General features: G+C 46.4%; 1 protein-coding gene across 1 annotated transcript; it reads left to right on the top strand.

Annotated features, from left to right (window-relative positions):
* The first annotated feature begins 163,984 nt into the window (after positions 1 to 163,984).
* Positions 163,985 to 539,947, top strand: SEC22C (SEC22 homolog C, vesicle trafficking protein). Its single transcript, XM_069647907.1, has 7 exons — positions 163,985 to 164,259; positions 311,836 to 312,047; positions 357,161 to 357,324; positions 369,984 to 370,163; positions 419,770 to 419,888; positions 438,500 to 438,565; positions 521,398 to 539,947. Exons 2-7 carry the CDS (start codon positions 311,857 to 311,859, stop codon positions 521,596 to 521,598), a joined length of 921 nt encoding a protein of 306 aa, XP_069504008.1. The 5' UTR covers positions 163,985 to 164,259; positions 311,836 to 311,856; the 3' UTR covers positions 521,599 to 539,947.
* Positions 539,948 to 576,716: the final 36,769 nt, after the last annotated feature.

Genomic DNA, 576,716 nt, shown 5'->3' with positions numbered 1-576,716 from the left:
AGAATGCTTTTTGGAATATTATAAGCGGTTGTATGCAGATTCCATTGAAGAAGAAGAGATAGACATACGGGAGGCATTAACAGAGATCACGCTCTCCAAACTTGGGGAAGCAGAGAAGGAAGGTTAGAAGTCCCGATAACGTCAGAAGAGCTAGAGCAAGTAATCATTGCCGTATTGCCGACCAGCAAGGTCCCCGGTGCAGATGGACTCCCCAGTGAATTTTATAGAGCCTATAAAACAGAAATAACCCCCCACTGCTAGCGATGCTCAACGAGGTGCTACATATTGGCACACTGCCAGAGTCTCTACGAAAGGTGATTATTATACCGCTCCTTAAGTCCAATAAACCAGACAGAGAATGCGGGTCCTATAGACCGCTCTCACTGCTTAATCAGGACAGTAAGATCCTGACGGCAGTACGGGTTATGTTCCACATAGGAACATAACCGATAATTTGCGGAGACTCCACCATGTCATAGATCATACCCAGGGGAGCACGCAAGAGATGGCAATAATTTCACTAGGTGCGGTGAAAGCGCTTGACTCAGTTAAATGGTCCTGGCTACTGGCGGTTCAGGAGGAATACTGGGTGGGGCCCATATACCTGAGATGGGTGCGTTTACTGTACAGTAGGCTGGTGGCAAGAGTCAAGACGGGCTCTAGTATTTCGGAACAGTGGCAACTAAGAAAGGGCACCAGACAGGGATGTCTGTAGTCCGCGATGCTTTTTATCCTAGGAAAACCAAAGGAAGGCAACACTTGATATCACTGTATGCGGCTGATATGCTATTTTACCTGCAATACCCAGAAGAGAACCCACAGTACATTCTGGAAGAAATGGCATGGTATGCAAGGTTATCAGGCATAACAGTTAACCCACAAACGTCAATTATATTCCCCCTGGGTAGGTATGTAGGAACGCCTGAGCACAAACTGCCGGTACTACCGGTAAGATGGGAAACTGTAACGTTTAGATGTTTAGGTATAGATGTATACAACAATACTGAAGAACACAGACAGAATACTGAAAAGGCGTTGGCTAAAATAGTAAAAAGTACGGCATTCTGGACCAAACTACCATTGACTATGATGGGGAGAGCAGCATTATTAAATATGGTGGTGCTGCCCAAGCTGTTACATTATTTTGCAAACATCCCGCATGCAATACCCAAATGGTTCTTCTCGAAACTACAGAGCATATGTACAGGCTTTATCTGGCATAACTCAAGGAACAGATTAGCATTTTGGAAGCTACAAAATTCATATGAGCAAGGAGGCATTAGATTGCCAATCTTTGAAGTGTACTATCTGGCTAGCCAGCTCCAATTTGTAGCGAGGTGGCTATCGGAAGAACACACATTTGAGTCTAAGCTGCTGAGGGCCGAAAGCACCTCTTATTTCTTGAACGAAATAATGTGGTTACCGATACAAAGGAGGGTGGGAGAGGGCAGATTGCTTGGCTTAGGAGGGAAGACGTGGCTCAGAGCTTGTCAACTGATAGGCAACCTGACCCTGTGTTCCCCACAGATACCGCTAGTGGTGCTTGAAGGCGTAGATGAACAAATTAGGTTGAACATCAGAAGGAAATGGCAGCCGGTGGACATAGCGACGGTAGGGGATGTGAGGGTAGAGGGGAAGCCCAAGGAGACCGACAGATTGGTGGAGGACACAGGATTACATCAGGGATAGTATATCACATATTCACGGCTTTTGACGATCATAAAAAACACATGACCCGATGCAGTGCTGGCCCTACAGCCAGATGCAACAATAGAAACTTTTTATGGTGTGTCTGAAGGAGGCCACGAGATTTCCCGTATAAATGAGTTACTGATGTCGAGGCTAGGGAAAGAGATTGTCCAAACGAGATTAAATTGGGAGGGGGATGTGGGGGAACCAATGAAGGATGGGCTGTGGATCAGAGCACAAGGATACCATAAAAAGGTGTCGAGAAATGCGCGATTGCAACAGATTCAACTGTACGTAACCCACAGAGCATACATGACCCCTAAGAAAATAGCCCAGTTCAACCATGTAGGCAAAGAGACATGTCCGAAATGTGGGGAAGTGGATGCAGGAATGGTACATATGTTTTAGCCATGCCCCAAAATAGGACGTTTTTGGAGGGAGGTAGCCCAAATCATGGCACAAGCGGAGATTAACTTAGATGTGAGCACCCCCTGGGTGTGCCTTTTGGTGGGGTTCCCTAGACCTCGCAGAACTAACCATGTAAGCAAACTTAAAGACCTAGCATATATATTGGGCAAACGCAGAATAGCAATGAGCTGGAAAGCACACATAAGAACGCCAGCATATGTGTGGTGGCAAGTTCTAAAGAAATGGTTGAATGCACAAACTAGTGTATGGCAAGAAACGACGGGAGAAGGTGGGGAAGCGGAGGCTGAAACATTGGTCGCCTGGAGACATTTAGTAGCTGCACTATCCATATCAGACCGGGATAGTCTGGAGGGAGACAGTCATGCAGGGGAGGAATAAGGGTGGAAAATACTTGGCAGAGTGAGAGGCAGGACAGTAGAGTGCGGTGGGATGATGGCCGGGGGGAGGAGGAGTTACGGCTTGGGATGGGAGAAAAAGGAAACATGAAACTGTATGTGTAAGCTATGGTGTACTACGAATTATTATACTGTATGGTTACATGTTCGAAAAACCAATAAAAATTGTTTAAAAAAAGAAAAAGCATATAGGAACCCTCATTGGTGCTATTTGTCCCCTTTCCCACTCTCATAGAGGTATTTTTTTGAAAGAGTACAATAAGAGTGTACCAGACTGACCATCTTGGAATGATAACCTTCCATCAGAAAATAATGAATATGGTTAGTCTAGTATTGCCCCTTGCGAAATACAAGTGAGGTTGTATGAACAGAGCACCTGCAACACAGGGCCAGTGGTCAGTGGGCCCCTAGACCCCGGGACAGAAAAATCATTTACTTGGACAGCAACAGCTGTGTTTTCACATTAGTATTCTTTTGTATAATGAAACCACCTTCATTTATATAGCAATTATTTATTGATATTCAGGAGGGGTTTTGCCGCACGACACATAGGTGTAGTTTGGGAGTGACGTGTGCCAGTGGGGGAAAGGAGGGGGCACATTCTGGTGTTTCGCCCTGAGCACCAAGTTGGCTAGAAACTGCCCTGCCCACGCCAACATTACAAGTCTTTCTGAAACAAGTTCACACATACACAAACACTTTCTTTGTTTTACCTTAGCCTGGCTCCCTTGATTCTGCTTCAGTAAACTCACGATCCGGACAGGCAACTTCAGCTGCATGGTCTCTGCTGCTTTCTGTTTCTCTGGAACTAGTTGGGTCAGTGAGCAGGGCGAGGTCTGAGTTGCTTAGCAGCGATATGAAATATGTAGCAAGCCTGCCACTGTGCTAACTCTGGAGTCAGACGTTTCAACGAAAGACAAGACAGTGCTTAGGCAGAGGGCCCCCGAAGCTCACTTTTTTAAACAGTTTTTTGTATCCAAGCAAATGTACACAGGCGACCCCTGCTGGGCACTGGCCCCCACCCACACTGACAACTTGCTCTGCATCTTTTCTCATGAATCAGACTTCTGAACAAAGTACTCACCGATGAGAAAGGGAGGAAATGTGACATTTCTGTTTATATAGAAGCTGAGAAGACACAGACAAGGGCATTGAGAGAAGTTCTAGAGAAGCTACAAAGACTTACGTTAAACTTGAGCACTACAAATTAAAAATCAAAAGTACTGGAGTATCTGTAGTACATGATATCAGTGAGTGGAATAAAGTCAAAAAGAAACCTGTTACAAGCAATAATAGATGCACCAGTGTCCAGGAACAAATATGAGTTTCTTTCCTTCCTTGGGTTGCAGAATATTATGCCAAGTTTGTCCCACAGTTCTCAGCTTTAGTGACTAACATGAGAAACCTCCTCAATCGACTTTACGTGGACACTGATGCAAAGAGAGGAGTTTCAGAGTATAAAAGGAATGAAATTAAAAACACAAGTTTAACACCTTTAAATCCCAGCTGGAAAAACTGCTATAACTGATGCCAGTGCCTATGGAATAGGAGCCATCTTGACCCAGTAGAAAGGGGATACAGAGCTTGTAGTAGGCTGTGCGTCCATGGCATTATCAAAGTCAGAGAAGAAATATTGAACAATAGAGAATGAGATGTTGGTGTGCATGTGCAGTGGAAAACATCCAAAAATATATGTAGGGTACAAGAGTTTGGTTGGTCACGGATTATAAGCCATTGATTCATCTTTTGAGCATGGGAGGCACCAATACATCCATGCCCAGGTTGGCCTCAATTGCAGCAACACTCCAATAGTGCATATGCAATGTAATATGCATTCTGGGGTGGTAAAACTCCCAGGAACAGTGTACGTCATGCGTGCCATTCAGCAATGAAGAAGATAACGCATTTTTTTTTAAAGAATATTTGTATTGGCATTTCTTCAAACTTAAACATCGGGACACAACATAGTCCCACAAACCCCTCCACCCCAATCCCCTCCCTCCCCTCCAGTTAAACGTCTATGCATTGTCTTTGCAACCCTTGGATGTGTTCATTTTAAGCTGTAAACATATCAAGAATGCGGATGTTGTGTGGGCATCATTGCAGTATATAATCGCTTTGCAGGAAGTCTATGGCGTCTCCCCAATCTGTGGTGAACTTCTGTCTGTCTCCTTGAAGGTTATAGGTGATCCTCTCCATGGCTACATAGTTCCAGATCCTCCTGAGCCCTTCTTGTGTAGTTGGGGGGGTCTTCTGTTTCCATTTTTGCGCAATGGCTAGCCATGCTGCTATTAGGAATCCCATAAAGTTCCGTTTTTGAGTTTTCGTAAAGGACTTATCTCGGGGGGCCCACATACCGCACAGCCATATCTCTTCCCCTAGGTTGGCCGCGCCCTGGAAAATTTTCTGCATCTGTGCTTTCACTTCCGTCCAGAATTGTTGCAGTACTATACAGTCCCACCAGATGAGTCTCCAGGTTCCCAAGGAATCACATCCCCTCCAGCATTTCCCTTGCGTTGTTGGGAACATTTTGTGAATTCTCTTCCGCGTATAGTGCCATTGGACCATCACTTTCGTCCAAGCTTCCCTCGTTTGAACTGCACGTGTCCATTTTGGGATTATTAGCCAGAGGTATGTCCATTGGTTCCGAGCAATTTGTTTCCCTAGGGTTACTTCCCACTTTTTCATGTACTGTCACGTTATGGTTTCTTCTTGGGCGTTTATAAACTTGTAGAGTGCGGAGACACATTTTTTCCCCCCCGTTTGGGTCAACATATATGTTTCAAATGGGGTGAGGTCCCTTGTCCATGCTATTGGTATTCTTGGTGTTGAGAGCCAGTGGTAGAGCTGCTCGAACTGATATCTATCCCTTTCCGTGAGGCCCAGCAGCTCCTGGCAATCTGAAAAGGTTCTGATCTTTTGGCCTTGTATCATACCACCCACCTTTGTGCAGTCAGCCCCGCGCCATTTCCTGAAGGATCCTTTTTTCCAGTCCGGGGGGGAAGTCTGGATTGTCGAACAGTGGCATGAAGGGGGCGGGATCCTTCGTTAAGGTTTCCTTCTTGGTTGCTCTGTTCCATATTTCCATGGTGGTGTTCATAACTTCGCTAAGTTTGATGTTGTGATGTCTGTGCTCGGGTCTCCTCCATAGGAGGTGGCGCGGATTTGATCTTGCGATGGCTCTGTCCTGTGCCTCCCACCATTTTTCTGAGTTGTCTGTGATCCATTCATGTAGGACCCACAGTTGTGTCGCCTCGTAGTATTTTTTGAAGTGGGGGAGCGCCATTCCTCCATCTGATTTAAGTGCAGTGAGCACCTGTTGGGACATTCTCTGTGTTTTGTTTTGCCAAATGTATTTTGTAATGATTTTGGAGAGGGTCTTGAAGAATGTTACCGGGATTCGGATGGGGAGAGCTTGGAAGTAATACAGGAGCCTGGGCAATATCATCATTTTGATGACCGTTATTCTGCCCCACCAGGATATTGTAGAGGGTTCCATCTGTTTAGGTCGGTTCTTACGTCTTCTATAAGCTTAGGGTAGTTTCCGTTATAGAGGTCTTTTATCTTTGGGGTCAGGATTACTCCCAAGTATTTCACTCCTTCTTCGGCCTTTAGTAGGTTTAGGTCTTTAGTTGTCTTGTATATTCCCTCTGTGTCTCCCGCCAGGGCCATTACCGACGATTTCTGCTTGTTTATTTTCAGCCCCGATATCACTCCATAGTCGTCTATCTGCTGGATAAGGAGGGGAAGTGTGTTGCCTGGGTCTGATATGGTCAGCAACATGTCATCTGCGTATGCTGCCGTTTTGTGCGTGTGTCCTCCCATTTCTATGCCCTTGATGTCCGGGGCCACTCTGATCTTCGCTAGTAGGGGTTCCAAGAAGATTGCATTGAGTAGGGGCGATAGGGGGCATCCCTGCTTTGTTCCCCTACCTATTATGACTGGGTCCGAGAGTTCGCCGTTGACTGCAATCCTGGCCCTCGGTGAGTTGTAATTTGCACGAATCATGCCGATAAAATCCTCCCCCATGCCCATTTTCCGTAGTATAGCGAATAGCATCGACCACTCTACCCGGTCAAATGCTTTTTCAGCATCCAGTGCTATTATTGCCGATGGGATTTCCATGATTCCGGTCTTTTCTATGAGGTGGATTATTCGTCTTATGTTGTCGTGGGTCTTTCTGTTGGGGATGAAGCCTGATTGTTCTTGGTGAATTAATTTGGGGAGCAGGGGTGCAAGCCTGTTGGCTAGGACTTTTGTATAGAGTTTGGCGTCGACATTGATTAAGGTGATTGGTCGATATGAGCCCGGACTTTCGGGATCTTTCCCTTTCTTATGGACGACTAGAATCTTGGCATCATTCATAGATGTGGCTATATTGCGCGTTGACTTGAAGGTGTTAAATAGCGTAGTTAGATAGGGCGATAATGTTTCCGCGTATGTTTTGTAGAATGCTGCGATAAAGCTGTCCGGCCCTGCAGCTTTATTCTTAGGAAGGTCTCTTATTGCCTTCAGCACCTCTTCTGTTGTGATTGGTTGATCGAGAGCTTCCTTTTCTGCCGGAGCCACTGTAGGTAATGTTATCCCCGACAAAAATGCCGCCTGTGCCTCTTCACTCGGACGCTGTGACGTGTACAGATTCTGGTAGAATTCTCGGAATACCTCTTTTATGTCCTTCGTTTGTGTTCTCTTAACTCCCTGTCCGTCTGTCAGAGTTTTCACTATTTGTTCCTGCCGTTTGCTTTTTAGTTGTCGTGCTAGTAGGTTGTCTGCTTTATTCGATTTCATCGCGTACCAGTGTTTGGTGGGAAGTAGTTGCGTTTCGGCTCTCTTTGTCCTTATCAGGTCTATCTGGCTCTGGATGTGACGTTAAGCTCTCTTCATTTTCATTGAGGTGTTCTTGGTCATTTCTTCCCTTAATTCTTCCAGTTGACTCCCAACTCGTCTTCCCATTTGTGTAAAAGTTTATCTTTTTGAGCTTTTAACGCTATTAGATGTCCCCTTATCACCGCTTTGAAGGCTTCCCACGTGGTGCTCGGGGAAACGTCCGGGGTAACTTTATTCTCAAAGTATTCCTCAATTTTCTGTCTGATTATTTCTTTTGTCGCTATATCTTGAATCATTTCTCTAGGGAATGTCCAGTGCCATAGGCCCGATTGTTTTCGCAGTTTAGGAAGGGTAATCCATAGTGGGGCATGATCTGATAGCGAGATTGTGCCTTTTTCTATGTCCTGTATTTCTCCGACTAGGCCTGCTGTGGCCCATAAGTAGTTGATCCTAGAGCTTGTATCGTGTACGTGTGATTATACTGTATGGTTACATGTTCGAAAACCAATAAAAATTGTTTAAAAAAAGAAAAAGCATATAGGAACCCTCACTGGTGCTATTTGTCCCCTTTCCCACTCTCATAGAGGTTTTTTTTGAAAGAGTACAATAAGAGTGTACCAGACTGACCATCTTGGAATGATAACCTTCCATCAGAAAATAATGAATATGGTTAGTCTAGTATTGCCCCTTGCGAAATACAAGTGAGGTTGTATGAACAGAGCACCTGCAACACAGGGCCAGTGGTCAGTGGGCCCCTAGACCCCGGGACAGAAAAATCATTTACTTGGACAGCAACAGCTGTGTTTTCACATTAGTATTCTTTTGTATAATGAAACCACCTTCATTTATATAGCAATTATTTATTGATATTCAGGAGGGGTTTTGCCGCACGACACATAGGTGTAGTTTGGGAGTGACGTGTGCCAGTGGGGGAAAGGAGGGGGCACATTCTGCTGTTTCGCCCTGGGCACCAAGTTGGCTAGAAACTGCCCTGCCCACGCCAACATTACAAGTCTTTCTGAAACAAGTTCACACATACACAAACACTTTCTTTGTTTTACCTTAGCCTGGCTCCCTTGATTCTGCTTCAGTAAACTCACGATCCGGACAGGCAACTTCAGCTGCATGGTCTCTGCTGCTTTCTGTTTCTCTGGAACTAGTTGGGTCAGTGAGCAGGGCGAAGTCTGAGTTGCTTAGCAGCGATATGAAATATGTAGCAAGCCTGCCACTGTGCTAACTCTGGAGTCAGACGTTTCAACGAAAGACAAGACAGTGCTTAGGCAGAGGGCCCCCGAAGCTCACTTTTTTAAACTGTTTTTTGTATCCAAGCAAATGTACACAGGCGACCCCTGCTGGGCACTGGCCCCCACCCACACTGACAACTTGCTCTGCATCTTTTCTCATGAATCAGACTTCTGTACAAAGTACTCACCGATGAGAAAGGGAGGAAATGTGACATTTCTGTTTATATAGAAGCTGAGAAGACATAGACAAGGGCATTGAGAGAAGTTCTAGAGAAGCTACAAAGACTGGCGTTAAACTTGAGCACTACAAATTAAAAATCAAAACTACTGGAGTATCTGTGTACATGATATCAGTGAGTGGAATAAAGTCAAAAAGAAACCTGTTACAAGCAATAGTAGATGCACCAGTGTCCAGGAACAAATATGAGTTTCTTTCCTTCCTTGGGTTGCAGAATATTATGCCAAGTTTGTCCCACAGTTCTCAGCTTTAGTGACTAACATGAGACACCTCCTCAATCGACTTTACGTGGACACTGATGCAAAGAGAGGAGTTTTAGAGTATAAAAGGAATGAAATTAAAAACACAAGTTTAACACCTTTAAATCCCAGCTGGAAAAACTGCTATAACTGATGCTAGTGCCTATGGAATAGGAGCCATCTTGACCCAGTAGAAAGGGGATACAGAGCTTGTAGTAGGCTGTGCGTCCATGGCATTATCAAAGTCAGAGAAGAAATATTGAACAATAGAGAATGAGATGTTGGTGTGCATGTGCAGTGGAAAACATCCAAAAATATATGTAGGGTACAAGAGTTTGGTTCGTCACGGATTATAAGCCATTGATTCATCTTTTGAGCATGGGAGGCACCAAGACATCCATGCCCAGGTTGGCCTCAATTGCAGCAACACTCCTGGGCACTAGTCTCAAAAACATTAACAAATTGCAAGTAGTCCAAAACAATGCCATTAGGGCTGCCCTCAACATCCCCAAAAAAGCACACATATCCGAGACCAGACGTAAACTACGCTGGCTCCCCGTCGAGCACAGGATAGCTCTTAAATCTTTGGCCCTCATACACAAAGTCAGGGCCAACCTTGCCCCAGCATACCTCACAAGCCAACTTACACCCCACACCTCCTCAAGACCACTCAGGGCAGCACAAACTAATACCATGACCATACCGCGATTCAAACTTCAAAACTCAGGTGGAGCTAGCTTCCCTGTTCAAGCTTCCAAATTATGGAACTCTATCCCCGCGCCTTTGCGTGCAGAATCCTCATTCAACCTGTTCAAACATAACACGAGGTGTTGGCTTCACAATTTGGACTCCTCGACAGCCTATCTCCCGGATCCTAGCACGCTACACTGATGCCGGTACACGTGTAATTTATGTATACCTGTATGCACTTGCAACACTATGATTGTACCTTCTGTAATTGTAACGTAACCACTGTTGACTGCTTTTATTGTAACTGTAACCAGATTTAACTTACGCGCCCTTATGCCCACGGGCCTGGCTGCGCTTTACAAATAAAATAAATACAAAATAAATACTCCAATAATGCATATGCAATGTAATATGCATTCTGGGGTGGTAAAACTCCCAGGAACAGTGTACGTCATGCGTGCCATTCAGCAATGAAGAAGATAACGCATTTTTTTTTTAAAGAATATTTTTATTGGCATTTCTTCAAACTTAAACATCGGGACACAACATAGTCCCACAAACCCCTCCACCCCAACCCCCTCCCTCCCCTCCGGTTAAACGTCTATGCATTGTCTTTGCAACCCTTGGATGTGTTCATTTTAAGCTGTAACATATCAAGAATGCGGATGTTGTGTGGGCATCATTGCAGTATATAATCGCTTTGCAGGAAGTCTATGGCGTCTCCCCAATCTGTGGTGAACTTCTGTATGTCTCCTTGAAGGTTATAGGTGATCCTCTCCATGGCTACATAGTTCCAGATCCTCCTGAGCCATTCTTGTGTAGTTGGGGGGGTCTTCTGTTTCCATTTTTGCGCAATGGCTAGCCATGCTGCTATTAGGAATCCCATAAAGTTCAGTTTTTGAGTTTTCGTAATGGACTTATCTCGGGGGGCCCACACACCGCACAGCCATATCTCTTCCCCTAGGTTGGCCGCGCCCTGGAAAATTTTCTGCATCTGTGCTTTCACTTCCGTCCAGAATTGTTGCAGTACTATACAGTCCCACCAGATGAGTCTCCAGGTTCCCAAGGAATCACATCCCCTCCAGCATTTCCCTTGCGTTGTTGGGAACATTTTGTGAATTCTCTTCGGCGTATAGTGCCATTGGACCATCACTTTCGTCCAAGCTTCCCTCGTTTGAACTGCACGTGTCCATTTTGGGATTATTAGCCAGAGGTATGTCCATTGGTTCCGAGCAATTTGTTTCCCTAGGGTTACTTCCCACTTTTTCATGTACTGCCACGTTATGGTTTCTTCTTGGGCGTTTATAAACTTGTAGAGTGCGGAGACACATTTCCCCCCCCCCCCGTTTGGGTCAACATATATGTTTCAAATGGGGTGAGGTCCCTTGTCCATGCTATTGTTATTCTTGGTGTTGAGAGCCAGTGGTAGAGCTGCTCGAACTGATATCTATCCCTTTCCGTGAGGCCCAGCAGCTCCTGGCAATCTGAAAAGGTTCTGATCTTTTGGCCTTGTATCATACCACCCACCTTTGTGCAGTCAGCCCCGCGCCATTTTCTGAAGGATCCTTTTTTCCAGTCCGGGGGGGAAGTCTGGATTGTCGAACAGTGGCATGAAGGGGGCGGGATCCTTCGTTAAGGTTTCCTTCTTGGTTGCTCTGTTCCATATTTCCATGGTGGTGTTCATAACTTCGCTAAGTTTGATGTTGTGATGTCTGTGCTCGGGTCTCCTCCATAGGAGGTGGCGCAGATTTGATCTTGCGATGGCTCTGTCCTGTGCCGCCCACCATTTTTCTGAGTTGTCTGTGATCCATTCATGTAGGACCCACAGTTGTGTCGCCTCGTAGTATTTTTTGAAGTGGGGGAGCGCCATTCCTCCATCTGATTTAAGTGCAGTGAGCACCTGTTTGGACATTCTCGGTGTTTTGTTTTGCCAAATGTATTTTGTAATGATTTTGGAGAGGGTCTTGAAGAATGTTACCGGGATTCGGATGGGGAGAGCTTGGAAGTAATACAGGAGCCTGGGCAATATCGTCATTTTGATGACCGTTATTCTGCCCCACCAGGATATTGATAGAGGGTTCCATCTGTTTAGGTCGGTTCTTACGTCTTCTATAAGCTTAGGGTAGTTTCCGTTACAGAGGTCTTTTATCTTTGGGGTCAGGATTACTCCCAAGTATTTCACTCCTTCTTCGGCCTTTAGTAGGTTTAGGTCTTTAATTGTCTTGTATATTCCCTCTGTGTCTCCCGCCAGGGCCATTACCGACGATTTCTGCTTGTTTATTTTCAGCCCCGATATCACTCCATAGTCGTCTATCTGCTGGATAAGGAGGGGAAGTGTGTTGCCTGGGTCTGATATGGTCAGCAACATGTCATCTGCGTATGCTGCCGTTTTGTGCGTGTGTCCTCCCATTTCTATGCCCTTGATGTCCGGGGCCACTCTGATCTTCGCTAGTAGGGGTTCCAAGAAGATTGCATTGAGTAGGGGCGATAGGGGGCATCCCTGCTTTGTTCCCCTACCTATTATGACTGGGTCCGAGAGTTCGCCGTTGACTGCAATCCTGGCCCTCGGTGAGTTGTAATTTGCACGAATCATGCCGATAAAATCCTCCCCCATGCCCATTTTCCGTAGTATAGCGAATAGCATCGACCACTCTACCCGGTCAAATGCTTTTTCAGCATCCAGTGCTATTATTGCCGATGGGATTTCCATGATTCCGGTCTTTTCTATGAGGTGGATTATTCGTCTTATGTTGTTGTGGGTCTTTCTGTTGGGGATGAAGCCTGATTGTTCTTGGTGAATTAATTTGGGGAGCAGGGGTGCAAGCCTGTTGGCTAGGACTTTTGTATAGAGTTTGGCGTCGACATTGATAAAGGTGATTGGTCGATATGAGCCCGGACTTTCGGGATCTTTCCCTTTCTTATGGAAGACTAGAATCTTGGCATCATTCATAGATGTGGCTATATTGCGCGTTGACTTGAAGGTGTTAAATAGCGTAGTTAGATAGGGCGATAATGTTTCCGCTTATGTTTTGTAGAATGCTGCGATAAAGCCGTCCGGCCCTGGAGCTTTATTCTTAGGAAGGTCTCCTATTGCCTTCAGCACCTCTTCTGTTGTGATTGGTTGATCGAGAGCTTCCTTTTCTGCCGGAGCCACTGTAGGTAATGTTATCACTGCCAAAAATGCCGCCTGTGCCTCTTCACTCGGACGCTGTGACGTGTACAGATTCTGGTAGAATTCTCGGAATACCTCTTTTATGTCCTTCGTTTGTGTTCTCTTAACTCCCTGTCCGTCCGTCAGAGTTTTCACTATTTGTTCCTGCCGTTTGCTTTTTAGTTGTTGTGCTAGTAGGTTGTCTGCTTTATTCGATTTCATCGCGTACCAGTGTTTGGTGTGGAGTAGTTGCGTTTCGGCTCTCTTTGTCCTTATCAGGTCTATCTGGCTCTGGATGTGACGGTAAGCTCTCTTCATTTTCCTTGAGGTGTTCTTGGTCATTTCTTCCCTTAATTCTTCCAGTTGACTCCCAACTCGTCTTCCCATTTGTGTAAAAGTTTATCTTTTTGAGCTTTTAACGCTATTAGATGTCCCCTTATCACCGCTTTGAAGGCTTCCCACGTGGTGCTCGGGGCAACGTCCGGGGTAACTTTATTCTCAAAGTATTCCTCAATTTTCTGTCTGATTATTTCTTTTGTCGCTATATCTTGAATCATTTCTCTAGGGAATGTCCAGTGCCATAGGCCCGATTGTTTTCGCAGTTTAGGAAGGGTAATCCATAGTGGGGCATGATCTGATAGCGAGATTGTGCCTTTTTCTATGTCCTGTATTTCTCCGACTAGGCCTGCTGTGGCCCATAAGTAGTCGATCCTAGAGCTTGTATCGTGTACGTGTGAGTGATACGTATATCCTTTAGTTGATCCTCTGAGTCTTCTCCACATGTCTTCTAATGCCAGGTTCTGCATTGTCTATCTGAGTGCGTTCGACGGAGCCCCTTGTTGGGAGGTTTTGGGATTTGAACGATCTTCTGTTAGATTCCACGCTAGGTTGAAGTCTCCTGTTAGGATCACCTCCTCCCTCCGCAAAATTTTCTAGTGTGTTTATTGCTGCTTTGATGAATCCTTCCTTGCCCGTGTTCGGGGCATAAAGGGTTGCAATGGTTAGTTTACGGTTGTCTATTTGGGCCTTCACAAATACATATCGGCCGTTTTTGTCCGCTAATGTCTCCTTGATTTGGACCTACAGATGGTTGGCGAAGGCTATGAGTACACCTTTTTTTTCTCGTCATCTTTGGATTGGATGGTTTGTTTGTAGCCTTTTATCCGAAGTTGACTTTTCCTCTTTTTCTGAATGTGGGTTTCTTGGAGCGATATTATGTCAAACTTTTCCCTTTGTAAGAAGTGTTCAGTTTTCTTCCTCTTCACAGGTGTGTTCAGCCCTCGAATGTTAACCGTTAGGATTTTCAGCCCCATTCTTCACCTGAACTTGGGTTTTCTTGCTGGGACCATCCTGTGGGTTGCCATGGGATGCATTTGAACCGGAGTATGAGTCTTCCCCCCCCCCCGAACTCCCTCCCCTCCCACCTCCCTTCCCCCCCCCCAACATTGTCCCTGAGGAGGGCTCTGGGCCCTATGGTTGCTCCGGCGTGGTGCCTTTGCTCCATGCCCTCTAAAGTCTCAGGGTAATTATTTGCAGGGGATCCTAAACCCTGCTTGTGGTGCGAATTCCACTGGTGTCCCGTGACTCAGCCACGCCTACTTTTCGGCACTGACCCTTGCTAGAATGTTCGTGCCAATGTTTATTCTCCCTCCTAGTCTGCATGGGAGCTACTGTTCCTGGTGCGTTAATTTTATTCTGGATTGCGTGATTGGAGTCTTGTCCTTCTTTTCTCTGTTTGCCATCCTCTTGGCTGTCTCTGTTGTTTTGGCAGTTCGCTTGTTTTTGTGGGATCGGATTCGTGTTCCTGACATCCCATAATCTTGAGGCCCTCTTCACATGTTGTGATCCGATGTTGCCTTTCTTCCCATGAGAATAGAAGGCCAAAGGGGAATGTCTATTTGTACCGTATTTATTTTTCAGATAGGATTTTGGTCAGTTGACTAATTTCTCTTCTCTTTCTGAGTGTGGATTGTGCTAGGTCCTGGAACAGTAGTATTTCTCTGCCATTCATTCTTATTTGATCCAGTGTCCTGGCCTTTCTCAATATCTGTTCCTTTTGTGTGTAGCTAGTCATGGCCACTAGGACGTCTCTGGGACGGGATCCTGGATCCCCTGTTCTCTGGGGGCCTACATTGTGTATTCTATCGATGTAAATGTCTTCCCCGGGATCGTTCCCCAGAATATCATGAAATACTTGTTGCACTGCTGACCAGAGATCTTTATCCTCTACTGTTTCCGGCATATTTTTGATGCAAATGTTTGATCTCCTCGATCTATTTTCCAAGTCCTCGCATTGTGATTCGAGTTCCATCGCCAGACGTGCGAGGCGGTCTTGTGCCTCAGCTTGTAGTGTCGCCTCCTTGTCCATGTTCTGGACCGTCTTTTCCAGGTTGTCCGTCCTCTCCTCTAAGGATTCAATGTCTTTTTTTAGCTCCTGTACTGCCTGCTTCAGTTCCCCTTTCATTTTATCGAATTGTGACTGAGTTGAGGCAATGAACTGGTCTTGGAATTCTTTAAACCATGTTTTCATGTCTTCCCGAGTGGCCATGTCTAGTTCTTCGCTACGCTCTATTGGGTCTGCTTCTTTAAAATTATGTTTATATTGTTGTCTTTGTCCTGCGTTTCCTGTTCCCCAAATGTGTGTCAGATCTTGTACCTGCTTGGCTCCTCTTTTGTTTGTCGCTGCAGCCTGTGACCCCTGCCTCACCTTGGCTTTGGACATGTGTGTGACTTCTTTGCCCGGTGCGCTATCCCTGTGTCTTTCTCTCCTAGGGCCTCCCAGGTTCGGATACTTTTGTGTAGGAACGTTTTCGCCCCCACTTGGGCTTGTGCCCCACCGTTTCTCAGGTGTGAGATATTTTTCTCGGGGGGCTGGAGGGGTTCCGCCTCTGTTATTGCTCTCGATGTTGCAAGTCTCTTATGAGTGCCTGGGGGTCTGTTCCTCTGGGCACCAAAATGCTCCCCACGGGTCCGTTGTGTGGTAGTGACCCCGGTCCTTTCCCAGTGTGGCCTGCTTTAGTGGGACCACCAAATCGATTCTGCCTGGGGGATGCGGTTTCCTGATCTGTTTCCTGATTTCGGCCCCTTATCTGTGTGCTTGGGCTGCGTAGCTGGGTGCGCCGGGGGGGCCCTCCCCGTTCGTCCCCGGAACTCTGCCCCGCCTCGTACCTGCTTATCACACGGCCAGATGGATCACTGAGTACCGTCTGCATCTGCCGCGATGTGCTGGGCCTTGCCGTCTGCTCCCCGCCGGTGTGCTCTGGGGTGCGATTCCTTCCACCTGGCGCCTCCCTCTCTCAGGCGGTCGCTCGCCCGTTCGGTCCCCTCCTTTTCCCTTGGCCTCCGAGTCCGCCTGCTCCTCTCTCACTGCTTCCCTGCGGGCGGATTCTCGGTTCGCTTCGGGGTGCACTCCGGCGGAGGTCCGGAATTCCCCTCCAGGACTCGCTCCTCTGTTTCCGGCGTATTAACTGGCCCCGCGCCGGCGGCACCTCCCTCGGCCTGGCAGCGCGGCGTCTCGGGCCTGCACCGGCGGGAAGACTGTCCTGGGTCAGGACCGGGGGGCACTTCTCCATCGCCCGCAATCTGTTCGTCCCGGCACCTCTTCGCCCCTTTTTCTCTACCCGATGAAGGAAGGTTCATCTTGAAGGGCACAGCGCCTGCTTATTTCATTTCTTTATAGTCGTGGCCCGAGCTAGGGGACGGAGCTACGCTCACGCACGTCTACCCGGCTCGGCCGCCATCTTGGAATCCTCAGATAATGCATTTTTATGAGACAGGTGTGTTTTGGCATTCATCGAGGACTTGGGAGAAAGAGAATTCTTGGAAATTAGTGAACGCCACTTGGCAGAGGAAATGGGGCAGGAGCCTATTTTGCCCAAGTTGAGAAATTGGATTAAATAATTGATGGCCAGATGAGGGGACCGTACCAGAGGGCCTGCAATCTTAATGAAAAGTGGAAAATAAACTATATATGAAGACAGGCTACAGTTTTGCAATCACAAAGTAATTCCACCCCAGGGTTTGAAAATAGCAATAATTGAGAGAGCTCATTCAGACCACTAAGGAACCACCATAACCAAAAGGAGAATCCTACTGGTTGCCTCGGATGGATACTGAGGTGATGCAACCCTGGTGAACTGCTATAAACGAGACAAACGGTTTCAGGTCATATAAGCCCCATTGATAATTATGGAGATACCAGATGCACCCTGTGAAAAGATAGGAATGGAATTTATTGAACCACGAGAATACATGCAGCAAGACCATACATGTGGAATTGTAATAGTTGACTACCTGTCAAAAGGGACAAAAGCAATATTTGTTCTCGTTATCATGATGAAAACAGTAATTGATGCCTTGAACACTTTATTTTAAAGAGAAGGCTTAAAAAAGAGATGGTCACAGACCACAGTGTCCCACTCACATGAATGGAGATGAAAAGGTTTTTGCAACTTTACCCAGGTGAAGGCAGCCTTGTACCACCCAGCCCTCATCCCTTGACTCGTCTTCCCCCATGCCATGAATGCTAACAACAGTACCACCCGCTGTCACCAGATGCCGTGCAGTACTGCTTCTGGCCAGTGTTCTCTCTTGTCAGAACCACAACCCCCAGAAGGCACTTGGGAGCAACCCAGGAAAACCCAGACCGGAGAAAGGAGAAAGCAATAAAGGACAGACATGGGATGGATGGGAATTTTTCTTGCCAAACTGAAATGCAACAACTAACACCCGACCTACCAATGTCTGATGGACCACAGGCAATTGGTGGGGAACACACAAACTGGGAGTGAGAAGAGACTGCAGGGTAGCAGAAGAGACTAGGAAATCCTTCCCAAGCCCTTATAGCCAGCAAACCTCACCAACCAGCACAGGCAGGAAATCATCAATAAAACTAGCAGCCTGAGCCCCGGGGTGCTATATTGCAATCAGATACCATCAGGCGGAGGAAGGATAGCTCAGGGGCAACCTGTTTGTCTTGGAACTGTCTAGGAAAGCAAGACAACCGCTGTGCAACACAGGTACGAATCTCAATCGCGCGCTTTGAAACCACTTGCTGGTATTAAGCAAGTTATAAATGAACAAAAAATAAATAAATACAAATAAAGTACTGGGGGAAAAACTGTGCTGTAAAGAGGGAGGCGTGTAGAGGGGTTTTGAAAGCTTTTCAACTGTATAACAAAGCACCTGAGGAAAAGAGATGTTCGGGTTGGTCTCTAGAGTCACGTGAACGCCAGTGGAGGGAGAGAGGGAGTTAGAACCAGGACACACTATATATAAGGGGAGTGAATGAAAGGCAGAGTGCGCCTTGTAAGGGTGCGGTCAAGAGCCGTGAAGGAGGACTGAGAGCTCAAAGGGAGGACAGATGGCAGAGCGGAGTGCTGAGAAGTTGGGGGCAGAGATTGGTGCAGAAGTGCAGGTAAGATAGGGAGAGAGAGGGGTACCACTTTCTGAGAGTAAAGTAGTGAGTTAGAGTGTTAGAAAGAGTGAGTATAGTAGTGAGGCAAGAGTGGGAGATACGAGAAGAAGAATGAGGCTAGTAGGAAGAGTGAGGGGGAGTGGGTGCTGGAAGAGAGTAAGCATAGTAGAGAAGGGTCAAAGAGAGGGTTGAAGGAGAGAAGTGAGATGGGTGATAACATAGAGTGGGAGTGTATACGAAGGGTGAGCAGGTCGCCATATTCCTGAGTAAGGAATGGGGCGAGAAGAGAGGATATGAGAGTAGTTGTATGAGGAGGGCTGAGAAGAGAGGAGAAAGTGATAGTGCAGAACATCAAAGTGACAGGAGAGGGAGGGATTATTCTAGTAGGGTAGGAAAGAGAAGAGAAAGGACTGGTAAGATCAGGGAGTGGAGAGCAAGGGAGTAAGTGAGTGAGAAAACGGACCAGGATGTCTGTTACTGGCACAATCATACTATCATCAATTGACATCTGGGGAAGGTTGGGGAACCCCTTAGTAAGTCCCGAAAGAAGTAAAAGAGATAAGGCTTCTGCCTTAGGAACTCACTGATAGCAAGACTAGCTTTTAGATAGTAGGGGTTACCGATCTCGATGTGGAAATCACAACAGGGATTAGGGAAGCCTGGGTTAGAGTGGGGGGACCCCACATGAGGATGACAAAGAGAGGGACAGCCCTCATACGCGACAGGATTTCTAGTTCAAACTTCAATAAAACCTTTGAACTTTCAGTGTACGTTGTTGAGGCCATGTTTGCCAACCACCATGGAAGCGATCACGTCACAGACTGACCCCCAATTGAGTGTTAGGCATCTGTCTTTTCCACATGATGAGAGGAAAAAAGGCTCTGTCCACCTTGATTCCACCATGGTTGCCGATGTGAACATAGATATGTAAAATGTAGCCTGGAGAGTAAACAGCGGTAAAGCTATAATGAGAACATGATATAACTAGTGCAGAGCAGTATGAAGAACATGGCTTGGTGCAGCTAAAAATGCCTTATAAATAAGGTCACAGGGTCAAGGTGTAGCCAACCGCTAAAGGTGACATGCAAAGGGACAAATAATGTGTGCACACAGGATGGCAAGTGTTATATCCGCCTTGCGTCACCGCTGAATAAAAGCCCCGCCCCCGTGCCAGAGAGGCAGTTCCGGGGCAGGCTGACCACACAATGGTGTCCGTGGGTTTGTTCTCCAGTGCGAGCTGCGCAGCAAGGCCCACCCACGGGGGCCTGCATCACCCTAATCCCCTCCGACGCTTCGGACGGGATTAGACACATAACACTGGCGACGAGGGACACGAACACGACGCCACGAGGGACGCCACCTAAACAGCTGATCAAGGCCTCGTTCATCGGCCACATTTTTGGAAACACGGTGGGGCGGGCACACAAACCCCCACCCGCCCAAAAAAAATATATATATATTTCTTCTTCTAAAAAAAATAATAATAATTTCCTTGAACATCATTCCTCCCATAACATCACCAGCCTGCTGACATCGCCGGACTGACCACGCCACGCAGCCACGCCTAGGCCACAGGTAGCTGGAAGGGGAAGACGCATTACATCATGCCCAGCACGGGGAATCACGCAGAGAAAGCTGAGGACTCCCACAGGGGCACGCCTGGTGAGACAGCAACCCCCACACGTGGCCAAGTGACTCTCCAACATGGCAACAGGCACGTCCACCCCCAGGCCCGGCACGTTATCCCGAATGGCCGCAAATCTATCGATGTCCATGCCACAGACTCGCCCACAAGGTGGCTCTTCGGTGTCTATCTATCCTTTTGACCCATACACCGACCCATCATTAGTTGGCCCAAGATGGCAATTGTGGCTACAAAAGTTTGAGATGGCCATGGAATGTAAAGACATTACCACCGCAAGAAAGATGAAGTCGCACCTACTGCTAAATGTGGGGGATGAAGTACTACGCATCTTCAACTTGCTGACCATCGACGGAAGCCTTGATGTCTACCAGCAGACGAAGGATGCCCTACCGGCCCATTTCCTCCCCCAACTCAACCCAGATTACGAGAAATTCATATTCTGCAAAACAATCCAGTCGGAAGAGGAAACGCTAGATGCCTACCACACCCGACTCCGGAAGTTGGCCATTTCGTGTGAATTCACAGACATTGAGAAAGAAATCCGTCGGCAACGGCATCCAGTCAGAAAAACTGAGAAGGATGGTACTGAGCGAGAAAGGCATTTCCTTGACTCGAATCCTTGAACTGGGCTGCCAGGATGGCGCATATGGGCACGACCCTTCAGAAGCTACAGCCAGCCCTCACATCGGCCACCGTGGCACAAATCTCCAATCGCTAACCTACGATGGATGAAGTCGGCGGAAACTACACACACCCCAGATGGCAGCCCCGAGTACCAGGGCCCACGGAATGTGGGTGGTCTGGAGGGCCTCGCCACGGAAGACGCAACTGCCCTGCTCAGGGAACAACATGCGGTGCATGTGGCAGGAAAGACCTTTATGCCAAGGTATGCAGGTCGTCAGGCGCACAACAACAGACACCACAAGCACCTCAGGACAGGAGTGGGGGTAAGAAGAAAAAACAGGACAACGCCAGACGGATCGAGACCACAAACTCTTCCACTGAGGAGGATGGAGATGATGCAGCACAGCTCCAACAAGACTCCGCGAAGGAGCAATGGAAGAAAGGGAGGAAGGTTTACTTGGTGTCTGCCCTCAACCACGGAGACACCACGCCAAAGAGAAAATTGAGAAGACGAAGATGCCGAAGATGCCAGGTAGCGATCCAGGGCCAGACATTCTGATGACCATAGACACCGGAGCGTCAGTAAATGTAATGCCGCCAACTACGTTCAAGACACTAATGCTCTCACCAGCCCTGAAAGCAACAGACACGCTACTATTTGCATACGGGTGCAAGACCCCCCTGCCCATAGTGGGTAGGTTCCGAACCACCATCAGCCACAGCGAAAGATCACTGAAATCGAAGGTCTATGTGGTGAATGCGGGCATCGAATGCCTCCTGAGTGGAGACACAGCAGAAGACTTAGGGCTGGCAAGCTTCATCTGTGAAGTGTATGATTCGCAAGAGGTCGTGAAGGTGCTGGAAAAATACCCTTACCTACTCAATGGCATAGGGTGCCTGAAAGGAAAATTGATCAAATTACACATCGATGAGTCAGTCCAACCAAGAGCTGTACGACACAGAAGGATGCCGTTCCACATCCGCAACCAAGTGGAAAAGGAACTAAGAGCACTGGAGAAAGCAGGCATCATCGAGGAAGTCACGGGGCCCACACCCTGGGTCTCTCCCATGGTTGTCACAAAAAAGCCAAAACAACCTGGGAAGGTCAGAATATGCATAGACATCCGCCTACCTAATGAAGCCATCAAGCGGGAGCGCCATATCACCCCGACCCTGGATGAGATAGTGGCAGACCTCACCGGGTCCAAGATATTCTCTAAGGTCGACCTGAACGCCGGGTATCACTAGCTGAAGCTGCACCGGGATTCCCGGTACATAATGACATTTTCAACCCACATCGACCTACACAGGAACAAGAGTTTGAGTTTTGGGATCTCTTCAGCCGCCGAGGTCTTCCAGCAGACAATACAAGAGGTGATCCGAGACATACCGGGAGTCTTGAATGTCAGTGACGACATTCTGATCCATACCAGCAACAAAGAAGAACACATGAGAAGGCTGCACATGTTACTCAACAGGTTGGAAAGCGCAGGCCTGACAATACACAAAGAAAAATGTGAATTCCAGAAGGATGAGATCTCATTTTTTGGATACACGTTTAATAGCACAGGCATCTCAGCGGACCCCCAGAAAGTGGCTGACATTCAAGCCGCCACACCTCCTACCACACCAACGGAGGTGCGCAGTTTTTTAGGCATGGTCACCTACTGTGGGAGGTTTATCCCGAACCTAGCCACGCTCTCGGAACCTCTGCGAGAACTAACGAAGCCCAACATGAAGTGGGAGTGGGGACCCGCCTGCCAAGAGGCGTTTGAACACATCAAAGTGTCACTGTCAGCGGACACCACTATGGCCTATTACGACCCAGCACTCCTCACTGAACTGTACTTGGACGTCAGCCCCGTGGGCTTAGGGGCCATTCTCATACAGGTGACAAACACGGGAGAGGAAAAGCCGGTCGCATATGCCTCCAGGGCACTAACGCCTACCGAACAGTGGTATTCCCACATCGAGAAGGAGGCGATAGCCATACTATTGGGCTGCCGCCACTTCCACCTATACCTATACGGTCGGAAGTTCAAAACATACACCGATCATGAACCGCTGCTCCCCATCTTCACGGGAACATCATCTCACCCCCCTGCCCGTATTGCTAAGTGGCTGTTGCACCTCCAGCAATATGACTTCGAGATGGCGTACCAGCCAGGCAGCGGCAAGGCCAAAGGAGATCCATGTAGCAGAAGAGACGGAGGAGCATATCTGCCAGGTGGTACACGCCATGATGCCTCGGGCGGTCAGCTTGGAGGGCATAAGAGAGGCCACGCAAAGAGACCCATGCTGAATCGGATAAAGGACTCGATCATCTCAGGGGAATGGAGGTCATTCCTGCGAAACATACACAACAAAACAACAGAAGCTAAAGAATTCCTCACAGGTATCTTCGCGGTCCGACAAGACCTCTCCATCACGGAAGAAGGACTGATCCTGAGAGGTACACGCATCATAATTCCCCTGAGCCTACAGGACAAGATCGTAGCTTTGGTACACGAGGGCCACCAGGGGGTTGTACGGACCAAAGCCCGCATTAGACAGTGGGTGTGGTCCCCCAGATCGATGGAAAAGTTGAAAGGCTGGTCAACACATGCCTCCTATGCCAAATAACCGGGCCTCCGACGAATCCAGAGCCCATTCAGGCAGCTGTGCGAGGATCCACTAGATGGGACGCCATAAGCATAGACTTTTGCAAAATAAGGGAAGGTACACACCTACTGGTGGCAAATGACGACCATTCCAGGTACCCAGAGGTCGAGATTGTCAACTCTACGGCAGCGGAAGCCGTCATACCGGCGATCGAGAAAATGTTTGCGACGCATGGGCTACCAAGAAGAATCAGGAGCGACAATGGTCCACCATTCACGGGGGAAGAGTTCAAGAAATACCTTAAGGAACTCAACATACAATATCACCACATCATGCCGAGATGGCCGCAGGCGAACAGCGACGTAGGACAATTAAGAAGGTACTGCGCCTGTCACGCGTCAATGCCAGCCCATGGCAAGTGGATTTGTACCGATTCCTGCAAAACTACAGGGTCACACCCCACAGCCCGACAGGGATACCGCCAGCGGACCTAATGTATGGCACACTCATCAATTCCTCCATACCACATCACCCGAGCAGGAACCCAGACACCTTCGACCATGAGCGCACTGAATCAAGGAGGACAGGGGCGAACGCCCACATGAGTAACAAAAGGCATGCAAAGCTGTCCAATCACTGAGTTGGTAACCAAGTGATCATGTTGAGGAACCATTCCAAATCCAAACTGAACACTTGCTATGATGCAGCCCAGTGGACAATCAGCAGACGGCAAGGCACCATAATAACGGCAAAAAGGGGGCAAAGACAAGTGACGAGAAATGCGTCGTGGTTCAAGGCAGTGCCCAGGAACTTGTGGACCGACGGTGAGTGCCCCCCAGAAGAAGAAGATAATCAGTCGAGTGCGGACCCGTCAATGGTCGAGGAACTGTCAGGCACACCAGAACGGGAAGGAATGAACGAAGAAGCTGAGGAACCATGGGATGAGCCAGAACCGGGTGAGCAGGACAATGAAGGAGAGCAACCCAAGGTGACCCAGGGGGCCATACCCAGGGGTGGAAGGTATGGGTTAAGAACCGCCACCCGGCCGCCAACCAGTGGTAAAGAATCCCAATGAGAGACTTGATGCGAAAGGGTTAGCCCGTTGGCTAAGAAATGCATAGTTATTTGTTGTTCAGTTATATTAAAGGAGGAATGTTATATCCGCCTTGTGTCCCGCTACGCGGTGACGCAAGGCGCTGAATAAAAGCCCTGCGCCAGAGAGGCATTTCCGGGCCAGGCTGACCACACAATGGTTTCCATGTGTTTGTTCTCCAGCGCGAGCTGCGCAGCGAGGCCCACCCATGCGGGCCTGCATCACTCTAATCCCCTCCGACGCTTTGGAAGGGATTAGACACATAGCAGCAAGAAGTGAAATTTGGAGAGAAGTGGCAGTGTTTGCAAAGAATGATAAAGGAACTTTTAGTGAAAAACAGTAAAGTGTCCACCAGCTGTGGGTCACGCCCGTCCCTCGCACACCTATGGATACTGGATACCAGTCAATATTTAAATATCATATGGCTAATATCAATATCGGACTCTCATGTAAAGAAGAGAGTCCAAAGTCTTTCATACCATTTACCACTCAACCTTGTATGTTTGTCTTTCTTACGTGTTTTCCCCTTTTTTTTCCTATAATGTTTATTGGCATTTTAGGAAGTACATCATACCAAGTAAAAACACAACAATCAACACAATCCCATAAACAAAAACCCCCAACCCTCCCCCCACCCACCACACTGGGTTGCACAGGGTGAACATTCCATCAGACAGGACATCGGATCAGCTACCTAGGGCAGAGGATCACAACGTATTGGCGGCACCGGTTCTTTGAGCACCACATAACATTACACCCCTTCCAGATGCTGGTTTAAATTAGGGTCAATGTATGCACTTCATTAAGACAGTAATATCCGGGAACCATGTTTCAGTCTATCACTCCCCCATTTTAGGTTGAAAATTCCTCAACCAATATGAAACAATTCCCCACAATCATTCACCACAGCTGACAGTTTTTCAAACTTTAATATGTCCCGGAGTTTGTTCATCCACTCATCTTTGGACGGCAGGGAGCTGCTTTTCCATTTTTGGGCACGGGCCACTCTCCCCACTCTCAGCATTGCTTCACTAATTAAAGTCTTGGATCATTGCTTTCTTCATCAGGGACGCCCGGGAGAACCTGTACAGGGTGCAGATCGGGGATATACCCACTGTATCTTTGATCCAACTGTGGACTTCCGACCAATAAACTTTTGCCTTTAGACTGGACCACCACATATGGTACCAGGCACCCCCCTGACCACATAGTCTGGAGAAGAGACGGGAGGATCTCAGGAACATCTTAGAAAGTCAAAGGGGGAGGGGGTAAGTGCCAACAATGCAGCACTTTGAAATGATGTTCCATTGCCGAGGTGTACAGTTTACCCGTGACCAGTTTGTATACCTTACCCCATGTGTCGTCTGGGATTTCCCACCCGCCTGTTTGGCCCAAAATTGCTCAAAGTCCTGTCTCACTCCTAGCTCCTACATGACCATCACCTTGTATAATTTAGAGAGTATTCCTTTTCCTGATGTGGCTTCATTAATGACCTTCTCAAATGGTGCGAGGGGTCGGGCACCATCTGGGGTTAGACATGATGCCTTTTAGATGCAAGTACTCAAACACATTCAATGATTCCTTACCCCAAATCTTGGCCAGGACCTCATATTCAATGAAATGGTCTTCTGGGAACAGTTGACCGTCTCTTTCTAACCCCAAGTCTGACCATTTTTGTGAGTGACGGAAGCCTGACTCCCAATTTCCAGAGGAGCCCCCGACACCGAGCTTAGCAGAGACGGCCACGATGAGATGCAGTCATTAAATTTACCCTTTTTCCATAAACTTCACAGAACTGCCAGGGTCGAGTGTTCTCTAATAATTACGGGGATAGTTTTTGATGGGGACCATATGAAGTCTCTCACTTTCTTTGGGTGGGTGCCCAGGTCTTCGATGAATGACCAATATGTACCCAATTCGTCCCTAAGATGTTTCAACAAGACTCTGAGTTGGGCCGCTTTGTAGTACAACCAAAAGTAGGAGAGGCCAAACCCCCCACTATCCCTAGGAAGGGTTAGGGTCGACATCTTGATTCTAGGCCTCTTCCCTTTCCATATGAACTTGTTATTCATCACCTTTAGTTTAATAAAGAGGGACTCAGAGAGCAGAGTTGGGAGAGCAGTGAACAGGTAAAGCAGCCGGGGAAGGACATTCGTCTTAACTGTCACCATCCTCCCGAACCAAGAGAACATTAGGGGGACCCAGCGTGTTAAGTATGCACCAATCCTTTCTAGCATGGGAGTAAAGTTACACTCTACCTTCGATGAGAGGTTCCTGGGAATACTGATGCCCAAGTATGGAGTGGCTGTGTTTCTGACTCTCTTGGGAGGATAGCTGGGGGACAACATGCTCGCCTTGGAAGCAAGATGACATAGAGCAACAAAGGTTCGATCCCCGGAACCATGCTTAGAAACCTCTGGGTATTAAGCGCGTTATAAATAACCTATCATATCATCCCACCAATAGTTTTCTTATCTTTGGTTGCAGAGTCTTCGGCTCCAATGGACATAACATTGTACTTAGGGATGTTTATTTTCAGGCCTGAGAAGCTACCAAATGTGTTTATTTGGGTGAGAAGTTCAGACAGGGATTTTTCTATGTTTGTTAAGTAGCATAGGATGTCGTCTGCAAACGGAGAGTTTAAAATCAAGGTCTCCACATTGTATTCCCAAAATCTTTTGGTTTTCTCTTATTGCAATTGCCAGAGGTTCCATTGTAAGGGCACATAACAAAGGCGAGATGGGGCAGCACTTTCTAGTTCTCCTGGACAGGTGGAAAGGGGTGGAAACTATGCCATTAACTGCCAACCTCGCCACTGGGTAATTATAGAGGGCTAGGATCCATTGCCTGAAGTTCTCACCAAAGCTCATCCTCTGCAGGACCTTTCCCATGTAGCACCACTCCACCCGGTCAAAGGCTTTCTCGGAGTCTATGGAGACCAAGTAGGCCCCTATTCCCTTATTTTGCACTATGTGCATTAAGTTAATAGTCTTTCTTATATTATCTGAGCCTTGGCGGCTCGGAATAACCCCCACCTGATCCCCATGGATAAGGGAGGTCATTAAGTGGTGAGGCTATTGGCCAACACTTTTTCCATGATTTTTACGTCCATATTCAATAGGGAGATGGGGTGGTAGGATTGGCATTGAGCCTGGTTTTTACCTTCTTTGGGGATGACAACAATTAGCCCTGAGAGCATGGACCTCGGGAGCTGTCCCGTTTCAAGCGCATTATTAATAAGTTTAGTCATGAATGGGGCTAGCGTAAAGCAGTATTTCTTAAAGAAGCGGACTGTGAAACTATCCTCCCCTGGTGCCATTTCCCCCTTCATACTAGCAATGGTGTCAAGGATTTCCTCCTCAGTAATAGGGACTTATATTGCAGCCACTTTGTCTGGGGCAGGCTCAGGACTGGGAGGGAGCTAAGGAACTGGTCGTCCCGCGATCCCTCCTCCCTGAATTTTGAGGTGCAGAGGTTTTCGTAGAATTCATGGAATTCTTCTGCTATCTGTGCATCATCAAGTATTCTTTCTCCCCTAGTTGGTTGTATTACTGCCACCCTTCTAGCATTTCTTTGATCCCTTAACCCCCAGGCTAGGACTCTATCGGCTCATTCCCCTTTCTCCATGTATTTCTGTTTGAGAAACGCCAGCTTGTGCTCAGTTTGGTGAACCAGGAGGGCTTTCAATGTGGCTCTGTATTTCTGCAGTTTTTCCTGGGCCTCTGGCAACATTTGAGACTTGAGCTTCCCCCCTGGTTACAGCCTTTCTATTTTTCCCCTCAGAGACAAGAGCTGCCCTTTCCCTCTTTGTTTTGGTGCCCATTCCTATCAAGGCTCCTCTGATTGTTGCCTTGAATGCCTCCCATACTCCCTGAAGTCCCCACCTCTCCATTGTCATTGAGTTGGAAGAATTCCCTGATTGAATTAATTAGTGTTTGGGCAAGCTCCTTATCTTTTAACAGTAGGTCATTACAGGACCAACTAGATTTGTGTTTCCCTTACCCTATTCTGAGTTTTACAAGGTCATGAGCGGACCACGATATGGACTCTGTAGTTGATTCCAGGATTCGATTTTCAATGGGCTTTCTACCAAGAGGTAGCCTATACTTGAGAAGGTGTCATGTACTTTCGAGTGGTAGGTGAATGGGGGATCCCGACCGTGCATCTGAATGAGGGAATCCACCCCCCCTAGCTCTTCATTGGTCTGCTGAAATCAGAGGGCCTTCTTGTACTGCGTGGGGGACACCACATGGGGGTCAGTCTTTTTTTCCTGCCTACAACTGGGTTAAGGACCATAGTGAAATCGCCTCCTATGATTAGTGTTCCTTTCACAAAAGACTGACTCTTGCCCTTCATCCCATCCCAAAATTGGTACTGGCTGTCGTTCGGAGCATACAGGGAGACTAGGGTAATCACATTGCCTTTCACTTCTCCCTTAACCATCACAAACCGCCCATCATGGTCCTTCGACACCGCCATCAGGCCAAAGTTTAGTTTGCTAGCCACCAGAACTGCTACCCCCTTCTTTTTAGACATATTAGAAGCCTGGAAGACGCGATCAATACATTTTGCTCTTAGGGTAGGCTCCTTCCCCCTTTGCCAGTGCCTTTCCTGCAGAAACTTCATGTACAACTTCAGACGGTTACATTCTCTTATCATTAGGGATCTTTTGCTTGCTCTAACATTTAATGAACCCAGTGCCATTGTATAATCCGTGTTAGCCATACCGGACTGAGATCAAGTAATTGAACCTCCCCTTACTAGAGCTGATTTATGTGTGAAATGACCTCTGTAGCCTGACCTGTAAGCACTTGAGAACCCCTTCCCACTTAAGAATGGCCTTGTAATGAATATTGAACTTGGAATTCCCCTTATAACTCCCCAAACCCCCAACCTTCCCCCCCTGTACCCTTTCCTGGCGTCTGGACTCCTGGCGACATTGGGGATGTCGTGGGCCAGACCACCAATCGCTAACCCACCCACGGGTTGCCCAATCTTACATAAGCGCCTTTGAGCCCCCTTTAGATAGCCCCCTTCCTTTGTAGTTAGTACGGCCCCCAGACCCCATGTGTTAAGGAGAGAACACCACACATGGAACAACATAACAAACATGTGGGACATGAAAGGCCTAACAATGTTGTGAACCACATTGAGGATTCAATCTTCTCCTGAGGTTCAACTTGAAAGCCAGCTCCCTTCCGAGTGCTGCTGAAAGTCTCCTTGTGACCTCAAGGTTGAGGGGGGGGTGCCGGGTTCAGCTTCTTGAATTTGCGAAGACCCTCAACACGACATCTATCCACTTCACCCTTGCTCTTTGGGGCCTTACTCTGTGTCCCGTCGCCGCCTCTCCAAGAATCTTATGCGTCACTCTAGTAATGTCATCTTCTGTGACCAGGTTGTATTTGTACTCCTCGAACTCAAAGGCCAGAGAGAAGGGGAAGCCCCACCTGTACTGCACGCCCTTAGCACTTAGCCATTTGGTGAGGGGGTGCACAGCCTCCTCCGGGATAGGGGGAAGGCCAATAGGTCTTGGAATATGGATATTTGGGAAGCTCCCCAGTCTACAGGACTCTTCTTTCTCATCATGTATAGCATCTTAACTTTCTCCGTGTAGTAGTGGAATTTGACAAGCACTGACCGTGGTCCGTGGACACCTCCTCCTTCTCTGTGAGCTCTACCGATGGCAGGCTTGGTGGTATTATTGTCATTGAAGACCTTTCTGACAACTTCTTTTATGGCTTTGATTATGTCCCCTTGAGTTTCTCTTTCTTCTTCTGGGAATGCAAAAAACCTCAAGTTGTTCCGGCACTTCCTCCTTTCCAGTTCGGAAATTCTCATGACCTATTTGGATCTCCAGTATGTCGATGGAGGATTGATTAGCCTCAAGACCTTGGATCCTGTCGTCCATGTTATCAACCTTCTTATCTAGGCCATCAAGCCTTCTGCCAATGTCTGATCCAAAGCCCTTTATTTCCTCCAACAGCACTGCCATGGCTTGCCTTATGGAGTGGGTGTCCTCCATGACTGGTTGCGTTGAGGTGGGGGTGGTCATCTGGTGGTGCCTGGGTCCTTCTTCGGAGTGGAATTTATTTAGGGTAGCTGCCCAACTCATGGGTGTAGGTGCCCCCCCTGGCAAAAAGGCAAATTAGAGGCACTGTCTTGAGCTTGACTCCCCTATGCTCCTGCTCCCACCTCGGTCCTTGGATGGTAGAACCTGCTCTAGGACAGTGAGTGCTGCCCTGCTGTGGGGAGACTGTGCACTGCCTGCAGGAGGTAAGGGGCTCCCGGGTTCTCTGGGCGCCAGCTTCAGGATTGAGGGCAGCACCTGCCGGGCGCAATGTTCACAGGGCCCTCTCCCCAGGCTGTATAGCCCCTGATGCGTGGAGATGGTGTTGAATGTAGCTCCGGGAGAGGGGGTGCAGGAAATGGGTAGGCCGCTAAGAAGGGCTGCGTGGTCATGCAGTCCCTGAGGCCGTTGGCAGTAACGGTATAGATCCCACCTCCACAATTCAGCTCTGACTCGAGCTCCTGGTGCTCCTCTCCTGCTATGGGCTCTCGGCCAAAAACGGATGCTGTCTCCTCCACTCAGGCGGTGACCGCCCAGGCCAACACCAGATTGGAGTGTGTTGGTGTGCCCCAGGGGTCCCCCCTGCAACGTGACGTTCATCCATGCTCTCTCCCCCAGGGCTGGCTCACCCAGCGTCATCGCTGCAAAGCTCTAGCTCGGTGGGGGGGATGGATGGCACGGCCTCTCCCCGGACAGTCCTCACTCCTCCTCCTCACCTCAGTCCCCCGCAACCCAGGGTCTCTTCTCTTCTCCAATGCGTGAGGGGGCACAACCCGCTTCAATGGCTTTACCCGGGTGGGGGGTTCGGGGCTGCCAAACGGCCGTCTCAGCGCTCTTCTTCTGAGGGCCTACCTCATGCCATGGGTGCTGGTCCCTTCGTTGTGTAACTCGTCACCAGCTCTGAGACTGAGCTTCGACGGGCCAAAGAGTGTGGGCCATAACTCTGCTCAACTGGTGCTCTCGAGCTCGGGAGAAGGCTCTGGCGAGGCACTGTGGTGGGGCACTTCTGCTCGTGTATCGGGGATACCTGTCCTGTCCCTAAAGACCCCGTGGATGAGGAGCAGCGCTGAGACGTTACTCCATCCCTGCACCCTCTGGTGGCCAATCAGTTCTTTTCCTTTTTAAGTATATTTTCTTAAATTCAAAATTAAAAACTCCAAATTGTAATATGTTTGCAATTTAATATTAAAACAAAAATTGCAAATAATGATGATTCAATTTTTGGTTGGCTCTACGTGGTTCAGAGAAACCCCCTTCCTCAAGAGCAATCAATCTTCACTTTGTCTTTAATATTCTTAATTTCATGCAGGATCTATGGTCTAAACACATATATCGCATTAGTATTACACTTCACCACAATGTTCTCAATCTTCTTACAACTGTCATGATTCAATTAGTATTTATTCATCTGATAAGGATTAAGTTTTGGATGTTCTCAATTAATGCACAAATGGTACATCGCAGGGGACATTTTTACAGATGAAGGGACTGGTATTCTGTCAAAAAAAGGGGGTTGGAGACAAGATTACTATATATATTACTATATGGATTACATAGTGACCTAGTCACTACTGTCAAGATTTATGTAAATAATATTATGTACAAAATGCAGGCACCCCTACCTTCTGCAGTAAATTTCTCCTATGTTCAACAATGTCATTCTTGGGTATTTAGGAGCCCTAAATGGGGACTATATCAAATCTTCGGTCCTGCTTCTGGGGTTGCTGTGTAGCTTAATTCTAAAGGAAAAGGAAAACCAGCAAGGAGTGCAACGTTCCCTATCAGCCAATCCTCTGTGATATCCTATTCTCAACAAGTCCATTTATACAAAAAATAGAGAACAAAAAATGTAAGTATGTACCTCTATTCAACTAGGCTGTGTAATGTTTGGTTTCAGTGTGCTGCAAATCCGTGACATGTAAAAAGGATAAAAAAATGGCTGCTATTTATGTTTTGTACATCCAGATAGTTTTACTCCCGGGCACTGTGATTGGATGAATAGGGAGCCAATCGTAATCCGAGTGTACATCCGTTTAACTTGCCTAGTAAACACCATACGCGCCCCACTTACGTGTTGCTGTAAACGCACACGGTAACATGTATATATTGTAATAACGGCAACCTCGAGTGGTTTTTTTAAAAAAAATGACATGCTCAGTAGTGAGCGTACTACTCCATGTAACAAGCACTTTAAATGACTCAAACCAAAATAAATTCTAGTTGTTTAGTGCTACCCTCATGGAAATCCTTCTTGTTCGGTCTGGAATAAGTGAAAGTGTGTGTTTTTGTCACGTAAGAAAGACAAACATAAAAGGTTGAATGGTAAATGGTAAGAAAGAGTTTGGACTCTCTTCTTTACATGAGAGTCCGATATTGATATTAACCATATGATATATATATATATATATATATATTCAGTGAAAAAACTTTGTTAAACGGACGTTATGGTTAAGTTGCGCTGCTAAAAACCTTTCAAATTCAGTGAAAAAACTTTGTTAAAGGGACGTTATGGTTAAGTTGCGCTGCTAAAAACCTTTCAAATTCAGTGAAAAAACTTTGTTAAAGGAACATTATGGTTCTAAGTAAAACCGAAAAACCCTTGAAATTCGCCAGTTATGGTAAGCTAAGCAACCATAACTCGTGCCACCACCGTGCACTGCTAAGCCTAACACCCAGGGCATCAAAGATGACATCACAAATGTCATTGATGACATCACTGATGACATCACATGTCTGACTCCCCCTTTTTTCCTTTGCTGACATATCTAGGCCACATGATTTTCTTCAGTAACAGTCAGGAACAAGAAATTCTAAATGTACTATATTCGTAGACTTATCCTTCAAGTATGTTCTTACAATAATTCCCTTATGGTCCAGTCATATCATATGAACATATACATAGGGGAAGACACAACCTTGAAAGACAGCAATCCTTTTTGTGCATTAAAATTATCAGTAGATTTATCAGCACTTTCTGTTAGTTTTGATGTATTTATTACTGTACTTTCCCTGTATATACTCATATTTTTAAATGTTGTACTCACACTATTTTCCTTAGGGTCCAGACACATCATGTATATATATAGTAGGGTAAGTAACAGCTTTGAAACAGAGCAATCATTTCTCTGCATAAAGGTGATCAGTTAGGTTATGAACACTTTCTGCTACTATTGCTGTTTTTTTTCTTACTTCAATTCCCTTGTATATATTCATATTTGTATGTGGGGTTGTCTCTTTGTGATTTGTCTATAATAATGCAATTATGTAGTAAGTGGGTTTTATTACTTACTTATCACAAGTTTCACTGTACACAAAACTGTAATATGAAAACAGTTATCATTTCACTATTCAACATGGCAAGCTTATGAATATTGCACCTCCATCGTGTATGCTGCACACAATGCCTATGTTTCTACATGAGTACCTTAGTATACTGGATGGAACTTCATAATAAAATGCTATTTATATCAATGCATTGCTTAATACACTGATTAGCACTTGATATTTATTCCAATAATCTTGGACACTTTTTATATTAACATTATACTAAGAATCCCTTGTACAGACTTTTCATGAAAGGTAAATGCACATGTGATGTCATCAGTGATGTCATCAATGACATTTGTGATGTCATCTTTGATGTCCTGGGTGTTAGGCTTAGTAGTGCACGGTGGTGGCACGAGTTATGGTTGCTTTGCTTACCATAACTGGCGAATTTCAAGGGTTTTTCGGTTTTACTTGGAACCATAACGTTCCTTTAACAAAGTTTTTTCACTAAATTTGAAAGGTTTTTAGCAGCGCAACTTAAACATAACGTCCCTTTAACAAAGTTTTTTCACTGAATTTGGAAGGTTTTTAGCAGCGCAACTTAACCATAACGTTCCTTTAACAAAGTGTTTTCACTGAATTTCATAGGTTTTTAGCAGCGCAACTTAACCATAACGTCCCTTTAACAAAGTTTTTTCACTGAATTTCTTAGGTTTTTAATAGTGCAACTTAACCATAACGTCCCTTTAACAAAGTTTTTTCACTGAATTTCATAGGTTTTTAGTAGTGCAATTTAACAATAATGACTTTGACTTTATATACATGTCATATGGAACTGACCAGATCTCTTCGACTGTACTTGATGTCCGCAAACTCATTTAATGTTCGCGGACATGTTCGAAGAACAGTACCACTACCTAAAAACTCTGAGGGGGTATGTTTGATTGTTATATCATAACATAGGAACATTTAACAAATTCAAAAAGGAGCACACAAACACATTATATGTACTAATACATAAGAAATGTAACCCATATATACAACACACTAACCATTCATTTAAATGCACTATGTTCTAAAATGGAATATACCACAAGAAGATAAATTGGCTTCCAACATAATTACCTCACAAACACGACAGAACTGAGAACAAGAGCAGACCCACTGAGTACATAGGACATATCTTACCTGAAATAGTAAGTGTACTTAATTTTATTCATATATTTATAAACTTTCTGTATTAGATAAAATAATATATTATCTTTTTTTTTTCTCACAGAAATGTCTAGTACTCTGAAATGGCTAGATGAACATTTCCCACATGAAGAAATGTCACAAGATAGTGAAACTAATGGTAAACACTTTATAATATAAACCATTTAATTATTATTATTTTGTATACATTTAACATATATATATATATATTGTTTTTTGTACAGAGCATACCAAAATAGAAAATACTTCAGAAAAACCTGTATGGATAACACTTTTCACAGTATAGAAGAAAACATTGATTTATTGTTGACTAATTTTAATAATTTGAAAACTTTTGTGGAAGATCATTTTAAACCAAAAACCTCGTACCATTGCCCCACATGTACTTGTCCCTCCTCACCATATCCAGTCAATTATCCCCAAACCCTCTCCATAACCCAAAACGTTTTGATGAGACTTCCATCCCTTCTTCACCTAATAACAATCATGTTGAAACCCCTAATTCTCCTGTTTTTGTTTCTGTTTCTGCCTCACCTTCTCTGTCATAAATTATTAATATATGTTAAATAAAGTTTAATTTTTATATTGTGTTGTAAATAGTTTCGTTTTTTTAAAAAAAAAAACAATGTAGGTGTCCGCGGACAGTGCAGGTGTTCTGAAATGTTCGTAAATAAACGAAAATGGAAGTGTCCTGAAGAACACTATACCTGTTCGTACTGTTCACTAGCAAGTTCAAACTGTTCTAAGAACACACGCGGTGTCCTGCAATGTTCGTAAAAAAAAAATTAAAGTGTCCTAAAGAACACTATATCTGTCCGTAGTGTTCGCTATCAAGTTTAAACTGTTCTAAGAACACAATTGGTGTCCTGAAATGTTCGTACGTAAACGAAAATGGAGGTGTCCTGAAGAACACTATACCTGTTCGTAGTGTTCGCTAGCAAGATGAAACTATTCTAAGAACACACGCGGTGTCCTGAAATGTTCGTTAAAAAAAAAATTAAAGTGTCCTAAAGAACACTATATCTGTCCGTAGTGTTCGCTATCAAGTTTAAACTGTTCTAACAACACAATTGGTGTCCTGAAATGTTCGTACGTAAACGAAAATGGAGTTGCCCTGAAGAACATTATACCTGTTCGTAGTGTTCGCTAGCAAGTTCAAACTGCTCTAAGAACACAATTGGTGTCCTGAAATGTTCGTACATAAACGAAATTGGACGTGTCCTGAAGAACACTATATCTGTCCTTACAGTTCGCTAGCAAGTTTAAACTGTTCTAAGAACACATGCAGTGTCCTGAAATGTTCGTTTCACGTGTGACACATTTTTAATTACTTCAGGACCCGAACAGTGTCCGTAGAACATCAACGCGCATGCGCTAACCAATCTCCGTGCATTTGGTGTCCTGCGGATATGCGCTTCCTTCACTGACTTGTTCGCGGACGGATCATATCACCACGCCCACGCTGATCGTGTGTTCTGAATGCGGACACTGTTCATGTCCCCGAACAATTTAAAAGTACATTTTCAATTAATCCATAATATTTTTCAATAAAATCTCACCATGGCACAAGTCCCACATAGTAATCCTGAGTTTCTACATACCTTTTGAAACTTTTCGAACTTTTTTTTGTGTTCAATCTGTCCGCGGACAGCGCGCATGTCCGTGGACCGCGCACAAGCACCCCTATAAAAGACCACGCCCTAGAGCTTATTCTCATTGTGTTTCTGGCTATTCTTCAGAACACAGCGATTTTTGCTGCCACCTGCAGATTACACCATCATTGAGATGGCATTCATGGCTGAACTACTGCCACCTGGTGCTGCACCTGCTTCAGCACCACCCCCACCCCCTCCACCACCACCACCTCCCCAAGGGCCTGAAGAGGGGAACAGGAGTGAGGATGCAGAGGAGGAAGAAGAGGATGATGAGAATGAGGTAGAGGAAATCCCTAGGCGTGAGTCTTGGGTTTGGCGGTTATTTACCATTCATGGGAATGGTCCTAAGGCTTGTGCGAACCGTGTTACCTGCAATGAGTGCAAAATGATACTCAGTCGCGGGAAGCACTGTAAGTACAGCTTTGGGACCACTACTATGAAGCGACACCTGAGGTCATTTCACTCTGGGGCTATTCGCAGGGTTGTACCTTGCGAAGAACGTAGCAGGTTGATTTCCTCTACTTCATCCTCTGTTTCTGATCCTCGCACCACAAGGACCACCTCTGTGGGACAGCGTCTTCCTCAAGCTTCCTCACAGGCCATACAGAATGCTGATGACCCTTACCTTTCGAGGGTCACAGTTGTATGTATGTACTGTGACACAGTACTCTGTAGGGGGCAGCGACTTCGTAGTGCTTTTGAGACTATCGTCTCAGAGCACGAGAAGATCTGCTCACTACCCAAATAAAACCAACCTCTACATCTTCCTCTCTCAGCTTGCCCTTTCTTATCCCTGTGGTTGGTGTCCCCCCCTTTACCTTCCTTTCCCCTCCTCTCCTAGTGTGTCGTGTATAAAAAACCAAAAAAAATACAAAATATCAAAAATCAAAAAAAAATAAGGCTCTTTTCAGAGCCGCCTTTCACAGTTAAAAAATAGAAGCGAAAATAAATGAAGCAGGGCCCTTTGTGTTTTTTAGAAGTCCGCGGACAGTTCGCGAACATTTAAAAAATTGGGTTGCTACCCCATCACAAACATTGCAATTTTCTCTTGGAAGAGGTGGTGGCTCTGAAAAGAGCCTTTGGGTGGTGTTTGTAAGTCAAAAATTATAAATGCTTAACACCTACTTCAAAATGTTTGTTGTAATTCCAAAAAAGGTCGCAATGCATTTTGTACATTTCTCAGAAAAATCTGATTGCCAGCATAAGTAAGATGCACTCCTTCTCTGCGAAAAATGTATGTACTACGAAACATAATATTTTCACTGTGAAAAGAGGACACGCCAAAATCTCTTAGAAAGGCACAAACAGCCTTATTAACATTGCGCCTTGCTTTTTCCATTTGTGGACCAAATGAAGAAGAACGAAGCCACATTTGTCTCTGCGCAATCCATGAAAATATCACTTGAGAATTAGGAAACATGTCCATAACCTTCCCAAGTCCTTCTTTCATAGCAAATTGCAAAATAAATCCAGTCATATGTCCTAAACTGTTCCCTCCACAATGAATTACAATTATGTCTGGATGTTGCTCTGTCTCCAAAGTAGCACAGAGAGGTAGCAAGTCCAACCACTTCATTCCACGTACTCCATGCCAGTGTACTTCCACATGTGGGAATCCAAGATCTACAGCTACTCCACAGCTTTCTGCATGCACCTTCAACCAATGTATCCACGAATCTCCCAAAATCCAAACAATCTGTTTTCTGAAACACACAGCCATAGCTATCTTTTGTTCTCTCAGCAAAAAGAGTATCTGAGAAACTCTCTCCTTGCACAACACACCCACTAAACTTTCCTGACCAATCCCTTTCAGTGCTTATTCTCATTTGCATGACTTCTGAACCCAAAAATCCCCGGATGTAACTCCCGATGTCCGCGAACTACCGCCATGTCCGCGGACATATCGTAACATGAACAGCCCTTCTACCATTTCCACTTCACTCTCTCTGCCATTCCCTCATTGGATGTAGCTAAAAAATCACATGACCATGCACCAATCACATTCAAGACCTCTAGATCTAACTGCATCATCATAGATCAGCACTGCAAATGTACTGTGAATCTCTCTGAGTACAAGTGTCATATCATTGGCAAGCACCATCTACCAGAAATACTGTACAAGTCTCCAAGATTTCTACTTGCAGCTCCATGCATATCCATATGCATGAACACAAACTTCAGGTATGCATATTTTCTGTACAGTATATGAACACATTTTCAAACAGACTTTTAGCTTGTGTAATCTTTAAAATGAATTTACTGTATTTTTTTCAATATCTTAAAATCAACTATCACTTATAAACCTTTATACTATTTACTTTCTTTATACACACACACTCAAATCATGTTAAACTAACATTTTTTAAATGAAATATATAGACTACATATATTCAAACAAAATTGCATGCAAGCACAATCTATGTTTAAATCTTTAAAAAAATAATTATACAATTTCATTTTTTTGTTTTTATTTATTTATTTACTTAATTACTTTAATTTAGACATGACATTGAGGCGCTATTACCTAGAACAGCTTACTTACAGAAATAGTAGTATTCACTGGTATATTATAAATTTCACAAGACATAGTAAAGATATTTCTTTTTGCTACAGTTAGTCATTCAATACAATTTGTTCATTAAGAACATATCATATGTACTGAACTGATGCAATGTATCTTATATAAATAAATCAGTTTAATGGTTTTAAAGAAGGCACTGAGGATTTCAATTAAAAAAATCAATATCTAAATTAAAAACAGCGCTATATACAAACAAAGTTACTAATTTGAAGCTTTTACAATTGCAGTGAAGACCAGTCTACTGAAAAGAAGCAGCCGAATTCAAAGAACAAAGAAGAACTAAGAAGTTACCTGTTAATTTAAGAAAACAAGTAAGTAGAATATCACCATAATATTTGTATTATTAATCAAACATACTATAACATTAATACAAGCTATTTTGGTGCCTAAAAATAGAGATTGTGTACCATTTTGTCCAAAATTCTCCATGTCTTAAACAGCGATTTACAGCCAGAATGGCCCACAAATTCCTATTTTTGGACACACAATTACCCAACTGAACCGCTACAATTTTCATATTATAGAACAAACAACTGTTTTAATTGTATACATTAGATATACTATTTGTACTTTTTCACACCAGTAGCTTACTTTTTTTGTCATCTGAACCCCAGTTTAGTAACACATAAATTCAAGAATACCTATCCCTGCTAGTTGTAGTTCCCAATGCACAATCACACACCATTACATACATCCTTATCATCTTACTCAAACACTCATGCACACAGCACACATACATTCCAGAACACCCCAACCCATATCTTCTTTATTTTTTTCAACAGACCCTAAAGAATGCCTACCAAAAGTCAAGTCCGTAGAAAGCAATGCAAAAGTAGAGCAAATTAAAATAAAAGTGTCCAACATAAGCATCCATCTCTAGCAGAATTTGTAAAAAAAAGTTGAAACAAAACAGCTAATACAGTCATTTAGTGAAACACAAGAAGTTTCAAGTACAAAAACTTTGCCTCCTCTATCAAAATGTAAAACAAACCAAAAAACAATTAACAGAAAATCAGCTATCACTACAGATAAAACTACTTCTTCAAATTTTAATATAGTGCAAAGTAAGCATACCAAGAAAAGTATTTTAGCCAAAATGTACCGTCACAAAGTCCTTCAAACTCTTATAAAAACAGTAGAGAAATCAGGTTCAATGCTTAAAACCTATCGCAGGAAATTAATCTTAGAAGCGTTGATGGACAGTGCAATCCTTCTCAAAAGAAAGTTATTTATTTTAGTGTTAAACAAAATGAAACCACTAGCAAAACTAATAACTAAATTACAAAAAAGACTTCTCAATAAACGAAATGTCAACAGAAAGAACTTCTTAAGTATCTGCAGAGGTGAATGGAATCACACTACGAGCACAGAACCATATTTTAATGAAGAAGCGTACAAACAAAAGCAAACAAATACAATTGCCATACATAGCAGTGGTCGAGGTTATGAAAAAGTGAATAATACCATAATGGAACAAGAAGTACTCCTTACAAAAATATGCCCTGAAAACTTAGAGTTACCCCTCTATTCAACTGAATCAGAACGTCTAGTGTACAAATGGCCATGCACGTCAATGTGTAACATTTCCAAACAATGTTTCAAATCTTTACGCCAATTCCTCAATAAATATGTAAAAAGCAAAGACAAAATCAAAATTAAATTACTGCAAAATTTGGATACCTGTCCAGTGCGAAAGTACACAGGACTACAAGGACATTCATTGGCCTGCATTACAGGACCTACTTGTAAAACCACTTTCCATGATATCAAAAGGATATCAACACATCATTCAACTATAAGAAATCTAGTCTACAAACTGTACTATGCTAAAAGTCCTGCTTTAGCACTAGCAAAGTTAAATAACATCCTTCTACATGGTACAGCAAAAGTCCTACTTGAAGAAATTCACTATATCCAGAAAAAATATTTTGGAAGTGAAAGCCATTTACAGAATGAAATAGCTTTAAACCAATTAAGCAACAATTCTACACATGGCAACTTTTTGCTAAACACATACAAAAAAGAAATACTAAAATTTAAAAGTACATCAGCTGAAGTACCAAACCATGTATGTGTATGTTGCCGTAGAACTTTTTATAAAAGTAACACAAAAACTGTAGACCTATCATACAAAATAGAAGACAATGAAGATTCTAAATGGTTTGAATTAGCTCTCTACCTTGTAGCAGAAAACAAATACGAAATAACTGAGCCCTTAATACTTTGCAGTTACTGCACTACAAAACTTGACAACAACCAAACTCCTTCACGTGCTATCACAAATATTTTGGAATTATACCCAGTACCAAAACCCCTACAACAACTTAATTTATATGAGAGCATCATAATTCAAACAGTACACCCATTTCAAGCAATAATACGCCTTCAACCAAAAACAGCAAAATTACCTCCTTCTGAATTGGTAAAAGGCATTCGTGGAAAAGTAGGTTATTTACCATTAGATCTAAAAAAAAAATGTGCATACTCTAGGAGTGCAACGTCCAATGCAGCAATCTTTAATTATCTTAGTAAATGGAGTACCTACAAAAGACAAAAAAATATGGCAACAGCTGGTAGATTTATATAAAGTTAGACAAGCCTTCCAATATCTTAAAGAGAATAATGAATATTACAAAGAAATTAATATTGAAGAAAACTTGAAAGATACAACTGAAATAATTCAAGAAACACAAGAAGCTGGTCAATTTGAGCTACTAGATCCTGCTACAATATCAAATACTTTAGACCATTATACAATTCATCCTTTGCACTGTAACAACACCGTAGAAGATGCACTCTAAACTTACCAAATGCGTCAAACAAAAGGATCGCCAATCAGCATATGGAAAAAAGTATAGAAGCACGTGCTTTTCCTCTACTCTTTCCTACTGGCAAAGGAGGAAGGTATGATGATAGACCTATTCAAATATCAGCTTCAGAATACCGCTCATTACGGATGTATTCTGAAGATCCCAGATTTAGATAAAATATAGAATACATATTCCACCTACTCTTTGAAAGTGAACTAGCAGCTTTATGTTACGGAGTTGCACACATATTAAAATCAGGATCACACTTTCAAAATATGACAGCTACCAATTATTAGAAAAAGTGCAACAAAAGGATGAGGTTTTACAATCAAATATTACAAATCTATTAGCAAATATGCGTGGTACTAAAGAGTACTGGTTTCGACGTCATGGAGATCAGAAACCTTGGCCCACCCACTTGGTTTGTTACATTAAGTTGTGCAGAATATGCATGGGAAGATTTACATGATTTCCTACGCATATCAAATAAAAACAAAACAAACATAGATATACTAACACCTGGAGAACTTTGTTCTCTGGATCCTGTTAATGTTTCAAGATATTTTCACCATCGCTTCATTGCTATGCTACATTTTATTTGTAATAAAACTGTTCCTCCCCTTGGAGAAGTGCAACACTTCTTTTGGAGAAAAGAATACCAAGCCAGAGGAGCACCACATATCCACATGCTTTTATGGATTAAAGATGCTCCTAAATTTGGTCAAGACAGTGATGCCACTGTTTTACAGTTTATTGAAAAATATGTCACTTGTGAAATTCCATCAGAAGCCACAAATAGTGATCTTCATGCACACATTTTACAATTTCAAAGACACAAATGTGGAAAATATTGTCGTCGCAAATACAAAAACAAAGGGAAATACTACACCAAATGCCGATTTGGTTTCCCTAGACCAGTTACAAATGCAGGTCAAGTGAACAACCTCATGTCTTCAGTTAGACATAGTGTTAAAGGTAAGTCACCTAAAAATACATATTACATAAAAAGAAAAGAAGAAGAAAAATATATCAATGATTATAATGCAATCATTGCCCACTTATGGAATGCAAACATAGATGTGCAGCACATTGCAGACAATTCTACTTCAGTTGCACGATATGTCATAGCATGCTTAACTAAAGCAGAAAAGACAGAGCTCCAAGACCTCTGGAATGACCTGTCATCAGATAAAACAGTAGCTCAGAAATTATACAGCTTGGGCATAAAAATGCTCACCCATAGAGAATGTGGATCATATGAAGCAGCTGATCGTTTAACTGGTACTGCATTGTATGGTAAATCTGAAAATATAGTATGGCTAAGTCTTGGTCCAGCTAAATCTAGAAAAAGAGTTCTAAAATCATATGAAGATATAGAAACAATAGCCAAACGTGATCCCAACAGCCAAGACATTTTAAAAAACAATTTATTGGACACATACTACCCAAACAGAAGTAATACTTTGGAAAACATGTGTCTATACCACATAGCCCAAAACTACACATACAAAAATAATATGAAACCTGATGAAAAAAAGGTAAATATAGAGTGACAAACTGTGAAGGCAGCTTAGTTAAACTCAGTAAACCAAATTTAATTAATCATATCAAATTGTCATTAAAGACTCCTCAACATAAAGAAGTATATTACATGTCCCTGCTACAACTCTTCAAACCATGGAGAAAAGAAGAACAATTACTAGATAACTATGACTCATATGAGGACGCTTTCAAAGCAAATGAAAGCACTATAACTGATGTAAACTTTACACAGTACAAAACAATGTTGCACAATGAACAGCAACACGAAGAAGAACTCCAAGCCAAACTAGATAAGGACATTCCTGACAGTAGTCAACCTTCTGTAACAGGAAGCCAAGAACCACTGGGAGAACCACTAATAATAGATGAGGCAGAATTAGCTATGATAGAAGTAGAAAACACCATGTGTCAGTATGAAGATAAGGAAGACTTAACTATACTACAATCAAAACTAAACAATGAGCAAAGTAGCATTTTTCAAGAAGTAACAAAACAAATTGCACATGGTGTAAAACATGAAAATAAAGAATGTTCCTGCCATAATTATAAACCTATACTACTGTACGTCAGTGGTGAAGCTGGTTCTGGCAAAACATTCCTAATCAAAATCATTAGTAAATTCCTTCAACAATTGACAAAAAACAAACTGTCAGCTGTTGTCACTGCCCCCACAGGTTTAGCTGCCTACAACATAGGTGGTGTTACATTACACTGATTACTACTATTACCAGTAGAACACCAGAACAAATTAGACTATTACAAACTTTCTGCAGAAGCTGCAATGGAATTACGCAGAGTATTGAAACAAATGAAAATGCTACTAATAGATGAAGTGAGCATGGTCTCCAACCTGATGTTAGCTTTGATTCACCTCAGATTACAAGAAGTACTCAAAACAGACTATGAAGAGCTCTTTGCAGGAAAATACATTATTGTTTTTGGAGATCTGCTTCAATTAACACCAGTAAAAGGTGAGCCTATTTTTAAAACATTAGGACACAAACTCTGCCGTAAAACTGTTGGCAACATTGGAAATGTCAACCTTTGGCAACATTTTCAATACAGAGAATTAACAGAAAACATGCAGCAATCTGCAGATCTCACTTATGCCAACATTTTAAAAAGTATCAGAGTTGGTATACTTCCTAAAGAAGCAGAAGGAATATTGAAAACCCGGCACATTAATGCACTTTATGGCGATAATGCATGTGCTACAGATGTTATGGAACAATAAGCCCACAAAAATGTCAATTGTATGGCCTTAATGCCAACTATTGCAAGCTGTTTCAAATTCAATGAAATCATGCTAAGTAAAGAAATGCAAACAATCATGGAAATTAGCGCCACAGACAAACTAGATGTACATGGTATGACACTACCCATGTGTGACCAAGCCACAACAAGACTAAATAGTTTAGAAAAATCAATCTCAAACACAGCAGGCTTAGAAAAGATATTTAAATTATCCTTAAATTGCAGAGTAATGCTTAAACGTAACCTTGACGTGGACCAAGGACTAGTTAATGGAGCACTGGGTACAGTTGTTGGCTTTCAAACATACCCACGCGACAACAAAATTCAGTTTGTCAATATACTCTTTGACAAACTTTCAGAAGTAAAAAGGATAGGACGCTCAACATCTAGATTCCTTCTCTTCAAAGATATGTATGTACGCAGAGAACAATTTTCTCTAACTCTTGCATACGCAGTCACGATTCATAAATCACAAGGTCTTACCCTAGACAAAGCAATGATAGATATTGGTAACACAGTCTTTAAAGAAGGCATGAGCTATGTAGCACTATCACGCTTACGTACACTTGACGGTCTATTTCTAATCAACTTTGATGCAAGTAAAATAAACGCTGATATTCCTTGCATTTTAGAATAGAATAGACTTCGCTCACTATACACCCCCCACCTAAACACATATTCTATTCCACAAAAAGTAAAACGTTATTAAAGAAAAATAAATCAAACAGAAATGCAACAGGATGTCACTGCAAATCCTTCAAAGAGAGTAAAAGAAACTAATACTTCATCAAGTACCACAAGCAAAAAAGAATCAATTAGGGAAAGTAAACCAAGTACTTCTTTAAAGAAGGAAGACAAACTCCAAAAAAAGCAGTTAGATACAGGACTACCTGGACCATTTAAATTCTCAAATATAGTTGGAGTAAGTTGCTACACAAATGTAGCAATGAATATTCTATTTCAATTACCACCAATTGTTGACAACATTTACTTACACAGTACAGACCCATTGTGTTTGCAAATGTTAGTACTTCACAGAAATGCAGCAAACAATCCTGACAACACAGATAGTGTTTTTGGAATAAGACAACAATTGGACTACTGTGCTGGAATGGTGAAATTCACTATAAATTCACAGGAAGATCCACAAGAATTTCTAATGTACTTACTACAAGTACTGGAAAACAAAAACATACCTATAAATGAAATCTTTCAGATTTCATACATGTGGAAACATACATGCACTCTCTGCAACAATGTGACACAAGAGGAAATCCCCAATGAACGCTTCATATATATATCAATACCAAATTGTGAATCCATTCCATTTCAGCGACTTGTACAAAATGCAAACCATGGTAGATTATGCTCTACCTGCAATTCAGATAATCGCTCTACGTTAGTAATACAAACACATAGTAAATACATAACACTAATGCTTCTACGTTACAGTGCAGATGGTACCAAAAACAACTGCAAGCTGACTGGATTCACACATGGTCAAATATCACTTGGTAAGAAAACCTTCACAACAATAGGTATAATCTACCACGCAGGAGCCACAACCAATTCAGGGTACTACACTGCATATATAAAAAAGAAATGTGGATGGTTTGAATGTAATGATAGTACCATTACTCTAAAGCAGAGATTACCAGGAAATCTTACAAACGCTTATTTGATGTTCTTAAAACCAAAATTTGATAACTAAACTGTATTTAAACCCTAAGTAAACTTGTGTTAAAAAAATATAAACTGTTAGAATACTCCAAAAGCTATCTAACTGCTCAAAGATTCTACAACAACTAATCAGGTAAATGAATACCACTAAATTAGACCAAAAAATATACAGTTGGAATACGCCAATTGGTATCTAACTGTCCCAAAATTTAACAATATCCAAATAGATAAATCAATATCACTAAAATATATTAAAAAAATAGACAGTTAGAATACGCCAATTAGTATCTAACTGCTCCAAAATTTTATAATATCAAAACAAATAAATAATATGTTACTGTTCCAAAAAAATACAACAAGCCAAAGTATTAAGCATTAGCCAGAAACAACAAGTGAACACTGAAAACAAACAAACAAATAAACTGTAGCATAACAGAAAAAGGGTTTTTTTTAATCCAACATGGATTTTTTTCTCCCACAGACCCAATGATTTTAGCAACAAATGCAGAAACTGAGCAAATTGCACAGTACTCTTTTTTGTAATCTACTAAATATGAGGGTCCAAAAAAAAAAAAAGTATATTTATTATACAATGTAATAAGTCATTACAAAATACTAATACTAACATGCTATTTTCTTTTATCACAGAAATTAACAAGAAAAACATGGACTCCCGTTACTAGACCAAACAGTAAGTATACAATAATAAGGAGAACCATAGCAGCATATCACATCCATAGTATCTAATACCTTTGTTCCTTATACATTTGTTTTTCACCCAAAGTTATAAGCAAATATGAATGTGATATGCTGCGGTGGTTGTTGCCAGGGCATAGAGTCTTGGGTGCATGGCCAAATGGCCATGCACCCAAGACTCTATGCCCTGGAAACAACCATCGCAGCATATCACATCCATAGAGTCAAACATGGTCTATGGAAACTTTTAATGTCCGCGGACATTATGAGTGTTCTTAGAACACTTTCAACTTGCCAGCAAACAATACAGACAGCGTTTTCAGGACACCCCCTACAAACATTTCAGAACAACGCGATAGTTCTTAGAACACTTTCCACTTCACAACGAACAATACGGACAGTGTCCTCAGGACACCCCCATTTTGTTTATTTTTTGCGAACATTTCTGGACACTGTGAGTGTTCTTAGAACACATTCAACTTGCCAGCGAACAATACGGACTACGCCTTCAGGACACCCCCTACGAACATTCCGGGACACCGCGAGTGTTCTTAGAAACGTCTTCAGAACACCCCCATTTTGTTTATTTGCAAACATTTCAGGACACCGCGAGTGTTCTTAGAACACATTCAACTTGACAATGAACAGTACGGACAGTGTCCTCAGAACACCCCCATTTCGTTTATTTGCGAACATTTCAGGACACCATGAGTGTTCTAAGAACACATTCAACTTGACAGAGAACAATACGGACAGCGTCCTCAGGACACCCCCTACGAACATTCCAGGACACCGGGAGTAGTGTTAGAAATGTCTTCAGAACACCTCCATTTTGTTTATTTGCGAACATTTCAGGACACCGCGAGTGTTCTTAGAACACATTCAACTTGACAACGAACAATACGGACAGTGTCCTCAGAACACCCCCATTTCGTTTATTTGCGAACATTTCAGGACACCATGAGTGTTCTAAGAACACATTCAACTTGCCAGCGAACAATACGGACTACGCCTTCAGGACACCCCCTATGAACATTCCAGGACACCGGGAGTGTTCTTAGAAACGTCTTCAGAACACCTCCATTTTGTTTATTTGGGAACATTTCAGGACACCGCGAGTGTTCTTAGAACACATTCAACTTGACAGAGAACAATACGGACAGCGTCCTCAGGACACCCCCTACGAACATTCCCCGGACACCGCAAGTGTTCTTAGAAGCGTCTTCAGAACACCACCATCTTGTTTATTTGCGAACATTTCAGGACACCGCGAGTGTTCTTAGAACACATTCAACTTGACAACGAACAATACGGACAGTGTCCTCAGAACACCCCCATTTCGTTTATTTGCGAACATTTCAGGACACCATGAGTGTTCTAAGAACACATTCAACTTGACAGAGAACAATACGGACAGCGTCCTCAGGACACCCCCGTTTTGTTTATTTGCGAACATTACAGGACACCGCGAGTGTTCTTAGAACACATTCAACTTGACAGAGAACAATACGGACAGCGTCCTCAGGACACCCCCATTTTGTTTATTTGCGAACATTTCAGGACACCGCGAGTGTTCTTAGAACACATTCAACATGTCAGCCACAACCCTATTCATATTTGTGAACATTTCAAGACACAGCGAGTGTTCGACAACGTCTTCAGAACACCCCCATTTTGTGTATTTGCGAACAATTCAGGACACCGCGAGTGTTCTTAGAACATGTTCAACTTGACAACGAACAACACGGATAGCGTCCTCAGGACACCCCCATTTTGTTTATTTGTGAACATTTCAGGACACTGCGAGTGTTCTTAGAACAGTTTCAGTTTGCTTGCGAACAAAACGGACACATATTGAGTCCTCAGAACACCCCCCATTCAGTTTATTTAGAACATTTCAGAACACCCGTGATGTCCGCAGACAAATCGAACACAAAAAGAACGTCTAACACATAAAAAACACAACTTTCATCCTATCTCATACACTCCCACCCTCCCCAAACACTCCTACATACCAACACACACTACTAAATACAAATTTTGAACAAAGTTTCACTGCGCTGTCCGCGGACGACCGCGAATCCAAGATGGCGGGCGCTACCGAAAATCTGACGCGCTTCACGCTCCACGCTGTCCAATCAGCGAACACGTTGCATGTCCGCGAACATCACGCAAGCCGATTGGCCAATCAGGACACTGTCCGCGGAGCGAACAGGGAAGTCCGTCCGCGGACCGAACACAGATATCACTAATTTTTTTTACCTACTTTTTGGTCATTTTAAAAAAAACTACTGGACGGATTTTCACCAAATTTGCAAAAGCACGCTTTCGGGACCAAGCCGCTGCTCCTGGTCCAAATTTTTTTCCCATTCAGTCTATGGGGAAAAAAAAAGTTTTGGGACCCCCCCTATAATTTTGCCCCCCCTGGACGAATCCTCACCAAACTTTGCAAACCAATTCAGAGTGACCCAAATACTTCTTTTGCAAAGTTTGGTGAGGATCCGTCCAGGGAGAGCGAAGTTATAAGCCGCCCAAAAAGTGCTCTTCCTATGGAAACACCAACTTAACCATAACTACATGGCCACTACCAAAATTCAGAATGGGCCATATACTTTTTTTGCAAAGTTTGGTGAGGATTCGTCCAGAGGGAGCGAAGTTATAAGCCGCCCAGAAAATGTTCTTCCTATGGAAACACCAACTTAACCATAACTACATGGACGCTACTGCGTCCATGTAATATATATATATATATATATATATATATATATATATATATATATATATATATATATATTTTTATATATATATATATATATATATATATATATATATATATATATATATATATATATATATCTATATATATTACACGGCCCGCTATGGTTAAGTTGCTAAACTCATAGGAAGAGCACTTTTTCAGCGGCTTACAACTTCGCTCCCCCTGAAGGAATCCTCACCAAACTTTGCAAAAAAAGTATATGGCCGGCTCTGAATTTTTTCGCCAAGTTGGACGAGGTTCCGTGCGGGATGGGGGCAAAGTTATAGGAGGAGTCCCAAAATGTTTTTTTCCATAGGCTGAATGGGGAAAAACTTAACGCACAGCTACAGCCCGAACGGCTGGACGGATGTTCACCAAACTTCCGGCAGGAGCAGTGGCTTGGGTCAGAAAGCGGGCTTTTGTGTGTTTGGTGGAAATCAGACCAGTAATTTATTTGCAAAACACTGAAATGTACAACCCAAAAAATGAGTAATATCTGGGTCCACTCTGCAGACCCATTTCCCTGTTCGCTCCGGGGACCGAAGTCTCATTGGGCTTCGGTACGCCGTGATGTCGCCAAACATTGGACGCGGCCGGTGGTTGGCAGGAGGGAAGCATGCTGTTCATCAAAGTTTTTGGGAAACGCTGCCATGGTGTATCGGAAGATAGTGGTGCGCCGAAAAGGCATTAGAAAACATGGTTTGCAGGATCAGCTGGGTGAAAGAGGGCGAAGCGAAAATATTGGCAATGTTTTGTGCTGAAGGTTACGGCTGCCGGTGGTTATGTTGACTGAGTGTGTTTGCGTTGTTTTGGCGCGGTGGGTTTGTGGCGAAATGTTCCCATGCTTGTCTGACTTGGCTTGTAGTGGTTGTGGGTAAGGCGTAGCCTTTTTACTGCATGGCCATGGCATGTAGAAAGAGCCTAGGGCTTGACCACCACCCCCGCAATGTAATGCCTCCCTGAATGGGAGAGCAGTGAGGCACTTAGCGGTTAGGTATGCAGCCAAGTCTGGTCACACCGTTGCTGCAAGGAAGCTCATAACGACATGGAGAAATGGAAGGATTGTGTGGTAGCACACTGGTGTGATATGGACCATTCCCGCAGCTACTGACATACACTGCATTGTTGGTTAGGTGCACAAGGGGCTATCATATGTTGGGCAGACTGTATAAGGGAATGGGAGTGCATTGGAGATAATATGAGAATATTTCCAGTCAGGGTACTATGTTGTGTTGTGCCTGCAAAGGCCCTACTGCCTTGCATGCATGGCTACAGTGTGGGCACTGGTTGGAAGTAGGTGTGAGACAGTTGACTTGTTTGGGTCAGTTAGTGTAGCTATACGTACTTGTAGGCAGGAACGCACTGTGGGAAGTGTTACCATGCATGCCTGTATTACCTTCCAGTGGGTGTGTAGTAGGACTAGGCAATTAGATGCATGGGCGGAGACCATAGGCCTCCACCTCTGTACTAAAGCGCCTAGGGCTTGGGCACAGCCTTGCTTTACGGAGGGAAGTCAGACATTGGCACACAGAAGGAATTTGTACGCAGGTACTCACATATATCAATCTTTGGTGAGTGCAGGGAGATTCTATTGGCGATGGGGAGTGCATTGGAGACACTATGAGGATATTTGCAGTCGGGGTGCTATGTTGGATTGTGCCTCCAAAATCCATACTGGCTTGTGTGCACGCAATGCTGCTATGTATGGGAGTACTGTGATATTGGTATGTTGATTGCCGACATATGTACAAAGAATACTTTCCCTTTGCCTTAGGTCATTTGCATACGTTATTATAAACATACCTTGTGCCATAGCATACACTTGTAAATATGTAAGTGTCGTAAGGTCCGCCCCTTTGCAGAATCACTGTGGAGGACATGGTCCAGTTTGTAAAGGAGTATTGGCGTTAGGAGTTGTGTGGACGTGAACAGAGCTTCGCTTCAGGGAGTGTAGTAAGAAAGTGGGACATGAAAGGATTGTTTTAATGCGTAACGTTTGCGACATGGCCCATGTACGCAGATACTAACATATAAAGCATTGTGGGGTAGGTGCACAGGCAACAACCTTCAGAGGCTATTGGGGATGGGGAGTGTATTGCAGATGATATAGGGATTTTTGTAATCGGTGTATCATGCTGTGTTGGGAGTGGCAAGCGCCTACTGCCGTGTATGGATGACTACAGGCGTTTGATGTAACAATGTGGATATTGTTCGGAAGTAGGCTTCAGAATGTTGCCTTCTTTGGGTCAGTTCTTATACTGATATGTAACTCCAGCCTACACAGTTGGAAATATGTATGTCTCCTGTGGGTGCTCACTGTCACAACAATGTTGTGGAGGAAATGTTGCAGTTGGTACACCATTTGAGGTGGCGTGAAGTGACTGTATTTGAATATCGTGAATGTCATTGGGCTTGTTGCCATTCACATACTGAGATGCCACAATTAATGTACAGTATGGTATACCTCTCATAATAACCTGTACTTTGAGAGTGAAGGAAGGTAGTGCGACATGACACGAGTTAATAAGCATTACACATGTAAAGTATGGATAATGTACAGTCCAACACACATACATTTGTAGCCAACAACATCATGAACGCTGTTAGGTCCAGCCATATACAGGATGGAAGGCCATCTGACTGTTACCTTTGTTTGGCGTACTTCTTGAGATGGGCAACAGAAGCGGGTGGAACTTTTAATGTGTGCATCGCTTCCGCTAGCTATGCCTGTGTGCCGCATACACCATCGCAGCAGTCACTGGCGTCAGTGACTTCAATTGTGGACAGTCGTTCCTCACGGCATGCCCTCCAGGTATTTATTTTATGTGCGTGCCAAGCGTAGCGCACTCTTTCATGTGAGCACCTAGCTCTGGAAAGGAACAACATAAACAAAAGCAAAAGCAGCCTTGCGCACACGGAGGATACGGTTCCAGAACATTCTATACTTTACTAACAATACAGTGAGTGGTTGGAAGTGCTTTATTTTTTTTGCCACAGAATCTAAACGACAACGTGCCAGTTGGTGCATTCACCGCTCTTTTATTTTGCAAACAAAATCAAGTGACTAATGCCGTCTGTGCAAATCTGTAGTTCTGTTCTCTGCTAGCAAAGTGGGAAAAAGATTACATAGTGGTGCTTGGTGGCCCGTGTGGAAGAATACATTTTCTTTGAAAGGTAGAGAAGGTAGCATCTGGTGCCTCTGGGATAGCTTACAGAGTAAAGGTTTGCAGGTTGGTTCATATAGCAGGAACCACAAGTGGACATACCGGCCCATATCGGTTGGCCCAGATAATAACGATGGAAAAGAAATTGCTTATGGTAATCCTCCAATGGTTGGTCCACCAGCTGTCTATTGGAATGTGGAAGGTGTGGCACGCACAGTAAAATGCCAGATATCTCAGTAGAAAGACGAATAAGAGTAGAGGTAAGTAGCGGGTGTTAGTTGCAGCATACAGGACAAAACTTTGTGGGAAAGATAATGTAGTAATAGCTGCATGTCTGATGGACTATGAACTGTGTGTTAGTGCATAGCGTCATATGTTAACCCACTGCCTAGGTCTCTGGTTTGTAGGTAATACTGTGATTGTACGGCTGCACACAAGAAAATGTCTTGCAACCATTGGGACTAGATGCTGTTTTCATGTGTTTCCTTTTTACAAAAGTTGCCAGTGGTAGCAAGTGTAGTTGGACCCACAGCACAATGTGTCTGCAAAGAAAGTAATGCAATAAGAAACGTAATGGGGGTCACCTCGGATTGCCGGAGAATGGAGGAGCTGCTTTGGTAAGAAGTGCGGCAATGAAATGTGAGCTGTAGATGTTTGTGTGCTAGTTGACCGCTGCGTGCACCTCTGGCCGTTATAACGTACAGTACACCGAGGGTGCGTAGACATAGTAATTGTGTGAAAGGGCAGAACAGGGAATGTAGCAATGTACGAGTGGGCAGAAGGTGTGGTGATTTAGTGTACAACTTGCGTTCCATGTTTGTCTTGCCTTGTATGTTTGCATTTGGAGGGGGTGGGGAAGAATGGCAGCAAAAGAAAGTACAATGACAGTTGCAATTTACTGGGAATGGTGGAGACATGGTATGGTAACAGCGTTTTTTTACTGCTGTTACAAAGGTCCATGTAATGTACAGAGAGAAAGTGAGCGGTAGAGTACATTTTTAAATATGCATACCGAGGAGCATGTTAATAAATGTTATTCGTAATACACATCTGATGTAAAGATGTACTCACATAATTTCGGCAAATTCCATGCTTCTATTGGGTGCGCGTGAAATTGCAGTGCACGGCGTATGGGATCGTTGCAGACTACCTTTGGGGCACATGGACAGAGGAACTGAGTGTAATCTATGTATCTTTTGTTTGCTAGATTTCTATGCAATATGTGACCTTGGAGCTAAACATGCTTCCCCCTCAAGGCTGTTTTACAATGAGCGTGTGTCCTGTTGAAGGAGAGGAATGCTAGGTTTCGATTTCCGGAGATGAAGCAGGAAAAAAGGAAGGAATCAGCCGGCAACTTGTTTCGATTGTAGCATGTATTTACGAATGTTGGTAGTATCATTACGGTGAAGGTAGTGCAATGCACAAGTTGATATGATGGTGCCATGCTAATTGTCCCGTGAATGCACAGACGGCAAAATACATGAAATGTGCTTTCATAGTGGGTAAGGACCAGTTGTATGTGCAGTGTGTTACGAGGCAACGGTGGGTGATGTCAGACTGTGTTTGCTGTTTCAGAAGACGTGGGTGGGTGGTCCATCGTACACAGTTTGGTGTCGTGCTGCATGACCTAGTTTGGGGCTACTGTCAGGAAAGGAAAGCAGTTAGTGTGAACGTTTGTCTAATATTGTAAGGTGGTTATGGGCTTTAAATGGTGTTTCATTTACACAATAAAAAAGGGAAACAGAATTTTAAAAAGTTGTGCAATAAGGCAGTGGCTGCAATATGGGTGGGGAGCTATGATCTATGCGCTGCACTGAAATATGGGTTGGATACTTTTCTTGGAAATGGTGTGCATAATAATGAAAATTACCTAATGGCCTACACGGTGCCAGTGGAAAGCAAGGAGCCAAATGTTGCAGCAGTTAGGACAGTTACGTAAGATCTATTGATGCATGCATGAAGTTGTAGTGTTCTGATTGTGCAGCTTGTAGGGTAGGTTACTGTAGTGTTGTTGATTCAGAGTGTGCACTTATTATGGGCTTAGGTGACAGTGTACGTAGGACACAGGTTATGTATTCTGCGGAAGAAATAGCAGCCAATGTCAACTGTAGTGGCTAAGGGGTAGGTGGCTGTGTTATGTGTGGGGTTAGTGTTACGTGGATAGATGTTTGTATGTATAGGTCTGCAGTGCAGCGGCAATAGTGGGCAGGGTGTACAATGTTTAGTGTATGGCTGAAGACCCTACAATGTACAGGGTGTGGTGAAGCGTGTAGGGCATAGGCACAAGCTGAATAGTGTAATATAGGTGTGCATTGCAAACAGTGTTATTGGTATGAGTATAACAGAAATAAGTGCACTTATTGCACTGTGGATATTGTAGAGAAGTGTAATAGCATTTGTTGCAGACTTACTGTTTGGATTGAGGAAGGCCGGAACTGTGATTTGGGCATGGAGTGTAAAATGTTGCGGTACTGGTTGCTGCATTATCTGTGGGAAAAGAGAACAGAATATGTTAGTGCACGTATTTTGTTAGTTTGCAGTCCACTACATAGCATACATTTCTTTATTTTGTGGACCCTCATAACTAGTACTTCCTAAGTTCTATGCATTGAACCAGTGTACTGTGCAATCAGTGCAGTTCCTGTGGTTCTTTGCATAATCATTGGGTCTGTGGGGAAAAGAAATCCATTCTGTATTAAAAAAAAAGAAAAGCAAAATGTTGTTCTTACTATGGTGCACAATGAATGATAGTGACGTTTGGAGTGGTTACAGCACTTTTTAAGGTGTACTCTTGAAGTAGGAGGAAATGTAATGATATACAATATCTGGACTATACATGTTGGTAGGATGGGTGGCATTGTACAGCAGGTGGTGATTTGTAAATGTTTTCCTGCTTCCTTTTTGTACCACTGTTTGTTTATGCGTTTGGTTGCCGCTGCTGGTTTGCAAGTATTATGACATTGTTCTGTGCTAATGCAGATTCCTGACCGTAGTTATGTACTTGTTGGCGTACTGTAACTGCTCATAGTTTGGAATTGTTTGACGCTATATTTGTAGCACAGCAGTTGTTGAAGGTTGAGTTGGGTAGTTGTGATGCCGCAAATAACATTGCTGTATTCAATTTGCAGTTAGATACCAGGTGGCATATTCTAACTGTTTACAGTGTCCCATTTGTAAAGGGTATATAGAGAAGCTTGTGCATTCCTGTGGTTACTTGGACATTTGTGTACATTTTGAAGTGGTACTGTCCAATTACAGATTTACGTGGTAGTACGTCCATATGTGTTGGAGTTGTAAGAGTATTCTTGGAGAGCTTGTGACTCATTTGCGTAAGTGGTGATTTTAGAGATTACTGAGGATAGTTTAGAACCCTCATACTTTGCACTTTCCCTTCCGCGTATCCAGTGGAGAATACTGGTACTGTGCTTTGTGTACACGTACTGTTTGTGTGACTGTACTCATTGGGGATGAAATTGTCCAGCACACACTGTTGTGCATTTTATCAATGCTTCCAGTATGGTACGTTGCTTTAGGTCGATAGTGTGGAAGGAAAAACATTTTCTGTCCACTTACGAAGGTACTGGTTGGTGCTGGGGAGTAAGGTATAGTAGGTTTGTACATCAATGAGTAAATTATGGCTGAATGAATATTAAGTAGGCATTTGCAAGATTTTCATGTAGTCTGTGCTTTGCACTGATGGAAATATCATTGCATTCCCACCATGACGATTGGTTTCTAATGTATGCAGTATAGTGGCCTCCATTGGTGGAGTCCCTGGTAGTGCAGAATTCTGAAGGTAGTTACGTACCTGTTGGTGTAATGTAACTGCTCATACTCTGGAAGTGTTTGACACTATGTTTGTAGTACAGTAGTTGTTGAAGGTTGAGTTGGGTAGTTGTAATGCTGCAAATAACATTGTCGTATTCAGGTTGCAGTTAGATACCAGGTGGCATATTCTAACTATTTACAGTGTCCCGTTCGTAAAGGGTACGTAGAGAAGCTTGTGCATTTGCATTCCTGTGGTTACTTGGACATCTGTGTACTTTTTGAAGTGGTTCTGTCCATTTGCAGATTTACTGGGTGATACGTCCATATGTGCCGGAGTTGGAGCTGGTGAATGATTTGCGTAAGTGGTGATTTTAGAGGTTACTGAGGATAGCTTTGAACCCTCATACTTAGCACTTTGCCTTCCACGTATCCAGTGGAAAATACCGGTACTGTGCTTTGTGTACACGTACTGTTTGTGTGACTGTAGTGCTTGGGTTAATTGGGGATACAATTTCCAACACACACTGTAATGCATTTTGTCAATGCTTCCAGTATGGTATGTTGCGTTAGGTCGATAATGTGGAAGGAAAAACATTTTCAGTCCACATACAAAGGTACTGGTTGGTGCTGGGGAGTAAAGTATAGTAGGTTTGTACATCAATGAGTACATTTTGGCTTCAAGAATATTAAGTAGGCATTTGCAAGATTTGCAGGTAGTCTGTGCTTTGGACTGATGGCAGTATCATTGCATTCCCACCATGATGACTGCTTTCTAATGTATGAAGTATAGTGGCCTCCATTGGTGGAGTCCTCTGTGTGGTAGATTATGGCTACAGTTGTGAAGGTTTTTTTGCCAAGTGATACCTGTCCGTGTGTGAAGGACGTTAGTTTGCAGTTGTTTTTGGTACCGTCGGCTTTGTATCTTAAAAGCATTAATATCACATATTGACTATGTGAGTGTATATGTAGAGTTGAACGAATATCAGAATTGCATGATGTACACCACATGCTATGGTTTGCATTTTGCACCAGTTGCTGAAATGGAATGGAGTCACAGTTAGGTATTGATACACACATGAAGAATTTATTAGGGACTTGCTCCTGAATGACATGGTTGAAAAGAGTGCATGTATGTTTCCACATGTAGGAAATGTGAACGATTTCATTAATAAGTATGTTTTTTCCTTCCAGTATTTGTAGTAAGTACATTAGAAATTCCTGTGGTTCTTGTCGGTTTAAAGTGAATTTCACCATTCCAGCACTGTAGTCCAATTCTTGCCTTATTCCTGAGACACTGTAAATGGTATCAGGATTACTTACTGCATTTCTGTGAAGGACGAGCATTTGTAAACACAACTGTCTGCGCCATTTAAACAAATGTTTTCAACAACTGCTGTTATTTGGAATAAAACATTGATTGTTACATTTGCATAGCAATTAACACCTGTTGTATTGGAATATTTGAATGGTCCAGGTACTTCTGTGTCTGAGCCCTTTGATGGAAGGGTACGTGGTTTCTTTGCAGAGGCATTATTTTTGTGGGCGGAGTGGGTCTGGTTTGCCTATCTTACTCCTTTTGTATTTGCTTTTCGTAGTTGCTGTAGTATCAGTTCTTTCAGTTTCTTTGATCGTAGTGTGCCGAAATCATTTAATGAACCTTCTTTTCAAACCTTTTGGTTTTTCAGGAATAGCGTACATTTTTAGATGGGGTGTGTACAGCGAATGTAGTCTATTGTACTCTATGATGCAAGGAATTTCTGCACTCACTGCAGTTGCATCAAAATTAACTAGATATAGTCCTTCCAGTGTACGTAGCCGTGACAGTGCCACGTAACTCATGCCTTCTTTGAAGACTGTGTTGCCAATATCAATCAATGCTTGATCTAAGGTTAGGCCTTGTGATTTATGAATAGTTACTGCCTAAACTAGCAACAGAGAAAACTGTTCTCTACGTACATACATGTCTTTGAAAAGAAGGAACCTGGCAGTTGTGCGTCCTATATTTTTGATTTCTGAAAGTTTATCACACTTGATGTTAACAAACTGAATGTTGTTTTCCTGTGGGTATGTCTGGAAGCCAACAACTTTACCAAGTTCTCCATTAACTAACCCTTGCTCTACGTCAATGTTGCCCTTTAGCATAACTCTACAGTTGCCACATAAATTTAATATTTTCTCCAAACCAGTTTTCCAAGGCTTGTAGTCCTGCTATGCCTTGTTGACACATAGGTATTGTCATACAGTGTACGTCCAGTTTGCCTTTGTCATGAATTTGCAATAGTGGTTGTTTTTCTTTTTGCAGCATTGTTGCATTAAATGGTGCACAGCTTGCTAGAGTTGGCATTAAGGCTATACAGATGACATTTTTCTGAGTTAATTGTTCCATGACATCAGTAGCACATGTGGTACGCCCGTACAGCTCATGGATGAGTCTACTATTGAGGGTAGACTACGCCTCCTTTGATAGTACACCAATCCGTATGTTTTTCAAAATGTTGGCATAGGTGAGGTCTGCAGACTGACGCATGTTTTGAGTTAGTTCACTGTATTGGAAATGTGGCCAAAGATTTACATTCCCGATGCTTCCAACACTTTTACAGCACTGTTTTTGTCCTAAGGTTTTGAAGCTAGGTTCAGCTTTGACTGGTGTCAATTGAAGGAGATCTCCGAAAACAATTACATGTTTTCCCCCAAAGAGTTCTTCGTTGTCTGTTGAGTATTTTCATTTGTTTCAAAACTTTGTGTAGCCTAATAGCAGATTGTGGGGTAGTTTGTAGTACTCTAATTTGTTTTGGTGTTCTACTGGAAGGAGTAGCAATCTGTGTAGAGTGACTCCCCCCTATGTTGAAGGCAGCCAAACCTGTATGGGCGGTTATAACCGCAGAAAGGTTGTTTGTTAATTGTTGGAGGTATTTACTGATAATTTGTATTAAGAATGTTTTACCTGACCCAGCTTCACCACTTACATACAGCAGTACAGGTGTGTAGTTGTCACAGGTGCAAGTTTTACTTTAGTGTTGTATACCATGTTCAATGGTTTCACTTACTTCTACAAAAATGGTACACTGTTCATCGTTTAGTTGGGATTTCAACTCTTCTGTCGAGTGCTCATACTGAAGCATAGTGGTGGTTACCTCTGTCATGGCTAATTCTGCCTCATTTGCTATGATTGGCTCTCCAAGTGGTTCTTGGCTGCCTGTTTGTGAATGTTCACTGCTCTCAGAAGTGTCTACAGTTAGTTGTACTTGAGGTTTTTCTTCTTGTTGGCGTTATGGTTTTGTACTGTGTAAAGTTTTCATCTGTAATTGTACTTTCAGTGGCTTTGAAAGCATCTTCATAGGAGGCGTAGGTGGCTAATACATCTTCTTTTCTCCATGGTTTCAAAAGTTGCAGTAGAGCCATGTAGTACAGTCCTTTGTGTTGAGGAGTTTTTAAGGACAACTTCATATGATTAATTGGGCTGCATTTGGTAAGTTTCACCAGGCTGCCTTCACAACTTTCCACTTTGTATCTACCTTTTTCCTCATTTGGTGTAATGTTGTTTTTGCATGGGACGTTTTGGGCTACCTGGTACAAGCACAAGGCTTCTAAAGTACTACTTCTGTTTGGGTAGTATGTGTCCAATTAGTTGTTCTTCAAAATGTCCTGGCTGTTGTGATCGCTTTTGTTTGTATGTCTTCGTATGATTTAAGTACTCTTCTTCTGGATGCAGCAGGCCCAAGGCTTAGCCACACTATGTTGTCTGATTTCCCACATAAGGATGTGCCGGTTAAGCGGTCAGCAGCTTCGTAGCTGCCACATTTTCTACGGGACAACATTTGAATTCCAACGCTGTACAATTTTTGTGCCAGTGTTTTGTCAGAGGATATGTCATCCCAGAGGTCTTTGAGCTCTGTTTTCTCTGCTTTGGTTAAGTAGGCGGTGACATAACGTGCAACAGCAGTGGAATTGTCTGCAATGTACTGTACATCAACATTGGTATTCTATAAGAGGGCAATAATTGCAATGTAATCATTGATGTACTTTGATGCTTCGCTCCTTTTTATGCAGTATGTGTTTTTAGGAGATTTTCCTTTCACACTGTGTCGAACCGAAGTCATGAAGCTGTTTACTTGGCCTGTTGCTGAAACTGGTCTAGGGAAACCAAAGCAGCATTTGGTGTAGTATGTGCCTCTGTTCTTATATTTGCGTCGACAATACTTACCACACTTGTGTCTTTGGAATTGAAAAATGTGTGCTTGTAGGTCAGTATGGGTACTTTCCGAAGGGATTTCGCAAGTGACATATTTGTGAATGAACTGCAAAACAGTTTCATCACCTTCCTCACCAAATCGTTTTTTTAAAGATTTATTTTATTATTTTCAATTACAAACTGGGAACACATAGCCGTCCCACAAAGCCCCCCAACCCTCTCCCCTCCCACCCTGGAAGATTTCCAAATAATTCTATTGCTTCTGGGAATGTCTATGATCTAAATATGTCCGATATTCTTATATTATGCGGGCACCATTGTTCCATGTAGTCTCATTGCAAGTAGTCCAGAATCTCTCCCCATTCCTTTGTAAAGGTCTCTTTTGATCCTTGCATTGTATGTGTGAGCTTTTCCATGGTCAGTTGTGTCCATACTTTCTGGAGCCATGTATAAATCTGTGGGGGTTCTTGTTTTTTCCAGTTTTGGGCTATTGTCGCCCAAGCTGCTATGAGTAGTCCCATGAAACTTCTCCATAGTGGTTTCCTGAATTTCTTAGTTGCCTGATCTTTTATTCCGCATAGCCATACTTTTTCCCCTAGTTGTTCCGCATTTGGAAATATCTTTAGGATTTCCGTCTTTAATTCCGTCCAGAAAGCTTTGATCCCCCTGCAGTCCCACCAGATGTGTTTCCACGTACCCTCCTCTGTGCAACCTCTCCAGCACGTGTTAGGAGTTTGGGGTACATGGCGTGCAGCCTCTCTGGAGTATAGTGCCATTGGGTTACAATTTTTAGCCACATTTCTCTTTTTTGGACTGATCGGGTCATTTTTGGTATGGTATTCCAAAGATCTTCCCACTGACGTTTGTGGACTTCCTCCCCCAATGTTTTTGACCATTTGACCATGTATGCCCATTTAACTTCCTCCTCTTGGGAGTTGATGAAGGTATAGAGCGAGGAGACTAGTTTTCTAGATCCGGAGTTGGTTATAAGGAACTTCTCAAATGGCTTGAGTTCCCTTGTGGCTGCTGTTTTGACGTCTGGAGTTGCCAGCTAGTGTCTAAACTGTTCATATTTGTATCTGTCTGCTTCCGTTAGTTTTAGTATTGATTTGCATTCTTTGAATGTTCTTATTTCTTCGTTTTGGTACATTTCGCCTATTTTTGTGTATCCTGCTGCCTCCCATTTCTCATATGCTCCCTGCTCCATTCCCGGTGGGAACCGGGGGTTCCGGCAAATGGGTGTGAAGGGACCCTCCACTGTGGTGATGATGCCCCTACGTTTTTATTCATCCCATGCTTCTAGGGTGGTTTTCATGATCTCGCTTATGGAGAGGTTGGGGTGCCTGTGTTGTTTTGCTTTCCATAGGGTTTCCTCTAAGGGGGATCTGGCTACTGCCCGGTCTTGTGTCACCCATACTGTTTGTTGGTTGTCTCCCAGCCATTCTCTCAGAAACCAGAGTTGTGCTGCCATGTAGTATTTGCGGAAGTGTGGCAGGGCCATTGCCCCCTCCCTTGTTGGTGCTGTAAGGGTCGCTCTGGCGATCCTTGGGGACTTTTTGTTCCATATATAGGACGAGGTTGCTTTGGATAGTGCTTTAAAGACCGAGTTGGGGAGTTTGATCGGGAGAACCTGAAAGTGGTATAGCATTTTGGGGAGGACGTTCATCTTTACTGCTTGAATTCTACCCCATCATGACACCATCAGGGGGTTCCAGCGCTCCAGGTCTCTCTTTACCCATTCCAGGAGGGGGGGTAGTTCCCATTATATAGTGTTTCAATCTTGTGTGTCAAGGTTATCCCCAGATATTTGATTCCTTTTTCAGCTATTGTCAAGTCGAGTGATGCTGCTATTCTTTCCATTTCCGGCCTCTCACCAGCTAAGAGTAACAGTTCTGATTTTTTCTTGTTAATTTTAAGACCCGAGATTGCCCCGAAAGTTTCCAGCTCTCTAATAGTTTTGGGAAGGGCCGTCCCCGGGTTTGTTAGGGCCAGCAGCATATCATCTGCGTAGGCTATTACCTTATGTTGTGAGCCTCCCATTTCTATCCCCGTTATGGCGATTGTCTCCCTTATTTTAGTTAGAAGTGGTTCCAGGAAGATGGCGTACAGGAGAGGGGACAGTGGGCAACCCTGTTTGGTGCCCCGCGTTATTTCTATTTTGTCCGTGACTACCCCATTTATGGCAATCCTAATTGTTGGGGAGGTGTAATTGGCTTTTACCATTTTTATATACTGTTCTCCAAATCCCATATGCTTAAGAGTTTTGAACAATAATGACCACTCCACCCTTTCGAAGGCCTTTTCGGCGTCTAGTGAGAGGATGGCTGCTGGTGTGTGGGTGATCTCGGTCTTCTCGACCAGGTGTATTATTCTTCTCAGATTGTCGTGCGTTTGTCTCCCTGGGATAAATCCTGATTGGTCTGGGTTTATTAATGACAGGAGAAGTGGGGATAGCCTGCTTGCCAGTATTTTGGTGTATAGTTTGGCATCTATATTAATCAGTGCAATGGGACGGTAAGAGCTTGGGAGGGATGGGTCTTTTCCTGTTTTATGGAATACCAGCACCTTTGCTTCATTCATTGAGTGGGTCACATTGCCATTTTCTCGGAAGGAGTTTAGGAGTCTCGTCAAGACAGGGATAAGTATATCTGCATATTTTTTATAAAAAGGGGCGGTAAAGCCGTCTGGGCCCGGTGCCTTGTCATTCGGGAGTGCCACTATTGCCTTTTTGACTTCCTCTTCCGAGATCGGGTTCTCTAATGCTTCTCTGTCTTCCTTTTTCATAATGGGGAGATTTTGCAAGTATGCGTCTTGATCGGCTTCATTCGGATGATCTGTGGTATATAGTGTTTGGTAGAATTCCCGGAAGACTTTCCCTATATTCTGGGTTTGTGTTTGTAATTCTCCTTGCGAGTCTCGAATGCTCATTATGTTTATTGTCTTTTGTTTTTCTCGCAGCTGTCTAGCTAAGAGTCTGTCTGCCTTATTGGCTTTTATATATAGCCGTTGTTTAAGGTATTGGAGGGATCTTTCGGCTCCTTTGGTGCGGAGCATTTCTAGTTGTCCCTGTGTGTGTTTTCGGGCCTTCTTTAGGGTTCTGGAGGGGTGGGATATAAGTTCTTCTTGTGTGTCCGTTATTTTTTTTTCGAGTTCTTTTTCCCAGCGGTATCTCTGGTTTTCTTTAGTGGCTTTTAGTGCTATGAAGTGGCCGCGGGTTACTGCTTTGAATGCCTCCCAGACCGTGCTTAGTGGGACCTCGCCTGTGTCGTTTTGTGTAAAATATTCTGTTATCTTGTTCCTAATCGTTTCTCCCAGTACTGGGTCCTGGAGAATATCCTGTGGGACCCTCCAGCGCCACAGCCCCCCCCCTTTTCTGAGGTCGTTATTAATAACCAAAGTGGAGCGTGATCTGAAAGAAACATCGATCCCGTTTCTATGGGCCTCATGACGACCCTGGCGGTCCGGAAATAACGGTGGCGGTAAACCCGCCGCCACCGTTGTTTCCGGACCGCCTGATCCCGACCCCTGCAGACGGGAGGTGATGTTCCCGCCAGGTCTGACCTGGCGGGTTTAACACCGCCCGCCTGCAGGCGGACGAGGAAACACCGGCAGCATTACAAGATGCTGCCGGTGTTTCCATGATCCCGATTCCCATTGAGTCCAGTAGGACTCAATGGGAATGGGGATTTACACCATTCCGCCTCCGTGATTCCCGGAAAACCGGGGTTGTGATGCCCCGGTAATTCCGGGAATCATGGAGGCGGAATGGTAATACGAGTCCGGCGTTAACCAGGCGGTTTTACCGCCTCGGTTAACGCCGGACTCGTAATGAGGCCCTATATCTTGGATTTTCCCCAAGGGCCCACCGATACCCAAAAGTAGTCTATCCTTGACATCGAGTTATATTCGTGTGAGAAGTATGTGTAGCCTCTCTGCTGGCCCTTCTGTTGCCTCCATACATCGCAGAGTGCCAATTGGTCCATCTTTTGTTTGAGACGTTTGGAAGGGGCGCCCTGGGTGATGGGACCCCCCGTACTCCTATCCGTTTGTGGGTGCCACGCGAGGTTTAGGTCTCCTCCCAAAATCACTTCTCCCTTCGCAAAGCCCTCGAGCTTCTCAAGAGCGTCTCGAATGAAGCCATCTTGACCCGTGTTGGGTGCATATATGGAGACCAGAGTCAGGCGGCATCCGTCGAGGTGAACATTTACGATCGCAAGCCTCCCTTCTTTATCCGTTAGCCTGTCTGTTAGGACTACATTCACTCCTTCTTTTATTGCTATCAGGACTCCTGCTTTTTTGTCTGTGGCATTAGATTGCGCCCATATTCGGTATCCCCTGAGATGTATTTTCTGTTTGTCCTGGGCTTTAATGTGTGTTTCTTGGAGTAGGAGAATGCTCGCCTTTTCTCTCTTCAGCATGGCCTCTACTTTCTTTCTCTTTATCGGGGAGTTCAGGCCTCTAATATTGTATGTTAGGATTCTAAGTTTCCCCATTTTGTATTATCGCGTTGTGTATTTCACGTTCCCTTGTGCGGTGAGAACTTTGCATCTTCCTGTACATTTCCCCTCGCCCCCTCCCTCTCTGTCTCCCCAACTTCAAACTTTGAAACAAATAACTTCCCGAGGATGGCCCGGGTACCTAAGGTTGCTAGGGCATTGATCCTATCGCTCCCGGCCCTCAAATCACTCGGTATCAACTTCGCGGGGGGTCCTATACCCCACATGTTCTCAGACCTTCCGGAGTTTCTATCCCAAGGTCTCCTTCCCAGGCAGCCTGTATGTGTTTTCCTTGGACAGTTACTATGTTTGCTTAATTACTCATTTTCCTTCTTGTTTTGCCGTATCTCTCCCCAGCCTCTCAGCCTTTTGTGGTACCCGCCTCTTGTTCTGTTGAGCGTTCCCCCCGGTTCCTCTGTTTGTATGTCCATTACTTGTAGACCTTCGAAGCATGTTGTCACTCTTCTTTGTTTGCCTTCCCAGGTGAATAGGAGGCCGAATGGGAGTGTCCATTTGTATCGTATTTCCGTCGCCACCAGTTCCTTAATTAGTGGTGTCATATCTCTCCTTTTTTGCAATGTCATGAGGCCAGATCTTGGTACAGGTGGATGTCCGTCCCATTCATCCTGATGTGATCCAATTGTCGCGCCCTCTTCAGGATTTGTTCCTTTTGTGGGTATGATGATAGGGCTGCTAGGACATCTCTTGGTCTTTCTCCGGGTGCCCCTGTTCTTTTTGGGCCCACTCTGTGGACCCTGTCGATCCCTATAGATTCCGCTTCCTGTTCATCCAGTATGTCTCTGAACACTTCCTGGACTGCGTTTTTGAGATCCTTGTCGAGTACCTACTCCGTAATGTTCTTGATTCGAATGTTGGATCTCCGGGAGCGATTTTCTAGGTCTTCGCACTGGATCTCTAGGTTGTGGGTTAAGTGCACTAGGTGTTCCTGGGTCTCGCTGCATTGGCATGTCTCATCTTCTAGGTTTTGGATGATTCTCTCCACCGTGTCGGTCCTCTCTTCCAGTTTAGCTACATCTCTCTTGGACCACCTGTTTCATTTCGTTTCTCATTGAGGTGAACTGGTCCTGGACCGTGGTCATGAACTTCTCCTGTAGCTCCGCGAACCAGGAGTGCATATCCTCCCTTGATGGAGGCATTGGGGTAGCGTTAGTGTGGTTGCAATCCTCTGGGGAGTCTTCCTGAGGCCTTCCTCTTGTATGGACCTGGGATTCCGCCGACCACATTTGTACTAGGTTCGCATCTTGTTTGGCTGGCTGTGAGTTCGGGAGTGCTGAGTTCCCTTTCCCCTTTGCTTTCGACATGCCTTCCCTGTAGTGTGTCGTTCTCCTGGGTTTGCTGTGAGGCGTGTTATGCTTATGGAGGGTCCCGGGGGCTGCCTCTAAGTTGTCGCCTTTATGGGTTTCCCCCTTGCTGTGTGGATTGTTGGGGGGGGTTGATGGTCTCCCTGTTAGAGGCGGCTGCCCACGTGGGGGATCCTGTCTGTGGCAAAGTCTTCCCTGGGTCCCCCTCTGCTCCTTCCCAACTCTTCTCTGGCCCAGCATTATGCCTCCGTACGGTGGGGGTTGTGTGGGTGTTCTCCGGAGATCACTGGTGTGGGTGGGGGGACGCTCACCCTAGGCGCCTCCGGGCGACCGATGGCATGCGGCGTGATCTCCTCATCGGTGCTGGGCCTCGCGCTCTGATGCCGTCCTCTCTGCACCTCCGCCGCTCGTCTCCTCAGCGGGTGGGGGCGGATGTGCCCCGAAGGTGGGGGCCGCCTCTCGCTCACTCACGAGCCCGCTCCAGAAGCATCGCAGCGTTCGGGGTGCCTTTGCGGCCGCCTGCGTCTCCTGCTGGTTCCCCGCCTCGGCGAGGGGTTAAGGCTTGCTCCGGAGGGGGAGGGGCGGTCGCGTCGCTCCGCTTCAGTGGCCCCCCGTCTCCAGGTCCTCGCTTAAGCGAGGTTGACTCTCCCCTGTCGGGTGGTGTCCTGTCTTCAACGGGTAGGTTTTCGTGGCAAATCAGTTATTTTGTCCGGATTTATTGTAATTTCTGCGGTGGCCCGGGCGGGGAGAGATCTATGTGCGTCTCTCTGTCCCGGCGGCCATCTTGGAATTCCTCACCAAATTTAGGAGCATTTTTAATCCACAAAAGCATGTGGATGTGTGGTGCTCCTCTAGCTTGATATTCATTTCTCCAAAAGAAGTGTTCCACTTCTCCGAGGGGAGGAAGTGTTTTATTTCAAATGAAGTGCAGCATGGCAAGGAAGCGATGATGAAAGTAGCGTGAAACATTTACTGGATCGAGAGAGCACAGCTCTCCTGGTGTTTTCATGTCTACACCTGTTTTGTTTTTGTTTGCTATGCGTAGGAAAGTGTATAAGTCTTCCCATGCATACACAGCACAATTTAAAGTGACAGACCATGTGGGAGGGCCAAGGTTGCGTAGCATACACTGTACATCTGCATGCCATCGGAACCAGTACTCTTTCGTACCACGCATGTTTGCCAAGAGATTTGTAACACTTGATTGTAAAACTTTGTCCTGCTCTTGCACCTTTTGAAGTAGCTCTGTAGCAGACATGTTTTGGAAATGGGAACCTGTTTTTAATGTGTGGGCAACTCCATAACTAGTTCACTTTCAAAGAGCAGGTGGAATATGTACTCCACGTTCTGTCTAAATCTATGGTCTTCAGAATACATTCGTAAACAGCGGTATTCTGATGCTGTTATATGTGTGCTTCTTTCATCATACCTTCCAGCTTTTCCAGTGGGGAAGAGTAGAGGAAAGGCTTGTGCTTCCACAATTTTTTCCCATATACTTATTGGCGCTTCTTTGGCATGCCACATTTGATATGTTTCTAGTGCATCATCTATGGTGTCTTTGGAGTGCAGTGGGTGAATTGTATAGTGATCTAAAATACTGGAGGCTGCACTAGGAACTAGACATTCAAATTGGCCACTTGTTGAGGAGTCCTGAATTATTTTGGTTGTTTCTCTCAGGTTTTCTTGAACGTTTATTTCCTTGTAGTATTCATTGTTTTCTTTAAAGTACTGCAACACCTCTCTAACTTTGGTTAAATCCACTAGGTGTTGCCACAATTTTTTGTCTTTTGTAGGTACACATTTACCAGGATAATCAAAGATTCTTGTATTGGCACTTGCACTCGTAGAGTGTCTACATTTTCTTTGAGATCTAACAGTAAACAGACTACTTTACTATGAATGCCTTTCAGTAATTCAGTGGGTGGTAATTTTGCAGTTTTTGGACGAATACATATAATTGCTTGAAATTGGTACACTGTTTGTATTATAATGCTCTCATACAAATTAAGCTGCTGCAGTGCGTTTGGCAGTGGAAATAGTTCCAAATTATTACTAATTGCCTGTGAAGGCCTTTGGTTATTATTTGCAGTGCAGAATGTGCACAGTATGGAGGTGTTGGTAATCTCGTACTTGTTTTCTACTAGAAGGTACAGAGCTAATTGAAACCATTGGGATTCCTCATTACCTTCTATTTTCTGAATTATATCTACAGTTTTGGTGTTCTTTTTATAGAAAGTTCTATGACAACACACACATACTTGGTTTGGCATTTCAGCAGAAGTGATTTTGAACTTTTGTATTTCTTTTCTGTATGTGTATTATAAAAAGTTGATAGCTGCACTTTTGTCAGTACTGTTGTCTGAAGATGTTGGAATAGGTAAGTGCTCTTCAGTTCCACAGTATTTCCTTTGGATGGGCTCAATTTCATGGAGCACTTGTTTGGCTGTACCGTGTAGGAGAATATCATTTAAATGTTGCAGTGCTAAAGCTGGAGTTTTTGCATAGTACAGTTTGTACACTTGATTTCTGACTGTTGAATGGTGGGTTGCTAACATTTTAACACGGTGGAGGGTGCTTTAAATACAGGCTAAGGAATGTCCTCATATTCCAGTGTAGTTGCGCACTGGACAGGAGTCCATAGTTTGTAGTATTTTCATTTTTCTTTTGTCATTGCATTTGACATACTGATTGAGGAATTGCTGCAAAATTTTGATTAGACATTGGTGAATGTTGCACATTGATGTGTAAGCCCATTTGTAGGTGAGGGTTGTTGGTTTGGTGGATTGGAGAGTGACATCTAAGTTTAATGGGGATATTTCTGAAAGCAGTGTTTCCTCTTTCATTATGGTATTGTGTATCTTTTCATACCCTCGTCCACTCTGATGTAAGGCAATTTGGTCAGTTTGTTCTTGTTTGTATGATTCTTCGTTGAAGTATGGCTCTGTGTTGGTGGTGTGACTCCACTTACCTGTTCAGATGTGGCCAAAGGTATCTATGGTCACATTGCGTTTGTTTTGAAGTAGTGTTTGCAATTTACCAATTAATCTTGTTAGTGGTTTCATTCTCTTCAAAATGACTATAAACAATTTCTGCTTCACGCTTATAGCACTGTCTACAAGAACTTCTAGGATGACTTTTCTGCGGTAGGTTTTGAGGGTTCAGCGTGATTTCTGCCCTCTACTTGTAAGGTTCTGAAGGACTCTGTGGTGGAACATTTTTTATAAAATTACTTTTTTAGAATGCTTGCTTGTTATTACATTACATTTGTACGTGCTCCCTTAGGAGTAGTGTGCTGTGTACTGTATTTAGTGGTTTTCTTTACATTCTCACATTTTGCCAGATCACCTACACTGTCTTTACTGGTAGAGGCATTAGTTTTCCTTAATGAATGAATTACCTCTTCTCCTTCACCTTTCTGTTCACGTTGAGATTGCAGTGGATGGCTACTTTCTGTGTTTGTAGGTTGCATGGTTCTCTTACTGCGTTGCTTTCTACGGAATTGCCGTTTGGTAGGTATTGTGTGGTGGCGAAGAAAGGGAAGTGTGGGTGTGCAAATGTTCACATGTCTATGTGTGCAACGTGCGTCAGTCGGTGAATGGGAGGGTAGGCGGCTATTTAAGTGCAAGTGTGTGGCTGTGCAGTGGTGCTTAAGGTTAGGTTGGGGACACTATGTTAGTATGTGGGCATTATTTGAATGGTGGTGACATAACAAACACTTAGCACCTGTAGAGGTGTAATCAGTAACAATGAAGTACATACTGCTGGATGGGCACACATCTATATGCTACAGTGCAACAATAGTGCACTTGTTTAGTAAGACATACAAGAGTATGCTAGTATTGTACTTACTTTGTTGATTACAGAGAGTAGGTTTATTGTAGGCTGTATTTTGAAGTGTACACTCCAGTAGCTTTCCAGAGACAGGTGGGTACTGCTCCTGTATAAGAAGATAGTAAGAAAATATGTTGGCTAATGGCATAGTGCTTACATTTGGAAATTCCATTCTTCAGAAATATAGGGGGATGTCTTGGCAGGAAGATGAAGTGTGTGTGTGTATAAAGGGTAGGTGTACAATATGAAGGGCGTTTGGGAGCATAAGCATGTTTGTTAAGGGAGTAGGTGGGTTGTTTGGTGTATCACTGGTTATGGAAAATGTGTGTGTATTAGTGTAGGCCTACTTACTTGACAAATGCAAGTCAAATGCACCCAAGCAAGTCCCCACAAGTCCCGCTTTGCCGTGAGAGACTGTTGCAGCTGGACGTGCTTTTCCTCGCATTTTCGCACTGCAGTGCATTGAAGGACTTCTTCTACCAGAAAGCTTCCGTGATCCTTGGAGGCGGAGCTATATAATCAAGTCGCCACAAGTCCGGCTTTGCCGCTTTGCCACAGCGACGCGGTGAGCGGCGGGAGAGTCTTGGGGGTCTGCTTGTTCATATATTAACTTTGCAGTTTGTTTTTCTCTCATATCTACATGTTCCTGACTCTGAAAACTGGAATGCCTAAGGGCCTGCAATTAGAAGCCGGAGTTGTGGCGTCAAGAGACTTAAAAGGGAGTGTTGTGAATACCACCTCCACTCCAAAAGTCCTGCCCTTCAGAAGAGGCGTAAATTTAACTCTTAGAAAACCCTGCCTACCGGACATTCGGAAGTTCTATAAAGAATCTATAGTTCAACCTCCTGATGCTTCGGCAGCCGAGCTTCCCATGCCTCCCAACAATGTTCCCCCCGGTGTACTGTGACACCAAAAAATGAATATTCAGCCTCGCCAGGCTTCCATTCATCCTTTGAGCACACCTCTGTAGGTGGTGTTGAGCCCATTTCATCAGACGATTCGCGCAGAAGATGCACTGGTGAGCTGAACATGATCACTGTTACCAGCATTCTAGAGAATGTCCCTTCCACTGCTGAGCTTGTATTCAATCATGCCCATGCAGTAGCTCAGGCCTCTGATGTTGCTGTTATTGATCTTAACCTTTCTAACTCTTGCTTTTCGACACAACGAATGTCGGACAATTTATCTAAATCTCCCATCATGTTCTCGAGTAGCTGTTCTTCCATCTCTAACGTTTCCTTTTGTGCTCCTACTCCTCGCAAATCTGTGGTCCCCAACGAAAACGTGAATGTCATCTCTATTCCGTCCATCAACATTAGCCATGACCTAGTTCCCGATCCTAAATGTCTGACAAAAAAACAAAACAATAATCCTGTCTCCAAGCAGGCGTGGACAAATGAGAATAATCCGCCACTAACTCAAATTGCCTTGAATGCTTTACAATTGTCTTTGGCAACTCTAATGAAATTATATGATACTCTAGATGCAAGATTGCTCTCTCAAACGGCCCTATTGAATAAAATTCTTACATGGCAAGCTGATCATGCCAACAAGCCGGTGCAACATGGCCCCAGCACTTTACCAACTTCTGCTTCCACTGGCATGACGCCATTGACAGGAGACATGGCTCCAGTTCCGCTTGCAGTAGCAACCCAGACTGCTGCGCGAGAATTTATGGACCATTGTCTGCCTGCGTTTGATAAAATTATACGAGCTGTAGATGAGAATGTTGAATTTGTGTGTCCTGTCACGGGTCGAAATACTGTCTCTTGTAAGGTTCTGAGTGGGCATAGTGGCCCGCAAATAGCCCAGGTCCAGTCTGAAAAGGCCCACAATGTGCGGTCCGTTAAACGGCGGAAGAAGCCGACGACTTCTCCAAGTGTCCCCACAGCTGAACCCATGACAAACTTGCCTCACTGCGCCACAAGTCTGAATTCCACTCAAACACAAATGAGCGCACACAATAAAGAGATTTATAGAATCTGTTCCAAAAAGAACTCTGGTTCTGCTAACCAACCTAAGTTGTCCAAAAACATTTCTGGTAACAAAAGAATCAATACTGCAACATCGCAATTATTCATTCAGAACTTGAATTTGACCAATAAAAGGGCGATTGATGCTGCCCGCTCAGTTTCAAAGAAATATTTCCAACTAAAACAGAATAAAGTGACAAACAAGTCGCCTCTCATTACCAATCCTCCTGTGCCATATGCACCTTTAGATCAATTGGTTGAGGCCGCAACAGTACAAGCTCGATTTGAGGCTGGTAAAGCGTCCTGCCCAAAGCTAGCTACTGTTAAGGTCGCCAGCTCTCAAATTGCAACCACTCCTGCAATCACAGTTGCCGACACACATCGACAAGAGATCAGGAAGGTGGTCGACGCTTACATGGGCAGCTTACCACAAAAAACTTTTACTAATGATGACTTAAATTGCATATCATCCGCAGCTGTGCCGTATTCTAGGCCGCTTGATGCCCTTCCCACAAAGCTTCCTGATGTGCCACACTCAAGAGACAAAAATGTTGCAATTCAAACTCTTGTCTTCAGCAAATGATCCTTATGCAATACTTGTGCAAATTACCCCAGAAATGGTGGAGTTGCTCCAGTCAGTTATCAACCCCAAAACCCAATCTACGAATTTGCCCTTGAAGCACTCCAATGCTTCTCTTGCCCAGTCAAATCTTGTATTCAAGAAGTCTATCAATAAACCCCCAGCAAATTTCTCGTTGCTATTATCTTGCAAACCAAGAACTTCGATACAATATAATTTGAATAGAAGCTCCCTCTTGGCCATCTTTTCCGAAATTCGATCACTTGAAGTTATTGGCACAACAGATATTGCCCTTATAGAATTTCCAATGCTGCAAAATGCCTCTTCTATCAGGATATGGATCAACTCTAGAGTTGTTCAGAATCTTATATGGATAGCCAAGATGGAATTTGCTTCTCTGGGCTTTGTTCTTGCACCTTAAATGTAGCTGCACTTAATTAACAAGAGCCTGTGCAAACGAATAGTGGTGAAATCCCGAGAAGCTATGAGAATCCTCAAGTTGCATCTTCAACAAAATGCCACTGCCATGTAGCCTCTCAGTCAAATTAGGTAGTCGGCCAAACTAACGCTCAGACCATCACCTTCATCAGTTGGAATACCAGAGGCTTTTCTCATTTGATCAACAATGATAACAACCTGCTTGCATCTTATAACATACTCATGCTCCAGGAAACCTGGATGACTTCAGTCCCAGTGTGGGACAATTACGATGTCTTCCTCAATCCGGCCCAGCGCGGCCTTTCTGGCAGACCTACCTCTGGTTTAATGATTGCCATTAAAATGGGCGTAGGAATGTTTGCTCAAGAATGGTGTTGCCCGAATAAGTATTTACAGATGGTCAAATTATGCATTCATGGAGTCGGTTATGCCTTGATCAATGTGTATTGGAACTAGATCTGTATATCTGATGGATGATTTCTTAAGGCTTTAACAGACCTACTCAGTTTGGTCGCTCTTGATACATCGGTTTCCAACATTATCATTGCAGGAGACCTCAAATGTAATTGTTTCACTTCTCAAACCACCATTTATATAAAATTATCTAAATGGTTGGCCTTCGTCTCCAACTATGATCGAGTTATGCTCAATGGATCTTTTCCATCAGATATGCCGCCCAAGTCCACTTGGAAGAGAGGCTCCAGTTCGTCCATAATTGACTATGTCTTTGTGAATGTGCAATTGTTCTGAAATATGGATGACTTTCACATAATCGACAATCACAATAGTGACCACAATCAATTAGTTGCTGTGTGGACGAACCACAGCTCTGGTATCTCTAGTGCTGTGAATTCCTTCCATGAAAATCTAATTTTGAACAATGGAGGCAATCGCCTATGATGGTCCCCACGAACCTTGCAAGACTTGAATGGAGCATTAGAGAGTTATCACTGGGATCCAATCATGCATTATTCAGATTTGATGCAGTATTTTCAGTTATCTAAAGTGCCAAATCTCGCTGCTAGCTCTCAGGTGTCCGTTCCAAAACTTCATGTCTTCAGCTTGGAAGTTCAACAATTGAAAGCTCATACTCGGACCCTAAAACGACAGGCCCTGAATGTTCTGGCAGCATCTAGAGCTTCCTTTCTGAAGACCATTAAAACTAGACACAAAAATGCCCTTAAGGCTCTCCGAATAAAAATGCTTCAGCTCGATGGAGAAGCAATGTTATGATCCGATCTAAAAATGTCACAGGCATGTGGTCACTATTAAATAGGGCGACGCGTTATCCACAATCTGTCTAGCAAGCCAATTGTGTAAGCAAGTTAAAGTGGATTAATCACTTTCAGAATCTCTATGCTCGCCCCAAACATTTACTTAGCATAATATCTTTTGTACATAACCCTTTTCATCTTTCTTTTGATGTGGATGATATCAGATATTATATCAACAAAATTAGTAACTCCGGCGCATGCGGCCCGGATGGACTCTTTAACCTAATGTTTAAAAAACATCCCAACCTTTGGGCTGCTATTTTACACAAGATCTTCACCACCATTAATTTCACACAGTGTTTGCCTGCCACCAGGACCCACTCAATCATAGTCCCGATTTATAAAAAAGGTGATCGTTCCTCGCCGGCCAGCTATAGACCTATAGCATTACTAGATGCGCTGGGAAAAATCTTTGCGAGGATCATTCTAAGGGACTTTCATTTATGGATGTTCCAAAACAAATTAAGGGACCCCTTTCAGACAGGCTTTGTTGCAGGTCTTGGTACCTGTCCTAATCTCATGACCTTAAACATATTGAAATCCAGATATGCGGCAAAGAACCAAATATTATACCTAGCATACATTGACTTCAAAGCCACGTTTGATTCGTTTGACAGGTCCATTCTTCATTCTAAACTAATGCAACATAATTGCCCATCCTCTCTCTTGACTTTAGTCATGTTACTACATACCCATACAACTATTCAAATTAGACTTTCATTAGCGGGCAAACTTGTCTCCATCATTAAGACTGCTAGAGGGGGGCGTGGCCAGCGAGCACACAATGGAGATGTGATTCCTAGGTGCTCCCGTGGCCACCCGAAATATCCTGCTAATATCCTTTGATTTGGGAAGTTGATTCCACCAAAAAAGATATTTTTGTGCAGCGGAACCCAGTGGCTGCACACGACAGAGAAGTGGACCGAATCCGCTGCATGAGGAGCAAGGTATCGGCGCTGAAAAACATCGGAGAGGGACCTTGAAACGTGCTAAAACACAGCGAAGGCTGGATGGTGCCCGACCCGTGATCCCAACCTGTTGAATCAGCCTTTGTTTTAAAAGCCCCCCTGGAGGGGCCTGGGAGGGCGCTGCCAACCCGATATCTATGATTGGAGACTTTTTTGTTCGCCATCCCGCCATGGCGGCAATCCTTGGAGGCGGCGGACCCCGGCTGGTGATATCGACCGGGGCCACCCACGGACGAGAAGCCTGGATGGGGACAGTGAGCGGGCCCGATATACCCACTACGCCAACCCAAGAGGGGAGAGGCCCCTGTAGGGACGCCCGTGGCCCGCAGGGCACACCTGCGCGACAGCCCGTGACTGGTGGGCCGCTGCGAGGGAAGCCCCCAGCATACCTTTTGCGGTGGTGGGAACTTCCAGGGAGGAACAACGTAACGAGACACCCACCAGCGACAGGACCGCCTAGACCAACAACACAGGGAGTGCGGGTGACCTGGGGTGAGATGACCTGAGGTGCGCGGCCAGGAGGCAATCAAGGCGGAAAGATCCAAGCCCCCAACACTGAACAGGCAGCTCCCTCTCCCCACAGACAATCGTTTATAACGACTGGAACCCCACGCCGGACCCTGCTCAACAACCACAACCTTTTCCGAGCCCTGGGGAGGCTGAAGCCGCAGCCGCGGACACTGCGACAAGGAAGTAACATAGCAGGGGCAACTCAGTCACAAGTGGAGGCCCAGACAACTCCGCGAGGGACAAGTCCACCCTTGGTCACATTCACATTCCTGCGGGATTCCACATCATGGGCAAGGAAAGAAACAAGAAAACCACGACGCAAAGCACCATGGATCAGTATGGCATGAGCACACAACCAGCACCAAACGCGAAGGACCCGGGGACGACCCCACCCTTCAATGGAAGAACCCCTGCCCCTAAAGGACGTGATGACCGCAATCGCCAGTTCGTGCTCCTCAATGGAGCAAAAAATGGACACTATTTCCACCGAGGTCCTGTTCCTTCGCCACGACCTCCAGAAACTCTCAACCCGAACGGGAGAAGCGGAGCAGCGAATATCTAGCTTGGAGGATGACCTAGGCGGTGTGCACCAGCAACTCACACAAACACTGAACCGCCTGAAAACCTTGGAAGCCCGAGTGGAGGAGGGAGAGGGCAGGTCCCGACGCAATAACATTCACATTTTAGGCCTGCCGGAGCGCACAGAGGGTCCCAGCATGGAACTCTTCCTGGAGGAATGGCTGGCAGATCTCTTAGCGCCGAAAACCTTCTCGAACTTCTTCTCGGTGGAACGTGCACATCGTGTGCCCACGGGTCACCCAACCCTGGGGGCGTCCCCAAGGACAATTATCACGAACATTCTTAATTACTGCGACATAGACGCCATCTTACAGATGGCCAGAACACAAGGGACGGTGCTATATAATGGATCCAGGATTGCCTTCTTCCCGGACTACACCCGCAAAGTTCGGAAGGCCAGACAGTCCTTTGAACACTTAAAAAGGAAGCTTCACTCTATGAATGTGAAATATGGGCTGCTGTTCCCGGCACAGCTGGAGATCCACCATGAAGCAAGACAGTCCACTTCACTGATCCACAGGAGGCATGGAGATGGGCGGAGAACCACATTGGAGGAGACTGGACCGGGGCCGATCACAATCGCAGGGGAAGACCGAGACCAAGGGAGGAAAGACCCGGCCGACAACCTATACTTGAGAATCAGAATGAACCTAATGGGGGCCCCAATCCCTAGCATGGCTAACAGAGACATTGGCTAAACGAAGCAACGGAAGGAGATAGCAAAAGAGCACACTGACTGACTGCCTTCTAGGCAGGCACCCGTGACAAACACCTTGCTTGGACTGTTACCAGAAAGGGGTCACCGCTGCCTATGCACGAAGGATCAAACGCATTATATGTAATCATAATCAACACACCATGCCATTGGCGAACGCCACCCCCCCCGAATCCAGACACTTGACCCAAGAAGGAGTAGTAAGTCGGTGGGAAAGTAATAACAGTTTATATCAAGTTGATCTGGCGACATAGTTTTTAGCGCCAGTAGAGTTCGGGCAACAGATAATTCATGTTGGGGAGGAGTATGGGGAGTGGAGATGGGGAATTGTTATATGTTAGAAATTTTCCAGGAAGTTACACCACTCTAATTTTCATCACAAAACCGCGAAAAATATCATGCCCAACACCCACTATTCCACCGGGCACGACCACTGTACTCTCACAGTCATATATATCACACACGCATCTGGCACAACAAATTGGACTCCTAGACAGAAATGGACACACAACAACATAATCGCTTCACAGGGGGAGACGCACATGTCCCAATGGTAGTTACTGAACGTCATAGATCCCTAAGGATCCTCACATGGAACGTAAATGGCATGGGCTGAAGTATCAAGCGTCGGCTTATAATGCAATTCCTAAACAGGCGTTCCCCTGACATTGCTCTTCTTACGGAGACACACCTAGCGGGTTCGACCTGCCGATTCTTCCGCAGGACTAACTATTGATAAACTTATCACACAGGGTACACAATGGGTTCCCCGGGTGTCTTGATCCTCCTACACAAACAGCTCCCCTTTGCACTGACGGCAGTGGAACTAGACCCCAGTGGCTGTTTCGTGCTACTCAGAGGCACAGTGTGGGGGGAGGTGGTGGCTATTCTGGCGATATACTCCCCACCGGGGTTGGGGGATGCTCTCTTGAGGGATGTCACGGCATTGATGGCGCAACAACAGCCTGATCTATGGATCCTTGGGGGGGACTTTAATGTTGTTATGTGTAATACATTGGACCGGACCCACATACGGAACCGAAACCCAAACAAACTCACACGGCTAGCGACCTTTGCATCAGCTCTAGGCCTAAGTGACCTATGGAAAGACCTCCACCCTACAGATCAGAGTTTTTCCTTTCACTCGGGAGCCCACACGTCCCTGTCCAGGCTGGATTACTTTTTCCTTCCAACTCCCGAAGTGTTTAGGGTAAGAGCGGTAGAACTCCTTCCCCGCGGCATATCTGACCATTCTCCCCTGGAGATACTGCTCCAGACAGATAGACCCCTACCTCCCAGGACTTGGCGGCTAAATAACTATTATTTAGGCCTTCCAGAATTCGTGGAACACATCACCAAAAAATCCAATGATTTCTTTGAAATTAACGCGGGTTCGGTAGAGGATCCGGTGACATTATGGGAAGCCCATAAGGCGGTACTTAGAGGGGAAATAACTGCCTGGACGTGTAATAAAAGGAGGGAACACCATAGGAAAGTTATGGAGGCAGAGGAAGCCGTAAAGGAATGGGAAAATAGATATGTCGCCAACCCCACCCCTGACGCCCACCGCTCCCTCGTGAAGGCCAGAGCAACCCTGCACAACACAGCACTAGATAACGCAAAGCAAGCACATAGGGAGTCAAGGACCAGAATCTATGAACACAGCGACAAAGCCGGCAAACTATTGGCCTGGCTGGAACGTCAGGAGGAAGGGTACAGACATGTCAGGCAGATCATAGAAGACCCCAGTGGACTGGCCCAAACAGACCCGGAAATAGCGAAAGGCCTTTGATAAATTCTATGCCGCACTCTACGCTGCCCCAACATCACCGGTAGATCCGTCCCTTCTGGACGAGATCGTGCTCCCGCACCTCTCGGAGCAGCAGACAACATATCTGGATAGGGAACTGGACGAGGCCGAAATCATGGAGGCCATGTCCCAGCTACAATCCGGGAAGACACCAGGCCCTAACGGCTTCCCGGCCGAGACCTGGAGGAAGCTGGGCAGCAACCAGTTGGCGGCCCCCCTCCGGGATTTATTCCTGGCGGCCAAAGGACAGGGCACCCTTCCATTGGACCTACGAATGGCCAACATTGTGGTTATTCCCAAACAAGGAAAGCCCCCTGACCGGTGCACGTCATACAGGCCTATATCGCTTATTAACAGCAAAGCAAAGATTTTGGCCAAGGTACTGGCCAATAGACTTCAGCAGGTCAAATCCGCACTGGTTCATCCGGACCAGTGCGGCTTTATGCCGCAATGATCGACCAGAATGAACCTACGCAGGTTGCATCTACTCCTGGAAAAAGCCCCGAGCATCGTCGCGTCACTTGCTCTTTTAGCAATTGATTTCGAGAAAGCATTCGACTCGGTGGTGTGGGAAAGCCTGTGGGCGATAATGAGACGCATGGGCATTGATGAGAAATTTCTCAGCTGGGTTCAACTGCTGTACGAGGCGCCAATGGCTGCGGTCACGGTAAATGGCTGGACCTCTAGGACCTTCCCACTGGGCAGAGGCACCCGACAGGGCTGGCTTCTATCCCCCCTTCTATTCGCCCTAGCAATTGAACCGCTTGCCCAATGGCTCCGACAGGTTACTACATGGTCAGGCTTTTGCTGGCCAGATGGACGAGAGGACAGGGTATCTCTATATGCAGATGACCTGCTACTCTATCTCAGCAACCCAGACTACGCATGCCCAATCATAACTCAAATGTTGACGACTTTTGGGGAATTCAGTGGACTCAGAGTTAACTGGGGTAAATCGGTCCTGTTCCCAGTGAAGGGTGACGACCTGGCAGTCCCCCAGGGTATGCCATATCGAGTGGAGAGAGGAGGCTTCCGCTATCTGGGCATATGGGTCTCAGGGACTCTCTAGGAATACGTAGCACACAACCTGCACCCACTAATCGACCGCTTTGCCGGGGATGTACAGCACTGGATGCTCCTTCCTCTCACACTAATGGGCAGATCGGCCCTCTTTAAAAGGATGGCACTTCCACACTTCCTTTATGTACTGCAGAATGACTCATTGGCCATACCAAATGCGGAATTTAACCGAGTAGAGCGCTTAGTCAGGAAACTGATATGGAAGGGCAGGCAGCCTCGAATCGCGTTGACCATGTTGCAACAATCCATCTGGGAGGGGGCATAGGACTCCCACACCTCAGGTCCTACTATTGGGCCTGTCAACTAAATGTAGTTAATGACCTCCTTTATGGAGACCCCAAACAACCACACATTAGAGTGGAGGAACCCATTATCCAAGGCATCCCACCACTGGAAACACCATACCAGACCCTAACCAGGCCCCCCGCATAAACGATGTCTACCCATATTACGATGATCTGGAGACAGGCACACACCCACATAGTCTGGGGGAACAGGATCACTATGGCACAACCATTATGGCACAACTATGGGTTGAAGGAGGTACGGAAGTTGGCTGCATGGACTCGGTGGGTGGAGGCTGGGATAACCACAATAGGAGACATTATTGCGGATGGTTCCATCCTCCCATTCGAAACCCTCAAGCAGAGATTCGGAATATCTGCCACAGAACATTACCACTACCTGCAATTAACTCACGCCATTAATGCACATGGGCAAGAGCTCGACGACATACCAGATTACACACCTCTGGAACGCAACTTACTACCACAACACATCCCTGCCAAGGTCACCACTATTCTGTACAAGACGATTAATGCGTTTGCCACTCCGGATTTGGTCAGTCTCAAAATTAAATGGGAGGGAGATGTGGGGCCCATTGAACCAGAGGACTGGATCCAAATACTGATGCACCCACGCGAAATCGCAATGGACTCCAGAATTAGACTGGTACAACTTAAGATACTCCACAGGGTGTACTACCCCCGAGGGGCCCTATTTGGCTGGGGAAGGGCAGAGGACCCTAACTGTCTGAAATGTCGGAGGGAGGAGGCCACTTTCATCCACCTTCTCTGGGAATGCCCTAAAATTAAGTCTTTCTGGGCGCAATGTTGTCAACTATTAACGAGAACCCTGGGGCGCACAATAACCCCACAACCTGCAATAATGTTACTGGGGGCCCCAGATGAGAATATTCCGGATAAATGGGAGGGTATTTTTCTCTCCAATGCAATGGGCCTGATAAAACGCAATATGGCGCAGAAATGGGGGGCCCCGGAGAGCCCATCAGTGGCTCAATGGTCAAACGAAATGGACATATGTGCAGTGAAAGAGCATAGAATCTATACAGCACGGGGATGCCTGGAAAAAGCCATCAAGATCTGGGGAAAGTAGGAAGACCATGTGATATAGACCTCGCCGGTTAAATAGGAAAAGAGATGGACACAACCACTATACAGGACATGGTGAGAAAGGCAGATCCTGAAAGAAAAGTGCAGAGCGGCAAGACAGGAATGGAGTGATGAACCAACCCGGGCTTTGAGGGGAGGGAGGGTGTGGGGGATTTGTTGGTGTACTGTATGGATGTTTAAAAACCAATAAAATGTGTTATAAAAAAAAATTACTGCTAGAGGATTTAAACAAGGCTGCATCTTGGCATCTTCCATTTTTAATTTTTTTCTTTTTGATTTGGGGATCATTTTGCAGGCTACTAAGGGTGATTCTCCGAAACGTGGCTCTTATACCATAAGTCATCTTCTTTACGCAGATGATTTAATCCTTATGTCCCAGACACCTTCCGGCCTACAAAATGTATTGAATAGTTTGGCTTCATATGTATCTGCCAACAATCTCATAGTTAACACACAAAAAACACAAACCATGATATGTAAACCTCATGGAAACACAACAGTAAAGTCTCATACTTGGAAATACTAAATGAGGCTCTATCGCAAGCCCAGAACTATAAATATTTAGGCATCTTCATCCAGGGCTCTACCTTATTTCAGGTGTCGGATGATGACATTCATCTTAAACTTCGTTCGTTAATTACGCAAGCCAAAACTCTCAAAAAGAAATACAGAAAATTCACCCTGAAACACATTTTATTATTCTATCAACAGAAAGTGATCCCCACTATAAGTTACGGCTTTGAAACCATGCTTCCAAAAAAACCAAATTGGTGGTCAGTCTTGGAAGCCATATTTTGGAAACAATTGCTACACCTCCCCAAGAGCACGCCTCTACCATTAATTTTTACTGATATATTAATAATGTTACAAAGAAGTTCATAAACCGAAAGAGATACCACGTAGTGGTCACTAACCTGACCTGACAGCAGTCTCTGGAGCAGCAACCGCAGAATGTAAGAATCTCCCGGAAGATCCTGCTCCTCCCCTTCACCGGGAAGAAAACACCATTGAGGGAGAAGCCCGAACCCCAGGGAAACCCTATGAGGGAAAAAACCCTGGTCGGTGTCAGAGGACGACTTCTGGAACGATGGGACTTCTCCGGTGGAGGATCACAGAAGGAAGATGGTACGAGTCTTACAGAATAAGAAATTGACAGGTAAGTAACGGAGAATGAGAGGAAATTCAAAAGAAAAAGGACTAAGAAGTGGACTAGCACTTACTGACAACTCATAAACGAACTTGGTAAGGACTAAGTTGTCAGGGCCAAAGGGACTTGGTAGCAGGTCTGCAATCTTGGTAGAGAGAGAGTGGGAGGTTCCTAGTAAGAGAGAGAGCGTGTCAATGGCGGGAAGGAGAGAGGAAGCTAGATGTCGGATGCAGAAATTTAACTCACTTTCTCGCGAAGGACGGAATTCCCAATACTGGTAAGTAGCTTGAGCGAAGAGTAATGATCGGGAAGGAGAATGAGAGTTGGAGAATATTGAATCGGGAGAACAGCTGGAAAAGGGGGCTGTGGAGGCTTTCTAAGAATAGAAAACAGCCGGAAAAGAGGAATTTGGGCAGAAATAACTAACACAGCAAAGGCAGTAGACAATTCCTGAACACAAACTTACGAAGCGTCACACAACTCAGAAGCGACGCTCAGAAGAGAGGTTCTTCGGTCCTTAAATGGAGTCACGTGATCCGCTGATCGCGTCTGTCGAGATTGTGCAGCAACTAGACTATTACTACGCTCGTAAGTGAGATTCATGGCCATCTTGAATGTCCCTCGTAGTACGGTCCCGCACAGCCTCCTTTTCCATATAAATAACCATTGTTGGAATGGTGTAACAGTATGCCCCCTCCTCATAGGAGGCAACCCCGGTTTCCCTGGGTGGAAACGAAAAAATCGTCACACCAGACGGGGCGTGTGAACCCCCGATGCCGGTTCCCAGGTCCTGTCTGCTGGGGAGTAGACCTTCCAATCAATGAGGAATTGGAGGCGACTTCGATGATACCGAGAGTCACAAATGTTAGCCACTTCAAACTCAGCTCCAGAATCGGTCACCACAGGAGGAGGCAAAGCCTTAGCAGATAGTTGAAAACGATCATGAACCGATAACTTGATCTGGAATAGGTGAAAAACTGGGTGTATCCAAGACCAAACGAACGATGGTAGTCCCCACCTGGCCCACCACCTTGAAGGGTCCAAAAAATCTAGGGGACAATTTGGAAGGAACCAGATGTTTGGGAAGAAATCGTGATGCCAGCCACACACTGTTCCCCTTGTTAAAGGCTGTCATTTCTCTGCGATGTTTATCAGCATGTCTTTTCGCCCAATCCTGTGCCGCTTGCAGTGCCAAGCGAGCAATCCGATGTCCAGTCTGTATGTCTGCTAAGAGACTGTCTGCTCCGGGAAACCGTGATGAGACTGAGGACACTGTAGGGATAAACGAAGGATGGTAGCCATAGGAACAATGGAAAGGACTAGTTTTAAGAGCCGAATGTCTGGCATTGTTGTGGGCATATTCTGCTAAAGGCAAAAGGTCCACCCAATTGTCTTGAGCGGCAGAAACAAAGCAGCGTAAGTCGCCCTCCAGTGTCTGATTTAGGCGTTCAGTCTGCCCATTGGTCTGGGGATGATAACCTGAACTAGAGCCCTTTTGATTCCCAGAATGTGGCATACTCTCTTCCAATATTGAGACGTGTATTGAGGCCCTCTGTCGGAGACAATAGTGTCGGGAAGACCGTGCTGGGAAAATATCTCGGAAATGAATACTTTGGACATCTAAGCTGCTCCTCAGATCTTGAATAATGGGGTGAAGTGGGCTAATTTCGTGAAATAGTCTATGGTGACCATAATGGTAGTATATTGAGACGAAGGCGGAAGATCCACTATGAAATCAGTAGAAATTACTTGCCATGGTCTTTCTGGAATGGGCATACGGGCAAGTAGCCCAAAGGGAGGAGCTTGTGCCGTCTTGGATTGAATACATGTACTGCACGCCTTAACATAGTCTCTGACATCAGGTTGAAGAGTGGGCCACCAGGAATGGCGTTTGACAAGATCGAGGGTGGTTTGAATGCCCCGATGCCCGGCTGCTCGGGAGTCATGACACATCCTGAGCACCTCCGATTGGAGAGAAGGGGTAGGAACCAAAACTTGTCCAGCATGGAAGTACAAATATTGGTCTTTAGTAAGTTGGTAAGTTATAGCCAGATCTTCACACAGCTGTCACTGTTGAGAAGTCTCATGCATAAGGATTTGAAGAAAATCGGAGATAACTGAAACAAACTGGGCTCTTGGGAACATCTTTTCTGAGCAGAATTTGGTAGATTGAGTATTCTTGCTAGACAGAGCGTCTGCCCGTAAATTTAGGTTCCCTGACAGAAATGTGAATTCGATCCTGTATGGTAAAAAGAAATGAGGCCACCTTGCTTGTCTGCTGTTAGTAGTTTGAGCTTGCTGTAGGACTTTGAAGTTCTGATGATCCGTACGGACCTCCACCGGAAAGGATGATCCCAACAAAAGATGCCTCCATTATTCAAAGGCCTTCCCTATAGCCAAGAGTTCCTTTTGAGTACAGAATAATGTTCTTCGGAGGAGGTGAACGTCTTGGACAGGTATGCGACAGGTCTTTCATCCCCTTGATTCAACCGTTGCAGGAGAACAGCTCCTAACGCCTGATGAGAAGCGTCAGTTTCAACGATAAAGGGTCGGGACTGGTCGGGAGTGATTAGTATTGATGCTGAGGTAAACAATCCTTTCAAAGTCTCAAAGGGTTGCTGCGCTTGCGAATCCCAGGAGAACGTTACCTCTTTCTTTAATAGTCTTGTTATGGGTAGGATAGTTTCTGAATAGCAAAGAATGAATTTACGATAAAAGTTCGCAAAATCTAGGAATCGTTGGACCTCTTTGATAGTCGTCGGAGGTGGCCAATCTACGACGGCTGACACTTTCTTTGGGTCCATGGAGATGCCTTGGGCCAACAGAACAAATCCTAGGTAAGTAATTTTTGATTGATGGAATTCACATTTTTCGGCCTTACAGTATGATTGATTGGCCTGTAAACGATCTAAGATGATGTTGACATGATTTATATGGTCACTCTTATTTGCAGAGAAAATCGAAATGTCATCTAAATATATTATGACAAAGTGAAGAAGAACATCTGCAAACAGGTGATCCATAAACCGCTGAAAGACTGTGGGTGCGTTTACCATACCAAATGGCATCACCTGGTACTGGAAATGACCAAAGGGAGTATGGAAGGCTGTCTTCCACTTGTCACCATGTGCAATTCGAATTAAATGATATGCCCCTCGAAGATCTAACTTGGTGTAAAGGGCGGCTCCCCGAACTGCTTCCAAGATATCCTTGATCAAGGGCATGGGATACTTGTCAGGAATGGTAATCTTGTTGAGTCCCTGATAATCGATGCACGGTCTGAGCTCTTCCGAGTCTTTTTTCGGAATGAAAAACAGTGAGGCACCCGCAGGAGATTTGGACTCAGTAATCAAACCATTCTGTAGGTTCGAGTGGAGGTAGTCTTTGAGAGCTGTCTTTTCTCGTTGAGACAATATTTACATCCATCCGAACGGAAGGGGTTGGCCTGGGAGCAGACTGATATGACAGTCATCCCTTCAATGTGGAGGTAAGGTAGGAAATAGGGGTTTTGAGAAGACCCTGTAGTATTGTTGGTGACATCTTGGGATCATTCTTAACTGCCGAATGGAGGGTACTTCGGGAGTGTCGGTAATCTCAGAAGGAATCTGAACTCCTACAGCATTTTGGGATAGACAGTGAACTATGCAATATTCAGAACCCAAGAAAAGAGTTCCTGCCTTCCAATTTATGAAGGGATTATGTGTACGTAACCAAGGAAGACCCAGAATCACAGTGTCACCCTCCAAAGTCCGTGGCGTAAGTGGGTTCAATGGCGCTTAAGCGGCCATTGAATCGCCCCACCACGTTTTTTCTCACGCTGCTATGCAGCGTTCTAGTCTTGGCGGCCTCCACCACCAATCGTCTTTTTCTTCGCTTCCACCCGGAAGCCAGTGCGTTGCAACCCTTTGCGCTAGGCTTCCGGGTGAATCGCTCCTCAGTTTTTCTCCGTTCTGTTTCCCTCCGTGCTCTCTCTCTCTAGTTTTTGTTACCCCTGGCCCTGCCGGCCATTATTTTTCACTTCCCTCTTTCTGCTTCCCTTTCTCGCTCGCTCTTCTCCCCTCAACTTGCTAGATTCCTGCTCTTTGCCTGGGCTACCTTCCTGTTCCCGTGGCTTCCCCCTGTGCTTACCTCCGTCGCAAGGCTCTTCTCCAGGCGGCATCTCCAGGCTCTCCTCCAGGCGGCATCTCCAGGCTCTCCTCCAGGCTGCATCTTCAGGCTCTCCTCCAGGCTGCATTTCCAAGGCTCCCTCCTACTTCACTCAGAGGGGTTTTTTTATGCCAGAAGGCTTTTTCCCCTGATAGTTTGTTCCGGTAGAGGGGCCCCCCTTGACCTCTTTGATTTAGGTCAGGGTGGCTTCCTACCGAGGCAGACCCTATCCGCCTCAGAAGAAAAAGGCCCTGTGGAAGAAAAGACTCCAACTACCCACAGACACTGAGATACCAGGTGAGGAGGGGGCGGAAGGGCTGGATCAGGAAGGAGGGTCGAATCCAACTAGCGCTGACAGTTTGCAACGCCAGGAAAGGATCATGGATTCCCCTGAACAATTTCAGGAGCTGGTTACGGAGGTTCAAGGGATGAGTGTTGAATTGCAGAACATTAAGGTTGAAAAGGCAGCTCTGAGGCAGCTGGTATCCACACGGGAACCCAGGGAGTTGGATCTTCCCCCTATGGCCTTGTCTTCCGGAAAATTTGACGGAACACCAAAACGACTTGTTGAATGGTGTAACATTAATACGACTTGAATTGGGAATCCCGTCCTTAGAATCCCAAATCAAATGGAGGATGTGCGCCTTATTCAGAAAATCGATCTTGGGCATTGCTTCTGGAGGTTTGCTGAGCATTTTGGCTCAACATCTTCTGGCTCAGGACCATGATTTTACTAAGACCTGGTGCAATTTAGTTTTGGACACCTTATCTGAAGCATCCAGATCGCTAAATTTGATCCTATCCAATCCAGTTTGCGCGACGCAAAAACATTTTCTTTATGATTGGATAGAAAACCGAAGGTTATGTCTAAAATACAAGTATTTTGACACTCAAGTGTTTGGTAACAAAGCATTGCATGTAACAGCTCCATATCTGTTAAGATGTCCATGTCCCTAAATCAGACATCAATTTCTTAGGTTTCGGTTGAATCACTGGCCTACAACTGAGGTCTTGGCTAGACGAAACCTGATTCAGAAAGAACTGAACTTCTGCCGGTTCTGTTTAAATAAGACACAAAGAGAAACCTTAGAACCTGTATTTTATATTGTCCAATGTTAGATGATCAAAGGATAACTCACTTTAAGAAATGCCGTTTGACCAGTTTTAAGTATATGTCAATGGACGAAATGTGGTGCCACATAACTAATAACCCTGATTTGGGAATGCGAGCGGCCTTAGTCCATTTTTTAGACACAATCTTTCCCAATTGTCCTCTTGTTGAAGGACACATTTAATTGTAATCATTAAGAATGTAATCAAATATCTGATCTTGTCTACTGTTGAATTTTGCTAACAATGTTTCTTGTCTTTGTATTCCCATTATGTGATGTCTGATATTTGTGCACAATATGCTTACTATCTTAAAAAATTCTGTTTTAAATTGTTAAGCTGTTACACATTTATTATTATCTGTATGTGTTTTTGTATCTGTTTTTGTACATTTGAAAGGATAAATATTTGAAAGGATGATTGCATTATCCATATCAATTTCTTTTTTATTTAAATGCATTACTTTGCATTGTGGAAGGATGAGACAAAGGTGCAGGAACATGTACAGAGTGCAAAGCGCAATGTTTTTGGGCATCCATTTGCATGCAGTTCTTTGCATATGTATGCTTAGTACATGAGTGCAGGCATTGCTTCAGGGTTTTAATTTGATTATGCACATTTACATACGTTACTGTTGTGAATGTGGGGATAACTTTTTTATTACTTAACTGCTGTTGTTATGTATGACGTGCGAGTGGAAACTGTTATGCTTGAAATGTATACACTTTGCATAGTTTGGTCGGAAAGGCTGCATGATAGTTTTGTGTGCGATTTGTACAAATTAGCTAGGAGGTGATTTAGTGAGGGTAAGAATTGTAGAAATGACGGAACAAAAGAACAGAATAACCTTTTTTGTATACCAATGCCTATTGTGCAAATGGAACCTTTTGCATCTCCTACCACTGTAGGAGCGATTTAATGGTAGGTGATGGGAGACATAACAATACACATTTTGAGTATGTTATGGAGATTTTCTCCTAGGTACACTGTTGCACGCATAGTTCTCAACCTTTCATGGCCCTTGGGCGGGTGAAAACACCTGATTTTGTAATTGGCGTGTTAAAGCCCATTGATTCCTATGGGCATTTAGGAAGCTTGCCGGGTGAGAGAGCTGGCTAAGTGGCGGGTGACACCCGCCGAAAGCGTGTGAGTTGAGAGGTATGCACACGTATAACACAGTTGGCACTGTACTGTAGAAAAAATAGTAATACCTACTGGGTGTGATGATGGGTAGCGATGCTGATGTTTTTGGGTGGAGAACGCGTAGATTGTTGTACAGTACTTTCTCGTGGAGGTGCTTTTGATTTATAGGATATTTCACCTCTGCGTGTTTAACGGCTGTTATGCACTGTTCATTAGACGTGATAGCATTACATGCACAGTTCTTAAATGTAATTGGTGAATGCGTATTTAATACTTTAACAGTAGCCAATCAGGGAGTGCTGCTGAAAGAGTACTTCAAAGGGAAGAAGGACTGGCCCTGCTTTACTGGGCTGCGGCCCACGCGGTAGTTGGGGAAATTGCACATGCTACATGCTGTCCTTCGTAATGTGCTTGCTATGGAAATGGGACTATGATTCAGTGATTCACGTGTATGTTTGCTTTTGTGTTCCATGGTAGGATGTTCTTTTGTGACCGTGACAACGTTAGTGCTTGTAGTGTGACGTTTGTCAGTGGCAGTGAATTTTCTTTTCCCCCTATTGCAATTAGTAATCTGTTGCAGTATATACAATGAATGCTGCAGACACAAGTGTAGTAATGTACGGAGCACAAGCCGAGAGAAACCCCTAACAAGGAGCACACAATAAGGTGTTTCTTTACACGTCCCTTTGGCAAAATTAGAAAAAAACACCTTGCACAACTTCTACGAAGACTCCCACTTTCTATGACACTTAAAATGTGTTTGTGTAGCCCCGTACACAGGGCAATATGTTGGCGAAAGCCACGGCTTTTGGGGGAGCCCACGTGCTACATCCGGGTCTTTTGAGGGTGGCTGCAATAGAAATGGGACTGTGCAGGAGTTGGGTTTGGTCAATATGAATTTGTGGGTGTGGTGTGTAGCAACAGATTGTGCCAGAACGTCTGTTTGCCAATAGGAGTGGACATGTCTACGGGGACGGGTGTGCAGTTCAGTAGGCGGACTATATGGCTGTTGGGCGACTCATGGATACATTGGGTACAAGTTTACGCATAGCGTTGTGCCCTAGCAGCACACCTTGGTTTCGATAATGTCGATGTGCACTAGTACAGAATACGTGGGATGCAGTGGTTCCATGTGGGTCCTTTTTGTGCCAGTTTGGTGACGCTTGCTCATCCAGACATTATTATTGTTCATTGTGGAGGGAACAGTATAGGGCATGTTACCAGCATTTCACTGCAGTTTGCAATGAAGGAGACATTTCGGCAACTCGTGAAAATGTTTCCAAAATCACACATAGGTTTTTCTCGCATTGCCCAGAGACAGATGTGGCTGCCTTCTTCCGTATGTGGCACACAAATGGAGAAAGCGTGGCGCAATGTGAACAAGGCTGTGTGCACTTTTTTGCGTGACGTTGGCATGTTCTCCTTCCACAATGAAAACATTACGTTTCATAGTAGGAACATTTTTCGTTCATATGGAGTTCATCTGACGGATGCTGGCAATAAGATCTTTCTGCGTAATATCCAAAATGCTGTGCAGCACTTCCTGCAAGTGCAGGATGTATTTTCCCTGTGGTTGTTCATCACTTTTAACGTTGAAAATACAAACAGCACAAAAAGGTTCTTTGCAGAGCCACCACTTATTTTTGGAAATGCGTACAATTCTTTTGACGGCGCCCCACTGCCCATTCGCTGCCCATTGTTGCCATCTCTGTACGCGATGCTTATAGGCAGCGTCATCGCATGCATGCTTGTATTGAACTTCGATTTTTGAACAGTGCAAGGTGGCTCTGAAAAGAGTCTTTTTGTTTCCCCCACCTTCTGGCTGTGTAGCATTTTTCCTGTTGTTATAAAACACGCAAGAAAACTCAGCAGTGGAAGGGAGATTGGGAAAGGGTACCAACATCAGGGATAAGAAATCGTACATGGAGAGCAGTAGATGTGGGGTGCACCTTACTTGGGTACGGGGCAGTGTTTGTCATGGTCCAGGACCGCAGCCTCAAAAGCACTTTGCAAATGTTCTCCCCTACACAGTACCATGACGCAGTATATGCAGAATGCAGTGGCCTTTGAAAGCTGGTGTCTGTTGTACTGCGTATGTCCTCCAAGGCTGCTTGCGGGACGCGGTGGCCCACTGGAGTGTCCCTAGTGGTGGCAGGGGCAGATGATGCTATAGAGGACAATAACCTACTACCTGCTTGGAAGGGGACAACCCTCCGAATAGCTGCCTAGTGGTTCGCTTTCAGGTGCTGCCACATGGAGGTGGTGCCATAGCTGTACAAGACAAGTTTTCCGCAACTAAGCACTCAGTGCACTGCACCTGGTTAGCACGAGATTTTGGCACATCTCTAATGGTCCTAAATAGTTTCCACACCCAGGATTGCCGCTGGCTGTATGCAATGGGGATTCCTTCTACTTTATTCTCGTTTCCTTTTTGATGTCCTTCCACATTATGACGCCTGTCCCCTTGCTCAGGACTTTTAGAAGGAGGTGTTGGTTATGAGGGTGTGGGTGCTCCTGAGTTAGATGTATTAGCAGAAGCTCTGGTGGCCATTACTTGGAGAAGTACTTTGCAGGCACACAATTGGTGAGAAAGCAATTTCTGCCCGAACCAATGTGCACCGGTGCTCTTCTCTAGAAAGCTAAACAAAGCAATTGTGGGGTGTGCTCTTTTATGGGGCTGATGTGGAGCACGTGACACCGCAAAGTGGAACTAACGCTTTCCCTGCAATATCTACATGTAGAAGGAAGAGTGCAGGATCTCTGTAAGGGTGCACTATCACTGTCACACTCCGTACATTGCAGAAAAATGTCCTCTTTCGATGTGTACGGATCTGGGTCGTGTCCACCAAATAAGGGACCCCAAATTATGTCGCCATTGGTCTCCATTTCCAAACTTGTCTGCCGGAAGTATATTGGATGTTATACTTTGTGGCACATGCATAGTTCACCTACCGATACTCTTGCCATCCCCAGACTACTTAAACATATGGCACACGTACATTGCACATTTCTACCTACGCTTGCTGTGAGCACGATACAGTAGATGGGATGTTTACGATGGAAAATAATCGCAGGACGTGGGTGCACGCTTCCAGGTTGTACAACTACATCACACGTTTATTTGCATATGTTCACCAGGCACAGCATTACCATGCGTCACAGGACGATATACGCATGAGCACAGCTGTGCCACAGATAAACAGATGCTCCTGCAACTGTTTACAGACTTTTGTGTGCATGCAAACATGCAGTCTGTAGTGGCGTCCTACAGATGCTTTTATTGTGATTGTGCATAGGCACCCAGATGCGGCGGTCGTCGCCTCTTCCATTTTTTCTCACTTGCAATCATCCCCACTATTGTTGTGCCCTTCACACTTACAATGGCCTTTTTAAACGGAAAAAAAGGGACATTCATAATCAGTACACATTAACATATCAATCTTTATTAGCACACATTCATAGCAACTATTCGGAAAGGGAAGGGGACAAGAAACAGATACATATATTGGGGATTTTTCCATTTCAACAAGCTGCTGGCGAGGGGAAGAAGGGATTGAGGTCTCATCGAAGCGTCTTTCATGACATTGAATTTGTGGGGAAGGGGGGGCTGGGAATGGGGAAGGCGGGCATGTGCAAGTTGGGCAGTGTCTTATTTTCCCCATAATATGTTCTTCTACAAAATTTCTCAAGGTGGCAAATTGGAGGAGCAACTGAATGATTTTGGCGTCTAGGCGGTCAACTTGTATATGCCCAGTGTTTACTTTGATGTTGTGGGTGTTATTCCTTACAGTGCACAGTGGAAGCACAAGTTATGGTTGCGTACCGTACCATAACTTGCAAATTTCTGGGGTTTTTGGGTTTTACCTCTAACCATAACGTCCCTGTAGCAACGTTTTTCCACTGAATTTCATAGGTTTTTTTAGTGGTGCAACTTAACCATAATGTCCCTTTAACAAAGTTTTTGTTAGTGAATATATATTTATATATATATTTATATATTACACACCCACGCTAGTGGCTGTGTAGTTATGGTTAAGTTGCTGTTTCCATAGCAAGAGCACTTTTTGGGCGGCCTATAACTCCGGTCCCCCTGGACGAATCCTCACCAAACTTTGCAAAAAAAGTATATGGGCCACTCTGAATTCTTTTGCAAAATGTCTTTTTTTCCCATAGACTGAATGGAGGAAATATTTTGCGCATGGCTACAGGCCAAACCGCTGGACGTATTTTCACCAAATTTGCAGCAGGGGCTTGGTCCCGAAAGCGTGCTTTTGTAAATTTGGTGACAATCCGTGTCAAGGAGTTCCCTCCTTCTCACCTGAGTTCGATCTTTGCTGGATTTCTTGATCGATGCCTTCTTCCGTACTGCTCGAGTCTTGAATAAGGCTGCACGAGTCTCTTCCGACTCCAGCGTGCGTTCAAGTACCGGGATGCAGGGATCCAGGAATCCAGGAAATAACAGGGTGCGCAACTAGCACACGAGTCCAGGAATCAAGAAAGGAAGGAAAGGGACTAGAATTGGGTTAGAGTGGAAGAAGCAAGGGAAACATTACTGCGAGCTACGGAGCACACGTCTGGTTGCTACTTCGCAATAGCATTGAGATGAGCGGGGCCGCAGGGGCGTGGCATATTTATGGAACGTACTACGTCCGCCGTGAAGGCTGGTGCGAGGCGTGTCACGTGATACGGCCATGTTGGGAGAAACCATGAATGCAAGCCCCGCCGTGACAAGGACCAGGAAGTCCAGAAGGGGCACGTTCTGTGGGTCATGACAGCATGCCTCCTCTAAAAACTTGTTCCACCAGGTTTGCCCGGGTGTATAAGGTGAAATCTTCTGAGTAGTCGAGGGGTCTTGAGATTAGAAAGTGGTTCCCAGCTTCTTTCACTAGGAGGATATCCTTTCCATTCAACCAGGTATTGAAGCTGACCCCGTTTATACCTGAGTGACATATTCGAGATACTTCATATTCCAATTGGTTGTCAACCAGTAGAGGAGGAGGTTGGTAGGATTTCCGGGAGGATTGGTGGTAGGGTTTTAATAAGGATGTGTGGAATACTGGGTGAATTTTCTTCCAAGAGTCTGGTAGACTAATCCGGTATGAAACTGGGTTGATAATTTCCTTGATGGGAAATGGACCATAGTACCGAGGGGCCAACTTGTTTGGCCGTAGATGCCGGGGTAGTAATTTCGAGGACAACCAGACTTGATCACCGATTGCATAAGAAGGACCTGGTCTCCTTTTTAAATCTGCATACCTCTTTGTTCTGGCCTTCTCTAAATTTTCTTTGGCCTCTTGGTGTACGTTGATGAGGGTTTCATTCCAAGAGTCGACAGTAGGTACTGGTGTAGGATGAGGGAGAACAGAGGGTAGAACTGATGGATGGAAACCTTGGCTACAATAAAAGGGGCTGGTCTTAATTGCTGAATGTTCAGAATTGTAGGCGAATTCAGCCACAGGTATCAGGAGCGACCAGTCATCCTGAACCTTGGTGGTGAAAAAAATCGAAGATACTGTTCCAGGGTCTGATTAGCACGTTCTGTGGCCCCGTTTGTCATGACCCATAGAACTTGCCCTTTCTGGACTTCCTGGTCCTTATCGCGACGGGGCTTGTATTCCTTGTTACTCCCAACATGGCCGTGCCAAAGGACTTGCCTCGCACCAGCCTTTTCCGTCGGACAAGGCACGTTCTATAAATTGGCCACGCCCCAGCGGCCCCACGCGTCTCAACGCTATCATTAGGTAGTGACTAGACATGTGTGTGCTGTTCGGCGAATCCAATATTCCTAGTTTCCTGGTCCCTTCTTTCTTCCTTCCACCTTTCCCCTCTAAATCTACTCCCGGTATCCTCAACCCTAGCGACCGCTACTTCCTTCCTGGACATCCTGGAAGTGCGACCTTCGGACGAGACTTGTGCGAGCCTATACAAGACCCGATCCACCCGCAAGAGGAATCCTTCCGCGGAACAGAGCAAGAGGCGATCCCAGGTGAGACGGGGGGAGAATTACGACACCGTTGGTCTGGGGATGATAACCAAATGAGAGGGCGCGTTGGATTCCCAAAATGCGACAGAGATGTTTCCAGAATTGAGAGACGTACTGCGGTCCTCGATCAGATATGATCTTGGAAGGGAGTCCATGTAAACGAAATATGTGTTCCAGGAAAATTCCAGCAAGTTCGGACGAGGATGGTAACTTACACAGGGGTGTAAAATGAGCCATATGAGTGAACAAATCTATGGTAACCATGATGGTCGTGTACCCTCGGGAAGGTGGTAATTCCACAATGAAGTCTGTAGCAAAGAATTCCCATGGCCTTGTTGGCAGCGATTGTTGCATTAGAAGACCCGCCGGTCTCTTGTTATCATGTTTGTTTTGACTGCAGACAGCACAAGATTTGATGTACTGCTGTACGTCGCTCTTCATTCCAGGCCACCAAAACTGTCTTTGTATAAGACAGAGGGTGTTAGTTATGCCACGATGTCCGGAGTGAAGGGTATCATGACAGAGGTTTATCATTCTTTGTTGTAATTTCTGTGTAGGAATGACCAGTGCATTGTCCTTGAATAAGTATCCTTCCTTAAGTCTTAGGTTCCATGGATTCTTCCTTGAAATATCCTTCCAGAGGTCAGAGGATTAGGTTTGTACTCTAATTTCTTCCAGGAGGTTGACTGCTTGAGCTACAAAGATCGTGTGGGGAAACATCTTAGGATAGGCCTTGTCTTCAGTAGTTACATAGTCAGGACATCAAGATAAGGCATCAGCAATCATGTTTTGTCATCCGGGAACATGAGTGATTTGGAATTGGTATTGGGCAAAGAAGTAGGCCCAATGCGCCTGACGACTGTTCCTGCACTCCAATGATTGTAGAATTTGAAGATACCGATGGTCCGTGCGGACCTGAACTGGATATCTAGCAACTAGAAGTAGATGTCGCCATTCAGTGAAGGCCTGGCGGATGGCTAATAGTTCCTTTTCCAGGACGGAATAGTGTGTCTCACTGGGAGTCAGGGTTCGTGAGAGGTAAGCAATGGGGTGTTCCAGTTTATCCTCAAGTTCCTGTTTCAAGACCTCTCCTATGGCGTGGTTAGAGGCATCCGTTTACACTAGGAATGGGCGATTTATGTCTGGCTGGGCCAGGATGGGGGCTTGCGTGAACTCTGTCTTCAATCGTTGGAATGCTTTGTCTTGCTGTGTAGACCAGATAAAGGGAATGTCTTTCTTCAAGAGAGCAACAATCGGCTGGACGATCTCGGAAAAGGTAGAAATGAACTTCCGGTAGAATTTGGCAAGCCCCAGGAAGGATTGAACTTGTTTCACGGACATGGGAGCAGGCCATGCCAGTATGGCCTTTACCTTTGAAGGGTCCATACCAATTCCTTCTGGGCTATGGATGAATCCCAGGTAGTGAACATAAGTAACGTGAAACAAGCATTTTTCGGGTTTGGCTAAAGGTTTGTGTTCACGGAGTCGTTGCAATACTGCCTTTACATGCTCTTCATGCTTTAGAGGATCCTTGGAAAAGATCAAGATGTCATCCAGATAGACAATGACAAAAAGGAATAACATGTCAGAAAACACCCTATCCATAAAACGTTGAAAAACTGCGGGGCATTAGCTAGTCCAAAGGGCATGACTAGATATTCATAGTGACCAAAGGGTGTTCTAAAGGCTGTTTTCCATTCGTCTCCTTCCCGGACACGGATCAAATGATAGGCACCCCGGGGATCCAACTTCGTGAATACTACGGCGCCTCTCACAGCTTCCAGGATATCCGAGATCAGGGGTAGTGGGTACCTATCTTTGAGGGTGCATTGATTTAAGCCACGATAGTCGCGGCAAGGTCTGAGTTCCTTGGTGTCCTTCTTGGCAACAAAGAACAATGAAGCACCCGCTGGAGATTTTGAGGGTCTTATGGTGCCGTTTTCAAGGTTGGTATCCAGGTATTCTCTGAGGGCCTTTTTCTCAGGTTCGGAAAGAATAAACATTCTGCCAAAAGGAATCACTGCTGAGGGATCTGTATCTATGGCACAGTCTTCAGGTCTGTGAGGGGGTAAGGCCTGGACTATGGCAGTTGAAAATACATCATTATTATAACTGGAGGGTAAGCTCATGAACAAGTGGAAGGACTTGGGAGCTAATAATATTTGAAACAAGTGGGGAGGCGTCCTGCCACTTACTTTAGGTCCATTTACCTGTATGGTAAAGGCTGAATTTCTTTGCATGCTAATTATGACAGTGGTTATATTATTTAACTGACTGTCATAGGTTTTCTTAAAAGATGAGCAAGAAATAGACCCTTATGGAAATGCATCATAGCATACTTTTATTATTCTGCTAGTGCTAGTACGTACACAACATATTTTATGCTTTTAAAGTTTTTACAAAAATAAGTGTAGAAAATGCTATTTCATAATATGCATCTTAAATCAGAATACATTCATTTTGTTTTACAAATGCATTGGAAAAAAGAAAGAGTGAGTGACAAACATGGTTGTGACAAACATTCAACAAATGCACTAAAAGAGTGTAACAAATGTGATACAAAATCACCATTAATATTGTTTGTTCGTGTCTTGAATAAAGCATATAATCAAGACTGTATGGTGTTTGTAAGCTCTAGAGAAGACAGGGACCTAGTCGTTGGTCAACGTCAGGAATCAAATCAGGTTATGAGACGGGACTGTGGGAATGTAGCCCACAAAATTATGTAGCCCCGTGACGTTTCGGCAATAAGCCTTCTTCTTGGGCCTTGACTTGGTCTCCCCTGTGTGTGGAGAAAAGGAGGGAAAAAATAAAGAAGATTCTAAGTAAAATTCAAGGGCAGACTTACTACAGAGTACATCTAAAATGAAAGCTGAGTCTGTAGGTAGTTTGACCTGCATGCTTTAAAAATTAATCAGGACCAATATAGGTACAACAGTGGAGTTGTCCTAGTGCTTGCTGGACACTTAGGTACTAACCTGAAAAAAGTACAGGGTTCTAAAGGTGGCTTCTCGGAGATGGAGGCGGGGAATACTGTTAGGCTCTCCAACATCAGGTATCTGGTAATTCGAGAGTTGTGCGTGGATTGTTTGGTTACTACAGATACTGGAAAGGAGACAGGGAGACAGAAAAAGTGTCTCTCAGTCATATGTTGAGATTTAACATACTCTGGGTGCTGTTAAAATAAGTATACAGAGTGACCATGCAGTACCTGGGGTATCTTGGTGTTGAGCCCGCAGAAACTGTTGTGCTGAATTCTACGGGAAGGCAGTCCTCTATACACGATGCCTTGGTATTAGATATCAGGATTTGGAAGGGCAGTCACATAGCCGGTAACAGGGTACTGTGGACAGCTGTGGGCCGTTCTATTGATTTATTCAGTAACCCTGTTAAAAACAATAAAGTAAAATAGGACGGCAACTGATTAGTGGGGGTGGCGAAATACGAGAAATCCACACGTGCGGCTGAAAGCGCACGTTTGTTGCACAGCCCGTGTGTTCTGATTGCTGGTGAGGATCAGCTAGTGGGGCCAGGAACATAGGGTCAGAATTTGGCGTTCCTGATCCCCACATGGTCTAACTTCCATGGGTCTCTCACCTGTGGTGTCGTGCGCTGTAAGGCTGCTACGGATGCGGCGGCTCGCGTAGCTGCATACAAAAGAAGAGAAGCTAAAACTCTGTTTATACAGTGCGCATGTGCAGGGAACCTCTGTTTTAGTTTCTGCGCATGGAAAAGGGAGACAAAGCTGTTACGTTATCTATATAGTACGCTTGCGCAGGGAACCTCTGTTTTAGTCTCTGCGCATGCGTACTTAGTGCGGTGTCTATGGGTTGTCATGGCACCCGTAACGGAACTAGCTACTGTATGCTTGGCCGCGACCCCTCGTATTGTTTTAGGTTGTATATTTGGACCGTGTGTGCGGGTAGGTACTACCTACTTCTTAGATGTTATTTTGACGTCTCATGGTTCATAGGACGGAGGAAAAGAAGAGGGGAGGGAAGGATAAAGGACACATTGGGAGTGCAACGAATGACAAGTGTTCACAGGGATGGGTGCATGTGTAATGAGAGATGCACGTTGAAGAGTCAAGGGCGTAATTGAGTTGGCTAGTACCACATATAAACAAGGTGACAATAAAATATACTGTATCAAAAGTAAAATACAAATTTGGCGGAAACAAATTCACAACTCATTGGGATAGACATTATTCTTGTAGTCGCTTGTTGTTAATATTTATCACAAAGTGCAGTTATATATAGAGCCCCTGGGTGGTTGTCGGTAGCCTAATGGGCACTACTAGATATGTGAAGGCACATCTAGTATGAAGAGTTTCTGATATAACAGAAGATGCTATGGGAGGCTGACTTTGGAATGTCGGAATAAGGTGTTAAAATACTGTTGTTAGGCCTAGGTGGAACACTAGGTAGGGGAATATCCCTGTTCAGCCATAGGTGGTTGGTATGGCTTCATTAAGGCCCTTTGTAATGGTTTTGAGTTTGAAGATCCACCATGATTCCTTGTAGTTAAGGGCGTTAGAAGCATTGGTGGTATTAACCACTGTATCAGCAACCCACCATAGTATGTCATCTACACTATGTTGGTATTCCATGTAGTGAGACACTAATGGTGCTGAATGAACTCGACATCGAATCCTGGAGCGATGTTCACCAATTCTCTTGTTGGCCTGTCTCTGAGTTTGGCCAACATACCTGAGCCCACAGGGGCATTCGATGATGTATATTACATTGGTAGTTTTGCAATTGGAAAAGTGTCTGATCTTCCATTCCTTGTCCTCTATTTGAAATGATGTAGTTTTTTTCGTGAATTTACATACATTACATGTACCACATGGGTGATGGCCCATTATTTCCCTCATATTCCACAGTTTTGTCCTTTGGGATTTTTTGTTTAACCTGGCATGGGTCAACATATCCTTCAGGTTTTTGCCTCTCTTAAGGGCCATTCTTGGTGTAGGTGCATTCGGAAGACTCAATTGTACCAATGGCCAACATTTCTTAATGATGGATTTAAGTTTAGTGGTATTTGGGCCAAAGGTAGTTACACAGGTTATGAGTTTTTCACTTTCTGTGTCTCGTACTTTGGGAGTAAGTAAGGTTTTGCGGGGCGTATATTGTGCGTGCTTGGTGGTATTCCCAATTAGTTTTTTAGGGTATCCTCTATTGAGGAGTTTATGTTTCAAAATGTTGGCATGTTTTTTGTACTGTTCCAATTCTGTGCAATTCCGCCTGAGCCGTAAGAATTGGCCAAATGGTAGGTTATTTCTCAGGTTCCTGGGATGGTTGCTTCTGTAGTGCAGCAAAGTATTTCTCTCTGTTTCTTTCCTGTAGAGTGAGCATATCAGTTTTTCTTCTTTGACACTGATTTCTAAGTCAAGGAAATTAATCATCTGGTTGCTTTTACAGAGTGTAAATTTGATGTCTTCTGTTCTTTGGTTCAACCAGTGTAGGAAATCTTCAACCGGAGTTTCGGTGTCTTGCCATATAAAGATAATATCATCTATATAGCGATACCAATGCGCAATCTTATCTCTGAATGGGTTATGAAAATTAAGAATGTGTTGTTGTTCGTATTCTGACATGAAGATCACGGCCAGACTGGGGGCAAAGGATGCTCCCATCGCGGTACCGCTGACCTGTAGATAGAAGTTGTCATCAAAAGAAAAGAAGTTGTTTGTAAGAGCCAGTTCTAGCAGTTCAACTATAAAATTAGCTGGAACTCGATTTTGTCTCATATGGTGTATAAGATGCTGGTGGATACATTCTAGAGCTGCATCTTGGGGGATACTCGTATAGAGACTAGCGATGTCCATGGTCACCAGGAGGTCCCTTGTTGGATTGAATGTCAGGTCTTCAAAAAAAGCGATCGTTGCCATCGTATCCCTTAGATAAGTTGGAGTTTCTTGGCTCAAGGGTTTCAAGAAGTGATCCACAAATTTGCATAATGGTTCAAGGATGGACCCACATCCTGAAATGATGGGTCTGCCTGGTGGATTCTGCTGATTTTTATGTATTTTTGGTAGGGCGTAGAACGCCGGTGTTCTTCCCTCTGAGGTGTTGAGAAAAATGTTCTCTTTTTCTGAAATCCATCCGCGTTCAAATGCAAGTTTAGTGGCTTCTTGTATCTTGGTTTTAATTTCTTTGGTAGGGTCTTTTCTAAGCTTTTTGTAGTTAGTTGTCACGTCCAAAAGATTATAGACCATCTCTTTATACTGAGCAAGGCTTTGCACTACTATCCCACCTCCTTTGTCAGCCATTTTGATGATAATTTGGTTATTCGAGGAGAGTTGCTTAAGTGCCTTATGTTCATCCTTAGATAGGTTTGGTCTTGCTGTGGTGGTTAGATCCTGCAATTTGGAAATCTCCTTTCTGACACATTTCTCGAAAGTAATGATATGGGACGCAACCTCATTTTCTCTAGGAGTGAAATTGGAAGGTACTCGCAATCCCGAGTCTTCGTCTTGTTCAGATTGTTCCTTATCTTGAAAGAATACTTTCCTTCTTATGGTTCTGAAGAAAGTTGATATTTCTTGATCTAGTTGGAACCAATTCGTTCTGGTAGACGGAAAAAATGAAAGTCCTTTAGTAAGGACCTGTATTTCTGCTTTGGATAGTGTAGTTCCTGAGAGATTAAAGATGGGTATATCTTCTAAGGTCTCCGTTTGTTGCGGCGTCCTCTGGGTGGTTGACTCCATTGTGAATAGTTGAAAGGGTAATAAGGCATGGGCATTGGAATTTGTGGCGGAGGGCCCCAGTATCGACCTCTGGGGCCCCCTCTTCCTAAAAAAGGAACCTGAGGAGGTAGAGGTTGGAGATACCCTCCTTGTGGACGTCTGCCTGTTGCTTGCGGTTGATCATCTGATGACCCTGAACTTGAAGTGTCCGAGAAAGAGACCCATTTTCTACCACCTCTTCTGGGTCCGGTTTGGTTGGCTGCTCTTTCTTTTTCTTTTTTATCTTTATAATCTGCTGATAGATAAGGATAGATATTTTCTATTTTAAAGTTCTGGATATCCTTGGCCAGTTTCTTATGCTTCTTTTCTAGTGTCTGTGCCATGAATTGATCAAAAGTGGTATTGATTTCTTTCAATTTATCCCGTGCATTCTGTAAGTCTGTGTTGTTGAGAAATTTTTCTTCTTCTGTCTCCAGGTCTAGTTTGATTTTTGCGTGTATCCTTTTTGCCGTAGTTATGGTTAGAACCATAAGATCTCGTGAGCACTTCGTAGATATTTGACTGAAGCCAAGCATGTATTCTTGGTCCTCCAGGAATAACGCCGGTTCATTATGTACGATGAGCCCTAATGGGACCATGTTGACCCTTAGGTATTCCCTGAGGAAGTGTCCGTGGACCTCTGTTCGAAAACATTTCTTCTTAAGCTTCAGCAATTCGTCTCCTGATGCAGTCGATGCGATGTGTTGTTGCGCGCCATTAAGATTGAACAATGTGGGTCCTTGAATAATGTCAGAAGTTTCTTCTTCCGTAAAACTTAAGATTTGTTCCATTATAGATATGAAATGTCCAAGGTAGTAAGTAAATGTGAAGCAAGCTGATGGTCAAATAAGGTTCGGGAAGATTGGAAGACCAATTCTATATTGATGATTTCTAAAACCCTAGTATAGCAATTGCTATATCTTAAACTATTATAACTGGAGGGTAAGCTCATGAACAAGTGGAAGGACTTGGGAGCTAATAATATTTGAAACAAGTGGGGAGGCGTCCTGCCACTTACTTTAGGTCCATTTACCTGTATGGTAAAGGCTGAATTTCTTTGCATGCTAATTATGACAGTGGTTATATTATTTAACTGACTGTCATAGGTTTTCTTAAAAGATGAGCAAGAAATAGACCCTTATGGAAATGCATCATAGCATACTTTTATTATTCTGCTAGTGCTAGTAGGTACACAACATATTTTATGCTTTTAAAGTTTTTACAAAAATAAGTGTAGAAAATGCTATTTCATAATATGCATCTTAAATCAGAATACATTCATTTTGTTTTACAAATGCATTGGAAAAAAGAAAGAGTGAGTGACAAACATGGTTGTGACAAACATTCAACAAATGCACTAAAAGAGTGTAACAAATGTGATATACAAAAACACCATTAATATTGTTTGTTCGTGTCTTGAATAAAGCATATAATCAAGACTGTATGGTGTTTGTAAGCTCTAGAGAAGACAGGGACCTAGTCGTTGGTCAACGTCAGGAATCAAATCAGGTTATGAGACGGGACTGTGGGAATGTAGCCCACAAAATTATGTAGCCCCGTGACGTTTCGGCAATAAGCCTTCTTCTTGGGCCTTGACTTGGTCTCCCCTGTGTGTGGAGAAAAGGAGGGAAAGAATAAAGAAGGACCCACATTGTTCAATCTTAATGGCGCGCAACAACACATCGCATCGACTGCATCAGGAGACGAATTGCTGAAGCTTAAGAAGAAATGTTTTCGAACAGAGGTCCACGGACACTTCCTCAGGGAATACCTAAGGGTCAACATGGTCCCATTAGGGCTCATCGTACATAATGAACCGGCGTTATTCCTGGAGGACCAAGAATACATGCTTGGCTTCAGTCAAATATCTACGAAGTGCTCACGAGATCTTATGGTTTTAACCATAACTACGGCAAAAAGGATACACGCAAAAATCAAACTAGACCTGGAGACAGAAGAAGAAAAATTTCTCAACAACACAGACTTACAGAATGCACGGGATAAATTGAAAGAAATCAATACCACTTTTGATCAATTCATGGCACAGACACTAGAAAAGAAGCATAAGAAACTGGCCAAGGATATCCAGAACTTTAAAATAGAAAATATCTATCCTTATCTATCAGCAGATTATAAAGATAAAAAAGAAAAAGAAAGAGCAGCCAACCAAACCGGACTCAGAAGAGGTGGTAGAAAATGGGTCTCTTTCTCGGACACTTCAAGTTCAGGGTCATCAGATGATCAACCGCAAGCAACAGGCAGACGTCCACAAGGAGGGTATCTCCAACCTCTACCTCCTCAGGTTCCTTTTTTAGGAAGAGGGGGCCCCAGAGGTCGATACTGGGGCCCTCCGCCACAAATGCCAATGCCCATGCCTTATTACCCTTTCAACTATTCACAATGGAGTCAACCACCCAGAGGACGCCGCAACAAACGGAGACCTTAGAAGATATACCCATCTTTAATCTCTCAGGAACTACACTATCCAAAGCAGAAATACAGGTCCTTACTAAAGGACTTTCATTTGTTCCGTCTACCAGAACGAATTGGTTCCAACTAGATCAAGAAATATCAACTTTCTTCAGAACCATAAGAAGGAAAGTATTCTTTCAAGATAAGGAACAATCTGAACAAGACGAAGACTCGGGATTGCGAGTACCTTCCAATTTCACTCCTAGAGAAAATGAGGTTGCGTCCCATATCATTACTTTCGAGAAATGTGTCAGAAAGGAGATTTCCAAATTGCAGGATCTAACCACCACAGCAAGACCAAACCTATCTAAGGATGAACATAAGGCACTTAAGCAACTCTCCTCGAATAACCAAATTATCATCAAAATGGCTGACAAAGGAGGTGGGATAGTAGTGCAAAGCCTTGCTCAGTATAAAGAGATGGTCTATAATCTTTTGGACGTGACAACTAACTACAAAAAGCTTAGAAAAGACCCTACCAAAGAAATTAAAACCAAGATACAAGAAGCCACTAAACTTGCATTTGAACGCGGATGGATTTCAGAAAAAGAGAACATTTTTCTCAACACCTCAGAGGGAAGAACACCGGCGTTCTACGCCCTACCGAAAATACATAAAAATCAGCAGAATCCACCAGGCAGACCCATCATTTCAGGATGTGGGTCCATCCTTGAACCATTATGCAAATTTGTGGATCACTTCTTGAAACCCTTGAGCCAAGAAACTCCAATTTATCTAAGGGATACGATGGCAACGATCGCTTTTTTTGAAGACCTGACATTCAATCCAACAAGGGACCTCCTGGTGACCATGGACATCGCTAGTCTCTATACGAGTATCCCCCAAGATGCAGCTCTAGAATGTATCCACCAGCATCTTATACACCATATGAGACAAAATCGAGTTCCAGCTAATTTTATAGTTGAACTGCTAGAACTGGCTCTTACAAACAACTTCTTTTCTTTTGATGACAACTTCTATCTACAGGTCAGCGGTACCGCGATGGGAGCAGTCTTTGCCCCCAGTCTGGCCGTGATCTTCATGTCAGAATACGAACAACAACACATTCTTAATTTTCATAACCCATTCAGAGATAAGATTGCGCATTGGTATCGCTATATAGATGATATTATCTTTATATGGCAAGACACCGATACTCCGGTTGAAGATTTCCTACACTGGTTGAACCAAAGAACAGAAGACATCAAATTTACACTCTGTAAAAGCAACCAGATGATTAATTTCCTTGACTTAGAAATCAGTGTCAAAGAAGAAAAACTGATATGCTCACTCTACAGGAAAGAAACAGAGAGAAATACTTTGCTGCACTACAGAAGCAACCATCCCAGGAACCTGAGAAATAACCTACCATTTGGTCAATTCTTACTGCTCAGGCGGAATTGCACAGAATTGGAACAGTACAAAAAACATGCCAACATTTTGAAACATAAACTCCTCAATAGAGGATACCCTAAAAAACTAATTGGGAATACCACCAAGCGCGCACAATATACGCCCCGCGAAACCTTACTTACTCCCAAAGTACGAGACACAGAAAGTGAAAAACTCATAACCTGTGTAACTACCTTTGGCCCAAATACCACTAAACTTAAATCCATCATTAAGAAATTTTGGCCATTGGTACAATTGAGTCTTCCGAATGCACCTACACCAAGAATGGCCCTTAAGAGAGGCAAAAACCTGAAGGATATGTTGACCCATGCCAGGTTAAACAAAAAATCCCAAAGGACAAAACTGTGGAATATGAGGGAAATAATGGGCCATCACCCATGTGGTACATGTAATGTATGTAAATTCACGAAAAAAACTACATCATTTCAAATAGAGGACAAGGAATGGAAGATCAGACACTTTTCCAATTGCAAAACTACCAATGTAATATACATCATCGAATGCCCCTGTGGGCTCAGGTATGTTGGCCAAACTCAGAGACAGGCCAACAAGAGAATTGGTGAACATCGCTCCAGGATTCGGTGTCGAGTTCATTCAGCACCATTAGTGTCTCACTACATGGAATACCAACATAGTGTAGATGACATACTATGGTGGGTTGCTGATACAGTGGTTAATACCACCAATGCTTCTAACGCCCTTAACTACAAGGAATCATGGTGGATCTTCAAACTCAAAACCATTACAAAGGGCCTTAATGAAGCCATACCAACCACCTATGGCTGAACAGGGATATTCCCCTACCTAGTGTTCCACCTAGGCCTAACAACAGTATTTTAACACCTTATTCCGACATTCCAAGGTCAGCCTCCCATAGCCTCTTCTGTTATATCAGAAACTCTTCATACTAGATGTGCTGTCACATATCTAGTAGTGCCCATTAGGCTACCGACAACCACCCAGGGGCTCTATATATAACTGCACTTTGTGATAAATATTAACAACAAGCGACTACAAGAATAATGTCTATCCCAATGAGTTGTGAATTTGTTTCCGCCAAATTTGTATTTTACTTTTGATACAGTATATTTTATTGTCACCTTGTTTATATGTGGTACTAGCCAACTCAATTACGCCCTTGACTCTTCAACGTGCATCTCTCATTACACATGCACCCATCCCTGTGAACACTTGTCATTCGTTGCACTCCCAATGTGTCCTTTATCCTTCCCTCCCCTCTTCTTTTCCTCCGTCCTATGAAACATGAGACGTCAAAATAACATCTAAGAAGTAGGTAGTACCTACCCGCACACACGGTCCAAATATACAACCTAAAACAATACGAGGGGTCGCGGCCAAGCGTACAGTAGCTAGTTCCGTTACGGGTGCCATGACAACCCATAGACACCGCACTAAGTACGCATGCGCAGAGACTAAAACAGAGGTTCCCTGCGCAAGCGTACTATATAGATAACATTACAGCTTTGTCTCCCTTTTCCATGCGCAGAAACTAAAACAGAGGTTCCCTGCACATGCGCACTGTATAAACAGAGTTTTAGCTTCTCTTCTTTTGTATGCAGCTACGCGAGCCGCCGCATCCGTAGCAGCCTTACAGCGCACGACACCACAGGTGAGAGACCCATGGAAGTTAGACCATGTGGGGATCAGGAACGCCAAATTCTGACCCTATGTTCCTGGCCCCACTAGCTGATCCTCACCAGCAATCAGAACACACGGGCTGTGCAACAAACGTGCGCTTTCAGCCGCACGTGTGGATTTCTCGTATTTCGCCACCCCCACTAATCAGTTGCCGTCCTATTTTACTTTATTGTTTTTAACAGGGTTACTGAATAAATCAATAGAACGGCCCACAGCTGTCCACAGTACCCTGTTACCGGCTATGTGACCGCCCTTCCAAATCCTGATATCTAATACCAAGGCATCGTGTATAGAGGACTGCCTTCCCGTAGAATTCAGCACAACAGTTTCTGCGGGCTCAACACCAAGATACCCCAGGTACTGCATGGTCACGCTGTATACTTATTTTAACAGCACCCAGAGTATGTTAAATCTCAACATATGACTGAGAGACACTTTTTCTGTCTCCCTGTCTCCTTTCCAGTATCTGTAGTAACCAAACAATCCACGCACAACTCTCGAATTACCAGATACCTGATGTTGGAGAGCCTAACAGTATTCCCCCCCTCCATCTCCGTGAAGCCACCTTTAGAACCCTGTACTTTTTTCAGGTTAGTACCTAAGTGTCCAGCAAGCACTAGGACAACTCCACTGTTGTACCTATATTGGTCCTGATTAATTTTTAAAGCATGCAGGTCAAACTACCTACAGACTCAGCTTTCTTTTTAGATGTACTCTGTAGTAAGTCTGCCCTTGAATTTTACTTAGAATCTTCTTTATTTTTTCCCTCCTTTTCTCCACACACAGGGGAGACCAAGTCAAGGCCCAAGAAGAAGGCTTATTGCCGAAACGTCACGGGGCTACATAATGTTGTGGGCTACATTCCCACAGTCCCGTCTCATAACCTGATTTGATTCCTGACGTTGACCAACGACTAGGTCCCTGTCTTCTCTAGAGCTTACAAACAACATACAGTCTTGATTATATGCTTTATTCAAGACACGAACAAACAATATTAATGGTGATTTTGTATATCACATTTGTTACACTCTTTTAGTGCATTTGTTGAATGTTTGTCACAACCATGTTTGTCACTCACTCTTTCTTTTTTCCAATGCATTTGTAAAACAAAATGAATGTATTCTGATTTAAGATGCATATTATGAAATAGCATTTTCTACACTTATTTTTGTAAAAACTTTAAAAGCATAAAATATGTTGTTTACCTACTAGCACTAGCAGAATAATAAAAGTATGCTATGATGCATTTCCATAAGGGTCTATTTCTTGCTCATCTTTTAAGAAAACCTATGACAGTCAGTTAAATAATATAACCACTGTCATAATTAGCATGCAAAGAAATTCAGCCTTTACCATACAGGTAAATGGACCTAAAGTAAGTGGCAGGACGCCTCCCCACTTGTTTCAAAAGTTGAAAATACATCAGCATATCCCTGATAGGCCTCTGGGACTTGTATGATATTAGAAACCATGAGTGGTGTTTTCAGGTCTCTTGGTGGTTCTATAAGGGTTGTCGAGGAGGGATCCAGGATTAGACAGTGGGGCATACAAAACTCTGAGCCTAGGAATAGTGATCCTGCTGTCCAATTGATATACGGATTGTGCTTCTGTAACCAGGGCATACCCAATACCATGGGGTAATGGGCTGACTTAATGATGTCGAATGTAATCCGCTCTTGGTGATGGTTTATGGAAAGTTGGATCTCTTTTGTCTGCAGGCTTATGGGTCCTGAAGAGTGGGGGTCTTCCGTCGATTGCTTCCACCGGCTGCATGGTGCTTCGCGTCTCGTATGGAATATGATGACTAACAACCCAGTCTTGAGCAATGAAAATTCCCATAGCTCCGCAGTCCACCAAGGCCAGAATGGGATAGGTCTTATTCTTGGAGGGCGACAGGAAGGCTTGTAGTATCACCAAATTGTTTTGTCCAGGAGAGTTCAAGGATGGAATTGATGTGGAGCAAACATCTCTCTCCCGAAGCTCTGCTCCATCTAGGATCGGGAGCTGGCGTTTCCCGAACGCTGAGGAGGGGCCAGAGGACACTCCCTAACCAGGTGTTTGTCTGAGGCACAATACATGCACAACCCCGTATGAATCCTTCTCATTCTTTCTTCCGGGGATATAGGTCCACGGAAGGCTCCAATCTGCATGGGTTCTGGTTCAGAGATTGAGCCTGGGTTTGTGTCCGCCTTGGTGTTACCCTCAAAGGACGGCTTTGGAGGATTAGTTTTGGATTTATTCTTCTCTGCCTTTCTTTCCTGGATACGAAAATCTATTTGCATGGCAAGGTCCATTAGCGCCTGGAATGAGTTTGGGCGAGCCACTCTCGCCAACTCATCCTTAATCTCCTCATTCAGTCCTCTCCTGAAAAGGGTAAAACTTGCCTCCGGGGACCAATCAGCTTCCTTGACTAACTGCTTGAATCGGGTAACATAGGTGAGCATATCCAGGGATCCTTGCTGAAAGTCTAACAGGCGTTCCTGGGCACTATAGACCTGTTCTGGACGGTCAAGCATGGTCTTAAGGGCTTGTATGAAGCTATCATAGCCATCTAGAAGAACGTCGCCGGAATTAACGAGGGGCATGGCCCAGGTTAAGGCGTTTCCTGAAAGGTGGGAAATTATGAAGCCCACTTTAGCCCTGGGAGTTGAAAAGTAGTAGGACTTAAAAGTAAAGTGAACCAAACATGAATCCAGGAATCCTCGAAGGGTTTTTGGTGAGCCATCATATTTGTCCACTATACTGCCCAACAATACACTTTCTTTTGTGGCAGAATCGCGGGATAGAACTAGTTGTTTGAGAGCAGCGTTTTCCGCCTTTAGATTCTGCACCTCGGTTCATAGCTCTTGCATGCCACGCATCAGGTCCTGGACGGCGCTTCCATGTCCATCTCGAGTTTGGTCGGTTGGCGTCTCAAACTGTAAAGGAGTTCCCTCCTTCTCACCTGAGTTCGATCTTTGCTGGATTTCTTGATCGATGCCTTCTTGCGTACTGCTCGAGTCTTGAATAAGGCTGCACGAGTCTCTTCCGACACCAGCGTGCGTTCAAGTACCGGGATGCAGGGATCCAGGAATCCAGGAAATAACAGGGTGCACAACTAGCACATGAGTCCAGGAATCAAGAAAGGAAGGAAAGGGACTAGAATTGGGTTAGAGTGGAAGAAGCAAGGGAAACAATATCGCGAGCTACGGAGCACACGTCTGGTCGCTACTTCGCAATAGCATTGAGATGCGCGGGGCCACGGGGGCGTGGCATATTTATGGAACTTACTATGTCCGCCGTGAAGGTTGGTGCGAGGCGTGTCACGTGATACGGCCATGTTGGGAGAAACAATGAATGCAAGCCCCGCCGTGACAAGGACCAGGAAGTCCAGAAGGGGTGCGTTCTGTCCGTCATGGCAATCCGTGCAGTACTTTTCTTTAAAATGACCAAAAAGTGGGTCTCAAAAAATTTGTGAAATCTATGTCCGCTCCGCGGTCACACTTCCCTGTTCGTTCCGCGGACAAGATACCGATTGGCTAAGGGGCTGGCGTCATGACCATGGACACGCAACGTCTCTGCCGATTGGCTTCAGTGAGCCGTGTTCTGCGTCAGATTGTTTGGATGCGCCCGACCTCTTGGATCCGCCAACAGCGCAGCGGCGACCAGCTGCAAAATGCTATTTTGAAAACTGTTTTGCTGTGTCAGAGTGCTTGGGGAGGTTCAGAGAGTAAGGGATGAGTGAAAAAATGTATTTGTTCAGGCGGTAGGTGTTAATGATGTATTCCCTATGCCCGCCTTTTTCAGGATGTTTGCAAGTACAGAAAATGAGGGGTCTCATAAGGGTAGTATTTCAGTCCGTGCTGTGCACAGGCAACTTGAAACTGTTCTAAGGGCACGCGTGGTGTTAGCGAACATTGAAATTGAGTACATGCTGTAATTAAATTGTTTTTTCCTATGGGTGTGCTATTGATTTGTATGCCGCAATGGGTGTGACATGCTGCGGTGGTTGTGGCCGGGCCTAGAGTCTTGGATGCATGTTTAAATTATAACCTCTTAACTTATAAGCCAACATTTGTTTTATATAGTGCGGTGGCTGTGGGCACGACGTAGACTTTTGGGTGCATGGCTGCAGGCTGTATGACATACACCCAAGCGTGTACACCCTGCCCACAACCACTGCAGCATATCACATTCATACATCACATCTATACAATCGATTATGTATTTGGTAGGTGTGGGCAGGGCCTAGAGGCCTGGGTAGAAATGGAGTACATGCTACAGTTACAATGTTTCATTCTATGGGTGTGCTACTGATTTATAAGTGCCCATGGGTGAAATATGCTGTGGTGGTTGTGGCCAGGGCCTAGAGTCTTGGGTGCATGACCGTAGGCCATACTTCCAAGACTCTAGGCCCTGGCCACAACCACCGCAATATGTCACAGCAATTGATACAACTGTAGTATTCATTATCGATCAGCTGGTTGTGGGGAGTGTGTAGAGTCTTTGCTGCATGGCCAAAGGCCATGCACCCAAGAACAAAGTTATAAGCACTGGAGTTATAAGCCACTTCACACTCATACATTGAAATATGTATGGACATACACCTAAGACTTTAGACCCTGGCCACAACCACTGCAGCATATCACAGCTATTGATACACCCGTAGTATTGAACATCACTCAGGTGGCTGTGGGGAGGGCCTGCAGTCATGGGTGTATGGCCAAAGGCCATGCACCCAACAGCACATTTATATGTAGTGTACTTACAAGCCACAATGGGTGTGATATGGTGTGGTAGTTGTGGCCAGGACGTAGAGTCTTTGGTGCATGGCCAAAGGCCATGCACCAAAGAACAAAGTTATAAGCACTGCAGTTATAAGCCACTATGGATTTTATATACTGCATATCCATACATTGAAAAATCTATGGCCTTACATTCAAGACTGTAGCCTGTGGCCACAACTACTGCAGCATATCACAGGTATAGGTACACTCGTACTATCAAACATCATTCAGGTGGTTGTGGGGAGGGCGCAGCGTTTTGGGTGCATGGCCAAAGGCCATGCTCCCAAAACCAACTTTACATGTAGTGAAATTAGAAATCACAATGGGTGCGATATGCTGTGTTGGTTTTGGCCAGGACCCAGAGTCTTGGGTGCATGGCCAAAGGCCATGTACCCAAGACTGAAGTCATAAGCAGTGAGGTTATAAGTGAACATGGGTGTGCTGTGGTGCGGTGGTTGTGTGCACGACCTAGCGTCTTGGCTGCATGGCTGCAGACCATGCACCCAAGAGGAACCTTATAAGTAGTGAAATTACAAGCACCATGGTTTTCATATGCTGCAATGGTTGTGGGTAGGACCTATACTCTTGGTTGCTTGGCCGTAGGGTGTAGGTGGTAGGTATACATCGAACACGCTAGGCCCAGCCTATAGCCACTGCACCATATCACTGCCATAGATTAGATGTGTACATTCGAATATGTATGACATGACTGTAATTATACTTACTGTTTACTTTGTTCAGAATCCATATATGTCTTACATGACTTTAGTACTTGGCGGAAATTTCCTTCTTTAATTTCTGTGATAAAAGAAAAAAGTATGTTAGTGTTTGCATTTTATGAAGACTTATTACATTGTACAATAGAGAGTTTAGCTTTTTTTTACCCTCATATTTAGTTTACAAACCAGTGTACTGTGCATTTTGCTCAGTTTCTGTGTTTGTTTTTCAAATCCTTGGGTCTGGGGGGAAAAAATCCTTGTTGGATTAAAAAAAAAAGTTTATTTGCTATGCTACGAATTATTGCTTTGTTTTCTTTGAGTGTTTCCTTGTTCTTTCTGATTAATGCTATGTCTGTTGTCTTGTTGGAGATTTTTAACACCAGTTAGATACCTGTTGGCGTATTCTAACTGTGCATTTGTTGTTACGGATCTGTGGTATTCATTTATCTGTGTCGTTGTGAGTTTATAGTGAATCTCACCATTCCAGCACAGTAGTCCAATTCTTGTCTTATTCCGTGAACACTGTACGTGTTGTCAGGATTGTTTCTGGCGTTTCTATGAAGGACTAACATTTGCAAACACAATTGGTCTGTACTGTGTAAGTAAATATTGTTAACAATTGGTGGCAATTGAAATAGAATATTCATTGCTACATTTGCATAGCAACTTACACCAGTTTCTTTTGAAAATTTGAATGGACCAGCTAGTTCTGTATCTGAGTGCTTTTTTCGGAGTATCTGTTCCTTTTTTGAAGAAGTACCTGGTTTACTGTCCCTAAAAGGTTCTTCTTTGCTTGTGGTAATTGATGAAGTTTTAGCTTCTTTTGTTTTCTTTGAAGGATTTGCCGTCAGATTCTGTTGCATTTCTGTTTGAATTAGTTTTCTTTTACCACGTTTTACTTTTTCTGGAACAGGATATTGTTTCAGATGGTGGGTGTACAGTGAAAGCAGTCTATTGTATTCTACAATGCAAGGAATATCAGCGTTCAGTTTACTTTCATCAAAGTTGATTAGAAATAGACCGTGAAGTGTACGTAAGCGTGATAGTGCTACATAGCTCATGCCTTCTTTAAAGACTGTGGCCCTCATTACGACCCTGGCGGAAATCGAAAAACGATGGCGGAAATGCAATACCGCCATCGAATAGCGCTCGGTGCGATTATGACCCGTCACCGTAAAGTACGATGCCATTAGCGACACCGTAGTGAACGCCAACGCTAACTGCACCAAGTACGCGCACGCGCGCCATGCCAAACCGTAATTACCACCATGGCGCAACGGTACGCAAATTCTGACCCTAGCGGACATATACCTAACGCCATCAAGCATGGCGGAAAGTACCATTCCGCCATGGTGAGAAGTACGGCATCGCGAACCAACCGTAAAAGGCCCTACTGAGTGCCTGTACACCACTCCCTGGCCACATTGCACAACTCCTCGTAGGTGCAATGAAGTCACAATGCAACCAGTGAAATGTACAAGTCACCCATGCATGCCAACGAACAAATGAATCTAGGGGCTCCAAGATCCTTGTGAGTGGCCATCCATATTTGCCATGGCACCATTGCCGTACTGATGCAGCACAGGCATGTGAAGGTTCAAGTCCAGCAACATGAACTGAAATATGAGACAAACAAAAACAGGCCCCCCATCGCTTGACACCAGTGTAAGGCAACATTCAAAGCAGTATCCTGAGTGAGACTGCACCAGCCCTGTACTCCTGCCAGTAAACAAACCAACCATCAGCATAAGCATGTACCACACAAGTTGGCAGAGTGACTGAGCAGCCAGGCTCATCTCAAGAGGGGCCAATGGGAGCTGCAGGGCACAGATGGCACGAATACAGAAGCTATTCCAATGGACATGACCTCAGTCTCCCTCCAAGAAACGCACGCAAACACAGGCACCTGTGACCAGCCATATTCTGATAATCACATCATTCCACCAATCCACCTGGCTGACCGGCATCTGTTACACAAAAGCTAATCCCCCGCCCCTGAGCATGACATCATTAAAACAGTCATAATGGCAGCCCCTATCCCTGACCTCACTGGGCTTCGTAGGCAAACGCGCCCAGTACAGTACCACGCAACTATACTCAGAAGGCGGAACCCAATGCAGATCTTCTCACAATACATCGCTCCACAAATAGGAATATGCTACATTACTTGCAAAGAATAACGCTACACGGTCAATATCATAATCAAAATTTAATGCACAACAAAATCACCAAGCCCATACAGCTATTAGGTCATGAACTCCAAAATATATTTCATTATTGTGGGCTGCATCCGCAATAAATGACCAGCTTCTTCTTGTGTGACGCCCTGTTCCTTCATGGTACACAGGGGCTACATTCACGTTCAAAAAGGCAACATGGAAGCGCCTAGAACCGCAGGGCCGTCCCATTAGGTAGGCACTAGTCCAGCTGAAAGGTCGATATGTTGCTTCTAGCCACTAGTACTGCGTAAGGGCATGTGGCCCATTGGCGATCGTCCCATAAGATCGTAATGGTGCTCCACTGATTAACACGAAGCAGCAGGTGTCGGGAGTAAAAGCCATCTGCAGGAGTGGCATACAGATGGCAGCGGCAAAAGGGGAGGAGATACCTGTCACCCAAATGAAATGAAAAAGAATAGTATGGGCATCAGAACTTCATTTGAATTACTCACTTCAATGATCACACTAAATCCACAGCCATATGCATGCTAGCCCACTCAAAAGGATTATTCCCACCCAAAATTCACTTGCGAATCATAACTATATAAATCGAGGTGAAAACACTATTACAAACGAGTGTTTGTGTGCATGCGTCTGTTAAAACAGAATCCATTAGATGGGATTAGTAACGTGCATAGACACAAGTGTTTGAAGGCGCGTCGAGACAGGGAGGGTTCAACAAGGGCAGATAGACGATGGTCCCACTATGGCAGCCCTGCATCACATAGCGCAGGGGAAGTGGATAGATTCCAAAAAGCCCTGTACATGGCAAACTCTCCATTAAATCATCTGTCCATGCATCCATACATCATTCCCTCATCCCGGTATGAAAACGCCTGATTATTTACTCACATAACATGTGAAATTTCCATTGAGTCTGTGCGTAATGCAGTCTGCAAAATCCACTGTGCTCCAGCCCGGAATTCCAGTGTTGTGAAGTAACATGTATTTGGGAACGTCCTGCCTTATCGTCCACTACGCTATTGCGCATCCCATACTATTCATATCAATCATTGCATTCTCGCCATGGCCCCTGTCCGAAGGACATTAAACAATAGAACTTCATATCTGCAGTCAGACCTGTGGGCGTCTCCTCGCCGCTAGCTGAAAACCGAAACCGCTGTCCTTCGAATTCCTCATTTGCAACATCACGTCGAAAAGGCATCTGTGACCGCTTGAAATCACAAATCCATCCATGTAGTGCGGCAGTGTGTGAAAATGGCAACTGGCTTCACTCACAAATGGGACGCCCCGCCCGTCGGTGAACCTCGGTACAGTGCTGCATGAGGGTCCACCGTCAATCGAGTACTACATTCCACTGACCCTTCACAAGTTTGTTCGCGACTGCAAAGATAGTATGTGAAACAATGGGACCATAGCAGAATGAACATATGAACCAATATTTCACTGCCATCGGGATTAAATACATGATTGTAATAGCAAGATGCCATGCGTCGAATTGCAGCGTTGTGTGCGGGACGTGCTCGCCCAAAGGGGATTGCAGCTTGCACAGGTGGAATGAATCACCACAGGTGGAGGCTATACAGCCTGAAAACACATAAATTGCACACCCAACCCCCTCCCACAACCACACCCACTCCAAAGTGCTACCGGCAGGACTAGCGATGTTGGCCCTGGGGGACCTGATAGCACTGCAAGTACTCCAACTTCAAGAAGAAGACGAACACCAACTACTACAACAACCGGCCGCACAGAGGAGACGCAGGAGGAGGAGGAGGGCAAGGCAGGGCCAGCAAGGCCCACCAGCACAGCCACTACCACCACGCAGGCAGCCCGCAATCCCACGCCTCCGAGCACATCCGTTCAACCTCACTGATGAGCAGATCCACACCCTCTACCGTTTGGACCGGGACACCATAACCGCCATTGTGGACATGACACACGCTGACCTTGTCAGCATGATAGATAGCCCAACCGCCATCCCACCCCTACTGAAGGTGGTGTCTGTACTCCACTTCCTGGCCACAGGCACCTACCAGCACACAGTCGGACAGTTGCATGGCATTTCACAGCCACTGTTGTCACGGACACTATTGCAAGTGCTCGATGCCCTCCTGAAGCACGCAGACGACTACATCTCTCTACCACGCTCGGAGCAGGAAATTACGAACACAAAAGTGGGATTCCATGCACTTGCCGGCATACCGGGTTGCATTGGTGCCATCGACTGCACCCATGTGGAATTGGTTGTCCCACATGCCATGGAGGCCCAGTACCGCAACCGAAAACAATATCATTCTCTTAATGTACAAATGGTGTGTGACTCCAACAGGATCATTACACATTGTTGTGCCCGATTTCCTGGATCAACCCATGATTCTATGGTCTTGAGGAACTCTACAATACCACGCTACATGGAGCGACACGCAGGGAACAGATCCTGGCTACTCGGTGAGTCTCATTTCATGCATGATAATGTGGGGTATGTGATGCGGCAATGACCTGGCAGGAAGGGGGGGGGTGCGTACGTAGCAATGTCATTCCACAAACATCCTTTATTGTCCACATACAGGTGATGCCGGGTATCCACTGAAGAGATGGCTCCTTACACCACTCCGGAACCCACAGAACCAGCATGAGGAGGACTACAACCATGCCCACTCACGTACCCGTGTAGTCATAGAACAGGCATTCGGCCTACTGAAGACTCGTTTCCGCTGCCTCAGCAGGTCTGGCGGGGCACTCCTGTACCGCCATGAGAAGGTTGCAAAGATGGTCATGGCATGTGTCATGCTACACAACATGTGCGTACGTAGAAATGTGCCCATGCCCCCTGACGCAGAACTGCAAGCACCTGAGGATGGTCATGATGAGGGTGGGGATGTGGCAGCACCTCAAGGAGTCCGCGAGGCACAGGAGGGCCGTGAAATTCGTCAGATTCTCATAGATTCATGCTTCTAGCACTCACGCCTGGTGGCTGATACATGGACACGGGACTTGTGGCACTGTGTGTGTCTGGAACATGCACAATATGGACTGTACGCCTATAAAGGCCTCGTACACAAAGATCAATGTCCACACATCTCATTGGATGATTGTGCAATGTTTATAGCATATGTGAAATTATGTTACACACCCCATCGACCCGCCACCCAAGTGAGCCCAACACACCCCCTCCACCCTCCTACCTCCCCCCCGAACACCAGTGTCCAAAGATGCTCATTGTCAGTGGGCAGACGCTATTGCAAGCCCCCTCTCCGGGTATCAGGGGCACCCCTGCCTGTGGAGCGCAGGTTCCTCCCAGATCTACGTTGGGGGCTGCCCTGGACGGAACTTGCAACGGATGATGTCTCTGCCTGCTCACGTCCATGCATGTCCCTAAGGGTTTGTGAGAGCTCAGTGAGCACACGGCGCACAGCGGCAAGTTCAGCACATACGTCTTTGGACGTCGCATGCAGTTCCCCCCTCAGGCTCTCGGTGCTTCTCTCCATTTGTACTCTCAGGCTCTCGGTGCTTCTCTCCATTTGTACTCTCAGGCTCTCGGTGCTTCTCTCCATTTGTGCCCTTAGTGTCTCTGTACTTCTCTCCATTTCTGCCCTAAGTGTCTCAGTTGATGTTTCTATGGCTGCCTTAGTACCCCCACATTCATCAGCATGGTCCTTGAGGAGCGTGGCCAGTTGCTGCTGTTGCACGATCACCTGGTCGAGGGATTGTTGCCTCTGCTGTGCCATGGCCATTTGCGGTGGTGTCACAGAGGGGCTGATCACCTCATGTTGCCTTGCCACAGGGCTTGTGGGGGATGGCCAGTCGTCGTCTTGTGGGTGCCCCTGCGTGGTATCCTCATGGTGTACGGGATGAAACAAACAGGGGGATTGAGACAGGTCATGGATGGATCCTACATCGACATCACCGTTTTCTGTGTCGGAGCATGCTGCCATTAATGCAGTGTCACCTATGGTGCTGCTGCCACCAGAAGCAGTGCCTTCTGTGGCATCCATTGGGGGGACCTGTGGTGGTGCTGTTGTGGGCATGCTGGCTGCTGGGGTGCCTGTTGAAGTCCCCTCCTGTGTGCTGCCACTTGATTTGTGCTGCTGCCGTGTCTTGATCCGTGCAGCTGAGGTGGAGGGTCTTTGGCCGTTGGTCTTGGCCCTCTTTGCAGGTGTGCTGGTAGGGGTGTCCTGGAGCTCGTCGTTTGAATCGGACCCTGTGGTGGAGTAAAGGAGGGCGAGCGTTATTAATGGGTCTGTGGAAATTGGAATGGCAATGTATCACATGCATTGGGGTGGTACCTGAGGGTGATTTGGGTCAGGGCCTTGGAGGTGGTTTCATTTTTGTGTGGATTGAGGATGCAGTTGTTTTGCAGCCTGCAGTTAGGGTGTGCCTGCTGCACGTGTAGAGGGTGTTTTTAGGATTTTTAATTATTTATGTATTTAATGTGACTTTTAAAGTGCGCTATCAGGCCAATGTATGTGGACGTTCTCCTGGCCATGTGTTTCTGTTGCACTATGTGGACACATGGTACTTCACATGATTGGACATTGTGGATTTAGCATTGTTTTATTTGGGCCACCTACCTGATTCTTCGGATGTCTGCACTCCTTTCTCCATCCCTCCGACTCCCTCTATACTCTCCATTCCAATGGTGGAGGCACAGATTTCTTCCCAGGGGGTCAACTTGATGGGTGATTCCGATCCTCCCCCGGTAGCTGTGGCAATGTTACGGTTGGCGGATAGTATGCTCCTTACGCGTATCCACAAGTCGTCCCATCGCTTTCTGCATTGCTGTGGGTTGCGGGGTGCGGTCCCCACCGCACTTACCCGCTGTGCCACCAGGGCCCATATGGCCTTCTTGTTCGCAAGTGCCGTCCTGGTCATTTGCGTCAAGAAGACGACGGCAGCATTCTCCTGGAGGGTCTCTGTGAGCACGGTGAGTTCCTCACGGGAGAAGTGGACCTGCCGCTTGCGGTCGCACGCTTTTTTCGCTACTTTTCCCATTTTTATTGTTTTCACTAGGGTGGATGACGGGTTGGGATGTGTCTCAGGGTAGTATTTTTAATGGTTGTGTGGGAATTCTGATTTTATAGGTGTACGGCGTGCTGTTTCCCGTTCCGGGACCATGTTTTTACTTCCGTTTCCGTATATTTACGGTCACCGTATTTTCCGATTGCCGCTCATTACGGTGACCGCTATGATGGGTGGCGGAATTGCACCTAGGGCGCCGTACGACGGCGGTGAGGGGCGTTTTGGGGACATTTCCGCCATCGCGGACTTTGCACTTCTGCCATGGCGTAGTGCTCGTGCCCGATGGGTCGGAATTAGCCGCACTTTACTCCGTCGTGCAATGGCGGAAACGCTATTTACGCTATGGCGGTCAGGTCAGTTACTTTCCGCCAGGGTCGTAATGAGGGCCTGTGTTTCTTATATCTATCAATGCTTTGTCTAGGATAAGACCTTGGGATTTATGAATGGTGACTGCATATGCAAGAGTTAGAGAAAATTGTTCTCTACGTACATACATGTCTTTGAAGAGAAGGAATTGAGCAGTTGAGCGCCCTATGCTTTTCACTTCTGAAGGTTTGTCAAAGCGAATATTGACAAACTGAATGTTGTTGTCATGTGGGTATGTTTGAAAGCCAACAACTGTACCCAGTGCCCCATTAACTAGCCCTTGTTCCACGTCAAGGTTACGTTTAAGCATTACTCTACAATTTAAGGATAATTTTAATATTTTTTCCAACCCAGCTGTGTTGGAGATTGAATTTTCTAAGCTATTTAATCTTGTTGTGGCTTGCTCACACATGGGTAGTGTCATACCATGTATGTCTAATTTGTCTGTGGCGCAAATTTCCATTATTGGTTGCATTTCTTTATTTAACATTGTTTCATTGAATTTGAAACAGCAGGCAAGAGTTGGCATTAAGGCCATACAATTGACATTTTTGTGCGCTAATTGTTCCATAACATCAGTAGCACATGCATTATTGCCATAAAGTGCATGAATGTGCCGGTTTTTAAATATTGCTTGTGCTTCTTGAGATAGTACACCAACTCTAATACTTTTTAAGATATTGGCATAAGTGAGATCTGCAGATTGCCGCATGTTTTCTGTTAATTCTCTGTATTGGAAATGTTGCCAAAGGTTGACATTTCCTATGCTGCCAAGAGTTTTACGGCAGAGTTTGTGTCCTAAGGTTTTAAAAATAGGTTCACCTTTCACTGGTGTCAATTGTAGAAGATCTCCAAAAACGATAATGTGTTTCCCTGCAAAGAGTTCTTCGTAGTTTGTTTTAAGTACTTCTTGCAATCTGAGGTGAATCAAAGCCAACACTAGGTTGGAGACCATGCTCACTTCATCTATTAGTAGCATTTTCATTTGTTTTAATACTCGGCGTAGTTCCATTGCAGCTTCTGCAGAAAGTTTGTAATAGTCTAATTTGTTTTGGTGTTCTACTGGAAGGAGTAGTAATCGGTGTAAAGTGACACCGCCTATGTTGTAGGCAGCTAAACCTGTGGGGGCAGTTACAACAGCTGACAGTTTGTTGTTTGTCCATTGTTGAAGGAACTTGCTGATGATTTTGATTAAGAATGTTTTTCCTGACCCAGCTTCACCACTGACGTACAGCAGTATAGGTTTGTAATTTTGGCAGGTACATTCTTTATTTTCGTGTTGTACACCATGTGCAATTTGTTTTGTTACGTCTTCAAAAATGGTGAGCTGATCTTTGTTAAGTTTTGCTTGTCCAGTTAAGTCTTCTATATCTTCTTGATAGTGACACATGGTGTTTTCCACTTCTGTCATAGCTAATTCTGCCTCCTTTGCTATTAGTGGCTGACCTAGTGGTTCTTGGCTTCCTGTTACAGAAGGTTGACTACTGTCAGAAGAGTCCTTATCTAGTTGGGCCTGAAGTTCTTCTTCGTGTTGCTGTTCATTTTGCAACATTGTTTTGTACTGCGTAAAGTTCACATCAGTGATATCGCTTTCATTTGCTTTGAAAGCATCTTCATAGCAGTCATAGTTATCTAGTATCTCTTCCTCTTTTCTCCATGGTTTAAAAAGTTGTAGCAGAGACATGTAATATAGTTCTTTCTGTTGATGAGTTTTTAATGACAATTTGACATGATTAATTAAGCTTTGTTTGGTAGGTTTCAATAAGCTGCCTTCACAATTTGTCACTCTATATCTACATTTGCTTTCATTGGGTTTTATATTATTTTTGTATGTAAAGTTTTGAGCTATGTGGTATAGACACATGCTTTCCAAAGTGCTACTCCTGTTCGGATAGTATGTGTCCAGTAAATAGTTTTTTAAAATGTGTTGGCTGTTGGGATCATTTACGGCAATTGTTTCTATGTCCTCATATGATTTCAGAACTCTTTTTCTAGATTGGTCAGGACCAAGACTTAGCCATACTATGTTGTCTGATTTTCCATACAAAGCAGTACCGGTTAAATGATCTGCTGCTTCATAGGCGCCACATTCTCTATGAGAGAGCATTTTTATGCCTAGGCTGTACAATTTTTGAGATAGTGTTTTGTCTGATGATAGGTCATCCCAGAGGTCTTGAAGCTCTGTTATTTCTGCTTTTGTTAAGTAGGCTGTAACATATTGTGCAACAGCACATCTATGGTTGCATTCCATAAGAGGGCAATGATTGCATTGTAATCATTGATATAATTTGATTCTTCTGTTCTTTTTATGTAATACGTGTTCTTAGGTGATTTACCTTTAACACTATGTCGAACTGAAGACATGAAGTTGTTCACTTCACCTGCTTCTGTAACTGGTCTAGGGAAACCAAAGCGGCATTTGGTGTAGTATTTCCCTTTATTTTTGTATTTGCGACGACAATATTTGCCACATTTGTGTCTTTGAAAGTGTAAAATCTGCCCATGCAGGTCACTATGTGTCTGCTGTGAAGGGATTTCACAAGTGACATATTTTTGGATGAACTACAAAACAGTGGCATCACTGTCGTGACCAAATGCAGGTGCACCTTTGATCCATAAAAGCATGTGAATATGTGGTGCTCCTCTCGCTTGGTATTCTTTTCTCCAAAAGAAGTGTTGCACTTCTCTGAGGGGAGGAACAGTTTTATTGCAAATAAAGTGTAGCATAGCAATGAAACGATAATGGAAATATCTTGACACATTAACTGGATCTAGAGAGCAAAGTTCTCCAGGTGTTAATATATCTATGTTGGTTTTGTTGCTGTTTGATATGCGTAGGAACTCATGTAAATCTTCCCATGCATATTCTGCACAACTTAGTGTAACAAACCAAGTCAGTAGTCCAAGGTTTCTGATCATACAATGTACGTCTCTGTGCCGTTGGAACCAGTATTCTTTTGTACCACGCATGTTTGCAAACAGATTTGTTATACTTGATTGTAAAACCTCATCTTTTTCTTGTACTTTTTGTATTAATTGCGTAGCTGACATATTTTGAAAGTGGGTTCCAGATTTCAAAATGTGTGCAACTCCGTAACATAGGGTTGCTAGTTCACTTTCAAAGAGTAGGTGGAATGTATTCCACATTTTGTCTAAATCTGGGATCTTGCGAATACATTCGTAATGAGCGGTATTCTGATTCCGTAATCTGAGTGGGTCCATCATCGTATCTTCCACCTTTGCCAGTAGGAAATAGCAGTGGAAAAGCATGTGCTTCTATACTTTTTTCCCATATGCTCATTGGTGACCCTTTGGTTTGTCGCATTTGGTAAGTTTCTAGTGCATCATCTATGCTTTCATTGGAATGCAATGGATTCATTGTGTAATGGTCCAAAAGAGTGGATAATGCAGCAGGATCCAGAAGTTCAAATTGTCCAGTTTCTGATGACTCTAGAATTATTTCAGTTGTTTTCATTAAGCCTTCTTCAATATTTATTTCCTTGTAGTATTCATTTTTGTCTTTTAGATATTGCAAGGCTTGTCTAACTTTATGTAAATCCACCAGTTGTTGCCAATTCTTTTTGTTTTTCTTTTGTTGGTACACCGTTTACTAAGACAATTAAAGAATTCTCTATTGAACATTACACTCCTAGAGTGTGTACATTTTCTGTTAGATCTAATGGCAAATAAACTACTTTGCCATGAATGCCTTTCACCAATTCAGAGCGAGGTAATTTTGCTGTTTTTGGTTGAAGGCCTATAATTGCTTGAAATTTGTGAACTATTTGAATTATGATGCTCTCATACAAATTGAGTTGTTGCAGGGTTTTTGGTAGTGGGAACAATTCTAAATTATTTGTGATAGCACGTGAAGGAGTTTGGTTGTTGTCCAGTTTTGTACTGCAGTAACTGCAACATATTAGGGGGGCACTGATTTGGTATTTGTTTTCTGCTAAAAGGTAGAGAGCTAATTCAAACCATTTGGAATATTCATTGTCTTCTATTGTGTATGCTATGTTTATATTTTTTGTGTATCTTTTGTAAAACGTTCTGCGGCAACACACACACACGCATGGTTTGGTACTTCAGCCGATGCATTTTTAAATTTTAGTATTTCTTTTTTGTATGTGTGTAATAGAAGGTTGCTATGTGCAGAATTGTTGCTAGTCTGTTCAAAAACGATTGCATTTTGTAAGTGGCTTTCACTTCCAAAATATTTTCTCTGGATACGGTTGATTTCTTCTTGTAGGTATTTTGGTGTACCATGCAGAAGAGTGTTATTTGAATTGGCTAAAACTGAAGCTGGACTTTTAGCATAGTATATTTTATACACTAGATTTCTTACATTTGAATGATGTATTGTTATCCTTTTGATATCATGGAAGGTGCTTTTGCAAATAGGTCCTGAAATGCAGGCTAATGAATGTCCTTGTAGTCATGTGTATTTGCGCACTGGACAGATGTCCATATTTTGCAGCACTTTCATTTTAATTTTGTCTTTACCTTTCACATACTGATTGAGGAACTGTTGTAAAGATTTGAAAGATTTGTTAGGAATGGCACACATCGACGTGCACGGCCATTTGTATACTGGACGGTCTGGTTCAGTTGAATCGAGAGGTAATTCTGAGTTTTCAGGGGATACTTTTCTAAGCAGTGTTTCTTGTTCCATTATGGTATTATTGGTTTTTTCATACCCTCGTCCACTGCTATGGATGGCAATTGTGTTTGTTTGATTTTGTTTGTATGCTTCTTCATTAAAAACTGGTTCTGTGGTTGTTGTGTGACTCCATTCACCGCCACAAATATGTAAGAAGATATTTTTGTTGACATTCTGTTTAGTGATAAAGTTCTGCACTAGCATTCAACAGCTAATGTGGGGAAAGAGCCCTGAAGACATTGAATGCTGGATCACACTTCTTACACACTCTTTGTTTAAAGGTAGCCCTGCTCCAGGGCTGAGTTGGAACACTAGGGGAGTCACAAACTTTGATATAAATATTAGAGATCAAAAACGCATTATGCGACGATCCTTTAGAAGTGTTAGAGCACAAAAAAACCCTTTAGTGATGAGAATGAGGTAAAAGCCGAGAGGGTAGAAATAAAACGGAAATATCAGAGATGGCTTAGAATGTACAGGCAAACCCAAAAAAGAAACCAATGGCAGAATTTTGTTGCAGCGTTAATTAGTAGGAATAGCCGCAGAGTTTGGCAGATACTGGCTCAGTCGGGGGGGAACAGAAAATGAGGGTTCTTAATCCTATCTCGGGGGATAGATGGGTGGAATATATTGCTAATAAATTTTATAAAGAAAATGAGTATTACCAGCAGCTTGGGGGGTGTAAAGACATGGCACCTCCTCTTAGCTATAAAATCATAAAGCAATCCATTCTGAACCTAAAAACATCTAATGCCCCTGGCCCAAATGGCCTAGCCAACGCAGTCCTGAAGAAAGACCCACATAACTGGGCTCAGTTGCTACTCACCCTGTATTCAAGAATATGCAGAACTTGCCAGATACCGACTTCCTGGAAGCAATCTATATTCATTCCAATATATGAAAAGGGGGAGCGGACTAAACCAGCAAATTACCGGCAACTCTCAATGTTGGATGTTACCAGTAAAATCTTTAATACCTTGGTACTCAAGGATTTAGAAAAGTGGGCCACCAAAAATCACATCTTAAATTATGCACAAACTTGCTTTAGACCGGGGCCCAGTACTACCCATAACATCAGGGTACTTGATCAAATAATTAATAATACCACGATTAGTAAAGACACCACTCTATATATCGCGTTTGTAGATTTTAGTAGCGCTTTTGATCTGGTGGATCGGAACATCTTATGGACTAAACTAAAGTCTTTGGATTGCCCGAAGTGGATCCTAAACATACTAATAGCCCTACATAGTAATACCTCTACTAGGGTTCGCCTAAACGATCAAGGCGAAGTAACTGACAAAATCGCTACTAATATGGGGGTCAAGCAGGGCTGCGCAACTGCACCTATGCTATATAATATATACATAGCCGATCTGTTGGATCGTATGGCATTAAAAGCGAACTGTCCGCCGAAATTAGGAATGACTCCCATAATAGGAATGCTGTATGCGGATGACTTACTCCTTTTTGATCGTACGATGTCAGGCATACAGAATATGATAAATGAGCTAGTGGAGTACTCATCCCAGATAGGATTGGTAATTAATGTGGAAAAAACAACAATAATGATAATAGCACGAAAGGGACCCCGACGCACGGCCATAGACACCAAGGTGGGTAAAATTGAGGTGGTAGAGCAATATCCCTACTTGGGTCTCGACTTTAGAGCACCTACAGATTATGATGCCATAAAAAGATACAAGACACGGAGAGCCAAACTACTTATCCTCCAGGCTTGCAAATTTGCAAAGGGCACCGCAGGCTATAGTATGGCTGGTATATTGAAACTCTACCTTCAATGCTTTGTGCCTGCAGTTTTATATGGTTTGGAGGCTCTTGCTATGCAAGACCTCAATTGGCTAAATATACTGGAAGGCCAATTTTGGCGTATGGTGCTTGGTCTAGGACCTTCTTGTTCTATACAATACCTCCGCTTAGAACTGGGCCACAACTCCCTGAGAGGTAGGGCACTTCGAGCGCGGGGTGCCTTTTATTTGAAATCTTGCGCTGAGCCCTGCAGTAAATTACTGAGGCTGGCAGGAAAAAATTATGAGATAGAAAAACACCCACGTGGTGCGAACTATAAAGAACTGAATGAAGCACTTTTCAGGGAAATTGATTGGCCCTATGCAAAATTGAATGAACGACCATATATCCATCAAAAAAAGGCATTTGAGGACAAGTTGAACAAATGGGACTGGTGCGCTAACTCAGACTATTTGTCCAAATTGAAGGGATATGAGGCGGTTAGGTATGTTTCACACAGATATTTAAAACCACAATCCTATCTGTTACTAAGTCCGGCCCCTGAGGTAAGACACTTCCTATTAAGACTGAGAACCAATCAGCTACCGGTACTCACTATCATTGGCCCTCGATTTAAGATCTCTAGGGAGGCCAGGCTGTGTCGTATTTGCCAGGGAGCAGGAACAGGAACACTTGAAACCACTAGACATGTCCTAACCCTTTGCCCAAAAATGGGCCCTACGTATATGAATGCATACGAAAAATGGGTCCATAATTATGAGACAATCAAGGACGAGGAATTTTGGTACCAGTGCTTGAATAATGAATCTCTGGGCTTGCAGCTTGCACTTTTTAGAGTATGGACATAAATGATGCCATTATTGCAGCTACCATAGCAATACTGCTCTAATAATATTATTAGTTAAATTAGTCTTTTACTTCCTATCGTAATGTACTGCTGTGTTGTATTGGATAGTATGGCTGTGTTGTATTATATGTTATAGATGCTATATACTTCCATATCTTGTAATAGGAACCTATATTTATATATACATATATGTAGATAACTATCTACTTATTTACGAATATTTGTATTTGTGTTTAGTACTTGTATAAAATATGTGTTGTGTAAAATCCATTTCTTGGATTATACCACAATAAAGTATAATAATAATAATAATAAGTTTCTTTTGTAGTTTGGTACTTACTTTTGTTAGTGGTTTCATCCTATTTAACACTAATATAAACAACTTCCTTTTGAGAAGGATTGCACTGTCCACGAGAGCTTGCAGGATTAATTTTCTAAAGTAGGTTTTAAGGGTTGAGGATGATTTTGGTCCTCTTCTTATTAGATTCTGAAGGACTCTGTGGCGAAACATTTTTGCTAAAATACTTTTTTTTACTATGGGTTCTTGTTACTATATCAGGATTAATAGGAGCATTGTTAGCAGTACTGGTAGCTGATTTTTTGTGAAGAGTTTTGTGTTTCGTGCCACATTTTGATGGAGGAGGTAAAGTTTCGGTAGTTGAAGCTTCCTTTGTTTCGCTAAATGAGTGTATTAGCTGTTTTGTTCCAACGTTCTCTACAAACTCTGCTACAGATGGATGCTTAGTTTGGACACTTTTATTTTTAGTTGCTCTATTTCTGCGTTCCTTTCTACTGACTTGCTTTTTGGTAGGCATTCTTTGGGGTCTGTTGAAAAAAAGAAGGCATGGTTTGGTCTGTTGTACAATGTATGTGTGCTGTGTGCAAGCGTGCATGAGTTTGATGGGGAAGCTCTTTGTGGTGGTGTGTGAATGTGCAATTGCCCTCTTACAATGATTTGGGAAGCCTATTTTTCTGTTTGTATACTACTACAATGTGCCTCAGATGAGAGTACAAAGTGAGCTAGTGGTGAGGAGAAGCATTAATAGTAAACGTAATGTATTAAAATTGAAACAGCTATTTGTTTCCTAGTACTAACATTCTAAGGCTACAGTATGTTAATTGAGTTGCAAAAACACAGGGATTTGTGAGCCATTCTGCCTGTTATTCTTTGTTTAATAAATGAGGTTTTGTGGGTAGAATGGTTCAGAAATCAATGTTTGTTTTGGTGCGCAAATTAAATAAATAACCCACACAGTCTCTTTGAGGAATAGTTAGAATATATAGGTAGTACTTGACTTACTTTTTTTTGCGGAATGACCAGGTTTCTTAAGATATGTCGTTTGCAGTGTAGATGCTGTTGATTTTCAGGAGAGTAGTCTTCACTGCAATTGTAAAAAGAAGAATTTAGTAACTTTGTGTGTTCAAAGCAGTGATGTTACTGTACACGTAAATTTTGCATCTTTCGTCAGAGTATTCTCCTTTGATATTTCAACACAGTGCATGTGTGCATTTCACTTCACTATGTGTTGCCTTTGTATGTTATTTGCAGTATGTTAGTTGCACCTGAATCAGAAATGAGTATCATTTTTAGGTTATGAAAATGCCTTGTTTTTTTTAAGCTATGTTATCCATAGCATAGAGGTTTGTAAGTGATAGGTCATTATAGTAGCTGGGAAAAATGTCACTACTTTCATATTATAAGTACGAATCCGAAAAATCGGGAGACCCTCAGAGGGACATGTCACCACAGCAATCGGGAGCGTTTATTTTTCTCATACGATCGCATTGGAAGTAGCATTAATGTAGGCGGTACACAGTAAAAAATGGTGACATTTTCTAATGGAAAATCGAGTTTCGCGCTAAATAGGGAGGGTTGTAACGTATGTATAGGTTATGCGGGAGACAGTAAGAAGTAGTGCGGTTTGTCAGTGAAAAATTGGGACATCTTGCACTTAAAGGGGGAGCGTTGGTATGTATTGGCTAGGCAGATTTAGTGGCATTCATTTGTTTAAATAAAATCATAAGGGTTGCACATGTTCTCTGATTAAAATATGCATACCTGTACTTTATACTCATGCATGTGCGCATGCATAGAGCTGTACGTAGAAATCTGCGACACTTGCACAGTAGTTTTCCAAGTAGGTGCTTTGCAGTGATATGCGACTTGCATTCAGAGTGATCAATAGTGCATTTGAAGTGCGAAATTTTGATGACGGAGTTAGATATAGAGATGTTGAATGTGATTGGTGGATGGTTGTGTGACTGCTTAGCTGTGTCCAATGGGGGAATGGATTCGCGAGTGATGTGGAAAAGGTAGAAGGAATGGCTAAGAGTTACGTGCCGCATGTAGACAACGCTTGTCCGCGGGTAGGGCGTGTCACTTACGGGGTTCTACAGCAAATCTAGCATGGAAAGGGGACTGTAGGCACCAGCCAATCAGAATTTCACATTGTTCTTTTGTGTCGAAAGACGATGCGCATACTGAAGATGGCAGAGGTGGAGAGGGTCAGGGTTTTGGTGCTTGGAGATGTTTTTGTCCATGGTTTACAGCACTATGCCGAAAGTAGACATGTGGCACACAGTTTCGATGTGAGAGGAGTGGAGGTGGTGTGGAGCGCTGAGACTGATCGCAATGTTGTGGCAATTCTCCAAGTTTGCAGAGAAATGCGTAGGATGACCACTCCTCATGTGGTATTTTTGCACTACGGTGCTTGCCATTTGGGCCACGTGAGTTCATTTACTTTGTTGGAAGATTTGGAACAGTTGGTTGAAGCAGTCATGAACATCTTTCCAACTGCGAAAGTAATTTTTTCTGGGTTACTCGCTAGAGGAAAATGGGACAACAGTTCTGTTTTCTTTCCTGATCAAAGTATTGGGAGGTGTAACATCAATCGCGGCATGCGTACCTTTATGTTACGAGCTGGTATGTTTTTCTGCAGCCACAAGAACATTGTTCCCAGTAATGCGGCTTATTTTGAAGCAGATGGTGTTGCGTTATCTTCTTTGGGAAATGCCATGTTCTTTTGGAATGTAAGGCTTGCTTTGGAGAAGGTTCTGTAATGGTTGTAGGAGTAAAGTAAGAAGAAAAAACATAAAAAAATACAAAATAACAGGTGTCTGTCAGGCATCTGCCCAAAAAAAATGGCTCTTTTCAGAGCCCACCTTAAAGGGGAAAAGGGGAACAATATTTAAATGTACAGTCATCACGCTCTGATCCTCTTCGTGTCCGTGGACATGGTGGTAGTCTGCAGGCAGCGCGTATTACCAACAGGGATTCTGGGGCGGAGACGCATGCAAATGAGAATGTGCGAAGGTAGGGATTGGTCAGTAAAGTTCAGTGGGTGTGTTCTGAATGTAGAGATTTAGTGAGAACGTCTTTTTCCTGAGAGGAGAACAGACAGCTATGGCTCTGTGTGGTCGAAAACAGATTATCTGGATTTTGGGAGACTCATGGATACATTGGCTGAAGGTGCATGCAGAAGGTTGTGGTATATCTGCAGATCTTGGATTTCCTCATGTGGAAGTGCACTGACATGGCGTGCGTGGAATGAGGTGGCTGGACTTGGTACCTCTCTGTGCTACTTTACAGACAGAGTGTCATCCTGATATACTTATCATTCATTGCGGAGGAAACAGTTTAGGCCATGTCTCTGGAATTTCTTTGCAATTTGCAATGAAGGAAGGACTTGCGAAGGTCATGGACAAGTTTCCAAATAGCCAAATAGTTTTTTACCGTATTGCACAAAGACAAATATGGTTGCGTTCTTCTGCATTTGGTCCACAAATGGAGAAAGCGAGGCGCGATGTCAATAAGGCTGTTTGTGTCTTTCTAAGAGATGCTGGCATGTCCCCATTCCACAATGAAAACATTTTGTTTTGCAGCACTTTTATTTTTCGCAGAGATGGAGTCCATCTCACATATGCTGGCAATCAGATTTTTCTTCGCAATGTACAAAATGCATTGCAGCCTTTTTTGGATTCAGAGACACCTATTTGGCAATCTGTTTTTTCCAATGTACAGTTTTTGAAACACAAAACACCACCGAAAGGCTCTTTTCAGAGCCACCACTTACTCCCATTGAAAAGTGCATTGATTGTGCTGCGCTTGCACCCTCCATTTTTGTGCGTCCTACGACTGTCCGCTGACTTTTTGAAAAATGCGCGGGGGCCTACAACGGTCACTTGATAGTTCTATTGTTACACTGAGAAAGACGGCTCTTAAAAGAGGCTTTTTTGTAATTTTTGTTGTTTTCCAGTTTACTGCTTTTGAGCACACAACACACAGGAGAAGAGGGCAAAGGAGGGTAAGGAAGGGACACCAACCACGGGGATAAGAAAGGGCAGGTGGAGAGAGAAAGATTTAGGGTGGGATTTATTTAGGTAGGGAGCACTCCTTCTGGGGCTCCATGATCGTAGCCTCAAAAGCACTTTGAAGACTCTCCCCCCTGTAGAGTACTGCGTCGCAGTACATACACAATATTGTGACCCTCGAAAAGGTAAGGGTCAACAGCATCTCGAATGACTTGTGAGGCAGCTGGAGGGATGCGCTCACCCACAGGAGTGTCTCTTGTGGTGAGAAGATCGGACAAGGAGGATGCTGTGGAGGAACTGAATCTACTACGTTCTTCACATGGCACCACCTTGCGAATGTCCACACTGTGGAACGAAGTTAGGTGTCGCTTCATGGTTGTCATACCAAAGCTGTACATACCAGGTCTCCCGCGACTCAGCACCAACTTGCACCGGTTACACCTGAACAGGTTCGCGCATGCTTTTGGTACGTTCCCAAAAACAGAAAACAACCGCCACACCCACGACTCCTGGCGAGTGCTTGTAGTACAGAGTTCCTCCACCTCATTTTCTTCTTCCTCTTCTTCCTCGATCTCTGCATCCTCACCTGTATTTCCCTCTTCATGCCCTTGGGGAGGTGGTGGCAGTGGAGGGTTTGGGGGTGGTGCTGAGGCTAATGAAGCAACAGTAGCCATGGATGCCATAAGGATTAGTTGGCGAATGGTCGCTACAGCAGTAAAGGCAGCACAACTCAATCTGCTATAGCCAGAAATACAATTAAGATGAGCTTGGGGGTGTGGCCATATATAGGGGTGCGGCTCATGACCATATTGATCACTCAAAAGCGTTGCAAAAATTCTAAACAATACGTTCAGAGGTAGAGCCATTGTACGGGATATGTGAAATGGTGATTTTATACTGTAAAATAATTTCCCATGTTTGTATAAGTTCTTTTGCAATGTCGCGGAAGCAGATAAAGTGCGCAAATTAGTCCACACACTCAGCGTGGGTGCGGTCACATGATGACGTCCTGAACACATCCTCGAGGGAAATGGGTGCCCGCTGGACAGCAAATGCAGAGTAACGGACGTGCGCATGCGCGCAAGTGTTCTACGGACAGTGTTCGGGTCCTGAAACTAATTAAAAGTGCGACACAAGTGAGATGGACAGTTAGGGACAGGCACGATGTTCGCAGTACTTATGGGTGTAGTGCGCATGTGCGTACATGATCTGTTGACTGTACGGTCAGGTGCAGTGTCCTTAGGACACCTCCATTTTGTTTGCCTACGAACATGCCGGGCACCGCGCCTGTTCTACGGATGGTTCCATCTTGGCTGCGGACAGTACAGACAGGTATAGTTTCCTTAGGACACTCCCATTTTGCTCATTTGCAAACATCCCGGACACCCGGTGTGTTCTAAGAACATGTTTTATCTCGTTTGTGAGTGGTACGGAGAGGTAAGTCCTTAGGACGCCCCATTCTGTTTATTTGCGCACAACTTGAACAGATGGTGCGTTCTAAGATCAGTTCCATCTTGGTTGCGATTGGTACGGGTAGGTGTATTGCCGTTAGAACATCCATATTCTATTGCTTATGGCTAGGTCGAAAAGTCGCCCTGTCCGCAGACATTTTAATTCTTTTTAAAAAATAAATGTTTGCCTCAAACCCTTCTACTACAACTAACATAAAAAAAACTTTCAATACACACACACACATCAATGAAGAGAAATACAGGGGGAAGCAGATACTGAAACAAATATAGAAAAATTAGGGTTCAACACTGGCTGGTTGTGAGGGGATGATTTGTGAGGGGATGAAGAGATGGATGTTTCATCAAAACGTTTATTTTCTTCTTGAATGTTTGGGGATGGTTCACTGGGAAATGGAGAAGGGGGGCAGGTACAGGTGGGACAGTGATATCGTATTTTTCCTCTCAAAAATTCCCTTAAACTTTTAAAATTGTCATTTAGTATGTCCATTTTCAATTCTATCCTTTTCAGGCTGTCTTCCTCTGTGTCCTTTGTTGGCGTTTCTTCTTCTTTTACCTGGCCTGTTAAAAATAAATATATATATGTTAAATGCACATAAAATACTGACCATTAATTTGCGTATGCTGAATACTTTCTTCCATTATTATCGCTATGTTCAGACATTTCCCCATGCAGAAAATTCTCCTCCAGCCACTCCAAAGTACTGCACATTTATGTGTCAAAACAACAGAAAGAAATTATTTTTTTCTGTCCCTCATACAAAAAAAGTACACACACATATAGGAAACATGAAGTTCACTTACTATTTTGTTGTAATTTGTCTTCGTTGTACTGTGTGCGTCTACTGTCGCTCCTGGCTGCACAGTTTCTGTGAGGTAATTACGTTGGAGGCATACCTTTTTTTGTTATAGTATAATCCATTTCATTGTATATGGTCATTAAATGCATGGTTATTGTTTCAGACGTTTAGGTTTACCTATTTACTTATTAGTACTTATAATGTCTTTATGTGTCCTTTTTCAAAGTTGTACATTTTTTATATAACACAATAGTACAATTTCTGATACCCTGACTTTTTGTGTACTGTTGACCTCGTCCGCGCCCGTCAGCCTTTCAAATATCATTAGCGAGGGGGTTCAGTATGTTCTATGTTACATGCATGTAAAGTAAGGAAATTATACTGCATATCTTCCAAAATCACACGATGAAACTGTATATTCAGCAAGAAAACGTTATTAACAAGATGTTATGATTAAGTTCCTCTACAATAAACCTGTGAAATTCAGTAAAAAAAAAAACTTTCTTAAAGGGACGTTATGGTTAAGTTGCCCTACTAAAAACCCATAAAATTCACTAAAAAAAAACTTTAAAAGGACGTTATGGTTAAGTTGCCCTACTAAAAACCTGTGCAATTCACTAAAAAAACTTTGCACGCGTGATATTATGGTTCAAAGTAAAACCGAAAAACCCCTGAAATTCGCCAGTTATGGTATGCTAAGCAACCATAACTCGCGCCACCACCTTGCACTGCTAAGACTAACACCCAGGACATCAAAGATGACATCACAAATATCATTGATGACATCACTGATGACATCACATGTCCTGCCCCTTCTTTTTTGTTCACTGCCATATCTAGGCCAGGTGGTTTTATTTACTCACAGTCAAAAACTTAACATTCAAAAGGTATTACATTTATAGATGTTGCTATTCTCACATGTTCTTACACTACTTCCCTTAGAATTTACTCGCCTCTTATGATGTACATATATAGGGGAAGAAGCAGGCTTAAAACACAGCAATCATTTTTGTGCGTGAATACAATCATGTAGATTATACAGAGTTGCTAATGATACTGCCTCTTGTTTGCTTACTTTACTCTCCACATATAAGCCCCATATTTGTATGCATTGTAGTCTATTCATGTTTTGTGTGTATTAGTAGAAATATGTAGTAAGTGATGCATTATTAGCTACTTAGTACATGTTTCACAGTACGGAAAAGTCTGATACAGAACCATTCACCATTTTGTTATATAGCTTTGGAAAATTACAAATATTGCACCTCTATAGTGTATGCTGCAGCCAATACCTACATTTCTGTATGAGTAGGTTCCTGTACTAGAAAGAACACTGCAATGGAATGTTCTTTAGAACACTACATTGCGTAATGAAGTATGTAGTTTATTACATATCTCCCGATAATCCCTGATCCATTTTTGCCAACATTACATTCACAAACCCTTGTATGAAAAGTAAATGCAAATGTGATGTCATCAGTGATGTCATCAATGATATTTGTGATGTCATCTTTGATGTTCTGTGTGTTAGTCTTAGCAGTGCAAGGTGGTGGCGCGAGTTATGGTTGTTTAGCCTACCATAACTGGCGAATTTCAGGGGTTTTTTGGTTTTACTTTGAACCATAATATCACGCATGTAAAGTTTTTTTAGTGAATTGCACAGGTTTTTAGTAGGGCAACTTAACCATAACGTCCCCTTAACAAAGTTTTTTTTAGTGATATATATATACATACATATATATATATATATATATATATATATATATATATATATATATATATATATATATATATTCAGTAAAAAAACTTTGTTAAAGGGATGTTATGGTTCAAAGTAAAAACGAAAAACCCCTGAAATTCGGCAGTTATGGTAAGATAAGCAACCATAACTCGCGCCACCGTGCACTGCTAACACTAACACCCAGGACATCAAAGATGACATCACAAATGTCATTGATGACATCACTGATGACATCACATGGCTGGCTCTCCCTTTTTTTCCTTTACTGACATATCTAAGCCACATAGTTTTCTTCAGTAACAGTCAGGAAGTAAAAATTGAAAAGGTACTATATTTGTAGACTTAGGGTCAAGTCAAATCATATGAAACATATACATAGCGGAAGACACAGGCTTGAAAGAGAACAATCCTTTCTGTGCATGAAGATAATCATTAGGGTTATCAGCACTTTCTCATAGTTTTATTTTTATTACTCTACCTTCCCTGTATATGCTCATATTTGTATACATTATACTCACTCTCCTTTCCTTTGGGTGCAGTCACATCATGTGATACACATACATATGGTAAGTAGCAGCTTTTAAACAGAGCAATAGTTTCTCTGCATAAAGACAATCAGTTAGGTTATGAACTCTTTCTGCTACTACTTCTGCTTTTTTGTTTACTTCACTGTCCCTGTATATACTCATATTTGTATGTGTTGTTGTCTCTGTGTTTTGTCTATAATAATTACGTATTAAGTGGGTTTTATTATCTACTTAGTACATGTTTCACAGTACGCACAACTCTAATAAGAAAGCAGTTATCATTTCACTATTCAACATGGCAAGATTATGAATATGGCACCTTCATCGTGTATGCTGCACACACTGCCTATGTTTCTGCATGAGTAGCTTAGTATACTGGATAGAACTTCATAATAGAATGCTATTTATATCAATGCATTACTTAATGCACTAATTAGCTCATGATATTTATCCCAAAGATCCTTGACAGTTAAGTAAATGCACATGTGATGTCATCAGTGATGTCATCAATGACATTTGTGATGTCATCTTTGATGTCCTGGGTGTTAGTGTTAGCAGTGCACGGCGGCGCGAGTTATGGTTGCTTATCTTACCATAACTGCCGAATTTCAGGGGTTTTCCGTTTTTACTTTGAACCATAACGTCCCTTTAACAATGTTTTTTTACTGAATTTCATAGGTTTTTAGTAGCGCAACTTAACCATAACGTCCTTTAACAACGATTTTTAACTGAATTTCATAGGTTTTTAGAGCGCAACTTATCCATAACGTCCCTTTAACAAAGTTTTTTTACTGAATTTCATAGGTTTTTATTAGTGCAACTTAACCATAAAGTCACTTTAACACATTTTTTTTACTGAATTTCATAGTTTTTTATTAGTGCAACGTAACCATAATGTCCTTTTCAATGGAGGAAGACCACTAGCATCCTAGGTTCTCAAAGTGGGAACCCGGGGTGGTAAAAAAAAATTTTTTCTTCCCAAACCAGGAGGCCGCAGGCAGGCATCCCGGTGTAGGAAGGAAAATCTTTTACCAAGATGGACACCAGGGAAAGGGAAGGCAGGGTGTATAAAGAGAACACTACAGGCCATCGGCGGGGGTCGGGAAGACCAGGAGAGAGACACGGGGCATGAGCAGGGGGTGGAAAGAAAGGAGACACTGGGCATGAGCGGGAAAGAAGGGAGACACGGGGCATGAGCGGGGGGTGGGGGGAAGAAGGGAGACACGGGGCCTGAGCGGGAAAGAAGGGAGACACGGGGCATGGGTGGGGGGGGAAGAAGGGAGACACAGGGCATGAGCGGGGGTGGGGGTGAACAGGGGAAACACGGGCCATGAACGGGGGGAAAAGGAGGGAGACAGACACAGAGCATGAGCGGGGGTGGGGGTGAACAGGAGAGACACGGGGCATGAGCGGGGGTAGGGCACGGTGGGGCCCCCACCCCCGCTCATGCCCCGTGTCTGCCCTGTTCCAACAGTGCAGACACGGGGCTTGAGCGGTTGGTGGGGGGAGAAAGAAGGGAGACATGGAGCATAAGCGGGGAGTGGGGGGGAAGGAAGACACAGGGCATGAGCGGGGGGTTGGGGGGAAGAAGGGAGACACGGGGCATGAGCGGGGGTGGGTGGAACAAGAGGTCAACAAGGGGCATCATAGGAGGGGGGTACAAGAGGAAGACACAGGGCATGAGCGGGGGGTGGGGGGCAACAAGAGAGAGACATGGGGCATGAGCGGGTGGGGGGAACAGGAGACAGACATGGGGCATAAGCGGGTGGGGGGAACAGGAGACAGACATGGGGCATGAGCAGGGGGTGGGGGTGAACAGGGGAGACACGAGCCATGAGCGGGGGGAAAAGAAGGAAGACAGACACGGAGCATGAGTGGGGGTGAACAGGAGAGACACGGGGCATGAGCGGGGGTAGGGCAAGGTAGGGCCCCCACCCCCGCTCATACCCCATGTCTGCCCTGTTCCAACAGTGCAGACACGGGGCATGAGCGGGGGGTGGGAGGAAAGAGGGAAAGAAGGGAGACACGGGGCACGAGCGGGGAGTGGGGGGGAAGGAAGACACGGGGCATGAGCGGGGGGTGGGGGGGAAGAAGGGAGACATGGGGCAGGAGCGGGGGGTGGGTGGAACAAGAGGTCAACAAGGGGCACCATAGGAGGGGGGACAAGAGGAAGACACTGGGCATGAGCAGGGGGTGGGAGGGAACAGGAGGAAGACACAGGGCATCAGCGAGGAGAGGGGGGGTGGGCGGAAGACACAGGGCATGAGCAGGGGGTGGGGGGAACAAGAGGTCAACAAGGGGCATCATAGGAGGGGGGACAAGAGGAAGACACGGGGCATGAGCAGTGGTGGGGGGCAACAGGAGAGAGACACGGGGCATGAGCGGGGGTGGGGGGTGCAGGAGACAGACACGGGGCATGAGCGGGGGGTGGAGGGCAACAGGAGAGAGACACGGGGCATGAGCGTGGGGCAACAGGAGACAGACACGGGGCATGAGCGGGGGGGTGGGGCCAAGAGGAGAGAGACACGGGGCATGAGCGGGGGGTGGGGAGAACAGGAGACAGACACGGGGCATGAGCGGGGGGGTGGGGAGAACAGGAGACAGACACGGGGCATGAGCGGGGGGTGGGGGAACAGGAGACAGATACGGAGCATGTGCGGGGGGGAGAACAGGAGACAGACACAGGGCATGAGCGGGGGGTGGGGGGCAACAGGAGAGAGACACGGGGCATGAGCGGGGGGTGGGGGAACAGGAGACAGACACGGGGCATGGGTGGGGGGCAACAGGAGACAGACACGGGGCATGAGCGGGGGGTGGGGGGTAAAGGAGAGAGACACGGGGCATGAGCAGGTGAGGGGAACAGGAGACAGACACGGGGCATGAGCGGGGGGCAACAGGAGAGAGACACAGGGCATGAGCTGGGGGTGGGGAGAACAGGAGACAGACACGGGGCATGAGCGGGGGTGGGAGGAACAGGAGACAGACACTGGGCATGAGCGGGGGGTGGGGAGAACAGGAGACAGACACAGGGCATGAGTGGGGGTGGGGGGCAACAAGAGAGAGACACGGGGCATGAGCGGGTGAGGGGAACAGGAAACAGACACGGGGCAATTAGCGGGTGGGGGGAACAGGAGACAGACACGGGGCATGAGCAGGGGGTGGGGGTGAACAGGGGAGGAACGAGCCATGAGCGGGGGAAAAGGAGGGAGACAGACACGGAGCATGAGCGGGGGTGAACAGGAGAGACACAGGGCATGAGCGGGGGTAGGGCAAGGTAGGGCCCCCACCCCCGCTCATGCCCCGTGTCTGCCCTGTTCCAACAGTGCAGACACGGGGCATGAGCGGGGGGTGGGGGGGAAAGAAGGGAGACATGGGGCACGAGCGGGGAGTGGGGGGGAAAGGAAGACACGGGGCATGAGCAGGGGGTGGGGGGGAAGAAGGGAGACACGGGGCATAAGCGGGGGTGGGTGGAACAAGAGGTCAACAAGGAGCATCATAGGAGGGGGGACAAGAGGAAGACACGGGGCATGAGCAGGGGGTGGAAGGGAACAGGAGGAAGACACAGGGCATCAGCGAGGAGAGGGGGGACAGGAGGAAGACACGGGGCATGAGCGGGGGGTGGGGGGAACAAGAGGTCAACAAGGGGCATCATAGGAGGGGGGACAAGAGGAAGACACGGGGCATGAGCGGTGGTGGGGGGCAACAGGAGAGAGACACGGGGCAAGAGGGGGGGTGGGGGGCAACAGGAGACAGACACGGGGCATGAGCGGGGGGTGGGGAGAACAGGAGACAGAAACAGGGCATGAGCGGGGGGTGGGGAGTGGGGGGAACAGGAGACAGATACGGGGCATGAGCGGGTGGTGGGGAGAACAGGAGACAGACACGGGGCATGAGCGGGGGTGTGGGGGGCAATAGGAGACAGACACGGGGCATGAGCGGGGGGTGGGGGGCAACAGGAGAGAGACACGGGGCATGAGCGGGGGGTGGGGGGTACAGGAGACAGACACGGAGCATGGGTGGGGGCAACAGCAGACAGACACGGGGCATGAGCGGGGGGTGGGGGGGTACAGGAGACAGACACGGGGCATGAGCAGGGGGTGGGGGGCAACAGGAGAGAGACACGGGGCATGAACAGGTGGGGGGAACAGGAGACAGACACGGGGCATGAGCGGGGGGGCAACCGGAGAGAGACACGGGGCATGAGCGGGTGGGGGGAACAGGAGACAGACACGGGTCATGAGCGGGGGTGGGGGGTACAGGAGACAGACGCGGAGCTTGACCGTGGGGTGGGGGGTTACAGGAGACAGATACGGGGCAGGAGCGGGGGGTGGGGGGCAACAGGAGAGAGACACGGGGCATGAGCGGGGGTGGGGGGAACAGGAGACAGACACGGGGCATGAGCGGGGGGTGGGGGGAACAACAGAGACAGACACGGGGCATGAGCGGGGGAGTGGGGGGCAACAGGAGACAGACACGGAGCATGAGCGGGGGGTGGGGAGAACAGGAGACAGACACGGAGCATGAGCGGGGGGTGGGGAGAACAGGAGACAGACATGGGGCATGAGCGGGTCGTGGGGGGCAATAGGAGAAAGACACGGGGCATGAGCGGGGGGTAGGGGGGGCAACAGGAGAGACACGGGGCATGAGCGGGGGGTGGGGGCAACAGGAGAGACACGGGGCATGAGCGGGGGGTGGGGGAACAGGAGACAGACATGGGGCATGAGCGAGGGGTGGGGGAGCAGGAGACAGACACGGGGCATGAGCCGGGGGTGGAGGGAACAACAGACACGGGGCATCAGCAGGGGATGGGGGGTACAGGAGACAGACACGGGGCTTGAGCGTGGGGTGGGGGGGTACAGGAGACAGACACGGGGCCTGAGCGGGGGTGGGGGGCAACAGGAGAGAGACACGGGGCATGAGCGGGGGTTGGGGGGCACAACAGAGACAGACACAGGGCATGAGCGGGGGGTGGGGGGCAACACGAGACAGACACGGGCATGAGCGGGGGGTGGGTGGCAACAGGAGACTGACACGAAGCATGAGCGGGGGGTGGGGGGCAACAGGAGACAGACACGGGGCATGAGCGGGGGGTGGGGGGAACATGAGAGAGACACAGAGCATGAGCGGGGGGTGGGGAGAACAGGAGACAGACACGGGGCATGAGCGGGGGTGGGGTGCAACAGGAGAGACACGGGGCATGAGCGGGGGTGGGGGGGCAACAGGAGAGACACGGGGCATGAGCGAGGGGTGGGGGGCAACAGGAGACAGACACGGGGCATGAGCGGGGAGTGGGGGAACAACAGACACGGGGCATGAGCGGGGGGGTGGGGAGAACAGACACGGGGCATGAGCGGGGGGTGGGAGGAACAGGGAACAGGAGACAGACACAGGGCATGAGCGAGGGGTGGGGAGAACAGGAGACAGACACGGGGCATGAGCAGGGGGGTGGGGGGCAACAAGAGACAGACACGGGGCATGAGCGGGTGGGGGGAACAGGAGACAGACAAGGGGCATAAGCGGGTGGGGGGAACAGGAGACAGACACGGGGCATGAGCAGGGGGTGAGGAGAACAGGAGACAGACACGGGGCATGAGTGGGGGGAAGGGGAGAGAGACACACGGGGCATGAGCGGGGGGTGGGCGGGAGGGAGAGAGAGACACCGGGCATGAGCGGGGGGTGGGCGGGAGGGAGAGAGACCCACGGGGCATGAGCGGGGGGTGGGCGGTTGGGAGAGAGACACATGGGGCATGAGCGGGGGGTGGGCGGTTGGGAGGGAGACACACCGGGCATGAGCAGGGGGTGGGCAGGAGGGAGAGAGACACACAGGGCATGAGCAGGGGGTGGGCGGGAGGGAGAGAGACACACGGGGCATGAGCAAGGGGTGGGCAGGAGGGAGAGAGACACATGGGCATGAGCAGGGGGTGGACGGGAGGGAGAGAGACACACGGGGCATGAGCGGGGGGTGGGCGGGAGGGAGAAAGACACACGGGGCATGAGCGGGGGGTGGGCGGGAGGGAGAGAGACACACGGGGCATGAGCGGGGGGTGAGCGGGAGGGAGAGAGACACACGGGGCATGAGCGGGGGGTGGGCAGTAGGGAGAGAGACACACGGGGCATGAGCGGGGGGTGGGCGGGAGGGAGAGAGACACACGGGACATGAGCAGGAGGGGGAGAGACACACGAGACATGAGCGGGGGTGGGCGGGAGGGGGAGAGACACACGGGGCAAGAGCGGGGGTGGGCGGGAGGGGGAAAGAGACACGGGGCAAGAGCGGGGGTGGGCGGGAGGGGGAAAGAGACATGGGGCAAGAGCGGGGGTGGGCGGGAGGGGGAAGAGACACGGGGCAAGAGCGGGGGTGGGCGGGAGGGGGAAAGAGACACGGGGCAGGAGCGGGGGTGGGGGGAGGGGGAAAGAGACACGGGGCAAATGTGGGCATGGGCGGGAGGGGGGAAAGAGACACGGGGCAAGAGCGGGGGTGGGCGGGAGGGGGAAAAGAGACACGGGGTAAGAGCGGGGGTGGGCGGGAGGGGGGAAAGAGACACGGGGTAAGAGTGGGGGTGGCCAGGAGGGAAAGAGACACGAGGCAAGACCGGGGGTGGGCGGGAGGGGGAAAGAGACACGGGGCAAGACGGGGGTGTGCCGGAGGGATTAAAGAGACACGGGGCAAGACCGGGGGTGGGCGGGAGGGGGAAAGAGACACGGGGCAAGACCGGGGGTGGGCGGGAGGGGGAAAGAGACACGGGGTGGGCGGGAGGGGAAAGAGACACAGGGCAAGATCGGGGGTGGGCGGGAGGGGGAAAGAGACACGGGGCAAGAGCAGGGGTGGGCAGGAGGGGGAAAGAGACATTGGGGTGGGCGGGAGGGGGAAAGAGAGACACGGGGCAAGAGCGGGGGTGGGCGGGAGGGGGAAAGAGACACGGGGCAAGAGCGGGGGTGGGCGGGAGGGGGAAAGAGACACGGGGCAAGAGCGGGGGTGGGCGGGAGGGGGAAAGAGACACGGGGCAAGAGCGGGGGTGGGCGGATGGGGGAAAGAGACACGGGGCAAGAGCGGGGGTGAGCGGGAGGGGGAAAGAGACACGGGGCAAGAGCGGGGGTGGGCGGGAGGGGGAAAGAGACACGGGGCAAGAGCGGGGGTGGGCGGGAGGGGGAAAGAGCGGGGGTGGGCGGGAGGGGGAAAGAGACACGGGGCAAGAGCGGGGGTGGGCGGGAGGGGGAAAGAGACACGGGGCAAGAGCGGGGGTGGGCGGGAGGGGGAAAGAGACACAGGGCAAGAGCGGGGGTGGGCGGGAGGGGGAAAGAGACACGGGGCAAGAGCTGGGGTGGGCGGGAGGGGGAAAGAGACACGGGGCAAGAGCGGGGGTGGGTGGGAGGGGGGAAAGAGACACGGGGCAAGAGCGGGGGTGGGCGGGAGGGGGGGAAGAGACACGGGGCAAGAGCGGGGGTGGGCGGGAGGGGGGAAAGAGACACGGGGCAAGAGCGGGGGTGGGCAGGAGGGGGAAAGAGACACGAGGTAAGAGCGGGGGTGGGCGGGAGGGGGTAAGAGCGGGGGTAGGCGGGAGGGGGAAAGAGACACAGGGCAAGAGCGGGGGTGGGCGGGAGGGGGGAAAGAGAAATGGTCCAAGAGTGGGGGTGAAAGAGACACGGGGCAAGAGCGGGGGTGGACAGGAGGGGGGAAAGAGACACGAGGTAAGAGCGGGGTGGGCGGAAGAGCGGAGCGGGGTGGGCGGGAGAGCGGAGCGGGGTGGGCGGGAAGGGGGAAAGACACACGGGGCAGGAGCGGGGGTGGGGGGAGGGGGAAAGAGACACGGGGCAAATGTGGGCATGGGCAGGAGGGGGGAAAGAGACACGGGGCAAGAGCGGGGGTGGGCGGGAGGGGGGAAAGAGACACGGGGTAAGAGCGGGGGTGGGCGGGAGGGGGGAAAGAGACACGGGGTAAGAGTGGGGGTGGCCAGGAGGGAAAGAGACACGAGGCAAGACCGGGGGTGGGCGGGAGGGGGAAAGAGACACGGGGCAAGACGGGGGTGTGCCGGAGGGATTAAAGAGACACGGGGCAAGACCGGGGGTGGGCGGGAGGGGGAAAGAGACACGGGGTGGGCGGGAGGGGAAAGAGACACAGGGCAAGACCGGGGGTGGGCGGGAGGGGGAAAGAGACACGGGGCAAGAGCGGGGGTGGGCAGGAGGGGGAAAGAGACATTGGGGTGGGCGGGAGGGGGAAAGAGAGACACGGGGCAAGAGCGGGGGTGGGCGGGAGGGGGAAAGAGACACGGGGCAAGAGCGGGGGTGGGCGGGAGGGGGAAAGAGACACGGGGCAAGAGCGGGGGTGGGCGGGAGGGGGAAAGAGACACGGGGCAAGAGCGGGGGTGGGCAGATGGGGGAAAGAGACATGGGGCAAGAGCGGGGGTGGGCGGGAGGGGGAAAGAGACACGGGGCAAGAGCGGGGGTGGGCGGGAGGGGGAAAGAGACACGGGGCAAGAGCGGGGGTGGGCGGGAGGGGGAAAGAGCGGGGGTGGGCGAGAGGGGGAAAGAGACACGGGGCAAGAGCGGGGGTGGGCGGGAGGGGGAAAGAGACACGGGGCAAGAGCGGGGGTGGGCGGGAGGGGGAAAGAGACACGGGGCAAGAGCGGGGGTGGGCAGGAGGGGGAAAGAGACACGGGGCAAGAGCTGGGGTGGGCGGGAGGGGGAAAGAGACACGGGGCAAGAGTGGGGGTGGGCGGGAGGGGGGAAAGAGACACGGGGCAAGAGCGGGGGTGGGCGGGAGGGGGGAAAGAGACACGGGGCAAGAGCGGGGGTGGGCGGGAGGGGGGAAAGAGACACGGGGCAAGAGCGGGGGTGGGCGGGAGGGGGAAAGAGACACGAGGTAAGAGCGGGGGTGGGCGGGAGGGGGTAAGAGCGGGGGTAGGCGGGAGGGGGAAAGAGACACGGGGCAAGAGCGGGGGTGGGCGGGAGGGGGGAAAGAGAAATGGTCCAAGAGTGGGGGTGGGCGGGAGGGGGAAAGAGACACGGGGCAAGAGCGGGGGTGGGCAGGAGGGGGGAAAGAGACACGGGGTAAGAGCGGGGTGGGCGGAAGAGCGGAGCGGGGTGGGCGGGAGAGCGGAGCGGGGTGGGCGGGAAGGGGGAAAGAGACACGGGGCAAGAGCGGGGGTGGGCGGGAGGGGGGAAAGAGACACGGGGCAAGAGCGGGTGTGGCGGGAGGGGGAAGAGACACGGGGCAAGAGCAGGGGTGGGGGGAGGGAGAGAGAGACACGGGGCATGAGCGGGGGATGGGCGGGAGGGAGAGAGAGACACGGGGCATGAGCGGGGGGTGGGCGGGAGGGGGGAAAGAGAAATGGTGCAAGAGCGGGGGTGGGCAGGAGGGGGGAAAGAGACACGAGGTAAGAGCGGGGTGGGCGGAAGAGCGGAGCGGGGTGGGCGGGAGAGCGGAGCGGGGTGGGCGGGAAGGGGGAAAGAGACACGGGGCATGAGCGGGGGTGGGGGGAGGGGGAAAGAGACACGGGGCAAATGTGGGCATGGGCGGGAGGGGGGAAAGAGACACGGGGCAAGAGCGGGGGTGGGCGGGAGGGGGGAAAGAGACACGGGGTAAGAGCGGGGGTGGGCGGGAGGGGGGAAAGAGACACGGGGTAAGAGTGGGGTGGCCAGGAGGGAAAGAGACACGAGGCAAGACCGGGGGTGGGTGGGAGGGGGAAAGAGACACGGGGCAAGACGGGGGTTTGCCGGAGGGATTAAAGAGACACGGGGCAAGACCGGGGGTGGGCGGGAGGGGGAAAGAGACACGGGGTGGGTGGGAGGGGAAAGAGACACAGGGCAAGACCGGGGGTGGGCGGGAGGGGGAAAGAGACACGGGGCAAGAGCGGGGGTGGGCAGGAGGGGGAAAGAGACATTGGGGTGGGCGGGAGGGGGAAAGAGAGACACGGGCAAGAGCGGGGGTGGGCGGGAGGGGGAAAGAGACACGGGGCAAGAGCGGGGGTGGGCGGGAGGGGGAAAGAGACACGGGGCAAGAGCGGGGGTGGGCGGGAGGGGGAAAGAGACACGGGGCAAGAGCGGGGGTGGGCGGATGGGGGAAAGAGACACAGGGCAAGAGCGGGGGTGGGCGGGAGGGGGAAAGAGACACGGGGCAAGAGCGGGGGTGGGCGGGAGGGGGAAAGAGACACGGGGCAAGAGCGGGGGTGGGCGGGAGGGGGAAAGAGCGGGGGTGGGCGAGAGGGGGAAAGAGACACGGGGCAAGAGCGGGGGTGGGCGGGAGGGGGAAAGAGACACGGGGCAAGAGCGGGGGTGGGCGGGAGGGGGAAAGAGACACGGGGCAAGAGCGGGGGTGGGCGGGAGGGGGAAAGAGACACGGGGCAAGAGCTGGGGTGGGCGGGAGGGGGAAAGAGACACGGGGCAAGAGCGGGGGTGGGCGGGAGGGGGGAAAGAGACACGGGGCAAGAGGGGGGGGTGGGCGGGAGGGGGGAAAGAGACACGGGGCAAGAGCGGGGGTGGGCGGGAGGGGGGAAAGAGACACGGGGCAAGAGCGGGGGTGGGCGGGAGGGGGAAAGAGACACGAGGTAAGAGTGGGGGTGGGCGGGAGGGGGTAAGAGCGGGGGTAGGCGGGAGGGGGAAAGAGACATGGGGCAAGAGCGGGGGTGGGCGGGAGGGGGGAAAGAGAAATGGTCCAAGAGTGGGGGTGGGCGGGAGGGGGAAAGAGACACGGGGCAAGAGCGGGGGTGGGCAGGAGGGGGGAAAGAGACACAGGGTAAGAGCGGGGTGGGCGGAAGAGCGGAGCGGGGTGGGCGGGAGAGCGGAGCGGGGTGGGCGGGAAGGGGGAAAGAGACACGGGGCAAGAGCGGGGGTGGGCGGGATGGGGAAAGAGACACGGGGCAAGAGCGGGTGTGGCGGGAGGGGGAAGAGACACGGGGCAAGAGCAGGGGTGGGGGAGGGAGAGAGAGACACGGGGCATGAGCGGGGGATGGGCGGGAGGGAGAGAGAGACACGGGGCATGAGCGGGGGGTGGGCGGGAGGGGGGAAAGAGAAATGGTGCAAGAGCGGGGGTGGGCGGGAGGGGGAAAGAGACACTGGGCAAGGGCAGGGGTGGGCGGGAGGGGGGAAAGTGACACGGGGTAAGAGCAGGGGTGGGCGGGAGGGGGGAAAGAGACACGGGGTAAGAGCGGGGTGGGCGAGAGGGGGGAAAGAGACACGGGGCATGAGCGGGGGGTGGGGGAAGGGGAGAGAGACACACGGGGCATTAGCGGGGGGTGGGCGGGAGGGAGAGAGACACACGGGGCATTAACGGGGGGTGGGCGGGAGGGAGAGAGACACACAGGGCATTAGCGGGGGGTGGGCGGGAGGGGGAAAGAGACACACGGACATGAGCGGGGGGTGGGCAGCGGATGGGGAGAGACACACGGACATGAGCGGGGGGTGGGAGAGACACACGGGGGCAAGAGCAGGGGTGGGCGGGAGGGGGGAAAGAGACACGGGGTAAGAGCGGGGGTGGGTGGGAGGGGGGAAAGAGACACGGGGTAAGAGCGGGGGTGGGCGGGAGGGGGGAAAGAGACACGGGGTAAGAGCGGGGGTGGGCGGGAGGGGGGTAAGAGTGGGGGTGGGCGGGAGGGGGGAAAACGACACAGGGCAAGAGCAGGGGTGGGCGGGAGAGGGAAAGAGACACAGGGCAAGAGCGGGGGTGGGCGGGAGGGGGAAAGAGACACGGGGCAAGAGCGGGGGTGGGCGGGAGGGGGAAAGAGACACGGGGCAAGAGCGGAGTTGGGGGGGAGGGAGAGAGACACACGGGGCATGAGCGGCAGGTGGGCGGGAGGGGGAGAGACACACGGGGCATGGGTGGGCGGGAGGGGGAGAGACACACGGGGCATGAGCGGGGGTGGGGGGAGGGAGAGAGACACACGGGGCATGAGCGGGGGGTGGGGGGAAGGGGAGAGAGAGACACATGGGGCATGAGCGGGGGGTGGGCGGGAGGGGGAGAGACACGGGGCATGAGTGGGGGTGGGGGGGAGGGAGAGAGACACAAGGGACATGAGCGGGGGGTGGGCGGCGGGTGGGGAGAGACACACGGACATGAGCGGGGGGTGGCCGGCGGGTGGGGAGAGACACACGGACATGAGCGGGGGTTGGGCGGTGGGTGGGGAGAGACACACGGACATGTGCGGGGGTGGGTGGCGGGTGGGGAGAGACACACGGACATGAGCGGGAGGTGGGCGGCGGGTGGGGAGAGACACACGGACATGAGCGGGGGGTGGGAGAGACACACGGGGGGTGGGAGAGACACACGGGACATGAGCGGGGGGGTGGGCGGGTGTGAGAGACGAGCGGGGCATGAGCGGGGGTGGGCTGGAGGGAGAAAGACACACGGACATGAGCGGAGGTGGGAGGAACAGGAGACAGACACGGGCATGAGCGGGGGTGGGGGATTTACTGTGCAGGCGGGATACAAAGCCTCTCATGCGAGGAACAAAGATGGCGGGCGTCTCTGAAGCCAGACGCAGTGCACGCTTTCACGCATCCAATGAGAGAGCACGTCAGATGTACGCAGACATCATGCAAGCTGCTTGCCCAATCACTGTCTTGTCCGCGAGCGAACAGGGAAGTGTGTCCGCGAAGCGAACACAGATATCACTAATTCTTTTCACTTACATTTTTGTCATTTTTTTAAAAACTACTGGACGGATTTACACCAAGCAAAGCACGCTTTCGGGACCAAGCCGCCGCTCCTGCCGCAAATTTGGTGTAAATCCGTCCAGCGGTTTGGGCTGTAGGCGTGAGCAAAGTTTTTTCCCCATTATGTCTATGAGAAAAAAAAAAGTTTTGGGACCCCCCCTATAACTTTGCCCCCCCTGGACGAATCCTCACCAAACTTTGCAAAAAATTTCAGAGTGACCCAAATACTTTTTTTGCAAAGTTTGGTGAGGATTCGTCCAAGGAGAGCGAAGTTATAAGCCACCCAAAAATTGCTCTTCCTATGGAAACAGCAACTTAACCATAACCACATGGCCACTACAATATATACTTATTTTTTTATTTTATTTAAATATTGACTGGTATTCAGTATTCATAGATGTGTGGGGGACGGGAGTGACCCATGGCTGGTGGGCATGTCATTGTTTGTCCTTATTGTTAGATTGTGTCTCCCTGCCGATGCGTCGGCAGGAGACGTGAGAACAGGGCCCTAGGCTGCCAGGCCCCGTTGCGCAGCTCCGGCGGGAGCAATAATTTGACACGGACACCAAACGTGTTGCTGTCTTGCCCGGAACTGCCCTTTCTGAGCGGGGGCGGGGCTTTTATTTAGAACGCCTTACATCACTGCGTCGCGGGACGTAAGGCGGATATAACATTCCTCCTTTATTATAACCAAACATTAACACAACAATACTAACTTGGACAACTGTTTAAGACAGTGAGTTCAGTAGCCTCTCGGGCTGGTCTTCTACCACTCATAGGGCCTCATTACGACCCTGGCAATACGCCAGTATTTTACCAACTCCGCCATGGTGAATGGCGGAATTACCGCCCCATTCCAAGGTTGACGGGGCGGTAATTCCCCATTCACCATTGGCCCTTCCCCATTCCCATTTTTGTCCCCTTAGGGCTCAATGGGAATGGGGAAGGCGGTAATTACGGTACCGCAAATTGCGGTACCGTACTTACCTCGAAAGTCCCTTTGCGGATTCCTTCCTTAACGGCTGGTAAAACCAGCTGTTAAGGTCGGGACCCGCAAAGGGACCTCGTAATTAGGCGGTAAGGGTTTAATAGCGCCAACACCTTTTACGGCGCCATTAACCCCTTACCGCCTGGGTCGTAATGAGGCCTATAGTCTCTGAGCCTGGCTGGGGGCCGGGGCGCAGTTCTTAGTTCATACCGTCCACCCCTGGGTGCTACCCTTTGACTCCCCTCGGGTTGCTCACCTTCATAGTTGGGCTCACCCAGCTCTGGTTCGCTCGACAGTTCTTCCACCCTGTCATCCCTGGTCATTTCGCCTTCCTGATGACTTCGCTCTTCTCCCGTTGGCTGCTCGTCTTCTTTTTCAGGTTGCGGTTCGCCATCCGTCCATAGATCTTTTGGGACTGTCTTGAACCAGGACGCGTTTCTTGTTACTTGTCTTTGTCCCCTCCTGGCTGTAACATAGTCCTGTGCCTTTGGGTTATGGGCCATGGGACGGAGTCGTATTGTGTGTCCAATTTAGACTTGGATGGGTTTCTCACCATTACCACCTGGTCGCCTACACAGTGATGGGACTTCTTGGCGTTCTTCTTGTTGCTCATATGCTCGTTGGCCACGGTTCTTCTTAGTTCGGTGCGTGCCCTGTCGTGTGTGTCTGTGCTTCTGCTCGGGGGATGTGGGATGGATGAACTAATGATGGTTCCGAACATTATGTCCGCCGGCGGTATCCCTGTTGTGCTGTGTGGTGTTACTCAGTAATTCCTCAGGAATCTGTAGAGGTCCACTCTCCAGGGGCTTGAGTTTGCGTGTGACAGGCGTAGGACTTTGTTTATTGTTCGCATGAATCATTCCACGTCGCCGTTTGCCTGCAGCCACCTGGGCATGATGTGGTGGTACTGAATGTTGAGTTTGGTGAGGTATTTCCTGAACTCCTCTCCCTGGAATGGTGGGCCATTGTCGCTCCGAATTCACTTTGGGAGGCCGTGAGTGGCGAACATCTTCTCCATATCGGGTATGACCACCTCCGCCGCCGTGGAGGTTGCGATTTCGACCTCCGGGTACCTGGAGTGGTCGTCGATCGCCACCAGTAGGTAGGTTCCTTCCTGTATCTTGCAGAAGTCTATGCTAATGGCGTCCCATCTAGAGGACCCTCGCTCTGCTGATAGTATAGGTTCAGGATTGGGCCGCGCCCCGGTTATTTGACATGGGAGACATGTGTTCATAATGTGCTCCACCTTCCCATTGATCTGTGGGAACCAGACATGGTGTCTGATCCGGGGCTTGGTTCTTACCATCCCTTGGTGACCCTTGTGCGCCAATGCCACGACTCTGTCCTGCATGCTTGTGGGGATGACGATACGGGTCCCTCTTAGGATGAGCCCTTCCTCTGTGATTGAGAGATCTTGTCTCACTGTGAAGATGCCAGTTAGGAATTCTTTTGCTTCCGCCGTCCGATTGTGGATGTTCCGTAGGAAAGACTTCCATTCCCCCGAGATGATCATGTCTTTCACTAGGTCACAGCATGGATCGGCTTGCGTGGCCTCCACAATGTCTTCAATGCCGATGGCCCTTGGTTTCATGGTGTGGATTACCTGGCAAATGTGTTCCTCCGTTTCTTCCGCTGCATGTATTTCCCCCTGTGTGGCCGCTCTCGGGTGTCTCGACAAGAAGTCAGCCGGGTTTCCACTGCCTGGCTGATACGCCAATTCAAAGTCATATTGTTGTACGTGTAGCAGCCACTTTCCGATCCTGGCTGGGGGATGTGAGGATGAACCCGTGAAGATGGGAAGAAGTGGTTTGTGATCCGTGTAGGACTTGAACTTCTGGCCGTAGAGGTATAGATGGAAATGGCGGCAGCCCCACAGCACTGCGATCGCCTCTTTTTCGATATGAGAGTACCATTGCTCCGTCGGTGTCAGGGCGCGGGAGGCATATGCGATCGGCATTGACTGTCCTGTGTTGGCCACTTGTATTAGGATGGCTCCTAGGCCCACTGGGCTGGCATCAACGTACAGCTCGGTCGACAACTTGGGATCGTAATATGCCATGGTGGTATCTGCCGAGAGCGATGCCTTGATTTGTTTGAATGCCTCTTGGCAGGTGGGGCCCCACACTTATTTCGTACAGGCCTTTGTGAGTTCTCTTAGGGGTTCTGATAGTGTGGCCAGGTTGGGGATGAACCTTCTGCAGTAGGTTGCCATTCCTAGGAAACTGCGTACCTCTGTTGGTGTGGTGGGGGGAGAGGCAGCCTGGATGTCTGCTACTTTTTGGGGGTCTGCCGAGATGCCTGCGCTGTTGAAGGTGTATCCAAAAAAGGAGATCTCCTCCTTTAGGAACTCGCACTTGTCCTTGTGGATTGTAAGCCCTGCACTCTCGAGTCTGCTAAGTAGCATGTTGTAACGCTCACCTGATTCCCGCAGAGGCGCCGGTCTTGACTGGGTGAATGCCGTATCTTCAAAGGTGATGTGTAACACACGGTTGGCTCTTTGGGCTGGACCTCTGTGCACTGTATGTCTGACTCGAAGAGTAAGATGTCTGCAGATAGAAAATATGGGATTAATGAACTGGGGTTATTGGGTGCCTCTCTCCTCTTCCCTTTCTCTTCTCCTGTAGAACCCCAAAGATTAACGCCTTCACCTTAGGTAAGTGAACGACGAGCTCTCCATCTGCCTCGGGGCAGGGTGCCGTAACCAGTTTCTTCACTGGATAAGGGTGCAGGCCTCTTGACCTCAGAGGACTGCTGTCCGTCGTTAACTGCACGAACGGTAAGTTCTGGGCACTTCAAATGTCTTAAAAGTCTTTTGTAATGATATCTCTTGTTTTGCAGGGTTCCGGCGATGGCGGATGGCGGGCTGATGAGAGTTGAGGATCGAACCCGCGTGAGGAATAGAAGCGCCTGGAAGCACGTAAGTAAGCGCTTGTAGCCTGCTTCACGATGCGCACTAACTGTCCCTTTTATCTTGCAGGTACAAGTTCGGAGCTTTAGAGAAGCTGAAGGGTGCTGGAATACCCACTGGATTCAGCGTGGGAAGGAGTAAGGGCACGTGAGTAATAAAGTTGCCCAATGTCTTTAAACGCACCTTCTTTTGTCTTTCAGATGCGGGATGCAGCGCCGAAGGCCTCCGGAGCGTGCGAAGAGCTGGTAAGCATTTGTCTTTCAGATGCCGGAATGCAGCGCGAGGCGTTGGTGACAGCCGATGGACCAGGTAAGAGATGCGCTGCCACTGAAGGCCGTAGTGCTAACCTGTTCTTTCTTTGTCTTTACAGGTGCTGCTGGAGACTGGATTCCAGGATGGTAAGCCTTTGTTCCATTAGGCCCAGGATCAGAAGCAGAAGACACGATGAGCGTTCTGCTGCAGAGAATGCAGAATAACGCAAAGCAAGATTCATCCATCGGGTGTGGTTTAAATAGCCTCCTGTAGTGCTTAGGTGTCTCCTTCCACAGCCTCGCCTAGGTAAGAAAAGAGTTCCTGCTTTCCAGAAGAGTTCCAGTGTTCTGAACCTAGGTAGTGGCTCCTGCCCCACCCAACAGGAAAAGTAGTCCCAAACAGAAGAGGATCAGGGGCTCAACTGGCAGGTAAGTAAGCAGCATGGTCTGCTGCAGGTAAGTCCACCCAAGCATTATGAGCCCGGCGCTTCCAGCGCTGGGACTGGGCATCTTTATGAGCCTGGTGCCACAGGCGCCAGGACAGGGTCCAAAAGGTCCCAATTGGGACTGGCTGGCACTCGGAACCGGGGTTATGGGTCTGCTTCCAAGGGAGTCGGGCAAGTCCTGATCTTTTGGAAGCAGAGATCATGACAGCACCCCCCCTCAATGCCCCTCCCAAACCGGGCTTCTCCGGGGGTTTGGGCTTGTTAGGAAATGTTCGATGAAATCTTTTGATTAGACGAGGGGCGTGGACATATTCTGCAGGTTCCCAGGATCTTTCTTGGGGACCGTAGCCTTTCCAGTCAATCAGGTAAAATAGTTTAGATTTGGAGATCTTGGAATCCAGGATGCTTTTGACTTCAAACTCGAGTTCTCCATCAACTAGAATAGGTTTTGGAGATTTAGTTAGTCGGGTTTGAGGTTGCACGGGTTTTAATAGAGAGACGTGGAAGACCGGATATATCTTCATGTGAGGGGGCAAGAGCAACTTGACCGCTACTGGATTTACTATGGTAGTGATGGAATAGGGACCAAGGTATCTTGGGTTGAATGTGCGTGGTCCTTTTAGAGGTAGATATTTGGTGGATAACCAGACTTGATCTCCTACTTGATATTGGGGGGCTTCCTTCCGATGTTGGTCTGCTCCTTTCTTGTATTGTTCTTTAGCCCTTTGAAGGTGAGAAACGGCTTCCTTAAAGGCTTGGGTGATTGTAGAATGCAGGTGGTCTACTGCTGGTGTTCCAAGATCTTGGAGTGGATCCAACTCCGAGGTTCGAGGGTGACTACCGTATAAAAGAAAAAACGGGGTCTTCCCAGTTCCCGAGTGGACAGAGTTATTGTAGGCATATTCGGCTATCCAAAGGATATCTTTCCAAGTTTTTTCAGTTTGTTGTAACATGCAGCGCAAATACTGTTCCAGAGTTTGATTGGTCCTCTCGGTTTGTCCGTCGGTTTGAGGGTGGTGGCTGGTCGAAAGTCTCACATCAATTTGAGCCGACCGACAGCAACTTCGCCAAAAATGAGAAATAAATTGACTACCTCGATCCGAAATGAGAACTGAAGGAAAACCGTGCAGTCGGACGATGTTTTCGAGGAATTCTCGGGCCAGAGTCGTTGCTGTTGGTAAGCCTTTGAGTGGAATGAAATGCGCCATCTTGGAGAATAGGTCCACGATTACTAGGATCGTATTGTATCCGGAGCATGGAGGTAGATCGGTGATGAAGTCCATAGAAAGCGTATGCCAAGGGCGAGGTGGGATGTCAATAGGGCGTAAGAGGCCGGCTGGTTTTTCCTTTTGACTCTTGTTTTGGGCGCATACTCCACAGGACATTATAAAGTCTCTGATATCTTTTTTCCAAGACGGCCACCAGAAGTAGCGCTTGATCTTTTCCGAGGTCTTGGTCATACCGGGATGTCCTTCCATTAAAGAATCGTGATAACAAGAGATTACCTTTTTCTGTAAATCTGTGCTGGGCAGGTATAACCGTTCTTGGAAATATAATAGGTTGTCCTTCACCGTAAAGTCCTTTCCCTGCAGATGCCAATTCTGTATGTCTGCTGGAGTTACCAGTAGCCTGGCTTTATCCTTAACTTCCTCTATGGATTGTGTGGCGATTACACCTAGAATTCTTTGTTCGGGAATGATAGGTACAGGTTTAGGATTGATCATATGTTCTTCCACTCCCATCCGAGAAAGGGCATCAGCTTTACCGTTTTTTGTACCAGGTCGATAGGTAATTATGAAGTCAAACTCGGCAAAGAATAGTGCCCAACGGAGTTGCCTAGAGGATTGAGCTTTTGCGGTTTTCAAATATTGCAGGTTTCGGTGATCTGTAATCACCGTAACGGTGTGTCGGGCCCCCAGAAGATAATGCCGCCAAGCCTTAAAGGCGGACTTGATAGCTAGAAGTTCCTTATCAGTAATAGTGTAATTGATTTCAGGAGGCGAGAATTTGCGGGACCAAAATGCCACGGGATGCAACTGATTGGTTACTGGGTCCTTTTGTGATAGAACTGCCCCCATGGCAAGGCTCGAAGCATCAGTTTCAACGATGTAGGGGAGTTCTGGGCGAGGATGTTTTAAGATCGGTGCAGAGATAAATCTAGTCTTCAAATTCTGGAAAGCTTGTTCCGCCTCGGTAGACCATTCAAAACGTTTGTTTTTCTTTAACAAGGCGGTGATGGGCTGGACTATTCGAGAGAATTCGGGGATAAACCTGCGGTAAAAGTTAGCGAAGCCTAACATGCTTTGAACACCTTTTACGGAGGATGGCGATGGCCATTTGAGAATTGCATCGACCTTCTTTGAATCCATACGCACTCCGCTAGGTGATAATATGAATCCCAAGAATTCAACTTCAGTCACGTTGAAAACACATTTTTCCAACTTAGCGAAAAGTTTGTGTTGACGCAATCTCTCGAGGACCATTTTCACGTGTTTCCGATGTTCAGTTTCCGATGAAGAATAAACGAGGATGTCGTCAATGTAAACAACAACACACACATCTATGAGCTCTCTGAGGACATCGTTCATAAAGTATTGAAAGGCGGCCGGGGCATTGCAAAGTCCGAAGGGCATGACCTGATATTCAAATAGCCCATACTTGGTGCGGAAGGCCGTCTTCCATTCATCGCCCTCTTTTACTCGTACCAAGTGGTAGGGTCCTCTAAGATCCAGCTTTGTATATATGCATGCTTTTCTGACTTGGTCCAGGAGTTCAGGGATCAAAGGTAACGGATATCTATTCTTAACGGTGATCTGGTTCAGGGCGCGATAATCTATACAAGTTCTAAGCTCCCCTTCTTTTTTTGGAACGAAGAACAAAGCTGAGGAAGCAGGGGACTTGGAAGGACGAATAAACCCATTCGCTAGGTATTGATCCAGGTATTGTCGGAGGTGAAGATTCTCAGGCTCGGTGAGGGCATAAATTCTACTACAAGGAGGAGTAGATCCAGGTATCAGGTCTATCTGGCAGTCATAAGACCTATGAGGAGGTAGAGAGTTAGCCTGATCCTTCCGGAAAACATCTTGGAATTCTAGGTATTCAGGAGGTAACTGGGGAGCCTCCGAGGAAATTGCTGCCAGTGCAACACCAGGTCGAGGGTGACAAGTAGAGACACATTCTGGAAACTGAACCGTTCTTGCTCGCCAATCGATCTGAGGATTGTGCTTCTCTAACCAAGGAATTCCTAGAATAATCTGGAACTGAGGGGCCTTGATCACATCGAACACGATCTTCTCATGGTGTCCATCTTGACTTACTAGCGTCACTTCTTGGGTGGTATGCGTTACTGGTCCGGAGGCTATCTCCGTACCATCCACCGTAGTAATGACGTCCTTTACAGCCTTTGGACAAAGAGTCAGATTCATCCTCAAAACCATTTCATGATCCACATAATTGCCGATGGCACCGCTGTCGACGTAAGCTTCAATCGCATGTAATCGATCCGGATGTTCAGGGCTAATGAGGACCATAGGTATCACGAAATGCGAGGTCACGGAACTGGTTTTAACGCTCGGCAAGAGGACCTCTATTCTTGTCGGGCAAGGTTGTTTCCCTGCTCAGAGTTTGTGACCCTGGTAACTGCAGCTCCTACTGCCTTCTTGGCTGGTTTCACCGGACAGTCTCGAAGAAAGTGCCCCGAGTTTCTGCAATAGAGGCATAATTGCAGCTGTTTTCTCCTTTCCCGCTCCTTTTGTGTTAGTGGTCCTTTCAGGCCCCCTATTTGCATGGGTTCCCCGGAGTCTACTCCTTTGGTAGGAGTTGGTGGTTTGGAAAATACTCGAGCATCAAACTTGGAACGATCGGCCTTCCTGTTCTGCAGTCTGTGGTCAATTTGAACGACTAAGTCAATATAGTCCGAACAGTCTTGCGGGGGATTCACTACTTGGGCTAACACATCTTTGAGCTCTCCACGTAGACCTCTATAAAACAGCGTAATCCTTTTGTCCTCAGGCCATCGAGTTTCCACTATCAGTCTGTTGAAAGACGCAATATAAGCCAAAAGGTCTTGATTACCTTGTCGCAATGAGAGGAGCTCATTGTTCAAGGCCTGCCCCTGTGAATGTCTTGCAAACAGTTTTTCCATACTGAGCTGAAAAGCTTGAAAATCATGGAGAACCGGATCATCTTGATTAACTAGAGGGATCGACCAGTCTGCCGCATTGCCACTAAGGTACGAAAGCACGAAAGCTACCTTAGCTTGATCAGTTGGAAAGGCTGCTGGCCGGCATAAGAAGTGCAACCGGCACCGATTAATAAATACTGCAAACCTCTTTGGGTCACCAGAAAATCGTTCGGGCAGAGCCAGAGGTACATTCCCAGGTAGGTTGATCTGCACTGGGTTCGTAGAGGATGTTGAAGGAAGATTTGCCCCTGATGCGGGTAACGGAGTTTGTCCGGCTTGTGACTGTAGCAATTGTCTAGCGAGATCGTCTGTTCGCTCCTTGGAAATAATCAGTTCCCTTCTTAGTGCATTCGTTTCCTGACGGGCTGCATGCACTTCTGCTCTTAGTTCCCCAAGTAACTGGGCTAGCTGGTCGGTATCCGAGGTTTCCATAGCGCCTGGGTGGGAGTTTTGCGGTTGGCTTTGCGTTCTGTAACGCTCACCTGATTCCCGCAGAGGCGCCGGTCTTGACTGGGTGAATGCCGTATCTTCAAAGGTGATGTGTAACACACGGTTGGCTCTTTGGGCTGGACCTCTGTGCACTGTATGTCTGACTCGAAGAGTAAGATGTCTGCAGATAGAAAATATGGGATTAATGAACTGGGGTTATTGGGTGCCTCTCTCCTCTTCCCTTTCTCTTCTCCTGTAGAACCCCAAAGATTAACGCCCTCACCTTAGGTAAGTGAACGCCGAACTCTCCATCTGCCTCGGGGCAGGGTGCCGTAACCAGTTTCTTCACTGGATAAGGGTGCAGGCCTCTTGACCTCAGAGGACTGCTGTCCGTCGTTAACTGCACGAACGGTAAGTTCTGGGCACTTCAAATGTCTTAAAAGTCTTTTGTAATGATATCTCTTGTTTTGCAGGGTTCCGGCGATGGCGGATGGCGGGCTGATGAGAGTTGAGGATCGAACCCGCGTGAGGAATAGAAGTGCCTGGAAGCACGTAAGTAAGCGCTTGTAGCCTGCTTCACGATGCTCACTAACTGTCCCTTTTATCTTGCAGGTACAAGTTCGGAGCTTTAGAGAAACTGAAGGGTGCTGGAATACCCACTGGATTCAGCGTGGGAAGGAGTAAGGGCACGTGAGTAATAAAGTTGCCCAATGTCTTTAAACGCACCTTCTTTTGTCTTTCAGATGCGGGATGCAGCGCCGAAGGCCTCCGGAGCGTGCGAAGAGCTGGTAAGCATTTGTCTTTCAGATGCCGGAATGCAGTGCGAAGACCTCCGGAGCATGCAAAGAGTAGGTAAGCCTTTGTCTTTCAGTTGCCGGAATGCAGCGCGAGGCGTTGGTGACAGCCGATGGACCAGGTAAGAGATGCGCTGCCACTGAAGGCCGTAGTGCTAACCTGTTCTTTCTTTGTCTTTACAGGTGCTGCTGGAGACTGGATTCCAGGATGGTAAGCCTTTGTTCCATTAGGCCCAGGATCAGAAGCAGAAGACACGATGAGCGTTCTGCTGCAGAGAATGCAGAAAACGCAAAGCAAGATTCATCCATCGAGTGTGGTTTAAATAGCCTCCTGTAGTGCTTAGGTGTCTCCTTCCACAGCCTCGCCTAGGTAAGAAAAGAGTTCCTGCTTTCCAGAAGAGTTCCAGTGTTCTGAACCTAGGTAGTGGCTCCTGCCCCACCCAACAGGAAAAGTAGTCCCAAACAGAAGAGGATCAGGGGCTCAACTGGCAGGTAAGTAAGCAGCATGGTCTGCTGCAGGTAAGTCCACCCAAGCATTATGAGCCCGGCGCTTCCAGCGCTGGGACTGGGCATCTTTATGAGCCTGGTGCCACAGGCGCCAGGACAGGGTCCAAAAGGTCTCAATTGGGACTGGCTGGCACTCGGAACCGGGGTTATGGGTCTGCTTCCAAGGGAGTCGGGCAAGTCCTGATCTTTTAGAAGCAGAGATCATGACACATGTGGAGCTGTTGTATGTGTTCTTCCTTGTTTTCTGCGTGCAGGAGGATATCATCACTGACGTTTAGTACCCCCGTGATGCTACGTATCACCTCCTGGATCGTTTGCTGAACTACTTCCGCTGCAGATGAGATCCCAAAGATGAGCCGCTTGTATCTGCGCAGGCCAATGTGAGTGGAAAATGTTGTGATGTACGTGGAATCACGGTGGCGTTTAAGTTGGTGGTATCCGGCATTAAGATCGACCTTCGAGAATATCTTGGATCCTGTGAGGTCTGCCACTATCTCATCGAGGGTCGGGGTGATATGGCGCTCCCGCTTTATTGCTGCATTAGGGAGGTGCATGTCAATACATATTCTCACTTTCCCGGGTTGTTTGGGTTTCTTGGTGACGACCATGGGCGACACCCATGGTGTTGGTCCGGTCACTTCCTCAATGATGCCCGCTTTCTCAAGTGCCCAGAGCTCTTTCTACACCTGGTTCTGTATGTGGAATGGCGTTCTTCGGTGTCGTACTGCTCGTGGTTGGACAGACTCATCGATGTGCAGCTTGATGGACTTCCCTTTGAGACATCCAATCCCCTTTAGTACGTTCGGGTACTTCCGGAGAATGCTGTCGATGTCTTGTGACTCGGTCACCTCGCATATGAAGCTCATGAGACCGAGGTCCTCTGCCGTGTTTCCGCTGAGTAGACACTCGATTCTGGCGTTTACAACATAGATCTTGGACTGCAGCGACTTGTCTCCCTTGCTGAGTGTGGTCCGGAATCGACCTACTATGGGCAGTAGAGTTTTGCACCCATACGCAAACAACAATGTGTCCGTTATTTTCAGGACTGGTGGGGGTCGTAGTCTCCTAAATGCGGTCAGCGGCATGACATTGACAGACGCCCCAGTGTCTATGGTCATTTGCGTGTCTTGTCCTTGGATGGCTATTTGGCATTTCCGCCTTCTCAGTTTTCTTTTGGGTGTGTTGTCCCTGTAGTTTAGTGCTGAGACCAGGTATACTTTTTTTCCTTTCTTCCATTGCTCTTTTGCAACCTCTTGCTGGGATTGTGTCACATCGTTCCCTTCCTCCTCGGTCGATGAATTTGCAGTCTCGACTCGGCGAGCACTGACTTGCTTCTTCTTCTTTCCCGAGGTTGAGGCCCTGTCTTGGGGAGTTTGGGGTTGTTGTGGCAGCCCCGATGATCTGCAGACTTTGGCGTAGTGGTCCTTTCTGCCGCATGCCCCGCACGTGGTGCCTTGGGCTGGGCAGTTGCGTCTGCCGTGGCGAGATCCTCTGCACCACCCACATTGCGTGGATTCCGGGGTTCTTGGTTGCCATCTGGAGTATGCGTTATTGCCGCCGGCCTCTTCCTTCGTGTACTGGCGGTTCATGATTTGGGCCACCGTCGCCATCATGAGTGCTGGTTGGAGTTTCTGCAGGGTCGTGCCCATGTGCGCTGCTCTGGCATGTGCCAACTCCCTCTGGCGGCCAAGTTCTAGGATTCTGGTGAGAGATATGCCTTTTTCGCTGAGCACCATTCTCCTCAGCTTCTCTAAATGTATCCCATTAATGATCTGTCGTCGGATTTCCTTTCCGATGTTGGTAAATTCACATGAGATTCCGAATTTCCATAGCCTGGTGTGATAGGCATCCAGTGTCTCGTCCTCCAGTTGGATGGTAGTACAGAAAATGAATGTCTCATAGTCTGGATTGAGCTGGGGCATGAAGTGGGCTGTGAGCGCGTCCTTGGTTTGTTGGTAGACGTCAAGGCCGTCTGCTATTGACAGCGAGTTGAATATGCGCAGAACCTCGTCCCTGACATTCAGCAAAAGGTGCAACCTCATTTTCCTTGACGGGGAAATGTCTTTACAATCCATGGCCATTTCGAATTTTTGCAACCACAGCTGCCACCGGGAGCCAACCGATGAAGGGTCGGTGTATGGGTCGAAAGGGGCAAGTGCGATCGATGTTCCCCCCTGTGGGCGTGCCTGTGGCGTGGATGGTGACAGATTTGCGGCCAGTCTAGAAGGCGTGCTGGGCATGGGAGTGGAGCTTCCTGTCGCCATGGTGCATGGTACAGGTGCTTGCGTGTGCGCACGTGTTGCGATGCCCCTCACCTTGGTGTTTGCTGCCCTGCATGAAGTGGGCCGTGAGCAATGCTCTGTCTGTCACCCGTTTCAGGCAGGTGGGCCCAAAACGTCTGGCAGCTGGACTTGGGCCTTCAGGAATGGATGTATGGCCACTTTGTGACAACTTCTGGATGTGTCCCCAATTGATCCAGTTGAGATTGGAGAGATGAAAAAAAAAATCTGGTGGGGGTGGGCCCCCCACTGTGCTTCCAAAAATGGTGCCCCTGCCGAGGGCTTAATTTAATGGGCGTTGCATGCGCCGTTCATATCACTTGCCTCGTCGCCAGTGTTAGATTGTGTCTCCCTGCCGATGTGTCGGCAGGAGACGTGAGAACAGGGCCCTACGCTGCCAGGCCTCATTGCGCAGCTCCGGCGGGAGCAATGATTTGACACGGACACCAAACGTGTTGCTGTCTTGCCCGGAACTGTCCTTTCTGAGCAGGGGCGGGGCTTTTATTTAGAATGCCTTACGTCACTGCGTCGCGGGACGTAAGTCGGATAGTCAACCTAGTACCAGGGTTGATATTCTCCCTCTTACCCTTTACAAACACACTTTTTTGATACACAGAGTGAACTGAGGTGTGCTCCTGAGCTTTAGCTATTCAAAGGAACTTTTAGTGACAATGCACTCCAATTAAGAGACAAACCCGAAGCAGACAATTGGCAGCCGAGAGACATAAGCGAGACAGACTTCTCTGAATCTTGATGGGAAGGACTTTGTCATGGAGTACGACTCAATATCATTCTCAAGAAAAGGAGGTATCTAGATCAAGCAACCTGTCTCACAAGACGACCCAGCGCAAGGAGCGCACCTGCAGTGCGTGCTTACGGCCGGAGAACTGTAGAGCTGCTGACGGCTCCAGGACATTTGCACAGAATAAAGCCTCCCTGCCAAGTTCCCCAGTTCCATGCGTGACACCTTGAGCAAGTCCTACTTTTTGCTTGCAATTGCATTCTGGGCCTTGTAGTTTCGTTTTTCCCATGGCAAACGTGGGCCTACAAGTCCCCACATGCATTGCGAGAAAAAAATAAAGAGGACTGGCAGAGATACTGCATAGAACTGGTAAACTTGCCAGCTATATGAAAGCCCATGCTTACCTTACAATAGGACAAAAACATACGATGCAAGACAGCACCGGTTTATAGTGCTTTATTTAGACACTCACTGCAACACTAGCCCTATCACATCATGCCAGCAAGGAGAATACCTGGTAGTGTACCTCAATCGCCAAATCAATTGCTAATGGCCGTAGCAAAGATTTCAATAAATAAATTGGTACTTTGGCTTGTTATACTGTATTAGGAGATTACATCTATGTAGATATTTATCAGTCAGTGCTGAGCTTTGTGCTTAGTTAATTAGGACACATCACTTCTTACAGTTCTCAAACCACATCTATCACTTAAGCAATGCGCTCTTCCTAATGCGCTCTTCCTACCCTACCTATTTCTCGCCACTCCCATTCACTTCCGTGCCAGTTTATTAAGTTGTATCTTTATTCAAACATGGCCTCCCGCTTCACAGCTCTAGACTGGAACTCTGAAAGCCTAACCCCTTCTTTGTTTCGACGAAGCCAACCCCTGATTTCAGCGTGGAAAGTGAATCTATCATGGTTTCCGCCGCTTGCCGTAGCCAAGTTGGACAATGACAGGCTGGCAGTGGGCGTGGCTGTGATTGGCTGGTGGCGGCGTGTTGTGTTGTAAACATGGATGATATCTGCTCTGTAAGGTAACCCAATGTGATCGGCAGTGGGTTGCACTCTAATTCTCAGCAAAGGTGTTCAGTGTGTCGAGAAGCATCAATGGGTACTCGCATGTTGCAGTTCAGAAATAATGTGAGGTCAAGTTCCCGAATGTTTTGCGGATGCACTGTCTAAATCAGGTGAGTGGGGCGAAAATGTGCGACTACCCCTGCTTTTGGGGCTACATGCAGCACATCACCTCTTGCTGAATGCGACTGACCCCATTCCATTGGCAAACTAATGCAAGGTTGGCATTTGCAAAAGTCGGTTAGAGATAATCACCCATACAAACAGCTTGAGTGTGAGGGCTTCATCGAGAATGTGGTGGACTGATAGGAATTCGAGGGATTATAAGGTATTCCTCTTACCAGCATGTACGGCTTCCTACTGTTATGCATGTCTTGTCAAATAGAGTTTGTTTCAGATGCATCCGTTACAGTTAAATTGCTGGTTTTACTGATTACCGTGTGTTGAGGATGTGGCTTATCAGGATAGTGGGTCATGATATAGAGTCACAGAGAATTTGTGTAGGCTTGCAACCTCCTGCACGCATTTGGCGAGATTGGCACAGGAGCTGCAGAAAAGAAGGTCTCTTACCTCGAGTAGGAACAGTGATCAAATCGCAATAGACCTACAAAATATAAAAATGTTATTTGACTTATGCCTGTTTCAAATGTAAATGAACATGACTAATAAAAAATTATAAACAATTTTACGAAAAGAATACGTATGGTACGGGGGCGCTGGTGGAGACGGATGCTAGGGTGGCAATTAGTGTCTTTCCCCTCTTCCCCTGTAATCATTGATCAAAACAGATTCGATTGGGGATCAAAACAAATTCGATTGGGGCAATGGTGGACAGATTTTTCTCAAATCTGGTCAACCTTCACAGATCTGCTTTTCCCTTAATAAGACTTGTGAAAAGTGAAATGCCCCCTCGTTTATCAATCCATCCGGTAGGGGCAGTGCTTGATTTGTAAAGTGCATGCTTGTACCACGTCTGTGCAGTAGCTTGCCACCCACTGCTGCCCATAACCACAGTGTCCGCATATTTCAGGATGAAACTGCAGTTCCCACCGGATCATTTGATTTGTAAAACACCAACGCCAGATGAGTGATTTACAAATGCCAGTCAAAATAATATAATCCAACATAGATGTTTCTTGATCTGAGACGCAAAATGTTTAACCTCTTCTTTATACGCATTATCCTTATTGTCAATGTCCTCTGATTTGATAGGTGCAAGTACAACATTTTGACAGTCTATCCACGGAAAACTGAGCAAAAGTGTGTTCTTCATAGAAAAATGCAGGCAAATTAATTACTGAACAGAAGCACCTGCCTGTCAAACACCTCAGCAAGATTTTCTATAGGTCTGCACTCAGCAGAATCACTCCTCCTTGGCAATGGCCTTTCCTGGCCTCCCCTATGGTGGTGCTGTTGGCTGGCGGTTGACCAGACACGCCACTCCCCCACTTATAGCACTAGCGATTGTTGGGCATCAAGTGCAGTCGTGTTCCAATGTGTGTTTAAGACTAGGTGGCATTGCATGTGCCTGTATAGGCTGCACATCAGAAGTTAAAGAGGAAGTATCCCTCTTAACAGGTCTGACCATGTGCCTACTGAGGGCAGCCGCTGGTAGAGGTTCAACAAAGCCAGCATCATAAAGGACACTGGCACATATGCATGTGTGCGCATGGTTTCCTGCTGAACTAGAGAGATGCACGTGGTACTTTGGATACCTGACCGCTGTCTGCGCAACATAGCCGGCAAGATAGTTCAGCAGGTTGAGCGCTCCCTGCTGCGATCTGTGTATGATCTGCAGGTCGCAGGTTCGAATCCCTGCTGGGCCAACTCAGCCTTTCATCCTTCCGAGGTCGATAAATGTGTACCAACTTCGGTTGGGTTATAATGGTATGTACATTTGTCCTCTGTAAAGTGCTTTTGCAAAAGTGCTATATAAATAACACACCTTTGTGATATCCGAGCCCCCTACCCTGCTGCAGCATTGCTGCAAATTATTACAGTAATGAGGAAGCACCAATGTCATCTCATTGCATGACCTTTTACTTCTGGTATGCACCTTCCTGCCCACTTGTTATTCATGAAATTGAATAACTAGCATAGTAGTGCTTGCGTTTCTAATACTTGTTGTTGCTTGTTGGGTGAATAAGATAAGATTGAGTGACAGTTTAAAAAAGAAAGTTGCCAAAACACACATCATAATTGAGCTGAGTTTAAGACAGTGCCTCAGGGTATTGCCATGGACCACTCTGTTTTATGCGTGGGCAGGGCAGGCCATACCCAGACCATGCAGACCCTAGTCACCTTACTGGCACTAGGGTCCCACGGCATCATGGCCTCCAGACCCGTGCTCCCATGGTGTCAGCCTGCAGGCCTAAATGAGAGACGGACTCAGTCGTTCCTCTTTGGGAGTCTGCAGCTGTTCTGATGCACGTGCTTGCAGGGGCTCCTTTTATAAGCTTGGGCCATGACACAGTTATTGCACATCTTAAAAGGGCAATACACCTGGGTGGGCTATACACATCACTACCCATTTTAAATGGGCAATACACTTTGGTGGGTCACACACGACAACAATGAGTGCGAAACTCTGCAATAAACCGTGGGGCTAAGCCCTGGCAAAGATCCCCACAAATCAAGCACTGGTTAGGGGTTTATTTTTCTGAGAAAGAAGAACAGCCACGTTTCTCTTTTCCTGGTGCATTATCTGTAATGTTAGAACATGCACACAAAGGACGGCCCACATCACAACTGTGTGAAGACAATACATATTTAACGTGTTGTCGTTTCTCTGTAGTTACATACCTTTAAAAATAAATACATGCTGTTCATATATTTGGGCTTTATCAATTGTAACACCTTTTATGCAGTCCACCCCCACCAACACTCCATAATACTTTACTGTGATCAGAGGCGCAAAATAGCATTTGGAGTCAATCTCTCATAATGGTATAGCCCACAAAAAAATTAAAGGTTCTGACCCCTGTTGGAAGAGGAATTGTCCTCACCGATAATTGTGAATATGGACATTTCTATATTGCATGTAGCCCCCGATTGGATACTTAAAATTGTATTTTAGTCCATGTTAATCAGCAAACACCACCCCCTCGTAATGTGTCCAATTGTGGATTCGTTAGATTGGGCACAGTCGAAAGGCAGGCTACAAAAAGGTGCATGGTTTCAAGTAGAAGATATACTAAGAGGAACTCGGCTAATCTGAAAGTGTATATGCTGCTAGAGGATATACTGGGTTGGTAGTAAAGGCAAGATTAAGGGCACTGTTATTAGATGGAGACAAGTGTAGGTAGGCAAGCTGACACCATGCAACATTGACTCTGCAGTAAAGATGACCATGCATTACATGTGAAACAACCTGCCAGGCCTCGTAGCTGTTTTACTCCATACTGCCATTCCCTGAGTTCGGAAATGGGCATTAGGGTTGATGCCGATAAGCATCCCAAAACCTGCTAGACGTAAAGAAAGAATAGTTTGAACACCAAACATTTAAGATACTAAACATGTGCGATCTGGTGTACTTATATATTTTTAAATTATTTTATTGGTGATTTATATTGCACTTAATGACAGACCAGTGAGTGATCACGCCCATGTTGTACCCATTGTCTTGTTTACAGAGTGAGTTCCTTGCCCTTGAGTTATCCTCTCGACCTTTTGAGTGTTTATCAGTTAAGGCTGCCGACAATGATGGTCCAAGGCTAAAAACTGTTATCTGTGCACCAGATTCTCTTGTCTTGTAACACAAGGCCCGCTGTAATCATTAAGGTCTACTTGTCCTGGAATGCACCTTTGTGGGAGTAAATGTACAGCATGTCTTCCTAAGTTATCTTAGCCCTACACCCGGGGTGGTCTGTAAAGCCTGGGTAAGTCTGCAGCTTGCCAGGTGAAAATAAAAGATAACTTGCACATTAAATAAACCAATAAACAAACAACATTCTGGCTTACTTGAATCTGCAGTGTGTACATGAACTGCTATATCCATAACGTTAAGAAATGTTGGATCCAGACAGAGACGCCATGCAGCTAGGCCTTGTAAGGCCAGCAACCACGCGCTGCTTAGAGTCGCTCCCCTCAGATGTGGGGCGAGCGCCACCATTAGCCGATTCGGTGACTCAGCCTCAGTGGGTTAAGACCAAGTGGGGCCTATCATCATCTCTCGCTGTCTTTCTTACAGTAATCTGTTCTCAGTCACAGAATCCTGAAGGACACAATCCACGTAGCCCAAAGGGGACTCCAGGCCACACCATGTATGTTAATTTTTACAGCTGATGTTTGAACACAATACACGCCAAGCAATAAATTATAACTAAGATCCATGTGCAATTCTTTTCTTTTCTTTTTTTAATTAAATGAGTTCGTTTATTACAAACGTTTTCATTATTTCATATCTCTTCCAGGGTTATCGCTTGAAGTCAAAATCAAAATTAAGCTTAAAAAGCAAAACCGAACATCCAAGAGCGATTAATAACTTTTTTTCTTCGAGTATAAGTGTGGACTGTTACCAAAGATTTCGGTTGTGTACCCCCCCCCCCCAACCTTTTGCTGATGTTAAACACCATAGTCTGACTTTGCCAGAGGAGCACAGCCTTCTGCAGCACTCCCCTGGGCTTTTCGCTCACTTTATTATGGGGAAACTGACATGCCCTTAAAGACAGTCGGTACTGGTAGACTTAGTTTCCCTTAGTCCTTGTCAATGTTGCAACTTTTCTGCAACATGTTGCAAGTGCACAATGTACCTTGCAGTATAGTGCACTTGGGTCTTCCTGTCATTTCTAAAGGCCCTAGATACTCTCAAAGGATTTTTAAGGAGAAGTGCAGGTGTGCCTTGGACAGGGCTGGTGGCATCTTTTCATGCATTTTTAACCCTTTCCTGCCAGGGTAAACCGTGTTTACAGCGTTTGGCACGAATGGGTGGCCTGGCTCCAAAATGGCCATGCTACGAGGTTCTTTGTCCTGTCCTTTGGCCATTTTGCCCCTTCACCTTCCCCAGGTTGAGCCGACCCGGGTCAGTCCTTATTTGGGCATGCATTCTCCTGTGAAACGCCAAGCTTTCACTGGCTTCTGCATGCCTTGTGTGTGTGCGCTTCCAGGATGTGGGCCGAACTGTCTGGTTCCAATACACATCCTGGGTGCCAGAGAGTCTGGAGTGCTGGGAATGCCTGGGACTACTGTGGTCCATGATTGGTACACATATGGTATGCCTGTATGTGAACAGATCTCCCATTGGGTCCTCTTCATTTTGGCACGAAGGAGATTTTGGATAAGAGAAGGCTCCAAACACCCATACCATGTTGATCTCTGGCGTTCTCACTGAACAAAGGATAGGATCCAAGTATCCTGAACCAAGAAGCCAAGTCGAGGACCCTCTGGTGACCCTTTGGAAGGTTTGGCACCCTGAGCCAGCTGTCAGCCTGATCATCCTAGAAAGTCTGCGAAGGAGCTTCTACCCATTGGAATAGTGGGACCAACTATTCTCGGCACATTCATCAAACCCTGCAGGTGAGTCTTCTCAGAAGTGTTCCTTGTCCAACCAGTGGGCTGACCAGCTTGTGCAGGACCTTTGCTCTGATACCGCTGCCTTTTCGTGGAGGCCCTTGAAACTTGGTACATCGCAAGCGCTGTGTTCACGGCACTCTCATGCCGAATTTCGTCCATTTGGCGTTCTGAAGTAAAGATAGAGCGCCCGAACTGTACACGCGGTTACCGTTTCGCCCAACCGTGGTGACGAACTTTGCAAGTGCATTGCAGCTGTAACCCTCTGTGCCTTGAAGCCAGCTACAGTAAAACTGGTCTGATCCATCCACCAGGAGTGGAGAAATCGCCACTGTCCCGTTTGTGAATCAACGCTGTACCTTAGTCGCTGAAAGCCGCAGAGCTGCGAGATTGCCGCATTTGAACCTGCAACCGAAGTGGACTTGACTGCCGAAGTTTGGTGCGGAGTGCACCGTGGGTCAGTGAGTAATTGCAACCCTTACCGGTGGCCCCTAGCGCATCCATCCATTTTTACGCATGAGTGGCCCCTGAGGGCCCCTCTCCTTTCCAGTGCTAGTGTTAACTAGCAAACTATTCCCAACTCTTTGAACCTGCTCTGCCCTCACGGGGAGACCCTCCACGAATAGTGGGCACCTATTCTGCATCACCTCACCCACCTTCCTGAGCTGCTACAGCCCCAACAAAAGACTCTGTTTCACCCATTTGCACTACCGCGTGTATCAGCATTGCAAGTACGTTTGAGCACTAGGCTCCTCTCATTGTAGAGACTGGACTGCCTTTCAGTTAGGGTTGTGTTTGCTGCAGAACTGCCTAAAGATTATTTGCACTACCGGCTTCCTTCCCTTTTCTAGGTTGTGGACCCATTTCGTGCATCAACCCTTTAGGCCACTTGGTCCTGTATATATGTATTTTAGTAGGATTGTGTTGGTGTTATTAACTATTGTGTTGAAACTCAAAGGCCTTGAATAAATGTAAATGTATTTGTATTTTAATATATATATATATATATATACACACCTGACTGGGAATGATTTGTAAGTGTCCTTTAATCTGTGTGCTCATTGAGGTCTTTAAGTCACCCTCACCCCTCCTGACACCTACTCTTGACCGCTGCCAATGCCACCTTGATTGTTCTGGCTAGTCCAGAAGGTTACCCTGTTCTAAGAAACTAGGCTGGCCTTCTGAACCTCTGCCCATCAGGTCAGAGTTCAGAAATCCATCTTAACTTGGACCATCTTTCCTCCGAGGTGGCCACCAAAAAGCCCTCTCCGACACTATAGCGAACATGCACGCTAAGCCACCCACCAAGACCACGTCCTCCCCGCTGTTCGAATTCAAAAAGATTACCGAGCAAGAGGTCATCACCTTGCTCAATTCCATTAAATCCTCCAATTGCAAAGGTGATGCCTGCCCCGCCAGCCTCATCAAAGACTCCGCACCCAGCCTAGCCCCCTTCCTTACGGCCTTCATCAACTCATCCTTCCAATCAGGCCATGTCCCATCAGGACTTAAGGAAGCTTGGGTACGCCCACTTCTCAAGAAACCTTCACTCGACCCAACCGTCCCAGGGAACTACAGGCCCATCACGACCGTACCGTTCCTGCTCAAAATCCTGGACAAAGCAGCTTACCTACAAGCCCAGAAGTTCTTAGAGGACAACCGTCTCCTCGGCTTACGGCAATCTGGGTTCCGCTCCCGGCATGGTACTGAAACGGCCCTTCTAGACCTTAAAAATCAAATGGATGAGCTCAGAGACGCAGGCAAACCTGCCCTACTACTGCTCCTTGACCTCTCCGCAGCCTTTGATTTGGTTGACCACAATACTCTGTGTCACCACTTAGCCAACCAAGCCAACTTCTCCCCTAAAGCCTGCCAATGGATCACCTCCTTTCTCCAAGAAAGGGCCATGAAAGTCTTTTCTGAAGTTGCCGCCGCCACTCCCAGCCTCCTCACCTGCGGTGTCCCCCAGGGACTCTCTACAACCTCTTTACGAGGCCCCTGTTTAGCATCCTGGACTCCCTTGGTATCTCATATACCAACTATGCGGACGATACGCAGGTACTCGTCCCACTCACGGGCGACTACCTAGCAGACTCCAACACCCTTTCCTCTATCTACTCTACCATCCAATCCTGGATGGCGGAGAATTGGCTTTGCCTCAATAGTGAAAAAAACGAACTCCTCCTTATTGGTTCACCTTTCACTCTCGGCAATCTTGGAGAACAGTACGCCTCCTTCACTATTGATAATATTCCAATTATGGTCTCAAACCATGTTAAGACACTCAGAATCTACCTTGACTCTGACCTGTCAATGGACAGACAGGTCAATGCCATCGCCGCCTCCTCAGCCTACTACACCAAAGTCCTCAATGCAGCCAGGCCCTTCTTGGCCCGTCAAAGCTGCCTCACGATTGCCAGGGCAATCATCGGGTAAAGACTTGACTACTGTAATGCCCTTCTCGTCGGGACTTCCAACAAAAACCTCGCCAAACTTCAGCTAGTCCAGAACAATGCACTAAGGGCAGTCACCGGCACTGCAAGGAGAAACCACATCTCTGAAATCAGAAGACAAGTACACTGGTTCCCGGTTAAAGAAAGAATTGTCTTTAAAACTCTTACCCTCACCCACAAATGCCTTCACGAACTTGCCCCCCCCTTACCTGACTAACAGAATTACCAGGCACTCCGCCACAAGACCGCTCAGATCCATCTACGCCAGCACCATTGTGAGGCCTACCTCTCGGAAAGTGCGTGCTGGTGGCTCCAGCTTCCCTACCATAGCAGCCACGCATTGGAACGCCCTGCCTCCTCACCCAAGACTCATTGAGTCCCACCTAGCCTTTCGTAAGGCTATCAAAACCAGACTCTTTGTGTGATTTAAATCTGTATCCTCCACTGCCTATTTACCTGCCAAATTGTAACTAAGAGCCTCTGGCACCCGTACGTAATCTTAAATCTGTGTATCTTCTGTAACAGCGCTTCGATGCCTTTTGGGCTGCAAGTGCACTTAACAAATGCAAATAAATAAACTGGATGGCAGTCTGGGCTAAGAGCTTGCAGTATTTACCTCTTGTATCTGTCAGAGCTTCGCAAACCATCACAACATGATACAATGATTCCAGCTGAAGACTGTTTTACAGAAGCGGCAGGTATTAGGCAAATCTCTCAGTTGTTTTGTATGCCCCATGACCTCACGAGTTGGTTGCAAGTTCAGCCTAAAGCACAGGAACAGATCACACAGTTTTGGGCAGGGGAACAGCTGAAAGTAAGCCGGAAGTTGATTTAACCTGCGCGTCTCAATGGTACAGTTTATGGACATTTAGTACTGTGCTTTTGTGTATTGAGTCTCAATCAAATCTTGTCTCTGTATTTTCTTCTTAATTGCAAGAGGATTGTACTTCAAGGTTTGGATTGAGGCATTCAAGGGCTCAATCCAATCAATACAGTTTTGTTTCCATTTATTCAATAGAAAGGTGTACCCACCGTTCAATTTTGTTCTGAAGATGTCGATAGGTCGTGTACTGTCATCAACTAGCATTTTACGAAACGATACCAACAATTTCCATAGGACAATTTAATGCATTGATTGTAAAGCAGTTTTGAATCTTATTCTTATTACTGGAAACGCGTGTGGCAATGAGAGCACCTTCCTCCAAAAGCGACCTTCAAGCCAATCCCAAATATGCCTTGATAGATTCAAAGTAGATTCTGCTCCATAGCCTAGAATTGGTACCACTTTTTGTCGATAAAAAGTTTAACGTGGGCGCAACGAAAATCTGCCCTACTATTTATGTAGAATAAGGCCTTGGCACGCTAGAGTCCATTTTCGCTCTTAGCACTGTTTCCCAATCCTGAGCACGAATACTCGATTTGAGCCACACTCCTAGATATTTACATGAGCGGACTTGAGTATGTTTAATTGAGTGTAAAAAGATGGAGAGTTCTTGTCTTCTGGCTCCTTGCTTAGCTGCAAAGATCATCGATTGAGACTTGGTTGTATTAATCGCAAGGTTGTTAGATTTCACATATTCGGCTAGTCGATCTAGTCTCCTCTGGAGTCCAATCTGGAGTTTTGTCCAGCAGGACCAGATCGACTGCATAGATTAACCAAGGGACGGCCGTGCCATTCAATATGGTTGGGTAAGCTCTAATTCCTTCCTGAGCTGATGCCAAGTCTGAAATATAGAGATTTAACAGCGTTGCAGCGAGGGGGCAGCCTTGTTTCAACCCCTTACAGGTGTCAATTTTCTTGGTTATGGCTCCTCTAGAAGATAATCTCACTTGTATTGAGGAATTAGCATACAATGCACTGATAGCATCTAGCATATCAGGAGGACAGTTCCATTCCATGTCTACAGTTTTTTCCAGAGTGTACAGAGACGAATTCCTGTTTCAGGTCTATAAATACTGAATAAAGCTTAGTCTTCGTTCTTATTGCTTCCAACTTTAGTAGGTTCAGTATTAACAGGTTAACATTAGTCTCTACACCCTTGACAAAACCCATCTTTCTTCGGTCTCTTCTGTTGGTCATTTCTATCCAACTAGTGAGCCGCCAAAGTAACATTGTTGCAAACAGTTTCCCCAATGGCTCCAATAAAGTTATTGGTCTGTAATTCATTGATATTGATCTGTCACCTTGTTTGTAAATTGGGATCAGAATCGCAGTTTTCCATGTGTCAGGAATTTGTTTGGTTTTTATGATCACTTCAAATAGTGATCGACAAAAATCAGCCCAGGCCTCCAGATTGATTTTTTGGCTCGTGTTGGAAAGGTCATTGGGGCCTGGTGCACATAAAGTGTTTCGTTGGTTTATTTGCAACAGAATCACGTCGCTGTCCAACTGGAGGTCCCATACGCACATCGTTTGTTCGAGAGGATCATCCCCCTCAATTTGCATTTTGCTGAAAACTGTTAAGTCGGGCCTTGCCCTTAAAGCGGGTTTGCAAATAGTGTGGTAAAATGGGTAATCCAGCTTGATTCAGAGACATCTGTGATTAGACGTGCCGTCTGATTGTTGTAGCCATTCAATAATGACCATAGCGTTCGGGTGTTAAGTTTTGTTAGTGCTGACAGCATACATTCTACATCCCATTGAGTGCGAAGAGCTCTTGACATAAGCAGCCAATTTTTAAATCTTTGTTTTATCTTTTTTTGTTGCATCAGATGTTCATTTAGAGGCAGAAACTTAACTTATAGCTAGGCGTTTTTCCACCAACTCTCGATGGTACACATGATTATAGGCAGAATTTGTTGTTGACGGTCTTGAAGACGCAGATCTAGAGAGAGGAGCCAATCATAATAAAGGCAGTGAAGTTCAGTTTGTGAACTGTTCAGGAATTTGGTGGTAAGCCTTGAGACATTTTCTGGGTTGATTCGACATCTATAATTTCCATTATTCAAAAGTAGCACCGACATGATGAGCAACGGTCTTCTCTATTGCAGAGTTTTCCATGACAGAGACAGCATCCTAGGATCACTGTTAGTGGGGCAGGAAATCTGCAGTGACTCGAACTCCGGAATCAAAGATGCCGAAGTGAAGATATAGTCCAAATAAGCTTGTGATTTGCCTCTCTGCCAGGTTGGCACCAGGGGCATGTCGCACTTCATCTGGCCATTGAGCAGCAAGATAGAGCGTGTCTTTAGTTCTTGCGTCTGCAGTTTGGCCTTCAGTGGTAGATTTCGCTCTGATGTCAGAATTCTCTTGAATAAATGAATATTCAGGTCTCCACATAGGATGAAATTGGGAGAGAGATATTGGGACTGTACATCATCAATGGCCCTAAGTAAGGTGTCAATGGAAAAATATTCTCATTCACTCCCGCTGGATTCCACTATACGTTGCATATGGCTAGCACTTTCGTAGGTTCTTCATGATCTGCTAATAACAAAATGATGGTAATCTGGGTGTATGGATTCGGTATTAAGTATTCCTCAATTCTGAAATTTATGCCAGACTTAATAAGGATCAGCAGTCCAGCTGAAGGCTGACCAGTGGATTTTATGGTCGATGGATTCAAAAACACTTGGTAACCGTCACACAAGGGTTGGTGTCGTAGCGACTTCTGCTGCAGGCAGATGATCTCATAGCTTCACAATTCTAGGTTTCCTTCGGCAAATAGATGGACGAATCCTCTCGTATTCCAAGAACAGAGTTTCTATGAGGATGTATCAACACATTGTGGTGGCTACTGGTGTTGAATCCTTTGTGTGGGGCGCTGTGTAGTACAAACAGGAATAGTCTGGTGCAAAGGGCTATCAAATTCTCTTTACTTTGTCACGTTTCGTCTCGCATTAAGATCATTAGTGTCGAAGTTGATCAGCATCTGTTGTCCGATGACACCCTGCCCCACTCTCTCTTAGATTGTAGGATACGATGGCCATTGTTCAAGACTGTTGCTTCATGAGAAACTCACTTCAATATATTCAAACATTCCTCAGCTTCAGTCTTCGCGCACATCCCCGAGGTTGGTGCTTGCTAAATCAAATCACAAAGGTAAGAAGGAATCACTTTGGGGCAGTATTTTAAAGAAGTTTCTCTTTGATGGTAGGTGAAGTATGACCCCGGTGTGATCTAAATTCGTCTACAAATTGCCTTGCCTAATATCCTTTGACTCGATTGAATGTAAAATAGGTACAAGATGCAGCAGCTTCATCAAGTTTGCTCGATCTAAGTATCAGCCCGTCTGCTGATTTTACAAGTCTCTCTATCATTGGAGTATGTGGCACAGATTGTTGTCTCGGATATTCACACTTAGGGAGAGTGGCATGCTTCTCTGGTTGTGAGCAATCTCCTTGTCTGAAGGCTCGTAGTATTGCGTCATCAATGATAGCGCTTGTTTCCGTTCCTCTGTCATAAACCGTGTTCCCCGAGAGGCCACAAGGATATCCTGAGACGAATTCATTATAATGGCACTTGTGTTCTCTAGTAAAAAGGATGTCCGTTAGGTATCTGAGATGTCCTTGCATGAGATGCCACAGTTTTGACCGACATTAGCATTCTCTACTAGTTGACCCTCTGTCATGTACACTGAAAGCTCTAGTAAGGCCTTTCTGTTAATGAGCTCTTCTTCAGTCAGGATCACCATGTCATGAGTCACAGGATCCGACTGAATAATCATAGTCTCATCATTTGCCCTCCTTATTTTAGGGCTATATTTATTTCTCGAGTAGCCGGAAGTTTAAGGTTGCGCAAAAAGGCCCTTGAACCATTTGATCTAGGCTCACCAGTGTTTGGAAGATTTTTTGACTTCTTTTGTATTATGACTTTTGGAAAGGAGACTCTTTTTGCTGTCGCATATTGCCATTTCTGAAAGATAGAAAATGAATCTTTCACTACGCTTTCTATTGCTGGTTGTAGCAAGGAGGTCAGAGGGGCCGCAAGAGTCTCGCTAGTTTCTGTAATTCTCTCAGGCAGAAGAGCCTCTTGGTCCTACTGCAGTGGAACAAAAATCACCAGATTTGAATCCTGGTCGTCTTATATAACGTTGTTATTAATAGCAATAGGGAGAGAGTTGGTCTCTACATTCAATTCTTTGTTCGATAGCTTGGACATTGCTGGACTATTATTTGCTTGGTGCTCTCTCACATCAGTGTTATTACCAAATAGAGCTGAGGTGGCGTGCTGATACCGTCTCTCTAACCGCAACGATTTTGCTGTTTCCAAAAGTGCGGTTGTAAAGACTGGAGGGGGTTTATCTGTACTCCTGCCCTCTATATGGCAGAGTAGAAGCACAGAGCACCCTAGCCAAGATTCTCTATAAGGTAGCTATGGATGAGCAATCAAGGTTTAAGCTCTCAGGAGTTGACGCAGGCTGGTTCTTAAGTACAGTGTAGTCCCCAAGCACCCACAAAGGAATCTCCACACACTATGTTAGTGAACGCGCAGTTTGTTATATAAATAAGTCTCAAGTTATGTACACAATCAAAATAACACACTTTTTGCTCAGTCAATTCTAAAATGGTAAATATATACAGTTTCTATGTGGTACCACCATTATTCTTTGATTCCATTAAAATGCCTCAAATGTACTCAGTTCAAATGACATACAAATCAGTTAATAATGTGAATCAACAATAGACATACAGGCCGATTCATGGAATAATTAGCGCGGCGCAAGTGGGCAAAAACGTGCGAATCGCAGTGGAATAGCGAAAATCGCAGTGAACGTGCGAAAATCGCACGAAAAGCAGCGCACGTCGATTCATGGAAGTCCGTGCGCGAGAAAACCAGCGGATGTGCGATAAAAAGTGCGCGGCGCACGTTAGCGCACAGGCCATCTAACAGCGTGCGCCAGGTCACAGCGAAAATCGCACAGGCCACAGCGAAAATCGCACATAGCGCGGCGCACGCAATAAAAGTAGGCGGAACACGGGCGTAACACTCGGAATGGGGAACAACTTGCCAAAACGTGGGCGTCACGGGGGAAGTACAGGGCACAAGTGCGCGGAACGCCCACACGCTCGCCTACAACACGTATTCATGGAATAGAATAGGGGAAAAAAGCGCACGCTCAAACCAGCGCACAGGCACAAACACGACCGCCACAAGAAAGGAGGCGGTAGCGTCTCTGCGGCTGTAAGAAATGTGCGCCAAAAGGTGCGCCAACAAATAGCACCTATATACTGCCATGATGAATGTCCCATACTGTGGCCCTCCAGGAAAAATGACGTGCAAAGGGGTACCCACAAACACGGACACCCGCTGACAAAAAATACGTGTGCATGTATACCGGGGTGCGCGGGAAGTGTCACACGCGATTTGCAGGGTACGTGCATCACAGGGGTTCGCGTGAAGTTATTCACGCGATCGGGCCTGGGGGAGCGGGCTACGTGTATTACAGGGGTTCGCGTGAAGTTTCACACGCGAATAGCCTGGGCGCGTGAATTTGAGGGGTGCGCGGGAAGTTCCTCACGCGATCGGGCCTGGGGGAGCGGGCTACGTGTATTACAGGGGTTCGCGTGAAGTTCCTCACGCGATCGGGCCTGGGGGAGCGGGCTTCGTGTATTACAGGGGTTCGCGTGAAGTTCCACACGCGATCGGGCCTGGGGGAGCGTGCTACGTATATTTCAGGGGTTCGCGTGAAGTTTCACACGCGAATAGCCTGGGCGCGTGAATTTGAGGGGTGCGCGGGAAGTTCCTCACGCGATCGGGCCTGGGGGAGCGGGCTACGTGTATTACAGGGGTTCGCGTGAAGTTCCTCACGCGATGGGTCCTGGGGGAGCGGGCTTCGTGTATTACAGGGGTTCGCGTGAAGTTCCACACGCGATCGGGCCTGGGGGAGCGTGCTACGTATATTTCAGGGGTTCGCGTGAAGTTTCACACGCGAATAGCCTGGGCGCGTGAATTTGAGGGGTGCGCGGGAAGTTCCTCACGCGATCGGGCCTGGGGGAGCGGGCTACGTGTATTACAGGGGTTCGCGGGAAGTTCCACACGCGAATAGCCTGGGCGCGTGTATTTCAGGGGTGCGCGGGAAGTCCCACACGCGAATAGCCTGGGCGCGTGTATTTCAGGGGTTCGCGGGAAGTTCCACACGCGAATAGCCTGGGCGCGTGTATTTCAGGGGTGCGCGGGAAGTTCCACACGCGAATAGCCTGGGCGCGTGTATTTCAGGGGTGCGCGGGAAGTTCCACACGCGAATAGCCTGGGCGCGTGAATTCCAGGGGTGCGCGGGAAGTTCCACACGCGAATAGCCTGGGCGCGTGTATTTCAGGGGTGCGCGGGAAGTTCCACACGCGAATAGCCTGGGCGCGTGTATTTCAGGGGTGCGCGGGAAGTTCCACACGCGAATAGCCTGGGCGCGTGAATTTCAGCGGTGCGCGGGAAGTTCCACATGTGATTTGACAGTGTGGCTCCTCCCAGGTGTACCCTGTACACCCTCCACGGCCCCTGCAGGCAGCCCACACCACAGGGGACTACCCTGCATCCCTGGTCATGTCCCGCAGGCAGCCCACCCAACATGGGCATGCCCCCCAGCAAAGGCACATGTCTCCTTGAACTAATGAACACCAACACATGTCCCCTTGCACCCCCACCCCCCAGCACTGTGGGGCACCTGCCAGCAGGCCCCCACCCATGTCCAACTCATGTCTCCCACCACCCCCAAACCCCAGCCACCAGGGTCACCCTCCACCAGGGCCCCACTCATGTCTCCCACCACCCCCACCCCCCAGCACTGTGGGGCACCTGCCAGCAGGCCCCCACCCATGTCCAACTCATGTCTCCCACCACCCCCAAACCCCAGCCACCAGGGTCACCCTCCACCAGGGCCCCACTCATGTCTCCCACCACCCCCACCCCCCAGCACTGTGGGGCACCTGCCAGCAGGCCCCCACCCATGTCCAACTCATGTCTCTCACCACCCACAAACCCCAGCCACCAGGGTCACCCTCCACCAGGGCCCCACTCATGTCTCCCACCACCCCCACCCCCCAGCACTGTGGGGCACCTGCCAGCAGGCCCCCACCCATTTCCAACTCATGTCTCTCACCACCCCCACCCCCCAGCACTGTGGGGCACCTGCCAGCAGGCCCCCACCCATGTCCAATCCATGCCCCCCTGCACCTGGGTCCCAACATTCCCCAATCATGTCCGTAATGCCCATCCTCCCCTGCCAAAAGGCCCAACCAACTATCACACCCACCCACATATCAAAGGCAATTACATGTTACACCCCCAATGTAAATAATGCAATTTAACACATGTCTGTCACACACAATGGCTGCAAGTGAATGACAAAACACCCAACATGACATGCCTGAAAGCAATGAGATGATACGACACATTGAAGATTAAAAAAATAATATGTATTGAACAGCAAATAAGAAAAAACACAAAGCAAATCAAACAAAACAAGATGAATGTCCATGAAAAAATTATGAAAAAATAAAATAAGCCAATCAAGAAGATAATCCTGGGTCCATGAGCCCTACCAAATTAAACCTAACTGACTACTAACTAAAAAGGGAACTATATACAAAAAAGTGGTGCATTGTCCAATCGCAACCCAAAAAAAATTCAAAAAAACAAAGGAAACCTAACCCTAACTATACAACTATATACAAAGGCAGCGGGCTATTCGGACGGCTCACTGGTTGTTGTCATGGGCCAGGGCATCCTCGAACTCCTGCTCAATGGCTTGGAGGCGGGCATGTTCCCTGGCCCCGAGGTCCCGCAGGGATAACGCAGTGTCAAGCTCAAACTCCCTGCGAAGACCCTCGAGGCACTCAGCCCGCCTCAGCGCCCTCCGCATGGAGTCCTCCGCCCTGACCATCGTGAGCCGTTCCTCCTCTGCCCGTTGCCGCTCCGCACCTATCCGCTGGCACAACCTCTCCCACACGGAAGCCACTCCCATTCCAGGGTTCTCCTGCCCTCCGGCCGATGCCTGCACCCCTGATGTTGATGGCCCCGAGCCATGATGCCTCCCACGTTGAGCCTGCTGCTGCCTCCGACGCAACTGCCTGTGCCAGCACGACGGCATCCAGGCTGATGGAAACCACCGACGCCGTCGTGCACGTGCCCTGCCCGATGATGCCGTCACATCCTCCATCTGCTGGGGTCCAGTTGCTCTGGTGTCCACCCCTGCTGGATCTCTGACTCCCGACTGTGGCAGGGATGGGATCCCCACCGAGCTGGCTGCATTGGTCGGGGCAGGTCCACAGGGGGCCCTGGTGGCATCTGGGCTGGAAGACGGCAAGGAGAACGACTGGTGGATAGCCTGCACAGAGGAGGAGAGGGCCGCCACATTGGCCAACACATGCAGGAAACCCCCGAACATGGCCGATCCCAATTGGGCCACGTCGGCACGGTGCACTTCGTGATGACGTGCGTGCTCCTCCCGGGAAGCACGCACGGCATCACGAATCGCAGCCGTGCGCAACGCGACCCCAATCAGGACCTTCTCCGCACGGCCAGGGGTTCCCACGTCCGCAGGTGGAGGGGAGTCAGGTGACATGGACATCCCCTCTACCTGCGGACAGGCCTGGGACGGGGCATCCCTGCTGGTGCATGGTGGTGCACTCACAGGGTCAGGGACAGCGACATGCACAGGCCCCTCCACGGTGACCTGTGCTGCCTCCTGCCCCTGGCCCTGGACTGCACCACTTGCACCAGCAGGGATGCCCCCACCAGGCCCCATGTGTGCCCCAGTGGCGGCCTCCTCCTCCTCTGTGCAAACCACCAACCTGGATGGCTCCTCACCGTCTCCCACCGTAGCAGGCCCCTGTGGGGGCTCACCCACCCCTTCCGCTGCAGCCGTGGGGGCATCCCCGCCGCCTTGCTCCACAGCGCCGTCTCCGCCCTCTTCTTCACTAGCCGCTGCGTAGAGGGAGACAAAGAACACAAGCATCAGGGCACTGTACAATGGTCCCCTAGACAGGAAGCAATAGCAGATGAGCACCACTGTCAAAGTACACTTCCATCATGTCCCTCCACAACACATGGGCCAGTCCAGGCAAAACACACACAGTAACAGGCATGGTGCATGCCATGGACATTTCCATGCATGTCCAATGGACTCTTGAAACATTCAATGATATGTAACTCACATGCATCATGGCTCATGCCCATCACATGCACACACATCACCTCAGTCACATCCATCTGGCCCCAAACACACCAAACACAGCGGATACAAGGGTAATTTTGCTGCTTTACTGAATCTCTGCATTGTCACACACATGTGTCATGCATCCATGGCATGCACAAGTCACAGACACGCAGGTCAGGCACACAGACATGGCTACCATATATGTACCTGGCATCAGCACCCATCCCTCACCCCCACCCATGTTCAGGTACAGAGACTGGCATGCTCTCATGTTCATAATCTGATTAGGGCTCCCCATGCGGCATTTCAACACATGCAACAACCCTGTGCATCACACATCACTGGTCGCACATGCATTACCATGATGTCCCTGCACACATACATGCATACATGGGCTATGGCACACATACAGGCAAGTATCATAGAACCAGCACACCGCAACATGCCCTGTCTCACACAGTAATGCATGGACACTTACCGCTCAACTCCAGACGGGCCTCCCTCTCAAGGATCTGGGCGTGGAGCGCTGGGCGTACGCGTTCCAGGACCCTCATCTGGATGGTACTCATGCGGCCCCGGCCCCCCTCCACGAGGCGCCGGGCCTTCACAAGGGTCCTGGACCTCAAGTCCTCCCAGCGCTTCTTGATCTTCAGGACGTCGCGGGTTGCCACCCCCTCCGCGTTGATGGCAACCACACAGTCGGCCCAGATCCTCTGCCGTCCTTCCTTGCTGGCGCGGGTCGATCCAAAGAGGGCATCATACTGCCCCAGGACATGCTCCACCAGGACACCAACTTCGGTGACAGTGAAGCTGGTGCCCCTCTGCCCCTCTGGCCTGGGGTTGCCACTGGTGCCAGATGTGGAAGTGCCCGACATGGCAACCCCAGAGGCAGGTGTGGGTGGGCAACTGGGTCCTGGGGCTGGGCTGTGGAGCGATGTAATACCAGTCGGGAGTCTTCAGTTCCAGCAGGGGTGGACACAGCAACTGGACCCCTGCAGATGGCTGATGTGCAGGCACCAAATGGCAGGGCACGGTGGCAGCAGGCAGGCAGGCAGGCAGGCAGCAGCAGATGGCACGTGGGAGGCTGCTCGGGGCACTGGGTGGCAGTAACTCGGCCTTCTGGGCAGGAGCGTGGGCTCCTGTGTGTTTTCGCGTGGCCAGCTTGATACGGAGTGATTTGGCACGTGAAAATCCTGCACGTCAGCGTGAAATCCGAGGAAAGGCCCTTAGCGCGTAAGCGCGTCAGCACGCATACGCGATTCTATTGGACCAGAGTCCCTCAGCGCGTAAGCGCGTCTGTGACGTGACCCGCACGGGTGTTCCCCACTCAGGACGTGATGACGGGGCACACGTGGAGATACTGCACGTCAGAGTGTCATCGCGTGTAATTGGACAAAAGTGCGCGTACACGCGATTGGCCTATGTACGTGTATTTAATGGGTGCGCGGCCACTTACACACGCAAGTACGTCAGCGAACCTGTATCCCGTGGTGCGTGTGAATTTCCACACGCTATTGGACTGGGAACAGGATTCCAGGGCTGCGCGGGTCACACGCTGTATCCCGTGGTGCGTGTGAATTTCCACACGCTATTGGACTGGCAACAGGATTCCAGGGCTGCGCGGGTCACACGCTGTATCCCGTGGTGCGTGTGAATTTCCACACGCTATTGGACTGGCAACAGGATTCCAGGGCTGCGCGGGTCACACGCTCGCCTAGAACACGCGCTAAGCATAAATTGCGGACTTTAACAATAACAAGCTCAGACGCCAGGATGAACATACCGTTCCTAGCAGCAGTGGCAGTGGGCTACCAAAGGAGGAGGAGGAGGATAGTCAGGGCCAGAATATTCACACCCAGAACCAGCCTTTTCGGGATGCCTGATGACCAGGTGTATGGGAGGTACAGGTTTCCACCACACATCATACTGGACCTGGTGACTGAGTGGGAGGATGACCTCACATCACCCACCCTGTGCTCCCAAGCACTCAGCCCCCTGGAGAAGGTCCTCAATGTACTGCACTTCTTAGCCACTGGATCATTTCAGCGGACAAGTGCCATAGTGGGTGGGGTGTCACAGGCCACCCAGTCACGCTGCCTACACCAGGTCTTGAACATCATGACTGCACGCCCATCAGTCCGCAGGCACATATACCTGCCCAGAACACCTGCAGAAAGGCATGGTGCCGCCCTGGATTTTTACGCAGTGGCACGATTCCCCAAAGTGCTAGGTGCCATCGACTGCACCCATGTGGCTCTACGTCCCCCCAGGGCATCTGAGCACATCTATAGGAACCGCAAGCACTGGCATTCCATCAACGTGCAGGTAGCATGTAATGCCAAGGGAATCATCACCTCAGTATATGCCAACTATCCCGGCTCCACCCACGACAGCTTCATTTACCGAATGTCCACCCTAAGCCGGGACCTAGAAGCTGGGCGGCATGGCGATACATGGCTGCTTGGTGAGTATGTATGCCACTGCACATGCATGCATGTTGGATACTGAGCAAGGTCACAACCTCACCAATGAAACCAATCCCCACCTCCACAGGGGACAGTCCCTACCCTCTCAGCCCCCACATGATGACGCCAATTCGGAACCCCACCACGCCACCCCAGGTAAGATTTAACACAGCCCACATTACAACCAGGGGCATAGTGGAGCGCACATTCGGAGTGCTGAAGTCACGCTTTCGCTCCCTTGACCGTTCTGGCGGGCAGCTGTTATACGCTCCCCCAGTAGTGTGCAGGATCATAGTGGCAGCATGTGTCCTGCACAACGTTGCAACACGCCGGGGCCTGGCCGTGGACATGGTGGTGGCCCCACATCCCCAACCACATGCACAGCCGCTGCGCATGGGAGGGGAAAGGGCACGGGGGGAGGCAGCCCGTACACAGCTAGTGGCTAATTACTTCACATAGAAATCACACCCCTGTGGAGTGCACACTGCCCTGGCACATTCCATCTGACAATCAATGATGACTCAACCTGACACTGATCCTGAATGTGTGGAGAATGAACCGGGAATTCCATGTCAGCCTGAGATTGTTCACCTGGAAGTGTCACAATGTGTGCATCCCTACCCACACAGACACCACCAATGCAGTTTTGTGAAGTTACACATTGAAGCAGCTAAAATGAATACCCACTTGCAAGAGGACAGTGCCATGTCAGCCAACCCAACCCCAGCACTGCCACACCGTGCCATGTCATGCTAATTGCAGGTAAACAAAGTAATCCCCACAACATGACATCACTCTCACTATGTACAGTGGCACTATTAGAAACCTGCAACACCTGAAATGCTCACAGCAATGCCGGACCAACAACATACTTGAGCACGTAGTACCATTAACATGACATCAAAAATGTAACATATTAGTAGTCTCACCACCTGGAAATGCCTGCACTCCCACCACTACCAACTGTGCAGTGTTGGCGCCATGTAGAGTTGTAGGTGCACTGCTGCCAACATGGTCCCCATCGCCAGACTAGAGGTCCTTGTGTGGACTTGAGGAAGGGACCTGCAAATTGGGAGGTAGACACAGAAGAAGAGTTACACATCAATGCAACATGCAGTGTACAACACAACAGCAATATGCACTAGGAATGTATACACAGTATTGACTACAGACTGGCCACACAGTTCATGGGAGTCCAACGTCACTGTGTAATTCACTGTCACTTGGGCACACCCTTTGCAAGCCCATGGAAACGGGAAGCAGGAGGGGTGTGTGTGACTCAAACCCAAGCATCTGAACCAAATACATTACAAGCCTGCATGTGCCCAGCCACAATGCAGCGTATGCCCACAGGAACCACAGAAGCCAACAGATCGGAGCCAACAGATCGGAGCCAACAGATCGGAGCCAACAGATCGGAGCCAACAGATCGGAGCCAACAGATCCTCCCAAAAAAATTGGGAATAAAAGAAATCAAAATAAAAATTAAAATAAGAAAAAATCAAAAATGGCCATTGATGGGCCCGGGGGGGTTGGGGAGGCCACCCAGGAGGTCCGAGGACAGGATGCACACCAGAACCCACCTGCGTGGATCCTGGGAAAATAAAACACCTCCATGGGCTCATGGCCCACACGGCTACCCTATTGTGGGAGTGTCACTGCTGTCGCTATTATCACCCTGTGCAGCTGCATCCGGAGGTGGTTGCACTATGGGAGGCAGCCCACGCAAGGCCCTAGTCTGCTCCTCCATGGCTGCAAGCATGCGGGTGTGGTAGGTCTGGTTCTGGAAGATGAGTGTGCGGAGGTCCCCATGCAACAACTCACGGGATGCCCGGACCTCCGCCCTCGTTGCCTGCATCTCAGCTGAGAGCGTACGGGTGAGACGCTCCAGCTGCTGTTCTGTCCTTTGGTGTGTTGAAGCCTCAAGCTCAACAAGAGTCGTCCTGAGGTGTAGGAGCTCCTGCCTCAGGGCTTCCCTGTGGCCCTGGGACTCAATGGAGATGGCCTCCTGCAGAGTCGCCAGTGCCGCCCGCCTGTCCCTGTTGGACCCCAACATGTCCTCCCTGTGTGACTGGCAGATGGAGTCAGTTGCCTGCTCTAGTCGCTCCATCAGCCTTTCTGGGGGGACAATGGAAGTGGCCACCCTATCCATGGCCTGAGCCATCATCTCGGATGATGCAGCCTGTTGGGTAGCCATACCGTAAATGGATTGCTCCCATGCGGTATTGCCAGGTGGCGTACGGCCACCACGTCGGCGGGCACCACACCTGTCTGGGGCAAGGCGAACTGCGCCTTGCTGTGCCGGCACTGCCTGAGGCTGCAGGACTGCATTCCCCCTCTGATCTGCTGGCCCAGGAACAGGATCAGATGTCGCGGAGTGTGACCCTGCATCCGTAACCACCAAAGGCGTAGCTGCCAACACTGACATCCCCATGGAGGGTACTGACCCTGGTGCAGGTGGGTGAGACAGAACAGAATCCCTCCCTGGAACACTCACCAGCGACGGCACGTAGGTCTCATCCGAATCAACACCTGAGTACAGCTCGGGGGAGGTGCAGCCAGAGACACCCCTTGAGAGCACGACCTGCAGCACTTGTGGGTTCTCCCCCACCACCACACCACGTCCCTCACTGGTGGTTGGTCGGCCCTGGGACACCTCCTGGGTCTGCACCATCTCCACAACCCCAGCAGTATCGGGTGCGTCTTCCCCTGCAAAGACATGAAAACAAAGTAATGGAAACAGGCATTAGCACCATGGCACACATTGAGGGCTGAGAAGCAAGAGAACCAGTACTTGATTGACATGTCCCACATGACTAAAACCCTCCCATGCATGCACCCTCACTGCGTATGAAGTGCAGGCAAACGGCACACACTGATGACACCAAGATGGAAGATGAACAAATTTTCTGCATGCTGCCTGGCAGTGGCATCACACATTGGCCTGTGATTGGCAGGTGAAACACACATGCCATCACACAGATGGCATGTACCATTGCTATTGAGTGAAGATGGAGAGGAGGGCAGCACCTATTCATTCAGTCCAGTTCCCGCATGTAATAGCTTTTCTGATTCTAACAGGTCAGATTTTTCACCTGGAGCTGCCAGTCTGTAATGGTCAAATTGCACAGGGACATGTGTGTACAAATGATATCCAGGTAACAAAGTCACTCCCCTTTACCATACCCATGTCAGACATGTGACTAGTGGACAGCGACATGCCTAGTGAAAGTGGTGGAATGCAAACAAACTGACTGAATGAACAGTGAAAAATAAGCAAATCTGTTGTGTCAAGGTGACACTTCAAGGGCAACTGGCGTGCAGTTGTGCTAGATGTCTACTGTTGGCAGAAGGGATACTGCTATGGCCAAATGCAGCTGCGCAGGTAGTATTGCATGAAGCACATGGCTGACCCATACGACTGAGGCGCACACACTCTCTCCTGGCACCCAAACAGAAGCCCTCACACACACACCATGCACATGTATGACACACACATGCATGTGCACTCACCGGACAATGCCTCGTAATCAGCCAGATCTCCCACGCCTTGGATCTGTTCCTCCGTGACGTAGGTCCCAGCGACTGACTCATGTGGAGTGAGTTCCATGTCTACTACTGGAGACCCACCTCCAGTCACTAGAGTTGCGGCATGACTTGAGGCCAGCTTACTCTTTGCCCTGCGCTTTAGGTCATTCCAGCGCTTATAGCAATCATTGGCTGTGCGCCTCACGATTCCAAGGGCACTTACGATGTCCGCAACGGTCTGCCAGTGTGCCTGGCGTTGTGCAGGTGTGGTCTTGGATCCTGCAACAATGACCATCTCGTTGTCATGTCCGGACACATACTCGACAAGTGCATTCAGTTCGTCATCCGTGAAGCTGGGCTTCCTGGACGGGCCGGACTGTGTAGCCGTGTCTGGGGCATCAGCCTGTGCCGGACGAGCACTCTTCCTCTTCCGCTTGGAAGGTGGTGGTGATCCTGAGTGTCCTGCGCCGCTCTGGACACTAGGGGCAGGAGCCCTGGTGGACTCTGTATCAGGAGTGTGGGATTGCACACTCAGCATGGGAGTTGGTGCAGGCATTGGCTCGAGTGTGATGGTGTCAGGGGGAATCTCAGCAGCATGGACTAGGACCGACACTGTCCTGGCTGGGTGTGTGAGGGCTGGGGTGGATGGAGCCGCAGCTGCCCCTGCAGCCACTCCGCCCTGCCTCCTTGGTGCAGTAGATGACCTTGCTGCCCCAGATCCACGTGGCATGATGGCATCAACGTGCACCAGCGCACGTGTCGTAGCCCTGCTGACCTGGAAGTCAGCCATGGAGTCAGCCAGGTCTGGTGCCACAATGGGCTGGTCCAACAAGGGCTGAGCATGGATGGTGTCAGCCACTTCAGCCTCAACGGGAGGGGGGGAGGGGGGGGAGGGGGGGGATGATGGGTGCCCTTGACTGGTCCTCCACACATGGGGGGACAGGCTCACCCTGCAAGTTACGACCACGTCCCCTACCGGATCCACCACGGCCACCACTTGTGGCTCTTCCACCTTTGCCACCCTTACGGAATCCTCGCCTCCCAGCCATGGCACTGATATTAATGTGCGTATGGGAGTGGCTGTAGACAATTGTCCTGGGCAATTGGGGGTCAAAGGGGTTGGGTACCAGATGGTAATTGTACCCTAGTGCTCTAGCACGGCTGATTGTAACCCCTGGGGAAAGATGATGGGTCACGCAACGCACAGGAGGCCCAAAAAAGGGAGATGACGTGCACGCAACCCCTCCTAGACCACGTGTGCAGAAAGAAAAACCTGCACTACGCTGTGGCACCCAGTAACACAAGAATGAACGTATGCGTGTCACACGCAGCCTAGAATGACCTCTGAAGGGGTAGGCAACACACGGGGCAAGCACAGAAGTTGGATACGTGCGTGACTCACCGTCTGCCAGGTAAAAGAGCGTGAAGAAGGAGCGCGTTTGGCTGGCTAAACCCCCGCCAAAAGAAGATGTGTACGCTGTCTGAGAAGACAGGACAACAGTAGAAGGGGACACTGTTTGAGGGAACAGGCCCAGGTAAACCAGTAAAAGAGAAAAAGAGAAAAAGCTGTCAGAGGTAACAGGGAATACGAACTGGAAACGCCGTGAAGTAAATCGCGTGTGAAACGACAAGAAGTACAGATTTCACCCACTCGCTCTCCACGAAAAGCACGTACAAGGAAATGGTGTTCTACATGTACCTTATATACAGGCCCACACGTACAGCGTCACTTACGCGGCGTGTACGTTCACCAATCACACGCTTTGTCACTCCTGCGTGTAGATCCATTTTCACCAATCACACGCTTTGTCACTTCTACGTGTACATCCATTTTCACCAATCACACGCTTTGACACTGGGACGTGTCACGCAACAATTTCCTGCACGTGCAGGTGACTATAGGCGCGCATATGCTGTTGACGGGTTTACGCGCTAAGGGCCTTTGCTGACGTGTGGGATTTCACTACCTATCAGGCTGTCCACGCGTTCACACACGAGAGACCACGCTCCTGGCCAGGAGGTGAAATTACTGCCCCCCAGAGCCCTGAGCACGCTCCCACCTGCCATCTGCTGCTGCCTGACTGCCTGCTGGCCACGTGCCCCACAGTGCTGGTGGGTGGGGGTGTTGGGAGACATGGGTGGGGGCCTGGTGGAGGGTGCCCCTGCACTGGTGGGGGTGGTGGGAGACATGGGTGGGGGCTTGGTGGAGAGTGCCCCTGGTGGCGGGGGGTGGTGGGAGACATGGGTGGGGGCCTGGTGGAGGCTGCCCCTGGTGGCGGGAGGGTGGGGGTGGTGGGAGACATGAGTGGGGGCCTGGTGGAGGCTGCCCCTGCACTGCTGGGGGGGTGGGGGTGCAGGGGGACATGAGCAGGTGTGCAGGGTAGTCCCCTGTTTTGATGATTCCCACGCACCCCTGTAATACACGTACCCTGGCTAATCGCGTGTATGACTTCCCGCGTACCCCTGTAATACACGTACCCTGGCCAATCGCGTGTTAAACTTCCCGCGTACCCCTGTAATACACGTACCCTGGCCAATCGCGTGTTAAACTTCCCGCGTACCCCTGTAATACACGTACCCTGGCCAATCGCGTGTTAAACTTCCCGCGTACCCCTGTAATACACGTACCCTGGCTAATTGCGTGTTGAACTTCCCGCGTACCCCTGTAATACACTTACCCTGGCTAATCGCGTGTTAAACTTCCCGCGTACCCCTGTAATACACGTACCCTGGCTAATTGCGTGTTGAACTTCCCGCGTACCCCTGTAATACACTTACCCTGGCTAATCGCGTGTTGAACTTCCCGCGTACCCCTGTAATACACGTACCCTGGCTAATCGCGTGTTAAACTTCCCGCGTACCCCTGTAATACACGTACCCTGGCCAATCGCGTGTTGAACTTCCCGCGTACCCCTGTAATACACGTACCCTGGCCAATCGCGTTTTAAACTTCCCGCGTACCCCTGTAATACACGTACCCTGGCTAATCGCCTGTTAAACTTCCCGCGTACCCCTGTAATACACGTACCCTGGCCAATCGCGTGTTAAACTTCCCGCGTACCCATGTAATACACGTACCCTGGCTAATCGCGTGTATGACTTCACGCGTACCCCTGTAATACACTTACCCTGGCTAATCGCGTGTTGAACTTCCCGCGTACCCCTGTAATACACGTACCCTGGCCAATCGCGTGTTAAACTTCCCGCGTACCCCTGTAATACACGTACCCTGGCCAATCGCGTGTTAAACTTCCCGCGTACCCCTGTAATACACGTACCCTGGCTAATCGAGTGTATGACTTCACGTGTACCCCTGATATGCACGTTACCCGCTTTGCGTTCCTTGTTTGGCTGCCCTGTAAACTGGTCCAGAGTTAGCGCAGCCCTTTGCGATGATTTAGCGATTTTGCTGGCTTTTCCTTGCGAGAGGGCGTTCTTGGGGGCGTTACTGGCGCTGCTGCAGGGTCGCTGCGATACTCTGCGCCACGGCTGGTTTGGGAGCATGTAATCCATGAATACGCTGTGCGCGGAAATCGGTTTTATCGCACGTGCCTGGCGCAGTCAATCGCACGCGGACACTCTGCGCCAGCCGATTGCGACACTTTTCTGCGAAATTCTATGAATTACCCTGATAGGAGGAAAGCAGGTTGGTTAAACAATAGGCAGAATACTGGCCCTGTTACCTAGTCACAGTTCTGTGTGAGGATCCCCCCCACATGGGCAACCTGTAAATAATGATATAAAACAAGCCCAGTCCATATTCTATAATTGTTCTACCACCCCAATGTACCTGGTATAGCAGATTTCTTCGAAGGGTCGTCGACAGATCTTTGAGTGACCCGCTTTTAAGGCAGGAGTCACAGACCATCGATGGTCCTCGAAGAAGATGAACCTTGGTGTCGAGAGTCGTTGATGAAAAGATTTGGAGGCAGCAGCTTCGGTCCTGGCTGTGCTTGTCAACGACCGTTCATGGACGTCCTGCGAAGATGAGGCGTGCAGTGCCCCTTGACGGCGATAGTTCGTTGCTGCAAAGAGCCACTGAAGAACTTTGGCCAGCAAGGGTGTCAGCGTCTTTGTGATCTTTGTGTGGCGGGAATCCCACTGGCGGATTCTCCTCGGTGCGTCAGCGGCCTCAACTTTCTCCGTTGGGACAAAGCAGTCGGCGGTGCGGGCGAGAAAGTCCTTGGATTCAAATATTCTTAGGCAATGGAACATTGCGGCTCCGGTCGTCGGCGGCACGACTTTCAGCTGTTCCCGCTTCTGGGCAACACAGCTTCGACGGGCCTCCAGCGGTTGCGGTGGTCCTCCGAATCCTGGTTGACCACAGTGAACGGAATGTCCTGGTGCTTTGCTTTGGATTCCTCGGCGGTCCCCGTCTCCAGTCAACAGTCTTCGAAGGCTGACTTCCAGGGCGCTTCGGCAAAGGTTTAGTGGTCTGCATGATGTTCCCTCGTAGCTCGGGGAGAGGTCTCCAAGCCAGGTCCTCTCTCAGATCAGTCCTCGACAAACTCGACAGCTTTCGGATCGGGTCGAAGCAAATGCAGCAGCAAGTCTTCTTCTTCCAGCTGGGCTTCAAGGATAAGCATCAAGTATCAACTTCAGCTTCTGAACGATTTCCATCAGTTAGAGGTCCCCAGAAATACTGTTTGGTCTCTCATTCACCCTGCTGGGTCACAACCAATCATCCAGAAGGGCGTTCATACAGGAAGACAGCCAATCAGGCTCACAGTGCATTCAGGCCCTTCTCCTTCCTCCAGACACTCGTAAAAAGGAATGTGTATTGGGACAATTACCCAGCCATTCAGCACTCCACACTGCATTCATACCAGTTTCGGACAGGGCTGTCTCAGTCTTTGTGTTACATACCAGAAATCAGACACCCATAACATGAGGTGCATATTGGTCACACACTCCATTCACCCAGGTCCCACCCCAAGGGCGTACCTACAACATACAGTCACTGGGAAGGATCCAGCCAGTCTGGCCTGGACTTCCCCACAATACCATATATGGAACTTCCACCCAACTGCCAGTCAGGGGGAAGGGACAGAGTCCGGGCTTCCCAGGGCTTTGGGAAAACAAGGCAACAGGCAATAGAAAGCAAGAGGCCACAGGGGCCATCTTGTCTCCTATCTGCAATCAACTGATTCCAGTGGCATGGTCTGGGTAATCCAAAATGGAGGATACTCAGAGCACCTGTCAAATTCAGCATGGAGTTGCCACCAGCCCATACCCTGATCTGTGGGCCACACACAGGTGCCCGAAAACATAAACTTGGGGTACAGGGTTGGGTGCCATAAGGGTATCCCAAGGGTATGCACAACAAACCAAAAAGAGGAAGAGCTGCACTGCCAGGAGTCCCACATGGACTCCTGGGCAGAAAACGATACAGAATACACATGAAAAAGGATTACAGGACAAGGACAGGGAGGCCCTGTCTCTCCAATGCATTTCCAGCATCACAGCAGTCATCATTGTGGTTTTGTACATTTGTTCACCTCTTGCAAGGTCAAAAAGTCTTGCTTGCCACAGGCTGGACTGTTCCGCCTCTGTATCTAATCTAGTTTTCAGTTTTAGATGTGAAGTTTCTAAGTATATCTGTTTGGTATTGTTAAGACGAATTTCTGAATTCTGACTTGGTGAGCAGATGTTCAGAAGGCCAGCCTAGTTTCTTGGAACAGGATAACCTCTGGACAAGCCAGACCAATCAAGGTAGCTATGGTCTGCGGTCAAGACTAAGTCTTAGGAGGGGTGGGGGTGACTGAAAGACCTCAATGAGCACACATAGCAAGGACACTTACACATTACTCCCAGACAGGTGTATATATAAAACATATAAACACATTTATTACCAGGCCTTTGTAACTCAACACACAGTAAAATAATCACTGCAATACTATCAAACCAACACAATCAATACTAATATATATATATATATACACACACAATTTGGGTGTAAAGGGTTAAAGGCACGAAATATGTTCACAACATAGAGGGGAAGGAAAATAGGCAGTGCAGATAGTCTTTAGTTCCCTTCAACATCAACCACACACCTAACTAAGAGGCAGTCCAAACCCTAAGAAGAGAGGAGCCTTATGCTCAAAAGTACATGCAGTGCAGGTGCAGGTGGTTGTTCCAATGGGCAAAACTGGGTCTCTTCAGGGGTCTCTAGCAGGTTAGGAAGGTGGGTGAGGCGATGAAGAATAGATTCCCACTATTCGAGGAGGGCCTCCACTTGAAGGCAGAGGTGATTCCAAGGTTCAGGAATAGTTTGCTAGTTCGCACTAGCAGTGGAAAGGAGAGGGACACCCAGGGGCCACTCGTGCGTAATAATGGATGATGGTGCTAGGGGCCATCGGGTAAGGGTTAGGGTTACTCACCGGCCCCAGGCGCATTCCTGACCAAACTTCGCCAGTCGAGTCCACTTCGGTTGCGGGTTCTACTGTGGCAATATGATGGCTCTGTGGCTTTCAGTTCCGAAGATATAGTGAGGATTCCCAAACGGGGCAGTGCCGGTTTCTCCACCCCTGATGGATGGATCAGGCCAGTTTCACTGCAGCTAGCTTGAGGGGCAAGAGGGTCACAAATGCAGCGCACCCGCAAAGATCGTTGCCACGGCGATGCAACACAGTAACCGCGTTTACTCCGTTCGTGGTGCACTCGTCTCACTTCAGACCTGGGAATGTCAATTGTTCAAAATTCGGTGTGAGGGTCCCTGGGACACAGAGCTAGCAGTGTGCCAAGTTTCGAGGGCCTCCTTGAAACGACGGCAGAGACAGAGCAAATGTCCTGCATAAGCTGGTCAGCCCACTGGTTGGCCCAGGGACACTTCCGAGAAACTTACTTGCAGGTTTTGTTGAAGGTGCCGAGAATAGTTGGTCCCACTATTCTAATGGGTCGAAGCATCTTCGCAGACCTTCTAGGATGACCAGAGGCAGGGGGGTCCCACGGGACGACAGCGGGCTCAGGGTGCCAAACCTTCCAGTGGTTCACCAGTAGTTCCTCGATTCGACGTCTTAGTTTCAGGATACTTGGATCCTATCCTTCGTTCAGTGAGAACTCCAGAGATCGACATGGTATGGGTATTTTCAGCCTCCTCTTATCCAAAGTTCACTCTGTGCCAAAATGGAGAGGACCCAATGGGAGATCTGCTCACAAACACACACTCCATACATGGACCAATCATGAACCACAGTGGTCCCAGTCACTCACAGCACTCCAGACTCTCGGGCACCCAGAATGTGTATTGGGGACAGTCACCCCAGCCCACATCCTGGAGGCACACACACAAGGCATGCAGAAGCCTGCGAAAGCTTGGCGTTTCACAGGAAACTGCATGTCCAAATAATGACTGACCCGGGTCGACTCGACCTGGGGAAGGCAAAGGGGCAAGATGGCCAAAGGACAGGACAAAGAACCTTGTGGCATGGCAATTTTAGAGCCAGGCCACCTATTCGTGCCAAACGTGGTTAATGTGGTTTAAATGGCAGGAAAGGGTTAAAGTTATATGAAAAGATAAGCTGCCACCAGCCCTGTCCATGACACATCTGCACATCTCCCAAAAAGTCCTAGGAGAGTATCTAGGGTCTTTGTAATTGACTATGAGACCCAAGTGCACTGTACTGTAAGGTATATTGTGCACTTGTTACATATTGCAGAAAAGTTACAACATTGGAAAAGGACTAATGGAAACAAAGTCTCCTAGCACTGACTGTTTTGGGGGCATGTCAGTTTCCCCATAAAAAGTGAGCAAATGCCCAGAGGAATGCAGCTGAAGGCTGTGCTTCTCTCGCAAAGTCAGGCTAAGGTGTTTAAACAGCAGCAAAACATTTGGGGGTGTACAACTGGAGGGAAGATTACATATAAAATGAAATATTTCCTAACTGGTATGAATCAAGGCTAGAAGAGTAGCTTGATCTTTCATGGCCTTGCCGTAAGATTCATACAACTTTAGAAATGACGCAAGTGATATTGTCAGAGGCCATCATCGTGGTTGGTAGGTGCTGTGGATTCATATTCCCAGTATAAATGTCTGAACTTATTTTTGGTGCAAATGCTTGGTTGTAATTAGGTAGGCTCTCGGTCACCGGGGTAGCCAATGGTATGTTAGTTGGGCCAACAATAAATCCTGAAGAGGCGAGCTAGCACCGATGGGAGTCGAGGTATGGAGCCCAAGAGGGTGTGCTTCATCCAAAGCTGGTTTCAGGAAGTAGGGTCTTTGCAGCTGTGTTTGTAACTAAAGTTCCGAAAACATTCTTAGTGTCTCTGGTTTCTGTATCAAGTTATTAATCTCCAGAATATCCAGAGAAAGACAAGCTGCTTGTCGTACAGATGATTTCAGGTTGTCGTCTGGGGCTGGGCTTGCCAGCCACGTGTCCGCTTGACTCGCTAATAGCGATTTCTGTAGAGGGGGTTCTGTTGACTGTGGTAAACTGCGAACGCCATTCTGTTTGCTCTCTTGCAGGTTAGGAGTAAGATCATGCCCCGGCTCTAAGCCCGCCGACAACAGTGCACTAATAGGAACTTGCGGGACTGGGGTGGAAAAAACCTGGTCCTGCCATTCATAATTAGATGGAAGTCTCTCAGTGCAAGATAATGCTTGTATATCTTGCCGTCATTCAGCGCCAAGACTAGCTGGACAGCAGAGGCTAATAGGCAATTTAGGGTCTTGTAGAACATTTAGAGTCAAGCCCCAAACAAGTCTTTTGGACCGGTGCCTTCATGTATGGCTATCACAAATGTTGTTTCACACTCTGAGCTACGGTCGCTGCTCGCCGTAAGGGCAGCCACTCAGCAACACGCTCACTTCTGCTTCTGCGGCTGGATGAGTCTTGTTGCCGGTGCCTTGATGATCTTATTGACGTGGTGTTGAATCAGCTGCCGTTGACTCCACTGCCTCTCCCGATGGAAGTAGACGTTTCCGCTGGTTAGGTGTCCTGGTGTCACAATCAGACATGGTCCCCAGACCTCCCTTGCTCTTCCGAGCAACTCCGAATAACTCCATGCGAACTCTTGCGCCGGTACTTCGCACCAGGAGTGGAATTAATAGTAGCAGGGGGGTGTGCCCACCTGAAAGGAGCAGTGTTTGCAAGCTCCAGCAGACAGGAAAGCAGCTAGTAAACAGGTCCAGCAACTCGCTCCAGCAACTGCGAATATCTGCACGCCAACTCTCGCCATGTGCAATACATAGTGTAAGGGTGCCGAAAGAGGAGACTGAAACACAGGTAGCATGGTGAATGCTAGAGACTTTTATTAGCTTAGAAAATAAAGAGAAAACCCAACTTTCCCTATCTCTATGAGGGGTTTATGTGCCTCAACTCAAATACTCTGGGCTCTTTCAGAATACCCTTGTAAACTACTAAAGAGTCTACCATCCTGAGTCAAAAGCTCTAATTCTGTCCCTTTAAACATTTATAACTAAACTAGAAGATTGCATCATTGTTCTTGGTCCAGGGGAATGACTCCCTTCACCTGCACTGGGTGGCACAGTTTTGGTTGCAAGTTCTTAACCAGGAGGAATGATTCCCTTCCTCTGGTCCCAATACTTCCCAAACAAAGGACTGCCCAATCCTATAAAATATTGTATCAGAAGGTTCACTGTGTCTTCACTCCAGGGGTAATGACTGCCTTCCCTATGATCACTTGTTCCAAACACTGTACTTGTCTTGCTAGGGCAATTACTCCTTTCCCCGGGCCTCAAGATACCATACTCGGTTCTCTCAATTGTCAACAGAATGACTCCCTTCTCTTGACTGTGGCTTTTCTCCAACCTGGGGGAATTACTCCCTTCTCCAGGCTTCTTGGCTTGATGATAAATATTGATGGAACCCCCGTGGGCAGCCTCTCGGAAACTTGGGCTTTGAAGCAAGTCCACATTAGCATCTGATATCTAGGGGTAACTATCACGAGACAGCTAGGAGACCTACATCAATCCAACTACACCCCGCACCGGACAGTGATTAAGCGGGATATCCAAAAATAGTCAAAGCTAAAACTCTCATGGGCAGGGATGTTCACGACTATTAAAATGAATGTGCTGCCACGGCTTCTCTTCCAATTGCAGTCTCTTCCGGTGGCTCTTCCCGACTCCTTCTATGGGAAGGTGAAAAGGCCCGAATTGCGTTAAAAAAAAACAAACAAAAAAACAATTCTCCCCAAAAACAAGGGGGCATGGCGTACCCTGATATTTCTGAATACTATAGAGCAGCTCAATTCCGGGTGCTATTAGACCATCAGAGGGAATTAGAAAATAAACAATGGGTCCACCTAAAAAATGGTTATTTTGCGCCAGTGACGTTCGGAGAGTGGCTCTTGGTCCCCCAGAAATCACTGCCTCGAAGAGTGCATGAACATCCGATCCTAGCAGTCTTGTGGGCCCTTTGGAAAAGGAAACGAGACATGTGCGGCGTCACCCCATGGCCATCCCCCTTAAGCTGCACCTGGGCACTACCAATTAGAGATCGTATAATAGACACTATTAGTTTCCAACCGCAATATCAACAGGGCCTAGTCTGGGTGGGACAAATGTGGAAAGACAGGATCTTCCTGACCAAGGAAGAGTTAGAAAGCAAGGCCAACAGATCCAACCACTGTTGTACCTGCAACTAAAGAGAGTTTACTGACCCACTGTGGAACACACAACCTCAGAGGCATCTTACCCCATTTGAAAGTGTACTCAACACACACAGGGGCTCCAAAGGGTTCGTTGCAAAACGTTATGGGGTGTTACTGGAAAGGGGGCATTTACTGACCCCACACACACAAGCAAGGTGGTAAATGCACATGGGAAGGACACCTAGAAGGATGGGCCGCAATATACATGGGTGTCTGGAATTCCACGATCTCAGTCCAATATAAGGTGCACAATAGTAGGCTGCTCATGCAATCACACCTCACTCCCCTGCGATGGGCGAAGATGTACTCCGGAATAAGCCCCTATTGTTGGCGGGGAAGCGCACAGATCAGCAACTATTGGCATCAATGGTGGAACTGCCCCAGCATTCAAATTTATTGGAAGGAAATCCTGGGTTGGATTCACGTCATAGAGGGGATTGTGAGGGCCATGACCCCTCTCCTGTTACTGTTTGGGGTCGAGCTTCTTGAAGAACAGTATTTAGTCCTACCCCTTTTGCCCAGAAATGTACTCCTAGCAGCTCGAGTGTGTCTAACCATTAGATGGAAGGGTAGCATGTTGCCGACCAAAAAAAATAATGGCTGTGCAAGGCTAAATAGATGTATAACATTGAAAGCCTCACTGCCACACTAATGGAATCACATTCACACTGTGGCTTCCCTTTCTGGAGTATTGGGAACGGAATAAAGTAGCGCCATAACGCTCTGCGCGATAGTGCTTCTTGCCTCCGTGGAGTTGGACATATTACATACAAATTTAATGTATCAGCCAATTTGCAACGATCCTGAACAAAACTGCGTGCCAACCGTCTAGCGGTACATGTCCTGCGCTAAATGTTTGATTACCTGCTGTTCCTTTTTCCCAAAGGTTTTTAGGTGCAGGGGAGGGCGGGTGAGCAGGGGGGAAATGTATGAAAACCCAATCTTTCATTTGCATTGTTCGGAAACTGCAATGCAATGTAACCTTACTGCATTTGTTGGTCTTTAATAAAAATCTATTTTTCGACAACAAAAAACAAAGTTGTGAACATCCACGTTTAACTGGAATAACCTCTATTTTGCGTCTGCCCATTGAGCTTAATGCTAGTGAGAATGCTCGTTTGAAGGCTCATTGTATGTCCGTTTTGACACAGAACTTAGTTGGAAGAAACCTAGTTGGAGTCTCATTGGTCAAACATGTTGGTGGGCTCTGTAGTGGAGATTTCTGCCCCATTTTACTTGAATATGTGGGACAACAGTCTCTGGTGTGGAGAGGGTTGGTGCGAAGAACAGTACGAAGAACTTTGTTGTAGAGCCCCATTTGCATTGCATGTTGGGCAGCCAAACTGGCAGATTTTCGTGCAGAACTCCACATTAAAGGGCCTAATTTTTCCAAAGTGTGGGTTCAGAATTGAGTGGTAATAAATCTGTTGTTACATTTGTTATGCACTGTAACTGGATGCAGTTGTCAATATCTCCAAATGGAATACTGGAATACTTTTCTACTCCAGAGGATGGAGCGGTACAAATTCCAAATGCAATGCAACCGATCCTGCCAGGTGCTGGAAGTTTGTCTTGCTATACTTGATTTTCTTGTTTGATTTAAAACGTTATGTGGCTTTTTCATGGTTACGTCTAGGTGCAGTGTTCTTTGTTAGACCTACTCGTTTTGTTGGCACTTTGTTTCTCAGTTTCTTCTTTTTTAATTGGAATAACATTTCAAGCACTGGAGGTGCATTCTCTAATCAAACCAGTATAATGATGTGCAATGCCTTCAAAATATATATATATTCAGTAAAACAACTTTGTTAAAGGGACGTTATGGTTAAGTTGCGCTACTAAAAACTTATGAAATTCAGTAAAAAAACGTTGTTAAAGGGACGTTATGGTTAAGTTGCGCTACTAAAAACCTATGAAATTCAGTGAAAAAACGTTGTTAAAGGGACGTTATGGTTCAAAGTAAAACCGAAAAACCCCTGAAATTCGGCAGTTATGGTAAGATAAGCAACCATAACTCGCGCCGCCACCGTGCACTGCTAACACTAACACCCAGGACATCAAAGATGACATCACAAATGTCATTGATGACATCACTGATGACATCACATGTGCATTTACTTTTCATAAAAACTCTGTACAAGGGATTCTTATAATGCTGACCAAAAACTGTCAAGGATCATTGGGATAAATATCATGAGCTAATTAGTGCATTAAGCAATGCATTGATATAAATAGCATTCTATTATGAAGTTCTATCCAGTATACTAAGCTACTAATGCAGAAACATAGGCAGTGTGTGCAGCATACATGATGAAGGTGCCATATTCATAATCTTGCCATGTTGAATACTGAAATAACTGCTTTCTTATTAGATTTTTCGTACTGTGAAACATGTAATAAGTAGATAATAAAACCCACTTAATACATAATTATTACAGACAAAACACAAAGAGACAACAACACATACAAATATGAGTATATACAGGGACAGTGAAGTAAACAAAAAAGCAGAAGTAGTAGCAGAAAGAGTTCATAACCTAACTGATTGTCTTTATGCAGAGAAACTATTTCTGTTTCAAAGCTGCTACTTACCATATGTATGTGTATCACATGATGTGACTGCACCCAAAGGAAAGGAGAGTGAGTATAATGTATACAAATATGAGCATATACAGGGAAGGTAGAGTAATACAAATAAAAATATGAGAAAGTGCTGATAACCCTAATGATTATCTTCATGCACAGAAAGGGTTGCTCTCTTTCAAGCCTGTGTCTTCCGCTATGTATATGTTTCATATGATGTGACTTGACCCTAAGTCTACAAATATAGTACCTTTTCAATTTTTACTTCCTGACTGTTACTGAAGAAAACTATGTGGCTTCGATATGTCAGTAAAGGATAAAAAGGGAGAGCCAGCCATGTGATGTCATCAGTGATGTCATCAATGACATTTGTGATGTCATCTTTGTCCTGGGTGTTAGTGTTAGCAGTGCACGTTGGCGGCGCGAGTTATGGTTGCTTATCTTACCATAACTGGCGAATTTCAGGGGTTTTTCGGTTTTACTTTGAACCATAATGTCCCTTTAACAACGTTTTTTCACTGAATTTCATAGGTTTTTAGTAGCGCAACTTAACAATAATAACTTTGACTTTATGTACATATAACATGGAACATACTGAACCCTTTCTACTGAATTTGACTGTCCGCAGACATGTTTGGACAACAGTACCACCACCTAAAAACCCTGGGGAGGTATGTGTAATAGTTAAATCATAACATAGGAACATTTAACAAATTCACAAAGCAGCACACATACAAAGTATATGTAGTAATGCTTAAAAAATGTTACCCATATATGTAACACACTAACCATTCATGTAAATACAATATGTTTTAAAATGGAATATACCAAAAGAAGATAAAGTGGCTTCCACCATAATTACCTCACAGACGCTCCACAACCAACAGCAAGACCAGATGTATACACTACTGATTACATATCTCACCAGACATAGTAAGTGCACTTCTTTTTACTCATATATTTATAAACTTTCTATATTAGAAAAAAAAACATATTACTTTTTTGTTTTCTCACAGAAATGTGTAGTACACTCGACTGGCTAGAGGAGCATTTCCCACGAGAGGAAATGTTAGAAAATAGTCCACCTAATGGTACACACTTTACTATATAAACCAATTAATAAATATTATTTTGTATACATTTAACATATACATTTTTCTTTATTACAGACCATACAAAAATTCCAAGCATCTCACAAAAACAATCAGAGGATATCACTCTACAGTAGATTAATCAAAAAATGGACGACCTTATGCAAAATTTTATGGATTTGAAAAACTTTGTGGAAAATTATGTGAAACCCCCAACAGCACACCATTGTCCAACCTGCACTTGTCCCCCCTCACCCTATCCCATGCAGTTAACCCCAAACCCTGTCTATCGACCAAAGCGTTAAAATGAGATTTCCTTCCCTTCTTCACCTGATCCCAGTTATATAGAAATCCCTAATTCTCCTGTTTTTGTTTCCGTTTCTGCCCCACCTTCCCAGTCATAATTGTGTATATATATAATAAAGTTACTTTTCTTATATTGTGTTGTAATTACTTTCAGTTCCTTGTGATAAAACCAATTTAGGTGTCCACGGACATCACGGATGTTCGGAAATGTTCGTAAAGAAACGAAAATGTAACTGTCCTGAGGACACTACATCTGTCCGTAATGTTCTCATGCAAGTTGAAAATGTTCTAAGAACACTCGTAGTGTCCTGAAATGTTCGTAAATAAACGAAAATGGAGGTGTCCTTAAGAACACTATGCCTATTCGTAGTGTTCGATAGCAAGCAGAAACTGTTCTAAGAACACTCGTGGTGTCCTGAATTGTTAGTAAATAAACGAAAATGGAGGTGTGCTTGAAATGCTATGTCTGTCCGTATTGTTAGCAAATAAATTAAACTGTGTTAAGAACAAACGGCTGTCCGTAACTGTTCGTTTTACATGTGACGCACTTTTAATTAGTTCAGGACCCGAACACTGTCCGCAGAACATCAACACGCATGCGCAAAACAATGTCTGTACATTGGGTGTCCTGCGGACGACCGCTACCTTAGCGAACATGCTCACAAAACAATCATGTGACCACGCCCACGCTCATCTCGTGCTCTAAATGCGGACACTGTTCGTGTCCCCGACCAGTTTAAAAGTACATTTCCAAGTAATCCGCAATATTTCTCATTAAAAAATCACCATACCACAAATCCCACATACTAATCCTACCTTTCCACATAGTTTTTGTGACTTTTTGAACCTTTTTGATGTTCGATCTGTCTTGCGGACGGCGCGCATGTCCGTGACCCGCGCACAAGCACCCTGATATAAGACCACGCCCTAGAGCGCATTCTCATTGTGTTTCTGACTCTTCCACAGAGCACACTGCATTTTGCTGCATACTTTGCAGATTTTGAGATTTCCATCTCCAAGCCTATGACATCCATGGCTCGACTATTACCACATGGTGCTACATCTGCCTCAGCACCACCCCCATCCCCTCCACCACCACCATTTCCCCAAGGGCCTGAAGAGGGGAACAGGAGTGAGGATACAGAGGAGGAAGAAGAGGATGACGAGAATGAGGTAGAGGAAATCCCTACTACCCGCCGTCGGTGTGAATCTTGGGTGTGGCGGTTGTTTACCGTTCATGGAAACGGTCCTAAGTCTCATGCGAACCGTGTCACCTGTAATGAGTGCAAAAACTCAGTCGCGGGAAGCATGGTTCGTATAGCTTTGAGACCACTACCATGAAGCGACACCTGCGCTCATTCCACACTGGGGCCATTCGCAAGGTTGTACCTTGCGAGAAGCGTAGTAGCTTGATTGCCTCTACTTCAACCTCCGTTCCTGATCCTGTCACCACAAGTAACACCTCTGTGGGACAGCGTCTTCCTCAAGCTGCCTCACAGGCCATACAGAATTCTGATGACCCTTACCTTTCGAGGGTCACAGTTGTATGTGTGTACTGTGACACAGTACTCTGCAGGGGGGAGCGACTTCGGAGTGCTTTTGAGACGATCGTCTCAGAGCACCAGAAGACCTGCTCACTACCCAAATAAAACCCACTCTACATCTTCCTCTCTCAGCTCGCCCTTTCTTATCCCTTTGGTTGGTGTCCCCCTCCCTTTACCCCCCTTTCCCTCCTCTCCTAGTGTGTTGTGTATAAAAAAGAACAAAAAAAATACAAAATAACAAAAATAAAAAAAAAAATAAGGCTCTTTTCAAATCCGCCTTTCACAGTTAAAAAATAGAAGTGAAGATACATAAAGCATAGCCATTTCCATTTTGTGAAAGTCAGCGGACGGCCCGCGAACAGAAAAACAATTGCATTGCTACACCATTGAAAGCAATGCATTTTTCTCTAACAGGAAGTGGTGGCTCTGAAAAGAGCCTTTGGGAGGTGTTTGAATGTAAAACATTTTAACTACGTAAAACGTACTTCAAAACGAATGCTGTATTTCTAAAAAAGGTTGCAATGCATTTTGTACATTTCTCAGAAAAATCTGATTGCCAGCATAAGTAAGATGGACTCCATCTTTGCGAAAAATCTATGGACTACGAAACAAAATATTTTCATTGTTAAAAGAGGACATGCCAAAATCTCTTAGGAAGGCACAAACAGCCTTATTAACATTACGCCTTGCTTTCTCCATTTGTGGACCACATGAGAAAGAACGAAGCCACACTTGTCTCTACGCAATCCGTGAGAAAATTATTTTAGAGTTTGGAAACATGTCCATTATCTTCTGAAGTCCTTCTTTCATTGCAAATTGCAAATAAATTCCAGACACATGTCCTAAACTGTTCTCTCCACAATGAATTACAATTATGTCTGGATGTTCCTCTATCTTCAAAGTTGCACAGAGAGGTAGCAAGCCCAACCACTTCATTCCATGCACTCCATGCCAGTGCACTCCCACATGTGGGAATCCAAGATCTATAGATACTCCACAGCTTTCTGCATGCACCTTCAACCAATGAATCCATGAGTCTCCCAAAATCCATACAATCTGTGTTTTGAAACACTCAGCCATAGCTATCTGTTCTTCTCTCTGCAAAAACAATATCTGAGAAAACCTCTCCTAGCACGACACACTCACTAAACTTTACTGACCAATCCCTTGCTTCATCCAATCTCATTTCCATACCTCCCCTCCCCAAATTCCCCGATGTAATACGCGGTGTCCTAGAACTACCGCCATGTCCGCGAACTTATCGTAACATGTACAGCCCTTCTACCATTTCGATTTCACTCTCTGTGCCATTCCCTCATTGGATGTAGCTAAGCAATCACATGACCATCCACCAATCAAATCCAATAACTCTACATGTAACTGCATCATCATAGAGCAGCACTACAAATGTACGGTGTATCTCTCGGAGTACAAGTCTCATACCATTGACAACCACGATCTACGAGAAATACTATACAAATCTCCAATATTTGTACTTGCAGCTTGGTCCATATCCATATACATGAACAGAAAGTACAGGTATGCATATTTTCTACACAGTACATGAACACATTTTCTAACCGACTTTTACCTTCTATAATCTGAAAAATGAATGGACGATCATTGTTTCATTGTCCTAAAATGACCTGTCACTTACAAACCTTTATATCGTTTAATTTCTTCATACACACACACATGCCAATACTATTAAACTAACATTTTTGAAATAAAATATATACACGACATATAATCACACAAAATAACATACACACTCTATGATCAAATCTCAAACAATAATATTTGTACAAACACATAATTGGTTTTAATTTTTTTCGTTTATATAAGTACTTACATACATTTATATAGGACAAGCAGACTATGACATTCACTCACTGTTACGTGCAAAAGCAGGCTATGACACATAGCTCTCAACTCACACGCTTTTGGCGGGTGTCACCCGCCTTGTAAAGGACTGACTCACCCGCCAAGCCTCCTGCACGCCCATTCATTCCAATGGGCGTCTCACCCGCCAAAAACAAAATCAGGTGATTTCACCCGCCTTTGCGACACACATGGTTGAAAGCTATGATGACAATGACTCACTATTACGTGGAAAAGCTTAGTTACAAGAATAGTGGTATACGTTGGTAGATTATGAATTCCACAAACCATAGTAAAGATATTTTCTTTCCTACTCTTAGTCATAATATAGTTTTAATGGTTTTCAGGAAGGCGCTGAGCATTTCAATTTAAAAAAATCTATGTCTAAAATGAAAACCGTGCTATATAGCAACCAAATTACTAATTTCTTTCTTTTACAATTGCAGTGAAGCCCATTCTCCTGAATAGAAGCAGCCGATTTTGATTTACAAAGAACAACTAAGAAGCAAACTACTCATTTTTGAAAAAAAAGTAAGATTGTTACCATAATATTTGATTTATAACTCGCACGCACTGTACGGTGCATTCATGGTATTTCTGTGCCTAAAAATAGAGATTCTGCACCATTCTGACCAAAAATCCCCCCGTCTTAAACATTGATCTCCTGTCAGAATGGCCCTCAAATTCCTATTTTTCGGCACACAAATTACCCAACTCAGCCGCTAGAATGTAGATGTTGTAGAACAAACAACTGTTTTAATTGTATAGCTTTAACTATATTATTTATTCTTCTCCACACCACCGGCTTACTTTTTTCTGTCATCTGAACCCCAGTTTAGTAACACATTAATTGAAGAATACCCATCCCTAGTAGTTCAACTTCCCAATTCACAATCACACACCATTACATACATCTTTATCATCTTACTCAAACAATCATGCACACAACACACATGCATTGCAGAAAACCCCAACCCATACCTTCTGTATTTTTTTCAACAGACGCTAAAGAATGCCCACCAAAAAGCAACTCCGTAGAAAGGGACGCAGAAGTAGAGCAAATGAAAAGAAAAGTCTCCAACATAAACACCCATCTATAGCAGAATTTGTAAAAAACGTTGAAACACAACAGCTAATACAGTCATGTTGTGAAACAGAAGAAGTTTCTAGTGCAAAAACTTTGCCTCCTCTATCACAAAGTAAAACGACCCAAAAAACTATTAACAGAAAATCAACTATCACTACAAATAAACCGTCTTCTATAAATCTTGATATAGTACAAAGTAAGCATACCAAGAAAAGTATATTAGCCAAAATGTTCCGTCACAAAGTCCTTCCAAAATCTGATAAAAACAGGAGAGAAACCAGGTTCAACACTTCAAACCTATCGTAGGAAAGCAATCTTAGAAGCGTTGATAGACAGTGTAATTCTTCTAAAAAAACGTATTTATTGTTGTGTTATACAGAATTAAACCACTAACAAAGCTAATAACTACATTTCAAAAAAGACTTCTCAATAAACTAAATGTGAACAGAAATAACTTCTTAAATATCTGTGGAGGTGAATGGAGTCACACTACAAGCACAGAACCATACTTTAATGAAGAAGCGTACAAACAAAAGCAAACAAATACAATTGCCATACATAGCAGTGGTCGAGGTTATGAAAAATTTAATAATACCATAATGGAACAAGAAGTACTCCTTACAAAAATATGCCCTAAAAACTTAGATTTACCCCTCCATTCGACTTAATCAGAACATCTAATTTACACATGGCCATGCACGTCAATGTGTAACATTCCCAAAAAAAGTTTCAAATCTTTACGCCTATTCCTCAATCAATATGTGAAAAGCAAAGACAAAATCAAAATTAAAATACTGCAAAGTATGGATGCTTGTCCAGTACGCAAGCACACAGGACTGCAAGGACATTCCTTGGCCTGCATATCAGGAGCTACTTGCAAAACAACCTTCCATGATATCAAAAGGATATCAACACATCATGCAAGTATAAGAAATCTAGTTTATAAACTGTATTATGCAAAAAGTCCTGCTTTTGCACTAGCCAATTTAAATAACATTCTTCTACATGGTACACCAAAAGACCTACTAGAAGAAATCGAGTATATACAGAAAAAATATTTTGGAAATGAAACCCACTTACAAGGTGAATTAGCTGTCAACCAACTTCGTAACAAATCTGCACATGGTAACCTTTCACTACACACATACAAAAAAGAAATACTAAAATTTCAAAGCACTTCAGCTGAAGTACCAAACCACGTGTGTGTATGTTGCCGCAGAACGTGTTATAAAAGTAACACAAAAACTATAGACCTTTCATACAAAATAGAAGACAATGAAGATTCTAAATGGTTTGAATTAGCTCTCTACCTTATAGCAGAAAACAAATACGAAATAACTGACCCCATAATACTTTGCAGTTACTGCACTACCAAACTTGACAACAACCAAACTCCTTCACGTGCTATCTCAAATAACTTGGAATTACATCCACTACCAAAACTCCTTCAACAACTTAATTTATATGAGAGCATCATAATTCAAACAGTTCATCCATTTCAAGCAATAATACGCCTTCAACTTCAAAATTACTTCCCTCTGAATTAGTGAAAGGTATTCGTGGAAAAGTAGTGTATTTACCATTAGATCTAAAAGAAAATGTGCACACTCTAGGAGTGCAACGTCCAATGCAACAATCTTTAATTATCTTGGTAAATGGAGTACCTACAAAAGACAAAATAATTTGGCAACAACTGGTAGATTTACATAAAGTTAGAGAAGCCCTTCAATATCTCAAAGAGAACAATGATTATTACAAAGAAATTAATATCGAAGAAAACTTGAAAGATACAACTGAAATAATTCAAGAGACACAAGAAACTGGTCAATTTGAGCTCCTAGATCCTGCTACAATAGCAAACACTTTAAACCATTATACAATTCACCCATTGCACTCTAATGACACCATAGAAGATGCACTGGAAACGTACCAAATGCGTCAAACAAAAGGATCACCAATCAGCATATGGGAAAAAAGTATAGAAGCACGTGCTTTTCCTCTACTATTTCCTACTGGCAAAGGAGGAAGATACGATGATAGACCTGTTCAAATATCAGCATCAGAATATCGCTCATTACGAATGTATTCTGAAGATCCCAGATTTCGACAAAATGTGGAATACATATTCCACCTACTCTTTGAAAGTGAACTAGCAACTTTATGTTACGGAGTTGCACACATATTAAAATCAGGATCACACTTTCAAAATATGACAGCCACACAATTATTACAAAAGGTTCAACAAAAAGATGAGGTTTTACAGGCAAATCTTACAAATCTATTAGCAAAAATGTGAGGTACTAAAGAGTACTGGTTTCGACGCCATGGAGATGTACGTTGTATGATCAGAAACCTTGGCCCACCCACTTGGTTTGTTACATTGTTGCGCAGAATATGCATGGGAAGATTTACATGCTTTCCTACGCATATCAAACGAAAACAAAACAAACATAGATATACTAACACCTGGAGAACTTTGTTCTTAGGATCCTGTTAATGTTTCTAGATATTTTCACCATCGCTATGCTACATATTATTTGAAATAAAACTGTTCCTCCCCTTGGAGAAGTGCAACACTTCTTTTGGAGAAAAGAATACCAAGCCAGAGTAGCGCCACATGTCCACATGCTTTTATGGATTAAAGATGCTCCTAAATTTGGTCAAGACAGTGATGCCACTGTTTTACAGTTTATTGAAAAATATGTCACTTGTGAAATTCCGTCAGAATCCACAAATAGTGATCTTCATGCAAAAACCTTACAATTCCAAAGACACAAATGTGGCAAATATTGTCATCGCAAATACAAAAACAAAGGGAAATACTACACCAAATGCCATTTTGGTTTCCCTAGACCAGTTACAAATACAGGTCAAGTGAACAACCTCATGTCTTCAGTTAGACATAGTGTTAAAGGTAAGTCACCTAAAAATACATATTGCATAAAAAGAAAAGAAGAAGAAAAATATATCAATGATTACAATGCAATCATTGCCCACTTGTGGAATGCAAACATAGATGTGCAGTACATTGCAGACAATTCTACTGCAGTTGCACGATATGTCACAGCATACTTAACCAAATCAGAAAAGGCAGAGCTCCAAGACCTCTGGAATGACCTGTCATCAGATAAAACAGTGTCTCAGAAATTATACAGCTTGGGCATAAAAATGCTGTCCCATAGAGAATGTGGATCCTATGAAGCAGCTGATCTAATAACTGGTACTGCATTGTATGGTAAATCTGCAAATATAGTATGGCTAAGTCTTGGTCCAGCTAAATCTAGAAAAAGAGTTCTAAAATCATACGAAGATATAGAAACAATAGCCAAACATGATCCCAACAGCCAAGACATTTTAAAAAACAATTTATTGGACACATACTACCCAAACAGGAGTACTACTTTGGAAACCATGTGTCTTACCACATAGCCCAAAACTACACATACAAAAATAATATAAAACCTGATGAGCAAAACCGTAAATACAAAGTGACAAACTGTGATGGCAGTTTAGTAAAACTCACCAAACCAAATTTAATTAATCATATCAAATTGTCATTAAAGACTCCTCAACATAAAGAAATATATTACATGTCCCTGCTACAACTCTTCAAACCATGGAGAAAAGAAGAAGAAATACTAGATACCTATGACTCATATGAAGACGCTTTCAAAGCCAATGAAAGCAGTATAACTGGTGTAAACTTTGCACAGTACAAAACAATGTTGCACAATGAACAGCAACACGAAGAGGAACTCCATGCCCAACTAGATAAGGACACTCCTGACAGTAGTCAACCTTCTGTCACAGGAAGCCAAGAACCACTGGGAGAACCACTAATAACAAATGAGGCAGAATTAGCTATGATAGAAGTAGAAAACACCATGTGTCACTATGAAGATAAAGAAGACTTAACTACACTACAATCAAAACTAAACAAAGAGCAACGTAGCATTTTTCAAGAAATAACAAAAGAAATTGCACATGGTGTGCAACATGAAAACAAAGAATGCACTTGCCAAAATTACAAACCTATATTATTGTATGTCAGTGGTGAAGCTGGTTCCTGCAAAACATTCCTAATCAAAATCATCAGTAAATTCCTTCAACAATTGACAAACAACAAACTGTCAGCTGTTGTCACTGCCCTCAAAGGTTTAGCTGCCTACAACATAGGTGGTGTCACTTTACACCGATTACTACTCCTGCCAGTAGAACACCAAAACAAGTTAGATTATTACAAACAAACTGTCTGCAGAAGCTGCAATGAAAGTACGCAGAGTATTGAAACAAATGAAAATGCTACTAATAGATGAAGTGAGCATGGTGTCCAACCTAATGTTCGCTTTGAGTCACCTCAGATTACAAGAAGTACTCAAAACAAACTATGAAGAGCTCTTTGCAGGAAAACACATCATTGTTTTCGGAGATCTTCTTCAATTGACACCTGTAAAAGGTGAGCCTATTTTTAAAACATTAGGACACAAACTCTGCCGTAAAACTGTTGGCAGCATTGGAAATGTCAACCTTTGGCAACATTTCCAATACAGAAAATTAACAGAAAACATGCGCCAATCTGCAGATCTCACTTACGCCAACATCTTAAAAAGTATCAGAGTTGCTATACTTTCTAGAGAAGCAGAAGCAATATTGAAAACCCGGCACATTCATGCACTTTATGGTGATAATGCATGTGCTACAGATGTAATGGAACAATTAGCCCACAAAAATGTCAATTGTATGGCCTTAATGCCAACTCTTGCAAGCTGTTTCAAATTCAATGAAATAATGTTAAGCAAGGAAATGCAACCAATTATGGAAATTAGCGCCACAGACAAACTAGATGTACATGGAATGACACTACCCATGTGTGACCAAGCCACAAAAAGACTAAATAGTTTAGAAAAATCAATCTCAAACACAGCAGGCTTGGAAAAGATATTAAAATTATCCTTAAATTGCAGAGTAATGCTTAAACGTAACCTTGACGTGGACCAAGGACTAGTTAATGGAGCACTGGGTACAGTTATTGGCTTTCAAACATACCCACGTGACAACAAAATTCAGTTTGTCAATATTCTCTTTGACAAACTTTCAGAAGTAAAAAGAATAGGACGCTCAACAGCTCGATTCCTTCTCTTCAAAGACATGTATGTGCGCAGAGAACAATTTTCTCTAATTCTTGCATACGCAGTCACCATTCATAAATCACAAGGTCTTACTCTAGACAAAGCAATGATAGACACAGTCTGTCTTTAAAGAAGGCATGAGCTACATAGCACTGTCACGCCTACGTACAATTGACGGTCTATTTCTAATAAACTTTGATGCAAGTAAAGTAAACGCTGATATTCCTTGCATTTTAGAATACAATAGACTTTGTTCACTATACACCCCCCATCTACAAACATATCCTGTTCCACAAAAAGGAAAATGTTCTAAAAGAAAACTAAGTCAAACAGAAATGCAACAGGATGTCACTGCAAATCCTCCAAAGAGACTAAAAGAAACTAAAACTTCATCAAGTACCACCAGCAAAAAAGAATCAATTAGGGAAAGTAAACAGGTACTCCAAAAAAAGCAGTTAGATACAGAACTACCTGGACCATTTAAATTCTCAAATCTAGTTGGTGTAAGTTGCTACGCAAATGTAGCAATGAATATTCTATTTCAATTACCACCAATTGTTGACAACATTTACTTACACAGTACAGACCCATTGTGTTTGCAAATGTTAGTACTTCACAGAAATGCAGCAAACAATCCTGACAACACGTATAGTGTTTTTGGAATAAGACAACAATTGGACTACTGTGCTGGAATGGTGAAATTCACTATAAACTCACAGGAAGATCCACAAGAATTTCTAATGTACTTACTATTAGTACTGGAAAACAACATACCTATAAATGAAATCTTCCAGATTTCATACATGTGGAAACATACATGCACTCTCTGTAACAATGTGACACAAGAACAAATCCCCAACGAGCGCTTTGTCTATATATCAATACCTAATTGTGAATCCGTTCCATTTCAGCAACTTGTACAAAATGCAAACCACGGTAGATTATGTTCTACCTGCAATTCGGATAATCGCTCCACATTACTAATACAAACACATAGTAAATACGTAATACTAATGCTTCTACGTTACAATGCAGATGGTACGAAAAACAACTGCAAGCTGACTGGATTCACACATGGTCAAATATCACTTGGTAGGAAATCCTTCACAACAATAGGTATAATCTACCACGCAGGAGCCACAACCAACTCGGAGCACTACACTGCATATATAAAAAAAAAATGTGGATGGTTTGAATGTAATGATAGTACCGTTACTCTAAAGCAGAGATTACCAGCTAATCTTACAAACGCGTATTTAATGTTCTTTAAACCAAAATTTGATAACTGAACTGTACTTAAACCTTAAGTACACTTGTAGTAAAAAATATAAACTGTCACAATATTTCAAAACCTATCTAACTGCCCAAAGATTCTACAACTAATCAGATAAATTAATACCACTCAAATAGAGCAGAAAATAGACAGTTAGAATATGCCAATTGGTATCTAATTGTCCCAAAATTTACAAATATGCAAACAGATAAATCAATACCACGAAATTATATCAAAACATAAACAGTTAGAATACGCCTACTGGTATCTAACTGGGCCAAAATTTTACAATACCCAAACAAATACCTAATATCTTACTGCTCACAAAAACTGAAACAATACAATGCATAAAGCATTAGGCAGAAAGAACAAGTAAACGCGGAAAACAAACAAATAAATAAACTGTAGCATAACAGAAAAAGGTTTTTTTTTTTAATCCAACATGGATTTGTTTTCTCCCAAAGACCCAATGATTTTAGCAACAAACACAGAAACTTTGCAAATTGCACAGTACTCTGGTTTGTAATCTACTAAATATGAGGGTCAATAAAAAGAAGAAAATGTTGATTGTACAATGTAATAAGTCATTATAAAATACTAATATTAACATGCTATTTTCTTTTATTACAGAAATGAACAAGAAAAACATGGACTCCCGTTACTAAACCAAATAGTACGTATAACAAGATAAATACAACCATCGCACCATATCACACCCATACAAGCTTATAACATTGTTCCTTATAAATTAGTTTTTGACCCAAAGTTAAAAGCCACTATGGGTGTGATATGCTGCGGTGGTTGTGGCCAGGGCATACACTCTTGGGTGCATGGCCAAATGGCCATGCACCCAACATTCTGTACCCTGGCCACAACTACCGCAGCATATCACACCCATAGATGCAAGCATTGCAACCATTTTTATGTCCGCGGACAGGGGGAAGGTCCTAGGACACATTCACCTTGCCAACTAACAGTACAGACAACGTCTCCAGGACACCCCCTGCAAACATTCCAAGACCCCACGAGTGTTCTTAGAACACTTTCAAGTTGACACCGAATCCATTCTGTTTATTTACGAACATTCCAGAACAGCCATGTTGTCTGCAAACAAATCGAACAAAACAAAAGCGTCTAGCACATAAATAAAATACAACTTTGAACCTATCTCATACTCCCCCATCCTCCCCAAAGACTTCTACACACCAACACACTCTACTAAATACACATTTTGAACAAACTTTCACCGCGCGTCCGCAAATGCAAGATGGCGGGCGCGACAGAAAATCTGACGCGCATCACGCACCACGCCGCCCAATCAGAGAACACGTTGCATGTCCGCGGACATGACACAAGCCGCTGGGCCAATCGGGGTGCTGTCCGCGGAGCGAACAGGGAAGTCCGTCCGCGAAGCGAACACAGATATCACTAATTTTTTTTCCTTACATTTTGGTCATTTTTTAAAAAACTACTGGACGGATTTACACCAAATTTGCAAAAGCACGCTTTTGGGACCAGGCCACCGCTCCTGCCGCAAATTTGGTGTAAATCCGTCCAGCGGTTCGGGGTGTAGCCATGCGCAAAGTTTTTTTCCCATTCACTCTATGGGGAAAAAAAAAAGTTTTGGGACCCCCCTATAACTTTTCCCCCCCTGGACGAATCCTCACCAAACTTTGCAAAAAAATTCAGAGTGGGCCATATACTTTTTTTGCAAAGTTTGGTGAGGATCCGTCCAGGGGGAGCGAAGTTATAAGCCACCCAAAAAGTGCTCTTCCTATGGAAACACCAACTTAACCATAACTACATGGCCACTACCGTGGCCATGTAATATATATATATATATATCTGTGAAAAACTTTGCTAAAGGGACGTTATGGTTACAAGTAAAACCGAAACCCCCCCTGAAATTCGCCAGTTATGGTAAGCTAAGCAACCATAACTCGCACCTCCACCGTGCCCTGCTAAGACTAACACCCAGGACATCAAAGATGACATCACAAATGTCATTAATGAAATCACTGATGACCTCAGATATCTGGCTCCCTCTTTTTTCCTTTACTGACATATCTAGGCCACATGGTTTTCTTCAGTAACAGTCAGGAACTAAAGTTTCAAAAGGTACTGTATTTGTAGACTTACACTTCAAATATGTTCTTACAGTAATTCCCTTAGGGTCCAGTCACATCATATGATACATAGGGGAAGACACAGACTTGAAAGACTGCAATCCTTTCTGTGCATGAAGATAATCAGTAAGGTTATCAACACTTTCTGATAGTTCTGCTGTTTTTTTTATTATTGTACTTTCCCTAAATATGCTCATATTTGTATACATTGTACTCACACTACTTTCCTTAGGGTCCAGTCACATCATGTGATACATATACATAGGGGGAAGTAGCAGCTTTGAAACAGTGCAATCATTTATGTGCATGAAGGGTTATGAACACTTTCTGATAGTAGTGCTGCTTTTTTGCTTACTTCACTTTCCCTTTATATGCTCATATTTGTATGCATTGTTGTCTCTTTGTGTTTGTCTATAATAATGCAATTATGTATTAAGTGGGTATTATTAGCTACTTATTACATGTTTCACAGTATGCAAAACTCTAATAAGAAAGCCTTTATCATTTCACTATTCAACATGGCAAGATTATGAATATTGTACCTCCATCATGTATGCTGCACACAATGTCTATGTTTCTACATTAGTAGCTTAGTATCCTGGAAAGAACTTCATAATAGAATGCTATTTATATCAATGCATTACTTAACACTTTTTTGTCAACATTATAATAAGAATCCCTTGTACAGGCTTTTCATGAAAAGTAAATGCACATGTTATGTCATCAGTGATGTCATCAATGACATTTGTGATGTCATCTTTGATGTCCTCGGTGTTAGTCTTAGCAGTGCACGGTGGTGGCGTGAGTTATGGTTGCTTAGCTTACCATAACTGGCGAATTTCAGGGGGTTTTTCGGTTTTACTTGTAACCATAATGTCCCTTTAACAAAGTTTTTTTCACTGATTTTTTATGGGTTTTCTAGAGCGCCACCTAACCATAACATCCTCTTAAAGATTTTTTTCACTGAAGATAGATATAGATAGCATGAGTTTGATAGGTTTTTAGTAGGATTCCCTTAGTTCATATACATATAACATAGAACATGCTGAACCCCCTGTCCCACGCTAGTGATTCTGATGTCCACTGACCGTGCGCATGTCCGCTGACGGACCCGGTCAACATCAACACTATCCAAAAACTCAGGGGGTATCGTACATGGTTGTATCATGCAACGAAAATGCTGAACATGTTCAAAGAGCAGCATATAAATAAATTGCATTCAAAAATAAATAAGAAGTGCAAACTGTATATGTAAGACACCAACAGTCCAATTACATAGCATATGGAACATAATGGAACATACCAAAAAAAAAATAACATATGCCTCCAGTAGAATTACCTCACAGAAACTGCACAGCAAATATCAATAGCACACCTACGAAGCAGTAATGGCAAAACTAAAAAAACAAACTGGTAAGTACACTACATTAATTCATATATTTATAAACTTTCTGTAGTAGGGTACACTGAAAAATATATATTTATTTTTTACACAGAAATGTCTAGTACTTTGGAATGGCTAGAAGAACATTTTCCTCCGGACGAAATGAGTGAAAACAGTGATACTAATGGTAGACACTACACTTCTCTAAATAAACCTATTAATAACCATTATTTTATGTGTACTTAAAAATATATATGTATATATATATAAAACAGAACATACAGACAATAAGAATAATATTGAAATGGACACCTTGGAAAATCATCTGCAGCGTTTAGAGCAAAAAATGGATCCACTAATGACCAATTTTATAATTTGGAAAAACTTTGCAGAGGACCATACAAAGGAAAACATTTAATATCACTGTCCCACATGTACCTGTACCCCTTTTCAATGTCCCAGTCAACCATCCCCAAAAAATCCACATCAAGAAAAATGTTATGATAAGACTTCACTCCCTTCCTCCCCTACCATCCAACATGTACAAACCCCTAATTCCTTTGTAACAATTTCAGCTCCCCCCTTTTCATATATTTTATACAATAATAAAATATTATGTGTGCTGTTACTATATTCCTCTGTGTCTTGCTTTTTTAAAAAGGCAGTTAGGGTGTCCGCGGACGGCACAGGTCTCTGGGATGTCCGCAATTAACCAAAATGGGGGTGTCCTTAGTACACTATGCCTGTTCACATTGTCCACAACCAGAATGAATATGTCCGTAGAACACATAGCCTGCAAAGTTGTGCCACACATTTAATTTGTTCATGGACCTGAACACTGTCCGTAGAACACCCGCATGCATGCGTATCACACCCTTGGGTCGTACGAACATCGCGCCTGTCCGTAACTGTCCGCTGCACGTGTGTCTCACTTTTAATTAGTTCGGGGATTCGAACACTGTCCGTAGAACACACGCACGCATGCGTACACCTGACCACATGAATTTGATGTCCTACGGACACTCGTCCCATTCGCGAACGTGTCCGCGACGTCATCATGTGACCGCACCCAGGCTAAGTATGGGTCCTTGTCCGCGAACACAGTCCGTGCCCCCGGACACCAAAAAAGTGCTTTTTTGAGCAATCGAAGGTGTTTTCCTATGAAATTTCACCCTTGCACATGTTCCAGACCATGTCACTAGCGATCTGCATACTTTTTGGAACTTTTTGAACCCTTTTTGGTGCTCGAAGTGTTCACAGACAGCACGGGAGTCCGCGAAACGCACACCAGCACCCCTATAAAAGGCCACACCCCAGAGCTTATCCTCATTTTGGATTTCCAGAACAGAGCATTGCTCCAGATTGCTGGCTATCACAAATTGCTTTTGCTGTGCTGTGCTCCTTTACATTTGGAGAAGATGGCAACCATGGGGAGTCCTTCTCCTGCTGCCTCAACATCAGCACCACTGCCACCACCACTGCCTCCCCAAGGGTCTGCAGAGGGGAACCGGCGTAAGGATGCAGAGGAGGATGAAGAGGATGACGAGGATGAGGTAGTGGAAGTCCCTACTACTAGCACTCACCGTGAAATTTGGGTGTGGAGGTTGTTTGCCACTCTTGATGGAGTACCGAAATGTCGTGCAAACAAGGTGCGCTGCAATCAGTGCCAGTTGATGCTGAGTCGTGGCAAACCGGGTTTGTACAGCTACGGTACTACCTCAATGAAGTGACACCTAAGGTCGTTCCACAGTGGGCCTGTGCGTAAGGTTGAGCAAGTGGTGGCCCTGAAAAGATCCTTTTTGTGGTTTTTTTTTTGTGTTTCAAAAACTTCAAATGGTCAACACCTACTGGAAAAAGGATTGCTATAATTCCAAAAAGGGTCGCAATGCATTTTGTATATTTTGCAGAAAAATCTGATTGCCACCATAAGTAAGATGTACTTCATCTCTGCGAAAAAAGTGTGTACTATGAAACATAATATTTTCATTGTGAAAAGAGGACATGCCAACATCTTTCAAAAAGGCACAAACAGCCTTGTTGACATTGCGCCTCGCTTTCACCATTTGTGGACCAAATGAAGAAGAACGCAGCCACATTTGTCTCTGCGCAATACGAGAAAAAATTACTCGGGAGTTGGATACATATCCAAGACTTTCCCAAGTCCTTATTTCATTGCAAATTGCAATGAGATTCCACAGACATGTTCTAAACTGTTCCCTCCACAATTAATAATAACGTCTGGATGACGCTGTGTCACTAATGTAGCACGAAGAGGTACCAAATCCAGCCACTTCATTCCACGCACTCCATGCCTGTGCACTTCCACATGAGGGAATCCAAGATGTGCAGCCACTCCACAGCGATCTGCATGCACCTCCAGCCAATTTATCCACGAGTCTTCCAAAATCCAGACAATCTGCCTTTTTGAAAGACCCAGCCATAGCTATCTGCTCTCCTCTCAGGAAAAAGACTTTCTGACAGAGTATCTCCTTACATATCACACCCAGTAAACCTTATTGACCAATCCCTTGCCCTATTAAGTCTCATTTGCATGCCTCTCTGCCACAAAGTCCCTGTATGTAATACGCGCTGACCGCGGACAACCACAGTGTCCACAGACAAATCGTAAAAGCTGATAATGGGTAATGAAAATTTAAATAGTGTTCCCCACTTCCCCTTTGAGGTTGGCTCAGAAAAGAGCCCTTTTTTTTGTTTTTTGTAAACTACTTATAAAAAAACAGCTTTCATTTTGTATTTTTTTTTTCTTCACTTATTTTCTTCCTGATGTCTTCACATTATCCTCTGTAAAGCACTCCTTATGTTTTGAAATAACATGGCATTTCCCAATATGGATAAAAAAATGCCATCCGATTTTAAAATAGTCACCATTGACATAATCAATATTGTCATTGTTACAAGACAACATTCCACTTCTCAACAACAAAATCAGACATCCCTCTGTTCACCAAACACCTTGCACCATTTTGCTGGGGACAGAAAACATTGGAATTGTCCCATAGTGCCCTAGTCAGTATTTGAGTAAAATCCCTTTCCCATTTGGAACTGTCACACTCACCTGCTTACTCTGCGGGAGCGATGAATCCCTCAGTGACTATCCCGTAATTGGTTCTCTTCCCTCTTCTAACTGGAACAAGGCAATCTGTCAATGCAACACAGCAGGGTCAGTGCTCTACTACCTAACCTACGAACGCCCCTACCTCCGAAATCTATGTGCTATGGGATTAGGCTCTAGGCTCACCTCTGTTGTTGGTTTGGCGCGCTCTCCATCCTGCTAGACGCAGGGGCGCTGAGTTGCGGTCGAGTTTTCGTAGGTAAGCTCGGATGAAGTCCTGTTGCTTTGCTGAGATCGGCAAACAGTCATTAATGGCCCAGTTGCTCCACTGGGTTGGTAATTTTGCAGGTAAATTCTAAGAAGGCCCAGTTACTCTACTGGGTTTTCAGGTAAGTTCTAGGGAACCCCAGTTGCTCCACCGGGCTTGCAGGTATGCAGGTAAGTTCTAGGAAGTCCCAGTTTTTCCCCACAGGGTGTACAGGTTACTTTTAAGCTGTTTGCAGGGTCAGGTGACTGGGCTCTGAGTGCGCCCGTAATCCAAAAGGCGCTGCATTGTTCAAGGATTGTCCAACTCACTGTCTTCTCCTTTGTTGTTCAGGATACCACCGGTAATTCAAGACGCTGCTGGACGCCGGGAGCGGGCGGCGCTCTAAAGGTATCAGGAGTGGTGGCTCTGCTGGAAGTGGCAGGAGCGGGCGGCGCTTCTAAGCGCCGAGACGTGGAGAAGCTGGAGGTCATAGAGTGTAGCTCCGGAGGCGTTACGTAGAGAAAGCAGATGCGTAACATATATCATCTTCTTACAGGTGTTCCGGGGACTGAACAAGACGCGAAGGAGCCGGAGCAAAAGTTAGCCGAGGTGAGCGTGTGAACAGGATTCCACACGAAGCACATGACTGTCTCTGGGAGTCACTTATATAGCCTATCACGCCCAGAGGCTGGAATGCACCATGTCCGTTCTCCTTCCTTTGGCATAGCGGCATGTTGGAGGGGCCGGAAGTGTGCAATAGCCTAATCTAAGTCCTGTGACTGATATGGGTGAAGGGCAAAGTGTGCCCAGCCCAGAGTGATGCTGCCAATGTTTTATTACGCCAGGCCCTGACCCAGATGGCTCCTGACTGCCTAGACCAGGTTCCCTTATAAACCAGAGGCAAGGTAGTGGAGAGGCCAAGACTAGTACCCATGACAGGAACAACCTGCAACACTGCCTGAACCAAGTTTTCAAGATTACTCAACAAAGTAGGAGCACTTGTGTATCCCAAATGTACACCACCCCAATGCAGTACCACTACATGTGGACTCTGCCACATGCAGAAAGCCTTACAAGCTCCAACCACTGCCTACATATTGCAACTAGGCACATTTGACCAGTAAACCTCCACTCCTTCAAAACCAAAACTGGCAGCCTTATATTTAAAGATAGCATACCTCTCTAAACCATCTACAAACATATCTCCAACCACCAACACCCTGACTTTCTCCACCTCTGTCATCTTCACTACACACAGCCTCTCTCAGTACAAAGCAGAACCTCAAGACCTGATTGGCTAATCCCAAAATGCACTCCCATTTCATGCTCAGAAGCCCCGGATGGGGCACGCCCTGTCCTCAAACACCCGCAGTGTCCGCGCAGCACATAACACTGGGGAGCCCTTCTACCCTTTCCACTTCACTCTCTGCACCATTCCCTCATTGGCTACTGTTAAGCAGTCACACAACCATCCACCAATCACATCCAAGAACTCTACATCTAACTCCATCATCACAGTTCAGCACTTTAGATGTACTGTTGATCACTCCGAGTCCAATTGTGCTGTGATTGCAAAGCACCTACAGCAACAACTACTATAGAACTCTCTAAGATTTCTGCTTTCAGATTCATGCACATCCACATGCATGAACACAAACTACAGGTATGAATATGTTCTGCAAAGTACATGTACAGCTCTTGTATAAATGCGTATAAGCAGGGTAATTGCCACTTAACCTGTATAACCTGTAAAAAAAAGCTTACTGTCATTTCTCCCATCTGCTATGATCAAGTGTCACTTGCAAAGCTGTCTGCTCTCCACATTTTTATATACCCATATTACTAACTGTAATGTGCAAACTTATTTTCTTCATTCATTCTGTCATTTGTGTAACCACTGCCACCTATTTATCCACATTTCAACCATAATAGCATTTAATGCATTATAGTGCATAGGATGTACATACAATTTCCTTCCTATACGTTCTGGATATTTAACATACAATCTATCATTTGAACTTCCTTGAGGAATGATTATAATAGTAATCAGACCCAACACACAAAGCTGTCTAACAAAGTGCCATTTCATGTTAAAAGATGGATGAAATAACAGTATAATTGTGGGAGAAGGCTTTGTAGTGTGTTACAGAGTGACACACAGCCAGGATGAATACATGCATCTTTATTCATGCACACAGATAGCCAATATCATTTGAAAGGCTCCCAGCTGAAACCACACCACTGCCTCTACAACTGTTCCTCCAGTCTAGACAGCTCTCTCATCCCAGCTGGTTGCCCTTTCCTTTCTAGAATTTACAACAGCTTTCAACTATACACAGGTGCAGTCATGTCTATCACATCATGTACAACTACGTACAAACAACATAGTAAACCAAGACGTACAACATCTCACCCCTTACCTTCAGTCTGCAACGCAAGCACCAGACCCTTCATTGCAACCCTTACTTTATTTCAGACTCTTCCCATCTCCAAGCACCACAGGGTCCTCCAGTAGTTTGCTAATCAACTGCAGTCTGGTAAACTCCCCCCCCCCCCTACAACTATCCTGGATCCCCCCCTACAACTATCCTGTAGAGCAATAAGCTGCTGAACCCATCAAATCCTTCTGCTTTATTTCCCACACCTTCACAAATTCATACATTGCATGCTTTTCCCCACAGTCCCTGCCATTTACCCTGTATAAATAGCAAGAAAAGCATACAGTTATTTCTCCTATCTCCTAACATCCAATAACACTGCCGTAAAAATCCAAGCGTGCTCTGTGTGCCTACTATTGTAATATTTTTTTTTTTTTGCCATTTCTTGAATTCATTATTTACATATTGTCACAGAAGAAATACATATTGACAAACAAATCAATTAAAATACATCAAACAACGAACAAAGCATCTACAGAAATTGAAATCTACTAACTAGAAAAAGGAGGAAAAGAAAGAAGAAAAAAAAAATAATAATAATTAACCCCACTAGTAAAAGTTCAAGAACACCTCCCAGATCTTAGCATGCAAGCGTAGTTTCCCCTGCTTTCTATAAATCAACTTCAACAGCCGCCAAAGAGACCATCTCATCAATCCAAACACCCGAATCAGGCCCGGGACTGCCATCCCCTCAGGATCAACTTCTTGGCAACCGATGCACCCCTAAACAAGAATTTTTTTTCAGAAATGGATAAATCATCAAGTAAGACACCACTGCCTAAAACCATTGTCTTGTAGTCCAAGTCAATACTACGATTCAAGATCTGCAAACACATATTACATACCTTTTGCCAAAAACCTCTCACCCGGGCACAATCCCACAGTAAATGTTCAAGAGTGCCTACCTCCACAGCACAACTTCAACACAGATCCGAATCAGACTTACCTCTGTTCTTGAGCCTCTCCGGCACCAGTAAACCCGGTTAAGAATTTTTATTTGTCTGGAGCGCTCACTCAAATTAATCGAACATAACTTCACATTAGCACAGATCTCAAGCCACGAATCTGCAGTGAGTTCATATCCCAGCCTTCTACCCCATTCATCTAGTAGGCAAGTGTTGTCTCTGAAATTAGCAACCATCCGGCGATAGATCTTGCTTGCAATATACTGACAGCCCTCTGTAAAACAACTCCAATCCCAAAGACTGATTCCCATCCACCTCACCAACGTATCTCTTCAATTTCCTGTAGTCTGCAACTGAAGGGTTTTCAATAGTGAAAGTTGAACACAACACATCAAAATCAATCCATTTCCCATCTCTGTAGACATCGCCAATCCAATGAACTCCCCCAAAAAGCCATTCCGGCCCTAGTATAGGTCTGCCGCCCTCCGTGACAGCCTTATTAGGCCAAATCGAAGCCAAAGGAGATTTCAAAGCAACCGTGCCACACATTATGAAGGTCTTTCCACAAATCCCTCAGAAAACCAGTCAAACAAGATCTCCCACCACGTCCGGTATATGTCGCTAGATGTCGTAAGCAAAGCACGCTGGGCAAGAGGACCCAAAGCGCTCGCCTCCGCCACTGCCCAAGCACTCGGAGAATCAGCCAGAACGGAAGCACAAATTGGCAAGAGAAGGCAAGATGATACGCCCTAAAATTGGGGATCCCTAATCCCCCTCTCCACAGGTAACTGTAATTTCCACAATTTCAATTTAGGAGGTTTCCCATCCCAGAGGAAGGATTGAAGAGTCGCATCAATCAATTTCCAGTAGCATGCATTGATCTTCAAAGGGAGCGTACTTAAGATATAATTGATTTTGGGGGCCGCAACCATCTTCAAGGCGTTCACTTTGCCCCATAACGATAGGCGTAAAGCTGACCACCTTTGTGTAGAAGATCTCAGCTCACGACAAACCTCACTCAAGTTCACCTCCGGCATATCATTTATCACCGGAGTCAACCAAACTCCCAAGTATTTGATTTTGCGAGGACACCACTGAACACCATAACCAGTCACCATAGACTTATCACATCTCCCCATGATCGGTAAAACCTCAGACTTCGGCCAGTTTATATTCTAGCCAGCCACTGCATGAAAACAATTCAGGATGTTCATCAATGCTGGCAAAGAAATAACCAGATCTCGAAGGACTAATAAAGGGTCATCTGCATAAAACCACAATTTCTGCTCAACCCCATGGAAGGACACACCTTTCAAGCACAATTCACCCCGTAAGGTTATAGCAAGCGGTTCAATGGCTAGAACAAAAAGTAAGGGTGAAAGCGGACACCCCTGCCTGGTGCCTCTCCAAAGACTGAAAGCATCAGATATCAAACCATTAGTTCTAACATTTGCCGTGGGACGAGCATACAGAAGGGAAATTCATTGCTCTCAGCACCGTAAACATATAATGCCAATCAACACGATCAAATGCTTTCTCAGCATCGAAAGAAACCACAGCCAATTCCTCATCAAAATTCTGGGCATGTGACATAGTCAGCAGAAGATTTCGAATATTGCTAGAAGTTCTACGATTTTTGATAAAGCCAGACTGATCCGTGTGAATAAGTCGTTGAATTATATCCCCAATGCGTAGAGCAAGAATTTTAGCCAGGATCTTGTCTGTGTTTACCAAACTTATCGGTTGATAGCAGGAAGGTAAGAGACCGTCCTTCCCTTTTTTCAGAAATACAGAAATAGTGGCATGATTGGTTGATTCCGGAAGAAAACCAACCTCCTTAGACTCAACATACATATCCCTCAAAAGCCCAAGTGCTGCTTCCGAAAGAATCTTGTTAAATTCTTCCGGTAAGCCATGAGGTCCCAGCGTTTTCCCAGAATTCAGGGAGGAAACGGCCTCTCTAATCTCATCCAAAGTCACTGGCTGACTCAAACCAGTCATCTCCTCATCAGAAAGTTTTGGAACATTCAAACCATCAAAGAAGCAATCCCGATTTAAGGCACCAGATTCTTTCTCATACAGAGTCTTGTAGAAATCCCTGAAAACAGTATTAATTGCACGCAGATCAAAACTGACCACTCCATTCACATCCTTGATAGACGTAATAGCCCTGTCCGAAGCCTGTTGTCATAATCTGTAGGCAAGCCACCTATCACATTTTTCTCTCTTCTTCCCTTCTCAAAGTAGGCGCATTTGATCCTAAACAAATCCCTTTCAGCTTTAGCACCCAGAACATCATTCAAATCTTTTTTCAGCTTTTTCAATTCCCTTCTCTTCACAGCATCATCCGGATCACGTACCAAACTATTCATAACCTCAGCAATGTGTGATTCAGTCTCCAACCGCTCATTCACCAGTTTTTTCCTCCTATCACAAGATAAGCCCAAAGCAATACCCCTCATCGTGCATTTGAACGCCTTCCAAGTAACACTACAACTAAGTTCTTCTGAACAGTTCTCTTTCGCAAAGCAGTCATCCTCCATTCTGATTTTATCTAAAATAGCCTCATCTTGAAGAATGGAGGTGTTCATCCCCCATTGAAAGGTTCTACAGCATTCAAAAACCAAAGACAAATTGAGGAAAATGAGTGCATGGTCCGTGACCTCAATGCAACCAATCCGACTGCTCAAAAGATTTGCAGTCGCCCCACCTGCCGTAAAAAACATATCAATTCTCGAGTAAAAATTGTGAGAACCAGAAAAAAACCGTAAACTCCTTAGAGTCCGGATGTTGCATCCTCCAACAATCCGTCAGATCAAAATCCACAACCAAAGTCCGAAATTAGCAAAAATGTAAATCCTTTCTCTGTTTGCGATTACAACCAGTACAGTCCATCTGAGGATCAACAACCAGATTAAAGTCACCACCAAAAATGATATTGGGGGAGTTCAAACCCAATAGCAGCTGTGATACACTCCCAAAGAAAGAGCCATCATCCACAGAGGGAGCATAAACATTACATAATACATATCGAGCACCTTGAATTCCCACCAAAAGAGCCACAACCCTAACTTCCTGGTCGCAAGTAGATTTCAGGACCCTAATAGGTGAGTCCTTACGTATCAGAATCACAACGCCCCTGCTCTTAGAGGAATAGCAAGAAGCAACATCACCCAACCATTTCCTATGTAACACCCCAATATCCTCCAACAAAAGGTGAGTTTCCTGTAAAAAATAAACATCACATTGCATATCCATTAAGCTATTCAGAATCTTCTTCTGTTTGACAGGGTTATTCAACCCATTGACATTCCAGGAAGAGACCAAAAGCTGAGATCCCCCAGCGGCAGACATGTTAAAAAATTCAAGAGGGCTAAAATAATAAAAATTCTAAAAACATGAAAAGCACTAAAAAAGAAACAACGCCACACCCCCTGAAACAGAAATAGGACGCCAACATTGAAGAAGCAAAGAAATACCAACCCAACACCCCCGACGCCCCTCCCAAACCCAAGGGAAGCTCCATGTTTTGAATCCTATGATAAGTCCCTAAGCCAAGCACAGAGTAACAATCCTATTTTAAAAGCCGCTATCCCATCCCACCCAGAAGAACCAAAAAGATCAGCAGGTCTCCTGCCGCACAAACATCCAAGATCCCAACATCAAGGTGGACACTAAAAGTGAGCACACCTTGAAAGGCAGGATCACAAATAAACCAAGTAACAGCATTAGTATGATGAATAAGCAACAGATGTCAAAAAGCATTGACACGACATTTGCAACATGTAAGCAGATGTAGAAACAAATCTCAAATAGCGTAGCACGAGCATGAGACCAGATTGTACAACTGGAACAAACGAAGAAATGTCCAAAAATTCCGGTCGTGTTTGAAATCAGCGATGTAGTCTTCACATAAATAAAGTTTCCTTTCAATCTTGTCGCAGTGCAATGAAAATGTGCATTCCATATTAATGACAAGCTTCGTGTTGTGAATGTTGGCCCAATCAAAAGGGCAGCCGTGCGGACTTAGCATGGAGCCTGAAAACACCCCATCCTCATCAATTAAGCTGTCAATGTTGAGGAGACAGCCGGACGGGTGAGACAAGGTGCCAGCTCTCCCCACTCTTTAGAAATCACGAAGTTCTGCATCATTAAATACACGCTCTCCAGTTCACCTCAGCGGAGCCAGGCATAGCAGCATAGCAGTACGTGCTGAGCAATGATGCACATAACGGTCTTGTGGCGTTTATTGCCCGTGTGGCTTGTTGGAGGCCATGGTGACTCAGTGTATTGCGAGCAGGGCAACGGTGCACGTGGTCCATTGATCAGCTGTGATCTTCTGGCGATTTACGTTTGCTGCTGTAAGGAGACATACACCCCGCACAGAGCTAGCTACAGGAAGACATCCTGTCACGCGGTCACCATATATTACATACTATGATACGCTTACTCACGGTTGCCGTTTTAGTTTGTCAACAGCGAGAGTAGTTCAGCTGCCGGCAGAGGGCAGAGGGAGACACAGGCTCTCACAACGTTGGCCATTTCTGGGTATCGACGCAGCCAATCCACTCCACAGAGCCGCATCCAAAGCATGTCAGCTGATCGGAACAATAGTTAGGTGCTTTACTCTGCGGATGAAGCTGTACGCATCGCACGAAGCCCTAACAATATGAACGTTCCAAATACAAATGAAAAAACGGTAACTGAAATCTTTGCTGGGTGCCATTTTAACCAATACAAAGGATATAAAAACCCAATTATAATAAGATTCAATACGTGAAACAAAAAACAATCAACGCTGCCTCACGTTCAGTCAGCAATGTTATTGTTGTCAGGAGCACGAATCTTCTCCAGCCAAGAAGGGCTTCCTGAGGATCTGAAGTGGATCTATTGCCATCAGGCAAAACCAAAGTTAGATTATTAAACCTGTTCAAGAAAGCCTTTATCTGTAGAGATTTGGCACGCTCCTTTACTCCCTTAAACATCTTCCTTGCCTCCATCACATCCTTAGGGTAATCAGGGAACACATAAACAGGCTTGCCTTTAAAGATAACAGGTCCTTGCCCCTAGAGGCAACTAATAAAGATTCCTTCATCCTTGCCAGGGCGAAAGACACCAAGATGTGCCTAGGTTTTAGGCCAGGAAGCTTACCAACCCGATAAGCATGGTCAATGTCACTTTCCAGAAGAGAATCCACACCATAGCATTCCTTAAAAATCTGTAAAATCAATGGCAGTAGCTTTTCACTTTTAGGGTCTGAATGCTCTGCAACTCCAACGAGCCTAAAATTTCTCTCTCACAATCTCAAGTCCATCTCCAGGCGATGATCCTTCTCCTTCTGGACATCGGCCCTCAATATCTTGTAGGCTCTAAAGCTCCCAGACATTTCAGATCCCATATCAGAGGACTTCTTTTCCAAATCCATTACCCATGTATCCAAATGGGTGACTTTCACATTCAATTTAGCCATAGTAGTCTTAACTTCAACCATGTCCATGGCCACCTGGTGCATCAATTTGTACAAATCCTGAATACTTGGATTCTCCTCATCGATTTCTGCAATCTGTTTCTGTTTTTTAGAAGTAGGATTTTCAGGTTCCAGGATCTTTTTCTTGGAATTCATATCAGCAATAAAATGACTTCAGGGAGGAGGCCAGGAGCTGAGGGCTTAAGAGCTGCTTCCACCTTGACCACCATTCCGGAATCCTATTGTAATAATTTCTAAGGCAAGTTCAATTGACAGAGTCTAAGTAAAATATACAGAATGCACATAGACAAAGGAAACTGCATATGCATGCTATGCACAGATATCAGAAAGCACTACTACTGCAAAACAAACAAATTCATGTCTACATTAACAACAGTGCTATTAACACACCTATTTACTAACTTCTTCCTTTCACAATTGCAGTGAAGACCACGTTCCTGAAAACCAGCAGCGTCTGAAGTACGAACCAGAACTCAGAAGAAACCTACTTTTTCTATCCAAAAAAGTGCAATACTGCCATGATGTTCTAACTGTTACTCAAACACTGTAGAATTCTAGTATTGTAAAACAAGCGATTGTATTAACTCTGCAGCATTAGATTCAGTATTACTGCTTGCCCCTCAGCAGCTGCATACTTTGTATTGTCATCTAAACATCAGTATAGTAACACACAAATACGAGAATAGCCTTCCCAACCTGAAGTAACAGCCCATTGCGCAATTGCACACCTCTACATACATACACCATCATAGTCAGACTCTTATGCACAAAGCACACATACACTGCACAACATCCCAACCCACTCTTTTTTTTTTTCTCCAACAGACCCCAAAGAATGCCTACCAAAAAGCAACTCCATAGAAAGCAACGCAGAAGTAGAGAAAATTAAAATAAGTGTCCAAAATAAGTATTCACCTCCATCAGAATTTGTACAAAAAGATCTAACAAAATAGCTATTATAGTCATTAAGCGAAAACAAAACCAGCTTCCAGTAAAGAAACTTTGCCTCCTCTTTCAAAATCTAAAACGAAACAGAAAGTGATTAACAAGACTGCAGCTACCACTAGTGCTAACGCTGCACCTATAAATCTCGATGTAGCCAGAAGTAAGCATACCAAAAAAATTATTGTACAAGAAATGTTCTGCCACAGAGTCCTTCAGAACCTTATAAAAACAGGAGAGAAATCACGCACAGCCCTTAAAACCTACCATAGAAAACGAATCCTAGAAGCTCTCATAGACAGTGCACAATCCTTCTCAGAAGGAAATTATTTATTTTAGTTTAAAACAGAATGAAACCACTAACAAAACTTAGTACTAAACTATAAAAAAGACTTCTCAATAAACGGAATATCAACAAAGATAGCTTCGCAAACATCTGTGGAGGTGAATGGAGTCACACCACCAGCACAGAGCCATATTTCAATGAAGAAGCATACAAACAAAAGCAAAGAAGCCCAATTGCCATACATAGCAGTGGACGAGGGTATGAAAAACTTAACAATACCATTATGGAACAAGAAATGCTGCTCACAAAAATATCCACAGAAAACTTGGCAATTGGCATGGCCGTACACATCAATGTGTAACATAGGCAAAGAATCTTTCAGATCTTTACGTCGGTTCCTCAATCAGTATGTGAAAGGCAGAGACAAATTGAAAATATAACCATTACAAAGTATGGACTCCTGTCCAGTGCACAAATACACAGGACTACAAGGACATTCATTAGCCTGCATTTCTGGACCTATTTGCAAAAGCACCTTCCACCATATCAAAATTATATCAACATACCATTCAACTATAAGAAATCTGGTTCATAAACTGTACTATGCTAAAAGTCCTGCTTTAGCACTAGCCAATATAAATAACAATCTTCTACATGGTACAGCCAAACAACTACTTGAAGAAATTGAGCATATCTAAAGAAAGCCACTTACAAATTGCAATAGCTTTACAACAGACTAGCAACAACTTGACAGATAACAGCCTTCTACTACACACATACAAAAAAGAAATACTAAAGTTTAAAAGTACACCTGCTGAAGTACCAAGCCATATGTGTGTGTGTGTGTGTGTGTGTGTGTGTTGCCGCAGGCCTTTTTATAAGAATAGCGGAGTTCGAGCATAGTTGAGCAGTCTTTGCAGTCCTTGTCAAGACTGAAAGGCTGTCGGGCTGCAAAAGAAATGAACCCAGAACCCGCGTACCCCGCGCAATCTTTGCAGGGGAGACCAACAACAGAGGTTGAGGAACCGGAAAAAAGATATCTGAGGAGTACGGGCCCGGCTCCATCAATACTTCAAACCTCACAACCAATAAACCAACCAGCCACAAAACAAGCACCTAAAGCATGCTTACCAGTTCAAGCAAATCCTGGCCCTAAATTCCCCCCACCCCCACACTCAACCACCCCAAGCGGGACTCCCACCGGACGCTCAAACTGCATCTTTAACCCTGCAGCACCAAAAAAAGCCATATCACTGGCTAAAGACTTTCAAAGCATTCAGCCGTCGTATGCGACCGAAGCCGGCGTGACAACGCATCACAATTCGGCCTCTCAGCCGCAAATCCCAAAAGAATCAAATGCGGAGCCGAACGAAGACCCGACCTAGCGCCAACTCCCTCCTGCCGGGAGCAGCCCATTGCAGCCTGTCAGAGGACAGGCTGCGAGGGGCTTCGCCCCAGCGGAGGGAGCAACCGCGGATGAGCCCGCTCACAACAATAACACGAGCGCCGCAGGAAACCGAGAAATCTCACCGGCTCCCAGCACCACCTGCGAAGGACGAGCGCCGAGGCTCTCGACCAGGTCGCCGGCGTCTCCAGCTCCCGCGGAGAGAACGGCTCGCAGCACTGTTGCAGCTATGGTTCACGTGTCGGAGACTGTGGAGGAAGCAGCAGGAGCTGAGGTCTGGGAGAATCACAGCACGCCTCCCCGGCTCCTCGCCCCAACACCCCCACAGTCTGGAAGAGCGCCCCTAGTGGTGATCGGCGGAACTCAACCAAACAGTGTTTGGGAAGAGTTCGCTCCAGGCAAAAAAGTCACACCTGAAACATACTCAGCACCCGGCACAGAAACTAACAAGAAAAAAAAAGGTCCGACACAGCCTGCTAAAAAAACACAGAAAACCAAGCAGGCTAATGGCAGCCAGACAAAAAGAAAAACTAACAAAAACCGCAATCAGCGAAAAACAACAAAAGGGAAACAGGACCCCTCAAATGAAGCACTACTAAAAACCACCTTCTGCAATTCCCTGAAAGACTTTTTCTCCAGACAGGGGAAGTGTAAACACGATATTCTCAACGAATTAACTGACACCGAGATACTGGAGGCTCTAATTGACCCAGTGCCGGCACCTACAGCTCGCAAAACGACATCCAAGGTCCTAGACTCAGAGGAAAAAACGTTAGACATCGCCAAACAAGGAGACCAGCCTAGTCAAAACTCAAACAGCATAACACAGGACCCAACAACGCCAATTGGCAAACTCATGGACAAACCACCACCAAAAGCGCCAATCATAGACAAACACCATCAGTACTCTATCGACCCTCTGCCTCAAAAGGAAACCAAGTCACAGCTGGACGAAGATGCAGCCTCCCAAGCCAACGGAACCCACTCAGAAGCAGAAACAAACATTGGATCCCAAAACAAGCTGCCGGAATCCCAAACTCCCAAAACAGCAACACATAAAATCATTGAACAAAGACCAGACCCATCAGCTCCAGCAGTCGGAGTGGACTGGGAAATTTTGCTAACGCCCAGACCCATGTGAACAAGTACCCTAACAAGGGACCAAAGAGGAAGTTACCTGCCACACAATCAGACACAAGAAAGATCAAGATCTGAGCAGCCCCAAACATCACCGGCTAGACCCGGCAGAATAAGCCTCCCTCAAACAACAGAAACTCCGTCAAGGAAACCAGACATGATGAACATAATGTCAGCGATAACCATAGCTCTAGCTCCTTTCGTAAAACTTTACGAGACCCTGAATGACACGCTAAAAGACAACACAACCCTAATTGCTCTCATGCATACAAAACTAATCTTTCTAGAAGGCTTCATCACGGCCAAGGAACAAGAAATAAAAACTAAAGACCATACTCCGAGAGCGGAAAAGGGAGAACAAAAACATTACTCCACTGCAGAAACCCAAACTGAGCAACCACTATGCGCCCAGATCTTCAGTTTCCGAAGCAGACTAACAGAAGAGCCCAAAATAAAGAAAATCCTGGGAACCAAAGGAAAAGAAACACGCAAGAAGAATCAGTCACTCAACCAACTCAACACAACAACAGATCCACCGGCTCAATTCTCATAAAAGAACACACTGGCAGAAAATATCACAATGACCAAAGATTCAACTACCGATCGTGGCAGACCAGAAAAAATACCTCTTCCCAAACAAACTACTTCTACTAATCAGCAACCAAAATCACCCCCCACTCATCAACTGGGACAACAATCTATTCAAAAATCGCCAAGAACAACGGAAGACTTCTTGGCGGATACAAACTTAATGAACCTGTCCATACATTTAACGCAGATCAAGATGCTGAAGAGGTCTCAACAATCCGCATCGACTCGACCCCGCCAAAATCAAAGCAACAAACAAAAAGAAGACGAAAAAGCCCAACACCACATCGCAACACCCCCAGAGTGAACTTAAGACATCCGAAAGGACCGAATTTCACCTCCCAACCAAAGCCAACCCTGCCAGTATCCCAAAAAAGTCAAGCCCTATTCTTGGATGAAAGACGCAACGTCAACAATAAAGTCACCCCCCCACATTGAAAGAAATAAAACCAGGAGGTCAAAGGAAAGAACCCCTCGACGCAGACCAATAAGCCGATCCCGATCAGGAAAAAAGGCCCCTTGGAATAAGCCCAGAAAAGATTGGACCTCCCGCGCATTAAAGAAAAAGAATGATGAAAACCGCCAAACAATCCTCAAAATGGAACAAATGGATCACAACTTTGAAGCAGTAACTCTAAATAGAGGAACGATAATGAAAATTTTCAGAAACATCAAGTCCCTTAGACACCTGAAACCAGAAGACATCCCTCTAGTAGAACCATACCACAAAGCCCGTAAAGCAAAAGCATACATACACATAAAAAAGAACGCAGGAATCACCCAGTCTAAAGAAACTGACACGGATCTACGACAAATAGGCTATCTTCTGACGGAACACTGGGCCGACAACCAAACACCCAACCAGCAGACCTGGTCCAGCCCGCACAACTTCCAGTCGCACCACCTCGGAGCTAACAGAAAAGGTGATAACACCACCGGAAACACCCCGCAAAAAACCTGTCATCCAATGCTGAAAACCAGTCGCGAAGGCGAGAAAGAAATACCCCATCCACTGAAACAGAGAGAACCCAGAAAGATAAACGACGACGCTGGCAACGAAACGACAGCAGAAAAGCTCCCAATACCAAGAATCAACCTTAAAAACAAAGAACAGAAAAGGACAACCGGACTCTCCCTTAGACCGATAAAACAGCTATGCTCCTGGTTTCCTAAAACAACCCCAAACAGGCCTACTAAATAGCAACGACCAACGAGAGCAGAGAAAGATTCACCCTTAGGAAAAACAACAAACCTGCTCTCAACGACAACAACTTTGAAAATGGCATCGTGGAACACCCGAGGATTCAAACACCTGATGAAAACAGGAAAAACTAATCTAGGAGACTTCAACATTCTAGCACTACAAGAAACCTGGCTCACAACCTCGCCAGCTTTAGATGGCTACGAATTGACAACCTCAAAAGCTGTAAGAGGAAAAACGGGCCGCCCATCTGCAGGCCTCCTGATCGCAGTTCGAACAGGCAGCGGTCTGGAAATAGATAAAGAGCTATCTTCCTCACAGAACCATCTATCAATTAAGGTGAAGTGGACCTGACAAAACACGATCACGAACAAAAGCTGGGAAACCCTGATCATAATAATAACAACATACTGGAACCCAGACAAAATCTCAGATGACGATTTTCTTCGTATAATCAAAACAGAAATAGACGAGACCCAAATAAACTCCGAAACCACCGAATTAATTATCTGCGGAGACCTGAACGCTAAATGTCCCCACAAAAGCTCTTACCCAACTGCACCCAACAGCGAGACAAGAGGAGACTCAAGAGGCAAAAGATGGCTAAAATTAATGGACTCCAGAAACTACCACAACACGGCATTGCTGTCAACAACAAAACCCCCAATTCCAACCTGGGAAAGAGCATCTCAAGCGGGAACAATTGACTATATATTCGCTTCAGAAGGCATGTTAGAACTCTTAACCTCATTTGAGGTCCTACGCACAGAGGAAAGCGATCATAACATCCTTCAAATATCATGGACCACACAACGCCCAGTCAAACACGTAATGTCGGAAGACGTGGAAGTAACAACCCAAGGCAATCGCCTAAGACTGAACGCTGAAAGGATAAAAGATCTGGCACAAAACTACAAAAAGAAACTTTCCAAAGAGCCTAACTGGTGCAAAACTGATCCAGACTACCAATCCCTGTTAATTCAATACCAGATAAACCCCACAACGGGCCAGAAAAGACAATCCCCAAGGACATAACAAGTAAGATAAACTATTGGTACTCAAGCGTCGTGCACTAAGGAAACTAAAACGCCTTGTAGCAAAATCAAAATCGATACTTATGGAAAAAAAACTAAGAGAAGAAACGGCAAAATATAAAGCTTGGTTAAAATCTTACCGCATCCTACTATACCAACAAGACTCAGAAGAAATGCTCAAAAAGGTAATGGGAAGAAACTCCAGAGACTTCTGGTCACTCATAAAAAAGATAGACAGCAACCAGGCCAACAACCTAGCCAACACAGTGAGTGAAGGAAGATGGACGACCCACTTTTCCACCCTATTCCAAAGCCCCAACGGATTACAAACCCTAAACACTGCTAATGATAATTCAAATTGGGAAGATATCTCCGACATTGAAGATATAGAAGATGCAATCCGCAACTAAAGCCTAGTCGTGCGCCCGGACCAGATGGAATAACAAATGTAGACTTAAAAAACAACCCAAAAGAATGGGCCGAGTTTATAAGTCTTGTTTTCGAAACGGTAACAACCTCAAAATTGATACCCCGCTCATGGACAAAGGCCACGGTAGTCCCGATTTTTAAAAAGGGCTACAGAACTGATCCCACTAACTAACGCCCAATCGCACTACTAGATACCATCGGGAAAATCTTTGGCTCATTGTTGCTAAAAGGCTTCCAAAGGTGGGCTTCAACCTCACCCAGCTGGGATCCCCTCCAATCAGGCTTTACGAAGAACATTGGTACACAAGTAAACATCATGATACTCAATATCATAAAGAACAAAACTCGAGCACAGCAACGCAAGGTCTTCATATCCTTTGTGGACTTAACACAGGCCTTTGACAAAATCGACCGAAGCAGGCTATGGGCCAAACTGGAACAATGGAAATGTCCACCCCAATTACTAGAGCCTGTAAAGGCACTGCATCAAGACACATCAATGAGGGTAAAACTAAACCAAGCTGGAACTCTATCAAAAGAAATTGCAATCAACAGAGGCGTAAAGCAAGGATGCCCGTTGGCTCCAGCACTTTTTACGGCTTTCATTGGGGATTACAAAGACTCTGGTAAAGATCTCAGAACCTTTGCACCAAAACTGGGTGACGTCCCAACTCCAAGGCTTCTCTATGCAGACGATATTATACTCCTTGATCAAACCCCTGTTGGGCTGCAACGCCAACTAAACAACTTAGCAAACTATATTTCAGAAAACAACCTCGAAATAAACAAGGAGAAAACAAAAATTCTGATCCTCGAGAAATCAACTGCTAGAAAAAAAACATTCCACTGGTCAATCGAGAACACCAAAATTGAAGTGGTAAAAGAGTTCAAATATCTTGGAGTACTAATTGAGAGCTCAGGCAACGAAGTAAGAATGCAACACAATCTTTGGGAAAAGACCAGAAAACTTACAGGTCAGGGTCAAGCAATGGACAGGAAATATGGCCGCTTCTCTTTGCTCCCAATCATAAAGTTTTTCAAGGGCAAAGTGGTCCCAGCCCTGACATATGGTGGGGAAGCCTTCCTGACAATCCCAAAAACCATCTGGGACAAGTTGGAGGGCTACTTTTGGCGAGAAGTAATGCAATTCCCAAAATCAACAGCGATAGTGGCAATCCGAAGAGAACTAGGACTAACTTCATTGAAAGCGACAGTGGATGCAAATGAAATGTTGCTATGCAGGAAAATAATCATGCCAGACGCTCCAAGTCAGTACAAATTAATCAATCAAGAAATTCAAAGAGGAAACTGCAATTCGTTATCCGCCTGGGCGATAAAAAAGGAAAATACTCTGATAGAACTTGGTTTCACCAAAGAAGAACTTTTCCTCACCCTCAACAAAATCAAAAAGAAAATGGATCTACAAGACTGGATACTTACGCAAGAAAAAGCAGCAACAAATAAACCTCTCGCCCATTTTCCGCAACACACAAAAAAACTAAACGATCATCCACTAATCGTGAGAAGATTTCCTGACAAAACAACAAGACAACTGTTTTTAAGGGCACGACTAAACCTCTTACCAACAAATGAAATTAGAGCATTGAGAGGTCTGTCCAACGTGAGTACTTGCAGACTGTGCAAAGATCCCACACAAACCGAAACAATACGGCATCTTTTAATATCCTGCACAAAATCAATCGACCTAAGGCAAGCCTTTTTACTCCCGCTACTAAAGCCCTCTGTTTTACGAGAAGAAGAAGTCTGGTGGAACCGACTCATAAGTGGAAACAAAACCTCTTGGATGATTGCAGCAGCAAAGATCATAGACTTATCCTTGGCAAAATGCCTCAAAGAAGATAACCTCCAGGAAAATTGTCAAGGAAACTCAACAAATGACCGACTTCAAACCGACACACAGCATCTGTAAACAAAACGTTTTTACCCGCAGTGTAACTCGCTCCCAACACAAAAGACGAAGATCTTTCCTGCACAGACCCAGCAGCAAAGAAATTTGATAAACACAAAATAAAAAAAAATAAAAAAAAAATAGCACACAAACTGTAGACATAATGTACAAAATAGAAGACAATGAAGATTCCAAATGGTTCCAATTAGCTCTCTATCTTATAGCAGAAAACAAATATGAAATTACTGACCCCTTAATACTTTGCAGTTACTGCACTGCAAAACTTGACAACAACCAAACACCTTCACGTGCTATCACAAATAACTTGGAATTATTCCCATTACCAAAACCCCTGCAACAACTTAACTTGTATGAGAGTATCATATTTCAAACAGTGCACCCATTTCAAACAATAATACGTCTTCAACCAAAAACAGCGAAACTACCTCCCTCTGAATTACTGAAAGGCATTTGTGGCAAAGTAATTTATTTCCCATTAGATCTCAAAGAAAATGTATACACTCTGGGAGTGCAAGGTCCAATAGATCAATCTTTAATTATCTTAGTAAATGCGTACGTACAACAGACAAAATAATGTGGCAACAACTCGTGGACTTACATAAAGTTAGACAAGCCCTGCAATATTTAAAAGACAACAATTAATACTGCAAAGAAATAAATATTGAAGAAAACCTGAGTGAAACCACTGAAATAATTCAAGACTCATCAGAAACTGGTCAATTTCAACTTCTAGATCCTGCTACACAATACCGTATTTTAGACCATTATACAATTCACCCATTACATTCTAAAGCAGATGTCGCCAAACAGTCGATCGCGGGCGACTAGTAGCTCGCCTGAGCCTTTTCAGTCGCCCGCGCTGAAGATACGGAAAAATAAACATTTATCCTAAGTTATATTATTTAATGGTGATTTTTGCAGCCATGTACCGTGTTTAGGATCCGAACCCTAGTCAGCCCAATTGCAGGCAGAGAGCTTGGCTACTGTGCCACTTGGAACTGCTTGTAAATCCACTGACAAATGTCAGTATCACGTTATGCTTCTGCAGGCTGCCTGTAGTACCACAGTTGGCCTTGTGCGCCCCCACGACAGTCTTTCTTAAGCAAGCTGCTCTTGTTTGCCAGAGATGTTGGAGGGGCTGGGGCAGGATCAGGATCATTGTGACCACGCACTGAAAATATCACAGTAGCACTGCTGCTCGCCTAGAAATGTTCAAAATAATATTTAAAAAATGGTGCAATTTCTTTCCAAATTCCACACCATACATTTCCACTTTAAATCACTTCCATGACACAGGTACACCCACTTTTAGTACATTAAGCAATCCATAGACACGCTGTACAGTAGAAGCCTACCAGGGTAGTTCAGCAGGTTGACAGATCGATGCTGAGATGTTATATATTCAAAACTACAGGTTGTTAATCGTATGATTTTTTGCAATGCATTATAAAAAAGGTGCTATACTATGTGTTTGGCCAGGGTATGGGTTGGGCTGGTTGCTTGCTTATATTCAGGGCTGAGGTGGGGATATTTCTGCCCCTGTGAAAATCAAAAGTTGGCACCCATGAACCCACAGTTTAATTTCCTAAAAACTGCTGTCAGCATAACAGAAGCATTTGTGATTAACCAGTTTGACAAGCATATAACATCTCTATAAATATAACTTGTGCTAAAACACAGAGGGGCACATAAATAACGATAATGATGTGTTATTTATATAGCGCCTTAATCCAAAGCGCTTTACAGAGCACATATTTACATGCAATATCACCCAACTGAAATTGGTACTCATGTATCGACCTCAGAAGGATGAAAGGCTGAGTTGGCCTTGTCGGGATTTTAACCTGCGACCTGCCGATCACGCTCAGATCGCAGCAGCGAGCGCTCAACCCGCTGAGCTATCTTACTGGCAAATAACAGAGTATGTGTGGTGTCTGACAAAAAAAACATTTCAAAGAAAACTCGTGAACGCAAGCAACATTTTTCAATTTGGAAATTACTTTTTTTTTATTTGGAAAATAATAGTGTGCCTAGCATGTAGAAAGCCTGCATAAAACGCAAAGGAAGGGGCACAAAAATTACAGGATATTTGTGTGGTAGTCCAACAAATATCTGTCTTTTTGAGACAGCTACTAATAAATAATAATGCAACAAAGAGGTTTTTGAAGTTCTTAATATATTCGTGAAGACATATGTTATTCCATCTGTTTATAGAGGAGAAGTAATCGAGCCAAAAAAATATTGGCAAAAATTCCGAGGCTTATAAATATCCCCACCCCGATGTCGCCCGCTAGTAGCTCTCCACTGTTGGCCTCCACTACAAGTAGCTCTAGCTAACGTAAAGGTTGGAGACCCCTGCTCTAAAGACACCATAGATGATGCACTGGAAATGTACCAAATGCGACAAGCCAAAGGATCTTCAATCAGCATATGGGAACAAAGTATAGAAGCACGTGCCTTTCCTCTACTCTTTCCTACTGGAAAAGGAGGAAGGTATGATGATAGAACCACACAAATAACAGCATCAGAATACCGCTCTTTACGAATGTATTCTGAAGACCCCAGATTCAGACAAAACGTGGAATACATATTCCACCTTCTCTTTGAAAGTGAACTAGCAACTTTATCCTACGGAGTTGCACACACATTAAAGATCAGGTACCAATTTTTCAAAATATGTCAGCTACGCAATTACTACAAAAAGTGCAAGAAAAAGATGAGGTTTTACAGTCAAGCATTACACATCTTTTAGCAAACCTGCATGGTACAAAAGAATACTGGTTCTGACATCACAGAGATGTACGTTGTATGATAAGAAACCTTGGCCCATCCACTTGGTTTGTGACATTAAGTTGTGCAGAATATGCATGGGAAGATTTACACGATTCTCTATGCATAGCAAACAAAACAAATATAGATATAAAAACACCAGGAGAACTCTGCTCTCTGGATCCTGTAAATGCATCAAGATATTTCCATCATCGCTTCATTGCTATGCTACACTTCATTTGTAATAAAACTGTTCCTCCCCTCGGAGAAGAGCAATACTTCTTTTGGAGACAAGAATAATAAGCTAGAGGAGCACCACACATCCACATGCTTTTGTGGATTAAAGATGCTCCTAAATTTGGTCAGGACAGTGATGCCACTGTTTTGCAGTTCATCCAAAAATATTTCACTTGTGAAATCCCTTCACAAACGACACATGGTGACCTTCATGCACAAATGTTACAATTTCAAACATACAACTGTGGGAAGTATTGTCGTCGCAAATATAAAAACAAAGGGAAATACTACACCAAATGCCGCTTTGGTTTCCCAAGACCAGTTTCAACAACAGGTCAAGCAAACAACTTCATGTCTTCAGTTAGACATAGTGTCAAAGGTAAATCACATAAGAACACATATTACATAAAAAGAACAGAAGGATCAAAATACATCAATGATTACAATGCAATCATTGCTCTCCTATGGAATGCAAATATAGATGTGCAGACAATTCCACTGCGGTTGCACAATATGTCACAGCCTACTTAACCAAAGCAGAGAAAAACGGAGCTTCAAGACCTCTGGGATGACATATCATCTGACAAAACACTATCACAGAAATTGTACAGCTTAGGCATAAAAATGCTCTCCCATAGAGAATGTGCCTGTTATGAAGCTGCAGACCATTTACCCGGTACTGCCCTGTATGGAAAATATGAAAATATAGTATGGCTAAGCCTTGGTCCTACTAAATCTAGAAAAAGAGTTCTGAAATCATACAATAGCCAAAAATGATCCCAACAGCCAAGACATTTTGAAAAAAATGTACTAGACACATACTACCCAAACAGGAGTACCACTTTGGAAACCATGTGTTTATACCACATAGCCCAAAACTTCACATACAAAAATAATATTAAACCAGATGAGAAGAAAGGTAGATACAGAGTGAAAAATTGTGACGACAGCTTAGTGAAACTTACCAAACGAAGCTTAATTAATCATATCAAATTGTCATTAAAAACTCAACATAAAGAACTGTATTACATGTCCCTGCTACAACTTTTTAAACCATGGAGAAAAGATTTACTAGATACATATGACTCCTATGAAGACTCTTTCAAATTAAATGAAAGCACTATAACAGATGTAAACTTTACACAGTACAAAAAAGATTTTGCACAATGAACAGCAACAAGAACTACTACTTCAGGCGCAACTGCATGTGGACACACCTGACAGTAGTCAACCTTCTGTAATAGGAAGCCAAGAACCACTTGGACAGCCACTAATACCAAATGAAGCAGAATTAGCCATGACAGAAGTACAAAACACAATGTGTCAGTATGAGCAATCTACACAAGACTTTGCTCTACTACGATTGCAACTAAACGATGAGCAGCGTAGCATTTTCCAAGAAATAACAAAACAAATTGAACATGGTGTGCAGCCTGAAAGTACAAATTGTACCTGTACGACTACAAATCTATACTGATATACGTGAGTGGTCAAGCTGGTTCAGGCAAAACGTTCTTAATCAAAATCATGAGCAAGTTCCTCCAGCGATTGACAAACAACAACCGTCAGCTGTTGTAACTGCCCCCACAGGTTTAGCTGTCTACAACATAGGCACTGTCACTTTACACTGATTGCTACTCCTTCCATTAGAACACCAAAACAAATTAGACTATTACAAACTTTCTCCAGAAGCTGCAATGGAACTACGCAGAGTTTTCAAACAAAAGAAAATGCTGCTAATAGATGGGGTAAGCATGGTTTCCAATCTAATGTTAGCCTTCATTCACCTCAGATTACAAGAGGTCCTGAAAACAGACTATGAAGAACTCTTTGGAGGAAAACACATTATAGTTTTCGGAGATCTTCTTCAATTAACACCAGTTAAAGGTGAACCTATATTTTTTATTTTTTTTTCAAATTCAATTTTATTGATTTTTACATCAGAAAAGAACCAAGGGATAGATGCATACTTGAGCATACGTAGCTACTTCATAGGATTAATGCATCCCGTCTGAACAACATTTAAACAGCACAATACAATGAAATACACGTCCCCTTCTGCCTGGTGAACAATATAACTCCCATTCCCTCCCTCCCTCCCCTTGTCCATGCTCGTAGGGCCTCCACGGGGCAGTGGTTTTTGCAGCGCACTAGAGCGGGCGGTGTGACGTTGTTCAATGATCGTTGCCGTTGTCACGTGTTACAGGCTAGATTTGTGAGAGGCACAAGTTTTAGGCGATGCAGTTCTCGATGTCCCGTCCTTGGTGGGACCGAGTGGTCGAAGCTCTTAGTGGCTAGGCGAGGTGGTTGTGGCCGGCTCTGAGAGGTAATGGTCCGTGAAGTCGCTCCAGGCTTCCGCATGTCTCACGGCCTTGCCAAGGAGGGCTGCCGTTATTTTCTCCATTGTGTATATATTCATGGCAATTTTCAGCCATTCCTTCTCGTTTGGCAGTCGTGGGGATTTCCACTTGATGACTAGACCCGCTCTTGCTGCCAATAGGTGGAGGGGGCACTAGTCCTTTCACCCGCGCCAGTTCGTCGTCTTCTTCTTCAAGACCAAATAGCATCAGGAGGGGGAATGGTTCTCTTTCTATGCTGTCTAGTTGCTTAATCCATCCCAAGACCTCTTGCCAATAAATGCGCACTTTGGGGCACTTCCACCACATTTGCCAATAGTCAGCGTCCATACCACAATGACGCCAGCATCTTGGGCTGGAGGTTTGGAACATTTTGGACAGTCTGTGTGGGTCGTACTGCCACCGGTGGAGTAATTTTACAGCATGCAGTTTATACTGGGTGGCAATTGATACTTTGGCCGGCGTTGCACAGATTCTGTCCCAGGCTTGTTGATCGAATTCTCTGTCGAAGTCTTTTTCCCATTTTCCTTTAAGGCGAAGACTCGGAGATTGATCTTTGGTGATTAAAGCCTTGTACATGCGGGATATCAATCCTTTGGTCGTATTGGTTGTGTCAAGGATTATTTCCAAGGGTGTCAGTTCTCTGCGTGTGGTGGCTTTCCATTTCTCTCTCGATAGCACCCCTTTCAGTCGCAGATATAGGAAAATCGGAATCGGGCGGATTTGGAGTGCTTCCTCTAGTTCCGGGATTGATATAAATTTCTCTTCTCTCCACAATTGACCGACTCTCTCCAATCCGGCATCAAACCAGGTTTGATACCAGGCATGTTCGGGGATTTTCTCACGGATCCCGGGGGACCAGAGGTGACTCAGGGGGGAGGGCCATGTCGTGACTCCAGTCATCCCGTTTCTCCAGATGTTCCACATCGTGCCCAATATCGGGTGATCACGTAGGCGTCTCGTAAGCTTCGATCGAGGGACCCATAGCCACTCTGCGAGAGTCACGTGGACCAGGTTATCGTTATCTAGCTGGACTCATTGAAGGTCCTTTCTATCCCGCAGTTGTGGGACCAGGATTCTAAGTTGAGTTGCCTGATAGTATCTTTCTATATCTGGAAGGCCAACTCCTCCCAGTTCGTTCGGGAGTATCAGGATGTCGTACGGAATTCGGGGTTTCTTTCCATCCCAAAGGAATTCCAATATGACCTTTTTGACCTGTCTAAAAAAGTGTTCTGGGATTGTGGTGGGGAGGACCTGGAACGGATACAGGAAGTATGGGAGGCTCACCATCTTGATCGCGTTTAAGCGTCCCATCCAGGAAATTGTGAGTGGCTTCCATTTCAAGAGATCATCTTTGAGGGCGTTGAGGAGCTGTGGAAAATTTGCCTCTTAGAGCTGTGCAAGGTCTCTTGTTATGTTGATCCCAAGATATCTCAATGTAGAGTCTTCCATGGTCAGGCCAAGGTGTTCTAGCTCTCTTCGTTGCTCTGGGGAGGGTTCATGGAGTGGGAAGAGGATAGATTTGGTTTTGTTGATTTTAAAGCCAGAGAGTGTCCCATATTCCTCTATGTGGTGAATCGCTCCTGGGATCGATGACAGCGGGTTGAGTAGGTGGAGCAGGATGTCATCCGCGTACAGTGCCAGTTTGTATGCCCTACCATTTACTCGGATTCCTTCCACGGCAGTGTCCGCTCGGAGGGCACGGACGAGTGGTTCTCGGGACAATGCAAAAAGTATCGCCGAAAGGGGGCAACCTTGTCGCGTTCCTCTCGTGAGCGGGAACCAGCGAGAATACTGGGAGTTCACCATTACAGAGGCTTTTGGAGTCGTGTAAACGGCTTTGATTGCTCATCGAAGGGTGGGACCCAGACCTATCTGCTTCAGCGTAGCCTCTAGGAAGTGCCATTCTACTCTGTCAAACGCCTTCTCGGCATCAATCGATAACAGTGCTGGCGTGTCCGGTGATGTCCTGGTCTCGTGTATTAGGTGGAGGGTCTTGCGGGTGGAGTCTGCGCCTTATCTACCAAGGATAAAGCCTACTTGATCGTTATGGATTATTGTAGGCATGTGTGACTCTAAACGTGCAGTGAGAATCCTTGTATAAATCTTGGCGTCAATGTTTAGGGGAGATATTGGTCGATATGAGGCACACTGCTTAGGATCCTTCCCCTCTTTGGGGATGACTGTTATCAGTGCTTCTGAGAAAGATTCGGGGGCCACACCGGAGAGAAGGATGTTGTTAAAGAGGTCGACCATGAATGGTAGTAGGACGGTCTGGAAAGACTTTTAGAATCCTGCCGTGTATCCATCGTTCCCGGGAGCCTTCCCAGCTGGGAGTCTTTTAATTGCGTCCTCTACTTTCTCCGCCGTAATGGGGTTGTCCATGGCTTGTGCGATTTCTGACGGCAGGGACGGCATGGATACTCTGGACAAGTAGTCTGTGATCGCTTCTTCGTGCGGGGCAGCCTGCGAGGTGTATAGTTTCTCATAATAATTGGCAAAGGTTTCGGGGATGTTGGGGGGGCGATGGTCATGGGGTGTTTCTTCGTCTTGTACAGTAGGCACCCACCGCTCGCAACGCTGGCCTTGGAGTCTTGCAGCGAGTAGAGCACCGGCCTTATTACCATGCTCCTAATGTTTTTGTTTCAGGCATTGGAGTTTGTGCACAAAGTCCCCTGTTTCCAGTTGCCGCAGTTCTTCTCTTTTGGCAGTGGCTTGTTCAATCTTCTGTAATCTGTCAGTAGTCGCAGATTGGGCCATGAGATCGAGTTGGATGATTTCATTTCGAAGCCTACTTTCTATGAGTTGGCGTTCCCTTTTCTTCGCCGCTCCCTCTCTGATGAGGACTCCTCTCCAGGTGGCCTTGCCCGCTTCCCAGACCGTGTTTGTCGAAATGTCACCCGTATTGTTTTGTTTGAAATAATGGGTGATATCTTGCTCCAGTTGTTCTCAGAAGATTGGATCCTTAAAGAGCGATTAATTGCAATGCCATTTGGAGCTCTTCCGAGGGAGAGCGAATTGATCGAGAGTGACTGGGCCTCATCACAACCTCGGCGGTAATGCCGGTGGTATTAGCGCGGGGGCTATTAGCGCGACCGCCATAGCCCCCGGCGCTAATAGCGCGGGATCACGAGTTGGGCGGACTTGGAAGTCCCCATTCCCCATTGAGCCCATTCGGGAATGCCCCATTCCCCATTGGGCTCAATGGGGAAATTTCGCGCTCATACCACCGGCGGATTTTCCGCCGGCGGTATGAGCGCGAATTCTCGGCGGATTTCACACCAGCTCAGAGCTGGGTTGAAATCCGCCGAGGCCCTGATGAGGCCCACTGTAACCATTTCATGATCCGACCACGTAACGGTGAAATGCTGGATTCTATCATTGCTGTGGTGAATGCCGCAGTTAAATATACATAGTCGATTCTGGAGTATGTGGCGTGCAGCGTTGAGTAAAAGGTGAAGCCTATTTGAGTCGGGTGCATATGTCTCCATGCGTCTGTAAGATTGTAGACATCCATCGTGTCTGCAACCCGGGAGTGGGCATCGCGAGATGGAAGGGTTGTGGAGGGATTGCCTGCTTGCCTATCCACATCCGGGTCCATCCAAGTATTGAGATCACCTCCAAGGATCACTTCGCCCTCCGCTTCGGTCATAACCTTAGGGATCGTTTGTTGGAGGAACCGGGATTGACCCGTGTTGGGTGCATATATGGATGCAAGTGTGATGATGGTGTCCTGTATCTTGCCAACCAACACAATTGCTCTGCCGCTCACGTCTGACCAGGACCTCAAAAGCTCAAATTGTAGTGCCTTGTTGATTAGAATGCCGACTCCAGCTTTCTTCAGCGGGCCGGAGCCCCAGTGTTCCGTGCCCAGTTTGGGGTATAGGACCTTCCGTTCCTCGCCTTTGGAGTATCGGGTTTCTTGTAAGAAAAGTACATCTAAGCTGGCTCTCTTGAATTCTCGAGATACTAGCGATCTCTTGGTGGGGGAGTTGAGTCCCTTAACATTGAGCATGCCGATTTTAAGGGCGCCGTGCCTGTCACTTGATCCGTCATGGCTGTTGAAGACTGATGAGTTCTGTAAGTTCGATGGACACGTCACATCGTCGTTTAGCGGTAGTTGCCGCCGTGGAAGTACTCTGATGAATGTTTCGGGCCATATAAGGACTCAAGGTTTTGTCTGTCCCACCCCCCTACCCCCCTTTTAGAGTATTAAGAGTAATACCCATAGTTTTCAGTTCTAAGGTGTGGCCGGTTATTTTCTTTTCTGTGATGAACTGACTCCTTGTTTAGATGGCGTCCGCGTTGGACCAGATCCGTGCAGCTGGTCTACTGCTGGACCGCCCGTGAGTGTCGTAACCACGCGACCCCATCGCTCTTTTTACCGTATGAACATTTTGAGCCCCCTCCCCCCCATTTTGTGAAATCAACATCAATTACAATTTAACAAGCAACAGCAACTGTTATCATAAGAAGGAAATTGTTACGGTACACGCGGTTTCTTGGTTCGTCGTCCGCCGGCCGATCGTTCTTGATAATTCCAGCGATGAGCTCATTGTGGGCAGAGTCCGGCGACCGTGATGTGTCTCACTACCGCAAGCTGTGGAATTTCAAAACCGTGGAACCTGGATGAACATCTCCAGGATACGAGTTCAGTGTGTGCCACCTTATTTATTGCTGTCTGGGGTATCATTAGGATGTCTGTATTTTCTGGACCCCTTTACTTTTTTCCTTTTCGGGCCTCGGAGCCCCAATTTCGCTCTGTCCTGTGCTGGTTCGTCTTGTGATCCTTCTCGTGGGTCAGTGCCGAGAAGGTCTGGAATACAGTCTCCGATTTCGTCCTCGGAGCGGAGTGTTATCCGCCTGCTTCCGTGCTCGAAGGTGAGGGAAAAGGGATATCCCCACCTATATCTCGTGCCTTGGTCCTTGAGCCATTTTGTGAGAGCGCTGCGGAGACGTCGCAGGGCCAGGGTAAGCGATGACAGGTCCTGGAAGATAGTTATTTGAGCTCCTCCTAGCGTGAGGGTGTCACCTGACTCTATCTTGGTACCTATGAAATCTGGCCAGGACAGATCTCGGGCCCCCTGACGGGCCACCAGCCCTATGTATCCGTTCTATTGTGGGTTCATCGATATTTTAATCAGCAGCTAGGATCCTAATGATATCATATATAGTTTGTTTGAGGTCTTCTTCTGTTTCGCCCTCACGTTCCGGAATTCCAAAAAAGCGCAGGTTGTTACGCCTTTCCCTGTTTTCTAAATCATCAATCTTCAGGCGAATGTCTTGATATGATATGATATGATGGGTTATTTATAACGCGCTTAATACCCAGAGGTTTCTAAGTGCGGACCCGGGGATCGAACCTGTGTTGCTCCGTGTCACCTTGCTTCGAAGGCGAGCATGTTGCCCCTGAGCTATCCTCCCTTCCTCTCTTTTCTCTATGTCGCGCATTCTGAGGTGCAGTTGGGTCTCCAATGTGTCGATCGAGGCTTGATTATTCTCAACGCCTTCTAGTCTCTGCTCGATATTGTCCACCCTCTGGGTCATTTTGTCGATCTTGCCTCCCAAATTAGCCCCCATATTCCTAATTTCACTTAGTAGGGCGGCTATGTCTCCTTTGGTGGCCGCTGCTCCCGCGGATTCTGTCGACATTTTGCAAATAGTATCTGAATCTGGTTGTGGAGGAATGTAGGCGTATCTGGCAAGTTTGCTTTTGGTGCTCATCCGATGTGTGGATGCGAGGAGGCACACGCCCCTAGACTGGGGGCCCTACCCTCTGCACTGACGTTCCAAACTGCTGCTGGTGTGGGTTATGGGACAGTGTCTCAGGTGCTTTGGGGATCGGAGGCGCCACATTGGGAGGAGGCACACGCCCTGGAGTCAGGGGCCCTACCCTCCGATTATGACAGTCTCAAGTTGCGTTGACCCCCAGCCTTGGTTCTCTTGCGGTGTCCGGGTTGTCCCAGGGGTATTATGGGCCAGCACATAGGTCCCGGTGAGGCTGTGTAGGAAAAGGTTCAGGGGCAGACAGCCTGGGTCCTAGTGTGGGCTCAGGGGGAGTATGTAGAGGAGGCCACATGCCCCAGAGGTGGGGGCCCAACCCTCTACGTTGGCCTTGGTGCAGGGGCGAATCCTCTGCCTCAATTGCTGAAGACCAGGTAGGGGGATTCAGCCAAGATGATGGAAGCCTTAATCCAGGCGCGGATTAGATGTCCAGAGGCACCTGGCATGGAGCGCTTGGTTAGGGGGTAGGATCCGTGTCCAATCCTTCAAGTGCAGGGGGCTTATGGCACAATATGTTGTCTCAAGGGGAAGTTCAATAGGTCCCCCTCAGGGCATTGCAGAGCAGCCTTCGTGGATTGCTGGGTGGGAGTGGGCCAGGTGGGCCATCAGGGGCCAGTGAGTGATTTTGGTATGAGGGCCGTAGGGTTCAGTGGTGCCCTGGGGTGGGCCTGAGGCATCGAAGGTAATTCCTCTATGGCGTGTTTTGACTTGGTGATGATCCGGTTCCGCGGGCCGCGGGGCCGTGATTACGGGAGATCCCCGCTGGAGGGAGGAGGGGGGAGGCTGGGGCTAAGTTGCCCGGGCCGACACACGCAGCTTCTACGTGGGATGTGCGGCGGGCGGGTGGGCGCCGGACCCGTTTCGCATGTGTGCGTTTAGTAGCTGAGAGGGGGGGAGTTGCACTCCCGTGGGCCGGGCAGCACTGCTCGCTGATGGTGTCAGGGTCGGGAGCACCTCTAAGGGGACGCATTGCAGGGAGTGTACAACTTGCAGACTCAGTCCGTGCCGCGGCTGCGTGTATGCCTCGGCGCGGTGGGAGGCAGCGCCCGCCTCACATCCAGGGTTCTCCCCGTCCACAGGGGCCTCCAGGCAAAGCCACAGCGTGGCTCGGCGGCACCGCGGGGCGATGGTGGGCGGGGCCAGCCGCCATGGGACTCCAGTGATTGCAGATCTTGGCCAAGGTACTGCACAGAAGGCCCGGAGGGGGAGGCCTGTGCCGGGGCACTTTACAGGGGGGAGAACACGCCGATTCTCTCCGGGTTTTCGCCCAGTAGGTGGGGGCCATGTTCATGGAGCTAGGGTTGTCGTTGTTGCGCCGGTGGGGGGGCCAAAAGTGGGGGCTCTAGGCACTTTTGGGGTCTGTGGGACGTAGCTCACACGGGGAAGATCTGCATCCGTGCGCCCCCTGGCGGCCGATCGTTGAACCTATTTTTAAAACCTTAGGGCACAAACTATGCTGGCAGCATAGGAAATGTCAACCTTTGGCAACATTTCCAATACAGAGAATTAACTGAAAACATGCGTCAGTCTGCAGACCTCACATATGCCAATATTTTAAAAAGTATTAGTTGGTGTACTATCTGAAGAAGCACACTCTATATTAAAAAAACAAGCACATCCATGCACTCTATGGCCATAACTCATGTGCTACTGATGTCATGGAACAACTTGCACACAACAATGTAAACTGTATGTCGTTGATGCCAACTCTTGCAAGCTGTTCAAAATGTTATGAAACCATGTAAAGAAATGCAACCAATACTTCAAATTTGCTCCGCAGACAAACTGGACGTACATGGTATGACACTACCCATGTGTCAACAAGCCATAACAAGGTTAAATACCTTCAGAAAACTCTATCTCTAACACAGCTAATTTGGAGAAAATATTAAAATGACCTTTAAACTGTAGAGTAATGCTTAAACGTAACCTTGACGTGGACCATGGACTAGTTAATGGAGCACTTGGTACAGTTGTTGGTTTTCAAACATACCCGCGTGACAACAACATTCAGTTTGTCAATATTCTCTTTGACAAACTATCAGAAGTTAAAAGGATAGTACGCTCAACAGCCTGCTTCCTTCTTTTCAAAGACATGTATGTACGCAGAGAACAATGTTCTCTAACGCTAGCATACGCAGTCACCATTCACACACTTGACGGACTATTTCTAATCAATTTTGATGCAAGTAAAGTAAATGCTGATATTCCTTGCATTTTAGAATACAATAGACTGCATTCACTCTACACCCACCATCTAAAAACCTATCCTGTTCGCAAAAGCAAAACTTTGTAAAAGAAAACTACTTCAGACTCAAATTATGCAGGATCTCACAGCAATTCTTGCAAAGAAATTAAAAGAAGCTAATACTTCATCAAGGACCACAACCAAAGAAGAATCTACTGCACAAACAAAGTCAACTACCTCTTGAAGGAAACAACGCGCCCTCTGAAAAAATGACTTGGACACAGAACTGTCAGGCCCATTAACATTTTCAAATACAACTGGTATAAATTACTACTCAAATGTAGCAATCAATATTCTGTTCCAATTGCCACCAATTATTGACAACATTTACTTACACGGGACAGACCAATTGTGTTTGCAAATGTTAGTCCTTCATAGAAATGCAATCAACAATACTGACAACATTTACAGTGTTTCTGGAATAATGCAGGAATGGGACTACTGTGCTGGAATGGTCAAATTCACTATTAACACACAAGAAGATCCATAAGAATTTCTAATGTACTTACAACAAGTACTAGAAAACAAAAACATACCTATAAATGAAATCTTCCAGATTTCATACATGTGGAAACATACATGCACTCTTTGCAGCCATGTCACACAAGAAGTTCCTAATGAACGCTTCGTATATGTATCCATACCAAACTGTGAATCCATTCCATTTCAGCAACGTGTACAAAATGCAAACCATAGCAGATTATGTACTACCTGCAATTCAGATAATCGCTCCACCTTACAAATACAGATAGTAAATACGTAATAGTAATGCTTTTACGTTACAATGCAGATGGTACCAAAAACAACTGCAAGCTGACTGGATTCACACAAGGTCAAGCATCACTTCGTAAGAAAACCTTCACAACAATATGTATAATCTACCACGCAGGAGCCACAACCAATGCAGGTCACTACACTGTATATATAAAAAAGAATTGTGGATGGTTCGAATGTAATGATACTACCATTACTCTAAAACAGAGATTACCATCAAATCTTGTAAACGCTTACTTAATATTCTTAAAACCAAAATTTAATAGCTAATCTGTGTATGAACATAAACAAAACTTCAACTTCAAAACTATGAACAGTTAGAATACGAAAACAGGTTTCTAACTTACCCAAGATTCTGCAACAAGTAAACAGGTAAATGAGTACCACTAAAATTAAACGAGAAATAAACAGTAAGAATATGCCAACAGGTATCTAACTGCCCCAAAACTCTTCAACAAGCCAACAGATAGATGAATACCTCGAAAATGGAATAATAAATAAATAGACTACACCAACTGCTATCTAATTGCAACAATACTACCACCACTTTGAAATCAAAAACCTTACACCTATTCAATTCCTCCTATTGAAATCAATTAAAGAAATATATTGTACCACAATGTAGAAAGTGTTTTTTTTTTTTTTAATCCAGCATGGATTTTTTTCCCAAAGACCCAATGATTTAATGAACAAACATAGGAACTGAGCAAATTGCATAGTACACTGGTTTCAACTATAGTCCTTCTAAAGTACTAACTATGAGAGTCGACAAAATACAGAAATGTCTACTATGCAATGCAATACTCCTTATAAACTACCTACACTAACATGTGATTTTTTTTTTTTCTTTTATCACAGTGATTGAAAAGAAAAGTCTGCTCCAACTACCCATGTCATGAAAAAACTGCATACAACCACAAAAGGTCAAACAGTAAGTATATAATGATTGGACTCACAAACACCACAGCATAACACACCCCTTCAAGCAAACACCTGACCATAGACCACAATCCAAAATGTTTGCTTCCATGGATATCTTATGCTGCAGTGCTTGTTGCCAAACAATACAATCTTGACTGCATGGCCTGGCCAAAACTGTACATACATCCTCAACAAAGGAAACAGTAATTATATAATAATTAGACTCACAAATGCCGCAACATAACACAGCCATGCAAATGAACACCTCACCAATAAATACAACCCAAGATGCCTACAGTCTTCAATACCAAAATTCTGAACGCAATCCAACAAAAAAACTAACACACATCATCTCGCTAGCCTTTAAACACTATTATACTACTGCCAATCGGTACTCACATTTTTGAAAACGTATCCCTTAGCAGTCCACATACCACAGTCAAAATGTTTGGTAGCATTGGTGTGTTATGCAGCAGTGGTTGTGGCCAGGGCCTAGAGTCTTGGGTGCATGCACCCAAAACTCTAGGCCCTGGCCACAACCACCGTAGCATAATACACCCATAGAAGCAAACACCTACCAAATGACCACAACCCAAAAAAATAACACATCCACCTCAAAACCTATCCACTTCAATTAACATTCTAAAATAATAATTACAATCAACTCACAAACTCATCAATAGATACCATCTTTACCCAATAATCTACTAACGACCCAAAACCAACATCATAGTAAAGTAAAATAGCCACTTCTGCGCCCAGTGTTTAGTATGTCCGCGGACAACCACGGTGTCTGTGGATACCGCAAACACTTCACGGCCTTCTCCCACCTAAACAAATACATCATTTGACCCATCTCTTACTCCACCACCCTCTCCAAGCACACCAACACGCTCCCCAAAATTGGATTTATGCTGACTTCCACGCCGCGCTGTCCGCAGATGGCTGCAGATCCAATATGGCGGGTGCATCGAAAGAATGTGATGCACCTCACTCTTCACCCCAACCAATCCGCAAACACATTGTGTGTCCGTGGACACGACGCAAGTCGATTATCCAATTAGTGTCCTGTCCGCGGAGCGAACAGGGAAGTGTGTCCGCGGGGCGGGCCTAGAAATCACAAATTCTTTTAGATCTACTTTTTGGTCATTTTAAAAGAAATGACTGGACGGATTTTCACCAAATTTACAAAAGCAAGCTTTCGGGACCAAGCCGCCGCTCCTGCTGCAAATTTGATGAAAATCCATCCAGCGGTTTGAGCTGTAGGCGTGAGCAAAAATATTTCTCCAGTTTGATGATCTAAAATAAGTCTTTAGTTGAGTACTCGTACTGGCCACCCAAGACTACAAATAACTGGAGGGAAATCAGGTAAAACTAAAGGTTTCAAGGGAGCAAACCTGACATGTCTTGAGCAAGAACAAAAACAACAAGGCTCCCACGCCTATAATAGGTTTGGACATACAGTTCACTTGATAGTTCTCTGGTTATCACATTTACAAGACAGTTCATGCATTGACAAGTGGAAGTTCACAGAAAATACAATGAACCTGACTTCATTGGTAATTCTGCAAAAATTGATAATTTTTTTAAAAAAATGTAATGTTTAAAAACAAATACATAAAAGCTAAAACTAACAAAGTGACTAGTGCTCAAAAAAGTGCTAAGTGTTAATCACCAAACAGTTGACAATGTGCAAAATACGCAATAGATCTATATCTCTCTCTTAGATACTCTGATCACATCAAGTGTACATATATACATATAAATGACTTCAGGCTATGTATACCTTGATTCTTTGGTAGAGTAAACCACACAATCTACAGAATCAGAGACCTTGGTTATAAGATGACTCTAATCTAGATGCCTTAGTCGTAAAATACCAAAAGTGCACCTTTCAAAGTTTTTCTAATACTTGTTAAGATACTTCACATTAGTATCTAAAGTTGCCCTCCATGTTTCGTTCTTATGATCCTTAGGGTTTGATTTCAGGAACTTCTTCAGGGGAGTATGCAGATTGGGGTGGACGAACGCCCACAACCCAATTTGTGGTGGTCTCTAGATGAAACTTGACAAGTAGAAGCTGTTGTTGCGGTGTGGAGGCTTAGGTAATGTTTCCCAGTGGACAATTCAATAAAGTAAAAGTCCACAAACTCCTGTCTTTAGTACAAGGGAGTAAATCCATGCCAAACCTAATAGTAAAAACAAACCTCATTCTGATTAGCGTGGTTGCTCTTATAGAGTACATCAATAGTCGTTTTAATTTAATAGGTGCACTCGGGGGCTTACCGTCTCTTAGTGTCGGCAAGCAGTCCTAGAGGGCTGCATTGAATTTCAGTGTAGCAGTCGTGGGGGGATCCCTGTAGACATACAAAAAACAGGACACAATGTCCTATAATCCCATCATGCAAATAGCTCTGTCGGACTCCATATTTTCCAATGGTTCACTAATCGGTGACTATGAGTTTAAAAACATCACATGATCTAATAAGGACTTACTTGACGTGCAACTCGAAGTTGAATAGACAATTCGTCTTCTTCATGTTACGATAATGTCGTTAAGGGTACAGGTGAGCTGGACTGTGAATAGAGTCCTGAAAGGTAAACAGCAATATATGAAGCAGGGGGGCGTTGATAGAGTTGAATTGAAAAGGGGGCAAGTAGACTCCCTACTGTGTTAGAGCTATTAAGTGAGGTCAGTATAGGGTGATGAAGAAAATGCATCAAGTTGAAGGGGCACTCTAGCTGTTCCCGATGCCCAGTCTGGGAATATATATATATATATCAGATACTCGTATAGAGAATGTGTGGCTCACATATACTGACAATATCTTGTGGCAGTCAGTCAAAATATGTACAAAAAAGAAGTACAAAATTGGTCTTAGTTAGAGCTCTAAGAGCTGTAGGGCAATTGCTCACAAAATAGTGAGTAACGTTGCCATATATCTCTTCTTAATGATAATCACTGTCTTGTCACACACGCTCGACTGTAATGCAGACTGCAAGTTAAAGAACGCCTCAAACAAAATATCAAAACACAGTGGTTCGCGGGTGCTTAAGACACATATCATTCGTGGCTTCGGCAGAAGGATACAGAATACAAACATGGAGAATACCTGGGTGACTCAGACAAGTCGGACGCCGTTGGAGTGCGGCTTCTTCCACGGTCTGCAGAGCATGGACTGGGAAACCATTGCTGCAGTAACCCAGCACGCTAAATTCTATTTGCTGACTGTACTGAGCATGCGTCTTGATCGTAATACTGATCTCCTTACTCAAAGTGAAACCACTCTAGAGGAGTTTCAAGGGCGCTCGTAGTCCCGGTACTGATGTGACTCGGACCATTAATGGTAGCAGTGTAAGCTGAGCTTGTGTCTCTACTATATCTTAAAGATACGAGCATACGGGTAAAGTGAAATCAGCACCACGTCTCTGCTCGGAGGAAAAAGTAGAAATAAAGGCAAAATGCACTGTGTCAGTCTATGAGGAAGGTATTGATTAACCAAATCAACTGTGCGACGAGGTTATTAACCAATTTAAGAGGAGATGGGGGCCAGATGTCAATAGCTGGGTGATGCACAACTATTACATGTCCACTTCTATGTAGACATAGAGGATTATGTGGTTTTGAGATGGGTAGAGGGCTCCAGTAGTAATGACAACAAACTAGAGAGAAAAGAGGGGGGGGGCAGGAACATCTCTGTGTATATGTCAAATCAGTTATTAACCACTTTAAGAGAGGATGGATGGCAGATATCAATAACTAGGTCATACACAGCTATTACATTTAAGATTCTATGTAAATAACTTTTTTCGGGTAACCTCTGTATCAGATTGTATTTCAAAATGTTGGCTTCTTCCACAAAATCTCCTTTACTACTGTTTCTCTTCATCCGTAAAAATTGACCAAAAGGTACATTTTGTCTTGTATGTTTAGGATGGAAACTAGAGTAGAGTAACATAGAATTTTTGTCAGTATCTTTATGGAACGGTTTAACTTGAAGCACTGATTGTTCTCTGTTCACAAAAATTGTCAAATCCAAGAAATTAATTGCATCATAACTAATAGTGTTGGTAAATTTCAAAAAGAGATTTTGTGAATTCAGCCACAGCATAAACACGTCAAAATTACACATATCACCTGTCCAAATCATTAAAATATCATCGATAAATCTTCTCCATAGCTTGATATGTTTCGTATATGGATTAAGTTCAGTCATGATACATGTACTTCAATAGTTTCTACATACAAATTTGCAAGAGTAGGTGCCACTGTGGACCCCATAGCAGTCCCATGTATTTGTTTGTAGAACAAGCCATTAAAAACAAAATAGACTACACATAGGAATTTTACTTGTTCTCACATTCAGATGGGCAGCTCATGACCACACTGTTGACACCAAAAAGTACTATGGGCCATAAGCCGTTGGCCTGTTACAGTGGCACACTGGATTCAGGGATGTAGGAGCAGTTCACGTGCAAGCAAGCTTTAGCAGCTGCTGCATTCGCAATAAAAGAGTTCTACTATTGTAATGGGGTGCTCAGTTACGTTGTATGTAGAACATTGTCTATTTGCTATCCTAGAAAGGTCAAAGCCTACACAGGAATCTTCGTTGTACAAGATTATTTTCTCAAAGCACCACATTCATTAGGTTAGATGCAAAACGGTGAATCTGGCTACCTTTCTACAAGTTATGCCCACTGCCGAAGATCTGACATTGCACGACTGCATCACATACGAGGTGGAGGAGGATGACCTCCCCAAAGCGAAAGATTATGCATTGGAGAAAGGTGAGGTACTCTTCACTGATGGGTTATCCCCAATTGACCAGGAGGATGGACAAAGACATACATGGGCAGCAGTGGTACGACTTGAAGGGGAGTACGAGATGATGGTTATGAAAAGATTGCCCATGCATTATTCTGCACAGGCAGCAGAACTCCTAGCGCTTATTGAAGCATTGAGAGCGTCCCATGGGTGCCATGCCACAATATATTCGGACTTTGAGTACGTCACAACAACTGTGCATGCCTGTCTATCCCCCTGGAAAAGGAGGGTGTTTCGGAGGGCGGATGGATCCCCAGTGCAGCATGCAGCACTGCTAGAAACACATATAGGATTATCCCAGCCATCTGTTGTGGCGGTTGTCAAGTGCGCCGCCCACACTAATGGGACAGACGAAATATCGATGGGGGATCGCCGACGCGGCAGCCAAAATGGCAGCAAATCTGCCAAATGAAATGCCTGCCGAGTACATTGTAGCCACCCCACCAGCCAGTGAACATCCAACACCTTATACAGCATTGCCTATCTCCCAGATAATAGAGTTACACAGGGTAGGGCACCAGAAAGGGAAAAGGAATTGTGGCTACGAAGGGGATGCAAGCAATCCCCAACGGATCTATTACGGAGACAAGAGAGCTCCAGGAAGACAGTAATGCCTCATGAGCTGCTAGCAGTAGCATTTGAGCAGTTAAACTATCCGTCCCACAGTTCAAAGCAGCACATCGCACCAGATTTACAGGAGGACTGGTTTATACCAAACATCCAGGAAAGCATCACAGAAATGGTCCTACACTGTATCGCATTTCAAAGTTTCACTACAAGGATGACATTACAGACGCCGTTCCGTTTGATTATGCCAATACGGGTGGACATTGCAATGGCTCTAGGTAGCTCATTGTAGTGGTTTGCCCTTTCTCAAGGTGGGTGGAAGCAGGGCCGTGTACACATCTGGATGCCAAATGTGCTGCTAGATTTTTGGTACGCAAGGTTTTCCCTCGATGAGGTGTCTGAGAGGTTTTAAGGTCAGACAATGGCATACAATTTTTCAGTGCACTGTTTCAGCACGTCACAGCACTACTTGGCATCAAACACCTGATCTGTTCGGATCTATGTGATCACTGAGACCACACATAATTGCGATGGCTGAAAATGCAGACTTTTTTAAAAAAAATGAAACCCTCTTTGCACCACATAGATATGCGGGGGGAGACCCCCGCAACACCCCATGTTACTATAATATCCCATACCCCCCCACATATATATGTGGTGTAAGGGGGGTATTAAAAAATAAAAAAGTCTGCATTTTCGGCCGTCGCAATTTTCAGGTTGACATTTTTGTACAATTCCATCTGTTCCGTTTACCACCCACAGGCCAACGGCGTTGTGGAGAGAATCGACGGCCTCCTCAAAACAAATTATCCAAATTGCATACCGCGTTGAAGAACTGGGTGCACTGTTTGCCCCTGGCCCTCATTAGAATAAGTACACAGCCCAGCAAAGGCCGCCATTTGTCACCTCACGATGTGGTCACTGGTCGGCGTATGCACCCCACCCATATCCCCTGTGAGAAGAGCTTCATATGCACATAGGGCAGCAGCAGTGTTAGGTGATGAGTTCAAAGATTATTTGACCACACTAACGAGGGCAATTAAATGTTAAGGTAAATTCAGATTGCACCTCCCAGGATTGAGACGACAGAGGCACCGAACGTAGCAACAACGACGGTGACATAGCCCGAGCACATGACCACACAACCGCTGCTGCCTTGTGACTTTGTGTACATTCACAATTTTGAGGTAGGTGGAACAACCCTCGGTTTCACGGGCCCTACGAGGTGGTGTTTTGCACTCCCCTCGCAGTTAAGGTAAAGGGCTTGCGATATTGGGTACACCTCTTAGACATCCGCATGGCACCTTCAGACAGCATGGTGGCACATCGGTTTTTGTAAAAGGAGGGTCAGCAATACCTGCACCCCTTCTACTTCACAGGCCTGTCCAGGAACAATATACGTGTGCAGTGTCGCACTCCATTGACGGGCTGAAGCCCAGCTGCTAGCTCCATATTCTTTTTTCGTGAGCTCTCTTTTTCTCTCTTTTTCTCTCTTTCTCTTTCTCTCTTTCTCTTTCTCTTTCTTTCTTTCTCTTTCTCTCTCACACCCTCTCGTTCCCTCGCTCTCTTCTCTCTTCTCTCTCTCTTCGCTCTCGTGTTCTCTCGCTTGCTTTCTCGCTCTCTCCTGCTCGCTCTCCCTCATTCGCTCTCGCCTGCTATCGCTCGCTCTCTCTTGCGCGCTCTCGCTCTTTTGCTCTTTAGCTTTTTCGCTTGCTCTTGCTCGCTCTCTCACTTGCGCTTGCTCTTCCACTCTCTCGCTCTCTCTTATTCTCGCTTGCTCTTTCTCATTCGCTCTTTCTCGTTCGCTCTTTCTGTTTAACCTACTTTGTGGCCATTTAAAAAAATAATCTAGAGAGATTAACACATTTACAAAAGCACGCTTGGGACCAGACAGCTGCTCCTCATGCAAGATTGGTTAAAATCCGTCCTGTGGTTCGCGCTGTAACCCCAACAAAAATATTTTCCCTTTTAAGCCAATCAGGATTTACAACATTTTTGGATTCCCCTTATAACTTTTCCTTCCTCTTGACGAAACTGAGTCGGTCTAGATGTTTTTTTTTATAGAAATGTTCTTGCGCAGTTGTCAACTGGCGCCAAAGTTATAAGCCAGCCAAAAAGTGCTTTTCCTGTTGGGAGACTAACTTAACTGTAACTACAAGGTCACTATCAGCGTCCCTGTCATACTACTGCATATGCTGAATTATTGTATCAGTCTTACAAACATAATATGTCTAGTTTGTCCAAGAAAAACGATTTCTCATAATTATTGTGGCATACACCAGTTCCCCTTTATCAGTAGGTGTATGCCAAAAGCATTATCCACAAATTGGATTTGGCTGACTGGGGGGAGCACAGAGCGGTCCACTGGCAGAATCCGGGTGCCACTTCTTATCGTCGGTAAAGTCCTATATCATGAATAATGAATATCACACCTGTGCATTTGTATGCACTATGCACTATGCATTTGTATGCACTATATATATAATATGCACACAAATACTAAGTACAGATTTGTCAAAGTAATCTGTATAAAAACATTGCCATCTCACTGCTGGTCCATTTAGAACCCAGTCTTCTTCAGTTTCAGACTTGCCAGCATAAAAGTGAGATTCATACATGTCTCAAGATAGCAGAGACAATTCTGTATATAATTTTAATATGGATGTTGTGAGACAGGCATGGTATCAAGAGATGACATGGACAACAAGGGTAACAGTTTGAAAACATTTACTAAATTGGGATTTTCCGCCACTGGTTTATTTAAGGCCAGTCTAAGTCCGTAAATCCAAAATAAAGTCTGTCTGTGTCAAAACCTATGCTTGCCCTCACATCTCAATAAATATTGTGTAGGGATTATCTTGCTCAACAAATTAATGTCCAAGACTAAAAAGGCAAAGCTAATTTCTATTGGAGTTCATCTCTGGCTCCCTTTCCAGGTTTAAAGTAAATCAGTTCACCAAGTTCCAACGGTATCTCGGGGCTCTTTTCCCAAGTGCAACACTCTTCAATTCACAAAGTCTCATATGGTTTATCAAGATTCCCTTCCCAACTTCCAAAGCTTCTTAGGATCATAAAGTTCAATAAGTCTCTTAGGATTCCCTTCCCCAAGTTTAAACTTCCTGGTTTTCACAAAGTTCCATAGGCTTCTCAGGGTTCCCTTCCCCAAGCTCAAACCTCTTAGTTTCACACAGTTCAATAGGCTTCTCAGGTTTCCCTACCCCAAGCGCAAGTCTGCTTCTCGGGGACCCCTGGTCGTGGTGCAGTTGTCAAACTGCAAGGTCCTCCCACTACAGGTCACACAACCAGGTGCCCTGCGCTTTGTCTGTGCCTCTTTGTTTTGATAGTTCACTTTCGCCAAATATGGTATTTCTCTTTTGGCTTTCTCCAACCTATATTTTACATGCACATGGCTTTTGCTCACACTTCACCTTGCATAGCTCGCCCTTCTTCTGCTCCCTAACAGTCTTTACGATTCCTTTCATTCACTGCAGTTACTACTATGGGTACATTTCCATTGTCCTTCAGTTTCAGAGACTTTGGAGAATGCATATTTTTCACGTGTGACCACTCTGCTACATAGTTTCACCACATTTATTATCTGCATCTTATTCTCTTGTGTTTTGAACTTTGGGATTTCTCTGTAGCGTGCTGCTTGGACGCAATAGTCTGGCCACATTTGTAACTGAACAGCGTTCATATGCGTACCGGGTTTCTCATTTCCATTAAAACCCACCAGTCACATCATTGCTTTTGTCGGCTTCAGATCAGCACAGCTTCTTACGGCTGTGGGCAAGAGCTCCCCATCTGCCCTTCATACACTCTTGGGCTCTTCCTCTCTGCCCAGGGGAATGAGCATTTTGAGTGTATTCAAAAGGGATCCGTACACCCCTTAACTCCCTTCTCTGGACTCCGGCTCCCTGGAGACACAGTCCCTCACCACGCTTCCTCTCGATGCCTTTCACTGCAATCGGTTAGCGTCTTGGCATCCCATTTTCCGCTGACTGGTCCTGGGCTGTTCAGGCATCTCCACGGTACTCCCAGCTCGCTCAGCTCTCACACCTCTCCTAACTGCCTCTCCTGTGTTCCACCTTTTATACTCTTGAAGGATGTTAATAGGTCGCTGGTGGGTATACTTAGGTTCAGTTGCCTGAGCTTGCCTGAACCTATTAGTGGGACATGTCCGTAGTATATTGTAGTTTGCCCCCACATTCATCTTCCTCCTCTCAGTACTATGTATATGTTTTCCATTGGGAATCTGTATAACTCACTGAGGCTTCTTCCTCATCTCAGTACTGTCGGGTGACATGGAGGGTAGAACGGGATAGAGATGGCAATATCCTACAAATACTGAGGGGAAGTAGGGTGGATTATATTTGGAAAAAGGGGGATACCATATCTCATCTAGGTATCTTTGTTTCCTTGCTTTTCTTCCTGATTGGGGTAGTTTCTGGGTGTTTCTTGTATTTATAGGATAAGGATGACTATATCCTACAAATGTCTCCGGGGAAGCATACCTCTCCCGAGAGGAGGGTGTATTATATTGTGTCTCACCCGAAAACTTCTCCTCCTTACTTCCCAAGGACCTCCTTCCTAGGGGGTCCTCCCCCGTTTGTCCATCCCCAGGGTTGGGATCCAAAAGTGATGGTGCTTTCCAAGTCACAAATGGAAGATCCCTGGGGAGTAGACGTGAGAGCACCTTCAGGTTTCTCACAATGTGCTAAGTTAAAATGCAGTCATAGCAGTCAAACATAAAGAAGTACTCATTTAAAACAGATACATTATTTTTAGCCTTTGCTTGGAGTTTTCGATACTAAGATTTAGGCATTTATAAATAATGTATTACTGTAACTCATTTATCAACGTGCATTATTTACAACCTTTTGATTATTCACCCATCCAAAATTAGTGTTCATTTGATGACTTTTGGAAGGATGAAAGGCTGAGTTGGCCATACCAGTGTTGAAACCTGCACCGGCAAATAATACACAGATGTCCGCAGTGAGTAGCTGTCTTACCAGCTATTTCTACTTAAACGTGAATACTGGCAGCTCTGGGTAAGGCATTCACACTGGGTGTTAGATTTCTTATTAATATCACACTATTACTACAGGGCTTGAGGCAGGGGGCCTATGTCATGGTACACCCTTTATATAAGCAGTATAATAATAATAATGTTATATTTTGTATTGAAGGACTAGAAGGGAAAGGGGACAGGAGAGGGTGGTGGCTAGATATAATACAGTTTTCTTTTTAACTGCACAGTTAATCAAATAGCATACTGTAGTGCGATTAGATAGCTCATCGAGTTAAACGCTCAATTCTTACACGTGCTATTCTGCAATTTTCAAATTCAAATCACAGTAGAGCTGAACCAGTCTTTCCTCAATCTGAAGTCGATAAATTCAGTACAATAAATTTTTGCAGCGCTTAGAAGCAGGTAGACTCTGACCTGAATCACTACAAGTATACATGTGATCTAATATTACCTATTCTAGCGGGACACTGGAAAATCTAGGCCACGGTAACATCAAAACGTGGAGTATTTTGGGTGGCATAATGATCGTCCCGAGGAACCTAAAACAATCTAGATATGCATCTCTGAGTTTGAGGCATCCAGTCTGCCTGACCTATATAGACGAACCCTACTCTCCATCTGCACCTTTGTGAATTTAGCACATTGGGTAAAGCCACAACGGGGGTGAAATGAAGGCTTCTGGCAGGGGGTGTTGTGGTGGAAATGTCATACTGTCACTCACGTTAATGTTGAAGTGCACACATTTCATCTAACTAAAGTGTGCAAGAAGGAAACTCATCAGGATGTGAGGCTTCTCAGTTTCTGCGTGCTGCACCAGGCTTCCTGCTGCTTACTGCGGCGGGGGGGTGAGGTGAAGCCAGGCATTATGACGGGGTGGTCCAGTGATCCTCCCTGCCCCCACCCCCCTTATTCCTTCACAGAAGCATCATTGAGTTTTGAAAATTTTAGAAGCCAATTTTGGGATATTAATCCCAAAGGCATGTTTTATTTATTTAAGTCTATATTCAATTCTGTTTTCTTAATACCTTCTATTCTTATATGAATACATTAATCAAAGTTTACCAATAAGTATTTTCTCCTCTGGTGATTTTTATTTCTTAACCTTCTTTGGTGTATTTGCTTCATAATCTCTGCATGTTTCTTGTGGAGAAATTACATTAAGCGCAAAATCAGATTGCCATAAGCTAGCATGACCCTTCTGTGGATTACTTCAAGGCTTTCACAAATAAGTAGACTGTGCTTGGTAGTTTCCAGAACATCACTACCACACAATCTGCAAGTCCGAGCAGATCCTATGATGTTTAGCCTGCTCCACTGATTTCCTATGATTCAACTAGATTGAATTTGATTCTTATGTATTACCATAGGAATGTATTGTTTGGAAAGGAGAAGATCTATATAGGAAGGTTAATACACTTAAGTTGATATTGAATGAATAGAACACTATTCATCTTTGTGGCCAAGTCCACCTTAGTTTGCTCGCCACACATTTTCCTTGTTTTTTTTTTATACATTGAATAATTTACATCTGTGCTATTTATCATTAAGTGAGGACTCCAATTCCTTGCAGTATTAAGTATACAATAAATTGCACTGCCTCTTAAAAAGGCAGAGCTAGAGAGATAATCGTGAGCAATTATAGATTGCAGTGAAGTATCGATGGAGTTGACACACCTCTAATGGTAATTAAGACGTAGTGATATACGGGTTGCCTGAACCCTACAGATTTTTAATTCAGAATGCACATATTGAATCTGGGTGCAAATATGTAACCTAATCATATTTTTTAGGCATTTACGAGCTTATAAATCTCTCCTCACCATGTTTAAAAGCCTAGATTTTTGCCCCATATGTAATAGTGGGAAGTATTTTTGCCTTCTAAATTTTAAGTATAAAGCTCACAGAAAATCCTGCATGTTTATGGGAAAAAGCTGTAAGGGTGCCAAATTGTTGGCTAACCATAACTTGTGTTTTTGATAATTGTGGTATTTGAATTGGAGTACTTCTTCTACCATTTTTTCATTTAATGTTCACCTAAATCCCTTATTGTCAGTGTTCTGGCTTGGGTGGAAAGCCATCATCTTCGTTTTATCTGTGTTGATTTTCAACCCGTTTCGATTTGGCGTAGGCACTAAGGAGTTGAAGTTGCTCTTGAAGCCCCTTGGACTTGCAATCCGAAAGGATGAGGTTGTCCGTGTTAGGCAGAATCCTGTGCAGTTCCCTTTGGGAACACTGCAAAAAAGATTAAGACCACAGGAGTAAGCAGTAAACCCAATTGGTAGCAGTCTGCACCACCCAGATTTACCTGGTAGCTGTGGCTGAGCAGTCAGACTTCTCTCAAGAAGAGTAGGGCAGTATGCAGAGTATACACAATAGGGCCAAAACACAGTAGAGCAAACAAACACTGACCAGAGCTTTGTATAAAAAGTATATAATTATTTATTTAAAACACACTTTATGGCATATACTAGAACTCTCAATCAAAAGCAAGTTAAGACACAGTCAGGTAAAGTATACGCGCCTCCCTTAATAGTTATCAGACAAGTCAGGGTTAAAACACTACTATTTGTTAGAACAGATGTGAGCGCTTAACCAAGATGACACTCTGATAATGTAGTTAAAGGGAGAGAAAAAGGCAGAGCAGAAGAATAAAACAGTTCCCAACACTTTTAGGAATTCAGAGCAAGGGGAGAAAGGCAGGTTATACTGTAGAGCCAAAGTTCATAGGCCAGGCCCACTTTAAATGGAGCAAAGCGAAATGTGCCCAGGATCACACGGTTTAAAGTGCACTGAAAGTCTTTGCAGAGTGTTCAAAAGAGGTTGGGGAGATTCAAAAGATATAGTTAGAAGGACTGGAGCCAACCCAGTTTAGAAGCCAGGGATTTAAGGGTCACCTTTAGCAATCTGTAGAAAGGGAGGCCAGGCAGGACACAGTACCTTAAAGAGAAAGGAAGCTCCAGCGGGGGCAGTTGTTCCTGGCAGTGGTTGAAGTTCGTGGTTCCGACCAGGGGAAGAGAAGATCTCGTCGAGGATGCAACGTGGAGTCGTTGCACTGCACAGGGATGAAACCAGCCGCCGAGTTCCCGATTTAAAAGGTGCAGTCCTTTTATTCACGGTCAAAAGTGGTGAGCTTGGCTATCCGGCCACCGGGGTGCTTGGCACGGGCGATTCGACCAAGAGACGTCTTTGGAAGACGAAAAGGGCGAACTGGTTGATCCCACCAGCTCAGGGGAAGAAGACTCGTCCAGTAGAAGATCTTCTCTTGTCGTCCGGGAAAGTGGTGAGGTTGTTGCAGCAGGGCTTCACCGGTGGTGTCGTCGTTGCAGATGGCTCAGCTTCTTCCCTCTTCGGAGTCTTAGGTCCTGTGGCGACTTCTGAAGTTCCAGTCCCAAAGGCCCTGCTTTTATGCAGAAAAACCCCCATTCATCAGCCTAGCTGTCAATCACACATGCTAAGTGGTGAGCTGGGCGGCTCACCACTGGGCCAATCAGAGTAGAGTGCGACTTGGGATGCGAAGGCAACGCAGTCCAGGGTGCCAATTCCCCCGCTCCACCCTTCCTGTGGAACCCAGACAGAGTGGCACCAGTTGGAGGGCTTCTGTGGAGAAGCCTGCCAAAATAGTAGAACAAAGGGCTCGACCATGGTCAGAGTTAGAGACGGACACAAACGCCAATTTAGAATAGAGTTCTGGCAAAAAAAAACAACCAGTGATTTAATATTAAATAAATAAACCAGCGGTATCTTTAACATTGCACCAAAAAGTGGTGCGTTTAAAATCAATGGGAAAATCCCATGGAGAAGATTCCGGTGGAATATTTTGCGTGGTAACCACTGCCACCAGCCAGAAACTCGACGAGGGGGGACGGGATAGTGCCCCCTCGAAAACAGCCCCAGGGGCAATCTAATTACCCCTTACCAGTACTTCCACAATATGATGTTTTGTACTGGTTCTGTTCACAATTTTGGACTAGTAAAGCCCATGGTGACTTTACATGCCCTGGGAGACAGTAGTCAGTCCCAGGGTATGGAGTCTAAAACAGATGATACCCTATGGAGTAAAAAGAAACCCCATAGCCCATAAGCACATAACAAGTCAAAGATATACCTCAAATCATTCCTAAGAGTGGGAGTAAAAGAGTCTCACTCTTAGCAGGAGAAAAAAACAAACCCAAAAAATCCAGCAAAGCTGCTGGGGGACTCACTAGGTTTGGGAAATTAGCCATATAAGAAAATTCTCCCTAACAGTCCGTATACCCCAGTCAGTGGATAGGAAAATCCTCTAGCTTAGGAGGAAAAATGTTAGGCGAGGATAAGGCAATGGATGGATCAGTTAACTAAAGGTTAAAGCGGATTGGTGTCAGTATGCATCCTTGCCTGAGCCCAATGAAAGTGGGTATCCAATCGGTCACTTCTCCTAGCCTGTTTAAGCTAACTCTCACCCTAGTAGAGGACTGTTAGGCCATAATCATTCGCAACAGGCATGTTCCAATTTTGAAGTTTAGCCCAGGGGTGCCCTCTTCTAACTGTGTCAAATGCTGAACTAAAAGGAACATACAATACATACATACATACAATACATATATACATTTTTTCATGTATTTCAAGCCTGTTGGACAATGGTAACTAGAGCTAGGATGTTATCTATGGTATTTGGGGTTTTATAGAACCCTGTTTGGTTCATGGGGATTATGTTCTTATCATGGATCCAAGTGTTTAGCTCTAATAGCAGAACGCGAGCAAATGCATTGGCTGGTGCATCCAGCGTTGCTAAGATCCTGTAGTTACTAGGATTATTGTGGAGGTCTTTCTCAAACACAGGAACAATTATGTTATCACTCCAGGAATTGGGAAGTAGACTAGATCTACTGATCACTAAGACGAGTCTGGCCAGAACGTTGGCCAACCACCAGGGATCTTTCTTTAAAAAGGCATTAAAAAGACCATCTGGTCCTGGTTCCGGATAGAGCTTTATACTTTTAATGATAGTAACAACCTGATTACCTGCAGAGAATACAACCGTCTACTGTTTCCAAAGTGTATGGTTACATTGTTGGTTTTATACCAATGATGTCAGTATGAGCTATCCAGTCCTACTGTGACACCCCGTTTAGTAAGGGGACTGAGAATCTAGAGTAATTTGTGATGTTCCAAAAACCCTTGAGTCCTGACAACTGCAACATACTGCCAAAGATTGCCAGCGTTCTCTATAAAGTTTATGTCTATGTGCTCTTGACCATTATTGATGGGGGATTGTACTTTCTTGAACAGCATTAGCATATGCTCCTGCTACCATGTGACAACAAGCAAGCAAATGACCATTGCGCCTTAGCTGTTCCTTTGCTATGCAGATCTCCTTATCAAAGGGCCTGCGATAGTTGATGTTCCTGTTAACAATCTTTTGATTGACCTTTCTATTTCTTTTACATGCTATGTGTTAGGGGAGCTTTCCTAAAGCCCTACTGGTAGTAAGACTGTAGTAAACTATCCCAGTGGTTTGTAGATCTCCAACTCGTATTATCAGTCTGTACTAGCTCAGGATCTTGGTAGAATGGCAGAGCAGTCAGGTTTATCTTAAGAGGAAGATGTGAGCTGTAGGTAAGTACACTGAATATTAAATAGACCGGCACAACAAAGAAGCACTTACACTTATATTTATATAAAACGTACATATTTATTATATTTACACAAGAATCACTTTAAATACTTCAGACGTTTACGTTAGAACACTTAGGCATACTTGATAATACACTTCATATGGCACTTTCACTTTGGTGTTTGTTCGCGGTTACATTTGTAGCAACGTTAGAAAGGGAAAAGACAATGGGCCTCATTACAAGCATAGCAGGTACTGGGCCCGGGTTCCAGGAATAAGGAATTACCGGGCCATTCCGACCTTGGAGGGCCCAGTAATTGCCTTTCCTGGGACCCGTTCATGATGGGCCCGTTGTTAGCATCCTGGTCTGCTAGCGGGTCCCGTTAAGGACGCCTGGTCTTACCAGACGTCCTTAGCGGGACCCGCGAGCAGACCTCGTAATGAGGCGGTAGAAGGTTAACGGTGCTGGCAGCTCTACCGGCGCCGTTAACACTCTACCGCCTTCCTCGTAATGAGGCCCAATGTTATCGTATTATCGGTTATTGCACACTCATGCGGTTTTCAATGGTTTATACAGTAATACATTTACTCTGCAAACACATATAGTAAAGTCACTTAAAGGGAGGAAAATGGTTAGCTAGTGTAGCAGGAGCTTAGTTCAAGGTTCTAGAGAAGGTTTCTTCACCCAGTAAGTCTATTGAGTCCAAAAACGGAGAGGGCTTGAAGTCTTGAAAATCAGCAAATTACGAAGAGTTCCTGTGGATTTCTTCCAGTGTCTAGAGTTATTGAAGTAGCAAGTAAACAACTAACAAAGGAGACCTTAAAACGGACTTGAGAAGGGGACACAAGCGGCGGCTTGAGCCAGAGGTAACCGGAGGTTGCCCTGGACACCTCTACATGCACTCCAACGCTCTGGAGCGACTTCTTGGAATCAGGTAAACAATACCTTTTTCCCCACAGCACCCTAGGTTAGAAGAACATGTTTGTGCTGGATGCTCTGCTATGTTGCAGCTCTGGACCCGACCTCTGGATTCCGTGGTCTAGTGACTGAAGGCAGGACAATGGACGGCATCTCTCAGCAGCAGTCTCGAGGGAGGACCTGTGGCACACCTTTCAGCAACTTCTTGTTCACTCTGCAGTTTTGGCATCTTTTCTGCAGCACCAACAAAGGACACTGATCGCCCGGTCAATCTTCTTCGCTTCCTGCGGTCCCACACTCTAGTGGGGGCATCTGTGCGAGTTGGATCGGATCTCTGGAGTGTCCTTACTGGTTCAGTAAATATTTAGACGGATTCGGCCTTCCCATGACGATGCACTCGAAATGGGCAGCAGGTCTTCTGGTATTGGGGTTCCGCAGCTCGTGAAACTCCTAGGACCTTGGGAGATGGCTTGATTCAAAGTTTGTCTTGGGACTGGTTGTTCCCACCAGCCAAAGGGAAGGAGTCCTCTTCAGAGCTCCTCTGTCACACAGAAAATGGGCTCAGGACAGCAGTGGTGGCTTCAGTGTTGCAAAGGGTCTGCAGGAGTCTCTGGTCATTTTCTTCTTCGGTTACTTCAGCTTCCAGTGGTCAACTTGCTTTTCACTCCAGAAGCCTCACCTTTTATACAGTTCATCACACACTCCTCTGCAATCTCTCTCAGCATTTTACAGAAAGGGGTGTTTGGCTGTCCAAACAGGACAGCCAGACCACTTGTGGGAGCTTGACCAATTCAGGCAGTCTGGCAGACAAAGGACAGGGGGTGGAAAACTCCTACCCCACGTTCTGCCTGCCCAGACACTGGACCCTAGGCGGGGATAACTATGGGTTCTTGCCAAAGGCAAAACAGACACACTGACCTCCCCCTCCCAGAATGGTAGAAGGGCTAACAAAGAACAACCAACCAAGTAATGGCGAAAAAAGAAGGGAGGCCCCAAGTTGGTACTTGGGTGCCCCTATTGTGCACTACCGAACACGTCCACTGCCACAAGCCTTATGTAGGTGATTGTCCATGTGACTGAAAAGTCACAGGAGCACAGAGAAGGAGGATACTAGGTATCCCTTTGGCATTCTACTGAAGGTGGTGTGTGCCAATCTCTCAGACTATAGAGTTTTGGGAGAGATACTAAGTATACTTAAGAAATGTAGTTACTTGAGGATATAGAAAAATAATCTTAAAGGGGGATCCTAAGAGTCCCCAGCAACACAAGCCCATAAGGAGCCTTGTGCTGCAGTTGTAAAATCACAGATGCCTTTAAGGGCTATGGCGCAGACAGACTCCGTAGTACAGATATAATACAAAGAATAGAGATCCAAAAGACAGAGCCTACAAGAATGAATGAGGGGAAAAAGGCTCCACTCATTCAGGATTGAAAGAAAAAGGTCCAGAAGTCCAGCAAAACGTGCTGGGGGTCTCACTAGGAAAGGGGATGAAGCATAAACATTCTAAATCTCTCTAACACTGTGCAGGCCACAATTTGCATAATTAGAGACTCAAAGCTAGCTTATCGGTAGTAGCATAGTCTGTTCTGCATCCTTGTAAAGCTTGCTCATTATATTTGGCAAGATGATCGCTTTCCAAGTTGTTAACTAGGTGATTTGCCCTGTCTACATTTTTGGGGTTCCAGCTGACTGTTTAGTCCTGAATTTACACAGATGTTACTTATTAACTCAAGGCTATATTCAGTCTCTACAATTTTCAAATAGGTAGGAAGTGGATAATGGCCACTTTCTTCCCTTCTTCATACCAATCACGTTTGATGATGAGGTATAGTGCACAAAGACATAGTCAATAATAGAAGCACTGTTTTGGGTCACTCTCCCGACTCCAGGACAGTGGGCATTCAACATGGTAAATCCATTAAAGTACAGCATGTTGGGCCATAGTAGACCTTTGGCATCAGTATATCTTTTACTTGTATTGGACGCAATACCATGGTTCCAGTAAAGGCATGGTCAGAAGGGATCTTTGGATTATAGTCGCCCGTGATTATAAGCAGAATTTGTCCAGCATGTTGGTCAATATGTTTTTCCACAGACTGTAATATATTAGCATGCTTGCTACCAGCTGGTGCATCAAAAATTTTAATAATTAGCAGAGAAGATGTGACACCCTGCTTTATTTGCCAATTGATTTTTGCCAGCCAGCACATATTCCGTAGCAGTTTCTAGCTTTAATAATGACTCCTACTATTGTATTGGTCTGCCAATAAGTCCCCTGGTAGTAGGCATTTGAATCGAGAGACTACCGTCTAGTTTTAGTAAATCCTGGAGCCAGGCTTCTTGCAAAACCACTATGCTGAAGTTCAAAATATTATTAAACAAGCCGTCATCGGCATCCGGGTAGTGAGTGAAACCGTGAGTGTTTCAGGATAATAAGGAGAAAAAGATCAACTAGGGTCTCCTCAATGGTTGCGGTTGTAAGGTGGAAGGCAATTACTGTCAACTGGTGATTGCTGACTCACCTTTCCCCCTCTATTATAGGATAAACATTGACTATTCTAGAGCCGCGGCCATCGGTAGCAATAGTGATGGAACATTTATTGCTATTAGGAAGGTTTTTATTAGGATGGCAGTCTCCCATCATTTGTTCACTGGAGTAACCGGAAGCAAGCACGGGGATTGGTCTGATAGGAACTATATCCTTCCTTTTCTTATTTAATTGATTCCTTTGTGTAGGAACCCCAACAATAGAACAATCCTAGCCAATTTTGCCTAATTCAACATCAAATGTCATAACAAAGTTTGAGATGGATGCAGAGATTCTGCAATCACACCGTCAAAGAAGTATCTTCTAGGAGTTCAACAATTGCAATATCCTCTGTCTTTATACTGCAAAGTGGAATTATGCAAGACTGACGTTCGGTTTAGGTAATAACCGTTACTTGGGCAAAAAAGGCTCTGCCCTTTGAGCGCTTGAAATCAATGTCCATACTAGTGTTGAGTTGTCTATAATCTTCCTCCACCTTGCTCACTCTTACATCACACTTAACATTAGTTAAGTGAGAGGTAATGTTGTCCCTTAAGTGTGACTGTCGGTACAACCACAGTAGAGATGTTGGGAGTATCCAAATAAAAACGCTGTTCCAGATTTATTTAGTTCATTATTTATAATGCGCCTTTGACCCAAAGGCAAACGGGCACAGAAACAAATAAGACCGGGTGTACACAAAAAATGTAAAATGCAATAAAATAAGAGAAAAAACATTGCTAAAACAGAGCAAGGCAGAATGGAAACAGGTGTAAGACAAGATAAAAGGCATAAAAAAAACATAATTAAAACCAGAGGAAATGAAAAAAAGGCAGATTTAAACGATCCAGTAAAATGCACACATTTTCTTTTTAATTGTTTTATTTGTTATTCAGTTAACATTGTATTAACCTTTAACATAACACATTTTAAAAGAGAGACAATCAAGAAGAAACTTTGTCAATACAAAAAAGTAAAAGAAATACAGTATATTCAAAGACAATATATAAAAACAAAGTACACTTCCTTTTCAAAAGTACACTTCCTTTTCACAAACAGAAAATGGAGAACTCAGTAAGTAAGCTTATGAGCATTATAAAAAGTTGACATATTTAAAAAGAACAATACTTTGCGAAACACTAACATTTACCAAATAATATCTGATAAGCAACTTATTTATTTATTTATTTATTTGGCCATTAGAGTTCATAATGTTTTGGCACACCAATCCACTAGGTAATGTCCTGTGTCTTCCTATAGATCTTTAAAGTAAAAAGATTGCTCATCATTTAAAGCATGGCAGTCCAAAATGATGTGTCTCAAAGTTTCTATTTGATCTTGCATGCGCCAAAATCGGCACTACCTCAAGTCCCGCTATTCATTTTCTCTGCTGCCCAGAATTTGTCTGGTGGAAAGAGGATTTAGCCTTAGTCTCAGTAATTGAGAGCACCAGTACGGGCTTGGAACTTTAATTAAGTTAGCTGGTATTACTCCCACAGATCTTACATCAACCAAGACACCCAATTGCATACAATATTTCCTCACTTCAATTGTATGGATCCAGTCCATTTCCCACAACTTAAGTTTGGACTTGGTTGGGAAAAGGTTAATCGACTCAATGTTTACATTATATCTATGCATGATGTCATTGCAGCTTGCCATCAACATTAACATTTTGAGTTCCCACTAGATGGTTTTGTCCACTGCCAGGTCTATTTTGGACAGCATTGTGAAGTTTTTCCACAGTACGTGTATTTTAATTGAAGGAAGGACCAACTCGTACCTGAGAACTTCCGCCGGGATGCCACAAGGGAGTTTCAGCACCTTCAGCTAAAAACAGCCTCCAAGGCATGACCAATCTATCAAAGCAGACAAAAGCAGGGTCTCGGCACCATAGGTAGTTACAGGCATCACCTTCTTGCTATGAAATGACTGGTATTAGTGAGAAATGGACGTATCTCTTTTTTGGCTAAGCGGCTTGGGCAGCCAAAGCAGTCGTTTTCCGATTTTTATAGTAGAGCAGGAGTACAGCAGGAGTACATTCTCATTATATGACTCAAATAAGTAGAACCCCAAATATATGAAGTTTGAGACACGCTCAAGTTCCACATTACACAAACTCCATTTAAAGTTGTTATATTGTGCTTTCATGACAGGTCTAAATTGATACACCTTTGTCTTAATTGCATTTATAATAAGATGGTTTTCCTTAGTGTAAGATTCCAAAACACCAAGCTGACGATGTAGCCCGATGGGTGTATAGTCTAATAGGACCATATTGGCAGCATATAAAAGGTAATTGACACTACTAGCTGCAAGACAAGGGGGGAAACAGCATATGCCTTCAAACGCAAGGCTAATGCCAGAAATAAAGAGGCTAAAAAGTAAGGGTGCCTAGACACAGCCCTGTTTAAGGTCACGCCCTGACTTAATGAGAGATTTAAATTTTCCCCTGTCGATTTAGCCTCGCTCTAAAAGAGGTGTCAGAGTGAATGCGGAGCAGCCCATCGGGGCATCCACATAAATGAAGTTACCTCCAGGGTCGGTTCATATCAATGTTGTCGAAAGCCATGGAGAAGTCAATAAAAGCAGCATACACTACTTTGGTGTTTTCCATGGCTTGCCTTTTAAGCAGCCCCAACTTAAAACCATCAATGTGGGTTCCCATCCCCTTCAGAAACCCTGTTTGGTATCAGTCCAATCTATTTGTGTCCCTTGCCCAAATGAATAGCTCCTGTAACACCAAAGATGAAAAGATCTTTGCTGGAACATACAGAAGCGCTATGGGGCAATAATTAGTCTGGTCTGTTCTAATGCACATTTTATAGATTGGTACAATTATTGAGGCTGCCCAAGACTTTGGCAATTTTCTGACTGAGATGATATGGCCAAAAAGCGCCAGTAGAATACCGGCCCAGCGGTTCATGTTAAAAAAAAATGTGTTGGTTTTTATTGGCATTTTAAAATTAAATCACAAAACTGTATCCCCTACCCTGACCCCCCCCAACCCGCATACCGCACAAACAAAACAGAGCAATTAATAATGCCATTTTACAACATTGGGCCTCATTATGAGTACGGCGTTAACCGTGCCTGAAATTCCGGCAGGTTACCGCCGGATTCGTATTACCATTCTGCCTCAGTGATTCCCGGAATTACCGGGGCATTACGACCCCGGTGACCCTGGAATTCTGGAGGCGGAATTCGGTAAATCCCCATTCCCATTGAGTCCTATAGGACTCAATGGGAATGGGGAAGTGAAAACACCGGCACCATCTCGTGATGGTGCCGGTGTTTCCATGTCCGCCTGCAGGCAGGTGGTGTTAAACCCGCCAGGTCAGACCTAGCAGCAATGACACCTCTGCAGGACCCGAGATCACCCGATATGGAAACGACGGTGGCGGCGGGTTTACCGCCTCCGTTATTTTTTTTTTTTATTTGTAACAACTAGTTTATTTCAAACTTTTATTACAACATTTTTCTTAAATTCTTTCTCTCCATTTATATTTAGATTTCACTTTCTTAGTCCCATCAATTTGTGGCTTTTTCAAGAAAATTAATAAATGCACAAGTCAAGTGCACCGAACTTCCACTTAAAATGCAGGCCCAAAAATCCTCCATATCAATTTTGGCCACAAATTTACTCATATGGACAGATCTTAAGTCTCCGAGCGAAGAACATTCTATTAGAAGGTGTTTTATTGTCTCCACATGTACTAGACAATGTCTACAAACATCATCCTTCTCAGTTCCAATTTGTTGCATCACCATCATTTGTTTCGATTTATATAAGTTTGTTCGTAATCGAAAAAAGCTATCACTGTGGTATCTTGATGGAAATTGTACGAGATACTTGGGCATGTTGTCCACTTTGTTCATCGTCGATCCTAGATCTAGCGTTGTGGGTAGTTTTCCATAGTTAACCAGATTTTCAATCCGTAACCATTCTTTCAATTTCGTTCTTGCCGTTTTAGGGCGTTCTAACAGCATAGCCATTGAGATATTAGCAGCTTGCATGGCTTCTTTCACCTTCTCTGACCAGGACTTCAGTAAACATGTATAAGGATGTTTTTCTTAAGGTCCTAATAGTTTGTACGCTGGTTCAGGGTTTAGGATAACCATCTTTCTTAATAGTGCCATAGACTTCCATATTATTGTTCCATGTAAGCTCTCCAAGGCTAGCTCATGTCGTACTATGGTCATGGATATATATTTTGGCAGTCTCAAGAAAAAATTGCTTCCACTTTTGACCATATCGTTTGCTCACTGTTCCACCCTGCCTCCGCCCCATATGTTAATGCAGGAACTACTTTCTGCACGTAAAACGTGCGTATCGGTATTAATGAAAATTTCCCAAATAATGTGTGAATTCTTGCTCCTTGTAGAGAGAGGGTTCTCTTCCGTTGGTATATATCTTTCACTCAACTCCACTCACATATTGACTTATTCATCAAAATCCCCAGATATCTGATTTCGGAAACTGCTTCGATCTTGTCCTTGTATACTTGCCACTTGAACTTGTTATTTAAATTGCCCTTAGAAGGCCCAAACTTCATGATTTTTGTTTTTATCACATTCATTGTCAAATCGTTTTTGTCCATGCAAGTTTCAAGTTTTGACAACAGCCGCTGTAGTCCTATTTGAGTTCGATCAAACAATACCAAATCATCCGCATAGATTACACATTTTATGTGCTGCCCATTTACTTTTGGTGGAAAGCATTTTACACGTGCGAGAGCAATTGTCACATCAGCAATATATAGTTTAAACAGGGCTGCCGCCAAGGGACAACCCTGTTTCACCCCTTTGGAAGTTTAAATGAGCTCAGACAACTCTCCCCTTTCGTTTAACCTGATTCTGATAGATGTTTCTGTGTATAGAACCTTTATCTGCTGCAGCAAGGCCTTTGGGCATTTCCAGTTCTCCAATTTCTGCCATAGTTTCTCCCGATTTATGGTATCAAATGCCTGCTGTAAGTCAACAAAGGCACGAAATAGATTGTCCTTCTTCTGCAGGGCTTTCAACTTCATTAGGTTCACCAATACTAGATTTATCTCTGTGCCAACGCCTTTGGTAAAGCCTGTTTGCCTTTCATCACATAGATTAGTTCTAAGAGCCCATGCCAAAAGCTTTTTTTGTAAGAATGTCGCAAACACCTTTCCAATTGTATCCAGAAGGGCAATCGGGCTATAGTTGGCAGGGTCAACCCGACTGCCCTTCTTGAAAATTGGTACTATTATTGCCTTGTTCCATGAAGATGGTATTTTCTGTCTTTCGGCGATTATTGCAAATACATTTTCCACAAAGATGGACCATGCATGTTTATGTTCTTTGAGCATCATGTTTGTGATGCCATCTGGTCCAGCCGCCCTTGAGTTCTTTAACTTAGTGATAGCAGAACAGATATCTTCACTAGTCTCGATTATGTCCCAACTTATTTCATCTTTTATTTCTGCCTTCCTCGATACTGTTTCAGTTGTTGAAAACACCTTCTGAAAATGGGATAACCATTCACTTTTGGCCACGCCATTTACCATTGACGCGGCATGATTAACAGAACCTCTGTTCAGGATGTTCCATATCTCTCTTGTATTGTTTGTTTTAATTAGGGCTAGCATCTCTTCCCCACGCTCTTGATCTCTCTGAAACGAAAATGCTTTCAACCAGTTTCAGTGTCTTTGCTTTCTCTGTTTTATCGGACTGGCAGCGCTGGCCCCTAAACGTGATTTTATGTCTGTTATATCTTTCTTTAATTGCTTCCTTTCCTTCTTTAATGTAGCACTCCAGTTATGCTTATGATCTTTATCACTAACATGGTTTCGCGGAAATCCGAGACTCAAGCATGTTAACAGTGCGACATAATCTATTGAGGCCGTATTTTCTTTCTTTGCCGCCTGGATCGCAGTCGTCAATTTGTATATATGTTTTTCTTTTATTCTAAGTCTGTTTCGCCCATAATTTATTTCCAGAGCTTGGCCATCGGGCCCCAGCCTCCTTTTTACTCCTCATACGCCACGACAATATCAATACATGATGGTCACTGTTTGCAGTTGGTACAATATTCAAACTGTTGATTTTGTCAAACACGTTTCTTGATGTCCAAATGTAATCTAGCATCTTCTCGTATCCCATGTTATGCCAAGTATATTTTGACAGCATGTCACCATTTACACTTGCATTAACCATTTGGCAATCACATGCATTCATTTCGTCATTCCAATGCGTTCTTCTTGTATTTCTATTCTGACCATCTGTGGATTTAACATCTATTACCTCCCTATTTTCATTGAACCATGAAATATTCAGATCTCCACACACAATGATAGATAAGTCTTGCTTGCTCCTTTGATTTTTGTCAATTACCTTCATCACCGAGGATAAAAATGCGCCAGAAGAGATCTTTACTGGATTCCAGTAGACATTCAACAAGAACAAAGTTTGAGCTTTCTGTTTTGGTCCACTGGAATGTTGAAGTAGCTGTTCCATAGTTGTGTTCGCACCTTGTTCGTCATTGCCCATGGCTGAAGATCTACTTTCCACCTGATCATGTTCCGAAATCTCAAACCCTAGACACAATAGCTCCTCTTTTGAGTCCATCAGGATCTTTCTCACTGCTTGTGAGTTTATGTGTAATAATACACAATCCACACGATCTTCTGACATATACTCAACTATGCGAATGTCTTCAGACCTAATGGTTTGAAGCACCGGAACTGAGTGCAACAACTGCATTATATTTCCTCTATTTAAGTTGACATCAATGTCATCAGTGAAAACGTTTTCGATCTTTATCTTTCGTGATTGCACTTTCTGTTCTTGTCGCTGTTTTACCGATACTGGTTGAAATATTTTTTGATTTTGAGCTAATGTTAGTTTCGGATTCAGTGCCATTCTTCTTTTGTTTTTGTGCTCAACACTCGTTTCTGCATGCCATGTGGTCGATTTGTTTGATTAGTCTGCCAGAGTTCTTTTTCCCATCGGCATCTCGCCTTTTGCCGTCTCAATGGATCGTGTTTTCGCCATCTGGTGATTCTCTTGTATACTCTGAGTCGATGGCACTACACTACTTTTGTTTTCAGTCAGCGACGTCACTTCTGACAGCGATGTGCACTCGTCATCATAGTTACCCGTATATGTGGATAGGTTGCATAAGTCTTCAATCTGTTCAACTAAATAAGCCACACTTTGTTCTGAGTCAATTCTCATTCGCTTTTTTTGGATTTGTGCATCCTTTATTATCTTTGCCCGCTCCTTTTGCGACCTTTTCTTCATCATTATTTTTCTTTGCTTTCTCTGATTTCTCCCTTACAAATATCTTTGATTTCACTGGAGTAGTCAGATTTCTTATAAATCTCTGTGAATTGCTAGTTTGAATCGATAAATTCTGAATGTGCTTCTTTTTTTCAAATGTTTTCCTTGCCTGTCCCTTTGGTACTGTTTGAGGTTTTACTTTACTCACCTTGTTTATAAGGTTTTTGGCAGGACCACTAAAGATCCCATACGAGGCTTTAGCGTAAGAGCAAGATGGCAGTACTGGGGCCTTCTCCTGGGCAGGCACTGGTCCGTTTGCTGATATTTTCAAGTGGCCATTTTCCTGAGTATTGCATTCTACGGTCATTTGTGTCCCGCTTTGGGAACTCTCCTCTATGGTTTTTTATCCTGGCCTATTTGGGGTTTGTATGTCCAAATGGCATTGTGTGCCCGCATTTGATCTACGCTCCTCCACGCCTGGTCTTTCTATTGCTGGTGGAGTACTCTCCCCAGCAATCTGTTTCATGATGCCAAACATTTCTTCCAGTATGGTGTTTTTTTGTCTTTCTCTCTTTCAGAATCGCCTCATTATGGCTTTGTTCTTTCTCTTCAACCTGACACTCTTCATATTTTTTTTGTGATTGCCAAGCCGAGATCTGCGCTTCCATTTTTGTTATTTTATCATTTAAATGTCCCAACACTGCACCATTATTTTGTATGGCCTCGTTTAAACTTTCATACAGTTTTATAAATGGAATTAGGGCCAATGATGCCGCCGCCAAAACATTATTATGAATCTGTATCGTAGCTGCGGCTGACAGATTTTATTTTAGATCTGTGTCCTTAGTGGCAGGACTACTTGCATTTTCAATACTCCATGTTTTTCTGCTACCTTGATCCTTGTATAGCCGGGCTTTTCCGATTTTCCGTTTCTTAATGAGGCTGACCTATTGTCACATTCATAAATCGATTGCATATCACATTTGGCTCCCACCTTTTCACAATGAGCCACCGACGCCGCCACCTCTCTCTCAGTAGGGTGACACGTTTGCATCACTTCTCCTGCTCTTTCATTCAACAAATGGTGTGACTCAAGGGCAGTGACATTTGTTGCACCATTTCCCGGGAGTGAGGTCCTTCCCGATTTTGAAGATTTTGAAGATGTAAAGCTGTCCGCCAATCTTGCTTTCATTGTTTCAAAGTCTGCCTGTAATCTCATCGTCAAGCGTGCCTCACGCCCCGCTAGGTCAATCCCCTTCTTACATATGCCTGTGTCTCGGGTCCACTGCATATCAGCAGTAATTCCACTGATCTCCCCTCCATATCGTGTTTCCAAGCTGTTTAAAGTATTTGTTTAATTTTTCAATCTTGTACTTCATCCTGTGAGTTCCTCGGTGTTATCACCTTTGTCATTCTTGCTTGGTACAATCATATGTATGGGCGTACTCTCATTCCTGCCAATTGGGCAATCTCTGTGTTCTTGTCTAAAGGTGAACCTCAGCATATTTGTGTCCATATAAAGGCGCGGGACATCTAGTGCCAGTAGTTCTGTGTCATTCACATCGAATGGTGACTGAAATGCTCCAGCATTTATTTCAATCACCTCCGAATTGGCAACATATTCGAGCGGACCATTATCAGTTGTATCTGTTGCAGTTTTGTCCGCGCTATATGGATCTGGGGGTATTCTAGCCTCTTCGCTAGCCTCTACACTAGCTTCACTGGTAGCTGCAAAATTAATTATCAAGGCATGTTGTGCAGTTTTTTTCATTAGGTAAATGAGTATTCACCCGTTATGACTTCTCATTTGCATGTACGGAATCCAATTGTGATTGTTTAATTAAAACCAGGTGTTCCGGACACTGCACTACGGTGGAAACCATGGGTAAGCCCACCGCTGACCCCGTCTCCACCACCGCTACAGAATCAACATTGTTTGAAACGGCTTCCTCATTCACGGATTCGTTGTTCCGAGCCGTGTGCACCGTAGTCACTGTTGTTGTTGCTGTTTGGGAGGTAGACGCCTCCTGCACGTCACGCGCGCAAAAAGTCTGATTACCACATGCCGTTGTCGGCGTCTCTGCCCCCTTCGTCTCGCGTGAGACGCATGTCACAACATTTATCTCCCCTCCCTGATCCAGTTCCTTCACTCTTTCAACTGCAATGTCAATGCTCGAGTCTATTTCACTTTCGCAGCCCCTTTGCTGCACATTGTCAGCCATGAGACAAGATCCTGCAACAAGAGAATTTTGTGCTTGTTTATGCTTAAGACGGGTTAACGGCCGATTTTCTGCCATAAGTCCCTCTTACCTCCTGTTACTGCTGTCTGCTGCGGACTGCTGCAGACTGAACTCAGCACCCGAACTCTGCGCGCGCTCCGTGCTTTCCAAGGGTTTTTAAGGAGAGTTGGACTTATTTTCCTTAAAGCCACAGCACACCAAGTCAATTGAAACAGAATTCACACACTGTAGCTGCAGCTCCTCTCACCACGATTCTCTGCTGCAGACTGAACTCAGCACCCAAACTCCGTACCGGGTGACTCGTAATGAGGCCCATTGTCTTAGTCCAACATATCAATCAATACCCAATAGGCGCAGTATTTGAGGGCAGTGTCGAATGTTAGTCTTTATATACAAATTTTAGCACAACGTCCCAGTCGACAGTGAACTTGGGGAGATCCTCTGTAAAGAATATGTCATCCATTCTAATGATAGGAAGTTCCATACTTTAGAAAACCATTCGGCGAAATGAGGTGGATCTTTACGCTTCCAATTCTGAGCAATTACAAGGAGAGTATCTAATTGCAGCATCACAAACTCTTTTTGTACAGCTTTTGGCCATCGTCTAAAGTCGTCATCCATCATGACTAGCAAACGGGTACGGAGAGAAAGAGTGTGTATAGAAAATATTTCACATAAATATATATTCACCTCTCCACAAAACTTGGCCAGTTTTGAACAACTCAACCAGACATGCTTCCAATTCCACACTGATCACATTCCCTCCAGCATTTGTCGGATATAATTGGTTTCATTTGAGTGAGGCGGGCTGGTATAGTGCCATTGCACCATAAGTTTGAACTAAAATTCTTTCATTTGACTCAATCTGGTAAGTCTGGTGATTGTTCTCCAAAGCGTCTCCCAGTCCTGATCGGTGATCACCTCACCCAATGCAGTCTGCCAACGATTTTTATAGCTGATCTCTGTTTTGGATATTCCTTCCCCCAATATTTTGTATAGATTAGAGATAAGGGCCGAATTCCCTGGGTTTGATATACATTGTTCAATAGCTATTAATTCCCTAGTGGCAGCCGCCTTAATCGGGGGAGCCAGAATCCATAGTCTTACTTGTAAATATTGATACATTTTTTAAAATGTATTATTTTTTTTTTTATGCAGCCCCAACTCCTGTTTGCATTGTGTAAATGATGTTTCCGTTTCCCCCCAAAACGTACCTCTTAGCTTCTTGTACCCTTCTATTCCCTGAATGCATTTGGTTCTAGGCCTGGCGAAAATTAGGGGTTGGAAAATAGAGGCATGAAAGGAGAGGGGAAGGTTGTTATATCGTGTTTTTTCACTGCGCCGTCCCAGGTGTTTTTTACTGGGTGCATTATTTCACTTAGGTGTATGTTGGTTGGCCGATCAGATTTCGATAACCATAGTGCTTCTTTTAATCTAAGTTCCCCCACAGTTAATTCCATCTATACCCAGCGTTTCTCTGAGTCTGCTGACCATTCCTTTATCACTCTTAATTTGCACAGCTCAGTAATATGTCAAGAAATTCCGAAGACCTATCCCTCCCTTGTCTGGTGGTAGCATCAATGTAGTTAGGGCTATCCACGGGGTCTTATTTTGTCAAACGAAGATAGAGACGCACTGTGTGTTTTACGAAAAAAGGAAAGCCGCACCTTAATAGGTAATGCTTGAAATAAGTAGGGTGCTTTAGGGAGAGTGACCATCTTCACTGAGTTAATTCTGCCCAACCATGAGATCATAAGTGGATCTCATTTTTTAAATTGAGATTCAGTGGGCCTCATTATGACTGTGCCGGTCCGGAAACACCAGTGCCGATACCAGTGTTTCTGGACTGGCACAGTACGACTCTACGGGCGGCTGCAGTTCCGCCCACCAGTGTCAGACCTGGTGGGCGGAGCAGCACCCGCCCGCAGAGTTTCACGGAAGCACCGGCACCGTTGTGAACGGTGCCAGTGCTTCTGTGGTCCCCATTCCCATGGGCACTTACAAATTTACCCGCGCCTGACTTCCCAGCCGCCGGGGTTGTAATACCCCGGTGTTACCGGGAAGTCAGGCACCGGTAAAATTTGTAAGTCCGCCAGCAAACTGTAGCTTTTACCGGCACATTACTGCCAGATTTCTGATGAGGCAGAATATCTTTTAGTACGGGGGATAGTTTGCTGCATATAGGCATTTAAGGGATGGATTGATCCTTATTTCTAATAGTGTAATTATCTCCTTTGCCCATCCGAAACATGTCTGTGCCTGCAAGTCTAAGGTGTCCGCCGAGGATAGTGATAGGTTTAAGATTTCCGATTTATGCTAGTTTATTTTCAATCCCTTGCTGCCTCAAATTTATCGAACGCATATGTGGCTTCCCGTATCGTGTTTGCCGGTTCTGTTGCCATAAGCAGCATTTCCTCAATGTAAGCCATAACTTTATGCTGTACGCCCCCCAACATATAATGCCTTTTATTTCCTTAGTTTGTCTGACTGTGGTCAATAAAGGTTCCAAGTGTAGGGCATATAACATTGGAGAGAGGGGACATCCCTGTTTAGTGTCACGATGAAGAGAAATTAAGGAGGTTTACTGCCCATTTATTGATGGCCTAGCAGAGGGATTCTGATAATTTGCCATGATCCGTTTTATATAATTCGGTCCGAATCCCATTTTCTCTAGTGTCCGGAAAAGAAAGGACCATTCTACACGGTCAAATGCCTTCTCGGCGTCTATAGAACAAAGCACTGCAGGGATAATTTTTTTCTCAACCTTCTCTAAAATATGACATACTCTGCCTATATTGTCATGTGTTTGTCTTGATTTGATAAAGCCGGTTTGGTCCGTGTGTATTAATGGTGGTAATTATATCAACAATTAGGTTGGCCAGTACCTTAGTGAAGATTTTTGCGTCTAGATTGATAAGTGCAATGGGGCGTTGGGACTCACAGATTGTGGGTCTTTACTGGGTTTTGGAAACAGAATTGTTTTTGTTTCTTCCATGGTGGGTGATCTTTGTCACCATGTGTAGGAAAGAATTGAATAACTTACTTAGAACGGGAGCTAAGATATTTGCTTATGTGTTGTAAAATTTTGCGGAAAAGCAGTCTGGACCGGATGATTTATTGAGTGGTAGTTCTTGAATGACCCGTTGCACCTCATCCATTGTGATAGTTCAATCTAAGGTTTGAGCCTCGTCCGTCGTGATTTTGGGGTGTATGACCGATTCCAAATAAGTTATTTGGGTAAGAGGATCTGGTATATCGGATTTATATAGATTAGAGTAGAATGTATGAAATTGTGCAAGGATACCGGCAGTTTCAGTGGTCGTCTCCCCAGAGGGTAGTTTGATTTGTTGTATAATCCGGGAAGCCCCCCTTTGGCGGAGTTTAGATGCCAGAAGGCAATCCATTTTGTTAGCTTTTATGTAGTACTGATGTTTAAGTGATAAGAGTGCTTTTTCTGCTTTCTTTGTGAGGTGGAAGTTTAGCCTACCATGTGCTGCGCTGAATGTTTTTTTGCTTGCTGGGGCCCATATCGGTTTCCATCTTTTTCATACTGTGCGATAATTAATTCAAGGGCCATTAACTGTTTGTGTCTTTTAGAGTATGCAGCTATAAGAAATCCCTTCGTGGTGGCTTTAAATGCGTCCCAGAGTGAAATCTCCCCTGGCGGAATTTAGGTCAAAGTATTCAGTAATATGTGTTGCAACTTCATCTAAGCAGGGCCCGCAGGAATTTCCAGGACCAAGGCTGTGGACGGACAGTTGAAATATCTAGTGTTATTGTAATTGGGGCATGAGCCGAGAGGGTGATTGGATGTGTGATAATTTGTGATATAATGCCCAGCAATGAAGTGGTGGACCAAGCATAATCTATACGGGAGAAGGACCTATGTACGTGTGAATAAAAGAAATAACCTTTCTCCTCCCCCCTCAGGGCGGGCCAAATATCAACTAAAGATTGATCCACGAATATACATTGCAGCCCGCTCGAGCGGGAGGGTGAGACCCAGTGCGTCGCCCTTCTCCTGTCTCGTACCAGGTCCCATGTCAGGTTGAAGTCCCCTAATAACAATACGTCTCCATCCATAAAAAGCTCTAGCAAGCTCATCACATGATTAAAAAAAACATCTTGGCCTGAGTTAGGGGCATATATTGTCGCCACTGTTAATTTGATGGAAAATATGCTGAGAACCGTGCAAGCATATCTGCCCTCCCTGTGTGTTTTAGTGCGAATAATATGAAGGCTGCAACACCTGTGGTTTTGTTAGCAGCATCTGCCGGTATTATCGTAGGGTAGTAACGTAGGCGAAGCTTGTTTCTGTCTGTTTTACAGATATGGGTTTCTTGAAGCACCACCAAATCCGGTTAGTGCCGCCTCAAGAAGAACTCCACCTTCCCACGTTTTTGTGGCGTATTAAGCCCCCTGACATTTCATGTCAAATACTTGAATTTTGAAGGTATATGATATGTTGAAAAGGGCTAGAGGATATGGACACATTGCAAAAATTATACATTAGTTGACATTGTACTTTTGGTCTGCGGGGGAGATACCCCTCCAACAAGATACCCCACCCCCAACGCCTGATAGCCCCACAACATAACTGCCATCCGGTATGCTTTCTCCCCAACTCGCTAAAACAACCCCCACCCCCGTAAATTCCAAGGTGTGAATCACAGTTCCTAACATATTCCTGGACAAACTCACCCGGCTGTGATCTACCTTGAAACCCAGGAAAAAGTGCAGGAATTCCTATCTCCCCCATTTGTTTCTGAGAAGCAGATTCAAAAAAAGGGGGGAAATGACTCTGCGTCTTACTGCGTGCTGGTGATCCTAGGATCCATAATTCCTCCATCCGGATAAAGGACCCTGTAGAGTCTTGCCAAACGTGGCTCTTAAGATGGTGGTTTAATGATTGAACCTCTCAATTGTGTTCGCCAGTCCTCACGTCGCTGATCCCGGCAATTCTTTTTAGGTCGAGTGCTGATTTGCCATTCCCCAGATTTAGGTCTTGTTCCTTTTGTTGCAGGGTTTAGATGGGAGTTTTCCGATGGTGCACCAGTGGAGTCTTCTCACTGGAGCAAGGTCCGTCCTGCCTCCCTGGTCGTAATTCTTTGCTGCCTGCCATCAAGGGTAAATGTTAATCTAAAAGGGAAAGTCCATCTATATCTTATGCCCCAAATTTGAAGGGCTTGCACCACCTCCTGTAGGTCTCGACGTTTTTGAGGAGTGATCTTGGAAAGATCTTGATATAATTGAATTTCAGATCCGTTATGAAATCGCCTCCTTGAGAATACATTATTTTTGGGGATAAAGTGCACAAGCTGCCAACACGTCCTGGGGCAGGAGCCTGGTTCAGTTCTTTTCAGTACGACCCTGTGAACCCTATCAAGCGGAATGTCAATGGGTACCTCTCCAACTAAATGGTCACTGAATATCTGGGCCGGGGCCTCTCTTAGTTCTGTGTCCAGGATTGTTTCTGGCAGGTTCCTCATTCAAATGTTGGATCATCGTGATCTGTTTTTTGGTCCTCATATTGAAGTTCAAGATTCTGTGTTATTCTGGAAAGGTCTTCTATAGCCACGTCCATTCGTTTGCAGTCGGTGTCCAAGGTTTGAATAGCTTGTTCGTTTAGATCCACGCATTCGGCTAGGGATGTTATTTCTTTACTAACCTCAGCAAGAGTTCCTTATATCAGCTGTGAATTGTGATTGAAAGTTTAAGGTGAAGCGATGTTGAAATTCCTGAAAGCTTTTCTGCGAAATCCTCTTTAGAAGCCGCCATGTCTGGGGGTGTGCAATGGAGAGGAGAAGTGTTTTGATGAGCTGGTGGGCCCAGGAAGGGTTGTGTTACTTGCCCAAAGTTTTGCCAATGATTTTTGTGTTTTTTGCTGATTTAGGGATTGTCCAGCTTGGCTTCATTTGTCTCCACCCCCCCCCGACATATATCAGCCGTTGTAGTGGGTTTGGAGAGGTACACCTTAATGCCGGCATTATAGTTGTACTGCTGAGTCGCTCACAGGAGTGTTTTGTCTCGACTCTTTAAGCCCAAAAGAGTATGTGCTGATATACTCGAGCACTGATACAAATCACCCGTAAGGTCTGGTTGCTTCAGTATCGTGCCCACTCAGAAATATATACTGGCGTTGATGTACTTGGTAACAGATTGCACACTTAAATTATGACACATGATGTGGCACTGCTTATGATAAATCCCATGTAAGGGAGATCCAGTTGGCTGAAAGTGAGTCTAGCGCCTTGTTGAGCAAAGTATGGGTTTTTTATATATGCGGGCCGTACGTGAGAAAATGTGGGTATCTCCCAAAGATAGGATCCCAGTGGGGCTGTTGTAACTGTGTGGTGCACAGACTGCACGAACGCACACAGACAATATTTCGGGTAGTAGGTAGTGGCAGGCAAAAATGCACTTCTCAACGGCCATGTTTGCAGTGATTCCGCTGGAAAGTCTCATAAGGTGATCAGCAGGTTCATCAAATTTCAGTTAGTGGCTCCCAGACTCACCTTAAGTAATAGCTGCTGGCTCCAATGTGCGCTTCCCGTAAACTTCAGGGAATCTGTTTGATACTAATAGATCTAAGTAGCAAAGCTTGCACTCTGTCGAAGTGTTCATGCCCGGTCGGGAAGGGCTTTGCAGAGCTCAGTGTTAGTCGTCCGTGATCGGATCTAGGTGCAGGGGCAGTTGCTGTTGCAGCATGCAGGTGTCCCTCATCGTCTATAGAGCACTGCTTCTCTTGAAACACGAGGGGCAATGCACTACTCTTGCCGCGTGGGCCCACTGGGCTTGTGAGGGACAGTGTGCTTAACAATTCGCCCGGGTCCTGCCAAAGCGCCGCGGCTGATCAATCCAGTAGTGAGGTTGCAGCTACTTATGCTCGCGGGCGTTGTCAATCCTGCAGTGCCACGATGCTAAATTAGCCGGCTGCAGTCCGCTGCTAAAATTGGTGTCGGCGTGATGTGTAAGGGATATCAAACAACCCATACATTAATATCACAAATGCTGCAGATTATAGCATTTGTTTCCAGATGGAGGTTTTCAGAAGAAAGACGGAGAGTGCTCCGGCACGTCTTCCTTACACAGCAGCCATTTTGGAATCTTAACGATAACTTTTTTCAAACAATATTGGAGAGCCCATTGAGGCCGTGGGCTCTGGATTTTTTACTTCGGATAATAATGGAATAAATAATTTTGTAGTCGAACTCCAGTAGCCACGACTCTTCCTTGCATATATTTTCTGAAAGTGCCTGATCCAACTATTCTTCTTGGAAGTGTGTTTGTGGCTTTCTATCGTTGTTAACAAGCCCCCAAAAGTGTTTAACGTCTTTGGATACCAACAGTTCGATCATTTTCTGTGAATCCTTTAGTAATAAATTATATCTATAGAATCAGGACCAGTTGTATAGTCTTACGGAGTGTCCTTCACCTATCAGCATTCTACCAAGGGGAATTGCGTAAGCTTTGCCTCAATTCCCCTTTTATTTTTTTTGCCACACCACAGAGTCATATGCATGTTTATGCTCTAAACCAGAAACCAGGTTTCCCCCTGAGCACATGACCTGTCCAAGTACACTTTTTTTCAGGAGAATGTAGAATGGCACTTCAGGTAGCAAAAACTCAAATTCCTCTGCAAGGTTTACATTAGCCATTGAGTTGTGGAAATGCCTTAAATTATGGAGATTCCAAGTGACTCGATTCCTCCCTTAGTTCACCCGTAGATCAACAGGGAAGCTCAGATGTTCCTCCCCAACAGTCTTTACCCTCCACGTTAAGTAGAGGGTTAAGTGATCACTAACCCCTGTCAGCAGGACCTTCATGGACACAATGTGTAGGACTATCTCCTTGGATACAAAGAAATATTCCAAGATCTTTGTCTGTTGACCCCTAAACCACGTATACAAGTGAGAAGAATCTCAAAAATGTGCAATATAGATTGTAATATATGCGTATCACACTATGTTTACCTGTTTTTATCATTGGTGATTGTTTTTGATTGTGAATAAATTAATATTATACATGATAGTTTGTGAATATATTTTATACATAAGATGGTTCCTTGTTCTGGTACTCTGGTCTTTCATGCAATTCTCATTATGTGTATGAACTGAAAAGTGACTTACTTTGCTTATTAGTATGCTGTAAGTTTGTTCAGCCTGTTTTGGTAGCACCGAGAGAGGGGTAGCCAGTTCTTATTTTCCTATAGTATCCTCTTAATACGTCTCCCGTTTTGAGATACTGGCCCCCCGAGAACAAAAACATGGGAGTTTACCGTTATTGATATAACGTCTATCGAAGCAAGCCATGAATTTCCACGCTTTGCGTCATCGTTCTCACACTTATTAGCACTTGACTATTTTACTCAAAGGGCTTTGAGGTCACCACAAAAGATGGAATTTGAATTTCTACATAATTGCTAATTGTATATAATGCTTTCAGTTTCATAATAAAACACACCCTGTGTTATTTTAGCTGGATTCCAGTATAGATTAAGAGTTAATGTGAAATCCAAACTAAAATAAATGGGCTTCTCCCATACAGTCTCAATTGCCTGTACAAAGGGACTCGTATGGGCATACATTTTACTCCATACAGACAAATCCTTGTGAATACCAAATAAACCGGACGGTGGGCGCCCCTTATCCCCTTTACATTCCGGGTTTTTGAAAACATGTAAAGCCATAGACTGTGGAGTGGCAAGCATCCAAGTCTCTGAAAACAGAAGACATCATCATTCGACAAATGAACACTCTCTTCTGAGAATAAATTACTAGAGCCTCTAGAGTTCCAGGAGATTAAGTTGAGGACTCTTACGTCCGAGGTCACTAGACACTATTCTTTTTGGTGGCCGGCTAAGGAGGCCCTTTTGATTTGTGAGCAATGGCTGGCTCAGTTACTTTCTATGTTCCTCCAAAGTCTTGAATGGAATAGCTGAAACATTTAGTGGTTTGCCCCATGGGACGTTGATTACACGCACAGACAGGGTAATTCATAGAAATTTGCACAAAAGTGGCGCACGCGGCTGGCGTACAGCATGCCCGTGCGAATGTCTGCGCCAACTGGGTGTGCTAAAATCGATTTCCGCGCACAGCGTATTCATAGATTTTCGCATCCAAAACCAGCCGTGGCGCAGCGTGGCGCAGCGACCCTGCTGCAGCGGCAGTTACGCCCCCAAGAACGCCCTCGCGCAAGGAAAAGCCTTCAAAATCCCCAAATAATCGCAAAGGGCTGCGCTAACCCTGGCCCAGTTCACAGGGCTGGCAAACAGCAAACGCCAAGCGGGGAACGTGTATTTCAGTGGTTCGCGGGAAGTTCCACACGCGATTGTCCTGTGTACGTGTGCATCAGGGGTGCGTGGAAAGTAACGCACGCAAAAGCAGCAGGGTACGTGTATTTCAGGGGTGCGCAGGAAGTATCACACGCAAAAACAGCAGGGTACGTGTATTTCAGGGGTGCGCAGGAAGTATCACACAAAAGCAGCAGGGTACGTGTATCTTAGGGGTGCGCGGGAAGTATCACATGCGATTCCATCAGGGTACGTGTATTCCAGGGGTGCGCGGGAAGCATCACACGCAAAAACAGCAGGGTACGTGTATTCCAGGGGTGCACGGGAAGTATCACACGCAAAAGCAGCAGGGTACGTGTATTTCAGGGGTGCGCGGGAAGTATCACACGCAAAATCAGCAGGGTACGTGTATTTCAGGGGTGCGCGGGAAGTATCACACGCGATTCCATCAGGGTACGTGTATTACAGGGGTGCCCGGGGAGCACCACACGTGAATTGCACGTGTGGGTCCTCCCAGGTGTTCCCTCTACACCCTCCACGGCCCCTGCAGGTGGCCCACACCACAGGGGCCTACCCTGCACATGTCCTGCAGGCACCCCATCCACCATGGCCATGCCCCCCAGCCAACCCACATGTCACCTTGCACTACTGCCCACCAACGCATGTCCCCCTGCACCCCCAGCAACCAGGGGGCAGCCTCCACCAGGCCCCCACCCATGTCTCCTATCACCCCCACCCCCCAGCCACCAGGGGCAGCCTCCACCAGGCCCCCACTCATGTCCCCTATCACCCTCACCCCCCAGCAGTGCAGGGGCAGCCTCCACCAGGCCCGCACCCATGTCTACCACCACCCCCACCCCCCAGCAGTGCAGGGGCAGCCTCCACCAGGCCCCCAATCATGTCTCCCTGCACCCCCAGCCACCAGGGGCACCCTCCACCAGGCCCCCACTCATGTCCCCCTGCACCCCCACCCCCCAGCAGTGCAGGGGCAGCCTCCACCAGGCCCCCACTCATGTCTCCCATCACCCCCACCCCCCAGCAGTGCAGGGGCAGCCTCCACCAGGCCCCCACTCATGTCTCCCACCACCCCCACCCCCCCCCAGCCACCAGGGGCAGCCTCCACCAGGCCCCCACTCATGTCCAACTCATGTCTCCCTGCACCCCCACCCCCCAGCCACCAGGGGCAGCCTCCACCAGGGCCCCACTCATGTCCCCCTGCACCCCCACCTCCCAGCCACCAGGGGCACCATCCACCAGGCCCCCACTCATGTCTACCACCACCCCCACCCCCCAGCAGTGCAGGGGCAGCCTCCACCAGGCCCCCAATCATGTCTCCCTGCACCCCCAGCCACCAGGGGCACCCTCCACCAGGCCCCCACTCATGTCTACCACCACCCCCAGCCACCAGGGGCAGCCTCCACCAGGCCCCCACTCATGTCCCCCTGCACCCCCACCCCCCAGCAGTGCAGGGGCAGCCTCCACCAGGCCCCCACTCATGTCTCCCACCACCCCCAGCCACCAGGGGCAGCCTCCACCAGGCCCCCACTCATGTCCCCCTGCACCCCCACCACCCAGCAGTGCAGGGGCAGCCTCCACCAGGCCCCCACTCATGTCTCCCACCACCCCCACCCCCCAGCCACCAGGGGCAGCCTCCACCAGGCCCCCACTCATGTCCCCTATCACCCCCACCCCCCAGCAGTGCAGGGGCAGCCTCCACCAGGCCCCCACTCATGTCCCCCTGCACCCCCACCCCCCAGCAGTGCAGGGGCAGCCTCCACCAGGCCCCCACTCATGTATACCACCCCCCCACCCCCCAGCAGTGCAGGAGCAGCCTCCACCAGGCCCCCACTCATGTCTCCCACCACCCCCACCCCCCAGCCACCAGGGGCAGCCTCCACCAGGCCCACACTCATGTCTCCCACCACCCCCACCCCCCAGCCACCAGGGGCAGCCTCCACCAGGCCCCCACTCATGTCCCCCATCACCCCCACCCCCCAGCCACCAGGGCAGCCTCCACCAGGCCCCCACTTATGTCCCCTATCACCCCCACCCCCCAGCAGTGCAGGGGCAGCCTCCACCAGGCCCCCACTCATGTCTCCCATCACCCCCACCCCCTAGCAGTGCAGGGGCAGGCTCCACCAGGCCCCCACTCATGTCTCCCTGCACCCCCACCCCCCAGCCACCAGGGGCAGCCTCCACCAGGCCCCCACTTATGTCCCCTATCACGCCCACCCCCCAGCAGTGCAGGGGCAGCCTCCACCAGGCCCCCACTCATGTCCCCCTGCACCCCCACCCCCCAGCAGTGCAGGGGCAGCCTCCACCAGGCCCCCACTCATGTCTACCACCACCCCCACCCCCCAGCAGTGCAGGGGCAGCCTCCACCAGGCCCCCACTCATGTCTCCCACCACCCCCACCCCCCAGCCACCAGGGGCAGCCTCCACCAGGCCCCCACTCATGTCCCCCATCACCCCCACCCCCCAGCAGTGCAGGGGCAGCCCCCACCAGGCCCCCACTCATGTCCCCCTGCACCCCCACCCCCCAGCAGTGCAGGGGCAGCCTCCACCAGGCCCCCACTCATGTCTACCACCACCCCCACCCCCCAGCAGTGCAGGGGCAGCCTCCACCAGGCCCCCACTCATGTCTCCCTGCACCCCCACCCCCCAGCCACCAGGGGCAGCCTCCACCAGGCCCCCACTCATGTCCCCCCTGCACCCCCACCCCCCCAGCAGTGCAGGGGTAGCCTCCACCAGGCCCCCACTCATGTCTACCACCCCCCCACCCCCAGCAGTGCAGGGGCAGCCTCCACCAGGCCCCCACTCATGTCCCCCTGCACCCCCACCCCCAGCAGTGCAGGGGCAGCCTCCACCAGGCCCCCACTCATGTCTACCACCACCCCCACCCCCCAGCAGTGCAGGGGCAGCCTCCACCAGGCCCCCATTCATGTCTACTACCACCCCCACCCCCCACCCCCCAGCCACCAGGGGCACCCTCCACCAGGCCCCCACTCATGTCTACCACCACCGCCACCCCCCAGCAGTGCAGGGGCAGGCTCCACCAGGCCCCCACTCATATCCCCTATCACCCCCACCCCCCAGCCACCAGGGGCAGCCTCCACCAGGCCCCCACAATCTAGATCCCTGGCCCTTATGGTCAGCCTCCAAATGCCAAACACCCACCCGAGTATTGCATCCACCCACTTAGAAATGGCAAAAACATGACAGAAGCCCATTTGCAAATTTGGAAATGAACACATGTCCCTCACATACACCCAATGGGTGTCAGTGAATGTCAAAACCCATATCATGATGTGCATGAAACCAATGAGATGATACTACACATTGAAGTTTGAAGAAAAAATATGTATTAAAAGCTACATAAATTGAATCAAAAATAAACAAACCATAATAGAAATTTAAAAAAAAAGAAACCAGCAGGTCCGTGAAATAATGCAAAACCACAAATCATAATGCAAAGGAAAGGTGTCCAAAGTCACAGTCCACAAAAGTAAATCCAATGGAAAATTAAAATCGAAAACCATTGCTCCATGGCGAAATCATAATAATAATTGAAAATCCAAAAGTCAACTATGTACAGATAAACAATCCAGGGTCCATGATCCCAACCGAAGAAATGAAACCTATCTAATAACACTACCTAAAAAAAATAACTATATACAAAAATGTGGCCCATTGTCCAAAAGGTCCAAAAAAAATGCTAAACCAAAGGAAACCTAACACTAACTATATAACTATTTACAAGGGCAGCGGGCTAGTCCGACGGCTCACTTCGGGATGTTCCGGGCCAGGGCATCATCGAACTCCTGCTCAATGTCCCGGAGGCGCTCCTCCTCCATGGCCCCGAGGGTCCGCAGGGCCGTCCACATGTTCCCCCCCCAAACTCCCTGCGGATTGCCTCGAGGCACTCGGCACACCTCAGGGCCCTCCGCATGGAGTTCTCCGCCCTGACCATCGTGAGCCATGCCTCTTCCGCCCGCTGCCGCTCCGCATCTATGGCGTGGCCCAACCGCTGCCACACGGAAGACACTTCCCTTCCTGGGTCCTCCTGCCTTCCGGCCGATGCCTGCCCCTCCGATGTGGAAGGCCCCGAGCCATCATGGCTCCCACCACGTTGCTGCTGCTGCTGCTGCGCCTCTCCCCGTGCACTGCCTCCTGCTGCCTGCACATCCTCCGCTGGCTGGGGTGCAGTCGTTGATGTGGCCACCCCTGCTGGACGTCCGACTTCCGACTGTGGCAGGGATGCCTCCTCCACCAGCCTGGCCGCACCGTCAGAGGCAGCTGCACAGGGCACCCAGGTGACTGATGGGTGGGAAGATGGCACGGAGGTCGACTGGCGCATAGGGGGTTCAGTTGAGGAGGGGGTCGTAGCAAGCCCCATCAAACGGAGGAATCCGGCCTGGGTGACCTGTCCCAGTAGGCTGACGCGGTCAACGAGCCATTCGAGATGACGTGCAGTCTCCTCATGAAAAGACTGCAGGTCACCTCGCATGGCCCGTTGACGCAACGCCACACCAGTCAGGACAGGCTCAACCCGGACCCGGATAGCCACGTCCGCAGGCAGAGGAAGGCCAGTTGTCGTGAGCTCATCCCCTGCCTGAAAACGGGTCTGGACGTAGGCATCCCTGCTGGTGCAAGATGATGCAGTGACAGGATCAGGGACAGGATTGCACACAGGCACCTCCGCGGCGACCTGTGCTGCCCCATATCCCTGGTCCTGCACTGCACCACTAGCACCAGTGGAATCCCCACCTCCAGACCCCGTCACTGTTGCTTGCACGGCCTCCTCCTTCACCAATCCCCCCACCAACCTGGATGACTCTGTGCCATCTTCCCCCGTTGGGCCCTGTGGGGTCCCAGCTGCCCCTTCTGCTGCCGAGGAGTCCAACTCCGACCTCCGCCTCTTGGACCTCCCCCCGGCAGCTGCGGCCTGGGACGCGGCACCGGACTCCTCACTCCCCGACGAGATCACAACCTGGGAGGGGAGCCGGGCCTTGCGTCTCCGGCTGGCGGTGCGATCCCTGCCGCTGTGCTCCACAGCACCTTCTCCGCCCTCTTCATCAGTTGACGCTGCAGACAGGGAGAAATAAAACACAGGCATCAGGGCACTGTACAATGGACACATACACACATGGCAGTTGCACATGAGTGGCATTGGCAAACCTCAGACATGGCATCACAATCGGCAACACACATGTCATTTCAACTTGCACACATGAGCCATACCACAGCCACATCGCAATTGCCAGCACCATCCATACACATACAACCGCATGAGCAGGCAAAGGTGAGCCAGACATCATATGCAACACAGGGAGTGCACTACACATGCACGCACACCACCACACTTGCATGCATGTGTACACCTCAGCCAACTGTCGCAGTGTTCCGATGGGCATCCATGTCACATCTGCCAATCAGGCTTCCACATCCCGCTGTCACATGCATCCATGTTGCCTCACTGTTGCATCCTTGTCAAATACACACACATGCACATGTACACAGTGCTGATACATGCAGCTGAAAACAACATACATGCGTGACATCACGAACATGCCCACTTACATACACATTCATCCAAACATGTGTGCCCACGCAACTGCATTTGGCATGCAAGCCTACACACACAAGCACCATCCATGTCTCACACATGACAGCCCTCGCATGTGTTAGCCTCACGGTCCTGTACACCCCCACCCATACTCGGCCCCATACAAACATATGTGCAACCGGCACACTACTGGCACATCACCACACGCACAGCTTACAATCATGATGCATGTACACTTACCGCTCGAATCCAGACGGGTCTGCCTCTCAAGGACCTGGACGTGGAGCGCTGGGGATATGCGTTCCAGGACCCTCATCTGATCTTCCGACAAGTGACCCCGGCGCCCCTTAGCATCCGCTGCCTTCAAGAGGCGCCGGGCCTTGTTCAGGGTCCTGGACCTGAAGTCCTCCCAGCGCTTCTTGACATGTTGGAAGTCGCGGACTGCCACCCCCTCCGCGTTGATGGCAGTCACGATGTCAGTCACGATGTCAGTCCAGATCCGAGTCCGTCCTTCCTTGTCGGCACACACACTTCCGTAGAGGGCATCATACTGCCCCAGGACTTGCTCCACCAGGACACCAACTTCCCTGGCACTGAAGCTGGTGCCCCTCTGCCTCTCTGGCCGGGGGTCATCAGTGGTGCCAGATGTTGCAGTGCCCGACATGACAACCCCAGAGGCAGGAGTGGGTGGGCAACTGGGTCCTGGGGCTGGGCTGTGGAGCGATGGAATCCCAGTCGGGAGTCTTCGGTTCCAGCAGGGGTGGTCACAGCAACAGCACCCCTGGCTGATGTGCAGGCAGCAAATGGCAGGGCACGTGGGCAGCACGCAGTCAGGCAGCAGCAGATGGCAGGTGGGAGCGTGCTCGGGGTTCTGGGGGGCAGTAATTCGGCCTTGTGGGCAGGAGCGTGGTCTTCCGTGTGCTTACGCGTGGCCAGCTTGATACGGAGTGATTTGGCACGGGAAAATCCTGCACGTCTGCGTGTAAATCGAGGAAAGGCCCTTAGCGCGTATGCACGTCAGCACGCATATGCGATTTCATTGGACCAAAGGCCCTTAGCGCGTCTGTGACGTGACGCGTTGCACATATGTTTGTATGGAGCCGAGTATGGGTGGGGGTGTACAGGACCGTGGGGCTAACACATGCGAGGGCTGTCATGTGTGAGACATGGATGGTGCTTGTGTGTGTAGGCTTGCATGCCAAATGCAGTTGCGTGGGCACACATGTGGATGAATGTGTATGTAAGTGGGCATGTTCGTGATGTCACGCATGTATGTTGTTTTCAGCTGCATGTATCAGCACTGTGTACATGTGCATGTGTGTGTATTTGACAAGGGTGCAACAGTGAGGCTACATGTATGCATGTGACAGCGGGATGTGGAAGCCTGATTGGCAGATGTGACATGGATGCCCATCGGAACACTGCGACAGTTGGCTGAGGTGTACACATGCATGCAAGTGTGGTGGTCTGCGTGCATGTGTAGTGCACTCCCTGTGTTGCATGTGATGTCTGGCTCACCTTTGCCTGCTCATGCTGTTGTATGTGTATGGATGGTGCTGGCAGTTGCAATGTGGCTGTGGTATGGCTCATGTGTGCAAGTTGAAATGACATGTGTGTTGCCGATTGTGATGCCATGTCTGAGGTTTGCCAATGCCACTCATGTGCAACTGTCATGTGTGTATGTGTCCATTGTACAGTGCCCTGATGCCTGTGTTTTATTTCTCCCTGTCTGCAGTGTCAACTGATGAAGAGGGCAGAGAAGGTGCTGTGGAGCACAGCGGCGGGGATCGCACCGCCAGCCGGAGACGCAAGGCCCGGCTCCCCTCCCAGGTTGTGATCTCGTCGGGGAGTGAGGAGTCCGGTGCCGCGTCCCAGGCCGCAGCTGACGGGGGGAGGTCCAAGAGGCGGAAGTCTGAGTTGGACTCCTTGGCAGCAGAAGGGGCAGCTGGGACCCCACAGGGCCCAACGGGGGAAGATGGCACGGAGTCATCCAGGTTGGTGGGGGGTTTGGTGGAGGAGGCGGCCGTGCAAGCAACAGAGAAGGGGTCTGGAGGTGGGGATTCCACTGGTGCTAGTTGTGCAGTGCAGGACCAGGGACAGGAGGCAGCACAGGTCGCCGCGGAGGTGCCTGTGTGCAATCCTGTCCCTGATCCTGTCACTGCATCATCTTGCACCAGCAGGGATGCCTAAGTCCAGACCCGTTTTCAGGCAGGGGATGAGCTCACGACAACTGGCCTTCCTCTGCCTGCGGACGTGGCTATCCGGGTCCGGGTTAAGCCTGTCCTGACTGGTGTGGCGTTGCGTCAACGGGCCATGCGAGGTGACCTGCAGTCTTTTCATGAGGAGACTGCACGTCATCTCGAATGGCTCGTTGACCGCGTCAGCCTACTGGGACAGGTCACCCAGGCCGGATTCCTCCGTTTGATGGGGCTTGCTACGACCCCCTCCTCAACTGAACCCCCTATGCGCCAGTCGTCCTCCGTGCCATCTTCCCACCCATCAGTCACCTGGGTGCCCTGTGGAGCTGCCTCTGACGGTGCGGCCGGGCTGGTGGAGGAGGCATCCCTGCCACAGTCGGAAGTCGGATGTCCAGCAGGGGTGGCCACATCAACGACTGCACCCCAGCCAGCGGAGGATGTGCAGGAGGCAGTGCACGGGCAGAGGCGCAGCAGCAGCAGCAACGTGGTGGGAGCCATGATGGCTCGGGGCCTTCCACATCGGAGGGGCAGGCATCGGCCGGAGGGCAGGAGGACCCAGGACGGGAAGTGTCTTCCATGTGGCAGCGGTTGGGCCACGCCATAGATGCGGAGCGGCAGCGGGCGGAAGAGGCATGGCTCACGATGGTCAGGGCGGAAAACTCCATGCGGAGGGCCTTGAGGCGTGCCGAGTGCCTCGAGGCAATCTGCAGGGAGTTTGCGGGGAACATGTGGACGGCCCTGCGGACCCTCGGGGCCATGGAGGAGGAGCGCCTCCGGGACATTGAGCAGGAGTTCGATGATGCCCTGGCCCGGAACATCCCGAAGTGAGCCGTCGGACTATCCCGCTGCCCTTGTAAATAGTTATATAGTTAGTGTTAGGTTTCCTTTGGTTTAGCATTTTTTTTGGACCTTTTGGACAATGGGCCACATTTTTGTATATAGTTATTTTTTTTAGGTAGTGTTATTAGATAGGTTTCATTTCTTCGGTTGGGATCATGGACCCTGGATTGTTTATCTGTACATAGTTGACTTTTGGATTTTCAATTATTATTATGATTTCGCCATGGAGCAATGGTTTTCGATTTTAATTTTCCATTGGATTTACTTTTGTGGACTGTGACTTTGGACACCTTTCCTTTGCATTATGATTTGTGGTTTTGCATTATTTCACGGACCTGCTGGTTTCTTTTTTTTTTAATTTCTATTATTGTTTGTTTATTTTTGATTCAATTTATGTTGCTTTTAATACATATTTTTTCTTCAAACTTCAATGTGTAGTATCATCTCATTGGTTTCATGCATATCATTATATGGGTTTTGACATTCACTGACACCCATTGGGTGTATGTGAGGGACATGTGTTCATTTCCAAACTTGCAATTGGGCTTCTGTCATGTTTTTGCCATTTCTAAGTGGGTGGATGCAATACTCGGGTGGGTGTTTGGCATTTGGAGGCTGACCATAAGGGCCAGGGATCTAGATTGTGGGGGCCTGGTGGAGGCTGCCCCTGGTGGCTGGGGGGTGGGGGTGATGGGGGACATGAGTGGGGGCCTGGTGGAGGCTTCCCCTGCACTGCTGGGGGGTGGGGGTGGTGGTAGACATGAGTGGGGGCCTGGTGGAGGCTGCCCCTGGTGGCTGGGGGGTGCGGGTGCAGGGGGACATGAGTGGGGGCCTGGTGGAGGCTGCCCCTGCACTGCTGGGGGGTGGGGGTGCAGGGGGACATGAGTGGGGGCCTGGTGGAGGGTGCCCCTGGTGGCTTGGGGGTGGGGGTGCAGGGAGACATGAGTGGGGGCCTGGTGGAGGCTGCCCCTGGTGGCTGGTGGGTGGGGGTGCAGGGAGACATGAGTTGGGGCCTGGTGGAGGCTGCCCCTGCACTGCTGGGGGGTGGGGGTGGTGGTAGACATGAGTGGGGGCCTGGTGGAGGCTGCCCCTGCACTGCTGGGGGGTGGGGGTGCAGGGGGACATGAGTGGGGGCCTGGTGGAGGCTGCCCCTGGTGGCTGGGGGGTGGGGGTGCAGGGAGACATGAGTGGGGGCCTGGTGGAGGCTGCCCCTGGTGGCTGGGGCGTGGGGGTGGTGGTAGACATGAGTGGGGGCCTGGTGGAGGCTGCCCCTGCACTGCTGGGGGGTGGGGGTGCAGGGGGACATGGGTGGGGGCCTGGTGGAGGCTGCCCCTGCACTGCTGGGGGGTGGGGGTGATAGGGGACATGAGTGGGGGCCTGGTGGAGGCTGCCCCTGGTGGCTGGGGGGTGGGGGTGGTGGGAGACATGAATGGGTGCCTGGTGGAGGCTGCCCCTGGTGGCTGGGGGGTGGGGGTGGTGGGAGGCATGAGTGGGGGCCTGGTGGAGGCTGCCCCTGCACTGCTGGGGGCTGGGGGTGGTGGTAGACATGTGTGGGGGCCTGGTGGAGGCTGCCCCTGCACTGCTGGGGGGTGGGGGTGCAGGGGGACATGAGTGGGGGCCTGGTGGAGGCTGCCCCTGGTGGCTGGGGGGTGGGGGTGCTGGGAGACATGTGTTGGTGATCAGTAGTGCAAGGTGACATGTGGGTTGGCTGGGGGGCATGGCCATGGTGGATGGGTTGCCTGTGGGACATGAGCAGGGGTACAGGGTAGTCCCCTGTGGTGTGGGCTGCCTGCAGGGGCCGTGGAGGGTGTAGAGGGAACACCTGGGAGGACCCACATGGCCAAATCACGTGTAGCATTCCCCGGCACCACCTAAATACACGTACCCTGCTGAAATCGTGTGTGAATCTTCCCGCGCACCTCGGAATACACGTACCCAGGCCAATCGCGTGTGGAACTTCCCGCGCACCCCGAAGTACACGTACCCAGGCCAATCGCGTGTGGAACTTCCCGCGCATCCCGAAGTACACGTACCGAGGCCAATCGCGTGTGGAACTTCCTGCGCACCCCGAAGTACACGTACCCCGGCCAATCGCGTGTGGAACTTCCCGCGCACCCCGAAACACACGTACCCGGGCTAATCGCGTGTGGAACTTCCCGCGCACCCCGAAACACACGTACCCATGCTAATCGCATGTGGAACTTCCCGCGCACCCCGTAGTACACGTACCCAGGCTAATCATGTGTGGGACTTCCCGCGCACCGCGAAGTACACGTACCCAGGCCAATCGCGTGTGGAACTTCCCGCGCATCCCGAAGTACTCGTACCCAGGCCAATCGCGTGTGGGACTTCCCGCGCACCCCGAAGTACACGTACCCAGGCCAATCGCGTGTGGGACTTCCCGCGCACCCAGGTACACACGCACACGCTATTTTTCACACAGCGGGTGTCCATGTTTGTCGGTACCCCTTTGTACCTCATTTGTCCTAGAGGGCCACTGTATGGACCATTCATCATGGCTGTATATGGGTGCTTTTTGTTATCGCACATTTTGGCGCACATTTTTTTCAGGCGCAGGGACGCTACCACCCGCTTTCTTGTGGCATACTTGTTTGGCCCTGTGCGCGTCTTTCACCGTGCGCTGGTTTGCCCTATTCAATTCCATGAATACGGGTTGTAGGCGAGCGTGTGGGCGTTCCGCGCACTTGCCACCTGTACTTCCCCCCCGTGACGCCCATATTTTCACGCGTTGTTCCCCATTCCGAGTGTTACGCCCCGTGTTCCGCCTACTTTTGTGAGGTGCGCCGCGCTATGTGCGATTTCGCAGTGGCCGTGGCGCACGCTGTTGAATGACCTGTGCGCCGGCGTGCGCGGCGCACATTTTTAGTGCACATCCAATGTTTTTCTCGCTCACGGACTTCCATGAATCGCTGTGCGCTGGTTTCCCTGCGATTTTCGCACTTTTCCTGCGATTCGCACGTTTTGGCACCTCTGCGCGAATTTTCGGCGCACATTATTTCCATGAATCGACCCCTTAATGTTGCAGGGGGTTTCCTTAAAATGGTCAATTACAGCCGAGGCCTTCTGCGTAGACTCAGTAGAGAGCCCCGAAATTGTCAAAGGGGCCGATCCTGTTTGGCTGGCCACACACATGTCCACTCTTTGACTTGGCGCAGAGCAACGAGGCTCAACACATGGGGACATTTCGTCAGTAGGCAAGTCATCTGCCCCTAGCCCTGTCGTTTCCAGGAGCAAGTGCTTGAGATGAAAGTCTTTTTTTCTTGCGCCCCTTTGACAAACATCATGAGGATCCGGCAGTAATACCTGTAGGAGTTCAGAGGGCGAGGAAAGATTGCGCATACATTTTCTAGAACCCTTTGAAGTATTTTTTCGTGCAACTCTTATTTTTCAATTTTCTGTAGAATGTTATCTGTTCCTGGCTTAGCCTTCTTTCCTTTGCCAGATTTGTTCCACTTAAAAATCAGAAAATTAACTTCCTGCTCTTGATTTATATCAGCTTCCACTGTCTCGACCACCACCACTGATCTTTCCTTATCCCCGCAATCAGATCCTCTGTGCCTGCCCTGGAGACAACTCAGCAGTGGGCAGCCGACACTCCTCAAAGAAGCTCAAGTTCACAAGAGTTAATGTAGTCATGATTACTTCTTCAACACCAGTAGGACCCTCCTGTGGCAGATCCAAATTGCAGATACCCGGGAAGGCATCTATTTGTACAGTACGTTGATCCCGGACCCCATGTTGGTTGGCTTATTAATAGTCCCTTTCAATTAACCCTCCAAGAAAGCAAATTTAACTGTCAAGTCATTCAGCCGACGTGATTGGGGGTGAAGAGCATTTCCCAGAGGTTCCTGATAATGTAATAAAGTGGACAAGCAATGATTATTGTGTTACAGGTGTGTACACCCACCACCTGCCCAACTATAGAGCACGGCCGCTCTGCAGTGTTTGGTCGAGTAGTTATGTGGCCACCTCGCACAATTGTGGAAACCGAAGAACTGTCAACCTGCTCATAAGAAATTCTTGCTCCAGGTAATGTTGCAGTTAAGGAGCGAAGTAGGCTATTAGTGTTTTCTGGACCCACTGATCATACATTGGTTTTCACTGCTACTCCTGGCACTGCCACTAATCCAGCTAAGCCGGACAAAGGCCCTTGAAGAGATGTAACCAGAGGGGTGGAGGTGCCTGGGACCAAGGCCGGGGCTGAGGCCAAGTGAAGGGCAGGGTCTCCCTGAGGGCTAAAAGGAGGTAGGTCAGAGTTGCCATCAGATTGTACACCCTTAGAGGCCTTTCGATCCACCGAGGCCCCTGCCTCAACCTGGGCACAGTGCGAGATTAATTCCATGTGAGCAATTTCTTTGAGGATGTCTCTACTGGCAGGAGCTAGGAAGGAATCATTAGGATTGTCTTGGACTGTGGACGGTTGACAGGGAGGCTTGACCCTAGACTCCAGCACCCTAGACACGTTGGTCGCACTGTTGCGATTATTTTGCTGAGAGTCCCCCCAATAAAAACCACTCCTGTAGATTTTAAATGCACAGGCATACAGAGCTGGCTGATTTTGGTAGCATGTCTAGAGGGGCGAAACCTTTCAGATTTGACGCATGAAAGCGTACCATTCATTTTAGAAGTAGTGATGGGAGAGAGGGCAACTTGCCAAAGTAATTGGAAGTCATTGCAGTTGAGATAGGCGTATGTGAAATAATCAAAACTGCGTCTGCGTCTGCATCCACCTGCTCGATTAGTCTGCCTTCAACCAGTGTGCCCTCTATTCTTACAGACTGATCATCTCCGGCTGGTTGGCCTCAGATAGTACGTTTGCTACCCGGTACTTTTGCGGGTAAGTGATCCAGGGGCACCCCTTGGCTGCGCGACCGTACTTATTCACAGCGTTGATGGATGGGTAGGATCACAATAACACAAACGTCCAAAATCGTAGACGTCTACGACAAAAGTCAAAAGCCTGGAAGTGTTTTTGTGTGGGGAGTGGCATGCAGGTATGGATGACAAGTATGACATGACAGTAATGACAGTAACAGGAATGAGGAGACCTAAACAAGGATGTGAGGTGGAAAAACTTTGGCCACAAGCTTTATTTTAATACCAGCCATGGTGCAAAAGAAAACCAACCATAACATCATCCTAAAGAGAATAACAATAATATATTTTGGGGACAGAGGGATCAGGTGAGCGGGGGGGCCCTATTCCAAAGTAGGGCCTTCTTGAGGCTGTTCCCTGCCGCCCTTCATACGAATGCTTGTGACATTTGTTGGACCCAGTGTGTAAGCTGTGTCTTGTTCATAACATACTTGACTTTTGCAGCAGGTCTTCCCTGCTTTCACTTGTCTTTCCCGTGTGAGGTAGTGAGGTATGCGTTTTATGCGCCTTTCATTTGCGTCCAACCTGACCGGGTTTAGCACTTGCGCCCTTGCATGCTCACAGGGTGATTTTTACTGTTCTTATGGCTCTTGATCCACTTTACTCTGAAAAAAAACCCTCTGCGATTTCTTGCATTTGATACTCCTCGGGTGGGTTCTTTGAGCCATTGAGTTTTTAGATCATGTGTTTTGTAGTTTTCCATGCAGGCGTTTTAGCCTTTGGGTGTAACCTTTTGGAGATGAATTTGGCATGTTCTACTCACATGATCCACTTGGGTTTTTGAAGCCCCCACTCTCTGTTGTGGGATTGTTATTTCTTCGGGGGTGGGTTCTAGGAGCCTTACTAGGGTCTTACCCTGCTCCTGATCCACTTGTGCAATGAGACCCCCTCTGCGCTTTTGATTGCTTATTTTCCAGCAGGGGTGGGTTCTAGAGCCTTACTAGTACATTTTTCTGCTCATAATCCACTTGTGTTTTGACAGAACCCCCCTGCTCTCTCATATGTGGCATAGCTTAACAACGGCAGTGGGTTCTTGAAGGCTTGCTAGGACTCTACCTTGCTCATGCTCCATTTGCGTTTTGTAAGACCCCTTGAGTGCTTACCTTGCATTGATTTTCTAGCGGGGGTGGGTTCCAGGAGCCTTACTAAGAACCTTCCTGGCTCGTGATCCACTTGTGTTTAGAAAGTTACCTCCTAGGTGCTCTAATTGGGGTTCTCTCCGCTCCTGAGCCACTATTTTCTGGTCCCCTCTGGGTTTTAATTGCTTTGTTTTCTTAGGTGGTGGCTTCTGTGCGCCTGGGTCTTACATGACTGAGTATTGTAACCCCTTGGTGGGTTTAAAGCGTTTAAAGTGGTGTTGAGTTTAGTTTTTAGGGCGGCGTTTTAGCCTCTCCTAGTGTTTGTGTAAGTTCTAGAATGTACCTGGCCCCCGCTAGTGGGGTTCTTAGAAGCTGTGTGCAGGGTGCGAGGGAGGTATTTTTTCTTCTGACAGCAGTACGTGCCTGCTGGAGTCGTCAGAAGGAGAGGCAAAGAATGAGAGGGGCTACCTTCCTTTGCAGGATATAGGCATGTTTTTGCCTGGGGGCAAGGCAGCCCCTCTTTGAGCTTCAAAGGCCCTTGCTCTGCGTCCGCCCGGATGGGAAGGGGGACCTTTGATGCTAGGTGACAGAGGGCAGGACTACCTGTTGTCACCTGCCCCCCCCCCCCCGTACCCTCGCTTTTCTGGAGAATATGGCAGTATGGCTATGGGTCTCCATTGTCCTGGGGTCCCAGCTGCCCGCCCAAACATGTGCATGCTAAATCGGGCAGCACCTGCTGCCCTACTGGACCCAACACAAACCCCCCACCTCCCAGTTTACGCCCTTGAGCCTCCCTTCCGGGAGGGCTCAGGTTTACAAGAGTTGCAGGGCAGCACAAGTTAGCAGTAGACAGGCAATAAACAGCAGGCAATCCATGTAAATGCTTAAGTGAGCCACTGTTTCAAAACTGATGCTTACGTTGTGACATTTGGATCAGACTCCTAAGGAACATTTTGCAAAGAAGAAAGGAAGAAAGTCTGTAGGGAGGTCAAGTAAGAAAAACGATACCTCAATCAGAGACTGGCGCAGCCGCTACCCTGAAATCCCCACTCCTCGACTTTGGCTCCAAGTGCTTAAACTCCAGTGCAGTTCCAACATAGTGGAGATAACGAAAAAAAACATTTTAAAGAAATATTCGCACAAGTCACAAAAGTCCTGGGGGGAAAAGCGAATGATCAGCTCAGCAATTAAGGAGTTCAACAGCTCATGGCAGAATCTAGGCAAAACACGAATTCACAGGTTTTCAAAGTGCTCACCCCCATGGGCAACAGTGGACCATTTGCTGCCTCACACAGCAATATAGAAATCCGCCGCTGCACATCGTTTCCGGCAATCAGGTTAACCGCAGTAGAGCACACAGCAATGTGTCCAGCCCTTTAGTCCGTTTCGCTCAGCTGTTCATGAGCAGATATTGGCTGTGTCACCAGTGCGCTGTATAGCGTTAGAGTGGAGCTTACAAACTCGAACGTGCTGACAAAGGTTGACAGGTGAGCAACCAGTCACCGGCTGGGTTTGCATGTCTGTTTTCTTCGCGCGTGAAATTAGGTTTCACAAGGCACATCTTCAGAGGCCAAACAATGCCTTTTGCGGTCTTTTCACGGTCGTCCGGTTGCTGCAGACTCCTGCAGGGAACTGCCCCTTAGACTGCCTTTGGTGGTCTGCTAGGCCCTTAAACCCGGCGCCAGCACCTCTGGTCTGCTCCTCCTTCGTTCAAGCTCAGCTGCACAGCTATAATGACTGTTACGCATGCCAGGACACATGACTGCAGGGAACTGCCCCTTACACTGCCACTACCATTATAATGCACACATTATACAGATCAAATAATATAAAATGTTTTTAGGGCTTTCCTAAAGGAAGTAATAGAAGTGTCCGAGCACAAATGCGGATATACTTTGCTCCATAGGTCAGTGGCAAGAACATTAAAAGCATGTTTACAGCCCCTCAGGCTTAATCCTAGGAGGCTCCGATGAGATCCTAAGGTGTGTGACTGTTGTTTTACAGTCAAACCTCTGTTTTAGATAAACTGTGTTTTCCCCAAATAAATATTTGTGGGTAATGCGAAGTATTCTAAACATTAGTTTTTCTTTCACTGGTAACCAGTGCAGTGCTTAACAAGCTGCAGTATCATGTGTTCAGAGCTTGATACGGGCCACAATTCTAACAGCGTTATTCTGAAGTACTTGTAGTTTAGCCAGATTACTCTGAGAGCTGTCCACAATAAGACTCCCACAATCATTTATTTTGGCTGTGATTATTGTCGGAGCGAGTGTGGCACAACTAGTCACAGAGATATATGGCCGAATTCAGCTTCAGATATCAATCCGAGGAGGAGGTAATTGAATTAACATGATATTTCATGGAAAGTGAGTCTGGAGAAACACCAAGAGTTATGACCTTAGAGATAACGTCTGTTGAGCAGCCAGCAGTAGTAAAACTCTTGTATGAGGCAGGACGTTTATAAAGCATTTGCTGTGTCTAAACAAGAATACATTCAGTTTTCGCCTAATTAAGTGCCAGCCCTTTATGTATCACCCAACTATGGATAATGTCAAAAAAGGCATTAATCCTGTACCAGTCTGCTTCGTAGTCACCAGAAAATTGTAACAAGATTTGAGTGTCATTTGCAAAATTAGTATACAGAATGTCTTCCTCGTCCAACAACTCAAATAAAGGTTTAGTAAAAATGTTAAATAAAGTGGGTGACAGGCAGGAACCCTGTGGGACCCTGCACAGAAGCTTAACAGGATAAGTCATGGCCGCTTTAAAAAATACTCTCACCGATCTGTCTGGTAAAATTCAATCAGCCGCCTTTTTAGAAAAAAGTGCCTTGGACTGAATTCTGTTAAAAAGAATAGTAAATCCACATTATCAAAGGCTGCGGAAAGGTCTAAAAGCAAAAGTAAAGAAACATGTCCATTGTCCATATTTAAAGACTGCTTGCTTTTAGATCTAGCAGAGCAGTTTCCGTGCAATGATCCGCTCTGAAGCCTGATTATCTAAGACCCAACAAATGATGTTCTTCCAATTATGCCTGAATTTGTAGATAGGCAAGACGACTTCAAATCTTTAAGAGGAAGGGCACATTAGTAATGGGTCGAACTTTCAATGTATTAGAATCTTCAGGTGGAATTGGATTATTGTACATATCGATAGAATTGCCAGGTAAGGACGTACACGTGTGACTAGCAGGGTGACCCGCTGATTTAAATAAATGGTTCAGTTTGATTATTCTGCATTTTAAAGGCCGGACACCAAAAAGACAGACTTTTTTTGCCTGATTTTTGTGCCGCCTTTAAAACATGGAATAATAACTATTTTGGGGGGTTTGAACCCGCAAACCCCCCTTTCCTCCAGTTCACCCACCCCCTTCCACCTAAAAAACACTCTTCCCTGACTCCCCAGCAAACACATTTACGCTTGTCCCCTTCCCATCCACGCCACCCACATTCCCCTCCACAGTCACACAGATACAGACACACTCATACAATTACCTTCAACGTCCACAACTTCCGTCTTCCCGTCTGGCCCGACTGCTCCTGTCAGCCCATGAGCACACTTGTGCACAGGGGCATGACAGTTCGATTTAGAAAGACCGTTCGGAGCGGTCTCTGAGTCGTTTTTATAAAAATCGATTTAAAAAAAAAAAAAGAAAAAAAATATATTTGGGTAAATCTAAAGAGATTTTTACTCTACATCAAATGAATAGGTCCATATTTCTTTACTTCTCGAGGTAGATCCGCTCCATGTTTTGTTGTTGTCAAAAATAGTGGCCACAGACTTACCCCTTCTTTTTAAAGTTGTATTCTTTGTGAATTTGAGAATTGCGATTGTTATTGGATCTCCTTGTTTCAAGAAGAGCAGTGTTAAACTGACCATTGCCGTTTGTTTTGAGTGCAGTTGTCGAAGAGCTAGAGTTAATCAAACAAGATTTTGTGATTTTGTTTAGACACTATGCCTGTTTATGAATCCTTGTTTAACAATGGACACTGTGCGCTGCTCTCTTGCCAGCACACATATCGCTCAAACAAAAGGTACTCCATGGTAAAGTTATTTACATTCACTATACTAGCGTAGACTTATTGGAAATTAGTCTTTTATGTGCACAAAATTGTGGGCAGTGGTGAGATCCCGATTGGAAAGGGTCAATCCCACATGATGGGTAGAGGAACAACAGATGGCAGGACTTTGAGGAGGAGCAGCACCAGAACAGTAGTAAAGCAGTACTGAAGGGACTAGAGTCAAGACTGTGTGGGAAGGAGCAGACCAGGGCTCTCAAACTCCGCTCTGATGATCGCAGTAAAGCAAACCTTGTTCCCTCATAAAAGAAGATAGAGAGCTATGGAGAGAGACCTAGAAAAAAACAGGCAAGAAGGGTCGGAATCCCTGTGAAACTTTGAACTTGCAACCAGGAGAAGAGACCCCAAGAAGCACAGTGAAGAAAGGTGCAGGAAAACCCCTTTACATCCAAATTAGAAGCTAGTGCCAGACTTTGCCTCTAACTGATGGGACACCCGGATACAAGAAGACTTGTTCACTTTCATTTGGTTTACAATTGCAGTCCCTATTAATTGGATTGGCCGTCCTGTTTTCTATTCCCCAAATAAACAGCAGTTTGAATTGCATTTCCTTCTCGACCTGGTCATTGGTCTTCGTGACCTTTATGTCAGTACTTAGTTAACCAACACTGATTAATCTTTGATGTCCCTTGGTACATCCGCCATAGTGCAGAATGTATTAGGTGCTAGAAAAATGTATTTCAGAAATGCGGGTTCTAGCAGGAGCCAATCCGAAAGTAATCCTGGAAGAATCTCCTTAGGGAAAAACGTCAAATGGCAATTTATGACCACCATTGGGACAGGCATGCTCCAAATTGGAAATTAAGATATTTGGCTTGTCTACTGAGGTAAACTGCTGGCTAAGTAGGTGAGTTCTGTATGTCCTGCACGGATGCGCACTCTGTCAAGTTAACAATATGTTATAGTGCAAATAATTTCAGTTTAACACATACATAAAAATCACTTGGATAGATTAGACGAGCTGGTAGTCTAAGTGCAGTACTTCACAGGAATTTGAGGTAAAATTGACCATCAAGGTAAAGTGATTAGTAGAAAATGTATTGAAACATTAGTACTGGCAACTCAATTATTTCATTAAGGCTTTACAAGTGGGCACTGAGTTGATGAAATCTATCTTTCCTGCTCATGTCGGGTAAAGGGTTTTGAGCTCTTTCTGCCATTTCTAATTTTCAACTGTAAAATTCACTTTGTATGGTACTGTTCCAAGAAATGCTCACCTAATAGTGACTCTAATAGTTTCTGTTGAATTCTTGAAGACCCTTCTCATTTCATGTTGCCTTTGTCCAATAGCAAGAGGAAAAGATGTCCATACACTGGATGGATAACTAACCACCTTTTGCATTTTCTACCCTGTACTTCAAGTGTAGGATTTTGGGATTTATGTGGTACCTAATTCAGCATGCAAATAGTTAAGGGGTAGTCTAATATACGGCAAGCCAGTGTTTTCTGTTTTTATCTAGACATACAAATGACACTCTACGAATGGCAGTACAATCTAAGCTTTGTTGTATTCTTCCATTTCTAGATTTTGTCTTCATGAATCCTCATGTGGACGATGTCCATGATCCTCTTTGCCTGTGTTGTGCGGGTAAGGGATGGACTTCCACTTTCTGCATCCACAGATTTCCACCCGAACAAGGATTTTGCAGAGTGCAAGAAAAGACTGAAAGTGCTGTCGGGGACTCTGGCCGGGGTCCCTGACCGTGGTACTGCTGAAGGGTGTCCCCTCAGTATACAGTAAGGAGAGAGTGTTTAATATTTTGAAAATGAAGCAAACGTGGAATATTTATTGCTAATGGTTCTGTTTTTGTAGATTATTTTTCATATTTAGGCTTGACAAGATTGTGCAGGGTCATCGCAAAAATAAAATATACTGTTATATGTATTGATGAATATGGAAACCAGCTTCTGTGAGCCATACCATTTTATATAGCAAAAAACATGATCAAATAATGTATCAAACTAAGAGCTACTTTTCTGTGTCATTTTCGTCCCATGCATAGTTGCTTCCAAACCATGTGGGGAGTGTTGGTCTCCTAGTCTGAAAGACAAAGGGAAGTTGGAAGAAAGAGGAAAATGGAATAGAAGTAAACCTCATCTGCTGGATTTTTTGGAATGTGCAGAAAGATCCACTTTGATTGCGACAGCCCAGTGCATATTTCATTTAGTTAAAAAATAGACCATTTAAGTTGAGAAAGTCAGCAGGAAATGTAAGGATATTGCCTGTGGAAATATGCTGACCTACAAACTGTTGTTCGCCATCAAATATTCTTCTATTGCTTTTTGCAAAAACAATACTCATTTTCACCATGCGAAACGGGAAACAGGAACTCTGGGTAAGTTCCCATTTTAGGTTGAGAACATTCCCAGACAAATGCATCAGTCATGCGAATGCACTTCATATTTTGCCTGCTCAAATTGGATTGGTGTGGTGTCCTTTATGCCAATCCAGAAATGTTGTGCGTTCACCTTTCCACGTAAAATAATATAGCTTTTGGATTGGTAAAAATATTCAAGCCAACCTGGAATAGAGTGAAAGCAACTCCTTACAAGGGTTATGCTTTTATTAGAGCTCATCGGTGGAATAGAGCTTAGTCAAAACACATGTTGGTCACCTTGTACCAATTACCACTCGTTTACCATTGCTGCCACTCGGTCTGGCGAAATTACTGTCCGACTAAGAGGTGATAATGATTGTGCTAGTCGCCATTCTATTTCGAGATTTAGTGGCATCTAGTGAGGTACTTATTGTTACATAAAGGAGAAACTATTCAAATGAGAACTCTAGATATTGTAAATGTTCTTGAGAGGAAATGCCACTCATAAGGAAATTGAAATTGGCAATGCTACTAGAAGATGCCAGATATCTTGAATATTACATTTTCCTCTTTTTTATATATGTATTTCTGAGGCTTGTAAAATCTGCTTAGATCACATGCTGTGCATAGGCCGACATCTAGTGGAAGCTGCAGAGTATTACAGTTTGTTTTTCGTAACTCGAAAATGGGCATCGACATAGGGCGTGCCAGTAATACTATCCCTAGTGTGACGTCCACTGTACCCATGATCCCTCACGCGTGTAGGACCCTCAGATTGTTTTTTTCCGCCATACTTGTCGGAAGCATTGTTGCGGAGTTCCCTGGCTTTCAGCCATTTTGTCATAATTCATCTAAAAAACCCTGTTCTTCCAATCCCACGTCGAAAGATCGATGCCGGTCTGAAGAACGAACAACCATCGAGACGACACAGTGGACTTTGGTCCTCGGAAGGTCTCTGGCCTCGGCCCGGGCCTCGGAAGGCCTCTGGTCTCGGCCCTGCAAGTGGGGAGAGTGGGGGGTGGATATAAAACTCCCTTTATTTCCTACATACACTCGCCCGCTGCCATATGGTGACATATGGAGAGTACTTCATTTATATTCTGCCCCAAGTGCAACCGCAAGTTTCCTTGGGTTGACAAGCATAACACCTGTAATCTTTGTTTGCCTAGGGATCACCCCGAAGCTAACTAAAGAGCGTGTAAGCTCTTTAAGGCTAAAACACTAAAGGACCGCTCCACTAAACGTTGGGCCCATTACGCCAGGCAGCTCGAGGCCATGGAGGCAGTGGGTTCCTTCAGTGATGGCAGCAACGCCGCCGTTTCGGACGGCGAGGGCACAGGGGCGTCGAAGACACCCAAGCGCGAGTCCCCGGCCTCGGAGGATTGTCCGACAGGGCAGTTATGGGGACCACACCCGGCGACACGAGCGCTACCCGTACTACTGCACCTAAGCACACTAACCCCAGCCGAGACTCGACACATGTGTCGAGCGCTCGGAAGGAAGAGGCACATAGAGAGAGGTCCACAGAATCGGTGTCCTCTGGGCGTTCCAGGTCGAGATCGCCTTCCGACGCACAGCAACCGTCCATGATTGCCAAGAGTGGCTCACTCCCCAAAGTCACAGAGGTATGGTCGTCAGAAGACAGCTCCGACCTCCACCCCCAAGCAGCACGCTTAGTCGGCTCCGGCAGCACTTTCCACGTCTGCCTCAGAGTCTCGACGCACACACTCTAAAGACACGGCACCTAGCCAACACACCCCCTGAATCTCGGCGCCAGGCGTCGAAAGATTCTGAAACAGTCAAACCATTAGGGAAACACTCCTCTACCCATGGTAAAGGGGACAAACAGCAGAAAAAGTCTTCAGAGACGACATCTGCACCCCAGGTCCAGAAGGACAAACATAAGTCCTCAGATAAGAATACATCTAAGACCCCTGACCCTGTCACTAAGCCTAAAGTTATCCCTCCCACTCTACAGGATATGGGAATAGGAGAGGAGCCTCAGCAGGAGGTTGTCATCCCCAGTTCCAGGGAATGGAGCTCTGATGACATCGACAGGGTGATGAGAAGAATGTCTTCTTTAGCTAATTTCTTGAGTACCCCTGACAACTCTACTCCTTCAGGATCCAAAGACCCTCGGCCCCCTAGTAAGAGATCGTAATGAAACTCCAGCTCAGGGCCCATTCTCTATTCAACCATACCACCAGTATGCTGAAGACCCAGATATACAAATGCTGGACAACCAAGCGGGTGTCGATTATTACAGAGACGACGAGGACCAGGATGAGGAGGAGGAAGACGAGGCAGAGGTCTATAATCTAGACTCGCCTGTTAACAAAAAAACACCGGTCACTGACTCACCTGTGGATAATCAGCCTCTACTGAATGAGGTCTTAGCTAGAGCTGCAGAGCATTTTCACATAGACACTCAAGGGGCTCAAGAAGAGAGGGACATTGCAAAAGAGATCATGGGGGATAAGAAACCTGTTGCCCAAGCCATACCAATTCTGAAGTCCATCCAACGCAGAATTGACCCTTCCCTCCTCACCCCTAATCTCACTAGGGCTGTGAATCCCAGAACTGAAAAATTGTTCAGGGCCTCCCAGTCAGACCCACTTTATATAAGGGGCCAACTTAAGCCTGACTCGTTGGTAGTCACTACCACCAGGAAAAGAGCGGGGACACCTCTATTATCATCATCTGAAGCTCCCCCAGACAAGGAGAGCAAGTGGATATATGGGCTAGGAAGAAAAGTGGCCTCCACTTCCGCTTACCGCCAATACCACCACTCTGCTGGCAAGCTATGATTTCCACCAGTGGGAGCAGGTATCTGCCCTCCTCGCCTCCGCACCTGAACCACTAAAGGGCCAGTTAGCCCAGATTGCGTCGGAGGGTAGATCCATGTCCGGGTGCATTCTAAAGGCGACCTTTGACGCCGCAGATAATGCAGGCCGGCTCATCGCAGAGAGCACTGTCATCAAAAGACACGCTTGGCTCAGACAGTCAGGGTTTAAACCCGAGACCCAGGCTACTCTTATTGACATCCCGGTGGAACCAAATGTCTTGTTTGGCAAAGCAGTAGAGGAGGCACTCAAAACTGCCAAGGATGAATATTATACCCTAAAGTCCCTGGGACAATTGACTAACAAACCCACTAACCAAAGAGGGGATAATAATAATTTTCATCGCTCACGCGGACAAAATTTCCAGAGGGGTTCCAATTACTCACAGGGGCAGGGTACATCATGGGGTGGCAACCAACAAGGTACCCAAAGTTACGGTAGAGGTAACAAGAGGGGCCGCGGTAGAGGGAGAGGCAGCCCAGGCAGAGGCGGTACGCCTCCCAGCAAACAGTGACGCTCCGCTCAGGGTCCCTTCCCATGCATCCCAGTAGAGGGGCGCATTTCCAACTTCACCCAAGCATGGGAAGGGATCACCTCGGACAGATGGGTGCTGTCCATAGTGTCTGCGGGATACTGCATCAAACTGCTGGAGCGCCCCCGCAACCACCCTCCAAGACAAAAAATACGCTCCCTGGACCACCAAAAGATCCTCCTCGAGGAAATCGTCAATCTTCTTGCAAAGGACGCGATAGAACTCGTCCCGGGCAACCAGGTAAACGAGGGTATTTATTCAACTTACTTCCTTGTGCCAAAAAAAGATTTGACAATGCGCCCAGTATTAGATTTACGCCTTGCAAACAAGTATGTCAAGCCCCAAAAATTTCGCATGACTACGCTCCAAGAGTTAATCCCCCTCCTAAAAAAGGGAGATTACATGGCAACATTGGACATGAAAGATGCCTATTTTTATATTTCCATGTTCCCAGCGCACAGAGGATTCTTGCACTTCCAGGTGGACGGTCAGCACTACCAGTTCAAGGTGCTGCCCTTCGGTATAGCCTCGGCTCCAAGGGTATTCACCAAGGTACTGGCAGTGGTGGCTGCACACCTACGCAGGGAGGCAATCCCAGTGTACCCTTACCTCGACGACTGGCTCATCACGGGGGAAACCCCAGTAATTTGCAGTTCCAACATCCAAAGAACAATCAACCTCCTCTTCGAATTGGGGTTCTCAATCAACGAGAAAAAATCAAGCCTGGTGCCAAGCACCTTCAAACAGTTCCTAGGAGCTGTCCTAAACACGCAAGAGGGGGTTGGCCTTTCCATCAGGGGAAAGAATTCGGAATCTACTACTGCAAATTCCTCAATATCAGCCAGGTAGCCAGATAAGGGTGCGCAAAGCGATGTGTTTGCTAGGCATGATGGCGTCATGTATTTACCTGGTTCCCCACGCGCGCCTGCGCATGCGACCCATGCAGGAATGGTTGGCGAAACAGTGGTCTCAGGCAAGTGGTCAGTGAGACGATCTAGTGGTCATTTCGCCAACACTAGTACAGAGTCTTCACTGGTGGACAAGAGAGAACCTGTCAAAGGGGAAACCCTTTTACGACCCTGAGATACAGGCCGTAGTCACTACAGATCCATCCCTGTCAGGGTAGGGAGCACACCTCCTTCACCACACAGCTCAGGGTCTCTGGACCCACACAGTGGCTAAGAATCACATAAATCTACTAGAGCTTCTGGCAGCCTTTCGAGCGCTTCGAGCGTTCGAACCCCACCTTTTGAACCTGTCCGTGCAGATCTTAACAGACAGCACGACAGCTATGTTTTACATAAACAAACAGGGAGGGACTCGTTCGCCAAATCTGTCCAAGCTCGCTCCGAAAATTTGGAAATGGGCACTCAGATGGAACATTTACCTGTCATCTCAACATGTTCCAGGGGATCTCAATTCACTAGCGGACGCCTTGAGCAGAGATCCCCTCCTAGAAGAACACAAATGGTGACCCAGTTGAGTGTACTCCTTCCAATATTGCACCTACATGCTCCACCTGCTGGACGCAGGGTTGGTATTTAATTCACTCAAGGTACACCTGGCAGCGTTATCAGCCTACACCACCTCCCATAACAAGGTGTCGTGGTGGAAAGTACCAGTGGTTAAAGCTTTCATGGAAGGGGTAAAGAGACTACACCCTCCAATTTCCAACCCACCACCAGCATGGGACCTTAATGTGGTGCTTGCTAAACTCATGGGCCCCCCGTTTGAACCCATGCATAAAACTAGTCTCAAACACCTGACCTATAAGACTGCCTTCTTAGTAGCCATTACATCCATAAGAAGGGTCAGTGAAATTCAGGCTCTGTCAGTGCAGGATCCATTCTTTACTGTTCATAAGGATAAACTGGTTCTACGAACACACCCTAGGTTCTCACCTAAGTTCATTTCAAAATTCCACATTAACCAGTCCATTGAGCTACCAGCCTTCTTCCAAGAACCCCAAAGCTCTGCTAAGGTGAAACTACACACTCTAGATGTGCGAAGAGCGGTCCTCTACTATGTAGACAAGACCAGACTGCTAAGAAAGACAGACCAACTGTTTGTCTCCGTAGCTACAGGCAGAGAGGGAGATCGTGTCTCTAAAGGTGCCATCTTGAAATGGATAGTCAAATGTATCCAGATGTGTTACTCCCTTTCCGAAAAAAATCTGCCTTTTACGCCAAGAGCCCACTCTCTGTGCTCAGAATCGCGTGATTGCTGAGCACGGAGTCGTGTGTGACGCTGATCTGCTGTTTCTCGTTGACATCTTTCGGCAACTCTTAGCCTGTCGAGTTCATTCTGTTGAGAACGAAGCAGATCTGAAGCTGCAGAACGCGATCACCGTGCTTGCAACCGTGCATTCTGAAGTCTGCCCGCATATCGCTCTGCTGCTTCCTCGGCACATATTTGAGCCACGGAAACATTGAAATGGAATCGTAAAATATTTAGTATAGCGTGTGATGCTTTTATGTCCAACAGATGGTGCTGTTTTGCAGTGAAATGTTTAGCATAGCGTGTGTTGCTTTTACATCCAACAGATTGCACTGTTTTTCAGAAAAAGTATGTTTTTACTACCTGTCACAGGTGTGACATCTATGTATAGTAAGTATATAAAAATACGTGCCTATTCGAATGCAAGGTTGTGTCAAAATTTCAAAGCAATCAGTGAAGAACTTTCGGAGATTTAAGATTTTGAACAAACAAGCATTTAGATTTTTATTTATATAGATTTAAACCTGCAGCTTTTTCCCCCTTGTACAAAATAGGGAGCACTCCCTGTGCACCGACATATAAACCAGTGAGAGTCGAAACTGCTCATAACAATTTATTACAAAAATAGAGTAATGTTAAAAAAAAGCAAGATGTAATGAATTGGTCTCAAATAATAATCAAAAACCAAAGCAAGGCAGACACAAAGTCAAACAAAGAAAAGAGAGAAAATGACATAATCTTGAATAACACCCATGTTGGAGATAATTACATAAATTACATCACATAAACACATGAACTTAGTGTGGTGTATCACCTAGCCACTCTACCAGCGCAGCAATCTCGAAAGATGCTGCAGTGAAAATAACAAAGTTCTGCAAATGTTTCTAACAATTGTTCGCAATTCAAAAATGTTGTAAATGAATTACATCTGAAAAAAATAGACATGTACATTGAAGTTGATATATTGGCATCTGTAAGCTAAACTTCCAGACAACCATGCCAAAGAAAAGCAATCAATCCCCTAAGGAAAAAAGCTTGGTGCACCTCTTTGCAAGGAAAACAAAATGTATTCTGTATACAGAAAGGTGACAGAGGGTGCCATAGAACCCAACTGCCACGGAGCCCACTGGGTTAGTTCAATGAATGCAGTCCATTAAATAGCAGAAAATCGCCACTTGTGACGCAAACAGTATACAGTATTATCCCATCACCCTCATTAGCTACCACCTATATACATATTATCAGTCTCCTATAGTCACTTGACCGATTTGCCACATCTAAAACTAATACAAAAAATGAGTATAGGTCTGATTGGTTGTGCTAGCCTATGATATACATTGACACACTTCACTTGTGATTTGCATATGTTCAAACCAAGTATCCAAGGCCGCTGGGTGAATATCAATTAAATTGATACGAGTCACAGAAAAATTGTTTTTCCTTTTATAATTTTTTAAGCCTTACTTTTTTCAGCCTACATGTGTTTCGACGGTTCCATGTGTTAAAATTGCGGCAAAAATGGCCGTGGATACAGAATATCGTGGCAAAAAGGCTGTGGTTTTGCCGCCGCAATCCGTGTAAAGGATGCAGGGGACACCCCTGCAACACCCGGACCCATTATACCATTTAAGGAGATTGGGGGACACCTCCGCAACCCCCGGTACCCTTAATGGTGTAATGGGTTACACCATTTAAGGGTACATTCCTGTTGTGGAGGGACTGTCCTATCTGGAGACACAAGGAATGCCTCACTGTAAGGTTTGTCAATTGGTTAAAAGTTAGAGCATGTGCGTACAATAGTAGTGTTTGTAGGACACATGAAGGACAGATGAGTCAGAGCAACATTTCGTCTAGATTCAAACATTGTTACGAACCAGGTCATACATGCTGGCAAAAAACAGTCATTAAAGGTACCTTTAGTCACTCACTAGGACGGCACAGGGTGGAAGTCTCACTTCCAGTGTAGAACATTCATGCTAAAAAAAATTGAGAATGGACCGACTGTCAATGCAAAATTCTATTCAGTACCAGTATCAAAACACTGAAACAGTGCACTGACTGAAAGTTCCCTAATGTTAAGTATAAAGTACTATGTTCAGCGACCATGTTGTCAAAGCCAGGCATGGCTCCCGATATTGCGAACCGTGGCACAGTGCAGGCTGTGTGTGCAAGCCGCGTTGCCTAGAAAACAGTGTATATAAACACAGTGGCACAAACAGAATGCCTCTGAAGCACACTAGACCGGCACTTCAATGTTCTTTCGTTTTGTTTGCCATTTTGAGGAATATGTGATTTGTTTCCTGCTTTGGTGGGCCAGCCCCTGCCCCCTCTCCCATTGGTTGCAATTGGCCCATTTAGCCAATGGCTGCAACCGGGAGGCGGGGGCCGGCCGCACCACCTAAGGCCCACAACGAAGGCCCTGTCTACCGCTGTCCACCGCGGTACGCCGGATCGCAGGCCCCCCTCCGTGAGTGCCTGTGTGCCCCCCTGCCCCTCCGTGACTGCCTGTGTGCCCCCCTGCCCCTCCGTGAGTGCCTGTATGCCCCCCTGCCCCTCCGTGAGTGCCTGTGTGCCCCCCTGCCCCTCCGTGAGTGCCTGTTCCCCCCTGCCCCTCTGTGAGTGCCTGTGTGCCCCCCTGCCTCCGTGAGTGCCTGTGTGCCCCCTGCCCCTCCGTGAGTGCCCGTGTGCCCCTCTGCCCCTCCGTGAGTGCCTGTGTGCCCCCCTGCCCCTCCGTGAGTGCCTGTGTGTCCCCCTCCCCCTCCGTGAGTGCCTGTGTGCCCCCCTCCCCCTCCGTGAGTGCCTGTGTGCCCCCCTGCCCCTCCGTGATTGCCTGTGTGCCCCCCTGCCCCACCGTGACTGCCCGTGTGCCCTCCCCTGCCCCTCCGTGAGTGCCTGTGTCCCCCCTTTCCCCCCGAGTTGCCTGCTCCACCCTCTTTGCTCTGCGTTCCACCCCCCTTTCTGCCTCCTTCCCTTCCCACCTCCTCACATCCATCCTCTTCTACTACCTTCCTACTCCCCACTCCTTCTCCTCCTCTCTGACTTCCCCCTCCTAGCACTTACTCCTATCGTTTGTTCCGTGACTCTCGATAGCAGCTGTCTGTCCCCCCTCCTCCCCCCTTGTTCTCTTCCTCCCCCCTCCCCTACTTTCAAATTTGTCACTGACATTTTTGTTCAGTATCGTGCCTTGTTCTCCTTTCCCCTCCGTAACCTTGCCCCCCTCCCACCCCTCCTCTTGTTACCACCTGCACTGCGTAAATTGTCGTCAGACATAGTAATGTTACTGCTTGCTTTGTTCTCCTTCTATCCATTACCTCTTGCCTTACTTGTTCAATGCACTTGCACTATCAGAAATGTCGACAGGCCTATTATGATAGTTATTTTAACATTCTGTACTGCTTCAAGGACTTTTGCTGAATGTAACTGTATTTTCCTTTGTTCCCCTCCCTCTTTGAAGCGCTTTGAAACACTTTGTGTATAGGCGCTATATAAATAAACTATCATATCATATCATATCAATGTAATGTTAACCATCTTGCCTCTGCTGTGGAGCCTGAATGCCCACAGGCTTTGGCACCCTATAAATATATTAAGGTAACATAACAAAGCTCAAATATGGCGGTCATATTGGAATCTGTTGAGGCAGAGGGCCGTCTGTTCAAGCTGGACCCTGATGGTGTAAACCAACCTGTCTTGCATGAGTGGGTCACCAGCAAGAAGTACACGGAGTGAGAGAAAGTGGATAATGACTCACATGGGGTTGGATGCCATTACACCAAAAGCATGAGTGGTTTGTTAGTAACTGGGTGGTTTGTATAACCTTGTGAAGGGGGAGACTGACTTTGCAAGCCCATTCATCAATTACCTTGGAAATAGAGCAGACCAGTCTAATTGCTCGTTTAGACCAGTTTGATGAGTGCCCAAACAGGTTATCCAGCATTTCTCTAGCCTGCAGAGCCCGTTAGAAATTGAAAGGTTTCTGTTATCTGTAATGAGGGTTTCTATAATATACCAATCTAGATCATTATTAGTGTGTTCCGATTCAACAAAATGCCCAACCAAAGGCATTTTATACTGTAGGGCAGTTTTCTTGGTGGAGGGAAAGGGGGATTTTTATTGGTTTCACAGGTCATTTCTATTTATTTTATTTATTGGTCATTTGTTAGGCGTTTATTATATTAGCAAAACTGTTTAAAAATGCCCACAGGGCAAACAGGGAGGGGACAGGGGAAGGCAGACAATGAATTACAGCAATGATAAATAATTGAATTATTAGTACAAACAAATAATGAGAATAAAAAGGAGGGGGAGATGAACCTACTATGCCTTGTGAGTGTCCAGAACGTGCAGATGAGGAGGGGGGAGGGATAGGTGCTGTGATGCAATGCTCAGGGTAAGTGCTAAGAGGAGAAGAACGTAAGTGCAAACCACCCTTGGGTAGGGTGATCCCAAGTAAGTGCAGTAGAAAGACAGCAGCTGGGATGAGAGATGAGGGGGGTCAGTGCCCCGAGTGCCCATAAGGGCCCTGCACATCAGTCACGCTACTGTAAGATTAGCAGGGAAGAGAGGAGGAGAAAGGTCTTGAGGCTTTTTCAGAACTTAAGGAGGTCGTACTCAAGACGCAGAGGTAGAGGGAGGCTGTTCCACAGGACGGACCCAGCCGAGAAAAGTGATCGCCCACCAGCTCTCTGTTTGGCAAACCGCTTAACACACAGGGAGCTGGTGGCAGAGGAAAGAAGGAGTCTAGAAGGAGATTATTTGGTCAGGAAATGTTGAAGATAGAGTGGTCCCCAGCCCCGGATTGCCTTGTGGATGATACAGACGGATATGAATATAATCTGTGCTGAGACCGGAGCCACTGAAGGATTTTTAGGGCAGGAGAGATGCGGTCCCTGGGCTTGAGGCCAAGGATAAGTCTTGCTGCCCTATTCTGAGTTAGCTGGAGGGGTCGCAGGGTGAATGAAGAAAGATTAAGGAGGAAGCTGTTGCAGTAGTCTAGCCTGGAGAGAACCAGAGCACGGGTAACATTGATTTGAGGGGATTGGGTCCTCCGACGTATTCCATATCTATGACCGTAATCACCACAGCTGTGCTGCTTCGGAAAATCTTTCGGTGTCTGCGTCCTGCGTCAATGACGTCGATACGCCGCCCTCGAGGACCTCCTCCGACGTCACTGGATGTTATAAGTAGGACGCACAACGCCCGTAGCCTCAGTTCTGTTTTTTCCACGAACGTCTTCGCTTCGGAGATCTCGGCGTGCCTCGACTCTTTGGAGTTTCTGTTCTTTCGGTTCTTCGAACCTGTTCGTTTGTGAGGTTTAAGTCCTTCAAGATGTCTACCTCTTCTTCCACCCCGCGTCCGGGCTTCAAGAAGTGCGGGTACTGCGGGTCCAAGATGTTGGTGACGGACTCGCACGACACCTGCCTCTGGTGCCTCGGGGAGGCCCATGACAAGGATGATTGTGTCGACTGCCAGTTACTTACGTCCAAAGCCTTGCGGGAACGCAAGAAGAAACTGTCGGTCGGTAAGGTGTCCAAGCCCCGGAATGCGAGGTCCATGGGGCTTTCGACGGACGATTCGAGGAGTGGGTCCCGCCACTCCTCTGCCTCTTTGAGGCACTCCCGGAAGCGCCGTCATCGGTCGCCTTCCCCGTCCTCCTCCGAGGACTCCGCCCGTCGGCGGGTCGCTTATCCCACCAAGCATGCGACGCCGGAGGAATGGGCTTCCTTCGGTAAGAAAATGCTAGCGATTCTCGAATCGCAGGGCACTGATCCGTCCGCGCCTCCGAGTGGAGTCGTTCGTGATCGGACTAGAGACACCGCTCGTACGCCTTCAGGCTCGGGTGGTCGGCACGATTTGCGGGAGCAGTCCCGCTCGGACAAGGGGAATCATTCTAGTCATGCCCGTTCCAGGTCCCGGTCCTTGACGCGCTCGAGACCGCGTGAGCCTGTGATGTCTTCGAGGAAGACGTCGACGCCTGTGGTGCCGAGGTCGTCGAGGGACTCTCTTGAGGCTCTGCCTCCGAGGAAGTCGTCGATGCCATCGGCGCCCAGGATGTCGAGAGACACGCTCGGGGCTCCGTCCTCGAGGCCTGTGTCGATGCTGTCGGCGCCGCGTTCGGCGTCAACGCCGATTCACTCGACGCCCTCGACATCTTTCGACGCTGTTTCGACCGGGGTACCCCAGGGCACGGTGGCACCCCCTAGAAAGGCTCTGGCCAAGGTCAAGCATGGCTTTGTTCCCCATTCTGTGCCCACTTTCCGCCATCTTGAGTACATTTCGGAGGTGGATGAGGGCTCTGATGATGGCATGGTTCCTGATATGGTGCCAGATGAGATTCTCTCAGGCCATAGCCAGATTGAGGACCTGCGTCAGTCCCTGCACGACAACAGTGGTCTGGACACCTCTCCGGAGGTGGAGTTTTGTAGGCCTGAGCTTGGCACCCATGCCGACTCCTCGTACTGGCGCCTTATGTCTAGGGTCACCGAGTACTTGGGGTGATCTGCTCCCCCAGGGGATTTTCTTCAGGATGACCTCACGGATATCCTCGACCAAGGTCCACCAACTGACCCGGTACTGCCGTTCTACATGGCTCTACAGAGGAGGGTGGCGGCGGCTTGGACTTCTCCAGAGAGTCTCCCGGCAGTGGGCAAGTATTTGCCGTGAAAATACCGCCCAGCCAGTAGCGACCCCTGCTACTTGACCAAGCACCCTACTCTGGAGAGTTTGGTGGTGCAGGCGGCTACGGCCCCAGCAAAGCAGGCGTCGTATCCTACCATCCCTCCTGATAGGGACGACAAGCGTTTTGATGGTTGGGCGAAAAAAAGTGTTTTCTTCAGGGGGTATGGCTCTTCAGGCGGCCAACTCCGTATGTGCCTTGTCACGTTTCATGCACACTCTGTGGAACTGTGTTTCCTTAGCGGCTGAACATATTCCGGAAGGGGACGAACAGGATGGTTTTCTTGCTATGGTCCAGGATGCCAAGGATGCCATGTGTGAGGCCGTTCAGTCGGGTTTGGACATGGCAGATTGCGTCAGCCGGTCCATGGCGGCGAGCACTGTAATACGCAGGTTTGCGTGGTTGCGGAAGTCGGGTTTGCTCCTGATGTGCAGGCCCGGCTCCTCAACATGCCCTTTGACGGTGAACATCTTTTTGGCAGCAAGGCTGACGAGAGCCTTGAGAGGTTGCAGACCTCCAAAGCTGCAGCAAATTTGTTGGGTGCTGCAGTCTGCCAACCTCTGCCTTTTTCGTCCTAGGGGACAGCAATGGAGGAGAGGTTCCTTTCGTTATTACTCATCCTTTGGTAAAGCGAGAGGAGCTGCCAGTCAAAGGGTTCACTGTAGGAGTGCCAGAGGTGGAAAGCAGGGTACTCGAGGTGCCAAGGCCGCTTGGGCAGTTGCCTCTTTGCCCTCAGGCAATGCCGCAGCCGCTTCAGCTCAGTCATGAGGCTATGTCCCATGGTTCGCTGGTTGGGGGAAGGCTGGCGCATCATCTTGTCGAATGGTGGGCCATTACTTCGGATGTGTGGGTTATCGAGATCATAGCCCACGGCTACTGTCTTCCCTTTCAGCAGAGGCCTCACGACAATCCGCCAGGGATTCTCTTGTTGCAGAGTCCGGATCCGCTCCTTGTGCAGGAGGTTCAAGCCCTGCTGGAGAAAGGCGCCATAGAACTGGTGCCTGTAGCGGAGAGGAACAAGGGATGGTATTCCCCCTATTTTTTGATTTCCAAGAAAGACTGGGGATTGAGACCCATCATGGACTTGCGCGGTTTGAACAAACTCCTCAGGAAGGACAAGTTCAAGATGGTTACTCTTTCTCAAGTCCTCCAGGCCCTTTAACTTCAGGACTGGTTGGTGTCTCTCGACCTCAAGGACGCTTATTTTCATGTGCCGATCCATCTAAAGCACAAGACGTACCTGAGGTTCGTGGTTGACGACTCGCACTTTCAGTTTCGGGTCCTGCCGTTCGGATTGACCTCCGTCCTGAGGGTCTTCACCAAGCTCATGGTAGTGGTGGCAGCGCATCTCAGGAAAGGGGGGAGTCACGTTTACCCCTACCTGGACGATTGGTTGATCAGGGCGCGCTCTCCCGAGCAAGTCCTGGATCATCTGTCTGTCACCTGCCACTCCCTCCACAAGCTGGGCTTTTCCCTCAACTTAAAGAAGTCCCACTTGACGCCAACTCAAAGGCTCCAGTACATCGGAGCAGTGCTCAACACGTCCCTGGGGTAGTGTTTTCCTCCCCAGGTGAGGGCTCATCACATTCAGCAGATGGTGCACAAGTATCAGCATGCCCAGAGTCTCCCAGCGTTAGAGTTCTTGTGATTGCTCGACCTCATGGCATCCTGCATTCTTCTGGTGCCAGAGGCCAGGTTGCGGATGAGATCTTTGCAATGGGCACTCAAGCTCCAGTGGTCTCAGATCTCCGGCAGGATGTCGGACCCTGTTCAGGTGCCGTCCTCGGTCGTCCAGGACCTTCTGTGGTGGGCCGTCGAAGGCAATCTGATGAAGGGGGCTCCATTTTGGCTACCCTGGCCGGAAGTGACGATCGTGACGGGCGCATCCCTCACGGGATGGTGAGCTCATGCCAACGAGTTGACAGTCGGCGGTTGTTGGTCTCTGTCGGAGTCCAGACTCCATATCAATCTGTTGGAGCTGAGGGCCATCAGGCGTGCCCTGAAGGCTTTTTTTTGCTAACTGTGCGAGGATAGAATGTCCTGATCTTGACGGACAACACAGTGGCCATGCACTACCTCAACAAAAAGGGGGGGCAGGGTCACTTCCTCTGTGCAGGGAGGCGATGCAGCTCTGGTTCTGGGCAATCCAGCAGGAAGTTTCGATCTCGGCAGTTCATCTGGCCGGAGACGAAAACGAGACGGCAGACGCTCTGAGCAGGCAGAGCGCGATCTCTCACGAGTGGGAGTTGGCTCAGGAGATTCTCCTGGAGATCTTCGCCCCTTGGGGGACCCCTCAAGTGGATCTCTTCGCCTCCAGTGTGAACCGGAAGTGCGAAAGGTTCTGCTTGCGGGAATTTCCTCCAAGAGGAGCCTTAGGAGACGCGTTCGTGGAGGAGTGGTCATTCCCACTGCTGTACGCGTTTCCTCCAGTCCCCGTCATCCCGCAAGTGCTGCGGAGGTTACGAAGGTTCGGTTCCCGGATGATCCTCATTGCTCCGGCATGGGCCCGGAGGACGTGGTACCCGGACCTTCTCGACTTGTCCATCTGCCCTTCACGTCGTCTTCCCTACCGAGACGATCTGCTCTCACGGGAGGGGGGTCAGGTTTCTCCATCCAGAGGTCAGATCCCTCAACCTTCACGCTTGGTTCTGAAAGGTTGAGGTATAAGGATTGGGACCTCCCTGAAGACGTGATGGAGGTGTTGCTTTCGGCCAGAAGGCCCGCAACAAAGTCCCTGTACCGTTGCCGTTGGAGAAAGTTCTGCGACTGGTGCAGGGTTAAGAATGTGGATCCGTTTTCATGTAACATTCCTGTGGTTCTGTCTTTTTTGCTTTCTTTAGCCCACAGGGGCTTGCAAGTGGGTACTGTTAAAGGTTACCTGGCGGCGCTGTCCATATTTAAGCGCTCGTCTGAAGAGTGTTCTTATTTTAAAATCCCTTTAATTTCTCAGTTTCTAAAACGGCTCACTAATGTGTTCCCTCCATCACCTTTCCAGGTGCCCGGTTGGGATTTGAACCTTGTCCTCAAGTTTCTGATGGGTGCTCCGTTTGAGCCTTTGCATTCCTGTCCTTTGAGACTGTTAACTCTTAAAACTGTTTTTTTAGTTGCGGTCACTTCCGTCAGAGTGAGTGAGTTACAGGCACTTTCAGTTAAGCCACCCTTCACTGTATTTCACAAGGACAGGGTTGTCCTTAGGGTTCATCCTTCCTTTCTTCCGAAGGTGGTGTCGGAATTTCATTTAGGCCAGAACGTTATTCTTCCGGCATTTTATCCTCCTCTGCATCCTGGTAAGGAAGAGGAGAGGAAGAGGAGAGGCTCCATAGGCTCGATCCTAGGAGAGCTTTAAGCTTTTATATTTCACGCATGTCCCGGGTCAGAGTGGACGATCAACTCTTCATTGGTTACGCTGGAATGCGTTTGGGACAAGCTGTGACTAAGCAGACTTTGTCTCGCTGGATTATTCTGGCTATTTCTGAATGCTACCGCTTGGTGGGTAAGGACCCTATTCGTAACATCTGTGATGCAGCCACCTGGGCTTCGGTCCATACTTTTGTATTTCACTACTCCCTCAATTCCATCCGTGGGCAGGATCAGGCCTTTGTCAAGGCGGTCCTTTGCTCCGAAATTTGATTGGGCATTCTAAATTTCTGTATTCTAAATTCTTTTCCTACCTCCTTGCATTGGTACTGCTTTGGGAGTCTGTCATAGATATGGAATATGTCGGAGGACCCAATCCCCTCGAAGAACAAGTTACTCTCTTACCTGGTAACGTTCTTTCGATGGGATGGTCCGACGACATATTCCATATCGCTCCCTCCCTGCCTTCTCCGCTACAGAATTTCTTATGCGATTGCAGTTTATGTCACCGCAAGGCTTTGTGTGGTCAGACTGGCAGAAGACTGGTGCCACACGTTCTGAGAAAGAACTACAACTGAGGCTACGGGCGTCGTGAGTCCTACTTATAACATCCAGTGACGTCTGCCGTCGGAGGAAGTCCTCGAGGGCGGCGTATCGACGTCATCGACGCAGGACGCAGACGCCGAAAGATTTTCCAAAGCAGCACAGCTGTGGTGATTACTGTCATAGATATGGAATACGTTGTCGGACCATCCCATCGAAAGAACGTTACCAGGTAAGAGAGTAACTTGTTCGTCTCTGCGGGAAGGTGAGGAAGGGTAGAGTTCCTTTGAGAAGGAAGAGCTGAAAGTGGGACTTCTTGACAATGGGCCTCATTACACGGATGGGGGTAAGGATTTACCGGTACCGGTATTTTACCGGTACCGGTAAATCCTTACCGCCTTACTACGAGGTCCCTTTGCGGGTTGGGGAATTTAACGCCTGCTTTTTGCAGGCGTTAAAAACCAACCCGCAAAGGGACCCGGGGAGCTAATTACGGTACCGCAATTTTCGGTACCGTAATTAGCGCCTTCCCCATTGCCATTATGCCCTATGGGGCAAAAATGGGAATGGGGAAGGGCAATGGTGGAAGGGGGAATTACCGCCTCGCCAACCTTGGAATGGGGCGGTAATTCCCCTTTCCGCCAAGGCGGTGCCGGTATTTTACCGGCATGGACCATGGTGCTAATAGCGCCATGGTTCTCCGCCATCCGTGTAATGAGGCCCAATATCCTGAATATGAGGGATGAAGGACAGGGAGGAGCCGAAGATGACTCTGAGATTCCAGGCTTCAGATGAGGGGTGGGGGGGCCCTTGGAGGAAGGCCAGAGTGCAGGGAAGAAGTACGGTGTAGGGGACCCCATAGGGAGAATCTCTGTTTTGCTGGCATTGAGGCAGAGGTCATTAGCAGAGCACCAGGCCTGGATGGCAGAGAGGCAGTCGGGGATGAGGAGGGTGCAAGGGCGACAGTGGGAAGTTTGACAAAAAGTTGTGTATCATCAGCGTAGCACTGGAATTTGGGGGAGAAAGAGGAAATTAGTTGTGCCAGTAGAGAAAGGTATATGTTATAGAGCCAGGGTGAAAGAATGGAGCCCTGGGGGACACCACAGGTGGTGGAGGAAGTAGGGGAGTGTGAAGGACCGGAGGGCAGGGTCTGTACTTCGGCTCTCTATATGGTAGAGGAGAGGCACAGAGGACCCCCGCCAGGATTCTCTATTATTGGTGCGTGGACGAGCAATCAAGGCCTAGCTGCTCAGGAGGTGATGCATGCTGGTTCTTAAGTACAGTGCAGTCCCCAAGCACCCACAAAGGAATGTCCGCACACTGTATTATACACAGTCTTTATATAATTAATATTCAAGGTTATGTACAATATCACGATAACTCACTTTGTACTCGGTTCTCTATAATGGCAAATATACAGTTCTACGTGGTACCACAATTCCTATTAGATCTCTTTAAAGTGCATCAACTGTATGGTTAAATGTCACACAAATCAGGTTGTAAAGGGAACCAACAATAGATATAAGAGGAAAGCAGTTGGTTCGAATAATTAGCAGAATACTGGCCCCTACCGTTAGACACCGTTCTGTGTGGAGATCCCCCACCTGGGCAACCTGTAGAATAAAGATATATCACAAGCCCAGTCCGTATATTGTTCACAAGCGACTTCCCAATGGTTCTGCAACCCCAAAGTACCTGGCGTTGTAGCGTTCCTCGTCGGGGAATCAACGGCCCTTCTTGAGTGCCCACCCTTTAAGGCACGGGTCGTCGAACGTCTGCCAGAGAACAGGGTGAGCTACGAAGGTGAAGTGGCAGCTTCTTTCCTAGCAGTGCTTGTCGATGGGGAAGCGTAAATGTCCTGCAAGGAAGAGGCGTCCTGATTTTGTGAGTTTTCATGCGTGTATTGGTGTACATGTATGAAATGTACGTCTCTTACACGTACATGTATAGTTCATATGAAAGATGTACATTTGTTCTGTGCATTGGTGCCCTATAGACCCATCTGTATTTAAGATTGAAGCAAATTGGTCTTTTATTGGAAGTGCTAAAGAACTTATAGAATTTCTCCAGAAATTGAAAAAATCTACTGCTCCTTTTTATTTGTATTAATTTAATTTGTATAGCACTTTCGCCAAAGCGCTGAAAATTAAAATAAAGACAGTACACATTGATTGATTGATGTCCTGCCAGACTCTGCTATTATTTGCTAAAAATGTGCTGTGATGTCTGGGGTCCGCATTTACATAAGCTATTTACATATAACAGTCTTACTGGCAACAGACACCTGGCGGCAAAGTATTACTGCGCCTATTGTAAGGGTCCAGAAGGAGGAGACTGGCATACACGTGGCATTATGATTACTATGGACTTTTATTAGTCAAAATAATAAAGAGAAAACCCAACTTTCCCTAACTCTAAGAGGGGTTTCCCCGCCTCAACTAAAACACGAAGGCTTCTGTCAGAAATGTCTGTGTAAATCAATAGTCCACCGTCCTGTGTCAAAACCCTACTTCTGTCCCCCCCACTTAAAACTTAACTTTAGAGATAATATAGACCTTGGCCCAGAATAATGACCCCCTTCTTCTGGACTGGGGATAGAAGTTGATTTCCATGTGGTGGCGTCTTCTTTTATAAAAATGTTTCTTTTTAGTTGCATTTGGTTATAACACAAACTTTGCAAAATATTTTTCTTTACTTTTAACATAAAATTCCATCAATGTTATTACATATTCTTAAATAATTTACATATACAATTTACTCTAATGAATTTCATATATTCAGCAAATCATAAAATTAGCTTCAAAATAGACATATCATGTCTATCCTCTAAACAAACAAGAAATAGCTACAAATAGGCACTGATATTATATATATAAAAATCTAAATGTTCGTTTGATCAAAATCTTAAATCTCCAAAAGTTCTTCACTGATTGCTTTGAAATTTTGACACTACGTTGCATTCGAATAGGCATGTGTTTTTATATACCTACTATACATAGATGTCACACCTGTGACAGGTAAAAACATGCTTTTTTTGAAAAACTGCGCCATCTGTTGTACGTAAAAGCAACACACGCTATATTAAATATTTTACGATTCCATTTCAATGTTTCCGTGGCTCAAATACATGCCGAGGAAGCAGCAGAGCGAAGTGCGGCCAGACCTCAGGATGCACGGTTGTGAGCACGGCGATCACGTTCTGCAGCTTCAGATCTGCTTCGTTCTCAACAGAATGAACGCAACAGGCTAAGAGTTGCTGAAAGACGTCAACAAGAAACAGCAGATCAGCGTCACACACGACTCTGTGCTCGGCAATCACGCGATTACAATCGCCTTGCATTCCGGTACAACCAAGCTGATGATTATAGTTTGTGCCGGCATGTTCTCATCGGCACCATGACTGAAGTGTGTCCTTATTGCAAGGCTCTGAAATTGAATGGAGAAATGAAAGGAATGTGTTGCACCGCTGGGAAAATTAAACTGCCTCAATTTGGAGAACCGCCAGAGCCATTTTGAAATTAAACATATTAGAAACATGCGCTTTCTCTTTTCTTTCTGTTCTATTTAACCAGACTGAGCCACAGCAACGCGTGGACGGGACAGCTAGTTACAAATGTAACTTTCATTTGTTTTTGTTTTTTTCATGGATGTTTTAATTGTAGTCTTGGTGTAATGACATTCACTCACTCTTGAGCAAGGACTCTGCTGCCACTGACCATTTATAGTAATTTACCCCATTAACTGCAAGTTAAGGTTGAATGGCTGTAAACTAGATCGTGCATACTCAATAATTTTACACACTATTTTTATAATTAGTGTAAAATGGATCTGTCTCTGCAAGAGTGTAAAAAGTATGCAACAGGCAACCATAACATGACAAACCCTGAAAACTAATAGGACCCATTACAAACAAAATAGTTATTCAGCAAAGGGGTCTGGTTTCAAACAATGTATTACATTTGTGGAACACCTCCTACATGCATTTTGATTATTATACACACAGCACAGCAACTCTGAAAAATAAAATTGTGTGATGCTGGTTTGCTTTCACTGGAAGAAAAGCATTATTTGTTACAAAAGATTAATTCTCAATTGTAACTTAGTTTTCCACCTTATTAATTATGCAAGCCTAAAAAGCTAGGAAAATGCATCTTCACGGTGCTTCTGTTAGCTCCATGAGTATCTACCAACAACACAGCAGACGCTGAATGGAAAGAAATAATTTCTTTTATCACAGTGTGCAATCATAATAATCAAAATAAGCGTTCTGGTTTCTGTCAAGTAACCCAACCTTTGCACTGCCCTCTGCTTTAAACCTGTGCTTAAATGTACGCAGTGAAATAATAAAGCTGTCATAGTTACAAGATTTTCTTTTGAAAAAAAGCCTGGTACGACACTTTTCTGGAGGGCTGACCGCTAACGATCGAGTACAAACTGAACTGTAACCTTGAGCCGCCCCTTTCCTGCCCTCTGCAGTTGTCTCTGCGCTGCATGTAACTTAATCGTCCTGGAAAACCAACATCCTTTATCCCATCTTCTGGTCCTCTCCTGTGTAATAAGTATATTGGGGAGGGAAATATGCATGTACAAGTGCAAAGCATCACATCACTAGCACTCCAGTGGCTTGTTCTACACATTGCGCAGCTGGGTGGGATAATGCTCACCTCTGTGACTTTAATAGAATCCAAGACATACTGTCCTGTAAGCTTGGGTAATCTTCATTCTGTGGAAAGACCGGAGGCAAGCATTGTGCTTGTTCAAAGCTCCTCACCACTGCGATCGCCACGCTTAAAATCGGCTTGAAGTAAAATGTCTTAAATGTAGAATCATTCAACCAGTCTACACATTTCAAGATATCCTGAAGGCCAGCTCCAGTCCTCCAGCCCTGAAGGCTTTGGAAGCAATGGCCCCTCTCACTGAATGCGCTCCAAACCGCGATACATCTATCCTGCCAGAGTCACGACTTCTCGCTGTTAGGGAGAATTCTCTTATAAGGCTAATTTCCCAAACCTAGTGAGTCCTCCAGCAGCTTTGCTGGATTTTTGGGGTTGTTTTTTTCTCCTGCCAAGTATGAGACTCTTTTCCTCCCACTCTTAGGCATGATTTGAGGTATGTCTTTTGACTTTTTGTGTGCTTATGGGCTATGGGGTCTTTTACTCCATAGGGTATCATCTGTTTTAGTGTATGTGTTACACAGCACCCTCAGTGCAGTAACACAGGGGTGTCATAGGGACCCCCAAACATAGACTCCATACCCTGGGACTGACTACTGTCTCCCAGGGCATGTACAGTCACCATTGACTTTACTAATCCAAAATTGTGAACAGAACCAGTACAAACCATCCTATTGTGGAAGTACTGGAAGGGGTTAATTCGATTGCCCCTGGATCTGTTTTCAAGGGGGCACTGTCCAGTCCCCCCCCCTTGTCGAGTTTCTGGCTGGTGGCAGTGGTTACCACGCAAAATATTCCACCGGAATATTTCCTATGGGATTTTCCCATTGATTTTAAACGCACCACTTTTTGGTGCAATGTTAAAGATACCACCGGTTTATTTATTTAATATAAAATCACCGGTTGGGTCTTTTCGCCAGAACTCTTTTCTAAAATGGCGTTCATGTCTGTCTCTGTAACTCCAACCAAGGTCGGGCCCTTTGTTCCACTTTTTGGCGGGCTTCTCCACAGAAGCCCTCCAACTGGTGCCACTCTGTCTGGGTTCCACAGGATGTGTGGGTGGGGGAATTGGCACCCTGGACTGCGTTGCTTTAGCAACTCAAGTCGCACTCTGTTCTGATTGGTCCAGTGGTGAGCCGCCCGGCTCACCACTAAGCATGTATGAGTGACAGCTAGGCTGTGGAATAGGGGTTTTTCTGCATAAAAGCAGGGCTTTTGGGACTGGAACTTCAGAAGTAGCCACAGGACCTAAGAAATCCGAAGAGTGGAGAAGCTGATCCATCTGCAACGACGACACCACCGGTGGAGCCCTGCTGCAACGACCTCACCACTTTCCCGACAAGAGAAGATCTTCTGCTGAAAGAGTCTTCTTCCTCTGAGCTGGTGGGATCAACCAGTTCGCCATTTCGCCTTCCAGGACGTCTCTTGGTCGAATCGCCCGTGCCAAGCACCCCGTCGGCCGGATAGCCAAGCTTCACCACTGTGACCGCGAATACCAGGAACGCACCTTTTAACCGACGAACTCTGCGGCTGGTTTCTTCCCTGGGCAGTGCAACGACTCCAAGTTTCCTCCTCGACAATATCCTCTCTTCCCCTGGTCGAAACCACAAACTGCACCTGCTGCCAGTAACAACTGCCACCGCTGGAGCTTCCTCCACTTTAAAGGTACTGTGTTCCACCTGGCCGCCCTTTCTTCGGTTTGCTCAAGGTGACCCTTAAATCCTTGGCTTGCCAACTGGTTTGGGTCCCCAGACCTTCTAACTTTATCTTTTGAATCACCCCAACCTCTTTTGAACATTTCTGCCAAGACTTGAATGCATGTCTCAACTGTGTGATCTTGGGCACATTTCACCTTGCTCCATTTAAAGAGGACCTGGCCTATGAACTTTGGCTCTACAGTAGACTCTGCCTTCACTAACTTGTTTTGGTCTTTTAAAAGTGTTGGGAACTGTTTTATTTTTATGACTTGCCTTTTTCTCTCCCTTTTATTTAATTATTGGAGTGCCATCTAAGTTACACGCTCACCTCTGTTTGACAAAGTGGTGTTTTGACTTAGACTTGTCTAGTAATTACTAGGGGAGGTGTGTATACTTTTCTGATTGTGTTTTGAACTTGCTTTGATTAATAGTGCTAGTGTATTTTCTAAAGTGTGTGTTAAATAAATAATTATATACTTTTGATACAAAGCTCTGGTCAGTGTTTGCTTGTTCTACTGTGTTTTTAGCCCTATTGCGTATCCTCTGTATACTGCCTAACTCTTCTTGAGAGAAGTCTGACTGCTTAGCCACAGCTACCAGGCAAATCTGGGTGGTACAGACTGCTACCAAGTGGGTTTACTGCTTACTCCTGTAGTCTTAATTTTTTTGCAGTGTTCCCCAAGGGAACTGCACAGGATTCTGCCCAACAAGGATGAACATTCTGCTGCTCTCACAAGCACTCTCAGTGGCCCCACGCAGCATCATAGCTCCTGAGCGTAGAAGGGGCCCATGATTGCTTGGTAAACTCAGCAGATTGCCCCAAAGTTCCTGGCAAATTCCATCTGAGCCCAACACCCTGCAAGTCGGCAGCGGAACGTTCCCTGTCATCAGAGGATGACAGCGCCCTGCCGGGTCTGTGAGCTATCCTGCTGGGGAGGAATCATCCACGGGAAATCCAAGGACCATTCCAATCTTCTGCTTCCATGGATTCCCTCGGCATAGCATACAACAACTATGCCGATGACATGCAAATCCTTCGCCCCCTTTCTGGCACCTACACTGATGACTCTGCCACGCTGAACACCTACGCCACCATCCAAGTATTGATGGCAACCCACGGCCTCTGTCTCAACGACGAGAAGACGGAACTTCATTGTTGGTTCTGTACCCCGAGTACTCGGCCTTCAACATGGATGGCACACGGATCTCAGTCCCACCAGCTGTAAAAACCCTTGGAGTCTACCTTGATGCTACCCTCTTTTAACCCGTCAACTAAACGCTATATCCTCCTCTGCAGCCTACTCTACCAAACTCCTAAACGCCGCCAGACCTTTCCTCTCCACAGACAGTTGCCTGACGATTGTCCGCGCAGCGGTGGGAGCCAGGCTGGACTACTGCAATGTTCTCTTTGCTGGTACCCGGGCCCACAACATACAAAAACTCCAGACTATCCAAAATAACACCTTAAACTTTCCCAGATCAGAACACATATCAGCTGCCCGCAGAGCAGCACATTGGCTCCCCATCCGTGAAAAATTTCATTCAAGACACTCGCAGTCACCCACAGATGCATTTCCAAATCTGCCCCGCCCTATCTAGTTCAACAAATCGCCAAGAATCACTCAACCAGGCCCACTAGAACCCATTACACCAATAGACTGGCTCAGCCCAAGTTCAAACGTGCCAAAGCAGGTGGGTCAAGCTTCCCAGTCATTGATGCAAAGCAAAGGAACTCCCTCCCACATGTGCTGGCGGAGGCATTGTATTGGGCCTTCTGCAAAGCCCTAAAAACCTGGCAGTTTGAATAACCTGTTCAACACAAATCTCCCATCGAAGTATATATCTGTTGTGAAGTGCAGCACTGGAACCACCATGAATGAACACACTATTCATGCTCCCGGCTTGTGATGTAAAGTACTTAATGTAACCACTATGTATTCAATTAATTGATAACACTGCCTCTGGGCTACATTGAACTGGTTCTCGGCAGTGCCCTGATACCTGAGGGTTTGTGTGCGCTATAAAAATGAAAAAATAAATAAAAATAAATAAGAACTGGAAACCACGCTGGCGATTTCCAGGTGGGCGCTATAATCAATACTTCCGCTCTCGCTCAGCAGATTGTCACCAATGTTCTCGCCAACATCATGAAGGGCGGGAAGGCATAGTGTACTGCTCCTGCCCATTGCTGTAGAAATGCGTCCGCGCCTATTGCCTCTGGGTCTAACCTGGCTGTCTGTCTGCTCAACATGAATCCAAATAGATCTATGTCCAGAGGACACCATAACTCTGCTGTGCTCGCAAATACTTCCTTGTTCAGCATTCAGTTGCTGGAGTCGTGTAGATAGCGGGAAATCCAATCCACTACTACATTCTGAACTCCTGGTAGATACTCCACCTGTGATAGATAGTCTCCTCTCTAGACAGTAGTGGCAGAAGTCTTTGTCTAGTTCTACTAACATTCGGAATCTGGTTCCTCCTAGGCGGATGATATCACACAGCAGAAATGTTGTCCATTCTGAACAGGACACAACAATTCACTGTGTCTCTCATGAATGTTTTCACTGCAAATGAACCTGCTAAGAGCTCTAAGCAGTTGATGCATAAGTCTAGCTCTTCCCGTCACTGTTTGTCGCCTGTCTCTAGCTGACCACATCTTGCTCCCCAACCAGACCTGCTTGCATCCGATTCTATGACTAGCTCGGAAATGTCCCCAAAAATGGCTCTCCTGATCCTTGCTGCCATGTTTTGAAGCCACCATTCTAGCTCTGTGCTCCCCTCCTGATCTAGTGGTACTAGCTGGTGATATCTCAGGTCCTCCTGGAGGTGCTTGATTTTTCGTCTCTAGTGCTTGGTAATGTAGGGGCCTGGAAATATGGCTTGAATGTAGGCTCTCATTTTCTGTGCTGGTAGTTCCAGAGTTGCCTTTCTGGTATCTATCACAAACCCTATGAGCTCCATCTGTTCCCTCTATACCAGCTCTGACTTCTCTTGAATGATGAGATACCCTAGCAAGGAAAACATGATTTGACGCCCATCGCACTTGTCCCTGCAGCATTTCTCTGTCCGCTACTAGGATGATAATGTGGTCAAGGTATGCTATGATCCTTATACCCCTCTCTCGCATGGCAGCTGCCACAGGTCTCATTATTTTGGTGAAGGGCAGCATGCTGAAGAAAGCCTGAGGGTTCTTGAATTGCCATGTTTGGCCGCTCCAAAGGAAACTGAAGTGTGTGGGGTACTCTGATTGCGACTGAAATCCTGAAGTATGTGTCTTTGAGGTCCATCCTTGCTAACCAGTCTCCTTTCCGGAGAATGTCTCTGAGACGGTGTTTGACTTCCATCTTGAAGTTCCTGTAAACTAACCATTCATTGAGCTTCTTCAAATTGATTACAGGCTGCACCTTGTCTTTTCAGTGCACGAGAAACATATTGCTGACGAATGTGGGAGGTCGTTTTTCGCTGCTCTCTATCGCTCCTTTCATAACTAGCAGTTGCAGTTCTTCCTCTATTAATCTGTGCTCTGCCTGCGACTGCGCCTTGCATGCGGCAATCTCTTTTTGTATGGGCATGCTTACGAACTCTAGGATGAAGCTTTCTACTGTCTGTAATACCCAAGCGTCTTTGGAAAGTTTTAGCCACTCTGTCAAGAATAATCCTGTCCTGCCTCCCACTGGAGGATAACGCGAGTATTGCTGACGTGTCTCCTAGTACTGGAGCCTGGGATTCTGAAGCCTCCTCTGTGACTGAAGGGCCTATACTTCAGCTGGCTCCTGCAAAAACTCTATTGGGGAAGATCTTTTTGATTGATTGTGCTTTCTTTAGCGCTGTATAGGTGCCAATGAACTTGCTCATTTGTTTAGTGAATGCTATGCCAAACAAAAGGCCTTGTGCTGCTTCCCCCCGTTTCATATGATGCCATGATCCCCCTAGTTTGCTGTCTATTTTTAGAAAGAGGCTCCCTCTCATCTCAGGTAAAAGGGCGCAGTTTGCATTGCCTAACGAGCACACTGCTCTTTGCGCCCAGCTCCCCAAGGTTTTTGCACCCACTGGCTCTTCTGTATCTCTAGCCCTTTCGCCCAAATCCATAATTTTGGTGATATGCCCTGCTAAATGTAGCAGTTTCTCCTGGCAACCTTTCCAGACTCTGTCCATTCCTTTTCTGACGTCCCTGGATGCCTTTGTGATGAAGGTAATCATCCTTTGATCCAACTCTGGGGTCTCTGCCACTTTGCCCGTAGGTTCTGGGCTCATGTTTTCCAACCTCATTCAGAGTCTAGTTTCCTTTTCTAGAGGCTTGAGCAACCTTTGCACCATATAGTTACTCTTGGGTCTGGCAGCCATTCTGTAGACATGGGGTGCCTAATGCTGTTCGGGTTGAATATATCAAACAGTTCCTCTTTAGCGTGTCGCACCTTTTTCTACTTTTTCTCTCTCTTTGCACTTTTTGCGACTTTCACTGAGGAATGAATGTCAGACAAGTCGCTGTTTGACGAGGTATCGTCCCCTCATATTCTGCATGCTTGGGGAACGGGGTAGGAGGCCTGGCACTGCCGATCTCTCCAAGAAAACTTCTCTGAACTTACCAAATGTGTTGCCTGCCTCTGGAGTCTCTCTTACTCTCTAAATCTTGACCCGGAGGAGTAGATTTCTTTTTCTCTTCCGGGTCTGCTCTCTCCCCTGCAGACGTGCTTTCCTTTGCTTTTTTAATTTGCTTATTCAAGCCATCTCCAATCTGATTTTCGAGTGCCTCTAACCTTTCTTGCAGGGGTTGTACCCTTTGAGCCACTGCATCTGCGAGAGAGTTATCCAGGACTCTCTCAAAACACAATGTGAGGTCTGAGTCTTCCTCAGCCAACACATGGTCTTGGCTCTCCTCACTCCAGCTGTCTGTCTTCATCTTCCGAGGAGCTTCTTAGTTTGTATTCAGTTGTGTGGCTTTAGGCCTGAAAAACGCAGGCTGAGTTGCACGTCCACCGACAGCTGTAAGTTAATGTGGCTCTGGCGGCGCTCATGTATCAGAGCCTTGCTCTACTACTAGGCGACTGTGGGGTTGGCTCTGCAGACCGCTGTGCTGTGCTACTAATAGGTGGCTATGGGTTTACTCTGAAGATTTCTGTATTGGAGTTATGGGTTCATGTAACACGTTTTACGTCCGATGACGTAGTGCATTTTGTGACTTGCGCTGTCGGGCGGTTCGCCTCACATCTGTTGCGATTCTGGGTACGTGCCTCGGTGTGAGACTGCTCCTCCTTTTAATACAGGAGTGAATAGCTTTCAACTCACACGATTTTGGCGGGTGTCAACCACCTTCTAAACAGCTGACTCATCCGCCAAGCCTCCTGCATGCCCATTCATTTCAATGGGCCTCTCACCCGCCAAAAATAAAATCGGGTGTTTTCACCCGCCTTTGTGACACAAATGGTTGAGAGCTATGTGAGCCGGTGACCTAGGAATGGGCTAATTTCTCACGAATCCGCCTCGTGCTCCCGAATGCTTTGTGTCTGTGCTGCGTTGGCACTGATATATCCCGTGCTGAAAGACACTCTCAGAATTTGTGCAGTCAAACACTCTTGAACTCTGTCACGTCTGCACACGATTGTGAAACATGTCTTCAAGTATACATTTCTAATGATATTGCTAGTAATGCACCACTCATGAATACACAATAACACTATCTCTCACAGAGCTAGCTTTGGTGTGTTCTTATCTGCAGGCAGATCCCAAAAGAAGAGGAAAGGACCTGGGCAGGAAGTGACTAGGAGCCCAGAGGAAAGGAAGTGAGCAAAAAAACTACTGAACAGAAGAGACTGAGGTGGATTAGTAGTCCAATGTTATATTGGTTTTTCTTTTATGGTTAAAAATGAAAAAAGAACATTTTATATACATACATGCCAACATTCTATGACCAAAAATGTGTAGGAATCTTAAAGTTTCAAAAATAGTCAGGCGAGGAGGTAATGATGGGAATAGGGCACGTCAGCAGCCCATTGTCATTGAATGAGCCCGCCGCCTGCGGGTGCATTCAATGACAATGAGGCAGCTGCCACGCCTTCTGCCACCACGCCAGCTCGGGGGAGCCCTTGAAAGACTCCTCCCCCCCCCCCCCCGAGCTTGCGTTGTGGGGGTCTAATGGCGCCTTTTGTCAAAGGCACCCGTGGCGGAGGGGCGCTCTTAGCCCATCGCCGTGGACGCCTTTTACATCAAAAGCCTGCATGCTGCGCCTTCTCCCGCTACACCAGCTCGGGGAAGCCCTTGAAAGACTCCCCCGAGCTGGCGTGGTGGGGGGCTAATGGCGCCTTTTGTCAAAGGCACCCGTGGCAGAGTCTTTATTTTGCAGTCTTTATAAATGCAGTCTACGGTAGTCTCTGTAGCCTTGTGCGTGAAGGGACCTTCTTCCTCTCCAACATCAGTTCTGGCTAAACACTCTAAAACATTGGATTCCCAGGGGAATATACCATATTTGAATGCAGTTTCGAACTTGAACATACTAATTTACATAAGATTCTGATGCAGCATAGGATTTTCAAAATTGAAGGGCAAAGAGACAGCCACTCAGCAGCTTCAGACCAATAAGGACATGACGAATTTGGTTACCAGAGCGATGAATGGCGCTATTTATAAGAGAAGGTATGCTCATCTTTCAGCTGTGTCTTTGCACTATGATATTAAGGAGAAAGTCCATGATTGCCCCATTGACTGGAAAGACCAGTTTGTCCCATCAACTCACAACATACTGCAAAGGTGCAATGCAAGTGTTCGAGCTGCAAGGTCCCTAAGTTCTATTTGGTCTCCTCCACATCCCTATAAACTCTACAAACAATGGCAACCTCTTGCTGCTCTGATGCTGTATTGTGCAAACAGCAAGGAGCTCAGATGTATGTCAAAGAAAAAAATAGTGGCATTAGGGTGGGGATGCTGTGAAGATATCATAAATCAGACACAGAAAACAGGTTCAAGTTTTCTAAAATAAGTTTTATTCAACTCAAAAGGCAGGGTGGATGAATGCCTATCTTGCCCTATGCTAAAGTGGGATTTCTGAACCTAAAGAAAACGAAGGATAGTCCATGTCAGGAAGTTCAGAGTAAAACAGCTGTCCATGTCCAAATCCTATACTTGCCATCACAACTAACTGCATACAATGTGTAAGGATATCAGCATCAAAAAAGGTATAGTGTTCAAAGTAAGGTTCAGAGCCTTTCCTAGTTCTGCTGCTTGTCATCAGCTTCCATCCCCCAAGTTAAAGGTAGTCCAGCAAATAAAGGGGTCCCCTTCCCCAAGAAGTCAAATCTTACAGCTTGCAAAACAACACTTGACGTGAGTATCACAACAAAGTCTTGGCACAACACAAGCTTCTTTATAGGTGTTTTCAGTGGCTTTTCCATTTAGGGTCGCCAGTATAGGCGCAGTTGTCGGACCACATGGTCCACCCATTAAAGTTCACGCAACTGGTACCCTTCCTTGGCTGCTTTTCCTTTGACACCAGTCCACTGCTTCTCCTCAGTCGGTATTGGGGCTTGTGTAACCACCTTGCACTTGTTACATCTCCTTATATTTCCTTGGCTCCTGCCAATGCTTGTTTATACAGTTATTTGCACCAGTATTGGATTTCGTATATCCTGCAGTCAACTCCTTGTGTTCTCTTGGATTTGCCAGTGTTAGGGAGAATTCACATTTCTGTGTGAATTCCCTTCAACCTTAGAGACCCTTTTGCTGGACTTTAGGACTTTAAATTTTTATCCTGGAGTGAATGAGACCCTTTTCTCACTCTTAAGTATTTTTGATCTGATTTGGACTCTTTTGATGGTTTCTTTTGATTTTGGAGTCTGACAAACTCCATAGGCATCACCTTTTGTATTGACACACAGCACCCTCAGTGCAGTGTCACAGAGAAGTAACTTGGATTTTTCATAAGGTTTAAACACCTTAACATGGGTAAACTGCTGTTCCCAAGGGTAGTAAAGTGAAATTTACTTTTCGATTAAATCAACCACGCATCATCCTGAAAATAATTGGGGGAGAAAGTTTTAACTCATGGGCTCCTGCCCTATGGCATGCTCTCCCCAAACATCTTGCTGACAGAGACTCAACCATTCTTTTCAAGAAACACCTGAATACCTTCCTTTTTGGTGCTGAACTTGGTTGAATATTAAGTCATCTCCTTATCTCTCTTTCTGTCTGACCTTCGGCTTGTCTCCTGGCTCAGTCCCTTTTTTTCTCCTGTGTCTGTGTTTCTCTTTGTAAGCGCCCTGAGGCCTAAGGGTTAGTGGCGCTATAGAAAAATGCATATAGATAGATAGATAGATAGATAGACTTAACTATTTTTTCTATGTAGGTTCAGTACAACCTATTTTATGTGGAAGAACTGGGGGGGGTTACTTAGTAGCCCCTTTTCCTACTTAATCATGTAACATTTTTTGTTACCCTCGCACATTTAATGGCTGGTGGCAGTGGTTTAATGCTCCTACCATTGCATGTTTTTACCACAGGCCGACTACTCAGCTGCAGTATTGCACCCGTGGGTGCCCATTTCTTGTCTTCTTTTTTTGCCATTTCTTGCTTGTGAGGTCTTTCTTGGGTTTTACTCTGCACGCCAAACCAGGTTTGGTCCCTTTGTTCGTTTTGTCTTTGGCGGGCTTCTGTGCTGAAACCCGTCTCTGGCTCTAGCATGTCTGGCAGAGCAGGAAGCGAGGGGGGTGCCTGCAACTCCTTGTGCTTAGTCTCCTTGGTTACCTGAATGCACCCAAAGGTGATTGGCTGGCTGTCCTTGGTGGACAGCCTCCCTGTTGTGCGAGTGACAGCTAGGCTACAAATGAATGGGAGAAATCTGCATAAAAGGCGAGGTCTCTCAGACAGAAGGCAGAGTCGACCACTGGACGAAGAATCCGAAGAAAGAAACTGGAAGAGAAGCTTGCTGCACCCTCCTGGGTCGTTGGTTTGCCCGATGAAGCCCTGCTGCAGTGCTGAAGCTCCAAATTTCATATCGACTAGAGAAGCCCGGAACAGACGATTTTATCGCTTGGGTTGGTGGGACCAATCAACCCCAAGACGAACTTGCCTGGAAACCCTTTCTCTGCTGGCTGTAGCGAGTGCCAGGGGTCAGGAACACCAGAATCGGGTGCATCATCTTTAAGCAGACCAGACGTTCAGGAAGCTCTAGAGGACCATCCCAAAGCAGGACGACCGAAGCTTGAGCCACCTCAACAGATTAATAGACCCCAGAAGCAAGGGAAGCCCATCAAGTGTCCGAGAACCGTGGTGGTGCTATTGACCGATAGCTGAAACCGCGAAGTGCCGCTGATTTGGAAAGAGCCCTTTGCTGCGGCCAACCTTCAAACTGCAGTGCAGGATTCCTCCAGACGTACTCCCTCTTGTCTCCAGACTGAGGCCCAGGAACCCAGGAACTGCAGGACTGCAACCTGAACAGAAACTAGCGGGACCTCTTCTTCCAACCTAAGATACTGTCTTGACTAATGGGGTACTTACATTTTTGGTCTGTAGCTTGTTTGTCTCACTGGAGACTTACAGTAGCTGCTGTTTCTGCAAAGTTGCTTGCAACTTTGCCTCCGCAAGCTTTACAGCTTGGGGCCCTACAATGATTCTTTTAACTACATACTCTCTAAATAACATTGTGCCAGACTTTGGTGCTATCTACAAGAAGTGCCTCAGCTCCCCTAGACTTTGCTCAATTGACAATAGACTGCTTACCAACAAAGCGGTAGTCCTGCCTTGCTCTTGTTGTCCTCCTTCTCGTCCCAGTACTTAATTGGGGCTGATAAGTGTTTGTGTTTATGAAATGAGGATGTATTAGCCAAGTTGTCCTCTTCTTTATCCCAGTATCATATTGATGACATTTTGGGGATACCTCAGGGGAGTGAAAGGGATGACGAAAGCCTATGTAGGCTTGAGGGATGGAGGGTTTGTGGTGAAAGGGAAATGGGGGGATACCATGTCTCACTTAAGGATGTCCTCTCCCCACTCCTCAAGTCTCCTTCATCCAGGTGATCCTCCCTCTGATATCCACCCTCAGGGTCGGGATCCAAACGCGATGGGCTTTCACTGACCACCTGAGAAGAGGATAGCGGGGGAAAAGAAGTGAGGACGCACTCAGGTTCCTCACAATGCACACTTCTCTTGTTCTGATTTCCATCACGTAACCTGCATCTCTGGTGTTAAGATCAATCAGACTTGTCTTCTCAATTTGGTGATGGTTAAGCAAAAGAGATTTATTTGCTTGCAAGACATACCGACAGCATCCTAGCCATTAACCCATTCCCTACTGACTTACCCACCCCGCCCTCCAGACCCGGCATTTCTTTAACATAACGGCCATGACCGTTGAATATTCCAGAACTATTTTGCTCTCACGGAATGGCTTACTCCTGCCAGGGTCTGGGCTATAGCCCCCAACTAGCGAGCAACAATTATTCTCTCTTTCTGGAAATCGCATGCCTTTGCCCGTGTTATAGCCTCCAGCACACTAGCAGGAAATGTTCTCTCCTGACAATCGCAGGCGTTTGGCACATCAGGGTTAAAGCCTTGTAATGAAGTCCCCTGCCTGTTTATGGGCAGTCTTCCTGTCCAAAGGGACAGGGTGCATCCAAAAGCCAGGGGATGATGGACCTGGGGTGGTATGCGGAGGGGATACCCATGTCACCCCTTCAGTGCTCTAATCAGTGAATGGGACAATCCCAGGGACTACCATGATAATACTGGCCCTTTGGTCCCTGTGAAAAATCTGAAGTATTCGTCCCTTCTCCCCAGGGTGGGCCACCACATTTGAGGCTAGGGAGGTGAGGCCGTTAAGCAAGAGCCTCCCTACGGGGCTGGGCAACTAGCCCCTAACTGGGAGTGACTCCTCTATAGGGGACAAAGACTCCCATACCCATAAGGAACTTCCTTCATTAAAGACAGTGTCTGCTTATATGACAATTGAATAACCTACTAGTACCACAATATTGCATATAACATGCAGTGATATTTTACCCTTACCATTGGCTTTTGACAATGCTGATGCATATTAAGAATACAAAGGGGAACGAAACGCCCCTTGCCTGAAACAATGTAGCGAACAGAAAAGGACAAAGAACCCAGAGCGAGGGAGCGAGAGTTCAGTGCAGAGGCGAGCCTCTAACGACTCGATGTCCAGGAGGGACCGAGTCGTGCAGTACTTCATAGCCGGCGGTAGCAGGAGCAGAGAACGAAGGACGGTGGAGGACCAGCAGTACAGGCGGTGTGGTCGAGCCACTGCAGAGGCGGAGCTAGAAAATCTGTCTCCACTGGTGGCGTGACCACGCTGACATGGTGGGCTGGGAGCGTGCTAACGAATGTCGACACTAGAATCCTGTTCAGGAACAAAGCCTTGAGTTTGTGCCGAGGCACGACGACTGCGGGAGCCAGTAGCAGCGGAGGGTCTATTGGAGAAGAGAACCAGAGGTTAATGGGTGAGCCGTCGGAGCGACCCTTGCAAGCCGAAGAGAGAAGCAGACATGTGAGAGTTACTGTGACAATTCACTAGGTGTCGTCACTTCTCGTCGGTGGTTGGGGGGCCTTGTCATTCATGTAGGGAGGTGAGGCTGCTACCCAATATTGCCCCTAGGAGTGGTTTAATGTGCGAGGACCTCATGGGGAGGGACTTTCCTACTTTCCTTCTGGGGATGAGGATGACCACCTGCGTGATGGGCGGCACAACACCTGTATCCAAACCTGCTCGAAACCTCTATTACCCTTTCACTCCCCCTCCTCCTCTGACTGATAAATCCATGTTCTATTGTAACATCATGGAGGTTTCACCAACTGAGACGAAGAAGAGCATCTGAGACATAAAGATTATCCCCAATGCAAGAACTCTGAAGAAGTCGCCACAATTAGCTAAGAAGAGTGGCTCACGTAACTAGAGGAAATGTTCTAGTGTTGTGCGGGCGAGTGTTCACCCAAGCATCATAAAAACAGATGAACAACTCTGTGAAAGAGAGAGCAATCCTGGATGCAGGCTAGCCCAGAAGAAAAGCCACATGGGAGACGGTCGAGCCTGGGAAAAGCAAATGAGACCCGGAGAATGCTCTGGAGAAGCTGAAGACTGTCCTCTGCTGGAGAGGGGAAACAGGTGGTGAGAATCCTTTGCCCGGTACTGTGGAGCTGTTCGGTAACCTGGCTGGAGGCTGTGAAACAGTGGACAACCTCTGAAAGGTGGACCGTGCAGTCCTCCAACGGCGCCTACACTGCCAACCTGGAGAACGGGAGCGATACAAGCCGAGTATGATCAGCGGAGACACTGAATGCCTGCGCAACAGTCCCAAATGAAGCAAGACCCCAGGAAGAACCGTCGGAGCATTCCAGAGCCAGTGAAGGAAACTGGTGCAACGCGGGAACTGGTAAGAGTGTAAAGTATGTGAATGAATGCAAGTTTACCGGAAATAACGATACAAGAAATCTCCTTTCTGGCAGTACTTGGCAGGAAAGTGAACAAGGTTGGCTTAGCACAAGATGGAGAGAGGATAGGATTTGGAAGACAAACAAGATAAGGGTCTGGGACACAAACCAGCACCAAACAAGTACTAGAGGGAGCCACCCTCCAGGCAGTGGCAGAGATATGTGTACTGGGCACCAGGCAAGGGTCTGGATCTCTGTCCACAACGGCAGAGGGGAAGAGAAGACCACTGGTCACCAAGGAAGGGTCTGGGACCCTGTTCACCGTAACAGTGGAGATGAGGAAACCACTGGCCATTCAGGAAGGGTCTGAGAACCCAACAGAAATGGACTAAAGCATAGAGGAAATCTTATCTCATTTTAGGGGTGGAGATACGCCCACTAGTTATAAGAGCAGGATCTGGGATCCTAACAAGATTGTTGAAAGCAAGTCACAATGGCAAAGTATGTATCAACCTGGAAGCAGTGAGAAAAGGCTCTATCAAGTAATGCCATGAGAAGTGAGTCATTCCCCTGGTGCCACATCAGAAGTCTAAATAGAAACACCAGGGGAATGGAGTAATTCCCCCTAGTCTTGTGATGAACTGTGCCAAAAACATACCAAGAGAAGGGAGACATTCTCTTGGTCCTGAGCTAAGTGTTGATGTGAAGTAGCCAGGAGAAGGGAGCCATTCTCCTGGAGAGAACATTGTATAAAGACTTTCTGAAGACTGTCTAAAACCTGCAAACCAGGGGAAGGGAGACATTTCCCCCCGGTGTTCTTGTTTTGAAGGAACATTTTCTTAAACTCCATCCACAAATATGGAGATGGAGCCACTATCCTTAAAGAAGGAACTTTCTGTTAGTTACAGACATTCTGACAGATCTTTTCAGTATTAGTTTTGAGGGAGGGAAAATCCTCTTAAAAGTTAGGGATAGTGAGGATCCTTTTCATTTCCAAAATAAGTCTGTAAACAAAGTCATGCCACCTTTTGTGTTGGTATCCTTCTTTGACACCCTTACATTATACCATGGAGACGCTAACCCTGGGGAGCTGACTCGAAGCAGATACGGGTAGCAGGGTTGCTCGGGGTACGGGAAGAAGACTGAAATGAAGAGAAGTAAAATATATGGTTACGGAAACCCAAGAAACCTGTAGCGAACAGTATTAGATATAAAGCAGCACCAGGGTCTGATAAAGCAGCAGCAGAGTCTGGAGAACTCCATTGAAGTAACAAGTGGGAACGAACCAGGAGGGATCAAATATATGCAACACAGGTAGAACCAATCAAGTGAACAGGAAAGGAGATGAGAAGGATCCCTTGAATAAACAGAACTTTAAGTTGAAACCATTATCAAGAATTGATACAGCTCAGGAGAAGTGCGAAGGGGGTGAATTTAGAACTTTGTTGTGAGATAGCCGATGAAGACATTTTCAACTGGAACCGATAAATGAACGTTTGCAATATTTTTCTAGTACACACTTTTTTTTTCTTCATGGAACTGAAAATGGCTTTTGGAGATCAAATCCAGTGACCTTGGCTGGGCAAGGCCCATCAACCAGTAGCGAAAGCCTCTGGTTATTTAAGTTGTTTTCAATAGTGGTAGGGCTAGATAGAAAGTAGGTTTTTGACAGAGGACAATTGACTAGCAACCTTTTATTTCGAGGGGATTGGGTCCTCTGACGTATTCCATATCTATGAGAGTAATCACCACAGCTGTGCTGCTTCGGAAAATCTTTTGGTGTCTGCGTCCTGCGGCGATGATGTCGATACGCCGTCCTCGAGGACCTCCTCCGATGGCCGACGTCACCAGATGTCATAAGTAGGACGCACGACGCCCGTAGCCTCAGTTCTGTTTTTTCCGCGAACGTGTTCACTTCGGTGATCCCGGCGCGCCTCAACTCTTTGGAGTTTTTGTTCTTTCGGTTCTTCGAACTTGTTCGTTTGAAAAAGTATTATCGGGATGTCTTCCTCTTCTTGCACCCCGCATCCGGGCTTCAAGAAGTGTGGGGACTGTGGGTCCAAGATGTCAGTGAAGGACTCGCACGGCGCCTGCCTCTGGTGCCTCGGGGAGGCCCACGACACGGATGATTGTGTCGACTGCCAGTCGCTTACGTCCAAGGCCTTGCGGGAACGTAAGAAGAAGCTGTCGGTCGGTAAGGTGTCCAAGCCCTGGAAGGCGAGGTCCACTGGGCTTTCGACGGACGATTCGAGGGGCGGCTATCCGCATCGTAGTCGTAAGTATAGGGGGTCTCGGTCCCGGAGTGGGTCCCGCCACTCCTCTGCCTCTTCGAGGCACTCCCGGAAGCGCCATCATCGGTCGCCTTCCCTGTCCTCATCCAAGGACTCCGCCCATCGGCGGGTTTCTTATCCCACCAAGCGTTCCTCTCTGGAGGAATGGGCTTCCTTTGGGAAGAAAATGTTGGCGATTCTTGAATCGCAGGGCTCCGGTCCGTCCGCGCATCCGAGAGGGGTCGGCCGTGACGGTACTAGAGAGACCGCTCGTACGCCTTTGGGCTCGGGTGGTCGGCACGATTCGCAGGAGAGGTCCCGCTCTGACAAGGGGAATCGTTCTAGTCATGCCCGTTCCCGGTCCTCGACCGTGTGCACCTGTGAAGTCTTCAAAGACGACATCGACGCCGGTGGCGCCAAGGTCGTCAACGGGCTCTCTCTCGAGGCTCCGCCTCTGAGGAAGTCGTCAACGCCATCGGCGCCCAGGCTGTCGAAGGACAAGCTCGGGGCTCCGCCCTCGAGGCCTGTGTCGAAGCCGTCGACGCTGTCTGCGCCGCGCTCGACGTCGACGCCGATTCACTTGACGCCTTTCGAGGCTGTGGTGTCGGAGGTACCCCGTGGCATGGGGGATGCCCCTAGAAAGGCTCTGGTCAAGGCAAAACATGTCTTTCTCCCTTATTCAATGCCCACTTTCCAGCCTATAGAGTATATTTCCGAGGTGGAAGAGGGTTCTGAAGATGGATTGGTTCCTGACACAGTACCAGACGAGACTCTTTCTGGTCATAGCCAGATTGAGGACCTGCGTCAGTCACTGCATGACGCCAGTGGTCTGGACACCTCTCCGGAGGTGGAGTTCTGTAGGCCTGAGCCTGGCACCCATGCCGAGTCATCGTACCGGCGCCTTATGTCGAGGGTCACGGACTACTTGGGGTGGTCGGCGCCCCCAGTTGAGTTTGTGCAGGATGACCTGACGGATATCCTCGACCAAGGTCCACCCACTGACCCGGTACTGCCATTCCAAATGGCTCTGCAAAGAAGGGTGGCAGCGGCTTGGACTGCTCCGGAGAGTCTCCCGGCAGTGGGCAAGTCTTTGCCGTGAAAATACCGCCCAGCCAGTAGTGACCCCTGCTACTTGACCAAGCACTCCACTCCGGAGAGTTTGGTGGTGCAGGCGGCTACGGCCCCAGCAAAGCAGGCGTCGTATCCTACCATCCCTCCTGATAGGGACGACAAGCGTTTTGATAGATGGGCGAAGAAAGTGTTTTCTTCAGGGGGTATGGCTCTTCAGGCGGCCAACTCCGTATGTGCCTTGTCACGTTTCACGCACACTCTGTGGAACTGCATTTCCTTAGCGGCTGAACATATTCCCAAAGGGGATGAACGGGATGGTTTTCTTGCTATTGTTCAGGATGGCAAGGATGCCATGTGTGAGTCCGTTCAGTCGGGTTTGGACATGGCAGACTGTGTCAGCCGGTCCATGGCGGCGAGCACCGTAATACGCAGGTTTGCGTGGTTGAGGAAGTCGGGGGTTTGCTCCTGATGTGCAAGCCAGGCTCCTCAACATGCCCTTTGATGGTGAACATCTTTTTGGCAGCAAGGCTGACGAGAGCCTTGAGAGGTTGCAGACCTCCAAAGCTGCAGCGAAGTCGTTGGGCGCTGCAGTCCGCCAACCTCTGCCTTTTCATCCTAGGGGACAGCAATGGAGGGGAGGTTCCTTTCGTTATTACTCATCCTTTAGTAAAGCGAGAGGAGCTGCAAGTCAAAGGGGCAACCGTAAGAGTGCCAGAGGTGGAAAACAAGGTAATCGAGGTGCCAAGGCCGCACGTGCAGTTGCCTCTTTGCCCTCAGGCAACGCCGCAGCCGCTTCTGCTCAGTCATGAGGCCCATGCTTCACCGGTTGGGGGAAGGCTGGCGCAGCATCTTGTAGAATGGCGTTCCATTACTTCAGATGTGTGGGTTCTGGAGATCATAGCCCACGGCTACTGTCTTTCTTTCCGGCAGAGGCCTCACGACAATCCACCAGGGAATCTCTCTTTGAAGAGTCCGGATCCGCTCCTTGTGCAGGAAATTCAATCCCTGCTGGAGAAAGGCTCCATAGAGCTGGTGCCTGTAGCGGAGAGGAACAAGGGATGGTATTCCCCTTATTTTTTGATTTCGAAGAAAGACTGGGGATTGAGACCCATCATGAACTTGCACGGTTTGAACAAACTCCTCAGGAAGGACAAGTTCAAGATGGTTACTCTTTCTCAAGTCCTCCATGCCCTTCAACTTCAGGACTGGTTGGTGTCTCTCGACCTCAAGGATGCCTATTTTCATGTGCCGATCCATCCAAAGGACAAGAAGTACCTGAGGTTCGCGGTTGGCGACTCGCACTTTCAGTTTCGGGTCCTGCCGTTCGGATTGACCTCTGCCCCGAGGGTCTTCACCAAGCTCATGGTAGTGGTGGCAGCGCATCTCAGGAAAGGGGGGATTCACGTCTACCCCTACCTGGATGATTGATTGATCAGGGCGCGCTCTCCCGAGCAAGTCCTGGATCATCTGTCCGTCACCTGCCACTCCCTCCACAAGCTGGGCTTCTCCCTCAACTTAATGAAGTCCCACTTGACGCCAACTCAGCGGCTCCAGTACATCGGAGCAGTGCTCGACACGTCCCTGGGGCAGTGTTTTCCTCCCCAGATAAGGGCTCACCACATTCAGCAGATGGTGCACAAGTTTCAACATGCCCAGAGTCTCCCAGCGTTCGAGTTCTTGAGGTTGCTCGGCCTCATGGCATCCTGCATTCTTCTGCTGCCAGAGGCCAGGTTGCGGATGAGATCTCTGCAATGGGCTCTCAAGCTCCAGTGGTCACAGTCCTCCGGCAGGATGTCGGACCCCGTTCAGGTGTCGCCTTCGGTCGCCCAGGACCTTCTGTGGTGGGCCGTGAAAGGCAATCTGAAGGCAATCTGATGAGGGGGGGCTCCGTTTTGGCTTCCCTCACTGGATGTGGAGCGCATGCCAACGAGTTGACAGTCAGCGGTCGTTGGTCTCCGTCGGAGTCCAGACTCCATATCAATCTGCTGGAGCTGAGGGCCGTCAGGCTTGCCCTGGTGGCTTTTCTGCCGACTGTGCGAGGAAAGAATGTCCTGATTCTGACGGACAACACGGTGGCCATGCACTACCTCAACAAAAAGGGGGGGGCCGGGTCACTTCCTCTGTGCAGGGAGGCGATGCAGCTCTGGTTCTGGGCCTTCCAGCAGGAAATTTCGATCTCGGCAGTTCATCTGGCCGGAGACGAAAACGAGACGGTGGACGCTCTGAGCAGGCAGAGCACGATCTCATGAGTGGGAGCTGGCTCAGGAGATTCTCCTGGAGATCTTTGCCCTTTGGGGGACCCCTTAAGTGGATCTCTTCGCCTCCAGTGTCAACCGGAAGTGCGAAAGGTTCTGCTCGCGGGAATTTCCTCCAAGAGGAGCCTTAGGAGGCGCGTTCGTGGTGGAGTGGTCCTTCCCACTGCTGTACGCGTTTCCTCCAGTCCCCGTCATCCCGCAAGTGCTGTGGAGGTTACGGAGGTTTGGTTCCCGGATGATCTTCATTGCTCCGGCATGGGCCCGGAGGACGTGGTACCCGGGCCTTCTCGACTGGGCCATCTGCCCTCCACGCCGTCTTCCCTACCGAGACGATCTGCTCTCATGGGAGGGGGGTCAAGTTCTCCATCCAGAGGTCAGTTCCTTCAACCTTCACACTTGGCTTCTGAAAGGTTGAGGTATAAGGATTGGGACCCCCCTGAAGACGTGATGGAGGTGTTGCTTTCGGCCAGACGGCCGACAACAAAGTCCCTGTACCGTTGCCGTTGGAGAAAGTTCTGCGACTTGTGCAGGGTTCAGAATGTGGATCCTTTTTCATGTGACATTCCTGTCGTTCTGTCTTTTTTGCTTTCTTTGGCCCGCAAGGGCCTGCAAGTGGGTACCATTAAAGGTTACCTGGCGGCGCGGTCTATATTTAAGCGCTCGTCTGAGGAGTGTTCTTATTTTAAAATCCCTTTAATTTCTCAGTTTCTGAAAGGGCTCACTAATGTGTTCCCTCTGTCACCTTTCCAGGTGCCCGGTTGGGATCTGAACCTTGTTCTCAAGTTTCTAATGGGTGCTCCGTTTGAGCCTTTGCATTCCTGTCCTTTGAGACTGTTAACTCTTAAAACTGTATTTTTAGTTGCTGTCACTTCCGCTCACAGAGTGAGTGAGTGAGTTACAGGCACTTTCAGTTAAGCCACCCTTCACTGTGTTTCACAAGGACAGGGTTGTCCTTAGAGTTCGTCCTTCCTTTCTTCCGAAGGTGGTGACGGAATTTCATTTAAGCCAGAAGGTTATTCTTCCGGCATTTTATCCTCCTCTGCATCCTGGTAAGGACGAGGAGAGGCTTCATAGGCTGGATCCTAGGAAAGATTTAAGCTTTTATATTTCACGCATGTCCCGGGTCAGAGTGGACGATCAACTCTTTATTGGTTACGCTGGAAGGCGTTTGGGACAAGCTATTACTAAGCAGACTTTGTCTCGATGGATCATCTTGGCAATTTCTGAATGTTACTGCTTGGCTGGTAAGGACCCTCCGGCTTACGGGCCCATTCGACCAGCGGAATGGCTGCCTCTACTGCCCTGCAGAGGGGTGTTCCTATTCGTAACATGTGTGATGCAGCCACCTGGGCTTCGGTCCATACTTTTGTACGTCACTACTCCTTCGATTCTATCCGGGGGCAGGATCTGGCCTTTGGCAAGGCGGTCCTTTACTCTGCAATTTGATTGGGCATTCTAAATGTGTATATTCTAAATTCTTTTCCCACCTCCTTACGTTGGTACTGCTTTGGGAGTCTGTCATAGATATGGAATACGTCGGAGGACCCAATCCCCTCGAAGAACAAGTTACTTTCTTACCTGGTAACATTCTTTAGATGGGATGGTCCGACGACGTATTCCATATCGCTCCCTCCCTGCCTACCCCGCTACAGAATTTCTTATGCGATTGCAGCTTACGTTTCCGCAAGGCTTTCTGTGGTCATACTGGAGAAGATTGGTGCCACACGTTCTGGGAAAAAACTACAACTGAGGCTACGGGCGTCATGCGTCCTACTTATTACATCTGGTGACGTTGGCCATCGGAGGAGGTCCTCGAGGACGGCGTATCGACGTCATCGACGCAGACGCCGAAAGATTTTCCGAAGCAGCACAGCTGTGGTGATTACTGTCATAGATATGGAATACGTCGTCGGACCATCCCATCGAAAGAACGTTATCAGGTAAGAAAGTAACTTGTTCTTTAGTTTTGTAGGTAGTGAATACCCTTGTAGCGATGGGGATATTGAGGCCTTTCTTTATCAGTTTAAAATTAACATCCTTGAAATTTGTTCTTTTTTCCTGCTACCTCCTTCAGATTCGCCACAGCCCACAGCCTAACTCTGGAAGGGTCAAAAATTCACCTTTTTCCAGCAGACTCCATGCCCTATGGCCAATTACATCCCTTTAAGGAAGGACCTGCTCAGCGACAATATCTCTTTATGAATTGGAAGTATGAGGGTCCCCCTGGACAACATAGAGCACATGCTGCAAAGAATCGCTGTCACACGCTGGAGCCTGCACAGCCATGGGAAAACTGCAGATTCTTGTATGACCTTGTTCTTGGGCTTAGGTAGAGTGCAGGAGTTAATGAAAAACTCCTGCATGGTCTGCAAATGAGTTTGCAAATGACTTGGAATCTTGAGCTGTTGCTCTGTGAGCAGTGCCATTTCTAAGAAATCTGATCAAATTAAAGCACCTACTTTGTGCTTGCTAGCATTTTCATATACTTTACTCAGTGAGACAGCACATGCCAGCTCCTACCGTTCTCTGCAGACCACTGCAATAACCTATGTACCGTCTCAGATGGTGGACCAGTCCTTTAACAACTTGGTCTGCCTTCAATGTCAGATAAAGATTTCAGCTGAATAGATATAACACGGCCAATCCAAGGGCCTCACCATCTTGGCATGATAGGTGCAAACCAGGCAGACAGGCCCAGGGGTAGGAATACATACAAATTCAGACAACTGATAAAATGTTGGCACTGCAGCTACTCAATATCAGTTCTCATTGCTCCCCCTGCCTGCATCAGATTTGTTACTCGGACCACTGAGCAGCAACATTTCTTGGTCCACTGGACCTTCCACAAAACGTATGTCCGGTCCAGGCAAAGCAGCTGATTTCCTTCCCACTTCACTTACATTGCTGAGTTGAATTGAATGACTGGTTCCTGAGAAGCTCAGAGTGTTGAGGGATCTGGAGGATTCCACAAAGCAGCAATAGGGAAGCGAATGGCTGCAGTTCTGCCATTGCACCTCTCAAAGCATCAGTAGATAATGTTTTGTCTATCATTTCATACACAGTCTCCCATTCATTTCTATTAGACAAGGGCAAACACTATCTGCAATCAGTGCTTATCTTAACAGGACATGACAGGTTCCATATGTAAAGCTATTAATTGACGCTTTGAGGACCTCCTCCATGCTTTTAGGGAGCCTTCCCCCAACTGATATTTGATCCTGGATCTAGTAATATTAATGCGCAAGCATTTTGGCAAAGTGGAGTCCTGTGGCCTAAATGTCTTAGCTTGGAAAACAGCTTTTCTGATGGTGATCACATAAGTCAGACTTGGTGAATGTCAAGTTTTATCTTCTGAGGAACCATGGCTTATATTCCACTGAAACAAGGTTGTTCTGTGTACAGTAACATCCTTCTTACATAGATTTGTGTTCGATTTTCATATTAACCAGGAAATAATCATTCCAGTATTCCACCTCAAGCCTTCCTCTTCAAGTGGACAGCAGATTATTTATAATCTGGACATATCCTGGATGTTTAAATTCTACACAGAACAAACAGTCTTTCAGAAGTGGGTGGACTTTGTCATGTCACTATTTCTGTTATTTGTTGGGCTGCCCAATTATCTTTTGCAACTGTTATTGAGTGGACACATCTAGGAAAGATGCATCTTTTGGTGAAGAAGTTTTCCACAGGTTATTTGCTACAAGTGTGTTGTGCATATGCGGACTTCATCACCCAGTGTGTTATGAAGACTTTTTGTCTGGGCACAGCCATTTGGGAAGGAGGGAGAGCAGGACACCCAAAAAAGAAAGAAATACTTTCATGGTGATTCCAGTTTTCTCAGTATTTCTCTCTTTCTCCCACTCCCTCTCCATGGGTGAAGCTCCCATTCCTAGAAGTCTAGTCAGGCCACTTGCACTTCCCAAAACAAGCTTTATTTCAGGCGTTGGTATGTTTGTGCATCACACAGATCTTGTTACAGCTTTCATGTCAATTGTGAACAGTGTCATTTTTTTCTTCTGTTAGTTTTCACACTTTTGGCGATGTATCCTGCATGAGCATCTGCTCAAGCAGTTATCCTGCTGCTATGGCCTTCTGCTTCTTGGAGGAGCTCCAATGGAAGTTTATCACTACCTATGACAATGTCAGCATAGGTTTGGCGACCCGACCATATGCATTCTTGGAATTTGGTAAGTTACTTAATATTACCTGGTTTTCTAAGCAGTGTTGCCATAATGAAAAACAAAGTATCATTTCATCATTCCTGGTTTGCAGGTAGCATTTTTCTCATGCTATCAGAATACAAGGGCTGCCACAGCTTTTTATTTCAAACATCATACCTTTTGTTACTTTGATTACTCAACAATTTCAGTGGTATGGTGAATAAAGAAAAAGGTCAATAAAGTGCAATTCACTTTGGCATGCAGGTGAAAAGAAACATTCCACCAGATCATTCTCAGAAACCACGCCTCTTAGCCCTTTACGTGGTTCACATACGTGCTGATCAGGCTGACACCTGACTGGCTGCTAGCACTGCCAAACTTTTGGTGCACTGATAGAATTGAGGCTGTAGGAAGTACTAGGTTTGTTTATATCCTCCTGAATTGAACTGTGTTTGCTGCTACCCGCTGTCAAAATGCCCTAAGCAAGTGATGGCAACATGATAGTCTTCACCTGAACTCTACCCTCTATCAGGGGGCAACAGACAAACAGAGGTCCATCTGAAATGAAGGGTTCGAAATTGAGGGGAGGTGGGAGCTATTTAGCTCCTATTTCTAGCCTAGGAGAGCCAGGTTAGCTTGAAAGCAACAGGTATCAGGAGCTACTTTTGGCTCCCCAGGCAATTTGTGCCTTACAAACATGCATACATGACATTAACTGAGCATTTTAGAATGCCAGTATAGATTAATTAGTGCACATTTCATACACATTTAAACTCCATGAATAAAACATGTGCAAAAAGTGAATGTGTGCATCTCATTTGGAAGTTAGGTTCATGGTGCGCTGGGTACTCGCTCCTGGTTCCCCAGCAATAGCTCCTGCCTCCTTGCTGATGCCTGACACCCATGAGCTGGTTTTAGCTCCTGCTCATCGGATCTGAATTTCGAACCCTGGAAATGTAAACGTTTCTCCCCTGTGACCCTGTGAAAATCATTCTCCAGTAAGTGTCCTGCCCAGATTAATATTGTGCTTTGGCTTTCCAGACCCCAAGAAAATAAAGTGGCTTCTCAATAGGGTGACATGGTAGGTTACTTGTGAAAAGAAGGAGGATTACCTTGCTGGTAAATGGTGTTGGAGCAAAGTTACTTTTACTTCTCCAGCAAGTGATTAAAGCTAAGAGACCAAAACGGAGGCATCCTGGTTGCATGAACTGTGATGGGTGGACCGTTTGATCGGACAACTGGTCCTAGACCAGTGAGCCCCAAATGCCAAAAACTCAAAAACAGTGTGATGATGAAATGAAATTCTTGGGGAAGGGAACCCTGAGATTTGAGGAGCTACATTGTGTGGTCTTGATAACGAAGCCTCAAGACCTTTTATCTTCTATGAACTGTGTTGGTTGGAACTTGGGGAAGAGAACCCCGAGGATTGGTTTTGAACAATGTTGAACTGTATTACTATGAATTGGAGAAAGGTAATCTTGAGACTATTTCGTGGAACTTTCATATGCTTGGGAAAGGGGAGCTGAGAGAAAGCTGCGAGCTCGAAGAAGCTCAGAACTTTCAGTTGAACACTATTTCTTTTGGTTTTCATATCCTTACACATTGGTTAGCTTTAGTTGTGAGGGCATGTATAGGTGTTGGACACAGACAAACCTTTAAGTTGAACTCTTTGATTCAGACTTTCCTTAGTTTAATTCAGGAAGGAAATCCTACCTTAGTATAGGGCAAGTTAGGCCTTCTACCATCTGACATTTGAGTTAATAAAGTATTTTATTTTGATCTTTAAGTCTGTTATCTGTGTCTTTCTTCATGATGCCTTCACAAGTCTTAGTCGGACAGAAGGCAAGAGTGGCAAAATACAAATAATAACAAGCTTTAAAGTAGTCATCTAAATTAGGAGCCCTGATCAGGCAAAATGCGAGTGTGCTCAAATACAACAATGGCGAGGCTCAAAGCAGCAAAACAAGGCTGAAATGCTGCCAAGAGCATCAGAACTTCAGAGAAGCTAATGGGTATGCGGTCCGCTGAAACACAGTGAAAGAGATACAGGTGCCGTATGCCAAGGCTAGGAAAGTCGAGAAAGTTACTAAAAGCGGAGGGCATAAGTCCTAAGTTAAATACTGTGATTGAGAACCAAGAAACTTGCCGAACAGACACCAGACTTTGGGAGGGATTTGGACATTTGAAATGAAACCTCAGAAAAGTAAAGTAAGAAACATTATTTTTTTGTCAAATGGAAAGCAAAACCCATACAGAGGATAATTGTGATTTTTACCAAGAAACTCTATATGAGGATTATGAAGTTTATACCATTATATTCTAAAGGAACATTGTGTTTGAGAGATAGTCATTTACGATTTGGCCAGGCAGAAGCCCAAACTGAGGCGCTTGTGTAAGCCTCCCCTTTTCCTTTTAGTTAGGTGTTTTCTAAAGTGGTAGGGCCAGTTAGATGTTTAGGATTCAGACAGAAGTCTTTTTACTTTGGACTTGATGTGCACCCTTAGTTTTCGTTTTGCTAGGTAGGGAACTTCACTCAAAGTAATCGGGCTAGTTAGGCGTTTTACTTTTTATTTAAATAAACATCTTTAAGCATGATCCAATGTAGTCTGCTTCACTGCAGAGTGGAGTAAGAGGGTAGTGGGAGAGTAGTGGGAGGAAAAGGGAGCATAAAGAGCAGTGTTAAAGTTAGTCAAGGCTTCTTCAGTGGATGGAAAGGAGAGCGAGTGGTGTAGGTCAGAGAGATAGTCGTGGAGTTTGGAGGACGGAAACTTGTTCTTAGTAATAGTTGTAGTAGATGGAGAGAGTGAGGAAAAGCAGGAGTGGAGATTAAGCCAAGGACGATAGTGATCAGTGGGAGAAGGAGTGGTTGAGATATTAGACACAGAGATTTGAGAGGAGATGAGAATAAGGTCAAGGGAGTTTCCATTTGAATGGGTGTGTAGAAAGCGAACAGAAGTGAGTGAGTGGTTAAGGAGAAGAGAGTTAGTCGGTGGATGGGGAGAGAGAAAGAGAGAGAGAGAGAGAGAGGAAAAAAAAACAAAAAAAAAACAATTAGTTGGGAGAGGTGATTGAAGAATTTACCTACCGGACCAGGTGGGCAGTAGAGCGATATATTATGTATGCCTTAGGGAGCATTGATTGTGGGGATAGTGTATTTCAATGAGTGAGATTTAGAGAGAGCGATAGGGGAGTAGGAGGGATAGGAAGTGGCCACCACCCCTGCTAGTGGGGTGGGGAGCATGAGGTGAAGGTGTAGGCAGGGTCATGAAGGGCAGCAAAAGTTGAGCGATCCATGTTTCAGTAAGGGTAATGACGTTAAGAGAAGGAGAATGAGAAAGCAAGAAGTTGGAGGTTTTGTTGCAGACAGACTGCACATTCCAAAGAGCAATAGAAAAACAGTGAGATAAGTATAGCGGCGTTGAGCCTGAGAAATTGTGAGTTGATGGGGATAGATGCGAGAAGAGAATGTGTAATGGAAGTTAGGTTGGAGTAGGTTTTGTGAATAGAGAAAGTAGTGCAGCGAGAAGATGGGTGACATAGAGAAGACGACAAGATGGGCATGGAAAGAGAGTTGAAATGGTTCTGAGCGGAGGACAGTGAAGATAGCAGTAGAAGGGAAAGGAAGAAATAGCATGAGTAGTGCACTGTGAGGGTGACGCTGAGAAGAAGCAATAATGGATACTTACTGACAAGTAGCATGACACAGCAAAGCAAGCGCTTGTAGGCAAAGAGGCAGGCCAGCCGCTGGTTTTCACCCTTCACTGGAAAGCCTTTAACTGTGACGTCCTTGGCTGGACACCCGATGGTTGTTCAGAAGGAATGAAACACACTCTTGTCACCTGATTGCCTAGTCTATCAATGGTGGGTCTCACTTATTTTGTCCCTGGTGTTGCTGGGATCAGGCGATTTCTTCCTGATTGGTGTTCCCAGAGGAGTCTCTTGTGGCCTTCAGCTGTGGGAATTAATGTCTAAAGGGAGTACATTGTAGTCCATTGCCAGCACTTAAATAATGACGCATGCATGTATGCATCACCATCATTTGTTGTGGCACACAGCTTGTTGGTGTTTGGTTATCTATGCACCCATTCACTCTCCATGGCCATGCTAATCTCTCTAGCCATTTCCACCCACTATCTACTACTCCCCATCTAAACACATCCTCTATTTCATTTGCTCGATAAAACACTAACATCAAACTTTGACCTGCCAGGGTTTTTTTCTAAGCAGTCTGCAGAGAGTTAATGGATTAATTGCAGCTGTAAAGGTGTTGCAGGTGTAACAAAAATGTCTTAACCAAGTGTGCCTTCAGCCACTTGATTTATATCTGTTGCTATATCCATCTGTTATCTTATGGCTAGCTAGTACCATTATGAACTGCCTGGCAAATGCTTATCCCATGCCTGCACAAATTCAGAACTGTTGGCTTTGCCATTGCTCTTTTTTATTTTAGTGGTTGAGACACTCACTTCAGGATATGGTTTGAATCCTCTCCTGCCACAATCTACCATGTTCTTCATCAGGTACTTTTGCAACCCTCTCCGGTGATGTTACTGTTCATTCAGAGATGCCTGCCTGAAACAATTAAGGGACATACTCTTCCCCAGCTTCATCATTGTGGGCATCGGAAATACTATTGAGCATCTGGTGTGGCTTCACTGGTGAAGACTTGGAGGGCAGGGAGCATCAGCCATTGTCCTCAGCGAGCTTCAAATTTAAGTATCTTCTCTTCAGGACTTATATAACTTTAAAAAAAACAGTTCCAAATTATGTAGCCATCAGCCATGGGGGATAGCAGTGGTTGCTGCCAGCCCTCTGTCGTGGTCGTGGTTACAACAGTCTGCCTGCTTTATGACAAACCTCCAGAATAGTTGCAGCCCTATCATATGACTTTGTAGGCCTTCCTACTTGTCTAACTGGGAACCCTGGAAGGTAGGACATGGAATCCCAGTGAGAACTCTGCTATGAGAACACACTTCTAATAGATTGAGTCCTCCCACAGATTCCTCATAGTCGATATTCATATCATGCTTTGCAGTTCTCTGAAAACATTTAAACAGCAGGGGGTGCTGTGCGGCACCAGTGTTGATGCCCCTCGACAGTTTCTATTCCTGCATCTAGACATGTCGACAATGGTATCAATAGCATGCACTGCGCCCTGTTACCTCAGTTCCATTTTCCCACATGCTCGGCACACGTCCTACTTTTGTATCTTTTTTTTGAATGTCACAATGTCTATGCCTAAAACAGGCTTCAAGAGATGTGCGGACTGTGACTCGAAGATGTCGATCACTGATCTGCACAGAATTTGTCTCTGGTGCCTTGGCGAGGCCCATTGAGCTTAAGAGTGTGGCTCCTGCCAGTCGATGATAAATAAGGACTTGAAGGTGAGAAGATCGAAGTGCGCTCTCGGTCGGTCTGTATCGAAATCTGTCCTCCACACCTTCCAAAAGAAAATCCTCTGCAGTTAGGAATTCTGTGGGCGACAAGTCTTCCGAAAGGCCTAAGAAGTGGTTGAAACTGTCTGCCTGACACCTGTTTTCAAAGAGGAGTAAGAAACAATGACATCAATCTTCTTCATCTGATTCCTTGCCGGACAGGCGTTTGGTACATGTCCCCAAGAAGACTCAATACTTCTCCTGAGTTTCACACTCCTGATGTCCACTCTCATACGAAGGCAGCCTGCAGGACTGTGACGAATAAAATCATTGAATATTTGGGCTGGGGTCTTCCTACCAAGGACATCACACACGGTGATTTCAGACATTTTAGATAAGGGTCCTCCTAAGGAACCTGTGCTGCCTTTTCATTCAGCACTAAGAGATCCCCATTTGGAACACTGGAAAGAAAACAGGTACCACTCCTGCAGTCAATAAGGAGTTGGTTGAAAAATATAAACCATCTTCAGTGGACCCGGACTTTCTGTCAAGGCCCCTATAAGGGTGTCAAAGAAGGATGCTCACACAAGGGTGACATGTTGGGTGCGATAAACGTTTATTTGAGGCGAAAAAAGGAACCTCACTATCTCTATTTCTAAGAGGGGGTTCCCTGCCTCAAACTAATACTAAAGGATCTGTCAGAATGTCGGTCAAAATCAAATTCACCATCCTGTGTCACGATTTAAATCTATCCCTTACACTACAACTAAAGAATAATAAAATCCAACAGAAAGTTCCTTCTCCAGGAAAATGACTCCCTTCTCCTAGTATATGGGTGTCGTTCCCAAAATGTTCTCTTGCCAAAAAGGTGCCAGAGGGAACAACTCACTTCTCCTTGATTGTAGCAATCTTACAAGAAAGTTTGTTCTCCAGGAGAATGACTCCCTTCTCCTGGTATACTGGCGATGTTCCTAAAATATCTTCTTGCAAACGGATGCCAGGGGGAATGACTCCCTTCCCCTGGCTTGTAGATCCAAAACCTTGTACACTCTACTTTCTAAACCTGAAGAATGGCTCCCATCTCCTGGTACTGGTCTTCACTCCTTCAATATAGTTCACAACAAGGACCAGGGGGAATGACTCCATTCCCCTGGCATCTTTTCAGTGTACTAGAAATGATTCAGTTTCCCCACCTGAAGAGTGACTCCCTTCTCCTAAGGTTTGAGAGTTCTTTTTCAACTTGGGGTTTCTCTTGGCACTCTCTCACTATATCAGCAAAGGTCCAAGTCCTTCTCTGGATCCTATTGGACTTAGCTTTGCCAGTGCGACAAGGAAGATTTCCTCGGATGCCTTTTCCAGTGGTGTTAGGGTCCCAGACCCTTCTCTGATGGTCAGTGGGCTTATATCTGCCAGTGATACAAGGAAGATTTCCTCGGATGCACTCTTCACTCATTTTTGGGTCCTGGACCCTTGATGACCCTCTGATAAGCTCTACTACGCTTGCCCCCTCATAAGACAGAGACCTCTCTACTCCCCCCACATCTCTATCGGTCCGTCCGTGCTTCCCGCTACCTTCTGGGACTTGCTTGCACGCTGCCGGTCTCTGCTGCCGGTCTCTCCAGGGACTGGGTTGGCTTCTGCTGCGATTCGGTGTGTTGTGGCACCTTGCAGTCTTTCCAACGTTGGAGAACCGCGTGGTCCACTTCCTTCTGCAGGTCGTGCCTCTGACTCGCCTGCTTTCAGCTGGACTCAATCCTGCCGATGCAGGACCTATCACAGACTCCCTCAGCTACTCCCGGGTGTCCTCTGCAGAGCCCTCTCCTTTGGTCGAGTGCAGACTTTGAATCTCACGTGTTCTCCGACAGGGAAGGAAGACGCAGAGTCCTTCTTCTGTTTCTACTATATCGAGCTTACTCTGCCCCAGTGTAACGTCAATGCCTGTTATCAATGTCTCCTTATTTCTCCTCATGCCTCCGGTGAGCCACCTTGTGTCAGTACTTGAACAGTGGATATTCTTTGTTTCCTATGCTCTTCCTTGTCTAAGTAGGATTTCCACAAGCATAGGTGGATGTTTGGCAATAGTACCTGATCTTGCTATTCAGAGTGGAAGTAAGAGATGGTGATGGTGCAAGGGACATACGGGTGATGGTAGGGTTGGGTAGGCTGTGACCCAAGTGGGCGTCCTTATCCCCAGGCAAAAAGTCCCTCCCTACGAGGTCCTCCTGCATTTTACCACCCCTAGCGAGACTGTCTGGTAGTGGCCTCACCTCCCTAGTCTTCCAGTGAAGGGCTCCCCCTGGGAAGAAGTGATATGATCCCATGATTCATCACACACCCTATGCCAGAAAGTTTAGTAGTTCAAGCTGCTACCTCCACGACTTTGACTTATCCTACCATTCGTCCAGACATTGATGATGAGCGCTATGATGCCCTAGCTGAACGTTTCTTTTATTTTATTTTACTGGGAGTATAGCTTTGAAAGCTATTAATTCGTCATGCCCTTTAGCCAAATACTCTTACACACTTTGGAATGTGGTGTCACAAACAGTTGACAATCTTCCAGAAGGGGAGATGAGAGATGGGTTTTACAACCTCATCAATGCCTGGAAGGAGGCTTCATGCCAATCCCTTTAATCAGGTTTAGATGCATCAGACTGCATAGGTGGATGAATGGGATCAAGCAGAGTTATCGGGTGCTGTGTGTGGCTGCGTAAATCTGGTTTTGCTCCTGATGTCCAGGCAACACTTTTAGATGTGCCATTTGATGCATCCAATTTGTTTGGTTCCAAGGCGGTCGACAGCCTGGAAAATTGCAGGCTTCCAAGGCTGGAGCAAAATCTTTAGGAGCAGCTTTCTGTCAACAACAGCAACATCCGCCATCGCAAAATTGGAGAGTCTGGTCCTTTTGCTACTACTCTTCATTTAACCAAGGAGGTAGAGGTCAAGCTGTTCAGAGACAAGGGTGAAGATTTGCACGTGCTCCAAGAGGTTGTGGAGGAACACATGTGAAGGCATCATGAAGCAAGACAAAGAAAACGGATTCAATGTTCAAACAAAATGTATTTAACTTACATTTCAGGATGGTGTAATGCCTAACCTGCCCTATGCTAAGGTGAGATTTCCCTACTTAAAGAAACTAAGGATAGTATGAGTCAGTAAGTTCAGCTTATAAGTCTGTTTGTGTCCAGATCCTATACTTGCCCTCACAACTAAACTATACAATGTGCGGGGATGTCAGCAACAAATGAAGTGGTGTTCCAAATAGAGTTCTGAGCTTCTTCCAGCTCTATGCTTACCCTCCAGCCCCTTTCCCCAAGTTCAAAGCAGTTCCACAAAGCCTTGGGGCATGCCTAACCCTCACAATAGTTCCCAGGCCTCTTTCTTGTCTTCCTCGTCTCAGTACCAGAGAGATGTAACTGTATGTTAGTGTGTACAACTCCTAGTCGCCTCTTCCTCGTCTCAGTACTAGAGTGGTATGACTGAAGGGAAATAAAAGGAAGTGATTGGCAACAACCTATAAAGGTAGGGGGAGGGTAAGGTTTGCTTTCACAAGGGAAAGGGAGATACCATGTCTAACCTACAAATATCCTCTTATTTTTCAAAAATAAAATCCTTTTCTTTTTGTTAAAACCTTGATAGCATATCCTAGGATCATCCTGGAAAGAAGAAAAGGGGAAAAAGGGTGGCAGTATCCCATAAAAGCTGGTGGGAGTGAAGGTTCATCATGGAACATAAATGGGCTATATCACATCTCACCTAAGAACATCCCCCCTCCATTCCCCAAGTTCCCTCTAACCGGATGATCCTCCCTCGCATATCCACCCCCAGGGTCGGGATCTTTGGTCTCCAGACTTGCTTCTCTTGCAGGAGATTCTTTCCCTTTTAGAGAATGGAGCCATGGAAAAGGAACCTGTTGCGGAACTCAACCAGGGTTGCTATTCCACCTACTTCCTGGTACCCAAAAAGAATGGAGGACTGTGACCCATTCTGGTCCTAAGATGCTTGAACATGTTCCTCAGGAAAGATAAATTCAGGATGGTCACTCTTTTGCAGATCCTCTAGGCCCTTCAGCTCCAGTGTCACTCTATCTTGGGGATGCTTGCTTTCATGTGTCTATACATCCCAAGTGCAGAAAGTACCTGCGGTTTGCCATTGGCAGAATCCACTATCAATTTCAAGTGCTTCCTTTTGGGTTTACCTCCGCCCTGAGGGTCTTCACCAAGTTGATGGCGGTGGTGGCAGCGGATCTAAGGAGAGGAAAGATTCAGATCTTTCCCTACCTGGGCGACTGGCAGATCAGAGCTCGTTCTCCCGGACAGGCTATGGAACTTTTCAACAGCACCTGCCACTTCCTCCACAAACTGGGCTTCTCTCTCAACTTCAAGACGTCTCAGTTGACACCTTCTCAAATGCTTACATTTTTGGAACGGCCCTGGACTCTTCCTTGGGGAAGGCTTCTCCTCCTGAGTTGAGGGCTCAGCATACCTCACCGATGATGATGATGAGATTTTAAAATGCTCAATATCTACTGGCATTCGACTTTCTGTTGTTGCTGGGCCCCATGGCATCCTGCTTTTCCCTGATGACAGAGGACCATCTGAGGATGATGTCCCTCCAGTGGGCCCTCAGATCCCAATGGTCTGTTCTCAGGCAGAATGACATACCTCTTCTTTGGGTTCCGAACAAGGTAGCACTGGATCTCTTGTGGTGGGCCCGCAAAGAGAACTTGATGATCAGGCAGCCTTTTTGGGAACCCTGGCCGGAGTTAACTGTTGTCATGGATGCTTCCCTCATGGGGTAACGAGCATACATGAGCGATCTGACGATGAGCCGACTATGGTCCCCATTGGAATCAAGACTACACATAAACACGTTAGAGCTGGGGGCCATCAGACTGGCACTGATGGCCTTTTTGCCTACCATACAGGGAAGAACGTCCTGATAATGACTGACAGCATAGTGGCCATGCATTACCTCAACAAAAGAGGTGGTGTAGGGTCACTACTACTGTGCAAAGAGGCAATGCAGCTCTGGTTTCAGGCTCTACAAGACATGATCTCTGTCGGCTGTTAATTTAGCTGGGAAAGGCAATATAACAGCAGACACTCTGAGCAGGCAGAGCACGATATCCCATGAGTGGGAGTTGACTCAGGAAGTCCTTCTAGAGTTCTTCGCCCCCTAGGGTACCCCTCAGGTGGATCCGCTTTCATCCAGTACCAACAGGAAGTGCAACCTTTTCTGCTCCAGGGAATTTCCACAGAGCGGAGCTCTGGGGTACATGCTTGTAGTGGACTGGGAATTTCCACTCCTGTACACGTTCCCGCCAGTCCCCGTCATCCCTCAAGTCATCAGGAGGTTGAGGAAGTTCGGCAAATCCATGATCCTGATTGCCCCGGATTGGACCTGGAGGATGTGGTACCCAGAACTTCTGGACATGTCCATCTGCCTTCCATTCCATCTTCCCCAGAGAGTCGTTTTTCTCTCTCAGGAGGGAGGCTGTCTTCTTCACCCATGAATCAGAACGCTGAACCTACATGTCTAGTTTCTGAGAGGTTAAGATGCAAAGATTGGGACCTCCTGGCAGACGTTATGGAGATGTTGGTTTCAGCTAGAACACTAGAAACTAAAGCCCTATACCGCTGTGTTGGAACAAGCTTTGTAGCTGATGTAGAGCTAAAGATATGGACCCTTTTTCTTGAAACACACCTACAGTGCTTTCATTTTTACTGCGCATAGCCTATCAAAGTTGCAGGTGGCTACCGTTAAGGTATACCTGCCAGCATTATCAATATTCCAACGCACACTGGAACAAAGCTCTTATTTTAAGATGCCTCTAGTAATGCACTACCTGTAGGTACTAACAAATAATTTCCCACGTGTCCCTTTTCTGGTTCCGTCCTGGGATTTAAACCTGGTTCCTACATTCTGAATGGGAGTGCCGTTTGAACCTCCATTACTGTCCTCTCAGACTGCTAACTTGGAAAACCATCTCATCTTCTTAGTGGCTATCACTTCTGCTAGCAGGTTAGTGAGTTATAAGCCAGTGAGTTACAAGTTTCATGGTATTCTCTCCTACCTTCCGAAGGGGGTCTCCGAATTTCATTGCTCTCAAAAGATCACACTACCAGCTTTCTACCCCCCCCCCCCCCCCCCTCACCCTTATAAGGATAAAGAGAGGTTACACAAGCTTGGCCCGAAAACTGCTCTTAACTTTTATATCGCAAGAATGTCAAATATTAGACACTTTCAAGATGGATTCTCCTATGCATTTCTGAGTGCTACTCTATTGCTGGGAAGGAAGTCTTTGATCATCTAGTAGGAGCCCATTCCACAAGGGGAGTGGCAACTTCTTCGACTCTACAAAGAGGTCTACCAGTGCTGGACATTTTCAATTCCGCAACGTGGTCCTCCCTCCATAAGTTTTAAAAGCACTATTGCTTAGATACCCTGTCGGGTCTGAACGCTTAATTGGGAAGAGCAGATCCGCACAACATTATGTGCTAATTAAACCATCATTAGAATCCGCTTCTCCCACCTCCATCTTTAAAACTGCTATGGGAGTCTATCAAAGATGAGGAATCCGTGGACGGACACAGCCCATTAGAAGAACAAATTACTTACTCCTGGTAATGTTCTTTCTGATGGATGTTCCTCCCATGAATTCCTCATCGGCCTCCCAGCCTACCCCTCTTGACTATGAGCGAATTCTAATTTCTTCTCTCGTTCAACGCCCATATAGGTTTACATTACTCTCCTCAAGATGACTGAGCATGAGAGGAAAAAATAGGAACCGATGTAAATGGGCACAGTGCGTGCTATTCATACCATCGACATCCCGTCTGGACATGGGAATGGAAACCATCAAGGGACATCAATGCAGATGCCACGCAACGCCCCATGCTGTTATTTCTTTTCCAAGAACTGTAATGCCAGATACGAATATGAAAGATGAGGAATCTCTGGGAGGAACATCCACCAGAAATAACATTGCCAGGGATAAGTAATTTGTTCTTCTCCTTGCACTGCAAACAAATACTTCTGTACACATTGACTCTGTGATGTGGTATATTTTTATCACTGATCATATGCAAAAAGGTAACCTGACTTGGAGAACAGATCCCAGGAGAGACATTAGTCAGGAGAATTTATTTGGTTGTATTTGAATAGTGCGGGGGGCACTAGCACCTTTCAGGGCATTTACATCTCCTTTCATTTTGGGCATATAGCTGGATGTTTAAAGTACATTTTGTGAATTGCATGTTTTCCTCTTTGTAAAGCTGATGAATGTGTTTGATACCTTTTTTCTTTCAGACAGTGTCATTCAGAAAGTGAAATGGCAATTTAACTATGCAAGCAATATCCAAATGAAGATGGGATTAGAGAATATGGAGCAAGCGCGAATATCGCAATCTCCTGTCGTCCTTAAGCTGGAGGAAATTGGGGAGAGGAATGGTGTGGTCAATGGATATGCTCATGTGCACACGGAGGCTGGTGAGTTTTTGAGGATGAGGATCCCCTGCAAGCTAAGTGGAAGCATATCTGCACAGTGGGCCAGCTAGGGGAGATGTACTCTGCTGTAGTCCATTTTTAACTGATTGAATTAGTATCTTTCAGGAGGGTAAACTACAGACATTCCCCTTTTCTAGAGCAATCTTCAGAGTTAAGGTTGCTTCTTAAAAAGGTGAACACTACAAACATTGGCAATGCCAAGGTTACGTCACAAGCACTCCAAATGCATTACTTCTGCACCAAAAAGTCCACCACACTAAAAATGTAACCTTAAGTTTCACTACTCCCCCATCTTGACAGATCACTTTAACTTTTGCATGGTATTGGAGTAGGTTGCATTTTGGGAGTTCTGCTCTCCCTTTTATGGAACCCCTTAACTTGTTGTGTTTTCCTATTATTTTTAAAGGATATCTGGCATCCTTCTGTGGTCAGAGGGACTTCCACTGAAGACCCCATGCCACTGCAACCTTTTTTGAGTACATGGCCACATGGTAGTACATTGGTTTTGGGGAGTAGGCTGGTGGTAGCTGTAATTCAGTTTTGGCTTCAGCAAGAGTGCCAGCCCGTTTACTGTGTTAATAGCCCAGTGTACCTTATTGACAGACATTGGGGTATGTATTTTTTTGAAGTCCTGCTCTCAGCCATTTTGTTTTTGTGCCCTCTGTCTTGGGATACCAGGAGGCAGGCCAATAATAGCTGTTGTGCATACATGGGCTCCCTCTGAGCCCAGACCTGTATCCTCAGTTGTGGTTTAAATTAGTTTAGGCCAGTTGCTAGATGTAAACGCACCATTACACACGTTGTCTGGGTGGACCTGAATATTAGGTCGTTTATGAGGCCAATCTGTTTTGCTGGCCACCAAAACCATTGTGTGGGTGGCCTGGCATGTGATTTGGTGGGGTGGCTTAAGGTAGCCTATACATGTGTGGTTTTATTTAGGGTATAAGCTGATCCTAACTCAGTTCTATCGATTTCAGATAGTTCTGCAGGTTTACTTATCTCATCACTCCGCCACTACTCCAGAACCCTTGCTTTAAATGTTAGGTAGCTTACTGTGGCGGATTGTCATCGCCAGAGAAACAAGATAGGTACCCTGTGTTTATTGCATCTGTTAAACTTTATGTGATTGGGTCATTTTGATTCATGAAACTTAAATAATATAGAGGAAGGAAGGAGAAGTAGACTGAGAAGGGCCTTTCAATTGTTTTGTTGGATTGCCTATAGTGCCAGAGTAAAAACACTGCTGTAGATCGAGAACCCAGTCGTCTATGACCGGAAAAGGTAACCCAGAAAGGGAAGAAGGAAAGAGGTACAATACATGCTGGAAAGCTGCATCTGTGATATTGCTAAGCAACTCAACTCCCACAGAACCTAGTAGTGCTGGCCGGTGCAATAATTGGTTAACATTGTGAGAGTCACTTGTGTGTAGGGTGCTCAAGGGCACCCCCTCATATAAAATGGGCCTGCAGAACTCCAGCCAGCATGCCCAATGGGCCAGGCAAGGCTGGGAAAGCAGAAGATTTCCAGCCTTTCATAGACTGTTGGGCGTGTGCCGGGTGAGATACTTTATGCAAAGGGGAAACCTGGTATCTGCAACACTGGCTGGCCCAGAAGTGTACCCTTGGCTGATGGCCGCAGGTGAAGCAGCACTTTGGTTACACAGTGAATGACCTCTTGGGTCTCAATAATTAGTGGCAGGGCACTGCGCTGTCACATATTATGGACACGTCACCACTGTCAGGGGACACTGGAGGAGGCAATGAGACCTCTTGGATCCCTTGTGAAGGAACAACAAAGTTTCAGGAAACCACCAATTTTTATGTGTTTTAATGAATCTCATATTTTACTTTTAACTCATTTCTCTTGAGTAGTAGTACTAGTAGTGTTTGTAGTAGTAGCATGTCGCATTGCATTGGTTCCATGTGATAATTTTGCTGTGAAAAAGTCACCAGATAGGTGACTTTTTTTTTTCCTGACTCCTAAAATTATTTTCCCAAATATTTTAGGAGTGGTATAGTTATATATTATTACCTGCAATCCTAGAATATTTGGGGAAAGTGTTTGATTTAGGGAAATGTCACCACTTGGTGACCATTTTCACAGAGACATTGGGCCTCATTACAAATCGCCTAGTATGGAAACAACGGTGGCGGTAAACCCGCCGCCACCGTTGTTTCCATGCCGGGCGATCACAACTCCTGCAGGCGGGAGGTGATGTTCCCGCCAGGTCTGACCTGGCGGGTTTAACACCGCCCGCCTGCAGGCGGACGCGGAAACACCGGCAGCATTACGAGATGCTGCCGGTGTTTCCATGATCCCCATTCCCATCGAGTCCTAGGACTCGATGGGAATGGGGATTAACACCATTCCGCCTCCGTGATTCCCGGAAAACCGGGGTTGTAATGCCTCGGTAATTCCGGGAATCACGGAGGCGGAATGGTAATACGAGTCCGGCGGTAACCAGGCGGTTTTACCGCCACGGTTACCGCCGGACTCGTAATGATGCCCACTATCTCTGAATACCCTTGCATTAATACTATATTTAGAATCTCCTGAAGTAGTTCTACAGCACTTCTTTTTTTGAGTTAGTTTCATTTGTAATGTGATGGACTTTGTTCAGAGTGAGTGTTTTTACTGGCCTTAACACAGTGGTTGAAGCGGTTGGGAGCAGCGTCCTCTACTTTTTAACAAGAAAGTGTTACTGTTCCTATGCTTTAATTTGAAAAATAAATTGTTCTGGAATGATTTACTTTTAAAATGAAATTGTAGGAAGAATTTGAAACTTGCACTTCAGTGCACTGCACTGAACATTCCCTTAAACAGCAGGTGTGTTTGTTTGGGAGTTTGGGATGCACGTCGTAGGGGGCGTGGTGATGGGGTTTGTGGTGAGCAGAGGAAGGCTAGCAGGTAACATATTTCCACTACTTCTTTTAGTACTCTTCGACCACTGCCTTAATGCTGCCATTTCCAATGTATATAGACTTTAATTTTGTTTATTTGGACCGTTGCTAGCCTCTACAAAAGTGAAACAAAAGCATCTGTTTTTATAAAGAGGTACATGTAAGTTGATAGAGTATAAAAGACATCAGATATACATAGTTCTGCCCATGTTAAGACTTTGTGAACACAAGTGAAGAAAAAAGAAGATACTCTGAGAATGGAGTACTGTATCTTTATGCAAGTAAACAACAAGTAGATTTGAAGTGTCGATATTACATATGGCTCAAATTTGGTTTTGTATGCTGGCGTTACAATTGCACATGGTCATGTAGACCTCCTGTGTCTGTAAAAAATTGATTTATTTCTCAAGAATGAAAGACCTTACATAGCCTATTTGGATGAGGATTCTAGTGATTTGCACACATGAAAGGCCTTTGCATGGTTAGTCAGCCATTACAATTTCTCTCCCCTTTCAGCCTTATTCATATGCTTACTGGGATACACCAAACCTAATAATTGTGAGTTTCCTTTGATGGGTGATGTGAGCAAATCTGGCCAAGATCATGATCTTTGCGCAAGGCAACTGTGAGAAACCTGAAGGTGTCTCACCTGCTAGTCCCTGGGATCTGTCATCCAGGTGGCCAGGACACAGCCATCGCTTTTGGATCCAGTTCTTGGGGGTGCTGGGGGTGGACCAGTGCGGGAGGATCACCTGAATGAGGGGTCTTCGGTGAGTGGAAGTGGGACACCGGAGGGTGAGACGCGGTATCCTCTTCCTTGTAACAACTTTTGGATACCTAGGAACTCAACCCCCTCCCCTCCTTTCCCGACCCAAACATTTTCTCACGGACAGTTCACTGTCAGCGACAACGGACTAACACCAGAGCCGTATACCTGACATGTCCCAACACCATGGTCAGGCAAGGTGGGGCAATTACAGATCATTACATACACCTGACTTCCATCACACATATGGATAAAATGCGGAGCACGAAAGCACACTCTGAGCGAGGCAACACACGTAGAAACAGCAGTTGCAAGATGGCAGTTTAATACAAGGAGAAAGACGTCGAGACCGAAGATGGTTGCAAGGAGGGAAGCACCCTTGACCCATAAAGACCGTTAATTTCCGGAACCTTTTAAAGTAAGAAACCGAAGACCAAGAACTAAGGCTGATCAAACCTGTACAGTGTGTCGGAGGTACCCGGGGCTCTGCTGCGTCCATAGCCAAAGCGGAGAGGAGCAATGGCTGCTGTGGTACTGTCCTTGGCTCCTACAACAAAGCGGAGTCCGAAAAGAAAGCACAGTCAGTGAGTCGGAGAGACGGATACCAAACTGGCTTGTGTTTTTGAACCAAGATTGCAAGCAGCAACATTGTATAAAGAGAACAGTGTGTGAAGCATTTGGGATAAGCGATGCAAATACAATTGAAAGCTGAAAGAAACAGTTTTTTTTAAATTAAACATTTTATTAGTTTCATAAGAAACAGTGCACCTTAACATGGTGCATAAACTGCTCAAACCCCAACATCCCCCCTTTTCTTCCCGTCCCCCCTATTAAGTCTCTATAAGGGGCTAGCACGGTCCACTAGTCCACAACTGTCTCTTCTTCTCCATAATCCAGGGAGTTATCTGTGTCAATTCGTCGGGTCCCAAGCACGTTAGTGATGCAATCAGATGCTGCCATGCCATCAATGTTTCTGCTTCCTCTTCGCTTCCTCTACATGCTGCCTCCCTCCAGACCACTGTTTCAGGCTCGGCCCACTGCAGGAGGTCCCTCCACCAGGTATCTACCTTGGGTCTCGCCTGAGCTTTGCATCCCATGGCTATCCTTGGTTTTGCTAAAATATAGGCCAGATCTTTGAGCTTGCACACATGCTTGAGTTTGCGTGGTCTAGGGAAGCCCCCCACCATACATGCCCACAGGGAGTCTACCACCAGTTCGATCCCTCTGGTAGCCAGTCGGTCTGCTATTTCCCACCAATATCTCGCTATTTCGGGACAAGCCCAAAACATGTGTACCATCCCAGCATTTTCTACCCCACTTTTTGGGCATCGCTGTGTAACCGTGTTTGCAAACTTAGTAATTCTCTTGGGGGTCATATATGCTCTGAGTGATATACAATTGAATCTGTTGTAATCGGGCATTCCTCAACACTTTTTTATGGGTCCCTTGTATCCTTTCCCATAGACCATCACTTATTGTCTCCTCACTGTCTTCTTCCCAGTCTCGCCTCATCTGAACCACCTCTTTTCCCACTTTAGACATCAATAATTCGTAAATTCTGGAGACCTCTTGTCCTCCCTCTGACACTGCTTGGAACATTTCTATGGCCTCGTCTGGCTGCTGGGCCAGTTCTTCTTCCGACCACATCTTTTTTAACATTGCCATCAGTCTCACATATGTGATATACTGCCCGCTGTGTAGACGTGTGTCCTCTCTTAAACTGTCAAACCCTATTCTGCCACCTCCTTGCCACACATCCCCAACTGTTGTCACCCCTACCTGTTCCCAGTGTTCCCTTATGGCGCTTCTCAGTTGGTCATCTATCCCCTGCAGTGTCACAAGAGGGATCTGCAAGGAGCACGGTGTCCGGCTACCCAACTTTACGCAGGTCCTATGCCAGATCTTCTTTCCCAGGGTCAGTAATGCCGCTCTCCTACTTTTCGGTGGCTCTGTTCCCCACATCCATTCATTCAGGAAATATGGTGTGCATTCCGCCCTTAATACTCTGGACTCTGATGTGATATCATCAGAAAGCCATCTAGCTACATATTACAATTGGCCCGCTAAGTAGTACATTCCAAAATTGGGTAGTTTAATACCCGCCCGATCGTGTGGGTTTTGTAATTTCCATAGGGCTACCCGATTCCTAGCGTTATGCCAGAGGAACCCTATGCACATGTTACTGAGTTTATTGAAAAAACGTTTCGTTATTGAATACGGAACATTTGCAAAATTGTGTAGCAGCCTGGGCAACACTATATTTTGAGCAATGCCGTCCTTCCCATCATGGTCAGGGGCAGCCTAGTCGGTAATGTCATACTGCGTTGGATCCCCTCTATTGCTTTCTCTGTGTTATTCTTGTGTTCCTCTTCAACCTTATGATACACATTTATCCCCAGGTATCTAAAGGTGTCTACCGCCCATTCAATCTGTAACACTGGTAGTGTATCTGGAGGCATTCCCATATATCTCCCTAGCAGGAATATCATGGACTTTCGTGGGTTAACCGTTATACCTGATACTAGTGCATATCGATCTAGTACCTCTAGTATATATTGTAAGTTTTATTCAGGGTATGTCAGGTACAATAGCATGTAATCCGCATACAATGATATTGGGTGCTGCCCACCTTTTGTTGTAATGCCCACCTCCCCATACTGGTATCTGAGGTATGCTGCCAGTGGTTCTAGCGCTAGAATAAGCAACATCGGGGACCAGGGGCAGCCTCGTCTTGTTCCTCTTTCTAGTGTCCACCTTTCCGAGACCACCGTCCCTGTCCGGACTCTGGCTATCGGTGCACTATACAATAGTTTCACCCACTGGCGATACACCAGTCCTATCCCAAACTTCTTGAGAACCGCTAGTAGCCAGGGGCCACGTAACAGAGTCAAAAGCCTTGACTGAGTCTAGTGAGACTATCACCAATTCTTGGGAGCTTCCAGCGGTCTGGTCTATAACGTGGTGCAATCTCCTAAGATTATCAGAAATGCTCCGCTGGGGGACATATCCCGTTTGGTCATGGTGTATCAGGTTGCTGATTAGTGGTTTCAATCGGTTTGCCATCACTGCGGTGAGGATCTTACTGTCCTGATTTAACATCGACAATGGTCTGTAAGATCGGCAGTCAGTGTCTATTTTGCCCGACTTGGGATGCGGGATGATAACCGCTTCCCTCAGAGTCCCTGGCAGCCTGCCCTATTCAAACGCCTCATTTAACAAAGCCAATAGTGGTGGAAGCAGGTCTGCCATGTATGTCTTATAAAATTTGCTTGGGAGGCCGTCGGCCCCTGGTGCCTTATTGGTAGGTAGGTTACGGATTACATATTCCAGTTCCTCCAATTCCAGTGGTGCCTGCAGCCTTTCCCTATCGGCTACCTCGAGTCTGGGCAGGATGATATGTTGCAGCACTTCGTTTATATCAATTTCCTCTGTCTCTATTTTATCAGTATACAATTTACGATAGTGTAGAGGAGGTCCCAGACATGGCCTGCACCCCTACCCCTCATTTCGAGGTACCAGGAGAGTACTCACCAAGGTATGTGACGTATGAGGGACAAATGAACCAACAAAGAGCTGCACTGGGGCTCTGCCCAGTGTACATCAGAAGATCCATGCCTGTTGAAGCGCCCATAACCAGACAACCCTGGGCAGCACGGTACCCTGTCAGACAGCCGTACCAGCCACTGATACGAAACGTAGAGTATCTACAGACGGTCCATGAAGAGACCCAAAGAGCCCTAATGGAAGGCCAGTGGAAATGACACAGGGGCCTGGCCAGACTCGTGAAAGAACAAAAACGGCTATCGAAGACAATCACGCCAGTGCAGGTAGCTACGAAAATAAAGGTAATGGACACAGAGAAGAGACAATGTTAAAACTTAAGGAAACGTTGCTACGAGACCAGATGGAAGCAACCGACCAGTCAAACATGTGTAAATAGGCTTGGAACGCAAGAGGCTTAAGAAAACGATACTGCTTGCAATGCTTAGTAGAAGATTAGAGCGGCAAGTGCCAACCATATATCTACCTCAATAAGGCACATTGGTACAAGTAAGACTCAATTTTGTAAAGCAGAAATATACCCAGGCTGCCAGAGGTCTAACAGGCCAAGTTTCGTAACCCAGCCAGAGGCAAGGGAAGGAGCGGAATCAAAACTCAACAAAGAACGGCTCATGCCTAGGAAATCGAGGTCAACCAGAGAAATGGAGGAGAGCGTCAGCTAACAAGACTCAAACTTCAAAGCATACCAGCCTGCCCAATGAAGGTCAAGATAAGGGGGGCCCATGCAGGTGGCGAGGCCGAAACAGAATTAAATACACTAAAAACTGGAACTGAAGCATATTCATGGTGAACTAGCACGTGATCAGCCAGACGCGAAGAGATACCACCGCCTGATGTCACCCAGAACCCGAGGATGCCATAACTTTTCCTGATAAGAGGCTACAGTTTCTAGGCCATACCCAGCAAACTATTTGACACATAGCCCAAGATACTGATTGATGGAAGGGAGGCAGGGTGAAACTTGGGACACCAGGCACCTGGGTGTCCATTCTGCATGCTGCTAATTAAAAGCGGAAATTTATGTCTAGGGGTGTAACCTGACCAATCACAATGGACCAAGTTATCTGGGGTCCTATATATCTTAGAACCAATGAGACGTCGTACTTGCAGTGACGTCTATGACGTGTGATGTAGAGCGAGGGGTGTAGACGCCCACCCGATAAGGGTTATCCAATCTGCATGTTCCGTTATCATATACAGATATAGCACCTATACTTAAGTTAACTTTCCTAAGCAATTATATTGCATGACGAGTTTTCTAGAATTAGACGTCAATGATGACGAATATTGCCTATAAGAATTGCTGTTCAACTGAAGTTCGAGGAAGTTGGAGCGAGACAGGTGATCGCAACGATGCTGATTCCTTTTTGTTTCCCTGTTTGATGTACTTGTCATTAAACAGACTTCCCTTTGCCAAACTACTGAGTCCTCATTATTGAGTCGTGTTGGAGTAAGTGAATCCTGCACCCCCATCTCTCACATGGTGCAGCTATCCCATCTTAGAAGTACTAGAGGGTGAGCACTGACCTATGGGCCCGTCAGTGAATTTCCCGCCCTCCTGTACAATAGTATTTCTGAAAGCACTCATTCACCCCTTCTTGTGTGTCTTCGAGTATGCCATCCTCGTGGCGCATCTCTCAGATCACTTGTCTTGGGGTCTCACTCTTACACAACCAGGCTAGTAACCTGCCTGGTTTATCCCCTTCCGCATGTTGTCTCTCTATATATTTCCTATAGTTGAGGTTACATAATCTCTCCCAGTGGGATTTACATTTTTCAGTTAAGTGTCTTATCGCCTCCGACTTTTCTGGGGAGTCCAGTCTCTCTTGCATTTTATCCTCAATCTCCCTTTCTGTGGCTTGTAGGTCTGCCATTATGCCACCCAGTAGCCCAGCTGACTTTGATATTACTGCTCCCCTTATCACCACCTTAAATGCTTCCCAAAGTGTGCCAGCTGACGCAACACTTCCATCATTTAGTTCAAAGAACTCCTGTACTGCTTTCCTAAGATCTTCTCTGAACATGGTATCTTTGAGAGCTTCTGCTCGAAGTTTCCATGTCGGTATCCTGGGCCTAGGCGGTGAGATCTGCTATGTCACCGTCAGTGGCGTGTGGTCTGATAGGACTGCCGCTTTGTACTCTGCTTACTTAATCTGCTCCACCACTAGCTGAAAGAAACAGTTGAACTCTGTAACTGAACTTTGGGAAACAAAGATAAAGATCATACACAGAGTGGTCCGGCACCACGTGGGTGCTCATTCAAAAGTCTCTGTTGGGTATCCAACGGATGCTGAGTGTGAGAGAAATATTAAGATCAAAGTGGACATGCTACGGGCCAAGCTAAACCCTGTGCACATTCAAAAGTCTTCGATAGGTTAAAAGTAAATCCAAATTGCTCCGAGCCCGGCTGAGGGAGACTAATTGAACTTTGTTTATGAAAAGGATCTGAGCCCGGCCCAGGGGGATCCAAAGTTTTTTTGCTTAGGAAAAGAATCTGAGCCTGGTAGAGGGGTTCTAGGGAGAATGCCCAAGTTGAATACTGAAGAGAACATTTTGTGTTGTTTCTGGTACAGCAGGCACTCTGTGTCAAGAGACTTGTGAGAAGTCAAGAGACCTGGACACAGAAGGCCCTGAACTGGGAAAAGGGAACTGTATTCTTGTGCCTCAGAAGCCAGAGTGTGTGCTTTGCTTGAGTGACCCGCCTTGCCCGGTGCTGAAAACGTGGGGAAGGAAGGCCAACGGCTCGAGGACCCTGACATATTATTTTGTGAGCACTTCTTTCTTTTTCATGAACATTACCCCACATTATTTGTAACTTAGTGGTAAGAATTGGCAATAGGTGTTTTAGTATAGCCCCTTTTTATTTGACAAGACTCTACTAGGACTGCATTATTATTATTTGATGGTCGTAGCTTGCTCCCATCTGTAGATTTAGGTTTAGATAGGCGTTTATCACACCCTTGCACAAGTTCAATAAACACCATGGAACGGTCGTCACTTGTGTCTGTCTTTCTATTGCCACCATGTGTTCCTTACACAACCCAATGTCAGCAAGACCTTTTCATACCACTTGATAATTAATTGTTAGTGTGAGCTTGGGTAAAAACTCGTACAACCATTTAACTTTTTGTCTGTTGTGTGATTGGCCCAAGGTCTGGTGCGCTTCAGTAAAGAAGTGCAATCTATCGAACCCACTTTATATAAAGCCTTAGAGCAGAGGTCCCCAACCTTTTGTTAGCAATGAGCAACATTTGAGCGTCAGATGAAATGGTGAGCAACTTCAGCACTTTGATGCAATTTATCGGCATTCAGTGGTAAAATGATTGGAACAAATCATAACATCATTTGACATTAAACTGGTATAGAAATACAATCTTTAGTAAATTAAGTGGCAAACAGTGCATTTCTAGGCACTGGGCCAGCAAAATTATTCAAAAACATTGCAGGATGTATGAAAATATTTGAGTGCTTGGAGTTCTCTCCCAGGAAATGTTCAAGCGATTTAATGGTAAATGTTTTTTAAGCACGTTTTAACAGTAGCATTTACTCCAAAATATAAAGGCTTATTTTGGTGCTGCCCCATCTATCCCTCCAAAGGGATTGTCAGGATCTTTAGGGGCAAATTGGGCATTTTTAGGAGAACAGGATGAGTAAAACTGGACAGAATATGGTAGAATTTAAATATCATTTCAACCAGGCTTTGTTTGAGGGGAGGGTTATCCACCTAAGAAATCTAGCGGAAAATAGTGCTTTTTAAAGCACTCAAGGTCTGTTGCATTGAAGACAAGTGATTAGGAATAAAAAAAAAAACAATTTCTGATGGATTTGGGTACTCTTTCCCCAAGCAATCCCCTGGGAAATATAGTTGTAAGTGGTGCATTCTTAAGCATGCTAGTGGGCCAGTAACATTGTACACAAACTGGAACTTTTGAAGACCACTTTACAGAAGGGGTGGCATTCTTCCTTCATATTGTACACATGATATGTTTATGGTTGTATACCTCAATTGTTAAGTGCACTCCCTTGACATGGGGTCAGCCTGCACTTCGCATGTTCATACCTGTGGCAGGGTCGACTTAGCCATTCATTGCTTGAGGTTGATTAATTCATTACATTACATTGGGTAATATCCGTTCTTAAAGAATTTAGAAGCAGGAAGAATCTAGCAAGAAACACTATACTAAAGTAAAAATAATTTCTATGTCACTAAGAAATTATTTTCAGTAACATAAGTGAATTGCAATTGGTAGCTACACTAATTAAGTGTGCACAATTTGGAGCTCATTCCCCTTAGAAATCCATTAGTCATATGCCAGATAAGCAAAGCATCATACAATGTGAATGTTCCCACCAGGCACTGCACTACAAGTAGTATGTAACATTTGTGCCAATTATGAGGCATGGGGCCCGCAAACACAAACTTCACATGTAAAGAAACTGGCATAAGCAAATTGTTTAAGAAGGAAAGTTTGAGCATGCATGCCACTTATTTGCCCAATATGTGGGCACCAGCTGTATAAAGGCACAGAAGCTGGCAATTGTCACCAGAACACAAACACAGGCATTTGGTTCAATTATTTTTCCCATTAATGCACTTCCGTACTAGAAAGAAGAATCAGAAGATGAAAATGTTTTCACAAAGATTATGCAATTATTGTGGAACATTTTGGACCAAAAAATTACATTTTGGCAACAAACGCAAATCATACATGTACAAAAGAATCTTATTGGAACTTCCTTGACAGTTGGGCATTCAAGTCACTTATTTTCCTACTTCTTTTCGTACTATTCGACGACTAACCCCTTTGCGGTCTACCTGAGTGCAATGGGGGAAGGCTCAGTTGGCGCAACATTATCTTCGTAGATTGTATTCTTGATCCAGCCAGCGATGCACCTCGTAGTGTACCAGAGTTTCAAGTTGCATATACATTTTAGAGTGCTAAAACAGAAATTGTCTGAATAAGGGTGGATTCAGTGGGGAGTCCTTTTTACTTCTGATTACAGAGCAGTACCATGGGTATTCACATGGGTGGCCAGGCCAGCTTAGTTTCTGTGCTTCAGGTTCTCTTCAATCACTGGGAATGTCTCATCTGAAGCCCCAAGAGATTCATTTCTGTAACCGCCCCCCCTTGCTTCCTGCACCCACCTGGCCTGCCCCACCACTCAGACCACTCTACTGATGCCTCCACAGCTAAAGCGTCAATACCTAACAGTATGTCATGCCTGTCAAATAGAGTAGGCTGATTGGCTAGCCTTCCTGCACAGTTCTGGCTCAGGGTACACTGCCATTGTTGTCTCATATCTGAATGTCCTTCTTCTTAGCCTTCACACAATGACCCAGAGCAACGGGCGAGCACCATTTTAGGGTCAGGAGAGCAACATGTTGCTCGCGAGCTACACGTTGGGGATCACTGCCTTAGAGAGTAGAGGTTTGGAATAATATATGGTTTAAAACCAATTGCCCACAGTGGGCAACTGTAATTTAAAATCCTCCTTGGATGAACATTTCTGCTGTCAGTGGAGTAATCCACACCATAGAGAATGTGGTTAATTAATGAGCGAAGTGACTGCAGAGTGGGTGCAGTCAGTGCAGTGTGCTGGTGTGTTTATCCTGCTGGTCTGTCTTTCCTGGCTGTCTTTTGGAGTTGCACCTAAACAACAAATACTCATGAAGTCCGTGGAGCGGAGTGGCTGCAGAGTGGGTGCACTCTGCACAGGGAGTAAAGCAGGCATCAAGGACAGGAAGATTGCGATAGTAAACGCTGGTTGCAAAGTTCTCCACCCACTGTTTCAAACAGCAATTGCGACGCATGGTGAGTGACTTTGTGTTATCCACAGTTGTACTGAACTCCTGCTCTGCAGCATTTGACCACTACTACTGGCCATTTGAAAGACAGAGGGATTCGATTTTCTTGATGATCAGTGGTCCTCATGGGGAAGAAGATGCTGGCCAAAAACAAACTATATCTGTTGTGCAGTAAAAATACGGCCCCTGCAGTCACCCTTGATACCGTTCATCTAGATGAACTCAAGTCACCAGCATTTGGTGTGGGGAAAGGGGAAATCTCTGATTTTCCCAACGAAGCCAATGATATTGTACGCACAGGCAATTCAATCTGAAGGCTTGCGGGCACAGAGTGCAAAGGATGGCAGCCTTTACTATACTGCGGTGGACTGTGATATCTCTGGCTCAGTTCTGCCACAAGTTGAACAAGAAGCAAATGCGTCCATCTTTGAAGCCTGTGTGAGCCTTGAGAATGAAATTCAGGCGATTGAAGGAATAAGAGACCGACTCAGTGTCTCCCGGTCCTATTCAGAACACGTGAAAAGACTCTAGATTCAATTTCAAATCGGTCCAAATTAAACTCATCGAATCCAAAAGACTATCGGGAGATGGGGGTTGCTCAAATACGCCTTCCTCTGGGAAATGAGTTCCTGTCGCAAGACACGTCTGATATATTTGATTTGATTTTTGATTTTGAAAGATTTATAAAGCGCACCAGACAGAATGAACTGTATTCGGGCGCAGATGTTAACTACTGCTGAAGTGTTGGAATACTGAGTAAGAGCAGAAGTAGAATTCTAGTTCCACCACGTTCCTCCCTATTTAAATAGGAAGGTTTTCAGTTTCTTCCTAAATATATCCAGTGTTTCGCACATTCTTATTTCCAGTGGGAGTTCATTCCAAACTTTTGGGCCAAAGGCTCCAAAGCTTCTGTCTCCTCTTGATACACATTTAGTTCGAGGAGTACAGATCAGGAGTTTCTCCTTTGAACGTAGGTTCCTTTTAGGATGATATGATGTAATCTTGTCAGCCAAATACGCGGGTGCAAGACCTTTCAAACATTTAAAAACTAGGCATGCCGTCTTATAGGAGAGAGCTCATTGGCGGCAGTAAATTTAGCCCTGTAGTCCTTCATTAGACTGTATGATACAGTGGCTTTTGAAGTCAGAACGAACTCTGGTATGTTAATAGAGATACGGTCACTCCTCTTGGGCATGTGTGAGCCCAACAAGAGGATGGTGCTGATGCGCCCTTACTTGCAGCAAATGTAAAGTGGGCTGATAGTGACCAAAATCCATCTAGGCAACTTAAAACTGCCAACGGAAATGAGGTCCAGGTAGCCTCTGGACTAATGGGTGTGCAACTGGAAATCTCTGTGCCAAATACACCTCAACGAATGGTAAAGAAAACCATACACATGAAAGCGGATGTAAAATCTAGGAGAAAAGGCTTGCGCAAGTTCTTAAGGAAAATCATGGCTGCGGCCAGAAGATCAGCGGCCGCTCCGCCTCCTGTGAAGCCTGACGTCATAAACTGAAGGCATTCCTCTAGCAACTGGAAGGCCAGCAAAGGGTCCACAGAGAAAGGGTAATTTGATTACTGGCACGCCTCTTAGGTCGGCCTCTCTGGCCAAGGACCATAGTCAAGTGAAGCCCAAAATTGCGCCAAAGGATGGCAATGGTCCTAACTTTATATCCACTAAGGACGGTGATGGTGCAGTGCTGAAGTGTAACTACAAGTCTTCTCGGGGACAAATTTCTCCAACTTGCACCAAGTGCTTCTCAGCGCCCAGGGACACTGAAATAATCAATCTGTCAGCACAGCAAGCATCTCCAAAAAGTTCCAGCCGCGGGGCTACGTCTAAATACACGCCCACTGTTCAAAACAGTTAGGCTATCAAGAATGAGAGTCAGATTTTGATTTGAATCGGTCTTTGAAGAGGAAAAGCATATTCCATTAAATCGACAGAGGCTGTTGTCTAAAATAGCATCTATGACCGACCTCAGTTTTATTTCATCGGCTGATCTAAAATGTGTCCATTTATTCGACAGAGAGTGTCTGGGAAAGTGCGCTGTTCACTTTGAATCCTAAATGATTGAAAGATTGGTGTTAAGTCAGCAGGAGGCGTTTCTTTTGAATGGTTTTGAGCGTTATCAAGCGGCGTGTGTGGTGAACACTCCAAAACCCTACCCCACCCTAAGATCATTGTAAAAAGGTATTTTGATCAAGAACAAAGTTCGTCTGCATCTCAGCCCTTTGAAAATCCGAGTTGGGGCTGGCTGGCAGCAACCCATCCCACCTTCGATGGCAGGCAGCCAGGTTTCTAGGGACACTCTCCAAATAGCAAGCTGGAACTCACAGGGCTATAACTCCTTTACTATAACTCCTTCCTAACACTAAGAAGCATCCCCTTGATATTTTTGACATCATATTCATTCAAGAAACATGGCTTAGCAGCGACCCAATATGGGACGGATTTCCGATTCACTCACTGCCGGCAAAAAAGGCTCACTTGGCGAGGCTCAAGGGTGGTCTCCTGACAGCCGTGAATCAGAATGTTTCATTCCCTTAAGCAAATTCCAGCCAAATCGGAGGCGTTTTTAGCAACAAAATCTGTGATGTCAATGAAGTTCACAAAAAAACAGTTACACTGGTGATTAATGTTTACTTTAACCCCCTATGTATGGATGCCGAAAATGGTACTTAAGATTTGGAGAAAATTCCAATAACATTGTCTGGCGAGCATCCTTCAGGGGTAGTCATTATAGCAGGGGACTGTAACTGTTGCTTCTTGATTACAGACAGAGACTGGGAAGATCTAAACAACAGGCAGGGGGTCGTCCCTCTTTCTCGTCTGTCAAGCAAAGCTAGTTGTGGTAAAATATGGTCAAATCTTTTTGTCAAGCTGGTCTTTCATGCAATCAAACCAACACTTCGGGGCGGTGTGTATGTTATTGATTACATCTTCCTTAAGAATGTAGATCTGGAGGAGGCTGTCGACTTTAAGATTGTAAAGACAACTTTGAGTGACCACGCAATGCTACACTTAACCCTGAGGGGTCTGTATTCAGGGGATACTGCAGTGGTTTCAAATGTGGGGGTCATTGGTAATCTCGGCCCAGGGGAACAGGGTATTACAATACAGTACTAACGCAAACTTAGTGAATTTCGATCCCTCTAAAGGGTGTGTAAATCTTTCCCCCAAACAAAAAGATATTGTACTCTGATCTAACGAAGCTCCCCGAAATCGTGTCCAGATTGAGAAAACGGAGGATGGTTAACCCGCCTTTTCAATCGAAGATCGCTTTAACTGGGATTGATCAGACTTAAGATGGGGAAATCCAAAGGTGTAAATGCCAATTGAGAAGGGAAGTTCGACAGTGTACACTAAAAGAGTGGGAGGATTGTTAGGGAAAAAAAAGTTGAGGCAATAATTTAGAATTTGATGTCCAGTTTATCGTACTGAGAAATGTATTGAGAAAAATCGAGCTTTATTGAGGAAAAATAGCCATGCATGACACTTGTGGGAACTGGTGGATTTTGAACAACAAGGGAAACAAATATGCAGTCATTGGCAGTAAAGAGCTCACGCCAAGGACGGAAAATGAGTCTGTGCCTCCTCCACATAAACCTTTTTTCGAACCGTCGGCTATAGAGCTTATTATTTGTATTTGTATTTATTTTGTTTCTGTACCGCTTTACTTCAAAACGCTGAACATTTTAACAACTTGATACATATAAATTATAAAATTATCATTATAATGTTAATTATCATTAAACTCAATAACTCCTGCGTGTCTGGCCCAGATGGTGTGCCAAATGGTGTCATTAAAAGTAGTACGCCTTTATGGGCAGATATATTGTACCATCTATCTACCCACACGATGAATGATTATACCTGTCCATTCTCCTGGGCCTGTTCAATGCTGATTCCAATTTTTAAAACGGGCGAGAGAGAATATTCGTCATGCTACAGACCCATCTCTTTTATCGATATGACATCGAAGATATTTGCGACATTACTTTTGGGTGAATTTACTCGGTGGGACGAGGGGGCTAATATCCTAAGCCCACTTCAGGCGGGCTTTAGGAGAGGAGGCGGAACACTAATCAGTGGGCTGACTCTAACAGCATGTATGTCGGATGTTGGGCCTCTGACTGGTTGTTCACTGTATGTGGCCACAATAGACTTGTCGGCCGCTTTTGTTAACAGTAACATTGCCAGACTCTGGCAAAAATTGGCTAAGTGGTGGATAGATCCGGGCCTCCTGTCGTTGATCCAACTACTATACTCAAATAATTCGACTAAAGTAAGTCTAAATATATTAGGGGAATTATCCAATAAAATCCCTGTTAAGAGAGGTGTGTGCCAGGGCGGTGTGCTTGCACCCACACTATTCAATTTCTATCTGGTGGATTTGTGGAAGAAGAGTAAAGAATGGGGGGAGGGTTCGTCCCCAGTTTGCCTAATCTGAAATTAAGGTACCTCGCCTATGCAGATAATCTGATATTGATGGATTATACACAAGTGGGATTACAGCGACAACTGGAGGGATTAGAAAAATACTTAAAAACAAACAACTTGGAGATGCACCAGAGTAAATCATGTATTATTATTGCTTCCACCCGTAAGAAGCTAAAACACTTTACCTGGTCTCTTAATAATATTCCTATTACAAGAGTCCCCTCAATCTGCTACTTGGGATTCCCGATCTCAGTATTGAAGCATCGAGATCAGTTGATTGCACGTCTAGATGGGAAAATGTGTTCCTGTATTTCATTGCTGTTAGGCATAACAAGTAAATTATGTGCCTTTTCACTAAGCCCCCTCATTGAGTTCTATAAAACTAAAGTGTCACCAATTCTCTTATATGGTTGCAAACTGCTAAACATAAGGGACAGGAATATAAGACTAAAAATGTCCCATGGGGTTACATCTTTAGTAGCGAACAATCAGTTCCTTTTTTAGGGGACACATGTGAAAAAACCATTAATGAATGCCACTTGCCAAAGGGGGACGAGGACTCAGTTACAGGGAACATTAAATCTAACATGTGTAATCATATATAGGAGAGCACATAAGCAGAGATGCTGTTATGCATGGTGAGGAAACGAATATTGACACATCTTCCCCAACAGTATCAGAAGCTCCTCTCACCTTCCCCGTAATCATCTGTATACTCTATCTACTGGACAAAGGGCATGATTACACCCATCACGAGATTAGGGAGATTAAATCCTCGATGGCCGATATCCTTGCTACGACTAACAGGTTTGAAGGCTTTATGCTCGCAAGGGAGACTTGCCCTTCCAACATGAAAAAAGCTCCCAGGGAATGTAGCAACCTTCAACCAGGTCCCAATCTAAAATATGAGATGCCTTTTGAGGATAAAAGTACGCAATGTTCTGGGTCAGCGGACCATGGCATGATAGAAATCATTGCAGATATCATCGCAATGAAGTATACGCTAGAGGTTAGGCAACATATTTTGCAGAGCAAGGGCGACCTCATTCCCGAGAAGGCACAGAATGGTAGTGAGTCCTTGGATAGCCCCTCAGCATTAACGAAAATAATCGAACAAATGGAGGAAGAGGAAGAGAACACCAGTGCCACCGATAAAAAGGTAGTTTTCTTAACTAGACGCACAAAATAACTACAGACTCTTGCGGTCAAAAGAGCTGAGAGGAGGCAAAAATCTGCAAGGGAGCTCACAAATAAAACTAAAAGCACATCCAGTGACCAGTTAAAAGTTAATAAAACCATTATGAAAAGCTAAACCACCTCTAATATTGAGGATGACATAATAGCTGTTGAGCAACTAAACGAAGAAAGTCAAGCCCTCCTTCGACTTAAATGTAATGCTCAAGTAGCGAGCGTAGAGGCACCTGGAGCAAGCATTATGCATTATGCATGAAGCAGAAAGGAAGGGAGAGCCTGTTAAAAAAGAGGCCAAAATCCCTTCATCTGACCCAATGTTTGAAGTAGAGAAAGTAGAGAAAAAAGAGACGAATATCAAGAACTACTTTTCCCAGGAGGAAAGGAAATGCATGACTAAAGATACATAGGCTAGCAAAGAATGGGTCTCTTCTGAGAGCACTCCGGGCGGAAGTGGCCAGAAGCAGGAGGACCCACTAGTGATAAATAATAAATGTTGCTCCTATGCAAAAGCATGCCCTGGGGGCAATACAACTCTTCATGGGTTGCACCGGAGATGAGGACTGCATTATAGTAACTGGATTGGGTAAAACCCATGAACTGCCTATAGGGAAGTCGGTAGTGCAGTCTCCCCTGGGGGGTGGTCGTAGTTTTGGCAGTTCAGTGCTTGTGCCCAAACTGCCTAAAGTTACTGAAAATTGTAATATGCCTGATCACTCTCTTCCACCAAATGGGGGGGGGGGGAAGTGCACCAATGTGACAAGTCAAACGTTTCATCATAACTGCACTCTAGCTGAAGCCTTATTGCAGGAGATGCAGCCCTTACAAACAATTGATGATATTGAAATTGAGTCGCATTCAGTCTTAGTGGAGTCCTTGAAAAAAGCACTGGAAGGAGGCCTAATCGCCTCGGAAGCCCTGATTAAGGAACTCAATTTACAAAAGAAGGTTATGAGCCCCGATGACAGGCAAACAAGTGCTCATGGACCCCCACTTCATTGTATGAACAATATGTTGGGATTGGGGAGTGGAATGAGGAATGTACCACTTGAGGATAGAGCAGGAATGGGACCCCTAAATATGCCAATAGTTCACAATGTAAACAGTGTCAATGTACAGGAACGAGACACAGATCAATGTGGTAACTCCTCCACCATGGGTAAGGCCTTTAATATCATCGGCCTGGAAGGTAATGCAGATATATTAGGTGGAGCAAGGAGTAATAGGAAATACCTGTTAGACCTTATGGCATGTATCCCTCCATTAAGGATGCTTACCACGAAGGACTTTGATGGCATTTCTTTATCAGGTTGCAACAATTATAGAATGATCTGTAATGTACCTTTGGTTAATGTCCTAAAATTGATATGGTCTTTTAGGGCGGAATTGATGGAATGTGGCTTTAGGTTACACACATTTAGTGAGAATGCAGCAGCGCAGGAATTTCTACATTATCAGCCGCCTTGTAATATCAAAGTAGCAGAGTCCATCACTCAAAGGAATTGTAATAGTTCGGATGAAAAGTTATGCATATCACAATCGCTCTCCCTTGCAGCCAATAACAAGGAGCTTGCCTGGGTTGAGCCTATGTTGAAAACAATCTTCAACAATAAATCATACAAGGCTGACAATTAGCAGAAATTGAAACATGAGCTGGCAATATATTCATGGAACTCATGTTGGTTCCTCAATATCCTTAAATGGTTGGCTTCCTTCTCAATTACCAAGATTAATTTTTATTCAGGAAACAATGAAAAGAGATGACTTGGTGCTGAATGGTTATCGTACATTTTATGCATATGCAATCAAGGCAAAAGAGGGGCATTGGAGGCTTGGCAATTGCTATAAACACAATATTGACTGTGATTCCAAGTTAATTCATGTCTCTGACTATGTTCTTGCTGTTGCCATTGTATTGAAGGCGTGTAAACACAAACCGTTATTGATTGTCAGTCTGTATTGGAATCCCCAGAAAATTGATATAGAGGCTACGTTTGATGAGATCGATGCCTGTTCTGAAAAAGCAGGGGCACATGACCTGTACTCTGAAATTATTATGGGAGGGGATTTCAACTCATACTATATAGGAAACTCAGAGGTTGCTGGGGAAAATCAAAACAAAGTTTCTAGGGTAGCTATTTCGAGAGGAAAAAAATAGGTGCACTTTGTTGAAGATTGGGGTCTGAGTTTTGTGGATTGTATCGACTCGGCTTATAAATTCACATGGTCTTGTGGAACGATGCGGTCAATGATCGATTTCTTTTGTGTATCCCAGTCATCGGTGAACATAGTGAAGTCTGTGTTTGTCCATAAGATTATGCACAGCGACCATGCACCCATTGAAATTACTATAGGTATATCATATACTGAACATTCAGTGGACACAGAATTGCAACTACCGTAAATGGATCGTGTTAATCTATACCTCAGATGGAACCTTGTCATATGTCAGAAACTTGTAAGGCAGGTCCACTTCAAACTAAAGGAAATTGAGGCGGTAATTGGCCGACCGGGATTTCCCCTGAATGAAAAGGAAGCAATCGTTTCTAATATTGTTAAGATAGCCTTAGCCGATCTTATAGTTAGGCAGAAACCTATTTAACCGGTAACGAATCATAAATTTGATCATGATGTGATATTATTGAAGCGTGGTAGGAATAGGGATCTGAGAAAATTGAAATATGATAATTTCAGTGCTCCCCAGTACTTGCTATAAAAAACGTATATTGCAGGTTTACAAAAATAAAATTACAGGAATTAAGGTTATGACATATAATAAAGTAAATCACAAATTTATAAGATCGAATTGTAAACACAACAAAAAACGCATCTGGTCAATTATTAGACAACCTTACTCTTGCAATGAGGACTACTCAGCAAACATCATTCCAGCTGATGTCTGGGAAGTACATATTGAAAAGAAGTACCTATTACCAGAGTATTTTGCTAATTGTATCTATCAGACATCAATTAACCAGGAGACAAATTCTCTGAAATGGTCAACAGCGGATATAGTGTGGGCCATTGGTAAGCTTTCTCACTCTAAAGCAGCGGGACCCGATGGCATCCCGCCTTGTGTGTATAAGGCAGACCCGCTGCTATGGGCAGGTATACTGAAAATCAAATTCGATACAATCTTGAAAACTTTTAAGATACCACAAACATGGACAACGTCAATAATTGTACCCATGTTTAAAAAAGGTGACCCAAGAAACCCTGAAAATTATAGACCGATATCTCTTATGGATATGGCTGCTAAAACTTTTGCCATATTGATATTGCATGAATTGGAAAAGTATATTGAACTCCTGCACCTACTCAAAATTCCAAACAGGATTTAGAAGAGGGATGAGCACTGTCCTTAACGCTACCACTTTATCCCATATATTAGCTGGAACCTAAATAAAAGGAGCGTGTCCGGTTTACATGCCATGTATCGACATGTCCAATGCCTTTGATACCGTAGTAAGAGATTTATTATGGATAAAGCTTGTCTCTTTTGGTATTTCTTCGTCTCTGATTTTCTGGATAGTCCAACTTCATACTAATACTGCATATAAGATAAGATTAACATTGCCAGGTGCAATGACGAAAGCAGTATGCACGCAGCTTGGACTGAAACAAGGCTGTAATTTGACTGCCTCCTTATTCAATCTCTATCTATGTGATCTAGAGAACATATGGTCTGACTCAAGGGTGTTTGCAGCAAGACTTGGAATATTGAGGCTTCATTGGCTAGCATTTGCTGATGACGCCATCTTATTCGACCTAACACCATCAGGGTTACAAATGAAGTTGAATTTTGCCTACGCACACAATCTAAGACCTAATGCAACTAAAACAACGATGATGGTCTTCAATGCTGGAAAAAAACTCAAACAGTATAGTTGGAAACTGAATGATGTCTACATAGCACCTTCTGTCGATCATACATCTTGGCTTTTTTGTGACCAATGCATCGTCTATTAGTCTATGGAATGACAGACTTAAGCTCAAAACCAGGCCACTCTTAAATCCAATGAAGCTTATCTATTCCAAGTACTGCAAATATTTGTTGCTGCCACGTCTTTAATTCTTAAAGTTGAGCCAGTGATCCTCTATGCACTGGACATGTGCCTGTACAACTATAGTAAACAGCTAGACACATTGCAAGGCCATCTAATGAAGGCGGCTGTCCATATTTCTTTTGCAATACCTAATTGTATAATCCTTCATGAATTCGGACTAGTGTCACAGAGGGGAATGGCGTGCACTTTTAAATTATGCTACAATGCTTGACCCTCCAAGGAATTCTCTTTACCAGGATTACCACGCAATCATATTGAGCGATTGCACTGGTTCGAAGTATCATAGGAGAATGCATGACCTACTGAATGAATTCGGGGTTACGCCAAACAATTTATGTCTTAGACATGCATATGTGTCGCACTCATCTGGGTCTCTACGGAAGCGATGAAGCCTTCCGGACTCTAGACCCCTTCCCGGATTAGTAGAGTGGTACTACAGGTACCTGTATAGAGAGAGGTGAGAGGCTTAGTGTATCGTGGATTTGGACCCCAGTCCCTCTTTCTCCCTCCTTCCCGTGTGTGTACAGTGATGGTGAAGTGTAGGAGTATGGCTCACCTTTAGGATAGAGTTGGCGAACTCTCCATCCTGAAATAGGCAGGGGCGCTGTGTCTCTGGACCCTCGGATCGGTACTTCGTTCGATCCTGGGTAAGACTGTTCTGCCACTCGCTGAGTTCTTTCACCCAGTGATGAGTTCAGATTCCAGTTGCTTCACTGGTGCGATTCCAGTTGCTTCACTGGTGGGATTTGCAGGTAAGTTCTTACGTTCCAGTTGCTTCCCTGGGTCGGATGTATTTGCAGGTAAGTTCTTGTTCCAGTTTCTTCACTGGATCGGGTATATTTGCAGGTAAATTCTGGTTATTCTGCGCGTCCACAGTGAATTCTTACTATGCGGCGAGCCCGCTGCCTTGAGGTCTCCAAGAAGATTTGGGTAAGTGAGGCTGTGGATAGCGTGCACGCTTGCAAGAAGAAGTTGGATGGCAGCGTGAGCGCTTTCAGGTACTGACTTTCTTGTGTTTTATTTCTCTTCCAAATGATGAGTTCCAGGATGTGAAGCCGAGGTAGGCACAGATCGAGGATCGCGGTGAGCATGTTGCTCGAAACCACAGTTGCAACACGAAGCACGGGTCTGCCTTTGGGCGTGGCTTATATAGCCAACCACGCCCAGAGGCTAGAACGTGCTGCTGTATTCAGAGGAAGGCTGCCAGGGGCCATTTTAAGTGTACAGGAAGTGTGACTGAGCCAATCAAATTCCCCTAAGGGGGCCGTGGCCAACTGTGAAATGTACCTGATTGCGAGTGTGTGGAAGAGGACTGTTGGATGTCTGCAGGGGGTGTTTAGTCTGCCAGGCTCTAACCCATCTTGCCCTGCCTGCCCTCCAGTATATATGACAATATGTTAAGAAAGAATTATTTGAGAAAGACTGGATATTTACATTGGAGGCAATTGCTAGATATTTTACTTACATCAAATATGCAAAATGTACGCAGAAAAGAGATCTTATGGCCACTTATGTAGTTTAGTTTCCTTGTCTTCTGGTGCATACGTACTACATATGTTTTAAACTGAACCAATTGGGTAAAAAACAAGCGATACAATGTCGATTCCTGGGTTGTGATGAATCATATGAGACTTTAAAACACCTGGTGCTGGAATGCAGACACTTCAAGGTTGCTAGAACAATATTACTCATGAAATTTGTAGATGTTGATTTTGATGATGCAATTGAAGTCCTATGGAACAGTATTAATGTAGGGAAATATAATCCCCTGATTTTCGCCCTGGTCCGTTTACTAAAAGTAATTGAAATTGAATTGGATAAGCACGATAGTTGAGTGATGGAAAATGAAAAAATTAAAATAGGACACTATTAGATGACATAGCGATTATGAATCTTACATGTTGGTTCTGTTGCATTTTCGTGCATACCAAGAAGGATGCAGTGAAGTGTTGTATTTTGTAATAATTATCTATCCACCTGAAAATAATTTGTGTGATATTCTATGTATTACATCATTGAAGTATTTAAACTTATGTTAGGGAGATATTGATTGTTTTAAAAGTATTTTAAATGCATATAAGGTAATTTTACGTTAGTATTATGGATGAACAATTGAAAAGCTATATTGAATGCAGTTGTTATCTCTTAACAGACTATGTAATGTGTATCATGTATCATGTATACATTTGGTATTCATTTTCTAAAGGTTTTTTGAAAACCATGAACAAATAATAAAAAAAAATGTACACTGCACTGGTGTAAAATGGCACTGTGTAGTGTCTTTCCTAGATGTTGTCATTACCACATGCTAATGTTCCACATAGATTAGTATATACAGAAAATCAGCCGATTCATTGCTCCATAGAAGTCCTGAGTAGTAATGTAAGGGGGCAGAAGGAGGAGACTGACGGATAGGTGGCATGCTGATTGCTATAGACTTTTATATATTCAGGAAAATTGAGGAAACCTAACTTTTCCTATTTCTAAGAGAGGTTTCCCTGCCTCAACTAAAACACTAAGGGTTCCGTCAGAATGTCTGTGTAAAGCAATAGTCAACTGTCCTGTGTCAAAAACTCTGCTTCTGTCCCTTACACTTGACATTAAACTAGAGATAAAATAGACCTTCTTGGTCCAGAAGAATGACTCCTTTCTTCTGGACTGGGGAACAAAGTTCACTTGCCTGTTTCAATTGCCCTCATTACAAGTTTGCCAGTCCAGAATTAACGGTGCTGGTAGAACCGGTGTGTGTATCAGAACGTCTCTGTAACTTTGGTTACCAGGAGAATGACTCCCTGGTATCTTGATTAATAGTTCATCACAACGACTGAGAATGACTCCCTTCCCCGGTCTCTTTTCACTTGGTTGCACAGCTCAACACCACCAGGGCGAATGACTCCCTTGCCCTGGTCTATGTATCTCATAGCTTCAAACGTAGTTCTCAAATGTTAGAAGGGTCCATGACCCTGGCTTCTCCTCTTCTTTCATTGGCTTCACTTGGTATCCCTCTCTTCCAAGTACTGCAACAAGGAAGATGACTTACGTTACTGTCTGATTTCGGGTCCCAGATCCTAGTTTCTCTCAGGATTTGGTTTGGCTCAATTGGCTTACTCTCTCGCCAAGTACTGGCACGAGGAAGATGCCTCGCTTCTTGATTCTGATATGGCTCCCAGACCCCTCTCTGATAGTCCATGGTTTTCCCTTCTCCACTGACTCTATCAATCGTCACATTCGTATCCCAGTCCCTTTTCTGTTGGTTAGTGGTTTTCATCAGGCCACTGGGTCGAGGAAGCATTGCTTCTGAACCTCCCCGTCCCTATCACTGGGATTGGGTAGCACTCTGGTTCTTCCTAGCATCGGGTGTCTCGATTGCAGCACCAGCGTTCCTTCTCCCTCTGTCAGCTGCTTGGGTCTGCGCTCAGCTTCTCTGCTTCGTGGTCTTGATGTTGTCACCAGACCGTCCGGTCCACTGGTTCACAGTCGTACCTCTGCACTCTTTGTCAGGATTGGCGGGGAGGTTGCTTCTAGCTGTACCTCCTCTGGAATTCCACGGCTGCTTACCTGCATCTGACGCTCTGCTTGGTTCCTCTCTGGATGCGATTCTAAATTCCTGGGTTTGTCGCTGGCTGAAGACAAGTAGTCCTTCTCTTTTCACTTTATGGCACAGGCTCCACCCTGTTGCAACGTCAACACCTGTAGATGTAGTTGTCATGTTTGTCCTTATTCCTCCTACAAGCCACCTCGTCCCTGTACTTGACTTAGGCAAACCCTCAGGATTCTCAAAGATCTTCTTCGTCCCACTACAATTGGTTATGCTAATTTTACATATGTTACAGAAGTATATGGGCCTACTCTCAATATCAGAGTTTGTGATGGGAGTGGGAGTTAAGGCATGAAGGCGTGTATAGGTCATTGGTGGAGGGTGAGGGGTGTTATACCGTGTTCTTCCGAGATGTTCTCCCTTGTCCTAGAGAGGAGGTCTCATCACATGAGATCCTCCTGATGAGTACCACCCCCAGGGGGACTCGTGGGTAGCGGCCTCGCCACCCTGGCATCATGGGAAGAAACTTCCCCCCTCACCCCCTCCTCTGGGGAGAAGCGATTTCATATCGTGATTCATCACAGTAGTATGCAGCACCACTGCAGCAGGGTGTGTTCAGTGCTGCAGGTGATTAGTCTACTGTCAAAGATGGCCTCAAGAACATACCAACTTTGAGACAGTTCAAATGTTTTTAATATACATTTGAAGGGGGTACAACAAATGGCTGTCCCTTTGTCTTCCCAAAGGCTTTCTTCTTCACCCTAGCCCAGACTTTCCTAATCTCCAAGCCCTAATCAATATATATCGAGAACCCATACTATCTAAAATCTTAATGGCTACAGGTGAGGGACTACATGCAAAAGCCTTATTTATCTTATAAGAAGGCAACATAACCTTATGACTTCCTTGGATATCCTGTCAAATGATGTTATGCTATTGCTGATAGAACACACCCTGGTACTTCCTCTAACCCACCCTCCCTCTCTCCTTCTTCCCTTCAGTCCCTCTCATGCCCCTCTAGCGTTTCATACTCTATCTCCACCTACTTCTCCACTCCCACCCCTCCTTGTTTCTCTAATCTCACCACGTCTCACTCTGCTACTCAGGGATTTGGTGCCCAGCTCACTCTTCTCGGAACATAGTGCCTTGTTCACTCTCACTCTTCCTAATAGCTCCCTCCCCCTATTATCACCACCATACTTCTCTCCTGCACTCTTTTCCTGAACCTCTTTCTACTAGCCTTACTCTCTCCCAGCACCCACTCCCTCTACCTGCTGCGCTCACTCCCCTACTTCTATCTCCCACTCTTCCGTCACTGCTACCCCACATTTTCACAAACACTCTCACTCATTGCTTCACTCTCACAAACGTATGCCACTCCCTCTCACTATCAATACCTCACCACTACCCTGTACCAACTCAGCTAGCAACTTGTCTGCTGTCCGTCATCCCTTTGGTCTCTCGATCCACATTCGCTCCTCCTGACCTCACCCATACAACCCACATGCTGCCTTCCTTTTGCTCCCCTTATATACTGTTCACTTCCTGATTCTAACGCTTACCTGCCCACTCCATTGGTGCCAACGCTCACCTGACTCTTTGGGCCAATCCGTGCCTGCTTTCTCCATACACCAGTGAAAAGCTTTAAAAACCCCTCTGATCTCTTCCATCTTTTCTGGCAGGGTTTTCTTTGGCTGCTGTTTATCTGGCGTGCGGTGTGTTTAGAAGTTGGTTTTTCTGTTGTTGTGGTGAGTTCTTTGCTTTTCTAAGATGCTTGATGCTGGTTGTAGTGATAGCTCATAATCCATATTAGTTGCAGTTTTTCTGTTTTTAACTTTGCTTGGTTCCGGTCTCGTTTTCTTGGTTACGCCCAGGTGCACTCTTGGAGTTGTGGTTCTCGAAAAGAAAAGGGAGATCACTGGCCAGAAACTGTACTGGAAGGAATCAAGTGACAGGAAACAGTATCATCAAAAACATTCACGGCACACAGAGGGTGTAGGGACTGGGGGCCCCCAAAAAATCCCTTCACCCACTTCTGGGAGGAGTCCCCAGTTCCCTCTGGCAGGGTCAAGTCCCCTGGTCAGTCACAGTAGTGTAGTTCTGCAGGGGTGTGTGTGTGTGTGTGTGTGTGTGTGTGTGTGTGTATGTGTGTATTACACTGCAGTACATAGCTTTGGGTGTGCGTGTACACGTGCAGATCAGTCCTGGGGCAGTGTCTATACAGGAATGAGTTTGTTTCCGTTTGAAGTCTCTAGCTCTCGGCAATATGTGTGCAATGTTGGGGCAGTGTACAACAGTGCTTCTGGCTTTGGGATGTGTGTGTCAAGCCCTTGCACACGCCTACATTTTTAAAATAATTTGCCTGACATAACTCTTGCATTCCTCTGTCCTATAAAAGGGCATCTGTTAAGCAGTAGTGGTCGCACAAAAATAAGTGCATGGGTCTGCAGCATGTGAGACTCCAAATGTTTTGGCCAAAGACTCACATGATTCCTCACAATTGACTATGGTGGTTAAGGCGGATGGGAGTTGTAGGCCAAAACATATGGAAATGTATGGGGCACAATAGTGCAGAGTATTGTGTTAATGGTTGATGGTAATTAAGATGTGACAGGGCCTCCCCCTACTAATGATTTACGAGACTGGCATGTGCCTTAGATTTATATTCATTTTTTCATGCATGCTGTCTAGTTTATATTAAACCTATAAAGAACAGCATCATTTATAATTGGAACTCTTTAAGGTGTCTGATTAAAACATATAACATAGGTGCACTAGCTATCTCTCTCTCTATATATATATATATATTTCTGAGGCTTGTGGAATCTGCTTAGATCACATGCTGTGCATAGGCCGACATCTAGTGGAAGCTGCGGAGTATTACAGTTTGTTTTTCGAAAGTCGAAAATGGGCGTCGACACAGGCGTGCCAGTAATACTATCCCTAGTGTGACGTCCACTGTACCCAAGATCCCTCACGCGTGTAGGATCCTCAGATTGTTTTTTTCCGCCATACTGGTCGGAAGCATCTTGCGGAGTTCCCTGGCCTTAGCCATACTTTTGCTGTTATTATAATTATAATTCTTATTCATTCCCTTCCCCACCCCAACGTCGACCCTCGACCTCGACCTCGACGACGGCTGGAGAAGTCATCGACCGTCGACTGCTGCACGACGGATCTGGGCCTCGGAAGGCCGCTGGCCTCGGCCCGGGCCTAGTAGGCCGCTGGCCTCGGCCCTTACAAGTAGGGAGAGTGGGGGGTGGTACATACTCTTCACTCGTGATATATAGTTACATTTTATATATTCCTACACTTAGCAGCCCGCTGCCTTAAGGTGCGTATGGAGGGTACCCCTTTTCAATTCTGCCCCAAGTGCAATCGCAAATACCCTTGGGTCGACAGGCACGCCACGTGCAATCTCTGCTTACCGAGGGATCACCCCGAAGCGAACTGCAGAGCGTGTAGTAGGTTTAAACCTAAGACACTTAAGGACCGTTCGACAAAGCGTTGGGCCCACCACGCCAGGCAGGAGGCCATGGCAGCGGAGGGCGCCTTCAGCGATGGCAGCGACGCCGTACTTTCGGACGGCGAGGGCATTATGGCGTCGAAAGACAGCCAGCGAGCGCAGGTCCCCGACCTCGGAAGGTCGTCCGGCAGGGCGGCTATGGGGAAGACCCCCGGCGACGCAAGCGCTACACACCTAACACACACTAAACACACTAAGACCAACCGGACCTCGACGACGTCGACTTCCCGGAAAGAGGCACAAAAAGAACGGTCCGACTCGGTGTCCTCTGGGCGCTCTCGATCGAGATCACCTCACGACGCAAGGCAATCATCCACTCTTGCCAAGAGTGCCTCGCTACACACATTAACGGAAGTTCGATCGTCGGGAGACGAAGACGACTTCCACCCCCAGGCCGCGCTCCAAGTTACCGAGACCGCGGTTAACACCAGTGAGGCCCCACGCCCGAAGCACACAGATACCTCTCCAGACCCTCGGCGCCAGGCGTCGAAAGTCTCTGGGGCCTCCAAGGGACAGGGAAAACATTTTTCCAAGCACGGGGAGGGGGGGAAACAGCGGAAAGCACAGCCTTCCACTCCTGTAAAGCCATCCTCTCACCCTAGGCAGACAAGCAGACACAAGTCTACCCTTGAAAAGTCCCATAAATCATCACCTACTAAAGTAATACCCTGTTCCAGGGAATGGTCCAGTGAAGACATAGACAGGGTTATGTCTAGGATGTCTTCCTTGGCTGATTTTTATAATAAGAACCCAGAACATTTTCTTTCATATAACCCTCAAGGGGCCACACCCTCAGGCTCCTCCGATCCTATCCCGCTAAGTAAAAAGCCCCGGTTCGAAAGACCTGAACCCTTCGAGGTTCAGCCTTACTCCACTCCATATTCTACTCCACTCCCCAGTTACCAGGGACAAGTTTTCCCTGAAGAGGACCTGGAGTTTGAAATTATGGAAGAACAAACCGGGACAGATTACTATGCAGAGGATGAGGACCTGGAGGAGGGAGAAGATGAGCAGGAAATTTACAGAGTAGATTCCCCAGTACAAAGCGAAGCCCCAGTTACCGACTCTCCAGTTGATAACCAGCCCCTCCTTAACGAGGTTCTCGCTCGAGCAGCGGAACATTTCCACATCGACACCCACGGTGTACAGGAGGAAAGGGACTTCGCGGAGGAGTTTGTAGGAGAGAGGAGACCGGTCGCTCAGACCATCCCTATCCTCAAATCCATCCAACGAAGAATAGATCCTTCCCTGGTGAATCCTAACCTCACCAGAGCTGTCAACCCCAGAATTGAAAAGATTTTCCGGGCAGCCCAGTCTGACCCTCTGTATATAAGGGGACATCTTAAACCAGATTCCCTAGTGGTTACCAACACTAGAAAAAGGGCTGGCACGCCCTTATCTTCATCAGAAGCTCCTCCCGACAAGGAGAGCAAAAAACTTTACGGGTTTGGCAGGAAGGTAGCCTCAACGTCCGCCTACCAAGCAAGGATTGCGAATTCCACCACCCTGTTGGCTAGTTACAATTGCCATCAATGGGAAGAAGTCGCGGCGCTCATTACCTCTGCTCCAGAACCGTTAAAGGGCCAGCTGGCTCGGATCTCGGCAGAGGGGAGAGCCGTGTCTGGTTGCATTTTAAAAGCAACTTTCGACGCCGCTGACAACGCAGGGAGATTGATAGCAGAAGGTACTGTTATCAAGAGACATGCGTGGTTACGGCAGTCGGGATTCAAGACAGAAACCCAGGCTTCTTTAATAGACAAGCCAGTGGAACCCGACCTATTGTTTGGGAAAGCGGTCGAAGACGCACTTAAAAATGCCAAAGATGAATATGAGACTCTCAAATCCCTTGGCCAGCTTACCAACAAACCCCCTAACCAGAGGGGGAACAGTAATTTTCGTCGCCCACGCGGCCAAAATTCACAAAGAGGCAACTATGCCCAGGGACATGGTACACAATGGAATAACAACCAGCAGTCTACCCAGAGTTACGGCAGGGGTAACAAGAGAGGTCGTGGAAGAGGCAGAGGCAGCCCCAACAAGGGAGGTGGCACGCCTCCACCAAAACAGTGACGCTCAGTTCAGGGTCCCTTGTCACGCAACCCCAGTAGGGGGACGCATTTCCACCTTCACCCAGGCTTGGGAAGGGATCACCTCAGACAGATGGGTGCTGTCAACAGCATCCGCAGGATATTGTATAGAACTACTGCAGCGTCCCCGGAACCATCCTCCACGACAAAGAGTGCACTCCCTAGAGCATAAAAGGATCCTTCTCGAGGAGATCGCCATTCTGCTAGAAAAGGACGCGATAGAACTCGTCCCAGGACACCAGGTAAACAAGGGTATCTATTCAACTTACTTCCTTGTGCCAAAGAAAGATTTGACAATGCGCCCAGTATTGGACTTACGGCCTGCCAACAAGTCTGTCAAGCCACAAAAATTCCGTATGACCACGCTACAAGAGGTAATCCCCCTCCTAAAAAAGGGGGATTACATGGCAACCTTGGATATTAAAGATGCTTATTTTCATATTTCCATGCTCCCAGCGCACAGAAAGTACTTGCGCTTCAAGGTGGACAGTCGCCACTACCAATTCAAGGTACTGCCCTTCGGGATAGCTTCAGCACCAAGGGTATTCACCAAGGTACTGGCGGTGGCGGCTGCACACCTACGCAGGGAGGCAATCCCGGTGTACCCTTATCTGGACGACTGGCTCATAACGGGGGAAACCCCAGGAATTTGCAGGTCAAACATTCAGAGGACTATCGACCTCCTCCACGAATTAGGCTTCTCTATCAACGAGAAAAAGTCAAGTCTGGTGGCAAGCACCTCAAAACAGTTTCTAGGAGCTATCCTAGATACTCAGAAAGGATTGACCTTCCCTTCGGAAGAGAGAATTCGGAATATACTTCTGCAAATTCTGCATTATCAGTCAGGTCAACAGATAACAGTACGCAAAGCTATGCGGGTACTGGGCATGATGGCGTCATGCATTTACCTGGTCCCCCACGCGCGTCTGCGCATGCGTCCCATGCAGGAATGGTTGGCGAAACAGTGGTCTCAGGCAAGTGGTCATTGGGACGATCTAGTGGTCGTTTCGCCAACACTCGTACAGAGCCTACACTGGTGGACAAGAGAGAATCTCGCAAAGGGGAAACCCTTTTACGATCCCGAAGTACAAGCCGTGGTGACTACAGATGCATGCCTGACTGGGTGGGGAGCTCACCATCTCCACCACACAGCTCAGGGTCTCTGGTCTCACTCAGTAGCCAAGAACCACATCAATCTGCTAGAGCTTCTGGCAGTATTCCGAGCGCTAAAGGCGTTCGAGCCCCATCTACTGAACTTGTCGGTGCAGATCAGGACGGACAGCACGACAGCCATGTTCTATCTGAACAAGCAAGGGGGGACTCGTTCGCCAAATCTGTCCAAGCTTGCCCAGAAAATATGGATATGGGCACTCAGACGGAACATCTTCCTGTCATCACAACATGTTCCAGGGGAGCTCAATTCCCTAGCGGATGCTCTAAGCAGAGACTCCCTCCCAGAAGAACACGAATGGGTCCTTCACAGAAACGTAGTAGAAGATCTCTTCTCTCAGTGGGGTTTCCCCACTATAGACCTATTCGCCACAAGCGAAAACAAACAATGCCCAGGATTTGCATCCAGGTTCCCCCAGCCGGACTCCCAAGGGAATGCCCTGTGGATGAACTGGTCAGGGATGTTTGCGTACGCTTTTCCACCAACTCCTCTCATCAGGAAGGTGGTGTACAAGATGAACAAGGAATCAATGACGCTCATCCTAGTTGCTCCCATGTGGGCGAGACAACCATGGTTTCCACACCTACGCAGGATGGCGGTGTGCGAGCCCATCAGACTCCCAGCCTGGTACAACCTACTGTCCCAGCAACAGGGTCGAACAGTGCATCAGGAACCCAACTCTATGAACCTAGCAGCATGGCTCCTGAAGTCATAGAGTTTGGACATCTCAAATTACCACAGAGGTGTATGGACATTCTAAAGGAGTCCAGGAAACCAAATACAAGGCACTGTTACTTTGATAAGTGGAAAAGATTCGTTATCTGGTGCCAGAATAAACAAATCAACCCGGTTGATTGCACTCCTTCCAACGTTGTGACATACATGCTCCACCTGCTGGATGCAGGGTTGGTTTTTAACTCGCTGAAAGTACACCTGGCAGCCCTCTCGGCTTACACCACATCCCATAACAAGGTCTCGTGGTGGAAAGTACCAGTGGTTAAAGCCTTCATGGAAGGAGTAAAGAGACTTCACCCTCCTATTTCGAACCCACCGCCAGGATGGGACCTCAACGTGGTGCTAGCTAAGCTCATGGGACCCCCATTCGAACCCATGCATAAAAGTAGTCTCAAACACCTGACTTATAAAACGGCCTTCTTAGTAGCCATTACCTCCATAAGAAGGGTCAGTGAAATTCAGGCTCTGTCAGTGCAGGATCCTTTCTTTACTATCCACAAGGACAAACTGGGTTTACGCACACACCCTAGGTTCTCACCTAAATTCATATCCAAGTTCCATGTAAACCAGTCCATCGAGCTTCCGGCTTTCTTCCAAAACCCGCAAAGCTCGGCTGAGGTGAAACTACACACCCTAGATGTGCGTAGGGCGGTCCTATACTATGTAAATAAAACCAGACCGCTAAGGAAAACAGATCAACTGTTTGTCTCCGTAGCTTCAGGCAGAGAGGGGGATCGCGTCTCTAAGGGCGCTATCTCGAAGTGGATTATCAACTGTATACAGCTGTGTTACTCTCTTTCTGAAAAGACTCTGCCTTTTACGCCAAGGGCCCACTCTACTAGAGGCATTGGTGCCACTCTGGCTTTCATTGCAAATGTTCCCCTCGACACCATTTGCAAAGCAGCTACTTGGAGCTCTATTCACACTTTTACTCAGCATTACTGCATTGACACTCATTCCAAGACAGATACACAAGTGGGACAAGCGGTTCTAAGACACCTGTTTGCTCATGACCCTTCTCACATCCCACCTCCTTCTTCTGGTACTGCTCGCTAATCTATGCACAGCATGTGATCTAAGCAGATTCCACAAGCCTCAGAAGGGATACATTACTCACCGTAATCGTATTTCTGATGCTTGTATCTGCTTAGATTCACATGCGACCCACCCTTCCTCCCCTCCGAGAGAAGGCGCATGATTGCTTGTAGTCTTACCTTTCTGTCTATCTGCTTGGATTATCTGTACTCACGCTACTCCTCATGCTTCCTCATGTCAGAAAAAAAAATACAATCTGAGGATCCTACACGCGTGAGGGATCTTGGGTACAGTGGACGTCACACTAGGGATAGTATTACTGGCACGCCTGTGTCGACGCCCATTTTCGACTTTCGAAAAACAAACTCTAATACTCCGCAGCTTCCACTAGATGTCGGCCTATGCACAGCATGTGAATCTAAGCAGATACAAGCATCAGAAATACGATTACGGTGAGTAATGTATCCCATATATATATATATATATATATATTCAAAACAAGAGGTACCACTGACTACATAATTCATAAGGATGATGTGGATAGCTATTGGAGATGGAAAATGCATGATTTGCACACATTTCCGGCAAGGCTGAATTCATACAATCTTCAACTGGAATTAGAGAGAATCTAATAAGCATTGCTGAAGCAGAGAGGCTCTCCCAGCGACAAATAAAAGCTAGCAAATAAGCCCCAGGGTTTGGATTTTCCTATTTGGCGTTTTTCACTCTCAGCAACAGACTGCAGTACTAGCATCATCAATAGTGTGGGAGTGCATTTAGAGTCTTCACATACAAAGTAGGGAGAGCACTTAGTTCCAAATAAAAGTGCTATGCTCTAGAGGAACTCATATAAACTGTGGAGGGTCAGAAGAAGGAGAAAGACTAGATTTGGCCATTTCCAAGTTGGTTTTATTTAAATAATATGAAAACCGCCTCACTCTCCCTAAACTATGGGTTTCCTTACCTAACAAAACTAACTCGGGTGCTCGTTGGTCAGTTGTGAAGTCCAAATGTAATAGTATGTCCTTCGTCCAAATCTTACTTACTCTGACCCTACCACTAATACCAAAAACTAAAGTCCAGGCGAATGACTCCCTTCTCTCGGGGCTGCTTTCTCAGCAAGTTTCCATCAATAAAGAATCTTTAGATAGTTCTTGGCTATCCCTTGTATTAGTTAGTTTAATTTGCTTAGGGGATTCTTCCAATTCTCTTGGCCTCTCTTCTCTTGTCTTTTCAAAATCCTCTGTTTAAGGGCGTTTCTTTTCCTAAAGCTTCTTTTACTCTGACTTTATCACATAATCTTAAGTCTCTCTTTATCTGACATCCAACTTGCATGTTTAGTACAATGAGCAATCTTATTCTTCTCTGAGATCTCAATACTCTAATCACTTCGCTTTTCACTGGGAGGAGTATGATTGGCCCAGTGATGTTTTTCACTCTTCTGGTTACTTGGTGCCTCGCTGGGATGAGTATGATGGACCCAGTAATGACTCTCACTCTTCTGGTTGCTTTGCGTTTTTCTGAGATGAGTATAGTATTCATTATACTCGCTACCCTCCCCAGGTCTCCTGCTCTTCCTTCGTGGTGTTGGGACTGGGTCACAAGGTTGATGGTTCGCCTCTTGGAGTCTTCTCCGTGGGCCAGGATGTCAACTTCAGCTGTCTCTTTCTCAGACACCCTCCTGGTGTCGCTTTGTGTGTGGCATTGCTCTCTGGGAAGCGTTTCCCAGCACTCTCTCCTCAGTCGTCGGGTCTGGATGTCTTTTTCCAGAGACCTGCACACGTTCGCTTGGATCTCCAGAGCTTTGCTTTTTCCTGGTGCGACTTGAGCACCACAGTGTCCAGTTTTCCTCACCGCGTATAAACCGCACCATCTCATCCCATCCTTTCGCTTCGCTGCCACAGCAGCTTTGAACTTCCCTGGTGACTCTCTCACTGGCATCTCTGCCTCCAATACTCATGACCCTGAGCTCGTGCGTTCATTATTTTTCCATTGGTGTTTCTTCATCACAGTACCAGACAGGTACTTTTTCTCAGTTGAAGTATCACAGTAGCAAATGGATAGTGATGTGTCCTGTTTTCTTCCAACAAGTTTCACTAACTTTGGTTGTTGAGATATTTGGGAAGGGCGTTCCTCAATGGAACGAGAGACCTTGTACCCACGGGGGAGTATCTCCCGGTGAGGTCCCGCTTGCCTCTACACATAGGGAGGGTATCACATAGCGTCCTCATCTCCCCAGCCTCACAAGGAAAGGCTCTCCCCTTGGGAGAAGTAACTGAATCCTGAGATTTGTCACAAAAATCTACCAGGTATGGACTTCCACTGCTGCAATATAAAGTCAACAGATGTGGCTTTCAATAGTCAATTGCACCTGGGGAAGAGCGCTCAGCCAATCAGGTGGCTGGACCAGCAGGTGAAAATACACATTCCCCTCCCGCTGTTCCAGTCACCCAAGGCGCTTCCCTGGGTTGTGCCATTTAAAAAAGAAATGTTTTATGTGGGGAGGTAACAGGGAGGCTCTCCCTGTTGCTTGAACCACCAAAAACAACCCTAAACCCTTTCCCCAACCCCTCCCAGCCTCCCCACTTACTTGCTGGACCAAGCTTTGTGCTCCGTCCCGGCGCTCCTCCCATCTGGTCACCATAGAAATGGAAAAGGTACTTAGTCCATTTCCCTATGGCTGCGGCCATCTTGTTTTGTTTTTCCCTTTTTAGAATCTCCCGGGGGGAGGAGGGGCAAGAAACCATTCACACCCCAGTTAAATCCTGGGGTGCGAATGGCTTTCATGCCCGCTGTGCGGGGCGGACATGGCCTTTAACTGCCCAAAGCCTGAGCTGAGGCCCTCGCTCGGGCCTAACATGGCTCAGGCTGACGGGCAGTTAAAGAACATGTCCGCCCCCCACAGCGGGCATGAAAGTCATATTCCCGCCTGTCACCACATAGCACATGAGTGCATTCTCAGAGCTGTTTCCCAATACTCATTAACTGACAATCTACCACATTTGTGAGCACCGGTGGGATGCTCTTACGGGCAGATAACTGGGTGTATTATGAAGATTCTGCCCTGCTATCAATTAATGTGAAGACCACATCATGTTCTTGTATCTTAAAAGCAGAGTGACAAAAATGGAGGTGACAATGGGCATGTGAATAAACTCTCAGATGTTCTGAATACACATAATACTCCTTTTATACAACTGTAGCTCATTAAAGCTACCCAGTAACCTAGTTCAGTGAAACAAACCTACCATCACTTCATCTCTTCTCTATAGTAACTATAAAGCCCCTTGTCACTAAGCATGAGTCACTGAAACTCACCTACAAATTAGTGCCCAAAGCTCATAATGTACTGTGTGCAGTGTTTTATTGAGATATTCTCCCTCTTTTTGGTTCACCCCGATTACTGTGAGCCATACAGATTCCCTAGTTATTTGCATTTGTATGTTGTGGTATTCCTTCCTCAAAGCTAAGAGAAGGGAACCCCAGGAGTTAAAAGTATAACATTCCTTGTCCTGTGATATGCCACATTAGGCCTCTGGCTAAGGCCCATACTAGAGGCAAGAGTATGGGACAGGGGGAACATGGGAATCAGACCTCCACCTGTTACTTGAAGTAGCCCTTGCCAGATTTGAGGAAATAGTTCTGTGAACATCTGAGACAAAATACCGCACAGATGTCGTCAGTTCGCAGGTCAGCAAACTCTGATGCCAGTCGACCCCATAAGAGTGAGAAGGAGAAATTGTTTTCTGAGAGACACAAGTCAGCAAATTTCACTTGTGGCCTACATCTGGTACAGGCCTCATCTGCTTATATGCAGGGGATCCTGTGTAGATCAGGAAATCAACGTCTTACCCCTTTGTAAGAGAAGAGAGATCATGGGGCACAGTATGAAATTAAAATGGTGTCCTCCCTTAAAGTAACCTGGGGTAGTGAAGCAATAACACTCTCCACTTGCAAATAAATCACACATGAAAAATCCACATTTTTTTCCCCGAACCACATTCACAACTTGTACTCCATTTACCTGCACATGAAAATAGTTGAACAATTATCAGTCCTGTGACCCATCCCGCACTGGGATGAAACTGGGTGAAAGTCACTGGAATGTGTCTGAGTCAAGAGTATGAAGTATGAGGCATAGACTGGTGTGTGATGGTATAGTATGTTGACAATGAAGTGTGCATTAATTCAGCACAGAAGAGGGATAAAAAAGACGTGTAGGAGAAGGTAGAGAGAGATAAGAGTGATAGTGGGGAACTGAATGATGAGACTAGGAGCAGGAGATAGTGAAGGAGGAGCTGCCTACAGCATGGCGTAATGCCACGGAGGGATGGAAAGCCATGCCCAAGGAGGGTAGCGAGGAGGCCCAAGGAGGGTAGCGAGGAGGTGAACAGCAGCATTGTGGAATGGAAAATGATGAGAAAATTGTAGAAAAGGGCCAAAAAGAATGGAGGTTGTTCAGGCCCAATGGTCTGGGGAGGAGCAGTGGCAAGGGGAGGTCCAGAGCGCCAGCAGAAGGGTTTGAGCAGGAGATAGAACCCAAAATCCAACGGATTGCCAAGAGTCTGAGGCATGTTCAGATGACTCAAAGCGCCGGCTGTGGTGGTTCTGGGATTGAAGACACCCAGGAGAAGAGGGTGGACGTCCTGACGAATCGAAGAAAGTACAAAGACATCTCCCAAGACCAAGAAATAAGTCTGGTGGGACTTAAAACCTGCGACGACTGCGAGTGGCTCATTTCCCTGTATGAATGCAGGGCTTAAGGGAGAGAGGGAAGGACTAAGGACGACAATCCTAAGAGAAGCCTAACAAGTCTTTATTTTGTGTAATTAAATCTAATCCCTTATTTTCTATTGTCTATAATAAAAGCTATGAACCTTTATATAGTGGCTTTGTGTCATCCTTCAGCCCTCTACTCAACTCTCTTGCAGAACACCTGCCCAGTCAGAACCAACTACCAAACTGCTATCGCTCTGCTTCCTGTGAAAAGTCAAGCGCTCCCTCCGGACAGCTTTAGATTCACCATTCAAGAACTAGTCGCTATCCCACCTGGATGGGGCAATGCACTCCTCAAAGGCCTCCCGTCAACCTCCCTTGTGCCCCTGTGAAGTGTCCTACATGCGGCCGCATGCCTCATCAAGGGTCTATCCAGATACAACCACATCACCTCGGCCCTCATCGACTTTCACTGGCTCCCGTTGCATGCCCTAATCACCTTCAAGTCTTGCTGCGTCTCTATAAGGCAGTCACCCTCAAGTCACCCAGCTACCTTGTGGAGAAACTCAGTATCTCCGGCGAACAGAGCACAACCAGAAGCCAGGACACGGGCAGACTTGAAATCCATCACTGCAAAAAGGAAAGGACCAGAAAACAAGCCTTCTCTGCCAATACCCCAAGACTATGGAACCCCCTCCCCATCGGTATCAGATTCGCCCCCACGCTCTTACAATTAAGAAAAGAACTCAAGAGACACCTCTTCAAGGAATCTGCCTGCCTCAACACCTAGGCCATCATATTGCCCCTCGCGCCACCTGATTCGCTAGATGCTGCCTGCCCCTCTCCTCCCTGCCACCTTGTACAGCTGTACCCCTTCTCTGTGCCCCTCTCTATCCCACACCGCTCTATATCTGTTCTGTTGTTACCTCTGAAAAGCTCTCTGTTATGCATCTGTACTGTTGTTTACCTTGGTAAAGCGCTCCATTATGTATCTGTATTGTTTACCTCTGTAAAGCGCTCCGTTGCTTCTCGAAGCCAGCTCCGCGTGCCATAGGCACCATAATAATAATTATAAAATGTCTTACTCCCACATGTTCCTTCACCTCTCAATCAGCAGCAATCAGCTGAAAGGATGTCCCTGTTCGACAGGAGAAAGGAAGAGAGTAACCCTCTGAATGACAAGTTGCAGACATAAGACAGACATTCAAATCTTGCCCTTTGCCCCAGTTTCAACAAAGGGCCAGATGTGTATGTGCAGAGGAATTGTGGGGATCTGTGTGGGGCCTGGGGGTGCTACTAGAGGTGTGTGTGCGCGTGTGCAGAGGCTAGAGCCCTGGAGGCAATGGGATTGTGTAGTGGTGGAACAGTGTATGCAATGCAGTGCTGAGGGCAGTTCCTGCGTGTGCGTGTGCACGCGTGCGTTTAGTGTTATCAGCTGCCTGTGCAGTGCTATAATGTGCCTGTGTACAGCCTGGAAAAAAGAACTTAAGGATATGATGATCATAGTTGCAAACAATCAATTCCTAACACATTTCTCTACTTAACCTACACTGAAGTTCAAACTATTGGCTATATTAACATTTGTTTAGTTTACCCTCTCTGTACGGTACCTGTTTTGCAATGCTTCTCTGTAGCTTTGGTCAGACAATTTTATTTTTACTGATTTTCGAAAGGTCCAGTCTACTGTAGAACCCAATCTCTTTCTGAGCCTTGAGGCTGCCGCTCTTGTCTGCAGAAGCAAGAGTTCACCTGTTTGTTAGTGATGGAGCATGATACTCCTTATATGTGCAAGTCCATAGGTGTTGGCCTTTTGCGTGTTTAGTATAATTGCCTCTGCTATCTGCATGGGCACTGTAACACATAATTGACACAAAGATACAAACATTGAAGTTGGCACAAATGTTGTGCCTGTATGGTACTCTCATAACGGTTCCAGGTGGAAAAGAATCAGTGTGCACAAGGAATCCGTTTTTATGCATTGAACAAATAAGACATGAACACACGTTTATGAATTAGTCTGTTTATTTAGGACCTCCTTTTTTTTCTTTTTAGCGCATATTTAATGCAGGGTGCAAAATTTGCACTCACCACTAGCCATTGCAATGCATTAATTAGTTTTCAAAAATTGATTAGCAGAGTCTGCTAATTAAAATGTTCTTGATTAGCAAACAACCCCATTTGATTAGCAATGTACTAATATTTTTAATATCACCAGATGGTATTTGTACCCAAGACCTAATTTTAGCAACAATACAGCAGTTTGTATTTGTATTTATTTTATTTGTATAGCGCAGACCAGGCCCGGAGGCTACCGGGCGCATTCCTTAAGGCAATGGTTACATAAGTTGCATACAGTGATAATATATCAAACAATAAATATGGCATAGAAATAGACATAGGTAGGTAGTACAACGATATATGGTTTGTCAAGTAGTACATCCCTACATAGGTTATTGCAACACGTTTCCAGAATGTAGCTTAGGCATTGGAAGAGGCGAGCCAACATTTGGCTCTTAGTTTGAAAAGGTTGAGGGAGGGGAGGTTTCTGATAGTCAAGGGGATAGCATTCCACAGTTTGGCTGCCAGGACTGGGAAGCTAGAACCACCAGCTGTTTTGAGCTTGTATCGAGGTATCAGTAGGCTCTGGTTCAGGGTAGATCTAAGTGAGCGAACTGGAGTGTACAGCGTGAATCGTGAGGAGAGATAAGTGGGGGCCAGGTTGTTCATGCATTTGTAGGTAAGGGCAAGCGATTTTAGTGAGATCCTTTGGGTGACTGACAACCAATGAAGGTTCTTCCTGGTATCCGAAATGTGTGCAGATCTGGGGAAAGTTGTGTGTAGCGCTGAAGTAAGACATTTTTTTAGATGTGTCAGGCCTTGCAAACTCTTTAAAACTCCAGAAGACCTGCAGGCCGAGTAACTTAGTTTACCTACTTGACCTAAGATAAATGCACTTGACTCATGGCAACGGATGAAAATAAATTGAAATGCGCTTTCTGTAAAATGGTGCATGTCACCACAAACCCACTTTGTTTGGCTCACTGCTGCCACCTAGACGCCAGCCATGCACAGTGAAACTTGTACTGGACATTTAATGCAGAAAACGTAAATATTAAATAAAGATTTCAAAGATCCCATGCAAATGGAATTTGCCCTTCATAAAATCTACTCAACTAATCGAGTGGGCGAAAAGACTTTGTGACCATTGGATGAGTGTCTGTGATATGTAAAAGGTCAGCTGCATGAATGGACACAAATGCATAGATCTGATAAAAAGGCTCTGAAACCTGTTTGGCCAGCTCTCTCCTGCGGGTTCTAATATATAATGCATTCATAATTATAGAGCAAAGTGAGCTCTGGAGGCTAACTACAGTTTGTGGTAGTGCAGAAGATCCTTAGATGTACAGACTGGATGGATCCATTGATCACTACTTTGCGTAAACATCTCATTAGCTTTGTGTATTCATTATGTAAGAGGACGGAAAGTAAGAGACTAAGCAAAGTGGGTGGCGGAGCAGGCAGAAAACTGGACAAACTAGGTGGAATATTGTGGTTTGCAGCCATCTCACTTTCAGGGTAGCTGGTATAAAGCCACAAATTTATAAGATAGAAAATCAGTTACACAGATTAATGCAGCCAGCGGGTCACAGAACTAGGATTGCCATCAAACGTGTTTAGCCGTATGATCATGTACATTTTCAAAAGTGTTCAGTTCTCAAAATGATGCATCCTCCCCAACAAAATTAAACATGATAAAATATATTTTATTTGTATCGCGCTCATACACAAGTGTTTCAGAGCGCGAGAAATATAGTTGACACTATGAGATTTAGATGCACTTACCTAAACTTTACCAAAACAATCAAGATAATGCAGTGTTTTACAGTAATTATGCATTATCTAACGAGTTACATTTTTAGGAATGGAATTGAATGACTGTCTTATATAAAAAAGTAAAGTTAACACTTACTGGTCTTTGCCAGACAGGATATAGTAAGCTTAATAAAAGTATTATTCCCAATTAATTCTGGTTGCAATTATTTGAAAAATAAAAATAAACGTCTTGCCTACCACTCCCTCACATGCTTTCGGCACTTAAGAGTGGAGGAGAGGATTACTGCTGCACTCTATCTCCATTACCCCCTTTGAACTTTGCAATGAAAAGAGAAAAGAGGGAGGTGAGGGTCCTGAATGCAAGAGAGGAATGCAGGGCAAGCTCTGCTTTCATTTTAACAGGATGACTGAAATAGCTAGCTTTGCTACACAAGTGCCAATTTAATTAGCAAACCTACAGAAATGCATACCAAATTGCTATATGACACTGCTTATTTTATCCCTTGCATTGGATAGTGATATTTGATTTATGGCGGGTTAGAAATGGTGTACTTTGTGTATTTTGATGAATCTTGTCAATTTTTCCCTTCTCCCCAGAGGGAACCACCCCCATGAGGTGAGCCCGCTCCACAAGACCCTCTCTAGGGATCTGGGCAAGTGGGACTTCACTGGGAGTGACTCCTTTCTCAGGGACAAGGACTCCCTGTCCAATAACGACCTCCAGCCTTTCTGTCACGCTGTTCTAGTCTGGGACTGATGGTTTGTAGCGCCACGATGCCTCTGGGTGCACGCTGCGCTTTAGAAAGGCACTCAACATAACCTAACCTAACCTACCTTTATTCATGGTTTGACTACTCGTGTCAACCCTTCCATCCTGTTGGCTTATGGCAATGCTGGATTTCGCCGGAACACCAAACACAGGGACACTCCTCCTTTGTTCCTGATGACATACTTAAGCAGGAGAGGAACTGTGAATGCAGAGCTGGAAACCCCTATGCAGGGGTGTGTTTGAACCCTATGCAGAGGCAAGCCCTCTGGAGGAGACATTCTGAAGGGGCAAGGGCACGATGGGCCGCGGAGCCCACTGGAGTGTGGAGAGCGAGGCCATGCTAACCAGATGCAGAAGACTGGCGTTTTCTCCGACCGTGGAGTCCAGGTCGCGGAAGCGGGCATAAATGGAGAAACACCAGTTTCTTCTGGTGGCGTGACCACGGACAAGCCATGGTGGGCTTGGAGCCCAGTAACCGATGCTGAGTCCAGCTAGCTGGCGAGAGCCAAATCCCTGAGCTCTACGCCTTAAGGACATTAGTTGCTGCGACCAGGCGAACGCTCCCGCTGAGAAATTACTGTTAAGAGCTACGACTACTGCAAATCCAGGCTGGGAGAGCCAATAAGGTTATGCAAGCCTGTGAAACCAGAGCTGGCAAGCTCCCTGTGTGAACCAAAGTGAAAGATATACGAACATTGTGTCAAGGTTTTGAAAGCCGAAGAGGTTGCGGGAGCCTCAGAAATTCTGAGTGGGCAAGCGGTCTGTGTAAATTATGTGAATTGAGAGAAGTCAAGTCTATTAGAACACCGTATGACTTTGGGCAGTCCCCGAGGCATAACAAACTTTAGAGAGAATTGTGGTAAAAGGGACCCTGGAGAGGTCTTAAAAAAAACCTTGTTATACCGAGGAAGAGGGAACCTCAAGGAAGAACTTTTTTATTTGGACTAACAAAGTGTATCAGACAGCTGGGAACTTGGTTTTTGTTTGATAACGAACTGGGAACTATCAACGGAGCACACAATCGATTGGGCCAGGCAGAAGCCGAAGGAAAAGGCCATTGATCCAGCTTCTCTTTTTAGTTCAGTTTTTCCTAAGTGATAGGGTCAGAGTAGTTGGATAGGATTTTTGACCAAGGACTGCTTAGTTTGACAAGCATATTAGTTTTACTTTTAGGTAGGAAACTTCCCTCATAGAAATAGGCAAGTTTGGAGTTCTCTTTTTCTTTTAAATAACGATCCTACTAAAATGTCAGTCGGTGGTCCGAGTCCGAGTCCTTTTGGTTCGCACAGTGTATATAGAATTGAGATGGCAAGTTTTTATGGCTGGCTAGTAGCTTCCAACCATTTTATGCCCCCTGTTTAATGCATGGGGAATATGTGTATGTACTGCATGCCACACAATCTACCACTGTACAGTACACTTCTTGATAAACCCCCTAATCCATTTCTGTTTTCAAAAGTGGCATTCATCAAACGCTGCCTTCCACTCGCTCACCTCCTTCACTCAACCATCCACACCTGACAGTAATGGGGTTCTCTGTGAAAAGGTACAAGGTGCAAACACCTTGCAAGAGGCCAGGAGAAGTGTTAAGCACTCTGCAGGAGGTCAACATCTCTATTTGAGTGGTGTGCCCTGACCACATCCACAGCCACCAAAACAGACACCAATACCCAAAAATCAAAGGTAATGTAAGATAGGTAACACATTAAAATATGGCAGATCGTAGTGCACATTTCAATACAGATGTCTCAATAAAGAGACACCATTGTCACTATTATTATTTTACTGACCTTGATTGTCAAGTGGTTCGAAACCTGCGCGGTTGTACTCCTATGGATTATTTTTACCCATCCTGGGCACCTCCATACATGAATAAGGTTGTCTTCAGCTACTGAGTGCACGGAACCCCTTAGCCAACCAAGCTGTGTAGTTTATTGGTCCTCCAAGCATACCAAAGCTGCAACCCCATTCTTTATAGTTTTTGTGTATCCTATTTTTAGTATTCTGATTATTATTTTGTGCAGCTTTTTTATATTTGTATTATTTGACGATGTCTGAACAAAAGCAACAAAATACATTTAAAAAAAGGCCAACTCCAAAAGGTGTTTGAGATAACAGCATTTATCTGCCAGTAGGGGCGTGAACTACCGCAGGTCATGTCTGTCGTTAGATCACTGCCACCACCGGCAAACTCTTATTTCCCCAGTCCGGAAAAAATGCTGGTGCCAGTATTCCAGGCATTTTTTCTGGAACAGGGAAGTCGTAATAACCCCCATAGTGGGATGTAGAATGTTAAAAGAGCAAAGTTCTTGTGTCTATATAAAATAAAGATTTCTGAGGACCATGGGACAGAATGCCACTTTGGATACTTGCCACCTGCAAGCCCCTATCATCGGAGGAATAGTAGGCATATGTGATGACGCTCATGTCCTTCATCCGGTGAGAAGGCCACAGTGCAATGCCAGCCTTTTCTTGCAGTAGACAGGCAGTCACTGTCTACACCCTCAGTAGCACAGACAAATGTACGCCCCTCCCCCTGGCCCCCAAAGCAAATGAAAGGGTCTAAATCTCTGTTCATTCCCCCTCCTCTTCCCATTCACAGCCCATACTTCTTGTCAGGCATAGAACGGAATCTTTATTGAACATCACTGGGAAGTTGAAGTCTGATGATATATGGTTTGAATTAATATACAAATGAAAGTACATAGAGGAGGTCGATATCCTACAGTAAAGTAAATTCAGGACACATATTGACATAACAAAATTGCTGCACTGCCAGTAACTATAGCACGTGCTTGCACCTCACTTCAGCTCCCCTACCACCCTAATTAACACATGATTGTGCCTGCAGCGGGGACAATGGCCTGTGTGCACTCAAAAGCCGAGCCAAAATTCCACTGTACCACTGTTCAAGGAGGCTGTGTATTCATTATGTGTCAAAATAATCCAGGGGCCATGGACCCTTCTTGCAGATGCTGCCCCAGATCTGTACTCTGATTGGCTGTTTCATGATGGGCTTGCACAAAAAGTATCCTTGACTTTTGAAGGCTATACTATTGACCCATTGTAAGATGATTGGAGCCTAGCCACGAACAGGCTGTCCTCCAAGACTTTACGTGCTTCCATTCAGACCTTCACCTGATCCACCCACTTTTCTTTATTGATGTTGCAAATCATAGCACATAGGCTGCAGAGTCACAATAAGGAGGGGAAGTCTGCACAGTAAGAATAAGGAGTGGTTATAATGAAATAGTTTAAGTACCTTGGTTACTGCCCGTATATCACTCACTTCCAGCACAGAGTCTGGCGCAGACAGTAGATTACACCCATGCTGACCTTCATCCCATGCGCTCAATGGATTCCACTTTAGATGCCACACGATTCTCTCGTTGTCTTGTTGCTACAACTAATCGAAAATCTATTTTAAAAAAATAGCTATGAAAAATATTTGGAAAAGGGCACATTTTGGTAAATAAAATGACGAGACCACCTTCCTAAGTATGGATGGTTGTCATGTACGGGAACCCCCACCACCTACAGAACAAATAGGCCATCTTAAGTCCAGAGCAAGGGCCTAAACCTCAGAAAGGATCTGTGTACAACACCCCAGCTGCTACAGTATACAGCATTCAGCCATTGTCTTATGTAGGTGCGCTTTCCCACTGGGGTGGCAGTAGATGGCAGACAGTACGAGGGAAATCCTGTGAGTGGATTTCTGTAATGGAATAACCCTGTTCCACTAAGCTCCCTCAGCTTCTTTCTCATCTCCGAGGCTGATGCATGTAGGCATTACGCAGACATCAGTTATAGTGGGCAAAGCAAGTGAAGTAGCGCATGAGTTGCAATGCACAATGAATAACGGTAAGGTCTTCTTCAGAAGGGGATCCTGTAAGTAGGGTAGACCCCTACAAGGAGGGGTACACAAGCAGTGGTCGAAGTGAGCAGGAGCGGTCGGGAGCAGTGCTCCTATACTTTTTTAAATTACGTTTTACAGCTCCTATACTTTTATTTTAAAAAGAAACCGTTCTGGAATGGTTTTGTTTTAAAATAAAAGTGTAGGAAGACGTTGCAGCTTCACTTTCATTGCACTGCACTGAACGTTCCCTTAAACAGCAGGTGCAAGTGTTTGGGGGTTTGTATTGTGTGTGGGAGTGGGTGTGGCGATGGGGTTTGTGGTGAGAGGGAGCAGGGCAGCAGAGAACATAGTTCCACTACTTCTTTTCGTACACTTCGACCACTGTACACAAGGCACATACGTCTGTTGTTTTGTTTCATTAAGTAACATCTGAAGTACAGCCATCAAGGTTTGCTACTTTTATCAGGGTCCTGTGTAGACAGAAAGTGCCCTTGTGAAAAGGTGCAAACACTTTCCAAGTGCCCTAAAATGATGGGTTCTTGACATGACGAGTTTTTTCAACAAGCAAATGGGGCATTGTGCGTTTGCGTGTACTGTAACTTCAGTTTGCATTAAAACCTTGTAATGATTTTTAATGATAATAATATGAACCTATGGTTTGAAGAGTGTCACCTTGCAGCCACATTGAGAGCTCTCCCCAAAATATCTTCACAAATGTTCCATTAATGTGAAGCAGAATCCAGTGTCTCCCAAGTGGTATATTCAAACGCTTTCAGCTTCCAAAGTCTTATTATTATTTTGTTTTTACTGTTAGGTTTCTGTTGTGGCTTGTTCAGTGTTAAAAAGTGTTCACATTTCTTAGCCTTTCATTCTTGCAATGTGTGGAGCATGGGATTTAGGTTTGCATTAACAAAAGAAACCTCTAAGCAGTTTTGCAGAATCCCAGGGAAACCTGTTTGTGGAAAATGTCATATATTGTGGCAAATGTGTCCAACTCTGATGGGTTGCGAAGCATGAAAAATGATGTCCCACAGAGTTCCAATTGGGTTGTGAGAATATGTGTGATTGTTTTGCGTGAGTGGAGTTTGGTGATGTGCTTCTGGGGCCCAACAGAGGCTCTCATATGGTTTTTATTGGCCAATTAATAAACATCTTTTGAAATGAATAGATGCGGTCTGAACTAGAATAGAATCATAGTGGTGCAACTAACTTATCCTTCATTACAAATGGTTGTGCCCACTTCCTCAATGACGCCATACTTTGTCTCAAAGAGGGACATATTTCATAGTGATCCATGGTTTGTGAGATATGTATTATTTCGCATAAGGTCTTACATGGCTTTCTGTAAGCCTGTAAGGAATCAAAATATTTATTTATTTTTGCCAGGTTCCGACTGCACAAATCCAAGTGATGAAAAGAAATGGAACCACAATTTCATTGAATGGAGAAAGTGGTTTCCTTGGTGTTTTTGTCATTTGGTATTTCACAAGGTAGATGTAAAGTTCTGGAATCTTTTTAATGCATTTATTGTATAAATATTTCCTGTTGCTGTGAATTGTCCTTCATTAGAGCTTTTTTGTTTGAAGCCCCAAATCACAGAATGAGGCCGGTGACTGCCTTGGGAATCCTGTCTTTAATTCTCAACATCATGTGTGGCGCATTGAATCTTATTCGAGGAGTCCACCTTGCGGAGCATTCTTTCCAGGTAATCCTTTTTTTTTTTCTGTTGTGCTTGGATTTGTGCTGGTTGGGGCAGGAGTGCAATGTGCGACTCAAAGTTGTATGTTTGCTAGCAGTTGAATCCTTATTTACAGAAACCTAATTCTACTTTTCCTGTTAACCGTTTATGACTGTACTTGAGAGTGTCGTTTCATCCTATCGCTCTTTTTGTATGACCCAAAATCCTGAGTATTAGGTCAAGAAAGCTTTTATAAAAAAAGCAAAAGAAAAACGATTTAGAAAGACCGCTCTGTGACCACACAGAGTGGTCTTTCGGGTGGGGATGGGGGGAGAAGAAATGTATTTATTTCGATTTTTGTGGGCCGCCTAACTCGGCTGAAATAAATCGTTTTTTTGGTTAGGCGACCTACAAAAATCGCAATAATGACATGGAATCAAATCTTGTGCTAAAAGTCGGTATATGGATGCCCAGGCACAAGCCATTGCAAGTGCGTTGGTGGACCAGCGCTTGGAATACTCGCCTGTGAATTGAGCTTCTTTTTATTTTTTTATTTAATTCATTAATTTATACAAACAGCTTCTTGTTGAGTTATGGGTTCCGTCCGCCCCACCAATGACCTCAGATTATTAATCCGACTCTTTATTGATTATACTAATAACTTCTGCAATATAAAGAGCCATGTCCTTTTTCAGTAATTATTTTTGGGTATAGGATTGGCCAAGAAAACCTGAAAACACCCTTAGTGTACAGTAACCACAAAATATGAATGATTGAATTTTGGTTTCTACTGTTCTTCAGTCATTGAACCATTTATAACAGGTGATTCATGCGCAGAGGAGGGCTGATGAATATTGGCAACAAAGTCCCTCCATCAATCAAAATGATCCCTCAACCTGGCCCAAGTTCACCATGCTCCCAGATGCTCTTTGTGCTTGATTTTGTACAACTCTGCCTCTCTTCCCAATATGAAAAATATGTATTGTTTGTGTATGGAACATGTCATTTCTGCCCACTTCAGTAAAGTAACTCCACCAATCGTTTGATTTTACTTTACTCTCGTCATCTGCTCTCTAGATTCACCTATGGTTCTGTGTCCAGATGCTGCTCTTTGCTGTCCCTCACAAGTTTATCTTTGCACTTCAGGTGCACCCCAAATAGGCAGAAATGACTGCTCTGTAGGTATTATTCCAAGCCTTCAACAGGAATCCCCCAGAGCATGCTGTTGTTGAGCCGGAGTCTTGCATAATAAAAGCTCCTTCAGTAAAAGAGGCTCCTCATGTAGAGCCCTGCTCCCTTGCGTCAAACACCCACCCCAAGCTTTGCTCGCAACTACACTTTTAGGACTATCAAAGGTACTTAGCGTCTCATTGTGGAGACAAAGATCTACACTGCAGTATTTTACTCTGTGCCATCAGGATTAACACTATCCATCAAGCATGGCAGCCCTTGAAAAGAAATAAGTAAAGAATTTGCATGATGGGACATCTGCTGATATAACAACAGTTCCCGTAGTGCTTAAAATGAGGGGCGAGATTTCAAGTGCCACCATTACTGCACATTCAAGCCTGAACACAGTCCAATATATATTCATGGCAGTGATCTCCAAATGGACAACCAAGATATTTTACAATCGGTGAAGCATTCAAATTCATTTTTAGATGTTGTTGGGGGTTTGGGAGGTGCCTGCTATGATAAACCAGGAATAAGACCCAGGCATGGTTTTGGCCAAAGCATGGTTTTGGTCAAAGACTTTTATTAAAATAAAAGGGGATGGGGAAATGCCTCTGTCCCTGCACTAGAGGTGTTTCCCTACCAAATACCAAAACGAAAAGTCTTGTCAAGGCCAGAAAGTCCTAAGTAAACCCGTCAAGTGTCCAAAGTACTATTCTGGCCCTCAAACTCTAACAAAAAAACTCTAGGGAATAATGTCTTTGGCCTTGCGTGATGAATAAATGTTCAAAAAGGAAAAGGTATAACTCCAACACAAAAGTTCCATAAGGATAGAGATCTTCCTTTCAAAGATATTAGTTTCTTGAGTTTCTCTTGTTCCACAACACAATTGGGATACTCAAAACAACTTGGCTCTTTGGCTTTTACTTGTCAGAATACCTGGTGTATTCTCCTGCCAGGTTTTCTCCTCTTCTCATCTTGGTTTCCCACAGCCTTTTTACTAGTCCTGATTTTATCCTTCTCAGGACCCCTTTTCCATAAGGTCTTTCCTATACACTATTCAGTTTGTCCTTGCCTGGTGCATTCTCCTTCCAGGGCTTTTCTCGTGTGGGCTCTGCACACACTCCCAACCGTAAGATTTTCTTAAGTTTGCTTTATCTGACACTGTGTTTACCTGGTATATTATCTTGCCAGGGCTTTTCTCATATGTATATTTCATACACTCATCACTTTGAAAGTTCATTGCTTTCGCTTTGTTTTTCCCTTTTAAAGAAATGCTCACAGCTTCTTTCTCTCTTAAATTTTATGTGCTTTCTGTGCAGTCATTCGTCTCTGGCAATATTGCCAATACGCCCCCAGTGTCCCTGCTTCCCTGTCTGGGACTCACCAGCTCTTGCTGGCATGCTTCTTGTCTATTTCGGCAAGCTGCTGTTGGGCTCTCAGCGATTCTTTTTGTCTTGTCACCTTAATTCGGCTTCTCTGCCTCTCGCGGTTGATGCTGGACTCCTCTGCTCCGTGCTGAGTGTGAGTAAGGGGAACGCTGTCTCGTAACACCTGCAAATGCCCATGAGCACTGTGTTGGCTTCTGGCGTTCCCACAGCCGCATGCTTTCTCGAAAAGTCAGCCTTCTTTATCTTCCTTCATGAGCCAGTTGGCTCTGCTACATCTTCTTCAGCCCTTCGTTCTCTCGGTCCGTCCTGGGAGAAGCAGCTTTCTCTCTCCAACAGCAGCGTGCAGCAGTCAGCTGTGGTTTAAATCTCCCGGTTAAAGGCGTGTGCTCAGAACAACTAGAGCGCAGCCTGTACTCTTGGTCTTTTCCACTCTGCATTACTCGCCTCCTCTTCCTCGTCCCAGTATTCCCATGGTTATGTGAAAGGTACTCCATTTTTGTATATGTTTTCTCAGAAGTCTTTAAGGGCAAATTGGTTATGAATAATTTGTAAGCAGAGTCTGAGGAGACACTTTCATGAATCTTAGTGGACAGGCCAGATCTTGATGGTTCACGTGCAGATCTTGTTTGAAGGTCTTCAGTACCTTTCCTAGGGAAATGAGGGGAGGTGTATTAATATGCCGTGAGGGCATTGGGAATGGATGGGGTATCCTTAAGAGGGGAAGCGGAATACCATACCTTGTTTGATGGTGTCTCACTACTCCCCTGGAGGTTGTCCCACCCATGTGATCCTCCCTCATGTAGCCACCGCAAGGGTCAGGATCCGGTAGTGGCTGCTGTCCAGTGGCCACAGGAGGAGAGGTCACCAGCGGGAAAGGAGTGATGACCCCATCGGATTCATCACATACCCTTCCCGTAATGCTACTGTTTCTCGCAGCACCTATTGGGAAACGGGAAAGGAAGTCTACATTTCCCTGTTCTCTTCCTTTGCAGTGTTCTACTGTGAAACAATAGGGGCGGCATGTCTAAGAACCAGCGCATGACCCTTGCATTGGTGTCCTTGCGGAGGCTCATCCACGTTAACCCCTTTAATGCTAAGTGTTAGGAAAGATTTCTCTTTACTGCACCTTTCGTTCCATCTTTATGGAACCCCCAAACGTTTTGCTTTTATTTTTGAATCTGACCTGTACTTTAAACAGTGCAGTGGGCCTCTGCTCATATGTTATGGGGAAACGGATATGTCCTTTAGTCTGTCAAAACTGGGAAACTTTGTTTCCCTTAGTCGTGTTACTATGTTACTACTTTTGGTTACTTTTGTATCACTTGTGGTAACTTTTTATCATTGTACAATGCAGCTTACACTGCAGTACAGTGGGGTGCATTTTTGTTTTGCCCTAGACTAACAGAGGTTTTTTTGGTTACTATAGGTGTGCTTAAAGGATAGGCTGTTGGCAGCAGTGATTTTTCCCCATTTTTGGGCGATTTTCGTTTTAACTTTACCTCGTTTCCTGTGTTTAACTACTAACTATGGCTACTGGTCAAATATGGCCTTGCCACGAGATTCTTCGCCTGTCCTTTTTCCATATTGTTGTTTAGGCTTCTTCTTGGCCTGCGAGGCCAGGAAAATCCTTGTAAGAACTTCCAGTGTCTGGGAAAGCAGGAGCTTTTGGTGGGCTACTGAAGGGCTGTGTGTGTTTGCTGGCAGGATGTGGGCTCGGTCTGTGACCTCAATCCACAAACTGGTTTCAGTGCGTCTTAGTGAATGTTTGAATGTTCCAGCCAGTGGTCCTGATTGGACCACTGCTGGGGTGTGTGTGTGTATGGGCTAGTCTTGCGATTGGCTAGAGAGGGAAGCAGCTCTTACTTGGCTTTTAGGATAGGAAGAGGACCCCTGCACCCATTCTTCAGAGATCCTGGAGAAACCTGAAGGAGCCAAGCATCCTGTCCAGCTGTGAGACCCGCAAAGAAACCTGAAACCTGACTGAAGGAGGCCTGGCAACCAACTTCTGCTGCTGTCCTGGAGAAGCCCTGTCTTGCTCGTGATCTTTAGTAGTCCTGCGATGGAGCTAGGACCCTTGGAGTGGAGAGGCCATTCAGTCCCGACGTGTGCTCCGTGCCCTGCCAAAGGAAGCCTTTGGAAGTGCCCCGGAACCCTCCGGTGACTGACCAGCTTCGTTTTTGGGCTACCGTGCTGCTGGCATCACCGTACCGAGTTTCGGCCTGAAACGTGGGGGATCCTCAGCTGGCCCTACCAGAGTACCTCCTGTGAAATCTCGGCATTGTAGCATCGAGGGGCCCCGAGATAGGAGGAAAAGTCAGACCGTGGCTGCTGAGTCCTTTTGCGTCGCCCTGCTGCGGTGGCCACCGTCTGAAATAGCTTACCTGACCCGAGTCCAGTCCTAAGAGGGTGCTGCATAGCGTTTTTCTGCATTCTTCGATCGAGACTCCTTTCAACAGTGAAAGACACCAACCGGAGATCAGCTCGAACCTGCAACCCCTGTGCATCGAGGACTGCGACTTTTGGCAGGAAAAGCAACGTTGGACACTCTTCCTTTGTTCTGCCAAGTCTCTGGAAGAATCGGAGCAAGTGGGGTAAGTTACAGAGCTTCTAACCTACCCCTATATTCCCATTATAAGTAAATGGGCTTAAAATGAAGCTTATTTATAACAATATTGGCTTTGTCATTGCTTGCTTGCGCAAGGCATCTGACTGTTGGGACTACTTTTGGGCATTAGTCTAACTTGACTGGACCCCATAGACCCTACCTGCATTTGTTCCTGCCTCCTAACGTCTGTGGAACTGTAACCTGAACTATTGGGCAAAAAGCCCCAGGCAATTTAGGGCTGGACAATTTTAGTTAGGGATCATCTCTGTGGACCTTTTTGTGCATAATACTTGTCTAACCTTTCCTTTGCAGGAGTTAAACAAAATACAAATGTATTATGCCCTATAACAAAGTGCATGTATAAATGTATTTAGTTATTTAGTTTGATAGTGTTGTGTGATTAAGTCTACCTTCTAGTAGTCATTTTTCTATTGTGTGTTTGCCCATAGATAAATAACTGTATTTGTATGCATCCTGTCCAAGTGTAATCTGTGATTCTCATTGTGGACTCCTTTACTAGCTCACCACCTCTGAAGAACTTAGCCTAGACCGTCTGTCACTGCTACCTAAACTGGTTTGGCTACAGCTTCCCAGAGTTGTTCCTGTCACAATATAGGTTGGCCGTCTATACATCTGTACACCAGGCCAGAGTATAGAAAATCAGTCCTAACACTAAGGACAAGATTGCTCATTCTCAGCACTACCTTTTGGAGTCTGAGGATGAGCAATCTCGTCCTTTTCAGCACTTTCCTTTGAGGGGGCAGATTACCCCCCCTGGAGGAGCTCTGATACTGCAGACCCCCATGCTGAGAAGGGGAAGAGTTCCCCTTCCGTGCCTGTGACAGCCGTCAACAGGAAATGACACTACAGGCCGCAAGGCTTCAGCATGTAAATGAAGCAGACACCCGTCCGCGTGCTGCTTGGGCATATCTAGCCTGATTTCCTTGAGTGAGGATCGTTGGAAAGGCTTTCCAGTGAGCACTCACTCAAGGAGATTGCTGGTCGAGGATCATTCAATCCTCGACCAGAAATCACCACTAGGCCACCAGGGAACTGATTTTGTGGGTGTCCACCCCCAACAATTGCAGCAAGATGGCATAATGTTGTTTTCCCTCCTTTGGGGGCAAATTGGTGCTGTTTTGCACCAATTAACACAAAACAACATTCCACTCCAGAGTGGCACGCTTGGGGGCATCAGGGACCCAGCCCTGTTCCTGTGGACCAGCCCCTTCAAGAATCCCCCAAGGAGCAGCAGATACTTGCTGCTTCCCTGGGTGGGGGCAAGATTGGGGTTCAGGCCCCATTTCGCCACCACTGGGAAGCTGCAAAGACCACTAGGCCACAAGGAAAATCGTTTTAGTGTCAGGCACCCCCACGGGCTAAATGGTTAAGACTCCAGGACGACTGGGTAGGGGGATATTGCCAGCCCTGGTCATCTGTCTCTTATGTTGGTCGACCGCCTCCAAGCCCAGTGTTGGCCCTGGGAAGCCCTGGCAAGGTCCCTGTCCCTCCCTGGAGGGAAAAGCTCTAACTCCACTCAGCCAGAGGTCTAGGATGGCCAGCACTGCTGCCCCTGGCCTTGGGCACCTGTCTCCCATGTGGGTCTGCCGTCCCCAAGATCAGCGGCGATCCCGGTAAACCCCAGTAGGGTCAGAACTGTAAAGCAAGCCTGGCCAGAGCTCCAAGACCTTGGCGGTGCTGCCCCGGCCTTGGGCACCTATCACGCATGTGGGTCGACCTTCACCAAGAACAGCAGAAATCCTGAGGATCCCCACAAGGCTCCCCGTCTGTCCCTGGAGGGAAAATCTCTAACGCAGCTCGGCCAGAGTTCTAGAATGACCTGGGGTGCTTCCCACGGTTTTGGGTCCCTACCTCACACGTGGGACGACAGTCTGTCTCCCAGCCCAACGGTGGTCCCGGAGAGCACCAGCGGGGTCCCCATCCCTCCTTGGAGGGAAAAGCTCTAACGTGGCCCAGCAAGAGCTCTGGGATGGCTGTGGGTGCTGCCCTCGGCCTTGGGCACCTGTCTCCCATGTAGGTCGACCGTCCCCAAGCTGTCATGATGCCTACCTCCAAGGGGCCAAACAGGGCCCGGCACCCTCAGAGGCAGGCAACATGTATACTAGGGAAGTCCCAGCCACCCCAGATAGGGGCTCTTTGGACTCAGTCCTGGCGCCGTTGGCGTCAGGCTCATAAGGGATAACAGTCCTGGCACCATCGGCGCCAGGCTCATACAAGATATGGAAGGAATAGTGTTTGGTGCAAACTTACCTGGCAGACCATGCTGCAATTTCCTTACCTGGCAGATCATTCTACAACTTCCAGATGAAAAAGGAACTACTTAACTACACGGGAGTGGCTGGTGGCAGGATACATACCTTCAGTGGAAGGGTACATACCTGGGACTACTTGAAAGGCTATTTAAGCCACGCCCAGACAGCAAACCACGCTTCGCGTTGTTCTGCTCATAGCAGCTGGACGCTCACCGTGCCTGCTCCTGCTCCAGTCCTCGACCACGCCTGCCAGCATCCTGGAAATACCTAAGGATAGAAAAGGGAAGAAGAAACAGGTGAAAACAAACCTTACCTGTTAAAGCTGCATTCCGGTTTCAGCGCGCCAACGTTCCTGCAAAAGGACATCATTTTAAATACTCACCGCGTCGCATACATCTCGGCGCACTTCTCTTACCTACACGTGGCGCCTTCAGCTCTGCGACGCCCATCCGGATCTCCTGCAGCATTCCAGCACCTACGGGGAGACGAAGAGAAGAAAGCAAGGTGAGAAGGGGAAAATAACCAAGAAGCACTTACCCGCCAAGCTAATTCTTCTTACCTTCGGGTCGATGCCATTCCTTGGGCATTTCAGCACCCCGGCCCCTATGGGGAAAAAGCAAACATCACATTAGTGAATGCAAGAACTGTAGCAAACGAACTATTTTAAACTCACCAACTTACAGGTCGGACTCAGCTTCTGCTTCGTACCGGCTCCATTTCTTCGGCATTCTCGAACTCCGGCCCCTAAGGGAAAAGAGAAAGGAAAAGACAGTAGTGGGCCTACACCAAAACTCACCTGAAATCAGGTTTTCGACGGAAACCGCCCTCAGCCCGGAGTCTTCCATTACCTGCAAAAGAGAAGAGGAACAGTTTAGACTCAAGCTTGCCATAAACATTTACGGTACTTACCGGAACAGACAAGCGAACTCGAACTACTATCCAGTGACGTAACTGGATCCCAACGCGCCCCTGCATCAGAAGCAGGATGGAGAGCTCGCCTTTTCAATCCCTAAGGTGAGTCTCCACAGGGAATTACAGAAGGGTTGCAAGGAGGGTGAGAAGGGGAACGGGAGATCAACACAAAACCCGCAGAGTATTAACCCTTCCTTTTCGCTCACAGAAGGGTATTCATCCGAGCCAGACAAGCCGGATTTGGGAACCCAGCCCACTCCATCTTCAGGGTGCTGAACATCTCCTTCGAAGAGGCCACTGCCATCCAGACCACACCCGCGCCTCTGTGGGAACCAGGTGAGCGTTACACAAGCTCACTGGCGGACCCAGGGATCCCCGGTGGGGTCCCCATGCCTCCCCGGAGGGAAAAGCTGCAGTGCGGCCCAGCAAGATCTCCAGAACGGCCAGGGGTGATAACCCCGGCCTTGGGCGCCTGTCTCTCCTGTGGGTCCCCAATCCCAGCGGGGCCTGCCAGTCCTTTGCCAGGGGACCAAAGGCCCTTTCTGTCCACGCCCATTGGAATGCATTGCACTACCAGGTGGCCGCTCTTCAAGCCCAGCCATCTGGTATTTCCCGATTGGATTGAATGGCAGGACCAGATGGCTGGGCTACTCTGGAAGTCTGGATGGGCGTCAATTTGACATTTTTCTCCAGTTGGGTCTATAAAGAGCCTGTGTGCTTTTGCACAGACCTCCCCCTCTGTCACCCAGGGTACACGATTACAAGAAAGCTTAGTCACCTTCCTGCGGATTACTGTAGACAGTGTGTTTGGGTCCTGTCTGCACTCCACTTAGTTCTCGCTGCACCAGCTGGGCTCCATGGCAAAACTTCTGCCCCTCCCCACGCCGGCCAAAAGCCGTGCCCCACGCAATGCTCCAGCAGAGCATGGCCTGTTGGGGGCACTATTCTGTGAGGGCAACTTTTTTTTCCCCCATAAGCAGGGTGCCTTGCCGACAAGAGAACCTCAGCTGACTTGCACACGGAGGCCAGGGTGGCCTGTCCGTCTGTCTCCCCGCACTCCATGGGATGGATTTGGCCTACTTGCTCCATCTAGGTGGAGGGAGCTGGGGGGTGAGAGTTCCCCCAGTAAATCTTGTCCATTTCCAGCACTGCCCATGCACCAACAATAAAAAAAACACATATAAAATGTTACACTCCATAGAGGTTGATCAGCAGCAATCTGCTGATCTGCCCCCAGGGTGGGCAAAAATGGCATGCCCCATCCCTTTGTGGTCCAGAGAAGGAGAGGGCCACTTATCTGGTGAGTGGCCCCTCCCTCTCCCATGAAAGGAATCCACGGGGGTCTAGTGGCCATTGCTGCTGCGCAGGGTTGGCAAAATGGTAGAAAATACCCCCATATTGGCCCCCCAGGGGAGCAGTAATGTTCTGCCACCATGGGGGACATTTTGTAGGCTGCCCCTGCAATTGTGGGCCAGCCCACTGAAATTCCCTCCAATCCCCCATGCACAGGGGAGGAATTGGACCGGAACAAGACTGAGCTGCGCTCTGGCAAAAATGTCTTGCTGGAGCTCTGTTCCGTGTAGACATGAGGCCCAAACCCCCTCCAAGTTGAGGACTGCCAGGCAATACACTGACAAAATTAGCTGTGTTCACCAATCCACGATTTTTTGTCGGCTCTTTCTTCTGCACCTGCTCTCTCTGGGTGCTCCGGCCAGCTCTCCCCTCTGACAAAATTATCTCTCCTGGGCCCATGGGGATCACCGGAACGTGCGCCCAGTGGCCCCTGCACCAGTTTGCAGAGCAGCAGGGAATCCAGTGTCTAAGGCACCAAATTTGTGGTGGAAAAAACGAGCACACATGTTTCCAGTGGATTGGTGAACAGTTTATTTGTGAAAAAGCAATAACAGAACAAAAACAAACCAACAGCAGTACGAGACTTTGGTGCAAGTGAGAATCCCCCTCCCTCTATGCACTGTGTTCTTATACCCAAAGGAACACATGCATTTTAATGGTAGAGGGTGGTCAGACAGGGCAAGGAATCGTGCTAAAACAGTGGGCCTCATTATAAATTCACCGGTCAGGAAACAAGGGTGCTGGTAAGCTCACCAGCACCCTCGTTTCCGGACCAGCAAACTCGAGTCAGCCTGCCGTGGTCACTATACCCGACAGGTCTGGTGCAGCCACCATGGTAGGCAGACTCTTCACGGGAGCACTGATGCTCCTGTGTCCCTAGTCCCATAGAGTCCTATCGGACTCTATGGGAATGGGGATTAACAAATATACCAGCGCTTGACTCGTAAGGAGCCGGTGGCACCGGGAGGTCAGGCGCCGGTAAATTATTACCGGCCTGGCAGCAACCCGCCGGTAGCACCGGCAGGGTTACTGCCAGACCTGTAATGAGGCCCACTGTGTCTAACAGGGAGCAAAGTCCCTCTATAAAAGCCTTTGATACCAGCTGCATTCTTTCATGTTAGTCATTGGTGTCGGAGGACAGTACATCATAATATGTTTAGTGAAGGTGAATATACTCAATGATTCACACAGGCTCTGAGGCAGGCGAGAACACTTGTAATATGATGACTTCTGTCTGATAATGCCGCTTTTTCTAAGAAAGCGGGAGCCTAAAATATACTTACATATGCCAAAAAGGAATCATGCCAGCAGCGAGAGATGTGAAGTTGAACATTACTACATGCTAGGCGAAAAAAGCCTTCATTGCAAAGACATGCACATTAAAATCTGAAACCTCGCCTGGACCAAGCAAGAAACAGTTGTTTACACGTGGCAGTTTGCAGCATCTGCTGAATATTATAATGCAGTAATGTGCAAGTGGAGTACATAAAATGTTCACTTCTCACATATTCCCACACACCACTTTATTCCCTTTGGTTGGTAGAAGTCTAGTGTCCGCAGTTGATAGCCAGAGCTTTGCCATCAGAACAGTTCTTGTAAAAGTACATGTGCCAGCAGAGCTTCCTCACAAGTGTTCGTTGGGTTGGTGACTTCTACTGTGCATCCTGATTCGTACTCCTCTCCAAGGTGAGGCTGCAGACCATCTAGTTATTTAGGAAATTGCTGGCTCTGAGAAATCTGAGGGTATTCTCACTCCTACTCCCCCTGGATCCTCTTCACAGGTGGCCTGGGAAAGGCCATCACTCTTGGATCCTCACCATGGGGGATGGATAAACGAGGGATAATCACCTGGGTGGAGGGTCCTTGATGATTGGGAGTGGGCAAACCTTGAGCGCAACATGGTACTCGCCTTTTCCTATGGATGACAAACCTAGCCCTCCCCCAACCTTTATGGGTTATTAAAAGAATGTTCCCCTCACTTTCCCTCATAGGACATTTGACAGTACTGGGATGAGGAAGAGATGACTGAGAGTAATGCACACCAACATGCAGTTACACCACTTTGGTACTGAGATGAGGAAGAGGGCCTCAGGAGTACCTATAACGCTCACCTGGTATCCACGGGGATGCCACTCAGCCTGTTTGGACCTCCCACGACCTCAAACCCTTCCCTGGAATTGTTCGACTGGAGACTGGGCCTGAAACACAGGATTGCCAGAGTTTAATTCTACTGTCTCTGCTTGCTTGACCCCCTCTTCCTTTGGGGACCAAACCTTCCCCTTTGTCCACTCCTCACCTTGCTTTCTTGTGTAGTGCGCTCTCCGTCCTGCCCTTCGGTGCAGGGGTGAGTCGACTGATGTGGGCTCTATGCTGCCTAGGTGCTTCACTGGCGCGGGCCCAAAGGACTGGGCTTGTGGTAACTTCAGCCCGACCGGTAGGTTGAATGATTCTTATGTACTGTCCTTTAAATTCTTGTCCCTTCTATAACGTGTCTCTCCTCCCTTAGGTGTTGGAGGGGGGTCGGACATGGCGTTGTGCTGCTGAGGGGGGCCAAGCACTAATGGTGAGTGAGAGCGCGATGCTGACCGCTCTTCCCTGTATTGAGCAATGTTTGTCTCTGTGTCCCTTTCAGGTGCTGCAATATCCCAGCGTGGCTGCCGGCTGAGAGGGTAAGGTGCGGTGAGAAAGCGCGATGTGCGGTGCCTCCTTATACTTTCCTTGCTACCCTGGAATGTCTTTTCCCCTTGCAGGTCGCTGGAATGCTCCGGAGCTGAAGTTACCTCGAGCGGCTTGAGTTCAGGAAAACGTTTGACTCTTCCTATAGTTTTCGAGTAAGCTAAGATATGAAGGATGCTTACTAATGTCTTTTCTTCTGTTCTTTTATCCTCCCCTAGGATGCGGCGTGCCGAGATGGAGATGACACTGCAGTAGCTGCCCGCAGGACCGGAGGAGCGATGGATGGAAGCTGGATGCTCTTCAAGGTAAGTATAATATTAATGCTGTTCTTGTTCTTGAAGGTGCGCGGGATGCGGAGGAAAGGCAAAGGCCTTCAAGAGACTGATCCAAGCACGATGAGTGTCACGCTGCAGGTGCAGAGAAACGCCAAGCGTGTTTCTCGGCTCAGGTGTGGTTTAAATAGCCTCGAGTTATCCCAGGTAGCCCCGGGTTGAACCACACCCAAAAGGCTAGACCGCATACTCAGTTCAAGGAAATGGGTTATGTGGGGGCATCCATCTTGCCCACAATACATTACAAGCCCAATACCAAGTGATTTTTAGAGCTATGTGTGGGCCTGGCGCCGCAGGCGCCCGGTCTGACTCCAAGTGGGTCTCTGGTAGGATGGAGATGGGGTCATATAGGGGGATCGTGGCCTGGCTCCAGCCTGGTGTCTCAGAGGGCGGGGGGCAGAAATCATGACAGTACCTTTGCAAAGACCAGGCATGTCTCACTAATCAGCCTAACTATGGTTAGGCCATTAAGAGAAAGGACTCTTTGAGAAACCAAAGGGTGTCTCACCTTCTAGTCCCCAGGGATCTCTCGCTCAGGTGACCAGGGCACAGCCATCGCCTTTGGATCCAGACCCTGGGGGTGGACCAGTGCGGGAGGATCACCTGGGTGAGGGGTCTTCGGGAGTGGTAGTGAGGCGACCGATGGTGAGACGCAGTATTCCCCCCTTTCTCGTCTCCATGATCCCTCCAATTTTAAAAGATTCTCCAATGTCCCAACCCCCCCCCCTTTCTGCACAAACATGGGCTGAGGAAGAGGGCGACTCAGAGTCAGGCACTTGATTTAATTACATACATCTGATACCCATTAGCTCTCCCACACGGATAAAAGGCGGAACATAGAGGCACACTCTGAGCAAGGTGGAACACGAGAAGCAGCAGAACAACCTACTGGAGCAGAGTGATGGATAGAGGGACGAGAGCAAAGGGTACAGAAACCCAGGAGTTGTCTGCAGGTGGTTGTTGTCTCCAAAGAACCGTAAAAAATACTTGGATAAGGCCAAATCCCAGACAAGAAGACTACATTGTGTTTCAAGGACACCAGTGACTCAACCGGGTGTTCGACAGAATTGGGGAGGCGAGGCCAAACCTTTGGTATTAACCTTGACTCGTGAATTAAAACGGCAAAGACAAGAAAGGAATGCACACATCCAGTGAGTTGGCGAGCGGCATGAAAGACTGGTGTGTGTTAAGGAAAGATTGTTGCAACAGTATATCTCACAATTGAAGGCTGCCTCGTGTGGATGAGACGTGAAGGAAGGCAGACCTGTGGTGAACTTTAAATTACTGATAACTGTGAAGCTAGTGTTACGCTCACCTGATATCCCTGGGGGCATTTGGAAGGTTCTGAGATCTGGAACCCTGGATGCGTAGTTGCCCAGTGCTGAATAATGAATCTGCAATTACAGAAGGGAGGATTTGTGATAACTGTCTCTAATAGGTGAATCTCCCACCTCCCTCTGATCGATCCTCTTCCCGCTGGGTTTTTTCTCACCTTAGTTATTTGTAGTGTGAGCTATCCGTCCTGCGATTCTTGTGCAGGGGCGCTTGGAGTTTGTTGGCGAGCTGCCCGAGTTGATTCACTGGTGCAGTATGCCTTCCTTGGGCCCAGGCCTGCTGTGACCCCTAATCTGCTGGTAGGCAGGTAGGTTTGTTAATTGTAAATCTTTGTTCTGTTTATGGTGGGAATTCGTTAATGTCTTTATCTCCTTCTTTTCAGGTGTGAAGGTCTTGATGCTGACGTTGCCGGATGCAGAGGTACGTTTCTAGGTAAGAGAAAGCGCAAAGCGCGGCGCCTTTGTCATTTAAAGCTAACCTGTGTTTTCTTCTTCTTCTCCTCACAGGCAGCTGTGGTGCTGCGAGTGGAGGAGAGCGCAATTAAAAACTGGCCCCCGGAATCCGTTAAGTTAAGTCCAGAGCTGTGCGATGTTTTAATATTGAAAGCGAACCTGAATATGTCTCTTTCTCCTTTGCAGATGTTGCTGTGGTGCTCCGGATGGAAGCGCGGCGTAGCGCGATGGAATTCGATGTTTTGGAAGTGCGCGCGTTCTAATTTTGTTTTTCCTTTTCTCGTTATTGAAGGCCGCGATGTTCGAGCAGCAGCTGTGATAGCTGTTCGCCGGTCGTCCTTAAGCTAGTACTCACAGGTGAGTGATGTTTCTTCTTCTCTTGGTCTTCTCTCAGTTTCCACAGATTGCAGCCTGGTTGAGATGCTGAGTGCTGGATGGTTTATTCTCAGGTAAGACAGAATAATCTTGTTCTTGTTCTTGCAGGACTACAGGAAGATGCTGAATACCAGGAGCTGGACACGGTGAGCATCACGCTGCTAGTTGCAGAATAACACAAAGCGTGTTCTGCAGTCAGGGTGTGGTTTATATAGCCCAGGTAAAGAAGTACCAAGGAAAGTAGTTCCAGGCCTGCCACACCCAAAACACTAGACCGCATGGCTTGGTTCTTAAGGACTAGGCTGTGTGGGTGCTTCCATGTTGGATTTAAAGACCCATGTAGTCAATTGAAAGTAAGCCTGGTAAGTATCTCCTTACAGTATAAGAGCCTGGTGCCAGATGCGCCAGGACTGGCTCCAGGAGCCTTTTTGCTGAAGTCTTGAGGCCCTTAGAGTAATTCTGGGAGCTTGCTTGTGGCACAGCTTGTGGCCCCTGACAGTGGACATGACAGCTAGTGATGCAGAGTAGCAAAGTTGTCCGGAGAAAGGAAGTTGCCCACTCTAAAGTCTCTGCGAAAGGTGGAATGTTTTTGTTAGAAAGCAACAAAGTGAATGAACTTTAAAAAAGTGTAATGATCAAGATTGACCCCGGCGAAAGGTGAATTGAAAAGTGAATATGTAAGTTTTTGTGCTTATGATACTGAACTACCCAGACCAAGAGACCCTGGGGGAAATAACACAATAGTGCAAGCTGAAGGGGAAAGCCGAAGTGGTCCTTCGATGGTCTGTAGTGAAAGCCTTGCACATTCAAAAGTCTTCGATATCAGGAAAACGTCTGAGCCCGAATGAACCTGAGCCAGAGTGTCATCCTGTCTACAGGGACCGCCTTACTACGTGCTGTCTAACATGGGGAGGAGAGCTGACTCAGCCACTTTGATTCCTTATATTCTAACACTGATTTTCCTTTGCATACATATTCCACTTTACACACTTTTTGTATAAGAGATAGGGCAAGAATTAGGTTTTGTTAGTATAGATCATTTTGATTTGACAGAGACTGACTAGGACCGTGTTTTCTTTATTATTTGATGGTAGAGACTACTCCCATCATAGCTATAGTTTTCAAACCCCAAGAAATAAATAAAGGTTTTTACTAATTGTACCTCTTGTGTCAGTGTCATACTTGTGATACCATGCCTCCCTTACAATTAACACTTGTAACCCTTTTACAAAAGCCAAGTGTATGAAAGGGTTGTGGATACGAAAGTGAGTGAGAGTCGAGACACTGATGGGAGCCGTGGTGAGCCTTTCTGCAGCCGAAGAAGCACACTGAAGGCGACCGCAGCTGGTGATCCATGCGAGTGTGAAGTGGGACCAAAAGCTCTGTGGGGCAGAGGCGAGGCGACGGAAGGAGACCAGATATGGGGTCAACCTTCATTCCATCAAAAGGATTGTTCGTTCTTCCGAAGTGCTGCAAGAGCGTGAGAGTGTCTGAGGTGTGGAGAAAGAGCCCCTGGAAGGAATCCGCCAAGTTTGTGGCCAGCGCGATATGGAAAAGGACTTCAAAGTTAGCCAGTGAGTTTCCCTGATAGAGAAAGCCGGTATTACTGTAACCGCAAGGCTCTTAAAATGAACTGCTAATGTTAAATGGGAGCCGAGACTTGTACAGTGTAGCAGAGTGGTTGCGTGCCTTGTTAAAGGAACATGCATGTTTTCGAAAGTCTCAAAACATTCTGAATCCTTCCCTTTGATCCAATTAATGAAAGTAAAGCACTTACAGCATATGAACTGTGAATGGACAGAAATCCAATGCATGTTGAATACCGAATTTAAGGGAAAATTAACATTGAAGCAAGACAGTAAACCTTGAGTGCTGAATGCATGTGCCCAACAAATATACTCAAATCTGGATTCTGAATATAATTAACCCACATAAGACTGCCTTTAAACTCTGAACTGCAATTGAACAACACTGGATGATTGTTGCACAAGGAATGAATCCAAACTTTGAAGCTGGATGTATTAAAGGCTGGAGGCAACCCATACAGCGAACCTTCAATAAGTGAATACAGAGTAACAAGGCTACAGTTTGAAAATGAGTGTGTAACACAGGGTGGTAGAGCCAAGAGGTGGCCACTGAGAAACCAGAGGAGCCCAAGAGCACACCCTAAACCCAGAAGCCAATTAAGGAAACCAAATAAAGGTGATTTGGTGCACCGGAGCAAGTTGCAAGGAACCTATGTGCGACATTGAAGTATTGGGGAAGGGAACACTGAGACTTGGCAAATCTATGTATGTTGTCTTGGGGTCGGTGTCTCAAAACCCTCTTTTGTTTCGATTGCGTTATTGGAAACTTGAGGAAGGGAACCCCAGGATTGGTTTTGAACTATATTTCCTTGAACTCGAGAAAGGTAAAACTCAAGACTCTTTTTCATGGAACTTTATTGTGCTTGGGGAAGGGTAGCTTGGAGAAAGCTGTGAGCTGGAGGAAGCTCATAACTTTGAGTTAAAAAATATTTCTTTTGACTTTGACATCCCTACACATTTGTTTGTTCTAGTTGTGAGGGCAAGAACAGGCTTTGGACACAGACGGACTATTAAGTTGAATTCTGACTTTCCTCAGTTTCGTTCAAGTAGGGAAATCCCACCTTAGCATAGGGCAAGTTGGGCCTTCAACCAACCTGACATTTAAATTAATAAAGATTGTTTGTTTAACTTTAAGTCTGTTGTCTGTGTCTGACTTCATGATGCCTTCACATGGCCCAGTACGCAACTCTGCTCTCAGAGTTGAATTTATTCAAGTTCTTTCCTGAAGTCCAAACACTGGGGTTGTCATGTTTAAGTTTCACAGACTTGTGCCTAGGCTTTCGCTGAGGTATGAATTGAGGCTTAAATCCAAGCACTATTTGCAAACAGGTAATTTTTGTTTTTGCAACTATTGCTCTCGCTCTTGTAGGCAGGCAGTAGCCATGACCATATATTAGATTCAACAGCTGTATTCCAGTTGATCAATCCAGGAACAATAACTGGCCACTGTTCCTGAGACCTGAATTAAAAAATAAATGTATAGGGACAACCTCCAGGTTAATGCACCCACAAAGAGGCGAACAATGGCTTCCACAAAGCAGTGCAGCCCATATAGCCAGCTTCATGGGGCGACTCGCACAGTGAACCTTGCAACGTCTCAGCTCTGATGGTCCTAAGGCCTCTCGAGGCATAATCTCTTTTTACATCCTTGCTGAATCCTTAGTTAAGGGTTCATTAGGTAAAGTTCTGGTAAACCAGGCCAGGAAAATAAGAAAAATGCTCAAGGCCTTAACAGATAGCGCCAAGAGACTACGCAAGTGACAAGAGTGCGCAGTACAAGACCCATTAACATTGTAGAATAGAACTCTGTCCCACAGGTATTGTCTTCCTAGTATATCAGTCAATAGAAAATGCCAGGCTGCCTAAGAAAGTAACTACCCTTTAATAGTAGATCTTCAATGTTATTTATTTTAAATCTAGATGTAACCCTCTGCATCTGCTCTTCTCAAACATGCCCTGCTACCTTTTCCAGAAAGAAAAGAACATGCTGCTGTGTCCCTTTTATCTTCCTCTCTGTCATACGTAATGGCCTCAGAAAATGTTGTAGGGGGATTTTAAAACTCTTTGCCACCTTTGAGGGGGGGAGTGAAAAAATGTTTTTTAAAAAAAATCACAATAGCTAATGTTTTTGACTGCATGTGTTCCACTAACGCATGTTTTTGTTTTTCTTGCAAGGATGATTTTGAGAACGTGGGTAAGGTAACTGCATTTCTCGCATCTTTTGTAGGCTGCATTTTTCAGGTGAGTGTATTCTGTTTAAAGGTTATTCCTGGAATTGTATTGTAATCGCGTATGTTTTCCGATACATTGATTTTTGCTACATCTTGCGTGAACCCTCAATACCCTTTGTTATACTTGCATCTGAAGAAACAGACGAAATAGTTTGATGGATCCCAATGAAAAGTAGACTTGGTTCAGAGGTTTGCATGCCAGAAAAACGTGCCAAGGAGGAGTAGACTTGACTATATTGAAACAAAACTAGTCTCTGTAGCACACCTTTTCTTTAAGTGTGTTTCTGTTAGCCGCTGTTACTTTATCCCTCCACCCAAGTGACCACTTAAATGCGTGGTGATCCCGTTAACCCTTCCTCCCCACCTGGCCTCCAAGTTAACTCTAGCTTCAGTCACCCTCAACACAATCTCTTTCCCGTCTCTTGGATTTCCTAAAGGGCACACTCTTCATGTTTTCTATGCGTGTCTCTTATCCGTTCGATTGTAATGCATAGCAGATTGAAGGCAGAATTTCTCAGGTAAAGCCAATTTTGAATTCTCTTATTTTTGTCGTCATAGATGTGAGCAAGGCATGGTATCAACAATAAGACAGACACAAGTGACCACAGTTCAAGGGTGTTCATTGAACTTAGAAAAAGGGTTTGAAAAAACGCTTATCTAATCCTAAATCTACAGATGGGAGCAAGCTACGACCATCAAATAATAATAAAGCAGTCCTAGTAGGGTCTTGTCAAATTAAAAGGGTCTATGCTGATAAACCTATTGCCAATCCTTAACTCTAAATACAAACCGTGTGGGAAACAATGTTACGAAAAAGAAAGAAGTGTTCACAGGATAATATGTCAGGATGTTCAGGCCTTTGGCCTCCCTTCCCCACGTTTTCAGCACCAGACAAGTTGGTGCACTCGAGTTTAGCACAGTCTCTGGATTCTCTAGAACGAAGATACAGTTAAACCATTAGCACCAGGGCCTTCCGTGCCCAAGTCTTCATTCAGAGGGCCTGATGCAACAAACAAACCAACGATAAGTTATTTTGCTCTTTCAGATTTTCGCAAGTACTCAGGTTCTTAGGCGAGTCACTATTCACCTTGGGTCCCCCTGCACCAGGCTCAGACCCACTTTGACACAAAACCTCCTCGGGTGATTATTGCTTCACACCGGGTCCCCCTCTGCCGGGATCAGACCCACTCAACACAATGTTCCTAAATTATTTATGCTTCCAATTTCTCATAGGATATTGTTTCGGGTGACGCACGCTTCACCCCAAATACCCTCCGTCAGGCTCAGATCTCGTATCCCCCGCAGTCGGCCTCACATCTCGGATCCCCCTCAGTTGGGCTCACATCAACTTCATATATATTTTCATCAACTATCAAAGACTTTCAAATTTACATAGGTTTTTGCTTGACCAGTTTCAGGACCACTTCGACTTCACAATTCAATTATTTATCACTCTTCACATTTGCCACCTTTCAGCTGGATACCCAACAGAGACTTGCGAATGAGCGCCCACATGGTGCCGGCCCACTCGGTCTATGGTATCAGATCTTGGCTTCAAAGTTCAATCATGCCTCTGCAGGTTAAATGTGTTCGCGTCTCTTGCCACATACGCTTCACACACTGTTCTCTTGTTTTCACTATACAATGTTGCTGCTTGCAACCTTGGTTTCAACCCAGGCAGGTCTGGTATCAGTCTTCCCAACTCACCGGCGGTGCTGACTTCACTGGGACTGCTTTGTTGTAGGAGCCAAGGACAGTACCACGGCGGCAAACGATTCTCCCGGCCTTGACTATCGATGCAGGAGAGCCCCAGGTACCTGCGACACATAATGCAGGATTTCTCTGCCTTGATTCCTGGTCTTACGTTTCCAATTCTCAAAGGTTCCTGAAAGTAACTGTCTTTCGTTGAAAGGTCAAGGGCACTTCCCTGCTTGCAATCCTCTTCGGTTCTGCCGTCTTTCGCCTTGTATTAAACTGCCATCTCAGAACTGTTGCCTGAGTGTGATTTCATGCTCCGCCTTTTATCCGTTTGGGGAAGTGTGATGGAAGTCAGGTGTGTGTAATGGTCAGTAATTGCCTTACCCCGCCTGACCATTGTAAGTGACATTTCAGGTATACGGCTCGGTGTTAGTCTGTTTTCTCTCACAGTGAGCTGTCTGTGAGAAAGTACTCATGTTGGGAAGGGCAGTGGGTTGAGTTCCTAAGTATCCTACTTGGTAGGATGGGGTAAAGGTGTTACAGGGAACGGGATACCGCATCTCGCCATCCAGTGTCCCACTTCCACTCCCCGAAGACCCCTCATCCCGGTGATCCTCCTGCACTGGTCCACCCCCAGGAACTGGATCCAAAAGCGATGGCCATGTCCTGACCACCTGGATGACAGGTCCCCGGGGACTAGCGGGTGAGACACCTTCAGGCTTCTCACATAAAGTTAAGCACCATTTTCTGAGATGGGTTTGTGTGGTAACGACCTGCTAGCTGGAGTCTAGGTTGGTCCGAACGAAGTTTGGCTTATGGTGAGGGATTCAAGGCCATTACTACTCGAGCCACCCTAGAATGCAATAATTAATGTTATTTGCACCCAGCTCGTTTGACCGGGTATTAAGTGTTTTGAAAGTGAAAGGGAAGATCAGGCCATTTCAACATGGCTGCCATGGACAATTGAGAGGGTCTCGGGAGCAAGTCCCTTCTCGCTATCCATGGCAGCGCAGTTGGACGAGGCAGGTAGAAATGAGTAGAAGAATGCCATGCCCGTAGTCTGCTAAGTTTAGTGAGAGTAATGTAAAGGAGCTGGGAGAGATGTGTGGGAAGGGTGCAGGCAGGCTGTCAGTGGAAAACCTCAGCAGTGCCTCCAGACAGGGGCCCGGTGAATGGTGGGTAGGAGGTGAGCAGTGATCAGCTGTCCTGGAACACAGGCTTATACTATGGACTCAACCCAGGTTTTAAGGACACTGATTGGCTGGCACGCCAAAGCTGTGTGTTATGGAACTTAACATGTATTAAATGTTCATTTAATTTAAATTAAGGAAGGTCCTGCCCCAATACAAACATTATTTGTTGATACTGAAGATTGCTGAATTTGAGGTTTTATTCTATCTGTCCTGATTTTATTTTTAAAACGAACAAATGTGAACACTGATTACTATGGTTCACTACCCTGTTAACCATGTTTTTGTTAATGGTACATCCCCTACCATCCTACATTCTTTTCTTGACACCATGTCTTGGCATACACATAGACCACTCAGTTAATGAGGAATGCAAGGGTGCGTTTACAAGAAAGAAAAAATAATCCTACCTGTCTTCATTAAAAGCAGGATCAGCTTAAATCCCCATTTCGGTAGCGATTAACCATTCCATTTTGCCATTTATCGTTACTTAATCATCAACAAGCAACACTTGCCTGGCATTACTATAAAATCAATAAAAACATTTAAATTGGCAAGTCAGAGAGTTTGACTAAAAAGTCCAGTATTCATGAATTTGATATTTTGTAGCTTCCCATCGTTCACATTATTCGGCATCTAAAACACTGCATTCGCTCGCCTTGCTGCAACTTGCATCTGTCTGTTTCTTTGTATATTATAATACTAATAGATTAAACCATTATCATTTTATCCAACCTTTCATATTGGCAAACCTAAAAAGAATAATTGTAATAGCGAATCAACTGTTTGGATGAAGTCATGCACTCTTATGAAAAAAACATCATTTATAGACTTACAAAAAGGTCCTCTAAGAGAACCTCTATTTTGCACAGATTATTCAAATTTAAGAAATTATTTCCAAACTATTTCTTAGTAGAAAAATATATATTTTTGGTTTTTTGTTGCCAAGTAAAGACAAAAAACTTTTTTGCATATATACAGTAATATTATATTTTTATCAGCTCTTAGCGTTTCGGGATAGTTCCCTTCCTCGGGAGCAGTCAATCTTGCATTTTATTTATATCTTTTCTATGCCTCCGTAAAATAATCTACAATCTGAACACATAAATCCATTTTTTGTAAGGTGTAGTCGGTCTGTATACACTTAAATTACACATATTAGTTCTGTCATGGTATAATCTGTGATCATTCACCTGGTGTAGGTCTGGATAAAGCAGTTCAAGCTGTATGTATCAACTTCTCAAGTTAGGGATGCATTGGGGTATGTCCTTTTAATACGGTGTGGACCCTGATAAAAAAAAATTGTAAAAATCTATATTAGATCAATGCTAAAGATTGAATAGAATCCCTTTGACCAATCCTCGATTCTCATATACTGTGGGGAAATCTTTGTCACCCTACCTTGAATAGATCTTTGTCACTGTAATGATGTAATATGCTCCAGATTACTGATATCTCTCATGCCCAGCCAGCTTTCTGCAGGATTAGGGACCCATAAGGGGTAAGGCCTGGGTCCTTATTCGATTTCAACAAGCACGAACACCTACTCTGAAATTGAGAAGGGTAAGGGTAATTACTCGAGTGATTCTCAAATGTGTGGGTTATGACTGTTTCAGATGCTCAAATAAATGTATGGCTCCTAAACCTGAACTTCTTACCCTGGATTATATTAATTCACGTTCATTCCATCCTCCTGGAATTCCACGAGGTGGAATCAACATGGCCGCCTTCTATTTATGCGTCATTTGTTTTCCCTAATCCAAGGTAAGAAGTTCAGTTTTAGGTACCATAAAGTTATTTGAGCATCTGAAATGTACACTTTGTTTATTTATATTAGATTTGTAATATTTGTTTTTTATTTTAGAAAACAGGAAGAGTTTTGAACAAAAACATAGCACATAGCACTAAGCGTGACAATAGCAATCCTGACTGTGTCCTTTACAATGTGGGGGAATGATGGGAGAGCATGGTAAAGGCACATCTGTTGGAGTGTATTTGGGATAAAGATAAAAAAGACAACATTGGAAGGGAAATGGAGTAAGTGACAGCCAGTGAAGCAGAACTAGGAGAAAGGAGCCCAGTACCATCCGAGTGTGGAGAGTAGTGAGTATTGGCCAGGTATTGTGGGAGGACAGTGCAAGCCCGGGAGGGTGGGACATGAAAAGCCAGTGCCGGTAATGTAGGGTGGTGTCTAAGGAGACCGAGGAGTTGTAGGTGGAGCTCCGTACCATCTGTGATGAATCCACAGAATTAATTAGAGAAACAAAGGTTCAATTGTGATTTATTTAAACGTGTGAGGTGATTGGGATACATACCTATGGGATTGAGGAGTCTGTTTACAAAACAAAATATGACCAAATAATAGTGTCTGGGTTTCCCAATGTTTGGGACACAGGTGTACCCCAGATTTTCTGAAAGATAACCGACTCAAGCATATAGCTCTCAGACAGTTCTTGCCTCACAATTAGGCACAGTGATATAGTGCCCAGACACTCACTTTCTCAGGTTATAGGCACAGGAATATAATCTCCAGCTGCTAATTTGCCACTAATTGTCTTCACAATGTTATAGCTATTTCAAGAGGAATAGTTCCTGGTCCACTTATATTCTGGTATGGGTGTTATAATGCCCTGGGTCAATAAGGGATTTGGTGCTCTTCTCATCTGTAAGGTATTCTTCATCCCACTGTACTCGTAGGGACATAATGCCCTTTCTGCTATAAGCAAGGGAATCAGAACCACTTTATCCCAGAAAGCCTAGCAACCTTGATTAGGATTCTTAGTTAATTCCCACTCCATGAGGCTTCATTGAGGTGTTTCCACACAGCCTTGGTTGTTTCCTCAAGCTACCTTCAACTCTGTAAGGTCGCTCTATAGCCCCTCTGGCCTTCTGCCAGCCTCAATACGTGGGATCTTCCCAGCTGCTTTTGCTCAGAGCTCTCCAGATTCTCCTAGTATTGTCTCCTCCTTGCTCTCTTGCTTTTCACCTTTGGATTACAGTACTCTGGCCACCAACATCTTCTATGCCCACTGGATTCCTCTGACCCCGATGATTTATTTAGGTATCTTCAGAGGCCCTTGACTGTTTTCCATTTGGTGATTGTCCATTCTGGTTCTGCTTTGTTTGAGGCTGATTTGTTATTGGGGCTTGGTGGTGCTCTTAATTTGCACTCTTGCTGTGGCTTTACAGCTTGGTGAAGTTATAAAACCACTAACAATAGGGTAAGTGTTGGTGGTGTGATGAGGTCCCCTAACTGGCTCTAGGGCCTACACATCGCCGTCTAGGTTCACACAAGCATGTTACCTTGCTGTCTATTTTGTTAATCAGTATTTTCTGGCTCTCATTTGCATACTTACACTTTGTCATCTTGTGTGCTCAGACATAAATTATGTGTTCCACCCTACTTTTGTGTTTGTCCCCGCAGAGAGAAAAAGCACTCTCACGGAAATTGTAGTTTCCCGACTTGTCCGGGTACTACATTTCCAGGATTCCATTAACTATTTACTGGAACATCGGGTGCTTCATTGCCGGCGCTTCAGCAACAAGGCGGAATTCGCCGTTCTGCGTCGCATTGCAGCTTGAGACTGTGCCTTCTCCACCCCTTGGTAAATCGAACACTTCCATGTCCTCAGACTATGTTCTTGCTTTAAACGCTACTTGTCCACCTATGCCATGGGCTACACCCAGAATTCTAATCTTCTTTTAGCCGCTCAAAAAGCCAATCGCTTAGCGATTGTTAATAAATATCTGTGCTCTAAACTTGTTGCTGATATTATACTTGAACAGGCATTCCCAACCAAACTGGAAAATGACAATACCTCCTAACAGGGCCCACTTCGATTTGTCAGTTTGTCAAGACAAAACATCTCCCGTTGTAAATACTGATCCACTTAACTTGGGGAAAGATGATAGTTTCGTGGCTATGGAGTTTATCACAGCTTCATCAACTCCGTTCACAGATAATAATGATCTTAGTTCTCTTCTACCTACCCCACTCAAATCAGACCACAACGTGGCTAAACTCCAAAACTGGCACTCACTAAAAATATTAAAATGCGCCTTACAAGATCTCTTAACAAACACGCCATGGACATTCATTATTACATCTTAGAACTAGACCACAATATGATTTATCTAACAGAAACCTGGATTACTGACACAAGTGGTCCAATGATATCGCTGGCTACTCCAGAAGGTTACACTATCACCAGCCGAAATCGAACCAGCGGACACAAGGGTGGGGGAGGGAGTAGCCATTATTGCACAAAAACACTTAAAACTCTTTCAGTCAGCCAGCCAATGCTCAACTGCGCAATTTTGCATTTGAAATTACCCCAACACCCTGCAGTTGCATCCATATTTTGTTATCCATCACCCCCCCCCCAGTGACCTGCCTAATGTCAACAAAGATATCACTCAGCTTTTGACAGCATAAGTGGGTTGAACACTGCCACCATACTGGTTTGGGATCTTAACCAATGGCGTAATAACAGTGCTGACAAGAAGCCATGGACCTCAAAACTGCCTCTGCAACATCGACTACTCAGTTTTAAACAGTGACACTAAGGCAGATAAAGGGAACGTACTCGATTGGGTAGTTGTATAAACCTGACTGCTCAAGTAAATAACACTACGTCCTGTATCTGGTCTGATCATTATGTTATAGATTTCCTAATCCAAATACCTGACCTTCCTCTAAAAGCAAAAAATCCTCCAAAGGTAATTTTTCAGACCTATTAGATTGTATGAAACAGGTTATGCTCTCTACCTCTGAGTCGGACTCTCCAACCTCTTGTTAATGCCTGCAACTTTAGCCTGGGCAACATGTTGGATAAAGTCGCACCCCTCAAGGGATAATCGGTTACAAATAACGCTTCTCATCAAAAATGGTTCACCCAAGGTCTTACGGTCTTAAAAAAAACGCAAAAGGAAGGTCGAAACCAACAGGCTTCAACACCAAACAGTGGCAAATAAAACTTGTTGGAAAACCTTAGAAAGTGTTTATACGTCTTCAATTTTTTAAACTAAGAAAAAACGTTTTCAATAAGCAAATTGACAAGGCCAATAATATTTCAAAGAATCTTATTGAGATCCTTAAGCTTCTAGAAAAAACAAACTCACCCCACCCCCTTTGCTCCCTCTAATCATACCTGTGTCAAAGTACAAATGGCTTTTGAAGCAATGATCGCTAAAGCTTGAGCAAAGATCAGAGGTGTACTGGCCAAGAATAAGCCTGCATCACTGCGAACAGTACATCCAGTCCCCCGTGAAGGTCACCCTAGATTCAAATGTTTACCTGTTAACACTTCGGACAGGATTAACATCCTGTCCTCATTACACCCTTCTGCCTGCCCAGAAAATGTCATTCCGTCTAAACTTATTCTCAGGAACAAAGACATGTTTGCTCCCTTCTTTGTTAGACTTGTCAACTCATCCTTTGCAACACCCAGGTGCTCGACTCCATCAAAACTGTCACTGATACACCATTGAAAAAGAAGCCTGGACTAGACCCTAAAGATACCAATAATTTAAGACCTATCGCAAACTGCAATATTTTGCTAAAGATACTGGATCAAACAGCTACAACCCAATTTCAAGCATTTGTTGAGTCATCCAATATCTTACATCCCAGACAATCTGGTTTTAGACCACACAATAGTACAGAGACAGGACATGCTAGGAATTATGCATAGTGTCAAAACTGGTCTACTGGTATTATTAGATCTGTCAGGGGCCTTGGACCTTTTAGATAACAAGCTCCTCCTTTACACTGAGGAACGTAGGACTATGCAGCCAGGAGTCTACCGGTTGGGTACAGTCTTTCTTTCACACAGAGTATCTAGGATCTACTGGGGCTACCCTGCTTCCCCCACCTCCCACCTACGGTCCGGTCTGTGACATCCCCCAGGGAGCCTGTCTGTCCCCGTTGCTCTTCAATCTGTACATCAGACCTCTGTGTAGCCTCCTGGAACATACTCAAGTCCTTTTTTTATCAACTACGTGGACGACACCCAGCTAGTCCTTCAACTCTCCGGGGACTATGAGCTCGACATTACCGAACTAGAACACATTTACTCCCAAATCGAAACTTGGATGAACTTGAACAGGATGTGTCTACACGGAAAAAAGACAGAGCTGTTGATTCTTGGGTCATCTTAGGCCAGGCTTAAACTTGAACTCAGATACCTGTCCTTTTCAATCCAAGACTTCAACATTCCGCTATCTAAGAAGGTGAAAACATTAGGCATCGATCTCGAGTCATCACTTAGCTCCTCCGACTGCTGAAAAATATTCGTCCCTTCCTTTCTGAGACTAGCTGTACATCCATAGCACAGGCCATAATATGATCCAGGATCGATTACTGCAATGCTTTTGCAAATTACACAGAACAATGCTGTCCGTATCATTAAAATTAATTCGCGACAGGAACACATCTCCAGTAGTCAACAAGACTTACGCTGGCTCCCGGTACCTGCAAGGGTACACTTCAAGTCAGCTATGGCCATCCATAGATCTCTACACAGCACGCTGCCCGTCTACTTCAAAAACATGGTGACTCCCTGCGAGCCTAGAAGAACCCTTCGCCTGTCTGCACTTATTTCCAACCCAAGCTTCAAGCGGGCTAACGGGCTCGGAACATCTTTCCCAGTCCTTTCAGACAAAATCTTGAATTCACTACCACTGGCCGTGAGAAAAGAACAAGATAATACAAGATTCTGACGACAGCTAAAATCCTTTCGTTTTAAGTAACGCTATCATTGACCTGACCTAGCTTTCCTGATTTCTGTTCTGTCTTTTTGTATGTCTATCTGTGTTGATCTTACTTGGCGCCCCGATGCCTGCTGGCTATCGGCGCCATATATAAATAAATAAATATATATTTTTTTTTAAACAGTCAGTGACTTAAGGGCCCGTGTACTGCCCCAAACCAGTGAATGATGGGCTTGAGAGTAGTATGGGGAATATACCATTGTCACATAGCCTTGATCCCTGGTGCATGGCAGGGGTGTGTCACAGAATAGTCATGCAGGGGAATAATAATACATCTGATTTCCTAATGAGAGAGTATGATGCCCCCTCTGTTCAGGCCGAAAGCACCAGCATGGAAAATGATCTCTTCCCTTTTTAAGGAACAATATTTCCATTCATTCTATAAGGTTAGAATGTATTTAGATACAATTACAGCTTCACCTGCTACATCCAAAAATTCATGTCATAGTTTGCTCGACCCGCTGTGAATTCCACACATACAGTTTTGCTTCTCTGCAACTTGCGTAGACCCTATCGCGGTAAACAAATGTATAGAAGCATTGGTCCCCGGAAATAGATTCTTACTGTGGGGGATACTAGGTATCTGTTTTAGCGCGGGCACAATGGAAATGTAGAAGCAAAGAATGTATCGAGCTCACTCAGAGTGTTACTCGCTCTTAATTCACGCATTTGGAGCACAGGGGAGGAACCAGCTCCACACAGGCTACACCAGGGAGAAACATTAACATTCACGAGGAAGGATGAGCCAGTTAGATGCTTAATATTGGCCCTCTAGCCAAGAGCAGCCTCAAGTTCCCTTATGGACATCAACTGATCCCAGCCCTCAATATGCAGGCAGACCCTCAATGAAAGTCCCAACTAGATGAAGGTGAGGAACACGGTATAAGAGTGCACGCCCCGTTTGCTCTTTGTGGGTTGTTGAAGTTTGCAGAAGATGGTGTGTGTGTTTTGGTTAGCAACACGTGGAGTAAGACAGTGTTGGAGGGAAAGAAGTCAGTGGAGGAGGTTGTAGCCAAAGAGAAGGAAGTGGTGGTGAAAACCGAGGTGTAGGTGTTCGAGTGGAGGGGGTGGTGGTAACGAGAGGAGGAAGTGTTGGTAACAAAAGGGAAGAGGGTGGGATGGTGGAAGAACCTTGGAGAAAGGTGGCAGGTAGCACTCAAGGTTACCACTGAGTTAGAACATTTAAACAAGCTTCGAGTCACGTGACCGAGGAAGCTGCAGAATTACAGGAAAGTGAACAGGAACAAGCGTGAACTTGCCCCTGAGGCGGGAGACTGCATCTTTGTTTGTTTTTTTCAGAATTTATATAGCGCACCAGGTACCCCAAGTATTAAGGGTGCTTAACATACAAACCGCAAACTAAAGAAGACAAAAAAGCAGATGCAGAAAAGCAGCTGGCCAAGAGAGAAGCTCAGAGGACTTTCCGGGATAGAGAGAAATTAAGAGAAGAGTACTGTCTTAAGCTTTTTCTTAAAGACCTCAGTGGATGCAGTAACTCTTAATGAAGGCATCAAGGTATTCCATGCCTTTGGGGCCGCAAAATCAAAAGTAGCATCCCTAGCCGCCTTGGTATTACATCGAGGAATGGTAAGAAGATTAGAATCATCTGATCTAAGAGCTCTAGCACTATGGTTTATGGTGATTACTTCTTTGAGATACCAGACATTTTGCCCTGCACACACTTGTGGGTGATGAGAAGCAACCTGAAGGAAACCCTAGCCTGAATGGGGAGCCAGTGGCGGCAACTTCTTGCTTCTGACACATTATCTCTTTTCTTAAGGTATTTAATGACCCTTACTGCTCCATTCTGAATTATCTGGAGACGGAGAAAGTCAGATAGCGGAAGGCCCACCAGGAGGCTGCAACAATAATCTAGTTTGGAGCCTATTATTGCCCTTGCTAGTGTTGGAGTTTTTTCAGATATGAACGGTCTGAGAAAGTGGAACAATTTAATAAAATAAGAGGCCGAAGAGGTCAGACTGTTGACCTGGGCTTTCATAGTCAAGTTTTTATCTAAATAGATGCCCAGGGTCTTCACCTTACTTATGACCACAATGATACAATTGTCTATATTAACATTTTTGTTAATTGGTCCCAATTTCTCATGTTTTGTCTCTTACCCAACTAATAGGAGGTCAGTTTTAGAGCTGTTCATGGCCAAACCATTGGCCACCATCCAGTGTTGAAACGTCTACGTAATTCGCGAATATGATCCCTTCCTGTTCCAACATCTGAAAAAATTGGATCGTAAAAATATTGTAAAAACACAGCGACACTTATGCTCCCTGTGGGGCTCCATACATAAGAGTTGTGGGTTTAGCTTCTGCGAGATCGCTAGCTACCCTAACTTGCCTCTCCTTCAAGGAGGAGATCCAATCGGTCGCCACCGAAGGGAACTTGGCATTTTTCCTTAACCTGGTGTACAAGATGAAATGGTCCACCAGGTCAAAGGTCACATAGAGGTCGAGAATCATGAGTAGGGAAATTTGGCCCCTATCCATACTCTGAAGATGAGAGTTTAAGGCCAGAAGAGCAGTCTTGGTTCCATGATTGATTCTGAAGCCGATTGATAATCATGAAGAATGTGATTCTGCTCTAAAAATGCTGAGATTTGATTGTAAGCCACTCTGTCCAAGATGTTTAGCAGAAAAGTGGTGTTGGTTATGGATCTGTAGTTCGAAGCATTGTGTGGACAGAGATTAGGCTTCTTCAAAATGGGGTAATCCAGGCATTTCTATTGTTGTCTGGAACCCTATTGAGAGCATAAGAGGAGATGACAAATTTAGTCAATGCAGGAATGAGAATAGGGGAGCAGTCCTTTATCATAATGGAGGAGCATGGGTCCCCTGTACAACTCGTACTTTTAAGTTGAGTGATGGTTTTAGCCAGTTCTTGTTCCGAGATTGGCTGGAAATTAAAAGTAGGCTGCTCCTTATCAATAGTTACAAGAGTATGTAAATTGACCTCCAAATCTTGTTTAGACAGGATGAGTTTGTTTTCCTCAATTACCTCTCTAATTGTTTCCAATTTGTTTAAACAGGGCCTGCTGAATTTCTGTACACCAAGACTCGTTTTTGAGAATGGCATCCTTTAAGATTTTGAAAAGTTCTCTGCTATCAGATTTAGCGTTCAATATTCTTGTATTAAATGACACTATACAGCTAAATATAATCTGCTTCCGCCCTTTTATAGGCTGCTAAACTGAGCGGTTCTCTTAATTGGCACCAAGCATAAAGAGCTTGATTTTTTGGGATTTAAGTTTGTTGAGATCATTGTCAAACCAAGGATTACGCAACATTGGAGATTGAGTCTTTATTTTAACTGGCGCAAACTTCTCTGTAGCTGAACCTAGAGAGTTCATAAGAGTGGTTGAAATTTCTTCTAAATTACTTATGGTGCAGATTTTGCTGTTAAGGGCAGAAGCCCAGTCAGTGAGATTCGCGAGGTTCAAATTTTTGCGATTTCTAATAGCTAATGACACCTTGGGCTGAATACATTTTTTGTTGAAATAATCAGTCTGTAGCTGGAAACGTATACATGAGGGTCAAACCATGGACAGGCCTTAACTTCTATATCGTTATGGGTCAGATTAAGGGAAGCCACCCAATCCAGTGTGTGTCCCTTAATGCGGGTCGGGGTTCTAATACGTTTGGAAAAGCCCAAAGAGTCAATTGTGCGCTCCATGGCTTTTGCGATGACATCTGTGGCACACCCCAGCCAGAGATTAAAATCTTTGAGTTATATAAGTTTAGTGTTTGGCTTCAAGAAAAATAATAAAATGCTGCTTAGAATAGCTGGAAAGGTTGAATCAAATGAAGGAGCTCTATATAATAAAAGAATATAGAGTGTGGTTTCAGCACTGATAGCTAATTTTACCAAAAGGAGTTCTGTACCTGGGATGATATCGATCTTGCTTTCCCAGGATTTAAACTCGGACCTGATGATGAGGGCTGCACCCCCCCCCTCTATTCTGAGTTCTATCCTGCCTGATCATATAATAACCTTCTGGAAGAGCTAACTCCAATACAGGGTCGGCTGCCTCGTGGCCCCACGTCTCCGTAAGGGCACAGTGTTAGGCAGAAACCTGTGCAGTTCTCTCTGGGACCACTGCAAAAGATTTAAGACTACAGGTGTTTGGCAGTAAACCCACTTGGTAGCAGTCTGTACCACACAGATTCACTTGGTAGCTGTGGCTGAGCAGTCGGACTTCCCTCAAGAAGAGTTAGGCAGTATACAGAGTATTCACAATAGGTCAAAAGAACCCAGTAGAACAAGCAAACACTGACCAGAGCTTGGTGTAAAAGAGAGATAATTTATTTATTTAAAACCACATCTAATAAAACACACTGGCACTAATATCAAGCAGTTCAAAAACACGGTCACTAAAAGATACACACTCTCTTCGACGATTAGTTAGACAAGTCTTAAGTAAAGCAACACTTATTTTCATACAGCGGTGAGCGCTTAACGAAGATGGCACTCTAATCAATCGGTTTAAAAGGGAGAGAAAGGCAGAGCAAAGATAGAAACAGATCCCAACACTTTCAGAAGAACACAGTAGAAGAAGGCAGGTTAAAACCGTAAAGTCAAAGTTAACAAGGCCGGACCCACTTTAAGAGGCTCCGGTCGAAATGTGTCCAAAGTCACACGGTTCAAAGTGCCCGAATGTCTCAATCAGTTCAGAAAGAGTTGGACCAAAAGAAAGGGACCAGTTAGATGGTCAAGGCGGCCAGCCCAGTCCAGAAGGTTAAGGGATTATTATTACCTTGTAGCAATCTTTAGAAAGGGAGGCCTGGCGGACACGGTACCTTAAAGTGGTGAGAATACTCCAGCGGGGGCAGTTGTTCCTGGCAGCGGATGCAAGTCGGTGCTTCGTCCGGGGGAAGAGAGGATCTCGTCGGGGAGGAAGACAGGAGTCTGTTGCACTGCCAGGGAAAAAACCAGCCGCAGGGTGCTTGGCACGGGCAATTCGACCACAAGACGTCCTGCGATGCGAGAAAAAGAAGGTAAACTGGTTGTGCCCACCAGTCAGGGGAAGAAGACTCTCTAGCCGGGAGATCTTCTCTGTCGTCGGGAAGTGGTGAGTCGGTTCCGCAGGGCTCCACCGGTGGTGTCGTCGTAGCAGGTCGGCTCAGCTTCTCCCTCGTCGGATTCTCAAGTCCTGTGGCGACTTCTAAAGTTCCAGTCCCAAAAGCCCTGCTTTTATGCAGCACACCCCTATTCACTCAGCCTAGCTGTCAATCAAACATGCTAAGTGGTGAGCCGGCAGGCTCACCACTTGGGCCAATCACACAAGAGTGCGACTTGAGTTACCAAGGTAACTCAGTACAGGGTGCCTAAACCCCCTCCAACACCCCCTGTGGTACCCAGACAGAGTGGCACCACTTTTGGAGGCTTCTGTGGAGAAGCCTGCCAAAAAGTGGAACAAAGGGCTCGACTTGGGTTGGAGTGACAGAAGAGAACACAAACGCCATTTTAGAATCGAGTTCTGGCAAAAAATACCAACCGGCGAATTAATATTAAATAAATAAACCGGCGGGATGTTCGAGGCTACGAGAATTAAATAATTAAAGTTGGTAGCCTCGAACAATGGGAAAATCCCATAGTGATATATTCGCGGTCGAATATAAAAAGTAATATCCACTGCCACCAGCCAAAACTCGATCAGGGGGGACGGAGATGTGCCCCCTCGACTAACAGACCCCGGGGCAATCGAATTGCCCTGACCAGTACGTCCACAATATGATGGTTTGTACTGGTTTCTGTTCATAATTTGGGACTAGTAAAGCCAATGGTGACTTTACATGCCCTGGGAGACAGTAGTCAGTCCCAGGGTATGGAGTCTATGGTGGGGTGTCACTGCACTGAGGGTGCTGTGTAACACACATAGTAAAAACACATGAGACCCTATGGAGTAAAAGACCCCATAGCCCATAAAACACATTAACACTCAAAGGAACACCATAAATCATGTCCAAGAGTGTGAGGAAAAGAGACTCACTCTTGGCAGGAGAAAAAAAACAAACTCCAGAAATCCAGCAAAGCTGCTGGGGGTACTCACTAGGTTAGGAAATTCAGCCTAAGCAGAGAATTCTCCCTAATACACAGATATCCAGGTTAAATTCTTGAATAATGGCTGCCACTTCGGTGGCATATTTAAGAAGAGACCTAGTGTTTAGTAGCATATATTTTAAAGTGTAGTATGGCTTAGTGACCTTATTGACGTTAGGACAAGTAATAAGAATGGGCGCGGATAAGGGGTGACTTGGGAGGGCGCAGAGTCTGCTATTTGAGAGCTCCAGGGTTGGTAACCCCTTCGAGGACAAGTGAGCTCATGGTGATAAGAAATGTATTGGTCAGCTCTAAAAGCATAAAATGTGTGATGTGGAGGGTGGTGGTTCGGTTGCTGTGCCGAAGTTTAGACCCGGGACATGCTGTCGCTTTTTTGTACTGCATTGCTTCGGGATGCACATGATTATTTCTTTTCCGAAAATATGGAATCCGAAAATTACAAATTCGAAATCTTTGAAAAGATAATAATCACAAACATCACCCCCACCCGCTTCCCCCTTAACCCCCCTCCCTCCACCTCCCTAACCCTTAATACTTACATACATACTTCTGGCGGCCAACTTACCCTTTCTCCGTTTCCGCAGCGCTCACGCTGCGATACGAGTTTCACCTCCCCCTCTAGAGGCGGGACTTCTGCCGCAGGGTGCTTTTCTTTTTTCCTTTTTAAAAAAACAAACTTTTTGTCCACTGTTTTCCTTTTTATGGAAGCGGGGTACACCCCTGCAATCCCCAAAGTCCCCAATGTTGATCAGGAGGAGCGGGGGACACCCCCGCAACCCTTGCTCCACTTGATCGACATAATGCAACTTTGGCTGTTTTTCTAATGCCGGATTCGGCATTTTCGTCCGTTCGTTATTTTATTTTCTGCGGAACCCCTGCATTGTAATAAACTGATTCTGTTCCTTGCTACTCTTTTGAATTTTATCATGGGGTTCCATTTCCTTCACACAGCTGAGAGGTTTAACATGTTAATCCTAGAAGAGGGACTGGTGCAGATGTTATGCCTCTGATATTGCACAGCAGTTAATGAAAGTGGCGTTAAATTAGCATCCTAGTGTCTATAGTACTGCATTTTATTTAATCTGATATTCTGTTTCACAGTAAAATAAGTCATCATCTATCCTATTCAAATTGTAAATCAAATTGGAGCACTGTAAATTATGGCTGTTTCATACAGTCTTGCAAATTCACTGTAGCCCCTCCTAGATTACGCTTTGCATCCACTTTTTAAAGAGTTTTGTTTGACATGGGATAGAGAACTTTCAGACCTAAAAGCTACATGATCTATTTTAGCTGAAGAATGACTGTCATGTGGATGTATGTTTACTTTAACGCATATTGCAGAGAAAAGGCAGTGGAGCGCCATTCTTAAATTCCAGCTCATTAGAAGCTAGTTACCCGTATTTTAGGGGTTGCTTGTAGTGTAGTTAAGAGGAAAGGCTTAAGTATCTTGTTCCCACAAAGGGACCATTTGATGTGATACAGTAAACCAAATTTATTTTGAGGTTACAAAATACATGGCAAACATTGCTATATTGTTAATTGGAACAAAATTTTGAAAAGTAGGAAGGCCAGATGAAAAGTATAAACCAGCCTTATTATGGAACATATTTTCTGAGGCTTGTGGAATCTGCTTAGATTCACATGCTGTGCATAGGCCGGCATCTAAGCTGCGGAGTATTGCAGTTTGTTTTTTGAAACTGAAAAATGGGTGTCGACATAGGGCATGCCAGTAATACTATCCCTAGTGTGACGTCCACTGTACCCATGATCCCTCACGGACCCTCAGATTGTTTTTTTCCACCATACTTGTTGGAAGCATTGTGCGGAGTTCCCTGGCTTTCAGCCGTTTTGCAAAAAATCATATATATATTTCCCCGTTCTTTCACTCCCACGTCAAGATCCGAAGATAGACGCCGGTCCGAAGAACAAACAACCGTCGAGACTGCACGACAGACTTTGGGCCTCGGAAGGCCTCTGGCCTCGGCCCTGAAACAAGTAGGGAGAGTGGGGGGTGGAAACATACTCACACTCGCTAATATTTCCTACATACACTAGCCCGCTGCCTTTAGGTGACATATGGAGAGTACTCCATTTAAATTTTGCCCCAAGTGCAACCGCAAGTACCCTTGGGTTGATAAACATGCCACCTGTAATCTGTTTGCCTAGGGACCACCCCGAAGCTAACTGCAGAGCGTGTAGCCTTTTGAAGGCTAAAACACTAAAGGACTGCTCCACTAAACGTTGGGCCCACCACGCCAGGCAGCTCGAGGCCATGGACGCGGTGGGTGCCTTCAGTGACGGCAGCGACGCGACCCTTTCGGACGGCGAGTGCACAGGGGCGTCGAAAGACACCGAATCGCTAGTCCCCGACCCCGGAGGATTGTCTGGCAGGGCAGTTATGGGGACCACACCCGGCGACACGAGCGCTACCCCAACTACTACACATAAACACACTAATCCCAACCGGGACTCGACACGCGTGTCGAGTTCTCGGAAAAAGGAGGCACGTAGAGAGCGGTCCACGGAATCGGTGTCCTCTGGGCATTCCAGGTCGAGATCACCTCACGACACAGGCCAACTGTCCACAGTTGCGAAAAGTACCTCGCTCCCCAAAGTCATGGAGGTACGATCGTCAGATGACGAGTCCGACCTCCACCCCCAAGCTGCACGCTTACAATCGGCCCCGGCAGCCTGTTCGGCATCTACCTCCAAAGGTCGACGTGCACACTCGAAAGATTCAGACAGTAGTCTACACACCCCCGAATCTCGATGCCAGGCGTCGAAAAGTGCAGAGAAGGTGAAAACATCACGAAAACACTCTTCTACTCAAGGGGAAGGGGAAAAACAGCAGAAAAAGTCATCACACTCTACTTCTGCACCCCAGACACACAGGGACATTCACAGGTCTTCAGATAAAGATACTTCCAAGACCCCTGTCCCTGTCACTAAACCTAAAGTTATCCCTCCCACACTGTAAAGGATATGGGAATAGGAGAGGAGCCTCAGCAGGAGGTGGTCATTCCCAGCTCCAGGGAATGGAGCTCTCAGGACATCGACAGGGTGATGAGAAGAATGTCTTTTATGGCTGAATTCTACTAAAAAAAACCTGATTATTTTCGTAGTTAAAATGCCCCTGACAACTCTACTCCTTCAGGATCCAGAGACCCCCAGCCTCCTAATAAGAGACCTCAGTTTGAGACTCCAACTCAGGGCCTGATTTCAGACCCTTACTACATCCAACCTTACCAGCAATATGGTGAGGATCCAGACATAGAAATGTTGGACGACCAAACAGGAGCCGATTATTATGGAGATGACGAGGGCCAAGGTGAAGAGGAGGAAGACGAGGCATAAGTCTACAATATAGACTCTCCTGTTTGCAAAGAACCACAGGTTACTGACTCCCCAATAGATAACCAGCCCCTTCTAAATGAGGTCTTAGCTAGAGCTGCAGAGCACTTCCACATAGATACTCAAGGGGCACAAGAAGAAAGGGACTTTGCAGAGGAGATCATGGGGGACAAGGAACCCATTGCCCAAGCCATTCCTATTCTAAAATCCATCCAACATAGAATCGATCCTTCCCTCCTCACCCCTAATCTCACCCGGGCTGTAAACCCCAGAATTGAGAAGATGTTCAGAGCCGCCCAGTCAGACCCACTTTACATAAGCGGTAACCTTAAGCCCGACTCGCTAGTAGTCACTAACACCAGGAAAAGGGTGGGGACATGTCAGCATCTGAAGCTCCCCCAGACAAGGAGAGCAAGAGAATTTATGGGTTAGGAAGGAAAGTGGCATCCACTTCCGGTTACCAAACAAGAATCGCCAATACCACCACTCTGCTGGCAAGCTATAATTGCCACCAGTGGGAGCAGGTAGCTGCTCTCATTGACTCCGCACCGCAACCACTAAAGGGCCAGTTAGCCCAGATCGCGTCAGAGGGTAGAGCCGTGTCCGGATGCATTCTAAAGACGACCTTTGACGCCGCAGATGATGCAGGTTGGCTCATTGCAGAGAGCACCGTCATTAAGAGGCAAGCTTGGCTTAGACAATCTGGGTTCAAGCCCGAAACCCAAGCTACCCTTATCGACATGCTGGTGGAACTGAATGTCTTGTTTGGCAAAGCAGTTGAGGACGCACTCAAAACTAGCAAAGACGAGTACGATACCCTTAAATCCCTGGGACAATTGACGAATAAGCCCACGAATCAAAGAGGTAATAGGAATTTTCATCGCTCACACGGCCAAAATTCCCAGAGGGGCTCCAATTACACACAGGGATAGGGTACTTCGTGGGGTGGCAAGCAACAGACTACCCAGAGTTATGGCAGAGGTAATAAAAGGAGCTGTGGTAGAGGTAGAGGCAGCCCAGCCAGAGGAAAACAGTGATGCTCCGCTCAGGGTCCCTTCCCATGCATCCCCAGTAGGGGGCGCATTTCCATCTTCGCCCAGGCATGGGAAGGGATCACATTGGACAGATGGGTGCTGTCCACAGTGTCCGCAGGATATTGCATCGAACTTCTGGAGCGCCCCCGCAACCACCCTCCACATCCAAAAATCCACTCCCTGGACCACCAGAAGATCCTCCTCGAGGAAATCGTCAATCTTCTCACAAAGGACGCGATAGAACTCGTCCTGGGCAACCAGGTAAACAAGGGTATTTATTCAACTTACTTCCTTGTACCAAAAAAAGAATGCGTCCAGTATTAGATTTACGCCCTGCAAACAAGTATGTCAAGCCCCAGAAATTTCGCATGACTGCGCTCCAAGAGGTAATCCCCCTCCTAAAAAAGGGAGATTACATGGCAACATTGGACATGAAAGATGCCTATTTTCATATTTCCATGTTCCCAGCACACAGAAGATTCTTGCGCTTCAAGGTCGACAGTCAGCACTACCAGTTCAAGGTGCTGCCCTTCAGTATAGTCTCTGCTCCAAGGGTATTCACCAAGGTCCTGGCAGTGGTGGCGGCACACCTACGCACGGAGACTATCCCAGTGTACCCTTACCTGGATGACTGGCTCATCACACAGCTCAGGGTCTCTGGTCTCACACAGTGGCCAAGAATCACATAAATCTGCTAGAGCTTCTGGCAGTCTTCAGAGCACTACAAACGTTCGAATCCCACCTGTCGAACCTGTCAGTGCAGATGTTACAAGACAGCACGACAGCTATGTTTTACATAAACAAACGGGGAGGGACTTGTTTGCCAAATCTGGCCAATCTTGCCCAGAAAATTTGGAAATGGGCACTCAGGCGGAACATTTACCTGTCATCTCTACATTTTCCAGGGGATCTCAATTCACTAGCGGAAGCCTTGAGCAGAGATGCCCTCCCAGAAGAACACGAATGGTGTCTACACGAGGAAGTCGTAGGAGACCTCTTCTCACAATGGGGTTTCCCCACTATAGACCTATTCGCCACAAGCGAAAACAGACAATGCCCAGACTTCGCATCCAGGTTCCCCCAACCAGACTCCAAGGGGAACGCCCTGTGGATGAACTGGTCAAGGATGTTTGTCTACGCTTTTCCACCCACTCCTCTGATGAGGAAGTTGGTCAACAAGATGTACAGGGAATCGACGACGCTCATCCTAGTTGCTCCCATGTGGGCGAAACAAACGTGGTTCCTGCACTTGTGCAGACTGGCAGTGTGCGAACCAATCAAACTCCCGTGCTGGCACAACCTACTATCCCAGCACCAAGGACAAACAGCCCACCCTCAACCCAGTTCAATGAACTTGGCTGCATGGCTCCTGAAGTCATAGAGTTTGCCCATCTCAATCTGCCTCAGAGATGCATGGATATCCTAAAGGAATCCAGGAAACCAAACAGAAGACACTGTTACTTTGATAAATGGAAAAGATTTGTTATCTGGTGCCAGATTAAACAAATCAACCCGGTTGATTGCACTCCTTCCAATATTGTCACCTACATACTCCATCTGCTGGACGCAGGGTTGGTATTTAATTCACTCAAGGTACACCTGACTGCGCTGTCAGCCTACACCACCTCCCATAACAAGGTGTTGTGGTGGAAAGTAACGGTGGTTAAAGCCTTCATGGAAGGGGTAAAGAGACTCCACCCTCCAATTTCAAACCCACCACCAGGATGGGACCTTAATGTGGTGCTTGCTAAACTCATGGGCCCACTCTTTGAACCCATGCATAAGGCTAGTCTGAAACACCTGGCATATAAAACTGCCTTCTTAGTAGCCATTACATCCATAAGAAGGGTCAGTGAAATTCAGGCTCTGTCAGTGCAGGATCCTTTCTTTACTGTTCATAAGGATAAACTGGTTCTACGAACACACCCTAGGTTCTCACCTAAATTCATTTCAAAATTCCACGTTAACGAGTCCATTGAGCTACCGGCCTTCTTCCAAGAACCCAAAAGCTCTGCTGAGGTGAAACTACACACGCTAGATATGCGAAGAGCGGTCCTCTACTATGTAGACAAGACCAGACCGCTGAGAAAAACAGACCAACTGTTCGTCTCCGTAGCTACAGGCAGAGAGGGAGATTGTGTCTCTAAAGGTGCCATCTCAAAATGTATAGTAAACTGTATCCAGCTGTGCTACTCCCTTTCTGAGAAAACTCTGCCTTTTACGCCAAAAGCCCACTCTACTAGAGGCACTGGGGCCACTCTGGTTTTCATTGCAAATGTACCCCTTGACACCATTTGCAAAGCAGCTACATGGAGCTCTATTCACACTTTTACTCAGCACTACTGCATTGACACTCATTCCAAGACAGATACTCAAGTGTGACAAGTGGTTCTAAGATATCTGTTCGCTCATACCCTTCTCACATCCCACCTACTTCTTCTAACACTGCTGGCTAATCTATGCACATCATGTGATCTAAGTAGATTCCACAAGCCTCAGAAGGGAAACATTACTCACCGTTATCGTATTTCTGATGCATTTATCTGCTTAGATTCACATGCGCCCGCCCTTCCTCTCCTCTGATAGAAGGCGCATGGATGCTTGTAGTCTTATCTATCTATCTGCTTGGATAATCTGTACTCGCGCTACTCCTCATGCTACCTCATGTTAGAAAAAATATAATCTGAGTGTCCTACACGCGTGAGGGATCATGGGTACAGTGGACGTCACACTAGGGATAGGGTTACTATGTCGACGCCCATTTTCGAGTTTCGAAAAACAAACTGTAATACTCTGCAGCTTCCACTAGATGTCGGCCTATGCACAGCATGTGAATCTAAGCAGATACAAGCATCAGAAATACGTTACGGTGAGTAATATATCCCATATGAATGCGTAACTATACTATGTGTACTTCAGTGTATCTATTGTGAGGAGCCATGAATGAGACACGGACATAGAGGACTCATGGTGATTGGCATTAACATTTATTAAATAATAAAGGGGTTGGAAAAGACCTCACTATCGCTAATCTAGGAAGTATTTCCCTACCTCAACCAAAAATGAGCGGCCTGTTGGGTGTCAAGATATCCAAAGCAAAATGTCCTGTTTTGGAAATCCTATCGTGGCCCTCTCACTCTAAAAGTAACTCTAAGGTGCTATGGGTAGTGTCTTTGACTTGAAAAGTGCTCAAATGCTCAAGGTCAACAAAAAGCTATAATCCAACACAAGTTCCAAATTCATAAAACTCACAGTTCCTGGGAACGACTCCCTTACCCAGGTTTCTCTCCAGTAAAGCAAAAGTTCAAAAGAATAATCAAGTTCTTTGTAATCCAACAGGATAACCCCCTCGTCTTGGTGTTGCAATTCACTCCTGAGGCAATGACTCACTTCCCCAGGTCTTTTTCACATTCAATGCAGTTAAAAATCCTACGGCCAGGAATCTTCCTTTGGAGTCTTTTGACTCACAAAACACCTGGTATACTCTCCTGCCAGGTTCTCTCACACAGCCCCTTCATGTAATTTGGGTGCGGGTAATTTGGGTGCGGGGTCCCAGATTCGCACAGTACCGGGCATACTTTCCTGCCAGATTCTTCAATGTCTATTTCACTCGCTCATACTTCCTGGTATATTCCCCTGCCAGGACAATATCTCTAAGGGTAAAATTCTTCCTCGCAATAATATACTTCAACCATTACACTTATGGGTGCGGGTCCCAGACTTGCATGATGCCTGGTATACTCTGCTGCCAGGACAACCGCTCAAAGGGTATGAGTCTTCTTTAAGAATTATTTTCACCACTTGTGATTATGTGTGCAGGTCCCAGACTCGCACAACACTTGGTTTTCCCAAATTCACTTTCGCTCACTTGGTGGTTTTCACCATGCCGCAAAGTGCCCCAGTATCCGCTTTCTGCTTTCTCAGGATCACTGGTATTAATGGGCGGCTTCGGCGTCCTCCACATGTGCCCCTCTCTGCATCAGCATCTCCAACACTCGCCGGTCCTCTCCCGCTCTAGCGTACGTGGCAGAGCTTCCCCTGCTTTTGGTCTCACATCAGCGGGGCGCTTGGTCTTGTGTCCTTTCTTCGCTTGCGTGTTCACCTGATCTCTCGAGTCTCCTGGCAATCACTACCCATCGCGTTTCTCAGACAGTCTATTCTCTCTCCAGTTCTGCACGGCTTCCTCTTTAAACTCCAGCGGTAGTGAAGGGAGCTGTTTGGAGCCAATCCAATTCCCCCAACAGCTAGACCGTTCACTTCAGTCTAGCGGAGTAATCTTCATTCTGGTTGCTCTCTTCTTCGTGCCAGTCTTTTTTGTACTGCTAACACTGCAGGAAGTTCTTTGACTAAGTGATGAGAAATATTGAGGGTTACTGCTACAATATGCCATGAGGGCCTGAGGTACTGAAGGGGTGTCCCTAAAAGGGATTGGGGGATACCATGGCTCACCCAATGATGTCGCTTCTCCACCCTGAAAGTCGCTCCCCAATGTGGTCCTCCCTCAAATAGCCGTCACCAGGGTCAGGAGCAGGTAGCGAATGCCGTCCACTGGCCACATGAGGAGAGGCTACCTCTGGGGCAAGTGATGGCATCACTGGATTCATCACACTATATTAAAGTTTTGCGTTTCTTTGTTTAAAATGTGTGTGTGGGGTAATCTGCTGGTTTTGTGTGCAGATCTGTTACAGCCTTGTTTTCATGTGCGCAAGTAACACATCTAGGAAGGGAAGGAGGGGACTTTCCTAGATGCTTGCTTCTCCTGGTGAATTTGATGGTGAGATGGATGCTGTTGATAAGTTGTACACTCTGCCTGTGCTTTTCCTCTTGCACTCTAAACTCTAAAAATTCCATCATTGTATCTCAGCCTCACAACTGGTTTATTGGCGTAATTGGAAAATATTAGATGCTCTATTTTGCCCAATAAAATGTTGGTTTACCTGGTTTCATGAGAGTGCCAATGACTGTGCCCAGCACCTGTATATAGTACACACAATTGAATGTTGCATGTATGAATGAGTCGTGCAAAATTGGTGATTTTTCATTTATTTGTAGGAAGTGATTGGTATCCTTAATAAATGACAGCAGACATTGGGCAGCTGCCTGGTGGTGCAGATCAAGAAATAAAGATATTCTCTTTGTGCCTGTGTCATTAGTAGCGATCTGTGGCCTGTCAGGGTTGTTTGTCTTGTAAAGTTCAGCCAACATATAAAATCTTCCACGTCTTTGTCTGGGATGAACAAGTATTCCTGCTATCGTTTTATCAGTGAGATCAAGTCTGATGTATTTGATAATTGCATTATTGATTGCTTCGTTTATATCTTTTGTGGGATCCATTTTCAGAGGTTTATAGATGTCTCATTGCCTCTTCTACATAGTCAACCATTTCCATGGCAATTACTGCTCCACCATTGCCTTCATGTGAAGTGATAACCTCTATTCTTTGTTGAAGGTCCTTTATAGCTTTTTTTTCTTCTTTGGTGATGAAGTCCTGCATCTTTTTGGGTGTGGATTATTTGAGCCTCTTCATGGCCAAACTGTTTCAAGAACAAGCTTCTTCCATATTGTCAAGTCCAGGCTTTGGGAAGAAGGTCATTCTTAAAGGATAGCAATGTAGATGGGCTGATCACCTTCGGTTTCATTGTAAAAGAATTCTGCAAGCCTGCATCTTCTTGCAAATGTTTTTATGTCTTCCATCACCCTAGCAGTATTATGTTCTCTGGGAACATGGCATAAATTGACGGCCCTGTTCAACAGTTGGATCGCAGATGGCGATAAAGGTTTTCCAATACGGTAAATTACTGAGTCCTCTTCATGATGGGGTTGTATGGATTATTGCATTTTAGAGTTGGCTGTTTCTTAAACCTCCTGTTCGAATGGATTGTGTCCTCCCATGGATTCCTCACCTTAGATATATTCGTATCCTGCTTTGCAGTCTCAGACATTTTTTTTTTTCGACATCTTTTTTTTCTACGGTTACCATTCCTGTGTCTGGATGGGACACTGATGATAGTATATATAGAATGCACTACGCCCCATTACCTTAGTTCCGCTTTTCTGCATGCAGAGCACGCTCTCTGAATGGTTGGTCTCACCTCAGCAAAAATCTTTCTTCGCACATCATACTATTTGATTTTTTGGTAACTTTGCCACTATGTTTATGCCAAAAACAGGCTTTCATAAATGTGCCTGTTATTTGAGGATAAAGATCACTGATTTGTCTATACTGCCTAGACGAAGCGCACAACTTCATGGAGTGTGGCTCCTGCCAGTCGTTGACCAGTAAGGCCTTGAAGGAGAGAAGATCGAAGGTTGTCTTAGGTCGGTCAGTATTTAAGTCTCCATCCTACAAACCTTCAAAAAGGAAGGAAGGCGTTACACAGGAGACAAATCTCCTGAAAGGCCCAAGAAGAGATCTAAACACTCCAAGAGATCTAGATCCAGGAGTGATGTGTGTCATTCTGCCTCTTTGTCATCAAAAAAGAAGAGTAAGAAACACCCGACAGGGGTCGAGTACATTTCCCCAAGAAGTCTGCCTCTGCAGCTGAATGGGAACATTTTAGAGAGAAAATGTTGGAGGTGTTCTCGAAAGCAGCTCCTTCTGGCCCCTCCAAAGAGCCAAAGACTGGTGTATATCCTCATGTGTCCACTAAGACCGGCAGGTTATCGGATAAGGTTTCGACCATGCATCAAAAAGCCACTTGAATGGCCTTTGAGATGTCTAATCAAGTGGTGTTGACAGCAGAGTCTGCATTGAAGCAAAATGCTGCCATAGCATCCTCTTTGAAGCAATCAACAAAGTTGAAGGGACCTTCAACATCAACATCGAGATATAAACCGATGTCCAATCAAGACTCCTGGATATACCCTTTGATGGGTAAAATGTATTTGACCCTAAGGTGGACGACCTCCTGGAAAAGCTGCAGACTTCCAAGGCTGCAGCGAAGTCTTTAGGGGCAGCTCTCTGCCAACCATAACAACATCCACTTTCACAGAACCGGAGAGGGCGGTCCTTTCGATACTAATCTTCAATCAAAGAGGAAGAGGTCAGTCGGTACAAAGACGGGGCAAAGAGGATTTTGCACCCCAAGAGGTTGTGGAGGAAAGACAGCAACTCCCTCTTTGCCCTAAGCCACAGCCCCAAAACCTCTCTGAGCACTTTGCTCCAAGATCCCATTGCGAGCAAGATTGACCCAGTATCTGCAAGAATGGTACACCATTATTTGAGATGCATGGGCATTAGAAACCGTTGCCCAATGGTACTGTCTCACATTTCTAAAGAGGCCTCCAGATTGTCCCAGGGCGAACACTCTCTTTGGGATCCAGATCTGCTCCTCTTACAGGAGATTCTCTCCCTGTTGGAGAAGGGTACATTGGAAAAGGTACCTGTAGCAGAAGGATCATTTTAAGATGGTCACTCTTCCACAGATTCTTCAGGCCCTTCAGCTCCAGGATTGGATGGTGTCACTCAATCTTCAGGATTCTTACTTTCATGTGCCTATACATCCCAGACACAGGAAGTACCTGGCCGTTCTCACTATCAATTTAGAGTACTGCTTTTCAGGCTTACTTACGCTCCGAGGGTTATCACCAAGTGGATGGCGATGGTGGCAGTGAACCTATGGAAGGAAGGGATTCACGTCTTTCCCTACCTAGACGACTGGCTGATCAGTACTTGCTCTCTGGATTAGACTATGAACATCTCAACAGCACTTGCCACTCCTTGCCGCTTTGCCTCCTGAGTTGAGGGCTCATCATATCTTAAGATAATAATGAGATTTTAAAATGCCCAACATCTACCAGCGTTCACCTTTCTGAGGTAGCTGGGTCTCATGTCATTGTGCATTTTCTTGGTGCTGGAGGCCCACCTGAGGATGAGATCTGTCCAGTGGGCCTGGTGGTGAATCTAGCGATGTCCCAGCAGAAACCCTCTTGCCATGTGGCCAGCTGCCACCTGATCCTGACCCTCGGGGGGTGGGGGATGTCTGAGGGAGGATGACATGTGGGGAGGTAACTCTCATGGGAAGGAAGGAGACTCATTAGCAGGAACCTGGTATCACCCCTTCCATTCAGGCTATGACACACACTCTTTAAATGTCCCAATACATATGGCCTATTGCAACATAGAGCCAATACATACACTCTGAGAAAACTGTAAGGCTTTTTCCCACTGTCCTCATGAAAGAACTGAGACGAGGAGGAGCATGGGAGCAGTATGGAGTCCAGAACTATAGACTTGCACTAGTTGTTCTATGAATTTAGGAGGCAGCACACTCTTTAAAAATAGGAAGTGCCAAAATGGAGAGAGACACTTCAATCCCGAAGCCGGTCGTGACACAGAGAAGAAGTTGTTTGCAGAGTGGAGCAGGAGAACTGCGGGAAGCGCCAAACGGAGATACTTTGAGAGACAAGGTCTGCTGCTGAGGTGCCGTAGGCAGGCGAAGCTGGCAATCGATGTAGAAGGCACAGCGGGGACTGCAGAGCGAAGAGGACGGCTTCCGTGGCAGAACGCCGACCGCTGGGAGAACGGGAGGTTGTGAGGAACACAAGTGAGCCCAATAGGGAAGTTTGGGACACAGGTGCACTCCAAAGCGTTTGCTGCACACCGTTAATAAGCTGTGTGAATGTCAGCAAGGGAGTTGAAACACATAGACCGCTAAAAGGAATAACGTACATGAGTGTGAGGGCGTTGTGGACCCCAGAGATAAATAAGGAGAGGAGAACGTTTAACTGTTTGAGTTTGAAAGAAACAGGACAATTGAATAATGATGAAAATACAGCGAGTCAGAGACTCATACCCATGTATGAGATAATAAGGGATAACCCCCTACCCCTTTAAAGTGGAAAACAGTAGAGGTTTCCTGAAGAGGATGAAACAGTCTTGTTGGAATGAAGTGAAAGACCTGTCAGGAAAGTATAGCAGGCAATGTAACTGCGAGTCTGGGACCTGCACCCGAAGTGTAACAGAAAGCCCTGGCATGAGAGTATACGAGGCAGAGTAATTGCGAGTTTAGGATCCGCACCCAAAGCGAAAGAGAACTGTGAGAATTAAGGAGAGGGACGTAACCTCTTGAGAATTTGGGAACTCCAGGCGGAGGGAGCTACACCCCTAGGGAAGAAATTGTATTGTTTGAACTGTAAAGGCAAGGAGCAACAGAGTGGCCCTTGAGTGTGAGAAATAATGGGGAAGGGAACCATACCCCCTGGACTGGGAAAGTGTAAATCTGAAGGGAGGATCCCCCCGCCCTGCCTGAGGATTGTGGAACTTGGATTACTTGTTTCTTTGTGCACAATTTCACATTGGAACTTTGTGTTGAAACTGTGGAGAGAACTACAATTGCTCACTTGAGAGACTATACCCCTTATCACGTGTTCATAGGTTTGCGATGTAAGTGTCAGGTTAGGATTTTGGACACAGGATTTTGCTTTTGGACATTCTGACAGTTGACATCCTTAGTTTTGTTGAGGAATGGAAATCCCTCATATTGATAGGGCGAGATAGTTTAGTTTATTTATTTGTATTGCGCACCTGGTCCGAAGGCATCTGGGCGCATTTCTTATATGTACATGGTTACAGATAAAATACAATGCAAAGGTGGAATGAGCCACCACGTATAGAGAAGATATTTACAGGTATAACAATGTTACACGCGAATACAGGAATAAATTACAAAGGGGGTGTGCAGACTATACACAAATTCACGATAGAATACAGATGTTATGCAGTCAATTTCCACGGTGATACATGTTCATGGTCAAGGTCCTTTTACAGATGACCAAGTTGGGCTGATAACCAGCACACAGTGTAGGGTGTTAAGCGCATGTAATAGTACAGTCCTGTGCAGAGAGCCAGATTTTGGCTTTACTCTTGAATGAGTGATAAGACGGTTCAGCTCTAAGTGGGTTAGGAAGTGTATTCCATAATTTAGCAACGAGGACTGGGAAGCTACACCTGCCTGCTTTTTGCAGCTTAAATCTAGGCGTGGATAAGGTGTGGGCTTGGGCAGATCTCAGAGGGTGGGATGAGGAGTGGGGGATGAAGCGGTTAGCTAGGTAAGCAGGGGCCAAATTGGACTGGCACTTATGGGTGAGAGCAAGGGTTTTGAGGGATATTCTGTGGGATGTTAGGAGCAGCCCTGATGGCATTGTTCTGTGTTACCTGTAGCTTGTTAATGTTCCTTTGGCTAGTTCCTAGATAAAGGGCATTGCAGTAGTCGATTTTAGCCATAATGAGAGTTCTGGACAGTTGGCAGCAGTAAGGAAGTGTCTACATGCAGTGATAAGTTTGCATGTGTAGGCTGAAGCCGAGGCCACATCGTTAGTGTCTTTCTTTTCAACCCATTTTGTGTTAATAAGTCTACAGCAATCAACATAATGCCCTTGTGTCCGAGTCTTACTCCTGATTCATTACAGCCCTTGCATCCCAATGGTCAAACTTCGCAGGCAGGATGACGGACCTTCTTCAGGTCCCGAACAAGGTAGCACAGGACCTCCTGTGGTAGGACTGTAAGCAAAACCTGATTACCACCTCCAATGCCCACTATGCTGATGACACCCAGCTCCTTATGCAGCTGAGTGGCGATTATGCCTCCGATTCAACCAGGCTTATGAACCTTTACGATCTTGTTAAAAGATGAATGACCCAAAATTGGCTTTGTTTAAATCCAGCCAAGACCGAGCTGAGGATCTTTGGGTTCATGCAAGCAAGATCTAAGCTACATCCTGACTACTTTCATCTGACCATCAAAAAGAACCAGGTAAAAATCTTAACCAAAGTCAAAACATTGGAAGTACATATTGATGCCTCGCTAAACTCTGATGCACAGGTTGACATCATCACAGGGAACGCTCAGTAACGCCTGAAAGTGTTAAGGCATGTCAAACCATTTCTCTCTCAGAAAAACAATGCCTCCTTGGTCAAGGCAATTATTATGCCACGTATTGATTACTGTAACGCTCTCCTGATTGGAGCAAGTAACAATAGTTTAAAGAGACTCCAAACACTACAAAATGACGTAGTTTGCATTGTTTGTGATATCCCAAGGAGAGAACATATTATGCAGGTCAGAAAGGGACTTCACTGGAGGAGAGTGGTAGCAAGAGTGCGCTTTAAGGCACTCTCAGGGGCCCACAGGTGTGTTTTTGTCAACGCCCCTGTTTTTCTCAAGGATAAAATAAAACTCTACACTCCTCAGCGCCAACTTCGTTCCAGTTCAGGCGGTTTATTGTCTGTTCCCATATCTAAAAGAGCTGGAGGCCTGGGATGTTCTTTTATCGTCCTGACCATGCTACACTGGAACTAATTGCCACTGGAATTACGCCTGGTAACGTGTTACACAACGTTTAGGAAACAACGGACAACTTTAATCTTTGAGTAACTTTTTGTGACTTGTGCCAGATTTTTGTTAAACTTGTGACAAACCTTATGCTCCGTTTCTCCTGTCTTTCTCTTTCTTTGGGCCTTGTGTATGTGTAGCGCCCCGATGCCTGTGGGCTTTCGGCGCTTAAGAAACAAATAAATAAATACATAAAATAAATACATGATCAGGGAACCTTTTTGTCACTCCTGGCTGGAGAGAACTGTAGTCATGGATGCTTCCCTCATGGGATGGGGAGCACACATAAGTGAACTGACGATGAGCCGGCTTTGGTCCCCTGCAGAATCAAGATTACACATAAACCTGTTAGAGCTGAGGGTGATGTGAGGGGTCAGTAATGCAAGGCAGACAACTGTGTAATGATTTATCAAAACATGCCATTTTATTCTAAAAAGAAATATGATAAAAAATGCATCACTAACCATACTCTGCTGAGGATTTCTCTGCCTAACCAAAGCTAAGGGGAAACACTCTAACACAGGATAACTGGCCGGCCCTCACACTAAGCAACAAATACACAAAGAAAATATATGGCAATACAACAGGACATGAACAACATTCACAGTTTCTTAATAGCCTTCTGCTGTCCTGGGTGCTTTCCCTTCCTCAGGATTCAAGGTTAAATCTGCTAATGTTCAACCAAAGAAAGAAATGTCTGAAATCAGTTCTTGATGTTTCAAGGTCAAAGAAAATGTTTGTGAACCAAAGTTCCAATGATGGCAAATCTGTTTTCTGTTGTGAAATATCCACTTTCCACTTCCACCAAATAGCACCAATGGTAATCCCAGTCACAATGCTTTTTACACCTCTTCAAGAAGACTTGCCACAGTTGAAAAGAAATGCAATATCTACATCTGTCAGTGTTAAACAGTTCTTGGTTAACAGTTAGAATTTCCTTAATTACAGTTTTAGACTTCACAATGGTATATTAGTCAGGATGACTGCTCAGTGCTGCTGCTTCCACTTAAACAGTTTCACTTCTACTTGATTCACTATGAGAACAGTCACTCTTGTCTCACAGTACTCTACTTTGTTTAGACTACTACAATGTTGCATCGACTGACAACCAGATATACCACCACAGCTTCAGTACTTTGGGCTATTCCCACAACTTCAGTGATTTGTACTTCTAGACAGGCTTCGACAAGATATACTTTTAAGTACTTCAACACCTTCAAGTAGGCAAGGCACTCTTCCTCTGAATAACTCTCTTCAAAAGGGGCAGCATCTTTGCCTCGCTTGTCTATTTGCCAGAAAAACAACCCAGGTTTCCCTTTAAGACTTACTTTTCTTTGGCTTCCACAGTCCGTGGCACTACAGGTTGTGTCAACTTCAAAATAGTCTGTATAAGCACCCAGTTTCACTTCCCCAACTTTGCCTGCACCTTTCTGACACTTATGAGCCTACGTAATTACCCAGAAGCCTTGGTGCCACTCTCTTAGCTTCAGGTAATACTTGCACACTTGGAACTCAGGCCAATTGAACTGTTATTAACTTCACAGTACAGTTAGATTGCTTTTTAACTCTGAGAAAGGTTGGCGTCACTGCCAATATGGGGAGTCTCTTCGCTTGGGCAATGCGTGTTCTCTTCTTCAATAGTGTATACACTTTGACTTTGTATATATGAAAGGTATGCTGTGTTATAGTAAAGAATAGAGTTCAGTCTTTCTTTAGGAATCGCAATTAGGCACACACAAACCCTCTTTGATGTAGATTTCACAAGTTAAAGGTTTCAACAACGGTATTGTCAAAGTTAAGTATTCGGTAAGGGTCTTTTCAACGTTCACTCTTCTCAATTAGTGATATGCGACCACTCCTTTAGATAGTAACAGTCTCTTTTAAGGGTTGAACAATGGATTTAAGCAGCGTTGGTTTTCTACGCAAATAAAAGGACTTTCAAATTGCAAGCGAGTGCTACATTTCCATTCTTCAGGCATTTCAGCTTTTACAAGCAACTTCTACTCACTTTAAATTATACCTGTGTGAATAAGGAACTGGATACTGTTGCCGGCAATGCTTGCGCAATATGTTAGAACGCTGTGCTTCACTTACTGGCTTCTTTAACACTTGCTCTGTGGGTTGCACCGCTTCTGCGACTTCTGGCATGACTTCTACTGGCTCTGGCTTCTTAGGGACCCACACCCTTCCTCTATGAAGGTGTCTCCGGTCTGGCCACACTTTATGGATCCCCTCTCGCTCCAGAGACCCACAGCTTGACAAATGCTCCTTGCCTCTGTCTCCAGCACGTTCACTGTGCGGCAACCACGGACTCAGGCTCACATGTGGAAGGACAGCTCTCCTGCATGCCTTCTGCAGCGCAGCCTCTGCAACTCAAAGTTTGGGTAACAGTTCCCTCTCAGAACAAGCAGGTGAAATCTGCTGTCTCCACGTTCCGGCATCCCTCTTGTTCTCCCACTTCTGCTTGGTTTGCCAGCCTCATTCCTTCCTACTTATGCTACTACTGCTACAGCTCGTATTACAGTCACAGTTCCAGCCCCTTCCTCTCCTTCCAATTGCCTGCACCTGAGGGGGCCTTTTATGCCTCCCAGGTTCTCTCAGGTGTGAGCTGTTAGGCCTAATTGCCTGACTACTGCAACTGCATTCCTCTTCAGCACTCTTGCTAGTCCCAGTACTTATGGGATTATGGGACATGTAGTCCCCTTCAGTAACATTTGCTCTTTTAACTTCTGCAGTTTGGCAAACAGCCATCAAGAGTGTGGGATTATGGGGAAAGTTAAACGGGGGGTTCCCAGTTTCCCTGGTCTGTTCCCCCTCCCCCCAATCCCATGTGATCCTCCCACAGTTCACCACCCCCAGGGTTGGGATCAGGAAGTGTCTGCCTTTCCCTGGTTACACGAGAAGGGTCCCATACCAGGTTTCTGGAAGGAATCATTAATGATTCATCACAGTGATTAGACTGGCACTGATGCCCTTTTTGCCTTCTGTGCAGGGAAAGAACGCCCTGACAGTGACGGACAACACAGTGGCCATGCATTACCTCAACAAAAGAGAAGGTGTAAGGTCACTACCACTGTGCAAGGAGGCAATGCAAGTCTGGTTTTGGGCTTTACAAAACGGGATATGTGTCGGCTGTTCATCTAGCCAGGAAAGTGAATACAGCGGTGAGTGCTCTGAGCAGGCAGCACACGATCTCCCACAAGTGGGAGTTGGCTCAGGAAGTCCTTCTAGAGATATTCACCCTTTGGGGAACACCTCAAGTGTATCTGTTCACATCCAGTATCAAGAGGAAGGGCGGCCTGTTCTGCTCCAGGGATTTTCCTCAGAGAGGAGCTCTGAGAGATGCTTTCTTTGTGGACTGGGAATTCCCACTTCTGTATGCATTCCCACTAGTCCCTGTCATCAAAAGGTTGAGGAAGTTCAGGAAATTCATGATACTGATTGCCCCGAATTGGCCTATAAGGACGTGGTACCCGGACCTTCTAGACATGTCCATCTAACCCCCTTCCCACTCCCATTCCGTGTTCCCCACATAGTGGAGCTACTCTCGCCAAAGGGAGACTCTCTTCTTCACCCAGGAATCTGAACACTGAATCTTCACGCCTGGTTTCTGAGAGGCTAAAATATAACGATTGGGACCACCTGGAAGATGTTATGAAGGTGTTGCTTTCGGCTAGAAGACCAGCAACTAAAGCCCTATAACGTTGAATCCTTTCTCTTGCAATACATTTGCAGTACTTTATTACTGCACCTAGTACATCAGGGGATGCACATGGCTACTCTTGAGGGATACTTGACAGCGTTATCAATATTCAAACGTACACCGGAACAAGGCTCTTAATTTAAGATGCCTATTGTAAAACAATTCCTGAAAGGATTGATAAATACATTCCCTCCTTTCCCTTTTCTGATTCTGTCTTGCTATTTGAATTGGGTTTTTACATTACTAATGGGAGCACCATTATAACTGCTTCATTCCTGTCATCTCCTGCTACTAACGTGGAAAATGCTATTTTTACTTCCTAAGGTTGTTTCTGAGTTTCACTTATCTCAGAAGCTCACACTATCAGCAATCTACCCCCTCAATACCCTCCTAAGGATGAAGAGAGGTAGTACAGGCTTGCCCACCATACGATCTTTAGCTTCTACATCTCAAGGATGTCACATATCAGACTGTCAGAATGACTTAGGGCTGCCGCTTTACCCCACAAACCTCAAAATACCATGAAGACTAAAGGAGTCCATATCAACCTTTAGATTAATATGGACCCCTAAGGTGGGGAGGATCGGTTTGCCCCTGCAACGTCCCCAGGCAGCTGTAAGATAAAAATACAGTCTTAATTTATAAATCTACACCAAGGAAACAAACCTCCAAACACAATTTCCCAAATACCTGTTATTTGTATAAGAGTGTAATGACTGATGAACATTCCAGAAATCCATGGGCAAGTAAAAATAGAAGACACACATCCGAACGATCCACAGTCCAAAAGACGATAGAAACCCAAAATCAAAGTCGGAGTAGGAAATCCTTTGAGAGAAATCAATCCAGAAGCTAACCAACATCCTAACACAGATGATCTAAAAACAAAGGTATATGAGAAAACTTAAACGATCACAGGACTCTCTAGGATGAGGACTCGGAGTAGAAACTGGCTCCGGGAATAATGTAACACAGAAAAGTTGAGGAGCTCTGAACAGAGTCTTTTTTGGTTAGATAAGCCAGTGAGCATTGGCGTTTCCAGAGCTGTAGGAGATGCTGTGTACACCGGGCGTGATGGTGTGTATGCACTAGTTTTCCTGGGGGGTTCTATTTCTGGCGAGATTCGCAATTGCACGCAATCAGCCCCCGCAATGACACCATGACATGCCAGGAAAGTACATTTGTCTAACCCCATAAGGGATGATGCTGTAAAACCAATTAAAAACATGCAGCTCTAAGTCAGACCAGACAGTCAGTTATTCATTGCCTACATTGGTCACAAATTAGGCTATGCCGTGACTAAACACTGTCAAGATGGATCATCCTATGCATTTCGGAGTGCTACTCCATTGCTGGAAAAGATGTCCCTGATCATTTAAGAGCCCATTCCACCAAGGGAGTGGCAATCACTTTGGCTCTAAGAACCAGTGCAGGATATTTGCAATGCCGCAACGTGGTCCTTTCTCCATACTTCCTCAAAGCACTATTGCTTCGATATCCTGTCTGGTCAAGATGGAATTGTATGAATTTTCCATGAATGACTTCCTATTTTAAAATATTGTAGGACATTTCTTTCCCCCAGCCCAAATATCTCAAAATCGCTCACTTCGATTTTCAAGATATTCGGTATGCAACTGTCCACATATGGGTAGAAGATGTACATTTTGTTTTGAAAACTCGAATCAAAGTTAGGACTGACTTTGTCAGCTTTCTTAGCTCTATTATGCGAGATTTAAATTGCATACATGTACGAAATGTAAGTACACACCACTTGGACGTATCGAAAACTCACATCAAAGTTAGAGATCATCTTACTATGAGCTTTTATACATATATGAGGAGTACAATACAAGAGCAGAAGGAATGTACTTTTTATGTACGAACTGTACCTGTTCCTTATGGGAGATGAACATTGTACACTAATATACGTATGATAGCTACCATGTAAGTTGGGAAGAATTTTGATGCCAGTTTTCAGGAGATGTAAGTTGCATACATGTAAGAACTGTGAAACTCTTGTACACCTTCTAGACGTATACAAATTCACATCAAAGTGAAACCTGACTTCAGTCTGTTAGAGGAGGCGTATAGGACCAATGCATTTAATCACTTTTTATCAAACAGTCATACGCTACGCTACTGTTGTGGGCCCGCTGCCGGGTCCTTTCAGCTGAAGGATGGGGGACCCTGATCCCTGCTTCCTTTCAGGGTGCCAGATCACAGACCCCCCCTCCCAATCCCCTCCTTTCCTGCACAGAAGACAGCGTGGATGGAGCCACAGCAGGACGCCGGGGAAGAAAGTCCATGCAAGCCACTCCAACGCAGCAGCCACTGGGTTGACGGCGGCGCAGCGTGGGATGTAGCGAGGCAGCGCGCATCCCTCACAGAGGGGCGCTGAGCATGGCATCCTAGGTGAGCCGGCGCAGCGAGACAGTGGGAGGCAGTGTTGGCACATAGAATTATTACTTGGGGAAGTCGCCAACCGGCGCAGCACTGGGAAGCAAAGCACAGCTCCAGCAGGCTTCATCTGCTGGAGCCTGCGCGGGGAGGTAAACCCACTAGCCCACCAAGGATATTATCTAAAATAGATCTACAAGAAGGCCATATAAACATGGCACAGTAGAGCGTAGTAGAACTATTTTGTTTTTTCTGGTATGAATGCAGTGAACCGAGTGGCTGAAAAGAGGGCTTGGCTTAAAGCCCTTATCAAGCCTTCAAAGCCCCCTGTCCCTCGCCCCCCCACACACACACACAAGGTAAGTTGATTGATTGTTGATTGGACAGAGAAAGCTGACCAATCTAGGGAGGGTGATTTAAGAAGGAGTTTCAAAAGTGTTTAGTGTGGGTTTGGTAGGGTGAGCGCAAGAGGTGGCAGTAGGACAACCAAAAAAAACAGGAGGACAACCAAAAAAAGGAGGACAAAGGGAAGGCATGCAGAGGTTGTGGGAGAGACGGGTTCTGCAGAGTAAGTGTGCATGAGAGCAAGGAGAGAGTAGTAGTACCGGGCAGTAGTGGAAGTAGTGGTAGAAGAGTAGTGATTGGAAGTGGAGGTGGGAGCAATAGTGGTAACAAAAGAGTGATATTGAGGAGTGGTAGTAGTGGTAGCAGATGAGTAGCGGAAGTGCTAGTAGCTGGAAGGGCAGAGGAGAAGGGGTAGTAATGAGAAGCAGTGGTGGACTAGAGGTGATTATAGTAGGGGAGAGAGGTAGTAACAGGTGGAAGAGTAGCGTGGTAGTAGGAGGAAGATCTTAATATCTAAGGGTGGAGGTAGAAAGGGAAATTGGAACATCAGAGGGACAGTAGCATGGAGGGGAGGAGATTATCATGGGTCCCCAGCATAGAAGTGCAAAGTGAGACTGGATGTTGGTTGGATTTAGTTAAAGTTGATGAATACTGCTCACTGCTGCTATTTCCATGGTCTCCAGGAGCTCACTTGGCTCTGTAAGCTAAGGTTGGTTTGTGAGGGAGAGAGGGATTGAATAAATGTTGTGCTCATCTGTTGATGCCTGCAGAACCAGGAGCAACTGGTATCTGTGCATGTGATCTTTTCTGGGTGTTTGTTTTGCGCACTGGGGCTTCTTGTATGTCTGTTGTTTGGTGTTGGAGGTTATTGGGTTTGTAACTTGGTTAGAGATTGATATGCAGTTTGCGTGTTTTGATAGGTTGTTTTGCTAGCCCATTGGGTGTGTGTGCTAGGTGGGTAACGGTTGTGGGTGTGGAAGAGAAGAGGGGAGATGGTTAGTGGGTTTTAGGCAGTGTATGTATATATTGTAGCAGTATTTCTTTTTTGCAGCCATTTATCTTGTGGTTTCTTTATTTCAGGTTTACATTTTATGTATGAGGTTTTCGCCTTGTATGCGGTTTCAGTGGTCTCTGTGTGAAGATAGCTGTTTTTATGGATTGGTCTAGGTTTATCTCTGCGAGTTAAATAGCCAGGTTTTTAGCCGCTTCCTAATTTAGGTGGTCTTTGTCTTCCTGATTTCCTTTGGGATCGAGTTCCATAGTTTTGGTTATGAGACAGGAGAAGGTAGTTCCTCCGAATTTTGTTTTCTCGTACTTGTTTTTATTTGGATGTCGGTACTAGATCTTCAGTCTCTTCTGGGTTGGCATCAGTGACTTTTGCTTGGAAGAATTGGCTCCCTGTATGTTTAGTGATTTATGGGCAATGCAGAAGGCTTTGAAGATGATATATTTCTTTACCAGTAGCCAAAGTAGACTTCACGGGGCCAGCGTGATGTGCTCTCTTCTATTTAGTCTCAGGAGTACTCTTGATGCAATATTCTGGATGCGTTGTAGGTTTTTGGTGAGACATTCAGTCATTTCTAGGTATAGACTATTTGCGTAGTCTATTCTTGATGGCCCCAATGAAATGATCACAGGGGCTGTGTGTGAGAAATTGAGGTATTATTAAATAGAGGTGGCAAAATCATTTTGTTGCTATTACATTGACTTGTTGTTCCAAAGTGAGACCACTGTTCATAAGAATTCCCAGATTTGTTATCATTTTTGACGTCTCTAGTTGGGTTCCCTTGCTTGGGGGTGGAGCCAGGTAAGAGATGTCTGTGTTAGATTGTCTCTCCTGGGTGATCATGAATTCTGTTTTGGTTGCATTTAGTTTAATGTTGCTGTTTGCCATCCAGGTGTTCGTATCGGTGAGACATTTATTAAGGCCGTTGTCAGGGTCGCAGTTGGAAGTTATCTTGGCGATAGGTTTGGTGCTGTCTGCATAGTTGTAGACTGTCAGTCAATGGGCTTGAATCAGCTTCGTTAGGGGGGGGTCATAATGTTGAAGAGGAGTGGGGAGAGTCTTGGTCCTTGTGGTGATATGTTTTGTGTTCGATGTAAACAGTAGTAGGTGGGTTCTTTTGGTTCGGTCGGTGAGGAAGGATTTCAGCCATTGTAGTGCATAACTTTGAATACCGGATTCTTTCAGTCTCTTGTTTAAGGTTGTGTATTTGACCATATCGAAGGTGGCTGTTATGTCCAGTGGTATGAGGGCTGATTGGGTGTTGTCTGCGTTCTGTGATTAATCAAGGGACTTCGTCCTTTCTCTCCAACAGGGAGCCCCCGCCTGTGAGGCTAGAGTGGTGAGCCTGCTCCGCCACACCCTCCGTAGGGGTTGAGACAAGTGGGACCTCACCGGGAGAGACTCCCCCCACGAGGGACAAGGACTCCCATTCCTTTGAGGAACTCCCTAAAGCACTGCACACCGTGGCCTACATGGGATGTTCTAAAATACCAGAGACTTTTAAACAACAAGATTGGGATAGAGAAACCCTTTTTAGATGTCACTATCACATTGATTTAAAGGGACATGTTATTTTCCTGAATATCCAATTCACTGGGGCAAGTACGTTGAATAGCGTGTACTCAAGGAGCAACAAGGGGTAAAGAGGAATTCATACGCAGGCAAGGGGAAGGCCCCGAGCTGCATAACACCTGGAGAAGGCAGAATAGGCGTGAACCAGGAAGCCCATGAGTTTCAAACGCACACTATACTTAAAAGGGAGACTCCAGTGCCAGAGCAAATCCCCAGCGTGAGAATCCAAAAGGGCAAGAGCCCAGAGGAAGGTGGTGGCAACACCGCAAAGGATCCATTGTGGACAGCCGGTCCACAAACCATCGTGATATCACTGCAAATATACAGCAGCATGGTGTCCACTTATTCGATGGAACACCGAGATGCTGCAAGGAGAAGAAAACCCGAGAAAGAAAACTTAGATGAAAATAAACAGACAAAAATAAACTGACGGCAGCATGGAGCAAGAGAGAAACTCCCCAAGGAACAAGGCTCCCGAAGCAGTTCTCCTTGACAGTGGAAGGTAATAGGGAGAGCGGGAGTAACGGGAGGCCCAAAGGGAAGCAAACCGTGCAAGCCTTTCATCCCAGTGGGAGTTATGAGAGAAATTTAAATCTGAAACTGATGAATTTAGTGTTGTGATATAAGAAAAGGAATTGCTGAAAATCTGAATACTGAGAGAAAAGAACAGTGGACAATAATACCTTGGAAAAAGGGGAAAGAAACTCGATATTCTGTGGAAGAAGAACATAACATGAGACAGAAAACATTATGAGCCAGAATTCAGAGGAACTATACAGTTGAAAAATGTACTAAATTAAGTAGGCCAAAACAAGCTGAACTATAATTGCCCACGAGGGAAAGCCTCCCAGAGAAATGGTATGTTCCAAGGATACGCTGAAACCAGCAACAAGGAATACAGATCTTAGAAAAGTTCCCCGATAGGGCTCACAAGGGGGGTGGGAAAGCTTTTAGGAGAGGTTTGATATAGGCTGATTTGAAAGGCTTTGGTAATGTTGCCATGTTTAGAGATAGATTAATTAGTAGGCGCGAGCATAGTGTTTTGTGGGTGAGCAGGTTTTTGTATATATCCAGTGGGGTTGGGTTGGTGGGAGATCGGCCATGTTGGTATCTTTTTAAAGGTTGCCGTAAGTTGTCTCACTTATATGTTCGAATTGGTTGAGAACTGTGATGTTTCTTTCTCATTCCCTGAAAAAAACTCTATGCTTCTAACCACCATCAGGGACTGAAAGACATACGGTAGTCTGGGCAGCAGCACCGTTTTACTAAGGGCCAGTATGTTGGCATCCTGATCAAAATGTTTTAATAGACCCATCTTATTCTGCAAATGTTACTGCAACAAGTACTTTGGGTTGTGTTATATGTTAAACCCAAATATGTGGAACTCATGGGTTCCCAATGTATCCTTACTAGAAGATGGGGGGTTGTCCTGACCAGCCAGGAACCAATATGACTGTAAAGACCAGAGGGGGGGTGCGTCTGCACTTCCGCTCTCTATATGATAGAGGGGAGGCACAGAGACCCCTGCCAAGATTCTCTAATATTGGTAGTTGTGGTCGAGCAATCAAGGCCTAGCTTCTCAGGAGGTGATGCAAGCTGGTTCTTAAGTAAAGTGTAGTCCCCAAGCACCCACGAAGGAATGTCCACACACTGTGTCAGTTAAAACACAGTCTTTATATAATTAATATTCAAGGTCATATACACGATCACGATAACTCACTTTGTACTCCGAAAATCAACAATGGTAAATATGTACAATTCTAAAGTGACACCACTAACGTTATTAGATCTTATTCAAGTGCATACAGTCAGAATGACACACAGATCAAAATAAAGAGGAAACCAGCAGTAGAGAGAGGAAGGAAAGCAAGATGGTTGAGCAATTGGCAGAATACTGGCCCCATACCACTAGACACAGTTCTGTGTGGAGATCCCCCCACCTGGGCAACCTGTAGAAGAAAGATACAAGCCCAGCCCATATATTGTTCACACTTAGACTCTCCAATAGTTCTGCAACCCCAAAGTACCTTGGCATTGTAGCGTTCCGCGTCGGGCAAATCGACAACCCTTCTTGAGTGTCCTCCCTTTCAGGCAGGAGTCACGGGTCGTCGAGCGTCCGATGGAGAACAGGTCGAGCTACGACGGTGAAGTGGCTGCGTCGTTCTTAGTGGTGCTCGTTGACGGGGAAGCATAAACGTCCTGCAAGGAAGAGGCGTGCGGGGCACCTCGGTGTTGATAGTTCGGGACCGCAAAGAGTTGAGGAACTGTGGCCCAGCAAGAGCGTTGAGTCGTCTGCGTCTCTGTGGTCTTTGGGTGGCGGGAAACCCACCGGTGGATGCTCCTCGGCGCATCGACGGTCAGGCTTTCTCCAGCAGGATACAGCGGTGACGATACGGATGAGAGCGTCCTTGGATCAGGAAGTTCTTAGGCAACGGGAGCACAGCGGCTCCAGTCGGCGATGGCGGTCGGCGACCGTGGTGGACAACAGTCCGGGCGCTTCTCCTTGGAGTTCCGCAGCAGTCCCCGTATTGGGTCGGCAGCCTGACGAAGGTCTGTCTACCAGGGAGCTTAAGCAAAGATCAGCTGTGCACAATGGTCCCTCGTAGCTCGGGAAGAGGGCACCTTACCAGGTCCTCTCTGGGTCAGTTCTTGAAGCACAGGAGCTTTCAGATTGTGAAGGAGAGCAACAGCAATTCTTCTCATCCAGCAGGGATCAAGCTCCAGCAGGGATCAAGCTTCAGTTACTCCAGTTACTCGTCGAAGTGGACTTCAGCTTCTGAACACGATTCCTAGCAGTGAGAGGTCCCCAGATATACTGTTGATCTCCCATTCATTCCGCTGGGTCACACTCAAGCATCCAATCACGACTACGGGCATTCATGCAGGTATGCAGCCAATCAGGCACATGAGGTATTCAGGCCATTCACTTCTCTCCAGACACTCACAACAAGTTATGTGTATTGGGACAAGTACCGAGCCATTCAACACTCCAAGCTGCATTCATACCGGTTTCAGACAGGGCTGTCTCAACCATTGTGTCAACCACCAGATGCTAGACAGCCACACCATAGAATGTATATTCGTCACACACTCCATTCACCCAGGTCCCACCCATAGGCGTGCCCACAACATACAGTTGTTGAGAAGGCTCCAGCCAATCTGGTCGGCACTTCCCCACACTACCTTATACGGAACTTCCACCCAACAGCCAGTCCGGGGGAAGGGACAGAGGGAGGGCTTCCCGGGACTTCGGGAAGATCAAGGTAACAGGTGATGGAAGGCAAGAGGCCATGGGGGCCATTTTGTCTCCATCAGTAATCTACCGATTCCAATGACAGGGCCTGGGCATCCCAAAATGGAGGACGCTCAGGGCACCAGGCATTTCAGCACGGAGCTGCCACCAGCCTGTACCCTGCTGTGTGGGTCACACACAGGTGCCCAAAAACATACACTAGGGGCACAGGGTTCCCATGGGTGCCATAAGGGGATCCCATGGGTCTTTTCACCAAACCACAAGAGAGAGAGCTGCACCACCAGGAGCCCCACATGAACTCCTGCGCAGAAAACACAACAGAACACACGATAAAAAGCAGTAATGGACAAGGATACGGAGGCCCTGTCCCTCCGATGCATTTCCAGCATCACAATGACTTTGTCCAATGTATCAGCAACCTTTAGTGTATAACAAGATGTCTTCCTTGTATATTGCAACTACAAGCAAGTGTCCTGCCAGCAACAGCCATCTTGAGGCCAATGGCTCCATTGCCATACAGAGTAGAAGTGCACAAAAGCGTGCATCCCTGTTGTGTCCCACTTTCCAGCTGCCACTCCGGGGAATACACTGCCCATTTTCACTCCTGCGAGGTGGCACATATATAGCAGCCTAATCCCTTTTATCAAGTCTTTGGTAATAACTCGTTAATAACTCCGAGCTGAGGGAGTTGAATGCTTTGTTGGCATCCAAAATAAGCTAACACCATTGGTACAGCAGACTCCCTGTTTTACTCTCCAAAATTGCAAGCCGCCTGCAAAGACTCATGCTAATGTTATGCTCGGGGATACATCCACATTGTTGCATATAGACCAATAAGCTTATCACTGTTGGTATCCATTGGGCAAAGGTGATGCTCAGTAATACAGTATCTGTGTTTAATAGCTTTTTTTAAAAAAAAATGTTTTGACTTTGTGTATTTCGTTAAATGAAACCTTAAGCACATATACATGAGATAAAATAATGATTTACATACACAAAGTTCGACACTTTAAAACATTATAAATATATTCATAAATTAACAATTCAAATTCATAATGTACTTAGAAAAAGCTCATAAAACGGTAAAAAGATAATTGTCGTCATCCATTCACTCGCGGCTTTAATGTAAGCAACAACTTCCATACAGTAAAGCTGCAGCTGTAATTACCAGCGAGGTGGCTTCGTATAAGGTGCTCCAAAATTGGTCAATTCTGATTCACTCAATTTGCTTCACAAAATTACCATAGCTCTTTATGTATGGGTTCACGAGGGCTGGGCACATTGTCAATATATGTCGATCCGTTTCACTGTCCTTGCCACATTAACAACAGGCTTTGTTCGCCTGCAATGTTGTGCCATACTCCCTGATATTCTCTCGTAGGCAATCGGTTGAGGTGAATATATATTATGAATCTCCTTAACTCCAAATCACAGGTCTTCGTGAGATAGTTAAGCATCACATTGCGAGCTTGTCCAGACTGTGGATTCTATCCCAGTCTTAAACTTTAGTTTTTAAAACGTGTTCAATATTGGGTAATGTGATGGCAGTACTCAGTGGTATATTCAGCTGTATAAGAAGAACATTTGCAGAGTATGCCAAATCACTGAGAAATAATGCGTCCCTATGATCTGAGGTGCTGGTGCCCAGTATATTATGAAGCTTATTCGTATCCCCTCTCGGGGAAATTCATTTGAAGTATAAGATGGTGCGCTGGACGAGCCAAATGGAGAAGAGGGAGGAAAGGCTGAATTCCATTTGTAATGCATCGACTGGCACCGAGGACGGGAGCTTCAAATCCATCAAGCCATTTCATCAGATCCCCAGAAAAGGCTTGCAAGCCGTAGAGTATTGACGAGATAAGAGTTGCACGATACAAAATTAATAGGCCCTCTAAGTTATTGCCTCCTTTGCAGCTAACCTATCGCTTAATAGCCGACCATTACTTCCAAATCTTGTTTTTTACAAAGTTCTTTATGAAAGAATGGGTGATTTTTTAACTTCAATGGGCATCCCAGGTTTATACAAGTGTCTACTATTTCCAACGGTTCCAATCCTAACTTCCAAGTAAATCTTGGAGTTTTTGGCAGAGATCCCCCATAGCATATCATTTTAGTTTTATTGCTGTTAATCACATATGATTATCTCGTGCAAAGGGGATTACTGTGTCAATGGCTTGCTGTAGGCCAATGGGGATTTGGTCAAAGAGGATGATGTCATTGGCATAACCAAGCCATGAGATCGGGACACCATTCATCTTAGGAGGGTAATGTCTAACTGCTTCTAAATATCTGGTAATGTCAGCTGTGTATAGATTGTATAGGGGGGGTACGAATACGCATATTAGTTTTCACCGGCCCAGTTGTTATGCCATTTAGGCTGAGACGCACTATTACGTTAGTGTTAGTATATAATGATTTTATGAAGTGTAACAAATGGGGATCAATGCCCCAGGCAGTAAGCTTTGACCAAAGAAGTGGACGTGATACCACATCAAAGGCTTTACTAAAGTCTATCAGACAACAATATATATTAGGGCTCATGCTCGTGGAATCTGTCATGAGAGACTGCATTGTACATATATTATCTAGTGCTCCATGCCCCTTTCTAAATCCTGTTTGGAAAGGTTTAAGTAATTCCATTTCCACGGCCCACTGATTTAATTTTGACAGATGAGTCAATGAAAATATCATCATGCTTGAATCTAGCATTGCTAAAAGTCTATAATTCAAGGGGTCTAAACTTCTCCCTTATTATAAACGGGTATTAATATGGATTTGAGCCAACTTTCAGTAATCTGTCCAGTATATTCTATCCGACAGAAATTTATTAACAGAACTTTTGCCTTTGTGTTCAATAGCAGCAGCGCTCTGTACAATGCTGGCAGTGTGGGGTTCTTATTATGTTTCACAAGCACAGTCATAGATATTTTCAGCAGTACAATCGCCTAGAGTATGGCAACGACTCCTGCTCCCTGGCTGCTCCCGAAATGGCTCTTGTAGTAGTGGGACAAGTTAGTCGCCATATGACTTGAATAATTCTGATGTCACACCATTGCGGCCCTGCATATTGCTGTTATTTAGTTAATCAGTTAATTAATGACTAACTGCAGCATCTGTTGCACCATAGGGTATTCCAGTGCTGATTGCTTCCTGCCAGACAGCTATCTAGAGGAGGTATAACTGCCCTCATTGTCTTTGTTTTGGATCAACCATGGTATCCTGGGAGTACAGCCATTTATACAACTTACAAGAGACCTAATTTAAACTATCTTGGTTATACACTTTTTCTGTTCTCCCCCTAAACTGCTGCGATACCTCTAGCACAATCCTCCCTTTTCAGCAACTGTGACAAATCAACTTCTGGGGCACCAGTGGTCCAGGAATGAATATCGGTTTCTAAACCATCAATTAGTCCCACACCTCTAGTACACCAGAAGGGATCCAAACAGATTGGAAACATAAGCAAATTATAAACCTCCTTGTCCAATTTTGGTAACGTGGACAGAAAGACAGGTTTATCTCTGAAAGATCGTGGATCGTTGGTTGGTTGCAACAAAGTGAAAATACAATTATTAGCCAATGATAAAAGGGACTGTCCAGTCCAGGTTGTATAAACAGATCTACTTTATTATTCACAACAGACAGTTCTAGCACACTACGAAACACAACCCACCCTGTAAAGGAATGAGGAGGACAGACAGTTACAAAGCAGGAAAAGGGATGCACTCTGACTACTTACAGGAGGGTAGTCGGTATAGTAATTAATCATAATAGTTCAAGGATACTTGGATTCAACACAAAGGGAGCCATGGGTCATAAAATGTCACTACGGGCCTTTGGAGAAGGATCAGGGGGACAGAACCACAATGTACTTTGTGCTGTAGATGTTCCTGGAGCAAGACAGGGTTGAGTCGGTTTTAGGGCACGTGGCAGCTTCTGCGACCGAGTTCAAGATGGGAGACAGCTGTGGGAATCAGGTGGTAGGCAGTATGGCGAGGGAGGCTGACCAGATGGCTGCAGGCTGGTCTACACAGCGGCTCAGGGTCAGGAATCATTGTCTCTGTGCTGGTCGGTGGTTCTGAAGCACTGGTAGAGGCGCCTCAGACGGCTTTAGCGACAGCGGCGTAACAACAGTAAGCAGTGCAGTCGGTTGCAGGACGAGGGGCTCAACTGGCTCAAAAATGTCCTTTGAGGCTGAAGTCGGTAGATGCTTGTCAGTGCACTCCTCCTAGCTTCTTCACTGGGCTTGTGTCATCCTTTAAGGCGGACGGGCCAAAGCTAAGTAGAGTGTTGCAGGCAGCTTCCTTGTCCTTGGTTTGGTTCAGACCCACTCTGGCGCTTCCCACCTAGGAAGCTTGCTGCAGAGCTTAGCAGGGCATGTTGTGTGCTGGCTGGGTACTGGTTCTGGAGCTGCTGCAGGGTCCTATACATTCAGTATCTCCCTCTTTTCCCTGGGAGATGTTTTGGTGAGGGATCTTGCTTCCCTCTTGTAGGTCCTGGCCTTCCTTCACTGGCGTAAGATGATAGGCAGACTGTGCCTTCAGCTAGGGTCCAATGCTGAGTTCTTCTAGCTACTCCTTGTAAAGTCTTCAGATGATATGCCAAAAGACGGGCTCGACTGCTTTAAAGCCAAATGGGCCACAGTGATTGAAGTAGGCTAAGCCTACCTCAATGAACCAATCCTGGGTCTCCACCAACAATCTCCTATATGCATGAGGTCATAACCAGAGTGCTTTGCAACAGAAAAGTAAGAGACAGGCATGGTATCAAGAGATGACACAGACAACAAATGTAACAGTTTTCAAAATCTTAATGAAAATTTCAGGATGGGTGTAACGCCTAACTTGTCCTATAACTATGGTGGAGATTGCCCTACCTAAAGAAACTAAGGAAAGTCTATGTCCGGAAGTTCAAACTAAAAGTCTGTCTGTGTCAAAACCTATGCTTGCCCTCACGTCTAATCCCTTAATGTAGTTCAGGGATATTCTAACTAAAAATAGTGTCTAACATAAAGTATGGAGCAATCTCTAGCTCCCTTCCCCAAGTTCGGCATACAGTTCCAAAAACAACGTTCTCAAGAAATTCCGGCTTTCCTTTGCCGAGCTTCAAGCGCCGGTTCACAACACAATGCTCCAAAGGAGCTCGGTGTTCCTTTCCGAAATCTTGAATATCTGGTTCACAAAACAATATTTCGAAGGAGCCTGGGGCTCCCTTCCCAAGCTTTAATCACTGGTTCACAACTCAGTGTTCAAAAGGAGCTTTAGTTTCTCTTTCCCAAGCTTGTTGCAATGATTCATTACCAATATCCCGTTCTCTCTGATTTTTAGATTGTTTTTAATAGTTCCATTTCATTGCAGTTCCTTTTCCATTTGTTGGGGCTCCCTGGTTTAGGCGCAGTTTACAGACCGCACAGTCCACCCACCATAGGTTGTGCAACTGGTTGCCCTTGCCCAAGCACTTTATCCCTGTAACTTAGCGTTGCTGAGTTATTCACACTTCGCTAGGTTCAATAGCAGCTTAAACATTCAATTCAGCATTTTTCTCCCACTTCACTACTACTTTGTTAAACTGTGTCTTCCTTCAACGTCTCAGCGTCTCGTTCTCCTGCGGTTTTCCGCTGGCTGTGTTGGCCTTCCTGCTCCTATCTCAGCCCACTGGCTTCTCGCTCTCTTTGCTGTTTGTGAACTCCACCTTTTATACACCTGTGAGTCTCGAACAGGCTGCAGGTGTGAAGCCCCTGATTCAATTGCCTGATCACAATCAATCCAATTAACTGGACATGCCTGACCTTCAGCTGTATACCCTTCATGCTCCCTCTTCTTCGTCCGAGTAGTTTAGTGGTGTCTCCTATAGATAATCTGCATTACTCTTGGGGTTAGCTTCTTCTTTTCAGTACTTGTTCTTGCTTCAGGGGGAAGAGTAGGAGATGGACAACAATATCCTACAAAGGCTGATGGAGGGTAAGTTAAGTCACTGTGAGTAAAGGGGGGATACTGTGTCTCGCCTCTGGCACCCTCTTCCCAATCCACAAGGACCCTCTGCCCAAGTGATCCTCCCTCGCTAGTCCACCCTAGGGTTAGGATACAAAAGCAATGACCCTTCCCTGGCCACTGAACAGAAGATCCCTGGGGAATATGTGTGAGAATGCCTTCAGGTTTCTCAAATAAGGTAAAGGGATAAGAACATTTAATACTAAGTCCCACCCATCTTCCTGTCTGTTATGGATTGTTAGGCAGAATCCTGTGCAGTGCCCTTAGGGACCACTACACACAATTAAGACTACAGGTGGCAATACAAGTTTTACCTTTGGTATAAGCCTGTACTACTATGTTAAAGTGGTAGCAGTAACGGAGCAGCCAGGCTTATCTCAAGAGTATATGAGCAGTAGCAGAGATTACACAAAGGGACCACAATTACTGTGACTCAAGCAAACACTGACTCAAGGTTTCAGGTAGAAAAATAGAAGTACATTTATTTTTTAAACCATTTGTTATAAACACAACACTTCTATTAAATTCAAAACCACACGTAAAATATACTACAACTAACCAATTCACTTTGTACGGTATGACTCAAGGGAAGTACCCTGTGTTTGAATGGACCGGTGTTATGAAACAAGACCCGTTACTGTGAATATGATTGCGATCACTTTTTGAAAGTTCGGTCTACTAAATAAACCCATATCCGTGACAAGAAATGCTACCGGGGCAAAAACACACTCAGCACCTGAGATACTTAGAGGGAGTTGGAGGCAAAAATCATAGGCAATATTCTAGTTAGGCAGACAGAATCGAAGAACACTCATAGACAGGAATTCAAGAGTCAAAGGGCCGGAGCCAGGATCAAGGGACACCGCGTGCCTGTTGTCGAGGATCACACAGTCGGACAGTTCACGATTAAACGTAGCCAAGAGTACTTTGATATTGTCAATGTTTGGAAGCAAAAGTTATAAGAAGGAGGAAGACAAGGGCAAGCCTTGGAGATGAAGAAAAGGGATTCAGCCTAATTCCTCAAGCAGGACACAGTACCTTATTCAATGGAGGGGCTGGTGCCCTGGCAGTTGTTCCTGTTGGTTTCCCGCAGACCCACGGTTCTTGGAGCTTCGATGTGAAGGAGGACGTCTGGAGGGGTCTGCACCACACAGGGATGAAGCCGGCAACGGCGACGATGAATAAAAGGTGCGCTCCTTAAAAACAGGAGAGGCTCCTCGGATGGCTATCCGGACCACTACAGCAATGTGCAGCGATTTCGACCAAGAAGAGGATCCTCTGGCTGTGGAAGATGAGCTGGTTATCCCCACCAAGCTCAAGGGAAGAAGACTCCGGACTGGATCTTCTCTGGTCGTCGAAGGGTAGATAGCTCAGGACTGCAGCAGGGCTTCAGCGGGACGGGGTAGTTGTAGCAGCCGACCTCTCCTCCTCTTCTCTTCGGTTCCTTGTAGTTCCAGAGGCGACTCTAACTTCTAGCCCAAGAGATCTGCCTTTTATGCGAAAATCCCCCATTCACACAGCCTGACTGTCAATCACGCAGCAGAGGGGTTGTCCGTCCTGGACAACCACCTTAGCCAATCATGGCAAAGTGCGACTTGGGTTTCCTAGGATACCCTGTGCAGGGGGTGACTACACCCCTCCCTCACATTCAGCCCACCCAGACACCTAGGCTCCTGGAGGAAGGCTTCTGAGCAGAAGCCCGCCAAAAGATGGTGAACAAAGGAGGCAAACCTGGTTTACCGCGCAAAGTAAGACACAAGAAGGACTTTAACAAAAAGAAATGGCGAATAAACCCGACCGGAGCCAAAAGAAAAAGTATTTGGTCAAGCGGGTTTAAGTTCGAGGCTTATATAATAGCCTAAAACAATACCACGTTTATCTAATATAGTCGCGGTAGAAAGGTTAGGGTAGATACCACTGCCACCAGCCAAGTCTAAATGTTAAAAGAGCGAAACAATGCTCTAGGAGGTACAGATACAAAGGGATACGAAGTAACCCTTTCCAGTACTCCATGGAAGATGGGGTGTACTGGATCTGTAGTAAATTGACTAAGTAAAGTTAATGGCAACTTTACCCTTTTCTGGGGGACAGTAGTCAGCCTTAGAAATGGAGTCGGGGGAAGTCTAAAAGACAACCCTGTGTCGCTGCACTGAAGGTGCTGTGTAACACACAAAAGAAGAGGGCTACTGAAGTGGTGTACTCCAGAGTCCATAATCATAAAAACAGGAAAAAGACACATGGCAAACCATGGGTAAGAGTGGGGGAAAAGCTCACACTCTTACCAAGTGAAAGAAATAAACTCCAGAAGTCCAGCAAAGCTGCTGGGGGACTCGCTAGATGAAGGAAATTAGCCATAAATGAGAATTCTCCCTAACCTTGATCAAAGGGTCTCTCTAGTTAATGACACTCTCTATGGTTCCTAATTTAAGCAGCCCGTCTCCCTTGAAGCTGAGGCGGGAACAGGCTACCTGGTGCCATGAATCCACTTACTCGTACCTTCTGAATGGGGTCTGCAAGGAACTCATGGTGGCAGCAGTAAAGACAGACACAAGTGATCACAGTTCAAGGGTGTTTATTAAACTGTAAATACAGGTTGAAAAAACGCCTAATCTAAACCTAAATCTAAGATGGGAGCAAGCTTCGACCATCAAATGAAAAATAAGGCAGTCCTTGTGGTGTCTTGTCAAACAAAAAGGGCCTATACTAAAAAAAAACTATTGTCAATCCTTGCAACTAAATATACTAAGAGTGTGGGATAGGGGTTACAATAACGAAAGAAGTGTTCATAAATAATAAGTCAGGATGTGGTAGCCAGGGGTCTCCCTTCCCCACGTTTTGAGCACGGGACAAGGGACACTCCTGAGCACAGCACACACTCAAGCTTTCCCAGCACGAGCCGACCGCTTCGTTTTCAGGTATCTGGTTCTTAATGGGTAAGTCTTTCATAAAAAGTCTCTGCCCTCGAGGGCATGATGTATCCAATATAACAAATGAAAGTTTGTTTCCACTCGTACTTCGGGTGATGAACTGTCGCCCCTGAATCCCCCTCTTCTGGGCTCAGATTCTCAAAAAGTTCTTAGCTATACCCATTGACCTTTGGCAGTTAACTCTCTTGCTTCCAATGGCCTGATATGTTCGGAATGACAAAATAAAAGTTCCTTTCTTATGGTACGTAGGGTGATGGTTCTTTACCTCTGGGTCCCCCTCTTCCGGGCGCAGACCCATCTCGAATCTCAGCCTACCTCTGTCGGGTTCACTGTGGCTTTACTCACACAACTTCGTCTGTTACTTTCATGGGTCGATGGGGTTTTAGCTCTTCACCCCTGGATCCCTCTTTCCCAGGCTCAGACCCTTCTCGACAGTTTGCTTCCCTCTGTCGGGTTCACTACAGCTTTTCACAGAACACCAGAATACTTTCACTTGTTGCATTCACAAGTCTTGATGTCCTTTAAAACAACACACTGTGGACATCCCTCCATCAGGTTCACTCTTGCCACAATGTTCTTTAGCACATCATGCTTTACTCCTTCCTGTCGCATCCCTCTGTCGGGTTTACTTTTGCCAACAACACACCGTTCTTTCTCTGTTCTCACTAAACGTGATTCACCTCCCTTAGCGTTCCCAAAGTTTTGTCGGTCAAAGACTTTTGACTGTACAGAGGATTTTGCAAGACCCCTGTATGACCACTTTGACCTCCTGTTTGCGGCTCTCCTACGGCCTTCTGGTATCTGTAGTTCCAAAACACGTGGGATCAACCAGAGTCTCTTGAGTGAGCACCCACGTGGCGCTGGACCCCTCTGTAGTTGATTTTCCCTTAAAGTTAACAGTTCTTTGAACTTCCCTTCTTGTGCCACTTTGCGACTTTCATTGAACACAGTTTGGTTTATTATCGGCTCTCCCCTCGACTCACCGGCTGTGATGAACTGCTTGGCTTCTCTTGTATCTGGAGTCAGGGCCGGTACCATGCTAGCAAGCGTCTCTTTCTGTCCTGCTTATCAGTGTAGGCATGCTCCATGTACCGCTGACATCTGCTGCAATATACATTAGCTTTTGCTGGTGGTCTTAAGATTCCTTTCAGGGAGGCTTTGCAGGTCTGGATCGGAAAGGGCAAGGTCACTTCTCTCCTTGTTGCCCCTTTGGTTCTCGCCACCTTTCTCCTCTTCTTGAATTGCCATATCGGGATAGCTGTCTTACTCATATTGTGCTCTCGTGCTCCACCTTTTATCCCTGTGGGGAAGATAAAGGTCCGTCAGGTGTGTGTGTGTGATTCTTTTCAATTGCCTGACTCTGCCTGACCCTTGTATCGGGACATGTTTGTTTGTTTGTTTGTTTTATTACTTGTATTGCGCACCAGACCCAGGGGGAACCGGGCGCATTTTTGTATGACAACTTACAGCTTAGTTACAAAACACATGGTAAATAAAGAAACATGAAATATACATAGAATATACACAAGAGGTAGGAATAATTGTACACGTTTTGACTCTCCTACTCAGACAGGCAGTAATTGCTGGGAAGTAGGTGTTTGCAAGAATGCAGGAGGTGGAGAAACATGCGGGATAGGTACAGGCAAATGGGTGGTCTGTTATTTGTCTGCGTCTTTGATCCACCTAGTGAGGTTATGTCGGAAAGTCGGGTATGGTTGATCTGTCCGCAGGGTGGATGGTAAGGAGTTCCAAAGTTGAGCTGCTTTAACCCGAAAGCTACAGCCACCGACTTTGGACAGTTTAAATCTAGGTGTAGAAATGTTGTTAGAGTTTGCGGATCTGGTGAGTCTTCTTGGCTTTGTTCTCATGAATCTTGCAGAAAGGTAACGTGGTGCGGCATTGTTTAGACATTTGTAAACAAGTGAGGCTACTTTTAGCTGGATTTTCTCCTGAGTGGAAAGCCAGTTATTGGCTCTTCTAAATTCGGTAATGTGGGCTCTCTTGGGAATGCCTAGTGCTGCTCTAAGCGCGTTATTCTGCAAGATTTGAATTTTTTTGATAATTTCTTTATTGACCCCAATGTAGAGCGAGTTGGAATAGTCCAACTTCGATAACACGAGTGCTCTCGCAAGTGTGATGCAACTATTGTTGGATAGGAAGGGTTTGCCTGCTCTTATCAGTTTACAGGTGTAGGCGGTGGCAGAAGCCATTGCGTTGACCTGCTTATTGAAAGAGAGGGTGGAGTCCAGGTAGAAACCCGAGTTTTTACCGCGTGAGCGGTTGTGATTTGGTTGTTATCGATGTTAAAAGAGGAATAGTTGGGGCCCAGTTTTTTGGGTAGAGGGTGTGCCCAGGATAATGATTTCAGTTTTGTCATCATTCAGGCATAGTCCGTGAGTGGCCATCCATGCCTGAATGATGAGATACACCCTGTTCACCAAGGCCAAATCCTTGTCGTAATCACCAGTAATTGGTAGGAGAATCTGGGTATCATCTGCATAGTTAGTGTAGATGATAACAAGAAGGTCCAGATCATCGAAAAGGGGCTTCGTGAAGATGTTATATAGTCTGGGAGAAACGCATGATCCCTGGGGCAAGCCGCATGTGATGGGGACGGAGTATGATGCCGCAGTGGTGGAGAAAACTCTCATGATCCTGTTATTGAGGAAAGATTGGATCCAATCTGTGGCTTCTTCAGAGAAGTGCACGGCCATGTCCAAATTCCTACAAAGGACCCTGTGGTGAACAAGGTCAAATGCAGCTGATAAGTCCAGAAGGAGGAGTAAGGCTGGTTTTCCTTGATCCCTTAGCTCATCGATTTGCGCCCTTAGGTCTAAGAGTGCTGTTTCGGTCCTGTGCTGAGGACGGAAGCCAGCCTGCCGTACTCCTAGCAGGTTATTGGTTTCAAGGTGTTTCTGAATTCGTGAGTACTCCACTTTATCTATGATTTTTAGGAGGAATGGCACGGTGGTGATTGGGCAGTAATCTGTAGGTATGGCTGGGTCTAGCGTCTGTTTTTTAAGCAGTGGGAGTACCCAGGATTCTTTTAGATTACTTGGTATAGACCTTGTTGCAAATGAGGCGTTAATGAGTTTTGAGATAAAGGGAGCCAGGTCTCTGGCTGCGTCCTTTATCAGTTGGGCTGGACATTGGTCCCCCTGGCAATTTGATGGTTTGAGTGACAGTATGATTCTTTCAGTCTCGATAATCGATACTTTGGAGAACTTGAAGCGAGGGGTGTCAGTATTATTTCTAGGAGGGGTGGTAGTAATTTTGGGCTTAGTATCCAGGGGAAGTGAGGATTTTTTCTTTGCAATTTTAGATTGTAGAGTTGTCACTTTGTTAGCTAAGGCTTGCTGAATATTGGTGCACCATAGTTTATCTTTGACACAGTTGTCTTGCACTGGGATGGGAGATTCTATTTCCTTTAGGATGATGAAGAGTTCCTTCATACTAGAGTTAGCTTGGGCTATTCTAGGTTGTAAGTTTCCCGTTTGGCCGACAGTATTTCCTTTTTGTAGAGGGTGGAGATATCCCTTAGAGTGCTTTTGTTTTCTTCGGAAGGTTGTAGTTTCCATGCAACCTCACATTGTCTTTTTTTGGTACAAAGTGTTTTCAAGCAGGGGGTGTACCAGAAATTGAGATGGGCTTTGGGTTTGCTTTGTCTTATTTCAAGCGGAGCAATTGAGTCCAGTGCAGAGGACATCATTTTATTATACTCATTCACCAGAGTTTCAGGGTCTAAGTTGTCTGGGAGTGAATTAAGTGTAGGGACGATGAGCGGGAGTAGGTTATCTGGGGTAATATTTTTCTTATTTCTTGTCAGGATGGACGGAGCTGGCTGGGCTAAGGTATGAGTAGGTCTTTCTGTTTCTAGAACAAATGTTATAAGGTGGTGGTCTGTCCAAATTTGGGGGGAGATCGATAAAATGGAGGCGTTGCAATTGTGATCTGCCACCCAATTGAGTATTCTGCCTTTGTTGTGGGTCGGGTGAAGTACTCTTTGTGAGAAGCCTAGTTCAGAAAGTAGGTTAGCCACTCTAGTTGCATGCGGGTCGTTTTGGTCATTGAAACCCAGGTTAATGTCCCCTAAAAGGATAACCTGTGATGAATTTTTTAGGTTATGAGATAGGATGATAGAAATGTCCTCCTCAAAGGTTCCAATAGGGCCTGGAGGTCTATAATTCAGGTGGATGGTGAGGGTTTGAGAGTTGTTAATAACTAATTTAGCTGTTAGGCTTTCACAGGATTTAGTGTCGTTAGATGGAGCTAGCCTGGTAGATAGGTTAGATTTGACAATTAGGGATATGCCGCCTCCACGGTGTGATGCTGGAAATGCATCGGAGGGACAGGGCCTCCGTATCCTTGTCCTTTACTGCTTTTTATCGTGTGTTCTGTCGTGTTTTCCGTGCAGGAGTTCATGTGGGACTCCTGGCGGTGCAGCTCTCTCTCTTTTGGTTTGGTGAACGGACCCGTGGGATACCCTTATGGCACCAATGGGTAGGGGTACAACCCTGTGCCCCTAGTGTATGTGTTTGGGCACCTGTGGGTGGCCCACAGAGCAGGGTATGGGCTGATGGCAGCTCCATGCTGAATTTAACAGGTGCGCGGAGTATCCTCCATTTTGGGATACCCCGGCCCTGCCATTGGGATCAGTTGATTCCTGATGGAAAACAAAATGGCCCCTGTGGCCTCTTGCTTTCTATTACCTATTACCTTGTTTTCCCAAAGTCCTGGGAAGCCCTGACTCTGTCCCTTTCCCCCTGCCTGGCTGTTGGGTGGAAGTGCCATATATGGTGTTGTTGTGAAGGCCCGGCCACACTAGCTGGAGCCTTCCCAGTGATGTATGTTGTGGGTACCTCCTGTGGGTGGGACGCGGGTGAATAGAGTGTGTGACGAATATGCATTCTGTGTTGTGGATGTCTAGTATCTGGTGGTTGACACAATGACTGAGACAGCCCTGCCCGAAACCGGTATGAATGCAGTTTGGAGTGTTGAATGGCTCGGTACTTGTCCCAATACACCTAACTTGTTGTGAGTGTCTGGAGAGAAGTGAATGGCCTGAATACCTTGTGTGCCTGATTGGCTGCCTGCCTGCATGAATGCCCTTAGTCGTGATGGGATGCTTGAGTGTGACCCAGCGGAATGAATGGGAGATCAACAGTATATCTGGGGACCTCTCACTGTTAGGAATCGTGTTCAGAAGCTGAAGTCCACTACGACGAGTAACTGGAGTAGCTGAAGCTTGACCTTGAAGCCCTGCTGGACGAGAAGAATTGCTGTTGCTCTCCTTCACAATCTGAAAGCTGCTGTGTCTCCAAGGACTGACCCAGAGAGGACCTGGTAAGGCGCACTCTTCCCGAGCTACGAGGGACCATCGTGCACCTGCTGATCTTAGCCAAAGCTCCCTGGTAGACAGACCTACGACAGGCTGCCGACCTGAGACGGGGACTGCCGCGGAATCCCAAAGAGAAGCACCCGGACTGTTGTCCGCCACTGTCAACGACCGCCGTCGCCGACCGGAGCCGCCATGCTCCCATTTGCCTAAGAACTTCAATTGATCATCGGACGCTCTCGTCTGCTTTATCCCGCTGGAGAAGGCCCGACCGTCGACGTGCCGAGGAGCATCTGCCGGTGGGTTTCCCGCCACCTAAAGACCACAGAGATGCCAACGACTCGACACCCTTGCTGGGCCACAGTTGTTCATCCTCTCTTTGCGGTCCAGAACTATCGTCACTGAGGTGCCCCGCACGCCTCTTCCTTGCAGGACGCCAACGCTCTGTTGTCGACGAGCACCGCTAGGAACGAAGCTGCCACTTCACCGCCGTAGTTCAACCTGTTCGCCGTCAGACGTTCGACGACCCGTGACTCCTGCCTTAAAGCGAGGGCACTCAAGAAGGGCCGTCGATTCCCCGACACCGAAAGCAAAGTTCCTCGACGCCTCTCGACGATCCGTAGCTCCTGCTTTAAAGGGAGTCACTCAAGAAGGATTGGTCGATGCATCTTCGAAGAACTCTACTCCACCAGGTAAATTGGGGGGGGTAAAACCTTAATAGGAGGAAATAAGACTATTGAACAATACATGGACTGGGCTTGTGCTATATATCTTTATTTACAGGTTGCCCAGGTGGGGGGGATCTCCACACAGAACTGTGCCTAAGGGTAGGGGTCAGAATTCTGCCTATTGTTTCAACCATCTTGCATTCCTTCCTATCTCTATTGCTGGTTTCCTCGTTATTGATCTGTGTGACATTTAAACCATACAGTTGATGCACTTTAATGAGATTTGATAACATTGGTGGTACCACTTTAGAATTGTATATATTTATCATTGTGGATTTCCGAGTACAAACTGCGTTATTGTGATCGTGTACATACCTTTGAATATTAATTATATAAAGACTGTGTTTTCAGTAATACAGTGTGTGGACATTCCTTTGTGGGGGTTCGGGGACTACACTGTACTTAAGAACCAGCCTGCATCACCTCCTGAAAAGCTAGGCCTTGATAGCTCGACTACGTTACCAATAATAGAGAATCTTGGCTGGGGTCCTCTGTGCCTCCCCTCTACCATATAGAGAGCGGAAGTACAGACACCCCCTACCAGTCTTTACACACGGGCTTCGCTTCTGTCTGATCTTAGGATGGAGTAACCATTAGGGATCGCTAACATGATGGCCGGTCCTGCAGCGGCATGAAGCCAGGATTCAGTAATGGCTAAGAAGTCAAGGTTTTCGGTCTGGATGAGATCAGCAATCTCGATGGCATGAGCAATCATGGATCTAGCGTTAATTAAAGCACCTTTTAGGTGGGGGGCTGGGGTGGTGGATGGAGGTGTGCATGACTTTTCTTGGGTCGTGACAGGGGTGTGCATGCATGCATTCTGTGTCTTGAAGTTAAGGCTGTGTGGTTTTTCTGTACTCCGATAGGGTGTAGACTTGCTACGGTTGGACGAGGTCAGCATTCTAGCGCGAGGTTCATAAAGTTTAGCAAGTCTAGCTCGGAGTCTAGCATTTCTGGATGTGGTGTTGCATGGTTTGGACTCGAATGAGCGAGACTGTTGGTGCTCTTCAGATTGGTCATTATGACTCGTCGATGGTTGGGGTTGTGTCTGTGCCATGGTGCGAGAGAGGGCCCAAAGTTGAAAGGTGGCGTAGTCAGTCTACAAACTCAGCATCGCTCCAGTTCCTACCACTAAGAATGCTATTAGTGTGAGAAGGGCTAGTGTGTGTCTCGAAGGGTTTGCATCTTGTGGCGTCGTCGTGGTAGAAGGGTAGGCAAGTCAGGCTGGGGCAGTGCTGAGTGTGTCAGCCTGTCAGGGTAAAACACGTGCGAGTAGGAGCAGGTGCCTCAAGTGTAATGGGCAGCATCCAGGTTTGAAATAGTCATAGGTGACTAGGATACAATGGGCAGCACATAGGTTCAATGTGAACAGGTGAGTAAAATGCGGTGGGGCTGCAATAGGCAACACCTACGTTAGATAGTAACAGGTGACTAAAGTACAGTGGGCAACAAATGGGAACAAATGACTCAAATGCAGTAGGCAACACCTAGGTTTGGGATAGTAACAGGTGACTAAAATGCCGTGGGGCAACACATGGGAACAAATGACTCAAATGCAGTAGGCAACACCTAGGTTTGGGATAATAGCAGGTGACTAAAATGCAGTGAGGCAACACATAGGAAAAAATGACTCAAATGCAATTGACTAAAATGGGACAGCTCTGCAGCCTAAATGATGCAAGCTCCAGTGAGGCTAAGTTCGATTGTAAGCTCAGTAGGCTAGGACACGCGTCATGCAACACGGCTAGAGGCAGTTGTCCAAGTACTGTGGTATAGTCAGTGCAAATTCGCGCCAAGCAAGCACATCTGGTGCATAGTAACAGTAAGGGTAATGCAGTGCTGAAATATTTGGCTTGTTATTAGGCATCCAGTAGGTATTGTATCAGAGGGTCACACGGGTGAGAACAGGTTAGGAGTGTGGGCCTGCGTGTTCCTGGGGTGGACCTGACAATGTACAGAGGGGTTCCAGCAACGTACCTATAAACTCATCGTATGGGCATCGATCCGAACGGTTGCTACTTCAGGGCAGCTGGATATGTCTTGTCCTGTGGTGGTACGGGCATAGTAACAGGCCCTGGGCTCTGAGCGGCTTGAGACAGGCGTAGACAGGCCCTTTTCTGTGGCCCTTTGCCTGAAGGCCGGCTTACGCCTCCTGGTTCGAGTGGAGGGCGGGTATAGCAGCGTGCGGCCAATCAGCTGCTGCAAGGCGCCAAATTCGAAGAATGCTTCCTGGAAGTAATGCGGATGCCTCTCGCGGCTATTACGCATGTTGTAGGTAATGGCAGCTTGTAGAATGGATGTTGAGCTGCAAATGGTGCGACGTGTATGAGCGGAAAAACGCTCCGTTTGCACTATGCAGTGCTTTTTCTGCTCGTAGATATTATTGCAGAAAATATAAAGTATGCCGAACTTCGAGTCGGGTTGAAGCTCTTAATCTCACCCGATAGAGACGGCGGGTGCTGCTTCACTGTTGAATGTAGATGGTGGCCTGGGGGGCTGGGGAGAGATGGCTCCTGCCCTCTCCTCCCAGGGTGCTGGGCTATGTCAGGTAAACGGCTTTAGTGTTAGTCCGTTGTTTTCTATGGTGTGAGAAAGTGTTCATGTTGGGAAAGGGGGTGGGGGTTTAAAGTTTCTAAGTATCCTACTGGGTAGGATGAGGCAAAGGTGTCATGGGAATTATATTCTTCATATTGCGGTGTAGGAGAATTCGGAAGGCTGAGTTTGGTAGGGTTTGTGAAAAGAATAGGGGGCCGGTGGTGTTTTGTCAAAACAGATTGGGAGTTCGGGAAATAATAATCAGAGGGATGGAGAGGAGAATGATTGGGAGTACTCGGGTAGGACACCGGGAAGTAGGGATTCTGGGAGAGATAGTTTTCAAGTGCAACAGGATTTAGGTTCCTAGGGAATTGTCATATAGGATTTAGGTTCCTAGGGAATTGTCATATAAGGAGGCCCCGTCTGGGCAAGAGAGATTCATTGGGATGAAGGGAGACAGATGTGGTATACCCTACAAAGGTCTCAGGGATCTCATCCTCCTCTCCTTCTCTGGTATAATACTGTGTCTCACCTGGAGCATTTCTCTGAGAACAACCCTGGGTTCCCCAACCCAGGTGCTCCTGTCATGGTACATTCCCCCAGACATCAAGAGCAGACCAGCCTACCCCAGTTACTGGCACCCATGGGGACCTTTAAGGGCCCAAAATGTTGCCTCAAGACTTCCTGGAGTCAGTCCTGGCACCGGTGGCGCCAGGCTCATGTTATTCCATCATGTAAGGCAGGTTGCAGGGAGCATGGAGACACATTTAGTCCAGCCTGTGGGAACTGAGCCATACAGTCTAACCTCGGGTGTGGCTGGAGGGACTACTTTGCCTGGGACTACTTGTGCAGGGTGTGGCTGGAGGAACTACTTAACCTGGTACTACTTGTGCAAGGCTATATAAAGCACACCCTAAGGACAGAACACGCTTCATGTTCTTCTGCACTCCTGCAGTGTAACGCTTACCGTGTCTGCTAGCTCCAGTTACCCGGTGTTCAGCTACGCCAGCCTTGGGAACCAAGAACCATCAGCACCTGTGGAAAAAGGAAAGAAAGGGAGAAAGAGAACAAGAACAGCGGTTGAGTCCTTACCTGAGAAACGTACCATCCGAAAGGCTTCCTCTTCAGCCGCTCACAGGATCGTCATATCTGCAGAAAGGAAGCAAAGAGAGCCAATACTCACCCGGAGGCTGCACCATTCCTGCAATCCATCAAAGTGGATCACGCGATCACCGCTCTGCAGTCACACCACACCTGCAGAACAGAAAAGAAACATTAGGTTAGTCGCGCAAGGGAAAAGAACCATTTCTAAAAACATTTCGACGCTGCACTTTTGCGCTAATACCCACCTGCAGGAATTCAGCTCAGCATCGCGGAGTGGAGCCGCTCATTAACCTGGCACACCAAAAAACTGCACCTGCAAAGAAACAAACACAGTAGTGAGAACTTTGGCAACAAAGAACTTTTAAGCAAAACTACACCAAGAATCTATTGGCATAGAGACTTTCCTACAGAGTCACAGCTGTTCCAGACTCTGCTACAGCCGTTGGATCAGTGACGCAACTAGATCCGTAAAAGAGGCTTATGAACATCAACGCGCCACTGCATTCAGTTGCAGCAAGGAGAGCCTGCCATTAACAAACCTAAGGTGAGGCATAAGCGGAGGGGAGCACAAGGAGGTCACGGGGGGTGGGAGTCTAGCCCGACCCTCACAGCTGGTTAACGTCTTGTTTCAACATTCTAGGCAAATGCCTATTCGGGAAAGAAGTAGTGAAAACGGAGAAGACATGCACAGCCATTCACTGCCCAGCTTCGTGCGACGCATGTGCAGACGTTCATCGCTCAGCTTCGTGCAACGCCCCCGTGGAGACCAGGTGAGCGTAACGGCTCCTCCCTCGCTCGTCCACCCCCAGGGTTGGGATCTGAGAGCGCCAGCCTCTCCCTGGCCCCCTGAATAAGGCATTCTTGAGATCTACTCGGGAGAATACCCCCAGGTTTCTCACAGGTCCCCCTGTGGGGATGACTACGGTAATACACGCAGTCCCAGGCATGACCAGTCACTGTCCATTGATACTAAGGGCGGCAGCAGGTTTTAGGTTGACACAGTGCATATCAAAGGTTGTTGGGGTTTTTGGTCTCCTTTGTTAAACTCTGTAGGCAGGCCCCATGTGGGCCTGTTTGAAGTATACTCTATTAGTATGCTAATTATGTTAATTGCTGCCACCATCTGCAGGGCTGACAAAAGGACCGGGTGGACCAATGGAGCCTTTGATAGTTAATTAGGCTAATCATGGCAGGGGGAAGGTTTTGCCCTCCTCCTTCTGAGATAACATAGTGTTCTCCAGCATAGGGTCTGGCATGGATTCACATGCTCATGAATATTCCCCGTCGTCAGGCTGGGAATCCTCGGTAAAGAAAAAATCAGTATCGGTTTCGTTTCTGATCTGTCTTTCTTAGTAGTAACCAATCACTGATCTCTGGGTCATACTGCCCCCAGCCAATGAATGCCCTCTCCCTAAGCCCCGCCTCTGGCAGCCTTCCTCAGATTTTTACCACACGCTCAAGTGTTGGGAGTCCTCGTGTTTAGCTCTCGAGTTTTTTGCTTCGTTTTCACGTTTTTTTCAGGAGATTTCTCATTTTTTCGATTTAATCGAGCCTCACGCTCCACCGCTTCTACTTCCGATAACGGGGACCTGTTTCGGAATTCTTCTATGCCCCTCAAGGGTGAAGTTTTCATCGAGTTTACACTTCTTGGAGGATTCCGGAAGATCTGCGGCCTACCTCAACGGACATAGCCCAGGACAAGGGGAGCTCGACGCCTGGATCCAAGCTGTTCAGGAACTGCCCTGGATGCGGATTATATAACGTTTTCAAGGAGGACGAGCATTCGCGATGCCTCTACTGCCTCCATGGGGACAAGACGCACGTGGAGAAGGACTGTGCGTTCTGCAAGAACCTTTCCGAACGGAACAAACAAGATCGTCATTCCCGCCTCGCCACCTGGCTGGAGAAGGGCACAGCAAGTGAGAAGGCGAAGAAGAAGTCTGAGCGGGCTTCTAAGTCCTTTGAGGGCGCCCCGGCGACGGGGGCCCAACAGAAGGCCAAGCACCGCAAGTCCGCGGGCTCCGGGAGTGCCGAATGGTCAGGCTCTTCGGTTGCCAAGCAGGGCGCTACTTCCCCGGCACGTTCCACCACGAGCCAGCACTCTGGTTCGGGGAAGAGGAAGTCCGAGAACCTGGGTAGGCTGCTGGAGTGGACCCGGTCGATCTCGAAGGGGGAGCGAGGCGCTGATCCTCCCCCCAAGGCGATGGCCCGGGACGCACCTAAGGTGGTGAGGGCTTTGATCCACCCGGCTAAGGCCTCTACCGAAGTGGTCGCTGCGACCCTGGTGGAGCCGGCTGAGACTACGCCAATGGAAACGGCCTCTGGGCCCAGAGTATCCCTGCCGCCTCGGAGGGAATCCTCTTTCCAGCCCATCGCTAAGACCCCTGTGAAGCCCCCGGCTGAAAAAGAGGGGGGGCCGGTATCCATTACAGACTCAGAATCAGCCTCTGAGGAGGAACTGGTGGAGACCGAGGAGGTCCTCAACGAGAGGTTCAGAAACCTCAACGAGAGGTTCGAGAAGGTTCGATCCCAGGGGGCGGTCCCAGCTGACGTGATCGAAGATAGCGACGACGAACAGGGCCCAATGGAGCGGCCATCCCGTCCGTCGCAGCCATTGCCCGAGCCCCAGGATAGCTCGGCGGCCATTTTGTTGGCAATCCAATCCTTATGTACCGGCGATGACACAGCAGACATCCCGTCGTCAGCCCCCCCCGCGGGCGTCCCCAGCCGACGAGGTTGGCTCTTTCCACACCATGATAACCAGGGCATCCGAGCTCTTCCAGCTCTGCCCTGAAGAACAGAAAAAGGAGGGGTTTCTGTACCAACGACGAGAGGCTAAGAGGAAGACGACCCTCGCGGTGCCTTTACTCGAAGACATCTGGGACGAGGGGCTTGCGGTCCTCAAGAACCCTGCCACGAAACCCACCAAGAGGGACAGGTACGAGAAGAAGTACCGAATCCCCGATGCCTCCCCCCCTGTGCCTCAGGGCCCAGCCCACGCCGGACTCGGTCGTCTCGGCAGCGGCTAAGAAGAAGGCAGTGGGCACGGCGGCTTCAACTTCCACTTCCCCGCCGGACAGCGAGGGCAAGAAGTTGGACTCTATGGGACGACGAGTCATCTCGTCGGCGGCAACGACGATTAAAGCAGCCAATGCCTTAGTGATCGTGGCCCGCTACGACAGGGAGCTCTGGTTCAAAATAGCTCCCCTGCTAGATTTCTTGCCTGATGACAAAAGGGCAGAGGCCCTAGAAATTCTGCAGGAGGGCGAGGTGGCGTCGGATCACGCCATAACGGTGGCGATGGACATCGCCGATACCGGATTTCGCCAACTGGGTAATAGTTTACCTCCGACGCCGGGGATGGCTCAAGGCGACAGACTTTCGCAAGGACGTCCAGACCAGGGTGTTGGACATGCCGTTCGACGGCAACAGCCTCTTTGGTAAGGCGGTGGATGAGTCTCTACAGGCCATCAAGACCGACTCGGAGACGGCCCGGGCCCTTGGGGTGCTTCAGCAGCGATGGCCCTTTCGGAGCCCCGGAGGCAGACAGGGTGCCTCCAAAGGATCCAGCGGTGGCTCCTCCGCTTACCGCCAGGCGGCCCGCTCCTCTTCCCAGGAGGCCTACAGAGGTCGCGGCAAGCAAGGGGGATCCCGCCATCGTTGTCAAGGAGGCCAAGGCGGCAAGGCCTCCTCCAAACAAGACTGACCCGGCCGTGTCGTCGGGCCCCCACCGAAGCACCCCGGTGGGAGGCCGGCTGACGAAGTTAGTCAGCGTGTGGGAGTCCATCTCCACCGACCGTTGGGTGCTGGACAACCTGGCCAACGGGCACTCGCTGGAATTCCAAAAGAAGTGCCCTTGCATTCTTCCCGTGGCCAGGAAGGAGAATCACGTCCCTCAACTGCTGTTGGAAGTAAAGGCGATGCTCAAAAAAGGTGCCATCGAGCTCGTCTCCTTTCTCGTGAGAAAGAAGACCGGCGGTTGACACCCCATCCTGGACCTGCGTCGGTTAAACAAATACATCAAGGTGCAGAAATTCAGGATGGTTACCCTCCAGCACGTGCTGGGACAGCTGGAGGAAGGCGACTTCCTATCGTCGTTGGACCTGGAGGATGCTTACTTCCACATCCCCATTCTAAAAAGACACAGGAAGTTCCTCAGGTTCGTGGTTCAGGGACGCCACTACCAATTCAGAGCCCTACCGTTCGGATTAAAGTTGGCACCCAGGATTTTCACCAAGTGCCTGGCACCAGTGGCGGCGCGGCTTCGCCTGCAAGGGATCCACGTCTACCCCTACCTGGACGACTGGCAAGGTCAAGGGAACTCGCCATAGATCATACAGCGAGGACCGTCCGGTTGCTCACGGAGCTGGGGTTCGCCATCAACTACCCCAAATCCCACCTGGTTCCTTTGCAAGTAGCTCTGTTTTTGGGGGCAAAGCTCGATACTGTGGAGCAATTGGCCTCCCCTTCAGAGGAGAGGACCAAGACCATCCTGGGCAAGGTGCGGCGCCTGTTAGCCACGGACGTGGCCAGGGTGAGGTCTATCAAGTCCCTTCTCGGGATGATGTCCTCATGCATCTAGCTTGTGCCCCTGTGCAGACTTCGGATGCGTCCGCTACAGGAGTTCCTCGACGCCCGCTGTTTTCAGGCGAGGGGTTGGTTCGAGGATAGGATCCCCCTCGATGAGGAGTTCCATCGGGCGATCCTATGGTGGGGCACCCGGGCTCATCTCACGACGGGCACGGAGTTTCAAACCCCAGCGTTTCAAGAGACGGTGACTACGGACACCTCTCTGGAGGGTTGGGGGGCCCACACCGGAGATCTCCACGCAAGAGGCCTTTGGCTCCCGGAGGAGAGGTCTCTTCACATCAACATCTTGGAGCTCTGAGCAGTGTTCTGGGCGCTCAAGTCGTTCCTCCCGTCCCTCAAGGACAAAGTGGTGAGGATCTTCACAGACAACACCACCACGATGTTCTACATACGGAAGCAGGGGGGCACCAGATCCCCAGCCCTATCCAAGGAGGCCCAGGATCTGTGGCACTGGGCCGTCGCCGAGGGGATGTTTCTGGTTCCCTTCCACCTGGCAGGAATAAAAAACACCATCGCCGACTTACTCAGCGGGGAGCTGCGCTCGTGCCAAGAGTGGGAACTGCGCCAGGATAAAGTGGATCGACTCTTCCAACGATGGGGCAAACCCCAGATCGACCTGTTCACGACGGCGACGAACTCCAAGTGCCAGAGGCTCACCAGCAGGTTCCCACAGCTGAGGAGCATGGGCGATGCTTTCTCGTTCCCTTGGGACGGCCTGTTTCTGTACGCATTCCCTCCATTGCCGTTGCTGCTCCGCCTCATCAACCAGCTCAAGAAGTCCAGGTGCAGGATGATCCTCGTTGCACCGGAGTGGCCGAGGCAGATCTGGTTCCCGGACCTTCTGGACTTGTCAACGTCCCCGCCAGTCAGGCTGCCGGCAGACGCGGATCTTCTCTCCAGAGAAGGAGGCGCCATTCTCCATCACGACCCACAGTCGCTGAACTTGCAGGCCTGGCTCTTGCAGCACTAGAGTTTGGAGGGTACGATATCCCGGCTGATTGCAGAGAGGTTCTTTCAAAGGCCAGGGCGTCCTTAACTCTCAAGTGTTACGGTCATAAATGGAAGAATTTCTCTGTCTGGTGCCGTGCACAGAAGATTAACCCTCTGCGGATTACGGCCCCTCATGTGCTGCTGTACCTACTGTCACTGGCCAAAGCTGGTCTGGCTCACGCCTCCATAAAAATACATCTGGCTGCCATCTCCTGATATACCAGGACTACGGGATGGGCGTCCTTGTGGTCTCATCGCCTGGTGAAGGAATTTATGAAGGGACTATTCCGATCATTCCCGCCGGTGAAGGCTCCTGCCCCGGCGTGGGAGCTTAATGTGGTGCTGACCAGGCTCATGGGAGCCCCATTCGAGCCTATGCATTCGGCGCCTTTGAAGTTCCTGTCATGGAAGACAGCGTTCCTCGTTGCCATCACCTCTGCACGACGAGTGGGAGAGATTCAGGCCCTATCTTGCAAGCCTCCATACTTGACTTTCCATGACACTGGGTGGTGTTAAGGACGCACCCCTCCTTCATGCCCAAGGTGCCGTCGGACTTCCACCTCAACGAGCCCTTGGTGTTACCAGTTTTCTTCCCGTCGCCTTCGACGCCGGGCCGAGAGGACTTTGCACTCGCTGGATGTAGCTAGAGCGCTGAAGTTCTACGTGGACCGCACAAAGAGTTTTCGGAAGACGTCACAACTGTTTGTGAACTTTGGGTCTGTGAATCAAGGGAAGGCTCTATCGAAGACTTCCATTTCCGGATGGCTCTCCGGCTGCATCATGCATTGTCACCGGTTGGCAAACCGACCGCTGCCCGGCCGTTCGAAAGCCCATTTGACCAGAGCGATCGCTGCTACCACGGCGTTCCTGTCTGGTGTGCCCCTGCTGGACATCTGCAGGGCTGCTACGTGGAGGTCGACGCACACCTTCACAAGATTCTACTGCGCCGATCAGGACTCCAGGGAGGAGTCCAGGGTCGGCCAAGCAGTGCTGCGCAACCTGTTCGTTTAAGGTGAGCCAGGTGAGGAGGTAAGAGATGCTTAATGTTGAGTTGTTGTATTGCTTAATGTTGAGCCTGTTGCCACCTCCCGTGGTTGTGCATGTGTTTACTGCTATGTATTATTTTATTCATGAGCATGTGAATCCATACCAGACCCCATGCTGGAGAAGGAACAAGTTACTTACCTGTAGCTGTCGTTCTCCAGCATGGGTCTGGCATGGATTCACATGCGAACACTCCCGCCTACCCCTCTGCGGCTCTTCACTTGGTCATACTGCCACTTGGTGTGCTGCCAAATCTGAGGATGGCTGCCAGAGGCGGGGCTTAGGGAGAGGGCAGTCATTAGCTGGGGGCAGTATGACCCAGAGATCAGTGATTGGTTACTACTAAGAAAGACAGGTCAGAAACGAAACTGATACTGATTTTTTCTTTACCGAGGATTCCCAGCCTGACGACGGGGAATATTCATGAGCATGTGAATCCATGCCAGACCCATGCTGGAGAACAACAGTTACAGGTAAGTAACTTGTTCCTAATTCGGGCTGTCATATCCCAACTAAATATGACAGGGGGTCTGTGCCTGCAGGCTGTCCAACCAGAGTACATGGGTCTATGTGTATGTCATGCGGTGAGCATAGGAAAATGTGTGCAGATTAGCCCCACACATTTTCTGGAGGTTGATCTACCATCATTCAATTTCATTTCAAATTTTAAAAAAAACATTTGAGCACACACCCACCGTGCGGATGGTTGAATTCCTCACAGCAACCATGCCAACATTTTCCCCACCTTGTCCACTTCTTCATGCTGTTGCATCAAATACCAATTGTAATCCCCTCTGTTTTACCTACTTTGAGTAATTTCAGCACCTCTGTTTCGTAACGGTTCACCTGATCAGAAGAGATACATGTCTCCAGCCAGTATGCCCAGGCAATGATCCCTCAAAAATACCTTAAACAACCCCCATACCATTAGAAGAGAGAGATAACCTGCTGCACAGTTATGTGCCAAAAAATCCTCTATTGACCTAAAAGGTCGTCTGCACTGGCCTATCCGCCTTCATTTCAGTATTGACTCCTCAAGTCTGTATTGCAGTTTGAAGTAAGCCAACAGCTTACATAAACGTACAAGTGATCCTTTAGAATCCTGTCCCATTACCCAATGTCCGTTATCATAGCGGACACGGGTGCATTTGCCAGTACAAAATCAATTCTTGTAAACAATCTATGAGCCAGGAATTAGAACAAATATTCTCTTTGGTCAGGTTAAAGTGAGTGCCAGAGGTCCAGTAAATAATGATCTGCTGTAACCCTTGTTAGCATTCAGCCCCCATGTCATCTAGAGTAACATTAAAATCACTGCTCTGTTTTAAGAGGCAGCCCGAATAACCCTGAATCACAGACCCTTTCTCAGCATAAAACATTGCATCTGGAACGGCAGATGCATCGGTATTCAGTAAACAAACCTCCCTGCCATTCAACTTGCCATAGATACACACATAGTGCCCAAATGTATCAATGTGTGTGTTAAGAAACTCTAGGACTGTTAGTGAACATTCATGCAATAACCCTGCCCCTCCAGTTTTTTCAGCAGTTTGCCACTACCCTGTTTTCAATTGCATTTGCCTACAAAATAGTAAGTTGAACTGGAGAGTCTTTTGCGACCATGTCTCTAACTTTCCCTGTAATGTCCACAATGCCCTGTATTTCCCTAGTGCTTTTTGAATCTGTCGTATATACCCTTCATCCACCCCAGAAAGTGTCTGTGTCCCATGGTGAACTAGCACATAATGATCCAGGCAACCTATCAGAACCCCTCTCCCAGCCCCATACCGTCCACTATCCAATATTTGGATTGCATCATGCTCACCTCACTCCTGTTAAAGACTTTGCTGTATTGCCCCTGTAATAACAAGAAACCCAGCATGTTCTTCTAACTCATTGAACCAGAAATCAGATGACCAACCCTTTTCCATGTAGACCCACTTTTTTTGGGATTTGTATCTGGTTGGCTAGTCAGTCAAACAACAAATTAAGCGCAGATTCTCCATGTTGCCTCCAGACATAGAAGATCAACAAGCTAAACCATAACATGAACACTAATCAACAGCATCATAATGAAAGGCGGTAGAGCTTCAGCATCATTCAAGTTCACCAAGTTCTCGCTCCGTAATCTTGTCCAAGGTGCCTCAAATCGGAGTTTCTCACTGCCTTCTTTACTAGAACACTAATCAACAGCATCATAATGAAAGGCGGTAGAGCTTCAGCATCATTCAAGTTCACCAAGTTCTCGCTCCGTAATCTTGTCCAAGGTGCCTCAAATCGGAGTTTCTCACTGCCTCCTTTACTAGATCCATAATCTGCAACAGTGAACCAAAGAATACCTCCCTCTCACTACCTCACCCTCTGTACCAATTTCAAAATAGCTTTCGTATCTCTGTAGTTCAATTTCTTAGCACTTATTTTCCGAGAAAGCTCTCTGGGCAGAGGCAGCATGGCTATCACCCTATGTGCCCCTTCCACTGTGAAGAGCTGGAATACATGGGTGGCCCCTGCTGCCTTCAGCAGAAATATTTCAAGAAACATTGCTAGGCCCTTCCCTCCTCTCCACTGCAAGGCTGAGTATCAAAAGGATGTTGCGTCATGAATGCCCTTCTGCACCACTCCCTCTCTCCAGCTGGTGGGCATGTGCGACAACTTCAGATAGTTGCACTTGCATCGTAGAGACTGTACCTTCTAGTGTAGTTACTGTGAGTGCACATGACCCTCTCTGCCCCCTTCTGCATATCTGGGCTTAGAGAGATTTTGACTCCACCCTTACCAATTTGTTGTTCTAAAGCTGTTTGAGAGTCCTTAACTGTTGTAATAATGATATATCCTAGAACAAGAGTATCTTGTTGGGCTTAATTGACGAATGGCAGTTGTATCAAGTTAATATTCTCTGAAAGCTCCTCTGTATAATTGTCTTTGCCTGCTGATTACTCTGAGATTGGCGTCTTGCTGTCCTGATTTGGCAGGCCCCTTCCTTACTCAAGCTGCACACTATGCCACTCAGGGTGTGTCCTTCAATGTTTGTTTTCTCGGTCTCCACCTGTATGCTCCACTCCCCAGCAGTAGCCAGCACACCTCTTTTGATCAACCACTGCCGGCAGCTCAACAGTTCACTTTGTGGTACCTCTGTAGACCAGCATTAGGTATTTCCACCAGATTGTGTCTGCTGCACATCCACTTAACCAACCAGTTTTACATCTCCCAATCAAACCAACTCATACTCTGCGTTCAAAGCCTCATAATCCAGTCCAAGAGTACTGCAGCAGCACTCAACCTCCCCGACTTGGCAGCGCTGGATGTTGTAGCCTATACTCTTTGGCCCCTGCAACGCCCAGCTGCCTTAAGCTCAATCAAGCAAAATCCAGGGTGCAGGAGTACGGGAGGGCACATTTACCAACCTCCCTCACCCCAAGGCATATTGCTCACACCTGACACACCTGGATCACTGGGAAACACCTTATTGTCCCCTGCTGGGGAGTGTCACTAGGCCTTCTGCAGCTTCCTGGAGAAAAAGAAAAGCAGAAAGCGGTGTGTGACCCGGTGTAGAAGCTCCTTACAGGTACACACCATCTACAGGGTATCACTACATATTATCCCCACCAAAAATCTCGCCGTATATATGGTCGTATGGAACGGCCATAGGTGATTTTTTTTGGGGGGATAATTTTGGGGGTTTTTGGGAGTGGGGGTTGCGGGGGTGTCCCCCACTCCTTTAAAAATAATGCAAGGGTTGCGGAGTGGTCCCCCGCAGGTTCCATGCCTTAATATCGCTGGAAAGATATGGCGATATTTTTGCGGGGATATTAACACATGGAACCATCTAAAGCACACCATGCATTTGTTCAGGGCTGCTCCTTAGCCCTTTATCTTCCAGGTGCCATCTGCACGGTTACACAGGGATGCTCCTCACTTCATTTCACCAGCTGCTTCAGTGACTCTGGCCTGACAAACCCCCAAGCAGCCAGCAGAAGACCATTTGCCAGAGCCTCCAGTGCAGGAATCTGGCCCCTGCTCACCTCAGGATCAGTAGGGTTAGCAGGATCAGCAGGTGTATAGTGTAGCAGCACGGAATGAGGAGTCTGACCAAATGATGAGAAAGAGATTGTTAAAGACTTTTATTTATAGAATAAACAAACCTATCTATTCCTAACTAGAGGTGGTTTCCCTACCTCAAACAGACTAAAATCGTGGGCAGTTAGGAAGTCTGTGTAGTCCAAATCAAAAGTTCACCGGTGTAGTCCAAACTTCTATTCTATCCCTACCACTTAAACACAAATCCTAATCTTAGAAAAAATCTAACACCCAGGAGAATGACTCCCTTCTCCTGGATATGAGTCTCTCAAGGTGCAGCATTCTCAAGCTTGGGAAATGTCCCAGGGTTTACAAAAAAGGAGAGATTCCCAAGTTCACTACTAACAAAACAAAGTTTCAGTTGGGGCTAGTGGAATGATTCCCTTCTCCTAGCGTTTTCCCCCGGTCTTTGTAAGCCTCTTCCCTGCTAGTTCCCTCCAAGGGTTTCTTCCGCCTTCTACTTTCTCTACCTTCTGTAAGTTGCCCAACGGGGATGAGGAAGATGCTTTTTGTTTGCTCTTTGGTCTTTCGAAAACCAGTGTCTCTAGCACAGGCTTGGAACAAAGGATTCTCTAACTCTTCTCTTTAGAAAAGACATGTGTCTCGTGATTTCAAGGGGGAATTGGCAGAATCTGGTGAAGACGAAAAGAAGATGACCTCTTCGTACTGTCGTGTGTCGCAAAAGGTATCTTCTGGCTCACAGGCACGTGCCCACGAGGCTGGCAGTTTCTGGGCTGTTCATCAGGAAGATCCTGTTTTCGCCAAGCATGCTCTTGATGACCCCTGGGTCCGAGAGTTAGTCTTCTCAAGGAAGACTTCTGCATCTCCAATGTTTGGAGGCAAATGTTTTAGCGCCAGCCCAGGGTTCATAGTAAGTCTTTTCTTTGTGCTTCAGTTTTTCACGTAAATATCCTGCGGCTCCCTCAAAGACTTTCTCCTGTTTTCCGTTACTTGTTCTGGGCAGGGAACGTTTGACCGGTTCTGCCTGGGGCTGTTCTGTGATGTTTTGTTTCTTCCTTCTTCTTTCGTTGGGGCCAGCTTGACTTCACAGTCCTCTTCTATAGGTAGTTTGAGAGTTCTGTGCTGACCCGATGGCCCAGCCCTTACAGGCAGGGTATTGCTCGCACTTCTAGCTGCTTCTCATGTAATCGCCTATGCGGCTCCGCAGTAGGTCAGTGTTGGAGGTTCCAGCGTTGTTCCCGGACCGCACAGTCCACCGACCACAGATCACGTTACCACCACACTTTCTCTTGGTTTCAATTATGCTGGCTCTCATTCGACTATCAAGATACTGTCTGGGCATCCCCCAATGTAAAGTAGTCCAGAGGATTGGGGCTTCGCAGCACAAATCACAGTTTAGCAGAGTACCCAGGGCCCATCAAACCCTCCCCTGGAAATGATGGAGGACTCAGCCATGGGGCAGAATTGTCCTTTCTGTTTCCAAACAGACAAGTATCATACAGGGAACGACAAAATCTCTAGCAATTACAGCTCCTGAGCCCTTGTCACAAGCTTTTATTCTGTTATGACATCACTATTCCTAACCCTTCCCCAAAAAACTAAGAGCCCATTCCATTGGGCAGCTCAGTTACTATCACCTATAGGTATCCCCTATATGAGTGGTCTAACTGGTCCTTGCATGTCAGGTGGGTTTGCCTGAGACTTCCCCAAAAACGATCTATTACATTGTTGCATGGCCATTGGCCCTCTCCCCATTACACACCACCCCAGGATGTGTGCTTCCTGATTGGCTGTAGCGGGTCCTCCGAGGCCTGGGACCTGCTCTGTTCACAGCGTTCGAAAGACTGTGTGTCCCTATTGTTGCCACTGGTATAGCCACCTAGCCTGGGAGAGTGCCTGCAGGTTCCAATGTTAGTTAGGCAACACATGTAACAATTTTGTCAGTGTTCGTTGGGAGCCGATTCTCTTCCCACTATTGTGGCTATTGTTCTCCAGCATGGGGTCTGGCATGGATTCACATGCTCATGAATATTCCCCGTCGTCAGGCTGGGAATCCTCGGTAAAGAAAAAACCAGTATCAGTTTCGTTTCTGATCTGTCTTTCGTAGTAATAACCAATCACTGGTCTCTGCGTCATACTGACCACAGCCAATGACTGCCCTCTACCTAAGCCCCGCCTCTGGCAGCCATCTTCAGATTTTTACCGCACGTTCATGTGTTGGGATCCTCGTGCTATTGCTCTCGAGCGTTAGTGCTATTTTTCGCGCTTTTTCACAAAAAACTTCGATTCTTTCGGTCAAAAGAGCCTCAAGCTCCACCGATCCTACATCCGATCAACGGGGACCCGTGTCGGATTCGTCTGTGCCCCTCAAGGGTGAAGATTTCATCGAGCTACACTTCGGAGGACTCCAGAAGCTTCTCAGGCCCGGTCTCGGAGATGGCCCAGGAGAAGGGAAGCTCGACGCCCGGAAAGCTGTTCAGGGTCTGCCCTGGATGCCAGCTGCAGAACGTCTTTAAGGAGGACGAACACTCTTTCTGCCTTTACTGCCTTCATGAGGACAAGACGCACGTGGAGAAGGACTGTGCGTTTTGCGGCAACATGTCGGAACGGACCATGAAGGACCGCCATCAACGTCTCGCCAACTGGCTGGAGGGTAAGAGCCCGTCTGGCGAGAAGAAGAAGAAATCCGAGCGGTCTTCTAAGACCTTTGAGGGCGCCCCGGCGACGGGGGCCCAACATAAGGCTAAGCACCGCGAGTCCGCTGGCACCGGGAGCGCCGAACGGTCGGGCTCTACGGGCGCCAGGCAGGGCGCACCCTCCCCGGCACCATCAACCACGAGCCAACGCTCTGGGTCGGGTAAGAGGAAGGCCGAGCACCCGGCGAAGCTCCTGGAGAGGCCCCGGTCGAGCTCTAAGGCAGAGGAGGAGCGTGGCAGTGCCCCCTCCCTCAAGGATAAGGCGGTGAGCGCACCTAAGGTGGTGAAGGCCTTGATCCATCCGACCAAGCCCTCTATCGAAACGGTCGCGGCGGCCCTGGCTCAGCCTGTGGAGGCTACACCAGTGGTGGCGACCTCGGGGCCCAGAATCTCCCTGCCTCCTCGGAGGGAGTCTTCTTTTGTGCCCATCGATAGGACCCCCGTGAAACCCTCCGTGGGGAAGAAGAAGGGGGGGCAGGGCGTCGTCGTAGATTCGGCCTCAACCTCAGAAGAGGAGCTGATCGAGGTCTTAAGCCACGGCCTAGGCGTGGAAGAAGGCCAGCCCGTCGGAATGGACCCCGACGCAGGTGACGACGACGACATCGTCGAGGATACCGACGGGGCCCCTGCTCGCCCGTCGGATTCCCCTCTGCCAGCGCCGCAAGACAACTCGGCGGCCATTTTGTTGGCCATACAGTCCTTATGCTCCAAGATAAGGACGAGGCTACCGTTACCGACGGAGGAACCTCTCCCGTCGGGGGATCCAGAACCGGGACCTTCTGGTGTCCCCCCTACCAAGAAAAGAAGGATCCATCCACCACCTCCTTTTCAACCGTCGCGCCCCGTCCAGCCCTCCTCCCCGTCCACCCGAGGGGATGATACGGGGACTGACACGGCAGCGACGGGTACGGACGACGAGGCATACGACGAGGATTTTCCGTCGTCGCCTCCCGCCAGGGCTTCTCCGCCCGACGAGATCGGATCTTTCCACTCCATGATCTCCAGGGCTTCCGAGCTTTTCCAACTCTGCCCTGAGGAGAAGAAAAAGGAAGGCTTCCTTTATCAGCGGCGCGAGGCCAAGAGGAAGACGGTCCTCGCAGTGCCTCTGTTGGACGACATTTGGGATGAGGGCCTTTCCCTCCTCAAGAACCCTTCCACGACGCCAGCTAGAAGAGACCGGTACGAGAAAAAGTACCGGGTCCCGGACATGGCCCCCCTGTGCCTCCGGGCGCAGCCTACCCCGGATTCCGTCGTCTCCGCGGCAGCCAGGAAGAAAGCGGGGGGGGGTGCGGCCTCCACATCGACTTCCCCGCCGGACGGCGAGGGAAGGAAATTGGATGCTATGGGACGTAGAGTCATCTCGTCGGCAGCGACGACGATTAATGCGGCCAACGCCTTGGCTATCGTGGCTCGCTACGACAGGGAGCTCTGGTACAAGATAGCTCCCCTGCTGGATTTTCTGCCGGACGACAAGAGGGCGGAGGCCCTGGAGATCCTGCAGGAAGGTGAGGTGGCCTCGGACCACGCCATCACCGTGGCGACGGACATCGCCGACACTGGGTTCCGCCAGCTGGGCAACGGCGTTTGCCTTCGACGTCGTGGATGGCTCAAAGCTACGGACTTCCGGCAGGACGTCCAGACCAGAGTCCTGGACATGCCCTTCGACGGGAACAATCTGTTTGGGAAGACAGTGGACGATTCCCTTCAGGCCATCAAGGCGGATACTGAGACGGCCCGGGCCCTTGGAGTTCTGCAGCAACGACGGACGCCCTTTCGGAGCAGCGGAGGCAAGGGCGCCTCCAAAGGTTCCGGCGGCGGTTTCGCTTCCTACCGTCAAGCGGCCCGCTCGTCGTCGCAAGAGGCCTACAGAGGACGAGGCAAGTCTAGCGGACCCCGCCGTCGTCGCCAAGGAGGTCAAGGCGGCAAGGCCGCGTCCAAGCAGGATTGAACCGGCCGTGGGGTCGGGCCCCCACCGAAGCACCCCGGTGGGAGGCCGGCTGGCGGGCTTCGTCAGCGTGTGGGAGTCCATCTCCACCGACCGTTGGGTGCTGGACGCCCTGGCCCGGGGCCACGCGCTCGAGTTTCAAAGAAGGTGCCCGCGCGTCCCCCCCGCGGCCAGGAAAGAACTTCACGCCCCTCAACTTCTCCTGGAGGTAAAGGCGATGCTCAGGAAGGGCGCCATCGAACTCGTCCCAAAGAGGCTTCGGGGCTCCAGAGTCTACTCGAGATACTTCCTCGTGAAGAAGAAGATGGGAGGATGGCGCCCCATCCTAGACCTGCGACGTCTGAACAAGTTCATCAAGGCGCAGAAGTTCCGGATGGTCACCCTCCAGCACGTCCTCGGTCAGCTGGAGGAAGGAGACTTCCTATCGTCGTTGGATTTGGAGGATGCCTACTTCCACATTCCCATCCTAAAGGGGCACCGGAAATTCCTCAGGTTCGTGGTCCAAGGGCGTCATTACCAGTTCAAAGCCCTTCCCTTCGGACTACGGTCGGCACCCAGGGTATTCACCAAGTGCCTCGCACCGGTGGCGGCGCAGCTGCGCCGCGAGGGGATTCACGTCTACCCCTACCTGGACGACTGGCTCATCCGCGCCAAGACGAGGGAGCTCGCCGTGGTCCACACGGCAAGGACCGTCCAACTCCTCACGGACCTGGGATTCTCCGTGAACTACGCCAAATCCCACCTGGTGCCCGCGCAAGTCGCACTGTTTCTGGGAGCGAGGCTCGACACAGTGTCACTTCTGGCCTCCCCGTCGGAGGAGAGGACCAGGACCATCTTGGGCAAGGTGCAACGGATGTTGGTGGCCGACGCGGCCAAAGTGAGGTCCATCAAGTCCCTCCTCGGGATGATGTCTTCCTGCATCTACCTCATTCCCATGTGCAGGCTCCGGATGCGCCCGTTGCAAGAATTCCTGGATGCGCGCTGGATCCAGACGACGGGCAGCTTCGAGGAAAGGATCAAGCTCGACGAGAGCTTCCGACGAGCTATACGGTGGTGGGGCACCCGCGCGCATCTGACGGCGGGCATGGACTTCCAGGCCCCAGCCCACCAGGAGACTGTGACCACGGATGCCTCCCTGGAAGGGTGGGGAGCGCACACCGAAAATCTGCACGCAAGGGGACTCTGGCTCCCGACGGAGAAGTCCCTGCATATCCACATCCTGGAGCTCCGTGCAGTGTTTTGGGCCCTCAGGTCCTTCCTTCCGTCCCTCAGGGGCAAGGTGGTGAGGATCTTCACCGACAACACCACCACCATGTTTTACATCAGGAAACAGGGCGGAACCAGGTCCCCAGCGCTGTCCAAGGAGGCGCAGGACCTGTGGCATTGGGCCGTCGCCCAAGGGATTTTTCTGGTGCCGTTTCATCTGGCAGGGATAAAAAACACCATCGCCGACTCACTCAGCAGGGAGCTGCGCTCGTGCCACGAGTGGGAACTACGGCAGGATCTGGTGGATCGCCTCTTCCGACGGTGGGGCACACCCCAGATCGACCTGTTCGCGACGGCGACGGACACCAAGTGCCGGAGGTTCGCCAGCAGGTTTCCCCAAACGAGGAGCATGGGCGATGCTTTCTCGTTCCCCTGGGAGGGCCTGTTCCTCTACGCGTTCCCTCCTTTGCCTCTGCTAATCCGGCTCATCAACCAGCTCAAGAGGTCACGGTGCAGGATGATCCTCGTCGCACCTGCGTGGCCGAGGCAGATATGGTTCCCGGACTTGCTGGACTTGTCAGCGTCCCCGCCGATCAAGCTGCCGGCGGACACGGATCTACTCTCCAGGGAAGGAGGCGCCATCCTCCACCACGACCCGAAGTCGCTGAACTTGCAGGCCTGGCTCCTGCAGCGCTAGAGTTTGGAGGATACGACATACCGGCCGATTGCAGAGAGGTTCTTGCAAAGGCCAGGGCGTCCTCGACTCTTAAATGCTACGGACACAAATGGAAGAGGTTCTCTGTCTGGTGCCGCGCACAGAAGATTAACCCTCTACGGATTACGGCTCCCCAAGTACTGCCGTACCTGCTGACGCTGGCCAAAGCTGGTCTGGCACACGCGTCCATCAAGATTCATCTTGCTGCGATCTCCCGATACACCAGAACCACGGGGCGGACGTCCTTGTGGTCTCATCGTCTGGTGAAAGAGTTCATGAAGGGACTGTTCAGATCGTTCCCGCCGGTGAAGGCTCCGGCCCCGGCGTGGGAGCTCAACGTGGTGCTGACCAAGCTCATGGGACCTCCGTTCGAGCCTCTGCACTCGGCCCCGTTGAAGTTTCTATCGTGGAAAACAGCTTTTCTTGTGGCCATCACCTCCGCACGACGAGTGGGAGAGATCCAGGCCCTTTCCTGCAAGGCCCCGTACTTGACTTTCCACGACACGAGGGTAGTGCTCAGGACGCACCCCTCCTTCATGCCCAAGGTACCGTCGGACTTCCATCTCAACGAACCCTTGGTGTTACCTGTGTTCTTCCCGTCGCCTTCGTCGCCGGCTGAGAGGACTTTGCACTCGCTGGATGTAGCTAGAGCGCTGAAGTTCTACGTGGACCGCACGAAGGGTTTTCGGAAGACGTCACAACTCTTTGTGAACTTTGGACCTGTCAATCAGGGGAAGGCTCTCTCGAAGGCTTCCATCTCCAGATGGCTCTCCGGCTGTATCATGTGCTGTCACCGGTTGGCAAACCGACCGCTGCCTGGCCGTCCGAGAGCCCATTCCACCAGAGCGATCGCAGCTACCACGGCGTTCCTATCTGGTGTGCCCCTGCTGGACATATGCAGGGCTGCTACGTGGAGGTCGACGCACACCTTCACGAAATTCTACTGCGTCGACCGGGATTCCAGGGAGGAGTCCAGGGTCGGCCAAGCAGTGCTGCGCAACCTGTTCGCCTGAGGTGAGCCTGGTGAGGAGGTAAGATGCTTGATGTTGAGTTGATGTGATGCTTAATGTTGAGCCTTTGCCACCTCCCGTGGTTGTGCATGTGTGTACTGCTATGTATTCTTTATTCATGAGCATGTGAATCCATGCCAGACCCCATGCTGGAGAAGGAACAAGTTACTTACCTGTAACTGTTGTTCTCCAGCATGGGTCTGGCATGGATTCACATGCGAACCCTCCCGCCTACCCCTCTGCGGCTCTTCACTTGGTCATACTGCCACTTCACGTGCTTCCAAATCTGAAGATGGCTGCCAGAGGCGGGGCTTAGGTAGAGGGCAGTCATTGGCTGTGGTCAGTATGACGCAGAGACCAGTGATTGGTTATTACTACGAAAGACAGATCAGAAACGAAACTGATACTGGTTTTTTCTTTACCGAGGATTCCCAGCCTGACGACGGGGAATATTCATGAGCATGTGAATCCATGCCAGACCCATGCTGGAGAACAACAGTTACAGGTAAGTAACTTGTTCCTTCTGCTTGGCTGAGTCACGTGGGTGAGGACCGCAAAACTGAGCTTTTTGGGTCTGCAATTAGTGGGGATTTATTCTGTTATTTTGCAGGTGGCTTCCTGCCCCAGGAGCCAGGAATGTTCCACTCACCCCTGTTCTTGGCTGCGAGTACTGGCCCTATGCTTCATGCTGCAGAATTTGCATCTCTTCGTTCCTTAATCTGAGGCCTGTGGCTTCATGTGAATTCACTACAGTCATTCTATGGTTTTCCTACATATATATTTTAGTATTCTCCTTCAGGATTAGTAATATTCGGCTCTTTCAGGTTCTTTAAATTTCTCTGAAGTTCCATATGGTTAGCTGTAGTGAAGCGGTTGCAAGCGTGCTCTGTGTGACATTTTGCTTTCTTGCATTTCTGCGTTTGGCTAGTGAAAAGAAAAAGCCTTCTGACAGTATGTACATTAGATCTGTCCTCTATCTACAGAACTGTGTATGCATGTTCTTTGTGTGTGCACGTGTGTGTCCTTGTAACTTCGTGCAGGGGTGCAAGTTTACTTAGTGACTATCGTTACTATGTCGTGATGCCACTAATGACGTCAGCACGGCTGGAAATACCGTAGTCGACCTTGTCCAGTGACGTGGCACTTGTATCCTGAAGACATCAGCTGGATAGGGTTTGATGGGCTGCCTAAGAGAATATCTGCTCACATACGCGGGATGCACCGGTCCACCTGGGGGTTGGCCAAACAGTGAGACTGGCATCTGCCATTTCTCGTTTTCGGGCAGTCATGCAAATAGGGAACACGAGGGACATTACAGGGTCCCTCTCTTCACCATGCTCCGTCTTTTCCACATCACTTGACCTTTTATTGATAATTTCACCTTTGTATCACCCGGTCTCTCTCTGGTATAGCGTTGGACGGGTTTCACCTTTTTTTGGTCTCTCACTCTCCCTCTGGTTTCCACCTTCTACTACTACTACTGTAGATGCCCTGCCGACTAAAATGCTCTCTCCGCTTTCTACTACTGCTACTATATTTAAATAGTGGGGACTACCCCACATCAGTTTTATTGACAACAGCTGGTGGAGCCCTCTTCCTACTGGATTGTAACGTGCTCAGGATCTTCATCTCTGAACTCATTACAGTGAGATTGTCTGACAGTTTTTAATAACACATGGTTTCAGACTGTATCTTAGGTAGGGGAAGGTTTGGGTGATGTTATTACCCTGTGTGGTGGGAGTTAAAGGGGCCATGTCCCGGACTCGCTACTTATCCCCAGGAGGGGAGTTCATCCCCATGAGGTCCTCACGCATGTTACCACCTATAGGGGGGACTATTGGTTAGCAGTCGCACCTCCATAGCCTCATGGAAAGAGGCTTCCTTCTGGGGAGATGTGACGCCATCTGGAGGATCGTCACAAATGGCAAACTTCATCTCAGAACCATCTACATCCTACAGTAGTTGACCGCACCCTCCCCAAGTCTTTGTGCATTTTTAATACACCGTTATCTGGAACTGTGATGTATTGCACATAACTTAATTGAGACATTTTGTCTATTTAGCTATTTATTTGTTTTTGTCTCCATCTGCAGCTCATAATGTACTGTCTCGCTCTGCTACTTAATCTGCTGGGGGTTTTGTTTAAACGTTTATGCTTAGTATAGTTTTGCACAAAACATTATAAAGACTCATTAGTATTCCCTCTATGGTTTGTGTCCTGTTTGTGATTATGAAGCTCACATTTTTTTCTATTGTTCTAGTGTTATTTGTACCTGTTCTACGCTTCAGCTAGAAGGTTGAAGACCTTTGGACTGTTGGTATTTATTTGCCTTTGCAACATTTACTTGTATGGACTGCGAAACCTCTGGCAAATATTCTTCCACGCGGGGATAGCTTTACTCTCTGCTCATCAGATACTGACCAGAAAACTTCTTGAAAAACAGCAGGACTGCGGAGTCTGAGAACACATGCAAATGGTTATTTTAATGTCTTATGTTCGTAGACTTTTTTCTACCCCACACTATGCTATATGTATATTTAGACAACTGTCCACCTCAGTATACATGTATGGTGTTTCATAAATCGAAAAAAAGTATACAGTATGCTGTTTTGCATGCAATTTAAGGCAAAGGTGAATGAACAGCCGATTTGTTAACCAGAGTCACCTGTACTATTCTTAGATGTGACCGAGTTGATCTACAGTACCTGTCAAAAGCTAATGAAAGCTGAAATATGGCTTCTTGAGTTTATCTTGCCAAGAAGTTGTGAAAATGATGCAAGTTGTAATTTTCTCTTTTTTAATGATGGTGACACTTAATAATTCTTTTAAAAAAAAGAATGTATCTGTGCATCTGTAATGCTTCCATAATTGGGACTCTGGAAATATATCAATAGCATGACCATTTAGAGAAAATGTAATGGCATATGTGCATAGAATTATACCCACACGTGCATATCATTTTCTGGATTTTGTGAAACAGTTAGATTCATGTGCTATGCAAAGTCTGCCATCAAATGGTTGGTTTGGAATCTTGCAAGTTGTTTACTGAAAAGTAAGAAATGGGTGTCAAAAGGGTCATTCCTATCGCACTATTCCTATCCTATCTACTGCCGAAAAGCTGAGCCACACCAACACTGACAAAAGCCACTCAGAATGTTATCAGAGTTTTATTAAGGACAGATGATATATGTATAAATCAGTTAAATAGTTACACAAACTCTTTTAACCTCCTTTGCGTCCCTTCTCTCTTGCCCTCTCTGCTAAAGAAGCTTAAGACACTTTCTTGGGTCTGCCACGTGTGACCATCTGACCAGGGTTGTTATCTGGAGCAAGGGACCAAAAGGTTCATGGATGGCAATGCTCTTCTGGAAGGCCTCCCGACGACCACCCTGCTACCCCTGAGATGTTTCCTACATGCTGTAGCCCTAATCCTCAAATTACTTTGGAAATTCAACCACTTTACTCCGAGCCTCATCGAACTGCACTGGCTTCCCCTTCAAGCACATATCAACTTCAAATCCTGCTGCATCATCTACATGATCGTCACCCTCAAGTCCCTAATCTACCTCAGCATCTCCAGAATCCCACAATCCATCAAAAATAAGTACATGTGCAGACTTGAACGCCACTGGTGCAGGAAGGAAAGAACCACAAGACAGGCCTTCTAGGTCTATGCCTCAAGAACAAGGAACCTCTGCCCCGTCAACACGTTTTTTATCCCTTTGCTCCAACATTTTAGGAAGGCGCTCTAGAGCCTCTTCTTCAAGCAATGGGTCCTCCATAAAACCTACATCCACACACTCTCCCCACCTAACTTGAGACTGGGGTGATCTGCTCCCCCTGATTTCTCCTGTAGTTGCTTGTTAATTCCTTGCTTCCAAATTTACTGCCCTTCCACCCCTGTTGTTGGCTTCCTGCTCCCTTGTATTTGCTTCACTCACTGCATACTCCCCTCCTATGACTTGCAAAGGGTTATGTTGCTTCCTGAAGCTAGGTCCACCCTCAATAAGTACCCTAGTATAAATAGTAATAATAATTTATGTCCTTCATCCCAACAACCAAAACAAAAGGGCAAGCGAATAGTACAGTGGATTCGTCCTGAATTCCAGCATGGGCACAAACCAAAATAAAGTTCTTGGGGTTTCATCAGTCTTGCAGGTATCCAGTAATATTACCGTCACACAAATGGTTGCCATACATATATAGTCGCTTGGATAAGGCTATGGCGACATTATGTATGATGACCATTTGTAAGGGGAGTGGGGCTGTCCCCTGCTCCCTTTGGGTGGGGGAATTTAAAAACATGGGTTGCGGTGTGTCCCCCGCAGGTTCACAGTGATAATGTCCCCGCAAACCTCAGCGTTTTTGCAGTGACTTTTTTTTTGCCACAAAGCCTTTTTGCAGGCACATTATCACATGGAACCGTCTTGCAATCCATGCTACCTCCTGTAAATCCTCGAGGGATTTTTTCACTTCATCTGGCGTGTTCATGTGTGCCCTGCTCTTTTTTTCCTTGTGCTTAATGGTCTTAAGGCTTCCTGCTAGGTTTGGGTTGGTTCTCCTGGCAGGAGGAAGTTTCTTTTTAGCTCTGGTTTAGAGAAAATCTATTTCCCTATTGCCCTTGCTTATTCCCCTCCTCATGCCTCTCTAGCAGTTACGTTCCACTAGAATCTTCTTCTCTTTCTCTGCTTCTTGTGGTGCTGTGCTGAGCCTCACTCTTAGCTCTCTTCACAGATTTGACACATGCATGTTCCTCATCTTCCTCTCCACCACTCTGGACCACCAGGCCTTTAACATACCTGGGGTACTTTCTGGTTCTGCCATGGCGTTCCCAGGCTGTTGATCATCTCTTCCGGTTCCTCCGTTATCTCCTCCAGAGAATCCTGATACTACCTTCCTCCTTATCACTCACCACATCATCCTATTTTTCTCTCCACATTTTCTAATATCTCACTATGTCCTCCTAGTATTTCACCACCTCTTCCTCCTGCGATATCAGCATGTCCTCCTTTTGTCTCATGACCTTTTCCTCCTTTATTTTAACCTATAACATATATCCTCTATCAGATATCATCAATCTCCTCCCTGCTCTCCTATCTCTTTTTCTATTTGACACCTTCAATCGTATTTCTTCTTTCTCCAATTTGCCTCATCTCCTCTCCTCCATCCTTCTACACACTAGCCTCCTTTTCTCTATCCACTTTCCTCTCCACACCGCTCTGCTCCATCTGGACTCTCATACCCTTCTGTCATCTCCACACCTTTTATATGAGCCAGTGCCTAGCTGCCTGGATATCCCCTCTGACTATTCTCAAGTGTGAGGGATGTTTTCTTAGATAATGTGATTGGTTTATTTGGCTTGCCAGATGTTTCTCTGATGATTGGTTGCCCTGCCCCTCCTCTTTATTTTCTGTGGTGTACATTGCCCTATGGAAGCTGGTCTGATGTCTCCCAGCTGCTCAGTAGTTGTACTGATGATATAGGAGACCCTTAACAGAATGGAGCTCGTTGGTGGTGCCCAGTAACAAGTCTCTGACATAGGAGCTGGGATGGGTAGGGTAGACCAGTGGCTCCCCCCCTCACGGCCCCTGGTTTCTGCATCACTCAACAGCTGGTGGTACATGGCCCCCCCATGGTCTCCCCTCCTTTACCCATGGTGCAAGGCAAGAAATGTTGTCACTGTGCCCAAGTGTTGTAAGGTGTTGAGACTTGAGTGTTGTGTAGGCAGAAGTGTCCTCTGTCCCCAAATGCCCCACAGAGAGAACTCTAAGTCACTCCCTGTGCGACCATTGTGGCCACAGGTGGAGATGGTCAACTCCAGAACCGCGAACCTCTGGGACCCCAATCCGCTGCAAGAAAATACTGATTAAGTACCAAGCAAATGACAGTAAATGATAGTGCCAAGATAACGTGAAAAGGTCTTACCAGAGGGGTCAGGAGAAAGGCAATGAACCTATGAGGTAGGGGTCCGGGACTCACGTGGGCAGTTAAACCGTAGTCCCAAATAATGGCGTGAGAACCACCTGATGACAAGAACGTGGTTTGGTAGCGGTGGAGCTTGAAAATAAGAAGTTCCAAAGAAAACCAGATGCAAAAGGGAAATCCGTGTTGTAGTCCAAAGAGCAGTCTGTATTCAAACCACAGGCAAATCCAAGGTAACAAAGTCAGTAAGGTAATCCAAGCAAAGTCCAAGTAAGCAAACCGAGGTCAAAATTCCAAAGAGTCAATAAATCCAAACGGACGTGTAATGCCAAACAGGTTGCAAAGAACAGCTGTGAAGCAGCGAGTACATGGAGAGCTGTGTTTAAATATTTGCGCTTCTGGCATTACTTCACGTGACGCGCTGTCGCATCACGTGAGTGGATTCCCGGGTCACGTGAGCACACATCGCTGGTCACGCGACGCATAAGTATAGTAGCGTTCCGCCAATTACCTAGGTCCAAGGAAGCTGCCAATGCAAAAAAGGACGCAACCTGGAGAGCGTTCTGTTGCGGGTGAGGCATGCATGTGCACTCGAGTCATCAGGAGGCCCACGTGAGTGCCGGAGTGTGAAGGGGGAATAAGATGGGACAGAGGGAGCGGGGCGAGCTATAGTGATTCTAGAGTTTTGGGCAGGGGCAGGAGTGGTTGTATTGTCAGGTGTGTGTACAAGGGAGGGTGTGACATAAGGGTGTGGAAGTCGGAGTTCAAGACACTGGTGGCATGGTTTTGGTTACAGACTTTTATTCTGTGTTCTTCTGCACGAGGTCTGCGGCGTCTCCGCCAGACCAGTCTGCTTCGGGGGAAGTGTCCTCGCTTTCCTGCTCTCGGGACCGCCTTCCAACTTTGTTTGCATGCTTGCCGTTTCGTTCTCTTTCGCAGGATTGGCTTTGGAGTGCCGTCTTGCGTCCTGGAGCTCTCGCGGTCTCCCAGCTGCACCGTGCCAGCTCCTGCGGTTCCTCCTCTGGGGAATACTGTCTCCCATATGTAGTCCTTCTTCCCTTTTTATTGTCCTATTGAAATTGACTATCTGTGGAAGTCTGGACCGGTCACCTTGGTCCCGTGGGTTGTTCTTCATAACTCTGCACATCTTCCTAGTATTGATATAATTCTGGATATGCTCAGTCACGTGTCCCTCTTTCCAGTGGAGTCAGAGTTCAAGTCAAGTGTGTAGCCCCTATTCTTCCTCATCCCAGTACTATGTAAAGGGGTGGAAGGGTGTACCTTACACAGATACAGATACATGGGTTGATGGGTATTATAGATCTCTGGGGAGCGAATGAGGTTGAAGCTGGGATATTGCCACGGTTATACTGCATCTCTCCTTTGCTGTCGTTCCTCATCCTTCAGGGGGCATTCCGTCCCATGTGATCCTCCCATGGTGCAACAACCCCAGGCAGACTATTGGACAGTGGCAGCACTGCCCTGGCCACATGAGAAGGTCTCTCCGGCCTGGGAGAAGGGACAACATCTGTGGATTCGTCAGGGTCCACAATGCTCCTCTAAGTTGATGCACGTCAAATCATTTTTTTGCCGACATTTGTTTGGTCACAAAATGGGAATTAACAACTGTAAATACGCTAGAACAAGGCTGTGGTGCAAACAACACAGCATGGTCCAAAAGTTGGCCTAGGGACAGGTCATATGAGAATTACCAATGTTATGGTCCTGTGGTGCTCCAGTGCAGACGGCACACACAGAAAAGACTTGATTTAAATGTTGCCCTACCTGCAGCACAAAATTCCAGTGTAGCAATACCCGTAAGGTGTGCAAACGCTATTTGCCACATTATCATGTTGAGGGAATCTATATGACATGTAAACAGTTTAAGTCTAAAAGTCTATAGGGCCACAAACAGAAACGATTGGAACCATATGACGTGGAAGCAGAGAAAGCATGAACCTCCTAAATGCATAACAATGTGGAGCTGGAAATTGTAGGGGTAGAGTCACTGATAGAGGGGTCAGTAATAGACCTCTCAGGGACCGAGTCCCTTCAGACTTGGTCTCCGAGGGGTCTATTACTGACCCTTCTATCAGCCAAACGCATCAAAGATTTTGACAAAGACTTGCAAATTACCTGCCCAAACATCAGAGTACGTTGAGGAGATCCCTGAAACATTCACGCAGGCAGAGAACACCTTATATATCTATCTCTGCAGACAAAGATCGGCACTGACACAGGACGGAGGGAACACAACTCTGCCATAAGAGGCCCAAGAGGAGGTGGATGAGTTTGTAGAATATGACAGAACAGCTGCAAGAGACACTTTTGCTACCACATCAACAAAAGACACAGTTCCAAGAATATGTGTTTGCTCAAGAAATGGCAAACCTAGACCTCCTGATAAAGGACAGTGAAGCCCAGGGTAAAAAAGGGTCGAAATGGGACCCATCACTGAGAGGGAAGATATAAATGAGGGAATCTAGATCAGGGCAATGACTGGAAAGAATATCCCATGGATTTGTCAGAGGACCAAGACCCACCATTGCCCACCTTCCCTACTAAAGACCAGTGTAAATGTATTTCCCTCAAGTAGGCGCAGCACCATTTAGGGGCCGATTCATGGAACAAATGTACACCGAAAATCTTTGCGCAAGCTGGTGCAAGCGTGAAAAAGCAAGTGCACGCGTGCCATTCAAGGAAGGGCCTGCGTGTGTTTTCTCCTGGATGTGTGCCAAATCCGTGCGTGGCGCACACGGGTGCACACGCCATTGCAACATCCCGAACTCTGTGCGCAACGTGCACAGGTAAAGTGCACAACGTCGGCGCAAACACCAAAAAAGGGGCGGGACACAGGGCGTAACACGCAGAATGGGGAACACCGTGTGAAAAAGAAGGCGTTACTGGGGAAGTACTGCAGGGATATACACGGAACGCCCACACACATGCGAACAACACGTATTCATGGAATCGAATACGGGAAACCCGCGCACGCTAAAAGACGCGCACAGGTGTCAACATGTCTGCCACACGAAGGCAGGCGGAAGCGTCCCCGCGCACAGTTTAAAAGTGCGCACAAACAACAAACATGTATATCCAGCTATGATGAATGCCGCATTTGTCGCAGCACTGATCGTGGGACACCGCAGGAGGAGGAGAATAGCCAGGGCCTGCATTTTTTCCCCCCAGACTAGCCTTTTGGGATGCCTGACGACCAGGTCTATGGCAGGTATAGGTTTACACCTCGTATCATCCTAGACCTGGTCAGGGAGTGGGAAGATGACCTTACATCCCCCACCCTGTGCTCCCAAGCATTGAGCCCCTTGGAGAAGGTGCTCAATGTCCTGCATTTTTTGGCCACTGGGTCATTTCAGCGGACAACTGCCATAGTGTGAGGGTCTCCCAGGCCACGCAGTCACGCTGCCTACACCAGGTGTTGGCAATCATGACTGCGCGCCCCCCAGGCCGCAGGCACATATACATGCCCAGAACACCCGCAGAAAGGCAGGCCGTGGTCCAGGACTTTTACAGGGTGGCACACTTCCCCGAAGTTCTCGGTGCCATAGATTGCACCCATGTGACCCTACGTCCACCTAGGGCCACTGAGCACATCTATCTAAACCGCAAGCACTGGCATTCCATCAACGTGCATTTCGTATGCGATGCAAAGAGAATCATCACCTCTGTCTATGCAAACTACCCTGGCTCCACCCATGACAGTTTCATATACAGAATGTCCGCCCTGAGCCGGGCCCTGGAAGCTGGGAAGCATGGCGACACATAGCTCCTAGATGAGTACAAATGCCTGTGCACATGCATGCATGTCACACACAGAAAATACACAAATCCTAATAATCACAACCATTATCACCTCCCCAGGGGACAGTGCCTACCCTCTGAACAACCACATGATGACGCCAATCCGGAACCCCACCACACCACCCCAGGTAAGATACAATGCTGTCCATATTGCAACCAGGGGCATAGTGAAGCGCACATTCGGAGTGCTCAAGTCACGCTTCCGGCTCCCTTGACCGGTCTGGCGGGCAGCTACTATATGCACCCCCAGTAGTGTGCAGGATCATTGTGGCAGCATGTGTCCTGCACAATGTTGCAACGCGGCAGGGTGTACCGGTGGACATGGTGCCCCCACATCCCCAACCACAGGCACAGGCGCTGCCCATGGGAGGGGATAGGGCACGTGGCGAGGCAGCCCGGACCCAGCTTGTGGCCACATTTTTCACCTAAACTTCCACCCCTGCAGGGTGCACATAGGCCTGGCACTTACCAGGTGACAATCGATGATGACAAAGAGACAGTCAACTGTCACAACATTACCACCCTGAGAATGTTGCCATGGAAGTGCTACATTGTGTGCATCCCTAGCTACTTAAACCTAACCAATACTGTTTGACCAAAAGGAACGCATGCAAGGTGTGTATCACCCCCCCCCCCCCCCCGCAAAACAGGCCATGACAATCCCTGGTATGTCACCCAAACCCTCCCAACCCACATCACCCTTGTCTGCCACACCATGACATGGCATGCAATAGCAAAAGCCCAACACATGACCAATAAGATACGAAGTGACATGTGATAAATGGAAAGTGGCTCGAGACAATGACGCTTGACATGGAATCAGATGAAATGACTGACCAACAATCTCCCACACATACCAAGTCATACACAAATGCTTTCCACCAGTCGTAACATGAACATAGCACTGAATGCCAGTTCACGTGCACATTGGGCAAGGCAAAATCCCTACTCCAGAACCCGTGTGCTGTGTGTGTCTCCTGCAACACACTGCTCAGCACACAGCACAGTGAGCAGCCATTGTGTTGCAGATACACTTACAGCATCACATGAAAAGGAATAATTAAATAAATAACCAATTGACGCATGTACAGGATCCCCAAATGGACATTGATCATGCGCTGCAGGGACACAGAGGGCCCCAGAAGGCAATCCGTGTTCACCTGTGGCCGTGGAAGGGTGGTTGTACATGTGGTGGATCATTGTGCAACTGTGTGTGTCAGTAGGGACATGCACTCAATACATGCATGTGAAATCAAGTGCCCCTCAGTGTCCTGTACACATCACATGTGAACATTGCCCATGTGTACACCCCAGCATGTCAAACCACACCAATCCCATGACACCTGAAAAGTAAAGACAGCACAGGAACAGGCATTGACCAGCAGAACACATCATGTACATAGTACCCCACAATTACAATGTCAGAGTCCCCAAAACACTGTAGCCCAAGCCAACTGTCCAACAACAAAAGGCCCTCCCTCATTTACACATCACCATGACCTACTGAACAACTGTGTCTGGGGTATGTACCCTTCTTCCTCCAAGTCTACCTGGCTACAGGATCACCCTACACCTTGGTCTCCATGTTCCACCCTGTGTGTAAATAGGGTCCAGCCCCCTCAGAGGCCACCTTGACTGGTAAAAATACCAAATCGCAGAGAACTCCAAGGAGCTAACCCCACAAACCAGGGAAAAAACCTGTAGGCACCAAATAACCCTGGAAGAGTCTCCAGTAGATGACTTGAAGTAGCAGAAAATGTCCAAGCACATGTCCAAGCACAATGATAGAACAACCAAGGTAGCACAGTTCAACAATACTCCAACAGGATGGGTACCATGTTCGGTACATAATATACAATGATGATGCAACAACTGATGGGTAGTGTCACAGCTCCGGTGTCCAGGTGCAGGAGTGGCATGAACCAGCCACCCCCTCCGTGGTCTGGGCACCTGCAAGGTCAAACTTACACAAGCCTCTGAGATCCCGGCGGGGAAGGAGGGTCAGGGATATGTTGTTCGGACAGGCATTGGTATTCAGGATAACCGGAAAGAGGGGCAGGAGAGGGGAGTAGGATTGTCAAGGGGAAAGTAGGCAAAAAACAACTATTGACAATAAGCCTGCCGGACGCCGCACAGAATACTGACAATGGTTCTGTGCGGCGATGACACGTAGGTCAGCATGCAGAACCTCCCGTGATACGCGTGCTTCCTCTTGCAAGTTAACACGTGTAACACAGAGTTCTTCCTGCGTGGCCTGGCTGGACAACTGATGCACCTCCCGGCAAGCATGTAGCTCAGCCGAGATGGTACGCGCAAGCTGCGCAAACCTCTCCTCTGAGCGCTCCCTCTGGGACATCAAGAGCACACCCAGAGTGGATCTGAGGGATTCATACTCAACCCTCAGGGCCTCCATGTGTGCCTCTGCGTGAGCAGCAATTGCTTGACGCAAAGACACCATTTCAGCCCGGAGTGCCCTGTCTGACGCCGCCATGCCCAGCCTGAGCGAGCGGGGCGTGGACTGTGCTGCCTGCTGCTGGAGTTCCACCTGCCTAGCAGGGGGTAGCACGGATTGGGCCACACGCTCCATGCTCTCAGCGATGTTATCAATTGCTGCCCCCTGGTGTTCTCAATTGGCAACCATGGCTTGCTCCCACTCAGTATACCCCAGTGGCGCGCGGCCACCGCGTTGCTGGGCTTGACACCTGCGGGGCCCAAGGCGCCTATGTTCTTGTTGGGTTGGCACCGCCCGCGGCTGCAGGACTACATTCCCCCGTTGACGTGATGCCCCAGGCACATCAGCAACTGCTGTGGAGGGTGACCCTGCTTCCCGATCCACCACAGGCAGAGGTCCCACCACTGTCTGGCCCCTCAGTGCAGGTGTCGCGGACAGAGGAGCGTCCACATCAGAATCACCCATCCCTGACGAATGGACCCGATGCACATCCAACTCGACATTGTCGTCAGAGTGATCATCTGGGCTTGACTCATTGCCAGCCACAGACAAGATGGTCTGTAACACATGTGGGTTCTTGTGGTCTTACCACCCCACGACCTCCACTTGTGCTAGGTTGCTGGTGTGATAGCAAACCTGTGCCTGGCATGACAACACCATCCTCTGGCTCCATTGCGTCATCATCTGGAAAGTGGAGAAAAATGTACATTAGTACACATATCAGAAGCACATAACACACACACACACACACATAGACATCACACAGACAGCCAACGCATGAAGCAGACATGTCATACACAAATGTGAACCTGGCATCCATCCATTCGCCCAGTGCTTTGCCACCAGATCCTCAGGATGCAGGCCCGTCTGGAGTCGAGCGGTGAGTGGCCATGCATTGCTGTGTGAAACAGGGCATGTTGCAGTGTTCTGGTAGTCAGCTACTTGCCTGTATGTGTGACATAGGCCATGTATGGATGTGTGTGTGCAGGGACATCATGGTGCTGCATGTGAGACCAGTCATGCGTGAACCACATGGATGGTACATGTGTTACAATGCAACATGCGGAGCAACATGCGGAATGCACACATGAATGCATGCCTGTCTCTGTTGTTGGACATGGATGGGGTGTGAGAGATGGGTGCTGCTGTCAAGGACATGTATGGTGTACATGTCTATGTGCCTGAGTAGCGTGTGTGTGACTTGTAAACGCCATGGATGCATGACACGTGTCCGTGACAATGTTCTGATTCACTGATGCAGCCTAGTCATCCTTGTCTCCACTCTGTCTGGGGTGTACGAGGCCAGATGGATGAAACTACGGTGATGTGTGTGCATGTGATCAGTATGACCCATGATGCATGTGAGTTTCAAACCACCATTGTATGTTTCAACAGTTCCTTGGACATGTATGCAAATGTTCTTCGCATGCACCATGTCTGTTTCTGCATGTGTGTTGCCTGCACTGACCCATGTGTTGTGGAGGTACATGATGGAAGTGACGTTTGACAGTGCCACTCATGTGCTATTGCTTCCTGTCTAGGGGACTATTGTACAGTACCCTGATGCTTGTGTTTTATGTCTCCCTCTACACAGCGGCGAGTAAAGAAGAGGGCGGAGACAGCGCTGTGGAGCAAAGCGGCAGGGATGCCTCCACCTACCGGCGACACAAGGCCCAGTCACCCTCCAAGGAATTACCATCATCCGGGAGCGAGGGGACTGGTGCCGCGTCTGCCACTACGGCTGCAGCAGAAGGGGTGGGTGAGCTCCCACAGGGTCTTGCAATGGCAGAAGACGGTGTGGAGCCATCCAGGTTGGTGGTTTGCACGGAGGGGGAGGAGGCCGCTACTGAGCCGCACATGGGGCCTGGTGGGGGTGGTACCACTGGTGCAAGTAGTGCAGTCCAGGGGCAGGGGCAGGAGGCAGCACAGTTCACCGTGGAGGGGCCTGTGCATGTCACTGTCCCTGACACTGTGACTGCACCACCATGCACCAGCAGGGATGCCCCATCCCAAGCCCGTCCGCAGGTAGGGGGGAGGTCCACGTCATCTGACACTCCACTACCTGCGGACAAGGGGACCCGTGACCGTATGGAGACCGATTTCACTACCGCGAGAGGGGTATGTGTATTCTGGGGGTGCGCGGGGAGTTTTACATGCGAATTCGTTAGTGTGAGAGGGGTACGTGTATTCTGAGGGGTGCACGGGGAGTTTTATATGCGATATCGCTAGCGCGAGAGGGGTACATGTATTCTGAGGGGTGCGCGGGGAGTTTTACACGCGTTTTCGTGATTGTGGGGCTTTATGCAGGTCCACTGGCCTGTGCGCCATGTACAGGATTTGTGCGCTGTTCATGGCGCACGGGGCGGGGTTGGGGCCGTAACTGGCGCTGCTGTAGGGTTGCTGCGCCACTCTGCGCCACGGCTGGCTCTGGATGTTGAAATCCATGAATACACTGTGCGCTGAAATGGGTTTTGGCACATGCAGCTGGTGCAGACTGCCGCACGCGCACACTGTGCGCCAGCCGTGTGCACCACTTGTGCGCCGAATTCTATGAATTACCCCCTTAATCTCTAGGCAGGAGAAGAAAGAAGAGAAAGATTTAATTGAAGAAACACTAGACTACTGAAGGCACACCCCTGACCGCTCACACCAGAAAAAATACAACCCGCTAGGGAACAAATGCCCTAGTCGATCTTGTAAGGATAACCAGTTTTAATCTCACACAAAAAGGAGTGCAACAGCAAAGAACTCTGCTGCCGAAAAAGGGTACAAGCAGAGGCTTAAGAAGAGACACATCGTCATCGTGACGCAATACCATACAGTAAAAACCTGCAGGCCTGGTTGGTGGGCTCCTATACAGGATCCGCTTGCTCCCTCAAGGATGCCAGGTTATTAGTTCCAGCCCAGTCCACCCGTCTTCCATCGTGTGGGTGCTGCAGAGATCGTCTTCTCACAGTAATACTTCATCATTATACTGTGCACCCGGCAGGCTTTAAGACTGGCACAAAGGAGATTCTTTGGCACTCTGACCTCCACACACACATTTCACTCACTCCCTTTCGTGCCATCTGGCTCCAAAGTCTTGACCCTCGTCGTTGGACTATAATTTATCCTTCCGAGCTCCTCGCAATACAAATCATATGATTGTAACTCAAAGACGTGCAATGTCTTACTTGTTACTTTAGGGTTGGTGGTTGAAGGTCACCTGGTGCCATGGAATTCAGGGATCTTGGGGCTTAGTTATATGGGCTATAATTTGTGGTAGCCTGGGGGTGGGCTGGGTCATGCTTTGGCCAGTGTGAGATAACATGCACATCAGGTGAATGTCCATGATCGCGGCTTTTTAGGGCACATTCCTTTCGCAATTAGGGCCTAGTGCATGAAATTATGCATTCGCCACGCAGGCCTCGTCTTCTAACTATAGTTACTAACATTTACCCAAAATGGCAGTGTTGCTCGCGCCCTGCGCTACTCTATGCGGGTTGATTATATTGGTGTGGGATCCTACCACTGTCCCTCCTGGCCCATCATAGTGCTTTGAATGCAGCTTGCCTTCCTCTAAAGCGCTAAGGGCGGTCGGACGTGGTCGCCCCCTTCCCAACACTATCTAAAGCCTATTACCCACTGAGTCCCAATAATAGACTTGGTTAAGAAGCAACTGAAGCATACTATGCTGGCAGCAGCTGCAGTCAGGTATGTGAATGGCCACATTGAAAAGAATTATAAAGCCTGTGAACATGGTCCACTATATAGCGGGGATAACCCAGGTCAGACCCTATGATAGTAACAACTGCAAGGAAAAAATGCAACATACCTGCATCCAAAACCGAAGCGCCCACAGAAAAAGAGCAAGATGAGAAAAAGATGGTGTCAAACATCACTCGCCAGTAAGCATAACTGTGTAAAGTGGGTGAGCCAGTAAAGATAATGTATTATGACCTCTGGGGACAGGCTTAAGCAATTGCCAAATGGGAGGCAACTAGCCTCAAATACCATAATTAAGAGTAGCTCTGATGGAGCAGAATCTGCAGACAGACAAACTGCTAATGCAGCTGTCTTAAGGAGATATTCGTGTTGAGTGTTACCGGAGACAAAGGCCACATAAATGAATTTGGCACCTACTGATGAAAACATCTTTGGCAAGGATATAGAAAATGCCTTAGAGAATGTCAAGAAAGCAAATGAGACCAGGAAGTCCACAGGACTGTTTTGGGTCACCCACTTCAGTGAAGTAGGCGTTTAAAGCCTTTCAAGTACCACACAATGCCTGGCAAGAGGCCAATTTGGGTACAGTAATCTCCATGACCAGCAGGGTCAAGTTCACATAATAATGAAAGGACAGGCAAGAGAAGGATATTGCAGCTAAGCAGTGATTGCATATGTCAAATGTCCTCTCACCTTTTCCTGTGTCAGTGCAGCAAATTATTCCAAACTTGGACAACACGGCTGCAGATAAGAGAAACAGACTTATTTCTTTACAGCTTTAGAGAAAGATGGGGAAAGTGCCATAGTATCCCTGGCAGAGAAAATTGGAGAGAACAGACTTGCCTTTTTTATTGTATAGAGTTTTCAGTGTGAATGATATATTAGGTGGCAAGATATATTTAGTTGGTTACATTTAAACAGTGCACTTCCTATCAGAATCAGAACATCCCCTGTCCTCTGGTGCTTTGTCTACAGCACCACATAGCCGATCTCCTTCTTGTGGAATTTCATTTTCCCCTATCATGTGACATACTCCCTCCCTATGATGTATCACTTCAACATATGTAACCATTTACTGCTTGCTAACTGATGTCTTACGTGACATTACCCTCCGGTTTTCAGGCGAAACCTAGACTCACCTTCATGTATAATGCATCACTTGTTTACGTCAATGGGAATGGCTATATGCTGAACAGGGTCTTGTCTTCTGGCTACTCAGCCTTCTTTACATATACCATTTGTTCCAACTAATCGTGGCTTCTCACTGCTCAGCCCCTTCATATCACTAATGATTGCTGCTGTGCTGCCTTGTTCAGGTTGAGGTGTGTGCTCAGTGCTCATTGCTAACAATAAATATGTCCTTGTTATCCATAACTGGTAGGGAAAATAAAATGTGTCGCCTCGCCCAAGATCACAGACTGGGGATACTTCATCAAGTTCCTGCTTTCCATGTGCAACATATCACAAAGGAAATCATGCATTGCGAAAGAGCACCTTCAGATTCCTCATGCAGAGGTCAAAGTACTCCTTCAAACAGTGGCCATAGACGAGGTGCCATTACGAGAGCAAAACAAGGGCCTTTATTCAGGCTAATCCTTTTTCCAAATAACAATTAAACATTACAGTCCATCCTAAACCTAAAACTAGACAACACATTTGTCAACGTTAAAAGAGATCATACAGATGCTTCATGGCGATGCTGGACATGACAGATGCATACTTTCAGATTCCTATGTTCCAAAAACAAGATTTGGTTCAAGATAGGTGCTTTAATCCCCCATCAGTATAACATCAGCACCATGTGTATTCACAAATGTGCTGTCCGTGGTCGCAGCCCCTCTCCACAGACAAACAATCCATGTGTACCCTTACCTGCACAACTGGCTGAAACAATAAACTGTGCCAAACAGTGTAAAAGGCGCACACACACATAGAACGATCTAGTTGTTACACTGCAAAGGATTTACAATCATTGTATGCAAATCAAGACCAAACCCATTAAAGACAGGTTTCGAGGGACACAACTCGAGTTGGTTCTAAGAAAGGGTGCAAACCTTCCTGACAACAGTTCCCCTTTATCAGCCGTCAAACAATCGCATTGTGAAAAGTGATGAAACTCTTGGGTACGATAGCAATATGCATTCTCTTGTATTTGCATGCACGGCTTTACCATAGGCCCTTCTAGTAATGGCTCTATGCACAATAGTCGCAGGCAATAGGGGATTGGGATGATCTACTGGTCTTAGCATAAAAGGTTATACATGCGCACAAATGGTGGAACAAATAATGTGCCCATCATGCAAGTAACCATGACCCGGGTGGGGAACCCACCAAGAGGACTACACTGCGCAGGGGACCACAGACACACTAGCAACCAATTACACATCAAAGTCTTGGATCTCATAGTAATATGCCTAGTGTTGCATAGCTTCCTATCTTGGTGGCGTTGCCCAATCCAAAACCTAAACCTGGGGACTGCTGGCCCCTCAATTACCCTTTGCCCCTGTCAAGTGGAATCCAGTCTTTTTGGATGCCTCAAGTCTTTGCAATTCACCACAAAGTTCCCAGAGCGCAGTCACCCTGAACACATGCCCCAATACGTCTGGATCCCCATACACGGGCCTGGGGTACAGGCAATGGAGCATCACGCAACCTGGTGATCAAATGGAGACTGGAACTACACTTCTCTGAGGTTCGCGTGTTCACGCAAGACTTGAAGAGCTCATCGACCATGTTCTGGTGAGCGCTATATAACAGCACCCATAACCATGAGCCTCTGCTTAGGGTTGCAGGTCTGACTAGCACTTACTGGCAAGCTGCTTGTCTTTGGTCTTCTTGGTCACTTGCTTCCTTGTATGCCGGATACATCGCTATGCTGCATCTCAAGAGTAAAAGAGCAAGAAACAAATACAAACGTTAGCAACAAACATTAAGGAAACCAGTAAGCAGTGCAAAGGACTATTGGGGAAAAAGAACAAAGAGCACTGGGAAGGGATATAGAGACAACAGCACTTACCTGGCAGTATTTCCAAGCTGTGCTGCCAATATTCCTCCTCATAGGCATTAGTGTCCGTGCAACTGAAAGGCAGTCTTGTTGGACACAACCGGGCTAACACTCTTATTAAGTAACAGTCCTCCAGACACACTTTGTAAAGCTGTAACCTAGAGTTCAGTAGACACACTTACAAAATACTGATGTATATCTATATTATATATCAATATTATATTTTATAGTGTGGTCTCCCAAGTCACCCAGGCAGTGCTAAGACAGTGATTTGCCACTGTTGCTTTTACAAACCCGAACTAAGGGTCAACATTGCTCGTTAATCTATGCATAGCATGTGATTCTAATGCAGATTAACAATCCCCAGAACACAAGTTACTTACCATTAATTGTCTTTCTGAAGCTTGCATCTGTTGAGGTGTGTCTTGTACTTTTCAGTAAACAACTTGCAATACCTCTTTTTCTAATGTTTGTCAAATATTTCAAGCAGTAACTTGGACTTCAAAATTAATTCAGGGTATGTATGGATAGGTAGGTTTGTCACAATTTCACTGGGTTCCTAAGATTATATCAAAATTGTGACTGTAAAGCAAACTGAGAGAAACAAGAATGTATGGATTGTTCGTCCCTGCCACACAGGTATTTTGTAATTGACTACATGAACGATTTAAGTTGCTGAGAGCAAGATAAAATACAATGTATGTCACTAAATTTGGTGAGTAACAGCGATATCCACAGTATTGAAAACGCGAAATGCTTAATTTCACATTCATTCTGTTTGTAGAAAAATGTTTACATGTATTCTCAAATTGTTATAAGTACACTATCAGTACAGTTTTCCTCATATAACTGATTTGTGATTTGCTATTTATTTCTTGCTAGTGCATTCCCTGTTTCATCAGGTTCCTGCCCCTGATTATTTAGTTTCTTTGTTTTGATAACTAGTGAAATACTTTTCCCTCTTAAGCCCAGAGAATGAACTAAAATTGTAAGGACCAAATGGTTTTAACAGGGAAGGGTTTTCCTAAGTTGTTCTCTCTCCTTAAGCTGTTGTGGTGATTCGAATTGTGGAACATGCCATGCACTTTTGAGTCGATTTCATGATGTTCTTAACATGATAACCTTCGCTGCACTAAGAATCTGTTTTTGTGTTGTAATCAGCTATTGTTTACATGCATTTGAAATGCCATTACTATGCTTTTTTAAATGTTGACCATATTTTTAGAAAAAGCCACTTTTTGTTCAGTATTGGCAGTTCACAAAATGAATAATTCCTTGAGAAACCTGTGTATTCTGGATGGAACAGAAATGCAAACACGTAATTTCTATGGAGCACAATCAGTCCGTTTTTATAAATGTTTATATTATAATTCCTTCTCCAACATTGGCTTTTCAATAAACTATAAACTGGCAAACATTAAGTTTGCCTTCGCTCTTTGTGGCAGGATCTAGGAATTCCCTTTTATCGCTCTTTTTAGCCCTCCAGTATTAATATGGGTAGCTGTTTTTGTTTGAGCTTTTTGACGTTGAAAGATCCCAGGGAGCTGCCTTAGTTTCTTTTTCCCACCCTCCTCAAAGAGTCTTTTAATTTGAGGGTTCCATCCGATAATGACGCCTGTAAAAAGTCACTAGTTTCCCCAAATATTCTAGGAGAGGTGTAATTTTATACTATTAACTCAAATTCTAGAATATTTGGGGAAAGTGTTTGATTTTGCTAAGGGTGCATTTATTAGGAAATATCAGCCCCTGGTGGCCATTTCCCAGGCGACTTTATCACTGGACACCAATTTGAGCTGTACTTAAATTTAATTAGGTATGCTTCCCATATTTTGAGTGCTTGCCATACGTTTTCTTTGCCTGTTGTCTACTTGTTTTTCAGCCTCTATTTTAATTATACTTTCTACCAAGCGCTTGTTTTATTCCTGTAGTCTATTTTTCATTTTGTTTTATTTTGTTTTATTTCACTTATATGTCATTTTTGATAAACTGTTGATGCCAATGTATGCTACGTTTTGCAACATGTTTCATGTGTGCGACAAATGGTGGTTATATTTAGGCATGATTGGCCCATACATAGTCTGAGTAGCCATGGGGTGAAGGGTGTTAAATCAAAATCCCAATTGTAGAACAGACTCTTGGCTTCCCTTGCCCATGCCTGTTTATCTCTTGAATTACCTCTGGTACTTTCGCCCCCAAACACCCACAGCGCTTACCTGATGCACATGAACCCATGCTCATCTGCCCACTTATCCCGCCACTTAGCCCATGAATTTTTTTCCTTTCAACTTCTTATTCTTCCTTGATTATGCCGTGCTTCCGTCCACCACCCCACCCCCTGGCGGAAGTTGTCATATTCCAAAAGAAAGGGCACAGTTGCACAATGCCGAAATCCACCCAAACCGGAATCCATCTTCTAGGACAATGTAGCAGCCCATTATAAACAACAAAATGTTAGTGTTACAGTGTGTTAATGTTAACATCTGACCATTTTGATTCTACTCATCTTGCACAGCTGATCAAAGGTTGTATAGCTTGGAATGTAAAAAGGCAGACGTTTAAAGGTTACACAACTAGAAAAAGGCGCCTAAGAAGCCTGTTCTTTTGGACTTCAGTGTTCATTCTTTAAAGCTCCAGCATAATCTTCCTTTCACCAGTTTTCCATCTACTGGTGGTTTGACTCAGATGCTGCTACATTTTAGTTACTGGTAGGGCATACTTTTAAGACTGAGAAACCTGCAGTGAGACGTATCATTTATTTATTTGTATTTTGTTTATAATTTTTCAAATTGTAGTACAACAACATTAGCCTCCATAAACGTCCACTTTTATCAACTCTTATACCAAACCCACACCCCCCTTACTCCTTCCCCAACCCTCCCCCTTGGTGCAGGTGCAATATATCACAAAGTGTCATGGAACAGGTTGACAGTCGTCGTATTTATAACAAACCGAGGTACTTGTCAACCGAAAATCTCAACATTCTGTATCCCTCCATCTTGTTTTCTAGTAGAGAGTGGTGGAGATGGGCCCATACCCTCCAAACCTTGCCCCAACCCAAATCTCCTACTGGCCCAACTTCCATTTCTATACCCTAATTTCTGCATATTTGCACAGAAACGGTAACCATTGCCCTTCTCTTGGGCACCATGTGTCGAGCAATAAGGCCATAATGTTCTCCATAAAGTAAATGTGCATATCCTTGTTCGTCCTATCTAAGGGCAAACTAAACCCCTTCCAACCAATCACTAAACGGGCTATAGCTGGCCAAACCAAAAAATGACCCATGTTTGGAATGGCCTTCTCTGCTCCCTCCTCTTATTTTAGGTCTTGTTGACTTTCAGGTTTCACCACACCTCGGATCCAATTTAGCAATTCCTTCCAATAATCCTGCACCTTACTACAGGTCCACCACATATGTCAGTAAGAGGCTCTAGGCCACTGCTGGGAACATTTTAGACAATCTCACTGGATCGTACTGCCACCTATATCAGAACATTATCCTGTGCATCTTGTATTGCCTTGCAATGGAAGTCTTATGTATCCCCTACACATGGCCCCCACAGGGCCCTATTGTTCTCCAGCTCCAGATCCCTTTCCCATCTAAACTTTATATTCTCAATACAATTACCCCTTGTCGGCAACAGTCTCCCATAAAGGGCCGAGATCAATCCACTATTCCCTATGCATTTACTTAAAATTGTTTCTACCTGTGTGAAAACCCGTTGTATGCTGTCCTTCCACTTCTCTGCCATCACCACTCCTTTCAATTGCAAGTACAAAAATACTGAAAGCTTCCCAATCCCTAGGAAGTCCTCCAGCTCTTGTATTGAAATAAATGTTCCCTTTACCCACAGTTGGCCAACCCTTTCCAACCCTGCCTCAAACCACTCCTGAAATCGCAATGGGTCAGGCAACTCATCTCTTAACAGGGAGCACCCACTAGTGACTCAAAGGAGATGGCCATGACGTCATGCCCTTCATCCCGGGTGCTGTCTCCAAATGTCCCACAATGCTCCAGGGATACCATGTTCCCTAATCCTTCTCAGGATTTTCCTCTCTGTAGCCCATAACAACTCCCCTATCGAAACAGCCCACCAATAATTTTCTATAAAACAAAAACATTGCTTCTGCGGATACTCCCTCAGAGGAGGGACCCGTGCCCTCAGTTGCACTGACCTGTAATAGGTGCTCAGATCCGGGAAACCAACCCCTCACTTATATTTAGGCAAAATTAACATGCTATATGCGACCCCACGTGACCTTACCCTGCCATAAAAACCCTTGCCTCTTTCCCTTCGCCTCTCTCAGTATCATCTATGTATATTGCCGAATGTGAATGACCAATTGGAAGATAGAACATTCTATGAAGAAATAGACGTAGACCCTACAAATCGGCTTAAAATATGTATCTCTACAAAAGTTGAAAAAGCCTTTGAGAGAGGGTGGGTCTCCAAATAGGAGTCTGAATATCTTATAGCAGACAATCCCAGTGTACCTAAATTTTCTATTCTACCAAAAATTCATAAAACACTAGTGAACCCCCCAGGTCGCCCTATAGTGTCAGGGACGTGCTCAATCCTTGAACCATTATCCCAGTTTGCCGATTTCCATTTAAAACCATTTGTGTTAGAAATGACTTAATTTATTCAAGACACCACAGAGATGATCAACCTGATAGGACACCCTTTTGATGCAACAGAAGATATATTTAATATGTCCAGATATCGTGTCCTTATACACCCGGATACCCAAGACTGCGACCCATGAGATGATTGAAGAGCTAATCTTGAATAAACATCAGAGAGTCCTACACCACACTCATTTATACTATGGTGCACCAAACTAGCCCTAACGGAAAACTACTTATACATTTTACCATAAGATACACGGAACAGTGATGGGGTCAGCTGTGGCACCCCCTCACACAAATCTCTATGTAGAAAGCTTTGAGTTGAACAAGGTATTGATCAATAGCAATCCATATGCGAAACATATCAGATTATGGAAACGCTATATAGACGACATACTAATGTTTGGCATGGTGATATTACATTGTTTGAGTCATTTTTCTATTGGTTGAATAACCAAAATCAATTTCTGACCTTCACATTCAGTCACAGTAAAAGCAAATTAATTTTTGGGGATATCACAATTGAGACTGATACATTGAATAAAGTACTGTTTGTCAAGCCATACTCTAAAATCATGGACAGGAACTCCCTGCTATTGTTCTCCAGCTTCTACCCTCGTCACATGAGAGAATTTTCCAGTGGGACAGTTCTTATACATACGACGTAATAGCACTAACAAAACATTGTATGTAGCAGAATCCCAAAAGCTTAGTACAAAGTTGATACAAAGAGGCTATCCCAAATGATTAGTAAAACAAGCATGTAAGAGAGAAAGCAGCAATAACAGAGAAGCTCAGTTAGAATACAAACAAAAGAAAAAAGATCAGGATAATATTGTATTTGTCAGTAAATACAATCCCCTGTCAAACCAGATTAACAGGTTCAGCAAGAATAAATTGGCGAGTTCTACAGGGTGGCAACAGTCCCATGGCCCCACCAAAATGCACCTTTAGGAGAGGTAAGAATCTAAAAGAAATGTTGACTACAAATGACATATACCTACCTACAGAAAATCAGATGAGTATCACTGAATGCTGGGGTATGCAAAAACCTCAAAGTCGCACACCATGCAGATAGTGCAGCAGCTGTGACCAGACTAAAAGAAACCTAACAGTAGATGTGGGCTTAAATAGACCATGGTCACAAAAAACATTTACAAACTGCAACACATTGCAGATGCAAGGATCAGTAGGTTATGTGTAGTGCTAGAGTTAGCTCTAGATCCAGTCTGATTGGGGGCAGGGGGATACTATTGTCCTTAATCCACTGGTACAGTTCCATCAAAAGTACCTCTGCAAATTTCTTCTCCGTTATATCCAGCATTGCCAACATTTGATAGTTCAAGGGTCTTGACCATGAGCCCTTCTAATGCACCGGGAGAATGTGACTCTCCCTCCAGGCTTCCGGCAGGGTACCACATTCACCAATGTGCATACAGAGAATACTGAACGCTCGGGCCCACTTGTCTGGTGAGATCTTTAACAGACTAATACAGGTACCGTACGGACCAGCTGCATATGAGTTGTGAAGCCTCTCTATAATTTTGGTTATTTCACTTACTGAAGCTTTGCATACCCATTTCACTATTGGCAAGGTTAGCTCCTCATCTATCGGTGTACGTGCACCCAGAGTTGCCTCAATATGGTTGCACCAGTCTTTCTCCAAGACTCTATTGATTGGCACATCTCTCTCGACTGTTCCCCTTAATACTGTCCACCTTTCTTGTATGCTCTTGTAGTTTCTTTTCTGTTTTGTAGCCTCCTTGATACCTGTCGTGAGCTTCAGAAAATCTGCCAGTATGTCTGCTCCTCTGTTCCCACAGTTACCATCATGTTACTCTATAAATACCGGTAGCAGTTCAGCTATGACCTCCTGTGCCTTATTTAAATTTGTCGCATTCCACTGCATACGGTTCTGGCCGTTGTTAACATAGATGTCTCCATTCTGCACACAGGAATTGGACACACCATTTTGCAGTGTGTATTTTAATTATGTACATAATGGCATGTGGTTGCTTTCGTCTCTCGTCGCGACTGCCATATCTTGTACCAATGCTAGTGCTGCCATATTTGCAAAAACATAGTCAATTGTAGATGCATTGCTCCCACTCACCCGTGTAAATGCTTTATGGGCATCCCCGGGTGGAGTCCATTTAAACTATGAAATCCATGAGAATATAGCGGGTTAGCCCATGTTTTGCCTTGTCGATTTGGCTTTATGGGTTTGATTAGTGCTGATTCGCCTATGTTAGCACAATCTATGTTATTTGGTTCTATGTTTGTATTGAAGTCACCAACTATCCATACTGGTTTAAGGCAGTTAATCATATCCAGAATCATCTTTGCTGTAGCAACATTGTGTTTGGTTGGATTATATACGTTCACTAGGAACATCTCGGTTTGGTTACTAGCAATTTGTACCGCCTGTACCATTGCAGATGACCCTATGATTGCTTAGAACCAAGGCGTTACAAGTCATAACCAATTGCCCCCTCTTAGGACGACCGATGGGTTACTTAGTTGCTACCGTCAATGTGACATGTTTCGGTCCTCCATGTTTCTTGTAATGCTACAATACTGAAAAGATCCATAAATTTAAAAATGCCAACCTCGCCCGTAAAATGTGAAAACCCTCTAGTATTCCAAGAACATATAATAGTGCTGTAATTGAGAGATCAATGGAAAAAGTGTTTTAAAGATGGCAGGCAGCCATTGCCAATAGCCCTCACTTGTGTTGCCTCTGTCATCTTTGGCACCTTCCACACTTGGTTTTCCGTTATTGTTCTGAACGTTTGCTCTTAAATCAGTTTCTGAACTCACATTATTATTCATTAACACATCTCTGGATTCTTTACTATTACCTTTGGGGTCACTTCTTGCTACTGCAGCTTCTTGTTACTGAGATCGCAATCTATGCTTCGGGGGTTACAAGTAAGTATCATATTTACTATTACTATGCACCTTATTTCTAGCTTTCTGTGCAGAAATGTTTACAATTGTGCAAGTGTAACCAATTCGATGCAGCTCTTTTTCATATTGCATCACATATTCTAGAATTGCATCAGTGTCAAACCAAACATTAGATATGGGAATTTTTAGATGTTCCAGTTGGTCAACAATCTTAATGTCGTTAGAGTTAATCGCCGTAAAGCAACTACAGTATGAAGGATACATAGAATGGCCCAGCCCTGCAGATAACGTGCGTAATGAGCCTTTTTACGCATGTAATTATGGCAAATACACATGATTTAATTTTCTACTGTGTACCGTGTACGCTTTGATTTATTCATTAAAATAAACATACTTGAGGCCACCAGGGGGCGCACAGGCAATGGCAGCCTGAAACTCGCACTCCGCCAACGACCAGGTCGAACTGGGGATTGAGCCCCCCCCCCGAGACCTCCCCCGCTGAGAACAAAGGAGCCGACACGGGGATGTTAACCCCCAGTGCCCCCACCGAGAAAAACAGCAGCTTCGGTAGCCCCCCGGAAGGCTGAGATCCAGTGCCGCGGCCTCGGCGGCAAAACCGCCTCCGGTGAGTTGGGCGGGGGAGGAGCCGTAGGCTGCCTAATCCAGAGGCCTACCCCCGCGCCGTGACTGGAGCCCCACGCGAGAGGCCAGAAGAACAGCAACGCTGTCTCCCGCCGCTGACCGAGTTCAACACCTGCAGGCGCGGCAACGACCCTCTCCTGTGGCCCCCGATTGGGCGGGGTGAACCGCTGAGGACCCCCGGAGGAGGGGTCCCTCCCGCCTTTCCCCGAGCCCGACGACCACCACCTCCACAGGCGGATCAGAGCATCGCCCCCCCCCGGAGGGAACGAGGCGCCCCCCCCCCTGGAGTGCACAGAGGACCCCCGAAGACCCCCGCTCTGTGTGTGAGGCCCCCGCCTGAGGCTGGCAGGGCGTGTGCCCGCCCGACAGCATTTGCTCGAGCACCCGGGAGGCCCGGGGAGGGGAGCGCGAGTTATCAGTGGACCCGCCAGGTGACTCTGTAGCCCCCGCAGGAGCGAGGCACACTTAACGGTAAGCCGGGCAAACGAATGGGCTGGCAGAGGAAGCTACAAAAGTACCGTTACCAAGAATCCAGGCCCCGCGCTCTCAGCCCGCCCCACTACAGTGCAATGGCCCAGTCTGAAGCCTCGGCGCCCTCGGCGGAGGCAATGGAAAGGGGCTTTGCCTCCATTTTACAGGAGATAAGAGACATGCGCTCGGACTTTGCCCAAAAGTTCGATAAAATGGGCCAAAGAATAGACAAAGTGGAGGATAGGCTCCTTCAGGTGGAATCTAGCCAGTCATCCTCAGCGACTCTGGAGGTGGAGATGGACATGAGGTTATCCGCCCTTGAAAGACGGGAGGAGGAGAGGTCGAAACAAATGGACGACTTTGAAAACAGGGAACGGAGAAACAACCTCAGATTCTTTGGGGTTCCTGAGGCAGAGGGGGAGATGGAGCGAGAGGTCACCCGAGTGGTGCGAGACATTATAGCCCTCCTCTTCGAAGAGGAGATGACCACCGAACTCATATTTGACCGGGAGGACGGGCGGGTGGACCTCGATCGATTCTGGTCCGGTTCCACTATTACGCCGACAAGACTCGGGTGCTGGAGGCCGCCAGAAAAGCTCAGGAAGTCACATATAATAATTCCCAGGTCTCCATCTTCCAGGACCTCTCCACATATACGTTAGCCAAGCGCAGGATGTGCCGCCCCCTCACACCCCTGTTAAAAGAGAAGGGGGTACGATACAGATGGGGCTACCCCTTCTCTCTAACCTTTGAATACCTGTGCCAGCGGACGACGTTGACCACCGAAGAGGATATCGAGGGTGCCATCCAGGACTACGTGACGGACCCGGCCCCTCGGAATGGGGCCAACGGGACCCGACCTGGGTAGAGCGAAAGGCCAGGCCCCGTCGAGTGAAAGGAGGAAGAGATCCGGCCCAAGGAAATTCAGGAAGATGAACACTCCCTCCCCGGCAAAGGAGGGAGAGCGGAATGACTCCGAGGGATGAGCGCAGGGTATCCCGGCCGAGTTCGGCAGGGGAGCTCGGACCATGGGGACGTGAAATGGGGCATGACCACCTGGTGGTCTGGAAACGAGAAACTGCAGTCTAAGTAGTGCCCTGAATCCCCGGGCAATGCAAGTAAGGCAGGGCCGACCGGGGGGACGAAGGGAGGGGGGGGGGCTCAAGAAAATAGGTGCTTGTGAAAAGATTGCCTGGCCGTAGAAGGCGGGCTGGTGGTCTGGCCAAAATGCCAGAAATGGCGGAACTATCTGGCTGGACGCTAGGGTGGGGGGAGGGGGGAGTACGAATCAGTTGGGGTTTGTTTGTTGGGGAAAGGGTCTAGGGGGCAGTTGGGGGAAGGCCCCGAAAGTGTCCAAAAGATGAAACGAGGGGAGCAAGAAGGGAGCAATGATGCAATGACAGTGGCTAATAGGGAGGAAAACACAGATCATTGTTGATGTCCGGCAGGCCCTGGGTGTGGGCACCCTCAAGGTGCGGGGGCTGAACACCCCCACGAGGAGATCCCTGGTCCATAGGGAGTTCAGGAGGGCGAATCTGGACCTGCTCTTTCTGCAGGAGACACACTGCTCAAAAGGAAAAAGAGCCCAGAATTGGAGAAGTCTTTCATGCCTCCCACAAGACCAAAAAAAGAGGGGTGGCCATATTGGTGGCAAGGGATACAGTCTTTGAAAAGGAGGCCATCCAGAGAGACCCCGAGGGTCGGTACTTGATGGTGCGCGGTTCCTTGCAGGGGTCCCCCTTGACACTAGCAGTAGTGTATTGTCCGAATGAAGGCCAGGCCCAATTCTGGGAGGAGATAGGGGACAAATTGAGACGGTTCGTTCAGGGCCCACTGGTGGTGGGGGGAGACTTCAACATGGTCCTAGACCCGACTATTGATAGAAGACGGGTTGGCCCCCAGCACCTCAGACACACAGATGAGGTCATGGCGCAACACTTCCAAAGGGTTAACAGAGACCTGGGACTGTCAGATATGATCCCATCTCCCAGGGTGGGGACCCCCTCCTTCTCCTACCACTCAACTATCCATAACTCGTTCTCGAGAATAGACCACATTTTGGTAGACGAGGTCCTCACCCCATATGTAGCGAGCTACCGGATAGACCCAGTCCCCTGGTGGGACCACGACATAGTCCAAATCACCTTAGCATTGGGTTGGAGTGAAGAACGTCGGGGGCGCTGGAGATGCAATGATGCCCTGTTAAGAGACGAGGTACTGGCCCAGGAAATCCTCGACTCCATTACAGAGTTTTTTGAGTTTAACGACAACGGGGAGGTGGCCATGCACACACTTTGGGACGCCTTTAAGGCTACCTACGGGGAGTCCTCATAAAAATAGGCTCCATGAAGAAGAAGGAGAGGGAAGCTCAGGAGAAAGCCCTGCAGGGTAAAATAGCCTGTCTCCAGCCAGGGGGCTCCCCGGACCAAGCTGTAGAGCAGGAACGGGTGGCTGCACCGGAGGACTACAGGCTTCAACTGAAAGATATGCTCCTACACAAAACCGAGAGGAGCCTCTTAATGGTGAAACAAAAATACTACGAGAAAGGGGACAAAGCTGATAAAATCCTAGCCTGGAAGCTAGGGGAAGTCCAGAGAAGTAGAAGGGTGAAAGAGGTGAGGGATACCCAGGGACATCTTGGCCACGACTCCTCCCACATAGGAGAGGCCTTTCGCCAATACTACAGAACCCTCTACTCCTCGGAGTACGAGGGGGACGACTCCCTGATAGAGGATTTCCTAAACTCCATACAAATCCCATCCCTCTCGCGGGAGATGGCAGAGGGGTTAGAGGGCCCGGTGACAGAGGATGAGATTGATAAGGTAATAGGCGGGATGAAGGTGGGAACCTCCCCTGGGGATGACGGCTTCACTGTCTATTTTTATAAAAGATTTCGCTCCACCCTGGCCCCGTTCTTGGCGAGAGTCTTCAATGCTGTCCTGGTAGACGGCATCCTCCCCGAGTCCATGATGGGGGCCATAATAGCAGTCCTGCCCAAGGAGGGGAGGGACCCCGCGGAATGCTCCTCGTACCGCCCCATATCTCTGTTAAATATTGACGTTAAGATTCTGGCCAAGGTGGTGGGGAGGCGGATGGAGGGAATTATGCCAAAGCTAATCCATGGTGACCAAGTGGGCTTTATTACGGGAAGGCAAGGGTCAGATAATATTCGCAAGACAATAGACCTCCACTTTGCCCAGAGGTCGGGGCTAAACGCGAGTGTCCTTTCCCTGGACTCGGAGAAGGCCTTTGACAGGGTCGAGTGGCGATACATGGGGCTCCTCCTCCAGAGGATGGGCTTCGGGCCCCACATTATGAGCTGGATATCCGCCCTCTACAGGGCACCCACGGCAAGGGTACAGGTGAATGGGAGCCTGTCCGAACAATTTCCCCTCTCCCGAGGGACAAGGCAGGGCTGCCCGCTCTCCCCCCTGATATACATCCTCACGATAGAGGCTTTGGCAATAGCAATTAGAGCTCATCCGGACATCAAGGGGATCAGAAGGGGGGACGTTGAGTTCAAACTGTCCCTGTTTGCAGATGACATCCTGGCATACCTGGTGGACCCGGGTGCACCACTTCCGCCCTTCCTGGCGCTGGTAGCCACGTTTGGTCGCTTCTCAGGCTTGAAGATAAATGCTGCTAAATCTGTCCTGCTCCCTATGAGGACAATGGACCCGGGGCTCGACCCTCTACATTGGTTTCATGGGATCAAAGTGGAGAAGGCCGCTGTACGGTATCTGGATGTTCTCCTCAGTAGAGACATTTCGAAATTGAGCACCGCAAACTATGACCCCACGACGGCTCTCCCGACCAACATCTCCGCTCAGACTTTTAGAGAGCTACAAAAGGGGGTCCAAGACTTTGTGTGGCAGGGGAAAACCCTGAGAATAAGGAGGACCACTCTGTCTCTGCCTAGGGAGGAGGGGGGATTTGGGCTACCAGACTTTTACCTCTACTTTTGTGCCGCCCAACTACATGTCCTTCTGGAGCATATGAAAGAGGGAATGGGAACGTATTGGACATACCTGGAAGACATGGACGCCTATCCCCTGAAGGTACGAGACCTCTTGTGGGCCCCTCGCGGGTCGATCCCTCAACACTTAAGGTCCCACCCGACCCTGGGAGTCCTCTGGGACATCTGGAGAGAGGGCCCCCGGACCGCTCACCTCACCACCTGGCCATCTCTGATGACCTCTCTCTGGGGCCACCCCCTTAGATTGGGAAGCAGGGGGTTCCGGCACTCTCAGGAATGGTCGGACAAGGGAATGGAATGGGCGGGGCAGCTGTTCAGAGAAGGGGAATTCCTAACATATGAGGACCTCAGGGAGGCTCTCGGAAGAGACTTGCTGTCCATCTTCGAATACCTCCGCCTGAAGGGCATCCTCTGCAACCCGTCATGGGGCCCGAACTTGAGGAGACAGCTGACCCCCTTCGAAAAACTCCTCGATCTGGCGACCTCAAGGAAAGGGGCGGTGTCATGGCGCTTTTAGACAAATTCCTTCTGCTTTTAAGCACTGTGGTAACGGTTATTATCCCATTTCGAATGGTACTTCATTTATTACAGCAAAACAGAGCAGAATGCCAGGGGAGCACTGTTGGGCATTGTGGTGGGGGCTGGCAAGGACATGTTCGAGTCAGGCTGAATAAGGAAAGGGGAGGGGGAAAATCGGGTACATTTGGCCCCAGTACATTTTGTCAATTTCCAGCACTGATAGTAACTTGTGTGAACGGTCATTCTTCATTATTGCATTTCTTGTAAGAAAGAAGCGACTCCTCTGCGGTCTTCTCTCTGCGCTGCACCCATTAAAGGCTGCGTCACGTAATTGGAACTTGGGAAGTGCAGGCCGCCCTCCTGCCCAGTAGCTTTCTACCATTTCTTTGGATGCAACGTTTTAGCCTGTGCAGAAGGGAGCCCTGCCGTTAAGACAGGCAGAAAGGAGATGTGCTGTTATAGCATGGGCAGAGGAGATGCTAAGTTAGCACTCACAGAGAAGAAATGTCCCCATAGTACATACTTAGTAAAGATTTGTCATTTGCACATGCCATGGAACAGAAGGGCAATTAGCATTCAGAGCCGAGATGTGCTGTCAGCATCTGCATAGACAGGATGTGGAGTTTGCACATGCTAACTGCACATCCGATCGCTGCACAGGATGTGCAGTTAGTACGTGCAGGGATGGGATGTGCAGTTAGCATGTGCAGAGATGATACGTCCCATTAGCATGTGCGTAGAAGGCATGTCGTTAGCATGCACATCTCTGTGCACATGCGCGCAGGTATCACACATGTACAGAGAGTTGTCCCACTAGTATGTGCGCAGAGAAGATGCACCATTAACAGACAAGAAGAGATGTGCCAATAGCATGCGCAGAGAAGAGATTGGAGGTCACTATGGGTAGAGATATGTCCTGTCAACGTGTGCAAATATCAGGCTTGCTAAACAGAACAGGTTCTATCAATACGTGAAAACAATGTCTGCCATTAGCATATGCATAGAGATGTGCTGTTAGCATGCGCACAGTGTAAAGGTGCAATTTACACATGCAAATGACACAAATTTTCTCTTCAAATGCTAACAGCACATCTCTGAAAATGCTGAAAGTAGATGTGCCTTAACCATGTGCACAGAGTGCGTGGCGTACTCGTTAGTATGTGTCAAGAGGAGATGCGTAGCTAGTATTTTCAGGGAGGATATATGCCATTATCAAGTGGAGTGATGTGCTGTTACTATGTGCCCAGACGGGATGTGCCGTTTGCATGCAGAGTGAAGGGCTCTGCACAAGCCAGACAACTTTGATCTACAGCGCTTATGTCTATGGGTCTGATTTTACGTATGCATTGGATGTATTTGTTGGATAAGTTTTACTCTCTTGCAGAGGAGAAAACAAATTTTTACTCTCTTGAAATTGCATTTACTCTCTAATTTGAAAAATCATGCGTAAAATATTCCCACCTCAAAATATTATCTGGAGCTTTGGAATGGCCTTTCTATTAAGGGGATATAATTGTTCATCGTAAGACACTGGTGTGATTTGAAGAGCATTAAATTCCTCACTTAGGTCATCATGACCATTTCGATCTTTGGTTGTTTTTGGATTTTGGGGCTTATTAATACAGAACTCTGGAAGTTTCAATTGACCAATTGGGCACGTTTGAGTGAAGGTACTTATTGCTCTTTTCCCCTTTATCTCTTTATTTACTTGTGCTGTGGACTTATTATTTAATTTAGTTACTTGCTCATCTTCACATGCAAAAAGGCATTCTATATCATCCAGTGCCTCTTCATTAATTTTATAACGCGTGTGGTTTTGTTTTTTCAGCTGCGTCTCTTGTTGCTTTTTCCCTTTTCTCATACGTTGATTTACTGTTAGCATTCTCATACTCAGTTATTACATTATTTGCATGTGTATCGGGTTGATCTACTATTTCACAGCCAACCTCGATGATACTTCCTTTAGTGGCTTTTTTTAACTCTTTTTCGGTCGGCTACCATACATGGAGGCTTGGGACATAACTATTTTCTTTCGTTTACCACGTATTTCTGTATGCGCTACAGTTCTGTCATTTTCTGTAGAATTTGCCTGTAAGGTTTGCTTCGCTACAGATTGAGAGCTCAGTGGGATACATTTGGAAATATTATCAGTGTTTGTGCTTTGATCTCTAAGGGCCTCATCACGACGCCGGCGGTATTAGCGTGGGGGCTATTAGCGTGACCGTCATAGCCCCCGGGGCTAATAGCGTGGGATCGTGAGTTGGGCAGACTTGGAAGTCCCCATTCCCCATTGAGCCCATTCGGGAATGCCCCATTCCCCATTGGGCTCAATGGGGAAATTTCACGCTCATACCGCCGGCGGATTTCCCGCCGGCGGTATGAGAACGAATTCTCGGCGGATTTCACACCAGCTCAGAGCTGGGTTGAAATCCGCCGAGGCCCTGATTCGGCGGACCCTTAAATCCGGCGGTAATAGCGCCACCGCCAGATTTAAGGGTTACCGCCGAGGTCGTGATGAGGCCCTAAGTGTCTTCCTATACCGATTAATAGATTTGTGCAATAATATGGAATGCACATCTAGCTTGTTTTCTAACTTATCACATTTCTCTACCAATGTAACTAATACATTTTCAACTATACTGAACATCACGCTGGATGTAATACTGGTATTGCTAATGTTGCTAATGTCGACATTACCATTGTCGCTAACAGCATTATCCTGCGCAGTGTTTAGCGTAGTATTTTCCTCCTTCTCAGCTTCTTCAAGCCTACTGCACTCGCTTTGATATGATATGATATGACATTTATAACGCGCAATGAAGTTGCGTTTTGTCTTGCGTCTCCCTAGTTTGCTGAGTTTGGGGTTGTGTGTCGGCTCAATCAGCCATGTCACCCAAATCTACTGTAAATGGTACTAAAGTTCTATATTGTCGTTACAAGGGGTAGATACAGGATAAGCTAGCAGTTCACTCGTTTTGTTATTAACACTATAGGTTCCAGTACCCCAGCTGATATATTAATCAGGGGAGGCTCATGTTTCTTCACAGCGGTGCCACTTTCCACCGTCATGGCATCACTCGTGTCTTCTATCTCAGTAGCTGTACTAGTGTAAGCGCTATCCATTATGCTCACACCTCTTCCTTTAGTACTATTCCACTCATTGGTTTGAAGGGGCCCCACTCCGTCTCCGTTGTCGACAGCAATAACAATAATTACATTTGTTACTGGCCTGATGACATGTTCGATTAACTTGGTGCCCAAACAGCACAGGGATCTATTTAAATCGCCTCAATTTCTTTGGCTGCATTTTCCTCCTCGATGGCAATGAGTGGGTTTATTTTCAGGAAAAAGGTTGTCATGGTTCTAGTTTTCATTGTAGGCGATGGTTTAACTATTGTTTTAGGGGGGCAGATTTTATGCCGCCGCATGATCTTTGATTCCTGCGTTTGCATGGACTGTGCGACAATGCCAGGTACACACGTTTCAGTTGGCGAATCAAGGGACGGACGAACGTCATCCATAACGTTATCAGCCACTAAAATGCTGCTGCTCATAGCCATTGTGGTTCTATTTAAATTATCGCCTAAATGGTACAGGTAGACGAGATTTTTGTTTTAGCAACACTCTACCGTGTGGTATGGCGCTATTCGGCATCTGATTGCAGCGTGCACAATTAAGAGGAAATCGCATGCGGCACAGGCGTCTTAGGGATGGAAAAAAGCAAATCTCATTCACCCCTATGTGCAATCACATGCGACCCAACAGCTGTTACAATGAGTGAGAGTAAATGACTCTTACCATTGCGGTCGCCACTTGGTCGAGTTTAAGTCACCATGAGCCCGGCAGTCCAGCAAACAGCTGACAGCACTTTCAAATGCACTTCCGAAATGCGTGCGACCCCCAGCTAAAATAGTGCTTCTGGATTCAGGGGGCGCGGCCTCTTTAGATTAAGCAATAAAACAGCCTGGAGGTGCCTAAAAAACAATATAGAAGTTGTGATTAGGCTACCAAAGAGGTCAAAAGGAGGTCAGAAAGTCCATAGAGTCCTTTGATTTCTTGTTAGCGTCACATACCGTTTTCACTCCAAATTCATAGTGACAACCAGAAACAGCTAACAGGACTTTCAAATGCACTTCCGAAATGCGTGCCCTGTACTGTCGCACAGTTGCGACCCCCAAATGGCGTCACTGAGACCTGGCCTCCTTGTGATCCGTCACACAGCAACTGCTCCTCGGCATCCATCCTCCCTATAAAAGGGGAACATTGTAGTGGCCTCTAAGGACGACAGGACGCTTAGGTGGGTTCTAACTGTCTTTATTGACAAGACAAACTGGTGGGCATAACTCGTCCTTAGGCAGGGTAGGGGGGTTTACTCACAGTTCCTGTCTGGGCCTCCCAGTTACTTCACTGGAGGCAGAGTGTGCACTTGGATGGCACTGTAGGCTTCCAGGGCCCCCATGTGGCCTCTTGTGGCATTGGACTTATGCCCTGGAAGCTGGACTCAGAATCTTCTATGGGACTCAATTATAATGGCTCCTCAACAGGAGCAGCGCTGTGACCCAACCGCTAGGTCTGGCGCTCTGCCAATTGTGGCGGCAACGTACTCTCGCGGAGCGCGGGCTCGCGAGATCTTGTTGCATTGAGATCTCGCGAGATTGCGCTCCTGCGATCACGTGACGTCCCCACAAACATCTACTCTGCACCAGACCTTGGGCACCCAAGAACCTCTTGCCACCCTTGCTCGTGAGCCATTAATGCACCGGCAGCCTCCTAAAGCGGGGGATAAGCTGGAGCTCAGCTTTAGATGGCCAGGTTGCTCATGCAGTTTGTGTTTGCACTTTCCTGTGTATCTTTATGTATTGCGCCCTTAAGCCCGAGGGTACCGGGTGTGCATTATAAATCCCAACATAAACATCTGAGCTTACACCCCCTAGCGGTCTCCGAAATGTATCGTTTTAGATTAAATATTTCCCACCATCATAGAGTCTATTGATCCCATCTTTTGCATAAATGTTCAAAAAATGTAAGTAGTATACCTATCCTTTTTCAATTTAAAAATACATGAGTAATCTCCCTGAAGTTTAATAAAATCTATCCAGCCCAAACTCCTCCCTTCTCTCCTCCCAACATTTATTCCAAATTCTAAATGCACTTAACGTGTACATTGCCCATATCTTTTTACCCTGCAGGCTACCGTTTCCTCTACTGCAACTCTCCATGAAAGAGGGAGGGTGGGAGTAAGGCGGCAACCAGTGTCTACCACGCCCCAGGCCCCAAATTGAAATTCACATTTTTATTCTGTTCTTATTAGATCCTTATTTTCACCTCTATTGTTGTACTGTTAATTTAATTATTCTTTCTTTTCACTGGATTCCACTACAAGGAACATTCGTGTTTTTTGCTCTTGCTTTACAGGAAAACTCAACATTTTGTAACAAAAATGCCCGTTAAAAGCTGCATTAATTCAGAAATGAACATTACGCATAGTAGTAACTTTCCTGTTTTTCCATTCAGTTAACATTCATTTTGGCACGTTCTTCCTGGTAATTGTTCTTGGGCTTCATGCTATAAAGATACATGGTGGTCCCGTTCCTTTACTTCACTTGCTGCAAAATACATGTTAGTGCAGTAGCTCACAAAGGGAGAAAATAAGACCAATGCTGCACAGGTCAAAGGTGCAAAGGAATCGTGTAAAATGTAGTAACTCTGAGTCACTTTTTAACCAAAGATCTTGAAGTGTTTATTCTAAAAGGGTGTCTGTTTTCTTTACAAATATATGCGATTGCGCTCTTGAAAGTTTGTTCATAAATGTATTTAGTTTTTAATGGAATGCATGCTTGGAAACTGTACATATTGTTAAATATGATGGATGAATAAAATCGTTTTTTATTTAAACTTGAATGCTAATGGTTTTTTGTTCATTTGTTCAAATTAACTTGTTCCTTCGAACATTGTGACCTGATAAAAGTACACCAAACCGGTATTGGTGTAGATAAAGTTGCAGATTTGTTTTTCTTGTTCTAGTGTAGAGGGGCCATGTTTACCGATACTAACAAACGGTCAACATATCGGGACCACCACCAAGTAGCTAGTACCTTCCTATTTCTTATTTATAGTAATGGTGTAGGTACATGAACTTTGTTTTTTAAACTTAACAATTGCCTGTGAATAAGTATCATGTGCTTTTCTCACATTTTTGTGAATTCCGTTATCATTTCAACCCAACACTGTGGTGTTCGAGCTAAAAAACATGGCGCTGGTGCGCAGTGCATTCTGGGGGAACTCAGAGCCATGATGGATATTTATCCATGCCTCAGTGGAAAGCTGCACTTGCTTTGCGAAACAACATGTTTTCAACGTTATTCGCTGATGGGTTTGGAATGCAGGCCTTCTCAGCCAAGGACACGGCGCTGGGAAAGCTAAGATCCGCAGGTGCCGGCTGGTACCTGATAACGAAGTTTGTTTTGGTTTGCTATGCTTGCGCCAAGGTTTTGAGATGAGTTATGGAATTGTTTTCCGGGGCGCTTAGGAGAGGGAAGCGCTCTGCTCCTTGAGGTTACTGTCGGTTGACCCAGATGGCAATCAACGGTCACCCATCAATGCGCAAGCGCATTTGCCAGAAGGTTCGAGAAGTTGCCACCCCTTGTTGAGGAGGGCATATATGCGGAAGCCCTCAACGGTCAGATGGGATAAGCACAAAGACCTCAGTCGGAGGGGGGACGCCCTGGTCCGATATACCTGTGGGCTGTTGTGCTCTTGGCCTGGCTGTTGTCGGGGTCTTTCAGCCGCTTCTGCGAGATGAGGTTTTGTCAAGTTACGCCCATGGTGATGTATTCCTGCTAATTTCCTATGATTTATCTGATTTATGCTTGTATTGTATATATGCCTAACTACGAATAAATAGCCGTATAAGGGCTACTTACTCTCTAAGCTTGCGTGTGGTTGTAAGTCATTGCGTTGTCTACCTGCGTTCAAAGTATTGGCCTTGCGGCTGCACTGGTGATGAATTACTGTCCGTGCACTATTGGCGAGCAATACATGTTTTGGCTCTGCGGCTGTACTGGTGATAAATTACTGTCTGTGCATTTGGCGAGCAATACACACCTCTGATATAAGGCCTTTCCCTCGAATCCACTACGGCTCATTACAAGTATGGCAGTGTGGGAAAAAAGTGGCGGTAACGGGATTACTGCCACTTTTCCTACTCCGATGTACAGCCAGTTTGGCCCTGAGTGGGGTATTGTACCTCCAGCATCATGCTGGAAGTAAATCCCTCCCCACCCCCTTCTGCTGAAAAATTGTAAAAATCGGTGGAATTACTGCAGCAGTAATTTCCACCGGTGGTAATTCTGCTGAAATCTCTGATGAAGTCCTATGGACTCTAAATTAATGGGGAATAACACTGATGCCATCACTTTTAATCCGGCAGTAAATCCGCCGAACAAAGTGGCGATAACAGTTTCTTTGGGCGGTATTCTGGCAGATATACAGCCGGAATACGGCCCAACTCGTAATGATGCCACTCTCTTTCGAGAAATAAATATGCCACTGGGTTATTCTTCATTTAGCCCATAAGCTTTGAGTCCCAATTCCATAAAGAATGACATGGACAATTCTAAAACTGGAATTTCAGCAGAATATTAGTTGGGGAGATACCATGTTCACCAGAGTAACAAGGATCTACTGCGGCAGGAAACTTCTGAGAATATTGCTTTGATGAGCTTGGAGAAGAGTGTAACCCTGAGCAGTGCTCAAAAGAAGAGTGAAGCTGAACTCATGGCCTGGAGGTATTTATTACAATGTAGAAACGGTATCTCAGAAGCACGTGTAACATTGTGGGTTTTGGCCCTTTTTCCCTTTGCTTTTCACTTTCATTTATTTTGTCCCTTGTTTTGCCTCTTTCCCTCTGCCCTTCCCCTCCGTAAAGGAGTAGTGAAACATTCCAACGAGGCTTGACATTATGCTGACAAGACCTAGCAGCACTTAAAATCGGAGCTGTATGTGGCCATACCTGCAAAGGTGTGTTGGTTGAGGACTTGCTGGAAACACTTGCGTATCAATAATTGGGAGCATCTGTAAGTTAATGATTTCTTGAAAACCTTAAACTAATGCCCTGCCGGGCACCTAGGCACAATTCTGCAGTTTGAGTATGGTGATAACCAAAGAAAGACTGAAAATGCAAACATGTGAGTTTTAAGTTGTGGGAAGGGAGTCATTGCCCCCCCCAGTCTTTGTGAACTGTGAAGTCAAGAGATATCAGGAGAAGGAAGTAAAACCTCCTGGTATTGTACGCCATGAAGACAAGAAAGGTTAGGGGAAGGAAGCCCAATCCCCTGCTGGTTTATATCATGAAACCAAACAGCAGAAGACACAGGGAAAGGAGTCATTCCCCTGGCACTGTGAGAACATTGAGAAGAAACTACCTGGAGTAGGGAGGCATTCTCCAAGACCCCAATAGTGAATATTGTGTATCGTGTAGCCAAACAGAAGAAGGCCCGGGGAAGGGAGTCATTCCGCTGCCACTGTGAGAACCTTGAGAAGACAATACCTGGAGGAGGGAGGTATTCTCCATGAAGCCAATAGTGAAGCAAACTATTGGCAATAAGGAATGATGTTTGATTGGAACTTTACCTTTTGAATTGGAACTGAGAACTTTACAGCATTTCAAGCTGGAAATGTGTTTGATTCCTTGGACAGGAACTGTGACCTCATTCTCTCAGCTCAGTTGAAGTTCCCACCTAAAAGTGGAACTGTGGCTCATTGTGCAGAAGAAGGGAGTCCTTCTTCTGGACCAGGAAGATCCACTACCTCTTTTATATTAGTTATAAGTGTGAAGGACAGAAGTAGGCATTTGGACACGATGGCCTTTTTAAAAATGTTATTTTCTTGTACATTCTGACCGATTCCTTAGTTCCTTAGTAGAGGCAGGGAAACCCCTCTTAGAGTTATGGAGAGATACATTTCCCCTTTATTTTTGCCTGAATAAATGTTTATGCCAACAAGCATGCCACCTGTTTGTCAGTCTCCTCCTTCTGCACCCTTACAATAAGGTATTAAGACCCTATTGTGCATTGACAGGAGCCTACCATGATGATATTGTGATTCATAACAGTAGTTGGAATGAACATCTATACCACCTCTATGAGATCACCAGAGCCTTAAGAAGGGTGGGACATCGGGCCAATCCAAATAAATGCCATCCAGCTGTAATCGAGGTCCGAGTAACCCCTGACCGGCCCATAGAGTCAGAGCTCGCCCTCGAGTACCTTAAGACAAGATAGCTGCACCTAGAGGTGGAAGGGGTGTAGGATTTCTTACTCCAACACCAATCAATAAGGACCTCTAAATGGTTCAGCAAAGAGACAGTAAAGTTCATCAAGTTATATTTTACGCCAAGCTGACACAGAGCACAAGCAGCACTGTCCAGACCTTCCAGGATTTTGCGGCATGAAATGGCAAGTTTTGCGGCACAAACCTTTATTATTGCATCATTTTTGCGGGACATTTTGTATTAACTGGAGGGTGTAAAATTGCCACATTGCAGGAAATAGGCAGAGTGCAAGGCTACAAGAGAGCCAGGGTATCATTATTATGTATCTTTTGTATTCATTTAATAGGAATAGTCCCAGATGTCTCTGGCTTGACAGAACAGTGTTTGATTTGGCTACATTTCTGGTTTAATGTTCATGCCTATTTAATAGTATTAATTAAATTGATCATTATCAATTGTAATGCTGAAAATATTCCCCTTCTATGTTCTCCAATCCCCCAAACGCCCACACATCTCTCTCACCAACACACATCTCACCAACTCTCCATCACAACTTACATTCCTTAACCTCTCACTCTGTCATACAAATACTCACGTGCTATGTCACACTGTCAAGTCACAATTTGCACTGCCCAGCCCCTGCCACACTCCAAATCATACTCCCAACTCACACCTTACACTCTACAATTCCTCCCGCAATATACAGTCCTTCATTTTGTGCTGCTTCTGCATCTTGCATCCTTTCTCCCTTTCTATCGCACTCTTCCCTCATCCTTTTTCCCAATCTGCAGCTCACTGCCTCTTTCTGGCCACCCACTTCCTCTCTGCTTTTTGGCTCACTGACCACACGTTCCCTCTACTTGCTGTACCTCTGCTCGCTCTCAGAATTCTGGTGCACCGCATCACTACTTCCTCTGCTCTCTTGTGCAGTGATTCCTCCTCTGACCCACTGCTCTCCCTCTGCTTTCTTGCCTTTCACTTCACATCTCACCCATCACGCTCCCTCTCTCTCATAGTGTAACTTTTTTTAAATGTAGATTTTGACCCAGTTCCTCAAATAATGGGGCATTTAAAAAAAGAACGGAGGATATGCTATATTTAGACAACCCATTTTTGGAAATGAGCATGTCACCTTATTCTCAAAGGTGACGGGCGCATTTCCACAGGCTTGAGCTGTAGCGCAAATTGTGCGCTGACCAGCTGCCTTGAATGGTGTTCTGGGTTGTTTAACCGAAATGTAATTATTTGCGGCGGAATTGACCGTAGTCAATTTCGCTGCGAATTGATTTGCACTTCAGCCAAACAACCCAAAATATACCTTTCACCACCACCCCACTCCCTCCCGTACTTAACTGCTTATTCGCTGCCGCTTCCCCTGCAACCCTACGGTGCCAGATCCGTCCCTCTAATGCGTGTCGGATCCGACTCCGCAGGGTCCCTTTTTCGTTATTTTCTTTTTTTTCTGTCCCCGCCTCAAATTTTGAGCAAAAAGGGGAAAACACCCCCGCAACACATGTTCAGTATTTATAAAAATCGATCGAATAGTACTGGGCGAAATAGGTCAAATTGTAACATCCGATAGATTTTTGTCATCAAAATGGGCAGTACTTTGAATAGAATCGCTCTGCCGACAGTGTTCTGCAAGCTCCCAGTGCCTTTCACAGGGACAGGCCCTCCAGGTGCCTGCCGCTGTAAAATGCAACCTAAAAAATGCATTTTTATCCTGTTTGAGGAACAGAAATGCAAGCAACACAGCAGCGGTTCATACCTTAAAAGAAATGCAGGGTCAGGAAAGACCCTGTCATGCAGTGGCAGCCCCACATCTTGTGCGCGTAGGGTTGCCTACAATTTCTGCACATTTAAAATTGCATCTTGCTTGGAAATGAGGGATGCGCTTTTAAATTGACAGAAACGCCACTTTATTTGATCAAGGAGGTGAAAAAGGCCATCTGAATGGGCGCGCATATAAAATGTGCCCATTCATGTGTCCCTTGTGGATTGGGCTGCACTTTTTTGGGGCGCAAGTGATGAGATGTGTTAGCGCATTTCATTTCTTGTGTAAAAGTTGAGAACCTGGCACCCTGAGTATTATTTTTTTTAAAACAGTAATTTTTGCAGATTACTTTAAAAAGAAATCTAAAAAAAATATATATATTTTTTTTACAGATGCTGATTTTGCACAAAACGGCAGTTTTTGCGGCATTTTGCGCAAAACGGCCGTTTTCGCAGCATTTTTCAGGATCGCAAAATCGCTATAAGTTGGAGGGTCTGACTGTCGTCAAGTACGCAAACTCCAACCACCACCCCCGAGCTCAAAATTGAGCTCCCTCTTATAGCTAGTCAGAGGGAGAATCCAGCCCCCACTCTCTCTACACATGTCTATGCAAACTCTTCGTTAGCATTCGCTAACTGGGCAATTATTTTTAATTTATCTAAACCTTCAACAATGAAATACATCCTGGCGCACATTCTGTCTTTTTTCCCGGCCCTCTGCCCAAATATGGTTAATGCAGCTGGAACCTTTAGATAAGTTTCCAGACATGGCCCAATTAACTGTCTGGTATCAGAACATTTGTAAGGTACAGCAGCTTTGAATGTTTCAACTTTAGAATTACCTCATCCTAAACACTCTGCAGCATTACTTCATTTCACTTATTTTAGCTGCATTGTCAGTTACAGGCATTTCCAGTAAAAGACATTTGTCAGAGTTCTTTTCTGTCTGTGTACAGAACAACTTTATTATGCATTCTGTACCTTGCCTACTTATTAAACCATGATAAATACAATTTCGACTTTATAACCATGACATCAGTTAGAATACTAATATCCCATACCATTAGGAACTGTTTTCACATAATTTACAATACTAAATCAGTCTATACAGATTTTTCTGCTTAGCTTTAAGTGGGGGGGGGGGGGGTTGCCCCCTACTGCATTCAGTTGTTGATATCTTATCTTCATTTCAGCTCCTCCATTACACAGCCCAAAATGCAGTTAAATACCTTGACTGTTTTGTAGGCAATGCCTTCATAGAGGCCCATGCAGGGAAAGTGAAGGCAGCCACATTAAAGCCTCTCCCTAAGTCCAAACAGGAACTCTGTGCCTTTCTCAGTCTAGTGGGAAATTATGGTAGGCTCATACCCAACTTCTTCTCCATTGCAGACAGTCTTACAGATGAGCTTGTTTGTCTAGGAGTTCTTCATCTTATCTGGACTAATCACAACCAGTAGAGTTTTGATGGATTAAAGCAGATGCTCTGTGATGAATCTATCCTGAAGATGCCGATTTCAATCGAGAGTTCATCTTGCAGACCGACTTGTACAAAGTAGGTCTACGAGCTGTACTCTCACAGCTGCATGATGGCCAAGAAGAACAGATCCTGTACACCCGTAGGAAATTGTTCCCTTGTGAACAAGCCTATGCAACTGTAGAGTTAGAGGCCCTGTCTATTAAATGGGCTGTTACTAGTCTGCAATACTACTTGACAGGGAGAACATTTCACCTTATTACTGACCATTCCCCACCTAACATGGATGTGTCTGAGAACAGACTCCAACGCCAGGGTGATGAGGTGGTTCCTAGACCTACAACTGTTTTGCTTCACTATAGAGCCCCGGAAAGGAAACAAAGTGTGGATTTCCGTAAGTCGATCCCTTATTGGTCGACCAGAGGAGAGCTCCAATCTATCTAAAGAGATATATAACGTATGCAGGGAATTTGTCCCTTTCCCCAAGGGGGAGCCAACCCTGTTTGGGACTAGGGAGGAGAGTCCGCTATGCAAAACCCATCTAAGGGAACAGGGCAAGCGGGATCCCACTGGGGGTGTCAGTGAACCAAAGACCCACGCAACTGGGTGGGTGGATACCCAAGGCAGCCTGCCTGCAGAATGCCCCCGCTGCTTCGAAGAAGGCGAGGAGCCCTATGAGCTTGGGGCCACGAAGAAGGAAAGGAAACAAACCTGGAAGAAATGCATCAGCATCCCGCTTTTCCGACACAAGTGTCCCAGAAAGGAAGAAGGGTCACCAGAAAGCTGACGGTGCAGGCCAGAGCCAGCACTAGAATGCAGACCTTTACTGACCACCGAGACAGTGTCCACGAATGATCACCATCACTGGACAGAAAGTATGTGGCACCCTATGAGTAGCGTGTGGAGTTTGTTGAGTCCACACTGAAGCCCATGCCGGGCTGATAATCCAAATACCCCAGAAGGGGGTGCAAGAACCAGGGCTGAGCAGGCCCATAGCCCACACACTCGGCTAAGAATCCAAATACCCCAGAAGTGGGTGAGAGAAGCAGCAAGCAAAGCTGAGCCAGGCTGGAGCTCATGCCGCGCTGATAATCTGAAAACCTTGGGGAGGAGATGAGAGTAACAGCAACAAAATCATGGCCAAGCTTTCCTGTAGCCTACACGAGGCTGGATGTAGAGATATACCACCAGGGATAGGGCGTTTTGTTTTTGTGACCTATCAAGATCAGAAGAACTTGTTATGTTTATTAAGGAGAACACATCCCTGAAGATGGGATCAACTAGAAACTGTTTTGTTGGCTGATAAGGCGGTTGTTTTGCCAGGAGGAAACAGGGATACATGTATTTTGTTGTTGGGACTACTAAACCAGCCGGAAGGCTGAGAAAGACTTCGAGAACTCTTTGGTGGCTGTGAGAAAACCAGCCACCGCTTATCTGACCTACCGTTTTTCATTTAGGATATGATTACTCTCCCTCAGGTAAATGTTAGTTTAGAAGAGATTTTGATAGTGGACAGTTTTCTTTGTAAGACGTGCTCACAAGCACCCATTTATTTTAAAATGGGGGCCGCATCTTAGAAGTCTGGTTTAGAGCAGGCATTTTCCTTATTTTTAATAAAGGTCCTTGAGAAACATGTCCTCTGGTCCATTTCCTATGCCTGACTCCCCACACCACGCTGCAGCAAGTCATCCCTTGGGTGGAAAAAGGGGACTACCTAGCAACAATGGATCTGGAAGGTTCCTATGTCCTCATCCCTAACCATCACGTACACAGGAAGCACCTCGGATAGGATTTCTGCATTTCCAGTTCACTGTCCTTGCATCTGGACTCTGGTCTGCCCCGAGAGTCTTTGTGAAGTGCTCGGCACCCGTGGTGGCACATCTCTGAAGGCTACGAGTAGACGTTTATCCGTATCACGATGATTGGCTGCTCAAAGCACCGTCCAAACAGGCACTCTGCAATGTTCTCAACACATCGGTACCATTTCTTTCTACTTAGGGATTCTCTATAAGCATCAAAATCCACACTACAGCTACAGCAAACGAACCCTCTTCCTAGGGGCTGACTTTAATACTAGAGTAATGTGAGTCATGTCATGCCGTTGCCCGACAGAGCTTCAGCTCTTGTGGGCCTTGCAAGCCAATTTCTTGCCAGGGGCTGCTGCTCGGCAGTGTGAGGTACGCACATTTGAATCTGCCAGATGATTGTATGTCAGTTCTGCAATTAGCAAGAGCACAGAGGACATATACTAAAAAATTGAAACGATTTGTCAATTTTAGCACCAGGGAAGGGCTCGATCCAGACACCATGGACATTGTGCATTTTTGTCCCTAACCTGCTACCTCCAGCAAATGTGGATCTCTCCCAGGCTTCCATTAAGGTACACCTGTCCACAATTACTTTTATATAAAAGGACCGCACAGTCCATCCTTTTTCAGTGACCTCACCATGAAGTAGATCCTAAAAGTCCATACCCAAACATTCCCTCCAGCACGACTCCCAGTGCCCTCATGAGAGCTTCACACAGTGCGAACATCCCGTTCATAAGTGCAACATGAAATATCTCTCCTGGAAAGCAGATTTCCTCCTAGCCACTACTCCCACCAGATATCTCGCAGGGCTTCAGGCACTTTGTGTAAATCCACTGTAAACAGTCTAACGAAAGATAACATCGTTTTGAAGCTGCAACTCAAGTTCCTTCCCAGGATCATGGAAGAAATGACGCTCATTTGGCACATTTCGCTACCACCCTTCTTTGCCAATCACTCCACTGCATTTGAATGTACACTGCATTCTCTGGATTTGAAATGTGTTCTAAAATGCTACTTCAACCGCACTGTAACTTTGAGGAAGTCTGATAGACTATTCGTCTCTTATGGAGGCCCCCAAAAATCACTGATCCATATCTATGCAAGGACTGGCCAGGTGGGTTGTGCATTGCATCCTTTACTGTCTTTAAATTCACAGGCGGACAATTTCAGGTTCAGTTACTGCACACTTAACCGGAGGTAGGGCAGCAACAGCAGACTTTCATGCTGGCGTATCTCTCAAAGACATGTATAGAGTGGCCACCTGGGTGTCGTGACACACCTTTGTAAAGCACTACTGTCTGGATGAGGACGGTCGAGCCAAATCTGCAGTTGGTCAAACGGTGCTACAACATCTTTTTGCATAACGGTAAGAGCAGCCTCACCCTGTAGCACTTTGACATGCATGTTATTGTTTGAGGATTTAAAGGATTGTGCCTCGCTCAGTGTCTGCTGCTACGTGCATAAGTGTACACGGTACTGCTTGGTAATCTATTCAAGCATGTGAATATATGAAAGATACAATGCTGGAGAAGAGTTACCTGCCTGTAACCGTAGTTCTCCAGCATGAGTACCTTTCACAGATCCCTTTGCAACCCACCCACTTTTCCTTTGGGGCTGCACAACATGTACAATAGACTCATTCAGTCTCAAAATGATTGCTGTGCCATGTTATTGGCACTTGGCAGCCTATCTCGAAATGGTCTGCTTTCACATTTTTGCTACACAGCTAATGCCAATCCTGAAGTTGTGCATGCTAGAAGAATTTCAAAAAGCCTATCCGCCAAACTCGAGGGATTTCTTTTTTAAGAAGAAAAGTATCTAGAGAAACATCCAATATAGAGGTCCCAAAATACCAAAATATTCAAGATGGAAAAGAAAGAAGAGTCCAGCGATTGCCCAGCAGCCGGTGGGATAAAAGAGAGGGTACACTATCAGCATGCCCCCCTCCCACCCCCCGCCCGTGGTTCATGTGACAGGTCCTTCGGCATTATGTGCCTCCTTCAGAAGAGAGACTATGAATCTGTGGAGGTGGTGGACCACAAGGGGCAGGACAGCCACTATATCCAGCTCACAGTAATAGACGCCAACTAACTAAAGGATTACTGCTAAAGATTTCACTGAAATTCCCAGGGGGGTGGGTGCGGGTGGTTAATGGGGCTTATTTCTTAGTCTTAGCCCTCTCTGTCGCTATGATGAGGCAGCAAAGCGATAGTTCAAAGAGCCTGATGCAAAAGGTCTCGTGCATGGCAGAGTTCATCCCATACATTTGCAGATGGTACTATAGCTAATCCCTGGACCACCCGTGCTCCCGTGTAGCCATAGGCACAGAGTACACGGGGGCAGAGGGGCTCTTCTCTTTCCCCATATTCCTTGAACAACGGGGGCAGTAATGGTCTTCAAAGGGTCACCGACCTTTTCATTCGGGGGACAGGCCAACGCTGTTTGGCTGGCGTGAGAGCAGAGCATGGGCCAAACTAACATTTTATGCTTTATGTCGAAGCATATGTCTTCTATAATTTCAATTTAAAACTGATGTGGGAGATGCTTCATTGTTCATGTATAGGTTATTCTGATTCTAATGTGCGAGTACTTCTTAGTTATTTCAGCACAATTTATTTGCTCTATAGTTGCATCTCTTTATTCTTTAGATTCTGGTAGCACGTTTTTCAAGTATTTTGGGTACATTGTCGTGAATTGACAAGGAATACTTGCTTTTTCTTAGCGAGTAAGTGTAAAGGATGTTAGACCAGATGTGGAGCAGATACCAGAGGTATTATTTATGAGAACATTTTCTGTCATAATCAGTAATTTTATTTCATGTATGTAAAGAAATCAGACCTTATGACTTTATTCGCACATTTGTATCTGAAGGGTTATTGACATGCTCATATATTCTTCCTTGGGGAGAGAATCCCTAGAGACTTTATTTCAAATATTTCTCCAAAATGGGGAAACAGGCATTTTTGACTTTCATCTAGTGTTGAGGCAGAAGAAGAAACCCTCCTTTCTCACAGGTAATCAACACATAGACTGAGTTCATTGCATTTACATTTTGTCATTGGGCTTTTTGATTTTTGTAAGCGTTTTGGGGGAAGGAAATTGAACACATTTTTCCTTCAATATAAGGCTGTATGTTCTGGAGATTTAGGGAGAGAGATAGGAAAGGAAGCAGAAGGGGCTGAGGACGGCAGAAATAGTTAAGTGTTGTGCTGTCCCAGAAGGAATAACGAACCGCCGGAGGCCTGTGCTGCTACCTCTCCTGGGCCTTTCTTATTCAACCTGCACCTCCAATGGCATGTGCAGCTTGTGAGGGGTCTGAAATGCGAGGCAGACAACTTGATAAAGGTTTTTCACAAGTAGCCATTTTATTAACTTAAAAGGGTGTATTAAACGCCTAACCAAAAGAGGATTTCCCTGCCTCTCCAACTATGACTAAAGGAAAACGCTCTAACAGAAGGAATCCTTACCTCACACTTATACATACATCGAACTCATAAAGTTATGATATGGCAATTCAGCTATAACAAAATAATAGTTATGCTTTAACGTAAAACTTATAACCAGGTATCCTTGTAACCAGGCTTGGATCCCCTTCTCCAGATTCAAAGCAGGATTTTCCAACTTAAAGCTCAAAATAAGAAAGTTCCTTTTTGTATCCAAGTTCGGTTTTGAATGTAACAAAGCTCTTCTCATTCCAAAGGTTTTTCACTTGGTCTTTGGCAACATTTCCACCTACCGAAAAGAAAAGGCTTTATCTTCAAATCGATAGTCACTGGCCCTCATTACAAGTCAGGCGGTGGACCATGGTGCTATTAGCACCATGGTCTATGCCGGATTCCGCCATGGTGGATGGCGGAATTACTGCCCCATTCCAAGGTGAGTGGGGCGGTAATTACCCATTCACCATTTGCCCTTCCCCATTCCCATTTTTGCCCCATAGGGCATAATGGGGATGGGGAAGGCGCTAATTACGGCACCGTAAATTACGGTGCCGTAATTAGCACCAAGGTCGCTTAGCGCCTTGGACTTTAACGCCTGCTAAAAGCAGGCTTTAAAGTGTGAATCAGGCGTTAAGGGTTAACGGCGCCGACGGCGCCGTTAAACCCTTAACGCCTGACTTGTAATGAGGGCCAATGTCTCAATATCACTTGTTCTCCTTGCAAAAAAAACACTTCCACAATTTTTCTTCATCGGCAACAATATCTTGTCTGGACAATTTTGTCTGAGTTCATCAAACACATTAGTGGTCTTGCCACTGTCTTTCCATCACAACCTTCAACCACAATACAGTACTTCAATGTCTTCTTCCTGGTCCACTAACCTGTTAGGAGTACCACTAATAATCCCGTTCCTGGTATACTCGCCTGCCAGGATAAAAACTCCTAACTTGGCTACAGGTACTTTGTGGTGAGGTTTGTTTCACACTTTTAGAAAAGTCTTTAACTTTAAACAACATTGAGATTCACAACATCCTCTGTGAGGACAAAATGCACATTTGTGCTATTCATTCCACTGATTCATTTGCCACATGCAATGCAGGTTATGTGTCTCTCCTCCTTGATACCTTTCACAAGTAGGGCTTCTCCTACTTTCACATGAAGTAACTGTTGACAAGGTTTCTTTATACTTGTCCTTCTTTGGCTTAGGCAATGCTTGTTGATGTCTGGCTTAACTATTGCCTATTCTTTACGCTTGGGAATAGGGTTTCAGTCTTTCTGCAATATAGTTCTATTTTTACTTTGCCAATATTGGTTATAGTCTTTCTGAAGTATTGCCTCCTCTTAACTTTGACAATGTGGGTTTCTATCTTGGTTCAATAGTGTCCTATCTCTGTTTTGGCAATACTCTTGGTTTTGGCAATAATAATCGTAACCTTTCTTTTCTTGTCCTCTTTCAAAGTTCTTATAATGTCAATGTGACTTTCTTACTTAGTTTGGTATTCAAAATAATGATTAGCAGCCAGCGGTCGACTACAGAGCGTTGCGAGATGACCTAATAAAGGTAAACTCTCAGGTTTCTTTATACGCGTCTGCTCGATCCGCTGCCGCTGCCCATTCTTCTTCTGATGCTTCCTGAATGAATGACTGCTCTGGTCACATTCCTGCAGCCTGTGCCGATCAGGAAAGGAGTCACCTTTGCTCTTCTTGCACTCCGGTGATCGGCAGCCACTGGGACAGGGCACGAAAAAAGGAGAGCCTCTCTCTCCATGGGGCAAGCCTGTCAAAACATAGCTTCTCGCTGCGCGATCTCTATGCTTCAGGTTTTCAATATTGAAGACCCTCTCAGGACCGATATCTGCTTCAAAGACAGTGGCAGCACCGGTCTCTTCATGCTTCGGCTGCTGCAGCTGCGCCTGGCAACTCCTTCCTTTGCTCCACCTTCTTGTTCTAATGGCCCGCACATAAAGGGGCTTTAAATATAAAAGTCCTGCTTAGGTGTGGGCCATTAGAACCACCAGACTGCGTACTACATTTCTGTACCTCTGAGTCCCTCTTCCTCGCCCCTGTACTTAGGGCATTGTGGGCCTATTAGTCCCCAATGGTCCATTTGCTTTTTATATTTAAAGCCTCAATTTTGCAATAGGCCATTTAAACTGTAGGCTCTATAGGGAAGTTATTTAGAGGCTTCCCTCTTTCCCATTCTGAATGCCTTCCTATGTGATCCACCAGCAGAACACCACCCTCAGAGTTAGGATCATGAAGCGTCTGCCTTTCCCTGGCCACATGAGAAGGGTCCTAGACCTGGGTCTTTGGGATAATCACCTCCGATACATCACAAGCTGCAGCTCCCCGTGAACAACAGCCTACACAGCGTCTCCAGGTATTTCCAGGGTCCCTGCTGTCTGACTCTTCAGGAATGTTAGTGGGAAAATTGGGGTTATGCAATATGGTAATAATGGAATTTGGTTTATCATGATCTTTTAGAAGCTGGATTAAAATAAAACAGCACATTTCTATGGGCTGCTTTTATAATTAATTAATTGTAGGTTTTACTTCATAGTTTTTATGTTGCTTCTCTGGTTTCTCCTTTTTCTCTTTCTTTTTTCTCTTTAATTGCTCTTGCTTTGCCGTTCTACATTTCTCGTTCTTTCTATTCTTTCCTTTCTCTTTCATTCTGATTAATTTATTTCTGCCCATCTCAACTGTCAACCATCCTTTGTCTGCCTCTTTCATCTGCCCCCACTATCCAATGATTTTTTTGTCATTTTCTCTGTCTCCCTCACCCCTCTCTCTCAAACGGGGAGTCCGATCACACCCTGCTGCCAGTCCTCATCCCCTCTCTATGAAGCCTTTCCGGTACCCTAGCCCTCTGTTGGTGCCCATAATTACATCTGCGGAGGTACGTCGGCACCCAGATTGATAGATCATTGATGTCCCTACAGATTTAAATTGTTTCTCTTGTGCAACATAATTGAGTGCCACCCACGCTCCTTCCCCTTGTAGGGTGCACCCCCACCTATTCCCTCCACCGCCTAGCCGCAGTCCACCCTCCTGATAACTCCACCCTCCCTTGCATCATCAATCAGGGAAACCTTCATTTCAGGGCAGAAAGCCTCACCTGAAATCATTCCGCATGAGGACCAAGGACATGGAGCCCAGCACCTTTGCAGGACACAGTCCCTTGCAAGACTCAGTCCCCTGTCCCCTAATCAAGATGCTGCAGTCCTCTCGCAGAATGAATGCTATACTTTTTTGGAGGTGAGGCGGGGGACCTTATCGTAACTTTACATTACATTTCTCCTCCTCAACGGGGAATTTAATCCTAGCACAGACAGGGTTTCTAGTAGTGTTAGGCAGAATTATATGCAGTACCCTTTGGGCTTTGGGAACACCACACACAATTAAGAGTACAAGTGACAGTACAAATTCACCTTTGGTACAAGCCTGTACTACAAAGTTAAAGTGGTAGCGATGGCTGAGCAGCTAGACTTATCTCAAGAGTAAGTAAGCAGTATCAAATAGTTACACAAAGGACAGCAAGTAAAAGAATATACATTTATTTCACTCTTCAGTTGTATAACATTACACTATTATAAGCAGTTTAAAAATCACACTCTTAATACACCACACCACTCCCAATAAGTTCCAGACAAGTTAAGCTCACAAAAAGAAGTGGGAGCAAAATGGCACTCTAGCCGTTTAAAAGAGAGGGAAAAACAAAGTTAAAAGAAATTGAACCACACAAACAGATAAGTACTCAGGGCAACTGTACAAGAGAAGCTACATTGATAGAATCAGGTAGAAAAGGCTTAGGGCCAAAGTCAATGGGTCAAAAGTATTTTGCTCAAGATAATAGTTCAGGGTAATTTGCGGTAAAGTTTGTGCCATGGATTCCGGACGAGGTTGGTTGGCAGAAAAGTTAGTTCAAAGAGAAGGACAAGCCCTCGGTTTGGAGAAAGATTTCAAACACTTTCACTGCGTCTGAACGAAACGAAGAACCAGATTTGCACAGTACCTAAAAACGGAGAGGGAGCTGTAGCTGAGGCAGACGTTCATGGTAGTTCCTGCAGGCTCACGGTTCCTGAAGTGACTGTCGGACTGAGAAGAAGTAGGAAGACTGGAGGGTCCTGCATTACCCAGGGAAGAAACCAGCAGCAGAGCAAAGCAACAAATAAAAGGTGTGCTCCTTAAAACCCAAGAAGGGTCAGACCTTCCTGGCTATCCGGCCCACTGTAGCTCTGTACAGCGAATTCGACCAGAGGAGGGGTCCTGGCTTTCAGTTTGGGCGAACTGGTTGGTCTCACCAGATCAAGGGAAGAAGTTCCCTGGAGGATCTTCTCTGTCGCCGGATTCTGAAGATTCAGACCTGTAGCAGGGCTTCACTGGGCGGTTCAGTCGTTGTAGGGGTCCTCTTGCATCAGCTCCTCGTTGGTTCTTTCGTTCCAGTGGCAACTCTGCCTTTCCAGTCCCAGAGACCTGCTTTTTATGCAGTTTTCCCCCATGCATACAGCCTGGCTGTCAATCACCCAGCCAATCAAACAGGAGTGCGACTTGGGTTACCAAGGGAAACTATGGCAAGTGTCCTAAGACCCCTCCCTCACATCCTGCCTACCCAGACTATCAGGCGCCTTAATGCGGGCTTCTGTGCAGAAGCCCGCGAAAAGACGGCGAACAAAGGGACCAAACCTGGTTTGACGCGCAGAGTAAAACACAAGAAAGACATTTACAAAACAAAATGGCAATAAACCCTGCCGGGACTGTAATAAAATATATATGGTCAAGCTGTTTTATGTTAGAGGCTAATATAATAGCCTAAAACAATACCATGGTTATTTAAGATAACCGCGGTATAAAGAATAGTGTAGTTACCACTGCTACCAGCCGAATCTTGATATAAAGGGAGCGAAACAATGCTCCAAGAGCCACAGACAAAAAGGGATACGAATTAACCCTTTCCAATACTCCATGTAAGATGGGGAGTACTGGGTCTGTGGTTTAAAGTGACTAAAATAAAGTTAATGGAAACTTTACTTTATCTGGGGGACAGTCGTCAGCCCCAGAAAATGGAGTCAGTGGGAAGTCTCAAAAATAACCTATGTCACTGCACTGAAGGTGCTGTGTACCACACATGAGAAATGTGAGGCCATGGAGTAGGTGAGGCTCCAGTGCCCAAGATCACACAAAAAGTGAAAACACACACAGCAAAACACATGTAAGAGTGGGGAAAAGGCTCACACTCTTACCAGGTGAAAAAAATAAACCCTAGAAATCCAGCAAAGCTGCTGAGGGACTCATTTGGTAAGGGAAATCATCAGTTTATGAGAATTCTCCCTAACGAGTAGTATTTCCCATCCAGTAAGATAGAGGGTCTGTCTGCAGCAGGCTGCAATGATCAGTGCCTTATCTACAAGGCACAGGCTCTAGCCACCATTAAGGTAGCTCTGTTTTTTAACATAAGTAAGCACCTGTCACAGAGATCTGTTTTAACCTGGAAACCACAGGTTTACATTGCAATAATATAGCTCTGCATGTTAACGTGCCTGCTACCGAACTCTGTATGCAAACAGAGGGTGCAGCTGTGCAAGAAACTGAGAGAGAGGGAAGAGAAAGGAAAATGAGAGGGTGGAAGGCAGGGTTAGTTGGAGACAGAGGCAGGGTGAGGGCCAGAGATAGATATGTGGACGTAGAGGAGGGAGGGAGGGCTGGTTGGGCAGGAGAAGAGAAAGAGAAGATGGAAGTGAGCAAAGTAGAAAGAAAGAGGGATCAGTGGGGAGTGATGTGGAGAGGAGAAAAAGAGAGAAGGGTTGAGAAGAAGGGGGAGAGACTGAGGGACATTGAGGCGTGTGAATGGGAGGAGGGAATACTATTGCCATAGCATGAACAATTAAAACCATACACCACAGACACCTAAACAAGAGTCTGGGAGGCGAATCCCAGTTACTAATGCCCTAAGAATAAACGGTGTGCACCTTTTATTCAGCATCTATGCATTAATTGAGCTGTAAAAGCGGTACAAACACATCGCAAAAGAGCAGCAAGAACAATACCACGGTACTATTCCTATTAAAGATACTAGATAGTGGCCTACTTACAGATACAGAAGTATCTGGAGCTGCACCAACTCCTAGGCACACAGCAAACAGGTTTCAGACCACAGCTCAGCACTGGAACAGCACTTATTGATCTTAAGGCCCAGGTCGGGGAGCTTAGAGATCAGGGAAAAGCTGCCTTACTTCACCTCCTGGATCTCTCAGCAGCGTTTGACCTGGTGGACCATAAAGCACTATGTAATTACCATAGCATGGATCAAATCGTTTCTAAGTGAAAGAACTATGAGGGTCTTCTCCACCACAGCAGCTGCTGACCTCGCTCCCATCACGTGTGGTGTACCCCAGGGATCATGCGTCTCCCCTACCATGTATAACATCTTTACCAAGCCCCTGTTCGATGATCTGGACCTTCTGGGTGTCACCTACACTAACAATGCAGATGACACCCAGATTCTCATCCCACTTTTGGGGTATTACGAACAGGATTTGGCCATTGTGAATAGGATATACCGCATCATCCAGGCATGGATGGCACTTCATGGTCTATGCCTGAATGATGACAAAACGGATCTCATCATCCTGGGGACGACACCTAACATTAAGAAACTTAGCCAGGACTACACAGCATTTGTTATAGATGGGCATACAATCAAAGTTGCTAAGGAGATAAAAAAACTAGGTTTTTACTTCGATTCGAGCCTTACACTAGAAAAACAAGTGAACGCTATGGCATCATCCACAGCCTATACTTGTAAGCGGATCAGATCAGCTAAACCATACCTATCCACAATCAGATGCACCACTTTGGCAAGAGCACTTGTGCTGTCCAAACTGGATTACTGCAACTCTCTCTACTTGGGAGCTAATAAATACATTACTAAGAAAATCCAAATATTGTAAAATAATGTCCTTAGAGCAGCCTTAGGAATGCCCAATAGAGAACATACATCAACGATTAGAAGACATACTAAATGGCTTTCTACTATTGACAAAATCAAACTTAAAACTGCATCCCTAACATTTAAATGCCTCAACAATTTAGCCCCTAGCTACCTGACAGAGAGGTTCAAAAGAAGAGTGACGACCAGACCCACCAGAGCAGCCTACACAAACTTTGTATCAGTTCCCCCTTTTAAAATGACTACAATCGGAGGGAACAGCTTCCCCGTTAAAGCAGCCCAACTGTGGAATTCCCTCCCACCTACCTTAAGGACTGATCAATCCTACCCACACTTTCGATTAAAAATCATCAAGTGGCTTAAAGAAAACGATCTGTAGCTCCAGTATTACCGGCTACTCCTAGTACCTGACCTTGTAACCAAGATTAGACCCTGCGCTTCAGCTGTGCATCCATACCGATAACTGAATATTACATGCTGTATTGTTGTACTTACCTGTAGCCCTGTAGCTTGGTGACTATGTACCCTTGTAACTATGTATGTAAGCTTAAAGTATTCCTGTAAAGTGACTATGTAACCTTGTAACTATGTATGTAAGCTTAAAGTATTCTCGTTTTCGCGCCCTGATACCTTCGGGTCTGCCGCGCGCTACAAATAAATAAATAAACAAACAAACAATAGTGTGGCAACATCAGTCTACCGATCTTCCCTTCCATTCTGCAGTTGCCTTTTTATTCCATCCACTCCCCTTTCACCATTGACCCCCCCCACCACCTTACATCCACTACTTCTTACCACCTTTCCAATTTAC

Source organism: Ambystoma mexicanum, chromosome 2q, assembly GCF_040938575.1.
Source record: "Ambystoma mexicanum isolate Mex_15411 chromosome 2q, UKY_AmexF1_1, whole genome shotgun sequence".
Taxonomy (NCBI): domain Eukaryota; kingdom Metazoa; phylum Chordata; class Amphibia; order Caudata; family Ambystomatidae; genus Ambystoma; species Ambystoma mexicanum.
The sequence above is the reverse complement of the archived record's forward strand: the minus strand, read 5'-3'. Positions and strand labels throughout refer to the sequence as shown.

Bases quoted from the DNA above. Each gene is read 5' to 3' on its own strand.
- SEC22C (XM_069647907.1), top strand. From the start codon at position 311,857: ATGTGGACGATGTCCATGATCCTCTTTGCCTGTGTTGTGCGGGTAAGG. The intron at 312,048-357,160 runs GTAAGGAGAGAG...TTCTTCTGTTAG, and splicing joins GGGTGTCCCCTCAGTATACA to TTTTCACACTTTTGGCGATG. The intron at 438,566-521,397 runs GTGAGTGTATTC...CTATTGTTCTAG, and splicing joins TTGTAGGCTGCATTTTTCAG to TGTTATTTGTACCTGTTCTA.